The sequence below is a fragment of the Lonchura striata genome, chromosome 2 (genome assembly GCF_050655825.1).
Source record: "Lonchura striata isolate lonStrDom1 chromosome 2, ASM5065582v1, whole genome shotgun sequence".
NCBI classification, from domain to species: Eukaryota; Metazoa; Chordata; class Aves; order Passeriformes; family Estrildidae; genus Lonchura; species Lonchura striata.
In genome coordinates, this window is record NC_140704.1 from 6,510,001 (window position 1) to 7,003,401 (window position 493,401).

The window sequence follows — 493,401 nt, forward strand, 5'->3', positions numbered from 1 at the left end:
GGAGCCTGGACACACCAGCACTGCCAGAGCTCTGTCCCTGGTAAATGAGAGCCTTTGGGGCTCTAATTTTGGTGATCAGTTTACTGTGATGTGAATCACAGGAACGTCTTGGCACTCTCATACACTGCCTTAAACCACACAAATACTAAAATAGGGAGTTCTGGTACATTGGAAATCTGGATTCCTTTTTTCCCCAGCCTGTATTTTTTTTTTTTTTTTTTTTTTTGCTTATTTTGTTTTTTTTTTGACCACCTCAGAATCAAAGAACACTTTTCTGTTCTCATCAGATTCTCAATCTCTTTACTCACCCAGCAGATTATGGAGCTCTGATAGGTGGCATGGCTTTTTGGAGAGAGCCAAACCAAAGGACCTGCTGCACACATCCTGGCTCCCAGGCTCCTTGCCAGCCCAGGGCGTGATGTAACAGCCTCTCTCACACTGAACAAGTTAACAGCCCTGTTTTGGAGTTTACTACATTTTGGCTAAGAAACAGCATGAATAGCTTTGCAGGGAAGTGCTACTGTTGAACAAGTGAGTAGCTGCAGGAACAATCTGGCTTCTTCCTTTTATCCAGGGCTGGAAGAGAGTCCCAGCTGTACATTACATCTCTCCTCTCCCATATGCTGGACTGTGCAAAATGAATGCAGACCAGCCTCCCTTCTTTGTGCTCTGTCTGCAGTCTTAACAGGATTCACTCACACAAGCCAAGAGTTAAGTCCCTGACTACCTTCTGGCTGACTTTTCCTCTTGTTAAGAATGTTCTGGGAAATTACTTGGCTTGGAAGTTCTTTGGAGGAACTTTGTGGCTCACTACACAATCATGTGAAAGGACCATTTGTAGGTATGTTCTGCCTTTGTCACTTCTTGTGAGCAGAAAAAGCCCCAGTCTTGTTTTCCACCAAAAGAGACCTCTCCAGTCTGGAGCCAGCACCTTCTGGCCTGAGCTCCTCTCATGCTGGGAAAGGGGAAACCAGGAGATGAGGTAGCACAGAAATGCTTGTGTTTGCTATTTCCACAGTGTCTTATGTGTCAGGGGAAGAAGAAAGGATGAAAGAGAAGGATACAACCACACAATGCCCAAAGTACCACATTCCACTTCAAAATACAGACAAGGTGGAAACAGGGCAAACAGGCTCAGTACTGAATTTGCAACCTCTCTGCATTTCTTTCATGGTTTGTAATGTCACACTGGAGAAGAGTTATCATTTACCACTTACCGCCTGAAGGTTACACCATCCAAACAACACAAGGCCAAAGTACAGAATAGTGAACTGCATTGTGAGAAACCAATTAATGCAGCCACGCAGTAATCTTTAGGCACAGCTTTGATCTCTTATCAGCTGAATCCCTCACTATAACCTTCAAACTCAGCCACTAGGAACCCTGCACATGCAGGGGAGAGCCTGGCAGAGCTGCAGCAGCTGCAGCTTTGGGCACCTGACGGTGCCTGGGTCAGAAATGCAGCAGCAGGAGTTGATCCCTCCCTTCCCTGTCAGCCCCAGGGGCTCCTCAGCCCCCTGGGATCTGATTCATCCCTGCAAACCCTCTCTGGGGGACACAGAGACTGCTGCAGCCACTGCACTCCCAGCTTAAGCAGCTCAGAAAGGTTTCTAAAGTTAGGTGGGATAAACCCAGACCTTGCTGATTACCACAGACACCCATTTAGCATGAGGTTAATTGCTTAGCTTCGTGTACTGTGTTGAGATGATACTTGCTGAAGGAGGATCTCCCTCTTCCACTATTTTACTCCCCTCCCCAGAATCGAAGGCTTAAAAATCACATGAAAATACCCACTGTTGGAAGTGCTACTAAAACATGAAATGTTTTGGCTACATCTGCTGGGAAATAAGTATTTAAGTATATATAAGTATATATAAGTAAATAAGTATTTAATAAGTATATAAATCTTCTCTCCATGTCTCTTACTGAGCAGATTTAACCATTCTGCACCCGAGTCTCAGACAGGTAAAAAACTATCTCAGAACCAGCTTCAAATGCCATTAATTACAAAAACAGGCTAAGATTAATTCCAAGTCCTGACACTATATATCTTCCTAGAGTTATTCTTCTGGTTTTGTTGGGGTTTTTTTGGTTTTTTGGCGTTTTTTTGTTTGTTTGTTTAATTTTAATAATATTTCCAGGTCTGGGTCCAAGGGTTCCTCTTTCCTACTGCAATATATATAGCAATCATGATTCATTTACAATAGCGCTGAGTGTCTCACATATTATCATTAGCAGTTAAGCAATGTAATAATAAAATGAGATTTAAGTTGACAGAACCCTGTAGATAAGAGTCTACTTCTCATTTCAGATATCAGCATAGAAGACTCCATGTCATTGAGCTGATTACCTAACAGAATGGCCACAATGAAACAGTTTATCATGAAATTTATAGTGTGTTTTTAAAATAACTGAAATTGTTCTACCAGCAAATAGTGATGTAAGAGGAAACTGAGTTTGCCTCTTACAGATTTGTTTATGGCACATAATTGTGAAATGATGTATTTATTAACACAGAACTCAGAATAAATGAAATGTTTGAAATGCAATATTCAAGTCAAGAATGTTCGTACAGTGCTGTTGTATTTGCAAAGGAATGTTGGGTCAATAATTTGCAGGGATCAAAATACATGGCAGTGCTGAGAGAACACTCATCAGCTTCAGATTCATATCCTTCTGCAGGAGCTCAGCCTTTCTCTCTAACAGTTTCTCCTTCTAGAAGAGAATGGCAAATCTAATCTCTCTTTCCAGTCTCTGTTGAAAATTAAACATCCAGAGCTTTGTTCCTCACTGCTCTGTGGCTGCTGACATTTATTGTCAAGTAAATCAAACCCCTAATGATTCACTGGCAGCCCTGCACACTCACTGCTCTCAGACATAAATGGGTACAGAGGGTACCAGACAATCAGGTGTTACACATCCCACATATTTCTGCATCTTCTGAACAGGAGAGAACTGAGTCCAGCATTCTGAGTTACTCCCCAGTTCCTCTCTTGTACATATATACAACCACTGTTGTATAAACTGTTGTATAAAACTGTTCATAAAAACCTGCTGAGAATTCTGTTTCTTTATTCTGGCATCTTCTACTCAACTTCATGTTGTCTGAATCAGCAAGTAATCAAAAACAAAACAAACTTTTCAGTCTTTCAGCCAGTGGAATGTGCTAAGATTATGCTGTTTCCTCACTTCTATTCTAACAGGTACAAAAGACTTCTGTAGCTGCATAACACAGATGAACATATTCATATGCAAATAATATAACTGATTGACTAAAACCTATCCAAAATATTTTTGCATCCTACAAGCTTTTGGGTTTAATAATGTCTGCATTGCAAGAATATACTGACATGGAAAGGCAGTGAGCTGGCTGCAGAAAAGTTACTGTTGGAGTTCCCTAACTATAAATGTAAGACTTACTTTATTTCATACTTTAATTATTTACTTTTGCATAGCAGAAGAACAGAAAGTCTGTAATTTGTAGGGTGAGTTTGGCTTGCTTGATCTAAAAAAACAAAGGTTGGCTACTGGTACAACAGGATGTAGCAAACAATGAATGAAAAAGGCCATTATTTATAAAAGTAAATACTTATAACCTGTCCATGAAACAATTATGTTGAAAATCAGAGATTTCCTAGCCTTTACAGAAGGGGCCTCCAAAATATGGCAGGTGTTTTATGGGATGTGTTTGCAAGACTTAAAAGTAGCAGATGAACTCTGATCCAGGACCCAAATGCTTTCAGCATCACAACAGCTGCTGCTACTGGAGGTGCCTCACACAAAAGCAAAGAGGCTTTGGGATTGCTGTGTTACTGTGTTCAGATCCTGGAACAGCTTTCCCATGGGTGAGTGGGAGGAAACTTCCTGCTTTTAAAAAAATTACTGAGAACTGCAATGAAACAGAATTTGTAGCTGTTCAACAGAGCAACAGACCTCATGAACCTGTATGCCCTTTACAGTTCTAGATTTCTAGATACAAAAAATGTTGAAGATTTTAGGAGAAAAAAAGGAAGAAAAGCTGAGCAAGACAGAAGCAGGGTAGTTTACTCTGGTGACAGATCACAGTCTGCTGGTTCCATGAGTCAGAGGAATGGAAAGATACAGGTAATGTGAAGGAATTAACACAAAAGGAGGCAAGAAGGGTGAAAAGGCAGAGGAGAAAGAAAAGGAGAGTGATGCTTCTGAGGCTCAGGCTGGCCAAGGGAGAGGGGAGGAGGCACAGAGCTGTGCAGTACTGGAGAATATCAGAGGCTGGAATTCGTGTGCTCCCAGGAACTGCTGAGTCCATGCATTACCAGGAACAGAAGAAAGCACTCTTATGAAGACACCTTTGCTATGTGGGAGGCTTCACTGGCAGTGCTGCCCTTTTATTTCTACTCTCTGAGCTGGGGCAGGAGGTGTGATAGCAACGTGTGCTATTAGTCCAGCTGTCCCAGTCATCTCAGACTCCAGAGGCAGCAGGAACTCTGAGCCCCTGCAGCTCAGACTGTGAATTGCTTTTTTTATATGCTCTCTTTGGCTGCTAACTGTCTCATCAGCTCTTCTTAAGGGAGATAAAAGAAAATCCTAAATAAATTTTATCCACCTCTAGGGTGGTGTCTCAGCAGTGTATCCTGGGATCTGAAGCCATTGCAAAACTCACTTTGAAGGCAGTGCAAAGATTAGTTCTCATTTGGGTAAATCAGAAGGGAACCACCATCTGTGGATTCCCAGTGGCCTCTCAGCCAAACCCTGAAGAAAACTGAAGGAAAAGGCTTTATTCTCATTCTGTCTCATGGACACCCACACTGCAGCCCATCAGCTGTAACACACGACAGAGTCCACACACAGCCCTGCCCATTTCCCAGTGGCAAACTGGACACAAGCTTTACTTACAGGTTTTGAGGTAGCACAGGGAGCTGGTGTCACGATGGGAGGCTTGGCTGCACTTTGTGATGGAGGCAGAGAAAACCTCTGCCCCGTGTCCGGAGGTGAGGAACAGTGAATTCTTGTTTCTGGTCTCTCAGGCTCATGCTTATAGGATTCGAGAGGAAACGTGGGCTGCTTGGTCACTTGTGTTGGGGTGGATGGAGAAGAGGAGAGGCCAGAGGCTGTGAACAACAAAAATAACCAGAGATCACTTCAGGTGAAAAGCAGATGGAGTTCTCAGCTTTACAGAAATCCTGTAGTTTTTCATCATCATTTCCCCAAACTAAAAGTAGGGATCTCACCTCTTTGTTTATGAAAGGGAATCCATGCCTTGCCATTAAAACTCTTTTAAGCTGGCTGAACTGTCTGATCCACTATGGGGAGGCACAGTGGCAGGATGGGACTGCTGGAGGTTTGTCTTGTATGAACCTCCTGTCTGATTGCTTACTTCTAAAATGACACTCAGCATGGGTATTACTTTACTGTTGTCATTTTAATACTCTTGTGAGTCTCAGGATTACCTTTATCTCATGGCACATGGCTCAAAACCTTGGTTGCTTTTTCTTCTTTTTCATTATTTTAACAGTATCTCAGCCAGCAGTAAAAATACAATTAGGAGCAGAGACAAAAAGAAACAGAGCGTATTTCTCCTGAGCCTCTGTTTGCCTTCTGTAAAGCTCTTGTACAGCCTTTGTACAAACTAAAATTGTTTTCAGCTGCCTTTGAGGAGAAAGATTGATCAAATCTTTTGCCAAAAATCAGTGTCAGTAGCAGATAATTGCTCTTGTGAGCACCCTGTTTTTATTTGACACGTGTATATACCCCAGCTGTATTTTTGGTTACGTTCCTAGTTCAGCTCTGAATTGTGAACAAACAGATTTAAACTGTGTTTATTACCCATTTAAGAATCAGCAGACATCCACCACTACTCAGAACATTCAGGTTACAGCATCTATGTTTCTGGTTACATGTACATCAGGAAACCAAGGGTGGTTCTCTGGTGCCAGCACAAATCAGGACAGACTTAGATTCATAAAAACCATGAGGCTGAACTGGGGTGTGTATTTTTAAGTGGGCTGTAAGACCTCTGAATTTGGCTCATTTCTTGAGCTTCCATAGATTTGTAGGTGATCAGTTAGTCCAAAGGAGACTCAAGCCCATCAAAAGAGAGCACATTAATGAACATAAAAGCCCAGGCCACTCAAAGGAGTATTTGGGAACACGATGTTGCATTTTCATGGTAAGTCTGGCTCCTTGGTGTGAGCTTTCAGGACTCCACCAGAGATTATTGCACCAGAGGTTTTTTCCTAAATTCCTAGATTGGAACACTGGCATCCAACAACTCAGGGAGGGATCTATTACTTGAATAAACTGTTACTCCTGACCTACCTGTGGAACAGTTGGCATATTCTGTGTTTAAAGAAATTAACATGTAATACGGGTAACTGTTCTTTACCTATTATTCTTCTTTGAAAACAACTTTTATTGATGGCTTTTACATAATAAGAAACTTAACTCTATAATAATAGAGTCACTCAACATGAAACCTGCAAAATAATTAGGCTCTGATATGTTTTATTAATAGAGGGTTTAGTGGTACAAAGCACTGTATTTATTTCTTTCAAAGAAAATCTTAATTCTCACTGATAAATTTTAGCTTTGCTGGGATCAAAAAGGACCCCCTACTCAATCCCTGTCTTTGATCCTTTTCCAAATTTGCAGCTGGACTTCCATTTAATTTGATTTTTAAGAAGCCCTGCAGCTCTGCCAGTCAAGCAGCAATACCTCAGGCCCAGAGGAGACTGGAGTTGGAGGCAGGTACAGATGTTGGCAGATGTGACATGCCAAAGAGTGAGGCAGGAGTAACCACCCTGGCATTCTGAATGTCCTTGACCCCTGCTCATTTCAAGGGACTGGAGAGTGTGGCCCACTTCCTTAAGGATTGAAAGGACACCTAACTTGCCTGTTCAGATTTTCCTTGCAGACAAATTTAAATAAGCAGTTCTGGGGAAGATGCTCCTCTGGTTTTTTTATTGAACAAATGTTCCCTGAGTGCTCAGACTGAGAGTTGAGATAGCTGTAATCGATGCAAATGGAAAACCACTAAAAGGGAGAAAAACACCATTAGATCTTAAAGTCTTGCTGCTGGGATGTGTTTATTGTGTGCTAATGTATTCAGCAAGTCCACAAGAACGATTTCCAGTTCCGAGAGGCTCTGCCAGAAGAGCTTTTACCAGACATACAGAAACCACACACTCAGCAGCCCAGCAAGGCTGGCCTGCCAAGAGCAGAGGACATCTGTAGGACACAGGGACACGTGGATCAAAGGGGACCATGGAAGTAACACCTCTAACATCCTGTGAAATCTACTGCCACCTCATCACCTGCAACAGCCCAGGCTGGACAGACAGCTTGGTTTCCATCTTATAAGAACCTTCACTGGTGGTGAATCTCCTTTTGGATGCCAGCCTTGGATACTTGGCATGAGTTTTTATGGATGAGGAGCATCTGTGACTCCAGCAGACTGAGCCTTAGAACTGTTTGTTTCAACCAGGCACTTCAAACATGAAGTACTCACTGTGAGGCACACCCTAATACATCTGAGATTCAATTTGTCTGTGACTCAGTTTCTGCATAGAGTTGGAGGGAAAAATAAAATTATTTTGCAGGGCACTTGATAAAATTATTGTAATTAAGCTTTTCAATCTTTTATAAACCTACCTCACAGCATTATTAGGGTATCTATGTTATTTACATTTGAACAATACTGAGATTGAAACATAATCACATAGGAAATGCTGATTTTTTTACAAATATTACAAGATACTATTGGCTGCTGTGATACAGCCTAAAACCCTATGAAGTCCTTTATAAAAGCCCTCCACATCAAAGAATAAAAATCTGTAATATATCTCTAGAGCAAAATCAGTTCAGGAGTAATAGAACTTTGTATTGACTTCAGTCCTATTGGACTGACAACTAACCAGCAGCATGGGTGTAAATATATTATCTGTACATGCAGTAGGTGCCCTGCTCTACTACAGCAGAAGGAATCCAGTGAAGAGACAAGATACAACTCTATCCCATGGCTAAAACCTATTTATTTGGGAGCATGTGATTAAAACAATTAAGCAGATTAAACCAGACAACAATTCGGGATTCTTCTATAATGAAGCTGAAACAATTTGGTATGTATGTAGGATTTGGGGGAAGAAACAAACTTTGACATTGGCTACAAACCCTACTAGTTCTGGAAACAATATCAACTAAATGTGGTGTTTTTATGTTATGAAATTAAATAGCTGTCTCTTTTTTATAGCAGAAAAGAATTTTAGAAATAAATAGAGAGAAAAGGGTCTAGCAGACTGGTTGCTGTGTCTCTGGCTAACAAAAGGTCTTGTCCTCTGGGATGGGAACTGGGTGTTCTTTAAGGTCTCTTCCAACCCCAAACATTTGATGATTCAATGATTCTGTATTTCCTATTGATTAACCCTGTCCAGTTCTGAAACAATCTGAGAGTTTTGCTGTGTTTTGATTCATTCTCACATTACCTTTCTTGGGACAAAACAAAAGCAAATGAAGAGGGTAACTTTGTGGTCTCTAAATTGATGAATCATAAGTACTAACATTTGCATGACTGATTATGCATATGAATAAGAATATTCATGAGATTCACAGGAATATATGGTTCAAAACAACTTTCATATTACAACTTCACATGGAATACGTATGTGAGATCCCAGCAGAACTAGATAGCAGACTTTGAGCAGAGTGGGGCTGTCTCCAGCTGCCTTCCCCCTGTGACAGGGACAGCACACAGGTTTGACCCAGCATTCAGTTCTGTGCCCCAATTTGAGCAACTTCAGCTGGAATCAAGCCACACAGCATGGCTTGGATGCAAAAGCCCCAAGGAATTTCTGCTGGAATGGCAGTGCCCACACCTTTGGCTCAAGTCACACCCAACGCTGGCTGGTATCGAGCTGGGCACATACAAAATAATGTTGCTCCTTTCACTTGTTTCTCCAGGTATTTCCAACAATTTCTCTTAAATAAAATCCTCATTTTGCACAGCATTTAGTTTTTCCCCCAGGTACTTGGTCATTCTGATCCAAACCAGCCCTCCACTGCTACACAACAGGAAGGGATGAAGTGCTGCCTTGTCATCCGTGTACTCCCAAGGGAAGAAGGGTGGATGCCCTCCTACATTTCCTACATTCCCAGGGTGACACCCACAATGAGTTCTGTCCCCTACATTTCATGCCTGACCTGGCAGGATGCATCTGGTGGTTTCTGGGAGGCAGGATGCTCACAGCCCAGTGATTCCTGCCAAAGCCCCCCTTTTCATTAACCCTTTTCCAGAAAGAAAAACAGCTGCTGCCCCTCTAGGATGCTGGAAGGGATTTCAGGGATGTGCTAACACTCCTTTACAGAGGTCTGGCTTCAGGGGGACAGTAATAGAGTCATACTCCCCACTGAGGGCCCTATGGTTGGAGCCAACAGTCTGCCCTCAAACTTTTACATTTTGTACTTAAGTTGCTGAAACCAGAGAGAGTTACTGGCCATGAAAATGAAATTACTCTTTGCCCTCTTCATATGAATCACTCTTCAGTATTCTCTCATACTGTACCTGACCAGACAAATAAAGCTGTGGCTAGAACAGTTTTCCAAGTCTATATATAGGGAAATATTCATTTACCATTTAAAGTGAAAGTTCTTAGCAAAAAAAACCAAAAAAACAAAAAAAAACAAACAACAAACCCAAAAAACCCCAAAACCAAACCAAAAAACAACAACAAAAAAAAAAAGAAAAAGAAAAAAAACCACCAAAAAACCCCAAAAAACCCAAAGGAATTTCCATTTTCAGTGTCTCCATGTGACACTTTTTGTCTTGACTCTTTCCCAGGACAACACTGTCCTTTCATTTGCATTCTCAGCTGGCAGTGCAACAGAGAAGGAGGCAGGCTGTGGCTGCTGAATTTTAAGTACCCTGCAGCACAAATTAATCTGACTCGAGCTGCTGGTTCATTAGGCTGATTCACTCTTCAGACACAATACTGTGTTAATTCTGACACATAAGCAAATCAATGCAAATTATGTGAAACACCCGTTAGTTTCAAAAATAATTCTGAAGAGTAAATCTGAAGAGTTATTGTACCAAAAAATAACATGGATGCTGCCGAGGAAATTTTCTGTTTTATTTAACATTGTCACTTACACACCAGTTCAGGTGCCTCCTCCCATATAAGAATTACAGGTCCTATTCTTGAACCTATTCTTGTTTCTATCTTACTGAAACAGCTCCATGGCTTTCCATGTAGTGGGTACACCACTCAATGGGAAGCTTACTTGTTTCCGAAAACACATTTCTGATGCTTTCATGAATCAGAGGAAGAGAAAAATACACCTCTTAAGTAATTAAAATATCATATGCTGTCTGAAAATTTCACAGGAAAATGTATAATTTTGTAACAAAAAAAAAAACTTAAAAAATCTGATTTATTTATAGTAGTTTGAACATGGTAAAGAAAACCACTTCTTTAGTGGTCTCAGCCATAGAAATATCTGACTAACCCTGAAAGCTCCAGCTTTTGCTTCAGATGCTATGTCATTTTGTAAAACCAAAGACAAAACCCCACTGGTATCTGCTCTACTCCACTTGTGGCCTATTTATGTGCCAAAACCACACTTGTATCTGTGGAATCTGCAAGGCAACACCTTTTCCTCCTAAAACTGAGAAAATCAGGAGCTCAAGAGTTTAATTAGCAAAGTTTTGAAAATTGTTCTTCCTCGTGAAGATCTCAGGGCCCCTTTACAAGGAAAGGCTGATCAGGAGAAACTCTTGGCTGTATCCTTTAAAAATATGATGCTGTATCCTTAAAGGAGTTTACTGAAGATCTCTCCTGCAATGATGATTAGACAGAGGATCTTCCACCTTGCCTAGAACCACACATTGGTTATCTTACATTTGTTAAATGTACTTGTCAAATTTGGAGAGACTTGACACATTATGTTAGCTCATAAAACAATAAACACATGAGATTCAAGTTCAGAAATCCTGGTGGAGAGCATCCCTCCCAATGGGCTTTTTCTAGTTCTCATTGGCAGCAAGGTTCCAGCCTGGCTTCTAACTAATAATTTTCTGCCAATGCTTCTCCTTTGTCTTGCAAATACAGGAGAAAAGACCACGGCCAGATAATTCAGAGGAAAGAAATGGGGAATCACTCACAAGCTTGATGGGAAAGAATGGCTTTTTTTTGAGACAGCCAAATGCACATTCCACTGCTGTTGGACAGCCTGACAGGTGATGAATGAAGAGGTCCTAGTAATGGTTGAGGTAGTCACTGAATAAGTGCCTGGGCTGGCACAAATAATTAACTCAGCACAGTAATTATACTGAGAGACTCAGCACCAAGACTTCATCAGACACCAGATGGCTGTGGCCAAGACAGAGTCAGAAACACAGACAACGTGTACCTTGCCAGCACAAGTGCAGTGAGAGAAGAAAAGGACTAACAGAGATCCTCAGCAGCTAACAGCCTGATGGGGGAACATCCTGTAGAACCAGGATGTGGAAACCTCCCTCGTGGATCCCTCCGATGGGGAGACCCCTAAAAAGTTCTGTGCAGGAATGGGAGATGGACAGGACTTCTGGGTTTTTTTTGGTCTTCAGGTTGTTGTTTATTTTTCTCTCATCAGAAGTTCAGCATGCTGTCTACATCTCAGACTTAGCATACAAAGAGAAGGCACCAAAAGTTGTAACACACACAGCTTCAAGGTCTTTTAAAGCTATTTTGTCCAGTTAACACTTAGAACTTATTTTATTTCTACCTTTCTACCAATAACTAATTATTTGTCTGTCCATGCAACATTGTCATTGTGGTTCTTTCTAACCAATCACCCTGTGTCACCAACACTGCAGAAAATGGAGCAGATGAAGAACAAGGAGGAGGTCAGACAACACCCAAAATCCTCCATCTTGTCTCCTAACTACCTCCATACTATAACCCCCAAACTCTAAGTTTTTCACCCTGTGATAAAATATACTACTATCCATTTCACACACTCATAAATTCCAATTCATCCCAAATGAAGCTTTCTCCATGGACGAAGGCTAAAAGCAGTGTTCCCCTGTGGGTCAGGACTTCTCAGGACAGGCAGAGAAGTATTCCCTGTGCCCTGGGTTCCAACTATGCTAAAATACATTAATATGCTATATAAAAGGAGGATCCTAAAACTACATACTACTTTCTCTGACTCTAACACAACTCGTGACTGATTTATTAAAAAATATGGATATTGATCTAGTACCGATATCCAACTGTGATGGACAAAAACTCTCTAACAGTTTAAAGTTAGAAAGTGTGTGTTTATTTGATGCCAGGCAGCGTGTGGGATAGCTCCCAAATACACACTGCACCTTCCAGGTGATTACAGAGTCTTTTTATCTATACAAGTATTGAATACCCAAAATATAAATACATATTCATAATTTTGGTACATCCCATTCCCCGCTTCGTATGCTAATCACTCCAAAAGCTATTAAGCATGCCTAGTTTGTCCCTTGAAATGGGTCAGTGTCCCTTTCATGGGGAGGGGCCCCAAAATGAGGAAGTAAATGAAGTCTTCCTCATTCTGACCTTCAATTGGTTCTTCAGAACAGAGGAGGCCCACAATTGTCTTATGTTCCTAAAAGCTATTTGTCAGTTTCTATATTCTTCATTATAAACCCAGCTAACTAAACATTGTGCTGACAAGCAATCAATTATTAGTTAACTACTAACTCTTAACTTCATCAAGGCCTACTCATTTATTATTATTATTTTAATTAACTCTAGTAAGGCTTATTTCTAATTAAAATCTTAGCTCCTCTAAAATCTCTGAATTCCTTAAAGTTTACTTCTCATGACCCTCTCGCAAGAGTTTAGACACAGGTGGGTTGGATTGGCCACCAGGCTCAAACAATCCTCACCAGAATCCAATCATGCACTCACTCTAAGTAAACAATTCTCCAAACACATTCCACATAAGAAAAACAAGAAGCAGAATGAGAAATTGTTTTCTCTTTCACTTCTCTCTGTGCACCTCTATGAAAAATCTTGAGAGAGGAAGAAAATATACCTACCACAGCCCCCAGCACATGGCAGGGCTTCACATGGCCCTGGTAGTGCTGCTGGTTATAGCTGGTTATAGCTGCTGGGAGGAACAATGCCTACAGCAGGACGCCTTTATTTACTTAATACACCACCTGGCATTTAAACTTGCACTGGGGACTTTGTGTTCAGAGCCCTTAATGAAATAACTTTTGTTTTCTATCTTAGCAAAGAGGCTGGCTGCTCAGGCGGGCATTTAACAGCACTTTCCACATTAACCTCCATTGTCCTATCCAGGCTTTCTTCTGTTTTGAGCCAAGCTGAGCTAAATGCTCCCCTGCCATTACAGAAAGCTGCGAGGTGCCCGTCTTTGGAGACACTTTGGTGGCCACCACTGTCTGTCCCTCCATCACCCTGCCCTCTGTCAGAGGCTGCTAGAACTGCTTTCTGCCTCTCTCCCAAAGCACAGCTACCATCATCACTGCTCCTGTTCTGCTTCTTCTTTGCTGTGTGCAAAGTTCTTCATGTACAGACGGGGACACAGAGCCCCAGCCCTGAAGGGTTTGCATTTCGACAGGCAAAGGAAAAGAGGAGGAAAATTAGGGGGGAAAGGTGGGAGGAGGAATGCTGTATGCACAGTATATAAAGACAAGTTTGGAAGTAATTACTTACTCGCTCTGATGCTTAATTTCACATTTAGGGATTTCATATTTAACCACTGCAATAAATGTCAGCTTTTTGAAAGCAGCTGCTTGAGGGGTTGCAGAACAGGGTAGGTTGTTTCTTCACCTATGATTTATGATATGTTCATCCAGTGTAAATTTAAAAAAAAATGAGTCCATTGAGGCAAAGATTTGCTTGCAATAAAACAGCTCCTTAACCACGTACCTTACTTCTGTAACACACTAAAGCAGAGGAACACCCCGTGGAATCAAAAAAAGCTCCAAACATTTTACAAATATGTCATTAGACGTGCAAGCTGACAAAAAGAACAGTCTAAATCGGAGTCTGCAGGACCCCACTGAAATCCCTGTGGGTATTTCATCTGCACAGTACATCCACTCGCTGTGTAACAGCGAGAGACAGAATATTAATGCACATAAAGACCAGTGGGGCACCTATTTGCAGGGTAGGCATGACAGGGCTGGAGCCAGGGGAACGTGCACTGTACTGTGCATGCAGCTAAAGGCTGTGATCACACTGTGATGCTTCCCAAGGCTGGGAATAGCAGGATCTGAGGCTATCAGGGCAGAGACTTCAGGATTCAGACCCTGGGACCTGTTCTCTATTTAATTCATTGGTTTATGTTAGCCTCAGGTTCCTACTCTTGCAATGAACAGGATGGCTCCAGAGGTGCCAGTAATAGCACCAGAGGTACAGCTGGAATGCCAGTCTCACAGCACAGTTTAATTTTGTTTATTTTCTACAATGTTTACAAGGGCACTGAGCTGCGAGTAATTAAATATTTGCACAGTACTCCAAATCCTCAGGAAAGCTGTAGCTAAAGAAAGAAGCCATAATTTAACATTTCTTTGCTTCTGACACTAATTTTTTAAAACCTTCTTTTCTTCTTTTATTAAAAGGGAAGAAAAATCTCTCCTTCTATCTCTTTTCAAAATTCAGCAAGAGTCCAAGCACTGCTTCAGCCGGTGGCATTTGCCTCTTCCCACTGTGTCTGAGTCAGACCTGTGCCTCATCATAATTCCTCTCTTGCTAACCTGGGAATTAATCTTTTTGTGCACATATGGCATGGCAGAGACAACTCAGTGCTCTCTAGCACACCTACCAAAGCCTTCTGAAGAAATAACTAATGACTTCATGGCTCTTGTTTGATTGAAAATAAATTGCTGTGGGACTGCTCCTGCTCCTTATACCACTTGGTAGTATAATTTCCATTGCCTTAGTTGGTACTGGATGGTGCTTTTAGCAGAACATTAGTGCAATAAATGGCTGCTTTCTCTAGACACCAGCTGGCACAGAACTTCCCCTCCCCTTGAAGTGATCCAGCTTTCTTCTGCCTTTCACAATTAGATCTCAAGGTGATGTGGATGACAAAGAACCTCAGGCCTCCATCCTCCTGGTTAGTTCTGAACCAGACTGGTTTCCAGGGCACTACAAACACTCCTCTTGGCACAGGTAGGCAGCAGTGGGAAAGGGGCCAGGAGCAGAGCAGAATCACTTTGTACAGTGGCATTGCTGGTTTTTACCAGCAGGAATGTACAGGAAAGCACAGCCCAGGTTCTCCTGTGGGACAGAGTTGTCCCTCTAGGATCTGGTTGATGGCACAAGGGAGGGAAAAGGAGAGAAGACAGCTGCATAGCCAGGCACCAAACCCACAACTATATCAAACCCTGAACTGGGATGTACTTATCAACCCCTGGCAAGTCCATGCCACCCATACATGAAGAACCATCTATTTTCTTTTCCTAGCACAGAAACTGGGTAAGATTAAAAGCCAATTAAGCCCCATCCTCTTGCTGTGACTCTCCACACTCTTACCAATCAAGTACTGTTATGATACCCAGCCTTGAAATGAGCCTGAGGAGCAGCAATATCACATCTGTACATTTAAACTTCAGGATGGAGCCAGGAAGTACTCCAAGAAGCTGTCCAAGGGTTACCTGAAGATATATCTATAGAGTTTTAGATGCTGGTGTTGCCACAGCTGTGAAGTCAAACAGGCTTAGCAAGCATTTGCTACCTGTCCAAGAGAGCCATGAACACTTGGGGCCATCCTACTAAAGGAGTTCAGACAGAAATTAATCCCTAATTTGTTAACATAAGCCTAAAGGGGATTTCAAGCTCGTACCTGGATAAATATCAGTTACATGGAATGAACAAAAGCTCAACTTGGGATGTTCAATGATCCTATCAAGTTAAACTCCATCATCTTATTCTTCTTACCTGCCCATGAATAAAATTCAAACCCATGGGAGGGGACAGCATTTCAGTGATGTCCATTGCATTGGATCAACCAACACCTGGTGTGATTTCACATCTCTGTTGCGAAGTGCTTCTATTGTCTGCAACATTTCTGACATTTCTGCACCAACTTCAGGGCACAGGGCTGGCCTGTGCCTTCCCAGCCATGTAGGCTTTCTTCACTCCTGATCTGCCTCCTTCTTCTTCAGACCAACCATCTCCTCTCCCCACCATGTTTCCTGCTAAGATGTCACATCTGACTCTCCATTTCAGGACCAGTACAGACTGATGCTATGAGAATAAGTTAGAGGAATTCCTCACACATTTATTTTTTTTCTTGCAATTTCATCTTCAACATGCAGGCTGATTTAGACCCATCTCCTCCACTTGCCAAGTCAACAGAGTGCCTGCAAGGCTAGCCTCAAAAGCATGCACAGGGTAGCTTTCTTTGCTTGGCTGCCCAACAGGAGCTGATTCCTCCTCTCAACACCCAGCACTGTGGTGCTGCAAACCTCTTGCAGGAAAGAGCCTGAGAGCCCTTTGGCAGAGCAAGTTTTTCCAAGGGCTAGTCAGGCAGTTTGCATCTCCAGGAAATCCTTCCCCTCCCCTGTCATCCAACCCCAGCTTCACCCCACAGCCCATCCCAGGTCACTATTACAGCATGCCTCCAGCACATGATAAAGTCACTTCCCTGGCTTCTTCTACTCCCCAGAGCTGTCATCCTGCTATAAAGCAAATGAAAACATAGGAGCCAAAAAAGACTTGGCATGTTGAGAAGGAATACCTCAACAGCAGGCTTGTTGGAGCACAGGACACCTCCATGCCAGAGATTCCCTTGGCTCATGGGAAATGTGAAGTATTTCAGCAGATCTACCCCTGCCCTTGCATTCTGCTCCTCTCCATCACTCCAGTTCTCATCTTTTGCAAGTGTCTCCAGAGACTTTGATCCCATTCCTGCACATCAGCATCAGCTGTGGACAGGCAGTTCTCACTGACATACCAACCCAGCCTCATTTCCCACTCAAGTTAATACTCCAAAGTGGGGTAGGGATTTTACAGCATCACTTCAGTCCTTGGACTCAGGATGGCTGAGCCATGCTCACAGACAGCCAGGTGCAAACTGGCACACTGGAAGCTGCAGAAGTTAGGCAAAGACAGCAGCCATAAAAAACACAAAGGTGGACACACTGTTTGGTGTTTCCTCTGCATCAGGATAAAATTTGGCACCTCTCCAAGCAGGTATGTTTGCAGAGGCTCTTCCTCAATGTTTGCTGCCTCTCTGACTACGGACAACACACTATCCAAAATCTTGGGCAGGAGAGATACAGACAAAATCTACAAAATGAATGTTAATATACTAAAAGGGAAACAACTGCAGGAGCAGTTCTGACCTGCCAGAGAAAAGAAGCATGGACAGACAGCTCTTAAGTATCTGCTCCTAGATACTACATTTCCCACCTGAGATGGATGAGTAAGAAAGCCACACTGATGACTCACAAAGCCCTGCATTAGAGGGCAGCCTGTGGGCAGAGGTCTGACTGCCTGCCCTCTTGTCTTCTGTAACTCTGCAGTGGCCAGGGGAAGGAAATGCACAGAAAACTTGTAAACTCTTCTAGTTAAGGCTTTAATCCTGTGAGGAAGGGACCTGAGGGCAGGACCAGATCTCCTGGGGAAGGGACGACTCCACCAGCCAGGACCAGATGGACAATTGGTGAGGCTGCTGTGAGCCCTGGCAGAGCCACTCCAATGCTGCCCTTCAGCTTGGAGCAGATGATTCCTCCAAGCTCCACCCTGCCCACCGAGACAGCTGGAAACAGGCAGGGGTCAGGGCTTCCAAATGAAAGGAAGTACATTCAACCTGAACCCTTCTGAAGAGCAGAAGGTCTCTTCACAGGACATGTGTGATCCCAGCAAGGCCAGCGGATGCTTCCCTGCCAACCTGCCCCAGCCCTGTGCAGGCCTGAGCAGGGGGCTGGTTATGCAAGGACTGACTCAGATGTCAGGGAGCAAAGCCAACACTGCAAAGGCCACGGGGAACAACTGTCAGATGGGAAAAGATTTCAGTCACTGCTGACTGAAGCTGGATTTAACCTAGCAGGGAAAGGCTTTTTAGCTTTTTATCTCATCACCAACATGCTGCACCCATCGCGTCCCTCCCAAGCTGCACTGTCTTGACCTCATTCCTGGAAATAAATTATGAGTTGTTTTCTCTTTGTAACAAGTAACAATTGCACTGGAAAACTGGTTGCTTTCAGTTGTTAAAGCATGGGAGTGGTGCAACCTGTTCCTTGAAGCCCTGGCAGTTCTGGGGCAAGTGCATTGCCATCTCAGTGTCTGCATATCCCTGAGATACCCAGGGCTCCTGCTCAGGAAGCCATTTGGATTGAATCTGCCTCCACAGACACTGTTGACAAATTCTCAGGCACTTCTGCAGGCAGTAAACATCTATATATTACCCCAGCTTATAGAACACTGGTGAAAATGTATGTCATGCTGAGAGTTTGCTGCTGCTGATCAGCACAAATGGATCAGTCAGGTGGTAAAAGTCCAGCTGGCTTTAAAGAGCCACCCAGACAAGGGTTGGTGGCTGACAGCACATGAGCTGCAAAAACTAGTTAGAAAAGGGGACTGGTTTCTAGTCCTTCCAGTCCAGACTCAGAGGACATAAGATTAGGAGACTGCACTTGCCATGAAAATCACATCCTTTGCTTTCCTGAGCTTGTTTTTTCTGAGGTATATTCTCAATACCTCCAGAAAAATAGGTGATACTGCAGAGACAGCATGAGATCCTTAACTCCTATCAACCATGAGCTTCCAGATTGACTGTAAAGAACATCAGGAATTTTTGCAATGTTCTTCTTGCAAGAGAAGGCAGGATGGTACAGAATAATGGTCACGGCTCTCCGTAAGTTTCCCTGAGATTTATCCTTATGGGCTCTTGGAAGAGCAAAGGGCTTCAGCAGTTCAATTGAACCAATTGTTCCATTACACTAAAGCTGTGGCCAAAATAAGCCTTTTTTTCTCTTAAAAAAAAAAGAAAATCCTATCTTACTGCATTGATTAAACAGATGTAGTCTGCTGAAGTTTTCACCACTGTAACAGCAATTTAGTCACAGTTTTGGAGAAGGCAGCTGGTAGTGATACTTTTTTTTTTTTTTTGATATAGGATTGAGTACGAAGCATCCCTGAAGTTCTGTAGAACTTGAACAGAATCCAGCTTGGAACAACTCAGCTGTGTTAGGGGTTGGTACAAGCTGAACACCAGCCCAGGCCAGCTGAGATCTCTGGGCTATCACGGGGCTGGCCACTGGCCTTGCAGAGAGCTTCTGTCCAAGGTATTCACACTATGTGGAGCCAAGTGTGGGATTTGTGATAGCATTTAACTCAGCCCTGTCTGCCTCAGTGATGCCAAAAGAGCACTCAACCCTATTCCAAACACAGATTGTGTCGAGTTCTGCCACCCCACAAAGTCCTGGAGTTTGTATCAAAGTAACTTCCCAGCACAAACCCAAAGCTTTGCAACCAGCAAACAGTTTTTGGAGAAGGCACTGACTTCCATTCAAGTGCTGTAGCAGCAAGAGTGGCTGTGGGTTTAAACAAGATAAGATGGGAGCTGAATGTGCTGGTACCACTGGTACCAAGCAGGCAGAGCAGGAAGCTTGAGATCTCAGGGGCTGGGGGAAGAGTTTCCCCAAAACTGCAATTATTTGTGTTACTCTGGGCTCCGAGTGCGTTGTTCAGCTCAGTAAACAAAGGCACAGTGAAAATAAAGGCTCTGATGGTGAATCAAAACCATTTAGTGTGAAGGAAAATAATCAGAGCTGGGCAGGGGGCACAGCTGGCCACGGGAGGAGTCAGAGCTGCAGAAACAAACAGGGATCAACCAGAGCCTGCCCTGCACTAAAATGGCCAAGGTAAACAAGGCCCAATCTGTGGGAGTCCCTCAGTAATATGCAAAAGGGAAAAGGATCCCCAAAGGACACAATTATGTAACTCTGTCATTGCTGGGACACATCAGCACCAGTGACCTTGTTCCCCAAGCCCTGTGTCCCACCAGTGGCAACAAGGCTCCCAGCCAGTGCACACCTTTATACTATGGCAGAGTGCAGGAAATAGGTAGAAATAAATCCATGCAGGAGCAACAGAACACATTGGGAACTGCATTTTGTTTCATTCCATTGATTGCTACCTGAAATCAATCAAAATCCAAAAGAAAATATTCCAAACCCTGCACTTAAAGATAGATGCATCCCACATTGCTACTTTTCCATTTTTTCTCTTGTTGCTGTCCAGAGCTGGAGTTTTAATGGCATTTTGCTCTGGCTCTGTTTTCAACACCCCTGATGATAAGTACATGCCAGCAGCTGCTGAAGCAGCAGTTGCTGCAGATCCAGTGTCAGAGTGTGACAGACATGTGGACGGCTGCTGCGGACGGGAGGACACGCAGTGAGGACCCTGTGATTCCCAGCCACGTGCCACAATGTGATCAAGGAAAACTGCCTCAGTCCTTTCCCTCGACTGCCTTCCTGTCCTCCTCCTCTTCCCTATGGTTTCCTCTTTCACACTTGGAGCCCTTTGGTTTGGATGACACAGGGGATTGGTCTCAAATTAAGAAAGGAGAAATGTGTGCTGAACACAGGGAAACTGCCACCAATATCAACGAAGTGAAGGGTGCAGGAAATGCCTCAATATTCAGTCATCCACAGCCACTTCATCCTTCCTTTACTCAGCTCTGGGCTCTCCCAGCAGCCTTTCAGGCAGGTCTAAAACCTTTAGCCAATGATTAAAGCACCTGGTAAACAATATTACATTCAGGACCAAGGCTGGAAATAATCATGCAATTGCATGGGCAGAAGATTTGTGGTTTTGATGACACCACAAGTGTGATGGGACCTTGCTGGGAGCCAGGTGCTGTCCTTGCAGGACTTCATTCCCTCACGGAGGTTACAGGGACGATTCCTGAAAATGCAGATGTTGCTATGTCCTTCTGTATTCCTGTGGGGACTACCAGCCCTGTTAACAAATCTCTTCCTTCCCTCCTGCATCCTGGTGCTCATGGTGCTCCCAGGTTTGCTGAGGAAGAGGAAGCAGGAGCAGAGTGTGCTCACACCATCATTCTCCCTGGTAGCAGCACCCACCAGTGAGCTGGCCCTGCCAAAGGAGGGGAAAGTCAGATGGCTCAAAGCACAGAGCCAGATTTCTGCAAATCCCAGAACTGGCATCAAATACAAACATGTCCACTCAGCTCTGCAACACTGTCACGGATCAGCTACACCATCACAAATACTGAGCACTTTGCAGAGAAAAAATAACCAGATAGCCCTTACAATGAGCTCTTCCACAGCAGATTATTAATCACTGTATAGATCCCTTACAGGCTGCAGTTCTCTTCTCTCTGGAGAGTTGTATTTGCCAATATAACTACCTTAAACGTGTGCCAATGAATATTTTGTATCTTAAAAATGATAATACATTTGCTGACAACAACAGGCACTTTTAAAGACCAAAGCCAACATTTGGTGGTAGAAACTTTGTTAGGACATGAAATCATGATTCAGCAGGGAGAACTTCTTCCTAGGAAAGTTTTCAGGCTGCAGAACTACTTAAAGTATCAGTTTAATGCACTGAGGTTGTTTATACCTGTAGCACAACACATATCAGTTGATCAAACTGCAACTTCAAAGGGGTCTCAGGTGCTTGGAAGCAGCAGTATGGTTAATTAATCATGTGAAACAAAACCCAACAAAGGCAAGACATCAGCAGTAGAATACACTGGGCTCTGCAGAAATTAGCTTGCATTAGACTTAACCAGAGCATTATTTCTTACTCCCCTGAGAACAGAGATGCGTTTTATCCCTTGAGCTACACGCTTCTTTTGGAGCCAGACCCATTGTACCATTTACATCAAATATGTAGAGCATTATCCACAACAAGATGTTGACCAAAATAACAACCTACACATCTCGGTTTACAAACCCAGTATTTATACACCCCCCAGGGTTAAAAGTTGCTCTTTGAGCAGGGGACAGAAGCACAAACCAATGCACTCCCAGCAGCTCCCTGTTCCTGGGCAGAGACATGCATGAATTGATGACTTTTCCTGGGCAGCCGGGGCTGGCAGCGTTCCCACCGCGCCGAGCTGGAATGCGGAGCTGGTTCCTGGCAGGCTGCTGGGGTCAGCCTCTGCCATTGACTCAGCTGCCCCTGCTCACTCCTGGGCTGCTGATCTGATCCCTCCAACTCCATGGAGATGACTCCTGCTCAAATATTTGGCTTTGTGAGAGGCCAGCTTGCAGATAATGTACAAAACAGAACGTGCCACAGAAATTCATGGGAAAAGCACATGCGTATCATGATGGTAGCACACGGGATGACTCTAGTCTGAAATGTGACTAATCATGAATTTGTTTATTTGTTTTTTCCTGAAGACAAGCTGTCTTGTTTTAGAGATCTTTCAGATCTCATCTGCTTTCCATCTTCTATACATTTCATCCCACTTGGATAATGAAAGAGATTCTCGTTTGACCTTACTTCATGGGGCACCTGAACTTCCCAGTTGTCCCCACCAGTGCAAGGCTGCAACGCACAGGTCTGTGCTGCAGACAGAAACAAGGGAATTTCACTGAAATGCCACGAAACCTTCATTCTTACATACCCAGTTCAATAACATATGCTATTTTTCCTTCCCTGTGCTCCAGTCCTACTGGCAGGGGATCTTCATGCCCTGTCTCCAATACGGACCTTACCCTTTCTGGCTGAGCATGCCAGGTCCACCCTCACTCCTGTGAACAGGCCTAAAAACCTCCCCAGCCATTCTGCTAAAGTTGAGGTTGGGTTTTTCTGTGATTTCCAAACCAAGTTGCTGACCTTATCAGTTTTTCAAAAAAATTCCCTCTGGGATTCACAGGGGGTCATTTATACTTTAATAAGTCAATGTAACTAATCTAGGTTTGTATTCTTAGGCTGTTTATCTACTCCATGCATAAGGAAAAACTGTCACTTCTGAGAGCTGTGGCTTCTGCTAGCCATAACACCAGAGCGTGGCCAAGCTGAACGTGCTCCCAAACACCTTGTTTTGCTCAGGGTGTTTCAGATCCCCTGGCACAAATGCTGGATCTCACACTCTGAGTTAGGTACAGCAACACCAACAAACCATTCCCCTCTTGAATGTAAATATAACCCAGCATTTCAAATGCTGTGTTGTTAGAAGTAGACTTGATACGGCCACAGCAGAGCTACCAAAACACTGGATTAGACGTACATGTCTCACAAGCCAATCCAATTTTAACTCATTCATTCATTGGCATCACAGGCAGCTCAGCCACCTTTGCTTGGAGCATTGCACAACCCAGACCAAGAGCCAAAATTATCAAAGAACTGTGCCTAAAGCTGTGCATGTGCACCCTGTGTAATGCAGCCCTGATTATGGAGCCAGTTTTTGGTTTAGCTGCCTGGTTTTCCATGGACATGTCCCAGGATTAAACCAACAATAGTCCTATGCAGCCATTTTAATCCTACTGTGATGAACACAACATTTGTGTGCACACACTATTCAGCACCAAGACTGGTTTCAAATGCCTCAAAAAATCACCAGCTCAACCTTGAAAGTGTCACCGTATTTAAACCTATAAATGTCAGGATTCCTATGTTTTCTTTTTTTGAAACATGAAGTCTTTCCAATATTTTTTTCCACTCAATGGGGCTATAAATTCCAAGGGGAAAAAAAAAAAAAAAGCTTTTATTTTTGTTTCATTTTTTTTAAAGAAAGAAAATTAGAGCTTTTAAAAAGAAATGAGATTCCAGAAGTCAGGGACATTAGAGACTACTGATTCAATAAGCTGAAATAAATTTAGACTGGTAATTCTGCCTCATAAATTTTGATTTCTTTTCTCATTTATATACACATATGAAAAATTAATACCTCAACTAACTCCTGATTTGTATCTATTTATGAAGCAAGAATCAGACTTCCATTGTACATAATACGATAATAAACCCAGCAATTATTCATGAGTTATGATCACAAAAAATCGTAAATGTTCAAATGAAATAATGGTATAGCATATAAAAACAAGGGAAATTAAAGAGCATTCCAGCTCCACAATTTTATTTTCCTCTGATTCTGCTTCCCCTTCTGTGAATCCTGGGGACATTTCCTACCTACCACACAGCAATGATTTATGACTTGCTCTATCATACTATGAATATCTAAGAGACCTCTTAAATTTTTTACAAAAAATAGTGGCAAAATTTAGAATAGAATACTACACCACCTTAGCAACACTGAAATGCGTGTTCTACATCTACAAAGCTGATGGAACAAGTCACAATAAGCTGATTTGTTCAATTGTTGTTATTTAGTGAAGCTGTATTTTGGAAAAGAGGAAATGATTTGTGATTGATTCCAACTCTCATTTCACTCTCAAGCAAAATTCTCTATCTAAATCCTGATAAAAATCAATAGAGAGACTTCCAGTGAACATTACCTGGACTTCAAGAGAGTTAACAATTGACTCTACATACCTGCTCATGTACTTCCTGCCTCACAGTAAGTTCTACAGCAAGCTGTTCATATCTGACTTGCACAGTTTCTGCCAATATTATTCCCCAATATTTTAAAATTCAAAAGAACTCAAACTATTCTGGGGGTTGAGTTTTTTTGTTTTGCTTCTACTTAAGTATAGCTGGTCTTTGCCATTCCTGCATTAGTTTTTATAGAAATGTGTGTTATAACTTCAGTTGTGGCCATGGACTGTATTTTGATTTGGCTGTGGCATTTGATTTGCTACCAGATTTACAGGTTACTAACTTCCAGCTGCCTGTACCCGTAACTGTATACATGTACATAAATAAATACACATAAATAAGCAAAAAACGAAAAACCAAACCAAAACAAAAAACCAAACATGATTCAGGTTTTTGGAACAACCATTCTATGTAAAAATCCAGGCTTGACAACTTTCAGACTTTCCATGTGTAAAACTGTACTAGAGAAGTTTGGGGACTTTAGTATAAAGTAATTTCTAAGAAAATAGAAGAAAAATAAGCCATTCTTTCTGATGTCCCATAAGGTGTGGTAAAGAAACTGAAATAGAAAGACCTATGACATAAAAAAAAAAAAAAATCTGATTCCCTCACTAACAGAAATAGAAGCATTTACAGACCAACAATGTAGAGAATAAGACACAATTACAATCCCACCAGCCAGCATGAAGGATATTGTGTGTGTCAGTGGAAGGACTATATAACCCAGATCCATCAGAAATCTCCAAGAGGGATCCCACAGACTGGGGAAATGCTTTTGAATTAACGCAATATTTGTCTAATTGATTGCCACTACAAAAAATGGCACTTCTCTAAATCCTGAGCACCAAATGCACAACAGAACAGAGCAGTAAAGGTGCCTCCCTCATTTCACAGCTGTGCTGAGATGCTTTTCCATGACTCCTTTATATTTGATTTTTTTTGCTCTTACACAACTCCCAGACTTGTCCCGATGCCATTTAATTAATTGAAATCACTCCTGCAGCCCGAGACTGAACACTGAATGTTGTAATCCCTCTTGTTTCAATCAAGATTCTTTCAAATGTGGGCAAACATGCTGCCTGGTAGGTGTGCCTCTCTAAACATGTCAAAGAATATTCCGCCTGCACGTCCGATTGCCAAGCCACGTGGCTTGGCAGCCTCGCTGCAGTGGGATGAATATTACAGCACTCAATACAGAGAGACACCTGGGCTTGGGGCATGCCTGGGTGACACACCCCAAGGTTCAACCTCCTGGTTTCACATTCTTGGCTCTGTGCTGAGCATTTACCACATTCTTTCTATCCACAGCCAAACCTGCTGGACACAGAGGTGGAAGGTCTCCATAAAACCAGACAAAAGCTGTTTGGGAAGGACAGGATGCAGAGAGGCTCTGCCAGAGACATCTCTGACCTCTGCTGCAGCAAGGATGGGGCAGAGATGGGCCAAACCAGCCAAAGAATGGTTGAGGACAGAGGGATGAGTTCAAACCTTCCCCTTCCCCAGCAAGGTCTTTGTGTTCATATTCTCAGCATAAAGAGCAGCTTTGCCTTGGCAAGTCATTTTTCCTTCCACCGACTTTATGGCTGCTCTGGATCCAAGCTGATGAAGGGCTAAGGATGCTCTCACAGCCACCAAACCCCAGCCCTGGATCATCTCTGCTGCTCCACAGCCCACAGAGGAGATTCTCCCCTTTGCTCCCACCAGATAGCCTGGGTACAGCCTGGTTTACAAGTTATGGGGATCTGGATGGAGACTGATAATGTATTCTTGGATCTAAGTGGCTGCCAAAAAACACCTTCATGGAAATCAAGCAAAGCTGCCTGTGAGAACAGTTGAAGACAAGCAAGTGTTTGTCAGACAGCTACAGATAACTGCCAGGCTCCAATACTCAAAACAGGACCAGGAATTTAATCATAGAAAATCCTGAAACCCAGCCTGCCTGACTGCCAAACCCTGTGTTTTTAACAAGGATTGAAAAACAGTCTAAAGTACCTCTGCTGGTTCTGCAGAGGGAACAGTACAGTTTGATGCTTTTTAAACAGGAAGTAAAATTCAGTCCCAATTACATCTTCTAAGAAGAAAAAATTGTAACAGCAATCCCAGGTAAATATGATCCTGGAGTAGAAATAGCCATACATTTCTGCCCTGAAGCCCCTCTGCTGCTTGCACCTCTGACTCATTCACCCCATGCCTATGTTTCAATATTATCTCCTATAAAAAGTTGAATTCCATAATGTTAGTGGGACAGATGCTCCCTGTCCTGCCTGTATTGCAAGGTTTATGCAAAATAAAATAGAAATCCTTAGGGCTGGGAGAAGCAGTTATTGCTATGAATAGTCCCTCCATGAGTTATTCACATAAGGAAGCTTTTATAGTGTTGAAAAGCTAAGCCCAGAAATTGTGCTGTGATTTTTAATGCCATGAAAGCCTACATTTACTTACAGGATGAAAAACCATATGAATACAGAATAACTCACTGAAAAGCACAATGGGCTGTGTCATTAGATGATCTGTCACCAGTTACTTGTGCACAGCCACACTGCTCCAGAATCTTGTGCCTTATCATTCCCTGTACACAACTGAAATTCCGTGTCTGATGTGGCACAATATTTGGGTTGAAACCACATGATAACAGGAAAGCCTAGTCACATATATTTTATATATAAAACAAAATCACAAGAGAGTAGAAGTTTGTGATCCATAGCTCATGTATTTCAGGTTCAAGCATCACATGAGCTTGATTCACACTGAGTCTGCTTTTGGAGGAGTCACGCTCAGCATGTGCCCAAAAAGGCAGGACAGGAAACCTACCCAGAGGCCCCACCTGCAAACCTCTTCCATCATGAGATGAAAGGCTGAAATGAAGGAAGCTCTATGTCAGCTAATGAGCACTGACAGGACCAGCTGAGATTTTTATAGGTGGATTAGATTCCAAGAACTCGCTCACGTACCTTCAACGACTCATTAAATCGTTAGGATGAAACACAGGGAGTTAGAAAGCAAAAAGCCAAACAACTTTCACAGTTTCTGCTCCTTTCTTTCCAGTTCTGGCAGTTTGACACTTCCACCTCCTTGTCAGAAATCTCTCAGAAACCTGTTTTCTGGGGAAGAAAACCTGTTCCTGGCTTTTTTGCCGTTTGCTGACACATGGCATTACTACTTGTGCTACCAACACCTCCTTCCCAGAAGCATCAGCATGCCTTTGACTTTCAGACTCTTGGCTCTCTTCTCCCTCACTGACTGCACTGGTAAAATAAACTCCATGAGCTCCAGCACAGCTGCCCCTACCTACAGAAATACCCACAGAAGAGGACACTGCAGTTCCAGACTCATTCCCATAACTGCAGGATGTTTCAAAGCTTACTGGGGATGCAGCAAAGGGACAGCAAATACCAGCTCCTTTTCCAAAAGCCTCAAAATGCATCAACCATCATTTCCTATTTGCCTCAGATCAATGACTCTTCAAATCTCCATCCTATATCAATGTGCATCAGATGCTGATAGTTCAGCTAAATTAAATTAAGGAAGATAGGTGATGATGGTGAATGAAGCGAGATTGTTGCCAAAGGAAGCTCTCCCTCTACATTCAGCACTCCCATGAAATTCAGGCTCCAAATAGGGAGCTCACTCTTCCACGTTTTTCACCAGCTGTGTAAACAAAGATCTTAAGGCAAGAACTGTAAACTTGATCTGACACCCAAATCCATAGAAATTATTTAAATAACTGCCCAAGTGCCTTAGCTAAGGTGAAAGGCACTCACTTGATTCAGAGATTCCACTGTGCTACTGAAGACTGTTCTGGCATTGTGCCACAGGGTTTTAGGAATTGAGCTGCAAGCATCTGAATGGGAAAATTTTTATCTGATTTATCCAAAATCACCCAGAGAGCTCTGATCAACAAAATATAAACCTTTCATTTTCCCTCTCTCTCGTCTAAGCAGTACATGCATCAACACCCCAATCTGAAATGGTAATCCCAGTCATCTGAAACTCAGCAGAATACTTTCCTGAGCATTCTTTTAAACTTCACAATACAAAAAAAATCTGAGCAAACAACATACTAACTGCAATAAAGAGCGTGTCTGCACCACAACCAAGAGATGTGAAAATGCAACCATGCACTCACCAGATCTGCCAACACCTCAGGGTATTTATGCAGAAAGTTTCCTGCCAAAGGATTACCTGACTTAACTAAATTAAAGCCTACTCAGTACACCTGCAAGGTGGCTGTATATCATCACAGCATGTCAGAGACAGACACACTCACACCTGTAATTCAGGCCTTCAGATTTCCTCCAAGAGAGCCAAAAAAGTGCATTAAAATATGCTGGTTTCCTTTCTGTGTGCTCAGCAATATCTGTCATAATTGCAAAATCAAGGATTATTCCATATGTCTCTTTGGTTTTCCCAAACATCAAAATATAATATCACATTGAAAGGGATGCAGTACCCACAAAAATCTCATTCTGCTTGAGTTTCTCTGCTGGCTCTTACTTGCTAATAACTAAATCACTGTTCAGAAAGAAGTCAGTGTTTGTCCTTCCACCCTCCATAAAACTATTTCTGTTGGAAAAATTAACAAATATCTCTGTGAATGCACCTGTCCATGGGAAACACATACTGATGGGAGACCTGAGGATAAGATACTTGGATGAGATAACTGAGCACAAGACACTGTCTTTGGATATGAGGATAGAAACAGGTGAAGGCATCCTGAGCAAACCAGGTCCTGAGTTACCTGCTTTGTAACCCAAGGAGGAGATGTGGTTTGTCTGGTCTGCTCTCCAGTCTTCTCAGGTAACAAGCAAGAGTGAATGAGTGCTGTGATACAAAAAAAACCCAAGAAACATGAGAGTTCAGGAATGCTAATTTAAATAGAAGCACCCGTTACACACAAACTAGGTGAGCCAGCCAGCAGAAAAGGTCCCCTTTGTGTGAGAAGTGCAATTTGAAGTAGAAAAATTTAAAAATTCACTTCTGGCTTTGATACTGACTCCCTCCTGACAGAATTCCTTCATCTTTCTGTGGCTGAGGTTTATCACTATCTGTAAAAAACACAGGAAACTGCTATTACTACCCCAGACCATGAGACATTATTGCAGAGAGCAAATAGATCATAAAGACTCTTTGGAACATCTACATTAAGACTCCTGAAAAGAAATATTTAGGCAAAATGTATTTTGGTTAAGTAACACTAAAAACATTGCATGTATTAATAATTGCATGTATTGACAATTAAGGAAAATTACCAATTGAGGAGAATCTTTGTCAAATTCTGCGATTATTGACACCATCCTGCTACAGTCCCTCACAACATCCCCTCTTACACTGTTTGTGCTCCTTTCCCTCTCCTGTAGGAGCTGTCTGCCACTGTGAGCCAGGATTTACTATATTTGATCTCTTGGTTTCTTCCCTGTGAGTGAGAGAAAAAGAAATGAAATACCTACTGTCAGGAGCAGTGTCAGCAGGAACAGCAGCCCCTCTGCAATTCAGCTGCCCCCTCCCAAAGCAGCTCAGCTTTAGAGCATCCCTTAATCAAAGGCAGAACCTCCTGCATGTGAGTAGGAGTCAGCTGGGGTGAAACTCAAGCTGCCAGTGCAGTGAACACAACTCTGATTTTCATCTGCTACATTAATCCCTCTTCTTATGACAACACCTTTTCCTGAACGACCTCACCTAAGGGAATTTAAAATTGAGTGGGTCAGATTTCTTTCATCAGGTCATTTCTCAAGGCTGAAAAGAGCTGTGGGAGACTGAGAGCAGGAGGGGAATTGATCTGCATCCTTGTATCACTTTCCTGCAAAATATTGCATTTGAATACAACTCAGTTATTTTGTTCTCACATCCTTCACAATGCCTCAGTAAGCAACACAGAGCTGAGATTTGGTACTTTTCAAGTGTATAACTACATTTGTCAGCTCATATTTCTGTTTAACCAGAAAGACATGTCAGTCTCTTTGAAGAAGAATATTATTGGGAAGAATGTAATCAGCTTCCTCTGTCCTGAAATGTTCCTTTTACCACTAGACAATGGAATGAATCCAAGAACTCCTGTGAGTTCCTGTTTCCAATCATTGGTGCACAGTGTCTTAGCTGTGAGCTCTTCAGACAGTCTCCTACATTGCAGGCTTAAAGTTCCCTTCATATTTCCTGTTCTTCCAGATGCCAGTGCAGCTGGGATGAGCTCTGGCACCTGCCACTAAACACAGCATCAATGTGAGCAGGGAGTGGGTTCAGGCTGGGATAATGAGTCTGAATTTCAGAAACCAAACAATGGATACAGACCTGTCCCATTATGCCTCTAGAACTGCAGAAAGGGAGTTTGTTCTGTCTCCCTTTCTCAGGTTGTACCCTTGAGAACTTAAATTCCAGCTCTTCATGGCAGGGGGGTGATTGTGTTGGGTCATGTAACCCAACAAGGGACACAAGTCTGTCCTGATGCAGGGTGAGCTGACTCATCTATCTTTTAGTTATCCAAACCATTAAAACATGCAAAAACTCAATTAGCTGATTAGCAGCTTTTGGGAGGAGAATGTTCTTTATGTATAGAGCACTGTCAAATTCTACATTTTATAAATATGGATAAATACTTTCCAGGAATGGTTCAAAAGTATATACATTAAAGAGTAATTTGATAAGCAATGTATGCCCTGGAGTGCATGTCAGGACAGGTTTTTAAAATTAAAAAGCTCTTCATTTCAAGCCTCACCTTCTTCTGTCTCATTTTCTTGCCATGACAGGGGGACACTGGGTATGGGCAGGGCTGATCACAGGGATTGAACAGCAACACACCAGTGGCTCACCCACAATTTTCTCCTCCTGCACCCAGGAAAGGTGTGGTAGCCATACAGAGCTGCTGCTGAATTTAGAATCAGACTTTGCTGAACATGTCCTATTCATCACTTCTAACCTTGCTTTACCTGCTCAGCACTTCATACTTTCCCTCTGCAACATCAGGCTTGTGCTTACAGTCTCTCCTTATACCTTTATAACCTTGCAATAGTGATTTGAATCCAAATATGAGAAGAAAGGAGCCAAGGAGGATAGAGACAGAAAAGCCTGAGGCTGAAGAATAACCAGGTAGCTGGCAGATTGCTCACATCAGGATTGATAACAATTTAGGATACTGAGGAACCATGAGGATCACAGAGTGAGGCTTCTTTTCTAATTCTTAGCTACTTTCAGAACATCTTGATGGGATGGATTAATATTATCAGAATTGTACAGATGGGAAAATAAGATTTTTCTGATCCTAATTGTGGTATCCTTATGATGAAACCAAGGGCCCACCTATAGATCAGCATTTTTTTCCACAGCATACATCTCTGTGCCTCTATCTGCCACATCACCTCACATATGAGTAATAGCACACCAGGCTGGAACAGGTCTGACCAGGCATGGAGACACCCCAGTGTGAGCAGGCCTGCTGTCAGGGAAGTGCTGCTTCAGGAGAAATTTGGTTATAACATATCAGGAAGGAAAAAAACCCCAACAACTCATTTGCACGCATAAGGTTTTCTCCTCGGCTGGAGGAATGCAAATACCAGGCAGCTTTTACATTGCCTCCAACACTTTGGCTGATTATCACATTTCTAATTCCAGTTCACACAATCCACACAGCACTTTCTTATTATGGATGTGCTGCTGACATGTACAAAGACTGATTAGATAGTCAGACAGAAGCCAAGGAAATAATAAATATACAACTCCACTTTTCAGAAAATTAGTTTACTATAGGCACAGTTGTGTGCAGAGTTGACTTTGTCTTCAAGGCAGTATGATCTGCCTTTTCTTTGCAAAAAGCTTTCCTGCTATTGAGTTAAATCCTCCAGATAGATAAATCACATAATAACACTTTTTGGTTTTATCATTTTCCCACCTGCTAGACAGGGAACTATTTTTAACTACCCTTATTACAGGTCTTACAAAGCTACTTTCCTAATTCTATCAGTGAGCCAAGAAATGTTTTTCCCCTTACATGTCCCACCTTGCAAATGTACCCATTCCTTGTTCATCAGTGTAGGAGAAAAAGAATAAATTATATAATAAAATATACCACCAAGGCCAAGCTCACTTCTTTTCAGGCAAGCTGTGCCTTGGGTGTCCAAGGCTTGCATAGCAGAGTGGACAATCCACAGACATAAATGGATGGGCTGCAAAACAAAAATAACCTTCTTTTGTGTCAAGTTCTGTGGGTCAGGCCCAAGGGTGGCATCAGTGGTGGCCTTCTCCTGTCACTTATGGGCTGTGCTCAAAGGCAGCTTCATGATACAGAGGGGCAGAATGAGCTGCAGTCATACACTGCAATAGATGACCTTGGGTTTCTACTGGGCAAGCTCCAAGAGGACTCAAAAAAGCCAGAGGAGATGCAGGAAAGGCTGAGAAGGTTGATTGAAGGTCCAGAGTACTCTTCAATTTAGGAACATAAGACAGCAAGCAAAGAATATGACAGAAGCCTGTAAAATCGGGCATAGGATGGAGATGGTAAACAGGGAAGGAGCATCAGATAAAATTAGCAGGTGGCTCAAAGCAAAAACAAATAAATACTTCTCATAAATCACATTCTTAAACAGCAGAACAGGTGCTGTTGTAGTTGCTAGAAGTTTGGGGTTGAAATTAAATTGGACAAGATCCTGGAAAGAAACTATTTAAAGCTTACCAAACATCAGCTTTAGCTTAGGATGTGAGCCACAAAGTGCTGGAGGCTGGAAGAGTACAAGAGGAAAAGTGTCCCTTATGTTCCTGTCCTGTTCTTACACCACCTGTGTCAGTGGCAATTGGCACAAAAAGAGACTGACCTGGATGGATAATTGGCCTGAGCTGGTACAGCTTTAACTGAAAGTGAGTTTCAAAGCAGTAAAAATAGCAATGTAACCTTACACCCATGCAGGTCGTGCCTTTATCCTAGTGCCATCCACACGATGGTTATGATAAAACACTCTGTTTTCTACAGCCTAAACTTTACCATTTGTGAAATGATAGTAATGGTGCCCATTTTTTAGAGATACTCCATGATCTACAACTGAACAAATAACACAATGATGAGGAGTTGCTCATGTTATAAGCCAAAACCTCCCAGCTGCCTAAATGTGCTTATATGTGCTGGTCCAATTAGTCAAGGGTCTGTGAAAAGGTCTTAAAAGAAGGGGTAAAAAGACACCAGGCATTAAATCTGATTTTAAGAAGCACCAACTGTTGCAGAGTATTTAATGCCTTTTGAGGTCAAATCCTCCTTTTGGTGTTTATTTTGGAATCCAGGATGAGGGGCTCAGGATATTTTCAGAAGGGTAAAGAGTCAAGTCCAAGCTTATGTGGCCTGTTTATGGTTATAGGTGTTGCAGTAGCAGTGAAAGGATCAGACCTGGTGCATTCCTGACTCCTATTAGGAAAGAAGCTGGGGAGGAAGAAGGAAGCTGGGGAGGAAAAAGCAGGCTGGAATTGTCCTGTCTGCAATGCAGAGGGAGGGATCCAAGCCACCTTTGAACACAGCACCGGGATAACGCCGTGTCAGCACAGCTATGGGGCTTGCCTGGGAAGCAAGGTGAATTATGAATTACTAACTCCCTTTTGGGGCAGGTGGGGAGCTGCTGCTCTCCTTTAAATTGGCAATCAGCTAATTTAAAGTTGGCTTCCGTGGAGTCATTTTGCACAGCAGAGGCACACTCAAGTCTGTGTGGTCACCCCAGGATGAGGCAGGGACACAAACCCACCTTGGCAGCTGCAGGGAGACTGAGGTTATTCCCTATTCCCACATGGAGGGGAAAAGCTTCCACTAGTATGATTTCTTCAGCTTAATGATTTTCTAGTTCAGGCTGACTTTCCCCTTCATGCAGGAGCCTCACAGATCTAATTTTTGGCTGAAAGCCAGCACCAGGTGTATCTTTCTAGGTCTGACCACTCACCAGCTCCACCCAACAGAGAAGCAGCATCTCTCAATCTCCCACAGAGTTCTGTAATTAAATATTAAAGAGTGCTGCTCATTCAGTGTTTTCCAGGCTTCCATTTCTTCTGGCACTTCAAACCCATAATATCATCATTTCTCTACAAGTCTCCTTAGTTAGGATTAGTTCTGTCAGTCTTGAGCATTTTACAGTTTTTCTGTGTTAGCCTCCTACATCTCAAGATTAGTTTATGCTGCTAGGATTTCTTGTATGGGTATGTTGCCGCTTTGCTTTATGCTATAAATCAGACTGGTGTTTATTTTGTGAAAAAAGTTGTAATAATTTGCAGTAAGACCCTTGTTTACAACCCTTAAAGCTCAAACAGACTTCACATAGTCTAGTTTTCCTATTACCGCTGCCCGGAAGGATCTCCATGAAGTTTTAAATAAAAACCTGGCTGACAGAGAGGAAAACTCCGGTATCCTATTGTAGGCTAAGGGGAGAAAATAGGGAAGAAAATAAATCCCAATCTGACAGCAGAAAAAAGCTGCTACCTGCTCTGGGGTATGAAGGGGAATTTTACTGCATCTCAATGGAAACAGCAGCTTCTTTAGAGGCAGAAGAAGCATTTCTGGTAATCTTTCCAGCTAAGTGAGGTAAAAACCAGTTTACTGCCTTGAAAAGATCATGTAAGGACAATACTGGTTCTGGGTATCCTGCTTTTTCCTACAGCAAATGTTGTAACTGTGTCAAATCTGCTGCCAGGTTGGAGCTGGGAATAAAAACACTAGGCAGGGCATTTATTGGTACTAACTCCTGTAGTTTGGGGGAACTTCTGCCTTTTGGCAAACACAGCACTGGCACCTTGAGTGATGGCAACCAGCATCTACCCCTGTACGAGTCTTTGAATGATATGTACAGTTTATTTGCTCTCATCTCCTCCTCATGAGGGTCTGTGTGTTAGAGACATCCATCCAAATGTTGATAGAGCCAAAATGCAGTGACAGAGGGCTGGAGTCATGCCTGGAATGGGTTTAGTATCACAGGACCTTCTCATTGAATGATTTGCTTCTGTTTACAAAACTTAAATTGTTATTTTTACACCTCCATGCCTGCTGTTTGGGAATACACTTAGATTATCTAATAACTTTGCAGTGCAGTTCCTTCACAACTCCAAAACTGATTAAAAAGATCATCTGGTGAAGAGAAAGGTGAGGAATATGGGTCTGGTCCCCAGATAGTGTAAAAGCAGTGGATCTCAAGTGAGGTCAAAAAATGTACTAAGAACTAATTCTATATTTTGCAATAGTAACCTTGAAAAGGATGGAGGGAATTGGCCATTGGTGCCACCTCTTGCCCTCCCCTGTTGCAGAGGTGCATGACAGCATTGAAAGCTGCTTATCTTAGTTCTTGAAAGATTAACTAAATGTAAAGGACACAATTTATAATACTAAGTAAAAGAAGAATCAGCATATACAGGGCAGGGGCAGTTAAGCATCTACACATTTTAATATCAGCTGTGTCTGCAAACTGCCAGCCCTAAAAGGTCATTAAAATAATCTGGTCCTTTATCAAGAGCAAACTCTTGCTGACTGATAATGCTGAATACCTGCTGCTAATTCCAGTCATCTCTACAAGCTAAATTAACCCTTTCCTGAGGATCATATGTGCTGCTTGTGATATATGAGCTGTCTTTATGCAAATTCTTTTCCCATCAAAGGCATTTTCAGTTAATTCTGTAGTTCTTTAACAAACTTTTAATCTTGTTGCTTTTTTACCTCCATTGCCCTATCTTTGTGAGGATAAGATGTAAGCACTAGCTGGGTTTGGAGGAAAAATAGGATCAAGTATCATTTACACATCCCTTACAGAGGGCCCTGTCCCTATCAGGTGCCAAAACACTCAGCTCCCTTCACTGCAACATGAGATAGCAGCGACTTCACCAACAGCATTTGACTTTTTTCAAGTTCAGATCCCTCACAGACTCCTGCAGACACCAGCAACAATTTCATAAACCAGCAGGGATTTTGATAACTTATACACAAAAGCACAGGAGGCTATCAGCTCTAGGGACAGAGCTGCGGATCTGCTTTTAGGGAAGATAAGATCCCTTACGTGTCTTACCCAGCTAAACAACATCCCACAGGGTTTCACATCCCATGTGCTGGGTGATAGCTGCAAACACACCCCTCTGATAAAATGTCATGTCCTTTGCTAAAGCTTCAAACCCAGTGACATAGGGGGGGCTTCTGAATAAACAGATTCCCCTGAAATATTAGTTTTATGTGACAGATTATTCCTAAGAGGTTTCAAATGCTCCAGACTTCAGCCAGTACCCGACTCCACAGCTCTTGCTATCACTGCCCTTTTTGATTTCCTTTGGTTTTCTTTCCTTGAGATCAAGGTGATCTATTTTTAGTGCAGGGGCTGGTTAAGTGAGGAGTTGCTATAGTGACATATAGCTGATACAAACTGAGTCCCACTGCAATTCCTGGGGCTGGGAAAGGAACACTCCCCAAAGTGGGGCAGGACCTGGGGATGCCCAGACACTGCTCAGCTCAGGGGGCATTAAAAACTGCCCAGGACTCCCAGGGTGATGCTCAGTGCATATGAAACAGCCAGAAGGCAGCCTGGGTACCTGTGTAGGAAACATTTTGCTGCTTCTGTTGGCCCAGTAAATGTGCTGGTGTTGGTCTTCAGCTTGGCAGTGGTTCCCTTCTCCAAATCAGCTGCACAAATGCATCCACCAAGAAAGTCACTCTGTTCTTGAATGTTCATCAAAACATGAACGATTTTGTGCCTGCGTTGAGAATTGAGTGGGAAAAAGCCACATTTGCAACTTCAGCTTTCCTTGCAACTGAACAACTGAGCATCACAGAAATGCTGGCTGGAAGGGATGTCTGGAGGCCCCTTCTTCTATGTCCCACTCAAAATAGGTCTGGTATCAACCAAGACAAGGTCAGACATGGCTTTGATTAGAAGATTCTTGCAAATCTCTTAGGATGGAGGTCACAGCCTCTCTAGGTTACCTATACCAGTACCACACCAACCTCTTGAGGAAGTTTTTGCTGAGCCTGATCCTCCTCAGGCACAAATGCTTGCCTTTTCCTTCTTTTTTTACTATTGCACTACTAAGAAGAGTTTGGCTCTATCACCTTTGAAACTGCCCTTCAGGGAGTTGTAAGCTGCTATTAAAATGCACCTCAGTCTTCTCTCTGCTAGACCAAAAAAACCCTGCCAGTTTCCTTAGCCTCTCCTCACAGATCCCAAAACATCTGTTGTAGGTCACTGTTGGAACTCAAAATGTCCCTCAGACATTTTTAGAGGTTCCAGGCCTTGGTCAGAAGCATTTGAGACCCTGGCAGGCAGCTGCAAACAACTGTGATTTTGAGTTTGAGCCATGGAATGAGTTACCAACGTTGGAGGTGGAACAAGCAGTCACAAAAGGTTAGATAGTACAGTAAAAGTAGTTACAAAACAGAGGGGAATTTTTTTTTGTATTGTACAGGGGGGTTTTAGCACCTGTACAGGGGGGTTTTTACTTTGTACATGGGGGTCAGAAGTTCTAAGATGGAGGAAGGTGGGCTGATCCTGTTCTTCCTCCTTCTTCTTCCTTGCCTCCATGTTCTTGGTGATGTTGGCACTCACAGATTGGTTTAGAGTAGAAAAGCACTTTGTAATATAGGTAGTAGGTATTGGGGAAAAACTATAAACATGTAATATGTAATATATCATATAAAAGAGAGCAGCAGCCCTGGGCGGGGAGAGAAGAAGCAGTCGGGAGTCAGAGAGGATGTCAGGGTGTGTGTGTGCCTCTGCCTGGGCTGCTGAGCAAACCACAGCAGCCCCAGAAGAAAATATTTTAGATAACCAACAATAAACTGCCTTGAGACCGGACAAGAGGCTGCAGAGTTTTTCTTTGGAAGCACGGGTCGGAGGAGAGACTTTACCACCACACAAGACCCCTGACCAAGCCCGGGGTTCTCACAGGTCACAAAACATTTTGACAGCCCTTCAGGAAAATCCTCTTCAGTTTCCCAGCCTCCTTCTGTCCTTCTGTTGGGTGGAACCAGAAATTGGACACCTTGTTCCAGGTGCAGCCCAGCAGGCCAAGGTGGAGGGGGATAATAATTCCCCAAACTGGATTGCTCCATTCCTCCTGATGTAACCCAGTCTGGGGTTCACCTGCTGATAGTGACAGCACATTTCTGGGTCATTTCCCAGATTATATCCACCACAACCCCAAGTCCTGGCGTGGCTGACTCACTGAGTCAGGACCCAGCACGTCCTGCTGCAGCCTCACCTCACCACCCAGGTCCTGATGAGCAATACCAGTCCCCATACTGATTCCTGGATATAAACTATCCCTAAATTCATTAATACAATTAGGTCCCTTGGGAAAGGCCAACATTATTCCAGCTTCTCATCCTTTCACCTCAGTCCTCCTCTCAAGGAGACTTGTGCAACCCTCACCTCTGAACACCCATCCAACTTTTGTCATCACTCCTGCAGCAAGACCCCTTCCATGGCAAGCTTTCCAGCTCCTTCATGTCCTGGTTTGACTTGCCATCTCATTTCTGATTGTTCTGTATTTCTTAAATTGATTTATTGCCCTGTTCTTGTTTATTATCCCTAATTATACTCTATAAAAACCGTGAAAATGTCACAAATCATCTGTTCCTCTCCAGGATCACGGCCCTCCAAGATTGTCACAAGGATCCTGGGTTCACTATCATCACTCCTGCTCTGACTGAAATAAAACCACGGGGCCAGATGGGCAGGATCTGTTAAACAATCTGGTGACTGTAGCTCTGAGTGTGTCAAAAGGGTCCTTGTTGCCCCACAGGGAACAGAGCACTGGGAAGCAGCTGTTTTCCAAGGACTGGAAAAAACTCTGAAGAAACAACAGGATGCTATTAATTAATGTCAGCCAATCCCATCATCACTCCTCCTCCAGCTAAACTGCCCCAAATTTATCAAAGGAGGAGCAGGAGAAGGACAGAATTGGAGCTCTCGGATGCAAGTGCTGGGGTCTGTCCTTAAATCAAGCGAGGCTCTGTGACCTTTCCAGCAGGGAGAATTCAGCCCCTGAGCCAAACCTGCCAGCTGCACCAGGATATCTCACAGAGCAGCCCTTCATCTCCTGGGAGCAAAGCCTTCACGTGTCAGCGTGACTCTGGAGTGACAATCAAATGGCTGAAACAATTTCAAGGCGTTCGATCTCAGCATTACCAGCATTTTTAAGTCCTTGAACTGCTTTTAGGTTGGACAAGAATAGAGGTGAAAGTAGAAAACAGCTGAATCTTGGTAATTCCAGGGATTTGCTGATCCACTAAACCTGACAAACAAATTGCCTTGACAACATCTTTGAAATTGCACTCTTGGGCAATTCACTGAAACTTTGAGCAAGGAGTCAATAGTCCAAAACATTGATTTCTAATTAAACAAAAGTACCCACCTACCTAAATGCTACTGTCAAGTGCAATTTTAGGCTGTAAAAACAGACCCGGGCTTGGAATTTGCTTTTAAAGTCTGACAAAGGGATTTGTAATACAGTTGCATGGGAGTATAAATAAATTGTGGTCTAGCTTAGTACATTTAAATAAGTAGAAAGTCAGTCTAGGATAACAGCTTCTCATGTAGATATTCTTTTGAAGTGAGAATGCTTGGAAACTATAGGGAAAGCAGAAAAAAGAATATTTCTATGCTACTCCCAACTGGTGTCATAAGGATGAGAGGATGCATGGAAATCAGCAATTCCAGTGATTTTTAGTATGAAGGTTGTGACCTTCCAGCATCCATCATGAAAGCACTCCAGGCTGTGTTCATTAGACTGAGGTGCCACATATTAAAGTCTTATCTATGTTATTTTATTTCAGCCTCAAAAATGAATCAGATACTTATTTATATCAGAAGTAACAGAGATAGTGTTCCAGCCTTACATACCTATCAGAAATTACTTGTTACCTGAAGAGAACAGAAGCAAGGGATGGAAAAAGGAAATATGATAAATACATAAATATTATTTGCTTTCAGACAAAGGCAGTATCTGCATCCTCTTTCATTCACAGTCAATATCCACCTTCCTTCTATCTCAATTTCTCCTTTTCCCCTTCAATGAACTCTTCCCCATACTTGCATTTCTCATCTTTGCTCAGATTCAATCCCAAGACCTGCCTGTAATTTGTTTCTCTCAGGAATAACATCTATCCCCCTTTTCAAATAACACTATTTGAATAATTGCAGAACGACAGGAAAGTGTCCTTCAGACAGTTAAAAATGAAGTCTTCCTGCTGTTGCTGTGTCTGGGGGACAAACACCTACACCCACAAGTAGCAACAAGGACCAGAACAACTTGGACTCCTCCCAGATGGGAGATCTCCCTGCCCAAAAACCTGCACAGTTTGTAAAGCAGCTTATCAAAAGGGAGGCTTGGCCCTGGGGCTCTCACCACGTTGTTGACAACAGCATGTCAGTGCTCAGTAATTTAGTAATTTCTAGTAATACAGATATTCTGGACCAAATTTTGTGATGAGAGCTGCCTGGAGCAGGACTGGGAAGAAGAGTCAGTGGGCAGATTCATTTGTAGCACTGATCTAGAAATTTGTGCCTTGAGAACACACTGTATTTTTACATGTCTAACCTGCCCTTCAGGCAAAAATAACTTCTTTGAAAATAAATTACTCAGAGAATTTGCATTCTTGGACAACTCATCATGAGGGCATAGTCTACATCTTCTTTAAGCCTGCAAAGGGTTGCAGAGGTGGGATGCTGCACTCTGCTCAATCCACCTCCATTTCAGTTTCCACTGAATCAGTGGAGGTCTTATGGGCTTTATTACTATCTGAATTTACAGGTGCCTGCTTGAAAACACCTTGCTTTTTCTACTGCTTCATGGCCAGAGTCCTTGTCCCCCCATTCAGAATGCCTCAAAGCCAGGATGTGCCAGAAAGCACCAGGACAGTGACTATAAGGAAGCAGAAAACGGCAAATTAAAAAGTCTCAGACATTTAATCAGGCTTGTCACTGCTTTTCTCCTTCCCAACAACCAACTACAGAAATTTCACAGCTTCCAGGTTTTGATACTCTCTGTAGTACAAGATTAATCAGTACTGATCAGCTGGGGCTGCACAACTTCTAAAATCACTGTCAGCTCAACAGAGCATGAAAACCAGTAGAGAAAATCATTAACAAACCAAAGCTGTCTCAGTTTCTGATGATGGTGGTTTTAATCTGCTTTACTGAAGCAACAGGATTTTCTTCTTTCAGTTAATTTATGGCAGTGCTGGAACATGCAGCAATTCCTTCACTCTCATTTATTTCTCCAGAAATATTTTTCACTATGATTTCTCCCCCACTGCCTCATAACAAAAACATCCCACCAGAATGAGAAAAATAAATATCTCTGATCCTCCCACAAGCAGCACCACCCACTTTGGGGTGAAGCACTGGGTGAGCTGCAGCTCTCCAAGCTGGAAGAGAAGGAGATAAAGTCTTATTTCCTTTTGGCAATTGCTATTCCTCATGTTTTCTGTGCTTCATGTTTCCACCCTGCACTTCTCCCATGTTTTCTGCCCCTGTTCTCAGGCTTGTGCCAATGAATGGTGATGAAAGTCAGGCTGAATTATCCCCTGGTTTTCATTTGCAGTTGGAGAGGCTGTGAAGTACCAACTCTTTGGTTTGGGGTAAGTCCCTGCCTGTGGACAGCTGTGTGAGCTGGTCACACCCCATGGCACATTATCTGCATGTGGTGATCATGGATGCAGTCACCACATCGCCATTATTGGGAAGGAAGAACACAATTTCTCTGCTTGACACACAATCCACACTCACAGCCAACCCCTGGGGTCTGGAAAGGACCATGACAAGAGACAGAAGAAGCCCCTTGAGTTTTTGACTGAGAGGGGAAGACATTTCCCTTTAGGCTGAATATTCTAAGGACACCCCACAGCACCTCCCAATGCAATCTAGAGCTTCAGCAGCTCTCCATTCCATTCCATTCCATTCCATTCCATTCCATTCCATTCCATTCCATTCCATTCCATTCCACTCCATTCCATTCCATCCCATCCCTCAGCAGCCCTCCATCCATTCCATGGTGGTTACAGAGACATGAGATGAAAGGAGCACTGAGCAGGTTACAGAGCGACTCTGGGACCATGTGGGGCTGAAGCATTTTTGCACTTGTGTTTATTGGGGTCTGAGCCATCCATCAGGCGCACTCCTCATTTAGTCCTATATGCACCTAATTGTAACAACTGCCATGGAAATTATCCTCAAGAGTGCTGGTGAGGTGGGGCAGGACAGGGGCTGAGGGGCAGCACCCAGGCTTGCTTGGAGCCCCTTGCACCTGGCTTGTTGGGGCTCAGCTTTGGCACCTGATGATTCAAAGCCACCTGATTAAAGTAACAAACCCCAAGAGGAGCAGCATGGGCAAAGAGAAGCTCCTGGGCATTTCCATGCAACTCAAAGACTCCAAACCAAGTGTTTTGAGGCTAAATGCCCAGCACAAAGCAGCCCTGGTGCATCCTCACAACAGCCACAAGCTGCAGAGCGGCTCCTTTGCCGAGCGCTCATGACTTGGGTAGGCAAAAACCACTTCAAACATTATTCCTTTTGCATATGTCACTCAGTCCTTTGTGGAATACATGGTGTTCTTTAAAGGGCACAGCAATTAGCTTCTCTGAGGTCAAAAATCTTTCCCCTTCAGAAATGTCACAGAGCCTATCCATTTACAACACATCGGGCTGTGGCGAGAGCTGCCAGGAGGAGAAACTGCCAGAACCCTGCACAGCAACTGCAAGAGGAAGGAGGAAACTATGCAGCAGTGATCTAGAGGCTGGAGAAATTTTGGGTAATCCCTGCTCTCAGCCCTGCCAAAATCCCATTGCATAAATCAGCTTCCCTGCTGTTTGGTGGACAGCTCAAGCTCCCTGTTGGCTGCTCCTCTCCCAGAGCAAACCATGGGATCTCTGCCTTCACTCCTACTCTCGTTTGTTCCTGGGACTCATTCATGTTTTTCTCCTTTCCCTCTCTGTGTGTTCTCTGCTTCTGTTTGCATTCAGGTCTCCCCTTTCTGCTCACTTGGAAAAAGAAGGACTGTAAGGCTCCAAACCTAGGGAATTAGAGATGACCATCCTTGGCAATGCCACTCCTTATTTCTCCACTAGGATGCAACCTCTGCACCAATGCAAAGGAGGGAAGGGGTTTAGCTCAACTGATACACAGAAGAACTACTTGATAATTTTAATTTCAGTGGCCTGATGGCATCTAGCCCTGGGAAGCCAAGAAGCTGCACTGGCCCAATCCTATTTACAGGGACTGGAGCATTCTTCCTTAAAACACTTATGGAAGTGACCCAGAAAAATCAAAAATTCCAAATTCAACCAGTGTGGGTGTCAGATTACCCCTTTGGGGTAAATATTGGGATATTTTCCTCTTGTTTCCTTTTCCACTCCTTTTCTGAAAACAGTCCAAGCTCATTTACCAACAGGGAGGCTTCTGTCATTCATTTCTCACCCCTGGTGGTAGATGACAACCAAATGGGATGTGCTGGTGTGTGATTAACCCTGAGGAGCCACCAAGCCTGGCTGCTCCCAGTGCTCCTGCACACATTAATACTGGCCATAAAACCTGCTGAGTGCCAGCACTTCCCTTGAAAGCCGTTCAGAAAATGTTTATTGAGGCCCAATAGCTACAGGATACAGATTAAATGCAGCAAATAGTGCAAAGCTTTTGTTTTGACACTTCCCTGCAAGTAATTAAGGCCACTGGGGAGGGGGGCATGAGAGGAAGGCATTTGCAAGTGTGTTAACCTGTTCCCTGAAAGGGACCCAGACCCTGGTGGGATGGCAGAGGCAATCCCCACAATAGAGCATCCAAGGAAGGCAGTAACTCAGACACATCTCTTTTGATTTTTCCCACCCTTGTGACTCAGTAGTTCTCTGTTGATGATGGAAGTGCAGGGAGCTGACCTGGTCACACTCTTACAAGAATGGCATCTGCAAAATCTGTAGAGTGAAAACTGTGCAGAAAACTCTGCCTGGTGCTCACTGTGTGTCACTGGAGTGAGCTAAAAAGCTGGAATAACAGGAATGAGGAAAAGAAGGAGCAAGTATTTTGGCACTGCTAGCATTATACTTTTCAAGTTTTTTATATAACTCTGTCACAAGCAGTATAATTCATGTAGTCAGGTTTTTTGGTGCAGAACAAATTATTTTCTCCATGGAGGGAGTTGAGGACAGGGTTTAGAGTTAGACTCAGAGGAAGCAGACATGCAACACTATGTTTAGTGCTTACAGCAGTGATCTTTTGATACTGGCTATTCCCCTCTGTTGATGAAACCACAACAAGACTGTGAATTAGTGGTCCAAAGTGCCATTCAACATTTAATCAACAAATTCCACGTATGTTTCTATCTAATCTACATGAGAATTTAGGATGTTTAATCAGAGATTTGGGAAGGAATTTTATGTCTTTAAGATAAATATTCCCCTTCTTGTTGCATGAACCTGTGACCTGTCTTTGTGCATGTTGCTGACACTGTGAAACTCCAAAGATCTGGGTCATTTCTCAATCACATCACCCTGACCTTCCTACCACTCCCACAGAAACCCTCAGGTGGGTTTAGGGAAATGCAGAACCAGACACAGTAAACAGTTTTAGATTTAAAATCACTTAACTGTAAGCAGCAGGAACAAAAGGAGAAGTGTTTGCAAGCATTGCAACTTAAAAATTACACATCCAATCACTAAATAAATTGGAAAACATTACACAGAAAACCAAGACCCCAGGTAGCCACCCATCCAACAGCTGTAATTCCCCATCACCAAATGTACATGTATGTCTCCACATTGTGCATTTGGTCCAACACTATCCCTGCTTCCATAATTCTGCTGGGGTTGACACAGTGACTCCTGATCAATAGAGAGTAAAAGAGCCTTGCCTACCTTTTGTATATGTCAGCCTCTCTAAACTGAGCCTTATCCAGCTGATTCAGTGTAAATATCAGTTTTAACCTTCTCAGTCACAGAACAGAATTGCTCAGTAACACTCATGATCTTCAGAGAACCAGCTACCATTAGTCCATGCATTAGGAAATGCATTAAAATTGGTATTTCTCCATTATTAAGACAACAGCCAGATCCTGTTGAAAAATCCCTTTTCTCCTGGCCAGCTGATCCCTATGTGACACAGAGATACTCTCTGACACACACAGCTCAGCACCTCTATTGGAGCTGATACTCAGTGACCAGGAAAGGCTTTTGATTAAGAGACAACAGTCCCAAATTGCAACTCAAACACAATTATACTGATAACTGCAGTGTCAGAAAGATGCTTTTAAATGCATTAGTTACAAGACTGATAAGAATTTTTTTCTCTACTTAAAATTCATGTATCAATAGATATTATTAGGCCTAACTTAGAACTTAGTTGTTATTATTCAATTTAAGTGGCATCAGGCAACAGCCCCTTCTGAATGCCATAGGATTTACTGCAATGCAAGGATTTCCTGTACCACCACGCTTTTCCTAAAGATTATGGCTGGTGTGTGTTGCAGGTGTCAGCTGAGATTTTCATCTCTGGTGCAAACCCACACCAAAATAACCTCCATGCAACAAACGCACGACTCAGTTGGTGAAACTGGGGAGCACGACATTGCTGCTCAATTATTCACTATCACCCTCTCCCAAAAAACAGCGTCCCTCCTTGCTGGATGCAGAGGGTCCTTACCAGACAGGCCCTGGGGGTCGGAGTGGCGCCTTTCCAAGATTTTGCATCGCTCCTTTCTCTTCTTGCTCCCTCTGAAGCTGCCAAAACGCTTCATGAGCTGCGACATGCGCTCGCGTGGCGGCAGCTGTCGCTCATGCCCGGGCTTGGAGGACAAAAAAGCAGCACAAGGCGAGGTGTTGCTCACACCAAAAGCCCAGGTGTGAGAAAATAACTCTCCAGAAAGACAGCGTGGCTGCAAAAGAAGTCCAGCTGGCCAGCAGCTCAGCTCTGAGGTGCCTGGCTGTGGTCTTTGTGGAGAGTTGTCAGGCTGCCGACCCTTGCCCGCCAGGCGCTTCCAGCCTTAATTCCGGCACACGGTGACTGCCCTGCGAGCCTGTGTGGACATGGGGAGAAGTTCAAAGTCTGCCCAGCTTGCAGCCACGGGGCTCTTCTACATCAGCTGTCAGAGGCCTCGGAGACCAAAACGTTTCCCAGTGGAGCAGCTCATGTGGAGAAGGTCAGGAGCCGCCTGATAAGCTGCCTTGTTTAAAAAATAGTGCCGGGGCGAAGGAGCCACCAGCCCTCTTGAAGGGAACTGTCACGTGCAGCTTGGCATGACGACTCTTTCAACAGGCTGTAAAAGGAAACCACCTCTGGACAGACAATTCCTGGCAGCAGTGTCCCAGGCACGCTGGCACCATGATGTGACATCACCCAACTATTTTGATTCACGTGTGCTGGGTCTTGGGAGGGACAGGAGAGCCCAGCTGACAGTCCATGAGCTCAGGAATGCCTGGCCCTCCACAGCTAATGACTGATGGATTCATGGGATCCAGCTCCTGCCAATTCATAAAAAGAAGGCTGATGCTTTCTGGAAACCGTAGCTGGAGTGATGGGCTGGAGCTTCTCTGTGACGTGCCCTCCCCGTGCTGCTGCACGTGTCCCTGTGCTCAGTGCAGATCACTCCGTGCAAATTCGCTTTCTGCAAAGCAAAAGGGACCAGCACAGCTGTTTGTAGCACAGCTAAATCCACCTCGTGGCCTTTTCAATGAGAAACATGCACGAGGCTCTTGCTCATCCCAATCAGCCAGGCTGTATGATGATGTTTGGCTCTGAGTCTGTACATTTAGAGCTGCTTATTTTAGGATAGAGTTGATCATCGTGGGCTGGATCTTGAGCAGCTGGAGAGGGGTGCAAGCATGATCCAAGGCATGGTCAAAGCACTGTATCCAGCCTTCCTAAGATCACAGTAAATGCTCTGTTAAATCACAAGCTTTTTTTAAAGTTACAGCCTTTCCTCTGGACAGCACTAGATTGTGAGGCTCAGCTCTTTCAAAAATGAAACCCTATATGAGTAATGAGAGTCTTATCTTTTTAATTCCTAGGAGGAATTGAAGGTTATATCACCTTTTTCCTCTACAAAGAAACATTACTTCTGGGACTTAATATCATTGGGAAGGAAAACAAAGCCCAGCCTTGAATGCTGCAGAAAAGACCTTTATCAACACAGATTCCTTGCAAGCTCTGTTTTTTTAGAAAGATGCATTAATGCAAGGATGCCTTGGGCCTTCAGGGATCCCAAGAATATGTGCAGAGGTGACAGCAGGTTCCTCTGTCATCTTCAGCTACCAGAGGCTCCCCCAAGTCTACCCTGTGAAGAACGTGAAATAAGACAGTGGAGAAGACACCATTGTTCTTTCACCTAGCAACCAAAACAATTAAATTATTACCAAGACACTTAATTACCTTCCACACAAGGCTCTGAACTGATATCCAAGTGAGGCACAATGATAATTAATGTGAAGCTGTTCTCAGACTTTCCACTCCTGACTAGTCCTCCCACTTACCCTCATCTCCGTGGCCCTGTTTCAGCTCTGCAAGTGAACATCCTGCTGCTTCTGACCAAATAACAACCCTGGGCTTAAAATCTCCTGTCAGCACAGTGTGTTTACACAGCCCCTTCTCCAGCCCCTCCTTTGAGGCTCACTGTTCACCCAGAACAGAGGAGAAGCAAACGGAGCAATGAGTTGAGGAATTAGCAGGGTAAAGTGTCAGTGTCACTCAAATATTTGGTTTAATGTAGCTGTAAGAAATCTTAAGCTCTGTACGCCCCATCTGGCTTTGTGTGACCACCACATTTACCTCTGCAACTTCATCTGCACTGTCCCCTCCCTTCACTCTGCCATGATTATGGCACCACCGAGACAGCAGCTGCCAGGGACAAGCTCTGGCTCTTCCCACAGGCACATTTCCAGTGCTGATTCTCAACCTACTTCCAGAAGTATTTCCTGTTTGAAAACCAGCTCCCCTAAACCAAACCTGGATTCTCCTTGCTGCAAATGAAGTTGTTCTTCTCTCACTCACCATACACAGGGAGAACAGTGTTCCTATTGATCCCGAGTCACCCCTGACATATTTGACAACAGTTATTTAGCTCCCTTTCCAGTCTTTATTTGACCAAAGACACAAAAAGTGTTTCTTACACCCCCAATGCAGTCTGAACCTCAAGCTCCCTCCATTTCAGAAAAGCATTCCTCATTCTTCAGTGGTCAAAGATTGCTAGGAACGACTCAATGTTATCAGAAAGCAAAAAAATTAAAATCCCTTTTAATGAGATAAGAATTGCTATTGCTTCAGCATGGAAACAGCCCCCTTTTTGATAGAAACCAAGGATAAATAGTCACTGATGACCTTTTCAAGCAGGGCCATTGCACCAGGAGGGCTCATTTCCCCTCATTAAGGGAAGCAGCAAGCCCCTAATGTTTCTACACAGAGCTACTAGAAAATGAAACAACACTGCTTAACAACTGACTTTCACAGTAATTTGTTAAAAAAGCACTAAGTGTTTGGAGTATGATCAGTCTGTCTCCCACAGCTAATGGTCTAGCAGATAGTTGCACATTTACACCAGGTACTACATCTTTTTAATGATTCCAATGCAAGGATCTTGTAAAACTAATAATAAAAAGCTGTGCTTCAAAGTGTTCCTTTGGGGCCATCTATGTTCTGGAGATTGAAAACACAAATCCCTTCCATCCCCTCCAAGCAACCATCAAATGTACTCTTGTCAAGCTTCATTAAAATCTCCCAAATTAGTTATCCCATATTATGATTTTTTAGCTGCATAAGGATAACACCCTCCAAAAATCCTACACAAGCTCACTCTGAGAGATACCCAGCAATGGGCAGCTTAATAAAATTGGTTTTGGGGAAGAAGCAAACAAGTAGTGGTGTATGTGTGTGAAACACCTCCCTAGTCCCACTGTATCTGCAAAGCTCACCAGATCTCAGCCCCAAAATCCCCATCCCTGGCTGGGCTCCCTCTTTTTGATGCTTCTTGCTTTTAAGTTCTCCATCTGTCAGGATAAAAGGACCTGCCCCCAGTGATTTACCACAACTCCTCAGGCACAAACATAACAGAAATCTTTTTTTCTCTGGATGTCATGTGAAGGTTTATTCTGTGAGGTAGAATTGAGGGCGAGTGTTCAGATTTGGTCACCAGACAGAAAATATGGAAGATGCCATTATACCAAACAAGTGCAGCCACCAGAGCTTTGAAACACAAACTGATTCATCCATTTTACAGAGGTGTAAATTCTGTGCCATGGGGAAAATACTTCAAAAACTGGTATTTCAAACCATTTCTTCAGTTGTCTTTTTAACAGGAGCTTGAACCTGATGTACAAACTCAGCAGCAGAACACAGGGCAGGCAGTGGGAGCCACTTAATGCTATCTAATTTATTTGGATGTGAAAATGGAAAAAACAATGTTTTCCTCCTCAAAATTTAAGAGCTCATTTAGCTCAAAACAGGAAGGCTAAGAGGAATATGTATCCCCTTAGTGACAATTACTGTTTGAACTGGCTGCTGACTGCAAATCAGCAAAACCAAGCATTTCCCTTTCCTCACTGCTGAGAATTTCCTCGTTCAAAATGCCCTCTGTTTTTGTCATTGCTAAGAGAAATAAAGCTCAGGTCCATGCTCAGAAAGGTAAAGCATGACTCTTGCTTGCATTTCTACATGGATCATGTTTCTCTGCCATGTGGTCCTAAAAGTTTCCTCTAAATTGGATTTTTTTTTTCTAATTTTCATTTTTTAAACTCTACATAATGATGTTGGCAAAACTGAACATTTTCTAATGCTGTCAGGGGTGCTGGCACATGCTTACACATCTTACAACACCAGACTGATCTTAACTGCAACCACATTTCATATAAAGAGAAAATGTGGAAAATATTTCAAAATAACATGCAAATAAATATGTAAAAGAGATCTTTGCTTTAAAAAAAAAAAAAAAAGCCTCTGGAGTCCAGGTGATACAATGCACAATAACAAAAAGCCTGTTTAGCCTGAACACCATTTGCAGGCTGATTGAACAGAACATATAGCCCATGTTTTCAAAGAGAAACACAAACTACCACTTTCTCCATCTGGTCCAAGCCCAGCTCACACCCCATAAAAGAATTGCAAGTTTATGACTCCAAGCTGGGCTTAATTACTTCCCATAATCATAACCAAGTGTTTCTGTGTAACGAGTTTTCACCCCCCTTTTTTAATACTACTTCATGCTGCTTTCACTATACATTAAGAAAGATTTCAATCTCTGAAAAATCTGTCAGAAAAATCTAGAAGGTTATTTTCACTTCTTTCCAGCAGTCCCCTAAGGTGCACTCTATATTCCCCAGAACTCTTGGTAAATTACTTATAAATTACATCCTGGCATCTTTGTGATGTTTTCCTATCCTCCCTTTCCAGAGCTTGTAACACAAACCAGCAGGAATAGGAGGAACAGCAATAGCAGTGTTGGCATCTTGGAGATTTCTAGTAAGAAAAACACTCTTTCAGATCCAGAGCATCTATCCCAGAAGAGAAATAAGCTGGGACTGATGACTGTGTTTTCATCCAAATGATAATTTTATCATTTCCCCCCATCCTTCTAATAAGCTTGGTGCATATGTTTCCAGCACTCACTTCTTCAGCAATTTCACATCTATTGTGAAAAACTGAGCTGTTTTTAAATGCATCACAATCTGGCTGTGCTCAAAACACCAAAACTGTATTCCATCCAGGAAGTACAAGATGTCTGGTGACAACACCACTTCTAAAATTTAGTAAGTTCTCAGCTAAAGAAAAACATCTCAACAGTAACTTTTACCAAAGGAAAAAAAAAACAAAAAACAAAAAAAAAAAAAAAAGAAAAAAAAAAAAAAAACAAAAAACAAAAAAACAAAAAAAAAAACACCAAAAAACAAAAAACAACAACAAAAAAAAAACAAACAACAAAAAAAAAAAAAACCAGCAGAGATAAGTTCTTTAGAAGCATTTTCCACTTCGGCTTTTCTCGTGTCTTCTTCCTTCTCTTTCTTCTTTCTTCTATGAAGTCTTTCAAATATGTTGATCCACAAAACCTTGAGAAGGAGGTAGAATTCACTGGAATATCACAAATCTCCTTTTTGTTCTCTTCTTGTCCTCCTTTCTTTACTGCTTTTTCACTTCTCATGCAGAATTGGAACAGATTAAATGATGTTAAAGTGGGCATTGTAAGGCTGAACAAAATACCCCCTTCAGTTTAAATTAAAGTCTTAAAACCAGCACTGAATGCATCACAAAGGGAATGTCAGCAAATGAAATAAGACAGAAATTGCTAAAAAAACCCCCAGTAATGTGGTAGGGATGGCCAGTACCTGAAAAGTGAAATTCATACAATTATCCCAATACTGAGCTCCCATGAAATCTAAGAGACTTAAAAATCAGAGCATCACTATTCTACAGAAATACAGGCCTGCACTGATTCAGTTTTTGGAGAGGAGAGAGGAGAGGGGAGGGAAGGGGAGGGGAGGGGAGGGGAGGGTTAGGGAAGGGAAGGGAAGGGAAGGGAAGGGAAGGGAAGGGAAGGGAAGGGAAGGGAAGGGAAGGGAAGGGAAGGGAAGGGAAGGGAAGGGAAGGGAAGGGAAGGGAAGGGAAGGGAAGGGAAGGGAAGGGAAGGGAAGGGAAGGGAAGGGAAGGGAAGGGAAGGGAAGGGAGGGGAGGGGAGGGGAGGGGAGGGAAGGGAACTCACTGAGTTAGCAACAATTGGCACCAGTGCTCAGCTGTCCTTGCATGTCAACCCTACACAAAGCAGTCACCCCAAAATGACCCACTGCTATGCCCCAGTGGGTGAAATAAAGACATATATGCTATATTTATATTACATATATGCATACAATCACAGACAGTGTCCAGCAGCATTCTATTAGTCCTGTGAGACAACAAGAAATGCTGGCTGACGAGAAAATTGAACCACACCTTGAAAAGCTAAATGCTTAGATAATGGTGGAGAAGCCTTTCCCATTCCTGACTCCAGCAGTTTCACCAGTGACTCTCACACTCCCCACTGATTAAAAATGGACCTCATAGTTCAGCTGCAAGGGAGCAGCAACTTCCAGAGTAATAAAACATTCCCCATGAATCTCAAGGGCAAAGGAGGATTTGTATGCCTCTCCTGCTCTTTGATGCTGAGGTGGTGCAGAAGAATCCGAAAGCTACATGGAGGTCACCTAGAGGTGTTTATATAAATGTTATTTTGGCAGTGAAAGCAGGGTCCTGTAGCAGGGAGCTGAATTGTTCACTGAACTCAAGCTCGAAGCTCACAAAATCCCAAGGACTAGCCAAGGTATCCATGGGAAGGACTTCAACAAATTATACAGCCACTGCCAGTGTGGCTACATCAATGGCCAAGGACACTGCACAGGACTCCATCCTGATGAACTAAACACAGGAGTGATGCCAGGAGGGAAAATTCCTACAGGATCACCCAATGCAGCATTCTTAATACAAGTGGGATTGCTCCAGCCAGGGGAATACAATAGAAAGGGAGGAATCCTCTATGTAGATGGGGACTGAACTGGAGTCTACCCCTCTGCACAGTCTTTTGGATTTGCAGCAAATCCCTTCATCTGTTTGTTCAAGGAATTCTTAGCAAACTACACCAGACCTTCAGGTCTTCAAAAAATAATACAAGGGATTTAAAAAACCCTAAAACCTGCACCAAAAAAAACCCCAACCAAAACCAGAAAGAACCAAACCCTTGCCTAAAAAAAAACCAAAAACCAAAACAAACAAAAAAAACCAACCAAAAAAACCTCAACACAAAACCCCAAAAAATCAAAACAAAAAACCCAAACAGAAAAGCCAAACAACCAAACAAAAAAACAAAAACCAAAAAAACCCATAGAACAAAACAAAAACCCACAGAAAACAAATCCACAAAAAAACCCTCATGATATGTCTTCATTTTCTACCTTAATTTTCCAAGAAAATTAATGACTCAGAAGCATCATTAGTTGTAAGCAAATGAATAAAATCAAGTGCTTTGCATGCTTTAATGTCATAATAACAACTGGCAAACCAGCTCTGTTAACTTCCCAAGATAAACATCTCAGGAACCACCACCTCTTAGATATAGATAGATAGACATAGATATAGATAGATATAGATATAGATATAGATATTAGATATAGATATAGATATAGATATAGATATAGATATAGATATAGATATAGATATATGATATAGATATATGATATATCGAGAGAGGAAGTTTACTAGGATTAGTTTTTCAAATATGCCAGAAGATATGGGAATACAGAGGAGAAAATATACATTGTCACACAAATGAGGTCTGGAAGAGAAAATCTTTCTGGATTCTTTTTCCAGGTTTTGTTGTTGCTGTTGCTTGTTTTAATGGGGTTTGTTTTACACTTTTTGCACCCCGATGACACTGAGCAATTTTGATAGCCAAAGAAACTTCACTGACTTTTAAAGATAGATGAAAACACTGTGAGAAAGACAGACTCTGAAGCTTTTTGAGGTGGTACAGAGGCACTTTAACAATCTTCAAAGGTACAAAAGGGATAAAGAAAGCGACAGTATGGGAAAACTGGATTGTTTTACTTTTGACAGTGATCTAGAAATCACCCAAGTATTTCCTATTTATTGATGATTCTACCAATTTGTGTAACTGGCAGACAGATGATTTGGAAAAAAGGATCCCCAGGATTCAGCTAAAGAGCTCCTGTGACTGTGGGAGACACAATCCTATGATTCAAAGGATAGTGTGGAACAGCTTGGGTGGTGAAAAGTTCCCTGTTCATTCCTTGTATGAGTGAAAACACCAAGCACTGTCAAGTTCAGAGCTGTTATTTTTAGGATTGCGTGAAAAATCTCAGTGGGTTGGCTGGGACCAACACAGACATGAACTAGAGAAAGCTTTGAGTCTTTATGCCTTGGGATGACAGAAGGACTGGAAACCCAGGAGCTACAAGGCAGCAAGAAAATATTCCTGGAAAAGCCAACCCTGCCAGTCTGCACACACAATACCTGGCAGGAGAAAAACAGCCTGACACTTTTCACAGCAGCTAATGATAAAGGAAGAGACTGGAAAGGCTGTCAGCTGTGTCCCTGGGGATCTGCTTGAAAGCCAGAGTGAGAAAGGGGTAACACCACTGCCACTCCTTACACAAGGTTTCCCTGGTCATTTATATTTTAGGATCCCCTTATGAGTCAGAGGACCAGTGCTCAGGCACATCCCAGCTGACACTTAATTTGCAGCCAGCATCTTTCCCTGTTCACTTCCTCAAAACACATTGAGCCTCAAACTGAGAGACTTCTGGAATCGTGGAATCTCTTTTAGTAATGGAATCTTACCTTAGTAATACATTGGGTCAATCCCAATACTATTTGTACCTTGTCAAGTAAATTGAAAATGATCTAAAATAGTATCACAGATGATCAGAATTTGTTGCAGAGAGCCATCAGGTCCCCAGATCTTGTCCAGGTTCATGCAGTGGCTTCAGTGCTTAAAGTAGGAAGCACTCTACCCAGTAGCTCTCCTGTCACTAATCCTTAAATTCCATAGTAAGAAACAAAGCAGAAGCTCAGTGTTATGGTCACAGAGCTCTGGATATATCCAGCAGCAGAGACTCTTGAATTTCTTGGTCTGCCCCTAAAGCCTCCTCCACCCCCAGTCCCTCACTCAGGTGCCTCTGTTCTCAGGGCACATTTCTAACACAGGCCTGGAGCTTTCTCCCATCTGGTGCAGTTCTGGCTCTCAGAGTCAAGGTTGCCTAAAACAGCCTGTAAAAACCTACCCATGTTCCAGACTGAACACTTTTGTTATTATTACATATTTGTGGAAAAAACCCACTCCATCATCACCTGGCAGCTGGCAATAAAGCCTGGCAAATCTGACACTCAGCTTATTTGCAAGCACGTCACTGGAGCAAAAAGAAAAAAAAAAAAAATTAAAACCTCTGTGCTAACAGACACAAACAGAAATTACTGCTCCAAGCCACACAGTCCTTTAAACCAGGCAGGTTGATTCCAGTCATAATAAAATACTTTCAGGGCAGAGGAGGGGAGGAAGAACACTGAAATGGGACTGAGTATGGCATTAATAGACTTTGGTTTTATTCTAAACTCTGCTATCAGGCAGCTGCACAGCCAGGAAAAACCCACATCACCTCTGTGAGAGCTTCAGATGAAAATCTGTCTTCAGATGTTACTGCACTGCAAGAGTCTCATGCTTAGACTAATCCCTTTTCTACTCCTATTAACCAGAAAGTTAATTTAAAATCTTAAAGAAAATAAAGACCCACAGCAGAAAAAGTAGATCTTTATGGTGACCACAGGTTTCTGGCTTTCCTCCCTGTTTATTTGCTGCCTTTATGCATTACAAGCCTCTGCATTCAAAGGCAAACAGCAAATTTCCTGTGTCTTCAGGAATTGCTCAGAGAGGGATAAGTGCAGGGTGGAAAGCACCAACCCTCAACCCAAGAGACCAAACTTCTGCTGGCCTTAGTAGCAAAACCAAGGCTCATTGCCAGCAAAACTGAGCTTCTCAAGATGTCTTTAAATTAATTTCTGAGTGTTTTTTTCCTGCACGTGTTAAAAGATGTGACACACGCTCCTGTGCCAAGGAAGGTCCTGCTGATCTTTGAATCAGAGCCCTCAACACCACCAGCCTGAGTCAGCCCTTCAAATTCCCTCTGCACCCTTCAGTTCTCCCTGTTTACAGTCACCTGCTACAAAATTCACAGTCTTACACTACATTAATTAAAGAAACTTCACCGAAACATGGAGAAGATCCACTCAGGCTCATGGACTAAGTTTTGGGGAAACTGGAAGCAGAGAGGGATGCTCCTGTCCCAGCCTGTACCCTCCCTGCTTGTACAAACCTGCCACAGCACAGCCTGAACATATCCAGCGTGGGAGGGAACGCGTGGGGCACCAGCAGAGCCCAAAGGACTTTCTGCTGCTCAGCAGCTCCCTGTGCATCTCAGAATGTGCTTCAGAGCTCAACAGCTTCATGCCAGCAGCAGGTTTTTACTGGGATTTTGTGGTACCTCCCCTTCATGACTGGGAAGCTCCATGTGTCTTCACAACCTCTCCTTGTTGTTGTCACCAGGCATTTCCCCTTGTCACAGATGGTTTTGCTTTCTGCTGCAAGGCCACAAAACATGCAGCCATGCCTGGAGAGGGCTTGGTGCAGCCTGAATTGGTCCCCAGCTGTCGGAATCTGATGTATTGATGATCCCAAGATTGTAGAAAGTCTCTGTCAGCCCCGCTGCCAAAGCAGAAGCCATAATTGGTCTGTGCTGGTTTCAAGGTTATTTATTCTGTTTATCTCTAACATGTTCTGCTGCCCTGCCCAGCTCTGTCCTGCAGGGCAGCGTGTGGGGCTCTGCCCTCAGTGGGATGTTACAAACATTAAATACCAGAAACTCCCTGGGCTGGATTTACAATAACATGCCAATATCTGTCACCTACGTTGGACAGTGTGTCCCCAGCCCGAACCAACAGAAAAATGCCAACACCACAGTGAAACATGGGGGGCATGAAGAAGGAGAAAAAGGACAAGACACACCCAATTTCCTCCATCTTGTCCCCTTTGAACCCCTAATCTAGAAACTTAAAATTTTACTTTTGCACCCGTGCCACACTTAATTATTACTTATATCAAACACTCAGAGCTTGTAATTCACCCTGTAAGATTGAAAACTCTTTTCCATGGACAGAGATCACAGCCAGTGTCTCTGGGGGCTCTGTCCAGGGGGGTTCCTGACTCCCTGCCAGGGTCCCAGGCCTTCCAGGGCAGCCAGAGGAAAGCCCTGGATATCCACACACAGTGAAGAATGAAGCTGGCTCTTCAACAGTTTTGACTGCTCAGCTCCAAGAAAATTTCTACTCTGTTAACAATGTCAACACAAAACCACTTGCATTTCTCTAAGGATGTGGCAAACCCGTGTCCTTTCCTTACAGCACTGAGCCCACCAGGCTGCACTGCTCTGTGCCCACCAGTCCCACCTCACCCCTTTAAGACTGCAAATCAAGGGCCTCTCCCCCTCCTATATTAGCATTATTAGTGTATTAATTATATTAGCATTATTAGTGTATTAATTAGCCTCATTTACCTCCTTGGCTTTTGCACCATGCAAAAAAGAACGAGGAAAGAAGAGCGGGAGGCTTCCTTAGGACAGCAAAGGGCTCCTCTATCCCTGCAGCCTTCAGTGAAGTGGCAAAAACTGCTTATAAACAGCTCAGTTGAACATGATTCCTTCCCCAATGCACAGCAAGTATCTGTGTCCCAGGCAGAGGATAAGAAACTTTGGGGAAACAAAGTGCCAGGTTTAGAGAGAAACACAAATTCCTAGCCATGAACTCATCACCGGATTTTTCCCTCAGAATTTTTGCAAGATGTGCATGTGCTGTGAGCTGCTGAGCCTCGCATCTGCTGGATGGACAAGAAAGTAATTTCTAAGAATGTCAGTGATGTCAGGCATTTTCTTTTTTTAATGTGACCATAAAGTGGCAAAAGCTGTCAGCGGCACTGGCAGTAGCTTAACAAAAAATGTTGACGTTGCCTGGATACTGAGTCCTGCTCCAGCCTCGGATTTGCCTGCATGTCTGCATTTGACAGGAGTAACTCCTTGGGATTTTAGGTTTTCTTTAATATTTCGAGATCCGTGCAAATATCTCCTTATTCAGATCCTCCTCTCTCCTCCCCCACTTTTTTGCTTTGTAAAATGCAAACTAATTCCTCAACCATAGTAAAGCCGTAAATAAGAAGCCATAAAAATATTTTTTTCTAGTCCTTTTTTTTTTTCTTCCAGGTTAATCTTTTCAGTTACATAAACACTTTATAAAATAGCATGCAAAAAGTATATGAGAATCTGTTTATGTGATTAAGGCTCCTTCTTTCCCAGTGACAGTATTTCATGCCTTGCATTTGCCGCTGCTGAAATTTGCTCAGCTGTCTCTCCATGACCTCCAAAGCAAAAGGCAGCAGGATTTAACATTGCTTCTCATGGAGTGCTTACAGTAAATCACTACTGCTGGGTATCCATGGAGTCTTGGGAAAAAAGAGCATTATTAAGTACCTGCTAATTTTTTGTTACAGTGGATGGATTCCAGGTTTTCAGAGATGGCAAAAATCCAGCTACTCCAAAGAGAAGTGAATTTTTCCCAGTCTTTCCCTTTACTGTTCTGCTCCCAATCTGGTTTGTGCTTCAGTGTTTGAAGAAAAGAATTCTGGATGTCATTTAATGAAGTACTGCAGTGTTTTATTCTTTTTGGTAAAGAAATTGGAAAAACTTTGGAGAGCTTCATGCAGAAACAGAAACAGGACCAAAGTGCATATACAAAATACGGCACTAAACTCCTCTTCCTGGCAGCTAGATGACAGAGAATTTAAAAACATCCACTGCAGGCAATTTTTCCAGTCTGGTCCCTGACATGGTTCCCAAGTGAGGAACAATGCAGAGTTATCCTGCTGCCCCACAGCAGCAGATTTCAGCACCCTGCAGGGCTATTTTCCAAAGGAAATGATGTGCTGTTCAGATACTTGCTTTAGTGTCACTTTTTAAATTTATCTAATAATGTCATAAGATTTCAATAGGCAAGCAGGTCTTTTAACAATGCCACCCCAAACATCAGGTCCCCATTCCTGCAGAGCCCTTCTGCACTGGGGAATGACTCAGTTTAGCTATGCTGAAGCAAAGGGCATGCTCTCCTTTCTCTTCCAGTTCTTCATTTAAAAAAAATCCATATATTTTAACACTAAACATCATGAATGCATCATATCAAAATGGTAAATAAAGCTTGAATGCAACAAGAACAGGTACCACAATCTCATAACTCTTCCCAGCTGATACCAAGCACAAAGCTGTGTGAACTCATGAGGTTCATCTATTCAATGTAATCTGGTTTTCCCTCTCATTATAATAGTAGCAGACATGAGATTTTGGGCATTGTCAACTTCAACAGCTCAGTGGGGAGAAGAAGACACTTTCTTGTTGTAGCACTCCAAATTTTAACATTTAAGCACTGGCAAAAAATTTACTCAGAAAAACTTGACATTGACAAAAAAAAAAAAAACAAAAACAAAAAAAAACCTGGATGGAAACCTAGAAGCAGAAACAAGCCTGAAAAATATGTCTCCTTTTCTCAGCTTTAAAACTGGAATGGAGAAAATCATAGGCAGAAGAAAGAAAGGTGGGGATGACTCAACAGGCTCATTTTGTGGTGATGCCTTTTGCTGCTGCCTTCCCCAGTCTGATGTTGCTGGAATCATCAGAGCACTTGGATGTGTTTGAAGATGCCAAAGTCAGTGCATGGAGGCAGTGCCAGGAGGCTCCCACTGAACTTGTGCACAAGAAAAGCCTTCTCCCACTGCACCTCTTCTTAAATACAAAATGCAAAATACAGGAACAAAAATGATGGTGTGAGTCCTGATAATCACACTGCCCAATTCTCTTTTCCAAGCACAGGTGAGGCTCCCAGCCCAGCCCAGGGCAGCTGGATCCTCTCTGGTCTCTCTTGGCTAAACCAGAGCCAAATTTGGCAAAGCCCTGGCACCACTGCTGTAGGTCCATGCTCTGTTGGCATTCCCCCTTCCTGAGTTTGTATCTGGGCTCTCCAGGGAAGCAGCTGCATGCACTGGATATAAGTTTCCCATTGTGCAGCACAGATTTTTTTACCCATTCTGCTTTATAAACTCCTCCACTGACAATGTTCACTGTCTCCAAATCCCAGCTCTCCAAACAGAGGGGCTGTAGGGACTTTCTGTGGTAGCCACTGTGGCTTCCAGCTGCTTCAAACAAAGCTCCAGACACTCTGCCTCAAAGCTCATCCCAAAAATGATGGGTGACTTGAACAGCAGCATGACTTCTGGCCAGTCCTCAGCAGTGGCTGTGTTGACTTTAATGCCATTTAATTGCAGTGACATGTCTTTAATAACAAAACCCATGCCAAGAAACTGTGGTTGGAGCAAGAGTTGACTTAAGGACAGTTTCCAAAGAGTCTTCAATCCCCTCTTCTCTAACTTGTGGCTTTCTGGGTGCTGCACAACCTTTCCTGGGTCACTGAGGGTGAGGAACCTTACCCCAAATGTCACTCTCTGGAAAAGCCACGTGCTCCTCCAGCACCACTCTCTGAGGCTGGGGACAATCCCAAGGCAGCCACCATCCCTGAGTGTCTGGTGGGGCTTTCTCCCTTAAAAAAAATCTGAGATTTCAGCTCTCTTTATCATCCCTGAACTCTGTGGTTAAATGAAAGAGCAGCACATCAGCATGGGGCAGAACCCCCGATGACATCTCCCTTGCACAGAAGCTCCACACACACCCCACACCACCCAAAAATCAGGAGAGCCTTATCTTTCAGGATTTATTTGACAGCATGGATATGTGTGACTATTGCTACATGGAGATGTTCCATATAACACACAGAAATATGACCTGCTAATCTCCTTATTTGCATTTTCATATTCCAGTATTCTTTATACATTCTTCACTCCAATGGCCTGGATAATACCAGAGCAAAAGTCCTCTTTGCTTAAACAAACTTCAAGGGACTGTGGCCCATCACAAAGGAATCCCAAAGGAATGGCTATTTATTATATACATCAGTGACATTAAGACAAATGTTAAATCTCAGCTTCTTTTTTGGTCTTTGTTTCTACAACAAACAGAGAAAAAGAAAAATGTTCTTAGCATCTGCAACAAAGCCCAAATCTGTCACTCCACAGCCGTGGCTTTGACCATTTCTCTAAATTTAGAACGTCTCTCCCTACCTGTCTTCCCCTGACACTAAGAATTTGCTGATAATTCACCTATTTTTCTGCAGACTGGGCTTCTGATCCAACAAAATCTAGAGAGCTGTACAAATGGGTTTGCATTAATCCCCACCATTTGTTTGAAAGATTTCTGTGAACACCAGCAAACATACAAGATGTCAGATCAGCAATATTCCCCATTACTTACTATTTATCCCTTTGATTGCATCAGAAGTAAGGGTTTTCCTCTGGCTTTTAAAGGACAACCCCCAACACTTAGATCCCCATGTAGGAAACTATCGGTTATTGTTCACCATCTTCACAGGGGAGATGAGCAAATATTGCTGAAATTAGCAAAAAGATTTCTGTTTCTTTGGTTTGGTAGTTTTGGGGTGATTTTTTGTTTGTTTGGTGTTTTTGTTTTGTTTTAAGGAGGTTTTTGCTTTTTTCTTCAGATCAACTGATTTAGATGGCTCAGGGATTTACTATTAATTTCAGGCACCCAAGTTTGGAAATTGTTCCACTGGATTCAGAGCCTGATAATGAAATCTTCCTATGTCACTGTGAAAAAGCCAGAGGTAGTAAATCCAATATCTTTAAATGCACCTAACAGAGCAAAATTTGATCTTTATGGAGGTAGAAACACATTTTAACCAGCTTTGCTGCAAGAGGCAATACTTTCTTCTAAAAGACAAAACTCAGCTAACCATGCATTCATTTTTGAGGTTCACTCTCCTGAACAATTTCAGGCTGGTGCTGCCTTGCTGAGGACTCCTTTGGCAAAACCCCATTTCTATTAGCTGGCTACTTGTTTCAGCTGCCACTGGTGCTTCTTGTCTTTCAGAAATCCTTAAAAGTGCACTGAACATGGCCAAACTCACCCCTTGTCTACCACACAAAAAGGAGGCAGCACTAATAGAGATGCTAAACACAGAATAAACCACACAGGCTCCATTTGCCACCTGTAGCTGCTCTTGCTCCTGCATTAAGCATTAGCTCACGTGAAATTCTTTCACCTTCCCTCCAAAAAGTCTTGACTTTTGTGGAGTTTAGATGTGCACCTCTATTTTGCATGGAAAAACAGCCAGTTTTGGCCTCTGGAATGCTCAGTGCTCTGGGGCATGTCAGTGTGAAAGAGGAATTGAAGCAAAAGCTTTAGTGCAAACAGCTCCATCCTGTGTGAGCTACAGCTCAGGCTGCCAAGTGCAGTTCTCTCACCATTGAACAGTTTCATGGAAAGACTGAACATGAAGAGCTTTGGAAACCTTATACTGAGGTTAAGCAAACAAATCTGACACCAGACCTTCTGCCCAGCTCAGGCAGGCAGTGAGGCTGATACATCCACAGTGACCCTGAAATGAAATGCTCTGTACTGCCAAATAATGGTGTTTGTTGAGGAATATTTGATTAATGGCTTACCTCAACACGTGCTCCTCAGCCAACATTTAATTGCATTGTGGGCCATGCATTTATCAATGCAATTAAATGTCTACCTTGAGATGGAGTGTCATATCCTGACCTGAAGGCAATGTTAAATTCTCCTGGGATGAGGAGAGAAGTTCATTTCCTGAACAACTGCTGAAATTACACTTTGTAGAGAGGGATGCTTTTAGTCCCTGATGTTTTAATTGTTTAGAAGTTTTTTTTGAAAAAAAGGCAACAAAACAAAACAACAGCAAGCATAATCAAAGGTTCTTAGCTCAAAACCTAAGCCAAGGCATTTCCAGGCAGGCAAGGCACTCCCAGGCTCTCCACAGGAGAAGGAGCAGCAGTGGGATGCCCACAGGAGGGCACCTACGTTTCACAGAGCTGTAGGAGCTGCCAGGGAGGTGCAGTCTGGGCTGGCACAGCTGCTCCTGTCACCAGGGTCCCGTGTCACACACCCACACAGGGCTCCCAACCTGCACCCACTCACATCTGGGGCTCAGAGAGCTGTGAAGAGCAGGAGATGCTGCAAGAAGCAAACTACAAAGAAACCCACCACAGCTGCCAGCCAAAGTGTGCTTACAGGAAACCCAAGGCAAGCTTCAAAATAATTTAACTAAAGAACTGAGGTGCTTTGATGGTTGATCATCAAAGCCTCTGAGTACTTGTTTCACATATCAACTACACACATTAATATTTTCATCATCTAAGACAAGAGTTTTTTTTAAGATACAGAAGAATGTTCAAATACTCTGTGAACTGCTAAAGAAAAGGGCATAACAAAAAGTTTATACATAAAAAAATCCAAAACAACAACAAATCAAAACAATCCACAGCCCTTTTTTTGTTTGCTTTATTTTGTTATAAAACTAAAGTAAGAAACTTGGATTTCATGAACACTTGGTGCCCTTTCTAGAATCAGCCTTCCCTGGTGGGAAGGTGCTTGAGATCCATCTTAGAGATCCCAGGCACAGGGACCTCTGTAAGCTCTCTGCTGCTTTTAGGTTTGTCATTTATAGCAGTCACCACTGCTGGTTTTAGGACTGTCATAAATCAGTTAATTTCTGCCATTTGAATCTTTCAGCAATGCTCTGTAGATGCACTGGTTAGGTGTTCAGCTGGATACCAAATTCTAATACCCAGACAGACCAAAGGGGCAGCACTGTCTGAGAACACCAATCACAGATAATTGCCAGAGATGGATAATCAGAGATTATTCTACTGACTAAAATCTTCCCGTCAGAAAGTTTTCTATTCAGGGCATTACTCTCAAAATCACATTCACTACATTTTTGCTTACTCCAGTTTCACACTGTACCCTTACAAATCCTCATTTCCCTGCCCCATTTTTTCTGTGAGCATCCCCACACACCCACTCAGCAGCACAAACCACTCAATACAACCCTGGTGCAGCACAGAGAGGACAAATCACAAAATGGTGCAAAATTTGGGGAGCATGGACCTCTGGCTAACATGCATGTGAGTGCCTGTGAGTAACAAAATGCTTTTATAAACCTGAATTTGGGTTATTGAGTCCTTTGCACAGTGTTGTCCTTCATTCAGTATGTCCCACACTGTGCCAGGGAAGCTTTTCAGAAGTTTTGATGGATTATCAATCAAATTTATTGAAAGGTTCAGATGGATAGGAACCATTCATAGATCACTGTCCAAAAATTAGACTCCAGACCTCTTTTCTGACATCAGTAGAAGACTTTGCCTGTAATTTTAAACTATTTTTAACTTCTAGCCTTCTCCAGCAGATGTGTTTATTATTCTACTCACAATAAACCTCAAATCAATTAACTCACTGGGCTAGAAAATCCTGAACTAATAATTTTAAAACGTGGCATCCCTGTTCTCCTTGTCTTTGACAAAGGAAACATGAGCTCACTTTGGTCAAGGAGAAGGCAGCATGGAAAGATTCAGCTGCACTACACAGATCCAGGAGAACAGGACTTAGATCAGTGACCGAGGTTGGAATTACACAATTCCCACAGCAGTTTCACCTCTGTCAAACTACAAGAACAAAAGACTTCTTTCTAGATCTCCTAATTCAGGCTGATATTTATTTGACTTACTATGGCAATGTGGAAAAAATATCCCAAACCTGGCACCATGCAGAATTTTATACTTTTTACTCTGTTTTTCCACATTTCCTCCTCCCAGTACCAACCAACCTGCTTCTAAATTTGCTGTACAGATCAAATGGGCTAATGACAACTCCACTGCCAGATGATCACTACACAACTTGAAGGTGTTCCAGCCCCTGAGTGAATCCAAATACATGATCCAGATTCTCCTTGCCCATTTTGTGGCTCTGCCAGTGACTCCTGGAACAGAGGAGTTGTTAAAGCAGCTGCTGGAAGCTCATGGGATGGTTTATAGCTGCTCAGTGAGACACTGCAGTGCCTGCCTGTGATCACTTCCCATATAAATGGGGATGTTACCTTCAGCTGGCTTTATGGTCAATGGGAAAATGTACATGTGAAAGCAAGAAACAAATCTAGAAAAGCAGCAGAGTCTGTGTGAAGTCTATAAAACCCTCTCAGTCAAATCACTGGTTATCAGCAGAGCTCTCCAAGATGTTTTCACAGGCCAAAGGCTGAGAAAGCAAAGGCTCATTTCCACAAAGCCTATAAACGGAGACATGATAGTGATCAGCTCCTTGCCCTACTGACTCTCACAATGCACAGCAATTTACCATCATTTTTATGGAGGTTATTTTATTTTTAAAATCAGACCAAGCTCAGGCATAACTCACACTGACCCAAGAAGGGCTACAAAAGAGCTGAGTCTGGGATTTAACTGCATTTTACCCACTCTACTACACACACTGTATTCCTCAATCCATGCATTTTTATGCCTTGTGATCAGGTCCTTTCATTACATATTTTTCCAGATCAGAAAACTGATTGAGTCGAAATTTATCATGTTTATTCAGTCCATTTTTGAGGCATTTTCCAAGCACTTTACCTAAGAAGCTGATAACCCATGATATCCATAAAACTTGGATCTGATACCTTAAGTCATTATTACTCCTCCAGACTCCAAACACATAGCAAACAAATCTTGCATGCACAATGCTTTTTCAGTGGAATTAGGACAAGCATTCACTTAGAATCAGGAAAAGCAATGCACTTTTAAATGTGTGGACAAACCTACTAAAATAAATAGGATTTCTCCAGCACTTATAAACAAATACTTGCTTAGGGACCAAATTCTGAAATGATTGATCAAAATGGAAAATGGACTCACAAATATAATTGATGGTCTGCTCCTACCTATGTTCTTGGATTTGTAAAATACAGACAGCTAAATATAAACAGCCCACAACCACAAAAATTTCCCCCCACAATTTATTTCCTGTGGTTAGACAGCTTAAGACAGCAAAGCACTCTCCTTAGCTTCACTATTGCTTACACTGCTGCCTGTGTGGAAAAGTCACCTGCACATCAGCAATGCCCTTCAGACAACTTTTATCAAAAGACACAAAGAGCAGCAGTTCATCAGCCATTGGAGATGTTCAGACTGCAGTTTCTATTTCCCCTTCATGCCAGCAGCAGCCTCTAGGAGACCAAATATAAAACTAAGGTCTTGTCCATACATCACAAGAAATAATCATTTGGTTATTATTAAAAAGTTTGATTATTTGCAGTTATGCTCCACAGCTGAAACCCCAGGAAAGAGATAAAAAATGGGAATGAATGCAGTCACAGCTTTGACCCATACCCTACAAATGAAAGTTAGGGATTGTTTTGGGGTTTTTTTTAAATGACTGCATAGAGATCATTAGAAATTTGAAGACAATCTGAAAAATCCTTGCCTAGACAGAGAGGGGAGGAATATAGAAGTATACTCCCTATGGAGACAAGTTTTCTCCCTATGGAGACAAGACTGACCATAAGAAACTAAGGTGAAAAGGGAAGACAGAAAGATATCTCCAAATAAACTAAGAACAATCACCATAGGCACGTTTTAACCAGACAAATCATCTGCTGCTGACAGCAGACATCAGTAACTGGCAGGAGAAATGGTGCTGAACGTGGCTGGTCTTTGGCCATCTATGCAGCACCAGCTTAGCTGCAGCAGTGCTGACACATTTTGTCTGCAAAATGTCATTTTTCTACTGTAGATGAGACTAAAATGAACAGTGCTGGTCCCCTTGTCTGCCTCTGAGGGCAAAGCAAGCTTGAAAAAGGATGATTAGATGTCCTTGCACACCAGTACTGGAGCATAAAGCAAGACAAACAACTTTTCACCTTTTCCAGGTTTTATGGGATGACTGTGGAAGAGTCTACATCACCCCTCAAAGTGGACCTGGACCAAGCAGCCCTATCCTGCATGGGGGTCACAGCCACAAATCAAAGCTGCCTCCTGCCCTTTCCCTCTGCATCCCACCTGCCTGCCCATTCAGAAGGATGGGGAAGAACTCAGGAGAAGAACTGGAAATGGAGTGGTCTCAGCTGTTCAGTGCAGGCTGGAATTGATGGGTCTCTGCAGTTGTGGTCCAAAGACCAACCTGGGAGGCTCCAAGACCATGGGAGGAATGTATTGATTTAGCAAAAAAAAGAAAAAAAAAAATCCAAATGCAGATTGCAGTAGCTGTCATGAGGAAGGACACTCACTGTATGGTGCCATCCTGCAGGAAAACATTCCTGAAGAGTAATGATGGGAAATAGCTTGAGGAAAGAAAAGATGAAATGTCTGTGCCCAGCAGCCAACCCTCCACAACAGCCTGTCCTGGGTTAAGCTCACTTCTCTGCAAGCTGTCACCTAAATATCACAAACATGGAGTAAAATCTTGGGAGGCAGTGAACTTCAGTTGAATGGCTGAAGAAAAATTTCAGCAGAGATCAGCCCCAATCCAAACGCTGTCAAGGTATGAGAGCACAATCTGGCAGCAGTGTGGCAGGGATCTCCCAATTTCTTCCCTGGGTTACTGCAAATGAGAGCTGCTTGCTCCATCTATGGGTAAAAGTCAGTACAGTCATAGGTTTTTCTCACAGAGGGCATCATCTAACCATGAGATGTTCTACAAGAAAATAAATTATTAGAATTGAATAAGGCAAATGACAACAATTCTGCCTTGCTTCTCCCAGTCTTTTGAAAAAAATACCATCTGGACCATTATTATAGAAGCACCAGGAGTCCTCATTATGGATTACTTTAGGCACCAGAGTTAATTGTATTGAATACCAGAAGGAGAAAAACGTATTAAGAGGAAGCAGAACACGAAAACTTTATATTGAAAAACATTTCCTTTTTGAAGTGCAGTGAAAATTCACTGTGATTCAAATGTGACCACACCAGCATCAAGGTGTTTCAAAGCTGGGCAATTTTCAATTCAATGTTCCAGAAGCAACTTTAAATTCTGAGCTAAATTTATCTTTTGATCGCATGCGCCACAAGCCAAAACTTTAGGTCAATAGAAACCTGTTAATTGATTTCCTTTGCTGGTAAAACTGACAGCATCATTAATGTGTCATGAGTATTGCTGGTACTTGAACCAATTGTTTCAGAAGAAGAAGCAGCACTGGAAAATACTCTGATGTCCTTCAAAAGAGACACACCCGCCAAAAAAGGTACATTTAATGACTTAAATTTTACACAACCATCTTCTTTTAATAAAATATTTCGGGTACCTGAGTTTAGCCTATCTGCAGGGGTAGCTCCCTGATTTCCATTCAGTCAAAGAAAGCTGTTCTCATTTATTTGTACATGTTTTGGCTGTGCAGGGAGAGCTCATGCAAGAAAAGTGTCATCTACATTGTGCTTCTTCCCAGGGCAGGTCATCCTCCTGTGTTTACTTTGGACCACCCCAGTTTGCTTTACTGAGAAGTGTCACTGCTTTCTCTTGGCATTACAACTCTCACAAAAGTGACACACATGGGAAATGCCTCCCCACTGCAGCCAGGACTCAACCATCTCTTGGAGCAGCAGGTCCCAACTTGTGCCTCATGAGAGCAGTTCTGCAGTTGTGAGCTGGCCTAAAACAAACTGGCAAGCAGTTCCACAATGCCAATTTTGAAATCACTTTTTGCAGCCCCTCAAACTTCAACTTGCACCTCTTCACTCACCTTTTCTTCCTGTTGTCCCTAAAAAAAATCTGTGAAATCAGTGTCAGCTCGGTGGAAGCCTACTGCAAGCTACAGGTCACACTAATGCACTTCAAATCCAATTAAAATGTAATTATTTTAATGTTCCATGGCTGCTCATGTGCCCACGCTGCTGCAGGTGGCACTGAGCTGTACATCCTCAATTGTGCAGGATATTTTCCCATTCTTAAATATGTTATTCCAGAGGTGCTAGCACTGTTGCTGAGGGGCTCAGCCTTGTCCAGCACTGGGGTCTTTCTTGAAGTCATCTGGCACTGGCTCTGTTGGACAAAGGGGAAGCTTCCAGAAGCCACTCCTGTAGTGCCCCCCACTACCAAAACCTGGCCACACAAATTCAGTGCAGTTAACAAAGTTATTCTCATACTGAATCCAAAACACAGCACTGTACCAGGCACTAGAAGGAAAATTAACTCTATCCCAGCATGGTAACCATCCCTTATTCTCTGCTTTGACATCACACCCAGGTACAACATTTTCCACTGCATCCCAATAAATCACAACCACCCCTCCTGTCCTTTGATACACACACACAGTGTTGGATTGTTACAGGCTGAAGGTGCTGGAACCAAAATCCACTTGCAGAAAGCACCTGGCTCTGGGAGGTGTGAGGTGGGCAGCACTCAGGGGATGCATTTACCAAGCATCACTGTTCAGGGAACAGCATTAGAAAGTCCTTCTGCACCACCTCAAAGCCAGGCTTAATTCACCCCCAGTCCATATGCAGTTTCACCCCATAGCCTCATATTCATATTCACCTCAAAGCCAGGCTTCCCCCAATCCATATTCAGCTTTCAGCTGTCAATCTAACAGTGCAAAGAAATTCTCAAACAAAAAAGAAATGAAAAATTCAATCAATTTGATGATTAAATTTCAGAGCACTTGTACAGAAACCCAGCATGCAAAGAGCTGCCTTGGATTTTTCTGTAGTGAACTCAAAGGGAAGGGGCTGCCCCAGTGGCCAAGCACACACCTCACCCAAAAAGGTCACTTGAGACTCTCCCATGGGGGCCTGAGGTGGATTTTTTGCAAAGGTGGGAGGCTGAATGTGAAGCCCCAACCAGCAGTTTACTGCCTTTACTTATGAACTACCTGAAGTGGCTGGCAGCCAAGTACATGCTGTGGGAAGGTATTTTTTTCTGTCAAGCCAAATCTTTTGTCAGATCAGAGCTGTGGGGTTATGACCAGATACTGAACTGGGGTAACCAGAGGAAAGAGGCACAAAGATGAGCCCTTGGATATTGCTGAAACTCTCTCCAATGAGAAAATACTGAAGATGAGCAAAACATTTAAACTCCCAGCTTGAAGCGGAAAATATTTTAAGTTTCACATCTGCAAATCACTTTCTGTTTTAACATTGTCCTATCCTAGAGCCCTTCCTAAACTGTGTGTATTCAAAAGGCAAAATAATTTAGCTGGGAAAAGAGCAACTACATGGGAAAGTAAGTGCTGTGAATACCACACATAGTCTTTAAAATGAAAACAAGCTTGGAAGAAGTTGCTTCCAAGAAAAACAAGGAATATGCAGAGTAACAGGTTAGTCTATGTTTTGAACTATGCGTGGGAGGAGGAAGTTGATGGAAGACAGGGTATGTTATTTAAAACAAGGACTGCACCTACTTTCCCCCACATACTGCTCATGATGACAGGAAAGGAGTGCAGCACAGACTCCTTTCAGATAAAGTGAGGGATAAAAACAAACCCCAGGTCCCTGTGAACTTTTATCTGATGCTTTTTTTTTTTTTTTTTTTTTTTTAATTGCTGATTGCCTGGATAAAACACAGATTTGCTGTAAACATAAAGGGAGGACTCCAGTGCAGAGTTTCCCAGAAGAGCCACAGCTGGCCCCGTGCTGGACCAGGATGTCCCCATCTTTCTTGTACTGGGGAGCCCACAGCTGGACCCAGCACTGCTGATGTGTCTCACTGGTGACAAGCAGGGGGGGAGGATGACCTCCCTTGACCTGCTGGTAATCCTCAGATTGCAGTCTTAATTAATTAAGATTAATTTTAATTTTAACACAATTAATCCAGCACCAGCAGGGATGTAAAGGCAGGCAAACACAGCAAGTCCAGCTGAACTCAAAGCACTCTCAGTCAGAGAACTGATAAAACAACCTGAGTCCCATTCACTTTTAACACAGGCATCCCAAGCTGAGAAAATGGGATTCTAATCACATAGGTTGTGGCAATTTTGAGCAGTGTAGCACTTATGCACCTTCGGAAATGTGGAGCCACGTGATGATTTAGCTTTTCTCAGAGCTCCTCAGCACACCACCTCTGCAAAAGTCTAAGGTATCTGTCTGAGGAGTGTCTGAGAAATCTTGTCTCTCAGGAAATGCTGTTCAAGCCACAGAGACCTTGTTTTTAGTAGCACATAACCAATTAACTTACTCTTCTGTAGTACATGGGGTTACTCCATTTGCAAAGTAGCAGAATGCAGAAGTATTGCTTGTAAAAATATAATAATACAGCAGAAATGCTAACCCATACTTTTCCAGAAGTCCTGAAAGGGTTTTGCTAAATAAAATCCTATCAAAGTTAACTAAATATAGTAAACCCTAAGGGTGTAATTCATTAGTGCCCCCTGTTTAGCACATTCTGGATAAAATCTAATTTAATGTGGTATTGAAGGGCAGGTGTCTGCATGAGCCACGCTGTAAGAGAATGAAATGCTGTGAAAGCATTTAAGATAGGAAATGTTCTGTTTTGCAAAAAACTGTGGGAAGAGAAGAGTTATCAATTTAAACACCAATTAACATCAGCACACCCTTTCCAGGAGGCTGTCTCTCTTGCCCTAAGAACAAAAGACCACGAGCACCCAAGCCCAGTGCAATTCCTGCAAGGCTCCCAGAGCAGCAGGGTCATGGATATTTTCTGATGGCTCAGATATAGCATGGCCCCATTCCAAGCCTGTTCCTGAGGCAGGGGTGTGACCTTATCAAAAGGATTTTGCTGACTCCTGGAAGATTCCCTTATTTAATATTCTGTTGTACCTAGCTAGGACTTAAATAGTGCTGGCTGCTCAGATAAGTTGATGACAAAGTCCCAGGATGTCTTTGCTCTGCAGTCTAAATTGCTGCTACTCATGCAGCAGAGCCCTTCTCTGCATACTCCATCAGCAGAATACTGCCAATATTTAAAGGCCATATTTGAACCTATTTGGATAAGCAAGAAGAACTTACATGGATTTTAATTATTGTGAAGTTTTAACAAGAGGGGAGCGTAAAAAGCATACTTGAACTTCAAGCAGGGATGAAGAAATGTCCTTGAATAGATATTTAGAGCCTTCTCTGAGTCCTCCAGAAACACTGACTCCTATTTTTAACCTCCTGATGGTGTTTTAGAGAGAAGCAAGGAGTGGAAAAGATACCATTTCAATTAACCTTCAGCAACACTTCTGATAAAGAGAAAAATCCTGTATGGGTTTGTATTGCTGTGTTCTTGTGCACAAATCATTATGAAATAACTTGTTCTGATTAAAGTCAATGATTTTAAGATAAATTCTCATTAAAAAAAACAAGAAGGTCCCTCTCTACTATTTAAAATCACTGAAAATTATCAGTGCATTGCAGGAAACACATAGTCCAACACAGGTATATGAGTGACCAATTCTGTACCTACATTGTCACAGAAGATTTGCCAAAAAATTTTCATTATTTCTTCTGTTTACAGACAGAAAACTCACTATGGTCTCACAATCCAGCAATATATTATTCCTCTCTTTCCCCTATAACTCTGCTTCTTTCCCACAGCCACCAAACCCTCATGCAGACAGGTCTGGTTTGTTGACCAGCATTGGGAAACTTCGTCGAGTAAGAAAGTTTTTAAATTGAAGCACGTCCCCAGTCCTGCTCATTTCTGAGTTCTAGCAGTGTGTTAATGGCACCCCTGCTGAAGAGCTAAACCTTTGTCCAGTATAAAGCTGTATATAGCAAGTGCTCTGAGCCAAGCAGGTTTGTTATGCTTTTCATATTCTCGCAGAGGAGCTCAAATATCCCCTTAATGGTCATTTGACTGGAAATAAATTAAATTTATTTCCATCCAGCAAAGGTCGCTTGCCCTTTCTACAACAGGGCAAATAAATACCAATTAAAGAATACAACTAAAATTCTCTTTGGGGTCTACAGAACCTGTAACTTCTGAGTGACATCATGTCCCCTCCACCACACATCCCATGAACATCTTCAGCTGTTCTCAAGTCCTCGCACTGACATCCAACCGGCCTCGCTGAAACCACCCAGAAAACTCCCAAACGCGGACAAAGGATTTCTAAACAAAGCACAGGAGTGTGATTTCCATCCTCAGCCCTGTGAAGGTGCCCCGGAGGTGTCCAGAAGTCACACCTGATGGCCAGCATGTCAGAAACCCACACCACACGGTCAGTGAAAGAGAGAATGAACAATCAGCACATGCCTCATCTGCACTTACTTCACTACCGCAGGTAAAGAATGGGCCAAGCCCAGAGGTACCGTGTATCTTCCTGAAATAACATGAGCAATTTCTTACTTTTTCTTGATCTGGAGAAAAACTTGATGCCCCCAGGAGAGGTAGACGGGTTAGAATTGGGGGAAGACTCTTTGGAGGAGGACCTGAAGATCCCACTGAAGCTCATTCGGCGTGGGGAGCGTGGGGGAGACTCCTGGTAGGGGAAGGGGAACACTGTTTTGGGTGAGCCAGGACTGTGTTTGGATCTCACAGGGGCAGAAACGGGGCTGGAAGGTCGGTTCTGGAGCCCCTTTGAGAAAAGGCCTTTGGAAGGGCTGCCGGCTGAGTAGCTTTCGTCCACCTGAGGAGGAGACAAGAAGGAAGAAAAAAATTTCCATTAATTCAGTTCAGTTCAGTCCTCCAGGATCTCTGAACTTGTCTCAACAGAGCCAACTCCTGTTTGTTGTGGGGGTGGATTAGCCAGAGCTCACCTTCCCCAGCACCTGCCTCCACTGACACACAGGTGTGTGTGTGCCACCTCTCTGGCCTCATGCTGCCCTTTGCTCCTAAAGACACCCTGAATTTCAAAAAAACATTTCAAAGTGTGCACATTTTATTATCACACATATAACGCAGGAATTTGTCTACTGCTTTTATCTGTCACCTACCCCTCTTCCTTCCTCGGACAAATGAAAGATGACTGGCAATGAATTAATTTAGTGATCGTGGTTAAGGAAACATAGTGCCCCAAAATCTTCCCCATGAATTTAAGCACCTACCCACAGTTCTTAAATCTCCATTCCTTGATGTGATTCAGCACGGCACACAAGTCCCCAAGTGCCTGACAGGCCCCTATGATGCTGGCCACAGCCACAACTGTGGGATTGCAACTCCAGTGTCTGACAAGAACAGAGGAACCAGTTTAGAGTGATGATGCTCCTGCTGATTACCTGAGCTCGGGTATGACCTTTCTAACAGCTGGATCCCTTTTGGGACTTGGGCTGCCTTTCCAGCAGTGTAAATGTGTGCACAGCACAGCTCTGCACTGTGCAGGCTCTCCCAGTGAGGGGGAGAAAAGAACCCAGAAAAACAAACAACAATACAAAAAGGAACTAAGATTAAATTCTCCTCCCCATACAATTAACAGAAGCTGATCCAAAATCTCTGTGGGATTTGCACGTGCCTGGGCTATACGGAGAGTTGATCTCCTTCTGGAAGCACAAAGTGGTTCTGTGGATATAAGGCTGCTGGTTTTAGCTGGGGGCATTTCTCATGAATGAAGGGCTCTGTTCCTGGCAGAAGAGAGCAGTGGGTTTCAGTCACCAGGGAATGCTTAAGCCAAGGCCAAGGTGGATGTGCCCACAGCCCCCTGCATGCCTGCTCCTCTCTGCCCAATTACTCAACACTGACCAGGAGGGATGGAGCAGCCAGCAACCCCATGCCTGTGAAGATGCCTCCTGATGTGTGCCAGTCCAGCTAGGGAAGGGCATTGCTGCCATGGGAGTAATTTTAGGGAAAAATAGCTTCTTTCATAAAGATGATTTAGATGAAAGGAAACCTCATAGGCACATATGCTCTCCTTTGGGTTGGTGAAGGGCTTGCTTGTATGAACTCAACCAAAAAGGGTCAGCAAAATTTAAAACCCATGCAAATAACTCTCTTTTCAAAATAATGTTTATTCACTGCTCCAAAACATGTGTAGAAACATGTACAAGCAGCATAAAGGCCAAATAGCTGCTCCTTCCATAACCCAGGGTCCCCCTTCTTGTAGACCCGTGTCCTGCACACACACTTTGGACCAGCTCCTCTTTCCACATGGGATGGGACAGAGCTGGAGCAGGTCCTGATGTGTGGAACTGCAGAAAGGCCTGCAGAGATTACAGTCTCCCTTTTGGGAAGGTTTCTAACCTTAAGGGCGAGTGGCACCTTGTCTGGGAAATGGACACAGACATGTCACAGAGATGGTCACTGAGAGGGGCACAGACTTGGCCAGCACAGCCCAGGTTGGATGATGAATTCTCTTTGTGTTCCTTTGCATAGCACAGAGATGTCTGACAAGAGACAGAACAACTTTGTTTTGTAACTGCATTCCTGTTTTTGACAGTGTGGACAAAAATGTCTCAAACGTATACCTGTCCTTTTACAGATGAATTAGGGGAGCAGTTGCCCTCAAGGGGAAATTTTTGAAAAAGATAAATGAATTCTAACTGAAGCAACAGCAACTACCAAAAGCAACAACAGACTCTGGACAGTCTCCACAAGAGAAGAAAAAAGCAGTGTTTCATGCTTAATGCAGTTGCCTGAGGCTCAGGTCTGCCTCCTAGCTCTGTCACAGATTCTATGTGCAATCTTGAAAACTCATTCCAAACTACAAACTTACTCTGCCATGAGGACTGTACCTCTTTATTCCCACTCTAAGTCCTCCAGCACTCAGACTGTCTCCCAGTGAGTATTTATCAAGAATAACAGGGCACAGTCCCTCAACTGAGACTAGGAATAATAACCATGCTATAGGAAATTAATAAACAAATTGCACTTTTGTCATGGGTAAAACAGTCCCAAAGTGATAGCTTTCTCATAAAAGCTCATTAACTTTACTAAAATATCATTTGTAAATCATCTGAGACTACTTATGCCTTGTTCTCTTCACAACTATACAGTTCAAGAAACAACCAAGTAGCACAATGGCACCTCCTACTGCATTGCAATTTAAATAGATCTGCTGCCAAATCTACTGCCTGAAAGTGAGGAGAAAGAACATTTTCTAGCTTATTTTAATCATGATACAAATCTGCCACTGCTACTGTAGTTTAGGTGTTTTTCCAGGATGGTAAGTTCATTATATTTTTTCCTAAAGTGACAAGCCACGACATTCGTAAAGCCAAGGACTTAATTCTGGAACTACCCTTAAGGCTTCATGTTAACTTTTTTTGCATGCTTGTTTGGTTAAAATGACACACTGATAGGAGACACTTCGAAACAACTGCTGTGTCCTTATACACTAAAGCAATTTTAGAGATGTAAAATGTCAAACAACAATTTGTAAAAAAGGTCAGCATTCCCTTTTACATGCAAGCCAGATACAAAAGCAAATTGTTCTCCAATTCTGAGCAGAAGCAGCAGGGTGTTTTTATTTACTGCAATCACAACCAGTTGCCTTCTCTCCATCGTGCCAGGCAGATGAATTAATTAATTGTCAGAGCACCAAGGACACACTGCTAAATACACATGTGCATGCAATCAAATTAAAGGAAATTACTGCATTGAATTCTTCCCCAGCCTGTTAATTACACGCAGGTTACACCCACTATCACGGTGGGTAAACACTTGTGATTTTGCTTGGGGAATTACAACAGGATTGCTTGCTTAGAATATCATTTGTGGCTGATGGATTGCAAGTTCTAAAAGATTATTAGGTACTTCTGCAAGTAAAATCAGCTGCAACAGTTATCACAGCATATCCAAAAGCCACAAGGCAATGCTCATTTTCATACTTCAGCTGGGAATGCAGAAGAATCTTTGCTGTGGAATAAAACTCATCAGTCCATGCAGACTTGGTGTGACAACTCTGGCAGTGATGCTAGTGGCAGGTTACACAGCTAGATCATTCATCAGCCTGTTTTTCATGCTTTTTGGACTCATTCCCTAAAGCTATGATAGGCAGGTGGGCAGAAAACTCCCACATGTGCTTTGGAAAGATAACTATTCCCCCAGCTGAGCTTTAGTAGCAAAATAAAAGTATTACACCCTTATTTCTTGCATTAGTAAGCACTGTGAATCACTTTGTGTTGGTCCAGGAGAAGCTGTAAAGAGAGAATGGGCAGAAATATGAAACACACCTAAAACCAGTATAAATGCATGTGGGGATATGGCTCATTTTATCCCAAACAGACAATTGGCCTCTTGGAGATAAGGAATCCAAACACACAATGCAAGTACAATGCTAATCAATGCGCAAATAATACTGAATTTAAAAAATGAAAAATTCTTCTAATTACTAAGACTGTTCAGCTATTAAAAAAAAAACAAAACAACAAAAACCAAACTCCCCCCTCAAAAAACTCAACCAAACAAACCAACCAACCAAAACAAACAAACCCCAAAAACCAACCAACCAACAACAAAAAATGTCCTGTGTTGGCTTTGTACAAAGCATAAATGGGATCCTTGAGCTCTCTGCTCGACACTGGACTCCTTAAATCTTAAAACTGGTTATGCTGGAGAGAAATGTCAGCCTCTGACCTTATGCCTGTAGAGAACAGTGGAGCTGGAATAGGGCTAAATAAGCAGCCTGGTGCTAGTGCCAGTGTAACCCTACCCTCAGCTTGCAGCAATGTGCTCCCCAAGGGAGCTGAAGCAACAGAGCAGAGCCCTGTTCTACATCAGATGTGCTGGTTCTAGTGACCAACTGCACTTGTTCAAGGCTAAACTGGCTATCTCGCACAGCACTGAGAAAATAATCTCCTAAAATGCTCTAAATTGTTACCAGTTTTCATGTTTTGCAGCACGAAATGATCCCCAGCTGGGGACCAGGGAGAGATTTTGCCCAGTTGTACACACCAAGTGATCACAGGCATGTTTTGAAAATACATCCAGAACTATCCACTGTTGAAAACAAAGCAAAAAAATGAGACATGTCTTATAGTGTCTGGCATCTAGCAGACTTAGCATTCCATTTTTTGAGTGAAGCATAAAGTGATGGTGGGGCATTCACCCCAAGTCAAGCAGCTCTGGAAGATTTCACTACAAGGAATAAGTACAAAAGCTGTCCCTGTCATTTCACCTGGATGATGGAATCTTTCACTCTTCCTAAGCTCTTCTTCTTTTCTCCTAGGTGCTAGAGTTTGGCACTGTAACAGGATTGTGCCCAAACTCTTCATCTTCACACCAAGACAACACTGCCTGACCTCTTTTACTTGTTGCTCTGCTTAACATACATCAAGTGAACAAACTTGTATCTTGTGCTGTTAAGAATTATCCACCCTGAAGGTCATCTAGGTCTTCCTGTATAAGATCCCTCCCTATGATTAAAAAAAAAAAACACCTTCCTTTGAATCTTCACCAATTTGGTTGCTGTGCTTCTATTTTTTGTCTCAGTTTTACTGGCAAAGACCCAGGAGTGATGTTGGGGAAATCCCAGCAGTTCTGTCCCTTCATCCAGCACTCATCCTTTCAATACCAATCTTTTCCTTCCTGGCTTGAAATTCTTCATCTTATTTCACAAGAAATATTGAAGTACACTACACTTACTCACTACCATATGATAATCCCCAGTGCAATGGGCTAAAATAGCAAACTATTCATATTTCACCACAAACTGGTCTCTTGTCATCCTCACACCACCCATCTCAGCCCTGCCACAGGCATAAAGTTTCCCAACATTATAATTTTTGTTCCTTTGATTTATATTGGAAAACTGATCACTCTTTTTTTGCATGATAAAGTCCTCTCTAAGAAGAAATTTCTGGTCCCAACTTAGAATTTAAGGAGCACTGAACTTCAGGGGAGAGACTTGTCCTGCCAAAGCTGCATGCCCAGAAAAATGCATGAGCTCTGCTGAGAAGACCCTGACCATGGACAGGCAGAGACTGTGCTGGAAATCCAGGCACTGCCTGTGCCCAGCACCTCTTCACAGCCATCCTCCCCACTGTCCTGCCAAGGGTGCTCCAGCAACAGATCCCTGACTGAGCACAAAGCCTTTCCCAGAGGATGCTCTCTCTGAGAAATCTCTGGCTCTGGCTCAGTTTGTGGTGAATTTAGCTTCACTTCTCAAAACAAGCTGAAAAAAAATTTCTGTCAAATATAAATAGGCTCAATCTAAACATTTTCAAAATGCTTCTGAATTTAAGTGAAAATAATAAAATACTCCTAAGCTCTGTTCCCTTTTTTTCCAGCCCTGAACAGTGAGGACAATTATGGAGCACTATGGAGTTCTGTTTAATTTTACGACAATGAGTTATTTGACCTTTATTTTGCCTCTTCATTTAAAAGTTTTTTTGAAAGGCAAGGACCAGGAAAGGAATTGCCTCCCACCATCCTTGACAGGGACAGTAAACACAATTAGAGACAATACACCAGATAGATGTCTGCACTTGTTTCCTGCCTTTCCACTGAATCCCAGCAAAAAAAGGTCTTTGATAAAGTTAATTGGATGATTTTCTCATTCTGCTGGAATAAAAGAGCTCACAGAGACACAAGAGCTGACTTCATTAGACTGAAGGAAGGTAATGAAGGACTTGCTCTCCCAGTGTCACATTCAGCACCATTCCCCTTGGTTCTGCATGAGCTGTACCAATTGAGATGGCACCGTGTTTTACAGGTCAGAGATGTCACTTCCCAAAACTAAACAACAATGACACTTTCCCAGATTAAAATACAATGGGATGAGGCTGGCTGCTCTGGCAGGCTCTGAGAGCTCTGCACTGCTGCACACATGGTCAGGGGAAGGCTTCCAGCAGTGAGCAGGGCTGCTCAAAGATAGAAAGCAGGCATTAGGAAAGGGAAGAGCAGGGCTGCTCCCTGTCCAGTTCCTAATCCCTAAGTACATTTATTTCAAAGCAGAGGATGGGGAAGAGCTGTGCACATCACTGTGCAGTGGTTTTTGCACTTGTCCTTTACCTGAAGCTCCCTGCAACTGCAGGTGCCCTATGACTTGCTCCCCATCTTCACTGCTCATTAAAAATGGTCAATTAAAAGTAAATCCAAAGGAGATTTATTTCCCAGTGAATGAGGAAGGAGAGGCTGAAATTTTTTTTTATTTCTTCTCCACCCTTATCTAGGGGTTGGTCATGCCATTCCCATGAGTCACTGGACAAAACAAAAACAATTCTGGGACCAGTAGCAGGACAAAACACTGCTTGGAATCTTTCAGTATTGGAGTCACTCCTGCAATGGTCTGATTCTAGTTCACCAACACTTCCCTGCACTGCTGATAGCAGAACAGTGAGTTAGTGTCCAACAGTCAGAACAAAACCTCTACTTTCACTCTATTCCTTCATTTGTACATTGTACATTTGTTCATTGAACCCAAACTAATCCTTTAACCACTGAGTCACATCCAGAATCCACAAATAGCTGATTACCTACAGCTATTCTCAAACTCTAACCCAGGCTTCATGAAAGACTTCCCAAAAAGTCTGCATTAGATGCTCCTAGGTGTAACTGATCACAATTTGGTCAAATGGAGATAGGCTGTTTGTTTGCAAAATGTGTTTTAAGTGAGTAATGTCATTCTGCATCAGAGTCTCTTGCTCAGAATTTACCACTCTCTACCCTCTCATTTTTGTATGAACCATAAATTGTACCAGTAATGAGTCGGTCTATCTTTCAAACCACTGATAAGGTATGATATAGTACAGCAACAGAATGTTTTGTCTGCCTGGAAACAAAATTTTCCACTGGTGAGTCTCCATTTATTTTAGCAGCCAGGTTTTTATTCATTTACTAGGCTCCATGTTTATTCAGTCTCATTCCAGTTTCTTAAATAAAAATGGCTTGTGCTACTTTTCTATATACATGACACCAACGCTATGACATTTCTCAACCCAATTTATAGTTCATTTAAACACCCACATTTGTTCAATAAGAGCCATTTACAATTAATTTCAATCCAAATGAGTCTATTATAACAGCATCATTAACTATCCAACACTAGCTATTTCATTGTTTTGCTCAGGACTAATGTTTGACAAACCTGTACATTATCCTAATTGCAAACATCATAAATATTAACATGGTAATTGCTTTTTTTGCAGTCTTTTGAAACTTCATCTCTGCTCCATGATTTATTCACAATCAACACTTGGCAGAGAAAGCTCTACCACTTCATTCAAGAGTGTTTCATCAGCGTTGTTTGGATTTAATTTTAAAATACCTTACTTTAACAGCTTGTGCTTTAAAGACACTTAAGCTATTAATAGAATAGAGCCACCTTTGTAATCTAAGATAAACATCTCCCCAGCTTTGTCCCCACACAGAGAAAAGAATTCTAATGCACACTCCTTTTCCAAGCTTTTGTCTATGTTTTTGTGACAATTCTGTTATTTCCATAAAGAAATGGATCAATATTATTCCTCAAATGTCTTTTCTCCCACCTCCTCCCTCCTCCATCTATAATTTGCTAGCTGACACCTCATAAAAAAGTTTCCTGTGTAATTATTTTCTTTTTGATCATTCACAACCCAGGGCTTTAAGCTGAAGGTAATGGCTGTCAGCTTCCTGTAATTTCCACACCTTATCCTTTAACCTACATTTGAGATGAAAGATCTATAAACATTCAAGGTGTGAAGGCCTCTAAAACTGATAGAGCCATTTGGGTACAGAGGGGCACTCATCCCTGACTGCTGCCCTGCCACATTGTACCAGAATTATTTTCTGAATGATGTTCCCAATCATTCATGATTTTCCAGGTCTCTAAACTTCCCCTCTTCCACTGTCTTTTCCCAGGCTGAGGAAATGCAGTAAATGTGATTTCTTTTCAGCTCCCAGTTGTCCTTGTCTATATTTGTGTCTTTAATGATCCTCTGTGCAGGAAGGATTTAAGCCATTTCTGGAGAGCCCCACCTTTGAGCATGGGGCAGCCAGCAATACCAGTTTCTTTAGACAAAGCCACCACACAAGTGTTAAGGCATTTTGTCTGGCAATAAGAAGGGTAAAAAAATACCTGTTCCAGGCCCCTTTCTCCATCACACCATGCCAAACATTTCTACACAAGATCCTTCACAGTATGATATTCTCCATCTTCAAAACAAGAGGGTGAAAACCATCCCTTATCCTCTTCCTGCCTTTAGTCATAAAGGAAAGAAGAATACATCATTTATAATAGTAGACATATTAATGAGAAGTGATTAAGGCTGAACTTCAGGAAATGTGTGTCACTTTACCACTGCTGCCAAAAAATTTCTATGTGAAGCTGAACAAATAATTCTAGACTTGAATTTCCTAGCTGTGTAATGAGGATTGTTGTCACAGGATAATGATTGAGAGACACTTGCATGGAAAACTGCTGAGAGTTTCTGAGAAAAACATTAATTCAGTTTCTAAAAGCCCTTCAAAAAGAGCAGAGAATTACATTAATGGCAGATGGGAAAAATGGGTTGTGGACTACTCTTGATCTATAGCCCAGGTGACAGAAGAGTTAAGTGCAGGAAGAGAGACACCTCTGATGAATTGCCTGTCTCCAGCATGATGAGTGAATGGAAAAAACCAAACTACTGATGAAATACTGACTTTTAATAGAGAAAAGTTTCATGCCATACATCGATTTCAAACTTGAACTAAGAAAAACCTTCCTCCTTGAAGAGTAACTTGGGGACATTTTTATGTTTCAGCAGTAGGGACTGGCAATGTTTTAGTTAGAATTAAATAAATTCTGCAGTCTGATGCTACTCATCACTCCCTACCAGCAAAAGTCCCATACTTCTCATTGAGGAAAATGACACACTGGATGTCAATCCATTGTGTGGCAATGGATGAAATATTATCTCTTCTTTTTATCAGAAGTGGGGCACTGCCAGCTCCCTTCTTACCATGTTGTTGCATATGTTGAACAAAGCTCAAGTATAATAGTAGGAAAAAACACTAGGTCTCACACACTCAGTCAAAAAGGTCAGTTAAAAATACAACTTTAGATGTTAAGCCCCAACTTCATGCTTATTCCAAAGCCAGTTGCACTTCCATAAGCAGAACTTGCTCCAGCATTTAGCAGTGCTACAAAAAACGAGGCAACTACTGAAATGTTATTCCAGTTCTCCCAAGACATGAACTCACCAAAGGCCAGGTGGTGATCTAAAGTTGGACTCAATAATCTCAGAGGACTTTTCCAACCTCAGTGATTCCATGCTTTTGTAAAAAAATAGTCCTGAGACCAGTTGGAAGAAAATTACTTTTTTTTCCAAAAGGATTCAGGAATGGTAGAGTGGAAGTCATTAAATGATATCATGTAATTCTGCACATCAGAGCAATTAGCCTTGGCACATTATTTCCTCATGACTGAGATTCACCTTTGTGGAAAGAAGGTGATAAATGGAAAAACCAAGTTTTTGCCAGAAACCCCTGCCTTCTTCCAGCATAACTATCCCTTCCAAAAACATCACACTGTTCACTTTATTCAAACCCTCCAAACAGGCACCTTTTGGTAGCACTGTATATTTTAGCTTCCCTGGCATCTGCAAGAGTTCCCCAGCATCAGCAACTCCTACCTCAGTCTAAAAGGTCCAACACAGAAAAAAGCAAGGCCAATGTTATAAACTTATTCAACTGATGATGGATTGCAGAAATTCTTAAAATGTCTGTCCTTAGCTGTGGGGAGCAAAGAAATAGAAACTCATGCTGTCAACAGAGCCAAGTTATTATTGTTCTAGATGCAGATCAGCTTCACTAAGGAGTATTTATTACATTGCCTGCCTTAAACTAAACCTGCAGACTCTGCGCCACATGGCCTGTAGCAGGTTTAATGGTCATGTAGGTCCATGTACAGACTTGTAAATACTGTGACCAGTGAAACTGGTCGTCAGAGTAACTGGAGATCAGCTTTTGGGGTTGTCTGTGGGTCAGAGGAAAATCCCTCTTTGCCAAGCCCAGAACGTGGCTGGTTGGAGGCTTCCATTTAGCAGACCTGTTTGTATTCAGTGCTTTGTGAAAATGAGGAGGCCAGGACCTGAAGATGACAGATTCCACCCACCATTTTTATAATTCTGAAGATTGTGCAGGCACTGTATAACCATCCCCAATGTCATCCATTGAATGTGCTACCCTGATCCTTTTTAAAGCAAGACAACTCTGTGACTACACTGGCTTAATTTAATAGCATCAGAAAAACAAATCAATGCCTCCAGAAGGATAACCTTGAGTTAATCCCACATTGAGGAGGAAACTTTTGACTCTGTTCACAGGAAGGCTCTACCACTATGGCTTCAACAAATGAAGGCAGTTCATTTTTCCAGTGCCAAGGACAGAGAGATCAAGCACAGTGAACAGTTAAACCCTCCATAGAGAGAGAGCAGCCATCAGGAGGCAATTCCAGGAAAACCTACTAACAGCCACACATCCCTCCTTGGGCAGTGTATATGTCTGCAGCAACACCTCAGATTTTGCAAGGTAAAGATATTCCTGAGAAAACAGCTATGCAACAGCTATGCTCTCTGATTCAGAGCTGTGTTACACACAACATCTGCAATATTTACAACAATACCTGTACAGGTTTTACTGCACAGGCACTGTCATGGTAAGGTCTGCAAAAGCCACTGGGCTTGCCTTAGTGCACCACTCACAACGGGTCAATGGTAAGGCAGGGAAGACGAAAACCCCAGGCTTTTATAAGCCCTACAAATTGTGAAATTGTGTGCACCACAAGGGATTCAAGCACTGCAAAGAAGGGGAAGCTCTGCATAAATCCTACCTTGCGAGAAGCATTTTTGTCCGTGCTCTCCACATCACCGTCCAGGAATGGCATGGCAAATGAGCTGAGATCCTGCAAGGACAGAGAAGAAAAATGGATGTATTTTATTAATGCCTTCTTCCTTCCATCAGAGAACCCCATGACTGAAGCCCACAGGTCTATTTCCAGAGTGGCCACTGCTTCACACACAGCAAGTGCTGGCAAGCAATACCACGGACTCTGCTGGTTCTCCTGGGCTGTGAAAGAATGTCAGATGTGAGTTACAAGTGAACAGGCAGCCCTCAGCAGCACCTGCATCAAATCACCATCAAAAACCACCTGCACAAAGTCAAAAGTCCTGTATTAAAACTTTCAAACGGAGGTACCCAAATCCCATTAAAAAATTGGTATGAAATTATAGTTTAAACACATCCACTTGCTCAGCAAATGCCTATCTTGCCTTTAGTGGGATGCATGATCTTAAAGCATATTTATGGCAAGAAACACAACCTGAATGAAAGTATGTCAACATTCTAGGAAATACCTAACTTCTAAAAAAAGACAGAGAAAACTGACATGGTGCTCAGGGAGGAAATAACAGATTAACCTGCACAAATGGGAGAGGAGCACCCAATTCTGCAGGACTGAAGACAATAAAGCATAAGAAAGGCACACATGCTCATTTTTAACTAACAAAAACAAACTGCAATTATATTCCACCTCCTGCCGTCTGTTCTGTTTATGATACTTCATGTTCCAGCCACAGGGTTTTTAGAGCTTCTTTCTAAACGCATAAAGAAATTATGTTAGTGTCAAGTTGAGCATCTGTTTGATCAGAAAAGTACATAATGAGCAAGTCTGTGACCAGAAGCATGAAGTTGCCTAATACTGTGTGCTGAAGAACTGAGTTTTGGGCCCTAAATTGTGTTCTAAATGTCAGGAATATCTCCCCAAAACAGAACCTCCCAGATGCGAGGCATCACCCTTTCCACACAATGATTCAGTGCTTCTCAGCCACCACATCTGCATCCATTTAAAAGAGTTCAAAATATAAATAAATAGCAATTTCACGTAAACCTAATTTGTGATCAAACAGAGCTTAATTAAAAATTAGCACCATCCATGAAGTCTGCAGGGCTTGCTTGTCTTCAGAATTCAGAGCAGCCACAGGTCTAATCACATTGCTTTGTGTAATCCTATTAAAGTCAAAATATGCTCAAAAATTGTGTATAACTCAGGCATAATTCTTAGCAGTGTTTGAAAATATTCTGGTTACATAACAAGCAACAAAAATAAGGAACAAAATATTGAATTACTGGAACTGAAACACATGGGAGTAATTCATGCCAAGTTAAAAAGGAAAAAAAAAAAAAAAAAAAAAAAAAAAAAAAAAAAAAAAGCAGCAGCCAGGCTTGGCCAAGCTGGCCCCAAATCATTAGGCCCCAAACAAATGTATTCCTGACAAATTCTTCTGCTCCCAACCCTATCCATGCACATTCAATGCGAGCTATCTACAAAGCTCAGCTATGTAACATCTCCCTCTTGCCTGGGCGTCTGTGTTTCACATCACCTTTGTCTGCAAATAAAAACATAAGGAAACATCTCAAAACCTAAGGAAGAGACTAAAATTAAGATTAAAATTACTTACTCCATATAAAAATTATTTAGCCATAAATGGCATTTATAAACACCATCAGTATACAGATGATGATGATGATGATGATGATGATTATTATTATTATTATTATTATTGTTATTTCATATGCTACTGCAGGAGTTAATTGAAGAATCTCTGGGAAGATATTTAAGAGCCTAATGAAAGTTACACAAAAACATATCCCCTCATGTTTAATTTAGCCAAAGGATTTACCAACATTTTCCTCTACCCATCTTCAGTAGTGCAGAAGCTGGCATCTGATGTGTGCTAGGTAATTTTCCATGGAATAAATGAAGAAAATAAATTCTTTTGAGATCCACATATTAGTACCCCTATATTACTCCCTGGTGTAACTTCCAGGGAGGAAAGCTGCTATTTAGGAGGGCTGGAGACTGGATGGCAGAAACTGGGTTGAAAAGGACACATATCTACACATCTAACTAGAAATGAAAAAGCTGTTCAGAAAAATCTAGAACTGCCAGGAATGAAACTAAAATGTCTTATTTGAGCAGAAACCTTCAAAATCAGGAGAGGGTAGGTAGATACAACTATTTTTCTAGGAGCTGAATTTCAGTTCTCATTTACAATTCCAAATTTAACGCCACATATATATTAAAGTCCTAAGTCATGAAATCCAGATGATAACTCTATTCTGATTTGTAACTCTCAGATACCATGGAGGTATTGTGACTTCATCTATCCTTACATCCAGAACAAATCTCTACCTGTAAGCCAAATTAACTGAAGCTGGAGCTTTCTTGGCACTATGAGACCTTTTGTTGTTAAAACAGCAGTGCTGAACATTTCAAAGTGGGTAATAATTGTACTTTTACTCTTGTGAAAAGGCCTATAATTGTATCTGCTACCTAACAGTTTTTTAGTCTTTCATGGAATTATATATATAAAGGCATCCATTCACAGAAGGAAAAAAATACATATATCAAATACCAGGCTACAAATGCTGCTCTCTTGATTCCAATCTGTTGGTTAAGCAAGGAAATATTAGGTGGCTATTTCCCCTTCATTAATATTTCTGCAGAATACAGAAAAATAACAATTTCTTTCTTGTGTTCCTCTTCATCCAGAAACACGTGATGATGCACTTGATGATACAGTAACTCTTAAAAAAACCAAACCAAAACCAACAAAAAACTGCTCCAAAAGTGTTGCAAAATACCACAGACCTCTTGACAGACCAATGGTGCAGCCCTTGCCCTTGTCACAGTTGTGACTGCTCTGATCTGATGCCAACAGATACACACAGAAGGCTTGCTCTGCCGGGGACTGGGGACTGGGGACTGGAGATGTTCTTAGACAGCTTTCCTGCTCTGCTCCACTTGGAAACAGCTCCCTGGACAACCACATGGTTCTGCAGAGACATTTAAAACTCCATCCAAGGCACACAGTGATGTCCTGGTAGGAGGAGGAGTCCTTCAGACTGCAGAGCCCTGGCTGCAGAATGGCCTTCGAGCCCTGTGTCCATCAGTCCTGCACTGGATCCTTGGACAGACAACTTCTGCAGAGACCACAGGCTGTCATCACCCCTGCTTAGAGAAAAAGCAAGTCCTAGTGCTGCTAAACTGAAATTAAGAATATGAAAAGCCTGGTTTGGAAGTTTCATTGGCTTTCCTGACATGCTTGTGCTCCTTAGTCAAACCTTCCATCACTCTGCTCCACCTGACAGCCAGACACCACTCCTGCCATCCTGTTAGAAAAAAGCACCTCTTGGCCACTTTAGATCTACTTTACAGCCATAAAGATGCCTCAGATTTATTTTGTTTTCAATCCATTTTTATTTACAAGAGGTTGTCATGGCAGCTCCTGTTCTATTCACTGAAGAACACAGCCCCAGGGGCAGCAAAGCTCTTCCTGGAGGACAGCAGAGCTGGGACACAGCAGAACCACGGCTCAGGGCTCCTGTCAGCAGCCAGGCTCCCTCCTGGGGAGGGAAATCTCCCACAACACCTACTCAACAGGTGATTTGATAAATCAGGATTATTCTGTCTGCATTTGCACTTGTCTTCTCCACCACTTCTTTCAATATTTCCTCTGGGCAAACAACAGATATCTGGAAGGTTACAGATCCTTCACACGAATTTCTCCTCCAAAGGTGAGACTAACTCTAGCATGATTCTGGTCTGGGTTAACCCTACATCTACAGAATTATCCTTCTTAATTCCAGCCCCTTTTCCTCTGACATCCCTTATATCAGAATGTTTCAGATTATGTGAAAAGAAGTGAGAATAACATTTTTGTTCTTTGATATCCTGGGAAAACAAATAAACTTTTTTTTAGAACTAGTTTGGAGAATAGGAAAGAAAACCACATTTGAAGATGCAGAAAGCAAATATATTGGCACAACATAGTCACATAGCAGGAGCAAGATCTGGTTAGCCAAACCATTTTTCACCTTTTCCAGTCAGTTTCACTGTTTCTTTCCTTATTAAAAGAATTCCTGCCAAAAAGTCTTGCCCAGAAACGCTGGTCTGGAGGTTGCTGCAGTTGGAGACCTTGGTGTAAGAAGGCTTCCAGCAATTCTGTTACAGAGGCTGCATACTGAAATAACACATCACTAAAGCCTTGAATCCAGTAAACAACACAGAATAAACAGGATTCTTGTTGTATTATTGTTTGCTTTCAATGCTACTTTGGCAGCCAGGCTGATAAAACTTCTCTGCAAGGGCTGAAGCCAAAAGCCAGCAAGGGCAGGGGCATGCTGTGACTGACAGGCCAGAGACCAATTTCCAATGTATTTTGGGTGGAAGTAGGACCTTTTTATGGCCCCACTTGACAGTGGTCCAAAATTTCAGGGCTGGGTATCAAAAGGGTATTTCACAAACAGCTCCCTGCTGGCATCTTTTGCAACTGCCTATCAAACATGAGGAATGACTGTGAGCAACACGGGGATGTGAAATCTGTGCCCACGGTGGTGGGTCCCCATGAACATGGTCAACACTTTGGCCACGTTCTAGGGGTGACTCAGGTCAGAAGAGTTTCATGGTATCCCCCAAAACCAACCTCTGCTGAAAGTCTGGGTTCCTCAGCTATTAACAGTTTCAGAGTCCTGGTGTGGGTAGCATCACGCAGTCCTGACTATGGATGGTGTCACCTCTGAGGCATTCTTTTTCTGCCTCACTAAGTTCTATATATGTGCTAGGATTGCACCAAATTTAAGGATGTGAAATGCCTGCCAGACATTACAGTTTCTTTTTACAACATAACTCAAGCAGAAGGTGACACTTCACGAAGGCAGTTTTCAATATGGGGAGACAGCTCCTTTAATAAAATAAACAAAAAAAACTCAATACACGGTGGAATTAAGCTGCATGTTGACAAGAGCTCTGATCTTACAAAAGATTGATAAAAGCTGCACTCCTCAGCATCACACCTTAACAAAATCTCCTCCTCTGCTGATATTACTGAGCTATGAGCACTTCAAGTATCCTAGCAAGGACAAAGAAGGTCAGGATTTTTATTACCATCAGCTGTGAACAGTTTCTTTCATTGCATTCTGCACACCAGCAGATTTTTTTAGCTCAACCTTGAATTTGTACCTATTACAAGCCTATGTAAAACTCTGAATAGCAAATATGCTACATATGCTAATAGCCTGTGAGCAGAAACCACAGTTTGATCTCCATGGAATAGAGGGCATAGCTTGGTAGCTCTGCTTGAATAGAAAATTGTCTTTTTCTGAGAACAATCCTATCTAGAAGCCTTTGGGGATTTATAACAAATCACTCCATTATTGCACAAGGAAAAATTCAAAACTGACATACACAGACATTTCTGTCCTTTTGTTATTGTTGTTTTGATATGCCAGTTATAGTAAAGTATAATAAGACTTGCTACATTCCTTTATTCCTTTAGGAGTAGGTTGCTCATTGCTTTGCTTTTCTCACTCCCCCATGCCATCTAGACTGTAGCATGTGTTTTGGAGAGAAATATATAAGTTGTACTGTGAGACTGAGGATGCTGGTGACTAAGTCTCAATATGACTCAATGGGAGTGGGCAGGAACAGATGTACAAAGTTGGTTGGATTTGTGCAAGACAGCTTTGCACTGCACAAGGCTATTCCAATGTATCTGTTTGCTATTACTTTGAAGGCTATTTGTATTAAAAAAAAACAACAAAACAAAATAAACACACCCCACCTCCCCCAAATATGTAGGTCTGGAGATATAGAGACTTGATTGGTGAGGCTGTACCTTGAATCCTGTGCTCAGTTTTGAGCCCCTCACTACAAGAAAGATATTGAGGGGCTGGGGAGTGCCCAGAAAAGGGCAAGGGGGATGGTGAAGGGTCTGGAATACAAGTCATATAAGGAGCATATAAGGAGCAGCTGAGGGAACTGGGGAAGTTTAGCCTGGAGAAAAAGAGGCTTAGGGGAGACCTTATCACCCTCCACAACTCCCTGAAAGGAGTAGGGGTTGGTCTCTTCTCCCAAAAAAGCAAGAGGACAAGAGGAAATGGTGGAGATGGCAGGTTTGCAGTGAACTCTTTGATCTTAGAGGCCTTTCCCACTTTAATGACTCTGTGATTTTGTCCACAGTATGAAGAGTCCAGAGGCAGCACAGCCCAGGGGTTTTTGGGTGACTGTGCAGGACCAGCTGTGTGCACTTCAAGGTGGATACAGCATCAGACTTGAAGCAGCAGAAGGTAAGTCCCCCTAAATGACATGCCTGGAACAAATGGAAAATACTCAGTCCCAAAGAGGCACTGTCTAAAAGGTTAGGGAGTAATGGCTGACTGAAATCTAACCCAGATCTCAGTATGTGAAAATCCCCATCCATCAGGTGATTATTCAATGTCCTATGCAAAAAAACTCATATATGAAAGCTTGGCAGAAGAAAATCAGCCTATGTGCAACTCAAAGGCATTTCTTTCAGCTGCAATAGGAAGTGGACATGGTCTGCTCAAGGAGATACTGAAGCCACTGTTCTCATCACAGGCTCCCCAGCTTGGATTGCCACCACTTGGGCAGAAAAAACTGCTAAAACAATTAATTTTACAGAAAATGGATTAAAGAGAGCCATTAAATAAATAAGTTCTTGCTATTTCCCTGAAAACAGCTGTCTTCCAAGCTCTTCTTCCTGAGTTACCCTGATCATGGGATACTGGCAGCACCCAGCACACCCTTCTTAATTTCTGAAATTCTTAACTGATCCTGACAGGCATTAATCTCCAGCAGTTTACAGAAAATTAACTTTTTTTGTTGTTGTTGTTTTGGGTCAAAAAAAACTTTCAAGAGAGTATGGATTGTTTTTTTTGTGTTGTTCTCAATCTCTGACTTAATTCACGAGAACACATTCCTATGCTGTTTACAGAAAAAAAAAAAAAATGAAGTTTTCTTTCAAGCCTTGTGCTCTCCTGCCAGGAAACCTCACTGTATCTCATCAGTGATTCAGTCTTTGCAGATGAGCTGGGCACAGACAGCCTGGGGTGGGATGGAATCCCTCCAGCCTGGAGCCCCATCGTGTTTATAGGCTGCGGAGAGCTCAGGGCTGTGTGGAAAGGCTGTGGTGGAGGGTGCTGCTCCCCACCTCATCAGGAAGCCACTCTGACAAAGCCTCACAAGGATCCTCACTGGGATCAGCCTGGTTTGTCAGCTCCTTCACACCACGAGCCACACAGCAGCGACTGGCAGCGTGTTTATTACAACAGCAGATGGACAACCCAGCCAACGTGCAAATAATGAAATGTCACATAAAAAAATGGAGAGAGAGAGAAAGTGAGAGAACAGCAGAGAAAGCAGGCCAGGGAGGAAACCAAAATTCCCAATAGTCTCTGTGACACCACCATGATGCACATACAAACCCATTATTAAGTGCTATTCCTGGGTGCTCGTCCAAAGACAACCTTTCTCCGGCGAGACATTTCAATTTAAAGTTTAGACATTTCACCCGAAGTTTAGAAACACCAGGTAAAAGCAGAAGATAACACACCTCAGCCCTGGAAAATGTGGTTAGGTGTGATGAGGGAATTAAGAAACCAAGACACATGACTCTAAGGAAGGACTGGAGACTGAAAATGTTAACCTTCGGATGGCTCATATTCAGTGCTAATAAAAGTGCTTTCCAATACTTATGAGTTTGTCTTACATAAATGAGACACTGGATCCCAATGTATTTGCAGAGAAAAAGCCAGCATTTGCTACAAAACACAACTTCAGCCACAGTGAAATAGCAGAACTGCAGGAAACAAAAGATGATTTTGTCATAATGTAATGAAAACGAGCTGCTGCAGCACAGGAGCAAACAAATTGAAGGAGATTCAATACAAGGATGATACTGAAGCTTATTCCACATTTCAGCTACTTTGAGTCACTGTGTTTTTTAATTTTTTATGTTTTTCCCCACTTTTTATTGGTCAAATCTCTTCAAAAACCACGTCCTCAAGGAAGAATAAAACATACCAGAATCAGAACTGAAAACCCCCAACTGATGGCCTTATCTGAAAAGGACCTTGCATATATGACTAAAAAAGGTGACATTCACACCAGGAAAAAGATCTCTGCCATAAATATTTAAACTGCAAATATTTTTCCCCATTTCACTGCATTTAGGAAGACAGCTGCCTGTTGCCTCCTCTTTCCATTCTTGTCAGTCAATAACCATGAATAATCTTGACAATTAAAAGAAAGTTTACGGCTGGAAATACAGGCTAGTGAGGGACCTGCTCTGATCTTGCAGTCCTTCAACTAAAAAAAAAATAAATAAAGGGAAAAAAAAGCAGAAGCAAAGAGGAAATTAGGGAAGGGAAGGAAAGGAAGAACAAGATGATTCTGTGCTTTGTGTGCTGAAGGCTTGAATGGAAGGTGAAGGGGGAACATCGTGGTGTCCATGATGAGGAAAGATTCCCCTCTTGGTGCTTTCCTGACACATTTTCCTACATCACTCTGCAGCTGCAGAGAGCAATTTCACCTCTATGAAGTTTATCACTTTGCTACAGCTTTTCTTATACCTTTAGCACCACATGTAAAAAGAGACCAATAAATTTTATATGCTTTATTTCATAAGCTAAACTTGTTTTTTTCTTTTCCCAAAATAATGGATATCTTTACTCTTCATTCATTAAAGGTGCATTTTGCTGAAGCTGCAACACGGAATGCCCTCAAGGACAGAAGAAAGCTCACATTCTCAGAGATAACCCAGAAGACTTTATCACACTCCTAGAACAATATTCTGCCCAAACACAGCCTGCATACCCTTTAGGTCCCACCCTTGACTTTAAGCTAAGAGATAGTGAGATTTTATGCCATTCCTAGATTTTCAGCTAGCAGCGACATCCAATGCTGATAAATTACAATCCATCATTCATGCCGTGGGAATCCAAAGGGCTTTACAAACTGCAGATCCAGTCCAGAAGAGCTTCTTGAGAGCACTTCAGTGATGAGACTTCCATTGCCTGCTCTGACTTTCTGGATTAGCTCTGGGAAGGTGTCGCTATAGGACACGTGAAAGCACGATGCGAGCCACCTGCTATTTGTAAGGTAAAGAAGAAGGTTTATTCTCTGACTTTGACCTTTATACTTTCCTAAAGGTGACATTGGATTGGAGAGTGAATGGGCCACCTCTCCAAAGACATTAGACAAACTACTAGTATATTAAGTTTCTCCACTCCCATAAAAGAATGTAAACAATATGTTGTTTACAGAAATTATATAAGAAAGTTTTCCAACAGAATGCAATCTCGGAAAGCTTTAGAAAATCTTAAAAATTAAGGTAACAGGAAGGCATTAAAGATATCTGTCACTGGTCATCTCCCCCACACTTTCTGTCCAGCCTGGAGGAAAGGGGAAAGCCAGCATCTCCAATGGGAAATATGTCCCCATTTCCCTGGCACGGGAGAGACTGGACAACTTGCTTCAACTTTGGAGGATTCAACAGCTTTGGCTGCTGTACAGAAAACAGGGTTAACTCCCTGAGTGCCCAGTGGAGTGAGAGGAAGGAACCACTGTGTCCAAGTGAATATTCCCAGAATTTAAATTTTAAGAAAACAGGCCAGCTATACAGCTTCTGAGAAAAAGCATGTTTGTTAAGAAAACTGGCAATGTCCAAGGGATAATAAATCTCACATTTCCAGGCTCACACACACCAAGCCCTGGTCATTTGTTAAAGTCTGTCTCAAGGTATGTGCTTTGAAGAGCATCACAGTTCTGCTTGGGAGAAGGTGTTAGAAGATACCAGTGACTATCTCTGGAAGAAATATGGATAAAATACTTGCCCATCTGTAAAATCTTGGGAACAATGAGACAAACAGAAGAACACAACAAAGAGATTACTCACTCACACCAGAAATAACCACCACTGAAAATAATTTTTTGCAATAGGTCCAGTTTGGAAATAATCCTCATATAGAGGGAAGAGAAGAAATGACACATACCATGGGTTTTTTTCTTTTCTAATTATTGTACATGCAGTACTAAGATTCTGAGGAAAATATTTCCTGAAGTAAACTTCAGGCTTCTTTCAAGGACTATGACTTCATTATTTTTATTTTTTTTTTTTCAGAAATAGTTCCTGTTTTAGATCCAGTGCAGGGAAGAAAATCTTACAAATGAGCCATATCAAATTCTGACTCCTTTAGCAGGAGTCTTCTGATTTTAGCCATCTTATTATTCTTTATGAGTCCATTTAAGCACCACAATTAAAATGGACCAATCTGAACATGCTGTGGAGAAAGGGCAAGCAAACACACACTCAGGGAAGCCCAACTGAAAACTTAAGTTCATTATCCACATACACCAAAAGTAATTTCTGCCCTCTGCAATGGCTTTGAAACCCAGCAGGCACTGGTAAGCTGAAACAGGCAAATCTGTATTTGATTTGGCTGGCAGTTTGTGCATCAAAATGTGTCAAGAAGCATTTGATCCTGCTTGGAGAGTGTGGGAAACATTTCCAACTTAGCAGGACAGCCCGGACACGGTGACAGATGGGCAGAGTATGAGCCTGGCATGGGAGAGGCCATTTCAGAACTGGCTGATGCTCCAAGCCATGTGGCAGACAGTCCAAACTCGTTTGTCATAAAAAAATAAAGCTCACACTGGAATTATCAAACCAAGGCTCAGGGAGAGCCCCTGCCTGCAGCCCAGCCTGGCACAGACACCCACCCTGCCAAGAAGCATCACTGAAAACTTCCCATGAAATTAATGAGCACCCAAGAAGGAAAGAAGGAAACAAAACAAAGCAAAACACAGCAAAGCTATTTTTTTCCCCCTCAAGATAAATTAAATATACAAGCAGGAAATTTTGATTCAGAATAACAATTTTATTTTTTCATAACTACCAAAAATTAGGTTCACGCCAGTAATATGGCCCTAAAAAATACTGGGTATTTGTTTCCCATTGGGAACATTAATTTCTATCTATATGTGCTGAACAGCTGGACAACTATTAGTATATCTATTTACATCCAAGTTTTAATAACTTACTTTGAGGTCTATCAGAAATGGAAATTGGACTTAGAACCACAACCAGGCTCTAGAAGTCATCGAATACCTATGAGGAAAGTGTCTTACATCAGCACAGAAGGGATAACTTTATCAAAATATACATCAGTTCTAAAAGCAAAGGCACTGGCACCTACACTGAGAAGCAGAAGCAAACTGCCCTGGTGACTATTTCCTCCCAGATGTAGATGTGACAGAGTTCAACTCACAGGGCATCACTATTTTTTCTCACATATAAAACATGGTGTCTTGTAGGGCAATGGATATAGGAAACATTTAGAAACATATGTGCATACAGACATGGTAACAAGCTCATACAGATTCTTAACTGCTATTTATTTTAAACTTAGGATGATTAAATATTTATTGTCTTCAAATCAGCTTGTCCCTGCCCCTACTTGGGTGGCCAAACAGGCTGAAATGACAGGAGGATTTTCCCCTCCTGATGGAAACCTGATGGCTCTTGGCTGCCTGAAGCAGACTCTGGTTACCCGTGATTTCCATCAACTCTGTGTTTTGCTTTTAAAGATCTGCAACAATATTGCATTTAATTCTCCTAGTTTCTTCTTGATGAATGTCAGACATCCTTGTACATTCAGATTGATGGGATGGATATGGGGGGGGGATGGGTGAGCTTTTTTGTTTATTTCAAACTGGGGCATAAAAAAACCCCAACAACATTTGTATTCTACAGTAACAGAAAAATGTATTTGTATTCTACAGTAATAAAAATGTACTAAACTGATGTACAACCAAGTCTTCTTTTGCTGGGTTTCCCACTGCCTCCCTTTGAATTGAGGGCTGGCCCCATGTCAGCAGGATCCCTTTCATTCCCTCTTCCATCAGATAATCCTGCCCCCCCAGGCTCCCAGCTGCAGCAGCTCCAGCTTCCTCACACCTCCCTGGGCTGCTCAAAGTCAGCACCAGCCTCTCCTGCACTCAGCACAGAGGGGACACAGCTGAGGGGGACATGTCCTCCCCAAAGGCTGACACTCATCTCTCCTGTGGCCCGAACAGTGAACAATAAGCAAAACACACAAGATGCTGGCAAAATACCCTGCATCTTATACTGGATTAAATTTCATTTGCTATTCACCATCACCCCACTAACAGAAGATCTTGAAACCTTTCAGGCTCTGATCTCAGGATGGAGCCGCCTCATCCCTGTTGGGTTTTGGACGTTCATTATCTCACAGATCCATTAACTGCAGTGCAAATTGCATGTGTTCAGCACTAATTCTTGTAAAAAGGGGAAAATGCAAGGAGGAACGCATGAAGCCAATAATACAGCTCTTTATCCTGACAAACCTCATCAAATATCAAATTAAAATCATTAAGCAAAACGGCACTTCCTGAAAACCTGTGATTTGGGGTTGCAGTGACTAGCCATGGCAATTAGTTGCTCAGCAGTTCAGGAGGCTCTGAGATGAGCAGTAGGAGAAACCAAGCATTGCAGGATGCAGAGACCAGATGGTTTTAGGCTGAAAATAAATGAATACCCCCCAAATGATAATCTCTCTTTCCAAAACATTAACGAAAAGTTATGCAAGGGAAAAAAAAAAAAAAAAAAAAAATCAACAGACCAACCCCAAACCCAAGCTACATTCTTTAACTAGATAAAAGAAGATCTTGTTCAACCTTGCAGTAGCTATTGTAATTAAATGCTCTAAAATCTAAAAATCTAAAAACAGGACAACAACCCCGTGCCAGTCATACATACAAGAGATAACGAGAGATAAAACACGACAAAAAAAAACAAAATACCCAAGAACCATGCATTTCTTACACAGCCTGAAGAATTCCTGCCTCTCAGCAGACTCCTGCAGTGCACTCGGGCATCCACCTCAATGAATGCAGAACCTATTTTCCCCTGCTAAGCTAAATCAATTCAATAATAAAAACGATCAAATCCAGAGAAATCCGGGGACAGAGAAAACCGGCGACCCGCTCTGACTTACAGCTCTGAAAAATCCTGCAGTCTGGCTGGAAACGTCCATCGAAGAACTGCATTGAAAGCTTTTCCCTAAAGGCAAGCGCATTTAAACATCTCGGGCTCTGCTACTGGAGCCGATGCTGCAACAGATGGGGAGCAGGGCTGGGTGCGCGGTGCCTCCCATCGCGGGGATGGCAGCGCCGCGGCTGCCGCAGCACCGGGAGGCGGGCGGGCTCTCCCCGCCCAGGGCTCCCTGCCAAAATCCCCCGGGCATCCCGGCCAGGTTCGGCTCTCCCCGCCCAGGGCTCCCTGACAAGGAGCATCCCGGCCAGGTTCGGCTCTCCCCGCCCAGGGCTCCCTGCCAAAATCCCCCGGGCATCCCGGCCAGGTGCGGCTCTCCCCGCCCAGGGCTCCCTGCCAAAATCCCCCGGAGCATCCCGGCCGGGTGCGGCTCCCCGCCCGCAGAACCGGCCGTGGGCTCGGGCGGGGCTCGGACGGGTCGCTCAGCCACGTTGTGGATGCGCTAGGGAGATGCTCGGGGTGCAGTCGGAGGGTTCAAATAACCGCAGGCGTTTTTAATGCGATCTGAAGGGGTAAAAAAAGATCCCGTTGTCAATAGCAGAAGTTTCAGATGACTGAGGCTGCGTCTGCATCAGTATCGAATACTTTGGGGAAGGCAGCACAGAGCAGCAAATTTATTTTCAAGGCTGGAGTCTCTGCTGATCCATAACAACCCTATTCCCCACTTAACCACAGCTCCACTTTGTAGATGCACAAAAGTCACATTATGTCTCTGGGCTTAAGTTTTCCCATCTGCAGCATGAACAGGAGATGACTTGGCTTACTTTGTAATTTATTATAAAGACCTCACTGAGAAAATAAAGTGCCTGAGCACAAAGTATAACCATCAAAAGTATCACCATCCAAAAAAAAGATAATAGTTATTTTGAAAGGGCACCACGTGAGCAAGCGCTCAGCAGAGCAATGCAAACTCTCCCAGTAGGAGCTGAGGGATGGTGGAGATTTGAATTTTCTTCTTCATCAAGCTAAATCCCTCTTTTATAACCCCATTCAGCTTTGATTACTCCACCAACCATTCTCACAGTGTCCTTTACTGACAATGAAATTGTTCTCCAGACCATGGGGACACATCCTTGGCCAAGATGCTATCGAAGGCTGGCTCAGATGAGGACACCTCTGCTAGAACAAAGCAAAAGGCAGAAAGGTCATCCCTGCAGCTCTGCAGCTTCCAGTACTTGAACAGAGGCATCAAAACACCATGTCATGAGCTGACACCTCTCTGGAGAAACAGGTGGTCGGATCTTGAGCCATGGAGCATTGCCAGTCTTTTCTTGGTCATCTCAAAATACCTTTTTTGATGATGTGTTGAAAAACTCCCTAAGATGGAGGCTTTGCTTTAATGAATGACTCCAGGTCACTAAACCACCAGATCAGTGGAGTGGACTTGGCTTACACATCACTCTCAGTCTATTCATCCCATTCATTGGATGATTCTGCACCCTTTTGCAAGAGAGTGCAGCCAACACCGACCTTAACTCTGCTACATCAAACAATAAATACCACTGAGGCTGGGCAGTACTTCAGCAGCAGAAGAGATGAGGTCCAGGTGACACCCCTCGTGTGCCAGGCAGACAGCACATCCTAGGAACCACCCACTGCTCTCTCTTCCTTTGGTCTGCTAAGTGCCTCTGATAACAAAAGCCCCTTGGGAGCAAAAAAGCTGAAAATGGTACCTAGCGTTCACTCAAAAATGGCAACTATTACTTGAATCCTTTCAAGACAAGAGCACTGGCAGCATTTTTTAACAGAAACATGCACAAATATTTGGTGTTTAGAAGATTTGTCCCCAGCTAAATTAATATTTTATGCATGCAGAATGTATAAATAGTTTAGGAAAATAAACAAGCTTCCTCTTAAATGATGTTTAAGGGGTACAAGAGAAACCAGTCAACAAGCTGGAGCAAGCAAAACACATTTTGTCTCTCCTCCTCAAACTGTAGGAGAAAGGAAAGAATCTGTGGCTGACCTAGAGAGGGTGAAAAGGAAAAATGGATTCATAGTGGAATATAAAGGGTTCTCCTGCAAAGCACTGTTCAGGCCAAATGCTTCTCTGCATAGGTAACTTCTAAGGATTGTTCTGATTAGCAATCAGATCAAATAAAAGGGGGCATTAACAGCCAGCAAAATGTTCCATATCCCTGAATCATCCCTTTCAAAACACTCACAGGCTCAGTTGGATGTAGCCAATACCAAGAGTCATCCAGACCTATTAAAGTGTTTTTGTAAAAAAATAATCTTAAACCTGTTTCTGGTTTTGAAGTCTGATTGGCACAAATTCTACTTCAAAAACCTGCCTTTTCCTCCCCCACCTTTGGATAAGGAGTATGAAACAGATTGCACAACTACATCTCAGATAGGCAGAACAGTTAATGGTTTAGATACCATTTCATAAATATTTGCTGAACTAGTTTTTGGATTCTGTCCAATTTCTGACAACCATTAAAAACATTGAATAATTTGCCATTTTCTTTCACCCTTCTGGGATGAAAAATAGGCAGGGAGATTTTTTTGCTATAATTTATTACCATTATTTAATGACTACTCACATTCATGTGGATGTCTCCTGCCAAAGAAGCCCAAGTGATTCTTGAATCTACAGGCCTGAAGTGTCCAAATCACATTTATGTAAATATTTATATATTCTTTATTAAATATTCCCATACTGAATACCTGGGCCCATATGTGGCTGCATAAACAAGTGGTGAAGATCTGAGAGAAACCAATTAATTTCTGAACAAATACTATTTCACATGGGAGTTTCAAGTGCCTGTGCTCTACCAGAGATGCTGAGGCTCAGTGACTAAAAGCAGCAGTGAGTTACAGCACATAATCTAGCACAAGATGGTGCAATGTGGGAAATCACACAAATAAAGTTATTTGATGATGTTTTCAACCACACTTTACTGACAAGTTCTAGGAGTCTCTATGAACAGGGATCCAAAACTCCAGCCACTTCCTTGCTTCCTTATATATCAAGGACAATTCAGGAGGTTCCAGAAAATGCTTTCTATAATCAGCTTTCCATGACAATAGATTTTTTTAAGATATTTTCAGGTTTTTTCTTCCCAATTCTTAAGTCCTTACATCTCAAGCTCAGCAGTCATTATTAATTTTATAACCATGTGTCTTAAAAAAAAGTTCCTTTGAGAGGACTTCTAGATTACTTACATATTTGGACTGGCTGTAGGATTCTCCCACTTTACCAGAGAATAGCACTGGAGGGAAAACAAATCACCAAGACCTGCTCGTGCCTTGAACTGTGAATTACACACTCACCTATGGCCCAAAGACCAAACTCTGAGCAAAGCAGATTTATGACTGTCACATTTCCACCAGCATAAAGCTACAGAATTCCCTGCCCAACTGAAACAGGCCTTGTTGTACTGGTTTATTTTTCCATTTGAAGAGTTTGGCTTTCAAAAATTCAGAGCCAGACCCCTCAACCAGCTTCAGATTTGACTGCACATAATTCCTGACAATTTCCTTGAACTGTTCCAAAACACCAACTCAATTTCATCCTTTTAGTCCAAGTACAAGCCTAAAGTATAATAAATTTCTAACTGGCAGTACAGCAACCTTCCAGAATTTCCCAGAGGAGACTGAAATTGTCTGGCTTTTGGTTGTTGTTATTTATATTCCATAATTTTCCACAAAGATATGGTGGGTTTGTAAGTACTACATAAATTAGATGAGTTCATGGGGCCAGCTTCCATTATAGTTTCTTTTTTCTTATGAGGCAAACAGTGCTTTGAAATCAATGGAGCTTCTGTCTGTGAAGATATCACTTCAGAACACAGCAGATACAGCAATTACCGAAGTGCATGGTGAGCCAGAGCTCTGCATGGCAGGGCAGGGCTTTTGTCCAGAGTGTAATTAAGAAAGATTTTTCATATATTTTACAGCCAACACAGCCATTATATTCATGGTTGCCATATCCCCACTCCTGCTGAGCACAACCAGCAACCAAAAGCAACGTGCAACACAAGATGTGGAGCCTCCAGCCAAGAAGTCAAAGCACCTGGGGAATGCTGAGGTGAGAGAAGCAAGTCCTTGAAGGGCAGGGAAAGCCACAGCAGCAGCTGGGAGAGCAGCAGAGCCCAAGGGGAAGATGAAATGGGGAGGAAAAAAGTCCTAAACTGTACCATAAGATATCAGCTCTTAGTAGAACAGCCAAAGTAGTCTCTCAGAGTTGATGTTGGGCAAAGGGCAGCTGTGATCTGCAAGAGCTGGAAAAGGGAGTACAAGAAAAAAACCAAAACATTTATCCCCAAGAGTAAGAGGTAGGGATGAACTACAGAGTCCACCTTGCCCAAATCAGGCAAAAATGCAATGCAGGGTGATGGAGATGGTACAAAATAGAAAAAGCAAGGAGCAGAGAAAAATATCCCATGACATACAAAAACCACAGTTTACTCCTTTTTTTCATCTCAAACAGCCACAATTTTTCCTTGCAATTTTTCAGCATGAGCTACCAAGCAATGAACCAAGTAGCTGGGATTCCTGACTCACTGCTGACAAGCCAGAAGGAGAACATCCATGTGAGAAACATCAAACCCCAGTGAGCAATCACCCATCTCTCCTGGGGGAGGGAGCACCCTGCCAGCCTCTGCAATCAAGATGGCTCACACTGCACCAGGGATGCTCAGCCAGCTTGGTACCAAAAGCAGGATAGCTGCACTCTCAAATCCAGCTCTTCAGCAGGACTCACACAGAGGGGTTTTTCCCTGTGTATTTGCATATGTACCCAGATGCAAATGGCATTGAAATGATGAGGTGTTCATACAAAGGCGGTGCTGGAGGCTGCACAACTGCAGCTTTGTGCCTGCTCCACATGGACCTACTGCCCTTCCACCTGTCTAGATCTCACAGATGGAGGGATGGAGCCTCTTTCCTGCATCATGGTGGGGAGGAAGGGGTGGAGACACTTCTGGGGAGGTGCCAGTGCAGGGCTGTGCTGTGTCTGGGGTCAGTGGAGGCCTCTGGGTGCCTGGGGAGAATTACAAAGTCTGAGCTAGGACACAATGCTCAATAACTCAGGGAGTGAAGGACCAACACTTTGAACTATAATCCTCTGTGGTGTGGGTGAAACCTCTCAGAGATGTCCTGGTCTCTGAGGATGAATAAACCAGAGAGCAAAATTACTGTCAGGAACTTGGTGGTGCCCCTGTGGTGCCTCATTCAGCTTTGCTTGAGGTGTTTGGAGGGGCTGCCACACTGGCATCAGTGATGATCTGGGAGGTTTTGAACCAGTAGCAATTGGTGATTCAGGATGACCAGATTTAAACACTGTGGACTAGCCCAGAGCCCCCACTGCTTTTGTTCTCTACAAAGGCATTGCATTTTAAAAGTTTTGAAGGATGCAGGATAGGTCTTTCCTTGCTTCTACTGTATCCCTTAAGAGCTTGGATGAGAAACACCCTTTGTAGGCCAGAAAGAGTCCCACAAGACAATAGAAGAATGATACTGCAGCATCTAGAAATGGGAGAACACCACAGGGAAATAGGATTATATAGGGTTATAGGGTTATGAGTAAGCACTCCAACCAGGGACTTCAGCATAAAATCTTTTTATATCTGTATGCAGTTAGGCTATTGGGATCTATAAAAATGTGGATTCTGCAATATGGCTTTCAGAGTGGGATCTCTGAGAAGCAGCACTTCCACAAGGACACAGCAGTGGCCACGTGGAGGACTGGAGATGCCTCAGCTCTGCTGCTGCCTCCTCGATCTCTCTGCCTTTGGGCTGCCCTGTGCTCCCTCCCTTGGCAGCACACACTGCTCCTGGGGGCTTGGCAGCAACAGGGATAGGGGCATCAGTGCCCAAAAAGCCAGGGGAATAGGGTGAAAAAATGAGGCAGGAAAGAGAAAAAGGTGATGGCAATTATCTGCACATAAATCCAGCCACACCTGAGCAGTCTGTAACATTTTAAGGCTGGCTTAGAGATTGTAGTGGAGAACATATAATGCTACAGCACATCTGCAGCTCTCAGGAGATCACTAATTATTTACCCAAAAGAAAACATCTTGCTACAATAACATCACAGGACACACATCCAGGAATTAAGATGCTCTTGCATGCTCACAGCAAGTTTTATTTTCTTTGAACCTCATGACTTAGGTTTGACTGTTGTGGTGGATGTTGAGTGATTTCATTGAAGTTGTCCCTGTGCCTGCAGGGCCCAGGTGAGTTACCCATGTCCCCACATCTTTGTACAGCCTGGCTAGGGACAATTTGTTCTTCAGGTCAGGGATTCTGGGCTTTCTAAGGCACTCTATGCACGTAGCAACTTTGTTCTATGTAGGTTTTACCTTTTGTAGGTGTGCAATAAATAGTAACCATTAACTCTGAATTGAAACAAGGGCCCACCTAGAAAAGGATAAAGTGGCTGCCTACGTACAGGAATGAACAGTTAAAATACCATCAAAGGTTTAGAAGCTGAAGTACAAAGATCTCTGCTGGTATCAACTGGCTGTTAGGGAAAAAAAAAAAAGGAGGTAAGAGCACCTTGCAGCATTTAAAGTAGGTCAGCACTGCCAGAAAAGAAATACTTTTAAATACATCGTGATGCAGAAACCTGACAGAGAGTTACAAATTCAACAGAAAGAATTTGTCAGCTTAACCAAAATAGAAGTAAATGAGTTTCTCCACTCAATTTAATTTAGAGACGTGCAGCAGTTGGGGCTGAATGGAACAGGCACGAGCCACATCAACACTTGCAGACTGGCATGAATGCCCCAGGAATATTTACACCCACAGGATTATGCTGGATCCTACTGGAATGAGCAGTCAGACTTTCAGACTGTAACTAGAGATGATCACAGGGATTTCTGGAATACAGATGGACCATTTGAGCTGCTTCATCCACTCCCACAGCACCATGGCTGCCCAGCTCTTGGGAAGATGCTCCACCAGGCTGGTGTCAGGGCAGACACATCACGCAGGGCTGCTGGCACCAGCTCCCCTCTGCTGCTGCTGCAGCTCAGGGACCCTCCCAGCACAGCCACATCCCCTCCCCAAAAGGATGCAAAATGCTCAGAGGCAAAGCCCCACTGCTCCTCTGTGGCATCCACAAGCACCGTGGAAGCCCTGTGGTGATGAGCTCTGAAATAGATGCCATCTATGATAAAAGTTCTGAATATAGGATGCACCCAGTGAGAGTGAAGTTATTTTAAGATCAAATATTTGATTACCACCACAGGGACTTATTTACAAAAAAAAAAAAAAAAAAAAAAGAACCAAAACAAACAAACAAAAAAACAAAAACAAAATACCAACCAACCAAATGAAAGAAACACAAGAAAGAGCATACACAAGTTTAGGCTTTACTTCCTAATTTGGTCGTGTAAATAATTATTTAAAATAATCTACTCACACTGGAAAGAGAAGTGTGCTCTCAAAATCTCTCAACACAGACAACAGCACTTTAAAGGCATCCTGGACACAAAAATTTGCCTAAAGAAAAGTGAATGCAATTCGATATTAAAGAACCCAACTAATAAAGAGCCAACAAAATTTTTAAAAATCAAATGCAAGTACAAATGATCACATCAGAAGAAACACTTATGTCAATTTCTGCAGTATTCTGGTTTTAATTTGGTTGTTTGTTTCCTTGGGTTGGGTTATTTAAAGGTAAGACAAGTTGCACACAAAGCAATCACTAAGGCATATATATAAAACAGGCTGTTTTCACTTGAGAAGTTCATTAAATAATTTAAAAGGGGAACTCTTTTAAAGGCTGTAACCTTTACACCTCACCAAAAAAAAAGGGTGTAAACTGTCACTCAACTAATTTTACTCATACTGTGACCCAGGTTAATAAGAGCAATAATGTGTGTGAATATATGTACATCTACCTGAGAAAATACACACAAACACATATAAATAAATATATATATATATATATATGTAAATATAGACACATGCACAAAAACTACTGTTGCGGGTGAATATTTTTAGTTCTTCCCACATTCCATGGCCTCCCTGTTACACCTACATTTTAAATGATGAAGGATGACTTTGTGGTTGAGGTTGGCAGAGTACCCACATTCTATTCCCAGTAGACAAATTGCAGCAAGCCCTGAAGGCTGATGGGTCTTTTCTCTCAATCATAGATTGACTGTATTTGTTTAAGAAGAGTGAATCTTTTTTTTTTTTTAATACTTTCAGCATTTTGTAGAACTGGAAGAAAAAGCAATGATTTTTTTAAAACTTTGTACATTTGACACAATATTGACTTAAACACACAAATAAAATGGCAGCAACAACTACAAACTACACACAAAGCACCACTTGTTTGATTCCTCATAGTGAAATTGTCCTCCACAGACATTTGGGCTTCCAAATGTCCCAAACACCCCAGATTCCACTGGGGTGGAATTCCACAAGCCCCAGACCTGTTTTGGGGAGATTCTATGAATTATGCTGAAAAAACACTGAAGATTGTGATCAGAATATTAATTATGTCATATCAACTTAAAAGATCAACCAATTGGATTCAACTTTCTCCAAGGCATAGAATAACCCAAGGTGGAAAAGACCTCAAAAGATCATCCAGACCAACCCTTCATGGAAAGGGAGCCTAGATGAGATTATCTAGCACCCTTGCCCAGGCACATCTTTAAAACCTCCTGGCAAGACCAATTCCATACCTCAAATACCACATTTATATAGTGTTTGTTTTGATCACTATGTTAGAATGCTGCATTGGGTAACAAAAGTCCAAAGGCTTTTGAGCTGACAGAAATCCCCCTGTGAGTGCCCAACCACCCCCCTCCAGCTGTCAGCACCAGAGCAGCTTCTGAACAGGAACACATCCCATAAACAGCAGGATCATCTGTTTTGAAGGTTGGAGACTCAAGTCTTGTTTCTTGGCAACATGCAGTAATTCAAAGCACATTCTTATGTGTTTCATAAAATGTCTTTTTCTTCCTTTTGTAGTACTTTTAAGCCTCTATGCATTTGCCAGTGAAAACAGGGCTTGCTCCCCACATGGTCCTGGGCAAAATTGTGCTTTGCTGTGGCAGGTCTAATGAGACCTGATAGACCTAATATAAGATCTAATAATATTTCCACTGATTTATCAGCAAGAATCACTCTTCCACATTAGGCTGTGCAGCCACATTTGCAAAATTCAGGAGTATCAATTTAGAACAAGCAGGTACAACCACAAGTCCTCTTTATTTATCATGAAAAGGAAAAAGTATTAATGGCTGTTCCAAAAACTTTACTGTTTACATTTCTCCCCTCCTGGCTGTTCTTTGTTATTTTTTTAGACTAAACTCTATTCAGAGATACATACCACCTATTTAACAGAATGTACAGTAACAGTATTGTTCAGTGAAATTCTGATATAAAGATAATAAGATGGCATTAAATAAGGAAGCACCAAGAAACCTGAGAGGTCATTTGTCTACAACACCAGCATTAAGTATGACAAACAGCAGCTTTGGATCTTGATCAACAAACAGCCAGTGGCTGAGGGCTTTGCAAACAACTCCAGAAAGGCTTTCAACCTTGCCCTTGTTGGATACTTCTGTAGAGCCCTTGCCAAAAATAATCCTCCCCTACAGCCCAGTAATATATTCCAAAAAGAGAATTTTATTTACTTTAGGATATGTTAATTACTATTTGTGTGTGTTATTAGCATCAATTTCTTAAGAATGCAGAAGTTGTCAGCTATTTTGGAAGGAAAACAAGGAGGAATTGCGGCTACAGAATACTTCTGGGTTTATCCTCTACTAGTACTTGAATTAAAACATTATGAGTGTGGCATAATATAGCAGCTACAATGTCCTAAAATAGAATAAACATTTCCATCCACATACAGCTCAAGTTATTTGTTTCTCCAGGACCACTGCCTCTCTTGATTGCAAAGCAGTTTTTGAAAAGAGATTTCTCAGTCCCTCAGCTTTCCACTCAAATGCTTCTGAAATATGCCCATTTAACAAGTTGCAGGAGGACCTTGGGGACCTCCTGCTGAGACCAAGAGCACACAGACATTGTTATAAACTGGCTTCCACCTCAGCTAAAGCTTTTTTATGAAAGGTTTTTCCATACAGAATTCAGTCCTTGGTGTCCAGAGTCTAACTACCTCTCTTCAGAGCATCAGTACAGATTTCCACTGAAAGCTTATCAGCAGAGAATGTTTCTGGGAAAGGCATAAGAGAAATGTATCTCACTTGAACTTTGCAGTGCAGCCTTTCACTGCCTTTGGAAGCTCTGCTGTGAAGTCAGATTTCTGTGTAATACACTGACAACATCTTAAGCATCTGTAGAAAAGAAGCTAATTTGGTTTATTTGCTCTAGGGCAGGAAGAAGGGAAGCAGAAAGCATCTGGAAGAAGAAAATTAAACCCCTACAACTGCCTGGAAAACACCATTTTAAATGCTAGATTTCAAGGTCACGGAAGGAAGTGACCACTGACTGGACTATATTTAAATGCACTACGAAGCTCAATACTGTGCTTATTTTTAGGCAAGAATAATAACTATTCCCCTTTCTTCTGCACAAACTTATTCCTAACAGGCATCCTGTCCTAAGAGTCAATCAGGGCAACTCCTAACACTGACAGGAGCACAGCATGAGGCTATATGGCTGCCTACAGGAACACATTTTTTCTCCTACCACCAAAGAGATATTAGCAGTGCATTTCCAGGATGGAGTTTCTTTCCCCAGGTCCAAGTCCGACATCTATTCCAGTCAATGATGATCCAGATGTCATGTCAGACTCTACATTACAATCCCAGCTGAAAGGCAGACCAGCCAGTATCCCTGAAAATGTCTTAGCCTTATTCTGTGATAATTTTAGCTGTGGTCTTCCAAGCCAGAGCTTGCCCAGACAAGTGTTTCAGAACAATCCAGAGAAAAGGCAGCACCAGCAACAACCCCGAGCTAATGGTTAACCTTTCTGAATCCATTCCACGCTTTGGTTTTACAAAAATTAAGAGGTTTATCTAACTTAGTGCTAGAGTTTCAGCTTCATGTACTGAAAGGACAAGCATAATGCTCTTGCATGATTATTGGATCACTGGGAGAAGAAAAGGTGATTCACATGCTTGAGGTTGAAACAAATGGAGGCGTCCAGGACAGAAAGGATTTTCTTTTCTTCCTTCCTTCCTGCCCCAACATGAAAGTGCTTTGTGTGGTTGGTTTTCATCTTTTTATTTGTGGTCTCATTTCCAGGGCCACTTCAGAAAATTACCTAACAAATCCTTCCTCCTGGGAAAGTAAATTTCAAAATAAAAAGCTAGTAGCAGTCTTGATTGCTCCAGCCCCTTTCCTGCAGCACATCGTGGTGGTGGATTTTGGTTTCAGTGACACTCTGCTGAAGCTGTGACGTGCTCTGGACTGTAGTGGGGTCCATTTCTGCCTATGGGGTATAATAAATATCCTGTAGATCCTTGTAGCATGAGACTTTTGGAGATGGCAACTATCAATGCTGACAGAGGAGCACCTCTTGGAAAGAACTGGCATCAGTCATGGAACAAAAAGCAAACACAGCACTTCAGGGATGTATGTCCAAGTTTCTGTCTCTCACAAACATCCCTGCACACACCCCACCAACACACTCATGGCAACCAGTGCCACTGCACACAGAATTTTTGAGACATTAATTTTGTTGCCCTAAGCAACCACCAGATCAGCTTGTTCCTCCAGATGTAACCACAAACATTCAGCAGATTAAGCTAACTCTCTGGCCAATTCAATGTCTTTTTTTTTTTTTTTTTAATTGAGGAAATGAAGTAACAGGACAATGCAAAGCAGTCCATATTGATCTTATCCTACTACTAAATTTCTTCAGTTTATGAAAATCACTAAGAGGTAGCTTCTGTGTCAGCTATTCAGAAGGCTAAACAGCAAGTCAATGCCTCTAATACATTACAAAACAAGTTGTGAAGTCATAAGCTTTAAGCATGGCTTCAGCTACAGCCACATACTCAAAACAAGGATTGCATCTGAATCTAGTATTTTGCAATCGCTATTTTAACAACCTGTTTTAAGTTGCCTTCAAGTCTTGCCAAACTATAATGAGAAAGAGCAGAAATTTTCCAAAGCTGCATCTGCCCAAAGAGGAACTATCTGAGAAAACTTCAGCCAAAATATTTAAGCCATTCCTAAAAATGTTGCAGAGAATATTTCTATATAAGAAACAATTTTCTAGTGAGTTTTAGAGAGAGATTTCTAGCTCTTTCTTGGGTTGGGTTTAAGAGTTATGACTTAGCATGACAGACTGCATAAAGCAAACATTTCTATTCTCTATACAAAAACGAACCTAAATTAAACTACTTTATACAGGGATGCTTACATTGAGCAAGCACTGGCAGCAGTGGGACTGCAAAACTGAGCCCCTTCAAATAAGGGTAGTGAATATGTGGGAAATAATGTGCCCAGATTAACAAGGCTGTGGTATCTGAGAATATCTCAAAAGGAGCAAGGGATTGAGAGATAGAGGACCAAATCTAATACTTGCTGAACAAGGAGACTGAAATTGAGTTCAGACATCCACAGAATGGAAGTTGGGATTAAGAAGCAGACATGAGGCAGGGACAGAGCAAAGTGGCTGAAGGCATAGGATGTGAGACAGCTTTACTGAATGGGCAAAAGAGACTTCACATCCTGTCCACATACAGAAGATTAAACAGAAACAATTCCTCCTGAAGAAAGCAACAGGACTGGGTGAACTGACATTATGAGCAGGAGTCAACTAAGACTGAGACACCTAAGTTGAGGTGTCTCACCACAAATGCCTACATATAACCTCGTGTTTGAATTCCCAGGATAGAAAATAGATGTAAGGGTGGCATTCAGTGGCTGAAATAGAGGTCCTTATTGCCATCTGAGACAACACAGGGGAAGGCACAAGGCTAACATCTGCCACAGAATCTACATGGGGCCTGCACTCTATGGGAAAACACTTCACTGATTTGCCTGGAGTCCTTTGGTAGAAAATATGTTACTGTCTGTGACTTATATATCCTCTCCAGGGAGGAGACAGCAGCAGTATCCCAGTGTCAATGAGGAAAGCTGAAGGCCTGGCAGGGTACCTTAGCACAGCCCCAGTGGTAGCTTCCAGGCTTATAAATGGGCATCCCAATGGATCTGCAGAAAAAAACCCAATTGAAGTTGGACAAGCTACTTGTGTCCAAACATTTCTCAGCTTTTGAGGCACTGACTTTGTAACCTTACCAATATTCTTTCAACACTTCTTGCATATTCTTATATGAAGGTCTTACATATGAATTTGGACTGGGGTAGCCAGAAGCATCTGATGAAATTCAAACAACTCTCCTTTGATTTGTGACAGTCCATAAAACAGCACTAGGCATACATAATGCACAGCATGTTCTCTACAGATAGTTACCTCTGCCAACTAAAGCAACCCCAGAGATGGTTTTCCTAACCACTAAAGACAAATATGCTTAAACAAATGGTTTATGAAATCCAATAGCAAGGCACTAAGAGCAAAGCCAGTCTAGTTTGATTTCTCTGCCTCCTGTTTATCTCTCCTTGAGGAATTCAAACTGAGAAGTCCTTGTGTAACTCGTGAAGACCAAAGAGGAAACTCAAAGCACTGTGAAAAGGTTAGTGAAGACAACAACTGGAAACAAATACATGCTTTGCACTATGTTAATCATGAATGGTTTTTGTTTGAAACCTCAAACACAAGATCAAGCAGTTCAGGCCCCAAACCTGATGTGGATATTTGGCAATCACCAACCTGTGTGCAAAAGAATAAAGAAAACCCTGCTCTCTGTCCTGCTGTTAGAGCTGTTTACTTTCTGGCATGAGTTTGCAGTTCCTGAGATCTTAGAATAAGGTCTGTAACCACAGAGCTGCAAAAGTTTGAGAACTGTACCAGACCTTGGGCCAGCAGTTCAACAAACAACTACAAAACAAGAGTTCAGATCTTCAAAGAGAAAGAGGAAGGAAATCAGCTGTCAGCTAGCTTAAAAAAAAAAAAAAAAAAAAGATGTAGATGATTTATCGCTTACCAGCTTACCTAAGAAAAAGTCCCAACAACGACGAGCCTGTGAGATGCCAAACACATAATGTTTAAATTTCTCATTAAAAAAAATGGCCACAGAAAGAAATCTGTAAGTACAAATAAACTTCCTTGAGAAAGCAGCATCAGCATGGGCAGTAAAAAAGAAATTGTTGAAGTGGAACAATGTGGCAAGCCTGACACTGATTGGATTTAAGGCTCTAATCACTTTCCCTTGCACACGAGTCTCATATCTGTTGTTAACTTTAATGAGACTTATGTGCCAAACCTGCAAGGAGAATTGGTCCTTAATTCTTCTCACTGCCAAACTGTTTCATTAGGAAGAATTTCCATGTCTTCCTGTTGAAGTTTCAGTCAGCAGTACCGACACAGAAGCAGTGCTGGTGACGAGGAATTCTCCTCAGATCTGGGAGCTGTGGTGAGAGAAGGGCTCAGGTAGATCCAACACTTGTGCCAACGAGCGTGACTGAAGATCTAAAGCTTATTACCTCCTGTAGTGACTCTGGAGGAATGACTTTCTCTCTTTTCTTTCCTTAGTTTCTAAAAGGGAGAAGAAAAGCCAGGGAAATCTCAGGAAAACGGGAAGCTGGACAAGACAAACGCAGATCTGAACCAATGTGGTTAATCAAACGTTCTCTCTTTATTCGAGATAAGATGGTAGTTTATATAAGCTTCTACATAGTTTACAAAAACAAAGACACTCTGATTGGCAAACTAACATTGTTTACCTTTTCCTTAAATTGGCCTAAACCTTACACTATAAACTTATACTAATTCACACCCAAACAGCCCAGTGGTCCCCACCACAACTTAATACTATTTCTAACTGCGCCACAAACTCTTAATTTCTAACTGTGTCAGAGGCTTGAAGGCCTCACAAGGCCCAAATCTGAGGCCTGGACTGGAGTAGCTCAAATCTCATAATTCATATCCACTTTCTCTCAAAAATGCTGCAACAGAGAAGCATTTGTCACTATCTCCCTGGTGGAGCTATTTGGAAGATGAATTAGGACATGTCTGTAGAACTCGGGGTGTGAGAAGTTTTATTTGAATGTTACTCCTTATTAACCCCACCAGCATTCCTCTGAACTTGGATGGTAATCTCTGCCTTACAAATATTGTATGTGATTCCATAGAAATGAATACCAGGTAAGCAGCTTCACCACGTTTTGCAGTGGTTTAGTGAGTATGTTTATAGTAATGATCTTATAAACCCAGAGTAATTGAACAACAAGTAGTTGCAGCCTGGAAAATCCTAATTTGAGGCCACTTTCTGCTTCCATCGGCATAACATTTTAAATTTGTTGCTTTTCATTTTAATGCTAATTTACCCTGTGTGTTTCAAAGACTACTTCAGCCTGTTGGCAGCTCAGGAATGGGAGCAGACCTGCTGCTCCTTGGCAGCAGGTGAATGCCTTGGCCCTTGGGCTGTCCAGATTCACGTTTCCTCAGCAGCTGGCAGCTCAGCCAGCTTTTCTGGGGGAAATTCCTAGCTTATTTTCAAACTCAATAGCATTTTGGCTTCAAAGTTTCCTTCTTCTCCCAGCACCCTGAGGGTTTGTCTGCTGGGCTGCCTTGGCTCCAGAATTCAGATCTTTTTTGACTCAAAGGTGGCATTATTTAGGAATTATTCTAAAACCTTTCAACCATGTAGGATAAACAAAGAGAACCAAATTACCATTTTAAGATGTTGAGGTACTACAGGCAGGTAGGATGATTTTCCCGGAGTTGTTCTTAGTTGCTATAGTTGATATAAATATTTATTTAGCTTTATGTAATACTATTTGTAGTCCAAAATATTCACAAATATCATTAGGGAAACATGACCTGTGGAGTTTGCTGTTGTTGGCAATGTAATACAGACTCTGGGTTGCTATTGATATTAATATATGATATTTGTTAGCAAACAGTATTTATGCTGTGGGTCATTTTGGGCTTTCTTGGCTCCTTCACTAACAAAGCTCAATGTCATTTGGGATAACAGTAAACTGAATTCTCTAAACTAACTCTGCACTCTTTCAAACTGAAAATGCAATTCCTGTGAGTTGAGCTGCTGACAGCTCTTCAGCAAAAACATGTATTTGGTTTTTCACTAATTACAATGCTCTAAGATCTCCTAAGTGAAACATATTGAGTTATATGTAGGCTGTCAATCATGTCTGCCTTTGCTCATGCTGCATTCCTACATAGAAAAATAAGCTAAATTATAGATTGTCACTTCCTTTAGTAGCTCTTACAAGAAATGTGCACATCTCAGTTGCTCAACCTCTGGCCAGTAATGATGCCTATAAAGCTTCACACGGGTGTCTGATGTGCTTTTCTCAGCTTGTTTTTGTGGATATGGATGGTAACTTTGGGATTTTGCCTTGTTTTTCTCACATACATTTTTACTGGGGTCTTTGTCTTATTTAGCCCCTGACAAACAAAAATTTATCTCATAGGCTTGATCTACATGGCAACAACACTCACATTGAAAAGAGATGTAATAATTTTGGAATATGTGTTTGGGGTAAATTGTATCCTGTATGTGAAACTAGAAGTGTGAGCCTGAGAGATGGGGAACAGATATCTAATGAGAATGAAGGTTAAAGACTGTGTTTTATATGTGTGTTAGTTGGCCAAAATTATGAAGAGGCAGAAATAAGAGGGAACAAAAAAAGTGGCAACTAGAAATGCAGAAAAATGTGTTATTACCAAAAATCTGCCAGCTGAATTGACTGCAGTGTATCAATAGTTCAGCTAAATAAAATGAAGTACTCCCAAAAGTTACACAGTTTAGTAAACTTCAGTGTATCATAACCAGATGAAGTTGTTTTTTACATACCTATTGCTGGTTAAGGCAAGAATGGCATTGCTGAGATAACTTTGTTTTATATCTGAAAAAAATCCTGTATGATGCTGCTTGGAGACATCTGCTTTTGCACTGGGGGAAAAACTGTGTTTGCAAATGGAGTAACCTAGAAGAGATGCTCCCAAAGTAACAATACAATATATTAAATAACTGGAAAACAATATTTAAAAAATAATTTGAAAAATTAAAGAATTATTCTGTACTATTCATTTTATGAGTTTGAAAGAACCATGATAGATTTATAAGACAATTGTAATATGGGAGGAGAGAAAATCAAAACAAATTTCTTCCTGTTCTATCTTTGGATCCCATACTTCTCTCTTCTGTTGCCTGCTTTTTTATCTCATCTGTTCCTTCAGTGAAAGCAACAAATCAAAAAAATTTTGGTTAGAAGAAATAGCAATTAGCAAAGAAATAGCAAGAATATCAAAGTCAGTTGAAATACATTCGTAAGTGGTTTTGGATGGCACAATGGCATTGTCCTAGGAATATAGTGGATTTTTTTTCCCCAAGGGCATCTGTGCATTCCCACTTAGAGGATCTGGAGCTGTGAACCTCTTATTGAAATGTTGTACATCTAAAGACTGGGCCTAAAAAGCTGAGGTTGCTGAGATGGCTTTGATTTAACTTTTCTGTGTGTGTGATAGAAATCAAGATTCCCTGAGTGTGGAGAAAGCAATTTCAGTGCTCACTGTGAGAGCTTGGGATGTGTCTCACTCCTGAAGAAGCACCTGGTGCTGCTCAGTGTGATGGGCTGAGGAACAGGGATTGGGACAGGCTGCCCTTTACTGCTTCTGTGCAGGTCCACACATCCCCTCCCTGCTGAAAAAAAAAACCTGTGTCCCCTTGAAGGGAAAATTTCCCACTTCAGCAGGTTAAAGAAAGAAGGGAGACAACACCTGAAATGAAGCAGGGAACAGCTGGCTATTGGCCAGGCTGCTAAAAGGGAGAACTACTCCAGGATGAGCCAGTGACATGAAACTGCAAAAAAACCCCAAATGTATCTAAATGGGTACATTAGGAGAGCTGTCAGACAGGCAATTTAGGTAATTTTCCCACTCCATAAGACTTCTGTGAATCTAATTTTAGATCTTGTTTGTCCAGACCATCTTCAAAACACAGTGCTCCAAAATGGAGCAGTGCAGAGAACCAGAGGAGGATTATCACATATGGTCTGTGTGCTGATAGAACTGGGGTTTCTAGACTAGGAAAGAGAAGAGAAGAAATAAACATGCCAAATACTCTCCATGGTCACTAAGACAAGAACAAAGATAAATTAACTTAATTTGCAGGAAGCAAGATTTAGGTTGGTCAGCAAGGATAATTTCCTGTCAATATGACCACAAGGTTCAAGAGACAGCCAAGGGATGCTGAAGAACCTGCTGCTTTGGCAGGTGGTAGATCTTTCTAGTAAGAGCTTCTATCAAAAAGAGCTTAGCCAGAGATGGTCTGATAGTTTTGGAGCCTGCATCTAAGTTTTCTACCATCCCACACACTCCACTTTCATGGAAAGGGATGCTTTGGATAAGGGAATTGGCAGCATTATCTCCTCTTCCCATCTGGATTCAGCAGAGGCAGAGCTTCATCTGAACTTCTGTGTGTGCAGGACCAGGATGGGAGAGCTGCTTGTGGTAGCACCAACTGCTGCTTTAGCAGGCTTTCCCTCTATTCATCCATCCTGCTGGATATTTGTGACATACCTGCCATACCCAGTCCAGTCCAGCTGCACCTATCCCAATTAATGCAAGAGCCTGAGTGATCTAGGATCCAGGATGGGAAGCCACCTTCCAGAGGGTGTGTCACAACAGTGGGGCTGAAGACCTTGGCTTTGATTTCATAAAGGCTGAATCAATTTGAATTGTTTTCTCCCACTACAGACAATCATGAACTGTCTGATGATTCACAGCAGGAATTAAATATAGTTCTGTAACATCAGATCTGGTTTCCTTCACCCCATATAACAAATCAAAAAATATATATATATTTGAATAGTCCTGATTTTAAGTGTCCCAAAAGCCCTCTCACATGCTGCAGGTCTTTAATGTATTCTTACAAAAACAAAATTTGTAATATTTTTTTTTGCCTTTCATTCAGTGCTTAAGTATTCAATTTGTGGTACCAAACAACATTCCACAAACAGGACTCTATGCAAAGTCTAGAGTTTTCAATAAATAACATAATAAAGAAATAAGCCCTGAAGCACATGAGCTAACACGTACCTACTGACAGACAATCTTGTTCCTTCAAACACATCAAATCCACTTCCCCTGTGCACTCAGAACTTCAGGTGAGATTTGTGGACAGAAGAGCTTGGGCCATCCTCTGCTCCCACAGTGAATGAGCAAGGTGCTGCAAGTGCCAACTTCTGTGTCTCAATTCCTCTTGTTTGGCACCAGAAACATGGCATTATTTTAGCAGAAATTGTACTTTCCCTCCAACAAGACCCAGGGATCACCTGAAGGAAAGTGAGCTCCAGAAAAAGAGCAAAGTTCAACTCACAAACAGGTCAAGTGGATTTTCTGATCAGATCTCTTTTTTATGCTATGTTTACATAGAAAAATGCTCTAACCAGGTTAAGATCCCACCCAGGCTGTTCATCTAACACTTCAGCTACCTCTAAGCATTCTTGCAAAACCCAAAAGCACTTCCCATTTCATTTAGTAAGAACACAGCACAAAGAGTGTCCATAAAGTCAATCACAGGCTCAAGAGCAAAAAGCTTCCTGACTCATAAATGTTCCTCAGCCAACACACCCTTCTTCATCTTCTCACGGGTTATGGAGCTGGCTGAAGCCTGGGGCTGGAAGAGGTGAACTGGCTTTGGCTGCACTGTAACACCAAGTCCCAGCACCGTCCTTATGGATTTTCCTGCACAAGCTCTCTGGGTAACACTGAGGAAAGCCCAGCTTCACCACAGTGGGCTTGCCATGAAAATATTTTTATATAACAAAGAATTTCTGAGAGTGCAAGGGTGAAATATGACCCTGGCATAGTATGACATTAAATAATTAAGAAAGTTTTGGAGTTTCGAGATACAGAAACACTGCCCTGATTAGTATCAAAGTAGTAAACACTGTCTTCAAAAGGGTTTTGTTACAAATGTAGAAGTGAAGAAAGAGAATTCAAAGCAGCCAAAAATGTAAAGCTTTCATTTTAACACAATTCTTTATTCCTTTTGTTTTAGCTGGAGAAACACAGGCAAGGTACAGTGCCCAACCAGCCATGCAGCAACCTGTCCAATTTATAGCAGTGCTTGGCAATTTAAGATTTTCCTTCAGGTGCTGACAGTCATGATGCAAAAGAAAAGCCACATGACTGACTACAGCCTGCACTCTCTGAAAAGACAAAATAAGAGAGAAATGGAGGAAAAAAAAAAATCCATGTTTGGCTGTCATTTGGGAGCTAGACAGAGAGATTATATTGTTCTATGTCCAACTTTCTGCCCCTAATGAATTCATTTCTCAGGATGACAATTAAGGAGAGGCCATTGTGGTGACAGGTCAGAGCTGGCAGTAAGGACAGCAGGACATGCTTCCTTTGGCCCCCAATTCCCAAATATCAGCTGCAGATTTTAACTCTCAGGTTACCAATGGCAGATCCCAGAAGTGGTACTGAGCCTGTGGTCATCTTCTCATTTAGAAATGCAGCCTTATTTCAACCAACAAATTTAGATTAACTGATTCCTAATTTTGGTCATCTCTTGATTAGCAATTTTCTTAACGTAGTTCTTGGGTACTTCACTAAGCCTAATGCATTCTTTTGCTCTCAACTATACTTCTGTAAAAAAACCCCATTACTTCAGAAAAGTTAGAAAACTGGGTAAAGCTTTCTGTCCCTTTCTGGGGGGAGGAGAACAAAAACCAGGTTTACAGTCTGAAACTTCTTGTACCAAATTTGAAATTTTAAAATATGGGTTAAATTTGCAGTGTAAGGAGCTTAATTATTCTTTAAAAACACAATCTGTTCTCCTAAAGTTATACAAGTAACCAGCCCAATTGTACAAGGGATGCTGAGAAAAAGAGAATAAATTTTCACCACAGTCACAGAGACTGACAACTGCTGGAGGCAGGTTACCAGACAAAACTGACAAATTATTTCACCTGCTATTGCAAATCCTGCATTCCCAAGTACTTTAGACAAACCTCTTAATCCACCACTTGAAACAATTCCCAGGCTAAAGCATTCAAATGAAAGTAATATAAAGTCAACCCTCAACAAAGAAAACTCATGGCTTTACAAAGATGTGCTCTACAGCAAAGTTAGCTTGAGTCAGATATTTGCAAATTAATCAAACCTGACTGAACTACAAAGGGAGAGGTTTTTCTTTTAATGAAATAACTAAAAGGAAATGAACAGTTAAAAACATATTAAGATAAAAATCACACAAATTAAGAAGCCACAAAGAAACAAGAACTGTCAGCTGGTTATTTTTAACAAAACCCAAACCACCAAGGTATTGCTATAAGGTAAAAAAGGTAACTCATTAAACTGACAATAAAAATAGATTCACACAGCCATAAAGTTTTCCATAATAACTGTTTTAAAATTAAAATATGTGTATATAAACCAGGTCAACAGCAATTCCACTTGTGAATTAAGATACTTAATTATGAATTATAAAATCTTCCCAGATGTAGGTTACAATTCCTCAGTCCTGGCAGACTATATTACCAGGCCATCAGGTCAGGAATTAAGAATTGCCTCTGTCATTGATATACCTTCTGACTTTTATTAAAGCAAAGCAAAAATCCAGCTTTCAGTCCTGTGTAAATGCAGAACATAAAGCCAAAATGCATGGGAAAGAAAACCTGTGTACTATCATCTGATAATTTATAGTCTAGGTTTGACAAGGATTTATTAATGCTTATTTAAGCAGATCTGTGCATGATTCAAGATAATAAAACAATTCAATGGGGAAAGAATTTCTAAGTTTTTAGACACAGCTCTTACTGAAAGTAGGATCAACAGGGAACTTCAACCAGGGTGCACAGGGCTTTGGCCAGCCTTGTCTTGAAAACCTCCAAATATTCATAATCTTTAAGATCTGAAAGAAGCAACTCCTTTCAAAAATTACACAGGAGTTCTTGTCTCAAAACAGTGGCTTTGTGTGATAATCCTCTAACGGTCTCTGACATGGAAGCATTTTATTACTGTACTGAACATATTTTCATATCACCTCTCTTCAGCAGGCTCAAGACACACCTGCAGTCTTAAAAATCCCAGATGCGGCATTGATGATGGAGTGATATTCTGGGCATATGTAAGCTGGAAATAGAATTTCCTCAGGTTTCAGTAGAGCTGGTCACTGGCTAGTGGACCCCAAATATGTAGAGAAAAAAACCCAAACTCAAATTCTTACAAGGAGTTATTAAGGTTGATAATTGTATTCATTTTAATGGGACAATCTGTGTTTTCAGCAGCCTATCAGTTTCTCAATCAGCAGATGAGCCTAAAAGACATTTCTGTAAGATCTAAAGCAGGACTTCTCTGACTGAGATCAGAGAGGAGTTCAGGTTGGAAGGGAAGGACATAAATCTTTGTCCCAAACATCAAATTTTAACGTGGTGAGCTATAAGGTCAGACAAAGGGTTTAACAGAAGACTACCCCCAAAGTTTCAAAGTGACTCTATAAACACCAAATATCTCAGAAAAATGGGAGGAAAAGAGGTTTCTAATTCAATCTCATCTTAGGTTTTGGAAAACACAATTTGGAATATTTAGTTTTGGTTACAAAGGAAAACAGACATTATTGGGTGGATAGTGAATTGTTTTGGTGTTATATAAGACATTGGTTAAAAATCCATGTGACTTCAAAGGGAGATTACACAAGATTATAGACCTAGGGTGAAATTCTGGCTCTGATTAAAATCACTGGCAAAAATCCCACTGCCTTGACCACTGCCAGGATTCTGCCTCTAACATGCTCTTGTTTTACCAGGCAAAGCCACACATGCAGAGCCAGATGTACCTTACAAATGCATCTCTCTGCAACAATTAATCTTGGAAAACTTTTTTTTATCTCCTCCAGAGCTGTGTGGGGATTTTTCTTATTTTTAAGATATTCTCTCTTCCACTGTAGATTTTTCTTTCTATACAAATAGGAAGATTGAATGTAAACAAAAACAATGGAACTGTCTGGAGAAAAAAAGCTGTGACATGGATTTTTCTGTTGTTTTTGAAGCTGTGGCTTTATAAATAGCATGGAATAGAGAAACCTTCCTCCCACTTCACTGCCTTTCCCACTGCTGGTGAAGCTGGAGTGACCACGGTCCAACTCCAGTAGTGGCATAAGGCTGGTATCCTGCCACACAGGAGCTTGCAGAGCATCCTTTAGAAAAGTACCCTGAGACAGGGCAGACCTGATCCAGAAATCCAGATCCTGAGTGCTGGGGTGGGAATATTGCTCACACTGGCATTTCATCTGCATATGCACATTCCCCCTTTAAACATCCACCTGCCTTTACCACAGAGATGCTGCCAGGGGAACAACTTCATCACTGAAAGAAAAACCCAGAAAGTCTAAAAGCAACAACTGGAGTATTCCATGTGCCACGGATGTTTCACATCGAGCCTGGCAGCCCAAAGGCAGTCAGATTAGAAACAAATTCTGATCCTGATTTTTACAGCATTTCCTCATTCCCCCAGACTAATCCTGCCTGACTGTTCCAGGGTGCCCTGCACCAGCAAGTTAATGAGCATGAGGCCAACACCTCTGCAAGGGATTTACACAGCAGCAGAGAGCCAGGCAGGCACCTTCCATACTGTGTGACAGGAAAGCACCTGCAGCTGTCAGTGCACAGCTGCAAACACGCATGGCACAGCCCTCTTGGATGCTTTGGGGAGATGCCTGCTCTTCCCAGCAGCTACAGAGGTTATGTATTATCATATATTCTCCTTGCCAGGTAAACCTAAAGCATGCTGCCTTATTCTGGCAAAAGGCATTGTTGCAATCCATCCCAACACCATTTGTTTCCCTCATGCTTTCAACACAGTCCTGCTCTTCAGCAAAAGGTTTCCCCAAATAAAAAATGAGCCTAATGCTCATCTACAGCAGAAATGTTGACATAGTTAACTGAGTAATGCTGGTAGAGGCCTCTGAAAATATAAATCACTATGGTGTTTAATTATTAATCTTGATTATTTTTGCTTATGCAGTTCTTTGGGTTAGGGCTCACAAAGGCAAGAGGAGATTAATTATAACTTGTCCCAAAAGCAAAATAGGAAGACATGCTCTTATGCAAAATCAGGGTCACTTAGAGCAGCCTGAAGATGCTGAGATCACTGAGCTCATTAGACAGCAAAGGGTGCTCCAGTGAGCACTGAGCACTCAGCCACAAGAAAGGAATCAGTCAGTTCCTGCCTCTCAGCAGCATGGACCAGCTTCCCAAACATATCAAATACTCCTTCCCAGAGTGGCCCAGTGACAAACCTTCACATGTACACATGTGAAGCATCAACTTAGGAAAGAACCTCTTCCCAAAACCACAACCCTGCATTTTGTCATAAAGTTTGTTTTTTGTCATCTGCTTCTGTCAGGAACCTAACACCAGAATTTAAATTGCTGTTGCTGTGTTAAGACAAAATATCAGAGTCTTCAGAGGAAGTTTTGAATGCAAGCAGGGTACCCTTCTGTGCCCAGTGTAAACACTGCACAACTGCTGCCCTGCTGGGCTCTGGAAGGAGCAGGAGAGGCAGCTGTGGCTGCAGGGCAATAGGTGTTTTATTGTGTGTGCTATGAACTGATATGGAAAATCCAAGTTCTCTGTGAAATGACACCCCTTGTAACACTGGATATGTATAGAACACAGTATGTGAAATACAGGCAGCACTGGTGTTGCTTTTTGAGAAGTTAACTGGCTGGTTTCTCTAAAAGGCCTGTAGGATCCACAGACTGTTTTTTTTTTCCTTCCCCAAACAATTAAATCATAGACTTAAATCTGTCACAGGCATCTTGCACTATGAACACTATTCTCCAAAGGTACTGACATCCTTGCACATGCTTTGCCCAAACTAGTGAAAGAGCTGAATAACAAGAAAAATTAGCCCACTGCTGGCAACAAAGTCAGAATTTTTTTACCTTGATCATATCTCCCTAAGGAAGGCAGCACTGCCCTTCAAAGAACCTCAATACAAAGATTATCAGAGCAGTTTAGATACCTCTGCAAGTGAGACTGTGGCTCCTGGAGAAGCACAACAAGGTATTTCTTCAGAGTATGGGGGTATTAGCTTAGACCTCTTTGGCTGAATACACTGTATGTGCTAGTCAGAATTAAAACACTCGATTCAACCACTATCTCTTTATTTGGATCCAAATGTTCATAAAAACAGCAGGGATTTTTTGTTTTTAATATTGCTGCAGATGGAAATTTCCATACTACAGTTCTGCAATGACTGTAAACAAGAGGTTTCAACACCATCAGATCTTAACCTTTTATAAGAAGAGTGGCTGAATATTCTGTAGGGAGGGAGATCAGGGCAATCCAACAAGGGCTTTGTGCAAAAAGGAGGAACTGAGACTGAAAGGTACAATTCTGCTGCCCCCCATTTTTAAAGTCTAAAAGAAGACAAGAAAGGTAGGGGGAGGGGATGGAAAGGAAAAAAAGATAAAAGGTCACTAACTTTGTAGAACTTAAAACTTCATTGTTAAAGTCTGCATCCACTCCTTAATAAAGTATTATATATTTGTTTTCATATGAGAAAGTAAACAAGTCACAGGAGAAAAGCCTCTACAAATGCTACAGGATTCCTCCCTCTCCCACATCCCCTAGTTCAAGACACTTCATGGACACTTTCCAGTACTGGCTGACTTCAATTTTAAGCCATGTCATCAAAGCATGGCATATTTAGTTCTTTCATTAACCTGAGGAGTGAACAGGGACTCCTCAGTGAACAGAGTTTGCTTCCTAGAATAAAACCTTTCTCTAAGGGAGAAGCAGCAGACAATGCTGAGCTTCCACATCCATGCTCCATATCCGTCCAATTTGCTGCACATCCTGGAGATGCTCTGCTTCTGTCACACCTTTAACAGATCATGTTTTCACACGTACACAGGAAAACACAGGGTTTCTGCATTTCCAACCCTTGTGCTCTGCACAGCAGTTTTTAAGATACTTCACAATTTGCTTCAATCTTCAGAATCAATAGAGGGATTGACTCTTTAAAGGGTGTATTTATATAAGCAGGCCTAAGTCATCTAAAGAACAAATTGTCCCTGCCACACCTCTCCATGGCAGCAGCCAGGCAGATTAACTTTGTTTTCCCTCCAAGGAAGAATGAAGTACAAGAATAGTTTTTAAAACCCCAGTATATAAGCACCTAACAAGTTTCATGGTGATTTGGGGTTAAATCCCAAATTCTAAGTCTTCCTTAAGGCTTAAATTATAAATCAAGTGCAGAACTGCCAAAACCTTGCATCATATCTAGCAAACACAGACACATATTTCAAGTGCAGAAAGAACATTTCAAACCCTTGAAACACAACCAATCTGTTTAACAAACCCACATTCTCCAACCAGAGATGTTCTGGTTCATGACTTCTGAACTTTGTACAGAGATGTGACCCAACCTTGTGCCAAGCTGTCTCCATTGGAGAGGACTTCCCCCAAAGTCTCATTTAGCCATTCCCACCTTCCATAAGAATTACCAGACTCATTTACTGACTTGTTTATCAGGCTCTTTTCACAAAATACTCTAGCTATGCTGTTACAGAAGTCTGAACAAAACCAAATGTTTACACTTCCTTCCATCCCATTTTGGCCAACAAGGGCCTATCATTCGCCTCTGTAGTTTCCTATCCACTAATTAAACAGTGCACCTCATCTGCATTGCACCATTAACCATGCAAACCCAATAAACAACCTGTCACACTTGTGAATTGAACTCTGTGATCACAGCACCATAAAAACCAGCTATTACAATGTATTACAATGTCCTTTCAAAATTAGATTAATCTTCTTCCTTTCCTTCCAAAAGTTGTTTTGGTGATGGTGGGGGTTTTTTTTTGTGGGGTTTTTTTGTGTTTTGTTGTTGTGTTTGTTTGCTTGTTTGTTTTTCTGAAACCTAACAGGAGGGATCTGGAAAGCCTGGTTCTTTATGCGTACCAGTCCCTTGAAATCCTTGAAGATTGCACCCAAAGTATAGTTTTTGATTAATATATACTTTTTTACTTACTTTTGCATTCTGCATATCATACTGGGTTTGGTTTTACTAACCTGGCAGCAATACCTGTAAGTTAAATTTTGTATTTTTTTTTAGTATTAACAGGGATACCTTTGGAGACTATTTTTGTTTTTTTAAAAACCAACAAAAACAGTGCCACATGGAAAAATGGCTACTTTCATATACTTCTGAGCAGTGACTATGGTGTGCTGCTGAATTATTGCATAGATTGGAAAACACAGCTCCAAGAAAAGATCTGTAATTGTTCAGTGGTTGGGCTGCTGGCAGAATTCCCTGCCTGGGGCTGTTTTTATAAATAGGCCTGAGGACAAACAAACAAGCTACTAATAACAAGTCAACTATTATGTTTTGAAGCAGCCCCGCTTTGTGTTGTCCAGCACACGACAAGCCCAGATGGCAAATATAGCAAAATCCATGGCAAGAAGTAAGGCTAGATCATGCCCATGTCAAAATTTCAGTCCAATAAAATAAACTTAATCTGGGGGAAATACCAAAATACACAAGGCTATGAACACTACGTGTATGTCTGTGCTGTGTCAGAGCTTCATTTCCAGTATTACTAAGTATCATTAGGAAATGAGGTAAAATGGCTCAGTAACAGCCATCACCTACTCCAGAAAATCTGAGGAGTTCTTCAAGTCAGCTGATCTTGCATTTTCCACATGTTCTTTTCACCATGTCCTACTCAGAACAACATCAACGATCTGGACACTATTCAGAATATCCTGTTTGACTCTGAAAAAGGTTTATCAGAAACACAAAGGTATCTCAGCTTTTACTAGAAGCTACTCATTCCACAGATAATATTGTAGTTACTCGTCCAAGAGCAAAGGTCAGATTCTCTGCCACCTCTACTTCAAGCTGTTCATCTAATCTCATCACACTGCAATTTTTTTTTCTTTCTTTTAATGTTTTCTGAAGGTAATTTAGGATTCCCAGCTGAACACTCAAACCCATTTACTGGTTCTGCGCTACCTTCCCTTGAGAAAGACATTACCTCTTGGATAAACTTCTCTGCTATTTCATATATTTCTTTCTGTTTCAGGAAATAATTACATCAGTAGAAGATATCTTTTACCTTTGGAGTTGGAAGCTTATTTATTACCAATCAAATGCAAGCCAGAGGAGTTTATATGGGAACAACCCATGCTGATAAAGTAACTCTTCCGAAGAGTACAGCTAAAGTAAAATAGCTTGGAAGAAGGTGAGGAAAATTAGGGCCCTTACCTTTTACATTTCTCTCGTGCTGCTTATGGCTCTTATCTCTGTTACGTGGAGGATGATCTTCACCAGCCTCTATCAGCCCTGGCTTCCTTCACAGAGACATCACAACTTTTCTGACTGCTGCCCATCTTCTCTGCTAAGCTTCCTCTTGAAGTGGCTTACTTTTTCTTTCCACAACTGTTTAGATTTTCCTTTCTTTTGTCTTTTGTAGCCTCCTTGGAGAGGCTCTTTATCCCTAGGACCCTCCTCAAAGACTTAACAGCTCTCTTATCTCTTTCTTGATGTCATTCAGCATTAGCAGCTTAGCCTTGGAAAACAAATCCTCTTTTTTTTGCTGATAAGAAGAGCCACTCACGCTCTTCCTTCCCCTGGGTTTTCTCTCTTAGGAGGGAAGATCTCTCCAGTTCTAACGCCGCTCCATGTGGTGACGCAGGCAAGAACATGAAGTCCAGTGGACCATGTGTAATTGGCACCGAGGTGAGCACTTTCCTGCTAATACCCAGAAACGACGGACTCAGCACGGATTAAGGCAACAACGAAGCGCTCAGCATTTCTGGCACTGACGCATTTCAGGGTGCAGCCCCGGGGGAAGCACCAGTAACATCAGCAGGACACATGAAAGGACTCCAGGTAGTGCTAACAGCAAAACCAAGCCAAACTAATGCATTTTCACAGAACTTTTTCTTTTTTTTTTTTTTCCTAGAAGAAGAGTTCTATCTGGCTGGTAGAATATTGGTCCTAATAGAAGCAGAGCAGAAAGGGGAGCTGGTAGGAATAACAGGCGGGAGCAGCAGCTGGTTTCCCTCCAGAAACCACACAGACACAGTTCCCTTGGCACAGCAAATGCCCTCCCTGACAGTGGCCTCGTAAATCAGCTTCCCTGCCACCAGATGAATTTGGACTTGGTTGAATTTTGTATGGTTCAGAGTGTGCAAGACAAAACTATCACAGCTTTCAGCAAAGCTTAACTTCTCCCACCTCCACAGGATGGTGATGGAGTGGAGAGACAGATTCTCTCTCCAGGGAATCTTGGCAGATGAGCCAAAGGTAATGCCAGGCCAGGGGCTGGGCAGGACCTGCTCCCTGGATAAATGGACTACTACCGCCTGTTCATCCAGCAATTTTGCCACAAGCACTAAACCCATAAGAAAAAAAACCCCAAACTTTACTAAAGCTTAAGCATTACCAAATCAATTATCTAAACATTTCACTAGTAAGTATACATACAAGCAAACAGCTTTGTTTCTGAAATCCTGCTGTTTCTCAGCAGGTATTTAACACCACAAGAAAACCTTCAGAGCACCTACTTACACAAGAGGGGATGAAAATTACATTCTTTTTCAGCTTTAACAAACCCAGTTGTTTCTGCAAGTTTCTGCTGCCCTGCTGTACCACAGCTGTTCCAGCCTCACCGTCAGCTTTAGCCAATTGTAAGTCATCAGTTTTCAGCACACAATGCAGCTGAAAGCCAATTCTGCTGGTAGCACTGTTGGAAAGGAATTATTTGCTCAGATCTTGTATTAACCTTTTATTTCCCTTGAATATCACCACTGAAAAAAGACAGCTCACACCCTTCAAAGAGACCTGAGAAAAAAGATAGTAAAAATAAAATTCAATTTTTAAAAAAAGGAGATAGGTCAGGGAAACAGGGAATAAGAAATATAAAGTGTAGCATAAAAAAAAAAGGAAACAAAACTTTAAAAATTATTCCAAGCATTATCAGCATCTCCAGCAAGCTGAAGAAGATGCTGATAAAGAATCCCAGCAATTTCTACTTTACATGAGCTCAGTTTCTTTCAAAAAGTATGCACCCCATCAATAAAATAAAGCAGGTTACCTTGAACAGAGGGAGACAAAGTGTAAGCAGGTTTAGCTACAAAGGTCGTGTTGTTTTAGTCAAACCATCCAACATCTACTCCATCCACTTGCTCTAGTCACACTCTTTACTGTAAATTTAAAGTTCTAGACAGATACTCCTGCTGCAATGAGGACAGATGTATTCCTAATCGTATAAACTTGTTAAATACTGTCTTAACAACTTGGTCATGTAATTATTTTGCCTTACTGCATAAAACTGATACATTTTCATTCCCAGTTCTGCAGCAAGAGGTCTATAGGTACAAAACCTGTAGCTACACAAATACTTAGAAAACAACTCCTGTCTTAAAGGGCTGTAATTCAACAAAAATGACAGGTGTTCCCTTATGGTATAAATTTTTTCAAGCTATGTTTTTGCTAAAATCAAAATTAAAAAGGAAAATTTATACTTATATTTTATTTGTCAAATAAAAAATATATAATATGGAATCACAAAGATCTGTCAGTATGACCATGAAATCTGGTAGGGTCTTTTGGTCTGTCTTATGGCACCTCTGTGAGACTCTGCCTGACTTTGGCCTAAAAAAACAGACGGCTGTGGGAGACATCTCAATTTCTTACTAAATTCTGCCAGGATTTAGTTTGTACCCAGAAAACCCTCGTTACCCCCTTTACATCCTCTTGCTGTTTTTCTTTGCCACTCAAGTGCCAGCTAACATTGCTGAGAAAAAGAGGAAGACTCTCATGCTCTCTCTGTCTGGCATGCCGGGCATCTTGGAGGTCAACAAGGAATTTCAAGTCCCCAGTGCAAAGAGAAGGAATAATCTTTCCATGAAACAACCTGGGTAAACAACAACAGCGTGTTAAACTAAGCCAGGCACCGTGGTGATGATACCAAGATACTGGGCTCACTCCCTAAGAGAAACATGAGGATCTCTCATGAAAAGGACTGGATAATCTGAACAAGTGGAGGAACAGAAATCAGGTTAATTTAATCAATTTAATTTAATTATTTTAGTTTAGTCCTTAATTCCTCATTTATGTATTCAAGGACTATAATTTTGTCTAAAACTGGAGCACTCAACAGCTGGATAGAGACAAACTAAAGTGCACCTGTCTCAAAAGGTTAACTGGGAGCTGTCACGGTAATGTTGCTATGGATAAAGCACAGAGGAGAACAGGCATCAGGAGGCCTCCAGAACAGATAAAAAGCTTTAATCCCATATTGATATATATAAGGAGTGTGAAAGCTCATCTGGAATAATGTGTACAGTTCTGGTCATCTGCTCAGAGAAGGTTAATTCAGCTGGCAACAGGTGCACCAGCAGGCTGTTTTGATGATGACAGGAACGAGATTCTCTCTCGTGGGACGTGACTGAAGGAGCTTGGCTCGCTGGGTTCTGCCGTTGACAGCTGATAGTGTGTGTGATCCTTCTCCTCAGTTACACAAGGTGCATAAATATCAACAAGGGAGAAGAGATAAAGGACACTTTGTGGGTGCAATTAGAAAATGGAAAATTATTGTGCGTAAATTGAGGTTGGAAATTAGGAAGGGAAAAAAGAGCGACGTTCTGGAGGAAAGCTCTAATGAGAGCAAGAAACATCACCACTTTGCAAGCTGATGAAGTTTATTGCGGGGAAGATATGCTGGCTCTGCCTAAAGGGTTTTCTACAGGAGGTAGGAAATAAATGGCAAGTTAAAGTTAAAGAAGCCTCCTTCTTGCTTTATGCAACCCCTACAGCAAGAAGGGAAATAAGGAATAATTATTTCCAGCATTTTTTTCTAGATTCAAGAAATTCTGATCCTCCTGCTGAGACCCAATAACTGAATGACCTCCAGAAGAAAATCAGCTCTGATGTCTAATGACTGAAAAATGAGGAAGGGCTACAGACATGGGAAAGGAGTCATTCTAGGTATAATGTGAGAGTCAACATAAAAATATATGATGATTCAGAAAGGCTAATTCTGAACTGTTTTCCAAATGTAGAAAGAGTCTGGTACACAACCTGTGGCTACATTCTATGTCAGAATGTGACCTTTTCCACGTTCAGAGTGTGATAACCATCTTTGGCTACACCTGCATCAAAACATACCAGATGTGTCAGAAGAAATCCTTGCTTCCTGATGCCACGGTTCCAGTCCTTCTCAAAAGCCTTAGATCAGATGTGCCCCAAGGATTAATTATATGCAAAAAATACACATGGAAATATGGGTGTGTGCAGGCACACCCACCTACACATGGGATACTGCTCATAAAAATGTGCCATCTGTTTATTTAAGAGTTTCAAGTGTTCCAAGTTTTGATGAAGAACAGTATAATGACTCCAAATGGGAATCAAGAGGATCCTACCTATGCAAACTAACCAACAAGCAGAAATTATCTTTGTGGCCTACTGAACAGCCTGGGGAAACAAACAAGCAAGCAAACACTGTTTCTGTGAATCTGAAAGAATTTCTTTCTAACATATTTGAAAGAGAAGCCCAGAAAGAAGAACTAAGAGTTTTAAAAGTGAAACTACAGGTAAACAAGGACAGAGAAAGAAAATTAAATAAAAAAAACCAGCTTCCTGAAAATGGATGGGAAAGGCCACCTAGAAATGCATAGCAGTGGAATTTCCAGCATTTGACCAGCCACCACCACAGTCCCAACTTTCACCTGTCTCAGCCACCTGGCCCATTTCTTTTATCACAATTGGAAAAACCAGACTCTCACTGGGGGAGTTCTGAAGAGATTTGTCACCATCCCTGCAGGTTCCAAGCACAGTTCCCATGGTGAGTTCCCTCTGCAGCACAGGCTCCTCCTCAGCTCTCCCCAGGGATCAGGGAGCAGACAACTCTCCAGAGGCTTCAGCTGCTGCAATTTCAGGACTCTGCTGGCCTGCCTTTTAAAATAGTGGGAGTAACTTCCTCTGCTGCCCCAGCAGTGCTTTTAGGAGCCCAGAGCATGCCAAAACACTGCTTGCCCTGCATATAACTTGAGTAACAAAAGCACAGCTGTACTCAGTTGAAGGCAGGGTGATGCTTTCCCACCCCTTATTTAACATTGGCTTATTTCCATCAGCCATAACAACAGGGAATGGCAGGGAAGGGAGGTTTTATGGGGAGCCATAGGCTCACAATCCTCTTTGATTTTGCTTCCAGTGAGTCAAATTGGCTTTGCCCACAACTGAAGGCAGTAAATGTATTGACACAGAAGTCTGGCAACAGACCTCATCCCAGGTAAACTCCTGAGGCCAAAGGGAGGCACGTTATAGATTATTTTATATAGGGAAAGCTCCACACAGTGCAGAATCAGGAGTAGAGTGGGCCAAGACATCTGCAGTGCTGAATTACCTAAAGTGGTCTGGCTTTAAGCATGATGGGTTTTTAGCTTACATATAAGACTAGGGAGCCACTGAGCTCTATTTTCCAGCATGCTACAGTCTTGAGCAAATTACTTTTAAATTTTTTCCTTCCAAGCTTCACAGCAGAAATAATGATACTTCCAGGGCCACAATAAGTCAATCATTTCTCTTAAACATTTAGAGACTTGCAAAAGAAAGGACATGGAAGGAGGCAGTGCATTAGGGTTATTATGCTGGCTCTTCCCCAGGCTTTCTTTTGAGGAGAGTTTTAAAAGAAATACTTGGATCAAATACCTGTTCAATAAAAACCTGGATATCCTCCAAGAGTCCACTTCTTTGGTGAGAGCAAACAAAGCAGGTCTCCCAGTGTTTCAGGTGCAAGTGAAACCTCGAGTGCACAGGAGGTTGATATTAGAAGGCACACTTGTCTGATAAGAGCTGTGAGAGGCTAAACTGATACCATATGGATAACAAGATGAGACTGGGGGAAATCAGGATCTTGTATGTGTCCAAGAATTGACAGTTCTATGACTGGTGATACTTTACAGTCCTGATCCAGATTAGTTAGGGCATTGATGTTACTGGGTTCACCAGGAAACAAGCCAGGGCCAGTGCAGGCAGGCAAAGTGCTACAGAGGAAATTGAGTTTACATGAAATGAACAAAACCATATTTTCTCCAGACATAGGAAAGTAAACTTCTTTTTTTCATTCAGGATCTCACAACAGTTTCTTTCAGAAAAAGAATTTTTACTCTAAACTGTTCCACGCTTGGCATTTTTTGGCAAAGTCCTCTTATCATGTAGTACAGATGAAATAACTTCCTTGAATTCCAGCAGAAATGTTCTATCACTGCTGAACACCAGCAAAGCACTTAGTGATCGCTGCCTCAGATATCTATGATAGCTATCTGTATGTCAGTCATGTATGACAAAATATAACTCCTAAAGCACTTCAGGGCTTTTCATATTCAAAAGTTTGTATCAGCTCCAGAGCTCACGCTCTGTTCCCAGCCAAGTAATGAACCACCCAAAGGTCAGTGGAGTGAGAGCTTGGTTTGGGCTACGCACTCCCTTCAAGATGAAGAACAAAGCCATCAGGGTGTCAGGGTCATGACTGCCATGTTCACACTTCGGGGACATCCTCTTCCTCCTCAGCCCTGCCACATGGAAGGAGAAGCACAGCTGGATCCAAGATAAAGCAGGCTTGTGGTGAGGAAGTTACACTGCTCAGCCTGGCTAAACTTGCCTTTAACCACCAAATCGACTGTGTATTTTTGGACTGGTGAGGAAATTAGATGTTCATGACCTGATTCAGAAACTAAAGCTTTGAACAAAATTTTAGATAAATCTGTTAATGAATTACCAGCAATACTGAACTTATGTTTGACTGAATTTCTATGGTCAGCTTAATGAATACATGTACTTGGAAAAGACTTAGCTGAGATAAACATTTGGCCTCACTCTGCTTTGAAGTTATACATAAAACACAGAAATATGTTGCACCAGTTGCAGTTGCTTTACATGCAATTTCCCAACAATAAAAAGAGCAAGAAAATGTTAAGGCTTATGCCAGAACATATAATAAAATTTCCTTCCCAAGGCTATAAACTTCCTGTGAAGCCCAGCCAATGTACCAGACCAAGAACTCCAACTCCAGCTCCGGCCATCAGCCATCCTGTCCCTCCACTGGTGCCACTGATCTTTTTCTGTGACCACAGAGCAGTTCTGTAAAGTGACACACCATCAGACTCACAGACACATGTGCTGAAAGGCCTGAGAAACAGAACATCCTAGAAAGGAAAATAGGAAGTTTTAAGGCCTATTTTTAATTAATTGCCAGATGGAAATTACCAGATGGAAATAAACCTTTCTTGGAATTTCTGGAAGCTTCTTGGAAAAGTCAACCTTTCCCTCAAATTGGCCTTGTGTTAGGCCAAATTAGGACAGATAAAAGAAGGATTTTTGTCCTATTAATGAAATCATGATAAATTCTGAGATGATGCTTAGAAAAGAAAACAGCATTAACTAAATCACCATGATCATTCCAACAACTAAAATATCTAGGCAAATCTATGTACTACACATAAAACCCTCTCATATATTATGGAAACATGCATAAAACAGTTTGAATCTACAAATTCTCAGCCTGAACACAAAGGCATACTTTATTTAAATGGCTGTTATAAATCCATATAAAGTACAGGACTTAGTGTGATAACTGTCTCTTCATCTCATACAGTTACCAAACCTCTATATAAACAAAATATGGTCTGTCAGATTTCTGTTTGGCCTTTTTGTATTTTGTCTCTACAATGGGGATGTGAAAGAGAAAGGCTGAATGTATTTATTCTGGTCTGGGCATCTAGCCAAAAGTAAAAGAGATATTTTAGGTTTCCTGGCTCACAGTGAGTTCAGCCTCTTACCTGCCTCCCCATTTTAGACCACAGCTACAGAATTAAAGCTGTAACACAATCAGAATGCATCATAGCATTAGCCATTAATATTACCACTGTACCATTGTTTCCCTCCCCCATCTTCATCACAGCTCTCTTATGTGAGAGAGCTTTGCACAATCCTCTCATATGTGGTAAGACTTGTGGTAAGCAGAGCTGTAAAATTTGTCTGCAAGGAGAGAAAGGTCTCAGCAGAACAACTAGAAGAAACCTGGTTGCTTGTCAAATGGAATTACTGCAAAATCAAAACCAAAAATACTGATATTTTGGTATCCATTCATAACATTTCTGGTACACCATATTTTGCTCATTTATACTTTATAAACCCACAAGCTTTAGTTGGTTCCTCCTCCCATCCCTCTAAGCTACACAGAGCCATAATGAAATCCTAACACTTCCATGCCATGCAGAAAGAGCTTCTCCAATTCCAGCCCCACTGTCCATAGCAGCTCCATTGACAGATAAAATGCTCCTGCTAAGGCAAGTAACACCAGAATACACCCAGCAGATCTAGTGGTGAGCAGCTCAGAAAGCTGCTCAGAAATCACCCTCCAGCAGGTTCAGCTGCTCTATGCTCTGTGCTGCACATGTTACCTAAGCCATATAAAATAATTTTTGAATCCCCTAAAATGCTAACTGTGGGTATCCTCCATTAAATAGCAGGAACCTTGTGGCACACATTAGCATTAAGTACCCCAGCTGTGAGCAAAATCACCAAAATTCTGAAAAACAAGATATTCACCCCTATAGCTTGCTCACATCTCATGAATGTAAACAATTCTAAAAGTCTTTTCCATAAAGACCCAATATGTAATTCTGTGAAGCTGATTTTTGTTCTTCATATTTTGTAGTAGGTTTTGGAAACTCTAGAGATAGCAGCTACTGCTTTTGGCTTGGGGAATACAGCTCAGGCAATATTCACAGAATCACAGAACAGGTCAGGTTATAAGGGACCACATAGGGGACATCTGGTCCAACCCCTCTGCTCCACATCCCAGAGCACATGGCACAAACAGTTCTGGAATATTTCCAGCAAGAGAGACTTCCACATCCTCTCTGGACAATCGGTCCCAATGTGTCGTCACCTGCACAACAAAGAAGTTTAAATAAAGAATTATTACTTGTAGGGAGGTTCCAGTGGCTTTTGGAAATCACAGGATTACAAAAGTAGGAACACATAATAAAGACAAATCTGATGTAAAAACTGGAAGATTGGGAAGAAGGTGGAGAAACTGAGATCTTTTGGCAACCTGCTCAGAATCAGCCTTAGTCAGCAAAGATGTTCAGGAGATTACTGTGAAATGAAGTTCCCAGCCCAGGGCCAGGAAGTCAGATTTCCACACTACAATGGTAAATATTTTCAGTGGTAATTGCTGGGAGGTGAATCCTGCCTATCAAAAGTGAAGTGCCACAATGGACTGTTGTGATGAATTTCATAGGATGAACTCAATTTTCACTCTGACCCATGATCAGTCTTTACAACTGTCCTTGTGATAAGTTTCACAGCACTGAGGTTATTTTTAGCTAAAAAGGGATCAATCTCACTGTTTGGATAAAACCATGCTATCTTTCTGCTTTGTCACTTTTCTGCAATGCTATCAGCAATCATATTTCTACTGTTAAATAGTTTTCCATTTCCCTCTTTCCATTTAAAGCACATTTTGGCATAATCAGAGTACTTTTCAATCAGTCCCAGTAAGAACAAGTATCTGTCTTGGAGAAAAAGCAATTGCATTGGCATGGTCAAGTTACTAATGACAGATCCATTATATAATCCACAAATTGGTGTTTCTGATGACTATTCCCTTTCCTTTTACCTCCATAATGGCTCTTGGCTCAGTCAGACATTTACAATTAATTTAGGAAATGGACAAAGTAAGCATTTGGATTTTCACCAGTTGTGTTCTTGCAGCTGTTGCATCTCACTGCAGAAATATCTGCTTTTCAGCACAGGTGGGATGATCCTTCAGGCTCAGGTGAACATGCAAGTGCCCTGTGCATCACTTGTGTTTTCTGCTTCCCTGATGTAAAAAACCTTTCCATCTTGAGGGGACGAGGAAGCCCAGCATGGGTTGGTACTTACCTGTGCACAAAAATTTCCACTGTGTAGTGAAACATAAATCTACTAATTTTACTTTATGAATCTCACTAAATTTACTAACTTCATTTTCAGTTAATTCTATATAGCTTCCATTCTGTAGGGTAAATGTGCCATTTTGAGTCTCATCCTACCAAATGGTCATCTCTTCATCACTCTTTACCTGTCGTGTTTCTGAGTTTAAGGAAATTACATTATAGATATTTCTGCATGACAGTTCTCGAGAGGAAATTCTATTTTGTCATTATGGATAATCCCCTTCACTCAAATCCAAATATGCCATTTTATTTTACTTATTTTATACAGTTGATCTGTCAATCACTCCACCCTGCTTTGGATTAGAGTACACAATATGGAAGAGAGTCACTTAGATATTTAACTCCACCAGGATATATTTTGAAATGCCACTTCCATGTTAAATTGATAATTAGGTAATTAAAGTTTTCTACTGCCAATATTTAGGCAATATCGAATAACCAGAAACAAAAAGTGACAGATAATTTCAAGCTAGCTCAGCAGTAAAATGCAACTACCTGCTACAGTTTAAGGTTGCTGAAATCCACAACCCCAAATAGCCAAAAAAGTCTCTAGAGGTAAATAAATTAAAAAAAAAAAAAAAAGCTTTCTAAAATTATCTGGCAGGGGCAGACTGAAGCAGAAGATTCCTGTTGTGGGAGTTCTCCTGTGCTGCACTTACATTCCCAATAAGCAAGTCCAGGCATATTTGTTTTTACACAGTTGTTTCCACACCAAGACACATTTCCATTCCCCCCTCCCTCCTTCTGCTTTTGTGTTCCATCGTCCACATCAACAATTAGTGGAAATGCCTGGCTGTGCCTGCTCACATTGTTCCCAGACTTTTCTCTCCCCCAGTGAGCTCTGAAGACCATGCATTATTTGACATGACATGACTTGGAGGCCTCCTGCAGCAATGGCTGTATGCAGGGAAGCAGACAGAGGCAAGGAAGAAGTTAGTCCTGGTTACATCTGGCACAAGTAGGATGCCAGTCACTATGTGTTAATCCCTTAGCACAATAGCCCAGGTGATTCAACTTTAAATTACTTAAGTCTTGTAAACCAAAAACCACCAGAAGCCAAAACAGCCTAAAGGTCAGGCTTGTTGCTCTGTTTGTTTTGTGACATGAAAACACAGGATATTCATAACATGGGGTTTTCCCCTAAAATAATTAAACATCTATTGTATTTTCTATCACAGCTCATTTCTCCACAACATGAGCAATTTGCCAGCTTGTCTATACACACTGAATGTGTTCAGTGTAGAGCAAACAGCTGCACACAGGGCAGCTTCCCTCCACACACACAGGCTCTTCTGATCACAGAATCACAAAATATGCTGAGTTGGAAGGGACCCACAAACATCATCAAGCCCAACTCCTGGCTCTGCACAGGACCATCCCCAAGAGTCATATCAGGTGAACAAGAGTATTGTGCAAACACTTCTTGAACCCTGTCAGGTTTGGTGCTCTGACCACTGCCCTGGGGAGCCTGTTCAGTGCCCAACCACCCCGTGGGTGAAGAACCTTCTTTAATATCCAACTTAAACCTCCCCTGACACAACTCCAGGCCATTCCCTCAGGTCCTGTCACTGTCACCACAGAGCAGAGATCAGTGCCTGCCCCTCCTCTTCCCCTCCCCAGGAATTGTGACTGTAGTGAGGTCTCCCCTCAGCCTCCTCCAGGCTGAACAGACCGAGTGCCCTCAGCCACTCCTCACATGGCTTCTCCTCAAGACCCCTTCATCATCTTCATTGCCTTCCTTTGGATGGCCTCTAATGGTTTAATGTCTCTCTTGTCATGTGGTTCCCAAAACTGTCCCCAGGACTCGAGGTGAGGCCATCCCAACCTGGAGCAGAGTGGGACAATCCCTCCCTGCCCAGCTGGCACTGCTGGCCCTGCTGCCCCCGTGACTCTGGTGCCCTCCTGGCTCCAGGGCACTGCTGATCATATGGAACTTGCTGTCAACCAGGAGCCCCAGGTCCCTTTCTGTGGCACTGCTTTCCAGCCTCTCATCCCATCCACCCAGGGCTGCCCCATCTGAAGTGCAGAATCAGCACTTTCTCTTGCTGAACTCCATGCGGTCAGTAAGGACTTGTGTCCTTATCTGTTTTTTTAAATTAACCTAGTCAGGTACACAGAACATTCAAGACCATAAAACACAAACAAAGGAACCTACTGCCCTCTGAAAATGAACTTTCAGAAATATATAGAGTGCATTAGTTAATATCTTCTCTCACTTTGTTGCTGAAGTCGAGAAGTTCAATTTTACCATTCCTCTAAGAGAAGGTGATCGATTCCCAGACACATCCCCAGATTTCAGCTTGTGTGTCCCAACTCTCATTCATTAAAGTGCATATAGTGATCAATGCCATTGATCTTACATCCTTTGCTTTTACATGTGTGCCTCTTCCTTGGTTACTTCAACCCAAATCTACTTCATAAACATGCTGACTAAAAGTTTTATATGGATTATCACAGTGAAATATACTTTTTTAATTCTTAAACATTTATATTTGGAAGTAAATTTGAAATAACTACTCACATAGAGTCTGAACACATTAAATGCCTACAGTAGTCAAAAAACTTTTCAAGTTTACCCAGGTACAAAATATATAAACAAAAAATCCTCTCACAATTTTAAATGACTGCAGCGTTTTCACAAGTTACATTGAAAAGAAATTTATTTATGAAGTCTTTATAACATGTAATACTTGGTCCCTCTCAGTCAAACGTTAAGACAAACATACACTGACTTTTTTATGTGTCACAACAGATTACAATGCAGCAAGTACCAGTATTAGTTTCAGTCTTTATCATCAGGAGAGCAGCTGCTATTTATCTCTTCCCAAATTACTTCCTAGTATTACTTTCAATCTCTGTTCCATTGAACTAGAAACCAATTTCTGTTTTGATTAGTTTGTTGGTTTTGGGTTGGTTGGGTTTTTTTGGGGGTTTTTTTGTGTGTGTTCTGTTGTTGTATTTTTTGTTTGTTTCTTTGTTTTTTCCATTTTAGCTATCAGGCACAAGAGAATGTTACTGGAAGTGAAAAAGTAGGAAAGTGGCTTGTTTGTAATGAAGGTATAAATAGCAAAGAGGGAAGAATGGCATCTTGGAAAGATGCAAAGCTTAATTTTCAAATGTAATTAAGGATATCCTGATGCAAATGGACTGGCAGGATCTTCAGATACTGTAAAAGAACCTAACATACCTAAATTCCTTTTAAAATCACATCTCTTTGAGCTACTAGCCTTTTTAGCACCTATTTTCTTTTCTCAAGGCTTAATCCTGTGAATGGCATTTAATCTGCATATTTTTGGATCTGAGACTACAGACAGATGGGCATCAAAGCAAGTGAGTTACCAAGGCTTACCAAGTCACCACTCGTTTTATCTGACAATGAAAATAAAACAGACTGGCTAAGCAGAAAGGCATTGTAATGTTTTGTTCAGCATTGCAGGAGGATGGGAGGATGCACACAGTCTGTTGGGAAATCCAGCTGGGGAACAGCAGCTTCCCTTGCCTTGGTAAATGGTTGAGGTCCACCAGGACAACTGAGGAATACTGGGTGAAGAACAGTTTTGTCTGACTAAGTAATGGAGACGAGCCCAATCCTGTGCATGGTTAAATAAGACACTTCCTCTTTTACTGACTCCAGTGTTTTACAGCTGAAAATCAGAAAAGTTGCATTAACAGCAACTTTTAAATGACATGTGCACAGATCTGCAGCACTGAAAAGAGCCAGAACTCTTAGTACAACACAGAAAAAAAGGATTTCAAGTAATTGTACTTTTTGAATTACTGGATTTACTTTATAAAGAAAAATGCTGGCATGTACTTTCCTGCCTCTGCATAGCTTAAAGCATGTAGAGTCATTCTAAAACACATAAAAAGATAAAAAAAATGTATAATTAATCACCATCCAACTAAAAGAAGTCTCTTAAATTAGTATTTACCTTGAATATTGATTCACTAAATAAAGAGCAAAGGGAACAGCCAAATAACATCTTCTACCTCCCATTCTTTTCAAGCTCCAAATGTTATGTTTACAAATAATGTTGGCTCAGCTTTTCAAATGGCAGAATTTCCCCATTTTCCCATAAAAATGAAGAGTTGATCTAGGACTGGTGGAAGGAGTATCAAAGAATGGTGTTGAGACCATGCTGGTAATTCTCTTTCCTGCTCTAGCTGTCAGCAGCAGTAGAGAATGTCCAGCTCCAGCAACTGGAAGGACAAGCCAGTGGAATTCAGGAAAGGAGTGAGAATCCCTGCAAATTCTTTGGAGACTGCTGTAGATTGAACATGGCTGGTAAAGAGCTGTTTCAGATGTACCCAAACCCCATTTTTTTGACAGTATAGATGACTACATTGAAAAATGTAGATGACTACAGTGAAAATACTGTAGATGCCCTGTTTCAAGAATTCTACAACTGATGTGCCACCAGCTATTCAGAAAATAAAAGACTAACATTGCACAGCTTTCAACAACACATGAATCACATGGAGGATGCAATAATTAGGCACACTCATTGGTACCACTTTTGATGCTGGAAATTAAAATAATCTCCTCTAATTTATCTAATATCCTCAATCTTTGGTCTTCCTGATCAGGCTGCCAAGAGTTCTAGTAGTGTTATTTTAAGACCTGGCATGACTGTCTGTAGACATTAGACTGGAATCCTTTCACTTCATACATATTTTCAAAAAGCAAAAGGAAAAACACTTCCCATGACTGCTGCCTTAGTCAGATCCCATGGATCTGACTTAGGTTGAGCTTGTACATGGATCCTTATGGAACAAATACTGTAGCAAGAAGGTTTGGTTTATGGTTAAGGTAAGGGAACTGGGTCTGAAAACATCAGGAGTCCAACTGTCACATTCCTATTCAACATGGGAAGAGTTGCTTTAACTCCAGCCATCTCCTTGAATATCAGCTCTACAGGGATGAAGTTGTTTCTTCACACCTCCTCCAGCCCATACATTTTGTTAAGACTTTAAATTCTTCAGAGAATTTGTCTTTACTAACATGTGTATAGACATCTAACAGCACTCAGCCATGGATGGAAAGATCCCACAAGAAGTTTTGGTGTTTCAGTGTGGCACACTGACACTTTTTAAGTTCATTTTTTGTGGACCTCAAACCTCAGCGATTCATCAATGAACAGCATACACCTCCTCAGCCCTCAGGCCATACAGCAGATAGTGACTCAGATTGCTGAGGATTTAGTGCTCTTATCCTTGAACTGTCTTTCCTCGTGCTTCTTGGTTTAGATCACACTTCCAACATATGATTAATACTCAGTAACAGCAAATCCCCCTCTAATGAATTTATGCAAAAGGAATGACAACACATGATGAAAACCACATTCCAGAAGATGCAGTGATCTACTGAGAAGCTGGCAAACTCATACACAGCATGGTAACACTGACTAAGCACCTTTTTTTACTGCTTTCTTACCCTTCCTTCCTTTCTCAAGTCTTTTTGAGACTATTGTGCCTCCAATTTTGATACTCATCTCAGAGAATTCTTTTCCCAGAAGTCTCTACACTCCTTCTAGCCAAATTCAATTTCATTCCTCAGACTGGCTCTATGCTTTTGGAACAAGATCCAACCAACTGTGGAGTACAATTCCATGTGCCTGTGGAGTGGCTCATAGTTTCCAGGAACTTTCACTTGCTCAAATGTGCTCTATCAGAGCAGTGAAACTGGAGAGTTTCCATCTTCGGGGAAATTCAAAGTCTGATGGGGCAGAGACCTGAGCAAGCTGCTCTACTGGGTCAACTAGACACCTGGACTAGACAACGTCCAGATCTCTCTTCCAAGCTCAACAGTTCCATGATTCTGTAAAAACACTTGTCTGCACTTACACTTTTTAAAGACCACATGGCCAAAAGCAAAGCAACACAGGCCTAGCAAACACATTAAATGCACACCTACTTAAAGGCATAGAACAGCCCTGTATCAGTGGAAATTTGTCAAGGATTAGGGATAGGTAGCCTTAAGAGAGTTATTGTGACACGCTTGAGCAATCTCTACACAGCTCCTCTTTTCAGATTTCCATGTAGTACCTTCAAAATTAGTGGTGAAGAGGCAACAATCCATTTCTTCCACTAGAGGCAACAGGCTGTGCTTATGGCACCTGTTCAGTCCACTACATTCCTAAAACTATCCCATTTCTATGGAGAGCTTGTCTTCATGGAAAAGTTCCTTCATGCTTGGACTCAGATTTTACCCCTAATCAAGATCACAAAGTACTGATTTATCCAATTCCATGGAAAACACATTTCCAACCTCTTCTAGAGGAATCAACACATGTGTAGTCCACAACCCATACCCAAACTTCAGTCGTTCATAAAAGACCCCTGGTAAGCCCACAGCTGAGCAGGAAAGTTCTGTGTTTTGTCATATAATCAGTAAGCACCCCAGCCACTCAGAGAGATTTACTTTCTTCAGCTTGCAGAAGCAGAGTATTTTCTTATTTTCATTGTTCCAGCAGCATTACTGACATGAAAAGTTGACTGAAAATTGCACAATGGCTGTTGTACATAAATGATGATAAAGGCTTCAGAACATGGCAGACAATGCTTATAATGCACACACTTCCTCCTATGAATCCCCAGATGTGTGAGTATGTTCTCCAGCAGCTTAAAAAATGCAATTAGCTCTCTCACCCTGGTCACAAAAATAGATTAAGTCTTCAGCTTATGACATAGGTTCTGTTTTTGGAGCAGAAGGTCACAGGCACCCTTTGCAATAATGACCATAAGGTCTGAAGAGTCACGGCGTGGGAAATAAATGACAACCATGAAACTCACACTGCAATGCATTTGCTCTGCATCCCACTGGGTCACGCCTACATAATGTAATTTACTGTCAAGCTAAATTTTATGAAAATTTGAAGGATGTTATCAACCATTCTATGAATCCTCAATGTCAAAAACTGAAGTACGGCGTGATGTTTCGGTTCTCTACTGTGTAAATAATGCTTTCATGCTTTAAAGGTTTCATATGCAAGCAACTTGACAGAGACAGTATTACAGGAGCAAACACTAAACTGAAGCATTACACTCCATTTTCTACAACTACATAAAGAGTAAATACAAAAATCATTCTGCATATCTAACATACATTGGTGTTTTAGCTCACTGCTGGTATGAGAAATAGTTCAGTAGCAGTACAGCACTGTTTCACTACACCAACAATAATATTTTATATTTGTTGATGGCATCGTGTGTATTCATGTGTGTACATAAGTTTTCCTCTCAAGAGAAAAACCACACTCCATTCAAGATTTAAATATTTTCCTTTTAGCCTTTGAAGATGTGCACAGGTCTCCCTGTTTTTGAGACTGTAACACTTTCTCCAGTGTATCTACAGTGCAAACAACAGTAGAAAATTGAGACAGTATCCCCCTGCAACCAGATCAGACCCTGGAACCAATTCCCAAAGCCTGGTGATCAGTCTAGGGTAAAATAGCCCACATTGTGACACTCCTTGTCTGCTGTGGATGTCTTCCTTGATGCTTCATTTCTCTTGTAACCAACTCTGCTCTTTCATTATTCCCTGTGCATGGGATGCCTTTTGACAGAAATTCAGCTTTTATTCAAAGGGATGAGAATTACATGTGCTTCTTCAGTCCACAACTTGGGCAACCAATGCTGGCTCAGTTTTGCCTCCTTTCCCCCCACCATTAGCTCTGCCAAGCCAGTACCCAGGCACACCAACCTACTTCCATGACTGTCCATATATCATCAACAAAATGAGGGTTAAAATCTGGCTTCAGTCACATCTGAGTAGCTCCCCTGAATTTAATGTGGTGAAGTTGAGCATAAGCTGAACAGGAGCTGTTTACAGGGTCTGTGAATGGGAGCTGGAACCTCCTAGATGGAGATCCCTACCCCCCATTTTACTCCTGATCCCTCTGGAGCAGGACTTTTCTTCTGTTCCACTAATTCCTAACACAATCACAGTGTAAACTTCCCTGAGCCAAATTACACTTCCCTGAGCCCAAAAGTGTCACCATCCACATTTCTGTGAGGTCCTTCCACATTCATAACTTATTTCTCCAAGGAAATTCACATTCCTCTGAGTCCACATTCCTCATAGGCTCACATATAAATAGAGAAGGTTGGATGAGACCCTCTAGGACCAGAAGGAAAAGTAGTATTTTGTAAGATACAGCACATTTCTATATACTGATGGTCTGTTTCTGTTATGCTTTAGAACCAAGAAGACTAATGCTTCCTTAATTGCAGTGGCAGCTATTATGATTGTAAACATGAATCCTTTCTTTTATCCTTCAGATAAAGTACCATCTCAACACTCCTGAGCAAATACCTCCTGCCCTTTCCTGTCTTAATATACCAGCTCTTGAGGGAGGAATCCAAATTTAAACTCCAAGGCTACAGAGGCTCAGAGCAACTCGGAGCCTGCCCTGGGAGAGCAAGAGGGAGAACAGTTGTGATTTAATTTTAGGGAAACATTTCTCTCTCCTCTATCTCTCGCTCCCTTCACCTCCTCTTCCCAAGAAGACAAACATTTCTTTCATTCCTAGATCACATTGGAAGCTGATTTCTTTTCACCTTTGAAAGAATTCACTAGATTATTCCCCATCTGCAGCTTCCTAAAGCAATTCCTAGAATGAAGTGCTGTTCTTATCAGCCCACCCTGCAGTTACTGGGAGACAAGAAGCACCCTACAAAAACTGTGACAGAACAAAATTATTTCACAGTGATTTATTAGGCATGCAGCCACTAATGACTTTGCAAGTGTGGAAAGCGAGATGGAGGGGCAGAGCCTGAGCCAACAGTAGCTGTCAGAACATCATTGTCATCTATCGGGTTAGAAATATTTAAGCATCTGATGTTCAGCCTGGCATCCCAGCATAACACCAAGCCTGGAAACAGCAATAAATTTTGACATTGAGAAGTCTCTTCAAATCACAGAGGTTGACAAAGAAAAGGGAGGAACTGTGCAGAGATGTTTCTTTCTTTGGCGGCATAGAAAATAAAGAACCCTGATCCTCAAGCATATCCTTGTAGTGCATCAACTCTGCCGTCAGAGCTGAAGTACCAGAGGCAGGAGCCAGCTCACTGAACTGAAAGGTGTTTTGATATTCATTCACAGATGTTATTTTTGTGCTTATTGTGAAAAAAATCTTCTTTGTTCTTTTGAATAAGAAGTCACCTTGGGATGTATTTGGGAAAAATCCAAGGAAGCGCCAAGCTCCTGCAATTCTCACCTGCTGGGAGCAGTGGGTGCTTGGCACCTGGCACAGTGAAGCTCTTGAGAAAGGTTCTGCCCTCAGTCGTGCTCATGTAAATACAACATAACTTTGCTAGCACTGACTGAAGCATCCCAGATGAAATTAAAAGTAAACAAGAGCAGAATTTTTCTTTTATTCCAGCACCAGGGGCCTACAATGGCAACATTAACATTAGAACAGATCGATTTTGCAAGATGATAAAAGAACATTCTGATCTCACTGCTGTGAGCTCCTACTCAGCAGACAATTGCATCCCATCTCAGAATAGAGTTATAAAAATGTTCAAAGCAATGTGCAAGCATTAACTTCTAATGGCTTAAAAAGGAATTTTATAATGCTAATGTCTTCATATTACAGCTATGATGCATCTAGAGAGCAAAAGTTTCTATTTAAATCTGTAGCAGCTTTCAAAGATATTTGGACCAGAAATTTCCATTTAGGCATCTCTAATTTCAAGACTTCTGAATGCGCTGCTGGGACAGACAGAGGTTGATATGACCTTTACAAAGGCTCCTGAAATTATATTCTGGTTCATCCAAATTACTAGTTTAAGTCAGTTGTGTATTCACAAAGAAAGCAACAACCAAACACAAAGAATTTCCATCATCCCAGCCATTCAGCAAACACTCCCCTGCCATGCTACAGAATACAGTGGCCCCTACTTTATTCTTGGCTACTGAACACAAGTTGAGAGCAGTGAGGAAAGCCAGCCTGCAGGAATTTAGTGATCCACCACCACTCCCAGAAGTACAGGGCACCCACCTGCGCTGAGGGAGACTGGGCACAGAAAGAAGCTGAAAATAGAGTGTTTCCAGATTTTTTGTATCATATCTTGTCCTTCCTTGAGAAAGGTGTACCTGAGAAATGCCCTGGAGTGCTGTAAGCCACAAACCTGCTTTCTTCAATTGATCTGTTTTTTTCCCACTGTTACAGACAAACCCAAAACAATAAACTATGTTGGGGAGGGAAGAAATGCATACAACTTTCTTTTCAGAAATCCCTATTATTCCACAATCCTCTAACCAAATTATAGTGCACTTTGCATCCTTCCCCCCTTTTTTTTTCCCGCCATATATATTATTTTTTGAATCAGCACTTCTGCATGACCAATAAATATGTTTTAGGTCAGCCTGCATCACAACAGTACCTCTCTGTCCCATTGCTTTCTCTTTCAGAATGGACTCCTCTCTCTCCTCCTACTTAGGCCTTGTTAGTTCTTCTCTTGTTCTTAATTTGAAGGTCCAAATGAACATGAATTACATGTCTCAGCAATAAACATGATCTCACAGAAACACAAAGAAGAGGATGAACAAAATAAAAATTACCGTCTGGTGAAAGCTCCCTTGACAACTACAGCTACACTGACAGGCGCCACTGAAATAATAGGAATGATGCTTCAAAACAACAGCCAAGACAACGTTATGAAAGAGAAAAAAAAGCAGTCTAAACAGGTCTTTTCAAATGCAGATTCCTCTGTCAAGTAAGGAGAATGGGAAAAATGTTCTTTCTTACAGCACAACCATGTACAAACTCTGCCAAATTAAGAAAAGCACTAAAAAGATGAGTACAACCATGGGCTCAATAGTCCATTTGAGGAATGTTAGAATGATGCAGAATTGAAGAGAAGGGTCATATTTTGGGGATGGAGAGGGAGGATGGAAGGTGTTATCTCATTACCAAATCTTGGAGCTCTTCCAACTGAGTGAACAACAAAACTTATGTTGACTTCAGTGCAACATCTGGCATTTGCAAGCTTTTGCATCTGAGTCACTACCATTACCCAGGTGACAAAGTGCATAGCAAAAAGCCAAGAGATTAAGAACATGAAAAATTATGACCCACTACTAAAAATGTTCCATCTAAGACAGAACTAAGGCAACATTTACAAAAAAAGGTTGTCTATGGATTAGGGAGGAAATTAGGAAAAAAGCATTAGCATTCCTTTGTCAATGATTTAATGCTAATGAGTTCCTTAAGTACTTTTTTTCATGTTAGCTTCACATCATAGAAGGAGGAAAATTGTTCTAAGTTCTGGTGTGGTCAGAGATATCTGCTGGTTAGCAGGTATTTCATAAACACCAGGTGGATGCTGTAAAATCCTGCAACAAGCACAGGAAACTCCAAAACTACGCATGGCTCCTCATCAGGCAGGCAGAAATGCAGCTCCTGAGAGCAGCAGTGAGCATCCAACTGCACAGGAGTTTCTGGCTAGACTGAGTCAGAGGTGGAGGGGCAGTGGAAAGAGATGGCAGAGACAATATTGCAGGCAGGGTGGGAAGGAGTAAAGAGCACAGGGAGAGTGGTGCTTTGGTGTGGTACGTTTTATTAGCTGGTATTTTTTATCCCTATTGTGAAGTACTACTGGCAACATGGTCAAGTTTATTGCCTAAAATCTTCTGTCACAAATACATAGGCAACACCCATGTTAGCAGAAACAGACCCTTTTCTTTTAGTACTGAAAGCACTCTGAGCTCCAGAAGTTTGGCTTGGGCTCTTGGGCTTGCATTCCTCCCCAGAGAAAAATAAAATCTGCAGAAGAGTCATGTACTTTCCCTCCATTTTATTCCACACACTCGAGACACCTAATAAATTTGCTTTGACTTCTTATTCTTTCCTAAAACAAGGGAAAATCTTAGAACCACAAATATCTTTTTGCTCCTTGGTGGCCTGGCAGAGATACAGATAGATCTGTTTCCCACTTTTATATAATGAGATTTAAAACAAACTAATAAATAAAACAAAACAAAACAAAAAAAACCCCAAACAAATAAAAACCCCCCAAAAAACAAACACCAATAAGCAATAAAACAAGAGAGTGCACAAAAAAGATACAAGGACTTTGCCATTTCTTGACAGAAGCACTGAAAGCAAAAGTACATCAGGACTGTGAATAGAAAACTAATAGCTACATGGATCACAAGAACATCCTAATAGTAAAAAACCCAGTAATTTAAGTTTTGAAAGACATGTAATTCTGAAGAAAGAGCCAGTTAGCCTTTTAGTACTCACTGGAAATAGAAACTTTTGATCTGTGATTATGCTATATCTCTATCTAGAATTTCTTGCATTTTACTTTATAGTGAAATATACAGAACAGAGCTGGTGAACAGACTGCGCGGCTCACTAGTTTGCTCCTCTGTGAATACAACTGCCCTGCTCTTTCGGCAGTGACCAGACTGTTTGGATCCAAACCTAAGCGAGCTCTGGGCTCCCCAGACCTGAGAAATTCAGAAGTGGATTAGTCTCGAGAGAGAGAGGGAAGAATCAGATTAAACGCTGGTTCAGCCACAGGCAGGGACAGTTCCCGGAGCCAAACCTGGGAATGTCGAGACAGCATTGGGGGTGAGCAGAACTTTTGCTAGACCGTGCTAAGAGTCTGAGAAGGAACTGGGTGAGACAAACTGAGCCAAACCCACAGCCCAGGGCACAGGAGCACTTGTAGAGCAGTAGGAGTCACTTCTGAAACTGGGACAGTGAGGATACTCCTCCGTGCCACGGACACTGCATCCCGGGCTCCCAGCACTGCACGGGGGGCCAAGACCCCACTCCTCAGCCCACCCCAGATGTGGAGGACTGGCGTGTTGCAGGGGTGCACCCCCAGCCCAGCCTGCCCCAAACTCAGAGCTCGGCAGGAAACACCTCTCCTTGCCTTTCGCTGCGCTCCATGTCGGAGAAAAACATGCCTAAGCCACGCCAGCTGCCGAAAGGGAGGAAGAGCGAGGAGCCACTTACGGGGATGTGCACTCGCAGCATGAGTTTCTTGTGGCTGGAGCTTTTCTTGCTGCTGCTGCTGCTGCTGGAGGCATCCTTCTTCTTGTCCATGGCAGTGCTTCCCATGCCTTCACCCAAGCGTGGTGCTGAGCGATGGATCTGGAGAGGGAGGCTCCTCTTCCACCTCTTCCCACCGTCCCACGGGCCGCAGTTACTCCAAGCTCCTTCTTTTCTTTTTTCTTTTCTCTCTCTCTCTTTCCCCCCCCCCCCCCCTTCCTAATGACCTTAGGAAATTTGGGGGGGTGGGTGTGGGGGGAAGCAAGAGGACGGGGGGAGAAAGATAGAAGCCGAGGGAAGGGGAGGAGTTTCTCCAGCTCCGGTCTTTAATCCCAGCAGCGAGGTGTCAGGGGGGACCTTCGCAAGAGCATGAGATGCCCTTACAGACGCTGCTCCCTTCCTCACTCTTCCGCCCTTTCAAAAATATCCGGAGCATCCTGGGGGAGGGGGGGGAGAAAGTTTCCTTCCCCTCGCCCAGCTCTTACCGAAAGAGAGAGGGAGAAAAAAAAAAAAATAAAAAAACAACCCCCTAAACGCCCGAAGGCCACAAAACCCGAAAAGGGGAAGCGCTCGGGCGACGCTTCTGGCAGACTGGGGAGTCCCGTGGGGAGCCCGACCGGGGAGGGAAGGAGGGAAGGGGGGGCAGGAGGATGGGAGGAGGTGCCCGGGCGCTCCGAGAGCCCCGCAGGGTCCCCAGGAGCTGCGAAACGAGCACGGCGCAGCAATCCCGCAGTCCGGCCGCGTCCCCGGCTGCGCGGGGAGAGGAGCTGGAGCCGTGCCGGCATTCCCCGGGCTCCCGGAGCATGGAGGTGGGCGAAAAAGCTGCCTTTCACCTTGCCAAAAACACCCAAAGGCGGCGCGGCTCCTCTCCCTCCCGACCTCCCAGGCTGATTTCTCGCCTCCCTGCCCCGGCCGTGCCCTTAAGGGAGCGGGGTTTGTTTCCCCCGAGGCAGCGCTTCCCACCCGCGCTCCCCGCAGCCCAGCGAGGAGGGAGCCCCGCCAGGCTTCGTTCCCTCTGGGCAAAACCCCAGGCTGCCCTGCCTCTGCCGGGCTGACGGGGAACGTGTGCCAAGCCCAGGAGGGCCGCAGTCCGCTCCTGAGCGTAGATTTTTCCGCTCCCTCCGTCCAAAAAGCCTCCAGCGCGCTCGCAGATTCAGCCGAGCGAAAGAGGCGGCTCAGCCCCCGCGGGCGAATGGATTTGGCGTCACCGGGTCCCGGAGAAGGAAAAGCTTCCAACATCGCTTCACCTGTGGCTGTGCTGCTGCCCCAGAGCAGCCCCACGGCAGTGCCACCGCTGCTGCCACCAGGGCTGAGAGTGGGACAGCAAGGACAGAGAGGTGTCTTGTCTTTAGGACAGCAGCTGGTTTAAACAAGCGTACATGGTGCATCAAAATATGAGGGTTTGTTTCAGAAGTGCCTCTTCTTCCCTTGACTGTTTGTGGCTTTTTTCCCCCTTCTCTGCGTCTTTTTACAGTGCCTGAATTTGAGGATAAGGCCAAGCCCGTTACAGCCGCGGAGCTTTGATCACAGCACTTAAACTCACATTTTCCCTGGGTTCAAAGAAGTGCATTCACAAAGCCGACACTGTAATCACTCCCGACAAGTCTTAGGGGATTCTATAAAACAACGATTGAGTGAAGGGAGAAGACTTTTACTCAAAAATCTTATATTCTGAAAAAATACAGGGTTATGGTGGTTATCATCAAAAAATACAAGAAGATGTATTTCCCTCATTATGGAAGTCTCTGTATTTAACAGGTGCAAAACTTGGTCAGGTGAAAGCCTGTAGTCACTTCTCTAAAACCATACAGAATTGAATAAAAATATGACTCCTCTAATGAAATAGACAACTGTCCTATAGGTTCCTACAGGATGTCATGGAAGGAACTAGACCCAGAAATGAAACGGGATAACATTACTGACACCAGATCGGGAAGAGATGTGGACGGGTCTGTAACACCTGCTTTCTCCTAACATTTATATAAACTCTGCCAACAAAGTGCTGTTGCTAAGGGATTTGAGAATGACTGGAATAAAGAAATGAAAAAGTTACTAATAAGCATGCTGATGAAAAAACTGTCACAAGGTTTTTCTAGCTACTGTGATCTTGAAAGTTAAAAAATCAGAGAAGAAAAAGTAGAATTTCTTTAGAAGGATTTTAGCAATTGGTACTGTAAGCACACTGATCTCCTGGCCATTCTTCATTAAATTAACTAAATTTAATTAATTAATTAATTCAGGTGGAATAAAATCTACCATATAAATACTCCTTTTCCTTGTTTATGCAAAATTGTTTCCCACAATATTATAATTTATTTTCTGCATTTAGTATTTTAAATCTAAATTAATTCTTCTTTTAGATTATTTGTAGGAATAATTGTGGTTATTGCAAAAGAAGTTTCATAAAGTGACTTAAAGGCAGCATGACCAAACTCCACAACCTAAAAAAAAAATCCAGAAATCAACCTCTCCCCGCCAGGATATTGCCTTAAGCATGTTTATAATTTTCAAAATACCACAATAAGGGGTTATCCTTATTTTTTTTCCTTTGACTCTTGAAGATCTCAAATATGACCTTTGATTCTCCAGTCATATTTTTAAACTTTTCATTGTAGCTCTGAGGATTAGAGACATGTTAAAAACAATCAAACAAACAAAAAAGAAAGCAAACCACAAAAATACAACAACCAGCAAAACAAAGCCTAAATCCTCCTACAGCTGCTAGACTTCAGGAGTTTGACTCCTTGTAAAAATAAGTGTTAATAAGACCCTGCTATAAATTAATCACTAATTATTTCAGACATTAGGGCACCATGTTTTTATCCCTCTTTGCTTTTTATCTTTCATGGATAAATGTAGCCAGCATATGAACAAACAACATTGTAAATAGTTTTAACGAAATCTAAGTTATTTTGATCAATTTTACTACCAACAACCATGTTTTCAGATGCATGTCAGCATCTAAATTACTAATTTCACAGACAAATGGGTACTAAAACACTTTGGAGAATATCACAGAATCACAGAGTGGTTTAGGATGGAAGAGACCTTAAAGATTATCTGGTTCCAACCCCATTCCCATGGGCAAGGACATTCCACTAGACCAGGTTGCTCAGAACTCCATCCAACCTGGCTGTGGACACTTCCAGGGATGGAGCATCACATTTATCACCCAAATACTTCCAGGTTTCATGACCCCTCAGGAGAGCAAACCAGAACAGCATTTCAAGAACACCAGCTACACTTTGTCCCTTCCAAAACACTGCCTGAATGCTCCCCATTATATCTCAGCTCTACCTGTAACTCAGCAGAAGGAGCACATTTTGGGCTACACCCTGCCACAGGATTGCTCTACTTAATCCTTAAATACAGGTTGAGTCAATTTTTCCATAATAAATTTTCCCGAGTACATTCCTAAGTTTATAAAGTAGCCCTAAAACTTTGCTTTGAGCCTTGGTTGTATGGATTATAGTTGCTGTAAGGAAAATAATGTCACCAGCAAATTTTTGTGCTGAGGTTCCATATGCAATATATAGAGATTTTCTGAAGATTTTAAATTTCACTGAAAAAGCATATCTAAAAAAAAAGTGGTGAATGGGGAGAGCTATGTGAGTTGTTGGTGGATCTTAAATCTTTATTAAGATTAGCATTTTTTGGTAATGATTTATAGTTTGTTGTTGGTAATATCATATATATTGCATTAGAGAAAAAAAGCTATCTGTGAAAAAAACCCTATTCTTTCTATGAAAATGATATTAGTCATACTGTGAGCATTCAATGTAGATTTTTCACAAAGGCAATCTGTAGGTATATTTTAGGCACAAACCCCTGCAGAAGTCTCATTTTGGGTGACTACATTTCCTACCATAAATAATGTGTGTATTCCATATCAGGGTAAATATTGTAATTTCTCAGGTCAACCACATTATTTCTTAAGTATATGTATATATATATTCTTATTTGGGACTTTCAAACCTTTTTAAAATGTTTCCAAGATTTAGAGACAAGTTCTTAAAAATCAAGACATTTTGAAATCTGGGAGCTCAAGACCTTGTCTGGCTGTTACTGGTATTCAGTATCTCAGCATTAACTATGCTTAATCATAGCGATTTTTCTCTTTATTCTCTTCTTATGTTAATATTTGTCCTTGTTGGTTTCTGCACTTCCTCCTCTGCTTGTCCCTTCCTTTTCACATTTCACCTCTCATTCTTATCCTTCTGATATTGTTCTCCATCTTTCTCTCTTCTCCAATTTGCCACTCAGTTCTTTGAGCACACTTGAAGTCGATTGCTTGGTTTCTGTTCAACACATTTATTAGATTGAATTCGACCCTGCTGTACAGGGCTCCTTAACTTAATTACCATTACAATCTAATTAACCTGATGCAGTATTGGGATGCAGTAGTCCCTGCACAAGTCTTCTGTAGAGGCCAGAGAGAACACAGCCCTGACATCTGTCTGCCCATACCCACACTCACCTGCTACCTGCTGACACTCAGCGCATTGCAGGGCACAAATTTCAAGTCAAGTAGAATATAGGCTCAATATGTAGGCAGCTAAATTGCATTGTTTGCAGCAAAACTGCAATTAAAATTGCCTTTCCATGGGAAATTTTGCAGGAGAAATTGCAAGTCTGCCAGGAAAGCCTGAGTGGCTGAAGCTAGGTGAGGTAATGAGGTTAATGAGAGCAGTTTCTTGTCCCCAGAAGCCTCCAGGAACACAACAGTAGCAAAGAGTGACAAATATTTATGCTGAAAGAGGAATTGTGTGGACAGATGGCTGTGCTTCCTCTCCAGGCTGTCAGACACCTTCTGGCAGGTAGGGGGTTACTGCAGTGGATTCTCTTGTCACCTGAAGCCCAACAGCACAGTCTGCCCTGCAGCCCCCTCCCTACTGTCACCAGAATCCCTACCCAGAATTTCTGCTGGGTGCTGGCCGTTCCCTCCAAAGCTGCTGCACTACTTCATACACTGAGTCACTGGGATGTCTTCTCACCCAGACCACGTCACAGAGGAGAGGAAGTGAGAGAGAAGCAGTTTCATAGGATCTTTCTAAGATGTTTCTCTAATTTAATGACTGCTGATTTCTCTCAAACTACCAAGGGAAGGGGCAGTTTTTTTGAGTTTACTTACTTTTTCACTTGCAGATCTTGTCCGTCTTGACAACTGATCCCAAGTATCCAAAAGTTTCAGAAGTCATCATTCAAAATGAGCAGGCCCATGGAACAGGTTTATTTGGTAGAGAGAAGGCCATGGCATGGGCACTGGTGAAAGGATTGGCAGGAGCTCCCTGTTTGGCATCTGCAGTGTTTGTCTCACTGTGTCCCATCTTCATGGCTCCAGAACCACAACCCCCACAAGGCTGCCCTCATGCTGCACAGCACTGAGCCCGCAGGAAATGCAGGCGCAGGAAATCAGATGGTGAATGGTGCTGGGACCTGAACCCCACTGTGTGGTGGCATTAGTGCCAGCACTGTTCTATAGACTGTGTCAACAGGTAAGTTCTGTTTCTCATTCATATCACTGCACTGTAAGAGTAAAATAAGAATAATACTGTGTCTTCTCTGCTAGAAAGCATCTGGGAGACCTGACAAGGTACAAACATGGAAAACACCTTTTCTTGTTTGAACCACAACAGCTTGATAAAAAACCTTGAGGCTGATTCTTCAAAGTTCACACAAGCTCTGTTGGTTCTGAGAGCCAGGAGAGCCTTCCAAAGATCAAAGTACCTTATGAGGCATTATTTTTTTATATTGGTTTTTACATATAAAAAAATTTCCATTAACTGGAATGATGCTCAAGTTTTCTTAGTACTTTAGAGCGATAGAAGAAATTACAAAGACTCTTAAAAGTAGCTGATTTCCTCCTTATTGATGCAGTAAAATTTCTTCTGTGTTTTCTACTGATTGTGAGTCAGAATTTCTGGCTGTTAGCCAAACTTGAAGCTTTGGCTTTCATATGTAGGCCTTCAAGTTAGACAGATAACCTCAGTCAAAATGTAATATAATAGATTATATGCAAAACGAGTGAGAAAAGATTCATTTCCCATATTGAGTGATTTTTGTCAGTTGTGCAAATTAACACAGAATTACAAATGGAATTCAAGACAAGTCTGCTTTTCATTTTCTTTTCCAACAATATGCACAATGAACTACATTAGCTAAAAGAATGTTTAAAGGAGGCAGAGACATTCTATCAGGTATGTGTGGGCATAAGAACAAAAAGTGTTTTCAGCAGCACAAATCTGAAAGTACTTCCATGTTTTTCCCAGTTCACTGGGAAGAATTCAGAGAGCTGAAGAATTACAAACACACTTTCTGTGAGCTTTCTCTGTGTGATAATATCAGAATTTATTCCTTGGCAAGGAGTATGCTTGACTTCAGACAGGACAGTGGGCAGGAACAGCACTTCTGGAATGAAGGAACACCTTCTGGAATGAAGGGGGTGAGGCTGCCCCAAAACATCAGTCTGTCACTGCTTGGTGGTGCAGAGGCAAAAAGCGGTGAGGTTTCCAAAGAAATCATAAGCAGTCAATTCCAGGATGGTCTGTAAGATCTTAAAGAAAATAAATTTTGCATATTTAGCTTCAAATTTGTTATGCTGCAAGGTACTGGTGGCACAGTGTCCCAGAACACACCAGGCAAACAGAACACAAAAGGCAAAATTTCAAAAATTGTAAAACAATCCAAACATGTTCTCTCACCTGGTAGTACCTAATAACAGGAGAGCTCCAGAATGTGAAGAATCAATGAGAAGGTGATAGTTTATGGATGAGACAGAGGACTGAATAAAAACAAGAAGAAAGAGAAGAATGATATAAAACCTCCTCTGCACAATGGCTTCCAGAGGCTCAGAATGCACTGAAACTGCTTGGCTACACCTTGGTATCCAGGACCCATGGATATCCCAATATGTTCAACAAGAACCAAACATCCAAAAAGCATGAGAGGTGAATGGTGACTCCTCCTTGTTTTCATAAATGAATTGTATTTCTCTTGTACTGAGAGGACAGTCTTTCTAAACTAGGCTTTTTTGCAACATTGCCAACATCTTTTTTTGACCCCAGGTATCTACTCTATGTAACTGAGGTGCTGCAGGATTTGTTTTTCTGCTTCTCCACGCGTGATGGGCACAGGCAAGCATAATGAGCAGGTGTTTTGTGTGATTTCATGCAGATCCAAGATGACATCTCCCCAGGATAAAATGTGACATGTAGGAAAGGTGGCTCAGAGCTGTCATCTCCACCAGCAAACCACAGCATCAGAACACAGGCCTGAGCAGTGTCCTGGCACTGTCCTGGTTGTTAAACTGCTCACAGTCCCTGCAGAGCTTTGGCTCAGGCTGTCTGCAGCTCTCCAAGCCCCTGCCAAGGCATGGCTCAGGAATTAACACCAGTCAGGGATCACTGCCAGTAGGAAGCCTGGTCATGGCTGCTCTGTCTGAGAGGTAAGAGTTTTCCTAAAAGCCTTGCTGTACCACCTGAGATCTGCAGCTCAGCCCTCTGCCAAGAGGATGGAAATGTTAGATTCTGACTTCCCTGCATGCCTGGAGTCTCTGAAAGCTAAACTAAACATTTGTTCCTCAGTCTTTTCAATACCTGTCAGCAGACCACTTCCATAGGAGGAGGTCAACACAGTTCCCATTATACTGCTCCCGTTTTGGCAGAAAGTGAGCTGTACAAGGAGGAATATCAGATGTGCAATGATGAAGGTACCAAGGGTCATGATTATTAGCAAATCATTCTGACACATGAATGGTGATGGGTATATCCAGTTAAAGACTGCAGATTGCACATTACCATAGCATTGATATAATTACAAAATAATTATATATATAACATAGCAAGTGCAAATTTAACAAATTTCATGCAGTCAGATTCTAAAGCCAGGAGAATCTGACTAACAGTGTTAGAAAATGGTGAAAATTACAGTAAGGAAAGGTTTATAATAACATAATTTCATGTCAGGAAGAACTTTCACTTCAAGATATCTCAAAATAATTTTATTTTTATCATTTTTCTTAAGAAGATGGTCTAAAATCTTATCAGAAGAGCTTTAGAAGCAACAAATATCTAGAAATGACATATCTATATCAAATTCTATATCTAGAATATAGAAGTGGTCCCCACAATCAATCCAAGGAGTTCCCAAAAATACTTAATGTAATTCAGTGTAGCTTCATTAAGATTATTATTTTATTCTCAACTAAAATTTTGATTATGTCTTATTATGCAAAGTACCTGGACTTTAGAGTCTTTAAATGAAAAATTGCAAGGTAACATTGGAGAGATGTGGAAGCTCAGTAGATACAGTCAAGGTTAAAAGTGAGTTAAAAGAAAAGGAATGGCTCAAGGAGAATTTCCAGGTGTTGAAGACAGACAGCAAAACAAACAAATAAAATTATTAATTGATTGTGTTCTGTTACAGATGAAGAGGTTATAGTTGTAATACTCCTAGATAGGTATAAATTAACATATGAAGGCACAAGGTAGTTAACATGAATCCTCGAAGTTATGCTGGCCATGCAAAGAGAGTATTTTCTACTGAATATCCTTGATAAAATAAAAATAAAGTAGCTCTTACCTTTGTTATTAGTAACTGATAGGTCCCCATTTTGGCCCCACTTAGTAATTTCCAGCAGCCACTCCCCTCAGCTCTCTGGGTACTCAACTCTGAAGGGAGAGCACAGAGAACAGTTTGAATTTAGGTTATTTGAAGTCAAATTACCTTCCCTATACATGGTCTTTACTCCTTCTTCAACAATCAGCTTAGAGAGCCAAACAAATACAAGCAAACACCAGGAATATCTCTTGTTTTAGTGAATGAGGACACAGTCAGAAGCTCACACAAAGTGCTGGGAAAGTGAGCATCAATACAGTGCAAATGCCTGCTAGAATCATGAGACATGGGATACAAATATCTGCTTGGAAAGAACAGATGTCAAGGTCATATCCACTTCTGCAGTCCAAGGAAGTCTGCCACAAAGTGTGGAAAAAATGCTACTGCTGGATGAATAAAATCAGGAATCTTGTGCAGGAAGGGCACAAGACTTAGGTACTGGAGGAGGGTGAAGAGCAGGGGGATGATTGAAAAAATTGCAAAGTCCTGTATCAGGTGAGATGCAATTTATTTCTGTTTCTGTAAGCATCTCTGTAAGCTTCACAGATGACAGGAAGAGTATAATCTTGACTTTATGGTCTTCTAACGAAACACAAATTTATTTTATTTCCTGGTATACATAAAAATGTGTGTGGGGAAATGTGGGAGGCTCTCTTAAGCTGAGTGAAATATGTTCTTTATGCCCAGCATTACTGTGGTCCACACGAGACCCATTTCCAGTGGGAGCTGACCATGAGCTGAGTGATTCCAAGAGTCTCAGTGCAGCACTCCAGGGTCTTGGTAAGATGCTTTGGGCACACAACAGCTTGGGGGAAAGCAGAGAGAGAGCAGTCATCCTCCTGTCAAATTTCCTCATGCCCATCCACACTACTTCTGATGGCACGAGGCTGATCATGTGGAAGATATTTTTATTGCAGAGTAGTAAGCTCTACTGAGCATTATTTTACTATCTGAACTAATAAAATTATCAGTTATTCAGAATTATCAGAATTATGTGTATCTGAGCTGGTATTTAATATCTAGAAGATAATAATGACAAGCTTCTTGTGTCTGGGAACTTCAAATCAGTACTGTAACACATTTGTATTTTGTATCAGGATTGTATTTTGACTGCATATACTACAAGAGTAATTAAATTATGTATAACTAATTAAAAATATAGGAGGACCACCCATATGTAAAACCCACCATAAACAGGTCTAATTTTACACCATATTAAAGATGCAGATTTGCTGATATGCAGACATAAACATATGTGGCATATATATCTCAAACCAGTCTCAAGCATCCCATAAGAAATTTGCTGGAAGAAGGCCATTAATTACTAAAGCTGAGGCTAATCCTGCAATCTGATCATAACAGAAGTTTTGTTTTCATCAGGACTTGAGGATCCATATTCAACAAATATTATTTCACTGCCAAAATAAAATACAAAATACAATGTGGTTGATTTAATGGAATAGTCAAATACCACTCTTGGGCTGTTAATACCAGAATTTACTTTTTGGTGTTTGGACAAACATTTATGCTATTCTTCAGCTCTGTGAGGTTTGCTGCTATTCAACTCATCAGCAAGACTCCCAATCCTGGGAGTGGAAACTCAGTTTATTTTAAGGTTTTTGGAGATAGAGGAACAACTTTTGCCATTCATGTCTGCAGAATCTGACAGTAATACCACAGCAAAAGGCTTAGTCCCACCAGAGCACTGATGTCACATAAAATTAGGGAAAGTTCAGGAGAAATATTTTAGTGCACTCTGCTCACTAACACTAAAAGAAAATCTGAAGGAATCCCAATACCCCAACAAGTATACATCAAAGGTCACACAAATATTTTATCACCAAATCACACAAAAATTACAGCTTCGATGGTAAAGTTGAGTGAATTATACAATTTTCTTATCCATAAAAAATTATGTCCCTCATTAATTAATTTCACAGCAAAGCTGCATCATTACTTATCCTCTGGGTAAGCAATTAGTAGCAACATTCCTCCTGGGTAGTATGTGCTGAATTTCTTTTTAATATCTGCTATGAGAGACCACATATTTCAAGCTGCAAAAGCAAAATTAAAAGAAACTCCCAAAACTGAAGAGATGCTCTAAGCAAATAAATAGCTCTTGGTATCAAAGGAGGGCTGGGCAGGAGGAGACATGTACTTTCTCCTTGAAGAAAATTGGAGAGCACTGGAATTACAGATTTATAAATTCTTTCAAAAAACATTAGCCTGACTCTGAGAGTATTCTCAGCCAAATTAATTAAGATAAAATTTAAAGTTGCTGTAAGAAAAAATATTTTTTAAAACCCCTGTAATGAAAACATTTAGAATTGGAAGAATTTTCTTATGTATAAGAGCAAGTAAGTTCTGGAATAGATTTTCAGTGAAAAATGGGCAAAAAAGATAATGGCAACATATTAACAAAAGGGATTATATTCAATATGATAACAGGGTTATTAACAGGGGATTGGAATATGTTCCCACACAGAATGTAAATGTTAATCTGAGAATTAGGCTGAATGAGTATGACTATCAAAAGATTAATGTCCAATTCGCAGCTGGATACCTGGGCTGGGTCTGCCTTGTCATTATATTTTTAAAATAAAACCCCCAGCTTAACTCAGTCAGAGGAAAAAAAAAAAAAAACAAACACAAAGCCACCTTAAATCTTGGTATTCTCAAGCTACAAAGCTGGAATTGAAAGCACCACAGATTAGCTCATCTCTCACAGTCATTGTGAGCTATAAACTGAATTAAGGAATGTACTCATTTGGGTGAAAGACCTTATTCCCTTACAACAATGTGAAAAGAAGTTAACTATTCAAATGCTCCAAGCCCTCTCATGTTGTCCAAGAATATATATATCCTTGCCCAGAAGATGAGTTCTTCCAAAAATTACTGAGAAAGGGCAAGAGTAACTCCTTTTGACCTAAGCCCTACAGACTGTGAGATAGCTCTGACTATTATGAGACTTTTCAAGAGGTTCTGGCATCATGTGGAAGTACTGTGAGGCCAAAGAACATGTGGCACCACCATGAGCATAGAAACTCAAAATTATTCTCAAAATTATACCAATTAGACTGGAAAAGAGAAGACTTTGAGGTGACCTAATTGCAGCCATCCAACATCTGAAGGGAGCCCACAAGAAACATGGAGAGAGAGTATTTACAAGGGCATGTACTAATAGAACAAGAGGGAATGGCCTCAAACTGAAGAAAATTCTGTATTATGAGGGGAGTGAGGCACTGGAACAGGTTGCCCAGAGAAGTTTTGGATATCCCATCTCTGAAAGTATTTAAGGCCAGGCTGGATGGAACTCTGAGCAACCTGGTCTAGTGGAAGGTGCCCTGCACATGACAGAGAGGCTGGAACTGGGTGATTTTTAAAGTCCCTTCCAACCCAGGCTATTCTATGCTAATGATTCTGTGAAAGATTACTATAGTGAAAGTAGCTTAGGGAAAAAATGGTCCTGTGGTATAAAATCTGTGGAAGTGAAATACTTCCAGGGCACAGGGCAATTCTTGTTGGAGGAAAAGGAGTACAAAAGGCTGAAGACAAGTTAAGGAAGGCAAACAAAGGTGGAGGCCAAATCTCAGCTGCCACTGGACATGATAGTTCCAGGCCATGTCCCCTCTGTCACACAGCTGACACAGGAATGCATGGTCCTCTTTGTTCCCCAAGCGACCACAAGGACTCTCTGCTCCATGACAAATGTCACCTCTGAGCTTCAGTGTTCCAGTGGCTTGCAGGCACATTTAGTAAATGCTGGATGCCACATTGGAGCCCTCAGGAACTTCCTGAAGTCAAGTGCTGAACTTGTAACACAAAACCGCAAACCTGTTGTTTCATGTGCCTTTATCACGTTAGATCTGGAGTTATTGATTTTTTTAAGTCTTATAATGAGCCAAAGTAAAACTATTTTTCACGCACTACTATGAACCTATAAAATCTAAATTTTCTCTTTTGTTGGTAGAGTTTTGCAGCCTTGGTGATATAAACTGATAATCATTGCTCAACATTTAAAATGTGCCCATTTAAACTTGGTGTGGGTATTCTGCAGATTTTTTTCATGTCCCTGTGAAGAGTTTGCATGCTTTCTGCAAAGAAAATAAATAGAACAAATAGTATGGCACCACAAGTTGGTCAATTATTAGCTTTTGCATACTCAGATCATGGCCTTTCTTTACAAGGACATGTGTTAATATATAATAGAAGTGTATTTCACTTCTTTTCAAATTGATTTTTCAGAGACACAGTGCAATCTTATAAGGTCAGCTGGAAAGTAAGTGGCCAAAGACAGGCCTTTCAGAAGAAATGAGCCACTAGCCACACATGAGAAATAAAACTGGAACTAAACATATGAAAATGACTTTTATTTTGTAGTAGTCCCAGGATGGCATTTGACACGCACCCACCAGCCTCCCTTAAGTCTGGACAAACTGTCTGTAATGGTCTTAAACTGTGATTTGAACATTTCTCAGATCTAAGAGATGTAATAAATGTCATAGGCCAAGTTTACAACCCACTGCTTCAGGCTACTGGTGCTGACCACAGCTCTGACTGTCCCTGTGAAGCTGCAATTGCTAATTAATATCCAATTATCATTTTGAGGATGTAGAAGTTGTAAGTGGGGAATAGAAAATGAGTTTAATATTATTTTGTGCGTAGAAAATGAGGTGGCAGGGAACTCAAAATGGCCAGGGTAAGTACACACAGCAATCAAAATTTTTGTGGCTACATTTAGAGACAGATCTAGGAAAATGTGAGAGAGAAATGTTTTATTCTGATATGGATTAAGGCAAGTCAGAGTTTTGTAAACCAAAACATTCCTAACATAGTTACAGATAAAAATGACCAGAGGAAAAAATAGGCAGATAATTAGAAAACAGTAGCCAGAGAACTGCAAACTGATTCATGCAGTCTGAAGACAGAGACTGAGCCAAGGAACCAGAGGCCAAGAAGCAGTCAGGAGTCACCAGTTCATTGGGAGACTTTTGATAAGATAAAGAAAATCTTATCAGAACAGTCCAGTTCAGTCTTCAACAAGCTGCCTGAACTTTGCACTGTTATGTCTGGTACAGCCAATGTTAGTGCAAGGAGGACTGTGTTCCAGGGCTTCACACCATCCTGGGGATATGTTTATTCTGTACCAAGTTCAAAGGCACACAAAGTAAAAACACCTGAGAAAGGTTACAGCAGAGGTGTAAAGATCTGAGGGCTCTACACTCCCATACCCAACCCTGCACACAAAACCAAAGAGCACTTGGGTGTTGTGTATCTGGTGGCTAAACTCTCCCATCTCTCTGCTAAGCAGGGGCTAAGGAGGAAAAAGGCCCTTGAAATTAAGAGTTCCTAGAAACTTGAAACTTCCAAACGCTTCAATTCCCATTTTTGCTATCCATTTATCTTCATTACATTTTTAAAAAAATTAATTGCATTGAATTCCAAAAAACTGAGCTAATTTCATCCGTATTCTGAAATGGAATTATAATAATAATTTATTATTTATGAATTGCACATTATATATTTATAAGCTATGATTTGCAAAAATTTTCACCCTGTCTGAAGGGACCTGTAAGGGGAAAAAAAACCCCAGCCAAAACCAAAACTAATTCAAAACTGAAACCAAGAATATGTTCTAATCAAACTGTACAACAGGAAAATAAGGCTTTTACAGAGTACAATAATAACCTTATCTCCTTCATTAATTTGAGTGCCCTATTGTAAGAGATAAGGGAAAATGTTATCAGGGGTAGGTGACAAGATATTCTGCTTCAGTTGGAACAGCTATTCCAGACTCTGAGTAACCTCTTTATCACTAGGACATGAAAAAAGCAGCTCTCAAGTTTCTAGGTAAGCCAAATCTGATGTGGACAGCAGAAACTAATCAGTCTGTCACCCTGCACAAGATGTTGGAACACCTATGAAAGGGCTTTATTGACAAACATAATCCTAGTGACCTATCCTGTATATTTTTGTAATTTTTTCCATTATTGAAAATCTTCTGGGTTTAAGTATTGTTTTATCCCCAGATCTTCTCTAGTGGTAAAACAGATTCTGCACAGGTGACATATGGAGTCAGCACTCCTTTCAGCATTGTGGATCTGTTCCTTGGGGGGTAAATGGCAAGCTCCTAGAATATTTATTGCACACCAACTGTGGGACTTGCTCAAGTCACAAGGGAAATCTACCACTGAGTTGCAAGGCCCAAGCCCCTGGCAGACAGCACAAATTCCTGGGGTGAAAAGCTACACTTGCTCAGCAAGTTTTAGTCCAAGCAGTGGCAAACAGTGAAGTAATGGAGGGGTTGGAGGTTGAGAGTCACAACTACAATGCCAGTTTTTACACTGACAATATAAATTACATCTCTAGTTCTACATTAGTAAGATATCATTTACTAACTATATACAGAAACTTGACGGGAAAAGCCAAAACAGTTTGGAACGGTCTGGGTGAATCTAGGACAGAAGCCTGAAGGTGACAAGCACTTTTCTGTTTACATTTTCTTTGGGTTTAAAGTGTGTTCACCTGCAGTTTGGGATGGGTCCACATGCTTTATGGGTTTGTTTTTCATTTTATTGCATCAGAAAAAAATCTATATATAAACCTGGAAACCTGAGACCTGACTTTCTTTTAGCTGTATGGACTTTAACCTAGCTGTACACGTATGTACACATGCCATTAAAGTTTCTATCTCTTAGCAGCTGTGAGGAAAACCTCAAAGATTTTATCAGTCCAGACAGACAGGTGTGCAAGGAAGCTGGAATAAGAATTCTGAGACTACTCTATGAGCTTAAATACTTCCTACTGGCAATCTGAAGGCCAACACTGTTAAGAAAGTTATTCATTAACTTGTGAATATGTTTATCAGTTTTAATTTTTGTCATTACTGCATATGAAAACAAAACCAGGACAAGACTTGCATACAAATACCAAAATCCCTGGCAGTTTTCTTACAAGCAGTTAGAGGGTGCCTACTCCAAATCACTTAAGATACACCTTTCCAGAGTACTGTGTGCTCACAGTTTTTACTGAAAAAAGTGGGAGCAGGTCTGGTTATATCTTCTTGGCCCCTGTCTCCAGCATGGACACAATCCCACGTGGTTCATTCACATCCCTGACATTAATGGTCTGAGGCAAGGACAAAGAAGGCAACAGGCTCTTCCTGTGTGGGAATTTTGCCCAAGAGAAATCTTACAGGGGTATAGTGCTGTGCTACTGTTTTCTCATTTGTAAACCAGGACTTACCATCCTTCCCTATTTCAAAGGGCTGTGGAATGATAAGGGGTTTAACACAGATAGACTGCAGTAATAACATAATATGCTACATATCCATGGAACATTCTCTGGGAGCCTAACAGATTCAGACAAAAATGTTTTAAAAAGCCATAGCTGGGAAAGCAAAGCTGGCTTTTCCTTCTGTTCCAAGGCAGCTTTGGCAGGAAGAGCTATACTGCAGAGAGCACACAATAATTTTTCTGGTTTAAAATGTGAAAAAGTAAGGACTGTGTTACAAGAGCATGGCACTATAAAAGGATGAGCTAAGAAAGCCCACTGAATGTGGTTTACACAAATATCCCTAAGACCACAGTGTCTCCTGTTTTTGTTCAGGCTGTCTCCTGACAGGAGGACACCCATTATCTACTATCTGCAAACAGATAAGCATTTAATTTTAGTATTATACTTTTCTCTCACTGAAGTCAGCAGAGCTCCCTGTGTACACATAAGGATGATAATTTTAATCAAACTACAGTGTTAGACTTTTGAATCCTGACTTTCAGAACTTCAATATGTTCAGCATATTACATGGCTCCAGCAGTGACCTGTGACAGCCAGGGACAGGCAGCAAGTGAATTTTATAATCAGGCTCTTAGCACCATATTGGACTGACCCTTCTGGTTGAAACTTTCCATGACAGGGAATTGAGCATGAGCATTGCTTTGAGGGAATTTCTCTCTTCTGTCTGCTTTTGATAATATTGTTGGCTAGTGAAGGTTGCTGTGTAAAGAAAAACAAATCCCAGTTTACCCTCTCACTTCCAAGCCTTCATCCCTAGAACACACAGATTTAAAGAACCTTTTGTGCAATACACAAAATAAAACAGCTGGCTGCCCACAAGGCCTCACCCAAGACAAAACAGTAAGAGTCCTTCAGTTAATCTATCTTCCTGGCTCAGCCTGATGCCAAGGACTCCAGAGCCTCCCAGACTTCTGGGAACCAAGTAAATATCATAAAATGCCATAGGTCAAACCATCTAATGCTGCTTTACTGCCCCTGATCTGTAGCTGTTGAGGAGCTGCTTGTCCTCAGGCTCACAGCTCCTGCTGATACTCTGGTGGTAGCACTAGCTGGCAGGATGCTGTTGTTGCTGGGGGTCTACTGTTCCTCTTACCACAGCAAAAATGAAATCACCTCCCAGATTCTATCCCAGAAAAGGTCAGGTAGCTGGAATTGCCCCTCTGTGGAAAAGGGTGGGAGAATAAAAAAAGGCAAATGTGAATGTGTGTGTGTGTGTCCTTAGTCGAGGTCATTTTCCTTCTTTTTTTTTTTTCTTTTTTTTTTTTTTTTTTTCCATTTAGGTGGGTGTTTTTGGTGTGTTGGAAGCAAAAAAAAAAAAAAACCAGCTTTGGGCTAATAGGTGCAGATTAAAAGGTGAAGTTGATCACTATCAAAAATATTTTGTGACCTAAAATGAAGCTCTGAGTCATCGTCACAATTGGCTAAAAGGAAATAGAAGAATTTAATTTCTTTAAAGCACACAGTCACAGAATGCTTTGAGTTGTTGGAGGGGACCTTTAAAGCTTATCTAGCCCCAGCAACAAGCAAGGACATCTTCAACCAGACCAATTGCTCAGAGCCCCAGCCAAGCTGACCTTGAATGTTTCAAGGATGGGACATCCATCACCTCAGTGAGCAACCTGTGCCAGTGCCTCACCACCCTCATTGTAAAACATTTCTTCCTTATAACTCTCACCATCACAGTGACTTTGCCAGACAGAGTACTCAAAACTTAAGTTCACTTGATCTCTGAAAGCTTAAGCAGTTTTAACTTTGCATGGTCTGGCTTTCTCCATGGGGTAGAACACATGATTTCATGGCAGGGTACCAGCAATACTCTCCACATTTCTTTGTTGTTAGTAGCACAGACTCTTGGCATTTCAGCCCTATGTTTCAGCTATGTATATGGATCTGTATTACTAGGAAATCAGAAAATCTCACAAACTCCTTATCCCATCACTCTTTATCTCCATTTCCTGTAAGAACATCTTATTCCCACTGAAGACCTGAGGAATGGAGGTACAGTGAAATGATTTGTATATGACAGTCACTGGTCTAAGAAGAAATTGAGCATAAATCTACAGAAGTCATGGTTGCAGGCCAAACCAGATGACCACATTTGAACCAAATCAAACTAAATTAAATGTAAGCTTTCTGTAGCACTCAGCATGATGTTATTTATGCCTTGAAACAGCATATCTCTTTCCCAGATCTTCCTGTCCAATTATTTACAGGCTTGGTCCAAAAGAGATAACATAGAGAATCTGACTGTCAAAAGATCTGCTGCCAGCTGCAGTCACCTGCAGGGACTGGGATGAAAGGCATGACTGATGATAGCATCAAGACTTTGGCTGAGGTTGTTAAGCTTCATAAAGCTGTCATTGTTTGACAAGTGATGTCTGTTCCGTCTGCATCATGATGGAACCAGCAATGATCCATCCCTTGGATTCTACCCAAGGAAAGGCCAAAGAGAAGCACTGAAAACAAAGGAAATGGGCAGACCACTGTTGCCTGCCTCTGCCCCCAACCACAACCCACATGAGCTCAGTTTGTTTTTTTGGCAGGAGTGTAGGCACTGAATAAGCAAGAAGAGCTGAAACTGGCGGAACAGTCAGAAAAGTATTTAGAGTTGTTTATGTATGAATGATTGCAGGGTGGGAAGTGCAGACTTATTTGGATAGATCAGGTAAAGCCCTGGGGGCAGCGCTGAAAACAGAGCCCAGTTGCAATCAGATGAGTAACATGATCCTGGACTGCTTTCTCTTTTCCCTCTGTGCACACTCCAAGTTGCAGTCAAGCTTTGCCTTGGAGTCCTTTTGAACATTTCATTCACAGGTATTTGTTAAATCCTGCTGTAGCCCAGAGGATGCCTACCACTTGAATCCTCTATTAACAATTCACATTTTTGGTGGTGTAGCCAAGGTTTGCTTGCTGACTCTCAGCCTCAAGAGGCCTTGGAATAGTTGGATGGTGTATTTACCTTCCCCTGATTTCATTACAAGAGTGATACTTGGCACTTCTCTACTCCTCTAAAGGAGTACAGGTCCATCACTGGTAGCATAAGTGTGATAACACCAGCCATGCTTAATTGCATTCAAACTCAGCCTAGTAAACACAGAAACATGCCAATGCAGTATCTGTTTTGCAGAGTTATAACCTCACTGAGAAACTACTACTATTTGAAGTGTTCGCCATTGCCTTTGTTGTGATTATTCCTTTTGTAAACACAGCCACTGTGGGGCAGCAAGACACAAGCATTTAATGGAGTTGCTTTTTCTCTCCCAGGATCCTGAAGAGGCTATAAGCGCTGTTATCCTCTGCCTGCAGACAAGTGGGATAAGCAAATGTTAACACCCTTTGCTGTAAGCACATTTCCCCAGTCAGGGTGACTTGGTGACTTGGGAATCATGATAGGTTTTGAAGGCAATGTTGAGATAAGGTAGCACCAAAACTGCTTAAAGTATTTTATATGTCAATTCTGAGAGACGATGTCAACAACTCATAGCTCGAGGACGTTTGAACTTCGCTTGTGCATGGTGCCAGATTCTGCATTCTCAGAAGGCTCACACCCACATGCAAACAGACAAGTTGCTATTTGCTTTTGCCATTTTCCCAGAAGAAATGATGGTGCCAGACAAATGTGAGCAAACCAAGCTCATACAGTGTGTCTGGCTGTGTGGTTTGTTACTCTGCAAGTGGAATGATGAGCACTCCCAGCACACTCTGGTCATTGCCCAGGGACACAGAAGGGTCTAATCCAGGAGAGCATGAGATCCCCCTATGTACATCAAGTCTCCTGACTCAGACACACAAGCTCTTTCCAATTCTGAATCAGGCTTTTATTGTAATTCTCATCACTCTTCATTGCCCTGGATTCCTAGAGCATTTGCACTCAGCCTAAATGAAGATTTGGACTCCAGCTGAAGAAGAGGGATTGTAACCAATGCAAGTTTGATAATGGAGAGATAACTACTGGAGCTCATAATTTTAATTTAGAGACATAAGTCAACTAAAACAGTACAAAAGCTAGTTTTTCCCAGGTTGGGTCTTGCCATCAAAATGAGGAGAAAGAGACTATTAAAACTAGTTTGGGTAAAACACAGAAGGTTCTATCTACCTACTTGCCAAAAACAGGAAATCAGATGTTAAAGTCACTCCTGTGGATGACTTTTGAACCACATCTCTGACATAAAGTACTACCATGTTTATGTGTACTGTGACAGCCTTTTTCATCTTCCATTTGAAAAAACAAGATTTTCTGACTTTAAATATAGTTAATAATGATTATGAATTTCATTTAATGAAAGTTGGTTACTAAGCAAGAAAACAATCAATTTTGATTTTCAGTTTATCTCTGTAATACGTAATGTAAGAATTTTTGAAACCTTTTTTTGCCCTTTAAACATAAATCACAAGTAATAAAATCTTTAGTTCAATCCAAATTGGTGCTTCTTGATAGACTAGTACATGAATTGTCTAATCATGTCAAATAAAAAGATTAAACAAATCACTGGATAAGAGGGGAGCAAAGGAGGAAGAAAAAAAAATCCCAAACCTCACCATAATGAAAATTCTCTGCTTTGATTTTTTTTCTGTAGGTGTCAAGATATGAGAAGTGGGCACTGAACTTACCCTTAGAGAAGTCTCCCAGAGTAAGAGTTAACTAAGTTAAATTAGTGTTACAGACTACACAATAAAGAGCCATGGCTTTAAGTGTACAAGTTTGAAGGTCAGAAACAGCCAGGACATGACAGTACAGAGCTCTCTGCAGGTTAAAGGATCCTCTCTCTTTTCAGGGTGAAGACACAATCTGAGACAGTAAAGAAGCCACTTGCATCCTCAGTCAGAGTACCATGGACAGGAAAAATATTGTTAATATATAATTTATTTTTTCCCGTTTCTTCTCTATGGGACATTGGATACAGAGGTCTGAAGTTTTGTGTTGGGTTTTGTCTTGGTTAGGTCTAGGGGGTAAATACTTTTCCATGTTAAATATACACATATAAAATGATTGGAAAGAAATTTTTTTAAAGATTGTAGCTAAAAAGTCTTTAACACTAGTAAATTGATGCAAAATTGAGTTTTGCCTTTTTTTGCTTTTATATATTCTCTATATTCTTTACACACAGAATTGTAGCGAATTGACTTTTGCCTTTTTTGCTTTTCTCTATTCTCTATATTCTTTACACATAGAATTGTAGCTCTGTAGCCTATTATTGTATCTGTAGCTAGCTCCAATACTTTTCACTATCTCTTCCCTACCCTGACAGGCAGAAAGACAAAACACATTCCAGAGGCTCCAAATACCGTGGGTCCAAGGCCCCTATCCTATCTTGGCTCTCTTGGAGCCAAGGTTGAAACCAGCTCTTTGAGACACATTTTCATAAAAATTTCAGTTCCTATCTAAAAGGGGGCTACAGAAGTTGTGGAAGCAAAAAGGGGGAATTACTTCATCACTTATGGTTCTAATTGGTGATTCTTGACAATTTTGCTAATTTGCTACATTTATAGAACTGTATTCACCCTATGTGGGGTGGGCACTTTTCCATATCTGCCCCTTGGAGGCCTCCAGTAAAGACCAGCCTTTATAATACCTCCGATACTAATATTGTCTTGAAAGTGTGTTGCTTTATTTCTAGATCTTTAAGGCATCAAGTTAATACTGCACACACATGGAAAGTATGTTTTGTTTGGTTTTGACTAATATAAAAAGTATCAAAGCATTAAAATTGATGCAATTTTGAAAATGAAGGATATATGTAATGCTGCTGATCACCAGCTTTTCATCAACCTTTGAAAGGCAAAATAATTGCAAAAATTGATGGGACTAAACCTAATTGGCTATCAAAAACTCTACATTGGTTTTAAATTCAATCTGAAATAGGTAAGTTTGAGATGTAATAGTCCTAGGAAGAAACAGCCCCTTTCTGACAACTTCCCAACACAGTGATCACCAGATTGTACATCAAAACACGTGCTGTAGTGAAGTTCTACCAAAGGAAGTGTAAATAAAGCTGACTGTGAGATAAAGTTACCTGAGTGTGTTCAGACTGCTCAACAGTTTGCTTCCCCAGTGCACTGTTGTGGGGACCCACCTAGTGAAACCATGAAGAATTGCACCAGTCCACAACATGAAAGAAAAGGAATATTGAGCCAAGGAGACAAATAACTGAACAATATAATTTAGTAGATTGCAAGTGGTGAAACATGTGGCAAGACGAGAGAGACCACAAATTCCAGCCAATCTACAGTCACCATCTGGTATTGCTTTGTAACTATCAAATAACTGGGTTTCAAAATCTGGTGCAGCAGAAGCTTGCATTTAGGAGAATGGATAATATATTTTGGTTTAACTCAAACTGGTGCACTGCCAGACAACATATTTGGGACTTATGCTCAGCATTACTAGCCTGAGCACTAACAAAACCCAGAGCTGATTTTTGTAAAATCAGAAGAATGGCTTTGTTAAAAAATACTAGAAGTTATTTCCCCTTCTCTTTTCACTTATTTTTTATTTTTAATTTAACTCTGTGGGATGAGCCATAATTTTATGTATTTGTCAAATATTTAAGGCTTTATTCTTGTGATCATAAGAAGTGGAGGCTTTCATTACAATCTGAAATTTTTATCTTCTTTGTTTGGCAACAAAGGCTGTAAGAACACTACCAGGATTGTTTTGTTTACAACAGATGTTTATGCAACTGAGTGCTGAAATGAATTTTTTTTACAGTCAGTATTGGTCTGTTCGAAGGGATTTTGCCTTAATGTCCTCACTTCCCTGTCCTCACTTATTTAATCCAGAAGAGAACCAAAGCTTTCATTAGTAAAAAATCTCCCAAATATGTAGACATTAAAATCAGATACCTGGCTCAACCACTGGTATTTTCTCTTAATGATACAAAATTATATACTTTTTTTTTCCATTACAAGGGCATGGATTAATTTACTTATGAAAATAGTTTATAATACTCTTTTTCTTCTTGAATTAAGCAACAAATGCAGTTTTTTGTTATCCTCCAAAAGAGAGTTGCAAATACTAAATTCCAGTTATAAACAGGTAATTTATAGTTCAGGAGCTCCACCCCAAACTCTTAGAATTGCCTGCTTTTGATTCTGCTCTTGTCTACACATATTTAGGTCCTTATGGTTTATGTGACTTTATTTCTTGAAAGGTTCTGGATAATCAACACCACAGAACAACTTCCTAGCATCTAGAACTGCCACTTAAGTTTGGAGAAGAGCCATCATACCAATTTAGAGGCAACAGAATTCTAATTTCTCTTACCCCATCACTGTTTTTTTCTCTCTTCTTTGACAAGACTGTTCCAAGAAAATCCTGACTTTTCTAAATCCTCTGTGTGCCAACCAGCCTAATCTCAGACCTTGAAATATTTCCACTTCTTTCTCTTCTTATCATATTCAAGATACTACTGCTAATTACTAGCATTTCTGTAACAAATGACACTTTACTTAAAATTTTACCTGAAATCCAGGGCTCCTCTAAGAGCATGTCCCAGTAGTCACTGCACCACTCCCTGGGACACAGGGACTCTGCTTAGAGCTCTGGATTACACACAGACATCAAGGCACACAGGCCATATTTGATTTTCACCTTCCCAGCCACTGCTGTTCCTGCAAGCAAAGGGAGCAGGCATTACTGTCAGAGCATTGGTTCTTGGGAGCAGTGATTTCTGACCCCAGTAACAGGAACAGAAATCCTTGCTCTCTAAAGTCTTCCTCTTGGGCTTCTACTCCTCCCTCCCCCTCTGCTGAAATAGTTCATTTTCTCCTGTCCCTTCCCTGCTTTTTCCTCTTCTCAGTTGCCCCAAAAAAGTAGAATTTTCTAGGAAACAAGAAGGAAGAAGACAGAGCATATTGGGATTTGTGGTAAGAGGAATTCAGACACACGGTTGCACAGGCAAGTTTGGGGATCCCCATAACCCTCACAATGCTCTCTATCAAAGAGATTTCATGGTGAAGAATGGAACTCCTTTCTCTGGGGCTCATCAAAGCCTCTCCAACCTCCCTTCCATCTATAGCATCCATAAAATGCTGCTGACCCCTTCCCCAGCTGGATCCCCGTCACCACATAGCATCCTCTAATCCCTACTACTGAAAATGTTACCTAAATCTGAGTATTTTACAGCTAATGCTTCTTGTAAATGGCAGTTAGATGCTAAATGGCATTGCTATCAATCCCTCCTCTGCAGCTTTGTGTCCTTACGTAGCTTCCTGTGCCTTTTGCACTTTCTGATGCTCTGTCAATACTTTGGGTGTTCTGTCCTGGTGTTTTCTCCTGCTCTGACAATATACAATGTCTCAGCAGAAATACACCAGGGGGCATCTCACAGCTCACATAGAATTCTCCTGCTATTAACATGCTATTCCCTAGAATAGCACAATGTCTCTTCAGGATCAATTTCTGTAGTATTTATCTTCCAATTTCACAATTTTCCTTAGGCAGTTCGCTTCTTTCAGAGCTTGGCATTTTCAGATAGTGAAATAATGGCTTCCTGCAGTCGTTCATTTAATTTAACAGGCCCCAAAATTGCCTTGAGCATTTTAATCATATCAGTCTTGATCATGCTAAAATAAGGAGTAAGTTTACATGCAACTGCACAGCTCTTGGCTACTGTATACACCAATTAAAAATCTTATTTTTGTTTCCATCATTTATTGAAATCAAGTCTATGACACTTCTAAAACTTGCATTTTAGAAATATCAGTTTTTTACAGCCTACTCTAACATATTTCTCTCGTTCACAAGTTCACCACAAGTGCAACAAAGAGTACCTTGCTGATAGGAATTTTTTTTTCTTGTTTTGCTTTCAATTTGCCTGAGAATTCTAAGAGAGGTCAGGCATTACTGCTTGTAGTGATATTTAATTGGCCAGCAAGAAACTGTGTTTGACTGCAAGTGGTTCTAATCTAAACAGATAAAGTAGGCACAGATTGTGGGACTAAGAATTTAATCAACATACTGTATATAACAAATTAAGACATCAAACAAAAAAATCCACATTTATGGAAAGAGCACCTTGAGGGACAGTCATGTCTCCTAATTCTTATCCTCTGAGCTATAGGAATATAATCTCCTCTGCAGTTTCTCACAGGTGCATAAGGTAGGAAACACAACTACTCCTGAATTACAAATTTGTAAATCACTGTCTGATTGCTTATGGAAGTTGTGAAGTTGTGAAATTTTTTTAGGATATGTTATTGAAACAGTCAAAAAAGGAGAAATTGGAGGGGGGAATAGAAGAAAAAGAAGAAGGGTACCACTGTGATTAAAATTGCTACAGAGAAGCAAGAACTACACCCAGTTAGTGCAAATCAGAATACTTTTATAAAACCAATGGAAAAATAGATCCAAAATAGAACTAATAGAATATTACTGGATAATCACCCTTTCCTTGTTACAGATACATTTTTTAAATGCATTTCTCAGTTCTAGAAAAGTGAAAGCCCAGTCCTGAGAATGCAGAAAAAACCCTATAGTATGAAAATGCAAAAAGGCTCAGAATCCTGTTGTACAACAGATTTGGGGCTACAGGCTGAGATAACCTTCGATGAAAGATTATACCTCCTATGAGAAAAAATTACCAAAAACAAAAACAAAAACAACAACAACAAAAAAAAAAAACAAACCAAACCGAACCAAACCAAACCAAAAAAACCCCCAAAAACCAAAAAATAAACCAAAACAAACCCCTGTGTAACATAAATGCCACAGTTAAGGCTTGGAATCCTAGTCTCTGAACTCAATCTAACCTCAGTTTATGTGACATAGCATAGGTTTTGTCAGACTATTCAGAAAGTCTAAATATTTCTCACATACTTACCTATGAAAATGACATTCTAGAAGTTTTCATCAAAACAGGAAGACAGAGTGATGCAACAGAAAAAGCACTGAAGGCCTCACTTCTATTTTTTTTTGTCTGCCACTTTCTTGGATGACCAGGAACAAACAACTTCATCTTTTTGTGCTTAACTTCCACATCTGTAAAAAGGAAATAATGAGACTGAACTCCTCTGCAAATAAACTTTTTTTCTTTTCTTATCAGGGACTTGAAACAATGACGGAAGGAAACTCTTGGTAGAGTTGTAATACAGCTCACTGGTAAAAAGCCAATTCAATTATGAGATTTCTTGGGTTTATGGGATTGTTTTCATTCTCAAACTTTGCAAAACAGTCCAAAGTGGAAAAGAAATCAGCCCAGGTTGGCCCAGACTCCAGAGCCCTTGAAATGATCTGAACACAGTTGAGCAACACTGGACAGAATGTTTGGCCAATTACCTCCCTCCACAGATTCCAAGGAGTTTTATTTCAGTAAAAAGAAATTCTAGAAAATGTAGCATCTCACTCAAAGATCTTAAGAGTGAGAACTTCTGAACATGAAAAACAGATGGAATTTAGTCAGCAACACCTGAAAGTTAAAATACAACTTTTCCACAGTTCTGGAGAGACTCTGCAGAAGAACTTAAAAGGGCTAAGAAATGCGGAAAAATAATACAACCTTGGGCTGGAAACTGAAGGACAAAAATGTGAAGAGAATTGAAGAGAGCATGACAATATTACTCTGTATGCTCAGTACTGTGATCCTTGCTAAGACAAAACAACTCTTAGCAAGATCCTTAGATCTGTGAATTCTCCCAGGCACTGTATGTAACACAACTGGCTCCTTCCTCATATTCCTGCAGATTTTAGGGCCATATCACATATACTCATCATTCCAGCTTACTACTTGTTTCCTGCTTCATTAGGATGGGTTAATATATTTAGCTGGTTTGTAGATCTTATCTGCATCTTGTGTATGGGAAAAGGGACAGAACCTGTTTATTTTAACTTATTAGGTTTGCTCTCATCTCTCTCTGAGCAGGATGCTTGAGTACAGTGCTCTCTCTCCTGACACCAGCAATGCTAGAAGGAAGTATTTATTATTTATTATTATTTACTATTTATAATTTATAATTTATTATTATTGCACTATCAAAGCATTCTGTCAATAAATAGCAAATATGTAGGAGCACAGCTGGTGCCCAATAAAGTTTGAAAAAAGCTTCATAGATTGTTTTAGGATATCCAAAAAACAAACTCTTGAGCTTGCTGACTTGTTTTGCTACAACTTTCATCAGCCCCAGAGGACAGCATTAGTACTAAAAGTTTTGTATTTCCAACAAGAAAATGTAGATAATTTGAAGCATGAAAGACTGAGGAAAAAACCGATTCAGCTTTCCAAAACTCATTTAATTCTCATCTGGCTTCTCTAGTTATCCTTCTTTTTGATTTCTTTGCCCTGAATCTTAGCCTAAATTCTTCTAAGACAAGTTGTGCTACTCTAACAAGACCTAACTGGTCCTATTCACAGATGACAGCATGCAAAGCCTCTCAACAACCAAATTAGTGTTGATTTCCCTTTGTGGGAAAAAAAAAAAATCCCTTTCAGCTACAGGATTTAATGGCTTAGGAATTGGCCATTCTGAGTATCAGCAGCAGTACCTGTGGCTGCCCCAGAACTCTGGGCCATTGGGTGTCTTCCAGGCTGATGGAGTCATGTAACTGTGTTCCAAGTGTCACCCCATATCCATGCACCAGGATACAACACACTGTCACTGATCCTTCACGTGAGCCTCATTACCAGCAGATCTGACTATTTTAGGATGGCTTTTCATACATAATCTCTTGGATTCTTCCCCTAAATAAGTATTTGCTGAATCACTGGTCTCACTGGTCTGACTAGCTAAGGAAACTTCAGGAGACAGCATGAAAAGCTATACAATATTCCCTCTGTACAGCCTGGCAAAACATACAAGTTTTGACACCTAGACTGAAGTGTCCCCATGAAAATGTCTTCATCTGCATGCATGTTCCTCCTACAGTCAATACAGAACTACTCAATACAGCTGATGGAGCAAAGAGCTATTCAGCTCTTCAGAATACACTGATTTATCTGCCTTGAGGTGGTCTGAACAACTTGCTGTGCAATCATGAGCAGGGTTCAGCTTGCCAACTATCTGTGCTCAGTGACAGCTGGGGTGGACTGAGGTATCAACAACTTCCACATGAGATTTCAGCCACAACAGACATTTTAGGATACCTGCTGCTTCTTGCAGCAGGAGGCCAGATAGAAAACTCCTCAGTGCCTAAACTTGGCACTCAGTGCCTGCATTTATGTAACTAAATCCCACATTAATTGCTGAGTATAAGGGGAGCTTAGACATCTGGTTCACATGGAGACACCTACACATGGAAAACCAAATTTAGGTGCCTTAATCTGCTGGCTGAATCCACCCCTTTACTTGGAGATTTCCTCAGCTGGCAGCTGCATTAGCATTATGCTTAAGAGGCTTCAGTGGACATTTTTCTCATTTCCATTTCTAATCCACTCCTGAGAACATTTATACTTTTGGCCTCTCCGATACACTTGCAACAATTTACAACTGTAACTCTAGAGAAAACATACTTTCTTTTGTTTATTTTAAATTTACTGCCTGGAAATTTCACTCAGGACATCTAAATCTTATGCTATACGAAAAGCAGAATTCACTTTTTCTATTACAACAGGTTTTTTGACCACTATCACATTCACATTCCTTCATGGTCTTTTGCCAAATTAAACCATTCAAGTGTATTCAAACACTTTTTTTTTTTTTTTTTTAATAAGGGAGCAATTCCAATCAGTTCATTGCTTTTCTCTGTACCTTTTTTTGGTGCTTTGGGGAGAATTCCAAACAATATTCAAGATGTGCAAGCATTTTTGATTTTACAAATCTTCCCATCTTGTTCTGTATTCCGGTTTTAATGTACTGAACATCCTTTTTGCCTTTTTACCTTTTCACACAATTGATGCCTTCAACAGATGAGCCACAAGAGCTCCATAGATTCTTTCCTGAGTGCTCCTAATAAATATAAGGGTATGTGGGATGACCTTGTTCTACAGGCTTTTCCTTGGTGGTGAATAACAGTCTCTCCTATTGAGACATTTGCTTTTGCAAAGCTATTTAGAATATAATCCCTTTGAGATCTACACCCGCTGTCAAAATTTTATACATATGGCCCAAGATTTCAGAAGTACTTGAGACAGCAGAACAGATAAACCCATACACATATTCTGAGTTGTCATTTGATCTTATTTCCTTGGGAAAGCAGGCAAAAAAAAGACCACACGTCAAGTGGTCTTCAGCAAAAATAACAATAGGAAGAGGGTTGAGAGCAACCAGACAAATGTCCTGTTTCCTCAAACACTCCAAAGAAACTCTCCAGCACTTGTAAGGGCTTTTCTATATCACTCAAAACCAGAATCTCTTAGAAACTCTACTAGGGTATGTGCAGACTGACTTCAGTCATAGACGGCATGTGGGCAAACAATTGTAACAGGAAACCACTGAAACAAATGCAAGTCCTCCCAGTTACTGAAAGAATACTTTGAATTTCCTCCAGTCTTCTCTATCACAGCTGCTCAACAAGCACTACCCATCAGCTGGAGACATTTGTTCTGAACAATTTGGGTTTGGAAAAACAATACACATTAATTCTGTTTGGTTTTGGGGATATTTGCCTCCTTTTTCACAAAGTAGATGGGTCAATCTAAGGAAAGAGACAGGATTTAAATAATATCTTTTGTAGCTGACTGTCCTTTTGTCTTGTGTAATTTCTTTTTCCAAGACATGCCAACAACAGAAATTAAATTTCAGTGCTTGAGTACCTATGGAACCCAAATTTTGATGCCAATCCACATTGACACAGGATTACTTTGGGTTATGGCTTCTTGCCAGGACTTTTAAGAGTTCTTGCCTCTTGCTGTGAGCACATAGGAAGTGGGTCAATTAGTTAACACTAAGGAGTTATCACAGATCTTATTAAGCAATTGGGCTGGACAGATTATCATTATCAGGAGTTTTGAGAAGGAAAATACGTCTCAAACACCTTGCAGTAAATGACACAAAAAAAAGTATAGGTTTATTAATGCTGTTAATAAAATGATAATCCAAGCACCAGGGAAATTCTTATCAATAAGAATTAAAAGATATTAAATAGCTGGAATTACAAGGTGGGCAACAACTGGCCAAATTAGGACTTCCATGATAATGGCTCTGCAGAAAAGAGATATCGTATATGCTGAGGTTGCTTTTACCTAAAAGAGCTTAACACACACTTGCGGTTCTTGGGTTAAATTGTGAGAGAGAGATCAAAGGTGCATGTTAGCAATTATGAAGCAGGAATTCTGAAAAGCTGTCTGATGTGGGGGGGGGGGGAATGACTGTATGGCTATCTCATTTAACTGTACCTTGCTTTCATCCTGATCCCTGCTACCTCCTTGACATCCACCTACTAACCCCTCCACAGGCTGTAACTCCCTTTTCTCTCACTGCAGCTTCTGATTATGGATTGCCTTTTTGCCCTCTGTACTCTAATGCTGCAGCTACAGCTCTTTGACAGGTTCTGTGTTCTGCTCTGTTTTTGTCATTATAAAGTACCTTGCCATAATCTCTGGATAATGGGGGCAATATCCACCAAAGAACAGGCTTGGATGTGTCAACCCAGTTTAATTTCCACTTCAATAAAATAAAATCTGTCATCTTCAAAGTGCCACTCAAGAGCTCAAATTCTGTAATCTGGGTATTTATAAAATAAACTCCCAGTCTTGACTATGCTGTGCAAATCTGACATTAAGTTTGTTCTTAAACCTCACCAGGGTTTACAAGCCCAAAATACCTTCCAGTTTCACCCTTTTGCCTGAAGAAACGACACCTGCCAAGTCAGTCCTGCACTGTGGAAGTCCAGGGCATCCCTCTGGCTGCCCTGGAAGGTCTGGGACCCTGGCAGGGGGTCAGGAACCCCCCTGTACAGAGCCCCCAGAGACACTGTCTGTGATCTCTGTCCATGGAAAAGAGTTTTCAATTTTACAGGATGAATTACAGGCTCTGAGTGTTTGATATAAGTAATAATTAAGTGTGGCATGGGTGCAAAAGTAAAATTTTAGGATTCTAGATAAGGGGTCCAAAGGGGACAAGATGGAGGAAATTGGGTGTGTCTTGTCCTTTTTCTCCTTCTTCATGCCCTCCATGTTTCACTTCAGTGTTGGCATTTTTCTGTTGGTTCAGGCTGGGGACACACTGTCCAACGTAGGTGACAGATATTGGCACGTTATTGTAAATCCAGCCCAGGGAGTTTCTGGTATTTAATGTTTGTCACATCCCACTGAGGGCAGAGCCCCACACGCTGCCCTGCAGGACAGAGCTGCGGCAGGGCAGCAGAACATATTATAGATAAGCAAGAATAAACAACCTTGAAAACCAGCACAGACGATTTGCGACTTCTTCTTTGGCAGCGGGGTTCAGAGACTTTCTAGTCTTGGAATCATGAATACCACAGATTCCAACACTGCACGAAGATGGATCTGTGGTGTGATGGGTTTAGCAAGCCAATGGTTTGACCCTTTATTCTGTATACCAAAGATCCTGAGGCTTCAGCATGACTCCCCACCCGTGAGGAGCCTTGTCGCTGTGGAAGCACATTAACTGTCAATCTCAGATTATTTCAGTGTAGTTGTGGTAGATTTTCCTCTGCTATCTCCCTCTTCCAGCTGAAGAAAGCACCCCTTCAGACTCCACACAGCAACTCAAACTATAGGATGAGGGACCCATGGCTGTCAGTCCAGACATCCTCCATCAGCCTGACCTACACACTTTTTTTCCCCCTTCAAAGCCCCTGGACAAGTACAGGGACTGGAGTATCTCTGTTATGAGGGGAGATTGCAGAAGCACTGTTTAGTCTGAAACATGAGAGAAGGGATCTCATGAATACATAGAAGTATCTCAGAGGTGGGTGCCAAGAGGATGGTGCTGGACTCTTTTTGGTGGTGCCCAGCAACAGGACAAGGAGCAATGGCCATAACTAAAATAAGAAATTTCACTTCAAGATGAGTAAGACCTTTACACTGAGGGTGGCAGAGCACTAACAGCTGCCCAGGGAGGTCATGGAGTCTCCCCTCACTGGATCCAAACCCACCTGGACACATTCCTGTGACATGTGAACCTGACCTGGCAAGGTTGGGCTGGAGGGGACCCAAACAATTCCGTGACTCTTTACTTCCATGGGGCCACTTAAGGCCGAGAAGCCCGAAACAAATACCTCGAGGGGCTCGAAAAGGCTTTAATCGTCACAGAGAGCTGCCAGACACCGCGCAAACCCGCTGGGATGAGCAGAGACATACACAGCAAATGTGGGGGAGCAGAGGGGTGAAAGCCGCACACCCACAGCCCTGCGTCCCTTTTGCCGAGCTGTGAGGGGAATCAAGGACGCAGGGCACACGGCCGCAGCCCCTCGGCGCTACCCTCAAGGCTCGCCATGTTCTCGGGCTGCCCCGGCCCCGCCCGTCATGGCGGCGGAGGAGGAGGAAGAGGAGGAGAAAGGGGAGGAGAAGGAGGAGGAGGCAGCGGTCACATGGCGCCGGCGCCGCCACAGCGGGCTCGGGGCGATGCCGCCGCCGCGGTGAGTGCGGGGCTGTGCGGGACACGGGCCGCGGCGGCGGGAGGGGAGGCGGCCCCGGCGGGGGAACCGGCGCCGGGGTGACGGGCAGCCCGGGGCTGCGGGTCGGGGTCAGCGGCGGGCTTGAGCTCTCTGTGCACGGCGGTGCTCGGTCGTAGGTTGGACTCGATGATCTCAGAGGTCTTTTCCAACGGAATTGATTGTGTGATTCTGTTTTCCCGCCTGCCCCGAGGCAGCGGTTGCCGAGCCCCAGAGGCTGCCGCGGTGCGGGTGTCGGGTGAGGCGATAGCGGGAGGATGCCCTGGCCGGGACCCGCCTGCTGGGGGCTCCTGCTTTAACCCGACCCCGGGGGGAGACCGAGGAGCTGCAGCGGGGTGTGCTACACGGGATGGGAGATAACGCGATTACTGTTTTTATCGTCTTTAAATGCATGTGAAGGAGCAGCAGCAGCCCGCCTGCGGGTAGATTGAAACTCTGCAATTCTGACCCGAAATGTGAGGATCGGTGCGTGTTGGTGTTGCTGGCGCCGCTTCGTTCATTGATTCGTTTGTAGGGCGAGGTCAGGCATTGCTTTTTGGAGCGCTCTGTGACCCCGTCAAGTACTAAAGCTTTCTTGCCTTTATGACTGGGAAATTTATTTTAAAACCCTTTTTTCCCCCCCTTCCCCCCTCCTGCTCCACCCCCGTCCTCCGTTCCCCCCTTGTTCCACAGTATATACTTAATGCAACACTGAGGCTTCTCTCTTTCTTTTAGGAAATATGTGTTATTCTTCGTGGCTAATCTCTAGTTCTTCTGGTTAGTTCATTATTGCCATGTGATATTTTTATTTTGTGTGTGTGTGTTAAAGCCTATAAGGAAAGCTGCAGCAGAACATGCTGAAGCAAATGGACTGTCTCAAAGTTACTTGTAAGGCAGAATAAAGGGTCCCTTGCTTGCAAGAAAACAGATGGATCTGAATAAGCCACTAAAAGTCCTATGCTGCTGGCAGTGGGGGGCTTAGCAGGTCAGAATTCCCTACTGTAATGTAGTACTGGAAGCAAACATTGTGTTTAGAATCCTCCTTTCCAGACAGCTGTTTCACTTTTGTTCACTTTGTCACAGGTGTCAGCCTTAAAACTGCTGTTGAAAGTAATTAGAACACTGTTGCTGTCTATTACGGCATCTCTGCCAAGCTGTATCCTGAGTTGTTTTTAATATCTGTTGCAGGACAGCTGCAGTAGACCCTACAGGACTTTAATTATGTAATTAAAGTGCAGCCCCTACTGTCCCAAAGAAAAAAAATAATATCTCATGCCCTGGCTTTGTTGCTGTTCTGTAAACAGTGTTTTCTTCATTTGGTCCAGGGTATTTGGAGCATTGCTTTCTGTTCAAAGGGAGGGTGAAATCTCTCAGTGCCAGTACAGAAATTGTGCAGGTGGGCAGGGTTGTTAGCACTCTGTTAACATGCTTTGTTTTTCCTTGGAAAATGTATTTCAACATAAGATCAAATCCCTTCTCCCTTAAAAAAGGGTAGTCCGATAGTCTGTAAGTTACATTAAGTAATCCTGCATGCTTTATGAACTAGGATATGCTTTTTTTTCTTTCCATATAGATGTCATCTTAATAGGAAACTATTCTTGGGTATCTCTGATTAGCTTTTGCTGTTCCAGAGGCAGGCTATGCCCAGGAAAGGATGGTACCAGCCTCTTCCTGCCAGTATGTTTCTGCCATGCTACCCTATAGAGAAACTCTAAATATGTGAAATAGTCCAGCTGGGATTCCTAGGCCTCATTTTAGAACAGCATAAATGTCCAGGTGGTTCCAGATAAGAGGCTTTTGATTAACAAGCAATTGGCCTCCCTGGGTAAGATAAGCTCCTGCAGAGTTTTAGGAGCTCTTGTGCAGCAGGGAAGGAAAGAAATAACAGTGCAGCTTTAATGAGTCTTCGTCTCCCAGCCTCAGATGAGGATGCCAGCAGGGAAAGTGGCATTTGTTCTGCTGGAAGAAAGTCTGACTGCAGATTTCAGGGCCTGTGGCCTGGCTTCTACTATCTAATCACATTCTCAGAGGATGCAAATCAATACTGCAGGAGTAGCACTGGACAGAGTTCATGAAATGGTTCTGTGTGACTTTAGTTTATGAAAATTGGTGAATCTGATAATTTTCATAGCAATGTAAAATAACAGTAGGTATGATTGAAGCACTTCAGGTGGCAGAAAGGCTGGAAACAGCAGGGCAAGGGGGATAAAATTTATCTACAGAAAATAGGCTTCCTCACAATAAGTGATGGAAAACTCAAGTTTTTACTGGTAGATATAAAGTGTGCCTGTGGTGTGGGGTCACAAGTATGAGGTAAGAAGTGTCTGAGCAGATAGTAAAAGTGGGGATTTGGGATCTTCCAGTGAGAAAGAGCAGGGTACTGTGAGGGTGAAAAGAAGAGGCAGGATGGTTCTTTGGTGGCATTCCTTGACAATCCTCTAGAACATTGCAGTCAGAGCAGCCAGCAGGCTGAGTTTGGCAGTGCGGCAGCTGTGTGTTGATAACTTGAAGCAGAAAAGTAAAGGGAGACTTCTACTGAAAGGAAAAAGTAAAACTTCCAAGATGGCAATCATTCCTTTCTGTGACTGTTGTTTGTCAACTTCCTAACAAGTTGCATCTGCCTGGTAGATGATACTGCAGCTAAAGGTATCTCCAAAATCACACAATTTCTTTGGTACCATTCATCTTGGAGAGATACTACTTGCTGTTGCAGAGTAAAAGTATGTTCTTCTATTTCAAGTGCAGAGAGGAATTTGATTTTCCCTTCTCAGAGAGTATTACGGAGGTGAAGTCTGTTTGAATCCCTATTAGAGTGTGGGAGGCAGATAAACTGTCTTCTTATCTAATGTTTCTTTTCAAAACATATGGTGGTTTATGGAGATGGAAGCATCTGCTATTGCAGCTACAGGGTTTTGTAGCAAGAGTAAAAGCATTTGTCATTTGTCCAGCTCTTTTGGTGTAAGAGTTGTATGCACCACATCCTTCAGCCACGTTCTAGCATGTTTCTCATATGAATCAGCATTGTGTAAGAATTAGTGTAAATGTTCTGTTTGAAAACTCTGTAAAAACTAGAAACATGCAGCAGAAAAGGTGGAAAATTAGGAAGCTGATTGTACTGTTTCATTCAAAAATTGACTTCAAGCTTACCAAATTTGATCTTTTAATGTAGGAACTTCTGAGTTTATTCCCCGAGATGTGAAAATATGCTAAATCTGTAGATTAAGTAACTGATGGTGTTACTGAAAGGTATAGATTAAAGTGCCTGTAAACATGTGTTTTGTGTGTTGTATCTCAGCCCTTTCTTGTGCAGTCTGGCTTGGCAGTCTGATCCTTTGCATATTTGAAACTGGAACACAGTGCTCAGGGGTGAATCAGCTTTTCCACTGCTGACACGGATTAGAGACCCCTGATGGAGGATTTGCTGCTGCCTGCTCTGCTTTAGAGGGGGAGCCAGAAGAAGCTGTGCAGTCCAGGGAGGAGTCCAGAGCTGCCACCCCACAGTGCTCACAGGTCTTTGATGTCTTTGTGGTTCAAGTTCAGCTGGGAGCAGATGAGCTCTTGTGGTTTTCTGTCTCATGGCAGTAGTGGCATTGCAAGTTCTGCATTTCTGAGACTGAAGAGGTCTATGACTGACAAGTTCTACCTTGCCAGCTTTGCTACAGAGACTGCTCACATTCCTGCTCCAGCCTCTCTTGCCATGGAGTGGGACAAAAGTAACTCCTCTTGCTGCTTGATAGGGAAGGAATATGTGCATGGGTGACTGGGGGGGTAACTGCCTACCTGCAATAACTTCTTGACATTCCCAAGACTTCAACTACGGAGACACTGCACCATTTAAAAAGTCAAATTTTAAATTGACAGGCTAAGCTAATAAACTTGCAGAGGCATGCTGAAAGGAAGGTACCTCAGTGAAGGGTTGCTATGTGCCAGACTGATTTAAGCAAATACTTAATGAATGTTAGAGGCATGTTCGTGGAGGTCTTTTTAGTTTGTGTAAAACCATCCAAATGTTGCTTGGCTAAATGGCACAGATTTTCTTGTGCAGACAAGAATTAAATTGGATGCTTTAAACCTTGGAGGTGGCTTTAATTAAAACACAGATACTTTTCCAGGAAGCACAAACTATCTTGTTTTGATTCAAAAGCCCTTATGAATCAATCTTTGTAGGTATTTTGACTATTTTGCCAGTTCCTGAATCATGACATCAAGAACAAAGGATGCCACTGTTTCTATTGATACATCTCATATTTGTTATTGAATATGTTTTCTAGAAGTATTTCCTTTAGTTTTTAATTTCCTGAAATACCTTAATTTTGTCAGTTAGCATGAATCTCTTATCTCTGGTGTCATCAGCTGTCGAGTTCACCTCTGAACCAGGAAATGGCCAAGTTCTGGATTGCACATTAACCTTCTGTGCAAGCAGAGTGTTGGGAGGCATGGCTCCTACTGAAGTGGGAAAATGTATTTTTGATCTGCTATTCATTTTGTTGCAACATCCAGGATTTCAACATCAAAATCCTGAGTATTTTTTCCCGTTAGAAACATTGGCAATAGATAAGTAGAAGAAAAGTGACCAAGAGGGGATGGAAAAGGAGTGGTCCACAATTCTTTCCTCAAAGGGATTTCTTGTGAGAAGGAAAGACTGAGTCTGTAAGATCACAGAGGATGAATGAAAGACTAAGAAAATTATTTTTTGGCATAATTTGTAGAAGTTTGCTGTCCTTACAGGCAATATACAGTCTGTTTTTGCTAGTGACTTGCTTTAATCCAACAATTAAGGTATTTTCCTTAATGCATGAGGAGAGAGCTGAGACATTGAGTTGCTGAGAATCTCATCAAAATCTGCAGCAGAGCAAACACTTCAACCAGAGTGTTTCTTGGCTTGGTCTGGTACCTGTCCTGGTGCAGTCAGTGAGTTGAAGAGATAACACAAAGTAGGTTATATATAAATCCTTAGGAATCCTCTCTTTTGTTAATGTCTAGAGACAGTTGTGAGGAGATAAAAGAGGTAGAGAGAAACCCATGTGCAGAAAATACTTTAAACTTCTGATGAGAACATGAATCCAAAGCAAGAAGATTGCAGGGTCTAGGTTTATCTCAGAATTTTTTACTGGGGAAAAATGGAAGTTTCAAATGGCATGGATACTGTGGACTCTGTGCTAAAGCTTGGAGTGAAAAACTCCAAGTGATGTTTGTTTCTGGATGTGAGAAATGCAGATTAACATTAAGTTCAGCTCATACTTTTAGTATTTTTTTAAACGATGGCCATTCCCATGGAAAAACACAGGACATGGTACATTGAGGGAATCACTAAGTGCTATCCTTAGCAGCATTGAGAAATCTAACAGGGTTAAGAACTCTGAGCAGTTTAGCATGAGTTAAATATTTTCCTATTAGAGGCAATCCAGGGATTTAAACTGTAACTTGTTTTAACCTCACTTCTAATTCTGGGACTACTTTTCATCTACTGTTTATATTTTTGTTTGTTTGTGTTTGGTTTTTGTTGTTTGGGTTTTTTTACTCAAATAAATCCTTATATCAATTACTCCGGCTCCATAGAGATGTTTGATTCTGGTCTGACTGAACCAAGTATTTATATGTAAATTTCTGCCTATTGAAAAGGAAAACCGTACAGAAAGAGAAATGAAGTAGGCTTGTATGATTTGTGGGGAATAGGCAGGGAGGTCTAGGAATTCTGTAATGTGAGGCTGCAGGATAAGGTGCAATGTAACAATTCTCATTAAGGCAGTTTCCAGCTCTCTAGTACAAACAGTAACATAATTGCAGCCATTTTGCATTTTATACGAGTTCAGGTAGAGTCTTTGGAAGTTCCCAGTGTGAGTTGGCAGATGTCTTTTGTATATTTTTTTGTATCCAGCTGTTGATGTCAGTCTGAGTTCTTCACAAGTGGATGGTAGATGTTTCCTGGGATCTACTGCAGAACCTGTGCCATGTGCAGTTTCCATGGTTAGTAGTCAAGTCACAGGTGTAAAACAGACTGGTCAACCCCACTTTTTACCACTGTCCCACTCAAAAGTCCTTCAGTGAGGTCTGTTTTGTTGACAGATTTGCTGCCTTTTTTTTTTTTTTTTTTTTTTTTTTGTCAGGAGGGTTGCACAAATGATGCCTGAATATTTTTTTGTATTTTTTTTTAATAATTAGAAAACGTGTTTTCACTTTCCTAGTAAATGACTGGAAAAAAAATCCCAAAGCACTTTTGATGAAAATTTCTGAAAATGAACAGAAAACATACCTAGAAAATTTCTGTCAAAATGTGGGAATCTTTTGAAGTTCCTAGTGATTTGGAAAATGAGAACTAAGGGAATTTTTATACAACTTAATGATCATTCTCTCTAGCATTACTGTGGTCTAGTCATGATGAAGAACGTTACTGATTGATTATGTGAGTGGCAGTAAGATGACCGTGTATATATTGCCAAATCCATGGATTGATGTATGGATCATGCATCAGCTGAAAAAACATAACAAAAGAGATGTGAAAAATAATTACAAAGAGAAAAATATATTGACGCTTTTGGGGCAGTGAATGCAGCCAAATGAGTATATGCAGCATTGGTGTCCTCAGACCCATCCAAACTGGCCTGTTTTCCTGTGCTTGTTACCCCATTCCCAGCCAGGACTTGCAAGCAGCAAAGTGTTAAGTTTCTGGCTCAGCGGTTCATTGTTCACTGGGAATGAAGACGCTGCTGCAGTCAATGTGCTCTCCCTGTGTAACCTTGCTCTGCTTTAGTGCCGACTCTTCTGGAAAAAGGTGAGGGTTCTACAGTTCAGCTCTTCCCGTAGAAGTGACATTAATCTAATTATTTTGCATGAATCTGCATTTTTGTTGTATTTTGGTAAGCTTTGCAGATACGAAATGTGAGGAACAGCTAAGCAGATTTTAAGCATTTAGAAGAGGTATTAAGCAGGTTATTTGTGTGTAGTTGACCTTGTGAGCTCTCTTACATTCTGCATTTATGTATAGAGCTGAAGGGTTGTTAAACTAATATTTAGATGCATGAATCTGTAATGTGAGAGAGATGCAATGAAGAACAACTTGTGGGGTGTTTAACCTTGCTGTTTTCTAAGCTCTGTGAAGAAGGAGAGGGCTGTATTACAAAATATATTACAGCTTTCTTTGGAGACATTGTAGCTTCTTTCAGAGCTGGTTTTATGGATGAAAATAAAATCTTGCTGTTTGAATTAGAAGAAAGTATTTGTCAGCAACAAGAAAGGCTGAAGGTATTTTTAGGACTCCGGGAATGGCATGACATGTATTTGTGAGCCAGATGGCTTAAAGAACATCCAGCCCAGCAGCCTGAGTGTTTGTCAGGGGGATAGGTAAGAATTTCTTTCTTAAAATAGATTAGAATTTCTTTCTTATAACTGTGCTTTGGGAAATAAAAAGCTTTTTTTGGAGGGGAATGAGGACACTGCAGCAGCATGAAACTGCATACTGTATAGCACTTATTTACCCAGAACTGAGAGCTAGGATTTTGGTAAGCTTGTATTTCTAATCCAATAGTTCTTGTTTTCTCTAATCAGGCTTCACTATTATGTTACTTTTCTTGATGCAATGTTGTACCACTGGTTGTAACTAAACCTGGTGTTCTTTTCAGCTGTTAACATGAGATCCTGACTTTAAAAAGTTTTTTTTCCAAAACTTGTAACTGTTTTTTCCATTAAAATTGTGTCCTTAAATTAGAGCCCTTGTGAGATACTCTCACTTCATGGAGTGGAGTAATATGTGGGGAGAAAGGAATCCTTTTATCAATTAGGAAAAAACCTAGTATGTTTTATTGTTGACAAAGTGGAAGATGTTACTGCAGAAGATACTTAACATTTATTTAAGGGCTCTTTGCTTTCACATGAATTGCACATTTTTATTATAAAAGACAAAATGTTTGAATACACTCTGGAATGGCAGCCTGCTAACAGCTTTTTTACTGGAGTTGAGAAATTCCTTGATAAGCAAATTTATGTTCCTAGAGGAGGCATTTCAATGTATAGTTCACAGATTTGAAAATGATATTATGCAATATTTAGACATCTCTGGTTAAAGCCCAAAAACTGAAACACAAATCAATATATGAGTGAGTCATTTGACACTGGAAAAATAGTGAGGGCTGAGAACATGAAGACTTAACTAGATGAATTTTTAAATTAGTCTTAAAGCACTTAAAGCTTTTCAGACTTCATATACTCAGAGTATAATTTCATAGGTCTTCAACAATTCATGTAGTTAATCTATGTTTCTTTCTTTATCTTTAAAATAGAATTAATATTATTGGTATTTTAAAATTATCTGTAAAGTGTTGCTCAAGATTTTGTATTCATTCCAGGAGGATTTATTTTAGGTGGTATGACATGGATTTGTATATCTGTGCTGAAATGACTAAACTGTTGGCTCTCAAAGCTTTGAAAGTTGAATTCAAAAGGCACTTGCAGAGGCTAATTAAAAATAGATCTTAATGTGTCATCTCATTAAAATGAATGGGAACACTGGTCTTATGCAAGAGGACAGCCTGTGGTCCACAGGATATTTCTGTGAATGAGTGTTGGTGTGACTGAACATTAACATGATTTAACTTTAGTCTTTTTTAGTTCTTTCTTTCTTTCTCCTACCTTGCACCTCACTAAATAGCCTGTGTCTGTTTTCTTGGTAACATCCCTGTAGGTAGCAACAGACTGCCATTTTCTCAAAGCTGTCCCTTGTGCAGGCTGAAGGAGCCCAGAATCCTCAGTTCTCACAGGGCAAATGTTCCAGCCTGTGACCATCCTAGTGGCCTTTTACTGACCTCACTTCATCCAGGATAAATGTCTGTCTTCTACTGGCAAATAGGTCTCTTCCACCAGGCAGCAACTGACAGAACAAGAGGACACAGTCTCAAACTAAGTTAGGGAAAGTATAGGTTGGATATTAGGAAAAAAAAAATCACTGAAAGAATAATAAAGTACTGGAATTGTCTTCCCAGGGAGGTGTTTGAATCATCATCTCTGGATGTGTTTAAAAAAAGACTGGACATGGCACTCGGTGCTACAGTCTAGTTGAGGTGTTAAGGTATAGGTTGGACTTGATGATCTTAGAGGTCTCTTCCAACCTCATTATTCTGTGATCCCTCCCTGGGTGCTGTCCTCTGCCTGTGGTCACAGGGAGCTGTGGAATTGCAGCCCTGGCTCAGCTGCCTGTGCTCTGTGGGTCCATCCCTGAGCTCTCCTTGCTGCAGGGCTGTGCTCTGACTTGGGCTTAGCCAGACCTTGGCTGGTCCTTGTCTGCAGAACTGCTCCTCAGGCTGTGCCAGCAGCCACAGAGTTTGTCTGTCCCAGATGCAGGACTTGGCATTTGTCCCTGCTGAATGTCACCATTTAGGTTCCTGTAGGCCCAGCCTATAATTCCATAAGTAGTTACCTGCTTGTATTCTGTCAAAAAACCCCCACTTAATTCATGAAGTGCAATCACCCATCCCTCTGTAAGGTAAAAAATCAATGGTGTTTTTTAATGAAAAACAAACTGGTGGGTAGATCCAATTTAGTGATAAAACAATCCTGCAGGAGGGTTTTTAAATGAGGAGTTAATTTGGCTTGGTGCTTAGATTCTGGAGCATATAAACCACTTTTCTTTGGAAGTGCCTATTACTTTTGCTCTGGCTGTATGTTCACTGGATGTTGCTCCTAGTGATGTGTGTTGGATCTGGAGCAAAAGCTGCCCAAGGTGTCCCTTTCTCATCTTTCTGGTCCATTAGCTGTGACTTTCCCTGAAGAGAGAGATTCTAATGGAAAGGTTGCCTGGAAAAAAAAATATTATTTTGCAAGTGCAGGAGGTGTGTGAATGCATCTCTGTGGGATGAGTGTGTTTTATTGCAGTACTACTTCTTCGTAATCTGGCCTCTGTTCATTGCACTGTCAGGGCTGTTGTTTGATAGTGATTCCACCAGTAAATTGGAAAGCCTGTTCATGGGTAGCTATAACATCTTGGAGGCCAAGAAATGTAGGAAGGGTTAAGGCTATTAAAAGAGCAAAGTTGCATTCATGAGTAGTGTTGGTTTATATTCATGTGTTCTGTTCTCCCCAAAAGACAAAATAAAAATTAGAAGCATATATAGAAAGTCATGCAGTAAAATATCCTAATACTCTGTAGAAATATAAAGTAGGTTAATGATTTTTTTTTTTTTTTGGTAGAATGCTCCTTAAAAATGAAGATTATGCACATCTGTTCCTTGCCTCAATGTAGTTCCAAAATACACAGGTAGTCTTGCAAAGGACCTGAGTAGTATGAGTTGAGTATCTGTCTTTTCCTGGGTTTGTTTGTTTGTTTTTTTTTAAAGAAAAGCTGTTATTGGAAAAACAACAAGCAGACTTTAAGGTTTTCTCAAATAATTTTTACTCCTATTTCAAAAATCTTGAGGTTAGTCTGATCCTCTGTTTGACCTCTGACAAACATGAGTTCTGGCACAGTTATGAAACATCTACTCATACCGTGTGTTTACTAAACTGCTGAGGTTAATCCAAGGAGATGTCAGTGCCTAAGCAGTGGCAGGTCATAGACTCTTTAGCAAATATTGCTCTTTAAGCCAAAATATTGTGGATTGTGGTTAACATTTTTTGCTTCCTTTAAAAATATCTAAGGCCAACACATTGGGCCAGTGTTATTGAGAGCTGCACAGGCTACTAACAATGAACTTTATGGGGGGGAACACAGTTGTTTCCTTGTTGGGCCAGTTATTAAATGAATGTAAATGTTCCTGGGCTTGATATATGAAATGAATGTCATGGTGGTGGTGTAAGGCTGCTAAAAGAAGCTGCTGTGACATGAAAAGCCTATTGCACAGTGAGTACTGCAGCTCAGGTCTGACAGGTGGTTCCTGGAGAGTTTTTCACCTTTGTGATTGAATTTAAGAAACTTCTACTGAGTTACTAATATTTAACCCTTATAGTTCTCTTAAAAATCAATTATTTACTACTTGTGCAAGGAACTGAGAATTATGTACTGGAATTTGTGGGAATTAGAGAGCAGTATTTTACTCCTGGCATTTCTGGTATGTGGGTCTGCAAACTCAGTTCCAAGGCTTTGCCAAAGGAAAACTGTCATGCAATAAATATATGACAGTCAAAATAGAGCAACAAGAGAGACATTGAAAGGCTGAATATTTGGTTAGAAATTCTTAGAATACTGTTCCTTCTGGTCTTGGTCTCTTTTGAGCTGATGCTAATGGAGACAGCTTCTAAGATATGTTTTTTCCTCTCTTGGCCCCAATCTGGATTGTAATTTCCTGATGCAGGAGATACTGCCACCTTGGATGATTTTTGTTTGTCACATTGAAGTGTCTCTGGATCCTGAGTACACCAGAGTGAACAGCCATGAACTCCGTGCATCCCTAGGGCTTGGGAATGAATGCCTGTAAAATACTTAAAGGTGTTATCATTTATTACTTGCTCTGGAAGTTCCTATTTTGCCAAGGGAAAGGAAATGCCTTCTGTTTATTCTGGATGTTCTTTACTACTTGAGTTTTTGGAAAGAAGAATCGTTTGAGCTGGTTTTTTTTTTTTTAACTTTTGGCAGCTGTACTGCTTTTCAGAAATGAAGGGGGAGATGCATGATAGACCCTCTAGTCTAGTCTCTTTCCAGGAAAATTTGTGAGGAACTGTATTGTGAAACAAATCTTCTTGCTATGTTTAACTAATGGATTATTCTTTTGTGGCATTTAGTATTTTTGTTTGGACTTGAATAAATAAATAGAAAAGGGTTTTAACTGTACTGTCCAAATAACAATTTATTGGTGACTGGACTCATTGTTACAGTATTGCATAAGTGAAAATTATTCTTATGAGCCTGTTGGTTATCTCAATAATGCAGTTGTGCTTTTTTTATTTCAGTTGTTTCTATCTAACTGCTCAAACCTGCCAGCTGTGCTTGCATTAGAAGGGCTTTAGGCTGTTGAGTTAAAAATACATATAATCTGTTTTTTTTTTTCATGCAGCATATATCGGGGCTGAGAAAGATCCTAATACTTTGGGTTTGAAAGACATGTCCTTTGCATCTCCTGTATTGAGGTTTTCTTTGTTTAAGGGGGGAAAAAAAGTGAGTAAGAAATAAAGAAGGAATTGGCTTTGCTTACGTTTCAAAATTCTGCTTGGTGAAACCGACTGGGAGAGGATGGATGTTTAAGACACTCATCAAGATATTATGACCATCCGTAGGTTGAGACAGTTGTTGGGTAAATTGACAAAATGTATTTCCTAGAAGACCTCACAACACTGGAGAGCAAAGGAGGCTGGACAGAGTAAAACTTTTATTCACTGCGTCTGCATGGAAGGAGTTCATGGATAGGGAGATGGCTGAGGTAAGAATCAAGGGTTGAGTGTCAGGCTCTGTGAACTGAATGTTTCCTCCTATATCCTTGTGCTCAGCTGCAGTCTCCTCTCCTTCACTTATAAAGTGGTAATTTTTTTGTTGCACACTGAAATGAGTGGAGAGATTCTTGTTTATATGTTGAGGAGGGGGCAGAGATACATTCATGTGATTGTGCTTTGTATGCATAGAAGTGTAGGGCTAGAAAGGTTCTCTTGGTTCCTCAGGGCAGATCCCAAGCAGGACTGATGTGTCTGAAGACGTGGAAACCTCCTCTGGCCTAAAGCACATCTGTAAGAAGGCAATCAGTTTAAAACTGTCTAAAACTGGAGTGTGCAGCTCTGACAGTGATTATGACTCTACTTAAATGGTGGAAGTGGTTGAAATCCAAATGACAGTGTTTGTATAAATACATATGTGTTGGTGAATAAAGTAAACTAAAAAGCCTCAATGTGCTTTTCATACACAGGGTTAACTTTTTTTAACTTTTTTTCTGTTTTGCCTTCAGAATGGTCTGGATAGTGAGTCTGTATTTTCCTGCCAAATAAATTACCAAATGTCTTAGTTGAATAGCAAGTTACTGAACAGGCACAGTCTGAGAATTGTGGAGATCTGTCATTTGATTTAAATTTGGTATTTCAATATCTTTATAATTTACAAAATGCCAGAATACTGAAGGAGAGGAAAAGAAGGTGAAGCAGATCTAGCAAAGATCCGGTGGAAATAATACTTGGTTTATTTAGCTTTGGCTTGCATTGGTTACTTTTGTAGCAGTAGCCACGCATGAGCTTTTAGCCTGGTTAGAGATGGTGGGGATGTACAGCAGTGTCCTCACTCTGGTGATTAGGAATTTATCCCTTCCTTTTTAATCTGACTGTGCCTGATGTCAGTCACAGCAAACTTGAACCTTGTCATGGTGGGAAGTGCCACAGCAGCAGGTGTAGCTCTGACCTATGAAAGAGATTCAAGGAACTAGGGAAATATTTAATCCACAAGGAATTCTGCTCTGTGTGCCTGTCTTCTGACTGTTACCAGAGTAGATTGCTTTTTCTGTGCAAGCTGCAGTGTAGATGTATCCTTAAACACTCAGAAATGAGAAGGTTCCTTTTCTGTTATAGTAATTTTTATCTTACTAGGACAGTTCTGTTCCAAAATGTCAGTTCATGTTAGGATTGTCCATCTGTGTTACCATAGTGAATGGAAAAACATCTCTAGCAGTTTTTGAGGAGCAGTATGTTAGGCTTGGACAAATCTTACTGCAGATGATCTTCTGGTGGCCACACGGAAAGAACCTGGCAAGCACCCAGATCCCCTTTTATAGAGAAGCATTAATTGTCTGCAGACTGCTGAGCAAGAAGAATTATTATAATGAGAGGATATAACTGTTTGTCTGCTCTTGCTCCTCTGCAGCCTTCACATGCTTTTTTTGAGCCAAGGTTGACCTTGGTATGGCTGTGTAAGCACGTGGCATGAGGCACTGGGAATTGGTCATCTGTACTTCTCTAACTGGTAAACCTATTCTGCTAGCAAAAATGAGGATTTCCTTTGATCAATTCTGCCCCAGAGCGTTTGATGCCTGCCTAATTTCATGGCTTTGCAGTTAAGCAGTGAGATTTCTGTGTGACAGTGTTAGAGAGAGAGCCTTTTTCACAGAGTGCAATTCATCTGTATGCACAGGGTCAGCCTGAGATTTAAACCCTCTGTAAGACCTTTTTAAGCTCCTTGGGCTCAGCTGCTCCGTAGATTGCTGCCTTGCAGAAGTGAGGGAGTTTGACATGGTAAGAACAACGGGTAAATTATTTTTGCAGAGGGTGGGTTTTGGTTTTTTGCTTTACTCTGTGGATATTTTATTCTTGGGAGATGATGACCTGCTACAGTCTGGGAAATGTAAGCTTGAATTTTGATGTATATTCTTTTTGGATGCAAATCACTAAGGACTCAGAATTGCTTTGCCAGACTAAATGGTGTCTTTATGATGTTCTTTGGAAGCATTAACAGCTTCTACCTTTGTTTAATAGTTTCCCATGTTGAGAAGGAATAATTTGTTTGTACTCATAAATGTTCTGGTTTGTTCTTTACCAGACTGACCTAAAAGCTTCTGGTAGTTTCTGACTTTTTGAGTAGTTTGAAAAATGCATCAGCATAAATGATTGACTCCTACCCCAGTATTTGTTTTCTTAAAATAAAAGTTTTGCTAATTAAAAGGTAATTAAATTATTTCCTGACTTTTTGTTACTGTGGGAATACTTTGTTTTGGTTAGGTAGTGATGAAAGAAATCAAATTCTTTGAGTCAGCATTTTTCCCCCTCAGTTTGAGGAACTGATCCGTATCGTTTTTAAGGCTGTGAGGTTTTTGTTGTGTTTGGAGGTTTTGTTTTGTTGGTTTTGCTTGGTTTCTTTTGCAGGGTGGGGAAATGGTGTTGGAACGTTTTTTAGATTTGGGGAACTCCAGAAAGACTATCCAGTTCTCCTGGCCCATAAGTAAAATATTTTCACAAGCTTCATCTGCTTCACTTCAGTTTTGCTTATGTAGTATAGCTTGGGAAAAGTGTCTTATGGATGCCTGAAGTAAAACTACTCTGGGTTGCTTCCTTCCAGCTCTAGATGGGATCTCCTTCCGGGACTATGAAGGCTTTTCTGGAGTCTGCAGAGGCCTAGAGGAATCCAGTAAATTACCTTAGAGCTTTTCCTTCTTTTCCTATCCCATCTGTCTTCTTTCTGTGGAGATTATCTGTAAAAGTGACTGTCTTGGTGCTGTGTGTTGTTCACTTGCATCCCATGTTTTCTGGAACTCCTGGGACATTCATGTGGGCAGTTCTTAAATTTGGGGCAAGAAGAACTGAATCACGTAGCTTTTTTGAATCTGTGCTCTCTCATTCTATGCTTTAGGATAGGAGCTGAGCTACAAAATTGGACACATGTGGACCTACTCTTGGGCAACTGGCTCAGAGTGGCCCTGCCTGAGCAAAGGGGTGGGACTAGGTGACCTCCAGCCAGAACAATTCCATGAAGAATCAATTCCCTGTGTAGATATATTTAATTATATAGTTCATGTTTAATTCAAGGCAGGAGTACTAGAAATATACTGTTGTGGAACAGAGATAATTATATAGCTATTCTGAGGAAAATTAATCATTTTTACCTTTAATTGTGTTGTGTCACTGGGCTCTTAGTGATTGCTTGCTCCATATTTTAATGCAGTGGTATCCAAGTTAAATGTAAAAACTGGTCATGTTTACTTTTTGAATGGGACAGTTAAAAAGGATTTACTTCTTTTAAGGTCTGTGCTTAAAGTTTAAGCTCTAAAAATAATCTAATGGAGGAGTAACCTATTGAATGTATTTTGCAATGTAGAAGGTAACAGGCAGCACTCTTTTCCAGGTAACTGGGAATGGGCCCTCAAGGATGCTGAGTCTACAATGGGAAGTGTCACACTTCGCTATTTCTGCTATGGGTGCCTCTTCACATCCGTGACCTGGACACTTCTGCTCTTTGTTTATTTCAACTTCAGTGAAGAGAACCAATCCTTCAAGAATGTGCCCATCAAGGGGCTGGAACCTCAGAGGCCATTTCCAAAAAAATTCTACCCCCGTTTTACACGGGGACCAATTCATATACCTGAATTGCAACAGAAAGAGAATAAAATAGGAAACTCTTTTGGAAATCATATCCAGGATCCAGTAAAAGGGGAGATAGAATTCTCTCCTGAAATGGGTAAGTGGTTTTTAGTGTTGGTGACAAACTTAGTAAAACAACAGGAGAAATGAGATTTTTTTTTTTTTTTTTTGCAGAAAACTATCTCAGGGAAAAGTGTATAATGAAGAAGTTTTCTTTGTTAAAATGCAGGTGGTATTATTAGTCTCTTCATTAGGAATTATTTGACATTTATTCTACAGTGCTTAACTCAAAATACACTCTTTCTGACATTTACATCTACGCTGTGTAAGTGCTGATGAAGACTGGGTTACAGCAGGGTCTGCCCATGATGAACTGAATCTTGCTTTCAGAAGGTTTAGTATGTGCTTGTTTCATATCTTACTCCTGTTTTAATTGGGCTCAAATACATAAGCTTTAATTAGCTACAGAGGAACTCTACTTATATGCAGTAATTAAAAATAGCTTGATATCAATGAGCAATGAAGAGGGCCCATTAATTTGGAGAATATGCTTTGGAGTATGACTTAATCTACAAGAAATGCATGTGGGACAAACTTAAAATGCAAGACTGAGATGACAATGGTTAGAGGCAAATTCTGCTTACTTTGTACCAGCAAAGGTCTGTGTTTCATCAATAAGGTGATTTAGTTTTGTGTTCCAAAATAAAATGCTTTGTGTATTCTAGTGCTTATAGCATATTCATTGCTGTGTTTAGATGTGTAAGCAGGCACATTGTGTACTGGCTTAAATCTTGATTTGAGTCTGGAGGCAGAAGTGTTGTGGCAGAGTGCTGGGGTATTGGTTTCTGCTGCTACTTGGGAAATACAGCACAGAAACAAACCTTCACAGTCAGGGTCTAATGCTCAGATCTCAGTGAAGTCCCCTGTCAAGACTGTGGACAAATGGTGTATTACGAGCTTTGTGAGTTTCTAGAACTTTACCAAACTTCACTTTCTGAGCTGGTCATTAGACCTTTTTGAATGTTAGAAAAATGGCAGTTCATGTTGCTCTGTGGCATCACAAGTGTTTTTCAGTTCACTGCAAAAAGCCTGATTGCCAAGTGAGGTGGAAGCCAGTCCAGAGGTGGCCATTTCTTTCCAGCTATTCAGTCTGGGCCAGGAAAGAAATGGAGCTTTTTAACTGAGAAGTCCTTTGATCTTCAAACCAAGTGACTGGTTTGGTTGGTGAAAGCCAAGGGGAGTTACAGTGCCAGGATAAATTCTACAGGAATCATCAGGACACAGCTCTTAAGACGAGGTGTTGTAGGAAAGGGCTTCCTGCAGTCTGTCTGGGGTAGGACAGTGATAAACGCACAAAGCAAAAAAGAAAATTAACTGAAAGTTGGTGTATGATAGTCAAAATCAAACTGTCATCTGGCAGGTCAATCTGTCTTTTATTTTTTCATTAATGTGTGAGAGCCACATAACACTGCTTATGTAAAGCCTAAACTGAGGTTTTGATTGCAAGCCCCTTATTTTCTCCTGTCTGCTATTTGAACTGAAATCATTCAAGTCTTTTGCATGCATTAGATACTGTTCTTCATGAGATGGTTTTAAAAACATTAGCACTCCTTGAATATATTCATAAGATCAAAAAAAAATGTAGTTAGTGGTTGGCTATGGATGGATTGTAGAATGAAACATTTGAGATGTGTTTTAAACTGATGCTTGGAATTAAAAAAACATTTTAAGGTGACCACAATATATTGTGCCACTGATTATGCCAGAATAATGTAGCTGGGTGTCTGAACTGACCAGCTGGAGATATTCTTTTGGGAATGGATGTGGTTCATTAGGGGACTGACTGACCTGTTTAGTCTGCTGGGGCTGGAGGAGTGACACTGCCACTGTAAAGAGACTTCATTCCTACCTCCACAGCACAGCTCATCCACAGTGGGAGCGCTCAGCCTGAGCAGCACAGCCACCAGGCACTGTGTGGGTGTGTCCCATTTATCTCACAGACATCACTATCCAGCACTTCCCACTTGGTCCTGCTCAAATATCAGGACATTTACTCTTGAGCTGTTTGATTGTGCAGCTGCATTGCCATTGCTGAACTCAAGATTAAAAGCCACAGGGTGGTAAATGTAAATGGTAGGAATGTGGATGGAATTCCCTCCAGAATGTCACCTGATACCTGTGGGTAGACTTTGTCACTGAGACACAGCTGTGCTTCAAAGGCCCAGAAGGTTTACTTGTTTTGAAGCTTTTTTCCATTTCAAACTTTTTAAATTACTTCTCTTTTACTCATCTTCTCCAGGCTTGAGCTCAGCTGGCTTTTGCATAGCTGGTGAAAAATGGAGAACACGAGGTGTGGAGACAGGCTGAGAGGATTGAGTTTATTCTGCCTCCAGAGTGTATGGGATTATGATAAGAAATTGAAGCGAGGGCATTTCACTTATGGAAGAGGAAAAACATTTTCAGCGTGATGGTGGCCAAATGCTTGAACAGGGAAATAAGAGGTTGTAGAATCTCCATCTTTGGAAATACTACTGAAGGCTTTCAAAACTTAACTGCACTGGTTCTGAGCAACCTGGTCCAGCAAAAGCTGGACCTGCTTTTGGGAAGGAGATTAGACCAGGTGTCCCTTTCAATCTGAATTAGTCTGTGAATGTATGAAACATATTTTCCTAGAAGTATGGTAGCATGTAAATGAGGAATCCTCTTGTTAACTATTTTCTACAGATTTTGAATGATATAGAAATGATGGGCAGTGTGAAAGGAGATAAGTTACATGATCCTTGCTCACTTCCCGTACTGGAATTTCAGTACAATTGCCTCTGTAGCTTGATAATAACTGAGGTGACAGGCATCTCATTCTGTGGAGCCAGCTGAATAAAGAAAGTAAAAAATAATCACTCTGCAACCTGAATTGTTGCAGAAGTGGCTAGAGGCACAGGTGGTGGCAGACACCAGCTGTTTCTCCTTCGTGGAGTTGTGTGAAGTGCCACAATAGTTGTGTGAAGTGCCACAATTCTGGTTCTGTTCACACTAGTGAGTGCATGGCTCAGTGAGAGAAGCCCATGGCACTGAGTCAAGGCAGGAAGGATGGCATTTGAAAATTTCATCTTGGCTTATATCAGTGTCCTAATACCAACAGTTACTTCTGCCATACTTAGTAACAGTTGCCACTTCTGCTAAAATAATCAATAAACAGCAACTCTGCTGGTGTTTTACTTGCTGTCAAAGTCCCAGGTGAGATAAACAAAAGTTTACAGTTCTTGTATAGCTATATTTGTTACCACAGACTTCAAACTGCATGAAATGGGAGCTGCTATTGTGAGGATTTTTGTACCATTCTAAATGTATTTCCTCACGCAAAAATCCCATTACACACCTGTCACCTGTAGGGATAGATGCTGATTCATTGTGTGCCAAAGTCTATCCTCTGTTGCTTGTTTGATGTTGGTTTTAGGTGGTGCTAAGAATTACAGGCTATATGAGCGAAGGTAGGCAATAAACACAAAGGAGGCAGCAGTCTTTGGAGAAGGATTTAATTTTATTACAGCTGCAAGGGCTCATAAGTGCTGCCTGTTTGTGAGAGGGAGCAGAAATAGTTGTACAAATACACATTTTGCAAAACCAGAGGAATTTTTGAGAGCATAATGGGTTTTAAAAGAAGTTAAAGCATGTTTCAATCCTTGATTTATTTCAAATTATGTTTTTGAGCCTTTTAGCTGATCTTGGCATGTTTCTTTTGCAGGAATGATTTTTAATGAAGAAGATCAGGAAGTGAGAGACTTGGGCTACCAGAAGCATGCTTTCAATATGCTTATCAGCAATCGACTGGGATACCACAGGGAGGTGCCTGATACCAGAGATGCAAAGTATGTGCTGATTTTTGGAAAGAATGTGGAATAGTTTGATGTGCTCAGTGGCTTGTTACACCTGATGTGGTATTTAATATTTTTGGTGTTTCTGGTATTTTGGTATTTCTGTCATACATTGTTCCATCTCCATGTGTTGCTGAAGGTGGATTTTTCAGCTATTTAACAGGAGTGCTTGAGGTTAGGATTTCTATTCTTTGGTCTTTTTTGTCTTTTCTTACTGAATATTATTTCTGGAGATGTAATTTTTTTTTTTTTGTGAGATGCTAAAGGTATATGATAGGCTGTGCACTGCTCAGAATATTTTCTATTAAAGAATAGATATTTTTCTATAATCTACTTGGTGCATATAGGGGAGGAACAACTTAGCTCTGTAACAAGAATAAGAACTCCCAACACTGAAAAATAAATAAACTTGCATAAATTTTTCTAGTGGTTTCTCTGGTGTGAGTGAATGTAATGAATTGTACTTGCTGATTGAGAATTGAGCTCATTCTAAGTAAATGAAAGTTTTTCTTGTATATTTCTGTGTTTTAATTTATAATTTCTTATTTTGATTGGATCCCCCCATGTCTGCCACCTTCATATGGCATTAATCTGTGATACTTGGCCCTATTAGAAGTAAGGACAAGTTTTGAAAAGAAGAAGAAAGAATGATCTTTTCTTTGAGTGGGATTCATCTTGCAGATGAAGATGCTTAGATAACTGCTTGTTAGTCAGTTGTCTCTGCTTTTATTATAATTAGCAGAGATCCAGTCAGTGGAGTTAATGAAGCATGCAGAGCTCTTCAGCTGACAAAACACACTTGACAGCCTTAGGGTGAGCTGAACACTATTTAGACTTCACTGACAGCAGTGACTAGACTTCAGTGTCTTAATCTACCCTCTGAATCCCAGTGCTGGTTGTGTAAATAGGTATTTAGCACCAGTGGAGGTTTTCTGGGATATCCAACTCTGTCTCCAGCAGCTGGCTAATAAAGCTGTGGTATTTTTGTGGGCCCCATGTCATATTTGAACTGTCTGAGCTACCTGATGTGTACTAGACTGTTTTTACAGCTGAAACAAGCCCTCACTATCTTCTGTTGTCTCTTGAGGATCTCTGGTTCTTATTCCCACCTCAGTGCATGATATCCTGTTTCCTAACAAGCAGCAGTGTTAACTATGAGTGTGTGTTATGTGGAAAGTAACTTACTATGCTGAGCCCTCCTGTAGCTGTTACATGTCTGGGCTCATTATGTTCACGTTAGGGGCTCCTCCTACGCATTTAATGCTTGTTATTTGGGAAGCTTCAGCAGTGACCCAGCTCTGTGGAAACCCCTCTGTAAACAGTGACAAAGACTCTGTGCCTGTTTGCAGATGCAGAGAGAAGTCCTACCCTGCTGATCTGCCCTCTGCCAGTGTTGTGATTTGTTTCTACAACGAGGCGCTCTCTGCCCTGCTCCGCACGGTGCACAGCGTCCTGGACCGCACCCCCGCCCACCTCCTGCACGAAATCATTCTGGTGGATGACAACAGCGAATTGGGTGAGAGACTCTTTAGGAATATTACACTACTGGGCCATCCTGGCCTTTATTGACTGGATAAAATTAATTGTGGAAGTCATGGTGTAATACCAGTTTGTACTGCAGCCCGTCACCAGAGTGCCAGCCAGTAGAGATGGGTAGTGTCCAGCGATGCCCAAGGTGATATCCTTTTTGCCACTCGTGCCGTTTTACTGAGCTTTGTATAATACAGGCTTTAACATTCAAAATCAGGTTTTGAAGCTAATAATCATTCTATCAAAGAATGTTAGGGGGCTGCAAGGGACCTTAAAGATCATGTAGTCCCAACTTCGCTGCCATGGGCAGGGACACTTCCCACTAGAACAGGTTGCTCAAGGTCCTATTCAGCCTGACTTTGAATGCTTCCAGGGATGGGGCATCCACAGCTTCCCTGGACAATCTGTTTCAGTGTCTCACAACCCTCACAGGAAAGAATTTCTGCTAAATATCTAACATTAATTTTCCCTCTTTTTCAATTTCTACTCATTACTCCATATCCTGTCACTACAGTTCCTGGTGAGTCCCTCTCCAGCTTCCCTGTAGGGTTCATTCAGATACAGGAAGGTTGCAATAATGAGGTTTCTACACAATCTTCTGTTCTCCAGGCTGAACAACCCCAGTTTTCCCCTGCCTTCATGTGGGCAGTGCTCCACTCTTATCTCACCTCTTGCACACACTGATGAGTGAGGGACATGAAGCAGTTGTTTATAGTTTGAGTTTTCTTAGCAATTCCTCCCTTGGGCTGCTGAGGTGCTCAGAGCAGATGACAGAGGCCACTACTCGCTGTGAATGCATCTGAAAGGGGCTGGAGGCGCTCCTGGCTGCAGTGGCAATGGTTGCTGTGGCACGATGGAAACAGTGCTGTGTTTTGTACTTATTTGCTCAGCATTTCGGAGTGGCAGCAGCTGCGGCCGGGGCTCAGCGTGGCTCTCCAACAGCCTCTTGTGGCCACGCTGGGAGCGGCTCTCCTGGCTCTGGGAACAGCCTCTGCTCCAGCAGGCATGGAGGGCCTTGGAGGAGTACATTCTGCAGAGTTGCTCTGCTCCTGTTGAAGGATTGCTGCTTTTTCTGTCGATTGACAGACAAGGCAAAGACAGACACGCAATTCAAGCATTGCTCTCAAAAAGCCTTTCATGTTGGCCCTTCAGAAGCCAAATGCCTTTTGAGGAATGTGCTAACATAGCAGTTCTTGCCAGCATGACTTTGCAGGTTCCCTGCTCACCTCTGTTCAAGTCCACAGCTTTTTGCATTTTAAAAATCCTTTTTAGACTGTATTTTTATTGAATACAATATATATATATATAATTGTATATATAATTATAGCTCCCTTGGTCTCATTGTTTGGTTTCTCATTTAAGGTCTCACTTGCTCTTAAGAGACTGATTAGATATGTCTGGTGTAGAATGCCATTCTCTTGTCAAGTTGCTTTCTCTGAGGTCATCTCAAATGTTGAGATACAAGAGAGAACAAAGATGGAACAGTCTTGCTGATAAGAATGTGTAGTAATTAAAAGCTTGTTTTGTTTTTTTGTGTTTTGGGAATATATGCCTTGCTATAAAGTGTCTTGTCTAATTTGTTTTGTATTCAGAGCTTGCCTTACTTCAAAACTCAGTCTTCTGAATGTGAGGGTGCATTTGATTGATGCCTGTGTTGAGGCAGTAATACCATCACTCTTCTGGTCTGTTGTTAAATTGAAGCAATTAGTGGATTTGAACCAAATCAAGTTCAAAACATTCAAGTAGCTATTTTTGTCATTCTGGCTTCAGATGAACTTGTTCTGAGGCTAAAGGCAGGAGGAGGTATTGTTTATGCAGAATTACTGCTCTTGATGCTAATGATCGTGTGTTTCTGCTGCTGCTTAATTTTAATTGATGGATTCTTACAGCAGAAGAAAGGTGGGGACTGGGGATGGTTTGGGAACTGAGGAAATGGATAAAAACTTTGGCTGTGTAATGGATATCATGAGCTCAGGCAGATTTCTTGATCTAAAGATTAATATTCCTTCCAATGCCAGCTTTCTGAAGCAGTGTTCTAGGTGAAATTTTCTCTAGCTCTTCACCTGCAGATATGAGAACTGTGGTACACATCAGTGCCGTTGTGCAAACCTTGGGCCTTTCCACCTGATTTTGCCTCAAAAAGCTTCTTAGACTCAATTATCAACAGTTTTACTAGCCAAGCAGGCACTGCCGTGGCTAGCTGAGCTCACTGTTGTATTTTTTTTTCCATTCCCTGAAAGGCAGGATTTCTTTTTCTGGTATAACCTCTTTCTTCCTGATTTAGCCTTAAGCTGTTGTGAAAAAGCCTGAGGATGAGTTTTGAAGGCTGTCACTGGAACCATTCTTCTGTGTAGGAGAGATTGAGGAACAGAAAAGGAGCCAATTGTCTGCAACTCAGTACTTTGGAACAGTTTAAAATAATAATACTCCAGACTCCCATCCTAGGGCCCATTTTGCCTTTGTTGCCTAGATATGGAAGAAGGTAATGCCTAAAGTAATTTTTGAAGACTGGCTAAAAGGGATCAATTCTCTCTTTGAAGGAAAATTTCTCAGGCTAGATTGAAGCAATTTTTTGTGTTGTATGAGAAGTAGTCAGCTTTCCCAGTGGACATGAAGGTGACACACAAAAACCCATCAACAGCAAAAATCCCAAAAGTGTCCGAGACAAACGTGCCTGTTAAGAATGATCTGGGATATGAGCACAGTTGCCAGCAGAATGCCATTTTTTGTGGGTCAAAACTCTACTGACCCTTCCATTCCTGCTCAAGCCAATGTTGTGGACCTGGTTTAGCTCTTGGTGTGACATCTTTTCCTTTCTTTTTTTTCCCTATTCTTTTCAGAAGTTTGCAGATGTGAAACTCCTTCCTTGCTTATTTGCCTTATCTGCTGTAAAAGTTGAATTTGATAACTAAGCTTTTCTGCTTTGTGCTGTCCCATTGTTTCTGCAGGTGTACACTGTTCTTCTCTTGCTATAATTAGTGGAGTGAAGAATGATTCAAACAGGATTTTTTTTTTAGGTTTGGAAATCTGCTGTGCTTGTTTGGGTATCACATTTGGGTAGCACTTTTTTTTAGGTTATTTAATCAATTTTCTAGGAAATTTTCTCTGAAAACATTTTCCCTATTGTCTCTGACCTATGTCATTATTCCAGACCAAGGGAAGGAATTCCTGTGACCCAAGTGAATTCTGTCTGTATCTCCCCAGAGAGTTTCCTTAGTCCTGGAGTATTCTCTAGCATCATACTTGCTGTGTGTTACCTTCTCTACTTCTGATCCACCATGTTTCCTTGCAGTGCAAAGACTGAGATCTTAACATTGGGAATGGCATCTGGGAATCTCCTGCCTGAAAGTTCTTATTCCTCCTTAAGGTTACAGCTCTGACTTGCACATATATTCCCTTGGCATTTAATCTTGTTAACAGCAACTTTAATGTTTGAGCTGACATCCATCAAAATAATGTTTATTTTGGCATATCCTCTGAAAGCCTATCTGCCTCTCTATACTAAGGTTCTCTATGAAGTCTCAGTTGGGTTTTTGCTTTTTTTTTCCTCATTTTATATTCCTCTTCATTTCTCCATAAGCTTATTAACTTATGCTTTTCCATTACTTCAGTCTTTATGTGTACATCTTGTCTTCAGTAGTTCTGTTTCAATGTTAGAAACCATTGACCTTGGGTGAAAGAAGTATTGTTACTCTTAAAATTGCCATTGATGATAGCTAAGTTACAGTAGTGCCCATAGACTCCAGTCTGCACTCCTTCAAAAGCATAGGCTTGCCAGCAGAATCTTTGATCCTTTTGGGTTTTAGAAAAGCAACCAGCTGTGAATATTTGTTGGTATCTGTTGTTCTGTCAGTTAAGCAGGCACAGATAATATAAGGTGTCTTCCTGTTTCTTCTGAAGGGTGTCAGCATTTGTTTTCATGTATGGAATGTAGTAATTTAAATAATTTGCCTGTGTGAAATGTTTATTGTTACATGTGTTGCAAATGCCAGTCACCATGAGAAGAATTTGGAAATTTGTTTCTTTGAACAGCAATTTTTTTTTAGTTTAGTAGTTCCAGTTAACTTGAGTAGTGTACTAAAGGCATTGCAGGGGAAGTGCAGGATGTGGCAGTACTGTCCTTATGACACTCTTGCTTTGAAGCTCTGCTGTGTCAGGGTAATGTTTTGATCAAGATTTTGACCATTTTTGAGTTAAATATCTTGAGATTTTAAACAGAGCTTTCAGAACTTCTGTCCTGTTGTTGAACTTGTTTTCCCTTTTGCAGCTGACTTGAAAAAAGACTTGAGTGAATATGTTAAAACTCAGCTTCCCAGAACCACAAAATTAGTAAGAAATGAGAAGAGGGAAGGCTTGATCAGAGGAAGGATGATTGGAGCCTCTCATGCCACAGGTACCATTGCTTTTTCTCTTTTCCTTCCTTCCTTTGACAATTAGTTGATTGAGTGACTTATCTTTTTGTAGTGCACCTTTTCAGATTTTTGATGTTTGCCCTGTGGTTACTTTAGCTCCCTGAAGGGGGTCTCCATGTCATGCCGTTCTTAGTATTATCCCAGATCTTTCTTCTCCTGCATTATCTCAAATGATAACTGAAATTTAGATCCAAATTTGAGTGGTTTTTAAACCTTGAGACACTTTGAGCTGTTGATTATTTTCCTTTTTTTTCCTGCAGACATTTGCTTTCAATAAAATGAGGTACTTTTTTAGAGTAGGTAAGTGAATTTGTGAAACAAAGCCGGTATTGTTCCCTAAAAAACTACCTCATTTTATTGAAAGTTAAGAACACAAGTTATCATCATCCCAAATCTTCCCCTGCACTATATCTCAAACAATGACTGCAGTGTTTGTGAGACAATGTAGAGTTTTTCCTATTCTTGCCCTGAAAGAATGTTGTTTCAGCAGCATCTCCATGTAGTCAAGATACTGTAGTTGCAGAACATTTTTTGCAAGCTTATGTGCAAACTTTTCTCTAAAATGAAATCTGTTCCATTTTAAGGTACACTAATCTGGTTTTTAATGCTCAAATCTAATAATGTTTTTTGTATAAGCTCTTCTGTTGAAGTGAGTGTTAATTGGGAAAACCAATATTTGGCGCTTTATAAACAGCAGAGAATGTGCTTTCAGTGAAATTCTCTGGCATCTGAGAAAGTGTGTGCTACTTTCTTAAATAATTTTGAGTGGCAGATAAGTCTCTTAATTGGTGTTTACTCATTAGTATTGTAATGGTACAATCCAGAGATAAGACTGTGTTTGCATTTTCCAAGCTGTGCTAAAATTCATTTCAGTTAGTGCAATTTTAATAATTTTATTGCTCTTCTGAACTGCAGGAGTTCCATCCCCATGCCCAGTCAAATGTGGGGTGACTTGTTATATTTGCATGCTCCAAAGTTGTTTTCTTTAAAGCTGTTTCCCATCTCTTCCACATTATTCTAGTGCTACATAAATTTTATGTTGTGTCACAAAGATGCTGGTGCTTTTTTAGACCAACTAAAAAAAGTTGGGTATGTCATAGAGCAAACTATTCTTGCTGACTGGGGCAGGTAATCTCCATGTAAATTGCCAAGTATTGCTTTTTCTAATGCAGGTGTGTTTGCATTGAATTGCATGCTTGTGTTTCATGGCACCGTGGATCTTTGTGTTGTGTGCCCTGCAGGGAAGGTGCTGGTGTTCCTGGACAGTCACTGTGAGGTGAATGAGATGTGGTTGCAGCCCCTGCTGGCTCCCATCAGGGAGGACCCCAGGACCGTGGTGTGCCCCGTCATCGACATCATCAGCGCTGACACCCTCACCTACAGCTCCTCCCCCGTCGTGCGGGGGGGCTTTAACTGGGGCCTGCACTTCAAATGGGATCTCGTTCCCTTGGCAGAACTGGAAGGACCCGAGGGAGCCACTGCTCCAATCAAGTAAGGCTGCTCCTCTGTGGTGAGAAGCTCTGTGTAACACAGGGATGATCAGGAGCACTTCCTAAGCAGTAGAGCATGTTCTCTGGTTGTGCAGGTTTAGGAGCAGGTGCCTAACCTGCCAAATATCTGCCTTGCTTATTTCACTTAGATATAGGGAGTGGTAACCACAACTATTTCACTTTAATTTCTATTATTTAACTGTGATTTAGATATATCTATTTTATTAGGTCAAGAAAGCACACTTCTAGAAAATGCTTATACAAACAGCAGCTTTTGCTGAAGACAAAATTCTGAGGGAGCTTATGGTAGTTTTTACTATATTTGTCCAATAATTTCACTTTAGAGCTATGCATTGATGTTCTTTCCAGTCTGTTGATGTGCTTGGCTTAATGATAATACTGTCTTTGTTATAGGACAGTATTCCTATTAATACGCATTAGTATTAGCCCGCATTCCCACTAATACAAACTATATAATTTCTGTGATGAAGTGCTGAAGAATTACTAGATTGGGAAAATCTGTTTGTGGTAATAGGAATTTGTATTTGAGGTCTTTTGAGAATTGTTTTGAAACAAAATTCTCAGTAAATTTTCTAGTAACTCTTGGTAATACTTTCTAGTTGCAAGTATCAATCTCAGTACAGAATTCAGGTTTATCAGGTGGAGGAGCTTTCCATTTTACAAAATAACTTCGTGGATAAGACTTTCCAAATGAATCAGAAATTGGGTGTATTTTCATTTCTCTCTCATTCCCTTTTCTTGGACTGTAAATGAAGAGCGTTTCTGCTGCCATAAACAGTTCCAGCACAGGTTCTCTGCTGTCATCTGACAGCTCTGCAGTTGGCCTTCCCATGTCTCCCCATCCCAAGATTTTGTCTGAGAAGCCAGGAAAATTATTAAGTTACTTAACAGTTTGGCTTGTTTGGAAAGTGTCATTGTGGCAGTTTCTGAACCTGGAAGGAAAGGACAGACTGAAAAAATCTGAGTGGGGAATCAGCATCAAGTGTTAAAATCCTTATTAAGAGCTGTTCTCACATTTAATTTGATCAGTGGCTGAAGGTTAGATGCATTCAACACTGTTGTTGCATTCCTTCATCTCACTTTTATGAAAAAGTCCTATGCTAAAAAGACAGAGACCTTTATAATTAAAGTGAGTGTAATAATCTCAAAAGATTACCTTTTCTGAGTATGAAAGTTATTTTTCCTACCTAAAGATCTCTGACTACTTTGAATAAGGAGCCTAGATTGCTATTTAACCTTGAAAAAGGCTTTCCATCCAACAGAAAGTATTGCATTTTAGAGACTTTCCACAATGAAGTATTTTGGTGTCAGAATGGGAAAATTGAGAGTTACCTTTCAAGCCAGTTTTTAAGGTGACAGAAACTGTAGTAGAAATTTGTGTGAGAACAAGCAATGAAAGCTTGGCCTAGGCTTGGTTTCATCACAGGAGGTTATTTGTAAGGATGGGAAAAAGCCTTTTTCCAGCCCATTGGAATTCCAACTATCATATCATGTTCTTTGTGGTGTTTTTACTCTGTTATACTTTTGTAGGTCATCCACATATTCCAGTGTTGTGACACAGTAGGAATTCAATCTAGAGACTGAACAGTGTGGATCATATGCAGATTTTTACACAATAGAACACATTCTAGTAACATACAGGCAAGGTGAAAAACTGGGAAATGCCAGAGGGATCATCTGTATAAATACACAGAGTGTAAATAGCTTGCTAGTAAACTGATAATTGAGTCAATAATGAAACAAAGGTGCCTCTGGCATTTGGTGTTCCTCTTTCTCTGTTCTATCCCTTTTCTTCAAGTTTACCAGGTAAAGAAATATGATTTATAGATATTGGAGCAATGGAAGATCACAAATATCACTTACAGATCTGTTTATGCAAATGTTTTGAGACTAGAACTCGTGTCTAAGTGACTGAAGAATTTAAATCGTGTTATGTTGGTTTATCAATTTGGATTTTGAGACCAATAGATTCAGCAAAAATTACTGTGTGGGGTTTTTTTCTCTAAAAGAAAATGAACCTCCTTCCATGTACCTTTCTAGGTCACCCACCATGGCTGGAGGGCTGTTTGCCATGGATCGTGAGTACTTCAATGAGCTTGGGCAGTACGACAGCGGCATGGACATCTGGGGAGGAGAAAACCTGGAAATATCTTTTCGGGTAAGCAGAGAATTTACAGCTCTGTAGTTGAATGTTTCTGGCTTTTTCTTGGTTTGGTGGTGGAGCTTTTCATAATGGCTGTAAAGATGCATAGGAAAAGAATTATGCAAGTTTTTGAAATTAGTTTATAGCAATAGCTAATGAATTTTACAAGTTGACTAGAGATATGTGGCTCACAGCAATATTGCTAAGATGTAAGCTTAGTATATTTCATTAGACAGTTCAGCTTCCTTTTTGAAGACCTGGAAATGCAGAGTTTTCTAGAACTAAATTGAGAGTCATGAAGAGGAGTCATCTTGGTTGGAAAAGTAATGAGAAAATCATAATCAGAAGATCTGAAAATGGAGCTGCATTTGGCTTCCTATATTTTCTCTCATCTTCCTGTCACTCCACTGAAAGAAAAACAACTTACTATGCTTAATGTTGTGCTTATCTCTTTATTTTTGTAAAGGGCATTCATCAACAGGTTTGACAAGAGTCTGCCTGAAAATGATATGCTATCATGACACATATGAAAAGGGGATTAAAAGATGAAGTTAGCATAAAAAAACCAAACAAACCTAAAACAAGATACACAAGCCCCAAAATTTTAGAGAATCTGTCAGAGAAATCAAGATTAGAGTTCAAAAATTTCATGTATTTGAGTGACTTTAAAGTAGTGTGTACTGAATAAATAAAATCTTTCAATTTTCAGTGTAAATGTAATTATTAGGTATCTGAGTAGAAGTGTGTGGAGTATGAGGAGATTATTGTTATCTTGTAATACACAGTTTCAATATAAAGAGCTTTGAAATATTGGAGCACATTCAGAGAATTTAGAGCTTCTGGAAGTCCACGTCTCTCTGGGGGAGGGTTGGAAAGAAGTTGAGTCTTTATCTTGTCTGGAAGGAGTTTTAAAAGTGACTTGATTATGAACTGCTAATGTGGGACAATTTTCTGGGCCTGGAGAACATATTAGTCCATCAAAGGGCCAGTGCTGATAATTTGCTGGGAGATGAAGTTAAAAAAGCATTAAAAAAATAAATGGAAGTAGAGTGTAAATAAAATGTAGATCCCTGGTACCACAGATCAAGGCTCCTAAATGTAGCATCTGAATGGGAACAGTGTTTCCGAGTTCTCCCCTATCTAACAGAAGCAAACAGCTCTGTCCAGTAAGTTTCCATACTTAGCTGAAAAGCTCTCCAGATTGCCTTGATGACAAAGACTGGTCTTTGTTATCTGTCACAGAATTGTGGATAATTTGCATGCAAGTAAATAAATTTAGGTAACTTAATCTGCAGGATGAGTCCTAGCCCATATATCCCAGGCTTTTCTGCTAGCTCTTTAGAGCAAAACAGCAAAATTTTCTTTTTGTCTCTTGAAAGCCATGATGTGTTTTGTGGGAAGTGTGGTCATATGAGAAAAAATATCTTTTGTAACTTGGAGATCTAAAAATCTAATTTGTCAGATAACATGACATGAAGACCAACATTGCTGACACCTAATTCTGCAAAACGTATAACCCTCCCAAGGTATCCCTTGAAGAAGGGGAGAAGTGAGTGGTCAATCTGAACAGTGAGTGAGCAATCTGAACATATTCTGTTTTTTTATGGACAGATCTGGATGTGTGGTGGCAGACTTCTGATCATCCCCTGCTCCAGGGTGGGACACATTTTCCGTAAGAGGCGTCCCTATGGCTCTCCTGGGGGACAGGACACTATGGCTCATAACTCACTGAGGCTGGCACATGTGTGGATGGATGAGTACAAGGTAAGAGACAGTTCTAGGTCATGAAATAAGGTTATTGAATGATTATTGACTGGTATGTGTTAGAGTGAGATCTGTTATGTGTCTGATGGGGTTTGTCTTTTGTACTCTGAACTCCTAATGTTAGTTCTGATAGGAGTTCCTAAATTCTGTAGAACTGTCATTTGGCTTTTGAGTGCTTAAGTCTCCTCCTTGTTACTTTACTGCCTGCAGGAGATTGAGTTTTATGTCTTTTAGTGAAGTAAAAGATGATGGATGAGCTTTTGTAAGCTCTGCATTGCTTTGTGTCCAAATCAGTATTGTGTGGCAGCCATGTACTGTGCCTTCAGGTAGTTTCCATGTTGGTGAGACAGGGATTTTTTTTGGCTGTTTGCTTTATGTTTTAATTAGCAATCTGCTTCTTAGTCTGTTTTGCCCTGGAAGAGCAATCAGGATTAACTTCTGGATTCAAGGGCAAGTGTATTCCTTCCTTGTCTTCAGATCTTGACACTGATGCTTTTAAACATAGATTGGGTGTTTCTGAGACCCTCATCTCTGAGATACTTAATGACATTTTGCCCTCTGAGACCATAGGATTTGCTGTGTGCTCAGATCCTGTTCTCGCTACAATTTCTATTCAACATATATTTTATTAATTTTATATTCTTTAGAGGTTTATGTTTCATTCCCCATCCTTTACCTTGATCTTCAATTTGAGGAACCTGTTAGAGGTTATAAATTTTTTATCTTCATTCTTCATCTCTGTAATGCTTTGGTAGATCTGATCTATCACTTTCCCTTTTACTGATGTCTGGGCACAGTTATTTTGTGAGTAATGATGGCTTTCTCTGAAGCTTGGACTGGTTTCTTTGTTATAATTTCCAGCTGAACTGCTTTATCCAGCAAGCACTTCAACTGCTGATTCTAGCAGTCTCTTATCACAGATTCGTGTCCAGAACTTTTACATCTCTTTCTGTTCTGATTCTCTGATAGCTGCCAGAGAATATATAGAAGACAAGCTTGGAAATCATTTTCTTTTTATAAGAATAATGCAAGTATTTAGGGCCAGTATAATTTACCAGAGAAATCTAACAATCCACAGTGCAAAGATAAAATTTAAAGGAGTAAATATCAGTATTTATTAAATGAAATGGCATAAGGGAAATGATTCAGCAAAGTTTTCATAACTGTCAAAAGCAAAATGCAAAAGTATTAGTTAGAGTATACAGTGGTAATAAATAACACATGCAAGGTAAGATACCAACATTTGAATTTCAGCCCAGAAAGAGGAAGTTGGAATAGCAGAGCTACTTTTTGAAGCAGGCCAGATTGTGATGTCCAGTCTCCAGACTTTCTCAGAGCTGGCCAGCAGTCCAGTGTACACCAAGTACACACTTCCCCTTCCTCTGCTGTTACAATAGCAGTGATACATCAAGCACATACAAATACTCAAAGATCTTGATGAGGAGAGATGTGTAACTGGTCCAGAGGTGATGCTGTCTGTTTTCTGAGTATCAGAGTGCAGGAAATAATTGAAAACTGTCAGAACCACATCATAGTGGGTGGATTCCAGATGCCTCCTAGAGATGAATCCAGCAAAATACCATAGTTCAGTGCCCTGAAAACTGAATTCTAAATGGTACCTAGTAAACAAACTAATATGCAAATACCATACCTTTTGTGTGGCCTCTGTAAATCTATCTGGAATTAAATGCTAAAAGGGGATTTTTTTCCTAGTTTTATCAATAGTATTTGTGCCACATACATTCATGAGTTCCTGTTTGTTCCCATTGTCTCGTCTTGGAGTCAAACAGCACATGAGAATGGGTTGGAATCTTCATCTATCTTCACCTAATCTGTAAGACTCTGAGTATCATCATAAAATAGAATGTGAGAAGAATAACATTGTGGGAGCCTTTTTGGAGATGATGCAGATGAACGGAAAGAGCTGGGCTTCCCAGAAAGCCCAGGTGACAGTTCTGATTATTCTCATGACTGAGGTGTGTTCCCACTGATCTTCATTATATTAGTCCCATTTATAGGTCTATTCTGGAATGGTTTTGCCCTGATCATTTGTAAAGTTGGAAGGCTGGAAACTGTGCAAGACAAAGCACACTGGAATCTCACAACAATGAAAACAATCCATTGAACAATCAAAATAATTTCAAGAAACCTTTGTGAGATGAGGTTGCTGATGATACTTGTCTGTTTTTTACTTACTGATTTTAGGATGCCTGTACCAACTTCCTCAAGTTGGCATCTAAAAAAGATCAGCAAATTTGTATCCAAGAATTATCTTCATTAAAAAATCCTTCAATTAGAAAGATTAGCTCAGAGTTAGGCAAGATTAAATCTCACTTCCTGTGAGTGCAAGCATTGCAATTTCCTACTGCCAGTTTCAAACCTACTGGTTGAAAGCACTAGCAAAATGAAATTAATTTTTGGGAGTTCTGGAAACAGGAAAAAATTGGGAATCGGTAATCTGAATTTTTCCCCCCTTTCTCCCAACCTGTTTCTCTTAAATACAGGAGCAGTATTTTGCTTTGAGACCTGAGCTGAGGACGAGGAGCTATGGAAATATCACCGACCGTGTGGAACTGAGGAAGAGATTGAACTGCAAGTCATTTAAGTGGTATTTAGATAACATCTACCCTGAGATGCAAATATCTGGGCCCAATGCCAAAGCCCCACAGCCAGTTTTTATTAATAGAGCACAGAAACGACCAAAAATAATCCAGCGTGGAAGGGTAAGAGAAACTTAAATATATGGAATTCCGGTGTGTTAATTATTATGAGACTTTTTTTCCTTAAAGATTTGCTCAACTACAACAAAAATAGTCTGTTTCCATAAGTTTTGCAACAAGCTGTCTTGAAAATAATAGGATTTTTGTCAAATCAGTTCCAGTCTGATCTATCTTTCAGGTCATCCTTATCCTAGTTACTGTTCCATGAGGTTTCTTACCTTGAAGTTCTGAATTAGGAAGCTTTGCAGTCTTTAGAATGTGTTTTCATGGCTGCTGGTTCTTAAGATGAATTTGGACAGGGAGAAATTTGGCCTCAAATATTCACACTCTCTTGGTTTGTGATAAGAGTACAGTGTAATTAATTTCCAAACTCATTGCTTTTGCTGGGTAATTTTCTGCAAAGGTGAACATTTGCATCTGAGGCTGATGATGGCTTTTTGAGTCTTGGCTGTTGGCTAATGAAAAAAAGATGAGTTTTTCCCCTCTCTTTTTTTCTTCAAAGTAGAAGTGAAGAAAGAAATATTTTGTGTGTTCATGAAGGAAATCATGATTAATTCACGCCTTAGCTCTGACACCTTTGCTTATGGGTTTGTATGCAGGTAGAGTCACCAGACAGCTGCATCTGCTCTTTCCAGGCTCAGATTCACTTGATGTGTGCTTTTTATGCTTCCCAAAAAATAATGGATAGTTCCAAACCCAAGACAACTATCTTGGTGTCTTCTTTGTGGAAGAAAATATTCTGGAATAAACTGCTTCATGTGCACACAGATTATTTATCAGGTTAGCAGTTTCCCTTTTAGCTCAATAATTGGAGCCATTTAGTAGTGATGTCCCCACAGGCTACAGTAGCTGCTGTTGAAGTGAGTCAGGACCTGTGTTCATGCAGGACCTAATTACACCATTAGATTTTTTGCTTGGAAGTATTTTTATAGCAATATCCCAGCCAAGCTGTGAAGTTTATGTGATTTCCCTGAATGAAACTGATGGGCTGGTTCCCCTAGTTGTTGTATGCTGTTACTCCCCTAGTCAGACTTTTCCTTCTTATTTTTAAAATTTAATAGCTCTCTGCTTTCATTTAGACAGAAATTTAACTGAGAAATTGTTGATTTTGGAGAGAACTCCTTGAGTGATCTGAATATCTCAGCAACACTTAAGGTTAAATCTTCACAACAGTTATTTACCATGGTTTAATTTTGAGGAAAACTATGTGCACCCCTTAAGAAACGGGGAAAATAAGCAGAAAAAATGCAATTCCTTGGCTTGGTTCTCCGGGTTTCAAGAATTATACCCAGCATTGTATGAGAGAGTCAGCTTTGGCTCTGATGGCTGTATAAACTATTTCCAGATGCCTGCAAGGAACAGAATGATCAGCCAATGTCACCACTTCATGCCAGACTCTTTAGGATTTGGGAGGAATCACTCCAAATCTCAGTTTATTCTCAAAAACTAATTGGGCCACACATACGTAGTGGTTTGGTAGCTGGGAAGAAATGTAATGATCACAAATGGTTGCAGCTGTTACCAGTGTTATCCAATGCTGGCCATTGTTGCCAATTAAAAAAAAAAGGACAAAAATCATAAAAAACTCATGTCCTCTATGGTTTAAAAACCTTCTGTTGTGTGAGGAATGATGAAAATGAGATCTGTGCTAGATCTGGGGTGTGAGGAAATTATACTTAGAATGTTTTGTGTAATTTGTTTTAGATGTGTGTGGGGAATGGGAGAAGCATGGTGCACTCAAGGCAATTGTTGATATGCCCTGGGACCATTTCCAGAAATGGTGTTTAGTGAAAAATATTATTTGGTATTTGTGCTAATTGTTGCTATCATGTGATCGAGCAGTTTGTTCCTTTTATTACTGGAAGTGTATTTTGGTTTCTAAAAATTTGTAGAGTCAATAGCAATGCCAAGACAGCTATGGATGTCTTCATAATAAAGTTCAGCTGGCTAGTTAATCAGCCTGGCCTGGAGTTCAGGACAGTAAATTCTTTTTTCCTCTACATCCAGTTCCAGACTGGAAATAAGTATTTTTAATGTGGCTGTCAGATCTGAGGCCCTGCCATCTCTCAGCTCGTGGTGTGCAGGCAGTGTTTGCTGCCTGCAGAGCCTGATCCCCACCACATCAGGGGAAGAAAAAGAATCAGGCTGAAAAGAAGTCATCTCCTGGCTGGGCAGCAGTTAGTTCAGAGCATGTGTGTAATTTAAAGCCAGAATTAGAGGTATTTTGTCTCACTGAGTGCCTCTGTGGGGATACATCAAGATCTTAATGATTTTTTTGATTCTTGAAATAGAACAACCTAAACTTTGTACAGCAGAAAATGTCACCCACTCCTCTTAGGGTGGGTATCACTGTTCAAACCAGGAGAGAGTGCCAGCTTGCTGAGAGCCTCCTTGTTTGCTCTGATGGTAGATGCTTACAGTTCTGCATCACAGGACAGGTTTCTGACCTGAATGCATTCCTCTGATACACCATTCCCCTAAATCAGACTATGTAGGACATTAGAGCAAAAATAGCATTTGGATGCTTGTAAAGTGTTCTCTTCCCGCCTGATCCATCAGTAAAATACCATAGCTGATAACAGTGGCTTTTCTGTTACGTAAATGCTCTTGAAAATCAATTTTCAAACAACGTAAATCTCTAAAATTATTTTTATTTCGGTAATTCCTTCTCCTTTCTTAGGGAGGTGGTCCTGTTCCATGAAGAGAAGCTGTGGGAGGAGCTTATGTTTAAGCTAAACTGTAGTAAAATGCAGTTTATATAGTGCAGTTAATATTCCTGAGTAGAATTTGTAGGGCCTTAGACTTCCATGGAGAGTGAAGAGGGCAAAGAACCTTGACAGAGTAGAGCCAGCATGTGTGTGCTGCAGTTGTACCAGAGAGAGAAATCTTGATGTAATTAGAAAGCAAATTGGAACTGTTTAATGCAGTTTTTTCTCCAAATTATCTGAAAAACAGAATGATATTTTAGAAGGGAATTTTTTTTTTAATTACTGGAAGTGTTGGCTGAGTTTTGTTGAGCACACTAGGGATCTAGGGCTGGTTTTTACTGACTACCAAATTGTTTTCCTTTCACAGCTGTATCACCTCCAAACCAACAAATGCCTGGTTGCCCAGGGCCACCCAAGTCAGAAAGGAGGCCTGGTGGTGGTTCGGGAGTGTGACTACAATGATCAGAACCAGGTATGAGATTCCCAATTACACTGAAGAGCAATCCATGCCTTTAGAATGACTAATATGTTTTTCCTGCTGGCAGTGCCCTGCTGTGACATCTCATCAGCAGACAGGCTGCTGACAGAGGGTCATTCAAACCATGGGGCTGGCCAAGGACACTGTGGAGCTCCTATTAATGCTGAGTGTTGGATAGTATCATCTCCTGTCCTTATGGCATGAATTTCTTTATTTGGCTGAAGGCTGCCCTAAAGTGGCTCCTGATGGGTTCATAATCCACTGATTGGCACTTCAGAATTTACAGCAGCTCTTTCAGTTGGTTCCCCATGCTGGAATTTAAAGCAGCTCTTTCCTGCTCTGCTGGTGTTTGTGTACTGCACAGCCAGTCCTCTGCTGCTGGAGTGGCTGCAGTTTGTGACAAATGAATGATTTGTAGTTAAATAAAGGGAATTCAGAAGTTTCTTTGGCTACAGGTGCTGATCTGGGTATTAATTAGGGATAGTTGTGAAAACCTAATGAGAATTTTTGTTACTACATGAGGCTTTTGCTGTTTCACTTCTTTCAGGTGACAGAAATTCAGGACTTGGATAAAAAGTCTCCAGGATAGAGAGATCTTCAGCTAATGCCATAAAGGCTTACACAGCTAAGAACTACTCTGGGAACATTATGATTTAGGAGCCAATTCTAAAAGCTAGGTTGGATCTAAAGAGAAAAGTAATCAAAGACAGAATAAATGGAGCATGGGATGCAAAGCAGCCTAGCTTTAGTAAAGGTGGGTTGTGCTGGACTAACTCGATGCTCTATGACACGGGCAGAAGTTTTCAGGGTATGGAAACTGCAGCAGTGGAAGCAGAGTGATTTGTGATAGTCCCAGCAAAATGCTGGGTGCTTTGTCACCCAGGGGGACTTTCTGCCTCCTGTTGTGGCCTCACCCAGCTGAGTGTGACAGAGGAAGGCAGAGGGGTGTTTGCAGTTCTCTCAATAAGTGTGGCTGGCTCTTGACGTGTGGCCTTCAGGTCCAGTTGTCAGACAGGAGCAAGTACAAGTACATCCTTGTACTTCACCTCTGGAGCACTGAGAAATCATCACTGTGACCAAATTGCCAGTTCCTTTGTTAAAGGTGGATGAATTAAAGCTGGCATGGGAATTGAGTTTTTCCTATTTGATCTGTTCAATTAGCTGCAAGACAGTCAGCAAGTCCTGTAAATATAAAGTGTAATAGTAACTGATGGGCCATCATCACCAAGTGATTGTACATTTGCAGTGCCAAAGCTGCAATTCTGAGCCATGCTGTTTTTGGGTGAGAAAGCCTGGGGCATGATGTCCACACAGTTATGCTTCCCTTCTCCTTGCTGCAATATTTCTCATAATAAAGTGCCACAAGCCTGAAGGAAAAAACTGTTGATTTTCCACATCAAAGCTTTTTTCTGACTTTTTTTAATCCAGGAGAACAAACTTCAGTTATCCCTTTGGTGCTGAGAAAGATAAATCTGCTCTGATTGTTGATTTTTGGCTTCTTTTCTCACAAATCTGGTTTACTTGTGGTAAATTTAGCAATTATTTCTTATTAAAAAAACTGGCTGTGCTATCTTCTTTCACAATGATTTTGTTCTCCGACCAAGTATGTTAACCAACACTGTTTTTCTGTTATTAGACTTATTTTGTTCTCCTAATAAATCCCAAGAGTTCATTCAGCCAACTTGCTGTCATAACCTCTTGAACAATCTTGCTATAGATATGTGAGAACAATGTAGAGAAAGATGACATTTATTTAGCAGCTTCTTATAAAAATAGCAAGAAACATCCTGACTATTGGAAGCTTTAAGCTGTAGTTTCACTCAGCTTGTTGGCATTTTCAGCTGGTTTTGCTCTAGAATTATCTGGTTTATGCCTTTGTCCTAGGAAAAAAGCCTGTGTTTGGTCTGGTGAATGCATGTGAGAGCTGACCAGCCTCTCTAAAGGCATGGGACTGGCCTTAAAAGCAGTTCTGTTCTGCCTTTGGTTTATACTTGCTTTGTTTTCTCTAGGATTCATGGCTGCTAAGGAATTTCAAATTCTCATTTAACTTGGACTTAAATAACAAGTATTCCATAACTTTCAATTGTATCAGCATTATGGGCAATCCTTTTCATTGTAAGTTGACTTAGATGGTCATCACTAAGTAGAGCTGAAAATTAGTCAAGCACATCACACTGTCCTGTTTTCTCAGACTTGACATGACTGACATTCAGTTCATGTTTTTGCTATAGGAAGAAAGTAATAAGGGAAGTGGTTCTTGTATCTGGAAAATGTATTAAAATTATGTCTTTAAGTTATAATGAAAACTAGGATGCTCTGTTAAGTGTAATAGGAACAGTCTGGGATAATTCTGGGGACTGAACAGAAATTTAGGAATAAGTAACAAAAATCTTGTTAGAAATAAGTGGAAGAGGTGATGGGATCTTATAGAGCAGAGGTTTGAAGTGACAGAAGAGGCATCTGTGCTCTGGACCTCGAAAAAATGTACTCAAGCACAGGACTTCAGAAGAGGTCTGTTAACATTCCTGTAGCACTTAATAAATGTAAGAATATATCCTTTACAAGCTGTTCAGGACTCAGAAACTACAAGGTCTTGCTCCCACATGCAATTCTTCTGTAAGATCTCTCTCTTTAAATCTCTAGATCATGGCTATTAGTTAGCTTTTCTGACACAGCGCATGTCTGGAGTGAGTGTGAAGATGTGCAAATTGTCTTGCTCTTTTTCCATAACCTATTAAAGGCACAATTCTTTGGTCCCTCTAATGTTTGTCTTGAAGCATCAGTGGCACAGAGCTGTGGAGCAGAGGGCACATACCTGCTTTGGAACGACCCTCAAGAGGATGCTGGGTTTCCAGAGTAGCAATAGCTACAAACAGTGATTAGAGCCCACCAAACCTGGCTGTTTGTGGTGATGGTCACAGGCTGCTTGGTGCTGTGATGCCATTGCTATCCATAATAACAGGCACTGAAATATCTGCAGGTGGATGTGATGGTGCAAATAGCTGGGCACATCTCCTCTTCAGAGCTGAAGCAGCTTTTTTGTGCTCTTAAGCTGAATTTTTATCTTTTTCAAACTGACAGAATAATGTAGCCATGCCAAGCTAAACAATAGATTGTAACTGATGCAAGTACTGGAATATTCAATGGGTCATGGCAGGGATTTTCTTTCAGACAAAGGGCTGTTTCTGCAGTGGTCACTTTCTTGTATTTACTAAAAATTTTCAATGTATTATGCTAGTACTAGTGAAATTTGCAGATCAGATAAAAATGTGTATCCACAAAGCTTTGCCAGTTGGCCAGCCATGCCTTTTGCTGCACACCACTGATCTCTGAAAGTCAAAGGGTAAGCAGATGTTTCCTGGCTTATTTCTTACAATTTTGAAATTCAGGAGAAGGCTGTGGAATTTGTCTGAGTCACATGGATGAAGTAAAGTCCTTAAGGTACTGAAGTCCTGGAAAGCCTCAGTCTTAAATCTGTAAATAGCTTAAACTACATTTTGAAGGGTCTGAATTAAACATCCAGTTCTTCCTAAGCTGCACTTTTGTAAAAGAAGTTTAGACTAACAGAATTCATACTTGTGGACAAAATAAATGGGAGGAGGTCCAAAGATCTACTGTAGCACATGCTGTGCACCTGCCTGAAGGTGTCCATGCATTTTTTATGAACCTGTTGCCTGTGTTGAGAGGCAGGGAGAAAAAGCTGCTAGAAAGAGGCCAGTCCTACAGCATTCACTAAATTAAGTACTTCATTTAATCACAAACATGATCAATTTCATTATGGAGAGGGGATTTTTCCATAACATCTGCCATTTAGATTTTATTTGAAAACAGAAATGATTCATTATACTCTAATTGCATCTCACTGATTTTGTTTGATACCAGTGAAAATGGCCAGTGCCTTTCCCTAGACCTTTGGACCAGATCATTGCCATATGTCTCTGGGGGACAGCAGTCAAAGGTGCTGCTTTCCTGAGTGTGGGAACTGGACACAATCCCAGTTTTAGAAACCAGTCTTCACAGTGATGCTCTCCTAACTCTGCTACTTAGGAAGTGTGTACAGGTTGAAAATATCCTGCAGCTCTGTTGCCTCTTTTTAAAAATAGATAAGATTTTTTTATGGTTGTGTTTGGTTTGGTTTTTTTTTGGTTTGTTGTTTTGTTTGTTTGTTTGTTTGGTTTTTTTAGAAAATACATAGAATAAAAGAAGAGAGCTCTCAGAAATGAGACCTAAATCCTGGGATGGCATCTTTCTGCTTACAGATTTGAGATACCTGCCAGGAGTTTCTCTCCTATATGGGGCTGTTGCTCCTGACAGCCTTTAGCAACAACAGCTGAACATTATCCTTTTAGTCTTCAGAAGAAAATAAGTGAATAATTTTTGGAGTATGCTAAGGCTTGCAGCTGTGTAACAAAGAAACCTCATGGAGTGGCTTTGCTTTCCTGGTGTTTGAATCTGTTCATAATCTGCAAATTCATAGTGATATTCTAATCTGGATTTGGAATCAAATTTGGATCTATTTTTCTTCTTTCTTTTGTTTTCTACACTAAACACATAATTAGTTTGAAATTAATTTTGGCTGTCTTGTGCAAGCCTTTCTGGAGAAGTATCACACTGGAATTAACTACTGTCTTGTGTTGCCATTACTCAGCTTTTGATGAAAGATCTGTTCCCTGTGTCACTGCAGTCTTCTCTCTCCATTCTTACCAGTTCATCTCTTTCTTGGATTTGGCTCCACCATTGTTCTTTCAATAGTAAATCTCTCTGGCAAGTCCTGCCATTTCTCCATTTTCTCCTCCCTCTTTAATCTTGCCATGCTTTCTTTTTCATGGCAGGCTTTCAACAGAAAATACTATTTTAGAAGGCACAAAATGCCTGAGGTTGGGGCAAATTTTAATGTGATCTCTGCACTTCTTCCTAGGAGGCCTTCCTTGTGTTGTAATAGTGATAATGAACTATGTGCTTTCCAGTCATGCTGTCCAACTGAGGCTGTGTCCCAAATCCCAGCACCCCCCAGAAGGCTGCTTTTTGTTTCATAGGCCAAAAAAAAGACAAATCAAAATTTATGTGCCTGACTTTTCTGCTTAGAGTTTGATATGCCATATTCTGACTGTGAAACTCATGCAGACGTAATGGAAAAACAATTACACAGTGGGCATGGCAAGTGCAGCACTGAGCTGAGAAATGGGAACAGGGCTGGAACAGGAGCACACCACAAGAACTTCATGTGTTGTGGGTACTTCAGGGACAGGTATGGGGGGCTCAGCTGCTCTTGTTCACAGGCTCCCATGTCAGGGGAAAGGGAGTTGCCTTGCTCAACATCTCCAGAGGCTGGGAAGTGCTGTCTAGCTGCCTCCTCTGTGTGTTGGGAATAGCTGTCACTGGGTGTTGAGCCCACATGGTCCCAGGATCTCCCCTGCACTGCAGGGCTGCAGTTTCCATTTACATCTCTTTTCTCTACCCCTCTGTAACCCAGGATGTTCTGAGGTACACACCCCAAGTTCCTTAATTGCTTTGCTTTCTGGCTTGGGATTCAGACTCTCCTGTTGGTGATGGGAGCTCCAGGTCTTCCACAGATGTGATCTTGGCCAAGGGAGGGAGAACCAGCAGCTCCTGCAGTTGGACCAGGCTGCTGTTCCTGCTTCCCTGAATGTCCAGCTGTGCCAGATGTGCCTTACTGAGAGCCAGCAGGGTGTGGGCATGAATGGCAGCAACTGGAGGTGCCTGACATTTCTGTGCCAAGAACAAAAATAACTGCTCTGTTCAGGGAGCAGGTGGGAGGGGACAAACAAGAGGCAGCTTGAGCATGTCCTTGCTGCTTGTTGGAATTGACAGTTGTTTTTTTCAGTGTGATCACACAGAATCTCTTCTGTCACGTAAATTCAGGAGCCAAATTGCAGCTGAAATTGCAAATATGAATCAGTGCATTCCTGTTTCATGCAGGTGGGCCCCAGGGAAGGGGCTGCATTCAGTTCTCAGCACTCACTGCAAGGCCCATCTCTGACATCCAGATGTTGAAGCATCTCCTCTGTAGGGGAACAAAAGATTTGAGGAAACTGCCCTGAAATAAATGCAATAAATGTCTTTCTGTCTTCTGTTTCAGGTCTGGATCTACAACGAGGACCATGAGCTGATTTTAAATAATCTGCTTTGCTTGGATGTTTCGGAAACTCGCTCGTCCGATCCCCCTCGTCTCATGAAGTGCCACGGCTCTGGTGGCTCACAGCAGTGGACGTTTGGGGTGAGTGGAGAGGCTGCCATGTGGCACAATTACTTGTAATCAGTGTCTCAAGCAGGGACAATAGCACTAACAGGGCATCAGGGTTGAGTTTCATTGTGACTAAACCTCAAATGTACCAAGGTAGTTGTACCAGGCCTGGCCCGTGGTTCAAGCAGCCTGTACAGAAGTTGCACAGGCTTTGATAGCTGCATTTCAGTCTTAATAGGACTTTTGCTGAGCTCTGGGACATGCAGGCCCTTTGCAAAAAAGAAAGGTTTCTGCAGCTCTACTGAGCCTTTACTCTGCCAGTCACAGCCACCCAGAGCACTGTGCCTCATCTGGGATATGCCAGAGAGAACAAAATCCACCCCAGAGCTTTGTCGTGTTGTGTTTGCAGGCTTGGGAGACAGGAGGAGTCCATGTGGTGATTCCTGCTTAGTGCTTGAAGAAGCACAGGGCAGAGCAGTTGCTTCTGTCCTGTAATTGATCTCATTAGTTTAATTGCTAAAGCCTGGAGTGGCCAATTCCACAAAACTGAGCCAGTGCTGCTCACAAATGGAATTTGTCTCCTGGGCATTCACTCAGAGGCTGCCCCTCACATGCCCTCAGCCTGGCTGAGTGTTTGTAGCACCAACATGGTTGAACAAAGAGAGGGAGGGCCCTGCCAGCACTGCACTTCCAGCACACTCTGCACAGCCTGTCTCTGGTTCATGCCATGTTGCTGGTTGGCAGCTCAAGTTCCCAAGGGCAGTCCCACAGGTGCTGTTGCAGCCCAGGATGGTGTGGAGATACAGAGGCAGATCCCGAGTGAGCCCAGGGTTGTGTGTGTCTGACACTGGCACCAGCACTGCCACAGCCCCCAGGGCAGCGGGAGTAGTGAGCTGAACAATTCTGCTGAGCAGAAGTTATTGAAGGTTCTGCAGCTTTGTTAGCGGGCAGGGATTTACAGGAGTGGGGCAGTGGCCACTGACATTGGTGCCTGTGGCAGGGCTGGATAATCTGCACTTCACGTGTGACACATGGGCTTTGAGCTGCCCATGGCCACTGTGGGTGTGGATCTGTACCAGGGTCACACTGGTGCTCATCAGTGATCCACAAGAAAAGAAAGTGACTCAAATACTAGGATTGCTTAGGAAGGGGATAGAAAGTGAAACAGGGAAGTTTGTACTGCATGTGCTGGTCCCCTCCTCTCAGAAAGGCTGAATTAGGGCTGAAGAAGGCTCAGAGAGGCATGGAAAGGCAAATGGAAGGTGTGGGGCACCTTTCCCCAGAGCTGGCTGAGGTTCTTTAGATATCAAGCCTTTTGGAACAAGGGGAAATCCACTGAGTGAGTTAATGATACAGGGAAATACTAACTGTGCACTGCCAGCTGTGGTACAAAACTTGGATTGGGGGCATATTTTGGAGGAGTGATTTTTCTTAGCACATCCTCCTGCTTCACTGGATATCTGGTTGTGTCCATAAGCAGTGGCAGCAGAGCCTGGCATGGCTGTTCTTGTGTATCCGCTCCACCTGGGCAGGAGAGCAGGAGGTGGCTGCCCATGGGAGCTGCTGGGGCTGTGCTGGGAGCCCTTTCCAGACAGCTGCAGGAGGCTGGTAGTAGAGATAGCACAGTCCTCTAAAGGTAATACAAGAATAGGATCTGTTTTCTTGTCACTCTGGGCTGGGGTTTGGCCTTGCCCTGGCTGTGGGCACCCACCATGACCACACGCCTGTCACATGTGGCAGCTCCCCAGCGTGTGGGTGCTGGGGGCAATGGCACTGCTAATGCATGGTCAGATGCAGAATAGGGACCTCTCCAGGGAGAGCTTAAAGCATCCTTGCAGTGCCTAAGGAGGCTACAGGAGAGCTGGAGAGGGACTTTTTGCAAGAGCATGGAGTGATGTTGTAAGGGGAGATTGGCTTTAAACCGACAGAAGGCAAGTGTAGGTTGGATATTAGGAAGAAATTCTTTGCTGTGAGGGTGGTGTGATGCTGGAACAGGTTGCTCAGAGAAGCTGTGGATGCTGCATCCCTAGAAATGTTCATGGCAAAGTTGTATGGGTTTGGAGCAACCTGGTCTAGTGGAAGGTGTCCCTGGTCACGGTAGGAGAGTTTGACCTAAACAATCTTTAAGGTCCCTCCCAACCCAAACCATCCTAGGATCCTATGACCTGTCTGTGCCCAGTACAGCCCTTGTGGGGTCTGTCTTTGCTGAGTGCTGGGGAATGGGTTTGATCATCCCTCCACCTCATTAAAAGACTGTGGTATAAACAAAATCCCAACTGGGGGCCTGTGAGGACATGGGAGCCTTTATTTCAAAGTCTGGATGTGGTTATGGGGTGTGCTGTACTCCACTACTGCTGTGGGTCTGGTGTGTCAGGGAGGCTGCTGAAAGGCTCATCTGTCAGGAAGGAGCACCCCCTCCCCCTGGGCATCACTTCCAGCTCCAGTTTGACAATGGAAACAGAAATTTTAGTAAATAAATCCCATCTGTCTGTGTCTACTCTAGAAAAACAACCGCCTGTACCAGGTCTCCGTGGGGCAGTGCCTGAAGGTGGTGGATCCACTGAGCCACAAGGGCTACGTGACCGTGGCCATCTGCGACGGGTCCCTTCCTCAGCAGTGGCACTTTGAGAGCTGAGGCAGCGAGGAGGTGGCTGAGGAGAGTTCAGCTGAGCCCTGGTTCCCCTTCAGCCACGATCTGAAGTCATTCTGGAGGGGTTTGTGTGGGGCCTTGGCTGCTGCACCTGGCACAGCCACGGAGGGACCCGCGGGAAATGTCCTGCCCTGAGGAGCTGAGCGTGGGAGGGTCCAGGAGGTCCCTGGTGACACACTGAGAGCAGCAGCCCCACTGCACCAAGAAGTGAAATCTATCATCAGTTCCTTGGATGGTCCTGGATTGTTGGACTGGCTTTAAGTAAGAGAAATCACTAGAGCAATGTAATTTAAATGGTGAGATTTCAGCTTTGTGGATCTTTTAAATGACAATGACAGAAAGAAGTCCTCCTTGACTATTTTATGCGCAGTATCTCAATAATTTACATTTCTAGTATGGGATTACTGGCCAAAATAATTTTACTTTTTCTGAAAAATATTTTTTTTCCTTTTCATCTTCTGATAATTGTCATTTGAGATATTTAAATTCAGTTTTTTTAATTTTAGGACATTTAATGTAGTTTGAGTTCTTTGCTGTCATTCGTCACCTCATATTTAAAACAAAGTAACTATTGCAAAGTCTATTTTGATGACTCATGACAGTAGCTGCATTTAAAATAAAGTATCATTTTTTAATTAATTTGTATGGCCTTACTCTTTGTAGCTGTTGGACCAGAAATCACCAACTTAGACACTAATGTTCAAACAATTTGGGTCTTCCCTTATTTTCACTCCCTTTCTCCCTTCCTCCCATCTTGGAAGGCTTGACAGATAATTTCTCAGGTTTTTTTCCTCCACTTCTCTCTTTTATTTTACTGTTTCTTTGACTTCCTGCCTCAGCTTCTTCAGTGTGTGGAAGCTCCTGCAGAAGAGAAAAGCTGCTCTTACCCAGTGTGTTTTTTCTTAGCACCACTGCTGGCCTGGTTTCCCACAGCACAGCGATCACCTTCCCTGGGAAGGCAGAGTTTGGATCTCAGAAGTGCCAGGACAGCTTTGCCTTTCCACTTGGGCAGCAGAAACATTCTCCAACTGCACAAATACTCCAGCATCCACTTACTGACCTTTTGGGCAGCGTGAAGAAAATAATGATAATGCTAGAATAATTACAGACCCACATCTTCCTGCACAGAAGAGTTGCTTGTGCCAGACTCTGTTTGGTCCTTCAGCCACCTGGCAGGGCCAGCACCTGTGAGGAGAAAAGCAGGAGGATGCAAGGGAGCAGGTAAGAGTGGCCTGGCCACAGGGCAGCTGCTTTGCCTCCTCCACAAGTCCTGGAGGGAGTGAGCCCCTGGCAGGGAGAACGAGGTACCAGGGTTTAAAAAGCAGAACCAGCTGGCTGAAGTGGAGGTTTTTCCAGATTAAGCATTAATGGGAGAAATTAAGAGACCAGTCATACTCTGTCCTACCAAGAAAAGCCTCTAAAACCAACCCCAGCCCCCTTGGTCAGCTGAGCCCGTGCTGTGCCTTGCTCAGGGGCTCCTGGAGTCTTGCCAGCAGCTCCCAGGTGGCTCCTGCAGTCAGGCAGGGCTTGCAGGGCAGGGCTGGAAGGTGCTGGCAGCTCAGGTGAGCCCTTTCGCTGGCAGCCTGGGTGGCTGCTGTGTGTGAAATTCCAGTCTTTGCTGGGTGACAGGATGAGCTGCAGCTTCCTTTGTGCCTGTCTGGTTCCCCCTGACTGCAGCAGCTGCTGGCACAGCTGCCCCCAGCTCTGTGTGGGGCTTCTCTGTGACACTGGCGGTGGCAGCCACATTGTGCAGAAGCCTTGCTTGGCCTTGTCTTCTGTTGCCTGTATGATGTCTTTTAAAAAAAAAAAGTTAAAAAATCAGAAAACCCAAACAGGGAGACCAGCAGCTTGCTTTATTTATGGTCTGAGTTGGTTGCCACAGGGAGTTTTTGACCCTTTGTTCCCAGTGGGGAGAGCTGGAGGCTGCTGTCGCTGGGAGCGGCACCGATTTCCAGGAGTGGATGGAGGTGATGGCGTTTTGGGTGGTGTAAGTTGTTCCTGCAGGGCATTCCCGGCCACAGCCAGATCTGGTGCAGCCACACAGCCAGGCCATCACCTGAGTAAAGGTGAGAGATCTCTGCTGGGAAAAGCCAGCCCGGGGCCTGTTCCCAGCTGGGCTGCCTGGTGTAAGCAGAGTTGAGAGTTCTGCCCTGTGTTTGAGTGACCCAGCTGATCTAGGAGGCTTTGGAGAACAGGAAGCACAGAAGGAAAAGCTTCATCCCAGGGTAGGCACTGTCACAGCCCCCAGCTTGCTGCAGTCATACTGAGAATTTATTATTTGTAAAGAAGGAAACTCTGCCTGGGGCTGAATTTTAAGCCCCTGTGTCAAGGACTTCCTTCTTGCTGGCTCGTGTGGTGGCTGTGGCTGCCAGGGGTGCAGACAGATCCTGCAGCAGCCAAAGTGCACCATATAAATTACACCAGGGAGCAGCTCTGGCCTGGCTGCTTCCCACTGCTCCATGCTCAGTCTTGGAGCCCGTTTTTAGTCTGGAGCCATGCTGAGATCTTGCTGGGAACGTCTCTGGAACCCAGCACTGTCACATGGAGGTTTAACCCACTCTGTCCTTTGCTCACTCCCCCTCCTGCAGGGTGCTGGGGAAGGGTGCTCAGTATTCCAGCTCATGGGCTGAGATGAGGATGTGGCACCCACTGTGAAATTTAGGATGCACTGGAGAAGGGGGAAGGCAAAATACTTCTCAATGGTGGAAGCAGGCACAGATCCTGGAAGAAGCAGAAACCAAACACCTCAAATGACAACAGGAGGATGCACTTTATAGATGTAAAATATTTTTATTCGTAAATGCTGATCTTCTAAATCTGTTTCCACAAATTCCAAAACCCATAACACTCTGTATACTTCAAAAAATTCTTTTTTTTTTGTGTTGTTTTTGTATTTTTTTTGCCAACATTAGATACTATTATACAGAACAGAAAAAACTGTAGGACAAATACTGGTAGGATGTTGGAATATTGTACAAGAGAAGAAAAATATTCAAGAAACAATTTAATACAGCTATTTATCAAGAGAAAAATATATACAATTGATTTATTCTGTAAGATAAAAATACATCATGCCATATACATTACAAGTTCAGAACTGTATTACTGAATATACCAACAGTTTACAGTCCACTTTAATTGTGCACACAAAAAAAAAAACTTCATTTTTTTTTTTATATTTAGCCTGTGAAGTGTCAGTACCAGAATTTTAAGTACAAAATAAAAAGCTAACCTGGTTCAAAATGCTGATTAAATTTCTACAAGCAAACACAAAACAGTGTTTATTTTTTTAAAGAAATGTAAACAAAAACAATCCATACAAACACATCTTTAAATTACATTTTCCAAAATCCTATTGCCAGAGTCCTGCAGCTGCAAGCACATTACACCTAATTTTTTTTTTCCTTGTTTTCCTTTTAAGAAGGCTATCTCATGAGACTGAAGCTCCAACTCATTCTATGCTGTTTACATGATTTCATCTGTAGGCTGAACAGTCACCTAATCCTTGACTACTTTTGCTGAAGAATAAAAACCATGTCCAGCCTCTATTTTGGGTGGTTTTAGCAGTTATTCACAGTTATCACAAATTGTAAGCACAAAAAAACCTGACTTAAGAAATAGGGATGCAACAATATAATACAAATAAAATTAATCTAAATTACCCAAACATCTACAAAAGTCAGAGTTGTAATATACACGGCCTTTAGCAGGCTTAAGGTTTACTTAAAAAAATTCTCATAAGACCACAGTTGAGACTGCTTTAAACATACAAAACCCCTCTCTTTAAATTGAGATTTTGGTTATTCCGAACTGGGAATCGCATGTCCGTGAGTACATGAGATCATATTGTAACATCCCTATCAATGTTTGAGAATAAGCACCCGAACTGCTGCAGAGTCTGGTAGCATTTGGTCAATAACTATTTTTATACTGTATTTTTTTTTTCTCAAAATATTTACACTTTTATACAAAGTAACAGAGTTTGTTAGTTCTGCAGGTAACAGCAGCAGCTTGGCTTTCTTCTATCTTTCTTTTTAAAAATAGCTTCATTCACTTATTCAATAATAAATACAAAAAGGTTCTCTTATTTTACAGAAATCAAAAACTACAATAAACTGACTCATGGAATCAAGTATTTAAATGTATTTTAGTGCAAGTTATTTTTTCCCTTAGCTCTATCCCTAAGGAAGTCGTTTCAGTACATTCCTTGTTCAGTGGTGTCTACTTTTATTTAAAATTTTTTTCTTTAATTAGAGGGCCTGCCCCTTTATCAAATAAGGCTGTGGCCAGCACTTTGGACTTCTCCCTTTCGCTGGTGATTTCAGTCTTACATTCATAGTGGCCACCTGCCCTCCTGCAGGTCAGCCAGCGGTTCTTTGCCCAAGTTAAACAGTTTCTCCTTAGTGAGCTCAAAAACAAAAGTGCTGGACCATTCTGTTAACTCAGTTTCACCTCCACGTGTCTGGAAAGTCAGCTTCAGATTTTGCCGGCTTGCTTCTGGTGCTTGTTGGTTGGTGGGTTATTTTACCTTTTTTTTTTTCTTTTTTTTTTTTTCTTTTTCTTTTCAAATACTTGTGTAGAAACCTGTATTTCCAGAAGTGATATTTTTTTTTTCCCCCTTCAAAAAGGCAACAATTTTCCGTCGACAAAATCAAAATGTGAATCACTTCTTCCTAGGGACAAGCAACCCTCAAAGACAGCAAGGAATGCATTCTAGTTCATCCACTTTCGGCAGTTTACAGCTCCACAGTGACATGGAATCTTGTGCTGGTCATCTTCAAAATCAAACTTATAGTCATAGCAAAGCTGGAAGGAGAGGCATGACAGTGGTTATGGAAGAGCTGGGATTTGCCACAGCTTTCCCTGTGGCTACAGGTTAAACAGCAAAAGGCTGCACTGTAAGGGACAGGCACAGTTTTACAGGAAAGGGGAAGGGAAATGTCACCTCCCCCCAGAGCAAAAAAATTTGTACCAGTGGCCAGGAATCACAGAATGGATGCACGTGGCAGGAGGGGTGTAAAGAACCTGCCCTACCTCCTCTCCCTTCTGGATTCTTCTGCTGGAGCTGATGATAATTTTGTGTCCTCTCTCAAAAGTGACCACCTCAGCCACGCAGTTGGGCGCACACGAATGGTTGATGTACCTACAAAAGAGAAGTGGGACGGATGAAACCTCTTAGGAAAACCTATTCTTGAGGCTAATCTGAACCAAACCTCAGGATGGCCTTAGCTCCACGGGCTCACCGCCTTTCCACATACAATTACATTACTCTGTACTTGTTTCTTTACCTAGAAAATGTCAAAAAAATCAAGGATCAAAAAAAATTCCTTTCTTCACAGCTGCCATGAAATGTAATTGGAAGATGAGCAAAGCTGATGGAAGAGACAATGGAACAGTCTGAAGACTGAATGTACCAGCTGAGAGAATAAACCCCACAAACTCAGAGCCTCCAACAGCCCCAGGCCAACGCGGGGGATGCCCCAGGAGGAGGTCAGGGATCCCTCCAGGGCCACCCACCTTGCAGGGCCTCCCGTTAGGGTGGCGTCGATGACGTGGTCGTTGTCGATGCGGAACATGTACACGCCGCGGTTCTGGAAGACACAAGTGGCACAAGGACTCTGGAGAGGTTTTACTGCATTGCCAGCGATGAGCCAACAACATGGGCCAGCTCCAAATGCCCTCCTGCATTCCAGATCAGGCCCTGCCCACTGGCTCCCAAGGGAAAGCACTGTCACGTGCTGCCTGTGTCCCCGTGGGTTTGTGAGAGATGATGGGTCATAAACACAGACCTCTGGACAACTCTTGTTTTCCCTAAGAGCTTCCTCCTGCCTTTCATCTGGGATATTTGACTGCTCCCCAGACAGGCACTAACTGTTACAATGCCATCAAGTTGCACAAAGGAAGTGGATTTAAATTTAAGAAGTTTTTGTTAAAAACTGAGGTCCTGACATGTCTGCTCAGAACGGTGTTCTCTGGAACAGAGCATGTGTCCTCCCTACCTGGCCATGGTGCTGTGAGATTTATTAAACATTGAAATATTCTGATAGCAGAATAGCTGTAGACTCCTCTGGTTTTATTTTAAGCCTATTTCCATTTATGGCACAGCAGAAAACAAATCAGGGGACCTGAATTCATCAGGCAGAACAGCATTTGTTTTGTTCTATGAATGCCTGAATGGGAAAGGGGAAAGAGAGAATGAATGAACAGCCTTACCTGAGACTCATAGAGCTTCTCCTTCCTGTTTGCTACCTCATTCCGGATAATCGTCCCGATGTATTCAATGACCATTGTGTGCTTTTCAATGTCTCGAGCAGCATATAAACCCAGGCCCTACAGAAAGTACACTGAGAGTTACTAACTTCACACTCACACTGTGTTCCTCACCGTGCCCCAAACCAGCAGTGGGAAGGGGAGAGGGAGAAGCAGCACTGATTGATGCAGTAACAGCCCAGTGCAGAATCCAGCCTCACACAGATCCCAAAAAGCTCAGCCTAGGTGAGAAAGCTGCTCTTACCCCTCTGCCACTAACTCTGTAAGGGTTATAAATTCACTGAGAAATAAAAGTGGGTCCTGCGAGGAACCCAGGCATGGTGAAGTCCAGGCTGAAATAAACAAACAACCGTGCCCACACACGGCCAGATTAGTGACAAAGCTTTTCCAAAACAGACTGCAGGGCAAACCAGCAGCATCGCATAAAACAATGGATTCTATACTCCTATAAAGGCAAACAAGTAATGAGCTCTTCCTCCTGGTTTTGTACCACTTCATCAGCTTGGCCTGAGCATCTCATGCTTCCACTGTGTGTTTCTATTTTTATTAAGTTTTACTATGGTTTTGAGAAATAGGCTAAAAAAACCCAAACAACAAAACACCCCAAAACTTTAAAAAAATCCTTTCTCTAGATGACAATAACAAAGGAATTTTTAGGATGTTTACAGTAATTAGAAACAAATCTTGCCTAAGGTAAATCTGTGCAATTGATGTGCCACATACAAACTGCCAATTTTGGAACGAGACTGGAAGGAATTTTGCAATAGATTTAGTTTCAAATTTTCATCTGGACTCGGATAAATATTTATATATAAGATACGGCATCTATAAAATTTAGCTGTAAAACAGATATTGATGAAAGCATATGTCATTTTTGCAATAGCCATTTCCTGAAGCTGGAACTGACCTGGATGCGAGAGCGAGCCAGGTACACGTTGGATTTCCACTCGGTTTTCATCTTGCGGTACTGAGAGGACTTGGAATGGACGAACTGTTTGCTGTAAGGCGCGTTCAGCTCCCCCGTGACTGTGCTCTGAAAGGACTTTGATGTGCTGGTGCTATTCAAGGTGTGAGGCCTGTAGGAATTGGGCATGTAACAGGAAAGAATACAAGAAAAACTGAAGATTTCTCTGAAAACAGCCAGGAAACCCAATAAAAATCCTCTCAGACATACAGACACTTAAAGCCAGCTAGCGGAGACACAAAGCAGTTCCTCTGACTGGGGCATGCACATTCACAGCCAAGGACGACAGGGTTTGTAAGCAGCAGACGAAAGCACAAATAACCCTAAAGCAGCCTATAAACCCTGGGCTGTACTATGTGAAATTAAAACAAAATACCTTAACACAAACCTCTTGACATGGGTACTCATTTTAGGCTCGGCACGGGCACAGCCCGTGGGGTTGATGGCAAGAGGAAGTTCCATTAAGGGGTTTCGGCCGTAGCGGAACGTGTAGTTCTCACAGGCCTCAACCCCTGGCAGCTGCAAAAAAAAGAGAAAGAAAAAAAAATACAAATAATTATGTGTTTAATTACATGTGTAACAAAATGTTTACTTTTCCATGCTTCCTTCTGTTCCATTTCTCATGTGTCTAACCAGCAAGTGGGATGATCCAGCAAGAACTGGGGTGGTGAACTCACCGATTCTGCAATCCTGGCCACTGCAGACACTGTCAAACCAAAGAGGTCTTCACCCTTCAGATAGCCGGGGAACAGCTGGAGCATTTCAGATTCTTTTCTAACAGAAGCAACGGGCTCCAGGATTTTATCCCACACACCTACACAACCATTGGGAGAGAATTATGGTGACCAAAAAAATAAAAACTATTGCACTTGGTTTTAAAACAAATGCCTGTGGGCATGGGAACCAGAACCCAGCACTGGGAAAGCTTTTGTCTTTGATTGCCTATACAAACAGGTCAGGATCTAGAAAATGAAATGGAGAATGACTATTGAGTTGCTAATTTTTGGGATTTAACAAATCCCAAACAAAACCACCACTGATTCTGCACCCTCAGTTCTCAGAAATGAAGCTTTCAGTGTTCTCAGCATGGAAATTTTCGGTCCCCTGACAAGAACATGTGCAGGTTTCTCTTGAGAAATGCTGCAAAAGTACAATATTCTGAAAATTCACAGTATATTCTATCTTCACTGATTGTTTGTAGTCAGAGCTCATTCTGTGAAGGTGTCAGCACCCACAGCACCAAGGCCTTGAGACCTGGAGGGTTACAGGCCTCCAACACATCCACAAGCCAATTTCCAAGATCTGCTTAAGTGTTTATGGACACCCTGGACATTCTTTACCCTGACAGAGACATTACCCACCCTGAGAACAACGTGGTAACTCAGCTGTTTTTAGAGCTCCCTAACTTGAGCCCAGCTGATTTGAGGATAACTGAGCAGTGGCTCTGTGTTTAAACAAAGTCACTTTTCATTAAATGAAACCTGTGCTCAGTTTCCTACTGCTTTAGTTCATTTTCAATACTCAATCTTGGGTCTCCTCTGTCGACTTGGAACAATTCTTCTGATCTGCAGCTTATACAATTTCTTCAGAAGTGACCACAGTCTTCATAGCAGGCTATGAAAAATGGGCCCTGGAAGCTCACTATAAACGTTATGTTAGAACAGTGCCTGCAATAATTGCTCCAAACAGGTACTGTACCACAGGAATCAGCAGTACCACAATGAACAGCAAAGCCACAAATTCATCACCTTAATTCACAAAATTTACCTTTAGGCGTTGTGTCAGTCAGAACCAGATCCTCGTGGCCCTGCTCCACCACCTTGATGACGAAGAGCGGGAGCCCGTCCTTCTCCTCGATGGAGCAGAGGTAGCGGCAGCGCCTGTTGGCGTACCTCATGCTCCAGTACAGCCGGCTGGCCTCGTAGCCCACGGGGAAGAGGGCTTTGGAGGAGTGGAAGGCCTGCATCTGCTGTGGCAGCAGCTGGCCCACGGTGTGGAAGATGAGGCTCCCCACACGGAAGGTGTGGTCGCGCTCCCCGCGCTGCACGATGCTGGCGATCTGCCGCACCTCGTCGCGCTGCACGTACACCCTCCGGAACACCGCGAAGTAACTCAGCTCCTGCTCGTGAGTTCCCTTTGGTTTGTGCATGGGGCAAAGCATGGTCTTGTCTTTAAAAAACATGCATTGTGCTTTAATGGCACAGGTAAAGTGATAAATATTGGTGCACCTTAACCTGTGGCAACCGCTGGTGGCGCCCATTTTGTGACAGAACATGCATTTCATCTGCAGGCCTCTCCGCAGTGCTAGTTCCACGTTTATTAAGGCACCAGCTTGTGTCTCGTAGACTTCTGTAGACCAAAGAGCACAGTTCAAATGGACCCAAAGGTCTAAATCCAGGTTGAGAAGCCTTGCTGGTCCATCAGTTAATCCGTCACCCTCCTCATGACAGAAGCAACATTTCCTGTAGTCTTTAGGCACAGGGTCTGGCTTAAGGGTTGTGCCCAGTTTTTTAAGAAATTCATCTATTTCTTCTTCACAAGGAGGTTTGAACGATCCTTTAGGAATCACAATCTGAATGCTCCACTTTTTCCATTTCATCCCTTTCCATTTCTTACTGGGAGGCCGGCAGTCCTCCAGACTGCTGTGTATTGCTTTTATCCTGGGCTTGAGTTTCACCGTTACCTTCAGCTCATCCGGTTTCGCCTCCACCTTGGCTGCTTCGAACGCAGGGGGGAACATGATGGGGGGAGATGAGGGAGGAGAAACCTTTTCCTGCAGCTGAGGCAGACAGTGGACGTCCAAAGTGGAGATGTTGTTGCTGTACTGATGGAATGCTTTGGGCGGCCTCTCCTTCATTGGCGACTGTGGCAGGGTTGGGACCGATTCCTGACAATCAACAGAAAACTCTTTAAGAAAAAGATCCCTAACTTGTTTATCATTAAATAAAAGCCAAAAACATGGGCAGCTCAGTATGGGAGAGGCTTCTCCAAATGCCTAAAAACAAGATGCAGTAACAGAGAAAGATGGAAATTATCCTGACCCATGTTACCACAGTTTGGAGCAGGATTTGGAGCACGAAACTCTCCCAGCCTACCTAGAACATGGTGCCCCTTTAAAACACGACAAAAAGCACAAATAATCCTTTGTCCAGGTTCTGAATGCAAAACTCTTCTATTTCCCTTGGTGAGCTGACTGCCAGCTTTAGTTCAGATTCTTAGAAAGTTTTGTTACAACATGAAGTAACCTTAAAATATGGGTCACAGAACTAATTTAAAGTGTAAGAATCTTGTATACGGTAGAAGTGGAAAATTTATAACTAATGCCACACATTTTTTTCCTGGAAACAAGAGAGGAGGAATTTCTTCAGGGATTTGGATTTGATACAACTTGAGGACTTAAACTATTCAGTCACAGTAAACACAAATTATACCTGCAGAGATTTGTGGGGGAAAAAAAACCTAAGAGAGAAAACAAGAACAACAAAGGAAGTTTATATTATGAAGTGCTTAATGTGGTTTGTGTGATTAATCTTGAAAGAGTAAATTAAAGGATCAAGAGGCTGAACATGACATTTAATTAACTTAATTAGGTACATGCTGATGCACTTGTAGAGGAATGTTACCCTGTTTGTACAACAACTGAAAATGAGCTACACGGGACATTAAAAGGATATGGATGTACACAGAGTTATCTTCTCCAGGACTGTATTTTTTAAATTCAATTCCTCCTGAGAAAGTAAGTATTATGCACTTGAAGGAAGACTTCAAACTATACAGTCTATACAGGACTATGAGAACATATTAATTAGGTAAAGCTTGAAGGACACAGCCTGTTCTGTGCAACAGTTTAGGGGAAAAAAGGTACATTTGATCTAGAAACAGCAGAAGACAAGCTAGTTAAAAGAAGTACTCAAAAAATTTTAACTGTGAGAAACTCAAGGAGATCACTCAGTCTTCAGTGAAGACTATTTCACTTATAATGACTAAATAATTAGATAAATTTAAGTTCCCCTTCTCTGACACTGAATGACCCTTGAGACAGCAAGAAATGATGCCCTGTTTCTCTCAGGTGTTGTAAACCCCTTGCAGCATCTGCAGGTAGAGAACTACAGAGAACATCTGGGACCACCAGAGAAAATTCCCTGGCCTAATTCCACCTTCACTTGAATGATCTTCTTCAGTTGTACTTCTCCATTAATAAGGAATTCCTTTTCCCGGTCACTGTCAGCTCACAGGCTCCTTACTGGTGTTCTGGTAATCGATGCTTAAAATGGCAGCTTCACCCAAATAGTCAGGGAACAGGATTCTATTTTCCCAGGTATACTGAACAAATGAAACTCTTTTTACAAACTTGCTGCTCAATTATTTTCACAGCTGTAATTTTAACTGTACAAGCCAAATCCAAATGCAGGATATACCCCTTGAAAATGTGTCTGTGGTCGTTTACAAAGCCCAGAGAACTTGAATTATGCATTTTTGAGACTGCATCTTCAAAGCCTGGGAGGGCAGCTTTTCTGCCATGCATCTGTCAGACGCAAAGTTCTGCAAATATGATTTTTAATTCATGCTTCTGGTTCAGAATTTCAACATCTGAATATACAGCAATTAATTTATAAACCTCTCAAATGAAGTGCAAACTTCCCCCTTGGCCTCTCTCTGTTCTCCAACAAATAGCTGCAATAATTTCAGCTCACTTGGATCTGTCAGTGTTTGATACTTACTTTATTCTCTGAGTTTTTTGCTTGCACAGCTGCTGAATAAAGAACAAAGCAGTTGTTGCTACAGAATACAATGTCCTTCATTTTATCTGAGCCTTCTTGGGAATCCTGGGAATCAAACACAGAAGAGTGTAAGAAGTGCATTTTAATACCATTCTTCACATAGTAAGTGTAATGAAACAAGTCTTCTAATCTGGCTGGAAACTCTTTTATTTGTAGAACATTTGTGAAATAATGAGGGATGCTGTGATATAAATACTTGATTATTTGACAGATCTAACGTTACCACCACCTACACCCTTGTTCTTCAGCATTTCCTGCCTTTCACAGAAGTTTAACAATCAAAATAAAGCATTCTATACCATGCACCCATCTGCTCCATAGGCACTCTTGCAAAGCAAAATCCATCTTCTTTTATCTTTAGATGGGGAAAGAATGTCTCATTTCAGCCTAATCAAAGCCAGATCACACTGTTTTATCTACTGATCCATCTGCAAAACCTTACTGGGAATTCAGTGCATTCCTGCCTGCACGAACACTTTACTCTGTGCAAGTTCTGGCTATGTCTTTGTGGTGTAGTCACCTCCTGGTCACTGATGAGCAATGGCATTCTTTGAAGGAATGACAGTTCCCAGTGTAAGGACAAGAGATTGCAGCTGAAATCTGATTCCTGCCCAAAAGGAGTGCAAGTACTCCTGCTCTTACAGCAATTCCTGACACAGCAACGTGGCTGCCTCACAAATGAACTTTTTTTGAATTGAGGTCCCTGAAGAGGTCAGGGAAGGAGCTTGGTAGCAGAGTTTTGAGAACTCCCATAGATGGCATCTGTTTTATGAAATGTACTGGGATTCATTTTGTATTAGCAACAATAACTTTGGCTGAATTTTTTAGCTGTACTGCAGATGTGGCTGAATGTCCCACCCTGCATCAGGACACACAAGGAAGGGGGACAACACAGGAAGCTGAAGTGCTCTTGGCTGGCAGGACAAGCAGGACTTCGTGCCATCCCTTGCTTTAAGGAGCCCAGCTGGGCACAGGGCCCTGCCCTGGGCACCTCAGCACTGACCTGTTTGAGGAAGGGCAGGTCTTTGAAGGATTTCCTCACGCCACTGCCCAGAACCACGACCTTGCAGTGGGAGCACCAGCGAGGCCGCAGTGCTGAGCCTTCTGCCATGCTCTGGCTGTGATCCTTGTAGCCAGCCAGACCTAGGGAACAGATTTTCTGTCAGAGGCTGGATCAGATCAAACCAGATCTATGAGAGATGACAGTATTCTTCACTGCTCTAGAGGACTAACACCCTCCTGGACAGGGCATGGAAGGAGGGCTTTAAACCTTGACCTGATAGATAAATTGTATAAATCAGACCTAAGACAACTGTACAAACCAGGCAAAAAAAAAAAAAAACATCTCGAGTAAAAAATCAAAAAATAAACAGAGGAATACAGGATTAAATAACCATGTCAAGCTTTCCAGCATGGGAACAATCTTCCTGAATTATGTATTTAAAACCAGACTGGACATAAAGAACCCTAATAATGTTGGGAATTATGGGAGAAATGCCGCACTGACAGTGTTGTGAACAGACAATGGAAATCAGAGATGGATGAGAACTACTTATGGTTAAATCCAGGAGCATCCACATGATCATGTAAGAAGTGAAAAGTTTTATTTGGAACAAGCATCCATTTCTGAATTCTAGAGCACGGATTTATGAGGTTGAAATGCATCCAGACTGACTCAGTAAAACCCTGGTACTGGACACTGGGAAGTTAAAGCCCACTCACCATTGCTGTTGGCAGGGAATGGCACATTGGGCTGCTTCAGCCCATAGGGCCCCACGATCCTGGCAGGTCCCATGGATCCTGCCTGGGGACCCTGCAGGAGCAAGTGCTGCCTGTACTCCATAGATGGGTTCACTCTGTGAGTGTTGGTGGCTGCCATGGAGGATGGGACATCTGGAGCATTACTGACCTCGTAACTGTTAGGAATTCTGACATGGAGCAGGTTGGAGAATGCTGCTACAACATTACTGATGTTCTAAAACAGAAATAAAAACAAACCTTTGGTTGCATCTGACAAGCAGTTCAGACAGCAAAGATACAAACTATTAGAAGATTGCAACAGCAGCATTTCTGCACTGTAACCCCCTCAGAGTCACTATGTGTAAACCAAATTAACTGCTCTTGTACTCTGTATGTAATACATGCTTATACATGCTTATTCTTTTTACCTCAGCAGCTGTGGGATGTAAAGTAATTGCTACAGAGATAAGGCCAGATTTAGGGCCATTCTGGGATGGTCCAAGCTGGGAGGAGAAGAAGCCAGAACCAGGTAATGCTCCTGAACCAGGTTCTGATTTTATGTAATTCCTTTTGGCTTCTGAACCTGAAAATAAAACAGAATACACATTAATACTACACTTATGGGAATAGACAGAAAAACAATCCCAGCTGTAATGTTCACTCTGCTGCAGCCTCACCTTTCCCAGTGCTGCTGGGCAGGATGGGAATGATGGGAGATGGGACAGGTTCTGGGTTCTCCTCCTTTACAACCGACAAGTCTGGGTAGCGACTGATCTCCATTCCCACCACGCTTTCAGGAGAGGAAGAAGGAACAAAGCTGTCAGGAGTGTCCCTGTCTTCACAGTGATCTTGAACCCTGCAACAAAACCCAAAAAAAGCTGTTTTGGAAATGGACTAAACTTCTGGTAAGCCAAAGTTATAAATCATGACAGGGAACTAAAATGAACTTGCTAGTTGCTACTGGTCACAGAACACAAGTAGGTGGTTGGCCATTACCTCTGGGAATCTCATATTCCATGTCTTGGGGAAGATCCATGAAGAAAACAAAGACAGTAACAAAGCCAAACCCTCTGTTCATGGCTCTATCCACCAGGGTTAAAAATGAGCATTTAATATTTGAACTGCTTTAATATTTAAACTGTCTGGCCTTTGTCCACACACAGGCTCCAGTGCTTCACAGACACCCATACTTTGGGCAGGCAAGTGGAAGGGAGGCAAAAGGGAAAATCTCTGCAGAGACACTCGTGTTCCAGCCAGTGTTTCTCACCTGGGAAACTGAGTGGAGCTGTGCACTTTCAGGCTGGCTCTAGCACAGTCTTGCTGCTGCTACAGCAGTCACCTGTCACTGCAGCACCACACTGCTCCAGGAAAAGCACCTACTTGTATAATTTTCTTCCACTTTTAAGAGATCAAGGTAAGGAATTCCTAATGATTTAACAGAATCTAGCAATGGCTAGAATCACCTGCTTCACTATGCTGCTCTCTACACATGGAATGTTATGAGTTAAAATGATCCCATTCCATTCTGTGCCCTTCTGTGCCTGTGCAAAAAGGATTGTGTTTCTCTACACTTCACAGTCTCATCCAAATGAAAGATCACAGAATCTGCTCCAAATACCTTTTTAAAGATGTCAGGTAAAACCTACCTTAACTCCTCCTGGTTGTTGTGAGGTGGTGTTGGAAGTGAAGCAGGAACATCCACAGTTTTGGGGCCCTGAGCCATTGCTCTGGCTAATAAATCATCTTGTGGTCTGAAAGGCAACTGGAACTGCTTTGGCCCCAGAGCTTTGGTAACTGAAACCAGAAAGGCACAGCACAATGAGACATCTGGACAGCTCTTTCAGTGATAGACATGCTGCCTGCTGGGTGTGGGTGGGGCCTGATGGTGACCATTCGAGATTAACTTCAATTTTTACAAAAACCTGCAAACTTTGAGCAAACAGTCTGAAAAGCTTTTGTGTGTGTCTTCTGCCACTATGAGAGAATGTTTGTTTACTTAAAAAATCCACAAAACTACAAAAAAACAACAATTTTGCAACAACAAAGGAAAAGGAGTGTGAAAAAAAAAGGAATTTAATCACTGAATAGTATTTACAAAGACCCAGTATAAAAAATAGAAAGTAATTTTAACTGTCCAAATTTTAAGTACCAGGAAATACATGCTGACTACACACATTCTGGATAGGCTGCTTTGAGCTCACTCAACCAAGGAGCTCATGCCAGTCATTTGTACTGGATCCAAAAAACTAATCTCAGGTTTTTCTTTCTCATTTCTTAAGAGTGTGTCTAGCTCTCAAGATGTTTTTGAACAGGAACAAGGCAAAGGCACTGACACCTGATACTATACTGGTGTAAAATACTACTGGCTATTAAAGATTATAACCTTGAAAAGTCTGGGCATTTTGTTTTTATAAAGCAGCATTGCAACTGAGAAGCATCCTAGGAGGTAACCTGGAGGAGTCTGAGGAGAGACCTCCCAGCAGCCTCCAGCTCCCTCATGATAAGGGGCAGAGGGACAGGTGTGGATCTCCTCTCTCTGGTCACCAGCGAAGGGAGCCAAGGGAATGGCCTGAAGCTGTGTCAGGCAGGTTTAGGCTGGATATCAGAAAAAGGTTCTTCACCCAGAGGGTGCCTGGGCACTGAACAGGCTCCCCAGGGAAATGGTCACAGCACCAAACCTGACAGCTCCAAGAGCCTTTGGCCAACGTTCTCAGGCACAGGGTGGGACTTTTGGGGGTGTCCTGTGCAGGGCTGGGAGCTGGGCTCAATAATCCTTGTGGGTCCCTTCCAACTCTGTGTGTTTTGTGATTCTAAGATCTGTTTTGCCATTTGCTAATAATGCTAAAAGCAGGACAGACTTCCCAGAACCAACACACACCAGCCTTACCATCGTGGCCTCCCAGCACTCCAGCCTTGCCAGCGAGTTCCTCCGTGGTGGCGAAGCCATTGACCAACTTCTGGCAGGCCACGGGCGGCGGTGTGGGAGGGAGAGAGGCCGGGGGGGTCGGGGGATTGCTCAGATTGTTCTGCTGAATGATATGGATTAAAGAACCATCAATCAATCAGGATGGAACACACAGAGAGAATTTCCCTTGTTCCAACACCAGACAATGCAACCCCCTCAGAGTTTTACACCCAGATGTAGAACTGATATGCAGTTATAGCTGAGACCCTAGCATGAGACAGAAAGGCATCTACTGTACAAGACATAGTTCACATGAGTAAACACTGCCAAACACACTACCAAAAGAAGATGTGGCTAAACTGTTTACAAAAATGCACAAAGAACATTTTAAGGAACGGTTTCAAACAAGTTCCTACAATTTCAGCAAAGGTCCCAACTCCACTGTGAGAGAGCTGTTCCACAGTGACTCTCCAGAACCATGAACAAGTCACCTTCCCCAGTTGCCCCTCAAGGGGAGGCTGCCTCACATTCAGCACAGGATGAGCTGTCACTGAAGCAGCTACCATGGAGCAACAGATGCTCTGCAAGTTCATACTCTGGGCTACTTCTCACCAGTTTATTCAACTGCCCATATTTTAAATGAAAATTAAATGAAGACTTCAGTATCTGTTGTTCCTGCAGTCATGCCACAAAGCTAATCTTCATTACTTACTTTTGACCACAATAACTATTTTTGTAGGTCCCATTCTCAGCTTACACACTGTGTAAGACTGGAGAAAACATCACTGGTTTTAATAGGTTTTTATATTAAGGTATCCAAGCAGCAAATTTGATTCTGTCTATTCAGTATCCCACTGCCCTCCCAGTATTGCCACTCTGATCTCAGAGACTAAGTTTTAAATGCTATGGGTTATTAACTCATCAACAAACTGTCTATTTTGTTCAGAGTTTCCAGGGTCTTAGTTAGGGCTCGGTGGGCAAATGAGAAAAACTCTATTTCTTATTTAATTCACATTAAGAAACATTTAATGCTTTCAGGGACTCTGCAAAATACTGAGAATTCAGTCTTTTCTGCTCCACAAAACTGTAATTACAATTTTCATTATTCAGTATCCATTTGTTAAAAGATTATTTGTAGTTTTTAATTAGTTTACAACAACACAGTTTCCAGAACCAATATCCACTTTCAGAGAGTAAAACAATGGTGACTGTTTCACATTATCTAGTCTAGCAATAAAAGGTTATTTTTCTTCTAGTTGCATAAAAGGCAAGAACTCTGACTAGCAGTACTAATACCTGGACTTCTTTTCCCACAGAGAGCACAAAACAGAAATCCAGATTAAAACCATACCTTGTAAATGAGCTGGGAGTAGTAATCTGAAGCCCCATCAAGAGTAGCACTACCAAAACTTCCCACAAGTCGATTCCCACCATTTAGTTGGCCACTGCCATAAGGGAGAAAGTGTGCAAAGCTCACTCCAATTATTGGTTCCACCAAAGGCAGAAGAGAAAGTTGCTGTATTAAAAGAAGACAGAAATTAAGTCTAAGACAGAATACTGCTATTCTCCAGTCAGTAGAGTGGTTTATAATTTAAAAGAATAATTGGAATTTATCCAGTCAGGAAATTGTTCAGCTCCAGCTCCCTGCCAGCTCATCCAGAGGCTGCCAGAACTGACAGGAACTCTGTGAGTTTGGGACTACCTGCCATGTCAGCCCACCTTCCAAAATTAACCATCAAACTTTAAATTCCCTGATTTCGTGGAAGCTCACATTTTCCCACCCTGTGCTCAAAATTCAACTTAAGCATCAACTTCACTTCCACTGGGAGAAATCCACTGTTCCACATGGCCTCTGGACTGCCTTTCCCAGCCCCTGCACACTCACCTGTTTCAGCTGGATGAAGGTATCTGCATTAGGATAAACAGCCTGCTTTTCTTCTTCCTCCTTTTTCCTTTTCTTGGACCGAGGAGCTGCCTTCTCCCCTGTCCTCTGAGCCCGCTTGTTTCTCTGCTTCTTGGTTTCAGGTCCTACATCTGCTCTCTGGAGCTGGCTGTTACTGCACCCAAATGTACCTTGCATCTGGGCTCCTGCAGTTTGCTGGTGTGAAAAAAGGAAGTGCAGCAGAATTTTTGACATGTTGATACACACTTCTCTCCTATTTACTGCACAATTCTGAAAGCACAGGCACAGAGTAGTAAATCTCACTGATAACAAAGTGTATTTTACTGGCAGGTGGAACTGCTAAACTGTCCTACAGACAGAACTATGACCTCCCATTAACACCACTGACATCTGAAAACATCATTAAAAACTCACAGGCCAGTAACATTCTCTTTTGAATACCCACTGAAATAAAGTTACATGTGCATGAAACCTTGGAGACGTTCACGAGGGCCTAATGAAAGACAGACTTGGTGGCAGAAGAAAGGAGTGGAAGTTAATATAATACAAAAGTATTTTGAGGTTAGCAAAAAAATAAGTGTTGTGAAACCTTTCTGGATTGTACCACTTGCTTAAATACTTCCAGTACAAATCTGCAAAGCCTCTCTTCCCATGGAAGCACAGCTGGGTAAAAAGGATTAGGATGGGACTCTAATGCTACAAGAGCAAGCCAAAAGAAAGCCCATTAAAAAAAATTACTATTTTAAAAAGCTCTACATGAGCCCTACCATCAGTATTCCAATATTCCTATCACATGTTTGAACTGTGAATCTTTAACAGATCTTTAACCTGCTGCTCACAATTACCTTTACTTTTATGAGTATTTTTTCCTTTTAAATACATTTAGATTTTGTTCTAAAAATGAAGCTGGAAGAAAGCAGAAATTAAGATTACAATAAAATGACCAACAAGTCTAAGTGTAAAGGGTATTCTACCTCCACAGAAAGCACTTTTCTTTAGGTCTGTTAATAAAGACCTTATAAAAGAATAAATCATAGATGACTCAGGTGGAGTCACAGGAGAAACGAGCACCCAGACACACCATGCTCTGTACAGACACATAGCAGTGAGTAATTAGGAATCATACTGTAAAATCCTGCCTTAATATTAAGAAGTGATATTTTTGAAGACAATTTTCTATAGAAAAATATTTTTTTTTTTACATTTTAGTGACTTCTGGATATGCTAACCTAAGAAGCCATATTAAAATTTATTCTTTGCTCAACACAGGTGATTTACTTGTGGACAAAAGGCAGGAAAGAGGCTAAAGTTCCTTAAAGCTCTTTCCTCCTCCCCTGTACGGGTAGGCTACGATCCTACACATGCCCACAGTAAGGCACAGACTAGGCTGGACTGCTGTTGACCACAGTGTAACAAAACCAGTACCAGGCTCACCATTCCTTCAGCTGGACTCTGCTTCTCTGCTAACTTTTTATCCCCAGAAGCCTCTTCTTCTGCTCGGCCACTGTTCTCTGGTTTCTGATTTAGAAGAGATGAGGACTTCTTGTTTTTTAGAAGGTGTTTCAGCAGTTCATTCCCTGACTCCCCTTTAGCTGCCAGAGCACCAGGTGGCTGTGCTGGACTCGGAGCTGAAGAGGCTGACTGTGAGGTGACCTTATCCTCCTCCACCTTAATACTGCTTGGATTCTCTGATTTAGGCTCAGCTTGACCTGCTGAGCACTGATCAGTTTCTGCCTTTTCCAGTTTAACTTCTTGGAGGCTGGTGGGTGCGTCCATTTTAGCCTTTTCAGCCTCTGCATTCCCCCCAGGCTGTTTCTGGGACACACTGCTGCTGCTAGGGAGCTTCCCCTCCTGCTCTGGGGAGCTCTCTCCTGTGTTGGATGTCGAGGGGCCCGTTAGCTCCATGGACTCCTGCTCATCCTGGTGCCGTGGCTCATTGGGGGTGTTCACTGTGGGGGTGGAGGTAGCATCAGAAATGGTTGGGGTTGATGGTGCAGTGATATCCGAGTGTGGAGTTGATGGGGCTTTTATGGACTCGGCATCATCGTCCTTTTTCTTTTTCCGTGTCCTTTTCTTTTTGCCTTTCTCTTCTGGGATTATGTCAGAATACAGCTGGATGAGAGACTGGCCTGATACAGGGATGTTTGCAGCCTGGGGCACGCCAGTGTCCGACCCACATGGGGCACTGCCCCCCAACACTGGAGATGAAGGGACCGCAGAAGGGAACGGAGGCCTGACCTGATTCTGCGTAAAGGCAGCCCCAGGGAGATTCCCATGAGTTTGTTTTACATTATGGAAATTTGGGGCTCCACCTGGAGCAGTGGATGCATCAGGTCCAAAAGCTGCAGGTCCCACTGGCCTTCTCTCTGTGCTTTGCATAAAACTGGTGGTGGGAGGAGAGGTCACAGCACCCTGCTGCAGGATCTGCCCCATCTGCTGCTGTGGGGACGGCTGCAGGGGCCGAGGGGTTTGCATGAAATCACAAGGCAGCTCAGAATTGAAGAAAGGTATCTGAGATAAAGATGTTTTGTTGTTCAGTTCAGGCCCCATCATACTGTGCTGCTCCAGCTCCATCCTCTGCTGCAGAGCTCTCTGTCGATCCACCTCCTGCATCAGCTGGATGCGCTGCCGCTCCTGCTGCTCCCGCAAGCGCTCCTTCCGCTCCCGCTCCTGGAAGCTTTCACTGAAAGGGTTGTTGTCCTCAAACTCCACCCTTGGGGGTGGTCCTGACTGTGCAGCTGCATTTGGGCCAGGCACAGGAGCCGGTGCACCAGGAGTAACTGGCAGTGGTGTCATTGGAGGCTGCATCCTTGCTGGATTCATGGAAATGTGACTCGCAGGGTTTGCAGGTTGCCATCCGGATAAATTTGGCATCCTGGTGGGATTGGATTGCCCAGGGATCACCACTGCATGCTGCTGATGCTGGAGCTGCTGTGCCACCATGGGGAAGCTCTGCTGATTCATTGCTGGTGCTGTTCCCCCTGGAACCATGGGAGGCTGGGCCTGGACCCCTGGCATGATGGAATGCGGGGCCATCCCACACTGCTGCTGCTGCTTGATCCGGTACTCCTCAATCAGCTCCGCATGCTCCTTCTGCTGCTTCCGGATCTAAACATTGAAACAGTCATTATTCACCCCGACACAAACTGCCTGTGAAAGCAGCATTAAACCAAGCAGCTCACCACTTTAATTCCAGGGGACAATGAACCTCAGGCCAAACCAGAATTTCTGCAGTGTTTCTAATGCTGAACAGCTATTATTTCGTTAGAAATGCTCCCCGGACAAGACCTCAGACAAAAGAGCAGCATCTGTAGTTCTAATTGCACACCAAGACTGCACTGTGCTAGAGAATATATAAACCTAAACCAGCAGTGATCCTTGTCCTACAGATCTTGTCATCCACACACAGAATACAAACAGCTGGGAACAGACAAGAAAAGGACAACAGTGAGAATGGATGATGTTCACACATAGCAACACTTTGAAAACTGGAAAAGTTTGCAGGAAAACGGTGATGGATATTCCCATTTCTTCACAGGCAGATCCTCAAACATCTCAAGTCAGATGAAAATTGCAAATGCTGCTTGAAAATTTAAGATTTTAAAACCAAAATAAACTCAACATGGGCACTGCAAGTTATGCCTTGTAGCTTACACAAACAGGAGAAGTTGAGGAAAGGACACAACACTGTCAACTGGACAAACAAGAGCCTTTCAGAAACACTGCAGACACACAACTGAACCAAAAATAGAAGGATTTGCAATCCACTGGTTGATGGTGCATACATTATGGAAAATCTCCCTCTCACGTCTGTTCATTTGATTACGACTTCCACAGCTTATGTAGGGATAGAAAAAAACTCTGTAATGTATTTCAAATTGTGTCATAGCCCTCTCCTTTTATCTGAAGCAAGGACTAAGATAGAAAGCTCAGCGTAACACTGATGCCACAGGACACATTTAGGGCTGAAGGACAGATGCATCCAAAAGGTTATTTACACAATAACACCAGGTACAAGATGATTTATGAGCTCTGCCTTGGCACTGACACTGCTGGATAAACAGAGCTACTGCACAGAGACACTGACTGGATCCATCTGCACTGCACAGACCCAGTGCTCCAGGGCTTCTCCTGGTCCTACAGCACTAAACCTGTGCTGGCTCTGTGGGGCCATGAGGCTCCCAAAGGCTCCAGAGCCTGCAGGGGTGGATCAGCCAGGACTGTCCCTGGAATGAGCTGTGGTGTCCCAGGGCCGAGCACACCCTGAGCTGAGCTGGGGATTTCAGCAGTGCAGGGAGGGCAGGGCAGAGCCTGTGAGCACAGGCACAGTGCCACAGGGGCCATCTGGCAGTGTCTGTGTGGCTCCATGCCTGCCCAAAAACCCTGACTCACATCAGCTCCTGGGGCACAGTCAGCTCCACCTTCTCCATGCCCGTGTCCAGGACCAGCCACTCACAGGGATCCAGGAGCTCTCTTCTCTCCCCATATATACAGAGACTTTTCAAAAACTACCAGGAGCTTGATTGCAGAAAAATGACTTGATTGGATTTGAACGAGTGGCAAATTGCTTCCAATAGAAGGTGGTTAAAACTATATTTTAAACCTCATTTAAGCTCCTATGAGGTACAGAACAAAATGCTGCTTAAGATGTGGATGAATCAACCACTGGTCTAAATCAGTGGCTAAAGGGCAGTGGATGGCTTCTGCCAGCAGTAGATTAAACTTAAATTCAAATATTACAAATAGGAGAACTTTAATTATGAGGAGTAAATGGATCTGCCAGCAATGTCATGGTTAGCAGCTGTTACTTCAGTCTAACTCCACCATAAGATTATGCTGTTGTATGTATAATAAACGTCGGTTAAAGGGAATTTTTTTTGCATTTGTTCTACTTGTGATTTATTATGGAAGGGGAAAAAATAATGTAGAAATGATTTACTCACTCCATCCCTCTTCCACACACTGGAAAGATGAGCCAACTAATATTCCATCCAGCACATACTTTGTCTTGAAGCAACACAGGAGAACTTGAGGGTCAGATATTGCTCAGGACTTAATTCCAAGCTGTCTGCTGCCAAGTTTTTTCCTTCATACTAGTAAAGGATAATTCTAAAGCATTTTCATTTTCAGCAGGACTAGTTGATCCTGACAATCATGCCAGGTAATTTATTAAAAGTCTTGAGGAACACAGCATTAACTACTGGTGGGTGAAGTATATTTTATCAAAACTATTTCAGGTTTCATCTCACTATTATCACAGTTACAATATGTGAAATTCCAACTGAATCTAAAGAAAGGAAAACAAAGTCCAGTGAAAGTGGTTACATGTAGAAACAGGGGCCCAGAAAGGCTGGGAAATCTCTTCCCCTGGAGACTTCCAGAACTTGACTGACAAGGTGCTGAGTAACATGATTTAATCATGCTTTGATCATGACTGGAAGATCTCCAGGCATCCCTTTGACCTGTGTTATTCCATGACACAATACTGAGAATCAGCATCTAGGAACGAGACAGACCATAAAACTAGTCTAACACTAAAGACGATATAATAAAAATAGATTTTCGAACTGTAAAAAAAGAAGATTGGGTTAAAACATGCATTCAAGCCTGAAATAAAGCCCTGCATGCTGAAACTTTTCTCAGAATGTTTCATTTTTGCTTTGCATGATGCCAGAAACTCTGCTGCAAGTCATTTTGCCAAGGAATTCCCCTCTTTCCAAAGTACTAACCCAGCTTTTTGTCATCATGTTTGCCACAGAATATTCCTTTGCAGCTCCAGTGTCACTTACACTCTAGAGCAATGCTGTTACGCACACAAAACAAAACAAGGAGTGGCTCCTTCAGGTAGAGCTGTACTGTGTCTTTCAGAAGACTTAAAGGAAAGACTTACTACCATTGTGACAGCTCAGTGCCAAGGTGAACAGTCTGGGTTCCAGATGATTACCTGATCTAGCTGTTTTTGGACCATGCTTTGCTGCTCAGTAACGTGTTTCAGCTGCTCTGCATCTTCCTCTGGGAACTCCCGGCCGGCTTTCTTGGCTGTTCGCTGCTTGGCTGAGAGAGCCTTCTTGGATTTTCTGTGGGCTCCAATCTGCTCCTCCAGGTACTTCTGCTGCATTTGAAGAAGTTGTTGTGTATCCTGCAGCCATTCCTCATATTGCTTTCTTTGTGAATCGTCTAGAGAGAAGGGAAATGAAGTGTGATATGATCTCATCCCGGAGATGACAACTCATCCTACTCTCTAAAGCTCAAGTTTAACCATCAGGTTCCCCTCCCTTATTTGCTAGTGAGTAAATGTGGCTTTGAGAACTGCTAGAGAACCCAGTGATTCCCTGTCCTGCCACAGAAGATGGAAGATCTCTGGAAGTAGTAAAGTACAAAGAGATTAGGGAACAAGGACAGAAACTTACAGGAAAAACAGCCTGATTAACTCTGGTTTGCAGAAAACTGTCGTACGTGCAAAAATTATTTTTATTACAACTTCTAAGAAAAATATTAAAATTATGAACACCATCAAATATTCATTAAGTGAAAGAAATATACTGTCTTTGTAAAAATCACTTTGTCAGTGTCAGCCCTCAGCATGGGGCCTTCAGCACCAGTGGCATTTCATGCCCCCAAAATAAATGCCTCTCATTTAGGCTGTAACTAAAGCATTGCTCTTCTTTCAAATGAGAAATGCTTGTCTGCCACAGGCAGTCCATTGCTCTCTGATGTTTTTCTGGAGGCAAAACAACCATGTCTGATAACACTTGACCTGCACTAAGCACAGAAAGCAAGAGAGAACACTAATGATGATGTCATCTGTCTCCTAATCACATTTTCAGTGAACTGGGACACCATGAATAAGTGCAGATCTTCCTTGTGAAGATTCTTGTTTAACAGAGATACCACACAGCTCCATGACTTCAATATAACCATGTCCTCCTTGTGCTCCAGACCCTGCCACCTTCTACTCCACGAATGACTGTGCCAGTGACAGCTTTGACTGAACAGCTCAACTAAACCTACTCAGGGTGAGCTACAGCCTCAAGGTGCTTTCAGGGAAAAATTCTGCAGAACTGATCCCAAAACTGAGGGGACAATTGAATGGAGACACTGAGAGTATAATGAGAAACATGAAAGTACTGAAATTTTAACAAGTTCCAGGTAAGAGTAGCTACTACTGAACTGAAAATCAGATTTACTCAAGTGCTCAGAACCCACCACCACCCAGAGTAGGGCCATGCTGAGTGCCATGTGGAATCCCACCATAAATAATTAATACAGATAATATTGCCAAAGCTCCTTATTGCATACTCAGTGCTGCTACTCCAGCTTCTGGAAAATGTGAAGGAGTTTACTTCTGTTTCTTATTCACAAATATCAAGTGAAGTATTTGTAGTGATAGAAACACTTTTTTACACATGGTCTTCCTCTCCCAGCATATGCTCAGTTTTAGTTTCTGCTTATAAACCTTTCTCATCACAGAGACTACGATTCACAATTGATCTAGGGCAACCAAAAATATGGAATGTAAAAACCTAGTGCAGTATATTTCTGCTTTCAACAACTGTGTTTCACCAGCTAACCAATGCCTGGAGAGATTTTTCTGGTATTTGTTCAAATGACAGTGATGCTGCACAAAACTTTCTGCTTCTGAAATAAAAAATTCCATCAACACACACACTTATTCTGAGCTCAGAATATTGCAACACAACCCACAACACAAACCAGGTTTCTGATACAGCAGTCTGCCAGTTAATAGATTACTGCTCTCATACAAATCCAAATAATGTTAATTTTCTGTTTCCCTCTTTCCTTATGGTGTTTTGTTGATGAAAGCTTCTAGAAAAAAAATGTTAGCAGCATTTACTATACATCCCTTCACTACCAGGCATTGTAATGATGAAATTATTCAATTTTAAAAGGATGATTTTTTGAGAGACTGGATCCATTTATGGAAGAAAACAGAACTGTAAAATGGAAAAAAAAAAAACCAAAAAAAAACAACCCATACAATAAATTATTAAATCTTTACTTACTGACAAAACCAGGACCAAAATTGGGAGGATTAGGTCTAGAAATCTGAGGTGCCAAACTTCCATCCTAGAAATTTCAGTAAAACACACAGACAAGGATATTAAATTATGATTCAATTCAAATACCCCAAACTTAGTGATCATTATTGAACAGTTTTGTTTCAAGCCCGCATCAAGTTGCATTACCTGTGTAATTGCCTGTTGCATATGATTTTGGCCTTCACTGGTCTGAGCCCCCGGCACTGGCTGACCCATAAAAGGAAATCTATTGAGAAACAGAAATTGTAACTTTGCAAACCAGCATTTTAGGAGAGAGAGAGACAATTTTATTATGTTCAACTTAAACAAAACACCCAAATATTATACAAGCATGCACTTGAACTTCTGTATGAAACCTTTTCAACATCTGGAGAATACAGACAGCATTTTGCCCTTGCTTGAAACTATTGCATTTCACATTTTTCAGAGAGATGATATCAATATGACCTACTGTGCTACAACAGTGAAAACACACACACAAGTCTGTATTTGTATTTTAGTATTTTATAATTTAAAGAAAAATAGTTGAATGTATTTAGGTTTCATGGCCATCATCATAGTCAACTGGAATTGTGTAAATTTACACCTTGGGTGAGCCATTTATTATCATGGGGCACTGGACAGAGAAAACCCAGTTTGAAGGGCCACACCAAAAGAACAGGCACAGATCCTCCCTGGCCCATGGACTCCCCACCTACCCTAAGGACAGTCATGGTGCAGCCTGCACAGTTCATGGCTTCTTTTGTCCTCAGAAGGGATTTAAGGAGAGGATGGAACTTCCACTGCTTGGGCTAAAATCTTACTTATACTCAGCATTAAATGATTTGCTGCAACATGAGGTTCCACTGTTACATGGCCACCCCCAGTTTCTAGCACAGCCCGTGGGAGATGTGTCATTACCTAATTTGCAAGTGACAAAACAAGAAGAGCATCAACAGTGAAGCCATGCTGGCCATGTTGACCCATGACATGACAACTGGAACACAAATCTGATGCATTTGAATACCTTTTATAGCTCCTACTGCCACACTGGCTTTATTCCTAAGAGATAATCCTGTGCTAGAATCAAATGCAAACTACAGGACAGAAAGATTTTTTCTTCATTTCCTGCATGCAGTTTCCCTGAACTCTGTCATTTCCTTTCACATTCTGTAGTCCTAAAGAATGGTATCAAGAGTTGCCTACCTGTTCATGACCATTGGTGGCATCCCCATGTTACTCTGTGCCATGACTTTGTTGATCCCCTTAAGAGCCACCATTTTTGCTTTCATAATGGGATCTGTAATCGCATCAAAATCTGTAAGACAAAAACAGCAGCAGTGAATCACACAGCTGAACATTACAAGTTATTAAATGGAAATTACTTGTTTACATTTAGATCATGCCTAAATCTTCAGCAAAACATCAACTGCGTTCCTATTTCAAATCAATTGTCCTCCCCACTTTGATATTCGAGGTTAATAAGCAGTTTCTTGTATCCTGTAGGAGAAGTTAGTCAGCAACAGCTGTCCTTGTTTTCAGCCACAACATACAAACAAAAGCAGGTCAGTCTGAGAAGGGCTCTAGATCAAATTTGGCCTATGACCCAACATTAATAAATTCTATTTATAGGTTTAAGACTCAGGAAGAGGAGTTGTTTCTGTGATCTCAAATGGCAACTCGAACACCATCATTGATGCGCTACAAGAATGGCCTTGATGGTCACTGTAGTTACAACTTAAAGAATTCTCCATATTTAGTGTTTCATTTCTGGGCCTTGCCTAGACTGTGGGTTACTAATAGCTTTTAATAATCCCTTTCCTAGTGACACAAAAAAATACTCCAAAAAAAGTCATAAAACAACCATAAACATAAAATTGATAGATGAAATATCAAGAAGCTCAGCTACTAAACTTGACCACCTAATTTTGTTTACAAAGGATGCATTTACTCCTTATCTCCTGAGAACCTAAAGTATAGAGTATGTGACACAGCTGATGTCACAAACATTATCAGTAAAGCAGAGTTACCCTGATCCTGGTAATGACAACAGGAGCCTTGCCACAGAGCTCAGAATTCCACCTACATGCTCAATTTCCATACTCCCTTTGTACCTAATAGGCAGGCTGATTTTTATTATGCCACTTTCAAGCTTTACATATTTACCTGCTTCTCGCAGTCTTGTGGATTATTTAACTATTTGTTGCTGCATTTTTACAACACCAACCAGAACACAGACAAACAGGACACCCACATACCAATATTGGGGAAAAACGGCTCTGAACGCTGGCGAATCATGGCTTGCATCTGTCTCTGCTGCTGCTGCTCCTGCCTCTCCTGATCCAAGAGGTCCTGCAGAAGAAGTGGCTGTTCCTCTAGCAGAAGTGGCCTCTCTCGGTTTTGCTGTTGAGCTAATGGCTGAGGGAGCATCATCTGCTGGGGAGCAGAGATGCCACTGGGACCAGGACGGTTTGGTACAGCCACAGTCTGATTAGATGTCTGTGCTGTCCCAAAGTTATGATTAGATGACTGACCCTGAATAAATCCTGGATTTGGTGACCCTTGAGAAAAATTATGGTTCATTCGTGGAACCATGGGCAGATTGGAATTTAAAGTGTTTTCCAAGATCTGTCCAGCAGGTGTCATGAGTGTTTGTGGAATACCTGATCCATGGTTCATTTGTGTGGGTGGCAGAGATTGAGATGGAGATCCCAGAGTTCTTGCTTCAGCATTGTCTGAGCTTTCACTAGACAGCAAACTTGAGAGGACTGGGGTGGACCCAGAAATACTGCAGGAACTTACTGCTCCTTGAACAGGCACTGGAGCAGATCCCTGAGCATCTGGACTAGGCACAGTTGTATCTTGACTAGGAACAGCAGGAGTTTTGTCAGGGAATTCCGGATTAGCAGACTGTGCAGGAGCCTTTTCTCCATCCTTCAACTCCACTTCAGCAGCCTGTTGAGTACTTGTGGACTCAGTATTTCCATCACCTTTTTCATTTTCATTCTTCTTTTCCTCTTGAGTGTTTGGAGAAAGCACTTTTGTTTTAGTTTCATTTTCTGTAGCTGAATTCTTTGGTGGAGACTGGGTCTCAGCAGGAACAACAGTTGTATCACCTTGTTCCTTCTGTTTGGGTTCTTCTGCCTTGCCCTGGATATCTAGTTTGTCATCAATGGGGACATTGAGGTCTAGTTCTTCATTAAACATTCCTTTCTTATCCCCCACATCAAGGTCTGGGTCTGTGTATGCAATTAAATCAAATTCCCCAGATCTCAGAAGATCATCAAGGTGAGGATCATTGGTTTCCAAATTATCTAGAGTGTCCAGTTCATCTCCTTTTCCATCCTCTGTATCCAGGTTCAGATTTTCCAAATCCTCATCATCTAAGTCCTTGACTTCAACCCCATCAAGGTCTTTCACATCCAAATCTTTTACAGCAGGATCATCAGGATCAAGCTTTTCTTCTAGACCATCACTTGGCTGGTTGGGAATCTGCAAGGTTGCAGATTCATCACTTGGTGCAGATGCAGACAAAGCTGGTCCTGGGAATGCATCAGCAACTGGCTGACCCAGAGAACGCATGACAAGTGCGGGTGGGTTCTCAGCATTGATTTGATCCTGCTGGGACTGGGACATGTGCTCCAAACTCGCAGACATCTGCAACTGGCTTGGCATTCCTTGAGAATTGTGTCTGAGCGGTTCTGCCTGTCTTGGGCCTGGGAAATCCTGCCTGGGCAGGAAGCCGGGGTGCCGCTGGTGCTGAGCTGCAGCATCCAGCACAGAGGCAGCAGCAGGGTTAAAGGGCAGCCTTGGCCTCCCATCGGGAGCTCTGTGGCGCAGCTCGATGAACGCCTGGCCCAGGATGTTGTGCTGCTGGACCGCAATTCCCTGCGGGGGAAAATGCTGCGAGATCCCGGATGTGTTATTGATCTGTGGGGTGCTCACTGGCCGGGGCATGTCAATAGACAGGGATCTCCTCAGCTGTGGGGGAACTCCAGGGCGCTGCATGGGCTGCTGAGGACCAAGGAAACGTTCCTGGCCCGACGGTGGACCATGGCCACCTCCTGGAAACCCATATCTAAAACAAAGCAGGAAAGGCAAATCGTCTTTTTTCTCAATCTCACATGACTAAATAACTGTTCACCAAAATGCTTTACATGATGCATTCATCAAGATATTTAAATCAATGTTTTGACTAATTATACTTACATTTAAATGAGCTTTATGACTACAATAAAATAATTGCTTTAATTATGTTTAATAAACAACCTGTTTTCAATTTCAGTAATAATAATAATAATGGATAGAAAACTCTGACAGTCAGAACTAACCTAGTATTTAAAATACATGCTAATGCAATTCAGAGTAAAAAAAAATCTCAGTGTGTGGATTTAGAAATTAGTGAAATAAATCCACATACTGAAAAAATTAATTTCTAAGAATGTATGTTGATACTGGTATTCATTTAATATTGTAGCATTCACTGTAAAAATGCCACAGACATAAGCTGAGGTTTGATTAGAAATTAGAAATTAATTTATTCATTATTAAGACATCATAAATAAAGTCTGATATTTTAACTTTTTTTTAAGAAATGCCCCAAAAGCCATGGACAACAAGATATTTCAGGTTACACAAGTTTTCCTAGTTTTGCAGTTTCCCCATTTATTTTTTGAATTACTCCCAACAAAACAGTGTAAAATACTTAGTGTAAAACACACATTTTGATGTTACAGGAAAACCTACTGCACATACAGAGTTCAGGAAGGTTACCAGCTCCTGTAGATGATTTTTCATCCTGTCTAAAAAGCCTTTTTTCTGTAACGACCCCTGTAATACCCTGAGTTTAAGAGATCCAAGAACCTACCTGAGACCATGAGGTCTCATCCCCATGGTGTTCATATCTCCTGGAAACTGGGGCCTGTTGAACTGCCCATCCCCAGGGAAGGGCCCACGCTGGTCCTTGGGGTACATGGAGAACCTTGGCCCCCCTGGAGGGACCACAGAGGACCTGATATTCCCAGGATAGGGAGGAGGAGGGCGGTTAAAGATCTGATTTAAGTTGTCTTGCTGCCAGTGCTGAAGAGGGGCTGCATGGGGAGGTGCTGCTGCGTCCTGCAAGGCCTTTTCCTGGCGAACCGCATTCTTCTTCTGCTGCTGCTGCTGTAGAATAATCTCACGGAGCTTCTGGCGCTGTTTACAAGAAAATAAATCATTATACTTGACACTGCAACTGACATCTTTTGAAGTGTTACACTCTGCTAGGTTAAGCCTTTTGAAGGAAATAAATTCTTCTCTTGTTACAGGAAAATATTATAAACAACCGCAACCAGCTCAGAAATGAGAAGGAGGGTCAAATGGTGCAGGGTGCTGGTAACCCAACTTAACATCCAGACACTTGATAAAGCATATGGTGTGATCCCATTGTACCATTTAACATGGAAGCAACTCTTTTTCCATTTTTCTATTCCAGTAATGCAGGCCCTTTCAGCACAGGCAAAGTGCATTCTGAGAGACAAAGGTGGCCAGAGGTGCACTGAAGAAAATTCACTAAAAGGTTTTTACACCACAGCTGCAGAATTTACTCTTAACTCTGTATGATAAATACAACTGGTTTTCCATTAAATTCACTTCCCCATCCCTCCTTCCAAACATAAGATTGAGTTGCTTTCCACAAGCTGAATGTAATTCTATCTCTGAGCAAGAGCTGCTTGCCAGACTTTCATGGACAGAAACCTGGAGTGAATGTGCCTCAAGAAGTGCAGTGACCAGGGAAGGATTCACCTCAACATGCTGGCCAACTGCACAGTCAGACATGTGGTCTGAGATCTTTGCCCGTACCATCCAGTGAACAAGTCATTGACAATCAGTTCCACACCTCATTTGTTACAGAATAGAACAAACGGACCTTTTAAATTGTTTTTTTTTTTCTCAGACTGTAGCTAAAAGCACTATTACAGACCAACCATCTATGTCTTCAGTGGTTTCAAATATAGCCTTTGCTTATTTTTTTGGATCTTGTCCAAACTCCTTAAAAATTACTGATGTTTCTGTATTCTGTATATTGTGGTTCTATCCAGAAGGACCAAACTAACATATTAAGCAAACTAAGATAATTTGTACCTTACACATAGTTATGTTTAGTGGCAAGAAACTTCAAGTAATAACAAGAATGAGGGAAATTCCTCTACATCCAGAATTTTAGTATCATCAGAATTCTCACCTGTCTTAACTTCTCAGTATCTGCTTGAGACATATTCATGGTGTTCTGTGTATCTGTTACTCCCGTGGTGGGTGCTGGGCCAGGAACTTGTGAAACTTTGGGAAACTGTTGTCCTTGAGAAGTCATTGGAGCATTTCCAGATGCACTGAAGGTGCCCTCAGATCCAGGCCGTGGCTGTTCAGCAGCATCATGGGCCAGCTGGCCAGTTCCAAAAGATTCTGGCTGAGGTCTTGGAGTCATTGGTGGTTGATCATATGGGTCATGTGCTGGAGTAGCTGCACCATGGCTAAAGGAATCTGTTATTGCAGGTCCTGCAGACCTGGGAGTTTGAGAACATGGGTCTGATGGCCTGACAAAAGTGCCCTGCAACCTGCTCTGTGGTGTCTGCAGGAAAGGATCTCTACTCGTTATTAGTCCTGGCCTTGTCATGGCAGGCCTGTTAAAACTCTCAGGAATCCCTGGCCTTGGGGTTGCTGGCTGCTGAGAGTAAGGGTCACTGAGAACTGGCCGTGGTGTTCCAGGAGGTTGGGCATAGGGATCAGAATGTCTCTGGTTTGCTGGGGACTGAGCAAACAAATCTGCTGCTTGAGCAGGTCTGGGTGTTGGTGGCTGCTGCATATATGGATCCACTGTGGTGGGACGAGGAGTTCCTGGGGGTTGGGCGTAAGGATCAGCAACTGGCCGAGGAGTACCTGGGGGCTGGGAGTAAGGGTCCTGAGAAGCTGGCCTGGAAATGGGCCCAGACTGAGGGAAAGAATCACCCTGCTGGCGCACCATCCGCGGCGCATGGGCGAAAGGCTCCTTCATTGCAGGGTGGGGAGTGAGGGGAGGCTGGCTGTAGGGATCATTGGCCTGGTTATGGGAAAAGTTATCCACGGGCCTCGGGGTCAGAGGGGGCCTTTCATAGGGATCAACAGCAACGCGCCGGGGCGTGGCTGGCATGGAGGAGTAAGGATCCTGTGGGGACTGAGGAGGGCGCAGAGGGGTTTTGAAAGGTCCAGGGCTCCCATCCACAGGAGCAGGAGTTGGAGTCAATGGAGGCCGTGCATAGGCATCAGCAGAGGTTACTCTCTGTCTCTGAAACGTGTCAGTCCTAGGAGCCGGCTTAGTAAAGGGATCGCTGCTTCCAGCAGCTAAAGGAACCTTCCCTGACTGCTCCATAACTATGGGCGACCGTGGGACTCCCAGTGGTTTGGAGAACTGCTCTGATGGCAGGACAGGCCTGGGTGTGTCTGGTGGCTTTGCATAGGGATCGCTGCTACCTGGAGATGAAGAACATGAGTCCCTGACTGGCGAGGGCCTGCTTCCCGACGGCTCCCGAGATATGGAGGACTGCGCTGCACAGGAATCTAACGGGGCAATGGTGTTCCTTCTGACAAAGTTCTGGTTGATGGGTGCTGGTCTGGGTGTTCCCACCATTTTAGCATAAGGATCCATTGGAGAAGGAGGCCTTGTGTTCGTGGAACCTGGAGAAAACATCTGTTGTGATGATGTCTGAGAAGTTTGAGACTGAGACAGCGATTCGTGTACTGGGATTCGGGTGGGAGTGGGAGGTGGGGCCTGTGGTTTCAGGAACACATCATCTGAGGACGCTGATGTGGGCGTAGCAGGGAGCTGCTGCTTTGTGAACAGATCCTTATGGAATGTCTGTTGTGCAGGAGACATATTTCCATTGCCGGTCTGCGGCGTTAAGGGGCTCTGGATCCCACTGCTTGGTGTGTCTGAGCCAGACTGGTTCAGGAGCTGCTGGGAACCAAACTGCTGCTGCTGCTGTTGCTGCTGCTGTTGCTGCTGCTCATTTTTCACCTGCTCAAGCTTCTGTGTGGCTTCTATTTTGGCCTGCTGCTTACTTTTTTGCCGCATTTGCTGTTTTAAAATTATGATGAAAAACGTTACACTTCTAAGTTTAGGGCATACAATATCTTTCTAATGACTGAATCTATAATTAAAACTTTAGAACATATCCAATATCAGTTACAAATAATTGTAAATTTGAAATGTAATGGGAGCAGAGAGTCCAGCTATTTCTGAAGTTCCATTACCTTGACATGCATCTTGCTTGCCTGGGAATAAGAATTTCCCAGGCTGCCTAAAGAACACCACTTTCCAACCTTATACTCTGGAGACAAAGGTTACTGACATGCAGCACTGGTGTGGGCTTGAGAGACATCCAGCCCCATGTGAGGCAGCTGTGTGCAGGACAAAGTTACTGCAATACAGAGTATGTAATAAAAACCTACTGCACCGGCCACCCATGCAGAAAAAGAACAACCTGTTTCTATAATACAGAGAATTTAAGAGTCAAAATTTAAAGAAAAGTTTTTTTACAAACAGCTTATCTCCTGAAAACATCTATTTTCTTCCCAAGCAGAATGGCTGACTGTATACTCTTCTACAAAGAAAGATTCAAATTGATTTTATTACAACCAACTCCTACAATGCAATAAAAAGCAGGGAGAAAATAACAAAACACCTTAAATGCTACACACCTGTCTGAATTTCCATTCCTGCTCATGTTCTGATTCCCTCTGTTTTAATGGGTCTTTAAAGAGGTCAGAGTCGATGCGTGAGCTGGGATCAATGCTATCCTGTTGCTGCTGCCTTTTCATGGAGTCATTTGACATCTGTACTTTATTGATGCGCAAAGCAGTTCTGTTATCTCTGGCTTTTTGCTGGAAAAAGAGAAAAGATGCAATTAGACTTATTTTCTTCTACTAAGTGTGAACACTGCATCTGTTATTCCTACAAAATCTATCACCAAATTATTTGTACAGCCTGTTTTAATCCAAACACATCCTTGTGAAAATGACATTATGTACTTCGGAAAGAACTCCCAAACAGAAAAATTTCACACCTCTATGGAAATTCTGTGTTTAACATATATAGAAGGAATTAAGAGGTTACTAGCAATTAGTAAATTAGTAAACCTATTAGCAAAGCTTTTCTGTACAGGAGGGTGTCTGTTCCAGGCACTGTGCTGTGCCAAGAAATCATTAATCGCACCCGTTTACCTTTCAAATCACATATTGGTGTGGTCTACAACGTGAAGGCTGAGCACAGCAGATGATGTTTGGATCAATAAAGGCCACTAATGTGGAGAACTTCAATGACAAGAAAAATACAGTCTAGTCCATTAAATGACCTCTAAAGATCTGAGTCTGTTAACAGTTAACAGTATAAACATAGGATATGGGCTTATAGATCAGGAAGAACTGTATGGAGACACAGCAATTCCTCTTCAATGAGGCATTTTACAGCTATAGCGACACTTTAAAGTATCTAATGGAAGTTTCAAAGAGTCTGTTTTACCACCAATCTCGGATGTGATTTCTTTTCTGAACCAAACCCTCACATCCTCTTTTTCACAAATTTATCTGCAGCTGTCAAGTAGGGGTTGCCTAGAGGAAAAGTCTTTAACACTACCCCCCCAGCAATGAAATACTGACATGGATGAGAGCACCAATGTCACAGCAGCAAAAAAATCACTATCATTTTTCCTTCTAAGTGATGGGATTGTGCATGCTAAGTAAAGTAAAAAGCCTACAGTGAAAATTTACTAATACTTCCCTGAATTTCATTTCAGCCTTCACTCAACCCCTCAGAGTTTAAGTCCCTCAGGAAAAGCACCACAGCAGCTTCTTGTGTGCACAATGCCAGGCACACCAGCAGGAGCTGCATGGCAGAAGCTCAAGAACTGTTCTGAGAGGAATTAATCACATCTTGTAAATACTGGTATGCAGGAGGCATGCACTCTCCTCCTGTACACAAGGGAAGTAATTTTTGCTGCTGACTTTTGGATACCCATCACAAGGATACAGCTATATTTTTTAAGAACAATGAAAAATAAAGCAATCAACAATAAAAGTAATTGTGAAGTGCTAAGTGCCACCCATGTAAGTGGGTGTTATCTTATAAATACCACAAAGAAGAAATCACCAAGATTAACTATAGCATGGGCAAGATGACATAGAGGTCCAAAGGTGCTGAAATTGCAACACTGAATAAAAAGCAGAATAATGATGATGCCTCAGTGATACAAAGCAAAAACAAGAAAATTATTCTTTCAAGTGGAAAGGGTTTCAGAAAGATCAAGGACTCCACTTCTCACAATGAGTTTAGGATATGATTTATCCTCTTAAGCCAGAGATCACAGCAATTTTGAATTTGGACAGCAGAAGATGATGTAGTACTGCTAAACAGAGTCATCCAAATGCAGAGGAATGAAGTTTGTTTACTGGTGGGACTATATGAAGAAAGAGCAGATAGAGGAAGGCTATGAGACTGAAAACTGCAAAGTCCACAGAAACCTCCAAAAAGAGAATGATCATCCCATTGTTGCTGTGAAGACACAAAGATGGAGAGAGAACGGAAGGAGAGAATGGAAGTTAAAGAAAACTACATTTGCCAACAATTGTTGGGGAAGTCCAAAAGAATCAATAATACACAGGCTTCAACAGAAGCTTCAATAAAGCTTTAGGGTCACCCCCTTTGAATGACAGAAGTTCTGGAGGGTGAAATCAATGACCATGTAACTCCAGATAGCTGCTACAAGTACCTGTGTTCACTTAACTCAGATGTGAAGAAGGCAAATGATTTTGGAGAGAAAAATTGAGTCCTTCATGCTCCCCACAAAATGGTACCACAAAAATGGATATCAAAAGATATCAGAAGAGCTTCCATACAAAGCAATACAAGAGAGTAAGCAGAGAAAGGGAACAGTAAAGCAAGAACACAAGGAATAGAAGTAAATAAGGAAAGCAGAGGTGTCAGCACTGACACCTCTGGAATTGTTAGTTGAAAGACTTCAGCAACTCTAACAGGAAAAAAAGAATAGCCCATTGAGAATGGATGAAAGGGAGAGGAATCTCATGATCAGTTGTTATTATCCTTCTGAATAAACTGGTGAGATTCTGTGTAGAAAGAGACAGAGCAAGGATGATTTGATGCATGAATCAAATGCAGCTAAGAGGCAGTGGGAGCCACAAATGTTCTCATCTCAGCTGATGTCTTCAGATTGCACAGAACTAATAGAATTTATTCTAAAAATAATAATGAAAAACAAAGAATACAGATATAAGTATTCAGACTTAAAAGTTAAATTAAAAAGGTTTTCTTAAAGTAAGGGAAACTTTCATTAAACCTACAACTTGAGTTATTAAAAACAAAATGAAACAACACAACCTTATAAATGAAATGTAGGTTTGCTGGAAGCATGCAAATACAGGTGGAAATCGTTCTTACCACATAGGGAGCCCTCTCTTGAGAGCTTGCTTTCCTCCACAGTTTAGCAATTTGCTTCACTCTTGTAGCCCAGTCTGCAAACAAAAAATGTGTCAATACACAGGGCTATGATAAGTCTATTTGAGATACTTTCAAATCAAGATGCACCAATTGCTGCAAAATATTCAACTTGATTCAGTTTATCACTCACCTGGGAATTCTTCCTTCAGGTTAGGGAAGTTGATATTTGTATAGAGAACAGGTGCCACAGTGGCCATTTCACCCAAAGCTTCTTCTTTCTCCCACTTCAGGGTGCTTCTTTGAGCATTGGACATGGTATCACCTTCACTCTCCAGGGGTGGAGCAGCTGGTGCCCACGAGCTGTTGGGATCACTCACCACTGGATTGAACGCTGGATTCTTATCCCTGACAGACCAAAAAAGGAGCTTGTTTTACAGATTGTATAAAAACAACAAAACAAACCAAGCCTCAATTAGCAAAGTACTCATTCTGTTTGCTATTTCAGCAGTGAACACACTGCAAGAACACACAAGGTTTTGTGATGGCTTTCAAGAACTAATAATACCACATTATTATATCACATATAATAATAGCACACCACCAACACCCTCCAGGTGTCTTTGCTACTTAGAACTTTTGTAATGCTAAATACACCAAATATCTTTTATTCCCCATCTGGACTTACCTGGCATCAGTGTATGGCTGCTGTGTAATGGGAGAGAAGGTGCCCAGCCCACCTCCAGCAGCCAGAGCCGAGTGAGGGAGATGAGGGTTGGGACCAATCAGACCATTTATGAGGGGCACTCTTGGAAATGCATTCTCTCCTGGAAAGAAGAAGTTTAAGTTACTCATTATGTTTTCAAGGGTTACTGCTTCTAAGGCAGGGGTGGAACCTTTCACAGAGGAAACAATGTCTTCTCTAGTGAAAAATTAATCACTTTAAAATTTTACAGTGCTGACCTTACTTTTTTTGGGAAAGATTTTAAATCAGTTTAAAAACCTTCCTTGTGTGCTTAAAGGAATCTTTTCTACTCTATCACATCCCTGCACACGTTGTTTTTTTTTTTTCTTGTCCAAAATACAATTTTTTTCAAAAATGGATTCCCAAAACTTTTATAGTAGTCCATGCCATGGTATTGCACCTTATGTTGAGTTAATAAACTTGAAAGCTGATGTTCTTCATGTTTGTTAGATCCAGATACAAGCAGCAAACCATGGAGAAGACAGTTTTCAGTCCTTTCAGGATGATCATTAGCCACCTGAATTAAACATCTCCTCTTCTGAGACTCCTGAGCATTGTACCAAAGTAAGCCTCATTATCTACTAACTCCCTAATTTGTAACCAATGAAACAGATAACTCTACTCAAATGAGCATTAACATTTTCTAATTAAATGTCCAGTCTAGCAGCACGAAGCCAGAAAATGTTATTTATTTGATTACAGTATTACAAATGTGGCACAGGCAGATTCATTCCAGCAGATGGTATTTGCAGATGTTACTACACAGAATTAACTCTGGCCCTTGGATCCCATCATTTAAGTGAGATTATAACTGTTGCCCCAGTATTTCCTTAAAAGCACAGAAGTAGCTCAGGAATCAGATGTATCTGTAGGATGACATAGTATCATTCTCCCATTTTAGGAGACTCTTTCTGATCTAAAGGTTATGTAAGCTATGCAGCAACTACAGTTGTAACACAAAATTTAAGAGAACGTTACTGTGCTGGTAAACACAGTGACTAACTTTGAAGACCTGGCAAACAAACAGGGTGGAGTCAGGCCTCTGGTTTGCAATGTGTGCTCACATGTCTTTATGAGAGCAGAGTAGTAATTTTATCTGAAATTGCTGAAAATTTATGCAAACTGCACCTACTGAAGCATTTATCTGTGGATGATTCCACTGGAGCAGAACCAAACTGTAAATCCAAAACTTTGTTATCATGGCAGTTCCCACAGGGAGGAGCTGAACAATCTTAAAGAGCTCAATGCTGGAGCTATCCCCAGGTACTCAAGTACTTCAGAAACAGGCAATGGTACCTACATTATCTTCTGCTTTAAATCAACTCATTATTTACTTAAAACACTCTCCTTTCTAAGAGGTTTTGAAGTATTTTGTTTTCATGAAAACTGATTCAACTAGGAAACAAATCAGTTTTCTCCGTATTATTAATTCACTGGTCAAATCAATTTGCATAGTCCTTCTTGTAGTACTAAAGTAGCATCAAAGTGTGGACACTTTACATGAGCTCACAGGAAACCCACTAGAAGTGATGTCTGATGAGAAAAGGAACACATTCAATTATATTGACACATATTGCTTATAAAAAGAGCTCTACATTTATATACGGCCTTCAATACAAGAGCAAGATGCTGTATCTAACTGATGGTAATTTCAGTAGTAATGAAGAAAAGTAAAGTATCATTTCCAGGATAAATTTTAAATTTGTTTAGCCTCCTTTCTATTAGGACTAGCTAATACATGAAACTGCATTCTTACAGATATTAAGACTCAGTAAATCAGTGTTACATAGTCTTGCCTTACTTTTGAGGAGGTACTCAAAAGTAATTAAAGAGCGAAGTCAGAAGAGAACACATGCTTTATCACAGACTAATTTTCAAACCATCTCAGTGTCAGCTAAAGTAAAAGCACCAATATGTCAGAAAAATTTCAAATAACTGTCCCTTTCTATTAGCAACATTTACATGGACGTTAATTACATACTCCCTTCAGAACAGGTTTAGAATAATACTTCACAAATTAACTATGGCAGATTCCACAATTTTGGACAGCATAAGATGAGTCCTACTGCCACATCAGCATTTAAAAGGTGCACAATTCTCCTGGCCAGACTGGTGCTCACAGAAGCACCAGAGGAACATACCTTGGCTGTGCAAAGACATGAGCTGTGGTGGGGGAGGAGGCTGTGGCAGAGGAGCTGGCTGTGGGGCTGCTGGACTCAACACAGCTGTGAACAAATCTTCAACATCCTTCCCTCCCAGCTCTGCAAAAAACACTCTGCATGAGTTGCTGACATTGCTTGTGAACTGTGCTCCATAAAAGACAAGGAGGATCAGAACACATACCTGGGATTTTGTACAGTTTGCCAAGAATAGCACCTGGACAAAGCAAAGGCAACACAGGGTAAGTAATTATCAGAGCAAGCAATGAAAGTAATTGTGAAACCAAGTCCAAATAGGTCTGTTACAATACCGAGATGTGTCATTTGGGGGAAAGAAAAACAGAAAAGATTATTTCTACCTAAGTTCTGTAGAAGACCAAGATTAAGGACAAAAGAAATTACCATCTGTGACCATTTTGTCTAGCTCTGGACTGAGGATTTCATCTAACTGCTCTTCACTCAGTGAACGTGAGCTCTGGTTGACATTTGGCTGAGGCAGAGAGGAAGGATCATCAGAGATGGGGCCAATATCCAATCCAGCTGCAGGAAGAAACAATATTGAATTAGACATGAATAGCAAATTTTATTAGTATTGAATAAAGAGCATAAATCCTGTTTCCTTCCCCCAGAATTCAGCTGTCAATTAAACCAGGACATTCTAATATTTGAAAGGTAAGGCAAAACAAAACACTGATTAGAAAAAGTAAAAAAACCTTCCCACTCTTTACCTCCAGTTTACTGCATTGTTTGAGGAATGTTAATTGAATATAATGCAACTGGAAGAATGGGAAGTAAGACTACTGAGTTTAGGTTCAGAATGGTTTTGAATGTATAGGTTTCAGAATACAGTTCCACTTTAACTGTTTTTCACATTTTGAAAAGAATCACACAAATAGTAAACATGGTTCATGCTCATGTACCTTAAATTCACTTCAAATATTACACAAAATATTTACTGAAATGCTGTTGACATGTAGCCAATATAAAACAAGTTAGAGAAGTTTCTCTTTCAAAATAAAATCCTAACTATTATGGGTTACATCAAAGTGATTTGTTGGCACTAAGTAAACAGAACTCACTACATAAATTTCCTAACATCCTTTACAAGTCAATAAATCTCTCAAATGAGAAAAAATCTGGGAAAAAAATATTTAGTATTTAAAATATATTTATGTAATAATTACCAAATAACCCCAAATTTAAAATAATGAAACATGCCATTCTACTTATTGTCAACCTCTCTTTTACATAAAATTATGAACCATTATCCAGTGAAAACAAAAGAATACTGACTGCTTTAATCATGCTTTCATATAATCACATTGATAAGAACGCTTTTCATTTACAAAATATACCATATAAAACTACACACTACAACAGGAAGTAATATTTACAGTGGCAGCAAGAAAATGCATGGGTTTGTATGATGAAACACAAAAAACTAAGGAAGTTTTTCAAAAGCTATAGGCAAAACTTGATGCAGAACTCTTAAAGGCAGAGTGCAGAGTTTAGAGGTCGTGTTAGACTCAAACACCACAGAGTGGAAAATGAAACATGAATTAGTGACACAATAAAGGAGAAGCAATTTCTATACATGCAGTTCTTTCAGCTAAAACCACTAGGAAAAGAGGGCTACTGCTAACCATGGATCATCCATTGTTTAGATTCTTACCAAATGGGGAAGGTGAGTTCTCAACCTGGAAAGTGCATAAATCAAGACCTACAGGACCCAAACCAGATAAAATGGATGATTACAACACGAAAACAAAAAAAAAGTAAAGAAAAAGCTGCATGCTGAAAAAAGCTACGCAGGTATGAGAGACAACAGCAGCTACATTTTATCCTCTTTTAAGCAGCAAAGCAAAGAACCAAGTGAAAACAAAATGTTGACAAGTTTGGGCATTTTTTTGGTAGAATAAACCAAAATCATTCCAAATCAAGGTATTCTTAAGATATGAAAATTGTATCTGAAATGACCTAGAGGAGAACCTACAGATACAGTACAACAAATATATCTCTAATAAAGAGGGAAAAAAAAAAAAAAGGAAAAAAGGAAAAAAAAGGGAGAGACCCTATGGACATACATACCTGAAGGATCTCCAGACTTTACCAAATCATCAGAAAGTATTCCAAGAATATCATCGTCAGTATTTAAGACCTCAGAAAGATCAGCTAAAGGATCGTCGGTGCTGCCTGTGGAAGATGCAAAGAACAAAATCAACATTTCTGCATCTCTGGTGATGTTCTTGAGGGGCAACCCCATGCACAGATGTACCAAGCTCTAAGGGTCTCCTATGCCCTGTCCCTGTCCCTGGGGTCAGAGACTCTGCTGACCAGCAGCCCCCCCTGCCAGGACTGAGCCACCTGCACGTGCTTACATTGTTTAGTCTTTTCAGAAGGGATAATGTGATCACATCATGTGAAACAAAGTCTGGATGATTCCAGCGGAAAAATAATCCCAAAATCTACTCTGAACTTGCAACCTCTGAGACAAAAAGGCCCATGAATGTAAAAGTCAACAAACAGGTTTTATATAGGATAGCTCACAGTAAATCTACAAGGAGTGTTTTTTTTAAAAAAACGATAATCAGTTACTTCTTTTACCAACTCTCTATTTTTAATATAGAAGCAACTGGTTACTGCACTCTGATAGGGAAGTGAAATCTAGAGTAAGAAGGAAGAGTAAAGAAATAGAAATTGAAGATGATACTTTTAAGATCAGAAGAAAATCTGACAGAGAGGTAGAAATGTCAAGTTTGTTTGCCATCTAGGAAAAACTGGCTTGGTCTAGCAATAAATTCTTTAATATGAAATAATAAATTCTGGATAGTATTATCTTCTTGACCTCCAATTCACTAGAGAGGAATTACTCCAAATGGCCCATCTGGTTTTATTAACTAGTTGCTTTGGACTATTACAGATGTGCAACATTTGCAAAAAATATTTGACAAACAAATAAAAGTTGAGACAAATATTTTTCACTAAAACTGCAGACTGTCATGACAACATGAGCAATCACTGTCAGACTAATAAAACATGATGAGATGGCAAATATAAATTTAATAGAAAAAAGGGATTAATACAAATCATGAAATATACAATGTGGCAAATAAATATATGGCCAGGTTGAAGAGGGACCAAAAAACCAAAGAACACACACATTTCAGACAAAAACAGATGTATTTCCCATTGTTACAATCCAACTGCCCCAGGAAAATATACAGCTTAATTCAGAGCCTGGTGCCAAGGATTTATTTCTATCATGAAGTTACTTTCCAAGCTGCTAATTTTAACAATGAATTACAAGTGCCTTCTGCTAATTTTCAGAGACAACCCTTTTCCTTTCTTCCATTACCAAGTCAAAACAAAAACTGCTCTTCTTCACTTTACTAGTGAAGAAAAACTTTTACGTTTTGTAATCCAGACAAGATGAAACCACCCTAATTAAATCAGGTTTTATATTTGACACTCAACAAGGTGGATTAATAAGCCAGTGCAGACCAGTCCATTTAAATGTACAAACAAAATATAGCTCCTACTGATACCAGCAAAACTATCTGAAAGTGCCTCAAAACCACACCACTTTGCAGGCATTGTTATTTGTGCAGCTGATAAAATGTACTGCTAAACCTATGTCCCTCAACAGAACCTAGTTGTTGGTGTTTGGTGGGTTGTTTTTTTGGAGTTTTTTAGTTTGTTTAGGTTTTTTCAGATACTTGTTTTCCTTCTGCAAGTAACTATAATACCAGGCACCACAAGGTGATGTAATGACTTCAGCTGGCTGATGGATTGATCTTAGACTTCTTTAACTTTCCTCAAGTCAGCTTGAAGGTATCAGAAAAAAAAAAAAAGCCCATGAAGGAAGCATTGGGACTATACTGGCAGCCTTTAATTCTTCTCTAGTATTTTATGTTATGGTGCTTTTCTCCACAGCCCTAACAATTCAGCTTCTAATGTGAATATTAATATGTTGTGTAAGTAGCTGGTAGGAGCTCAGGTGAAAAGATCTAACATTTAAAGATACAAAGTTTACCACCTGTAGCTACAAATTGGCCATGAATAAATTCAGGCTTCAAATTTGAGGGCCTCTAACTATGAAGGAAAATCGATTCCACAACAGCCTTCAGAGGAGATAAACTGGGAAAACCATCCTGCTTTCAAAATGGAGTTTGTTAAGTCTGTAAAAATACTTGAGTTCTGCTGAGAGCAGAGGGATATAGTCTATAATCCATAAAACTCACACAAGACATCTAATCTAAAAAGCATGGTTTTACTTTTTTTCTTCTATTTTTTCCTTGTTTTAATTCCATGTGTATTAAATATTATCTTGGAAACAAGAAAATCACTTGAGTCAGCTGCTTCAGATCACAATCAATAGCTGGTTGACATCTGCTGCCAAACAAATAGCTCAATACTGCTCATTAATTTGACTCTTTACAGAATGGAGATGAAAGCCAAGACAAAGCAAAAAGGAAAATAATTTGCTTGTAATGCTGGATCTCTAAGAGAGTACAGCTCTAATGCTATCTTGTGAGTCTGATCCCTCAAATGCAGCTATTTATTTATTTATGAAGTTCTAAAATCATAAAAATGCCTCTCCCAAGGCTGCAGCCATCCCAAGACATTTAATCACATAGTAACATTTCTATTTCTAAAATGTCCCAGCAGCACCTGAATCAGTTGCAGAGACTCGGAGAACTCCCCTCCTTTTGTCTAGGAACAATTTCTTTAGTATTCTCTGGAGACCTCACTTGAACAGATGACTTTTTCAGCACTTCCAGAAAAAAAAATACACTGAATTTAAGCTATTTCAAACTAAAGGAAAAGGTCACTTTGCCAGAGCACTCACAGTACACACCTCACCAAGCAGCTTCTTTTTTATCAGAGACACACAGGTCAGGAAACTCAAGAGAGAGGCAGACAATTCTCAGAATGCAACAGATCTGAATCAACACCTTCAAGTTCACCCATGAACAGACAGCAAGACCTGTGAGCAAACCTTTGCACTCTCTTCCAGCACTTGGAAGTGATTTAAGGCTTGGTGCCATGCAGAACAGAGTGCCTAGAGTGCCACATGTTATAAAAATGTAGGAAAGGTGAGTTTTCTAACTGAAAATAAAACCAGCAACCTCACATGTTATAAAAACATAGGAAAGGTGAGTTTTCTAACTGCAAATAAAACCAGCAACCTCTCTGACAGACAAAAAGCAGGGTTAGGAGCCTAAAGCTCACTTCAGTCACAGTTTCTAGAAAATAACAGTAAACAAAGGACTCCCAAACCCTTCTTCTGTCCAGCTCTGCCAATCCCCATCACCACTGCAATCCTGGCTAGCAAAAGGTTCAGCTACCCTTATCCAAGGTGTGAGAACAAATAAATCCCAAAACATGTCCCTGAAATGCACTGTCAGCTCAGGAGTAGCCTGAACACATCGCTGACCTCCCCAGCAGTGCTGGGTACCTACTGAAAAGCAGAGCAGGGTCACTTCTTCAGATGCTTAAAAGCTCTCTGGAAGATGAACAAACATCTCCAACCCTTAATCCTGGGATTATACAAGTGGAGTTTCCAAGAGAATAACATTTTCCTTGTGGAAAAGACCTGTGCAATTAAGGAAGGATTCTCACAGGAGTCAGCAATCCTTGTGGGAAGTGGCAGTGTAGGAAAACATCACAGATGGTGGCAGCACAGTCCTGCAGCCCCCCCAGTGCATGGAACAAACAGTTCATGTTGTTCCTGCTCCACAGCCAGGCCTGTATGGAAATGATGAAAACACCCCAGTGCCTGGGACACTGCTCTCACCTGCAGCTCCAGCCAGAAGGGAGCTCAGCAATTAGCCAGTGAATCTCACACACAGGGAGATGCTATCATGGAAATAACTGTGTCCCTGAAAGTCTCAGGCAGAGTTCAGAACTGCACTGGAACTGATCCATACTGGCAGATAACTTCACCCACTGGTGCCCCAACTACACCCAACAGCTGGACACAATTCTGGCTCGAAATCTGAACAGTTGCAAGAAAACTGAGAAACACAATTGAGTTGAGAACATTCCTATGGCCAGAAAGCACTGTCCTTTGAGTGCCTCACATGTCAGATGGGAAAGACAGTAGGTTATCCACTAAAGCCATTGCTAGTGATTTATTCATTAATAGCCATCTCTTTATTTCTGAACAAAAAGAAGACGAAACTACAAAGTTTTACAACTCTGCTTTTTTATGAAGAACTTTCAGACTTTGGAAAAATAGACCACTAAATTAACATCAACTTCATGAATTTCTAAAACCCTGTACTACCAGAAGACATGAACACATTAGTGACTTCAAGCTTGCAGGTGGATAGGTGTCCCAGATTGAAAGGCAAGACGCATTCCACTTGCCAGCTGTATGGCAGTTGTCTCCTGTTAAGTGAGCAACAACCAATCCTCTCTCAGGGGAGACATCTGCTGATAATGGGCTATTGAATGTCACTGCATGACTGATAAGAACTGTAACATCCCATTGTGAGATGCTCTGCCCAGAGGGAGGAGCCAAACATTCCTACCTGGATACAATCTTGAGCTTCTGAAATCCTGCACTGCCTCTTCCACTGCATCTTCAGAGGAAGACTACACTCTTTTCTACAGGATCACTGTTCCAACAGAACCACACCTGACTCTCCAGGAGGACTGCAGCCACAATTTCCAACTGGACTGCTACCAACATCCTGAGTAACAGGGTGTCAGGTTGTATTCTGACTCTGTCAGTGTTGTTTTAGTTTACTGCATTGTTTATATTTTTATTTTCCTCCCTAATAAAGAGCTGTTATTCCCGCTCCCATATTTTTGCCTGAGAGTCCCCCTTAATTTCAAATTTATAACAATTTGGAGGAAGGGGGTCTACATTTTTTCCATTGCAGGGGAGGCTCCTGCCTTCCTTAGCAGACACCTGTCTTTTCAAACATAGACAATAGGCCAACAAAGACCTCGGAAGTTGAATTTTTCTGGCTTCAAAAGAAAGCCAGGTTCGAAAAAAAGTCCTAGTGAGCTTATCTTCTTGTAGTGCTGGAACTAAGGAAAAACAGACCAAGCAACACTTCATTTCCAGAAGCTTCACCTTCAGGGAAAATTACTTTTTTGCATTCTCTATTACTCAAAACTTCAACTGTAGAAGAATCAATGTTTAATTATAATACAGCCTTTTGCTTTTCATTTAGCAGATTTTCACTGAGTAACAATCACAAATAGCTGACCTTTCTTCATATGACTCTCTGGACAGTGGGAACTGTGATAGTGTGTGCAAACACTTATAGATGGAAAAACTTTGGGGATCAGCTGAAACACAAGCCATAAATTAATAAATATACAAAAGAAATAGTAGCAGTTTCAAAAAATAAAGACACCTCTAGCTAACAGCATATACTACAAAACAGAGAAAAGATACTTTGAGGGAGACAGTAAGGTTTTAATTGTTCTTTTGTGCTGCTCTTTCAGCAGCACTTTACAACCCTCTGGCTATTTGCAAAACTCTCAGCAGAACCTTCAGTAAGGTTTTGCAATAGCAGAAGCAAAAGATTGCCTAGGGGCTACAAACTGTACCTGGAAAGGGCACTCATGTTCAGAAAGGACATGGTGAAACAAAAATTCCGAGGAGACTGGCAACCTAAAATAATCTAAAACAGTAAATAAAAGAATAGTTGGATGATATTCATCCAACTAGTATTCACTAAACTATTAGAAGTATTTTTAATGAGAGTATCTCATGTTTTCTTCTATAATGGATTGTATACTTTTTCTTACATGGAGCTAATTTTTCATGGATTTTATAGCCGTGGATGTTATAGTCGAGATGCTGCAGATTTGCTTTAAGATTGATGAGTCATCTACTGCTCTTTCTGAAACAGCTGGAGCCCTTGAGAAGAATATCACTAAATATCAGTGTTAGCTAACCCCACAAGGACAGTTCATATATAGAATGCTGAAAAACATCCAATAAACTGTGTGAAGAAAGGGGGAAAGAGTGTGTAAAAGCCCCAATCACCACAATAAAATCAAACTACTGAATTATCACTAAGTTCAGGTTTCTATACCTTGAGGTCCCAGTTTTGCCTGAGCTGGAGTGGAAGTGGAGCTAAGAAGGGGGTCAGATGAAGGATCCAGGAAACTGGTGGCCAAGTTCGTTTTACAGGAAAGTGGAAGTGACTCTTCAGGTAAATTATCCAGACTCATCTTGTTCTGTCGACTGGTATCCAGTAAATCTTTCCCAAAAAAAGCCTCCTGCAAAGAAGACAAAATGATTTGACAGTGTAGGAAGAACACTGTATTGACTGAAAAATTTGAGTAAATGACAAGGTTAAGATTAAAACCCAGGGATTAGTAAGAATATAAAAACCAGAATCTCAAGTCTCACAAACATTCCAGTATGGTACTATCTCTTCCAGGCTACAAGTTACCTAAGGAAGCTACGTTACCAAAGTTTTAGGATTAAATGAATGCCTTAAAATTACACAGAAAAACTTTAGTCTTCTTACACATATGTGGCACAGAGAGTGTACCAATGCAGTGTTATTATCTATCACAATTGTTTTATTGTTTGAAGTATTTCTCCTTGCACAAAAAGAGAGCTGAAGAAGGGGCATGTTACTGGGCAACTTGATGTAGAACCCTGGTTCCATTTTGAGAATTAACCATACCCTGATTTCACAAAATCATCCTCATGGCTAACTGCAATAACAAAATACCTGAAGATGTTTAACTTACATTGTAAAAGTAGCTTTTTAAATATTACATAATAGTTATCACTCACCTAAGCCTGAATACTCAGTAATTTGACAACCTTTACTCATTATTTAACAACCATTCTGTTTCATATTGTCTTTAAAATCTTGATTTAGGATACAGTTCTAGAAATAAATCTAAATATGGATTTTTCAGTAGCAATTATTGCAATACCAACAAAGAATCTAAGAAATATTCTATGTTTTAAAGGAGTAAAACATGCATTAAAAATATCTATCCTTATTAGTCCAAAGGAAACGTTGTTTAAGTATTTTCTTTCCAAGTCACTTCCCCACTTATGAAACACTGTTTTTTTAAAGAGAAAATGTTCTTCCTCTCTGTTAATTTTTTGCTTTCAATCCCAATACAGTTCATGCCATGAAGTCTGGTGAACATCTACAAGACAATGAAAGTTCCAGCTTTGGAAAGTTCCCTTCACCATGAAGAAGGTGGCTGAGAAGAACAACAAGCCAAGTAAGTGAGATACATGTATATATAAACCAGCCAGTTTGTAACCTGCTTAATGGAAGGAAAGTTGCTCAATCACCATTAATATCCTGGTTATTATCCACAACTGCTGCCTCTTACCTGCTAGGAACACCACGAAATCAATGGGAGGGAAGTACAGACATTATTGTGGTAGAGAGATGCAGGGCATATAAATCCATAAAACTGTATGAAACAAGTTCCCCTTATCAAGTCATGTTCTATAACCCTCAAAAAGCAAAACGGGAAGCTGAGGAAGTGGCCTGATCAGATTAAGACATCCTACAGGGCTGAATGTGGAAACATCATGTGTCAGTTCAGAGAGCAGAAAATGGTTTTTCCACCCCATCTCATCTCAGAACAAGGAGAGATCCAAATAGATCGAGAAGGATCCTCCAGAATCCTGGAGATTTGATGTAACATACAGTGTCCTGTAAAAGCTCCTGAACGTTCTTTACAGAAAACCCATTTTATTTAAATCATCATTTTGGAATAAGAAAAGCAACATTATTGGTTTAACGCATGAAGAGTAGGCTTTTTAAACAGATTTACAACACCAGGAGCAGACCACCAGCTTTACCTGCAAGTAGGCAGGAAAGGTTTCTTCGAGTTTATTTTTCTTTTTCCTGTAACGCTTTTTGATTTTCTCAGTACTTTCAGAAGCTGGGGTAGACTCCTCCACTGGAGTGTCTGGCAGTTGCTCTGTCCAACCTACAAAGGAACATCAGGGCACAAGTAAATAAAATACTCAGTATTTTGCTGTAAAGATACAGTGGCAGCACACCTGGCTACCTCTGGGTTTATGGGTTACTGCACATCCCTCCAGATGCATTCCAAAGGTGGCTTTTGTCCAGCTCTGAACTGCCCTGACCTCCCAGGCTCTGGCAGCAGGAAATGCCAGATGTGACACTAGCCACATCACTGTTGTACCTCCAGGTACACACAGACCTCTAACTTCTGCATCCCCAGGCAACCTAAGAATCCCCTAATTTGACAGAAATTATAGGTACTGTTCAACCAGATATTTTAAAAGAGAATTCCACTGAAGAAGTACCTCCAGTGTCATCAATACTGAGTTCCACACTAACCACCTTTCATTTCATACACTATTTTTGCTCAAATTAGAAGTAATTTTTTTTTTAAAATCTGAGAAAGAACTATCATATAAATAATGAACAGCCTAGAATAAGAAATCTATAAAGACGCCCTGCAAGAAAAATCACACATTTATTCAGCTGTCATATTTCAAAGTGGCACTGCTTTTTCTAATAAACACAAAAGCACACAGTGTTCATCAATCATTCAGTATTTTATTACAACAGAGCAAGAAAAACACTGCAGGTAATGCAGAACTTCTCAAATTCTGCTACTTCTGTCTTGCCAAAGCAAATTACATGAAGTTAAGGACTATGGCAAGTTATTTAAAACTGTATTATCATGGTTTTATACTGCTTTATACTGCAGTGATCTCCTGTAGGATATCCAGAGGATCATGAGTAGAATGAGGTTCACCAACACTGTGACCTCTGCACTGTCTCAGAGGGAGTTTTTACAGAGAAAAGGAGTGGATGTGACAAGGGTGCAAAAAATCCTGATAAAGCTGATGTACTGGCCACTGAGAAGCAGGCTCTTGGCAAACTATGATTTGTATTTTTCTCAACGAGCAATTATGCCTGAGCAGACAAAAAGAAGCTCCAACTTCCAAATGATGAATACTTGTTTAAGAATATTCCTTTTTAACAATATGCATTGTAGTGTTACCCAGAATGGGGAATTAGCTTTTAAGCTAATTTTTAAAAGAAGTTTTACTTCAAGGAGCAGACCCCTATGCAAATTAAAAGATCTAACAGAAGATTTTCAGCACAACCTGACATTAGGCAGTATGCTACACTGAAATATTTACAAAGCAGAAATACAGCTGTAACACTAATATTGAAGAGAAAGCAAACACTATACCAAGATTGGGAACTCAATCAGAATATCTGGCTGCACTGATAAAATAAATGTTTATTGCCTTTATGAAGTAGTTCTACAAATGTAAGCACAGACAACACTCGAATGTTCGATTTTAGTAATACTGCCTCAATGCTGTAGCAAAGATCCAGTCTCCACCATGTACAAATCTACAGCAAGAGACTGATCTGGCTCTACAACAGGTAAAAAAACAACAGATAAGCTGAAAGGAGAGAGTGACAGGAGAAATCACAGGCCAGGGTCTTTAACTGGGGTGGTATCAGCCATCCTTTAGAAGCACCTGCCTCCGTCTACTGACTTTCCAGGGAACAGGCTTTGAATTAAATATATTCCACATCTCTACTGAATGATACCTCAACATCCTCTAGATTAGTGTGAGCAACTCCAGATGGATGGAATAATTTAGCCTAATCACACAGAGCAAGAAAGAGAAAAAGGCCCATGAATAAAATCTGACTCCTTGTTAGGTGCCCAGTCTACTGAGAATTGCAGTGTCAGAGGTATGAAAATGGCTCTGCCATGGGAAAAGGCACCCAACAAAGTCAAGGATCCCTCAGCCCTGGAAAAGGCAACACTGATGGGGAAATATGACATACATCTAGAAAATATTTCTAGAATCAATGATATTTTAAAAATAATCTTTCATAACATTAAACATAAGGACAGCTTATAAAACTCCCAGATATCTAATATCTGGCTTGAAACACAAAAGGAATTATTTCTTTGTGCAACAATAACATAAGACTAAATTCTCTAATAAAGGATTTTCCAGAGCATAAAAGGATTTGTAAAAATTGATTAGACACACTCATGAAATATGAAAGACTGATGAGTATTAAAATTGATGGTCCACAAGACACCCTTGGACCAGGGCTACATCTGGAGAAGGTGTATCAGAAAGAGGATTGCTCTAAATCTAACATCATCATCATAATTTTCACTATTTATCTCCTACAACAGCCTGCAATTCATTGTTTCAGTTTCTTTGCACATCTCAGGCTCTGTTGAAATGATAGCTATGCAGGAATGGGTATTTTCAGTTGAATGAATAAAGTCATCATGACAAACATACATGTTGATGAGCTGTATAGCTTTTACTGCATTAAGTATGAACAATCATTTAATATTAAATTCCTGCACTTACCTTCATCTCTGCCAGGCAACTGTTCAGAAACAGATCCAGAAGAATCTTTTCTGGAGAGAGATCTTTTTGTCTTCCCCTGCCCCGTACGACTTCTCTGACGTACCATAAATCCACCAATACCTGAACAAGGAAGCAAAAATTCAATGTATTGAATAAAAATTGTGTTTCATAGCACAAATAAGAGCCAAGATTACTCTGCAGGTCAAGGAGACTGCTGCATCTAGATTTCTAGGAATGAATCTGAGATATTTGCGGGGTTTTAATTTAGAATTTTAAGAGACATTTCTGAATTTTTATGTCTCAGTGGGTACACATGTAATGAAAAATGATCAGAATTTCAGGACTGTAGAACATCCACAAAAGTTCAAATCACCAAACCTGGCAACTTTCAGATGCTGGTTTTCCCCTCCCTTGGGGCAAACTGATGAGTTGCTGGAATTAGCTGTCAATCTACCAAATGAAACCTATTAAAGAACCTCAAAGGACCACAAAAAATCCTCTGCAAATAGCTCTAGAGAGCCCACCACTCCAAATGATGCTACTAGAGAAGGACATATCCCAAATAAAAATATAACTAATCAGCATCATACTGGCCTGAAACTCCTGAATCCTTCACTAGAGACTGACTGCAGAGTTCCTGATCCTTTGCAGTTGGTGTTTATGTATCTAAATGTATCAGATACAGTTCTGTTTCATTTTCCAGGGGAATTGCTGGCTGCAGAAAACTAATGGATAACTAATGGATGTATTCTACATAGACACAGCTCAACTGTTTGTGCACCAAAGACATACAGTTCATTAACTCAGTCAGGATAATTAAAGAGTCAACTGCACAAAGAAATTAAAATAAATTAGTTCATCCAGTAACTGAATTCATTAAAATTCACCTGTCAGAAGTAATCTGCAAATACTTGGTAAACTACTCTTTAAAAATATTTCAGAAAACACATAAAATAACTGCTAAAAGTTGTCTGAAGTTCACGTATTTCCACATATACATACATACACACATAAAAACTCTTCTTCAATAATTATAGAAATACAGCTTGTATCAAGTTGTATCAAGTGAGCTGCTCAAGATCAATTTCCTATCAAGTTAAAAATCAATAAGGCACAGATCTGAGCTACTACAAGCAACTGACAAGCACACTAAGAACAAGTGCACTGCTGACCAGCAACCTTTTGAAAAGTGTTTTGGCAAAGAAGAAAAAAAAGCAACTTGAAACAGAATGGGGAAAAAATCTACAGTCAACAGTAAGCAAAAGAATACTTCAGAATTTCAAAGTGTTTTCAAATCTTTATTCTTTTGTAACTATACAGAAAACAATGAACAATGGACACACAGTGATCTAAGTTACTTTATCCTACCAGGTCTGTATGGTTTTCGCTTCCTTTTTTTAATCCCATCAGCTCCTTCAGCCACTTTGGTATCATCATCCACAGCTTCCCGTTCTGGGCTGGAATCTGATTTTCCATCACAATCCATAAGGTCACCTTCTGCAGAAAAGAGGCAATGGTAACTTTAACTGGAAAATCCAAAGAAAATTATTTTTTCCAAAATGTCCACATCTGACTGTTTTATGATAAACTGGATGAGAATGACAGATTTTTCAAAAGGGTAACAGATACTCATAATCCCTGGACATTTTTGGGAAACCCATCCTATTAATACACACATTTCCTATGAGATGATGTTTAGACAAAACCAGCAAATAAATACTGTAATTAGTATACATGAATCAGAGAAAGCTTTTGGTACCTTCTTTGGAAGCTTGTGCTAAGTGTCTGAGCAATCTCTAGCTATTCCATCAAGGCATATGGATCCAATTTACCAAGATATACTTCATTTTCTTCACTGTCCTAGGTGTTCTTTGGCAGGGCTTTTTTTTTTTTTTTTTTAATTGAGAAGACACTTAAAAACTGTAGCCTGCACTTGGAAAGTGTAATGACTTCTAGTGTAGGGGCTCATGACTCGAAGCTGTGTGACTGACTGAAAGCAGACTGATCTGTGAAGAGGAATTTGATTTATATAATACAAAATTCAGCCCAAAGGAATTACTCAGCCTTGAACATGAAGACTATAATTCAAAGTTAGAGTTTATAACTGTGGGAAAGCAGGGTAGAAACAGATGTAAAGTATGTTGACACTAAAAAGCCTTTGTTGTTGAAGAGAGAGGGAACTAATTCTTCTTGATATCCCCAAAAAGACCTTTTCTCATAATCCTTCTGAAATGTTAAATATGTTCTCACCCCTGAAAAGATACTGTAATTCTCATGTTCTGCTTTGGATATAGGTGTATAATTCTAGATGGAGTAAAACCCCATGCAGTTTTAAGAGGGAGGAACGTTGTGGACTCTTCCACACCACTTTTGCTGTAGTGGAATTGCAACCCTCACTCTTCCACAGGTTAGGTCATGGCCCAGACTTTCCCACTGATAAAGACCTCACTGAGTTCTACCAACAAAGCCAGTGGATGGCAAAGGCCACCAAGCTGAAGCTCCCAAAGCAAGCTCAACTTTCAAGTGGATTCTAAAATGTAGAAGACCAAATGAAATCTGAACCTGATGCAAGCCTGCAGACAAGATGGTAACAAAATTCCATGAGCTCAATTTTCTCAGATAAAGCTTTTTTTTTTCCACCTGGAACATCAAGAGTCAAAAGTTTTTTCCTGTTCCCCTGGAATTTCTACACTGTGTTACTCCAGTCAAAGCCATGGCACAGTTTTATTCATGCTGATGCTCATACAAAAATGCCAGATATTTGGAGACAGATACTGATCCTCTCTCCAGAATAGAGCCCTATACACCCAGAGCTTCAAGGAAATCCAGCCCATCTCCTATGTACTCACTGTGCTTTATCTTCAAATAAGGCAACAAAAGGTGATCAGAACTGAAACTGAAATTGTGGATGCTCTGGCTCTTCCTTTCATACCCTGCTATCACATGTATATATCCTGCTATCTACTTGAAAAGACCTTGAAAAGACCTACCACTTATCAAAGCCAACAAGCAGACAAAGAAGTCAGAAAAAGTAATACAGAAAACAGGCACACATTTTTAAAAGTAAATATTATTAACCACTGAAGGAGAACAAGGGAAGTGACTAGCTGCCTCCAAATTCAAAAGCAGTTTTTGCTTTCAAAAGCCCAGGTGATGGAGAATATGAAAATGTGAGATGAAATTTCAGAGTCCATGTAATGCTAGGATGGTGTACCAAACCCTGTGATTACTGAAAGACATGAAAGAAAAACAAACTGTTTAAAAGGTTAAAAAGAAATAAAAGGAAGATATTTTTAGTAAAGAATAGTTCTAGTCAACAACAAAGGATAAGAATGTGCTCATCAAACAATGGAACCATACTTCTATCAACAAGTTAACACTGAAATTTCACTGATGGCTGAACCACGCAGCTTCTTACGACATTTAATCTGATTAACAAGGCAGTGTTGCATTACAGAATTGTGGGGAGGCACCTGTGTGCCACAGTTCCTTCTCCAGAGGCACCTACATGACCAATGCAATGACTTTGTCACCTGCCACTGGAAGGAGCCTTGTCCCAGGCCATGGATTAACACCTCTTGTGTCATCACCCTTCTCAGCATGCACAGGCAGACCATGGCCAGGACAATGGTGCTGCAGCATGCATGTGTTAGCCCAGATCACTGACTCTCACTTCTTTCAGAAAAGAGAAATACTCTGAGCACAGAACTACTCCACTTTCCCACTTGATTATAGTACCAGCCTCTCAGTGATACAGACGTTGCTTTGCTGAGCCAAAATTTTCAAACAGTTTGCACTGAATTTGAGTACACCTGTACTCTATGAGTGTGCAACGTTTCCCACAGGTAACCCAAAGATTAGACAAAAAAAATCATCTCCTATTTCCAGTGCTGACAACCCTAGAAAGGTGAATTTCCTATAGGATGGATGACCCATAAACAGAACAACAAGGAAAATTCCTGAAATGGACAACAATGAGCCATGACTACTGTTCAAGAAATTTCCATAAAACATTTTGTACAGAACACAGGAGTATCAGTGTAATAAAAACTCCCAGGGATATTTGCAATACACACAGGTACTGCAACACTCCAAGCTACAAGACATGCCAAAAGTAGACTGCTACCTCTACTGTCATCCATCTCCCCATCTCTTGAGTGTTCTGACTGGGCATCTGGGGGTGTCTGAAGCACAGCCACACTGTTCTGATTTATAATCTTCAGTTTAAGCTTTGGTTTCGTCCGTTTTCTTCTCGGTACTGTAACAGTGAGGCTCTGTAACTGAGACATGCCGGATTCTGTCAAGCAGACTCCATCCTGGGTGTATGTCTTCGGTGGGTCTATAAAAGTTGAATGAATCATAACAGCAATATAAAACTCTTTTAATTTACAAGTCTTTGATTTTTTATGAATAGCACTTAGAAGAGTTAATAATCCACAAGTATGGAGCTGACCCGTGAGTGAAGAAATCGGGATAAATAAACCAGAGATAACTGACACTGTCTTACACGTTACAATTACAACTTTACGATTTAGAGTCTGATATCAAATCCAGCAATAATCCATTACATTGCTATGAAACAACTTATATCAAGGACTCATTAGAAAGAACAATTTGATTATGGAAATTGGTGCCCTGCAAGGCATTTCTGTATTACTGGCACCCACAGGAAACTGTGCAAGTCATACTTTGCGTCCCTGTTGACTGTCAGCTAAGGCCCCCATTCAGCCCTCAGCACTTGACCTTCATCTCATTAACAACCTTTAACCTCCAAGAACTCCTGGTAACTCAGAGAAGTTATCAGCTCTATTTAATAGGCAGAGAAAAAAAATCCAAGTTGTATCAAGTGAGCCGCTCAAGATCAAACAGGAAATTATGGGCAGAACCCAAGTCTCCCAAGACCTGCAAGACTGCTTCCTCCTCAAGCTGTTAAATGACAATTGAGTCCACTGATAAACTCTAATATTCCTTAATTCACCATGCAGAAAGGCCCTGTCACCTGTGGTAGGGTCCTGCAAGTGGAAGCCTGGGAACTTTCAGGGAATTGCCAAATAATGAAGAGGCTGCAATGATGCTTCAGCTCTCTGGAGCCAATTAAATCACAATTTGGTAACACAGCTTTTGAAAACATACAAATACAATAGCATTTGTTCCATTTAACCAAAAACTTTTCTCATGTAACATCTGACAATACAGCTGGTTCTGAACAAGTTCTTCCTACTTGACTGCCTTTTTACACCAAACTTGAAAGGTATGTGTGTTTCAAAAACATCTCACACTCTTTTTCAGATTGAATATTTCAGGGGAGAAGTTTCTCTCAGGTGTCAAATAGAAAAAAAAACTCTGATGTGAGGGAAGCTGTCCTAACATGATGGAAGCTGCTGGGTGCTATCATTGTAAAGACTGAATTGTGAGTAGGCTTGTCAGGATTATAAATTCCTAGCACAAACCAGACAAACATAGAAAAGCTGCATCCTCCTAACAGCTCAAGCCTGTAAACATTTGTGTACATGCCTGACTCAGCCACGAAGTGTTATCACCACTGATATTAAGGCAAGCAACTAAGACTGTAGGATCAAAGCATAATTTATAGGAATTATTATAGTGCAGGTATGGCAGGCAAGAGAGAAGAAAGAAGAGAGAACGAGGGAAAAAAATGGAAAGCATGCTGTGGTAACTGAAGGATAGTTAATGCTGTGTGTTACAAAACCACAGGAAAAGGAATTTTTGTCTCATATAAAAATACACCCTTAAAATATTCTAAATGATCAGATATTAAGCATTTCCATTCTTTACCTAGTTCTTTTGATTTTGAAATAATCTGAGCTCCAACTGATGAATCACAACAGTCCAAAGAAGGCACTGAAAAATATAAGGAAAATAATTTCAACTTTTAAAAATGGTGACTTAATTTAAATTTAAACTATCAATTTTTCTTCAAGTAGTTCCATTAAACTCCCTAATTTATACTGCTGGCAATTATTTACTTGCACCTTTAAAATAAAGTGCTTTCCAGCATCACAGATGTGATTACAAAAGAAGTCTGATACCAAATGGAGTTCTCCAATTTCCTAAAGCCAAGAATGGCATTGGAATAGCACCGAACTCAATGGGAAATTATCTCCTTCTACTGGACCAAGGGCAAATGAATACACTGGCTCTTTTGGGTTGGCAAGCAACCCCTACACTAGTCATGATGTTCAGGTTTTGCTGCCCTAATCATTAAAACTGTGAGGGTTTTGTGAAGTGGGTATTGATCAGTATTTTCCCCAGGAGGGGCTAGCACACTCCAAGAGCTTTGCACACAAGGCTCTCACTGTAGCTGTGCTGTCAGGCCTCTTACACAGCACTTGGAGAAGGCTGAAGTATTGACAACAGGTAACACAGGACCTGCTGAAGTTAGATAGGGCAATTCTTATTCCAGATAAGAGTACTGATAAATGGAACAGCAGAAACTCAGCTTAGAAACTACACCTTGTGTGCTACACTACAGGGCAGCAGTGGAACAGTGGGACTGAAAAAATAATAATCAAAATGTCCTGCAATACAAGGCTACTTTAGTAGCCTAAAAATGTGCTTCCCTTTTGCTTTAACTGCATAACTGCAATCATGCTCCACTCACCTATGATGTGTACACTAAACTTTTAATATTAGTAGTGACTTCACAGCGATTACATAGACAGAGCAATAAAGTGAAAATTAGGAGCTCCTATCTAGCAAACACTGAACTAGAATCAAAAAACCTGTTAGTCAGGCACAGTTAGCATTACCACAGAAGCAAGTTTATCCACACTTCTTTTCTTTTTTTTTTTGGCCTACAAACATTATTCATACTGAATTTAAGATTCAAGATAACATCTGGAGTATTTCCTTTGTGCCTGTCACACCAGCTGAGACCCCTGAGGCAGAGAACCTGTGGGGTGTTCTGTGTGTCACATCAACCATGGCACGTGTGCTGCTGCTTCCACCTCACAAGACATCATGGGAGTCAGGACAAGATGGGGAAAAGCACAAAAGCTTCCAAGTAACACTTACAATGAGTATGAAACATACAGGATGCTTTCTAGCATATAAACAAATTTAAGGAAATTGCAAGTCTGTCTTCAAAAACTACAGTGCTTTGAAAATTTTATGTAATGTGCAACTAATGCACAGGGTATAACCTACAGAAAACCAGTATTTCATTGAATTAGTAAATAAATGGAGCCTATGAGAGCTACTGAAAAACTGAACTCAACAGTGGAGAGAAAGACGAAAAGAAAATAAATTGGAAATGACGTTTTGAAAGAGACATAAAACCAGAAAGAAACAAAAAACAGAGGAAAAGCTGCAGAAAGGAAGATATTGAAAAAACAGAATATAGGCAGATTGTAAGAACTATTCAAAGTGGAATAAGACATCATCTGTTCATTTAATTTCTTATAATTTGCAAGATGGTTTTAATACTGAAGTAGCAATTATTGAATTGGATCTAAAGTAAACAAGAAAATCAGAAAGGCAGTTGTGAACAGAAATTTGAAATCCTTAATTTAAAAGTCAAACAAGAGAGATATCTTCTCATCCAGGTCAGACTGAACAATTTTAGCTCTGGAGACTGAATAGAGTTGAAAGGCTCAAATAAACAAGCTGACAGTGACAGAGGTGAGGCCTTCAGAGACCCACTCATAAAAACTGCACGAACAAACAGTGTTTGAAGACAGTATCAAACATACTTCCAGGAAAGGAGCTAATTAGAGTGCAGATTAAGGATTACAATCAATAAAATGGGTAGCAGAGAAGCACAGTACTAATAGAGAAGGCCTATCCAAAGGAAAAAAAAATTAAATTGAAAAATAATAGTGCTTTCTGAGGCATTCTGCTGAAGTTTAACCAAAATTGCTTAACTTATCTGCAAAAGGGTTTAAATGTGGTGAATATTCTACAGCATTTAGTAGCCTTGGCTGAAAGCAAATAATTGCAAAGAATGTAATAATGAGACAAGAAAACGAGTTCATTTTTAAGGCTGTTATAGAAAAGAACAATTCTACGAAAAAATGAAACCAGCATATGGAATAGAGTGGAATGATTGGTGTAAAAATACAGCACTAGCAGAGCACTCTTTTATTGGGTGCCTGCATAATTGTGTCAATGACACAGGGATTTTTTTGGTAAATGCAGTAACACAAGAACATTAGAGCTGACGTTGTAAATGTGCCAAATAATAAAAAAATTCAAAAGTTAATTTTTTAATATATAGTATTATGTTGGGTTTGAATCTTGTAAAGTACACAGGATTAAAATTTCAGAACGAAGAAAAATTTACATCAGTTTAATGAAAATGATACAACAGAGACTGCCAGCCACAATGTGTCTCACTGGCAGTATCAGATACCCCTGGAGAGGGGTAAGTGACACCAAATCCTCACTGCTTCCATGAGCATGTTTACTTGAGCCCCAGGAGGAATAACTGCACACAGGCAGCTTCAGAAACTGCAGGGAGATCAGTTGTAACTGTTTACAGAAAACCAAGCAGAGCTCTGCATCCTGCAGAGGAACAAAAACAGCAGCCACGGAGGAGGAAGCTGGAGTCAGGATGGAGACAGGATGGGAGTAAGTAAGGAGGGATGAAATTTGCAGATGGGGCATATGACATGCAAGGGCAAATGACACAAAGGCAGAACTGCTGAGTAGACCATCAAGAACTGCTTGTACAGGAGATGATGTGGGTGAGAGACACACACCCCACTCTTGAACATGCAGGAATTACAGCACAGGGAAAAGCTGCTGCTACCTAATGTACCTGCCTAGCATCTAGTCATGAGAATTATAAATTTCTCTACAGTACACAGTAATGTGCTGGGGGATGTTTGTTATAACTTGAGACAGTACTAAAAGGAACCTGTTAAAATAGTCATCAGTGATGATTATTTCACAATAACCTAGTAATGAAGATTTCTGGTACACTATGCTGGAGCAAATCTTACACCATTCTGGTTTTTGATATTTATGTATGTTCAAGAAGAAAAACACTATCTTTTTTTTTCTGTTTCTTGAAGAAGATGACTTTTTAAGAATATCAGGTATGATGAGACAGGGAAGAGCTCTTACAAATTTAAAAATGTTTCCACTTTCTGAAGAAAGAGAAATGAAAGTTTCTTCTCAATACCTACACACAAGAACCATTTATTCTTCACCACGGGTACGCCTGTAATATTTTGTTTCTTTATTAGGTTCAGGGGCTCTTGTTTCTTCTAGGAAGAAAGTGCTTACAAACCCTGTAATAATACTTGCAACACATCTATGATACATTAAATGGAAAGGGCAAGAACCATCCCAGTAAGAATCCCACAATATGACACATTTTTAGATGCTTTCTACTGCTAACATTTATTTCCCTAAGTTTATCAAATACTAATTCTTCTCACTTTGAAAAAAAATATAGAAAATTTCCACAGAAGTTATAGAAGAATTCATGAAAGACTGAAACATTTCATATAAAAGTACATGCAGGTATTTCTATCAACATGCATCAAAGGACATATTCAGACATGCAACTGTGCAAATGTACACGTGTTAGAGAGGTTTTAATACGAAAGAATAAGCTGAAAAACTTGTCTTATAAAAAAAGGTGAAAAAAACCTGCAAAGAAAACTTGGGAACTCCCAAGGGACTGGCTCCTATTCCTTGGAATCCGAACCTATGCAACACAACTACTCAGAGGTGTGCAGGAAGGACTAACTCAGGGGCCAGCTTCTGCCTGGAAGTGAAACACCTCTTGTGAAGCTGTTCCATCTGATATATCATGAGCTTTAATTATCTCTACAAGGTAGCTCTGCCAGCTCCAAAGAGAAAGGAAGAAGTATTTCTTACTTGAATCTTTTTGCTTTAAGTACTCAAAGCTTATTATAAACATACACAAAAGTCTATGTTGTATCTGCAAGTTTCTTGCTTTTTCCACATATAAAACCTCTTTCCTTTTGAATTTTTGGAAGCAGATCTTTACAATGAAATGACTTGCAGGAATACAGAAGCATTAGTCATTTTTCTATTAGTGATAAAAATAGGTTCCTTGGAAGTCTTCCAGCAGGGAGTATATAAACCTCCAAGGTCAGGTCAGTAAGTTACAATTACTGCTGTGATGAGGACATCACAGTGTTAACGGACATTAGATGCTATATTGAACTTTTCTTGGCAGACATCTCCAGCTTCACAACATCTTCCATCTTGATCAGGAAAACCAATCTTACAAACCAACTTCTTGTTGGATATGAATTTTTCTTGACATGTTTGCTTAGTTCTGTTCTCTTGTGATACCTCAATGAAGGGCTAATATGAACACTTTCATGTGCTTATGCTAAAAATGGGAATAGGTGTCAATGTTAAAGGAGCCAACTGAAGCAGCAACTTCCCTGAGCTGACATGCAGGGAAAACAGACCTGGGCTATCATCCTTGCAACAAGATTAAAATATAAGACTATAAATCATGTCACAGGCCAACCTAACTGCTGACAGGCCACTCACAGGAACATCAACCAGCACTATCCCATGGAACCAGATGCTGTAAATGTGCTTAAAGTGCAGTAACCTCAGCTCCTGACGTGCCATTACTCAGAACTGTGATACAGACCAACAAGGCTGTCAGTATCCATGTCCAGAGAAGTGCAAAGTTCATCAGAAGGAATTACACATTTTAATTAATAAGGAAGTGATAACTCCCAAACAAAGAATTATGGCCAATTCTTTTCAAGATTGCATCTAGGGAGGGAAGCACTGGTCTTGAATATCAAGATTGCAGCTAGGGAGGGAAGCACTGGTCTTGAATACTGGGAGAGCTGAGGAAAAGGCATTAGGAAAACATGAAGGAGGATGGGAAAAATGCTTACACAGACTGTTACAACTACTGCTGCCTCAGACAGCCTCAAAACATCAAAATACACAAACTTTTTCTGCTTAGAAATAATTTTCTGATTCTTCTGCAGATGTAACTTTAGAGAATTGGGCATTCTTCCTGATACTTGACAAAGTGAGATGCCTTTGACCCCTTCACTACCAAATGCTCTTAGCAGTTTATCCTTATCTTTCAATACCTCTACCTAGAATTCCCAAGAGGTTTCCTCGGGCCTAAATCACTCGAGTGTGCAAAAGAGCCTAAGACAGTTCCACAAGAGCCCTTAAAACAAACACACACACAAAAAAAATCTTACTTCTACCACGAGCCAAACCTCCAGCAGAGCACAGAACACATTCCCAAACCTATTTATTGCAGTGTGCAATCCTGCCATTGGTTTCGATCGTCTTCTTACCGTTCGTTGGTGGAATGTATGGCCTACAAATGGTACAGTCAAAACCCATATCAGCTATGTTTTCCACTTCCTCCTCTGTGTTTAAGTTCTGACAGATTGCATGCATCCATCTAGAAATTAAGTGGGGGAAAAAATACAATTTAAAGGAAATAGGTGGTGTTTTAGGAGACCCAAGTATCAGTCTATGGTCCAAGTAAATGGGGAATAGTTGTTCAGTTTGAATTCTTTTAGGGAGAAACCACAGAATCAGGTTTTCCATCTACAGCATCCCCTACAGTGGTGTGTGATACATCCTGTATATGGAGCAGCAGATCAACTATTTCCCTCCACAGGAAGGAACTCTCTATAAAACAATCTCCCAAGTATGTTTTTGTATGGTAATTTTCTCCCTATATTGCAATGATTTTAATTACTTTATACAACATAATCTAGATTCAGCCTCACAACAACAGTCTTGTGAGGTAAATTAGTTTTATTTTTACAGGGCAGGGGGGAAGAAGCACAGAGTGATTAATTAATTTGCCCAGAGTCGGACAGTCAAATCTGTGGTACAACCAGGAATGAACTACTAAGAGACTTCTGAGACTCAGTAATCCAGTGTTCTTTACCACATGACCATTTCCTTCATCTCTATGCTTTTACATTAGGGGGAAAAAATAAAATAAGACTTGAACAGGAAAAACATGTGAAATATTAGAAATCCTTACCGATCACACTGTCTACACTGAATTATGAGCTCCTCATCCCTGTACGTGCGGTAGCAGATTGGGCAGGTAGACAAACTTGCACAAGGAGCACACTGTGTGTAATTATTTTGCCATTCACATCTTAAACCTGGAGAAGTTGCTCCACAGTGTCTGCACCAAACACACCTACAGAACAGACAAAATAATCTATTACTGTCAGTTCACAGAAAGATGATTTTGTGGCTTTAAATCTCTTCCACTTAGAATGAGGTGAGTAATTAAGTTTTAACTTAACAACATATATTTAATCACAAATTTTTAAAAACATTTTTTGTAATTTTTAAAGAACGTTTCTAATTAATAATTCCCTTGAAACTGCAAAATTAGGCAGATGGGTTCTTGTAACAGCTCAACAGGTCAAAGGAGTTCCTGCTTCCAGTTGCCATTCACTTTGAGATCTGGAGACTTAACCATGTGAGAGGTCTGATCTGTTTGTTTCACCCAAGTAAAACAAATGGTTTTCACAGGGTTTTGTGTTGAGAACACAAGGGTGAAGCACCCATTCATTTTTCCAACTGAACACTGGAATGATTACAATGAATGTAAACTGGAAAATTTTTTTGCTATGAGTTTCAAAAGATAAGTTTTTTCTATCTCTGATTATGTGGTTTTTGGTATGAAGAAGCAGTTTTAAGAGGAGGTAAGAGTTTCCCTTACACACTGATAATTGAAAAAAACAACTCAAAAGCATTTTGTTGGCTTTGTTTGACACACCTGACTTAGACACAATTAAAACCTTGTTACAATTCAACTGACACTACAAATACCAAGTGACAGAGAGAAGCAGAAGAGGCCAGGAGTCAGCACCTCCGACCCCAGAACCAAACACACCATTTGCACTTCCAGCCTCCCTTTGGCACAGTCTGCAGGGGTGGGTCCAGGCAGTAGGTGTGGTAGCTGATGTCGCAGTCGTCGCACAGGAGGAGTCTCCCTGGATCCGTGGCTTTCCCACAGGCTTCACACACTGTGCACTCCAGGCACCTCCAACCTTTGCTAAGTACCACTTTAGTAATCTGAAAAATGCAAGGTGAGAATTAGTTGCAAATGGCTCAGTGAAGTGTGATTAATGTATAAATTAAGGTCTGGTGTGTGGAGCTCAGGATGCTCTTCTGGGCACACCACCCACATCTCGAGAAGCTCTTTATCAATTAGACTTTCTGAAGCTTCAATGAACAGGAATGGATTAAAGAAAGAAACTGTCCTCCTTTCTGATCCTTTTAAGAACAGGTGCAGTGTTTCCCTTTTTAAGTCACCTGGGACTTCACCTGACTGCCAGGACTTTTCAAATATGGAAAGTACCATGGCAGCTACATCAGCCAATTCCCTCAGGACTCTGGGATGCATCTTGTCAGGTCCCAGAGACTTGTGTATATTCTGCTTCCTCAAGAGGTCACAAACCTGATCCTCGTGATGTGATCACAATGCTGGAGTTTTAGTCATCTGAAGCAAACAGATAACTTACTGCAATTAATATATAATGCAAGAGTAGTATATAAACAAAAAGTCAAATTACAATTGCATGAAATACGCATATGGCATTTTGTAAAATATGTGCAAAATAAAGTTTTTTGACATGTTTGAAAAAAATCTCACTTTTATACAGATATACTTACATCACAACCAATGAAAAGTGTACAGTGTATATACTGCAGTAAATAGTTTATTTTGTGCTTGCTAGGTCATTTCACAGCATTCAAATTTAATTTTCACACATTCTCTCCTAGACTAATGAATGTAAAATGTATTAATTAACCACTCCAACTGCTGTCAATTCTGACAGCCAACAGGCAAATTGAATCAACTAAACCTTATGCCCCAAGTAAATGAAGATGCGGTGTAATTTTTCCTTTGTTTTTAATTCTGCTTGTATCTAGGTTTAAAACTTGTATCTCAAACTGTTATTTTAACCAACTGCTGGATAATCAGCGCTATTTATGGTTGCAAAATTACAAAAAGGTTAATTTCTCTTGAGGCTATGCATACTATAAAATGACATTTAATTAAAGTCTTTCATAAGTCGCATACAAATAATGGTCACATTAGCTGATGAATATCTAACAAGTTAATGACTCCCCTAATTACCACAAAACTGAAATCAGCATAGTGCTATTAAAGTACAATATGAAAACAGTGCAATCAAGTAGTTTTTGTGTGTAACAACAGCACTCACCTTAATACTGACACAGTAGGGATGGTAACACTGCCCACACTGGGAACAGGCCAGCAACCGGCCCTCAGCACCTTGGCCAAAACTGCCACAAACCACACACATATCCTGCAAGGACACACAAGAGCAGACTCTCAACACGTGCCAGACACTGCATTCTGAAAACATGTAACTGTAAAATCCAAATAGCTTGCTGTATAATTTAACTCCTAACAAGGACATTCATTCACTTTTTTCCTAATTAAAAGCAGGGAAACAAAATGAAAAGTTGTAACTATTATCCTAACCTGATGGAGAGTGAACTTGTCACTGTTAGAGAAAAGGACAACTGTATTATGCATCGAGTTTTCTTCCTCATCTTTATTAGATGAAATATCCATGGTTGTGACCTATTAAAAAACACAAAATATAAATAGCAAGTGCATCACATTTTATAAGATATGAGACAAAATGAAACATTCTCTAAGTAAGAGTTTTGCAAGTATTTATTCATACAGTTTCAACTTTCATAAAAAGCTGCCTCCATCAGAAATTACTGTATTAATTCACATTTTCTCACAATCAGAATTGTAACTTTAAAGACCTATTCCCTTCCTCTCTTTTTTTCACCTTCACATATCTCATTACACTTCCAAATGGAAGTGGAAGGAAAGACAGTCTAAGAAAAAAATCACTAAGCATAAATTGTCATACGGTGCCCAGTCTGCTCAGTTCCCTGCATGTAAACACTGAAGTTCTTTTTATCAAGAAGTTAATTGCAGTGACAGACTTTTGAGTATTAATTCAAAGAGCAACTGCAGAAATGTAGTTTGTCCCATATTGCCTAAAATGAGGTTTAGCTAATGTTCCAAGTATGTTAAAGGAATAAGCAAGAGCTCTAAAGTTACTCACTGCAAGCAGTTTATGAGGCATATCTATATTTACCATAAAAACTTGCACTGAACTTGAAACAGCTGTTTTGGTCTCACCCATCAGCTCTTACAGTAATTTTTCAGTAATTTTTCTTTTTCATCAAGTGATTTTTGTTCTGACCTGCCTTTTATTAATTCAGCATATTCATATACAGCTTCTCAGGAAGAGAAACACCAATGAAAGATTCAGGAAGAGAAACACCAATGAAAGATTTCAACTGTGTTCTCACTTTCTTGTGAATCTTGCAATACAGAATTTGCTGTCCATGAATTTAAACTAATAGGCCCAACTATTATCTCTGAACCAGGAATATAAGGGCACACATTTCCATACAAAAGGTTAAATGCATGCTAGAGAAATGTAATTTGTTTTACCAGCTGTTCCAATTTTATAAATGTGGATTATTTTAATTACAGTGCAAGTCCTCCACAGATAAGTTTTGTTTAAATAATAATTTAAATATTTTACAAATCCAAAGGTAACTCTAGGAACAAATGTAAATACCATAATATCAGCTAGAAGATTCCCTCTGATACACAGTTGCTGAAACAGCACAGTACATGTATGCTGATGTAAAGCACCAAAAAATGCTTTACAAAAAATCTAAAGAAACAGCTAAAAAGGGAATATATTCTTTATGTGCTTTGATTACCAAATATTGGAGAGCACTGCAACTGTAACTACCCAGTTAACCCCAAAGCACCTGAAACACCTTGATACCTTCAGGGACAACATTTCCCTTACCTACTTTTCCACAGGTTTCACTTGTAATTGCACATGCAAAAAAGCAGAATTTGAAGGACTGAATGACTGCAATGTTAGTGTTTGCTGAACCCCAGCGCTGACCCACCATGGCTAAAGCTGCAGCCACCTTTTTCCTCATTCCCAAGATATATCAAGTACTTCCAAATCTGAGTGGCTGTCCACTGATCCCATCCTGAGTAAGAATTATTTTGTGCAAATTGACTGAAAACACACCCATTTCAAACATTTATATGACAAAAGGCTGATCTCTTGGTACTGCTAACTTTATCTACTCTATCACAAGGCAGCCACATCTCTGGAACTCTGGAGCTACGTGATGACTCAAAGGATCAAATTTCTTTAGGACACGGTGAAGAGTGATGTCCATTTTGTATTTATAGCAAGTTACCTAAATCACTCTCTTCTGATCAATTAGAAAAACTTTTACAAGTTTAATCTATAAACTCCAGCTTCTCTTGTAGTAAAGATTTGTGCATTTTAACACCAAAGTAACGCTTATGTCTCCAATTCATTAAGGTGCTGTGACTAGCCTAAGTGGAATTCACCCTATATGCTTAAAATTACAAATCTGCTTATGAATCTTGACCACCCAATGACTAAAAGAGAAAACTGATAGACATGATTGTTCCTTTTTCAAATCATAAATACCAGAGTATTCCAAGATATTATTACACAGGCAGCAGAAAGTGTGACAAACTCAAACAGATTACATGTAAGAACATAAAACCACAGCTCTAAAGAGAGTCTCAGGAATTACTTCATAAAGACATAAAAATGAGCAAGTCCCTCTCTGAATACAAGGAACAGGATGTCTCTCAAAATACACAGGGTTTGTTGGTAATCAAAGTTTAAAAGGAGCATTCAAATAGAATAAGCCCACAGTGGGGAAAAAAAATGCTTGTTTTACAGTCCAGATTTTCATGTTTTTAATACTAAAATCCCTCTTCTTATGAGGACCAGACTAAGACTGTGTAGGATTTTCAGGTTTTAAAAATGCTTCAAGTATTAAGTAGCTTAACTATCAACTTCAGTGAGCAATCACTTGCTTACAATCACTTCAGTGCTCCTGAAGAATAAGAGACAGCAAATACAATCATTATTTTCTCAAGGGTTTCTGGACAGAAGCTGTGTACAGAATAACAGACATCTGATCACAACAAAGAACTAAAAGTCACTGATATATCAATTCATTGAAGAGTCAAGGATGCTTTAATTGTGGTAAATCATGATATATAAGGGATCTCTGAAGGAGTCAGCAATTCTAGGGACAGGGAAATCTGATTGATGCAACTTACTTCACTGCCAAACTCTTCTGGCAAAGTCCTTCACCAAAGCTACCTAAAAAAAGTTAAACTGAAGAGGAATGGTCCCTGTACTGATACAAGACACAAAAGAGGGCAATAAATTATCAATTTTGTATATGGGAGAATAGCACTAGGTGAAATCTGACAGGCCTGACTGCTAACAGGTGGTGGTGCTCACACACTCATGTGCAATCTGAAAAATCAAGTGAGAAGCAAGGTGGCAAAGCTTGCCAACAGGATTGGGATATTCAGAGTAATAAAATCCAAAAGACAAGTGTGAAGATCTGCACAAGAACTTCATAAAGCTGAGTGCTGGGCTATATAATAGCGGATGGAACTCCACAAAATAAGGAAATTAACATGACAAAAGAACTGGTATTGATGGTCAGAAATATGGAGTAGCTTCCATACAAGGAATAACTCAAAACACATCCTCCATACTTGCAAGTCAAGACTGCAAAAAACATTGTCCATACTTGCAAGTCAAGACTGGAAGGAAAAGAAGGAGAAATGATGGAGGTCTGCAGAAATTGAGTGGCATGGATGGAGGAAGTGAATAGAAACCAGGTTTTCATTGTCTATCTAAGAGAACTGAGGGGCAGGCAGCTAATCCAGGAGGCAGCCACTTAAAACACAGAACTGAAAATGGATAGCATGGTTTCCTGAAGTCTTTTTAAGCTAAATGGGCAGATTTATGAAAGCAAGTTCCAGCACAGGCTGCCCAAGAAAAAGACACATCCTCCTGTTTAGCAAGTAAGTCCCCAAGCCACAAACTGCTGAAATGTCCCCTCCTCTCTGTTCTGCACTCTTGCACCACCATTCAGTCTAGAAAAACCTTCGCTCTGCTCTCCTACGGCTGCTGCTACATTCTCATGCACAAACCCTGATCTCTCCTTCTGGGTTGTTCCAGTCAGTGCTGCCTTTGCCCAGCACATTCTGCACCCAAGGAAATGGAAGGAGTACTTTAAGACTCCCAACTGTTGTGTTTTTAAATGGCAAGAGTAGCACAGAATTGCCTGAGGCCCACTGAGCTGTAATGTTCTAGTTCTTCATCGCAAGCAGTAACAGCCAGGCTCCATCAAACACCCCTGGCTCTGTACAGCTTGTTGTTTTTTTTAGTGCAATATTTTAATACAAAAATTATAGCTGATTAAATGTGTTACATTAACAGACTGCAATATGACTTTAAAAAAAGCTATCCTCACCCCTGGAATGACCACAGCCCCAACTCCATTCTTCAGTTTTGATCTTCCTCTGCCACCTCTTCCTGACAGACCTGCTCCACGTGGCCTCCGCTTCCCTGGGAATCCCGATCCTCGGCCCTGTTCAATGTAAGGTAACAGTGTAAATGAAACCTCTCAAGTTCTTTTGCTACGTGGGATTCAAACTTGTTCAGTTCATCTAGGGAAAAACATAAGTAAAAAACACCCTGTGATTTCCAGTGAGTACAAGCACACCAGGGCATGGTCATTAAATCTCTGCATAAATCTGTGTGAAATAGCTTTAATTACTTACATGGCATAATATGATCACCTTTATCATCAGTGAGAAAGCAGCAAAAACCAGAAATGTTTATTTTCTGCTCAGGAGTAACTGGAAATATGGATTTCCCCCACCAGCTCCCCCACACCTCATTTGCAAAGTTTCCAAAATATATATTTTATTCTATGATTCATTTTTCTTTTCCCTTTGAACAGTCAGCCCAGACAATCATGGGACTTTTGCGCAGGGTCTGGACACTTGATTACTGGTAGATGCTTTTATTACACTATGAATAATCAAGTGAGACCTGGAATTTATTAGGATTGAGTCCCGCTCACAAAGGAAAGTGGGAGTTGGCTCCATGAAACTCTCTTAATTCAGCACATACAAAGAGAGTTTTTTGTATTAATTCTATCAATTACACTCAGATCAACATTCCTCATAATGTGAAGTTTTCCTTACACAATCTCCACTTGATTTACAGACAGCTTCTTTTCTCCCTTCTTATTTAAGATGCAGAAGCAGAGTTGCAGTGTTGTGCTTTGGAGTATTCAGTGTGTTCAATTACAATTATCCTTGGGAGAGTAAGTATGTTTTTACTAGTAATTACCTGTAATTCATAGAGTTACTTAAATTTGAAATTTAGGGTTTCTTCTTTTTTGTTTTTTTTTTTCTTTTTTCAAAATTTCAAAATGAACTAAGCACAAGAGGATTCTTCATCCTCTTTAATCATTTCCAGAGAGAAAAAGAACATATTCACATCCACAAATTCTGGCTGATATATCAGACATCTTTACAATGTGTCTCAAAGCCTCTAATCTGTGTAATAATCTGATAATTATGGCACATACTCAAATAAACACCTTTCCTACAACAGAATAAGCACTGAGATTATTTATTGCACTTCATATTTGTCAATAATCTCAGCTCCCAATACAGCCCAAGTATGGAGTACAGAGTATGAGGTATCCAAACGCTTGCTGCAAAATACTTTGAATACCAAGGCAAAACATTTGCTCTGTAAAACAACATTGATGGAAGCAACAAAGCTCAGTGGGGACTGTGTCACCAAGAGACATGAAGGGCCTTTACTGATGGAGACAGGAGTCCCTTGGATGGGGAGAAGCATTGTGGGATCAATATTCACTCCAGTATTTCTCAAATATTCCAGCTCCTGCTTTAAAGAAGACATTGAACTTTATGGTCATAATTAAAGGAAAAAATGGCCAATGCTAAGATTTTATTAACATCCATCTAATAAAGGAAAAAGAAATTAAATTGACTCACACACCAAGTTAATGTAACACAATGATATTTGAGGAGTGAAAGGAAGGATGCTGCTGGAGGCTGAGGTGAAACAAAAAATGTCCTTAGATATCTATGGAGCTAATACATATACACACATAGGACATACAATCATCAATTTTGGAAACTCTTCTGACAAGTTTCTTATTTTCTGCTTCAGAACAGGAGTCAGTACTGTTATTTTCACACAACTAGTAACAGGAATAAGCACATACTTATACCAATGTTAATGCTGAATATTAAGCTGAAAATTAATGCTTAAAGCAGCAAAAGCTAAGCTGATGTCAAATCAAAATAAAATTAGCATGAGAGTTAAAGTGAGATGAACTTAAATCATTGGGAAGCTACAACTATTTGCCAGTTTCATAATTTAGCTTTTCTTTGCCTTTACTTAAACCAAATAATTCTACTTTAGTTACTTCAGGTGTTTTTAATAGTAAATGTCACTGTGGATACAATTTTGATCCATGTAATCAGGTAGGAAAGTTTTTGTTTATTCCCCCATCAGCTAAAAACAATGTCACTTTGAATCCACTCTGCAAGATTTCTCCACAGCAACAAATCCAAGCCATCCTTCAGATCTCTGCTCCTTTCCATGCCTGGCTTACCTTACTGCCAGTCTTAAAAACATTTTCCTTCTCAGGTAATTTATTTTGACAGCTGCGTAAAGCCAACCACAAAAAGTGATGTACTCAACACACACAAAATTTGGGTAATACAAAGTATTCTTTGCCACTGAAAATCAAGGCAATGCCATCATAGTGTATGCTCTGGAAAGCTCACATCTTTTAACCTGAAACCTCCAGAGCTTCAATAATTTTTAGAGATCTTGAACAGTAACAAAAAGGAAGATTAATTAAGGTGTGAGAGACAGAATTTCATCACTAATCTCTACAGCAGAAAGATAGCAATGGATACATGAAAATAAATTCAAGTTATTTACCACTTTGATGCTCCAAATGGCACTGCCAGGAAGCTGTCTGGATTTAAAAATGTCCCGACCTTCTGAAATATCTGGGGACCAGGAAGGTGGGCTGACTGTATTATTGGTACTCCAAGCCCCCTAGGATATGGTAGGTGAGAAAATAGATGTATAAAACTTTGCAACGTAAAAAAAAAAAAGCATAAAAGCAAAAAGCAAGCAACCAAAAATAAATCTGAAAAGCAAAGCACATGCAGGCATAGGCATTTCTACATTAACTTAAGTAGTCAATTAGTTCACTGAGTGAGTAGAAAGTGGGAAAGTTTTAGGTTCTCACTGAAACATGCCCTAAAATCAGTATTTACTTCCAACTGATGGTTAAGTACAAGAAAATGAGTTTTATAAACAAAGATTAATACAAATCTAAAGCAAGTAATCATAACAACAACAAATTACAGGCCTAAATTTTATTGCATCAGTGAAGAAGACAGTAGTTGGAGGTGGTAACATCTCCTTTTATACTCCAAATCACATTTTGAAAGAACTGATGGCCTCAGTTGACTTTTGAAGCTAAACTACCCCCAATCACAGCAACAACTAATCTGAGAAGCACAGCAAACAAAAGGAATATGAATAAACCATTAGACAAAAGAAAAGGAAAATAGCCATGGTAATCAACAAAGTAGCTCATTCCTGCAATTCTGCTACAAATAAACCATTATAAAACTCTACCACTGATTTTTTTTTCACCCCAGTGTTTTCATGTTATGCTGTGGTATCACGTTTTAACATGTTATTATGTACATGTAATAATATACATCCAAATGGTGTACCTACAAGCTCTTTTAACTAATTATTATCCCTATTTATGTTGTTCCATCATGGTGAGATATTGTACAACTGTCAGTAGAAATAAAGCAAAATGAGAAGAAAATGCTAAGACAACCAAGACAAAAAGTACTGAGGCTCCTCACAGAAAGTAAAATCTGTGGAAGCCTTTCTCAAGCACAGAGATTTATGATGTCTGTCTCTGTGGGAGACAGACATCATAAATAACTTCACTGCCAATTTACACATTAGATTAAGAAAGGACAGTACATTTTCCTAATTCTAAATTTGTGAGAGTAAAAAATATTGAATACCAGGATCACAAGTACAACTGATGAAAAGTGCAGGTTTATCTTCCCCAGAATGCCATTCAACAGCATAATCCCAGGGCTGATATGGAATAACCTCATGCATACAAACAATCCCAACTATTCACAACTGCTCACAAGGGCAAGCCCAAACACATTTACACCTTTGAATACTGGGATGTACAATAATAATAAGCATCAAGGAAAATGAAATGGCTCTGCAAAATGTGTTGGGTTTTGTTATTTTTTTCCCCTTTCTGAAATGCAATTTCTCCATCAAGAATGTGTGTGAAATAAGTTTCTTTGGAATCAACAACTCCATCAAAATATACATTCATCTTGAACTGTAAAGAGGTGTCTTACTAACAGGTGCACTTACAGAAAACAGGGATATCCCTCAAGTGATCTGACACTCAAAAGAGAAAGCTTGTCAGTGACCTAAAAGCCTAATTATGGATAAAAGTCTCAGGGTAAAAACTCCAACACTTGGTACAACCCACAGTGTGGACACAGTGGTATTCAGCATAAATCTGCTTTCTAGGAGTTTAGCTCTGCACAGGAAAAGGACAATGTAACACTTAAATATAAAAAAATAATATATAATATAAAAATATAAATATATAATATTAAAAATAACAATTTGACAATTCTGCCCACACAAGGTGCTAATTGGACACACAACCTACAAACTGCTTAGTGCCCAGAGCACCTGTGTGCTTGGGAAGGCCATCAAAGCCTCCCCTCTGCCAAAAAACCCACTCCAGAAGAACAGCTCCTGACAGCAGCTGCTCAAGGGTTCCAGTCACTGTGGCTGGAATGAACACCCTGGATTGAAAGTTTTGCTATCCAGTTTTTTCCTTGACTGCAGATAGGTGGTCATCGTGCAGACAACTCAGAAGATCAAGAGATCTATCAGCCTGTAACAGGGGAATAGTGCTGGGTAAAAAACCTTCTCACCTTCACACCTGGAGATGGACAAGTCCCTGTTCACACCCAGGGCACAAGGACAGAACATTCCTGACACAACAGGGACATCATGTCAGAAATGGAGGGGGGGAAAAAAGGAAATTTGATACACTGGTAGACAACTACATCAGCAGGTCTGTGACACAAGAGATTTGCCTTAACTATTCCAACCCTAGTTTTAATACCAAGTAACAGTCAATTTTAGCAGGTAAAATTCAAACTTTCATTGAATTTTAATTTGTTTCCTCATTACTTGTGAAATTCATAATGCATGGTAGTTAACTGTTCTTATGAAGAGGCAACCCAAAGAAAATCTGTACAGAAACACAAAGAAAATCCATTTATCAAAGAAAAAATCTTGGCATCAATATGTAAAGGAAGCAACATACTCAAGTTGCCAAAATTCAAGATCTTAAACATGCTGAAAATACTCAACAACTAAAATTACCTACTCTTAGTCTGAAGGTATAAAACTATTCTCCTTTTAAGAAGATAACTTTTCTAGTGATTAAATATATTCAAAAGATTAAAAAGCTAAAAGAACATTAAATCTGAATATGAAATCAGTCCTGCAAAACAAAATAATTTGTATATGATTCATAAACCATATTGTTATGAATTAAATTGGAAATTTAATCCAAGTTTTATTGTATATCAGAAAAATTTGAATTCTTGGTCAGATAAACTTAATTAAAAACACACATTTCCACAATGCCACGAACAAATGAATTACATCAAAGAGATGCATTAATTATATTTTTGGCTTTTAATTAATGCCTATTACTACACAACACTGAAGAGAAAGTTCTATTCAGTTCATTTACATCAGAACCCCAGCAATAATTATGTACTGTGACAGAAACAGGAAGTTCTAATTCTCCATCATATTCTTGAGTCCTCAAAATTGAACAACACAGCTGCAAGTAAATTATAACAAAAGGAAACCCAGTGTCAGCAAGGGTCAGGAGATCTCACTAAATTACCACTGACTGTGTTTAGCTGCTTAATGCTCTATGAATCCTACTGCAATTGCAAATGTACAAAGCTGGATTTGCAATTTAATATTTAATGTAATTTTAGGGTTGTGAACAAACTTTAATCACTTGAAAATACAGCTCTTCTCATTAAAAAAACTGAAAAAAACAACCAAGCACCAAGTGTAAAAACTGTAACAACAACAGATCCTTGAAAAAGACTCTTTTTACATCTTTTTTTGCACATCTACCTTTTACAACAACAAACTTAGTGATACCATATAAGTGAAGAGAGCAAAAGAACCCATACCATCCAAGACAGCTCACCTCCAAACCCATCACAGTGCTCTGCCTTTTTTAATCTCATTAAAAAAAAAAATCTCTTAAAACACTAACAGATACTCAGTGTGTTGTGGAACAGCGATCACTGACATCTTCATGATGAAAATTAAATACCTCTGAACAAGGTATTTCTCAAGAAACACACTCTGGAGTAATACTAAAATAATATTTATGGAATTTACAAAACCAGCAGAAGTTTATTGGTTTTTATTCAGAATTATTCTACAGAATGCTCTCAACTCTTCACCTACCAATGTTTCAGTGCCAAAATTTGTAATGTCTTCCATTTACTGACTTAATCTTATGCTTTCCAGTACACAGTGCCATAGCAAAAATAACTATTTCAAATCTGTTCAACTTGGATATACAGCATAAATACAACACCATTGAACATAGACTTCCATAGAAAATAGTCTTTTTCCTTGAGAAGATTCATTTCAAACTTGATCTGTGTCAGATTAGTCATTAATAAACTTACATGATCATTTCTACTAAGACTCCTCCTTCAGAAGAAAATTGAAGATTACTAAAGAGAGGTGTTGCCCCTAAAATAAATTTGCAATTTACAGGCAAGAGTGAAGCATGTCCATATTCCATAGAGAAAAAACTGGACAGACACAACTGTAAGGACAGCACTGTAAAAACCTGGCCATGCTGGCAGCTCAGAGTTAAGTATCTTGTGATCTATGAACACTTAAATTTCATATACATGTAGAAATTAATTTGGATGCACTGTGGAGTAGTGGAACACGAGGAGCAGACAATCCATGGAACAAAACCCAGTGGGATGCAGAGCCTGGCAGGCAGAAGGTCCTCTCATGGGGCAGAATGCAGCTTTCCTGTAGCTGAGGGTATGGATAAAAAACATGTCCTAAAAAACATTGTCAGCAGGGCACCTTACTGTTAGGAGATGACACGTTCCTCAAGTGGAGTAAGCTTGCACCAGCCAAAGCCAATTCGTACAGCTCCTAACTGTACCCACACTTTGATTTATACACTTTGGGTTAGAAGCTGGATTTTCTCCTGTTGTTTCTAAGCAAAGTCGGGATGCCTGCAAAAATGGCAGGAGGCAGAGGGATGCTGACATCATTAAGTCTTTTTAAGCAGAATATTGTCTTAATTTTTGAGATAGGTTTTAGTCCTTTCCTAATGTGGTGTTGCAGACACATCATTAAAGCAAACTACTAATATCTAACACAGCAAATCACTTCAGATTATGCATAACTTTGTATTCAGTGGCAAACCTGAATAATTATTCAAATATATTTTTTTAGCAATTGTATTAACAGATTGTAAAGAAAGGGCTGATAATTTGTCCTACCATCCAGCACAAGACATTAATTTAATGAGGACAAATCCAAATCAGAAACTGTCCTTCTGCATGGATTCCCCTAACTCCAGTGAAGCATGTATCTTATAAAATTGATGAAAAATATACCCAGAATCCAGAGATTTTTTTTTCTTATTCTTCTTTATAGGAAGTTCTATAAACCCATTGCAATAGATATATTATTGCATTTTTAAAAGAGGAAAAGGACATTCCAACAAAGCAAATTGCATATTAGAAGCTTTCAAACTTCTAGAAGAAAGTGCAGAATATTACCATTTGTGAAATTATGTTGGCTTCTCTTTGGGCTTCACAAAGTGATCAGACTCCATGAAGGAGCTATTTCAAACCTGAGCAGTCCTGGACAAGGAACAAGTCCTGCAATGGAAATTCCTTTCCACAACAGGAGCAGGGGTGAACCCAATGTTAACTTCACCAGGCACAGGAGCCAAAATCTCTTTAATCAATAAAACCCACTCAATTTGTGTAACTTTCTGCCCTCCTCTCTATGACAGGCAGCCAAGAACTCCAGCAGCTGCCAGGTAACATTTGTATGGCATAACCTCACACCTGACAAAAAGCCACACAACAGCAGAAACTGCTATTTTATAAACAGAAAGAAGCAGACCCCAAACTCATAAAATTAACCTGCTTTTGAGAAGACAATTGCTCTTCAGTGTCACCCAGAAAAGAATCACACATGACCTAGTTTACTCCAAACAGCTACCTGTAACTTTATAAAAGCACCTTTTCCTCCAGTATTCTTTTCCCCATTTTTTACTTGCTTTTAGATCAATGTGATCACCTCCAGGTGAACAAGAACTGAAAGAGTGTGTTAGGTTAAAATGTTTTAAAATAGGCTTATGTCTCTTCTTGATCTGTGGAGTTCCAATGGCATGGAAAATATGATGGAACATCACCAAGGAGCCCTTTTCTCAGCTGCCAGCACCTGCCCTGTATGACGCTTTCCAAAAGCCAAAATTGGCGAAAGCATCCATTTTGAAGTGTCTGACACAGAGAAACAACAGATCTTATTTTTCTGGTTTTATTCCTAGTGAAAAACTGCCTTCCAACCTGTCCCACAGAATCCCCATGTAACAGGAAACCAAACTGTCTGGATGCAATCCTGTGCCATGTGCTCTGGGATGACCCTGCCTGAGCAGGGAGGTTGGACCAGATGGCCCATTGTGATCCCTTCCAATCTTGACCCATTCTGTGATTCTGCTTCTGCTCCTATGAACAGCTCTCCATTTGGAAAAGTACACACTCTTTTAAAAAACTGAATGTTTTCAGCAGAAAGAATAATTTAAAACCCCCACAAAATAAACCTAAACCTATTTCTGTCTGCAATCCAAAGTGATTTAAATAAATGCCTTCCACATCATGGATTTGTCCAAATACATCTTGCTCAAAAAAACCCCACCTGCCTGTAACTGGACATTTAAAAATTTCTTCTTTTCATAGTCTACAGAACACATTCAACAGCTTTCAGTCCTTCATCAAAAGCCCAAAGTAAGAACTTAAGAGTACTAAAAAGAAATTTATTTAAGGCATTAACATATTTCTGCAAATATGATATATACACCTGGCTGTACAGTGACCCAGGAAAACCTAACTGCAGTACAACAAACACAGATTTCCTAAACTCAGTGGAAACAGCAGAAAAACTTTCCAGAACACTCTCATACCTTAGGAAGCAAAAATTTTGAACCCTTAGGTGACACGTAAAAACTGAAAGAATTGTGCAATATATAAAAAAAGCTTTGTTAACACTAAGTCCAGAAAAGCACGAAATCATCAATCTGGAAGTCCCAAAGACTAAAAATAAATTGTGATGAGAAGATGAAACACTAACTTGTCACACTGACACACTTTTTGTATAGAATTTCACCAACAAGAAATGAATACCCTGTACTGATAAACCGTTTTCCCTGGAACACATCAGTAATAGAGAGAAAGACACTGCAGAAAGTGACAGACTTGAGGATTCTTTTCACTTATCAAATTTAATCCTAGTCAAACCACAACAATTTGTACAAGACAGTTCTTGCATGCTATTTCCTAATGTAACAAACCCACAAAATTGTTTACCACACCACTAGAAACATCGATCAAGAAAATATCTGGCAGAATAACAGACACAGAGTTGTAGAAGGTTCTTCTCTAAAGTCAGTTTAAGAAGCTTTAACACACTTTGAGAGTACCAGCCAAAATAAATGCATATCTGAAAAATATTAAAAGGTAATTTAAATAGCACGGCATTATGTCTATCTGCATTTGTAGCAGATGAAAAACACAACAAATTTTCTTCTAGTCTACTTTAACCATGAGCCGAAAGAAACTTCAATTCTCACCAGAGAAGCTTTATGATGGCTGACTTCTTTCTTATTTACCAGACCATTAATTCCTTGAAGAAATAAACTACACACTTAGGAGAATCAAAGAAACAGGTGGATTTGATGAGTTATACTGCAGTTTAATAAACACATAATGGAATAGTGCATGTGCTTACCTGTCTGGATCTGGGTCTTCCAGGGGAAAACTTGCGTTTGGTGATGGCCGGTTTTCCCATGCCGATTTTTGGAGTGACTGATATGTAGGTGGTTGGGAGAGCACTCCCAGCAGCTGGAGGCAGCACTGGGGGCTGACTGTGCTGCACATCTCGTGCAGAATGCAAGTCTAGAGAAACATCTGGTGAGGAAGACACGTTTGTCTTGTTTAGATTAAGTGATGGGGGAAGTGAGGGGCAAGTCTCAGCTGGTGGTTTTATGGGTTTGTCTCTGACTGGTGAACTATTTGCAACACCTCCATTTGAAGCAGTAATTTCTACTTCTAGAAGAGCTGGTGCTTCTGATTTCTCACGGGTTTCTTCCTTTTTTATTATTTCCAGTTGTTGTTCAACAGGGACAGAAATATCTCCTTTTCTTTCAGTCTCCAGAATTTCTGGTGTCACAGTCATGGTCTCAGGTACTGAAGACAGAGACCGAGAGTCTGCTGTGGACACTTCTGATACTTCCACACCACCCTGAGGCAGCTGTGTCTCTTCAGCTTGTTTGTCCAACTCCTGCTGTGCTACAGCTTGAACACCTTCTACCACTTCCATCATTTTCTCAGTCTGACTGTCACCAGATGCTGGTGTCTTTTTAGGAGACATTTCCATTTCAGCTAAATTGATTTCAACAGAGATTTCTGCTTCCAGTTGTTTGGTGTTTTCTCCTGGTGATATGCCTGTAATTAAGTACAACCACATTAAAGGCTCACTGTGAAAAAGAAAAAATCTTCTGGTGTTCTGGTCAACAAGTATACTTGGTACACATCATGCAGGCCAACATGTATCACTTTACATCAGTGAATTTAATATGCAGCTTAAAATATCCTTCATTAATATCTTTCTTTTTACCTATTTTTACAGTAGTCTATATTTTTAGTTCATTATTTTTCTTCCCTAAAAACACAGCAGAGTCAATTAAAAGAAAATAGGTCCAAGATTAATTTTTGAAGAACTGAACACACATTTCCAGGTAGGCAGCCAAAAATAATTTCTTCTTTTTAATTTCTGTGTGTTGAAGATGCATGCTACCATAAATTAATGTATTTTAAGCTACTGTCACAACATTTCCAAAAACCAAGAAGAAAAGGAGAACTACAAATAAAAATATTTTCCTCCTAAAAGTCTTTCAGACTTTAGGAAATCAAATGAAATAGAAACAGCTGCTGCTGGTTTAACTTAATTTAGCAATATATTATGAATTTCTTTCAAAAAGATTTATCTAGCCCTCCCTTGAACCAAATCAAGCACCTTTTATCCATAACTTTCTTCATCAAGGAGTTCCAGAGTTTTTGTTCCACGCTGTAAAGAAACACACTCTTTGCTCTGAATTTGGCTTCTCACACCTTCCTTTGATGGGCCCTGATTCTCTTAGAGGCTACTTACTTTCTATTACACTTGGACTCTTCTTAACTCACACTGCTGTAACTTCCTCAACCACTAAGATCGTAGACAGCATTTTATTCTGAATATTTCTTTGCAGTTTAAATCATGGCCCTTTTACCACAGGCTGTGAGGCACAACTGAGTGATCACAGCTAATCTGAAAAGTTGGGAGTTTTTTTTTTACTTTGTATTTAAACACAAGTTTCTCGTCTCCCCTAATAGCAACCATCTTCCATCATCATCTGGGACTGAATGGGACACACTGCCAAGTTCTTTACCCTTGATATTGGTCACTAACACACCTAGAGATTCTGACCCTTCTTTAGCTGCTCCTCCCTGTGCATTTGGTAAGATGCAGTTTCTTCCAAAACAGAAATGATCAGCTGCTGCAACCCTGTCAAAGATCATCTTTTACTCACAAAGGGAAAAAAAAAAAAACCAAAAACAAACCAGAACAAAACAAACACCCAGAAAATCCTTAACCAAGTGCCTGTGGAGTTACAACCATAAAACACATAAGAAAAAGTGTGAGTGACCGTATTTGCACAGTAACAAGTCATTGGGTTTTATCACAAACTTCCAGCATACAAAGCATTCAACTATTTTTCCAGCTTGGAAAAAGGCATTCCTAACAAGAAAGTAAAACAAACATACAAAAGTAAAGCAACACAAATATTCTGAAGACACTCTTCACCTTCAGTAAAACACTTATCAAGCAAAGAAGTTATTACTCTTGCTTGAGAGCTCAGATAGTACTGTTACAATATGTCTCCTGCTTTTTGGGTGCCTTTTCCCCTTGCATTTATAAAGCACTAAAAATTTACTGACTGGAAGAAGGTTCTGGTTCTGAAGGGTTCTGAATTGGTATTTTCTCAGACTGCAAAACTCTTTCTTACCTTCTGTAACACACCCAACAGCTGATTCCTGATCAGGGCCATCACCTGTAATGGGTTGTTCCTGAAATGCCATAGCCTCTCCACCACTTTCCATTTCCATTTCATTTGTACAAGCTTAAGGAGAAGCAAAACAGTTATTAAAATTGCTGTGTTTATTCTACTACTTTGGCATCAGCAACTCCTGTCACTATTTGACCTTTTGGCTCAAGAGACACTGATATTTAATGATGACAGGATTTAGGACAAGTCAGGTCAGTGAGAAGGTTAAGGAGACTACACAGTACTCCTTAAAAATTAAGAACATTTTACTCATTAACCTTAACTCTGAAGCTTTCAGATGTCTGTAAGGCAATTACATACACCTAATAGTGAAAATATGCACCCAGTCACAGACTTCTGCACAGCCTGAGCAATACAAGATAGAATTTTCTTAAATTCCAAGTCTGTAAAATTCAATAGAACTGGCAGCATGAAAGCTTCAAATTTGTATACAAATACAGTGGATTATGGCACAGATATGAAGTTCCATCTACCATCAGCACTGGGAACACTGATTTTCACCTTATGTGTTCGACAACATGAAAACTGAATTTTGCCACTTTAGAACTAGGATATCTTTATCTTTGCATGGAAAAAGGCACAACTGAGTGTTTTTTTAGCTGACAGGATCATTACAGGGCACAGAAACAGGAAATTCCCCCCTCCCACCCCCCACCTTGTGTGAAAACTTTTTCAGTTAAGGAAATTCATTAATATGAAGTATGGAAAACAAAGTATATAACAAGCATTAACTTGAAGAGAACTGATCCTCCATGGATGTTAGCACAAAGGAAAGGGAAACAGACATAGCTTCCTGCATCAAGAAAGACTTTTTTAAGTTCAAAAAGCCCACAACTATTAGATGATACTACTTTTAGCACCCTAAAAGCTGCTCTCAGACTCTGTCAACTTTAAAGCGATATTTTAACTTCAAGAAAATGATCATTTAGATTGGCTCCAAATCTGATTTTAAAGTACAGATGTGTTCTCCTGGGTATAAAATCCTGCATGATTCTACTGATGTAATAGCTCCAGATTACTCCTAGCACATGAGATGACAGTCCTGTTCTTCCCTGGGGACAAGAGCATGCTTGTCAATGTTTCTACTACCTAGAAATCCTAACAGAAGCATTGTGCAATTGCTTAAAACTTCAGATTAACCTGCTACTTACTCAAAAGTGTTTTTTGTAGGAGACCGGGAGCTGTGACAATGTATGTTTTGTTTTGGATATCTTCAAAATGCTCCAAGAACACTGCCTGGGAGTCCAGAGCCTCTCCTAAGCTTTCAGAAAGGAAATGATCTGCAAAGGCTGAAGTGGCCACTCTTCCTAACCTGGTGTTCACTGACAGAGTGAAGTAATTTAGAGACATTTCCCTCCTGTCACTGCCCTTCCTCCAGGAGCACCTCTTCCATCATGTCTTTACTGCTCACAAAAGGTAATGTACAGGCTAACATTAAAGGGATGACTTGTTTATATAAAACATCCGTTTGAACACAAACATTAGAGTTTTGCTGTAGCTCAACACTTCCCCTTTCCTGCCAAAATTTACTAGGCCTCGAAAACCACAGATACTTATGGAAGACAAAAGATCAGTGCACAAGGACTGCTGCAAGCCCAAAAATTACACATGGCAGTGGCTGTGCAGTTAATCTGTTACATTTTACCTTGCTTCTGAATTTAACCACAGATGTGCTTCTCCAGGGAAATTCAGCCTGAGTGCTACCCAACAGAGCACGTGGTGTGAAATACTCAAAAGCATTTAGTTTTGAGTTCATAACACAGCTCTTGTGGATGACCCACGGGGCTCAGATCAGCAGATCCAAGTTCTCCCTGTGCTTCCTCCTTACTGTTACTGACTTATTTTTTAAAACATACTTCAAACTTCTCCACAACTTTCCATCTTCTGCATGATTTGTCTACTTAAAATAAGAATGTCTCAGAAACAAGATGACTGATTATATATTGCTTTGAAAAAGGAAAACCTATTAAAAGCTGTCTAGTTAAATAAACACGTGTCCCTTGAATACAGTCCAGCTCCCACTGCTCTGTCCTTCTTGGATGAAGTGAGGAGAACAGGCACTATGACACTGACCAGCAGCTAGAGAGAAACAGGAGAACTGAATGTCTCCAAAAATATCTACCAGGCACAAACGAGTGAAACAGCCAGCCTGTCACATGCATACATTTATGAACTGTACCACATCCAAAATAAATCAGTGAAGTTTACAGCTACAGGCTGAGAGGCTGGAGCTGGAAGGTTGAGAGCCACAATTATGGTGCTCACGAGCCCATGTTTGTATCCAGGATCCTGAAGCCAGAAAGAGAAGCCACCCATGGAGTGCCTGAGCAGCTCCTGTTAGATAGAGGAAGGGATGAACCTCACAGAGTAAAATCTGAGTGTCTGGCTCACAAGACTTGGTGAGATTACAGATATTACATCTGATGTTAGCATTTCAGAACTTTGAAGTTTAAGTTTCATTACCTGTTATACTGTCAGGTTCAGGAATGAGTTCAGAAGTGTTCATTACATCACATGACTGAGTCTGATCCCCTTCTCCTTGTCTACAAAGAGTGCAGATGTAGTCTTTCAATTGAGACTCCAATTCACTACCTGGAGATCTGTCACAATCTATGTGAATCCATCTGGGGAGATTAATTTATTGTGATTTAATTTATTTGTCTGTGATTTTAGTAATGAAAATATAAAGCACCATAGTAAAAATCCATTAAAAATAGCACTATTTCTCCTTCTTATGGGGAAACAGAGATTTTCAACCAATGCTTGATTATGGAGAACTTTACAGGAATAAGCATAATATGTCAGCATGTAAAAAAGAATGAACAAACTTAAAGACCTAAATTGTCCCTAAAGCCAATCAGACTCCACAAGATGTAGAGCACCATCATGATGCTGCAGAGTGAGATGCATTATTGAATACAAAATACAGCTTACAATCTTAAAATGTTCCAAATACTGTATTTTTATATACTGTAACTTTAGGGTTTTTTTAATTACTGAAATAGTAAAACATATAAAATTAAACAGAAAACATAAACTTGGAAATTTAAAAAAAAACCCAAAAACAAAAACAAAACAACAAAAACCAACCCAGATCACTGCAAACAAGAGTCTTCAAACTTTAGGACAATGATATTTTCAGTCTGCTTCCTCACAAAATACATTAAATTCAATAGGCAGCAGCAGCTTGCAGCAAGTAACTGCCAGGTACCATCAAGTAACTGCCAATTAATACTTATCTACTAAGATTAAAATAAAGCTACCCTGCTATTGTTCATTGTATTTAGGGATGAAGGATCAAGGACCTGCCCAAGATCCTGTGGCATTGTACATCAAACACATTGTACATCCTTCCCAGAAATCCATCCATGTCACACAGCTCATCATAAGCTTTATGCATTTTAGTACAAATTAACAAAAGCTGGATACTCACCTTTTGCACATGTGACAATGCAACATATCTTTCTGGAAGTCTTGGAGGCACAGTTTTTCACAGAAAGGACAAGATAAGTTGTCTTGCTGTTGGTAACAACTGTCACATACCAAACAATTATGGTGCCACTGACAACTTGTTCGTGTGCCACACTCAGCACATACTCTACAGTTCTAGAGATCACAAGAATTTAGTAGTTAATTATGGTATTTCACAATGTGATAGAACTGCCATAAACTGACATTTTTCTGGTTTGAATTAAATTTAACAGCTTTTGTCCTTGATAACACAAAGTTATCCAAGATCTCAAAACAGAGCATGAATAACCTGCACAAAAGCAAGAAGTTGCCTGACACTACTCCCTGACTTGAAAGGAGTATTTCTTATTTATTTCTTTTTTATTGCTACTCTCAGTTATCTTATGACTGCCACAAACTGATGTAACATTACATACATCTCGTATACAAGGACTTCCCACTGCAATCACTTAGAAAATTACTGATAAAACAACAAATTCATCCTGCCTTCCTCAAATGCAAAGGTTTTGCATTTGAGGAAGGCAGGAGGAATCCACAAGCTGCAGAATTGTTTTCATAAGCAAGGAGTTGAATATCAGGAGATTTCAAGTATGGATTACATATACCACTATATAGCTTTGAGTTTACATTTTTGTTCCCATTGTATCATGAGAGCAGCTGTTATTAACTGCAGGTTATCCACTGCACCTGGATCCTACACTTCTCTTTTCCCTATGCAGGCTAATTTACTGTCCTACATAGGCTGCTTCAGCCACAGCATTGACAGCTCCCCCCACAGAGCAGCTATAGAGCCACAGGATTTACATCCAAGTGGGATTCCTTCAGAAATTACAAATTATATTAGACAGCAACAGCAATCCACAATACACCTGGAACAGCACAGTGTGGATAACAAAGTATGGGCTCTTATAAATGACTGGGAGTTACTCTGAAACCTTTCCACTTACTTTACATTTCCAACCATTTGTAGGTACAGCATCCATAACTGGCTGTAGACAGAACGTGTGGTAGCCTTTGTCACATGTATCACACACCAGCATCTTGTTGTCTTCCCCAGAGTGTCTAAGGAAAGTAACAAGTGATCAAAAATTACTTCAATAAGCAGCAACAAAATACCTGTTTAAAGAAAAGTCTAAACAGGAGGACACAGGTGTGCACATAAAAATATACAAACACTACTTACAAGTATCTCCAGAGACAATGCCTTCAAATTTATTTTTAAATACGAGTGCAGACCATGTTTATTCACCAACAGCTGAGCCTGAGCAACCATTCTGAATACTAGATATTGGCCCACTTTCACTTACACATGTGATGTGTAAGTGATGGCCCTTCTGTACTGAAATCAGTTCAAAATCTGCAATATACATTTTATTTCTTTCTAAAGAAAACATCCAATCGTACTTGTTTCTGCAGTCAGACTGTAATTTTTCCAAAGGAAAAAATAATTCATCAACTCTGACTATCAGAGTTCCTATAATGTCAGACAATACGACTGCAAGAGCAAAACAAACATTAAAGGAAGAGATTTCAATTTTACTACAATGACGTATTACAGAGCTCCAACACAGATCCCAGCGATAAAATAAATTTGCTAAGAACAAGACAAATAGTTTGGTAATATCTAAAGGCATTGTGTTCTGCCTTAGTTTAAATAAATTAATGCAGTAAGCAAACATGCAACAAGATTTGCCTAGATAAAGCCTTTCATTATACATGCTAGATACTACCTCATTACCTGGGAGACCTAGTACTTTAAAAAGTCCTCTCTCTGCATGAAGATATGCTTAAAATGCTGCTCTTCCAATAATGGTGAAGAACTGCTGTACTTAAATAATTACTAAATCAAAGAATGGTTTGGGTTGGAAGGGACCTTAAAGATCACCCAGTTCCATCGGCAGTGCCAACTCCCACTAGACCAGGTTGCTCAAAGCCCATCCAGGCCTTGAACATTTCCAGGATGAGGCATCCACAGCTTCTCCAGGCAATCTGTTCTGAGTGTCCTTCTGCCCAGCTTGTACTCGTGGTGCTTGAGATTGCCTCATCCAGGTGTAGAATGTTGCACTTGGCTGTGTTGAAGTTCATGAGGGTCACACAGCCCCACCTCTCCAGCCTGCCCAGGTCCCTGTGGATGGTGTCCTATCTCTTCAGCATCAACCGCCCCACACAGCTTGGTGTTGCTGGCAAAATTGCTGAGGGTGCCCACTGCCCATGTCACAACAAAGATGTTTATAACAGCACCAGCCCCAGTTCCAGCCCCTGATGAACACTCATCACTTGAGTCCTTGATCCCAACTCTTGAATCCACTGAGTGCTCCATTGTCAAATCCATTTCTCTACAGTTTTGAGGCAAGGATACTGTGTTGGACAGTGCTGAACACTTTCCAGAGTCCAGGTAGGTGAAATCAGTTGCTCTTCCTCCACAAATTCTGTAAACCCATCACAGCAAGCACCAAATTTTTCAGGCACTGTCTGCCCTCAGTGAAGTAATGGTGTCTGTCACCATTGTCTCCTTATATCCCATGTGTCTCAGCACAGTTTCCAGGAGGATCTGCTCCATGAACTTGGTAAGCAGGGAGGTGAGATTGACTGGTTCCCCCATCTTCCTTATTTCCCTTTGTAAAAATGGGGTCCATTTTTCTCCTTTTTTCAGTCAGTGGGAACTTCACCAGGCTGCCAAAACTTCTCAAATATGATGGATGGTGGCTTAGCCACTTCAACCACCAGGTCCCTCAGAACCCATGGACATATCTCACATGGTCCCATGGACTGGGTGTGAACATACCACATTTTCTCTGTTTTTCCACTAAAGAGAAGATTTGTTAGCAGATGCTGTAATTACTCAGTATAACATTTTCAGGGACACTTTTCAGAATGTGCTTCCCTATTCTAGCTTCACTGCTGAGATTTGCTATCTGCTGTGTGTGATCAGGGAACACCCTTCTTTTGAAGTGGGTTGAGTGAATGCTAGCCAATAGCAAGTGTTCTGCCTAGAAAACAGGAAAGCACTGACTGATCAGATACATAAGGCAGAAGTAGAGTGTTTTTTTCCCTTCATACTGTCCCAGCTGATCTAACTGGAGCTGAAAAAAACTAATTTATTTTTCAGTACGTCCTTTATAAAACACAAGCAAGCAAAAGAGCCCATCAGATTAAGTTATAAGAGAACAAGCCCACAAGCAGTCAGAATTTTCTAAGTGAACCCTTACAGTGCCACAGCAACTAAGTTTCATTGTCTTTGTCTGGTGCAGCTACTCAGTCAGGGTCACTGATGTCACTTTGTTTCTTTGCTGAACTAAGGCACGGTTTTGTTTTCATAATGACTCTTCATCTGCCTCTGAAAGACATTATATGAGAGGGCCTAATACAGGAGACCTGCCCAGAGTGTAACTACAGACACAACTGAACTGTCAGCTGAGTAAAAGCACAGATTCTCAGACTGTGAAGGCACTATATTAAAATTATTTATTTGGTAAATTTGAGAAAAATCCTCCTGAATATACAAGAAAGGAAAAAAATCAGAATGTTTTGCTGCTTTCCAGAGCCTGCCAAATAATGGTAACTCTAGGGGTAAAACACACAGGACTTCAGCTCAGCTCTTTTAGAACAAAGCTTCCAATACAAGGGTTTGCTCAGCTACTTAATACAGCATCATGACAGAAAAAATGGGCAAATAATCTACACTTTTTGGAAAAAAAACCCAAATAGTTAATGAAATACGCATTTCAAAACCACAGCACATAAATCTCACACCATCCTCCTCCATGTCCTGTATGTCTCACTTACTTGCAGTTCTGGCACACTTTGCAGTCAGGACACTGCCAACCTGCTCTTTTTAAAGGTGTGACTTGAATGTCCAGACACATCCCATGGTAGTGCTGGCCACAGGTAGTACAAAAAAGTTGATCTAAGAGGTCTCCAGGGCTGTCGCACACTGCACAATTTGCTTCTTCCTTTGCTAAAAATTAATGGTTTTTTCAATTATTATTTTGTTCAAAATTATGAACGATTCAACAAACCCAAAAATTACTTAGTAGTTCTCATGCACACAAAACTTGACCATTCTTATGAAATTCAAATTTAATTAATATATTTAATAGCTACTACTTTAATTCAATTTTCTTAACTAATCTTCTCATAACAAAAGTAAATTCATTTTAAACCTTTATGAAGTTTTACAAAAGAAACAGTTTTATTCTCCTCAAGATAAAGCTGAGAGCTTTGGAACCAACTACTTTGTGGAACAAGTAGAAAATAAACAAACCTAAATCTAACAGACCTACATCTGTCATTTAGCTGAAGTGTTTGCAAGAAGGTTGTCCTAACTTGTGTTAGGACAAGCAAGTCTATCAGTTTGAATTAAAACCTGACAGAATACAAGCCTTACCAGTAAACCTCTTCCTTGTTCTGTCATTAAAAGAAAAATACTTTGCTGCGCAGGACTGCTGGTCTTTAAAACCAGAAGAGTATGAACTCACATCTTTTTTATCCCTGAACACACATGAATTCTTGGGTATGTGAACTGTGACAGTGCATCTAAACAAATGCATTCCTAAGCTGATCTTATGACAGTGCAGTTTTCATAAAACCTGGTACTAATTGTGTAATTTGAACATTGTGTACTTACATCTTTCAGGAGCCTGATCAATGTGGTCTGGACAAAGGAGGGACAAGTTACTGAAATCCTGAAATGTGCCTGCTCCAGCAGCACAGGGGTAATGGTACATCTGGGTACATTTCTCTTCACAGCATTTGATAGTGGCTCCAAGGTGCTTACAAAATGCACATCGCTGAAAAACAAACAGAACAAGTCATTTAAAAATTCCTTTTTCTTGTAATTTTTTAGGCAGATCTGTTCCCTCCCTTCATTTAGCAGATGAACATCCTGGCCAGTAGGAGGTACTGAATACTGAGAAGCAAACTAGTGGGTAGGGTTGCCTTTCAGTGGCACTCCCAAACACAGTGTGCTCTAAACACACTCTGACAATTGAGATTCTTCTTGTCACAGGAAAGAATTTTCATTCTGTGTTATCTAACTTCAGCTATGCCTTCAGTGATGGGGCTTGGAGACTTATATCTGAAAAAAAAGGCAGATGAGACCATGCTGTCAATAGGTTATGACTAAAAACCACATGGCTCTGGAAGCTGTAATGTAAAACCACAGACACTGTAATCAGAAACGCAAATGGAACTCAAGTATGATGTTCTCCCAAAAATCTTACTGGCATTATACAATTCTCTCTGGGACGATAATGCATTACATAACCTTGCACTTTCTTCTCATCTTGCCTTTCAAGAGTACACAAATATCACCACTAAACTTTGAGAAGTCATAAATAAGCACGATTATTATTAGACACCAGAGAACTAATTTCTCAGAAAGAACTACGCAATGATCCTCCAGTCTGCCACTCAAGAGAGAGCAGAGTCTATCAGTCTGCTTGCAAAAAATCACCCACACCTTTCTGATTCAATTAATCAGTCTTTTTTCTTTCTCGGATTCATTACAGTCCCTGAAGAACTGTAACATCCTTTTGCACTTTTTCACCAAGGCAACAATTCTTTTTAAGGCACAGCACCGTAAGATTTTGAGTAAACTTAAGAAAAAACAGGTCAGTGGCTCACAGGAGGGCATACATAATACAGCAACAACTGAGCTCAGGGACTCTCATTTTTCACAATAAAAATACAACACTAACACTGGCATGTTTGATTACTAGCTGAAGTGTCAAGTAACATCCAAATATGAACATAAACCAAATCAAAGAAAAGTTATGTACTGTATCTGCTTAATTCTTAGAATACACACAATATTTATTACCATAATTCTTCTCTGTTTCAAAGGCTGGCATCAAATTAGGCATAAAATAGTGCTACGACAAGTCCAGAGATATCAAAACCAGCCCACATGAAAATACAAATCACAAAGCTGCCTGTGTCAACAGCTACCTTGATATTCTTTAAAACCAGATGAAATGAATGATCTTCAGAAAAATATCTGCCAGCACCACAACTCATGGATGAGAGACAGAAAAAATATTAGTGTATGCTAAACAGAACTACAGTGTAAAGACAGAAAATGCTCTGGCACAGAAATTAAAGGGGATCACCAAGGATAGTTTGTGTGCCAAGTTTGTGTGCTATGGTGCTTAGTCTGTCCTGTGATCTACAGGACCTCTCACCCCTACCCATGTCTAACACCTGCTGACGGCATGGGAAAGGTGCATCCTGTTACTTTACCAGCTGAAATGCAGAAGAGAGGGAACAAGATAAGCAAATGACATGGAGGTCCTGAAGGAGAGCAAGGCAGCAGCTATGGTAATTACATTAATGAACTGCCAACAAAACCAAAGTCATGCAAGAAACTCCTTTTAGGAAATAATACCTTCAGTGAGCACTTGCTGAGGATGCTGCACAATGTAAATCCTGAACTTAGATGTAAAACCATGAAAATACAGCCCAAAGCCTCCAACTTCAAGAACTGTAGCTCCCCACTGAGCCACACACAACCACTGCCTTCTTTTGTCCTTGATGTTCTGAAAACCTATGGAGACGGACCAGATTTAGCTAAGACTTTACTCTTACAGGCCACACTTTTTCCAAAGATTTTACTTGGGGAAAAAAAAAAAAAATAGAAAGGAGAACTTGGAGGAGCTAAGGTCCAAAATGTATCCCTCAAAAAAGTATTCAACAAGACTTTGCTGGATCCCATCATTGACCCTTACTAATCAGGAAAAGAAAATTATGAAAGAACTGTAAAAGCACTTAAATAATTCAAAGCTTATTAAAAGCTAGGAATAATGAAATAAAATAGCAATATAAATGGCATTTTTAAATACCACATCTGTTTTTCAAAACCACCAATCAACCACGGTACATAGCAACGACAAAAATCAGTGTAACTTTTCCCAAATGCTCTATGACTAAATGAGAAAGTTATTGAAAATTAGCAAACTACAGGATTACTAAAAAACCTTGAAAAATGTTGATGTTAGTTTAAGGAACCACATAAAGATGCTGGAAGAAAAATGGAAGCCCAAGTTACATGTAATTGAACCCTTCAAACCCATCTGCTAAACTGCACTGGCAATGAAAAGCATTTGGCAGATAAGTGAAACACACTTTGAAAACAATGTGGTATGTATCATCTGAAGCAAATAAAAAGCAATATCAACATTTGCTGAATTTGTAAGAGAGATAAAGCAGTCTGAAGAAACTAATGCCCAAAGGGATTTTTTTGGCAGCAGATGTTGGTGAGAAGAGTTACTTTTCCAGCACTAGAAGCCAACACTCCTCTGAAGCCAGGCCCCATGCAATGACCCCAAAAGAACAGCAGAAATGTATTAAATTAAACAAAAATATTAAAAGCTCTGCTAAATAAAATCAGTAACAAATACTACTTTACTACTGCTAAAATATGGCACCATGACAGCAGGAGATGGAATGAAGCAGTAAATCATATTGCCCATGAGATGCATGCCCATATGAGGACAGTACCAGAGCCAGGGACAGTCTGGAGTCTCCAGTTTCATTAGTATAAGCACAAAATAAGGTGTTACGTGAAGGGGGTGGAAGCTGAATTTGAAGGGCAGGTATTGGAAAATGGTAATCTGTCAAGGCAAGACAAACACTGTTTTGTTTATGGATCAAATAATTTTACATTCCTGTTTTACAGGGAAAAAAAAGCAACTTTACAAGGTGTCAGAAAGCTGGAGAGATAGTTTATTACTTATTCATAGTAAACTCAAGGAAATAAACTAAAGCAGAACCACAGATTATTTTCCTACTCAGAAAGTCCTTCAGTGGTTACCAACTGTTCCCTTCAGCAAGTTCCTTGTGCACTTGCGCATTGCAAGAAAGCTCTGACTCCATCCCTTCTTGTGCTACTTCTTACTACTTTGACTTCCATCATTTAAAACTATCCACTCCTCTTTCTACTTGGCAATTTTTACTTTTTTGTTTTTTTAAATCTGCTTTTTCAGACAGAAAAGGAACGGATTTTTAAAAGCAAAAGCTATGACATCTTTAAAATTTGATTTTAAAATTCCCTTTATTTACTAATTCCACTGGCTCAAATATGACGTTGTTGTACAAATACAGTGGAAGAGGAAGAACTAAGTGAACCAACAGAAAACAAAACTTAATCAATCACCTTCTCTGTATTCTAGTTCTATGGGAGAACATCCTCCATGAAATAGTGCCAGAAACCACACAGAAGACTTCCAGGAAGACAAAAACTCAAAAACCTCCTTGCTACAACTGTAATTGCACCAAAACCAGCTGAACAAAAATGTTACTTCTGCCTTGTTCAGCTCAGTTGATGTCACAAATCCTACTGGTTTTACTGGAAACTCATGGCCAAAGTGGAAAATGGTGACAAGAGCAGCAGCTTTTTGTTTATGTATTTCTAACCTTCCTGCTGCACCATACTTCAGAGTACTCCAAAATCCTGTGCAAGTTCAAATTATAAAAAGATGCCTGTAAGACAATGTAAGAGTTTATCCAGATAGTACCAAGAACTAATCAGAGGTCATGTTTTATCATTATTTTATTGCCGTTAGAATTACTTTATAGAATTACTGTCTCATCAACCAGACAAGTAACAACCCTTGGAAGGCAGATATTAAAGATAGGCTAAAATACAGTCTTTGAGTAAGTACTTTGCAACATGGTTAGTGTCCTAAACCTCAATGTTACTCCTGTGAATTGCAAAATGTTCTTAAGCAAATGCCAAGTTTTTCACTGATGATGAACTTTTTCTTTAAAGAAGATCAGGTGACACAACCTATAAGAACAACAGGAACTTTTAATTTTATGATAGTGTACCAAAATACACACAAGCCATCTGTCCTTGGTTAAACAATTTAATGTATTACCTGTAAGAGCAAATTTCAAACAGTTTAGCTAGAGGAAAATGCTGTCACACAGACCTGTGACTGAAGAGAACTGGACCTTAACAACCTGTCATTAATGGGAGCATGAAGAAATTTTTACATAAACAGTGATTAATGAAGTATGTTCTCTGGTGATTCTGATAATCTTCATTGGTTACTCCATCATCTAGAAAAAGCTTTATACTGCTTGCAGACACTAATGGCCATTAGCACCTCTCATGTCAAATACCCTGGTTTAAGTACCATAAAGCACTAAAGAGCACAATGCATTAAGATGGCAACACAAAAACAATTAATGGCTTTAGACTAAACTACTGATTAGAAGCACTAAACAGAACACCTTTCCAGGAGTACTGGAAATTACCTCTAGCTTTTTAATTTTATATGACTCATGTCACAGAGTTGGAAATTACTTTAATTTATAACAAGCAAGTCAATCAGAGATCAGTTACTCTTCTTCCTCAAACCTTAACACAGTGACTCAACACATGCAATCAAGGTAGAAAGCAGAAGTCCCTTTAAGTGTGGAAATTTCAGACTCTCTACAAGTCACTAATTTGTTTCTCATTCATACCAGCTGCCTCTTTTTCACTTTCATTAAAGTACATTAAAAAAACTGTTGATATTCATGCATTTAAGAATTCAGAAAAAAAAAGCATTCAAGTTTTGGAGGGGTGTTTTTTGTAATAGTGGTGAATAGATTAAAAACTTGCAAGAACCAAGTTTGCTACATAAGATACCATTTTTTTATATGAAACCTGAAGTAGATAGAGGAAAACATGCAAAGTTTATGACACATGAATTCCTCTTCATATAACCTGAAATGTTCCCAAACCCAGTTTTTTCAGAAGCTCCACGGAAGGGTTTGGGTGCCTCAGAGCTGTGTTTTACTCATCATTACATAAGCTAGCAGAAAAACTGCATGGATATGATTTCCCTCACAGGCTCTCTTTCCTGCTTTTTTCACACTTTCCTGAAGAAAAAGGGTTTTTTTTTAATCACCTCCTCGCTTTCTGCAAAAGTTAGGATAATGTAAATGTTTTGAGTGAGGCTAAGCTTTTCTACAGCTATCAACCAGCTACTCCCTTAATTCCCATCTAATATCCACCATGGCAGAAGAGCACACATGAGCCTGTTGTTTAGTTAGACTGTCAACAACACGAAGGTCAATAATGTTTAATGCAATTTAAACTAGTGGTTATTAGGCTTCAGCATCAGCAACTCCAGGACAAACAAGGCAAGAACAAAAATCATCAGCTTTGGTTTGAGGCTGCTTTTTGGCAGGCTCAGAAAACAGACTATTGTGCCAGTTCCATTTGATTCATTTTCAGAAGGTCTTAAGAAGCGTTTGTAGACATTTCTTTGTGTTGGCAGAGCATGGGCTGAGCCACAAATTGTTGGAGGCTTGAGAAGAAGTAATTGAGGGAAACATTGCTACATGCTTGTTGTTTAATGATCATCTCTAGGCATCTGTTATTGGTCATTGCAGAACATACTGGGATGAAGTCAACTTTCTGTCAAATCCAGCATAGCTCCTAAACTCCTAAATCATGTATAGGGATTCTGAAGTAGCTCAAGCATTCCATAGGTTATGTCATAAGTACATTTATAAAGGTATTTAAAGTAAAAGGAGAATTTACTGCTCATACAGTCACACTGTTCTTCCAAATAACAAAAGGCTTGATGAGGACATCCAAACTTCATTACACTTAATAAGGTTTAGTCATTTTATAGAATTTACTTCATGGCAATTCAGTTGGCTAAACAGTGGTTACCATTTTCAGGCTCCACTGACAATATTGGCCAGATCTCCACTGCCTGCAGCTGGAATCGGAACACAGCTCACAGGTAGGCACATCCACAACAAAATTTAGATGAGAGCCTTGAGCTGTGCTATGTTGACACCAGTTCTCTACTACTCCCACAGCCAAGTCCACAACGAAGTCTTTGTTAGCATAGCACTATCAAAGAAGGGATTTCTGTTTAAAAGTACTTTCATATAAATCCTCTTCTATTTTTACAGATTTTCTTAAAAATAAAGAGTTGGGGTAAACTTCTCACAACACATCTCTAAATTCTCTTATATATTTTTGGAACACTTAGACAAAACTTTCCAGACATTTCTGACAACAGGAAAGTCATTAACAAAAACATTTTGTTCATCTTAAAAACAACCTCATTCATAGGACTTGCAATTTGTCATGAGTTTTACAATGGGGGATGTAACTTCTATCCTTCCCCTGCAGATCTATCCAGATGTGACCAAGCTTGGGAAAATGACCTCTTCTTTTTTTTTTTTTTAATGTAAAACACTTCTGAAAGTTTTGTCAGTGAAAAATCACAGAAACACCTATTCTCATTGATCATGACTGATCCACTCCAATTTCTAGCACTTACTGGACATCATGTACCTCCTGCAAAGACTTCCTTCAGTCTGATAAGGATTAGAGGGAGGAAGTCTGCAATAAATACTCTAAGGCTAAGAACAAAAAGCCACTGGAATGGAAAGCAGACATCCCTAAGGATCCTGATACAACTATCACTTAATCATCTGGGGAATAGGAGTATCCAGTACACAGGCAGATGGACAAGTAAGAAGCAAAGAGACAAAAGGGATTCACTGCATGAATGAATCTGATGAGACTGGGAGGAGAAACCATGGATGGAGATGGAAGTTGAGGAGGGACAGGGATAACACTTGAAGGGCCAATTAATCACACCTGGGAACTCAAATTGGATAAAGACCTTGAGGGAACTCAGGTGCTAAGATTCAGGAAATGGTGATGGGACAGATCTCAGAAAGAACCTAGGCAAAAGGGATGAGAAATGTTAAGGAGAGATGAAAAGTGGAGTGGCTAAAAATATCAATCTGAACAAAAAGTCAGAAGTCTGATGCAATTGAAATTGGATGAAGATTACAAGGAGGAAAAGTACACTGTTCTCTGACACCTAGTGCTGTATCACTATCATCCAGCCAGCTCAAATAGCAGCGCTCTTATGTAGCCACAAAGGCTTTAAACCTGCAGTTTTGGAGGTCTGCCTTTTCCTTTTTCTCCCTGACAAAAGGAAATGATACAGGCAGACAAATACAAGGCAACACAGAGACACGGAGACACAGATAAAGGAATGGGCAGACATACACACATGTGTGTGCACTAAAACACAAGGAGGATTACAGATCAAACGTGGATTTTGTGCATAAAATAGATCTTTTAAGAGGAGTCACTGACTTAGAAACTTGTTACCTGTGAGATTGTGCTTAATTTACAGAGGGGAGAAAAATGAAATATTGGATAAGGTTGTGGCTGACTTGTTGGAGAAGAAAAGCATTTAAGTTATGGCAACAGAGCAACAGCCTGCAAAAGAGTTGCTGTTTCATTTCTTCCATGAAGCTCCTTGATGATACTGAGCAGGGCACTATGTAAAATTTTTCTTTTTTTTTTTAGTTCTTTATCTTACTGTTAAAAGTTTTCTTTGCCCTGTAAAAATTCAGCCTTAATTTCTACACAGATTATGCACTCACAACTGCACTAGAGTGAAGGAAGAACTGCAATATCAGTGCAACCTTTTTAATTAAGTCTGAGTATTTTTGAAACTCCTTCAATTTGCTATCCAAATTAGCAGATATAAATAAATTCAACTTCTCTGGGGGAAAATGTAGCCTAAGACACATAACAAGGCCATATAAGTCTGCTATTTAAAAAAATGTACAGCCAAGTTATTCACATGTTCATTACAGTAAAAACATTATTGAAAAAATCATGCAGAAATGAGGAATTCTTTATTTTCAGCAGTATCTGCATAGTCGACATACCAACACACTAAACAATAATGAAAAAATGGAATATTGAAGAGGTTTATACTAAGACAGCAATGTCCATCCTGGGGACTGAACTAGGCACTAACTGTTCTGAATGTTATCATACAATTAAAGATGCACAATCAAGCCAAGGCACAAAAGACATTAATTGTGTGCAAGGGACACAAACTGTGTGCAAAGGATGTTAATTGTGTGCAGACAACCTGCCTTCTGAATGGCCTTACTTTGTGTTTTCATTTTATTGTCTTAATAATGCACTCTTTTAAGAAAGATTTTGAAGATACATTACCCTGATTTAACAGAAAGTTAATGTCAGCCAAAGTCACTATATACACTCAGTGATACATATAATTTACAAGGTAATAGAAGGGATGGAGTGACAAGAAACTCTGGATTATGTAGAGACATAAAAAATACAAGAATTTCCTGCCTTTAATACCTTCCTCATTAGTGAGCATCTCCTTAGTATTCCTTCCCCACTGACTGCAATCAGTACCTTATTGTTCATAATTCCTATTTCCTTGGCTGTTCCTAAATTGCAGTCTCCAAATGGCACAAAGTCATCATAAACAAAATCCTACATCTTCAGTTCACTAATTTCTGTAAATTGAGCTCAAACAAAGCAATTAGGTGGCATACTTTGAAACTACCAGCTTGAACATTAGTATCATTTCTTCCCTAATAAAAACTTGATATATTTTATCTGGCTAGGGCTTTTAGCTTTTTTTTTCAACTTGACTAAATTAGTCACTTAGATGTATTTGTCCCATTGCTTCTCCCAAGACATGGTATTCCAAACATTATATAATTATTTAACTCACTAGCCACTGAAATAAATATATAAGCCCCATTTCCATCCTGTTCCTGGTACTCCTCGGGCAAGCATTGTGAAGTGCAACATCTTGACCCAGAATTTAAAACCCTAAAATTACTGGTCAAATATTGAAGCAAGTTATTCAACTGGGCTTCAGGGAGGTGAGGGTAAGAACGGGCTGTTTGTTTCAGTTTTGCAGAATGCTGCCTCAGTGGCTTATGAAGAAAAAAGCTGCCAAATTTTGTAATGAATTCCACAGAACATTAAGTCTGATGCTTAGCAGAAGCCATAACTGTTAAGTAAATGATATCCTTTTGATGAATACCCTTATTTGAAAACAACATTGATTCTTCTAACCCTCTAGCAGTATCCCAAAACAGATGTGCACAACTGCAAATTCTGTTTGCTTTCAGGTTTACGAAGTGTGATGACATTTTTACAATCCTGCATGAGCCCTTTTACTCAGGAGTAAAATAAAGCACAATAATTCTTCACCATCTGTTTGTTAATTTTGCATTCATTTAACTTTGCATTTTAAACTAATAATCATTTTCTTATAATATAGTTTGCTCCATTGGTAGAAATTACAGCTGTTCAATTAAAAAAAGAATGGTTTATAAAACAGTTTTCCTCTAAATAATTCCATTGCTCTTAATTATAGAAATGTTAATGTCATCAAATGGAAAAGAACTGCCAGAGATTAGTGTTATGCTTTATATGTCACAGATTCCCTTAGTAAATGTACAGATTTTCTTCTGTTCCAGCACCAATTCCTACTTGGTCTCTTTAACATTAAAGCCATTTTTCTCCACTACAAGATTCTCTGTGTTTTTTAACATTGTTATGTGAAAAGGTACAAATAATTAAATGAAGCTTCTGTTTCATTTGTGGCACAAAGTCAAACCAAGCACAGTCCTACTTCTTCATAATGCTTTTCCTTAATCTCTAATGACAGGACAAGGAGGTTTTGATGTTTATATTTCAGCTGGTTACAGCTAAACTAGGGCTGGAATAATGTCCTAAAAGCTTTTTCTCACCATGTTTATAGTCAAATGGGGAAATCCCATTCCTTTATCTAAAGTAAAACCACATTGAAATAACATGAATAATACATCAGAGCTAGTGAAGGGGAAACAATTTGGGTCAACAAAAGCTGTGGTGCCTGGAGAGAGAGCAGGAGCCAGTCTGAGATTCTGAGAGCTCTACTGGGGACTCTGTGCTATGCTCTGGACAGGGCATTTTCCACACAGACCAGGCTGTGGGGTCACAAGCCTGAAACACAGACTGTCCCCACGCTGACACAGTGGAGAGTCCACTGAGGTTCCTGGGCTTAATCATCATCATCTACAACTAAACTCCTCAACAGACACAGGCCACTCAGCTAATTCATGTGAGCAGTCCAGCAGTATTAGAAAGCTGTTCAGATGGTCAAAACAATCAAGATGATTGCACTGTTTTCTAAAACCAATTTTATCTGATGGCACAGAAATCTCAGCATCAGATGACATCCTAATGCTGTGACAGTGTTAAGATAACAATTCTGTCACGGTAATAGGATGAGTATTTTACTTAAAACACCCATAAGGCAAGAGATGGTTTACCACAAAATTGATTTATTTCAATTAAAGGAGTTCAGAAAAGGCTGAAAAACACTCAACTGGTGCCTAAGACTCTAACAGAGCACTCACCTACAGAAATGAACTTCCAGAAGCACCACAAACAAAGAACTCACATAAAATCAGGAGTGAAAGTACAACCACAGGTTAGTGAGATGCTCAGCTTCCAGTCCTACCAGAATCCTGCACATTCTGACCTTTCGGTTTCCCAGACGAGTGAGCATTGCTGCCAGGGCCGACCTTTTCTGGGGGATTTATCCATCACAGCTTTTTATGTCTGACAGGAAGGAAACATTATGGAGGTGCCCAAGGCATATTCTGATGTGATGGATATGTAATGCTAAGTCTTCCCAATGATCTGCCATCTACTTCAAGTTACTCTCATTAAAAAACCTCACCTGGTGTGACATTTGAGAAAACTGAAACTCCTACTTATTGAATGTATCAAATCCATTTATATTTTGGAAAATGAAATTTTCCTCTTTTTTTTTTTTTCTTTCCTTTCCCTCACAAAGCTCAAAGAATAATAATAACAACTGAACTGTCTTCTGGTGTCACTTCTCCAGAAGTTCTCTATTTGCTTTTAAAGGTTTATTATTTGTCAACACATCTCCCTGGAAATACCCACACAAAAACCCACCTAATATTCTGTAACAACGTGCAGTAATTGAAAGGAAAAAAAACCCTCAGTATTTGCCTGGATATTTGGTTGGATTGGGTATTTACATGCGGATTCACTATTTATTCTGCATATTCTGTCATTCTTTCCAGTTCTTTGCAAAGCAATTTCATACTGAAGCAGTGTGGGTGAAAATTTTTGAACAGAAAGGAAATATTCTATCATAAATTAAAAAGTACAAAGGGAAAGGCTAGATGTGGAAACACTTGCAGTTTCATAAAAAAAGTATCTAGACTGCAGCTTGAATACATGTATCTGAAGTGAGACCATAACACTGCAATATAATGCATCAAGTCATTTTACCCATGTTAAATGCTTCGGGAAATAAATATTTCTTTATTTCATAACAGCTACTTTCCCTCCCTGATGTACTGAAGGGGAAAGTGACATCTTTGAGGTAAACCATTAATATCACTGAAAACATACTGCTGAAAAAAAAAACTTCTGTGAAGTGCTGCTCTGAGAACATGCCACTTCATCAGTTCTTCAATTAATGTTATTTAATAGGATTCTTTTAATTAATCATAACTCATGGAACACCTACACATTCATTACTGGCAGCAGACCTATTATTGTCTGCCTACTTTTTATTCCCAGGTCAGATCTGCAACTGGACAACTAAATAAAAGAAAATCAACAATATTAATTCTTTCACCTAAATAAATGACTATTAATAGTGGCTCAATTAGGAAAAATAGCTTTAATGCAAGTAATGTCTGTGCTTCCCACCGAGGTGATGCACTTGCACAGGATGGGCAGTTGCTCCACATTTGTGAAGATTCCTAAGATGCCTCTCTCATGCCTGATTTGCTCCATGTTATTAAAAAACCACTCAACGACACCTGCATTAATGGCACTACTTCATACTGATGTCTGCAATATTTATGTTCAATCTGCAACTCTGGGACATAACTTACACTAATGGAAGTCAATAACAAAATCTTCAGGGAGTTCAAAACTATTTTTTGCTAATGGTTTGATTTTGTGTGCTGCTGAGTATACCAATCTCAGAAGTAGTTTTTAGGCTACTGCTTAAAAGCAAACTGATGCCAACAGACTAATATGAGTACTCCTGAGTTTTAAAGCATGCTTATAAGATATTTCTGAGGATGGGTGAAATCCCAAATGAAAATCCACAGTATAATTTATAGTAATCAGGAAAAAAAAACTCAGACTCTTTTGACTGGAATAATCAGAAACCCTTTATAATTCTAATTTCATTAAAGAGTCTGGACTGTAAAGCTCTCATTCAAAAAAACCCACGTGACTCACATTCATGATAAATTTAACAGACATGCTTAAATAAAATACTATATAAAAGGGAAACTGCTGTGAAACCTAGATTAGAGTCAGTTGTGTAACACTAAGCAAACAATGCTACAGCTGAGCAAATACACCTACTAGTCCCATTGAGGTACTTTTTCCTTTTATTCCTGTGCTATATATTAAGAAGAAAGCTGCTGAAGAGGCCTTTTTACTTCTATAATGCTCAAAGCATAATGAGGACCTGCCCTTGACTGAAACTAACCAATATTAACTCCAAAAGACTGATTACTCTTTTTTCAAAAATATAACCATCACACAAAAGGCAAAATTAGACCCTTGAACACCAACAATAAAAAACCCCAGATGAGCTATGGAAAAGACTGAATATAAAATCTTTAAATCAGAAGCAACCATGAGTGAGATGGTAATAAGGTTGGAAAAGGAGGGCTGCATTAAAACACCTACAAAGGTGAGGAGATTGGTGGTACTGCCACACTTCCTTGTGTAAATTTCTATAAACTTTCTCCTGGCATGCTGGTTAAGAGACGGGTATGGTTTCCTGAATTTTAAATATATAGAGAGCTCCAGTTTTCTTATTTGCTGAAAATACTAATGGCACAATAATTTAAATGAATTTGTTAATATTTTTCATACATTTTAAAATGAGATTTTTATTTCCTTGTTCCACATTCAGAGTTTGAGAGCATTCCATTTACATTTTCTCTCTTTTGTGGAAATGGAAGAACCATGCCATTGTTGCTGAGCACAGAAAGACAGGAGAAAGGGAGGGCCCAAGTATCTACACTCTCATTTTCTACAGCAAAGCCCCAAAATGGGTCAGTCCCAACAGCAAAATGACACATTACCAAGGAAGAATTTACATTCTTGATTGGAGAGACGGTGTGATTTTCATTTAGTGGGTTTTCTTTGCTTTTCAGAGATAGGTTCTCTCTGGTTTTAACATATAACCCTCCCCCCAAATTATAAAATCTTGCAATGGTATGTCAGGGAACTACCATGTTCACATTGCCGTAATGCTCAGAGAAACATTTATGAAATACATCAAGGGAAGTGGGGGGAGGGAAAAAAAAAAGAGGATTTCTTTTGACGCATTATGAAAAAAAGTGTTTTCTACCCAAGTCATGTAAGAGGAAGAAAAGGTCTTTGTGAAACACACTTCAGCAGTTTGGAACACACACTGAACAATTTCACTTCAGAGCCTCCAGTAAATTATTTCAGTGAAAAGGAAACCTGCACTGGAAATTCCTCCAGGAACACAGGCCCTTTCATGTTTCTCAGCAAGGTTCTTCAGCTTTCACTCCTGGGCTGTTGCTGTTACTCAGTCTCTTTCTGTGCTCCCAGTCCATTTTGTCTGGTTCCTACACCCCAGCCTGCCCTCAGTGCCTATCACCTACTCAGCATCAAAACCCTCTCAGAAACGTTTCTGCAGCCACAGCCTCTCTCCCAATTCTGGTACCCACCCATCTGACATCTGGAGTTCAAGAATGCATTTTTCAAAGCATTCAGCTTGAAAAAAATCCACACTGAAAACTCTAAGGCTGAGTCTGCTTTCCTATTTGAATGTCATGGGAGTGCTCCCATGGTGAGCTCCCTGGAACCTCCTCCTGGCTGCAGAGCAGGAACCCAGCAGCATCACTGGTCTGGGAGAGAATGGATCAGGCTGAAAAATCAAATATTTCCACCTTCAGATGAAGCCACACAAACCATCTGAACAAAAGACACTTAGTGCTGCCTAAGTAACCCAAGTATTTTCCTCTTTCATTTGCTGCTATATGCCACAAATGCAGTTATAAAGGGAAAGATCATTTCGGTAGATTCACCTGCCAGAAATTACACCATGCTTCTGTTCAGATATGCAAAACTGTAGGGGACACAGAGCAATGGAAGCAAGAGAAACTGTATTTGAAAAGAAGTGACAGGTTAAGAAAAGTCTTGCCTCACTGTGAAAAGAAGTTTACTATTTATACCTATAACATGTATTAGAATCCATGCACTGGTCATGGGTAGGCTCTAGAACTTGGTTCTTATGGCCCAAATAAGGAACAAGACACAGTTTTACTCAAAGCAGTGAGTTCCAATGTGCACTGACAGTACCACTTGATCTGCACACAAGTTCACAGTATTTTTTTTCATATACTTGGAAACAAATAGGTAGGGATACAAACATAGCTGCTATTTCACAGAAGATTCGTGACAAAGCATATCAAAAGAAAAATCTCAAAATAAAATTTGTTTTAAAATGTGCATCATTTGTTCTGCTTTATCTGAAAAGGCAAATTCTTCTCTGAACTACAATTCACAAATTAAAGCCTGCCTTCCTCTTGTAAATACAATACACACGATGAAGACAATATAAAAAAACCCAACAGCTAAGTAATTTTCACACGACCATGTGTTCCTTCTTCCAGAATCACACTGATAACAGGTTATCAAACAAGGAACTTCTACAGAGATTAGAAAGTGACATTTAAGTATCTGCACTTGATAAGAATCAAACTCCATAAACAAGTACCAGAAAAAGCTCTAAATCAAACACTTTGCTGCTATTTGGTATACTGATACTCTCCTGTACATTAGCACATGGATCGGTGTTTTGTGTCATTCAAGAAAGGAACATATTTTGTTTCTTGAGATGCTGATTTTAAGAAGTGCTAAACTGGACACGTGTCATGTAATCTTGAAATAAGTATTTCTTCATATTCCTAATAAACTTTTCCACTTGTAAAAATCCCAAAGACCTTAACAGGCTGAAGCATAGTACTGGCTTTACTGGAATGTTTATAATAAAAATTTTAATTATGGGAAAATTACTTCAAAATTCAGTATTTATTTTAAATTAAATTTGGCTGGGAAAAACTTAATATTGCTCAGATTATATTAGAAACAAGTTTTTAATTAAATACTTTCAGTTTAATACTGCAGCTTTGTACACCTTTATTTTTTTATGCTGGCTGGCTGACTTGGAAAGTTATTTAATTCTAACAGAGTATCTCACACCACAAAGTACAAATCTGAAGTATCAATCCATCTAACAAATGTGGGAGAAAGTAAAAGCACGCCAGTTCTTCACTAAATAAACATCAATTGCATTGCAACAATTAACCCTTACTAGCAACCTCTCCTCAGTCATGTACCCAGACATACCCAAGTATCAAAGTATTCTCAGAAAGACTAGAAAAATAAATGAAGGGGTTTTTCTCAATAAATGGAAAATTCAAAATTAAAATTATGTCCAGACCCCTTCAATAATCAGATGTGCTTAGCCTTTACTTCAGCCACATATTTCCCATGTGTTACTGCCTCTTACTTAATGACCATGACTATTCACACAAACCAGTGTAGTTTATAGTAATCCTTACAAACTTTTAAATACACCACTGAAGATGCATATATGAGTGTGGAGTCTAACTATATCCCAAGGCAGCCATAATTTCGGTGCCGAAAATAATTATAAAAATGTACTAGAAGAATCTCATAGCTCTTAATTCACATTTACTAAGTTTTAACTAATACTTAATTGTTTTAAATGCCAGCAGGGATTTAGAAAATGCATTTTATTTTGTTCTAGAAAATGTGGTCTATCAGACAACTGGAGAAATGAAAACTGTGTTTTGAAAGCTGAGTCCTTAAGACTGTCGCTTCAAAGGTGTTGTGTTTTGATAGGTAATAAAGCTCTTCTTAATTTAGGAACTTAATGTACATTTTTCTGTTATATGTTTCACTGAAGAAGAAAAAACAGATTCATAGAGTCAAAGAATGGTTTGGGATAGAAGGGACATTAGGGATCATCCAGTTCCAACCCCCTGCCATGTGCAGAGACACTTTTCACCAGACCAGTCTGCCCAAAGCTCCATCCAACCCAGCCTTGAACACTTCCAGGGATGGGACAGCTACAGCTTCTCTGGGCAACCTGTTCCAACCCTCACCCCCTCACAGGAAAGAACTGCTTCCACTCTAAACCCAGTTTAAATCTACTCTCTTTCTGTTTGAAGCCATGGAGCTTTGAGCAACCTGGCTGGAAGGTGTCCCTGCCCATGGCAGGGGAGGTGGCACTGGGTGATCTTTAATGTCTCTTCCAAGCCAAATCTTTCTGTGATTCCATGAGCTCAAATGAGCAACGCTCTTGTCATAGCAAAGCTTCCTTTGGTTCAAGCGAAAGAATCATTTAATCACTGTTCACTTTACAATGCTAATGAGAATTATGTTGTAGATCTTACTAAGCATCAAATATTGGTCCTCAAACTGCTAGACCTGCAAAAAATCTGAACACACAGAGGTCCCATGTCAACTTTGTAACCTGAACAGATTTACACAGCTCTACCAACATAATTCATGGTGTACAAAGATGTTAATGAAGAGTTACACATGCAAATCAGAGCCAACTATGATAATTTAAAGATACCACAGCTGCTTTCCAGAACTTGAAAAATATAGCTATAAAACTGACACAGGCTTTCTGATGTCATTTGCAAGCTCTAAGAACAATTTACATTCTTCAAGACAACAAGAATCTGGCTTTATGTGACCAAAATCCAAACTATTATGGAAGAGAGTAAATCATAGAAGATAATTTACAGTGTTAAACTATCCCTGAAGTTGTACCCTCAGTCAGTTATGTCCTTTGAAAACGATGCTTATCCTCATCAGCAGGGAAATGGCTACAGATCTCTAGAAAAACTCCAAATAACAACAGGGAAATTAATGGAAAACTTGAATAGTCCACGGCCCTCATTGCTGAACTGTTACAGTATGTCTAGAACCATGCCAGCAACTGAATGAAACTACCAAACTGACCAAAAGCACATTCAAGTGTCTTCTTGGTGACAAGTATGTCACTATTTCTCCAGTCTTTCTGTAGCACTTTCTGTGCTGGAGTTCTCTAAGAGACAGCAATCCATAAAAAAAAGAAAAAAAAAAAGTAGATGTTATTTTGGAAGAAAACTTCCTGCAGTACTTCCTGAACTGCAGGACAAAAGCAACTACAGGAAAAAAAACTCAATAAGATAAAATCAGAAGCCACTCCCAAGAGCAGCCAGGTAGTCCCTCCCAAGCTGTAGTGAAGGGAGATGAGAAGAAGCCAAGTGCCTGCTCTGTGCAAAAGGACCATAAAAAACTCAAGGCTTGAGAAAGGAACCCCTGAATACCAGAGGTGCTCATTTAGTTTCATGTTACAAAGCTCATCCTTGAAAAATAGGCAAATGCAAGGGACACTACGTAGAAATCATATAAATTATAATATATTACATTCTCTTCATGCATTTTTCTCTGGATTTAAGAATCAGTCATTCTTTCAATAATGAAAAAGGAAGAAAGGAGCTTTCAAACCATCAAAGAGCTGCAAATTCTGCACTCTATCTAGAAAAACCCCACACCACTCCACACTCTGCTCAGGTAGGTTGTGACATACACAAAGCCAACACCATCCCTACATTCAAGATTCTGTCATCTAAGCCATTTCTCACATAGTTTTTCTCAACAAAAAGTAAAACCAAATTAAAAACTGCTGTGGTTAAATGGGCACAATCCTCCCCAGTGTATGAAGTTAACAGTACATTAGGATGTTGATGCTCATTTTGACATACAAGGAACAACAAAAGGAAGTATCATTTTAGCCAAACTGGTTTTCAACTTGAAGCAGAAGAAATAAAACACACACATCATGAAAAACAGGGACAATTTTCAACAAGATGAGAAGAGTACTGAGATTAAGGGGTGAATGGACAGTTTTAAAAGATGTGTAAGCATGTTCCCCATCTTTCCCCTCAACTTATTTCTTTCTGATCTAGCTTGGTAGGTACCACACTAGAATCAAGTCTTGAGCAAAGAATTTAAACTAGACTTTTCGTTACTATCATGTTTCTCCTATTCAGCATTCAAGCAGATAGAAACCTCCTCCTTGATTTCCACCAACACTGTTTTATTTGACTTTTGTGTCCTTGACAAACTCTTCCAAACTTAGAAACTGCTTCCTACATCTTATCAGAAGAGAAAGTTGGCTGGGAAAGTTACCCTTGCATTCCTTTCTTGTGCTCAGTTTGCTCAAAGTTGTTTAAATACATTATCTACTTAAACTCACTTTCTGAATTGAGCTATTTACATACTGGGGGACAAAAAGCAGTCTACCTTATTTGGACTCCGTAGCATGCAGAGTAGCTATGGCTAGACAATGTAAGGCAGGTAATTGGCAAATTTTCATTTTCCTCAGCTGACTGCAGACTAACAAACAGCAACCTACTCAATACATGAAAAATAAACATCAAAATTATGAAATATTATTTTAAAAATACGTGAAAATATTTAGAGAACCACTATTTCAGAAACCAGTCTTGTTAAAAGCTGAAAAAATGCAAGCCTTAAAGGCCTCTACATTTTACATGATAATGTAAGTTCACATTTCCAAATATCAGACAGCAGGAGAGTTACAAAAGTGTGAAACAAACCAAAAATACAAGAAAAAGCTAAAAACTCCACTTGTCCACATCTATTGTATTTTTTCCAGGGAAAAAACTCCAATTTCTGTTTGATCAGATTCTTTTGCTTAGTTTGTCTTATTAAGTCTACAATTCACAATCGTTTTGCATCTTACACTAAATATCTGTAGATAAAGATCAGTAAAGTCCATCTTCCTGAAGCTGACAAAGTATATTCTTATGAATGCAAGAAAATTAAGTTTTGGATCAAACAAATCACTAGAACTTTTCTCTCCCCATTGGTATTTTGAAGAGTTGGTTTCTTTCAAACCTTGAAACAAAATAACTCGCAAACCCCATGAATGCTATTAAAGTAGTGGGGGGAAGGCACTGCCACATTGGGGTGTTGAAGCTCTACCTTACACACTGTACCAGGATAATGAAGTGAATTCTTAGGATCATCCTGAGAAAAGCTCTGGCACTAGTTTTGCCATCAAGATCACCAGTTCCTCCTTATGACCTCCTAAACTTAGAAAGCAGCTCTGAGAAAAGCCATGACTCCCCCTTGCTGAGATATGCAAGACAAGCAATAAGATGAACTGAGGCACCTCCACCACAGATCTGACTGTATATTCCAGCTTTTCTTTGTCCCTTGTCACAAAGCAACGTGACACACAGGATTTCAAACATTTTAGAGATGTAGGTTTGTGCACTCATGAATAGTCAAGAATGGCAAACCCCAGACTTTGAAAGAAAGACAAAGAATCCACCGCTGTCTAGACACAAATACATGAAACAAGCTGGTCAGGTGCCTTTGCCAGGCCTTCACAATGAGCAAATCAAAAGAGCTGAAGAAGAAAGACAAGCCAAGCAGGGCATTTGTGAGACATTCACAGATTCTGAGATCTCTGTAGTGCCATGTTTTAAACATTCAGCCAACAAGGGACCAGAAGAAAACCAAAATGGATAAAAATACGTATTTTGGAACAGGTCAGTGGAATACGTCCACACAAGCTTTACTAATGCAATCACAAGTTCAGTGAAGCCAAATTGACATCTCAACTGGTAAACACAGTAATAAGAAACACTGTCATATCCAGTTAAAGCAGATTTGTGAACAATAGGCAGCCTAACTAATGAGAAACATGAATGCAGCTTACAAATTAAAAAGTTCCTCAAGGTAAGAACAGGCCTGAAATGCTCTCCAAAAACTAAAATACCTAAACCAATGGATTATCAAAAGTTGATTACACTTCAAATACGCATTTTTACATAAACAGAAGGAAAAGAAAATGGACTTTCCCAGCAATGGAAAGATGCAGTGCTGCAGACCACACCTCAAACCAGTTCCTCATGCCAAAACGACTTCCAAGAAGACAGAAATCCCCTACCAAGCAAACAACAACAAACCCAAAGCAAATTTGGTGGCAAGCAGAGGAAACAGAATACAGCTTGGTTTTATTTAAACTGTTTTTCTGTGTGCCCTGAGCACATAGTTGCCTTTGCATGGCCAACAGATTTCAGAACATCTGAACAAAACTTTTCTTTTACAATGCAGGAACATCCCATTAAATGAAAAGAAGCACAAGAAGCTGCAACACAAACACATACTTCAAATTAATTAATTAACCTTTCATTCTAAACTTTTTAAAAACAACTCACACAAAGATGAGCTTTTTCAACTACCACACAGGACAACCAGGACCTCATACTTTTTTCTGCCTTCTCAATCTTTATAACAAGTAAAAAAGTAGTGGAAAAAATTATTACCAAGCACTACAGCCTGGACACAAGCAAACATAGGATTACCTGGTCTTCAAGCCAGCTCCACACAAACTCCTTGAGCAATCATTACACTTCTCTGTAGTCAGGAACAGAGAACTACAGAAGAGTTTGGTCCTTATTTTTTGAAAAATAAAATAAAATGCAAATAAATCCCTGGTGTGATAGTGGGATAAAAAAATGCAATGTCATCTAGCTATTCTTCTAGAATCACAGTTGTGCCTTTACTCAGCCCTCCCTAGGCAGATCACAAGAAGGATAAAAGAGAATAACCAAATCAGAGGCATTCTTCACTGCCCGACTGCTGGACTACACAAAAAAAAGTTTCTCAACGGCTTCAGCAAAGACTGAATAGAAAATGCAGAGAATGGCACTTGATTCAAACTCCTCTCCTCTCTCTGCATTGCTATGTGAAACATGTGCAACAGGGGGATTAAACATTACTTGCAGAACTAGAAAAGATCAGTAGGGAAGATTCAGTACAGCACATGAAAAAACGTCTGAAATGGAAACTGCAACACCAGAGCTGTTCATTCTTCAAAAAAATTGTAGCTAAGTAATTCCATTGTAAATATCTATGCAAAATTTAAAAAGGTACTGATGACATAAAGGTGAGGCACTATCACCCTGAGCACAGGGAAGGAGCAAGGTACTGGACAGAAAGAAATAACGAAATAACGGAAACAGGATGAAATCAACACAGCAAAACACAAACTTGAACAGCTCAACCAGGATTTCTGTTAAAAGAAATGACTACAGACAGGAATGAGCTGATCACAAAATTACTTCAAGTCAAAAACAAGGGGACAAAAACTTTCAGCAGCAAGACTAAAAAGAAAGTATTCAATTCTGAATATTCTTTCAATTTTTACTGTCGTTTTTTACACATACACAAACACAGAAATGTTTTAGCATTTTCAAGCTCATCTAGAACTTAACAATGTCAGATTCGCTCATTTTGAATAATCTTATTTTGAAAGCAGAAACACAAATTAAATAACTATTCAAAATAAAGCAGTTACTTAATATGAATAGAAGAAAGTGCAAAGAAAGCTGTATTCCATGGCTTCTATTGCAAAACTGATGTAAAGCATCTTCTTAGTCCAAATGATGGACATCTACTGGTATCTCATGCCAAATTTTTCTGTTATATTATAATGCATGAAAAGCAAGAAGACCCAAGTGAAAAAAGGCGTATGCATAACCATGGGAAAACCATCAAAAATTAGAAATATTTGTTGATAGCATGGCTGATTTAATATAAAAAATAATACTTATTAAAAAACCCTCTTAGGCATTATTAAATATGACCAAAAATATAACTACATGAGGCAAAACCAATATGAAATACATCTCCAAAATTTCAAAACAGTACCAGAATACAACACCAGAACAAGTTCACACTTTTCAAAGGTACTTACTTTTCCAAAGACATTACCACTTCAATTTAAAAAATAAAATATTTATATGTGTATTTCTGTGAGAATTTAGAGTATCAACATAAGTTTTCATGGCAAACACTGGCTTTTTTATGTTAACCTGCTTTTTGAAACTGGCATGGAAGTAACTGAGATTTTTTTTTTACTATATTTACATCATATAATTTCAGGATATAAATTGGTACAATAAATATTACCTCCACCTACCAGAGTATTTGCTAATTGAACTCAACTTTTGCCTCTAATTTGTTTTGGTCAGCCTGGTTCTTCCTACATTCTAGTTACCTCAAAACTAATTAATGATATATTCCATGCAACTCCATAAAACTTTTTAATAAATTGCAACACAAGTTTTTAGCACCAGGATCTGCCCAAGGAAACCTTATTATAAATGGGAACTCAGAGATCCATACGTGGGTATTTTTAGTCACACTTTTTATTGCATTTGTCTTTTTAGCAACCCTAGCCACCCAATTTTCTTACAGACTTGAGCATTCAAGTGTTTTTACTCACTTCTGTGCTCCCTGAGACAACAGCTTTGTCCACGTTCAGCGATAGCTGCTCTTCAGTCTGGCAGACTCCCACAGACCACTCCGCACAGCGGTGATGAGCCCAGCAGTGACCTGGTGTGCGCAGAGAGACAAAGGGCCAGGGTTGGACAGCTCTGCCAAGCACTTCCTCCGAGCATGGAACTCCCTTCTGGCAGTAAATACTTGCCAGAAATAACAGAAAGATCTTCTCCCCATTTTTTTTTCTTGTTGCAACATTGAAAACCCTTTTATCGTACACTGAATACACTGCAGTTAGTATCAGACACTAAAAACACTGCAATTTTCTTTTATATACAACACACCTTTTTTATCTGTTTTTAATTTTCAAGTGCCTGAACATGCAATCATAGCACAGGGTGCAAAGCATTCTCTGACTTTGATTCTACATTCAATGCTTGTGTAACACACACACAGAGTTCCAACAATCTTATATTTCACTGTTGATAACATTTCCCTAAGTTTGTACTCTTAATTTATGATTCCCAAGGACTGGATATCTGTATGTTCATGTAGAATATGTTAGTATGATACTTTTAAAAGTCTACACAAAGTGTTTAAAAGATCAAAATATAACATGAACAGAAACTCATATATATAAAACTGAGAAAATGGTGTCAATACAAAAAACAGTATAGAGATACACCTATCTAACAAAAAAAAAAAAAAAATCAGAATTTGTAGAATTCAACAGGTAACTCTTACAGGAAGTTTCTAATTCAATTCTGGGAAAAACAATGCATATGGTATATACTTCCAAAGGAATTCTCTGGCTGCTTTATACAGGAATTAGAAATGATGGTTTACACTAGCTAGTGAACTTAGGTTTCAGCCAATTTAACAATTCAAGATTAAAAAAAGTCCCAAAAATTTCTATATAGGTTTGGAAAGAGTAATCTACAAATAATAGCAACTTTAAAAATGTAGATCTTCTATTCCATTGTTTCCAATAACATTTGCAGGAGATCAGGTAACATTATAGGACTAAGATTTTTGAGAATTATATTAAGCTGTGCCTCATTCCTTTTCCATTTTCACCCCAAAACAGAATCATGGTACTAAAGGTATTACTACCTGAACACCAGCTCAGCAGCAGATTACAAATAGGTCCCCCCACAAAGCTGAGGATTCTCTTTTCTGGAGAGAAGACTACAAAAACAAACCCTGACATGGGCAAAAGCTACTGAAGCACCCTCAGAGACTTGACAAACACCACAGCACAAAAACCCAACAGCTGCAAAATTTCACTCATGTCACTGTGGCTACTGTGCTGCTACTGGACAGGGAGAAAAAGGAGGAGAACAATGGATCTTACCTGTTGGCTCAAATAAGGCTTGAACATCAATGTCATCTGGTAAGCCAACTAAACTGAGTTCATCCCAGAATTTGACAACCTGATCGTCAGAAGCAGTTTGGGTGCTTACACTTGTACATGATGCTATACTCGATCGAGATCTGTATCAGGGAGCAGAAAAACAAACTTAGAAGTCACCACATTCTTGGTTCAATTAGTCATATACTCACAAATGATCCAAAACTCACGGCAAGCGGGTACAATTTTTTCCTAATATGATAAAATGTAAATCAACATGAACAAAAGTCTTCCTTATATTTTATCCCAGCACCTTCCCCAGTAACAGTTTCCAGTTAAAGGTGCTATTCAGTAAACAAGTCTGCTCCCTTCCAGTTCTTCAGGACACACACACTTCTTTAAGTTTGATTCTGTTTGATATTAAAATTTTCACAACCCTTGGAACTGAGAATGAGGTAACAACATCCAGAGGTCAGGTGCCTACAGAAAATACTACAGCTATGGAGGAAGGTAGAAAAAAGACCAGGACTTAAAAATCTGTTTGGAAATAAACATGTTTATACAATGCCATCAGATGTTTAAAAAAAAAAAAAAAGGTGGGGGTGAGCTGGAAGAAAGGAGGGGAGGAAATTAAAAAATGCAGTGATATAAAGACTACTATATTGTACTAATTTTATAACCTTATTAATTTGTTCACCAAATTCTAATCTCAACAGAAAACAATTCACACAACTCAAGATTACTGCATTTAAAAAAAACAGAAGCAACAATTCTACCTTTATTTCCTGCAGGCTAAAGAATATCTTGGACATCTAAGGGTGTGCATTTAGGCCTACTGATAAGAGACCTGATCACTGATACCTCAACAATTGGTAGGAAAGGTGGTGCTGCATTATCCACTAAGGTTCTTTGAACTTGATAACTCTCTGCTATTAATAAGTCAATTGTATGCGTTTGTCAATAGATACAGTGACCACTGGAATTTTAATCTGTGGTAACTCTGCTTTCCTGAAAATCATGCTTTACTTCAGCTATTACATTTATAAATACATTTTAAAACCCCTTAGTTTATGGGGAAAAGAGTAACACCTCTCTTGCATCACCCAAAGAAATCTTAAATGTTTTCTATTATTACATGGTATCTTCATGACCTGCATAATTTAAAAAATATCTACCCCAAAACCTATTAATTCTGACACTACCAACATTCATATCCTCCTTAACAAAGCACTATGTTCTGTTTCACAAAACTGGTTCCTGAACACCATTATGTCCACTGTAATTACAGAATGGTTTGGCTTGGAAAGGATCTCGTTCCAAAGCTCCTACAATGGGCAAGGGCACTTTCCACTACCCCAGAGGTTGCTCTAAGCCCTGTCCAACCTGCCCTTGGACACTTCCAGGGATGGAGCATCCACAGCTACTCTGGGCAGCCTGTGCCAGTGCCTCTCCAGTGGAGCCTCCTCTAACACCAAACTGCTACTCATAACACCGAAGCTTTAAAGGATCTTTAAAAAAAACCTAAATGCCAACTGACAAGGCATTTTCCTTGTTTCCATGTTTCAAAAAGCTTTCTCAAAGCATCAAACCAATCAATTTACAGAACTTCTCAATTTACTCTGCAATCTCGTCCTTTCCACAGACTTCTCTGAAAATAATACTTCATATACCTATAGAATCCAGCCTGAGGTGAGGGTGTTACTTTTATTAGCTTTAAGAAAAGCCGCTTTTCTATATCAGCATTACACAATGTGCATTTTCCCACCACCAGCATGATGACAAAAACGTACAACGTGCACCCAAGCAACCTCAGCGAGTGTGGAACACTCTGGGCAGCTTCTGCAGCAGCAGCATAGCCATGGGGGGCTCTGGACAGGTCTGACTCAGGGACTCTGGCACAGGTCTGACTTGGGGACCCCTGGACAGGTTTGACTCAGGGACCCTGGACAGGTTTGACTCAGGGACCCTGGCCAGGTCTGACTTGGGCATTCTGGCACAGCTGGCAGCCGCCTCCCTCATTGTTCCCTCCCCAGCCAGACCTGTGTCTGAAGCCAATCTCCCAATGCCCAGTTTGTGCCACACACCAGCCGTGGCTCTGCATCAACACCCAACCTCAACCTCACATCCCTGCGCCACATCACCAGCGCCCCGCATCCCTGTCCCACATCACCACTGCCCCACACCCCTGCCCCACATCCCTGCCCCACATCACCACTGCCCCACATCCCTGCCCCACATCATCACCCTGCCCTCAACCCCACACCACCACTGCCCCACACTGCCCATGGTCCTGGATCACCATCCCATTGCCGACCCCTCATCATGCCGATCCCCATTGTCATGGTGTATGGCATCACCATCCTTGCCCTCTGCCCCACACTGCCCTCAACCCCACATCCCTGCCCCACATCATCCATACCGCCCTTGATCCTGCACGGCCTCAGCCCCGCACCATGCCGTACCACCAGCATCGCCCTCAACCTGTATCACCCACAGCTCCTCACTGCCCTCGATCTGCATCACCCACAGCCCTTCACTGCCCTCAACCCCACACCATCCACAGCCCTTCACTGCCCTCAACCCCACACCATCCACAGCCCCTCACTGCCCTCAACCTGCACCACCCACTGCCCCTCACTGCCCTCAACCCCACACCATCCACAGCCCTTCACTGCCCTCAACCCCACACCATCCACAGCCCTTCACTGCCCTCAACCCCACACCATCCACAGCCCCTCACTGCCCTCAACCCCACACCATCCACAGCCCTTCACTGCCCTCAACCCCACACCATCCACAGCCCCTCACTGCCCTCAACCCCACACCATCCATAGCTCCTCACTGCCCTCAACCTGCACCACCCACTGCCCCTCACTGCCCTCAACCCCTCACCATCCATAGCTCCTCACTATCCTCACAACCTTGCACCACCCTCAACACCCACAGCTACTTACCACCCTCAACCCCCTCACTGCTCTCAATCCCTCACCACGCACTGCCCCTCACTGCCCTCAATCCCACATAGCCCATCCCACAGCCATGGCCCTGCATTGCCACTGGCTCCCTTCATGTTTCTCCGGGGTTGCAGCCCCACTGTCACACAAACAGGACTGAGTGATCCCACATTCCCCATCAATCCTGAATGAACCCAAATCAACACAAAGCCCCAGTGACAGGGCTCCCTCGCCCACAAAGATGTGGCTCTGATCAGTCCCATCAGACACACCATGCACTGAACAACCTCCACTGCAGGGCCAGGTATGCTCCTGCCATCTCTCACAACCACTGAGAAGCCAGGGAACCATGACCAAACCCCTCTGTCTGGGAGAGCTGCCAGCAAACCCCACTCCCACAGGGCAGGAACCACTGCTGTGTGCCCTCAAAAGCACTGGCACCAGAGCGAGAGCCAGTGCTGGATGGCAAGATGAGAGGCTCTAATGGGCAGAGGCTGCTCATTATTCCAGGCTACACAACACATGAAGTGTCAGAAGTCCATCCTCTTCCACCCTTCATTTGTACTTTTACTTCAGCATCACAAGTAGATCTCTGCTTTACAGTAGCTATGTCTCTAATCTGTGCTCTTCCAGAGTAAAGATTCTCACTTGGGGAAGAAACAAACCCATTTTTAAAAAGCAGAAGACACAGCCACTGCTTTACCCCTCACATGTTGGATGCTCTGTGGTTCCATTTTTAGTTAGGATTTTGTCCATGTTGATTTTCCTTACAAACATTTTTTAATATTAAAAACCCACATTTACACAAATACAAGTTAGTTGCCTATGGTAGTACAGAACTAGTGAAGATCATTCTGGAATTTCATGCAAAATTTAAAAATCTACATATTTATTTTAGGACAGACTTACTTCTTCTGGCCTCTCTGTTTGCGCAGCACTGAGTTTTGCCTTGGAGTTCTCTCACAAGCTCCATCGGTGCTGTCGCTGGCTTCACTCTTATTTAAAGGCTGGTTTTTCCATGGGATAACATACCCAGGAGTGGGACCAAATTGTTTTAAATCTCCTTGTCCTAATGAGCTCCGTTCTCCACAGTAACAAAAGGCGCAGAGTTGTTCGCTGTAAAAAGGAAGATCATTACTTCTTTATTGGGGTGAAAACCAGCAGAGGATACCCCATCAAAGAGCAAATTTCATGCTAATTTAACCCTTTATAACAAGACAATAAAAGCTCCTTGTGCTTTTATTGGTATCAGAATTCAACATTCAGAAACACTATTTCCAGCTAATTAACAGTTACAAGAACTTCTTTTCTGTTCACAAAACTGCCTGATTAACGAAGCAAATAAAAAATGTCCATTTTATATTCAAACTATTAGAATTTCCAAAATTTTGTGTGTCGAGACACACACTTGCTAAAAGGCATCCAAATGTTACAGAACACATGGAACATTACAGCACACACACCTTTCTGGAAGCACATATAGCTTATGTGTAACACAATCTGTAAATACTATAGACTAAAAGGTTTACTAACATGGAGAAAAATGGAGTAATGAGAAAACCACAGCAATGGCTACAGTCACACGTGCCAGAGAACACCACATGCACAAATGCAACCACCCTCATTTACTTCAATATTTAAAAACAAAATTATGTCTAGAAGTTTTACTGGAGGAATTTTATATTTACAGAACTGTGACCGCTGCAATACCCTGTACCATTTGCAATTATGTTTTAACATGCACAACATAGCGACAGGATTGAAATGACAGCTCTGACAGCACTCCTTGTGTCACATCATATGGAAGCTACTGAAAAATATTTCTATAATAAACATACCCATAAACTTAAAATGTGAACTTCTACAACTAATGCAGTTTGCATTAAAGGAAGGCCATTTAACACTTTTTTTTAATGCTTAAATGAGCAATTCTGTTTTCTCCGTATTTATGCCCCAAAGACCCCAAAAAGATGCCTCAGGGAATCAGGCACTTGGATAGAGGCTTGGTTATGCCTGGATTCCATTTAAATAGATTTCAGTGCATCTCCAAGGTGGCACATTTGGATTTGGGACAGTCTGTGCTGTGTGAGTGAGAGGAGGGAAGTGAAGTGGGAGGAAGAGAAAACCTTAAGGCTAAACTGCTGTAAAATATTTACTAAATTCTGGGGAAAAAAATAAAGCCTCCTGTGCTTTTCAGCCTGGAGAGACAAGAACAGCAACGGAAAAAAGTGAAAGTAGAAAAGGAAAGTTCCAGATCAGAACACAAACCCCCGAGAATCCAGCAAAGCCTCTGATATTTGGTTTATCATACTCTGGGATATCTCCTTTTGCTCTCACTATAGAGCAAATATAGGAATAAAGAAAAAGAAGAAAGAAATCTAAACTGGTCTACTACTACTGGTAATACCAAACAGTCAGATGCTAACGAAGGCAGAAGCATTGCATGAGCCCAAAATGAAGTCCAGAATGAATCAAAAAGCTTTTATTTATGGTTGATAGGTAGGACTGCACTTTCATTAAGGCAGATGGACCACTGGGAACATGTAGGTTGATGGGCAGATAAATTAGGTCCCATTTATGGTTCTGAAATTACACCTTCCTATGGTACTGTTAGGAAACATTTGTCCTCATCTCGTGGCCTTGGCTGCACATCCTTCACTGATCTGCCTCAACACACAACCCGCATGAGCCAGCACAACCCCCGGAGCTGATGGCAAATGTCTGACATGTTCCGGAAATCTTTAGAAAAAGATATCTGAAGACATAAAAATCCAAAGAAAATATGGATAAAGGTAGTGTGAGAGCAGTGAAAAATGAGAAGTTACACTGAACAGTACATATGTCTATTTTATAGCTAGCTTTTAGTGTGACAGAGCAACAAATACACTATTATTTGTCTGTCAGTGACTGTAACCACTGGACTGCCAGTGAAACCTGATATGGCCTCATAGGCAGAGTTCCTAAGCAGGGAAAGCAAAGCTATTTATGCTGGTTGAGACTAGAGAGACTTGTAAGAAGACTTAAGAGATTTAAACAGGCAACACCATAGTATATAAATTACAGTAGTTACAAACACAAGATTATCCACAGTGGAATAAATAATTATTCATACATCCTGTTAGGACAGACTATCACTGCTCATTAAAAGACTTGAGGATAATTACAAACAAATACACAAAGCCCTTTAAAGTGGAGACATAGCAAATATGCAATGATGTTAAGATCTATAAAAGAGAAATCTGAAACAGTAATTAAGAAAAAAAAACCCGCTAACTTTTCAAGTGGTATTATTTGAAAAGGCATACAGGAGTAAAGCTGGTATTTCTGGAGCCTGTAAAGCAGCTCCAGCATCACAACTTCCAGCAGCAGCATTCTGCAGGCAGGGTGGAGTGAAACAACAGGAGCAGTGAGTTTCACAGCTACTCTGCAGCGTGCTGCGGACAGCTGTGAAGCTGTCAAGAATCAGATGGTTTGTGCTACTGCTCCTGCTTCAGCAGAGCTGGGGAACGCAGCTGAACCAGTGCTTGCCATGGGGAGGGGGCTGGGGGAGCCTCCACTGAAGGCTGTGAGCACACAGAAGTTAAAGACAGGAGCAGAACGTGCCCAGAGCACTGCCAGGACACTGTGGTGCTGAGATAGAGGGGGGAGATTATACAAAGGGGTAAAAAAGGTTTCACACTTTCCAGGGGGTAAGTAGAGGGGCTTCAACTGTACCCACAGCCAGGTAGCCACAAGCACGCAGTGGCAGTGGGCTCCCTGCCTCTGCTGGGATGCTGGAGAGACCCAATTCAGGAAAGCCACTCTCCTCTGCCCCCTGACATGCCACAGCTGCTGGCTTGTCATGCCGTACAAAGTGGCCAGTTCCATCACGTTAGCCTTTTAGCTTTAAGTGCTCAGTAAATATTTTAAGTTATGTCTGTATGGGCAGAAGGTAGAGATTTTTTTCCTATCATCTGAGGACTGCAGAAAGTACTTACAAATCTACTTTCCATATGCCAATATGCAATTAGAGGATCTAAATCTGTGATGCAAGAAGAGCTCTCATATTGAAGATAGCGAAATAGAGATACTGGCAAATCTTAAGATCAAACCCTAGATCTGTTATCATAATTAACATATTTTAAGAACAGGATAATTCAAAATGGGATAAAAAGCAAGAGACAATGTGTCACAAATCTTTTTATAAGCTACTAAAAAAAAAAAAAGCAGCTCAACAGTACTCGATTTAAGATATCTCTTAGGTACTCCAACTCAAAATATAAGTTCATCGTTATCTGTAACTTCAACTTAAATTACATATTTTCCCATGACAAATGCTACTTTCTTATAAGGGTTTAATGATCCAGAGGCGGTTTATTTACCAGGAGGTGCTCCTATACCTCACCTCACCCCAGAGAATTTCATGGATTTCAATGCACAGAAATTTTAATACATAACACTGAGGAAAAACTGTGTTCAGAATGAACCAGACATGCTGGGTTTGGGGGATGCAGTAAGAGGCAGAAAAGCTAGTAATGTCTGAAGCTAATGTCTCTTCCCATTGAGCCATGGGAGGAGATCCAGCCTTGGATCGTTGGATTTGAAGAATGCCCTTTCTAACAAGATACACGTTGATCCCATCATTCTTTCACAGCCATTCTCTTCTACAGGTTCTATTTCATCAGGTCAGTGTCTCTTCTTCACAGAGAATTTACTCAAGCCTCTGACAAGAATGTGAAGTGCTATAATCCTCCCCTGTCCACATCCTGACAAAGGATAACAAAATGCCCTGCAGCCACTTAATCCTGAAGGAAGGGAGACCAGTCACTATTTCCTCTACTTGACTGATGACAGTCATCAGGACTCATCCTAAAACATAAGACTTTCCCATTGAAACAACTTCATTTCAACACATGCAGTATTGGGAAACTAATTGCACAATATTAAATCACAACCAGAGGAGGAGAAACATCTGGTTTGTTTGGAAATATTCAGTCAGAGAATTAAGGTATAACTGAGAGTCCCCCAAAATTGTTTTTTAAGAGAATTAAGTCTTAGCATCAGGATTACCAACACCTGTAGTTGTACTTTCAGGAGTAAGTAGAGGCCCCTCCTGGATCCTTCTGAGCTAGGAAATGGCACTGGGTAAGCCAAGGCTCCTTGATAACAAGCAGATGTGCAGACTGGCTCATGCAAATATGTTTTGTTTATGCTGTGGTTCCTATCTCACAGATGTGCACTTGTGCCCACGTGAACACTGTGCAGCTTCTGGAAATCTTCAGATGTGTCCAGGGGAGGTTGTGTGACCCTCAACAGTATCTCAATCTCACTCTCCTGCCTGTTTTTCATGCATGGGTAAAAAGCTGCAGAGATATGGGGCACTGCCATGCCCCCACACCCCCACGTATACAGCTGGGGGAGTAAATCTTCCTTTCTCATTCTCACAGGAACAACTTCCTGCAATTTCTCCAGGGCCCCCACACAGCTCAATGCCAAGCCAGACAGCGAGTGGCCCATGCTGAGCATGTCTGTCAGTGAGATCCTTGAAGCTACCCAACCCTTTCAGTACTCAATGGAGAGGGTGGCAGGCTAAAGGAAATCCTACAGCTGCCTGTTCTGCAGGGAGAAGTTAAAGGTGCCCTTCTTTCAGGAGAGCCTGCACAGTGGAATCCAAGCATCAAATGGAGATAAAGGGGATGCTGTCAAAGGCAGGAGAAATTCAAACTCTTGGATTTAGCTCAAGGGATGCTCAACTTGTAACTTTTCTGAAATCCCTCCCAGCCTACTGTAGGAATGGTATTACCAAAGGAGTTTTGCTATACATTCACCTTTTCCAATTAAGCACACTAAAACCAGGTTTAAACAGGAAAAAAACAATGGATTATATGTGAGAAAATGGCAATTCCAGTAAGATCCACTAGCTATAGCCATTGCCTCAACATTAAACACTAAATTGCAGATTAGCACTACTGCCATTTACCATGATAACAACTGCACTCAAGTTAAAAAGAAACCCACCTTAGAAAGCATAAAGATTTCTTTAATTCATGGTTTGGGTTGAAAAAGAAAGTGAAGAGGGTTATCATGTAACTTTTGCTACAAATTTGTTTTTAGAGGCCTGGAAACGCCTTCAGGATGTCTTTTTCACACACTACTTGTTACAGAAATTTACAATGTTTTTAACATGTATTTTTCACTATTAAAAGTAAGCTCATTACACTAAAATGGAGAACTTGGGAGCAAAACAGAACTTCAGAGCCTAATTTGTATTAATTACCGAAGCAGACTGATGAGAACTGGGCTTGAGAATTCTTCTTCCACCTAACCCTGTTAGTAGTTTTAACATATGCTAAAAGGCTAAATCAAATGCTACAGGGGACCTACTATTTATTTAGCTCTGCCAAGTTGTGCTAATGCACAAAATACCTTTGTTCTCATTTTATGTTGTGCTATTTAAAGAGTAAAGTGTTTTTCTCCTTAGTGAAGATCCACCATTGTATCATTTATGTAAATTCAAATCAATACCTGCAAGCTGCACATTAAGTAAAGAAAAAAAAAAAACCAAAACATTTCTGACTTGAAACAATACCAGGGATCTTCATCAGTGTGAGTTCAAATACATGTGAGATATTCACAGAGGTAAAGTTTCTCTAAAACTCAGATTCAGATGAAGCTTTTTAGCATCACCTAAATATTCTGTAAATATCTGGACCCCAATAATAATGAAGCTTGAAAGGAAACTAAAGAAGAAACCTCATTAGGTGAGGCATAACAGCTTCACATTGATAAAAGATTAACAACCCAATAAATCACCCTTCTGAATAAAGGATACTAGGGACATACAAGGATGGAAAGTGTAAATGGAGACAGCACGAAGAGAAAGAAGCAAAAAATCTCTGCTAAAAGCTGTATGTAGGCATTTGACATACAATCTCCTTCCAAAAGGCACCTGAATCACAGAACAATTTGAAATTGTGGTTTGATGCTATTATACTATTACAAAGATTTGGGGTTCAAGTAAGTATTTAACTTATGCAGCATAATTCTTTTTTAAAAAAGGAGGCGGGACAGAGTTCATATGAACTTCAGGTGAAGAATTTTAAAAGTTTATACAAAGCAATTAAACTGCATTAGACAATAACTGCTTTCCAATTTCTTCAAACCAGCACAGTTGGAGTTCTACAGCCATGTAATCAACTTAATGATAGTCTTCTCATTTGAAAGAAAGAAACATTCCCCTCCAAACACAACCAAAACAACACCTCTTACTGACATTTTGAAATTTAGAAAATACATTCTTATTCACCATGAATTGTGTCAGCTTTAGTTTAAACAAGTATTTAAAGCTCAGTAAGGGTTTAACATACCCTAGATGCAAGGAGTTACCAGAATGCCAGTGCTGAAAGAAGTAAATTTAGAGGTCAAATACAAGGCCCCCTAGATAATTCCTTAAGGTCCATGTGAACTGACTTGTGCTCTCAAATAACAATCCCCTATAGAGTGCAATTGATTGTACCTGAAAAGTGGCAATTCATGCAATTCTGAGAGTTATCTTCACCTCTGAAGGACAAAAGTCAAAGAATAAGAAGTCCTGTAGCTTCAACCTTCAGTATGCATCTGTGCCCAGAAAGTATTGTCTCTGTAATCCAGATTCTCTCTCTTAGTAATTACAACATAATTACACAGGATGGTTTGGGTTGGAGGGACCTTCAACATCATCCAGTTCCAAGCCTCCTGCCAGGGCAGAGAAACCTTCCACTATAACAGGCTGCTCACAGCCCTGTCCAGCCTGGCCTTGGACACTTGCAGGGCTAGGGCAGCCACAGTCCCACCCAACTCACACACAGGGGCCAACCTCTCTTGGAGGCTTCATACAAATACTAAGTAGGGTCTTGCTAGCTGAAAATTAACTGAGATTTACCATTTAGCAAGCTGGCTTTAAACAGCAGTTTTTCAAGAAAGCTTCATCTAAGCAGGACAAGCAGAGTTTCAAGGATATTAAAGAAGAAGCAGACATGGAACTATCCATGCCCCCCAGTATGTTCAGTTCAGGGCCTCCCTGTGTCAAATGTGATTCCTGTACACTCATTCTCAGTTTCCCTTTCATGAATTTGCCCAGTCTGCTCTTGACCACACCTAAATTTTCAGCAAACCACATCCTTTGGCAAGGATGTCACTCGAGACAACTCTCTACTGTACAAAGAATCACCTCCTTTTATTCTGCATCTAACCCTTCAAAGTTTCACTTGATGACCCTCAGCTTCTTGCATTAGAAACTAAACAGACAGAATACAGCCACCTTCCCCACTCCATCTATGATTCTGAAACTTCTTATCTTCCTTCTCCAACATCTTTCAGAGACTGAAGGGTCCTGAATTGTTAAATTGGAATCCACTCCAGATCTTTGATCAGCCCTTCTGTTCTGTAAAACATTTAGGAGTTTCACAACATTAATTTCTCAAGTTAAATTTTCTGTAACCCTATGAAAATTAGTCCAAAATTGTTTCTCTAAATGCTCCTATCCTCATCAAGCAAAGCCCATGTGCTTCAGAAGAGCTTTAGCACATTGAAGCTACGAGCATAAAGATTCTCTCCACACCAAGCACACTCCAACCTCTCAGTCCCTGTGTGAAAGCAGATTCCATATGCACCATCCATTCCCTGTGAATGAACATCCTTCTGGCAAAGGTCAAAGACATTCAGAGGGATCATCTCTGCAACTGCAGCTCTGGGGTGCTGTGAGTCCAGATTTTACCATTTAAATTGCTTGTACTTTCCATCAGCTTCAGTATGGAAGCAAGGAAGGAATGCAGGGCATAACACAGTTTGCTGTGTGAGGGAAATGGAAGGTGCTGGGGAAATAACACTACTGACTATGGGAAACAACACAAATCACACAGACAGCTAAAGGAAGCAAGAACAGTCACAGCTGACAAGGAAATTAATAAGAAAATGGACAAGAAATACGTGTAACAAGCGGCTATCTAGAAGCCACTGGAAATGGATGGAAGGAAACTGCGCATCAGACAAAGAGACAAAGAGTAAACCTCAACTAAGTGAACCTTGAAACAATGATTAAAACTGATGAGCAGCTTAGAATTAACAAAGAGAATGGAAACAGGAGTGTTCAACAACAAAAAACCCCCAAGATGCTGGCAAAGAAAGCTGGAGAAAAAAAAAAAATTGAAGAGGTGATATTTGGAAGAAATGAGAGAAAAACACTGTATTCACTCAACACTGACACAGAAGATCCTAGACTATTTCCACTGTCTGTGAATATCCTGTATCTGTGCAATCCTTGACAAAGCAGGCATCCCATGCTGCAGTGAGTACTGCTCTCAGCCCTTCAGCATGGCTTGACAGCCATGGGGTGCTTCTGTCTGTCTGACTGCCATCTCCCTGACAGAAAACTTGTCCAGGCATCAAACCTGACCTGCCAGTGCTCAGCTTGCTGCTCACCACTGCAGGACTCGTAAGCAGCAGGGAAGACCCAGGTGGAGACACACAGCCTTAGGATGGGGATGAGACAGAAAAACTGCCTTAGAACATCTGTGAGAGGCTGAGAGTGGGACTCAAGAAACCTGGAGCACCTGGGAGCACCTGCTTACACTGGGCAGAAGACATTTCGTGGTTGGATCTTCCTACAGAACAGACCAGATCATGGAGCAAAGGTATGTGCAACTTAAAGGCCCAGCCATGAATGTCATTGATTATGGTGTCAAATCCCACGAGGCACAAGTCCTGCATGAGAGCATTAAACACATTATGGCCACAATGGCAATTGTTCAGCCTAAGCAAAAGGCAGGATTTTGGCTGCCTGTGAAACCCTTCTTTGGCCCCATTTGTGTGGCACGCCTTCTGTGCTCTGAGAAAGACACAGACCATCTGGAGAAAACTCAAACCAGCAAGAAGGATCTGGGCTCAAGAAAACATCATTTACAAAGAAAGTAGGAACAAATTTGGGATTTCTGTTACAAGGTAAAGCATGCTGGGGAAATAAATGAGAGACTTTTGCACAAAGCTGTCCTCCATTATCCTTGGCAGATGGTACGAGCAGTAATGGAATAAACCCAGGATGAGGAGAATGTGTGTTAGATGTGAGCAAAGTAGTTCCAACAGTAAAAACAAAGAAGAGACTGGAAGGGACTGTTTAGGGAAGATATGGAGCTTTTATTACTGGAAGATTTAAGAGCAGTTTATGTAAGCTTGTGTCAGGAATGACAGCCGTAGATAACTGCCTTGGAAAAGGAGGTGAACTAGATGAGTTCCAAAGGTCCCTTCCTGCCCCATAAATCCAAGGAAAAGTTGCTGTAACAATGATTTGTCACAGAATTCTTTTTGAGACAATTTCCCTAATAATGCATGAACAAACAGGATGGAAAACCAGTAAATATTTAACTTTTTTTCTCATTTTTCAGTGTGTGGTCTTAGTCTTTAGTTGTGCCCTGCTAGCCGAATCAGTAATTTCCCTCTGGGTTAGACTGGTCATTATTATAATGCTGAAGTAGTACTTTAGTTTGGAAGACAAAGGAATGCTATGTCCTCTTTCCAGATGTAAACCACTGGATTCAGAAGATGATCCCATATATGCTTATATGGATCTAGAGCTCGAAATGTAAAGGCAAAACTCTGCAGTGACTTCAAATGCCCTGTGTCATGCATAAGGTCCATTCTCTGCAGAAACTATCCTTGGAGAAAACATTCTCACAAAACTACATTCTGTATCACAGTACATATTCATAAAAAGAAGTCATCCATTTCAAAATTAATCTTAATACTGGTATCTCCTCAGAACATGTGCTTGACTTTACAACTTCAACAAATTTTTAAACACATTTTAATATTAAATCTTTTATATAACTTCCTCCTGCCTAGAGATCTAGCTTTTCCTCCCATCACTGCAGTATTATTCTATCCAGACTGTCTACTCTCTGCCAGTCCACAATTTCTTTTTCCACTGAGTGTTGCTCTGTTACAAATTTTGAAATGTGCTTTAAGATTATTAAAAAAAAAAAAAAAAAAAGGAAGAAAGATAAAGAAGTTCACTGCTACTTTTTCACTATTTTCTTTGTTCATGCAATCTACAGATGTTCACCAACCACTTCTTTTTGATGGAATAAAGCATCCAAGCCCTCCATCTCCACACTCCAGATTTCATCTCAGCAGCAACAAAATAACAGGGAATGGCGCAATTGGTCTGGAATGAAAATTACGTGCTTTGTCCAATTACAAGTGAAGCAAGAAAGCAGGAAGGTGTTTTGCCAGTTCTTTGGGGCTTTTTTTTTTTTGTAGTTTTAGCAACAATCTCACAAGAGCAGATATTTAAGCAGGCCAAAGCACCAAAATCAAAAAGAGCTGTGTGAAAACCTCAGCTTCTACTTTTTAAGAATGTTCCGTCTTCACGATTATGGCAAAAGGACCAAAAACATGCAATTAATTAATGCGATTCACAGTCCCCGAGAGCAGACAGAAAGTAAAATGAATCAAAAGGTGTTTTGTTCTTCTATGAAATTGTGTTTCTAGGCCATTCTCGTTAGCTTTTAATGCCTGGGGTTGCCAATGTGGGAAACAGAGGAGGAAGGTGGAAGTGGGCTCTGCTCTGAGTCGCAGCCGGCTCCTGGCTCCCTGCCTTCCCCAAGGGCTGCACTTCCCCTGCTCTCTGCAGGCAGCACAAACCAAGGCAGCAGATTCCTTTCGAAGAAGCTGGATTCCACTCAGCCATAAGTCCCGGGCTGACAGAAGCTTCTCACAAGGCTTATAAAAAGAAAAAAAGGGAACAACCAAAGGAAAAGGCTCCAAAACTCATGACGCTCGTGATATATAGGAGCTGGCAGTTTCACTCCTGCCACTGCCAGGCTTGGGAGTTTATCTCTGCTTGATGTTATTGCCCCTCCCCACATGTGGTCAATAATTCACTCACTCCCTTCAAGCACACGCCTCACCCTTTTCAGCCTCCCTACCCCAGTGTGGCTCAGACTCTCTTTATTTTAATAGGGTTTTAACATATTGCTTTCTGAGCACTAATCCTGAATCTGTTATTTAATTCCCTGCCCCAATCCCACTCGCTTACAGTAGCTCTCTTGGTTTCCCATATTCCACCTCAGGAAGGTTCCAAAATTTACCAGCTCTCTCGCCTTTCTCTTGGATGTTTTTATTTAGCTGCAGTCTCAGGGAGGATCCAGAAACACCACACAAGCCAAGTTCTGGCTAATCTCTCAGCTACTGAAATCCCCATCCTAGTTTTGACACATGTCCTACTATGTTAAAACCACTGTTTTTCAGCAGCAAATTATTTATTTTTTTCATGGAAAATATTTTATTTTATGCCCTGTGTCCTGTGCTTCTCTAATTCCTTTATCTTCACTACCAAAGACAGAAACACAGAATTTTCTCATACTCAACTCTGAAAAAGCAATGCAAAAGTAGCTCCACCTACACCTGTATCTACTTCTTGTGGAGGCTTGGATTCTTTTCTGTCTTCCAGGCGACTTCTATTCTGTTATGATATACTCTCAAAATGCTCCCATGTCTCACATACATAAAGCTATTTTTAAATAAACCAACTCTTCCATTTTATTAGAAAGTGGAAGTTACTTATGGTAGAAAACAGAAAAGCTTACCAAGAAAGAGATGAAGCTGATGAGTATGAATTATTTGGAAATCAGCTTTAAATTAACTTCCCCAAGTAACAGTTTTAAGGCACTGTGGAGTCACACTTTATCCTAAATCTTGGTACATTTCCTCCAATCATTACACAAGCATTAGCAGAGTCTGTTATTTCACACACTGTATTTTCTCCTAAGAAAACAGAGTCAAGCCCCCAGAATTCAGCCTTCCAGCCCCTGCATGATACAATGTCAGTGGCAGCACTACACAGACCACAACAAAAATGATTGATCAAACATCACAGATCAGAAGAGGCTTTTTTCAATAATCACTTCCACAGAAACCCTGACATCTGGGTATTTTCCATTGTTATGAGGACATCAATGACTTCTGCAACTAACCCCCGTTCTGCATCTAAGTTTGAAATCAAAATTACTGGGGTCAGAGAAACCCTCTGATTCCCAATTAACAGTTTCATATCTTCTCAATACATTTCTTTCCAAAATGTCAGAGACAGAGTCTGATCACTATTATTTTAATTAAAAATTAATACTACTCAGCTTTTTAATGCTTTGATCAGCCAAAGCAATGAGCACATAATAGCCATTCCATCCTGACTGATCAAAGTCAACACTTTCAGTTGGAAGGAAGAATAAGTTGAGGGCAAATAAGGGCTGGCTTAGAACCAGGGCAAAGTTTTTTCAGGAGACTGTTGTCCAGTTTTTAAGAAACAAGTCTGTGGCTATGGAAAGTGCTGTAATCAAGTATTCATGATAACAGCAAAAAAGTAACCTTGAGAAGAACAGAGGGTGGATGAAACAAAACTAAAATTTTTGCAAATTATCCAAAACAGGGTCAAATGATGAAGCAAAACAGCTGCTCAGTTCAAGCTGCTCCACATATTTAGTGGAATTTAATCTCAGCCTTGGAAAATTCCATCAAGAACAGAAATTTTTATGTATTTCACTCAGGTATATGCACAAGAACTATTTAACTGAATTTTCTGTATGAAGGAAAGTAGCTCTTGTAATATAAGAAATTTGTGAGCATGTAAAACATGAAAATTATATATGCATCAAGTAGATTAAGTAATTTCTTGTGCATGGAAAATATGCTCTGTGTTGGATTAGGAGGAAGAAAAATGATGACAACGGTTCTCTCCAAGTCTGTCAAAATGTAATTACACCTGTAACTGCCTGGTAGCTGGTAAGAGCACCTTCTGCAGCAGGAGAGACCTGCAACTGGGTTAGATGCTGTTATCAGAGCTTCACAAGAGAAGCTCTGCTAGAATTATGTGACACCATTTCAACAGTGATCACAGACAGCATGCTCTGGTTTCCCTCATGTAACATAATTAATACTTTTGCTAATTTTAGGTTAATTTGTATTAATAAAAAGTTAAAAAAATACAAATGCTATTTTCTCTGTTATAAACTCCAAAACAAGGAAGAACACAGTAGATATGACAAGAGATTTGGTTTACTTTGTTCCTGGAAAATACACTCATACAAGCTGCAACATCAAAAAATAACTTTATATAAATTTGCTAATACACCATTTTCCACACAGCAGGAAAGCTTCAGTAATCACATTTTATCTCCTATCACTTATGCCTCCTTTCATTTACCCAGCTAATAACTCAAGGGTTTCCCAGAGCACTGTGAGGACAGCGCTCACGGAACGCGCTTCTCACCTTGATCTCCCCGTACGCCAATTAAGGCACCAGCCCCAAACTTCAAAGCAGCGACAGCAAGTCCCAACCCTGTGCCCCGGGCACCCAGAGCCCCAGCCCCAGCCCTGCCCCTGACTCAGCAGCTGCCTCCTCCTCCTCCTCCTCCTCCTCCTCCTCCTCCTCACTCACCTGGTTTTGGCTTCCACACCCACGGAGGCGGTGGAGCTCGCAGACTCCTCGGACACGGAGTGCTGAAGGATTGGTGTTAGCTGCTTGGTGCTCTCCACTTCCGTCTGGGCATCCTCTTCTGCAGACTGCTCTTTGACTTCTGGGTGAAAAAATTAAAAAAAAAAAACAAAAGATTTAATATTTTATCTGCATCTGGAAGCTTTCCCTTGTGCAGAAAACATCCATTTTATTTATAGACGAGTTAACCCATGTAAATATCTTCTGCCACACAACAAAATTAGAAGCACAGGAAATTACCATCGCCTAGCTAAAACATGAAATTGGATGCTTACAAGATTATTTCCATAATACGAAGTACCACTGTGAGCTAAAGCTGTTCAACAGCAACAAGGAATAGGGCAAGGGAAGAGCTGTTCAGTGACAAACTTCATACAAGGCTGGAGTTTTAGGCATTTCCATTCTCCCCACATCTCTCATACACCTGTTGTGTCAGCCCTGAACAAACATCCCAATAAGCACGCTACTCTGGGTATATTAAACCTTTTTTCCTCCCCTATTGCGTTTAACTTTGTTCAATTCCCTGCAAATTCATTCCTGATTACACTAACTATGCTGGCACAAGGTTGAAGAGATGAAGGAATGGACGTGGTTTATGTCAGTTTGAACTTCATCCTGAACTGAAGGAACATAACCAATTTTTTTAGCATGCTTTTACCTTAGTAAAGGTAAAAGCATGCATTACCTTAGTTGTAAGACAGAAAAATATATACATCTGCAGCTGACCATGCTAGATTTGACTAGGAAGCTTGGTTTTGCTCTGAAACATGAAACATGAAGTTGCCACTGTGTGGACAACTTTACATCCTCTTCCCAATCATTTCCCCCTTTGCCTGGAGTGAGTCAGAAGGACATGGCAAAGTGCTGCTCCAAGTGCACCAGAATGCACAGGAACAAGGTTCAAGGCTGCACAGCAAGAGAATTTGGTGTTTGTGCACTCTTCTGTACTTTGATTTTGAAACCTAAGCAACGTAACAATCACAGGACTTTGTGATGTGCTTTGGCATATCCAGCCTAAGATACACGTGCCTCATCCTGCCTGTGTCCATGGCTTCTAGATCTGTCTCACAGCAGTGCCAGAGGAAGATCCCCTTCAAAATTCCCAGTGCACATGGGTTTGAGCTCAGAGGCTTGTACATACAGCTCTAGCAAAGAAGTCCAGTTAGAGTAAAGCAGCAGAAATTATTTAGAAAACTTCAGCAGAAGATACATTCACTTTTTTAAAAAAATTAACATACATGTCAAAATATAATTAAATATTGCAAAGGATAAATGACAAGTGGAGAAATGAAAGGATAGAAGGATCTGCCACATGGGTGGGCACGCATAAAAACCTGCTACAAGCTTTAATCTTATAAATAAAAGCAAGAAAAGAGAGGAAAATTCTCAGAACATGTAACTGTGCAGCTTGGTCTGAAATACTGAAATCATATGCCTGCTACAGCACATGGAAAATGGGAAATCTGTCTTGTTTCATGCACAGAGATTTGAAATAAGACTTTTCTTTAACCTAAAGTGAACTCATTTAGGAAGACAATGCGTAACATTTAAAACTTTCCGTGAACACCTCAAACCATATTGAAGAGAAACACAACATTAAGGGGGAAAAATAATTCCTGGTTATGACTGGATTTTCCAAGTATTTATCTGAGCTGGTGTCAATTGAAACTGCATCTCCTATTTTAGTTAAACTACTTAGTAACATGTATCTGAAATGTTTCTTGGACACCTGAAACATCCAAAAGTGACTACCTGTCCAAAATCCCAATGGCTTGTGTTAAACCCCTTTCACCAACCTATTCTGAAAAAACATGCTGGATCATGATTTGACACTAAACAAATACCCTCTTGGGAATACATCCCTTGTAGTAGTAAATGTCTCTGTACAGAAAACAAAACAAAATAACCCAAACCCCACGCCCTCCATTTTTGGCACATCTGAACAAACATCCCTGGATGTTTTCTGGCTGAAGATTCCCGAAGCAGGCAGTGTCCAGCGGAGCCATTCAGAGCGGTCTGCGGTGCGTTTCCAAGAATGTTGGATCCAAAGGACAATCTTGTGCCAGTAACCCCCAAATTTCTAAATGCAACCTCAATGAAGAGAGCAAAACATAAACACCTAGAAGACAGGCAGACGCCAAAGCACTCAGAACAAAACCCACAACACAGCCTGGGACAGCCACGCCTGAAGTGCTCCACGAAGACCACCGGAAACCCTGGCCCTGCTCTGATCCATCTTGGCGACTTTCTTTAACCTAGTTAAACTGTGCAAAAGGAACTCTGGCTTGATTGTGTGCCTGCTGAAACTTTCAATCAAGTAAAGGAAAGAAGCCATTTACTCTCTGCCAGCTTTCAGCTCATTACCATGACTGGGCACCCAGCACACTGGGAAGGCGAAGTTCAGGGGCGCTCTCACTCACTCCCAGGAACTCTGGACTGTGTGAGAAGACACAGATTGTTTCACTACACATGACAACTATATGAGCTTACATCCTTATGGTGCATTTCCCCTGCTGTTTGCTTCTCCAGAGAAGGAGGGACCCAAATTATACTAAATGAGACAAACAACATCTCAGTTGCTGTCTCTGCAATAAAGCAAACTGTGCCTCAATATGCTGTTGGAAGACTGAAAACACGGCGCTCACTAAATAGCACGAAAGTTGTGTGTGTTACTTGTCAAAAAAAAAAACTTTGTGGAAGTTTTCCTGCAGAATATGAAGGAAGAATAGGAGCACTGCATTTCATAGGTCAGATTCCTAGGAGATGGATCCCAGCACTGGCCTGGCAACGGGACATTTCAGATACACCTCAGAGATGTTCTTGGAAGCACCTGGCACAGTGTGTTTAATGAACATCATCAGATTTGGTTATGGCATTCTACTTTGAAGCTACTGGGAATGAAGGATCCATGGATGATTAATAAATGGGAAGCTCATTTGCTGATTCATATGTAATGCTTTATTTTGCATCCTCTTTTCATGATTGTTTCTGGCACAATGAAGGTCTTCCCTATGTACAGTGGGTTAGTGAGGAGACTGGGATTTAAAAAATCTAATTGTAAAATTCCCCAGTGTCTCTAGTTACTTTTTAATGTCATTATCCTTTACTGAAACTTTAGGAAAATACTAGGAAACACTGCACTTTTATTATTAAAAGAAATCCCCCAAAAGTACAAGGACTACAGCTCCTGTCCGTACGGGCCATGAAAAGGCTTGGGACTTCCACACACTTTACAACTTGGGTAACTCACGGAATCACATCTGGTTGAGGCTGTAAGGCAGCCCAGAGCCACCTTGTCCAAACCCCTACTCAAGCAGGGCCACCAGAGCCAGCTGCTCAGATGGTTTTTGAGCATTTTCAAGCATGGAGATATGAAACACAAGGGAAAAAAAATCAAATTGCCTAACACTGACAGGGAACAGATAAGTCCCTGGGAAGTCACTGGGACTGGTAAGATTTACAACAAGTGTATTAAGTTTCTTTTTTAATTAACACTTTCATCACATTTGCTTCAGTAATACGTATACAGTGATGAAAACACTGTCCTTAGCTTTTACACCACTCAAGTTGTAAGTTGGATTTTTTGAAGGAGGAGAAAAACACTTCACAGAGATTCAAAGATTTCTTATTATTTTTATTCCCCTTTATAGAGCAGAATGCACAGAACACTCAGAGAAAATAACAAACAGCACATAGCACCTCCAGCTGATTATGTTGACTACCCACCTTCCTAACAGTAGCTGGTCTCCTTATTTACATGTCTTATGTAGAGACTTACAACATTTTGAGTAATAATTGTGTTGCTAATTTCCTGTTTCCCTGCTCTGTCTTCCAAGAGCTCTTGGAGACCTCTCCCTAAGTGAGACACAGGTGGGACATGCAGGCTCAGGAGGGAAGCCCTGGTGTTTGTAAGCCCCACCATGGAAGGGCTTGTGGAAACCAGGGATGGCTGGGGATTTCATTACACAATCACAGCTTTCTTTGGGGATGTGATGAAGCAACATCAACTTAAGATCTAAAACATTCTTTTGTTACAAACAAACCTTTTCAATTTTCTCACAATTACAAGGCCCTATTCTACAAGCTACTTGGGTAAACATAAAGCAAAATGAGATGTATGGGTGGGCTCTGTTGTGGCAATTAGGCAAAAACCAGACAGCAGCATATCCAAAAAGCTTGTCTTCAACATACTCAGAAACTACCTGTCAAGTCAAAACCTAAAAATCCTGTAAGAATCCTACCAGCAAAAAAAAATCTTTAAAATATTATAATACTCATTATGAAGTGACACTTAAAAAAAAAAACAAAAAAAAAACACCAAAAGAGCCATCATAAATATAACATTAATATTCTACTACTAAATTAATATTTAGGTGCAGCAGGCTGACTATTTAACTACTTTATTGTCAGACCTATTGATTAGGCAGACAATGAAGCACATGTCATGAGCTTCCAAAACTTTCACTAAGAACACAAAGTATTGCAGGCTGGAAAACACCAAGATCACCAAACACAGTAGGGACATCCCAGGGGTCTCAGCTGTTTTCTACCAAGATGCTCTGTGAGAGGAAGCTTTTGAAGGCAGCCACAGTTATTTTTGCACAAGGAAGGGGTAGTGCTGTGTCAGGAAACAGCCAATGGGACCAGGTGCTTTACACAGCCCCATAGGGGTCTGCAGAACTACAAACACACCAAAATGCTCCAGGAGTTTTGACAGATAAAAACCAGGTCAGTGTAGCAACAATATGAAAAGAAACTTTAACAAGGGAATGCAAACTATGAATTTAAAATCCCTACCTGTCCTGGGTTTGGCTAGCATAGTCAATTTATCTTTTTATATTGGATATGGTGCTGTGTTTCCAATTTAGGATGACAATTTATTTTAGTAACACACTGATGTTTTAGTTGTTGCTAACAATGTTTACTCTAAAACAAGGACTCTTCAGTTTCCCACTTTCTGCCAGCAAAGGGGTGCAAAAATGAGCCAGGACATGGCCAGGACAGCTGACCCCAACTGGCCAGAGGGATACTCCACACCATACAACACCATGCCCAGTAGATCACAAAATGGTCTGACTTGAAAGGGCCCTTAAAGATCATCCAATTCCAACCTCCTGCCATGAGCAGGGACACTGTCCACTAGACCAGATTGCTCAGAGATTCATCCAACCCATCCTTGAACACTCAGGGGGATGGGGCAGCCACAGCTTCTCTGGGCAACCTGTGCCAGGGGCTCACCACTCTTCTCATCTCAACCCTGGGGTCTTACCTTTTTCCAATTCTCCCCCCTCAGCCCAGTGAGGGGGCACCTGTGTGGTACTCAGCAGACAGCTGGGATAAACCATGACACTATCCAGTGCTGCAACCACCAAGTTTCACTCACTGGCCCAGTTTAGGAACAAAACAAGTTTCCACTACTCAGAGCTCATAATTCTATTACTGCTCTGGACACAATTTGATAGCAACATCACCTCTCCTGCCAGTGGCTGAGGAAGTCACATGCAGAAATCTCTTAAGCGCAGAAATCTTTTACAATAATCTAAAAGAGGGTAGTTTTAGATTACTATTAGAAAATAATTCTTCTTGTGAAGGTGGTGAGACTCTGGCATAGGCTGCCCAGAGAAACTGTGGATGCCCCATCCCTGGAAGTGCTCAAGGCCAGGATGGATGGGGCTTTGAGAAATGTGGTCTATGGGTCCCTGTCCATGGCAGGAGGGTTGGAACTGAATAATCTTTAAGGTCCTTTCCAATCCAAACTATTCTGTAGTACTCTGATTTACTTACTGCAACAGGTGTTAGATGGAGACGAGAAGAAAACCTGCAGTTATTCTTGTTCTGTACATTCCACTGCATTTTTTGATACTTTTCATTCAAATAAGCTCTTAACTGTTAAATACATTTAGTACAGAAAATAAACAAAAATTTTGTATTAGTTATAAAATAAAAACAAGATTCTCAATGTAGGACCATTTGAATTGTAATTTTGGTCACCTAAAAAAACATGAAACCATATTATGGATTACCATAACATGGAACCTCCATGACTGAGGAACTTTCTAAGCTAGGACTGGTATTCAAAAGCACTCATCTGATTATTTTTCCACTAATTTGTTTAGGTCTTTTTGTAACCCATGTCAAGTTGTTCATACCCAAAGCATCCAGGGACAATAAATTCAGTAATTGCAGGAGATGTTGAGTGCAAATGCACCTGCCCCTCCACTCTATGAACACCACCTGATGGCCCCTAATTTTTGTGTTGCACAACAAAATAAGTCATTGTGCTCTATCCATTTTCTCCACACCACTCATCATTTTTTGGACCCTAATACATTCTTCCTCAGTGAAATCACTTCAGATTGATGGTTTTACCTTAACTGATCCCTACACAGAAGTTGTTACTTACTTCTTGTCATACTTGCTGGCCTTTCCTGTACTTTCCCAATTACAGCTCATCCCTTTTGGAGAAGGGAAAGCAGAACTGCATGTAGCATTTAACATGCCAAGAGTTTATAAACCAACAGTAAAAAGAGAAAAAAAACCCCTCACTGATGCTTCATTCCACTTATCCCTTTGCCAGTAATTCCTAGAATTTCTTTCTCTCTTTGACTTATGAAAGCTTCTGCAATTCTCAGAACTGAAGCACCACTTGCTCAGGTAGCAAAAGCTATTTGAGAGCGATATTTGTTTTTATAAAAACAGGATGGTAATTTTGCACTGCATGTTCTTTTACATGAACTACTACTGAATTAAGAGTAATTTAATTTTCTATGGTCACACTTCAATGCCTTGCAAATGGGTACCTCTTTTATTATCCTAAGGAAGTTCACTTTACCCACTACGTTCTTCCCCTTTGAACCTGACCTAGAAAAGGGCTACAGGGTAGGTGTTTGTGGGACTCCAACATCAGCCTGATTTATACTGTGATTTTAATTAATCAGCAGTGAATTTCTCTTCTATTTCTTTTACTGAACTGAAGAGTCAGTCTCAACACAGCATTACTGTAATAAAAATTAAGACAGGTCTACAGAATTAGCAAGTGGTTCCTGCTCATGGCAGAAGGGATGGAAAAAGATGATCTTTGAGGTTCCTTCTGACCTAGACCATTCTGTGATTCTATGAACTAAAACATATACAGAGCAGCCCCTTTTCCCAGTGAGAAGAGCATATAGAGCACAAAGCACATGCAACTATTTCAATGTATTGAACTGGTAATGGCCATGCAGATCTTCCATCACATCACTAATGACACAGCAGCAGAGTTAAACATCAAGGTAATGGAGAAGTGGAAAATTCTACATCTTGGGAAACTTTTAAAACATGTTGGATTATGTTTAACAAAGTATTAGTTCAATACCAAAACTGCAAAACTACTACTGAATGAATATGCAAAATCAAAAAGAAGATGCATTTCAAAAACAACCTCCAGAATGAAAAACTCAGTGAGGTTAAAATTTATTTGGAATTAACAGATTCCACCAGCTCTCAAAACACCTGAGACAGAGCTATAGGTCAGAAGGCAAAAAACCTGGATTTTTCTAAATGGCCTATTTTAAGCATGCATGATGATAAATGGTATTACTGAGTAAGCCTGTAATGGTTTAAATGCAAATATCAAGTAACCTCTTTTGTTTGCTTTCCTCATTACAAACAAATTACCAGAATATAAAGCAAAAATAATAAGATGCTTATAATAATTACAACAATATGCTTCAGTTCTGCTAATTTTTGCAGTGGCTGAGCAGGTAGGAGTCAGCGGCATAAGAAAGAAGAAATTATTCCTTTTCTAATGAGTACACAGAATATTAGTTACCTTAAAAATATTTAAGTCCATTTCTAAGCATGTATTTGCCACAAATTGTATGGCCAAGTTTAATCTACAAGAAAGCCCTCAGTGGTGTTAATTCTTCCTTTCATTAATTTGAGAAGGAATGGGTGGTAAGGATGAGGCCAAAGCATCTGTCTGGATTTTAAAACTGGATTTTGGTATTAAAACACATTGCCAAGAGCTTCTGCCATCGATTCACCAAGACCAGGACTTGCTCTCAGGTGTGTTTTACTTTGGTTCACTGAGATGCTCTACTCAGTATGGTTCATATAATTGCAAAAGAATTCCTATATTTCCTTTAATAAACAGGATATTGAGGAATTTTTTTTCTCTAGAAAGTGCTTTTCAGGCTGCTTCAAAGCTGATGAGATTCTGAATTAGTCCAAAAATTCCTGGCAACTTCTGCATGAATAACTTTCCTCCACTAAGAAGTGTTTGTTTCTGGTTCTTCAGTGCTTTGCCCAGAGAAAAATGAGTCTGGTCAGAGGAAGCCTCATCCTCGGGAAGTTAATGTGAAGTCCAACAAGAAATGAACTGGCCAGGCAACATCACTGGGTCTGATAAAAATGTTACTAACAATAATAATGTAGATAAAGAACTACTGGTTGATAAAATCACCCAGGTTCTTTTATCTATTATCAGAACACCATGGGGAGTTGAGGGTCTGACAGAAACCCACTGCAGTAAGAGCTGGTTGACATGGTATGGATAGTCAACAAAATAAATAACTGACCCAAGAGATTCAGCAGTTCAAATAAACTGATTTTATTGAACTTATCCCAGATCTGAATCTCAACACTTTTATGGTGGCAGACAGACAGGAAGAATTACAGACTCTAGAATGAGTTGGGATATTTCACTGGTGTTCTCAAAAAAAAAAAAAAAAAAAAAAAAAAAAAAAAAGGAATAATCAGATAATTAACACACAGAATTCAGTTTTTCAGTTTCAACTTAAATGCAGAGCCAAGAAAATATCAAGTATAGAAACTTGCTGAAACTAACAGAAGATGGGGAAAAGAAGCAGAAGCCAAGTCTTCATTAGTAGCAAAAGGGCTACAAACCTACAGAAAGTATATCAAGAGCTTCTTGGTTTATTATTTCTTTCTTGGATTAACAGTTTTATATTTGCATATATCCCTGTTCACAAAGCCACGTGCTTTCCAGAATTTTCTGGTTTGTATATTCTTGGCCATGAGAAACTCACTCATCAGAAGAAAACTGTTCTTACAGAGAGGAGGAGCACAAGAGGATCCAGAGGGGAACACAGCATTTTGCAGCAAACAGTATTTTATTGATAACCAGAAAGGTGGAAGGTGTTGACAGGACCAGAGGCACCAGGCACAAACAAAAACACAGGAGGCTCCCTCTGAACATCAGGAAACTCTTTTTTACTGTGAGGGTGCCTCAATACTGGCACAGGCTCTGCGGGGCAGGTTGTGGAGCCTCAACCCTTGGGGATAAAAGCTGTCTGGCCATGGTCCTGGATAGCCAGCTCTAGGTGACCCTGTTGGAGCAGAGCTGTGGAGCAGATGGTCCCAGCCATCCTTAACCATGCTATGATGCTGTGGTGACAAAATGATGGGAAGAATGGGTAACCACAACATCAGCTGGATAAAGAAACACCAGTGCAGCATCACTGGGGGAACTACAGTGAGGAAAAATGAAGGAGCAGAGAGCTGGAAAGACCAGCACAAAGCTGAAGAGCAGAACAGACATGAAGTGAGGAGCCAAAGGATCAGAAAGATAGACAGGGCTGGTGGGTAAATGAAAGGAGTCTGTCCTGAGGTTTACAAGAAGCTGAAAATCTATTGATTCAGTAGAAGCAGTTGTCAACACCCTTTTTTCAGGAAAAAAGTTTACTTCACTCCAAACAGATCTTTTTTTCCAAATTCCAGAATTTCCTTTCGCCAATTCCAAATCCCTCCTCCTCTCTTTCCGTCCTTAAGAATTCATCTACACCAAAGGGAACTTAGTACTTGGCAGGAAAGGGACAGGGCTCAGGAACTGCTGCAGTTGGCAGGAGAAGCAGCCATACTGAACTGATCAGAGCAGCTCACCCTGCTCCCCCTCCAGCTCTGCCTCGCTTCACATGTGAGATTACAGAATTTTGGGAAGGGCACTAACTTGTTTCCCGAACTGCAATTAAAATGACTGTGCCTCAGCATTGCAAAAGAGCCCCTTTGGGAAGATTTTTTGCCTTTATTTAAACAAACATTTGTGTCAACATTACAAATGGAAATAATGTTTAGTACTTGTACACTCCTTGCTTTTTCTCCCCATAAAAGATTTGACAACTAATAAACATTTCTTTATCTTAGGTGGGATTATATGGGGCATATCCTTTTTTCTCTCCCTGTAAGGGGAGTTCTTACTCCTGCATTGCTCCTTCCCTAAAAGCAGAATATACTGAATACAACATTAACTACATGGAATTCTCTCATTTTATGAAACTTAATTAAATAAAACAAAACAGAAACAACGTCAAAAACCCAAACTCACACAGTAAAAGAATTCTTGATTATTCTCCACATACAAATCAAACAAAGAAAGGAAGCTAGGAACACAAGAGACTCAAAATATGTCACAAATCACATGTCAAGATCTTTAGACATTTCAAGTTCTGTAATATTGCTATATTGGGTTTTGGTTTGCCAACTACTGCAGGCAATTGCTAGCAAGACCACTCTCTGCAAGCAAAGAAATCCCTTTTCCAGTTGAAGCAGAAATTAATAAAGTAGTATAGAAATACCCTTCAATTTAATCCACAGTTTTAAACAGAGCAACAAACTGAGATTATTCCGTCTCCCACACTTCAGTACTAACTCAGGTAAGTGCTTAGAGTAAGTTTTAGAGGCAGCAGTCTTTTCAGATAACATGATTAAACCTCTAGCAAGTCACATGTGCCCAGCTTTTAAAATAACATAATTGTGATTCTGTCTCTATCAAACTGTTCAACATGATAATGCTCTTTCAAGTCTATTTTTGTTCCCCTGCAAAAATGGGATTTCAGACATATTTATTTTTTCTAGGCATCTTTTCAGTGAGGAGCACAGTCCGTAAATCCATCCTGGGCTCAGCACTGCAGTGATGGTGCCTCACTTGCAGCAGAAACCCACTGGAGTCTTGGTCCATTGGGATTTCAGCACAGTGCTCCTACTACCCACGCCTACAGAAATGGGTATCAGCCACCTATGACACTCAGGATTATTCTGATGAAAGACAATGGAGAGACTTATCTATATGCACCCTCAGAGCCTTAAAAGTAATTATGTGTTACTCTCTTTTCTGAATCAGGAACTGCTCTCAGGTTTCTGTTGAGGAGTTTTGTTAAAAATTACAAAAGCAAAAAAAAAAAAATACAGCTATCATTGAATTTTCTACACACCAGTGTACCAGTTGTTAGGTTTGAATTTTTTTTTTCTTTTTTCAAACATATTTAGCATTTTCACTTGTCACTTTAAGGGAACACTTTCTGCCCCCTTCACTGACTTTCATAAGAATGCCTCTACCACACAGGATGGAAGAGTAATCATCATCATCATCATCATCATCATAAATAATAACAATGATGTAATAATAGAATCAGAACTAGTCTTCCTTTGCCCTGCTCTGTTTTTCTGCACACAAATACTTGCTCCTACTTCTTCGTTTACTTATTATTAGTTTATTAACTAATTACCTACTTGTAGAAGCTGCCAAACACCACTCAAGTTCACTACCACCAGGAGTTTTATTTGCAGGGGCAGAAAAACAAAGGGCAGAATAAAACAACTAAAGATCCTTGAATTAAGCTTTAATTTAGGTGCCATTAACACTTAAATTCAACACAAATTGTGACTACACACTCCTGACACTCCCCAAAGCCTTGAGTCACAAGCACAAAGCCTTCTCAGCATCACTCCACATCTACCAAGTAGGAAGCAAGCCACCAGCACACACAAAGCCCATCCTCAGGAGAATTTCAGCCTCCTCCTCCTCCTCTGTTGCTTTCACCACAGCAGCCAAGATCATGCACAGCCCATGAATGATGCTGCTGCAAAAATGGCTCTTCTCAAGTTCTCTAAGCACAGATTCTTGTCTTCATCTTTAAGGACTTCACTACTTTACCCCCTCCACTCAGTAGCTTTGAGAGAACTGGACAACTCCCTTAGCTCAGCTGGCACTTCCATGCCATTTCTGCCCTGACCAACAGCTTCTGCTGTTTGTGTCTCTCTGCTTCCTTCCACCCTTCTCATTACACATAATGTAATGATCACCTAATTAAATGTATAAATCCTTAGGTCTCAAGACATTTTCAAGGCTTATTTCTATCAAACAAAACAAACTTCTGCCATGTGGCCACAGCATCATCTTTCCTGGTGGGTTTCATTGTTCTCCACTCAGTCCTTAGTTAGAAACAGGGAAATGGCTACAGACACGTGCCTGGCAAAGAGATGACAGTTCTTCACCATGGCTTTTATCTCATGTGCTGGTTCATGTTTGTCTCTTTGGGCTCCTGAACTGCCAGAACAGAAATCACAAACTGTTTCAACAGTACTCGGTCCAGAACAATGAGCTCCCTCTGGTAACTGAAGCATTTGGGTACCACCACAACAAATATTTACCAAATCAAAAACAGAGATTTATCCTGTTTTCCTAAGCAGCAGTAGGAAGCATTAGCATTTGGTTATCCTGGTTATCCCTTTGGTACATAGTCTACTGTAGTTAGCTGAAGATACAGGTCAATAAGTAGTAGTGTATTTTGGCAGGTATTCCAAAAACAGCAGCTGCCACTTCAGAGTGTTTATTTTTGTTAGCCTTGCAAAAGTAGGAAAAGAATCTCTACATATGTACACTACAAAGAGATTCCCATTACACTATTTAAAAATAATAGCTATGATAACTTTTAATTACTATAGGTTTAAATACCAAGGTTTTTTCCTTTTAATTTTGTCCAAATGCACATCTTATACTACAAAATGGAAGAACTGTTTCTTGTCTACCGAAGTCCTGCATAACTAAATGCATTTCTGAGAGAGAAGCAATAACCCAGAATGCAATAGCACTATATTCTCAGTACCTGTTTCCACAGTGTTTTCTGTTTCTGCTGCCTCCAAACCATCCATACTGTCTTCATCCTCCACTGCAGTTTTTCCTCTACTCCGAGGCCTGCAAATACAAGAAGGAAAAACTCTTTTTAGACTGAAAGCATTTGTAAAATTAGTATTTAAATCACTTTATTTCAAGGGATGAATGCCAGCACTTAATTATTAATCATTCAAGCTAACTCATTATTTCAGTCTTGTATGAACTGGAAGCTTCCTACCCTTTTTCCCCATTTATGTCCCCAGTAAGGAACACCTGAATCAGCAGCTCCCCTTAAGTTTCTTTGATTCTTCTTACAAGAAAACTACAATAATGAATTTTTACTGATCAAACAACAGACTAACTCAGCCATATTTTGATACAAGCATCCTGTCTGCTCCATGTAAAATGTAACTACAGAGAGGTAAGAGAGAACACTATCCAAAATCTGGGCAATAGCTACTATAAAACAGACTGATCCACGCAGAGCACCCTTGGAAGAGATTTCCATAGAATAACAATGATGCTAAAGCAATGAAACTGAAACGCACATTATTTTCAGTGAAACAATATTTTGACACATGAAGTAAAATGTTATGAGAGATGACTAGATGTCACCACATTAAAAAAGTCATCACGTGAGGACAGCCTGTCAAAACTAAAATACCTGGCAGATTTGTTTCAATTTCAACCAAGGTCTGATGGAAAGCAGACAGGTTTATGCCACAAATTCCAGCCTTTTTTCCCTGCCTGGCTCTTCAGTAACTATCATGGTGGGCTGTTGAGAAGCCCAGGCATCCAGATTCCCAGCTGTTCAGCAGCCCATTTGAAAGGGAGCCAAGAGCTTGGCAACTCGCCTCCCAAATTTTCAGGCTACTTGGCAACCTGCCTGGCATGCTGACGGAAAGCCTGGGAGACCCTGGGAGCTTCTGATTCCAAGTACACAAATTTTGAGCAGTTTGGGGCATCTCAGCAGTTCCAATGTCCAGAGCTCCCAGGCAACCATTCACCCAACCAACATGCCTTGAATCGGGATGCCACGCAGGCCAGCACACGGGCACCCCGCCTGCCCCCCCAGACAAAACCCCTCCAGTTCCTCTTTCACAGAGCACTCTGAAAGGTTTGGGTTTAGTTCTGCATTGGGAAGAAAAGGTTTTGGGTTTTTTTTTCTGAAGCGATTAAATCATTCCAAAACCAGCATTTCCTTTTTTTGTACAGTCTGTTATAGCACTTTGGTCTATCCAAACTATTTCCGCAGGACTGGATCTGCTAAATCAGCTACAGAAGAAATACTACCATGCAATGTCCTTGGTTCTCTTAGATCAAAGAACTGGGCAGAACTGAAACCATCTCTGGAGTCTGTGCAGGTGGGTCTCCTGCTAGAAGAGGATTGACTCTCTTGGACTACCAACAAGACAACCCCTTCCAACTGTGTTGGGACCATTTTAGTCTCTGTGAAGGGGGAAAAGAAGAATTAAAATGAGGCTCAAACTAAAGTCTGAAAACCTCCCACTCAATTTACAAAGGAGCTGGGGGAAAGAGAAAAGCAAGAAGATATTAAGGACAGGAGCACTCTTCTTGGTATCCCAATAATATTTGTTCAGGATGATGCTGAGCACAGTGGGAACCCCAGGAATTACAAGGTTATTGCTCCCCTTGCCTGCTTATCCATGAGCAATGACAGCACACCCAGAACACACAAAATAAATAACAGCCTTCTTATGAGAGACAGAAGAATCCCATTCACTTATTTGCCACTTCACAAGCTCCCAGTGTGGTCTTTAAAACCCATGTTTCACAAAAATTCAAACCAGAATAAACTGCACAGTGACCAGAAGACACTGTCCTGCACTCCTCCCTGCAGCCACTGCATCAGCCCATCCAGGAGTACAGTGCCCAGTGAGCTGGCCTGAATGGGGACACGTTTTGGAAATGCAAGGACACAAACACTACTGGCAGCAGCATCTGAGATGCTCACACAGATGGATTCCCATTCGTAACAAAGAGTAGGGAATAGAGCAAATGGAATATCACAGCCACTGGATAGAACAGACTCTTCCAGCAAGACTGAGATACAGCAAGCAGGGTAACACTCCTCTAACACTTAGAAAAGCAAAGCAGCAGGTAAAGAAGCCAAAAGCATTTAAGTATTAAATTTCTTGCAGCTCTCCACAACATCCCAGCACATCATCCAGCACCAGGGAAAGAACAGGAATGCAGGTGAGTGAAAAAACTTCCCTTGGTGCAGGAATACTCAAAAGCTTTAGAGAACACAATCAGCTAAGGACAGGGATTATTTCTAAATCCTATCCCAATTATTCTTCTACCAACTACCTGCCTGTAATGCAAAGTTACAAGTCCATACCAAACAAGGATTACTATGAAACCATCACAAACATAAATTATAATTCTGCTTTTTCACAGGTACTCCTTTTCAATATTCCCCAACACAACCCTGGAGGTAAAACTTGCTGGATAGTGGAAGATGATGATTGTTTATGTTTATTTAATAATTTACAGATGAGTTTAGATTTTCTGTTGAACTACAGTTCATGTATTAAACACCAAAGTACCTCACAAAGTCTTTTTAAACATTTTGTTTAAACAAGAGCAGTATTCATGCCTTGAACTCCCTATCGTATTTTAGCAACCTATTTAACACCAAGGAAAAGCAGAGGTTTCGATTAATTAAACATAATTGCTTCTTTCAGCAGAAGATATAACCACGTCTGGTGTTTCCTTGCCATTCCCCTCCCCCAAATATTCTACAAAAAGCCTTCTTAATGTTGTGCAGATTTTAAATAAAACTGAAGAAACACTGGAAAACATGGCAGATTGTATTGTTGACTTATTTTTGCTGGTTACATTCACTTCCCAATCATAAGAAGAGATTTTATAGCCTACAAATTTATGTTTGGCTTAGAGCAAAAAAAAAAAATTCAAATCACAAAACAGTGAAATATACACTGTACTGACAGCTCTAATTTAATGTTTCCAAAGCAAATGCCACGAGAAGGCCATACAGCACATCTAATCGCCACAACCAGCATTTGTAACAAGAATGGATTGTTTCATGTTATTCGCATTAAGTTTAAACATTTTATTTAATAGTTTTATACATAAAGCTTTTGGCTGGTTTGCATAACACTGCATTTTTCCACTGACAAACCCTGCTAACTTTTTTCTCTATATTTATTTCCACTTGCTCCTAAATACAGTGGGGAAAGCAGCCTGTGCTCCATTCTTTGCCTGGGACTTGGTTTCTTTTCAAGTTCATCCCCCTGAAGGAGGACGTGAGAAGGCAGCAGGGCAAAGATGGTGTTGAGGGCCAGTTTTTACAGTCTTAAAACAATTATGAAGCAGCCCATGACTATTGCCCTTCACCCACATGAAACCAGGCAGTCCTGAAACATAATTGCTCTATTGAACACTGCAACCTCAGATGTGCCCTAAATCTTGAAGCCCAACCCCAAACTTTCCTTAGCAGGAGGAGTAACTACATCATCATCCTGCAGAACCACCAGCAGCTCGGGATGGCAGAAGTATTGAACACAGATGAGCCACGTCTCCTACAGCTCACAACAGCCCCAGAACAAAATGTACAGGCAGAGCCTGACCAATGCAGACTCTGGCAGAAAACAATAAATATTAGTCAGTGGGCAGGCAGGGAGCTTGGTACACAGGCTGAAGTGCTGCCAAGGTCCCTGCCATGCCTTCCTCGCCTGCCTTTTCCCTACAACAGAGGTCAACTTAGAAGGAAAAAAATCAAGATCACATCTCTTTCTGCTCAAAAAAAACCCACATCTGCTGAGAGAAAAAGAACTTCTTGAAGTGTTTAAAGCACGTTCAGTATTTTATGGAATAAAGTCAACAACAAAGACAAAACTAGATTTTATTAGTACAGGACTCCAGTTGAATATAATTACTTCCACGATAATTTTACTCCTACTTCGATAAAATAGAGTAATTTATCAAAATCCTTTGTGACCTACTCCTAAATTTTTTATCAATTAGCTTTTTTAGCTAATGCCTTTCATTAATCTCCATCTTTAAATATACCACGGTAAACAAAAATCTCATAATTCTTCTCTGGGTAAGCAACTAATTAAATTTAGCCCTGAGGGTGAAGAAAAGCCCAGAAAAACCTTTCACAGGGCTCAGCAGAGCATTTCTCCCTCTGCACGGGGGGAAAGCCCTGCTGAGGCTGTCTCAAAGCCCCGAGGACTTGGCTACCACTGGGAGATCACCAGGTACCAGAGCAGCTTCTGCTGAATGCATGGGAGAAAATGAAAAAGTCTCTTATTCACCTAACATTAATGAGATACTGTTTCTTTTCTTCTCTTTTCTGCATGATTGGGTTATTTGTTTTGTTGTTTCGGGTTTTTTTTTTGGTGTTTTGTTTTGTTGCTTTTTGAAAGGTCACAGCAATAGCTCCACAACTGGACAAGCACAATGTAAGTCAAAAGTATCTCTTGGATCTTGCTCCTTATTTCCACAAAGTGATCAGGAACAAGGCCATGGGCCAACATTTCCTGGAACCACATGAAATAAATGACAAAGCTACTATCTTCAGATGCCTGTCACTGCCAGGCCTAGTTTATGATTACCCAGAAGTTATTGTCAGACACCAATTTCTGTAAGTCTTCTCTAAGTTGCTACCAACAAAACCACGTGACAGCTCATTCAATTCTATCTACCAGAACAGCCCTACTCACCCCATGCATTTTGTTCCAGGCTTATGAAAACAGGTACACAAGATCCACTCAAGAGTTGACTCCTTTTTCCAAAATGCTGAAGCCTCTACATCATTCAGACAAGAAACCACCTTCTTCTGTATGCTTTACAAGCCATGGAGCAAACTGATGGTACTAAATATATAAAATAGGGCTAATAGCCTTAAAAAGCAGTGCAACATCTGGGATACAGTAACATCCTAAACCAGCACAGATGTCTTGTTAAATGAACATCTGCCCACAGCCTTACGCTGGAAGATGGTACAGGAATGATTTATAAAAAGGTTCAATTAGTGCTGCCATCAGCACGGCTAGTCACAAATTAACGTTCACAGGCACTTTCACAAGTGAAAGCTGTTACCCTCTTTTCAGGAATCTTTTTAACAGGTGCGCAAAAGCCACATGCTCCCACTACACTACTACTGAACCGTGGAGTCCTAAATACAGCTGTGAAAGTTTAACTGTGCTTAAATAGAGGCTAAAATACTCAAGGTTCAGCTGGTAGCCCCAAGCAAAGAGAAGCACAGCAAGCAAGTATCAGTTCATGGAAATACCTATGAGAAAAAATGTTTGTTTGGGTTTTTTTCCCCCTCTCTGAACACTACTTTACTCTTTATTACTTCTAAGAGTTGGGAAAATTCTACATCCGAATCTGGATAAAATGAAGAGCACAGCTCTGGAAGCAAGAATAGCTAGAATTAACTTCAATAGCCCTAAACATTAACAAGACTTAAATAGGAAATTAACTCTTGTATTGACCCCAGCTTCAAACTGATTCTGATTTACAAGATTCTTCACAGGATTTTTAAATTGAGCAATCAGTAACAGGTGAAAATATTTTCTGCATTTGCCCTCACTCTCCCCTGTGTTTTCTTTCATACGTGGTAGAAAAAAGAATGAAACATGTAGTTTCTTTGTATTTACTTCTTATGTTATATATGTGTACACTAAAGACTGAGGGATGCTGATACATGGGAAATATGTGCAACAGGAACATGACAAGTGAAAGGTGACAAAAAGTTGATCATTTACTAATAGAGAGAAGTGAAAACTTTTCTGTTTAACATCTGCTGAACCAAACTTCAATTAAAATTTCATAGAACTTGCACAACCTTCAGTTTCATTACTAAAACATATCAAAAATACACTTGATATTGCCTATTAGTCTCCTGGTACAATCAAAACCAAGTGTGTTTCTTACTAATTTTAATTTATAAAGCATAATAATCTTTAAATAAAATAATACATCAAAGAGAAGTGACCCAACTTATATTTAAACATTGCAACTTCCCATCTCACACCTCTAACCAGTAACAATCTAAAAAACATTATTCAGTCACTCAACATTATTCCTTTACTCAGGCTAAAACATCTTCAGAGATGAAACTTTTTCACATCTATATTTTATGCAGTTACTATTGAAAGCAATAAACACCTGAAAAAATATATTACAGCCTTTGAGATCAGGATGTCTGAGAAAAAGTCTAAAAAAAACCTCCATTGGACAATTCTCAGCTTAACTTTTCCAGTACTCCCGTAACAGTGAGGTTTGTCAAAGACTTCCTACACTGCCCAAAGAAATGCAAATAGAATTCTTTTTAAGATTATTTGTACCAAATACCATAGATGCATCTTTGCTTTCATTCCAGAGTACGGTCAGTGTTGACATAAGGTAAGCAAATGCAAAGCAAACCCACAGGTACATGCAGAGCTCTTGAGGAAACAAGGCTGTCCTGAGAGGCTGGGAGTGAAGGAGCAGAATGAATCTGCATTGCATAGTTATAATGATTTAAAAACCAAATAATTTAGTACTTTTGAGCAAATGTGAAGTTTGGTTTATCTGTATTTTTGACTTCAATTATCATCACACAGTTACCGGTACCATGGGGATTCTTAGGCCCATATTGGTGCAAAATTACTTTCCATGGGAGACTGAGAAAAGGCAAATAGGATGTGCTGCCTGCAGGCACTCATCAGAGGACTATCTACCTAAATCAAAGAGCATTAGGAATGTCATCCCACTGTTGAAAAATCTTAATCTCAACTCAGTTCTGTGGATGGCACCAGATTCAGGAGGCTGAAGCTGCACTCTTATTGAGTGATGAGGCTGATCTGGACAAAGTCATCATATTCAGTAGTTTCTCTGTTCATTCCTGATGCTATTTACAGTTGTTTAGTTTGAGTCTGGAAATGCTCTATTTGAGACATAAAGTCATTGAAGGCTATCATAGCTGAAACAGAGCTTTACTAATAACATCAAGACCATGAAGTCTTCTTCCCTACTTGTTACCCATTTGAGAATATCCCCAGTGGGTTGGCAAGAGACACAGAGGGTCACACCAGCCAAAGATCAAACCAGGAAGATTCAGTATCACTGATTTCCAGTCCATTAACAGTTGCAGGCACATAAAATAATATATTTTTCACATGAGCCCATAAAATACCCATGAAGTTATAGCTCTGCTACAAGCAGTTATGGCCTGAGACATTGGCAATAAGACTACTACATTGCAAGGACTTCTGCACACTTTTTTGTGATACCATTACATAAAAAAATCTGAGCTAGATGTTCAAAGTATGAAGCCAGGCTGCCTGATCTACATGTATGGACTTCAGATTTGGAGACAGTTCCAACAACAGAGTGAGAAATCATGTAAAAGGCTTTCAGATCTTTTAGCTTTCTTTTTTACTTTTCAAACTGACTGCTTAGACATCTATAAATTCTGTAAGTGAAAATTGCCTTCAGTCAACTATCTGTCACATTAACCCAGCAATGCACAGCATCAGAAACTGCTACAGGTTCTTCTTTCTCAAGAACCACATTCCCACTGATACATAGCCTTGTTTATAGTTTTAGTTCCGTAACACAAAATATTTTATGTGCAGACCTGAACAATTATACACTTTTCAGAAAAAATGGCAAAAAAATTTCAGATGCAATTGCAATGCATTATATATCTGCAGCTTTGCATAAACTACATCCTTTCTATATTTGTTACCAATGCACTTGGCCACATTCACTCACATAACGATGCACAACAACATTCTAGAATTACAGCACTTGCAGTATTTTTAAAAACCTTTTCTAGAATCAAATTAAAGACCATTTTTTGGGAGTACCAAGAGCTACCAAGTAGAGGCACCTACAAGTTTCCAAACCCAGTAAGTTCTGTTTATCTACCTGGCTCCAGACTTGATAATGGCTCTGCCTTTGTAACTCCCCCAGACAATGGCTAGTGTGAAGTCCTTTGGTAAATTTGCTAAATAATGTTTAGCAAGTCCACTGACTGTTTTCACATGTTCAACAAAGAGAATGAAATGGCAACAGAACAGCTGAGAGACCACTGGCACTGTCAAGAGCACAAATTTCTAACCTCTTCAAGACTTTCATGTGGGACAAATTCAACCCACACCATTAACCACTGCTCTTGTCCACATTCCTCTGTCCTCTAAGTCAACAAAATTGCATCAAAATATGCTACTGCACCCAACATTGCATTTTCCTGATGGGAAGCATAAGCATCCACTTCCATCTGAACACAAGACTTGTTTCTCCATGACGACGGGCTATGCCAAGTTCCAACTCCTCCAATCTTGTGAACAGCTATGGTGCCCAGAATTTCTTACCCACATCAGCACCAAGCTCATGTCTTTTTAAAGAATTATCCAGCTCCTCGTTCTTTCACACGCTGCAGGGCTCGCCTGCTACTCTCTTTTGAATAAAGGTGGCAACACAATGGTGAGGGCTGTAATTCTCATTGCTGGTGATTTCAAGATCCTGTACATAAAATTCAGCGGATCTGAGTCATCACGCATGAGAAACAGCTGCCAAGTACTTGGAACTTGGTAGAAGTTTTGGTCTCTGTGAACAGATTTTTGTAATTTTAGCACCATTAATTAGAAGTCATTTTCAAAGATTTCCTTTTGGAACTTTGCAGTCTGACAGAGTCTTATCACAGGAACATTATGAAGATTCTTGCAAAGTGCATTTGTCTCCTTAAGTTAAATATCCTCACTGGATATATTTAGGTGCTAGGTGAAGGCTGTGCTCCCTGTCACTCAGCCACACACAGTGCAGGTGTACAAACAATCCAATAACCTAATACTAAATACTACAGTTTTTACTCAGAAATGTGTTTTTATACCCAGCAAGTACAGTCTGCATACATTAATTATACAGTGTTGTAACCACTGCTTTTATTCATCATCAATTCAGCTTGGACACTCAAAAAAGGATGCAAATATTCAACTATCTTATATTTTAGATAAACTAACCCGCACACATCATTTTGAGAGGTTTCCAGATCTTTTATCTATCAAAATGCATCAGTCAGCTCAGAACATCTCATGCTTTCTCATCGAATAAAGCTCAGGATCTTCTGTCTCAAATCACTTTCACTAATGTCTTCAGACTTCACAGCAAACACAAGTATTCCTGTAGATTACATGGACAATAACTCCATTCCTTCTTATGTTTTTGAAATATTTCTGATGCCACTAATACAACAAAAAAACCCAACACTCTTCTCTTCCTCAGATATGTGTTACAGGATTTCCCAACAAAGGCATCTGTCCACCCAGTTTCACCTGAAATTATGTTTACAAAAAGCAAAGAAGAACCCCAGGGCAAAAATCTCAGTGTATTTAACCTTAAACAAGCATTTAAGCTTCAACTAGAAGGATCAGAACATGAAAGGAAGGGCAGTACCCAAAGAGCTATAAATAACCTGCTTTTATACAAGATGCTGGCCTAGAATACATTAGATAGAATTTTCTTTATAATACTCAAATTAATTGATGGCATGTAAGAAAAGCAGTTCTTGCATGTCAACCACAGTTTGTCATTACCCATCTCAAATGGATTTAGACAAGAAAAAAACACAACAGAAATGAATGTCATATCACCACGTATCTTTTCCATCTGTTAGCACCCTTAGTGCTCCTTATAAAGAAATGCATTTTTATTTCAGATAATGTCAACAAGTATTATGAAATATTTCTCTTTCAATAAAACTGCTAAATCTAGGAAAGCCAAAGGGAAAAGACACAAGATCTGCTCACTAATTAAAAATCTATTAAAACTTAGTCAGAAGGCTTGGAAAACCTCAGAAGAATAAAAATAGAAGAAGAAAATGGGCAATGAAATCAGATGGGTGTCAGTGCATATTTATAATGTACATGAATTGTTTTTCTTTTAACAAAATTGTTTTCAAACTAGATGTAAATCCTAAAAGCCAGATCATGGAAACTATTTTTATACCAGAGTAAATAAAAGTCTGGAAATACTATTGTGAAATATAAACAACAATATAAGTAGCATAATAAGCAACACTCCATAGCACAGGCACAAGTAATACAGATTTTCAAACACCTCTAAAAGCTTCTGTATAAACTGGCATACCAATCTCTAGAGGTGTTGATGAGGTAGAAATACTAAAACTTTTGTCAGAAATTCTGCTAACAATAATGTGCCTAAACCTTTTTTTCATCCCTGCAGAAGAGTCTTGCAAACTGAAGACATAAATTTGCCTTCTGATAATTACAGATAGCTTACAAATAGCTCCAAGTAATTATAATAGAGAACTTTTAAACTTTTTTTCAAAGGACTGTTAAATTACCATTATTATTTGGGACAATGATCATTGCTGTTCACCAACATCCTCAAAATTTAACTTAATTTTATTTGGGACCAACTATACCAAGCTGCTTTGTATATTTTTTCTCCATGCCAGACTTCAGCCCTTTAATATGAAATATATTAATTAATGCTACTTTTTTAAATTATTGGGCAGGTTAATTCTTTTTTTCAAGTCTTAGCTCCTCATTTCTTTAGTATGATCTTAAAGAAAATCTTTAAAAAAGTGAAGTTAAGAAAAGGATGGGCTTCCCAGCACTTGGTGTCAGAGGATTTCTTCTACCTGATGATCACCTTCACATTTCCACCCTTCCCCAGCCTGAGCAGGGATCAGGCTGTGTCAGAACTGCCAGCACGAGAGTGATCTACGGCTCGGCTACGTCATATGATACAGGTCAGAGTTATAAACAAAATTGTCTCTGTGTCACATGAGAGGGGCACGTCCCCAGAGAACCCTGCTAGAGCAACTACTACAATGGAAGTCATCCAAGAGGACCAACTGATACCTCCAGGTCAAGTTCCTTCCAGGCCACCATCCAAGGACACAAGGCTGCAAGCTCATTCCATTTACTGCCCATTTACTTGCACAAGGTCCTCAAGTTCTGCAACTTCTCCCCAGTTCCACAAATATACTCAGTTTAAACATTAAAATGTGGTTTTTGATGCAATAGGAAACTAATTCTCAAAAATCTAAGTTCACTGTGGAGGAAAACACAAAAATGTTTAAGACGCAAACGTGCAGACCTGGCAATTTACAAATGATACTAAGTTGAATGAACACTGATTTCATTTACACCCAAATTCAAAAAGGATAGTTTTCATCCCCATCAGTTTGCTTCATTCATTAGAGGCTCATGAAGCAGTCAGGGAGAGAGCAGTGGCAGGAAAGGGTTACTGGAGAAGGAGGAGAGAAAATAAAGCTAGTGGAGCTTCTTTTAGTGACAGTGCAAGTAACGCTGTCTAAAAGGATTTGGAATCATCATCTGAATCCCTTTGCTTCCTATTTTTTATTCTTTTTTTTGCAAACCACCGGAAAAAAAGTAATGGAAATAATCAGAAATGATACTGCAGCTGATTTATAATGGGACTATTTGGATATTTACCTAATCTTTTCTGAGCACAGACCTTCTGGAGTGACAGCTTCTTAGATATTTATACTTTTATTTCAGCTTGCTTTTTACATATACACATATGCTTCTAATTAACATTTACAGCATGAAAATTCAGTTCTACTCACCAGACCACACCATGGAGCCTTAAAAATTATCTTAATCAAACGTTTCAGAAGTACTTTCAGGTATAAAAAGCTGGCAGAGCAGCTCTGAAAGGGCTATACTGGCAACCAGTTGTGAAGATGCCACAAACAGGGAAGCATATACGTGAAACTTAATGGCCCTAAAGCTACTCATATTTATCCAAGTAGTGCCTTGGTGTCACGACAGGACAGAGCAGTTCCTAGCTCACAGCCAGACAAATTTCAGTGTTAAAATAATTCTTTTTTTCTTAAAGAGTATTCTGCATATTTTTTTTTTTACTGTATTTTTGCACACTGAAATTTCTCCTTGAAGTACCTGAAAGCCTTTACGCTAACAAAAAGAACTACAATTGAGGTACGCCTTGCCCTCGGAACCTTAGAAATCATTTGTCTTTTGCAATCAATGTATTAAAGATAACGTTTGAAAAGAATCTTCAACCACAAAGGTGCTCAACATTCATTACACCATCCCTGGAAAAGCTGCTACAGGGAGTGCTGTCAGAACAGAAGTCTGACTGCGCACAGATTCACTGGACACAATGCCAGAATCATTATCCAAACGAGCCCAATATCCATAACTATCACTCAATAACCGTAATTGATTGAAGCCCGTCTTTCAGAAAGCCACACACTTTGCCATTCCCTTTGTCATTTGTTCCTCCTTCTGAATTCATGCTCATTTCCTTTGTGAACTTCTCTGGTTTCAGCTTTCAAGCCACTGGTTCTTGTCCCTTTTCCATTAGGGATCTCTTAAGAACTTAGTATTTTCTCTGCTAGAGATATCATTCACTGTTCTGTAACAACTACTTGTTTTCAGGGTTTAAATCCCCCACTCCCATAACCAAACAGACTGAGCATCTCTACCTTCCTCCCCAAAGCAATTTTCTCCAAGCTTTCTACAATCCCTGGTCCATTTCATGATGTTTTGCCAGTATTTCGGTCTTTCAGTTGTGGATATCTGAATCACATTGAAATGGCAGCAGCAAATCTCACAATCTCTGTGATAAACAGTGCTTCAGTGCACAGCCACAAACATCCCACACTTCAAATCCTCGCCAGAAATGCTCCTTTCTGGACTGTAACCCCAACCCTGAATCTCTACATGGCAACACTGTCCCCTCTCCTTATTCTGAAGAGCATTTTGTTTAACTGCTCTTCTGCCTCTTCCCTGTGCTCATCCATGTCATTCCATATCCAGATTTGAACAGCAGTAATTGTTATTAATACTGACTAATACCAGACTTCACTGCTGGAGGACCACCCAAAAAACCCAAAGCAAAGCGATGACAGTTCCCAAAGACAACAAAGTGCTTGGTCAGCCAGCCCTTAAACCAATTACTGCAGGCTTTATTCCACTGAATAATTCAAACAAATAGTTTTAATCAGAGTATAAAACACTGTTAAGCCCAGCACCTTTTAAAGAAATCCATTTACATTACATCTTCATAGAAAATGATGGATAAAGGACCACATCAGATGACCTAATACCTACATCAAAGGAAACTTGTAAAACTCACAAAGTGGATAAAAGGATGAAAAGGAAGGGAAAGAATAAAAAAAGCCCATCAAACCTAAGAGTTCCCACCTCTAAAGAACGCAGTAAATATATTTATTTCTAAAACAAAAAGTATCCCTAAGCCTGAAAGTCATGCCTTCCACACTGTCATCATTTCAGTGGGAACTATGGGATTTCACTATCTCACAGAAGTGAGCAGTATGTATTTCAATATACGTTGTAGCATAATAAAATATTCTACTGAAATTACAAGATCTAAAAAACAATTACTTTATTGCTTCTTACAACTTTTTCACTGTAAAATTCAACTCCAAGGTAGTAATTGGCAGGGACAAAATTATGTAGCAATTAGGGCATGACAGCAAAAGCAAACAAGAACTGAAAATGGGTTCGACACTTCTGGTAACAAGCAGGTAATTATCACAGCAGCTTGAAAGGGGCATAATCAACCAAACTGACATCATCCCTCCCACATAATAAAATGTGAAATCCCTTTACGTGCAGTGTAGCTCTTACACACAGCTGGTAAATGCTGCTAGTCTAGTCTCGATGTTTGTGTCTGCAGAGCAGCTGAAGTTACATATGGGATGGTTCAAGAGTGGGTAATTTTATTTCTTTATTTAGGATGGTAATAGTTATTACATGTTTTCATCCGCTGTGGACTACAGATACTATCACTAGAAAACATGATTTTATAAAATTGCCCCCTTTTTTCTGAGTATAACTTTGTTTTCAAAGTTTCTAAAAAAGAGAAAAAAAATCTCTGCCTACTGTTACATTATCCACCATCCACAAGATAAATCAGGTTTAATATTTTATACACAGAAATAGAAAGTTGCTAGTTTTAAATGTGCTTCATTCTTAACTACTGTATTTTACCAGCAACACCGTTTTCCCCACGATGCATTTAAACTCAGGTGTTTAAACCTCAACTGCTGTCTCAAAGCAGCACTGTGCTCTGGACATGCCTCTTATTATCTCAACACAGTGTAATTGCAAAATCGTGTATTTGAAGTAATTAAAATATGATTTTAAAAACCCATTCGTTTATCTGCCCTGCCCTTTCAGCACTATTTTACTGGGAGATTCTCACTCTCATCAGTGAGATGGAAAACCCATCAATGCCAGCTGACTCAATCGATGGTGGTTGTTTCATCTCTTACAGCAGGCTGGGGGAAACCTCCTTCTTCCCTGTTTCGTATATTCCTACCTCGTGTCCTTCTCCATTTTCTCTCTCTTTGTGTTGACAAATCCATTTACCTCCACACTGTCCATCAATACCATTAACTCGCTGCTCCCACCTTTTTCCAGCTCATTTACAGCAAGGCAGAACCCAACACTAATCCCTAAGTCTGCCTTTTACTATTTCCACAAGGCTCCCACCCTTCCAATGGGTTTCACTCCTTGTTTCTTGGATACAAGCAATTTCAAACACGCTGGAATTGCAGCTCAATTTGTATTGATTTTTCATTACAAATTTCCACCAAACATTTACAGAATATCTGCACCTATCATTTTGTAAACTGTGCTGCAAGTACCATGAGTAAAATGAATTATTAACCCTTATTTTCCCTTATTTTATTACCTTTAAAAGCTCAGCGCTAACACATCACAACATGAATCCTTGAGACAGCTGTTATGTTAAGCAACCTATTTTTTATCTATTTTTTTTGTTGTATTTAGACTTCCCCCCCACACACAGAATTCTCACGAAGGTAACACAAAGCTGGCTTCCTGGATCTCAGCTTCTGAAAAGTATTAGGGCAGTTTTGAGTGTTTAATTGTAAAAATTAAATTTCACGAGTGTGCATGCCTTGACTTGTGAAAGGTTTGGTTTACTGACAAGTAAAGCAGATGTTGGCACAATAGGAGATATTTAATTGTTTACTACGTTACTGACATGATAAAGACGCTAATACTATACCAAACCTGTCTTTTTTCCTGCATAACTGAACCATTTTAAATCTCAAATTATTTCAACAGGTTAAAATTTTGCAAGGTGTAGTATCAAGAATTCTCTAAACTACAGAGAATTTTATCACTATAAAGTGATAAAAGCACAAGTTTATAAATTTAAATCTATACCACAGCAAAAGGAAATGTCAACCTCAAAGGTAAAAATTATAAAGACTAAATAAAGACTCCCAGAAATTCCAGGCCCCATTAGCTCCAGAACAATAACATAAAGTCATCTGATAAAGGGACAAATATTGGTTTTCTTCTTTGCATCTGGATCCTACAGTAAAGGTAACATGCTTGGTTCAGGGTCCCTAAGGGAAACTTTCCTTATCTAAACAGCTGGAAATAATGTTTTGTTGGAAAAAGTACAGTATTTTGAAGTAGAGATCCTTCCAATGAAAGCTCTGAGAAGATGCCAGGAAAATGAAATTAATAGTAACACCAAAAATTTCACTTTCTCTATATACAGACACACCCTACCACCTTTTTTTCTTACAGCCAATTCTACATCCCAATCTGCAGATATGTTGAGGGTTTCTTTCTTCCAAAAATGAGATCAGAAGTTGAGGTTTAGCTTCCATTGGAAAACCAAAATAAACGTGGGCATGAGTCTCATTAGACACACCCCACATTAGCACACCCCAACACTTAATTTCTTACAGAATATAAATTGGTAATGTACAGCATAAGAACTTCAGCTTAACAAACAAAACAAAACAACAACACTGCCAAAGTGTTCTACCACTAAACAGAATCTCTTAGCAATGCCACTTAACTAATGGCTAAGCTTAATACAAAATGTCACCAAATAGAAACTTTATTAGCTGAATACATTTCTGTTCTTCCTCTTGTAAGTCAAATGCAATCCTGTTTAAATGCTTAGCCTTGGATGTGCACATTAAAATAAAAATATATATGTCTGAGAGCCTGACTCAAAACCATCACACCTGCACATGCAGGGCTGAGTAATTAACCTGTGTAGTTCATCAAGGACTGTCTGAAAGCCCTTTGGTTTTTATGCATTCTGTTACCAGCATAATTCAGAGCACTTGGATGAAAAGCCTATATAATTCTAAACTATTATGAAAGCTTTTTTTAATGAAATCCTACAAATTCTTATGACTTCTTTATGAATTCTTCTTCTGAAGAATTGTGTTCTTTCAAGCTTCCTTGGCTATGAATTTTATATTCGGGTTCAGTCAAAAAAATAATAAAAATTAAAAGTGCTGAACTTACTAGCTAATAAATATACCATCACTACAACAAACCTTGGAAGAATCCATCAATGGATTTGATTTTTAATATTAGTGACAGCACATCTTAGAAAACAAACTGCTGAAGAATGAATGGCAGGGTGAAAAAAATCTCTGAAAAACGTCATTCACTCCTAAACAGCTCGGATAAAATTTGCGACCTTATTGCAGCAGCTGCAGAATTCCATCTCTGCTGCCTTCTACACACTTGGAAGACTACAGGAACCAGGTTTCACATCATCAGGAAAATCATGGTACATATACAATGGTGATCTGACACATAAGTTACCAACACCTCAGTAAGAAAGGTTTTCTTTTTATCAGAGTTGCTCTGAGCAAGTGCAGCAACTGATGTTCTTAACCCACATAAGAAAAAAAAAAATTCTAACTTTGTAAGAAACTCATTTCAAAGAGACATAACAAAAACTACCAAGGCCAACCAGTTCTTCAATGTGACAAATGTATCAAAAGAAAATGTACATAAAATAAATGTGACTCAGATAAGCAGCTACTATCAGTTTACTACAGGTACCCTGTTTGAATAAATCAAAATGAGTTAACAGTATTCTCCCACAATCTGATTTTTAATACTTGCATTAAATCTAAGGAAAACAGTAAACTCCTATTATACACTTTTAAAAACAAATTTATAATAGAGGTATGTCTGAAGCTGTATCACAGAAAAAAAAATAATAGCCAACAAAGTATTTAGAATTTTCCATCCTATTATTCAGGAAGATCTAAGAATACCAAAATATTTTTAAAACAATAATAGAAAGTAAAGCCACATTAGAAAACCTCCCCCTAAAGCTTGCAGTTATTGCAGTACTTCTTAAGGCAGAGTTTCATGACAAAAATACTCATTTTGTGCGGCAGAGACACACAAAAGGATTCTTCGGGATGCCAAACACTTTCAGAACTCTCCAGTGATGACTCATCCTGTTATGTATACAAAGCTTTCATTAAAAAAAAAAAAAAGTCAGTTGGCATCAATACAGATCCTCAGTTAGCGATCTTCAACTTACTGTTAGTTCTTGTACAAAGTATTCTAAACACTGCAATGAAGTATTCTGCTATGCTAATTTTGGGGAGGAAAACGTGCAGCTTAACTTGAATGGCCTTTCTTACACAGAGTTTCTACTCTAGCTCACAAACGGCTCCAAGATGGCCTCAAACAGAGATTTTAGCTACACAGAAATTCTTTGTTGCTCCACAGCAGTTCCTTGCCAGTCGCGCTGATCAACTATTTTGCCAAAACCAGAAAAATAAGTCTTTAAAAATGAGTCTTGATGACTGGAACAAAAAGAACCACTTCTTAAAGGGGAAAAAAAAAAAAAAAAAAAGCAGGGGGGGAAAGGTCATTTAACTGCTCCTAAAAACTTTGAAAGCATTCCTCCTGTATCTCTCCTTAGAAGGGCTGTTTTAATCCCCACCACCCCAAATTAATTGATTTATTTAGATTATCTGCTGTTCTGCAACAAAACCACACAGATGCAAATAACTGTGATGAACTGTGCTGCTATACTGACAAGTATTTTTTAATAAGACATCCTTCTTTTTTATATATACAACTTCTTTGAAACGTGGTGTTGGTTTTTTTAATTGGCTGTTGTTTGCTTTACTTACACACACGAATGTTTGCAAGATGTACTGAAACCAGAAGCCTCCCACAGCACTACACACAGCACAGCGAGCCTGCATCTCGCTCCATCAAATCTTTCCAGGCTTTTCCAAGTCAAGAGGGTCGTTTTCATTCCTGCTCACCTTCTACCTGCAGGCAGCCACCTCCAAACCCAGGCAGGGAGGAGCTTGAGCTCCAACCAGCTTTGACCTCCTCAAACTCATCTCCAGATTTGCTCCGCACAATCAGCGAGTCTGCAGTTCGCAGCCCTCCCACAGCATCGTCTGGCCCAACTCACACAAACAACTGAGATAGAAATAATTTCCTTTATGTTCAATCCCTCCAGTCACTCACTTCTCTAATAATTCAGTTCCTAGTGTTGATCCTTTTCTAAATATGGCCACATAAGCATAAGTAGCGAGCCTCAGTGCCAGCTATGCAATTTCTCTTTCCCACTGGGGACAAGTTTTCCAGCATCTCAGATGTTTGCAGAACAGACGCCTCCCCCACCACTGCCACATATACATTTTATTTTATTTCTTATGAACGCCTCTTACCCACAGCAGTTACAAGTGCCAAATCATCTGATTTCACAGAGTGTCAAAAGAAAAGCCAGATCTAAGAACTTTTATAGCATTTTCTATCCCTTCTTCCTCTGCAACATGTTGATTTGGAAATAATACTCTTCATTTGCGCAAATTCCAGTGGCTACAAGAAGCCTGCTGTCCCTCTCCAGTCATTTACACTGATTACAGGACTTAATCAACTACACCATGTTTCTGGAAGTTTAAGCTGTCCATGGGTACTGTCAAGGCTGTATGTGATCAAAGATACAAACTAAATTTGTGGATTCATGCTATGAGTCTCTAGCTTTAAGCATACTGATTTCCATGTTTCACAAAAAATAAACCTAAGGAACAGCCCATTTTTTACTGCTTCCAGACGAGCTATGAAGGCTTGTGTTAAAAAGCGTAACAAAAACCTTTTTATTTTTTAATTTAGTTGCAAGTTTTTGTTATTCTCTCATTACTTATGTACTACCACAGGTGGTCATGGCAAATTACCAACATAATTTATGCCGGTTCTTTAACTGCAAGTCTAGCTTACTAATTAAATACCAGGAAAAAAAAAACACAAAAAAACCCCAAAAAACAAAAACAAAAACAAAAAAACCCCACACCCCAGTCTTTAGCAGTTAAAAAGCAGAGGTAGAGGAAAGTAGGAGAGACCCCCAGATAACAACAGAAGCTTCATATTTGTCTTTAGCAGACTATGTTTAAATGAAAGCAGACACCTTTTTCATTTCCTTGCATTTATCAGCAGTGGATGGAAGAGGGCAGAGGAATAGGGAAAGCCTCTTCAGCAGAGGTTTGGACAGGGCTGGGGTCTGGGGGAGTGAACAAGGAGCCTCACAAAAAACAGGAGGCATTTCCAAGCACACAGCACAAACATAATGGAGGGTCCAGCACGGGCTTGGCTCCACCGAACAAACAAAAGGGGATACTTTAATCATATTTTAATGAGGCTCTGCACGTGACCTGGTCCATTAGATGCTGAAATGCTGCTGCAGTTACTCTACAGCCACCTTGGCATTTGGTGGCTAATGCTCCAACTGGCCTCTACAGTACCCTTGAGGAAGGAAAAATAAATAAAGCTGCTGCAGCAGCTTCGGTTGATAACAGCATCAATACACTGGGGGTTTAAAAGATCTGTAGACCCACAGACATCAGCACCATCAAGTGTGAAGCCTTAACTCACTAATAACCAGTTCTATCAGGAGACATATTACACAGAATAATTAAGTTAATTTATATTATATAAAAACAGGTTCATTATACAAATACAAATATTATTTAACTAATAGAATGAATCAGAACCTAAGCTATGCAATAGACATTTAACATCAGAAAACAAGATACCATGGTACCTTAAGGCTGCAAAAAGTGAAAAAAATCCCTAATAACCACAGCAAAACTTGCTAACTGTCCAGAAATTCTGCTTTTGGAGTCTATTTGTCTCTTATTGCCTTCAAAAGGCAGTCCTGTTACATGCATACTATTTTTTTTCAGTTTAAATAAAATTTCCCTGATGTGCCCTAACACTGTCAAACACATCTTTGGAAAGCACATAGTCTGGTTTTCCCACACATACAATTTCATGTATCCTGACAATTATAACCACAATTCACATTGAAAAGGTGGTCACAAAATCAGCATTTACTGTCTCTTCCAACACTTACTACACAGCAGTGATGCTAGTAGGTAGAAGGATCAAGAAACTCCCAAGTGAAAGCCTCCTGTTCTCATACTCTGCAGCTGAACTGTGGAACTCCATGCCCATCACACTGGAAGTTTCTGTTACTGAGAAGAGGCTGGACACATTCAAAACAGATTTTTATGCTCAACAGATCTGACACTGCAATACTATCCTTGACTCCAAAAATCCCACACTTCTTTCCCAAGTAATTTCTCCAAATTATTTTACAAATAGACTGTGAACCAAGAAAGCTCATCATACTGTCCAGATCATTGTCACATCTGAAGATTAATCTTTTGCAACATTAAACTTTGTTTTCAGCCTTGTATTCAATATCCTGTACTCTGAAAACTGAACCTGTGACTGTGCAGCTTTTAGCGGCTTATAGAAGTTTCATTCCTCCAGAAGACTGGTTCCTGATTTCTGGTGTCCAGAGACTCCCACGTGGACTTCCAGAGATTCAGTTCTGCATGGGGGGAAGCAAAGAAAATGTCCAAGCACCCTACAGACCTTCCCCCTCCAGGATCTTTGTCCATATTGTACTGAAAAAGTTGTATAGTTTATCCCTTTCTCAGGGATTTACCACAGCAAAACAATAACCTTGAGGCAAGCTTCACATCCTACAATCATGCTTTTTAACAAGATGTTTTCACAGTTAAAGAACACCAATATTTCTTGTATTTAAGCAACATGAAGCTCTTCTGGCACATCAATGGATCCTCCTAAGTCGCCGAATTTCTTGCACAACATCAGAAATAATTTAAAGCCCCTCTGTCCTGAAATACAATTACCTGACATTTTGCTGCTATCTTCTAATCTGAAATAATACCCAATCAATACCTTTATATAGGGAATTTGTAAGTTTTTGCTTCTTCTAGTCACTTAAAGACTACCAAGAGAGATTCATGCAAGGTTATTCTGCCCCCACCTTGGATAAAATCCTGACTTTGAGCACACAGGCTCATCTTTTTGATGGAATTTGACAAGCATCTTTAAATACCAGGACCAAAGAGCCAAGGAAGGAGTTTTATGAAAAACAGCTGGTGTTCACTCACTGTTGGCAAGTTCATCCTCATTCCTAAAAGTTGCTTAATTTCACCCATCTACTTTCCATAAGGATGTGGTCAATGTTCATGAGGAAACCCAGTAAAAGACCAAGTGTATTATGCAGAATCCCATGACCTGGATGGTTCTGACTTGGAGTGTGTGTACTGGGCTGGCACTGAGCTCTGTCAGTAAATTTCACTTTTGCTGCTCAGGTAAAATCAGGGTATAGGATGATCTGCAGAAAGTTTAGATCTGATGAGTTTAGCAGGCTTAGGAGGCTGTTTGAAGGACTGGAGAGGAGATTACAGGAGAGATTATTTCAAGATACATCTTCCTTCAGTACAAGCTGCAACTACTGGAAGGATACTGCAAATTGAACTCCCTAAAATGCAGCCACCTCCAATCTTTGCTTCTCTTAAAGCCTTAAGAGACATAACCCCACCACTACTGTTTTTCTGCCCCTAACTAACATCTTCCAAATTTCTCAGATGTAATTCCATGTTCAGAAGATGTTACAGAACAGTCATTAAAAAATCCCATTATAAACTGCTGAAGCAACCACAACCATCACTGTCTTTTCCATTACAAAGAAGGCCTGGCAAGACAGCCTTCCCTAGAAAAAGACTACTACTCTTCACCTACAAATGTATGTCTTACTTACCAAGAAAGCCAACTAAGTAGCTCTCCTTTAGCTGCCTCCTGGCCTGAAACTTCTGGCACAGGAGATGGTGAGAAGTGCAAGAACAAGATGTGGAGTACTACATGCAAAATTATTCAGCATTACATCAATCTGATAAAACTGAACACATAATATCAATTTTTCAGATGCTGATTGTGCTTGATGAAATCAAGTACCTGACAGTAGGCTGTGTCTCAGAGGCATGAAATACCTATCTAGCTCAGGAAGAAATAAGCCTAATTCTCTCTGAGTGACCCCAAAGTGCCCCTTTCTTCCCTTTGCACACAACAGGACTGTGATTCTTGCCAGCCTCTGCAAAGCAGTGGGAGTAAAACATGCCTAATTGGCCAGTAAAAGAATAATAGAGAAATCAAGAACAAGTTTGTGCAATTTATAATTGTTATGATTTCATCTTAGCAGTGTTTCACAGAATCTAAGTTGACAGAAAACTATTCTCACATTTTCTTGATATCTGAAGAATGAAAATCTACTCCAAAATGCCTGGTTTATTTTTCTCCGAAGCATCCTCTTCCTCACAGTTTTTGATCATGCAAAGCAGCAATTGGTTAGCTCTATTCAAAATAGTATGTACAGAACAGTCTAGGCTATCGAATTCTTACTTGTACCGATGAATGTTTACTCTCATGACTATTTTATTTCAATGGAAAACTTTCTATTGACTTGACTTGTCTTTGAAACAGAATTGTGTACCTTAGAGAATACCTCATCATGCTGATTAATAATTAAATGAATCCATACAGTACTTATTCACTGACAGTTCTTTATTTGGAGGTCCAGAGGCATCAATAATGAAAACTCTTCTGTAGTACTGGCAAAGCTGTCAGCAGCAGATGTTGAAGATTAGGCAGCCATGAAAGAAATAAATATAATATAGGATGGTTTAGATATCAACTGTATGTAGGTCTATCAATTATCAGGGGGAACTACCTCTCCCTAACCTTTTCATCTCTCAGCTTTCACCAGAGAAAACAGCAGCCAACTATCTTCATCAACATGGGTGAATGAGATATCAGAACTGGCCAGAGTAATCCCTGGCTACACAGCACAGCCCAGCAACTCTGACTTCCTGGTAACAAACTAAACTGGAGTCAACCGATTTCAAAATACCCCCAAGGGAAGCAATAGAATGGCCCGAAATAGAAGCTTCTCACCAGTTCAGCTCCAGGATTCTAAAACTTTCTGTGGAAAACTGACACAACCATCTCAGCTACCAAACCACAGCCATCAAGACAGGCTCAATATCTACATGCATTTCTGAAAAATGGAAGAAAGTAATTCACTAACTCCTCATAGCTAAACATTCCTCATCATTCTAGGTGGATTTTACTATCTGAGGACAAATATACCAGAAGACAAAAAGAGACATGTCTAACTATTTTACATCTTGCTGACTAATAAATACCTGAACAAAATCTATACAGCAGACTGCTTTCCCCAGCCCAGTTTCAAGAATTTTTTAATGCAGGACTGTACCCTGATACAAACAAACCACCTTCCAGACTTCCTCACCATCACTCTCTTCTTCCAAGAACTAAACTTTAAGTTATAATAGTTATTGTTTCTGGAGCTGCATAAAAATGTTTTCACGTGTCCCTAGACTGTTTATTTTTCTTAATTTAAAAATCTTGGCTTCCTTTAACAAGGTGAAAACCAAGATGACAAGGAAACAGAAAGGAAAAAGCAACTAAATACACCTAAGAATAAGCACTGCTTACAGACAAGCTACCTCACCAAGGTGGATTAAGGTGAAAGAGAAAGACAGAAGTCCATGCCCCTCAACATCCCTCTTCCATCTGTCTTCCAGATTATATTCCTGTAACTCTGGGTTCCTTTTTCCTGAGCATTGCAAACTCACGATGCTTCCAAAAGCCCTCCACCTTGTTTCTGCACCCCTTCCTATGTGCAATCAGCCTTCTACTAAAATACTGCAAAGCCAAAGTGAAATGCTTCCAATGAGAACAGTGTCTCAAAGGTTAACAGTAGTTCTTACTGCTCAATCCTGACCTCCATTTTATGGCATCCCTGAACATACACTTAGTCACAGTTGTGGCACAATGACTTCTGCCACAACTGTGACTAAACCTTCTGTACACAAGGCAAGGCTGACATGGCAGTGACAACACCTAGCACACCTATTATTTGACCCAGATCAAGGACCTTTGAAAAGGTTAGAAAATATTCTAGGTTCATTCATTCCCTCATCACTCTCCTTGACCACTGCTGGTGTCTTCTTGCATGCTAAATACATTCTAAGTAGTGCCACAAAACCATGCTGACAAAATTGCCCCACTCAAGTCTAAGGGCAAGGTGACTAAAATAAAGTTTGACCTTATTCCTTCTCATTGCTCCAGATACACCATCCTTGTATAGTCTCATCCAACCCATCCCTTCCCCCTGGCCCCATCCTCTTTGTTCCACTAAATACATCACATCTTTTCCCCTTGTTCCTCCTGCTTCAAAAAAGCCTTCAAATTGTATTAAACACAGTACCCTCACAAGTCACTTGATTCAAAGGCGGCAGATTTCTGCAGAACTGTAAGCCTAAATAAGAATTCTGTTTGAGGTTTTCTGAATTCTGGAAAAAATACAGCTCCCTTTCTTCTTGGTCTAACTCCACCTCAAACAGATCCCACACCAAATGATTATTCCCAGAACTGCCCTTTTCAGAGTTTGTCCATTTTTCTCTACGGCATCTGATATTATATGCTAACAGGGACTGCAAACTGGTTAATTATAAACTATATATAAACTAAATAAAGCAGGCAGTAATAACCTGCTCTCACATGCACTTCTTCCTGAACAGAGTCTTTCAAAAGCAACCTACCATCTCTTTTTATATTATCGGAGCATTTGGGGCCTAGAAATTAAAAGAGGGAAAAAAAATAGAGAAAAAGGAAGATCCAGAGTAAAAACAACATGGAAGTGCGTGTGGTTGGAAGGAACACATAGAGCTCCATCTAAAACAAAGAATTCATCCCTGAAACTGAATGATACCCAAGAACTGTAAGTCCTGGCTAAACAAACAAATAAATACACAAGCAGACCCTTCTTTTCTTCCATGCCTTTATCTTTTCTAATTAAGTAACATTACACAAGTATTCACTTTTTAATGCTTGGAAATCAGGATGAAGACACTGGACAAAGAGGCCAGCGTGAAATCTTTTATTTTCTAGCTGTATTACAAAAGCACCATCAGCACAAGCCACACTTACTGTGTAACATTTCACCAGTGAGTACAAACAAGAGGGAGACTTCCCTGAAGAGACAGACAGAAACACAGAGTGCTATGACTAACTTCCAACAGACGTTATGGAGGAGCCAAATATCCTCCAAATGCATGATATCATCTATGCTTGTGCCTGGCTTTGGACCTCAACACTGAGATGGAAAAAAAAAATCTAACGAGGAAGGCCACAAATAATTATGCTCCATTTTTTTTTAATCAAAGATATTTCCAAATGACAAAGCTTAACTGTGATGTTTCGCCACTCAACTCCATCTGAGATGTCAGGGAAAAAAATCTGTCGAGACCACTAAAAGACACATCTGTTTGCTGAATACATTCCACATCAGATTACCAAACACAAAGACGTGAACGCTGTCAAACAGAAGGCGCTCACCTATTCCCAAAGCCACATGACAGCTCCTCTGCCACGCTTTCCCCAGCGAATTTCCATGACATTTCCTGGTTCACCTCGGCCGTCCCAGGGAGCAGCAAATGCCATGAATCGCAAGGAGACATCTGATATCTGTGATATCACACGCTGGGATCCTGCCAGAGAACCACAACATGCCAAAAGGATTTCGCTGAGGAAAGACAGAATTATAAAAGACTAGCTGAAGGCCCACTGTCAAACTGGATTTCAGTACTTCTTCAAACACCTTATGTCCCAGGGTTTCCAGGAGCTTTAGTAATTACTCAAATTGGAATTGCCCAAATAAAACAAAAGAGTATCTTTCAGCTTTTTTAGAGTATGCTTTTGACAATACTCCAGAGCCAGTCCCCCATCCTCTTGGGCTGTGTGTTTTATACTAAATGGCATATATCAGTAGATACTCCTCCATGCTAAGAGTTTTCTATCCACACTTTCAGAACAGGAAACCAGAATTGCAAAGCCATAAGATTTGACAGCAGTGATGTGAAAAGAACACTTTTACTATTATTTTTTAATAGCTGAATAAATTAAAAACAGTAAGTCTGGAAATACACGTAAAGCACATACCGAATGGTCCTTTTAGCCTGAAACAAAAGGAGAAACAAATACATGGCTGCTTTTAATTTCTGCTCAGCCATTTACCCTTAAGAGATCATTTTCAGGCAAGTCCAATGAACGGTCACATTAAGAAACTGTACATGATGCATCTACTTTCTATTGGTATATTACGTAAACGACAGTAACATCACCCCCTGTGTCCTCCCCTCCAAAAAAAAAAAGCTTCCAAAGAACATTTTGCCAAAACTCTGCAGGAGTTTATGCTTGGGAGAGAATAATACAGGGAAAAAAAAAAAAAAAAAAAAAAGGAAAAAAAAAGCAAGAAGAAAAAAAATATAAAGTCAATTTAAGTCTGACAAAATAATTATACAAAATTAAATAGAATTCTTACCAAAAAAAAAGTATTTTTACTTAAAAGCATCTATATTTGATGCTGGCAGATAAAACAAAAGAAGAGTCATAAAACAGTTTATAAAGATGACCTGTAAGTGAGGCAAGGAACTAAAAACTACAGATACTTTAACTCCATGTATATTCTCAAAAGAAAGGCCATTTACAATAAAGCAGTAAAAGATGTATAACCAAACCTTTTAAAAACAAATGTACAGTAGTCATCAGTGAAGTTACTGAATGGCACTTAGATGTAGCTGATCATAAAGCACTGAGAAAAAAGTCTGTCTTGTCTCCTGCTTCTCTCTTAGAAGTAGATGGTTAAAATATTTCCACTCAGCAGTCTGAAAGCTGCAGTTATTTTCTGTAGCAAGTGTATTTTATTGTGCAGGAGCATCAAACACCACACACAAACCATCACCATGATGTACACACAGCACAAAGACCCCTGCACGTAACCTCCAGCTTAGGAGCTGTGTGCACTTCAATACCCAGCATTGTACAGAGTCACTGAGAACCTTTAAATGTCTGCCCAGTTGTTTCAGTTTTGCTACAGGAGTATGAACCCACTACTGCTTTATTTCTTCACATGAAAAAACCCCAAACCATTTTCATACTGATCTTCAGTTCTCTCAACAGCTCTACGCCAAGTGACACTATTCTAAGGAAAAAAAAAAATGAAGCTAAACAAAAATCTAAACTAACTCAGGAACGCTTCTCAATTATGTAAGAATCGAGTTAGAGTGTTAACTAATGATTTACTGGTGAGCGTGTAGTGTTTAGTATCCAGAATTAGGCACAAGACCGAAAGAGTTTTTCAGGAAAATACAAAACACTACACAAATTAACTGGTTCGTATTTTGAAAGCAGAGGTTGTTATGTTGGGTGGGTTTTTTCAATCAGCCTGCTACAAAGTAAGGCCACTGGAAAAAGGGGTAGCCAGTCTCTCATACTGCCCAAATAAAAAAAGAAATAGACTTTTTTTCTTTACAGTTGTACCAAGTTTGTTAAAGCCAGACAGTTACATAACACTTACTTTGACTTATGACCTATTTGCTCACATAAAAATCATCATATATGATGGTCTGACCATCCATTATGCGCTAGAAACATACTTTATTTTTTCAAGTGTCTTTATTTTTCTCTCTTAGTTTAGAACTACAGTTTAAACCAGTGAGAGAATCACGTAAAATTAACACTATAAAGATATGCGTTGAAAGCATGCAAAATTAAAATGGCACATTCTTCAAAAATAGCGTGCACCGAATATTTGGAAATATTAAAGAAAAATTAACCCTATCTCCATTTTCCATCTCTCTAGTATTTACATCAGGAAGCGACAAAAAAATATAAAAGGAAAAATAAATAGTAGTGCTATAGGTATCTATGTAAAGTCGTATTTTTAAAGGCTATCTGCGGGCACACGTGTGTAGGTGTACCCAGGGCAGCGCTGACCGGATGCCCGGCTGCGCCCGGGTCAGAGCGAGCGGGGCTTTTGTGGTTCTTTTTCCCACCCACCACCCTCCTTTTCCTTATTTTTATTTCGTGAACGGCCGCGGATTATCCACCGAGCGTGTAACTTGAACCTCTACACCCACGTCTGGACGCGGGTCCGGGTTTTTCTTTTTTTTTTTCCTGACCAAACGGCGTCGAATCCGCCGTGCCGAGTGTCAGCGGCGCCCAGTCCCCACGCCAAGTTTGCCGCCCGGTCCCGGCGGGTGCCCCCGTCCCCGGGGAGCCGCTTCCCGCTGTCACCGCCTGCCCTCGATACAAAGAAGTTCAGCGCCAGCCGTACTCACCCCCGGCGAGCTGGCCCTGCGCGACATCGCCCAGCGCCGCGGAACCGCTGGCAAATCCCCTCTGGAAAATGGAGGGGCTGGCACCGGTGCGATCCGGAGGGAAGAGAAGTTATTTACATGGCAGGGCCCGAGCCCAGCGCGCAGCGGAGACGGCGATGCTCAGCACTGCCCGCGGTCTGCCATGTTCGTGCCGCTCGCTCGGCGCTCCCCCGGCCGCTGCCCCGGGGCCTCGGGCGGCTCTACAGGGCCCCCCCCATGGCGGCGCCGCCGGGGAGCGATGCGCCACAGCCCCGATCGCCGCGGAACTTCGGCTCCGGGATCCTCCCCGAACCAGGCTGGGGCCGCCGGCGGAGGAGGGCGGAGGGGGAGGGGAGCGGGGGGAAGGGGAGGGGAAAGGGAGGGAATTAAAAAAAAAAAAAAAAAAAAAAAAAGACGAGGAGGAAAAAAAAAAAAAAAAAAAAAAAAAAGGGAGCCGAGGGAGAGAAAGTAGATCCGACGCAGCCGGGCGCCGCCAATGTGCGGACCGGAGCGCTGCGGCAGGAGCGGGGCCGCCCGCGCTCGGGAGGCGGAGCGGCGGCGGCCGGAGGCGCAGCGCCCCCGCCGGAGGCTCCCCCGGGCCGGCCCCGCCCCGCAGCCCCGCGGGGCCGCACTCCCGGCGGCGAGCCGGGGGCCGGCCCGGGAGGAGCGAGCGCGGCGGCCCCGGCCGCTCCCCCGGCTGTCCGCGAGCACCCTGCGGGCGCGGCGGGCGGCAGCGCTCCCGCTCCCTTCCCCCCACGCCCGCGCTTTCCCATTTAACAAAGCGGCGCAACCAAAAGTTACGTTTCCATAGACGCCAGCCGCTTTCCTGGCGGCCCCTCCTCGGCTGCTGGGGCTGCTCTGGGAAAACCAGGGTTTCACGCGTGAAAGATTTACGTGAGACTCCGGGGATCGCCTTTTTTTTTTTTTTTTCTTTTTTTTTTTTTTTTCTTTTTTTTTCCTCCTTTTTCCACAGAATCACAGGACCCTTTGGGATGGAGATCAACTACTTCAAGCCCGGTCCCAGGCAGGGTCACCTGGAGCAGGTGACACAGGAACGCACCCGGGTGGGTTTGGAATTTATCCAGCGAGGGAGGCTCCGTGACTGCCCTGGGCAGCCCCTGCCAGTCCTCTGCCACTCTCAACGTAAAGAAGTTCTTCCTCATGTTGAGGTGAAATTTCTTGGTGTTTATTTTCGTGGTTTTAGTTAGTGTTTTAGTTTTCTGTTTTTTCTCTCCCCCTCTCACGCCCCTCCAACGTTTTCCAGGCTGCTCTACACTTCTCTAAAACAATCTGGACTGGACAAGCTAAGAAAGCAAAGCTTGACAAATGTCCATCTACAAATGGCTCTTTCCTAATCCTCCAAATGCTCCCTGCCAATTTTATTCTCCTACGGAGAGAAAAACAAATCAAGAAAACATTACGCAAGTGTCACTTCACTTGCATTGATAGATACTTGCAAACCAATGGGTCCTGGCAATTTGAGCAGTAACGCAACTACCTTTGTTCAACTTCCCTTCACGCAAAAACCCCGAAACAGCTGTTGTGTAATGCTTTGCTTCTGTCAATCTCAAGTTTTCTTAAAATTTAAGTATCAGACATCTGTAAGACTCAGGTTGACACATTGACAATAATCTGATTTGTCTGCCAAACAAAGTAAGACCACACATCACCTCTATTTTCTCACTCATCTTAATATTTTTTTCTTATCAAATTATTTTCTGTCACACCAAGCTGCAGTTGGACATAGTTAATCTGTTGTGGACAAGCAAGTTCAGTACTGCCTTATGAGTACTGGTTAGAGAAATTCTCAATAAATGCACCTAGGAACTCGAAGATATCATTTCATCTCTAAGACTGAACAAAACAAGCCCAAATTCCCACACTGATTCTCAGAATGGGATCTACCCAGGTAGAGGGAGTAGACCAATACTCCCTCTCCTTCCATTTTCAACTGGAACATGTTCTAGGTGCCCAGCCTACAGGAAAGTTTTTATCGAACCCATTCTACAAAGATGAAGATAAAATTTTAAAAAGAAAGCACTCACATGAAAAAATCTCCAGGTGTTTACTCTGAAACAAGTAACTATTGTATAAGAGCCATTGTGCCATGTTAGTACAGGTACGGACACATAAATATATTTGGCTACAAGTTGCTATCAAGCTCTGGCTTATCAGCACATCTCTGTAACCACACGTATTAGCACACTCAGTCTGCTGCAATGAGAAGGTTAAACATGTTATTCTAAACCTTAGCTGAGATGGTGAATGTCAGGGGTTTATTTTGCAGTGAGGGTTGGTTGCCTTGGTCCAACCAAGTGGTGAATTGCAAAGCCCCTACTGAGACATTAATCACTTTGCCTATTCCTTTTCACACTCACAGTCCTTCAGGTTCAGCCAGGACAAGCCCCTATTGAGCATCCATCTCTGCTGAATTTAAACACTTTTCTAACCAATAATTCTCAGACCAATTAAAGTAAGCTCCTCTTCAGCCAAAGAAGATATCAAATAGCAGACAGAAGCTGTGTGTTTTACAAAATGTATTTTAATAAAAGGAGTGTTTAGGGTCATTAGGTTAAGCACGGCTGGACTACCAAGTTTCCTGTGTGTCATCTATCCCAAAATTGCCTGTTTTCATGGTACCATTCCAGGTGATACCCCTGCAGCATGACTGACCCTCCATCAATTCACAATGTCTGTGCTGCTGTACCTTAAACCTGCAGATGTTTCACATGTTACACTGTTAAAAACTTCAGGCTCTAACCTAGAAGTTAATGGGTCACCTGACAAGTTTAAGTACGCTTTAGTAACAGCTGGTTAAAATCATAATAATAATAAATGACTCTCAGTATTTTCCCCTGCTGTTCATGTGACCCAAGATCCAAGCTAATAGATATAAAGCCGTATCAGTCGACCTTGTTCTTCCCCTTCTTTGGGGATGTATTTTCTCTCACATCAAAGGGTGAGATTTAGTTCTTTTACTGTAAGAGCACATTAATTGCCATAAAAATCTTAGGAAGGTAAAAGTATAATTTTACTACAGCACAGTCAGATGTGGTCCAACACCAGTCATGTTGACCAATTACTACTTCTCCACACAAACTGCCCATAAATTGCATTCAGTAGTATTATATGTTCAGCAACAGTTCCAGTGGAACCTGATCCCACCCTATACCTCTTCTTCCCAGAACAAACCTGCTACAGGGCAACCCAGCAAGAGGCAGCAGGGCTGGACACTGAGAAAAGGCAAAGCAATTGTGTCTGCAGCAGCTCCCTGCCCTGATTCACACATCTCCACAAACGTGTGTCACCATAATGGCAAGGCAAGAAGTGTTTATGCCAGTGCTTCTGCCAAGAAAATGTACATGGGGAAAATGGGACCAATTGTCTCTCCTCAAACTTCTTTTTTTTTTTAATAAGCAACAGAAGTGATAGATTTAATGATTAAGATAAAAACTTATGTCTATACATATGGTGGACTGTTTTCTTCCAAGCTCAACTTGATTAACTCAAGGATGCCACACTTGAGTTAATCAAGAGACACTGAGCAAAGCAGCCCTATCTGTTTGTGATAGGCCCTATTTACATTCCTAACTTTGAGAGAATGTTTCTTCACAGCAACCATGAGAAATTCAGAAATAAAACAAGTCACCAATTCCAATATACTCCCACCAAAATTTCAGATGGAACACACAGAGAAATAAACTACATGGGCTTCTCCACAGAAGTATTACTTGGTTACTCTGAGTCATACATCTGGATCTGTTACTTCATTGATTTTAAAATGTAAAGACAGATATATTAAGAAGCTCAAAAATGTGTTTGTCTTTCTCAAACATTTTCCTCAACTCCTGCAGACCTGCTATTTCCAAAATATTCAATGGGTTTCTAAAAATATTACATTTGTAACAACTTGAGATTAAGCGCTAAGTACTGAGCTACAAAAGGACAACAGCAGAAAAGGAAATGCAAATATTTCTCCTTAGCCTGGCAATTCTACTGAAATGTAAAGGCATTTTACCTTCTAGCATCCCTTTATGCTTCCATGCTACATAGCAACTCAAACCACCCTCTTCTGTGAATAATTTCTCTGTAAATTCCAATTTCCATGCCAAAGGATTAAACAGAAGAAGACTGACTCCTTTTTTTACTACATTTGAAGGGGTTTGGAAGTTCTTAGTTTCTAGCCTGTACTACAACATTCTCTAGAGATAGACTCCACTTCTAAAAGTAAAAAATAAAAAAAGGTTCCAAACATTCTTATTTCCTCACCCCTGCTTTCTCTTCTTGTGAGCATGAACCAGATCATATCTAGAGCCAAAGATAGGTTGGCAGCATGTCACACAGCCAAGAAACATGTTTTGTGTATTAACTGCATACCCACATTAACATACTGTGATAAATTCGATTTAAAGCCATTACATCTAAGATGCCATATCTAGCAAACTTGCTTTTAGAACCAGAATTTGAATACCAATGTAAGTCAGATAATTGAAATAGCTTTCTACAAAGAAAGCATCACATTCTGTCTCTTCTCATGGTTTTGACTGGCAAGGTTTGGCAAATATAACTTCCAACCCCCCTGCCACTAGACCAGGTTGCTCCAAGCCCCATCCAGAGTGGCCAGGAACACTTCCAGGGATGGAGTAACCACAGCTTGTCTGGTCAAACTGTTCCAGTGCCTCGCCACCCTCACAGCAAAGAATTTGTTCCTAACATCTAATCTAAACCTGCTCTCTGACAGTTTGAAGCCATTCCCCCTTGTCCTGTCACTAGAGTTCCTTTATCACCCAAAAAAAAAAAAAAAAAGAGATGAGCAAATAAATACAAGAGAGGACTAAAAAGCAATATAGGTTAAAAAACACAAGTTCAAAAGAAGATACAATATGAGAAGAGGCAGACAACAGAAATACCTGAACACTCCCAGCCCATCAGAAAATGACTCATTGCTAGTGACATGCATTGTTAGCTGCTAGCACAGGCAGGACAAAACTGTTTTCAACAGTGCATGATGGAAATCCAATGAGAATATAAATTCTGACATATTTGCTTTAACATAATCAAAATAGCCCTACCCTTTTCTAGCAGATAAACTTTTAAATGTACTTTTTAAAAAGAAAATCTGGAATGCCAGGTGACACCATTTCTGAAAAGAACAATCCCAGTGTGTAATGAAGTAATAATTTATTTAGTATATGTGGAATCACACAGATTAATAGATAAAGCAAGTATCAGGTGACAAAGGAAGTAAGAAACACAGACAATGAAACAAAGAGATTGAGTAAACTATTTTCTTTCTATAAACAATACAGGAATACATCATCTAGGAAATAAAAGTTATTGCACATCATTCACTGTGTAAAAGCAATGGGTACCACAGAAATAATGGACATCACCATCAGAAGGGATGTTCATAGACTAGGATCACAGTCACTCAGGTTAAAAAAGACCTCAAAGGTCAGCCAGTCCAACCTCCTCCTCAAAGCAGGTTAGAATCAGTTCCCAAAATGGTTCAAAAATATTTTTAAGTTCAATTTGTTGTTTACATAGCTGTGTAATTACACACAGTGCTGAAATCCAGTGGGGGGACCCTATTTAAACTAACTTATGCCAAGGACAGACAACAGAGATCAGGGCATAAAGGTGATACTCAGACACCTTTATTTAGTATTTCCTATTAAATTGCCCCTGCTCAGATCCCAGTCTATCTGAATTGCATTTCAGAGATAACTACTTCATTCTTCTGACTAAGCATAAGAACGGACCTCTGCAGAATTTAAAAACACTTCCTCCTTTCATTAGTAAGGTCCTTCAGAATAGTAAAATAAAAATAATTATTCCTTTCAAGTTTTGAAAGAAAACAATTCAGACAGGAACGAGACCATCACAGTGCTCCTAAAAAAGAAACCTAGGTGGCATGACTACAGGAGCTAGAATTCAGTCCCTGCCCTGTCCCCAAGGCCCATTACTAATAGCTGTTATGGAATATGCTCCCACACCACATGATGTGGTCACATCCATGCAGATATAAATTCCCCAGGTTCAGTTCAGGCTACACACTAGGGGACAAAAAGACAAAAAAGAAAAAAAAAAAAAAACCAAGAGAGGAAAGACCTCCAGAAATATTTAACAACTAACTAACTGAACAACATTTATAGTCTTTAGATAAAAGCCAGCTAACAAATATCTATCACAATACTTTTTCAAATTCTAGCCACATGAGGAAAACAGTGCATCTGAGAAGATATGGAATAGCTGAAAGCCCAAGCTTCAACTCAAGTTTAAACATGTCCAAGATAACTATGACTTCACTTTTTTCTAAGTGTGAGCATGTTAACTAAGTATAGACAAGAAACTCTTATTGGTCTAAAAAAGCCTTTAAAATAACATGGCCAAGTTAACAATGTAAAAACTGGTTATTTTTTTCCTATCAAGATAGTCCAAAGTAAGTAGAATGAAAAGAGACACATTAATTTAAAAAAAGTAAGCTGAAAATATTCTTAAACAAATATTTATCTACAGTATCAGTAATTTATATCCCCCACTGACAGCATCTGGTTAACAAGCCTTGAGATCAAGATTTTCTGCTTGTCCATAAAGTAGGTTCACAACCAACAGTACTTTCTCTGTTCTGCTCTACCAATGTATCCTTGTCTGAGAAGACCACATAGAGAGCACATGAAATGTGACTTTACCAAGCTTTTATATTTGTCCTTTACCAACTAATACATTTGAAATGAATGTATTTCCAAGCCATCCACAGCGTACCTCAAGACAAAGAATACTTTCCCTTTCCATCAAAGAAAGAGACAACAGCATAGCCAGACATGAGCCAGCCCTTAGTGCTACATGAAAGAGCTCAGAGATTATTTCTTTTAATAATTTTGCTTACAGATCATTTATTTCTTGAGATAGCCTCCCATTTCTGGGCCCAGTTCCCTCCTAAAGGATTTCTGGAAGACACAGGCGGAAATATAAATTAGAATTCCTGCCGAATGTGTTTTGCACTTTCCTTTATATAAATCTCTACCAGGATGCCTGATGCAAGGTTAATTACTCCAAACATGAACCAGGAAACATCGTGCAGCACTGAAAGCCAGCATTTCCCAGAGCCTCATGGCTTGTACATCCCATCTCCTCTGCTCCCTCTAGAGCAATTCTGCAGTGAGCTGTTCCTCCTAAACTCACATCCCTATGGGTTAGAGAACATTAACTGTGGCACACTCTTTGCCCAGGAGGCTGAAAGTGAAACTGATGAGAATTCTATCAGTTTGATTTAATTCCTCCTTGAAAGAACACCACCAACAAAACAAATCCCGTTATGGTTATACCAATATGTTAAAGGTAGTTGGTGGTGGTGGCCTTGAGGCTGACAAGCGCCGGACAGCTTCCATCCACACTATCTAATTCCCAAACTCCCACACAAAGCAGCCCCACACAAACTATGCTGGGAACAGCGTGGGGACCACACGAAACCTTGAGAACTGTTTTGGCAGAGTGGTCAGAACTGGATGAGCAACCACTGGAACCGTGTGACAGCGGAGACAACGCTGGGGACAACAGTGTCCAGCAACTCCAAACATTCCCTGCTGGGTTTCTCACAAGAAGCTGAGTGCTTCATGTGCCAGAACACTACTGCTGGTTACAGCCATGCCCCTCATCCATACAAAACACTAGCACAGCCACAAATTAGCCCCTCTTAGAAATGGGAAAAATTTAAGGAAATTGAAATGATCAGTTCTTTTTATTTCCAAATTATTTTTTCCAAGCTTTTCTTCACAAAGAAAAGCATCTGGCCCATTTCTAAGTTCTAGTCCCATCCAGTTCAGTCGGCCACAGTAAGAAAAGAAAATAGTCACTTGCATTTATTACAAGGAAAAATGCTGGAGGTGAAACCAACACATAAGCAACAAAGAATGGGAACTAGGGAAAAAGGAACTGGGAAGGCTGGGAGAGAAAAATCTGAGGAAGCTGCTCAGTCTTTGGAATCAGCTAGCAGAAGTTTTCAGAGCACGTATCTCGGAGGGTAAGACGAGGCCTTCATCATCCATACGTCTAATAGAAAACCAAAATATCAGAACAAACAGCCCAACATGTTTGTGAAAACGCTGAGGACAACTGTTTCACAAAGTTGAGGGTGCCAGAAGAGCAGTTACTTCACACTTCACTCTATTAGGGCAGGCTCCATTTTAAACATCTCAATGTGTACAGTGATTTGGCTGGAAGTGGTAACGAGAAGCACTCGCTGTGCCAAGGAAGGGGGAAAGCGAGAGCAGTAGAGAGGGAGAGCAAGTTTTTATCTTCAATTAACTGAAAGAAGAAAAGCAAATTTCAACAAACTCTTTGAACTTGTTGCTAGAATCTCCTGAGACTACAATTTAAAGGAGGACTGGCAGTTACTGCACTGGAATGTGCACAATGGCAAAGTATTCCAAAAGCAGGGGAGAGATAGGAAATGTATATGAACAATACAGGCCACATAAAAGCAGCCTGTAATAAGGATCTGAAACTAGAAAGAATCATATTAGGAATGGAAACAAGGGCATTTTAATGAACATAAAGGAACAGCATAAACTGTCAGGGATAAAAATCAGAAGAGATAAAAGCACAGCATGCAGTATTACCACTGTGCAGTATAAAAGGCAAACAAAGTTTCAGAAATATTTTAGAAGCAAGAAGTAAAACACAAAAGTCTGTACAAATAGTGTTTAGAAAGAACAAACGGATAACAAAACAGACTCAAATGCCATTTTCTGTATTTTAGCCTTCAAAAAACAGATTTATTGTAGCTAATACTAGAAACTGATTTTGTTGCTAGACTAAATAATCAGAGAAATTCAAGTCAGCAGGACTGGAAGAATTTCACATAATGCTTAAGAAACAGAGAAAAGTAATCTCTAAACCATGAGCAATCATCTTCCTTAATACAGTCCTGGTTAAAATGCCCTAAGAGAGACTGGCAGCAATGAGCTATGGCACCCAGAGGGGTTTTATTTGCAAATTCTTTCAATCCATGTGGATGAACATTGCAAGAAAGTCCCTTCCTCCAGAACCTGCATGAGGTCATTGACACACACAGAAGAGTTACATACAAGACATGGCAGAGGCAGGGGCTACAAATATTTTTGATGACAAGATCTTAACAAAAATGATTCCGATAAATTTAGAAGTGGTGCATATCAACCAATATAAATTTAAAAATACTAGAAATCTTTTGAAGGATAGATCAGTTAAATCAATATGTTGCTAAAGAGGTTAAGCTTGTTCAGTGCAGAACAAAAGAGACAATCACCTGAAAAAAGTTTTGTATAAAAACTGTTCTCCATTTCAGCTGTGGAGTCTTAGCTGTGAGTAATATAAGACAAAACTGGCTTAATCAGCAGTAAAGAATATTTATTTTATACTACACAAAATTAGTTACTGAAACCAATTGCCTAGAGATACAGGGGAACTGCATTCACTAAATACTTCAAAAACAAGTCAGAGAACCATTTGTCAGAAATGGAACACACACACAACACACAGAAGGATGAGCAATATCACCCTGAAGTCTTTTTTGCCCACACAGTTCCATTTATCTCTGCTGATACAGGAAAACGAAATATTCCTTTTATTTAAAATAATTTCATTGTGCTTTTGAACTTCACACTTCAGGAAAAAGAACCCTGAATAATTCACATTCTGGGTTTATGAAATGGCTTACTAATAAATCTCCCAAATTCTAAGATGGAATTACTCCTCTCTTTATTAGTAACAATATGGAGCCATCCTGTCCTGTTCTCTTGAGCCCTAAGAGCACTGCAGACAGCCTTCACTGCCAGACAGACAGCAGGGTAAGACACCATTATTGGAACATCCAGGTTCCATGAACACTGGGATGTTCCAGAGGTCATTCTGGATTAGCTACAGCTTCCAGACTCACATCACAAAGAGCCATCTCAGATGTCAGCAAATGCTTAGTGGCAGAGACTGCACATTTGGACCACATATTCACTACCAAAAATCCCTTTTATCTTACTGTGACATACAAGTGATATGCTCCAAGGAATATAAATATATAATAGACAAAGTAAAAAACTGGTGATTTTTTTCTAAAGCTGATTTTTTTTTTTTCCTGAGAGCTTAATTAAAACTAGTTTTGGCAAGATTTTCAGTAATAATGCAGTAGAAGAAAAAAAGGCCTCTTTTTCCCTCCCCCTACCCAATGCCAAAAGACTGGGTAGAAACATCCCAGTTTGATAGTGCTTCCAGCAGTTTCTTCAAGGAAAGTAATTAGACTGTTGATAAATACAGCACTGAAAATTAGTAATTATAAATTTATATTGAAATGGCTGGCAGTAGGATTGGGTGCACGTGTGATTTGGTAAAAATACTTCCCAAAAAAATGCGAAAGACATAAATATTCTGAAAGAAGCAAGATCTCATTTGATTTTATTATAATGCCTATATATTGATATACTTGTAGGAAGGAGCTTCCAGTATACCAGAAATTATTGTTAACATAAAATATTTTACTTACATTGTTATTTGAGGGTGCTTTAAATACTCAGTTTAAGAATGATTCCCAAGATCAAAGCGGGAACTGAAATTCCTCATTTAATCAATGCCAATGTCTGAGGCAAGGAAGAGGAGAACAACTCCTCTATCTATATGCTGTGAAGAACCATCTCAACATCACCATTTCTTTTTGAACAACCTGTAAAAATCCCCATCTCCTGTGTTGGAAAGCTCGAAGGAGTTAGCCTGAAAACCAAAATCCCCCAAATTTCAGAGAGCCGAGGCTGCACCTTGGCAGAGAGCGCTGCAGGCTGGCGGTGCTGCCAGGAGCCGCAGCTCTGCCTCCCTGCAGCAGCCTGGCCCTTGCTCTGGCCTCCTCCTCCTCCTCCCTCGTGCTATCACAAACACGTTTCTCTGCCAGGTTAGTCCTACCCCAGCTCAGTTTCCCAGCCCAGCTCACCACAAGTGCCTGGGTCAGCACAGGGGAGAGAACAAACAGCTGGCAGCAGAGGGAAGGCAGCGCCGCTGCTCCTTTTCGCTGCCAGAACCAGCTTGAGGTTTATGGTGTTTGGGGAAAATAACCACCTGATGCACACTCACACCCTATGTTTCTATAAGTAATAAATATTCTAGGTTTTAAGGGTTTTCCTACTTTATCTTACTTGCTTTCAAAAGCACCAGTGCTGGTAGAAGAACTTAGAGTAGTTCTTGAAACAAGTGCCAAAGTTATTTTGACTAATAGAGGAATGGCATGAACAGCACTCTCCAGTGCCATCCTTCCAGTGTGGAAATTAAAAAAAAAAAAAAAAAAAAAAAAAAACCAGAACAAAAAAATGCAGAATTCAGTATAGGTTATGAAAAGTACAAGTTACAAGCAAAAAAGTAGTAAAATCTTGTTCCTCTGTATTTATCCAAACTATATGAACCATACAGATTTTATGAACTGGTGATCAAATATATTAAACATAAGAGAAAAGCTTTCAATATTTCCTGGAATTGTCAGTCAGCGAATTATTTAGCTATTAGTAACATTTTAGTGTACCTGTGACAGCATTTCTTGAAAAGTTAATTTCACAGCATTAATGTATAACAACTCTGTGTAAGGGAGTGATCATTAGTGGTGGATAAGGAAATTCTGTTTTCCCTGATAATACATAACCCTGCTACCCCTCCAGTACTGCTGTGGTGCAAGGAGTTGAAAACAACTCCAGCCTGAGAAAGGCAGAGTTCACCTATTCTCAGCAAACCAACTGCCTTGGAAAACTATCTCTGAGCTGAAATGATGACAAAGAATAGAAATGTCCATTTCCAATTACTTATCTTATGAAAGAACAATGACAAGAAGTTAGTAGGAGTTAACATGCTAACAAGAAAAAAAAAATCCACAAGCAAAGCCAAGAAAATGGAAGTGTTTTTATTGTTTTAAGCTGGGAAAAGTCTCCAGTGTCACTGCACACAGGATGAAGAGATGTCTGGTGTGTAGATGGCTCGGAGTAGCAACCAAGAAACTGGGCAAGACATTCCTTGTGACCAGCATGTTGAGATTTCAAACAGCCATCACACTTGATCTGTCTGACAGCTCTTGGTAGTCCCTTCATGACAAGTGCTACAGAAGTTCAATGGATCATTAAATACAAACACAGAGAAACTAACAACTGAAATGCTAAAAACAAAGTCTCAGAGTCCTTCACAGCAAGTCTGTTTCAAATTGGGAAAACTGTGTATCTATTTCCAGGATTCAGCTGAACTTCACTCATCCTTAAGACACAAGCAAAGACTCTACATAAATCTGTATTTTAACAATTTTGTGGCAAAACAATTCTATAAACCCTATCCGTCACACAAGCACGTATCAAGAACTGAAAAGCTGAAGATTAATACAGATATCATTCACCTCCTGAGCACTGTGAGCCAGGCTCCTGTGCAAAAAATGCATAAAGCAGTTGGGGAATTGCTTGGCAATTCAAATACGGTGGAGGAAGTCACAGAACATGGGCTGCTGAAGAAAATGGCACAAAGCTCAGCCCTGTTCTGCAAAGAGCCAACTTCAATCCTCACACCTCATCTCCTCCTCACTCTGTGTTCCACTATGTGCCTTCTGGCTTTTGGCCAAACAGTTTGATACACGTGGCTTGTACAGGCCAGTGTTTGCTTTAATACATTAACCCTTCGCTGTGCAACAGTTGTACAAAGCTTGTCCATCATAAAACCTCTGTCTTGCCAGGTAGGGATGACCTCCCCTGACTGATCTTGTTTAGGAACATTCTTATTCTACAACACAACATACATCTTACATTTGCAAATGTTAAATTTTGAATTGAGAAAAGGGCAGGCAAGCAAAGACACAAGTATCACACAGAAGGTGTGTGATGAACTAAAAAAACACAGCTGAGCTATAAAGCTCCATCCAACATTTTAAGGCTCTTTCGAAATGAGAGTAGGTATCTTTAATATTGGCCTATCCTAATGCAAATGCAACTGATGTGATGATAAAAATTCTCAAATAATCACTTCCCAGCAAAAACACTTATGCTTAAAGGTCCTCAAACTATCTGCACATGTGAAATCAATGGCCTTTGAAAACCTACTGCAGTTTACATTGGTCAAAGTAATGAAAACTACAGAAATGAAAACATGGGTAATTTAAATGGGTAATTTAAAAAGACACACAAAATGTTCTCTACAATTTTGAAAGCATTATTATATACTGCTTTAAACTGAACACATTTGCAAAAACAACTTGTAACAAAGATCTGATGGATGCTGAAAATAATGTTTAAAGTGAGCTTAGACACTGATCTATAAAGGGTCACAATCAATGAGACTTCTGCTACTAAATTTTGCTAAGAAGCTGCATCTGTTTGTCTTGCCTATAACCTGCAGAGATTAAGAAAGCTCTGCTATCTAAATTGGTGACAAAAATGTTCACTGCACCTGCACAATGCTATTCTGATACATTTTCATGAACAACCAGCTGTTTGTACACAGTTAAAACAGAACCCGTCCTCTACAACTTCTTTTCAACCACATTCCTATCCTTCAGTTCCCTACTCTGGAACTTAAAGTATAATCCAAGCAAGAGTTAAGTTCCCAAGATTTCAGGCCATACAGAGAAGTGGCACCTAATTTCCATTTTTCCTCTACAATCCTGTGCATCTGAAAGCTTCTTTCTTCTCCATCATGTCCCAGCTTTAGTAATGCAACTTTACTACCTTTTTTCAACTTTTATAAATTCAGTCTTTCTACCTTTTAAGGCAGAAAGGCAATACTACAAAAATATTTTCTTCATTTACTGCTTTGATTACAGTTCTCTGTATTCTCCCTGATGCACCATAGCATGAACAACCTCCTTGCTCTAAATTTCAAGGCTCTGCATGGCCTGTCCTTGCTCCACCTCTTAAATTTGAGTTGCTGTTCTGTACAGATATACCTCCTTGTTAAAGCTTAAGGAAGAAAACAGGAGTGTTGGCCTGGCAGTTCAGGCAGGAAAGCAGCTTTCTGTGAAAATCCTCAGGGTGACAATGCTACCCTGCTTTAAATATATCCCCCAAGTTGGATGCCTGTGCATCACTCCCCAATGCTGAGGTAGCCAGGGTACTTGAACTTCTGCATGTTCTTTTGCTCACAGCATTCTCACAGCTCCCTTGGGCTTTCCCAATACATTTCTTACACTGACATATTGTCTTATCTTTACATTTAAATTAAGAAATTGTTTGTACAGGAACAACCTTTGCTTATGCATTTGTACTGCGTGTAGTGTAATGGTGCCCTGGCCTCTAGGCACAATTACAATATAAATAATAAAAATGAACTGTTCACCTACGATTAACTCTCCTGACAGTGCTACATGAAGCTAGATCCTTCAAACAATGATAAAAGGCTGCTCTAGCACCACATTCTACCATCTGTACCTCTCTCCAGGTACTGATGACACCGATTCCCAGTTCTTCACCTACAGGAAGCCTCCACTGTTCCCTGTACTTATCTGTGTCCATAGCACCACTGGAGTTTTTACTGATAACCAGGCAAAATGCAGAATGAGATGTGGGCAAGCACTGTCCTACTGAAGGACCCTCTGCTCCTTTAACATAAGCCTACTTCTGGGAAGAGCTGAGAATCCCTGGCATCTCACACAAGCAGACTCAAGGCAGTTTTCCATCTGTCTGCTTAAACTCAACAAATTTATTTAAAAACATGGCCTTCAAAGAAGGTAAAGTACCAACCTAAAGCACTCTCCAATATGGCACTGCTGCTTAATGAAGGCATCCAGAGCTGAGGAATTATTCTATTCTGGCTTTGCCAGTTTAATGCAGGGCTCTCTCTTCGTTTTATCATTACTTAGACTGCACTTAGACTGAACATTCAGTGGAACATTTCCTATAATGGGATAAAGCAGTTGAACAATTTGACTGGCTAATAGTGATTTAGACATGTGATTACAGTACAGAAAATGGTCTGACATATGCTCTTTTATCTGGTTTACATGAGGCACATTAATCCAACTGGAAAGCACAGAAGTGAAAAGGAAGACAAGACCAAGCACTCTGAGGAAAAAATAGAAAATAGTTTTAGTTGTCTCATTTCTGTATTTGCTAGGCTAGTTGTAATCTGTATTTTGTAAATAGGAAAACTTACAAAATAAAACCATTTTCTTCCCAAAATGGACGCAACGGCAAACCACCAGACTACACCTATGCTGTGCATTGCTAGAAAAAACAATTTTTTATAAAACTCTGGTTTCAAAAGCATTTAAGACTTCAAAAGCATAATGCCTTTACCAAAACTACAGGATTTGCAGAAAGATGCAGCAGGACAGAGAGCACCATGTCAGTCAGGAACAATCAGTGTGAACAAAAAGAGTATTGATTCATTTTAATTTTTGTCTCAGCTAATTTAATTTCCCACTTTTACATAAATCCTTATAATCATGTCAGAATAAGTTCATATTTTACAGGAATATTTTATTTCTCCCAAAACCTAGGCAACAACATTCCCATGACACCAAAAACCTATCTGAAGGCAAGGAATTACCTCTTTAACACATACATTTTTTCCTCAAGAGTGCATATACAACCTCAAACTGGCCTAACAAGATATGCCAATTTTCACACATAACACTATTTAGGGGTTTTTTTGTGTAGACTGGTACATTTCAGTTGCATTTGGATTTTTCTTCAGAAAAATTTCCTTCAAAATAAAACATTCAAAGGTTTCCTATGTAAGGTTTGGATTCTGTAAGTAAAAATAAAACCAAAGTATGTAAAACTAAGCATAAAGGAGATGAACGCAAGAACTTCACCACGTGTACATATGCCAACTACTTTCAACGACAGCTGTATTAAAAATTCTATCAGGAAAATACATAAGATAATGAAAAGAGGGAGCTGGAAACAACACACCTTCCCCAAAACCAGAGGTGACATGAAAATCTTTGCAGGTAAACTTTCATCAATGGAAATAACAAGAACAAAAAATCATGTATCCCAAACTAATGATAGTTCTGTCCTGGGATACTTATATATTTGTAAAAACGAACTCATATAAAAGATGCACGGTCCTTGCATGTGTTTAGGTCCAGCCCAGCAGAATCCCTTGTCATATTGTGGACTTCCACTGTGACCTTATGGTCGGGCTTGACCTTAAAGGTCTTTTCCAACCGAAATGATTCTGGCACGGAAATGAACAATGATGTTTGGGATGGGCCAGGATGTTTAAGGAAGAGCCAGGGCAAACACGGCACTGTCAAAGCGAGCGCGTCCCCCAAAACAAAGGGAAGGAACAGCCTCTGAACCCCGAGGCTCGGACGGACCGCACAGCGCAGGAGCCGCTCTGGTCACCTCCTGCCGCTCCTCGGCCAAACGTGGAGCTTTGCCCTATTACCGCTGCCATCAGCTATGCCATGGCAAGCTCCATCCCACTCTAAAATAACCCGCGGGGAGCGGAGCCAGCGCGGCAGCGGCGCTCCCCGGGCAGCGGCCGCCGGGGCCTCTCCCGGGCACCGCGGCCACCCCCGCTCCGTCCGCGGGCAGCGCGGCGCGGCGCGATCCCCGCCCGGGGCTGCGGGATCCCCGCCCGAGGCTGCGGGATCCCCGCCCGGGGCTGCGGGAGCGGGCCGGCCCCCGGGGAGCGCCCGGCGGGGCGGGGGAGGCGCCGGGGCGGGCGAGCGCCCGCGCCCCCGGCGGGGAGAGGCCGCGGCGGAGGGAGAGCTGCCGGCGGCCGGGAGCCGGCTCCCCCGCCATGCTCCGCGGGTTTGCGGTGCTCCGGCACCGTCCCGCCGGCGCGTCCCTCCGTGCGGCGGCCGCTGACAGCTCCCCGCGCCGCCGAGAAACTCCTGCCTCAACTCCGCGGGGGCGCGGGGGTGTCCTGCCCGCCACCCGCCCAGAACCGTGTTTTCCTTCCCAAAAAAGAGGAGGGGAAGGGGAGGGGGGGGCATAACAAGGGAAAGCGACGAGGAACTACCGTCAGCGCACAGGGACTACCCAGGCGACGCTGAAGGCAGCCGAGCGTCCTGGAAGGGAACGGACCCAAAAAGAAGGGGGAAGGTGCAAAGGCAAGGGGAAAAGGAGGAAGAGGGTGGAGGGGGAAGAGCTAAAGAGAAACTCCGAAGAAGGAGGAGAAGAAAGGAATAGGGATGGTGAAAGAAAAGTGGAAAAGGAAGAGCGGGCGGAGGAAGACAAAGGTGAAAAAGGAGGAGGAGGAGGAGGGGAAAGTGCAAAGGGGAGAGGAGGAGAAGAAAGAAGGGCCCTTCTCAAAATGGCATTAGGCAGAGGGAGGGGGCGAGTAGCGAGTCTCCACTGACAGCTCTGCCTGCGCCTGGCCGCCTGCCCCGGCCCCTCTCTGCCTCGCACACACAAACGCTGAACTTACTTCTTTCTGGCTCTCTGGAAAGGGGAAGCGCCATCTTTGCGAGGCCGGCCCCTAGGTCTTTTGTCTGTGGCTGCTGCTGCTGCTGCTGGGGGGGGAGCTCCAGGCTCGGGGGGCTGCTGCTGCTGCTGAGGCGGCTCCACCACCGCCACCACCAGACTCTTGTCCTCCGTTGACATCCTAGTCAGCAGGACGAGAGAGACACATGGATGATGATGATGAGGATGAAGATGAGGATGGTGATGGGGATCCCGATGCTCCTCCTGCTCCCGCGGCTCCTCTCCTCCTCACCTCCGCCTCCTCCACCTCCGCCTCGCATCGCTGGCCTCAGCCGCCGCCGACCAGCACAGGTAGCAGGGGGAGCAGCATGGGGAGAGCAGGAGGAGGAGGGAAAGGGGGGGGCGAAGAGAAAGCGCAGAGGACGGAAGGAAGGGTCTCACACACAATAACACCCTCCCCGGGCTCGGCGGGGTCTGTCGGGGCTGGGGGAGGTGAAGAGAGCGAGCGGCAGAGACGCGGCTGGTCCCGCCGCTGGGCGCCCCCGCTCAGAGGCCCCGGGCGCTGGCGGCGGCTCCGGCTGCTGCGCTGCCCGGCTGCGGCGGCCGCCGCTTCATTGTACCCTGGCCCTGCGCCCTCCCCCCGCGCAGAGCCCCCGGGGGCGGAGGAGGAGCGGGCGGCGGCGGCGGAGGCGGCGGGGGCCGAGGCCGAGCGGAGGAAGTTTTGACAGCTCCAGCTGTTGTGTGTGTCGAGGGGCTGAGTCCGGCCGGGCTCCGCGTCCCCTTCCCAGCCGGGCCGGGAGCAGGAAGTTTAACTTTGGGGAAAGAAGGAGGAGGAAGGGTGAAAAAGGGGGAGGAGGAAGGAGGAGGAGGCGGCGCCCTGCCCCCTCCCCGCGGGGTGGAGAAGGGATCCCGGCGCTGCCCTGGTGTGTAACCCCCGCCTCCCCGGCTCCCTTCCCCCCCGCCAGTGCGACACACAGACACAGCGACCGACCGCCCTGCTCCTCCTCCCCTGCCGCGGCCCCACACTGCGCCTGCCCCGCCCGCCCGCCGCCCGTCCCCCGGCGCAGACACCCATCCGCCGCCCGCCGACCTCACGGGCTGGGCTGGGGCCGCGCCGGGCTGCGGGGAAACCGCGGAGCGGGGCGCGGACGGGACGCGGCGCCGCGGGGAGCTCCGCGCACCCCACCCCGCACCGCTGCCCCAGCCGCTCCCCCGCCCCTGTTATTTCTTTTTATTAATTTCGCCGTGGAAAAGGAAAAGCCCCTTCTGCATGCGAGCGGCCGCACACGGGCTGCCCTCCGCGGGACGCGGCTCCGGGGGCAGCGCTCGCCCCGCGCAGCCCCCGGGCAGGCGGCTGGAGCCCGGCGGGGAGCGCTCCCCCTTCCCCCGCCGCGCGTCTGCGGCTCGGGGCGGTGCAGGCGGGGGGAGCCGCGGGCGCCCCGGGGGATGGGAAGGAGGGAGGGAGCAGAGTTCAGCGCTGTGTGCGAGGGAGACAAAGTCTGGGGAGCGTGGCCGCTTTCCAGCAGCTCCGGCTGGAACAGCTGCGGGCGCTGGGGGCGGGGGGGCTCCCCGGGCTGGGGCCCGGCTGGCTGGCTGCCTGCCCGCCCGCCCGGCTGCGGGGCGGGGTTAAGCCTCATTACACGGGATTTAACGTGTCCCGGAGGCCAGCGGGGACTCGGGCTCCGAGGGGAGGCGGGGGAGCGCCGCGGCCTCGCGGCCGGAGAGAAGTCCGGCCACGGGGCGAGGAAGCGGCCGCGCCCCGGACTTTCCTCCCGGGCGCTGCCCCGGCGCGGCGGGAGCGGCTCCGGCGCAGCGCGGCCGCGGCCCGGGGCCCCCGCGCCGGGCACCGCCCCGAGGGCAGCCCTGACCGCCCCCGCGGGGCCCCAGCCCGGCCGGCTCTCCCTCCCTCCCTCCCTCCTTCCCTCCCTCCCTCCCTCCTTCCCTCCCTCCCTCCCTCCCGGCCGGGGCGGCGGGTACGGAGGGAGCGGGGCCGGGGCGCGGATGCTGAATCACCGACCGGCGCGCACGGACGGCAGAGCAGCGCCGTGACTCGTGCTGGGCGGGCGGGTTCGGGAACTTCGCCGGACTTGCAGACGTGGTGGGGAGCGATAGCCCCGAGGGTGCGAGTAAACACATCCCGGGAGCCCCGCATGGAGCGCGTTTCCAGTGGTTTTTAGGTTTCTGTTTGACTCTCGCTTGATAAAATGGCCTGGGGTATCACACAGGTACAAAGAGGGAAGGAGGGGCTGGTGTTAGTCGCTGGTGTTTTTTTAAGTAAAAATAAAGCAGTCCAGACCTTTTCACTGCTTTTCCTTCCCCAATTTTTCACTTGTCAGCGTCAGAATACAAAATTAAACTGTATGCTCTGGCAAATATGACTTTTGCTGGCCTGTTTTCTTCAGAACCATTTCATAACAAAACCTTTGTTGATTCCTTTTTTAGGTTTGTGAGTAATTAAGTAGACCTTTGTGACATTTTCATATAATGTAGGAAAGACATTAGAAAGTAACACATTTGTCTCCACTTACATGCATATAAAATTATATGGAGCCATCCCTATTGTTTAACCATGCAAGGAGAACAGCTGGATCGTTGGTATTGTTTCTTGGCCCTATCACTGAAAATGTACTCATTTATGCCAAATAAAAGGATACATCCTGAGTTAAATGTTTGTGTTATGAAGTCTGCAAATAACAGCATGGGCATACTGCTCATAGAGTTTCACATACAGGATCTTAATGTGTTTACATGTTGTCTGACAGAAGAAAATGTCTTTGAATTTTGTTAACTCAGACAAGTTAACGCAATTTAACTGAAAACATTTAATGCTATACAGGCCCAGGCTTGGGTGGAGTAGAGAGAAAAAGGGGCAGGGAGAGGGAAGGAAAAGGCCACCATCTCTGCACAGTGGGATGGCTGGTGTGGCATTTGCTGGAGTTGCCAGGTTGCCATCTGGTCCACTAAAAAAATAAATGGCCATCTCCTGAAACGCTGGCTGTGCGTGAGCGGACCCAGTGTACGTGCGCCACGGCTTGGGTGAGCCTGGATGTGCCAGAGCCACTCTGCGTGTGCAAATTGATTGGAGCTGTGGCACATGAGCACACCGTGGGCTCACATCAACTGCTTGGTGTGTGGGGAATAGCTGCCACATCCCGTGGCACAAACGTGTCTGGTGAAATCACCGAGTTCCCCTGTCCGTGCATTGTTCACCCAGTGCCCCCACGGAAACGTTTTTTAGTACCTTTGGATCACCTGCAAGTGGTTGAGCTTTGAGGTGTGGGTCTTACACAAAGATGTGTAACTCAAATTTTTTTTCTCCTTTCGTTTCTGTTAATACATTAATTATGTGTGTATGTAGTTACCACAATATAAAACAGGAGTGGAGGCAGGACTAAGTCAGCGTTGGTGTAGTGTGGTCTAGCACAGGAGAGAATTAGGGACGTAGCCTATGAGTTCTGCTGCTGTGCCTTATCTCCTGACGTGTCCAAACACAGCTGGGCAGGTCTGTGCTGTGAACAGCTGCAGCCGCTGCTGGGGCAATCAAAGGTGTGAAGAACTGTGCACGACTGAGAGACACTCGTGAGCAGGAACCCGAGGCGGAGATGGAATTGTAGGAAACTGTATTTGCTGTCACTCGGAGAAGGCAGAGGGACGAGCTGGCAGACGTGTCACCACACATAAATCCAGTGTGGGAGTGCTTTGTTGATTCAGGATATTTGAACAGTTCTGTCAGGAAAATTTTTACGTTTATACCTTGGCCATACTAACCACCTATTATAAATTTTCGCTGTCTGGAAAACACATGCTTTTGCAGCAAATATATAATATTGAATGAACAGGTTTTCTGCTTTACTGAATGTTAAGAGAGCCTCTAGTTCCTTGTCAACTAACTCAGGTGAGCTGACACACCTGCTTTTTTTTAAACTTTCAAGGGCAGGCAGTGTTGAAACTTTCAACTAGAATTTTACATTCTAGCCTTCCTTAAAATAAACATTTCTGTAGTTTTGGAATTGTTTCTGAAATGTAAGTGAGATCCTTGCAGTTCTGATTAAAAAAGGCATGCTAGTGGTTTTAATTTCAAAACATCCTAAATTGTCCCAATGTGCTTAATAACAAATACTTTACTAACAGAAGAAGTTGAAGACAGGATGTTGTCTTAAATAAACTAGTTAAGGAAAATTATTCTGTTACAATTAAAGGAAAATGACAACTGGAATATAAATATAATTTTGTCTTTATACAACTAAAGCGGTGTATGGAACATAAATAATAAGAAAATTATTCTGGATTATATCAGGAATGGGATCCAGATACTTTCTGTTTTATGACATTAATTCAGAACTCTGCCAGTTTAATGATCATCCATTACTACATGAACCAAATAAAAGTTTAATTTTTGTTTTCTTCGCACTTGTGTTCTCATTGCAGAAACATCCCAAGTTATCACAAAAGCTGCATTTAAGCTCCATCAGCAACATGCTAACATTCAAATGTTCAGGATATTGAACCACTTTGTCTTATCCTGTGCTAAATTGGTAATTGACTGTGTTCAACATCTGCTTACTTCAGTGTGCTGCTCTGAAAACTGCAGACAGTTTGGTGCTGTTCATATCCCATATGGTTCTCCTTGTAGCAAACTTCAGGATGAAGGTGGAGGGGCAGCTGAGTGCAGCAACCACATCAGCTGCCTGTGATACTTGTTTTACATCTGCATTTATATTCATCCAGGTAGTCCAGAAGTAGCCAAATTACTGGATTTTTTTTCAGTTACAAAAACCAAGACCAAGATAATTTAAAAGGGTTCTAGACAAAGCCTAAATCAAGTGACAAAATCAGGATTACATCATACAAATACGTGACTTCTGGTTAATTTGTACTAAACTTGGCTGGGCTACAAAAAATGTTAGCATATGCTAATTGTCGTATGCTAACCAATGTGTTGTGGAAGCCCAGTTTCAAACTTGAAGTGTTTCTTCTCATCAGTTTTGCTTACTTGTCATCTCGTGGATCTGCCTTACTTGAGGCAGCAGCACAGCCTGGGCAGTGGGTATGGCACACACACCCTTCCTTCAGCACTGGGGACTTTCCCAGCAGTTTGGGGAGATGCTTTTTGCTGCCATGGTGGGGCAAAAGCCTCACTTCTCATCCTGAGCAGCATTCCCAGACAGCTGGAGAATTCCAGTTACCAGGGGCTCTGGAGCAGTGCACATAGTGTGGAGGTCCAGTTTGCCTAGAATCCATCTAACTGCTCTGTTCAGGGGCATTCACAGCCCACAAGGAAAAACCATTTCATTCTAGTTGATGTTTTCTCACCTGCTCCCCTCCACGAAATATCCCAACTTCTTTGGACAGCAGCTGCACCCCACATGAACGGATCCAGAGTTTGTAGGAATGTGAGGCTGACACAGGCCAAGCTCCCCATCCCTGCCTGTTCTCCATCCCTGCCAGTTCTCCATCCTTACCTGCTCCCCATCCTTCACTGCTCCTCATCCCTTCCATTTCCACATCTCTGCCTGTTCTCCATCCCTGCCAGTTCTCCATCCTTACCTGCTCCCCATCCTTCACTGCTCCTCATCCCTTCCATTTCCACATCTCTGCCTACTCCCCATCCCTCCCTGCTCCCCATCCTTGTGTCCTCCCCATCTCTGCTCCCCGTCCCTCCCTGGTCCCCATCCCTCCCATTTCCCTATTCCTGCCATTTCCCTATCCCTGCCTGCTCCCCATCCCTGCCATTTCCCCATCTCTGCCAGTTCCCCATCCCTCCCTGCTCCCCATCCCTCCCTGCCAGTTCCCCATCCCTTCCTGCCATTTCCCCATCTCTGCTGCCCATTCCTGCCATTTCCCCATCCCTGCCATTTCCCTATCCCTGCCTGCTCCCCATCCCTGATCCCCATCCCTCCCTGCTCCCCATCCCTCCCTGCTCCCCATCCCTTCCTGCCATTTCCCCATCCCTGCTGCCCATCCCTGCCATTTCCCCATCCCTGTTCCCCATCCCAGTTCCCCATCCCTGTTCCCAATCCCAGTTTCCCATCCCTGCCTGCTGCCCCTGCCCAGTTCAGAGTGTGCTGGAGGCAGCAGTGCCCAGGCTGTGATGGATGTGCTGCCTCACACCTTTACACCTCAGCCTCACCAAACCCCACGGCCTTTTCATCATATTAAGCTCCTTTGACTGGGCTAATGTGACTGAGAAACACACCTTTTTTATCCATTAAGATGAGGCCAAAAATGTTAAGTGCTCAAGATGCAAGCCCCTAGGGCTTGTCTATATATCGAGTTATTACACGTGGAGGCTTTTATCTTCATAAAAAAATGTTCTTTTTGTGCACGCCAGAGTGTGAATTTAAAACCAGTGGTTGTAGTGTAACCCTCATGCAAATTCACTCATCCTCACATCTTCTGGCTTTTTTTTGCTTTTTTTTTTTTTTTAAGATTAAGTCTAATCAAAAAAAGGTACTCTGAGTGAGTTTGTCCACATGAGGAATTATGCTTGCCTACCTCTGGTAGTAGCATTAATAATACCTTCCTATATGGAGAAGCTTTGTCTATTAGGAATGTTAATTTTGCACATGTTTGCACTGATTTGCATTTGAATCATCCTATTTTTACAAGTGGTAGCTGAGGCACTCTACTGAAATTCATTAAGTTATTCCAAACTGAGGCCATGATCGTGGGGATGCTAAATTAGGCAGATAAGTAACTAGATGCATAAATAGGTTCACTGGAGACAACTACCTCCTGATTAAAGTTTATTCTGTCTTTAAACATTTGCAGAAATATTTAAATTCTTCCTAAACTTACAATTTATATAATTTTTTCTTGGAAGGAACAATGAAAAGTGCAATGTTGTATTTTTTTAGCATCCCTGTAAAGTCACATAAATATCTACAAGTTACTTAGGAACTTCTGTTCCATTCTCTATGAATTCCTGTCTAGTTTACACATTTATGGAACTGTAATTTTATAAACTTCAGTATTCTTTTATCTATGTGGTGGTGAGCAGCAGAGAAATAATCTTTTTGTGACATACTATTAATTGTGTGGGGGTTCTAATCCAAATAGTTTGAGGAAAATCAAATTAGTACCTGAAAGCTGGAAAAACCCCAGAGCCAGCAGCAAGAACCCAGGGCAGTAGTTGGGCCCTTTGTGTGCACCCCTGGGGAAAGACAATAGATTGCTGTGAAGTTGGGACTTTATCATGCAGAAAGTTAAATAAATGTCTGAGCAGTGTTTGCTGTTTGCAGGAGTGGTGTGTTACACTCAGATTACTTAACAGAAATGATACAAACCTGGCCACAAAATGGGGGAAAGGATTTGTTGGTGTGCAGTACCATATATTGGGTTTTTATTCTGTGTTTTTGCACAGAACCTCGTGCACAAGGTTGTGGTTCCTTATCTGAGACCCTGGGTGCTATGATAATAGGAATTTAAATACTGTTTCTGAAAATAGGCTTGCCTTAGATTGCCAGTTTTGCAAGGAAATAATCTCTGCCCCACGTTCAGTAGAGTTGTTATAATGTGGGAGAGGCCTTGGGTTGTAGTGAGGTAAACACTTGGACACAGGTGCCCAATCCTGTTTCCAGCTGTTTACTTCAATAACATTGTGTGTCTGAGTAAAAAGAGCAGCATTTGGCCTTTGGTTTTTGGAGTTAATTGCAGACAATTAATGGGGACATGTCACATACAGGGGTTCCAGAACAGAATTCAGTCTTTCACTTCTTTAATAACTAATTTTTTAAACCAATTAGCTACATACCCCTATGGAAACAATAGCAGAGCCTTCACGGCCAAGACTAAAGATCTAAATTACATATATAATAATGGTTGTGCATGTGTTTTCTGGCTGAAAACCATGTTATATTTCAGCCTCAAGCAAAAATTTTCTCCAAGCCGTAGTCCCTCAACAAAAACACACTTTTTAATGAAAGTCCTGACACCACCTTAATTACAGTGCAGCAAACATTACCATCATAATCCCATTTCATCCTTAGGCAAGGAGAGCATCCCTGGGGGCCTGGCTGCTAGTGACCAGTTTTCCAGAAACAACCTTTTCCCCAGTGCATTTTTTAATTTAACCTGTGCTGTGCTGCTCGGGGGGAAGATGCATGTGGAGCTGCTCATCTCCCCACGCTCCCTGCATCCTTCCTGGTCCTCCTGGAGGAGCAGCCAGCCCTGGCCCTGGAGGAGCAAGCAGTAGCCAGGGATGCTCAGCCTGCAGCCACCCCTTTGGCTTCCCCTGTCTGCTGTGGGAGCCCAGCAGGAGCCAAAATTCATGTCCAGCACGTTTGTACCACAGGGGATTCACCCTGACTTTTTCCAGCAACCCCCAGGCTGTCTTTCTGGTTTATCCCATGCCTAGAGACAATCCCCCCTTTTCTTGCTGGCTGCCACACTTCAGTAAAATCCCTGCTTTGGATCCAGTGGTGCAGGGGGGAAGGCTCTCCCAGCCCTAATCCAGGTGGGTGAGGACAGAGCTGTTTGGAAAGCAGGGCTGTGCCGTGCCCAGCAGTGATGTGTTCATTTGAAGCAGCCTTCAGTGTCTCCAGGCTTTCACAGTAGTTGGGTGGGTAAGTAAAATGTGATTAGTTTCTCATTACCATGTCAATTCAGTGCATAGATTTTGTGTGGTGACTGCAGTATTGACAGGACAAGTTTGCAAGGCTGTGTGAAGCTGGGATATTTTCCTACCAGAAATTCCTACCAGAATATATGTGTGTACGTGTATAAACACAAGGGGTAATACTTGTGGTTCTTACATTTTTTTTGTCCTGCCTTTTAAAATCAAATAAATAAATCCGTATGATCAAAAGAGTTAGACTAATCAATCTCTCCAAATTGATCTGAAAATCCTAGTTAAAGGCTAGAGGGAAATTAATCATAAGTTTTTTTGTTCTCTCTACAGCATTGTCAAGTACAGTACAGTTTTCTATTATGGAAATTTTAGAATTCTTATGTACAGAGTAAAATCATGCAGCTGAGATACTGTCTCTAAAAACAAGCCAAAGCCCTGTGTCTGCTGGGAGGACGTTTCTGTTATCCTGTTCCCTTCTATTTAGGTTCTCATATGGTGTTAATCACCATGGTATCTTACAGCTTTGTAAAAATATAGTGCACCATATGTGATAAATCACTAATATTAAGAATGAAGATGCTGGAGAAAAATACTCTTCCCAAATCTAAAGCAGAAGATGTGCAGTAATGGACATACCCAGGCAAACAGCCTGAGTAAAAGGAGCATGAATACAAGAGATGGGGTCAGAATCATTCCTGAGGTGACAGATAATATTTCATCCAGTCACTGCTTGTGAGTGTGAATGGCACTCTCACTCCTTTCTTCCCCAACCTGTGCTACAGCTCACTAAAGCACAGGGATGATGTCCAAGCCATCTTCTGTTCCCTCTTTTACACAGCAGACCAGTGTCTGCTTTGTAGTGTTCAGGGCATCAGTCAAAAGAAGATAATTTGCCAAAAACACACAAAGTAAGCTTGTGCATTTGTTGCTAATGAAGTGCACACATAATTACAGTCCAAACATAAAGCAAAATGAAGGACTGAACTTCCATTGGAAAGAATGCACTAGGAGTGGTCATAAATTATCCCCCCAACTGGTAATCTCAGTTACATATTTTCTCATGTTTTTTTCATTTCCCACTTAGTTCCAGCCAGATCTGTTTTCTATTTATATTGTCAAGTGTCAACACATAAATAATTTTCTCTGTTGTATCCCTCACTACTACATTCTTTTTCTCGATAGAATAGCAGAAGTAATTATATTTATAAATGGAATGCCTGTTTTGCCTAAGTACTGCATATAATTCCCCTCTGTAAGAGGGATTTTTATAATTCCTCTAAAAATGTCTTGGCAAGGATCAACCCACCAGTTGGTAGTGTGGACCCAGCCTTTAGGAATAGAACTGGGGATTCTGATCCCTTTGGCCAACGGGCAGGAGGGCACCACAGAAAAAATGCTCATTTGTTTCAAGAGTGATGCTGTTGAATATGTGCAGTTATTAAGTACCCAGAAAGCAAATTCACTGAGAACTGCTTCCCACCTGTGGATTCCTCTGTTCAGCACAGAATTATTTTGGCAACTGAAGAATTCTTCATTGTGGATGGCTGTGGGAAGATATTAATCCTGTTCTTCAAGTAAGATGCATTCACTGATCTACTAAACCTGCTCCACCTCTACTGTTTCATATTGTGAGAGGAAATCAAAGGAATCTCAAGTGATGAGTAATCTCAAGTCATTCTTACCCCCTTCTGCCTTTTTTCAGCTGCTTTCTGCAGACAAGTTCAGATGTTCCTTGCTCAATAGGAGTAGAGCAGAGGGAGATCTGTGGTGAACTCTGCATTAAGGCAAGTTCAGTTTTCCATCTCTGGGCACTCCTTGAGAAAACCTCACTTAAAATGGTCATATGGGCATGGCAGATCCCAGCCACAGACAGTTCACAGCTGCCTCACTGGATGGAACAGCAAAATGCCTCCTGCAGCTGACCTGCAGTACAGGAGGAGAAAATCAGGATTTTCTTACTGGTTTCTGCTGTCTGTATGTGCATGGGTGTTCTTTCATTAGAGCTTCCCCAACATTTGCTCTGAATAAAGGTTGTTCTAGGGCACCTACAAAGCAGTGAGCCATCCTGTTCCTACAGATGTGGCAAGTTTGAAGAATGTTGTATTGGAGCATTCAAACCCCGTGTCCTGTGTCATTTGGGAGCTGTGTGGGAGAGATATGGGTGATGTAAGACAAGTCCTTGGCTTTAGTGAAAAGAGTGCCTGTACCTCTGGAGTCTCACAGGGTTTGAGGCACGACCCTGCAGTGTGGTCAGCATTTCCACAGCTACCTCAGCCAGTGGAGGTTCCATTACTGAATTTTCCCTCTTGTATGATCAGCAGAACCAAACACACACTGCCCTGGAGCTCAGCAGCTCCTGGTCCTGTATCTTCCTCACAAATCAGCTTCAACTAACAGGGAGGTTTCACTGCCCCATTGGTGACTTGGCAGCCAGCACGCCAGCATCTCCATCCCTGCAGGAATGGTCCTGAGCTGCACAGGCAGGGATGTCCCTGCAGGATTGGTGCTGAGCTGCACAGGCAGGGATGTCCCTGCAGGAATGGTCCTGAGCTGCACAGGCAGGGATGTCCCTGCAGGAATGGTGCTGAGCTGCACAGGCAGGGATGTCCCTGCAGGATTGGTGCTGAGCTGCACAGGCAGGGATGTCCCTGCAGGATTGGTGCTGAGCTGCACAGGCAGGGATGTCACGTCCTCAGCCACTGCAGTGACATCCAGGAGTCCCCCGAGAGCCGTGGCCTACTTTGTGCAGATGGTTGGAACCCGCCGGATCCTGCTCCTCCAACAGCATCATTCCAGCAGTGTCAGCTACAGAATCCATCAGACTGGGAATGCTCCTGGTGTTTAGCCCTGCCAGGCCATGGTTCTATCCCTATCCTCTGGGTAAGTCTGATTTTTACAGCTCTGGCTCCATAAGCTGCAGCCTCTGAAGCACAGAGAAACCCAAGTCCATTTCCCACTTCCCTGTACATTTATTCAGAGGCCTCTCTGAAGTTTTGGACTGAAGTCTTTCCTTTTCCCTGTGTACCCCCTCTAAAAGTTCATGTTTATTTAAGATTTAACTTTATGAGCAGTTTTCTTTCTCTCAGTATACACAGTTCAAATTTGGTCTGTTCCCTCAGCTTTTGCATTCAGCTGGTTTGACTGATTTAATGTCGCTGATTTACCAGTATAATTTAGCTTGTCTGAAGGGAAGGAAGATTGATGTTGGCTGAAATAAAATTCTGAGATGCCTATGGAGTTTTATTGCCCTAGATTTTTTGATTGCTATTTATTCACAAAAGTGGGCAGAACTCTGACTTGAGATTTTTCAGGAATGTCTCCATTATGTCAGAGCTGCTAATTCTTTGAGTCAAGTCATTGTGGTTAGCCAATCTTGTTTTCTGTCTCTGTGGTAAGATTTTACATCCAGAAGGCTAACCTCAATGCTCCCCCATGAAAGCAGGCAGGGATGACAAAGCATTTCCTTCTTTGACCTCTGTACTTGAGTTTTGTAGAAAGATGAAATCTATCAAATCAGACCGAACACCAAATCACCTGCATGAAAACAAACAGGTCAAACCCTGTTCCTGTAGCAGTTTGTGGAACAAAAATGCACCGAAACATGTTTTTTAAAGTAATTTCTCTTCTCAAATTGTGGGTTTTTTCCCAAATTCAGACTATGAACTATGAAATTCTCTTATGCTTGTGAGTTACTTGTGGTTATGTATCACATCAAAGCAAACTTATGGTAATTAGGATTTTCAAATTGTGTATACTTGTCTTGAATTTTCTGAGTTTGTGATGTGTTTGGGAGGAATAATGGAATATTCTGATTTCATTATATACCTGCTGGGATAGTGCTGGGCTGGATCCCTTCTGCTGTGAAAAGAGCCATACTACAGACCCTCAACACCTCCTCTTGATTCACACAGGGGCTGTGTCTCTCCTTCCAATTAGCAACATAATCACCCATGAACTAAAGACCCCAGTCCCACCCAGATGCATCTGGAGCTGGTTTCATGAGTGGAAGATATATAATATCAGCATTATGTCATATAAAAACCTCTGGCTTGTCACCATGAAATTCATTTGTGCACTCTGCTTGTACCCCTGGTGCTGTGCTAAGCAGCTGAAGCAAACTGACCATTTGGACCAGGCTTAGCTCCCTACTTTAAATCCCAGGATTATGATGGCAGAGCAGGAGTATTCCCTGTGCTGGAGCTGCCTTCTAAGTGGCCACTCTGCTGCCCTGGCACTCTCAGATCAGTGACAGATCAGACCAGCAGCTGGGTGAGCAAGGAACCTGCCACTGACAACTCTTTGCATGTGGTTGGAAGGACTGGTGAGTGCACAATTCCCTCAAACTGGAGCATTTCAAACAATAAAAGCATGGTTTGGAAACTGCCTCTAATAGTGGAGGGACAGCTGACCACTTTGTCACTGTTGTCACTTTGGCATCATGAAAAACTGACCTGAATTCTTGATCTGGGCAGTCTGTTGATCTATAATCATAGTGATCCGTTAATTACTTGGCTTAATTACAGACAATTTATTCTAATGAAAGGTTTAACTGTACCCACCTTTGTAAGTTTCCATGTTATTTTTCATTGAGGTAATTTTCAGGCATAAAAAAAAATCCAGCATGCAGTGCCTTAAAACAACCCATTCCACAAAGACTGTGGAGCTTTGCTGGCACATTCTCCATACAATATTCTCTGCTCAGACAGTAAATATCAGAGTCATGAGAAACATCCTGTATTCTTCACACACACACCCCACAGGGGACTAGAATCCCTCTCAATGCTGTTTTACCCATGCACTCGTGACCTGGACTTCCATAATTCCTCTTTGCTGTGATATTAGCACCAGGTGTACCATCAGTACACCTGCCTTTTCATGTAATCTCTGATAGAGAGATGCAGTTAGCAAATGGCATCAGGTATTAATGCAGAAGTGACCTTTTAATGTCATGCACAGATACACGAAGAAAGAACTGCCACTGAAAACTTCTGATTAAAGATAAAAGCAGACAGCTTGTAAAAACATTAAGATAAAAAGTAAATCCATTTGCCCTGAGTTTCCCCTGCTATCCCACCTCCTACTCTAAATTGATGTTGTCAGCACTCATGATTTTATCACAAGTCTTGTGATGTTTGATGTTTCACTTACACTCCAGCTACTACAGTTGTGTAATGAGGTTAGAAACTCAGCTTTCCTCTTTCTTTAATTTAAAGTAAGTTTCTAGTCCTAATGGTTAGAATATAAAGCTTGCAAGTGTGACCCAGGTGCACCCTAACAGAAAGCACAGTAAAAGAGCTCCACATTTATAATTTCACAGACAGGCTTGTGATTTTGAGGGTCAAACTGTAGTTCTTGAACATTTGGAGCTGGCAATAGCAGCTTGGAAAAAAAAGTGCTTGAACAAAGTCCCACACCAGGGAGGCATAGCAGTCATTATACCACAGAGATAATTCCCTTTTCAGACATGCACATTTTCCTATTTAGTTTATTATGCAGCATCTCAGGGCTCAGCCCCAGCCTGCCTGGTCTGGAAGGGATCATCCTGGTGTGTAACAATTTTCCTGATGTTGGAGGGCTCAAACTGCTCCTTGTGCTGACACAAAGGAGAGGTTTTGCAGCACTCCTTAGTCCCCACAGGCCAGCAGGTTTGTGCATAAAAACCTGTAAAACCAAGAATGTTCTGACTTCCAGGCTAGGAAGTTGATCTGCCTTTTGTAAAGCTCCTTCAAAAATCCAGGAATACCCCACCCCTGCCAATCCAGCAACAAAGGGGCAAAGAACCAGACAATTCTAATATGGAAATACAGTAACATTGAAAACAGCTGGTTTGACTTACAGTGCCCAGGATGGGCCAACTGCAGATTTTTGGTCTCAAAAATATTCAGCTGTTGGATTTGGAAAAACCAAGCTTCCAACAGCAACAACTCAGATTTGAAGGAGACACTATATTTAAATGGAATTCCAAATTATCAAAGGCTTCCCAATGTATCACTAAAAGTATGAATTTCACCAAGAACTGGAGGTATCCAAAGCAATGGGCAGAGTCTGAGTGTGGTGTGGGCACATTGGTCAAAACTCCTCTGCAGTCACAGACTGGTGGTGCCAAAGGTCCCTCTGCTTGCCCTAAATGATGGTGTAATCCATTCTGGAGGTGACAAAATTACAAATAACTGACAAAACCTAATTGCAAAGAAAATGTGAAAGTCCATGAGACTCAAATACTATCTGAGTGTACAGATTAACAAGGGAGGTTTTCTGGTCTACAAATTATAAAAGGGTCCCAAACTACAATTGGATAACATTTTCAAAGAACTAAAGAAGTTCAACTGATTCTCCACTGCTCCTGTTAATAATTTTGTCCCTGAATTCACCAGTAATTTCCATGTGGTGATTTCCTTGAGACTGACACTTTGCTTCTAAACTGCTTCCCCTGTAAAAAGCTGAAGAAACCATTATTGACTCTTGATCCCTTTGCTGAGGGTTTCAGAGGACACACATACCTCTGTATCACAAATCACATTATTTGGGCCTATGGACTTACATTTTCTGCCTTTTCATGTAATCTCTGATAGAGAGATGCAGTTAGAAAATGGAAATTTTTCTAACTTATGATGAACTTTTGATTCTATTAATGAACTTTTTCTAATTTAAAGGGCTGTGAAAAATCTCTGTCTTCCAAGAGGTGTATTCTTCAGCCTTAGGAACTTATAAATAACCTTTAAAAAGGCTGTACAAAACATTGGAAGGATCTGCATCTTCCATATATTAGTTTCTGTGAAGAGGAACTTTCTTCTTGATGTTTTCCAGCTTCTTTCTACTTCTGTTATCTGGAATTACTTTCAAATACACCCAAATAATCATTCTGCACTGAAATGAATTGTCTCTTACTCTCACCTGTGCAGGCCTGTGCTGCTGGCATAACAATGTCAGTTGTACTTTTGAAATCTAAAATGAGTCAGGTTTAAAAGATTTTCCTTCCTGTATTGTCCCTGCTTCCATGGCAGTCTGGCAGGACTCCTGTTGCTGTGGCAGGACAATTTAATGCTGGTTGTAGTTTTTGAAATAACAGAAAGTGTGTAAGCTCCTTGTGTCACCTGTGTAGATAAAGCTGTGTTCAAGCCATTGATTTGACTATGAAACTCCACAACATATGAATTAAAGTGCTGGATTTCTGTCCTCTGAGTATGTCTCCTTTTCTGCCTCACTAAGCATTAATTATTGTGGTCTTGACATTCTGTTCTGCTCTTTTTCTTCTCCTTCCTCCTCCCCAGTCTCCACTGTCACTCCCAGTGGCTGGGGAGTTTTTCCATTAAAGCAATCCTGTTCTTCTCCCAATAAAAGGCCAGCAGCCAACACATTCTGGGCCTGAATTCATCTCATAAATATTGGTACAAGCTTAAATAAATGTAGTCCTTCATTTAATGTACTAGATTTCAATGGAATTACATGGGGAATTAATTTGCCTCTGATTGTAGTCTGAAAAACAATAAAATAGGGAAATGCTTAGAATCCATTGCTCAGCTTTCCCAACTGGATGAAGGATGGTTCTGCCCATTAACCAAGACAGGAGCACATTCCTGATGCTCATGCCTTTTCTATACAAACATAATATTTTAGGCCTTACTGATACAAGGCCAGAAGGATCTCTAGGAGACAGCTGCCCTGACATCAGCCTGTGGACCTGTCTGTAATGTCATGTATTTCAGTATGTCTGCAATTCCTGCTGCATGTGACAACACTTATTTTGGGATGTTTCTGTCTTTGGAGAATAAAAAGAGTTTTCATTTGTGCAGCACTTTACAAAGGTGCCAGCAGCAGCTCCAGGGGTCAGTGTGACAAGGTCCAGCAGAGTGTGAGCAGCTGGCCTGGCGTGGGCTCTGTGGGTGGCACTTGTTCACTCCCTGTGCCTTGTGACTTGCTCTGCACCCGAGCAAAAAGCTGAACATCAGGATATTCCAGTACAACTGGATGGGAAGTCACGCAAGTAAAGGACTCGTGATGAACTTTTCAGTTAAAACTTCATACCTTTTCTTTTTATTCCATTTATTCATCTCCCATCTTTTCTGCCTGCATATTATACACTGCTCTGTTTCTTTACCATCTTTACCCCCATTGCTCTGTGCCTTTTCCTTCCCAGATGAAACATCTCTCTTTTTTTTTCCATTGACTGCCCTTTGTAGGTTCTTTCCACATAGCTCATAATTTCTCTCCCTCACCTTCCCCACTTATCCCAACATCTTGGGCAGGAGTGATTGAAGGCATGGAGTCTGAAAGAGCAAACCAGTCTCTAGAGAGAGAAACACTGCAGATCATTATCCTCCTCACTCTGTTAATGGAGAAACAGAAAATACATGAAGTCAGCTGATAACATAATAAATGTGTGGATGAAAGTCCTTTTGCTACAAGAGATATTATAACTATAAGGTACCTACAAGTATTTGATCTGAAGAAAGTCTTCCTTGAGTCTCAGTATTCCTATTCTAGGTCCATGTATAGCTGATGTCTGTAGGAACACACTGGAAATCCAGATCTGTACATGAATTAAATGAGTGAGGTTTTATCATGGAAAGTGCAGGAAAGCATTTTTTATCTCTTCCAGAGTGGTCAGCACATAAATTCCAGTAGTTTTCATGGTTAATGATACCATGATAAAACTGATCTGCCCAAAACCCTTTTCCTGACTCTTGATGGATCAGTTAGGTCAGTCCTCACAGTGAAGACTGCTTGAAATGTAGCATTACCCTTTCAAATAATTTTCTATCTTCTCTCTGAAAATACAAGAAAAATAAGAATACAATAGTTGAGACTCCTTATAAAATCTTCCTGGAGGAGTCCAAGGATACTCACCATTGGTCTCAATGGACTTTTCACACATCCTTGAAAGGAATTCATTAAGCTGGAAAAGCTGGCTAGAAACCAGTCTTCCTATAATGTCTTCCATAATTTGCTCCAAGGGACACATTTATAGTCACTCAGGCTTTTTTATAGATCTTGTGCAAGATGAAGGGCTGGGTCACAATTGCAAGGCTTTAATGAATAGATGTTTGTTACATGCCACAACCCAAATAATTTTTCAAGCATCTCAGCACTGTGCAGTCTTTTCAGTCTGGACTTCCCCAAGGATATGGGACAGGATGATAGCTGCAGCCTCTGGAATCACAGAGAGATAGTGCCTGGTTTTGTTCCCTCTTCCACACTGACCCATTGAGGTGCAGAGACAAAACACCCAGCAATTGCAATTTCTACTCTTGATTTTATTTCCTGAATCAAAGATTTCAGTTATTTCTTTTTATTCATACAAATGTCTCTGTATACAGGCTTATATGGAAACAAATTACAATCGGAAGGCTCCTCCAATTCACTGAAATTTTAAATATCTATCAGTCATGGCCAGATCTCAGGATAACATTTTGCTTTTCAAAGAGCCCTGAGATCTTCTTCATGAACTGTTTAATTTTATAAGAATTGTCTGTCATTTCCATTCTACCAAATGCTGCCATTTTTGGGTGTGAAGCCCACTGGTGTTTTAGAATAAGGTGACCTTTGATTACAAAATACACAATTAGTCAGAAACTTTGGATCTGAAGGAACCCATATTAAGAATTAGTTCCCTTCCTAATTGCATTTACCTTTCTGAGAAAATAGAGCACTTGGACATTGGACTTTTTTGCTGGATATTTTCCACCTGGCCACAAACACTGGAAGTCATGTCTTAGCATGGTAAACCAAGTTGGTGTTGCACAAAGAAACACTGAATTCATTTGTGTCTTGCACCAGAACCAGCCTTAAGTCACCATATTGATATACAAAGGATCAGATAGTAAACTTTTTATTAGCAGCCAGGAATTTCTTTTGAAAATTATTCTTTTTTTGACATGCCTACATATGGCCTGAAGGATGCTGGTACTGTTCTCCTTCTATCAAAATAGGATATAATGTGTGACTGTGTTCTAGAAAAGTGTTACCTTTTTTAACAGATTTATAATTTTTTAATGTCAGACCACCACAGAGCTTTCAAGCGATAGCTGCTGGCCAAAACTTACATTAGGAAAGTGCACATTCTGCTCCATTTCCCTCAAGGAAGGAGAGGTAAACATGGCCAATGTGGACTGGGAGGGCCAGAGCAGAGGTAAGGAGGCACAGCTTCCCTGGTTCCTGCTGTGCTCTTCCTGGGGCTGCTGCTGGATTGATCCGTGGCAGCTTCAAAGGAAGATAACAGATCCTTTCCTGCAATTAACAATCCTTTGCTTTCGTGTCTGTATCAATATTTAAGAAAAATGTTGTCTTACTGAAGAGCAGTGGCAGTGCCTCAGTGTCGCTGTTGAGGCAGGACGGGAATGAGAAGACTGACTCAGAAGGCTGCTGAGAGTAAAACTCTGGTTTATTCAAAATACACTGCTCTTTTATACAGAGCTCCACAAGGATCAAATCCATTGGTTCTGAAGAGAAAACAACCCACTCCATTGGTGCAGAGTGCTTGACACACAATGATAGAACTTAACTATAAACAATGTGAACAACAAGAGAGATAAAGGATTATTTACATTCTTTCCCAGCTCTTTCCCAGGCTTTTGTCTGGCTAGAAACTCTCAGTTTCTCTCTTTGACTGAATCTGAGACCCACACCTCAGCTGTTCTGGGCAGCTGTTGGGCTCTGTGCAGACAGACAGACAGACAGACAGACAGAGGCTTCTCCTGCCCGGTCTCTCAGCAGCAGTGTTGGTTTGGGCTCCTGCACAGGGGCTGGCACGGGTCCGCTGGGGTCGGGGCAGGGTGAGCTCACATCTGTCTGTGCTGACAGATGTGCACCTGCTTCTGCTGACAGAGTTAAAATTGGGGGTGGAGGAAGAATCAGGAGCAAGCAGGAGCACAGGAGCACCTGTGAGCCCACCTTGCACCTTGTGGGAATGGCCCGAGCCGGGGCTGCTGCTGCGCTGGAACCTGCTGGAGACACGGGCACAGGCTCTGGAGCTGCTTCCACACTGCCTGCAGGAAGCCAGCAGGAACAACAGCTCTTGTAGAGTTTCTGCAGGCAGCCCATACAGCCATTTCTTCCCAAAATGTCAATACAAAAGTAACAATATGAAATACCAAAGGAGGGAGATTGTATTCTGCTGGATCTCAGCTATGCCGAGAAATGGGAGGCACAGTGGGATTTCTTTGCCTCCTGGAGGGAAGATGGAGACAATATTTGTGGTGGAGGGGAAACTATTTATGGTGAATTAGCACTGCTGACAGACATACCTGGTACACAGGACTGGTGGAGGCTGTTCTTCCATCTGCAGGGGAAAGCAGTGCACTGTAAAGCTCAGTGGCATTTTGAAATACTTGTAAAATGAGTGCAGCCCAACCTGAAACTATTATTAACCAGTTAGTCACAGTGCTGCTACTTGCAAGTCACCTCAGACCAGGGAAGCTAGGTAGGGAACTGAGCTCAGGAACAACGACCACCTACTTTAGGCCACCATTAGTCATTGCTGAAATTAAGTGACTTGACTCCAGCAGGATGAACCAGGTCACCTCGGCTGGATATTTGGGTTTCACACGCAGAGAGCAAGTCAAAAAGCCAGTCTGCTTTCCTAGAGACATGAGCTTTTGGGGGGAGGTAGACAGTGCTAAATGTTGTGATTACCTTCACTCCCCTCCCTTCCCCTCCCTGAACTCCCAGCCCTCCTCTCAGGGCTGCCCTGGATCCCTTTGGGATCTTGGCCCTGGAGGAACTCCTGTTGGGCACTAAACTGACCTGGGCCCACTCTTTATTAAGAAACAATCAGTGGTACTGAGCTGAGCAGAGTCTGTAGTGCCCTTTTCCTGCTTCCTGTGGGGTGCTCAAACTGCTGTGAAAGAGATGGGCAGAAATTTCACCTCATCACTATGTTTTTGTTAGCATTTGTCAGTGTTTTCTAAGATTGCCCTTCCAGTGAGCTTTCAAATTCTGTGTAGGAGCTGGCCAAAATCTGGGTTGCAGGAGGGTTTAGGTTGGAGACTGACCAGGGCCCCTTGGGGATCAGGAAATGATAGTGGTTAGGCAGTGCTCTCTTTGGTACTTCTGGAACTAAGGTCTCTAAATTCTGTCCAAATCCAGATGCTAAGGAGCAGGGATAAACTCTGAGTATCCTTCTAAAAAAAGCACTCAGCATATAAACTGCTCCTGCCCACAGACAGCCACATTGTCTGGGTCTGTGGCAGAAGGAAGAGGGGTCAGGTGTTTCTTTTGTGCTCAGTGAAATGATATCTGTGAGCCTGAGGAGCTGGAAGGGATATCTGAGGTCACCGAGTTCAGCCCTTCACTACTGCAGACAAACATGATGTAATCCCTTTCATTACATGGGCAAACTTCCATTCTAAAAGTATTTTTGCTTGTTTTCCATTTTTTTTTTTCTCCTCTCCTGTTCTCCTGCAGTGAAGTTATGCCCAACCTTACTTTTAGTTTTAGAGCTTGTGTTTGTTGCCAGCTACTTTTCCTGTTATACTCTTTCGTCTGGCCCATGTCTCCACATTTTTGGTATTTCTGGTGAGTGGAAAAGGAAGATGATGAAATCCACAGGAAGAGAGTTCAGTATCTCTTTTTGTGCTTATTAACTACTCAGCCCACTAGTGCTTGATTAGGCAATTTTGAGATACAGGCAAATGATAATTACATTGGTCACAATACATTTAACTGAACATCTGAAGTATCCATTAAAAAGAAAACCCTTCTAGAACAAGAACTTTTATTTTATTAAACGATTTAGAATTTAGTCATATGGCTCTTAAAGATACTTATTGCTGAATTATAAAGTAGTTTATTTCACTTAGTGTCACTTTACATTTTACCAGTTGGAAGACCTGCAAAGTGTTTCACAAGGCAGAGATAAGTCCCCTGGAGCCTCCTGATTCCATCTGAAAAACCTGGGCTCCTTTGCTCTCCCTTTGTTTTAGCACATTCCAGCTACCAGTAATCCCAGTCAGCCAGAGCCCCTACCAGCAATCTGGCATCTCTTTGCTCTTCATCTCTGTCACATTGGACTTGGGAGATGGTTTGAAGCCAGTTTTGTAATGGAGGTAGAACAGAAAAGCAAAGGCTTGGGAGCAAAATTATGAGGGTAGAAAAATGTTCTCTAAGTGTGTGCAGGTGACTGTGGTTAAAAGGAAGTGTGAACATTTGCTGGCTTGCCTAGCACAACAGAACACTGCAAGGCACCTTTCCTTGCGATACATTAGAGGCAATTTTATTCTGAATTTCTTTCCAAGTAAAATTTTAAACTTGTTTTCTGATCAATTTAACACATTGGTCCCTGGGACATTCTGCTCAATGCCTATTGGGCTACTTCTTCTTCCTATCCCTGCTCAAAGCTGGGCTCTCCCCATCAGCTACAAAATAAAAGAACTTGGATGGATCTAATCAGCATGATGGATATTGATTCACAAAGACACAGGACCAGTTGTAATTTGTATCCATACACTATCAGCATGTACTGATTCACAGTCACATGAAACCAATTTGAATTTTTATAGATGCATCATCACTGCATGTATCCGTTCACAAACACAGAACCAATTTGCAAATACATCCATAACCCCAAGTGGCACGTGGCCATTTGATGTCTTGACTCCATTTGGATATCTCAACTCCATTTGGGTGTGTCAGCTCACCGTTTTTACAGAGTGGTCTCCACTTCAGGCCAGTTCCTTGAGCATTACACAGGTACACACAGACCTGGGTGCACTGGCTGCCTCTAAGACCATTTTCCCTCTCTGAGGTTTGGCTGCCAGTGCTCCAGGCCAGCTCAGCTGTGCTGTGGCTGCTGGGAAGAGACCGTGTGGGAGGAGCTGGGAGAAATCCCACTGACCCCTTCTCTCCAGAGCTGCTCTCCAGCTCCCGAGTCTGTGCCTGAGTGATGCTGCAGCTACATCTGAGCCTGGCCTCATCCCTCTCTGAGCCTCACCTTGCTGAATCTTGGAGCAGCCTCGTGCCACATGCATGGTGCTCCCTGACCCCGTGCACAGTGTGGTTCGTGTGCCTGAAGCCCAGAGGAGTGCTCCCCTTGCCTGTTTTGGGGCAGGGAAGGCACAGACACATCTCCCTTGCATCCAGGATGAGCAGTACTGGGTCCTGTTCCTGTGCAGGCACCTGAGTGCTGTGGTCATGTATCTTTCTATAAATAATTACTTCACTTCATCACTTGCAGCCTCTTTTCATCACCTCCTTTCCCTCAGACCGATGGCTGTTTAGGGATGGAAGGTTTTTTTTCCTCTCTAGCTGGAACAAGGCCATTCAATGGAGTGAGCAGCAGGAGGTACTGAAAGGGAGATACTGTTAGCACTGTTTCCACATGCCCAAAGAGTGATCTTTATGCAGCTGAGACTACAAGGGATAGCCCTTAAAATAAAGGCCAGCTTATTACCCATCTTCTCCAACTCCTGTGGAACTAAATATCCTGAAGTTGAGAGAAGCTGCTGCACAAAGCGTCTTTATAGCTCTCAGTGTGCCTTCTTTGCTGGCTCCAGCTGCCCCTACACTGTTTTTCCTCACTCTTTTCTTCAATATTTTTTCCAGTTGACTTAGTTATTACAGTACATGGACCAGACTGAGGAAAATCCACTGAAGGTTGGAGCTGGCAGAGCAGGGAGGGCTGCGAGGGAAGCGCCTTTGCCATCCCATGACATCACCCGTGCGTTAATTGGTGGCGTTCCCGCGGATGGGAGGCACTGGCCGGTGTCCTTGGGCTCACTTCCGTGATACAGAACAGAGACACTGCCTGTCTCCTGCCAGCCTCTTTCATTGCCAGCCTTCTGGCAGAGCTTAGGACATTTATAAAAACAGTACAGTACTTTATTTAGCCTCTAGTGAGAAAAAGTCACTTCGCAGCTCCAGTTTAGGCACAAGGCATTAACAAGGAGATTAAAAAAAATATATCCTTTACATAAAAACATTTCAAGTGAATACATGAAAGTTGATTTGTATTCCAGATGACCTCGCAAACCAGGAGATTGAGCTGTGCCTTTTATCTCCAGAGAAATGGGTTCAAATCCTGATTAGCCCATAGAGGAAATTCCATTTAATGGTGTAATTTTGGTGGGCTGAAAAGCTGTTCCCTGCCTAGAACCACCATCTATTATGGCATGATTGGCAGTCTGTGTTCAAGACAGAACAAGAACTTCACCTCATCTCTACTCCTATTACTTCAGCCTGCCATGAGCTTGCAGTTCCCAACCCTCAGCTCCCACAGAGCCTGAGAAAAGAGGGGATTTGTGGCATGAACAGAGTCCCCACAGCTGTGTCCGGGCAGGGCAGAGCCTGCCTGCGGCTACTGGGGGCCGTGGTGGGGCCAGGAGAATGGAGAGGTGGCACAGGGCAGCCTGAGAAAACAAGAAAGCTGTTGGTGGGAAGTTTCAATGGAAGGAGATGGAAAGTAGGCAACAGGAAAAAAACAGAATGAGGATGGACAGGGACAGGATGAATGGATAAGCAAAGGGTGGGATGAAGGTATACCCAGAGCTGAAGGCAATAAAGCAAAATGGGTGTAACTCTGTTTAAACAGCAGAAGGAAATGTCAGCTGTGGGAGGGAGTTACCCAGGGTCACGATGTCACCAAATGTTCTCACTATGGCTGGTGGTCTTGGTGTAGAAATGCCCTTAGACCTCACAGGATGGTTGTTTCCCCAAGCCTTCATTCTTCAGAGCACAGAACACTGTTTTGCAGGGGAGCAGAAAATCTGCAAGACAGATCAGCAGCCAGCTCAGGCCACCGTCGTATCTCTGCAGAAGCAAAGAAAGGGTCACCCTCAGTCTAATCAGTGCAGTATTTCCATATTGTCTGGCTGTATTTCTGGGGTCAGTGGGAAAAGCCCATATGGGGTCCTGCCAGGTGTTCTCTATAGGCAGAGCAAGTGGAGGAAGGCAACAGGAATTTTCTCTGTGACACTGGTGAGCCTTGTGACCCTGTTCAGAGAAGGGCTGTGAGCAGACACAAAGCTGTCACTCTGAGGTGATGCAGGAGTGGATGAGGATCTGTAGGTGATGGCTGTGAAAGTATTGCTGCCACATCAGGACAGCTTTTCAGCCAAACCTCAGTGTTCTCCTCTCTGTCCTTTTCATAACCACCTTGGGTGTGAGAACAAGGGATGTGGTCACAAGAGACTTGTTTGGTGTGGCCTTACTCAGGATAACAAAATAGTTTGGAAGAGTATTGACAATGAGGAAAAATGTTAGAAAGTTAGCCTGATGATGAAGTGCAAGCTACAGCACTCTGGGAGGAGAAATACAGAAAGAAGATTTTCCAGCTGGGCAGCAGCATCAGGAGGGACTGAGGGTGCAGAGGGGACAAAAGGCTGAGGGTAAGAATAACATCAGGTTTCCCTTCCTGGCTGCAGTTCCTCCAGCTGTGAAAGCTGCTGTCCATTACCTTGTTGCCCATCATCTCCTCCCACCTCAGATTTCAGCTTTTTCAAACCTGTTTATCCTCAGCTTCACCTGGGACTGCAGAATTGGTGATCAGGAAAGCCCTGTTATTTGAATTCTTGCCTCTAACCTGGACTGTTCACCCGGATTGTGTTTGGAGCAATCCCCCGGCAGTGACGCTGCTGACCTGGGAGGGGGAGAGCCTGCAGCTGGGGGGTGGTGATAAGCAGCTGGAGTGGGTGAAAAGAAATAAACTTTTCACCCAGCTCAGCTGCAGGCAGAACAGGATGTGAGACTGCAACCTAAGACATAGGAGATAATTATTCTACTCCACTTGGCACCGGTGAGGCCTCAGCTGGAATAGAGTGTCCAGTTTTGGGTACTGTGCTGTAAAGAATAATGTAGACAAACTGGAGAGAGTCCAGGAGAGACACACTCGAAATATCAGAGGCATAGAAGGAACAACCTAGGAGGAAATGTTGAAAGGATTGTTTGTTTAGTCTGGGAACAGCAGAGTCTAAAGAAGAGCTGTGATAAAAATCTTGCAATATTTTAAAGTTCATTGTGAGGAGGATAGTGATAAATCTTTCCCCATGCTTGCTGAGGGATAGGGAAAGAAAGAACCAGCTTTATTTGCAGATAATAAAATTTAGGTTTGACATTAGGAAAAACTATCTAGATAAGAGGGTGAATGCTGTAAAACCAGGCAGGGAGTGAATGGGTGTTATTAAAATTCAGAAGGGTGTTTTATTTTCATAATGAGCATGGAAAGAATAAAGATGTTTCTTGTTTAAATAATTTCTGGGCTAATGCCTGGGACTGGGTTTCCACATGCTGAGAGTCCAGCCATGTGGATGCTCTTGCAAGGAACAGCTCTTGGCCTGCAAGCAGGGCAGATACTCTCCTTCATGAGTGGTGTATGCAAACCCCAGCAGCTTGTGACTGATCTCCTTTTCTACATATTCCTGCAATACAAATAAGCCATTATGGAATACAAGGATCTGTATAAAATTCTACAATTGTGGGAATAACCTTTCTTTTATGATCCCATTTCTGGCCCCACTGTATTTCTTCTTTGCAGGTTCATATATCTCTATATCTCTAATCCCTTGTTTGTAGATTTGGTATATGCACACAGCCAGAGATATATATCCCTGATTGCTGTTAATCCTTTGAGTGTTTTTACATTATACAGCATATGTCCAGGGAAAGTTCTGTCTTGTGCTTTAATGATACTCCCTGATCCTCCAGCGACACTCCTGAAACAGAAAATCACACCATCCTCTTTCCATCCCAGGGAATTCTCAGGCTGTGAATTGGGTTTTATTCCACATCACAGAAACAAAGAACCTCTGAATATTTTCAGAAGTTCAGTCTGATGTGTTTGCAAACCTAGAAAAGAAATGGAAAGTTGGTATAGAGGCTGGATGTGGAGGAAGTCAGCACACAGAGGCCCCACACTGCATCTTTGGACTTGCCTATGACCTCACAGGGGTCAAAATCCATGGCTGGAGCTGGTCAAAAATTTTTTTTTGAGGCCTATGATAGAATGTGTTTTTCTCATGAAGTAAACTCTACCAGAGAATAAATATATTTTCTATTTTGAGGATGTTGAGGCTCTGGAACAGGTTGCCCAAAGAAGTTATTAATGCCCCACTCCTGGAACTGTTCATGGCCAGGCTGGATGGGGCTTGGAGCACCTGGAAGGTGTCTGTGCCACATGGCAGGAGAACTGGAATGAAGTGATCTCTCAGGTCCCTCCCAATCCAAACCTTTCTATGATTCTATGATTCTAATATTAATTGGTTTGGATTTTAAGTGTAACTTCAGGAACGAGTGCTTTCTGCTACAGGGTTTTACTTTACTTGCAAAATCTGTCAGATGTGTTTTACTTTGAATTCCCAGTATATGTGCTTAACCTTCATTGCACCTTGAGGTAATTTATCTGTAAATGAACACTAATCAAGAAACCTGAAGTCATGTGGGATGCTTCTAATATTTTGAAGATAAGTAATATTAAGCCTAAATCACATTTAAAGATTATATTAATTGAAGTAGTAGATCAGGACAAATCAGTAAAACAGAACAGCCAAACTGGGTTATAGTTGCATTGCTTTCCACAAAAGCACAAAGTACCCATAGGGTATTAATTACCATATTAATATTTTTTTACAGTTCTTTGCAGAAGAACTTTGCAGGTGCCTACACCATGTGTTGTGAAGAACCAAGAAGTGGTCAGTCTTGCCTATTAAAATAAACTGGGAAAGGAAACCAGATGTCAGGAACCTCCTCTGCTGGGGGGGTGTTGCTGGTTCACAGGAGAGCTCCTGGAGATGATCGAGCCCACAGTTCCATGGTGAGACTTCCAGCCCCTAAACCCTGGCAGTTCTGCAGGGGATTGGGAGAACTCTGTGCTCCCAGATCTTCCTGTCAGAGCTGCAGCACCATGAAAGGTTTAGTGGGATAGAAAGTGAGGAAAGAGTTGGAGGGTGGAGATGGGGGGACTCATCATCCTTGATGTAGATATTGAACAGCTGGACTTCAAAGACTGTGTTAGTCACCCTAGGCTCCATGTAAAGTCAGTGGAGTGGAAAAGGAACTCCAGATACTTGTGTCAGGACAGGAAATGCCCAATTCCCTGCTGCCTATAGGAGACATGTAGGTACCTGGATAGAGCTAAAGTTAGCTGAGGCAACCTTGCATGGCTTATTAGTTATGACAATCTCCTGGAAGGAGAGATCCTGAGCTCTGGCCTCTGCTTCAGGGACTTCTGATGGAGTTTGTGCAGATTAAAGGTCACACGGACACAAGCATTAGGGAATGCAGTGACCCTTCTTCCTCCAGTTGAGTGCATTATCCCAGGGGCTGAGGTATGCTGAGGAAAGTGGGAGATGCATGTTTGAATGTCCTTTTACAGAAGAAGGAATGTGGTCCATGTGCTGCTTCCAGGAGAGTGCTTTGACCATTAAGCAACTGCAAGTGGAAACCACGTCCTGCACAGCCCCTGCTCTTGAGGCAGCAGGGCTGCCATTACCTTCTGGGGGAGAAAGACCTGCCAGGAGGTCTTGCAGCAGGCTGGACAGACTGGTTGTTTCAGGAGGTTTAGGCTGAAGAGCAATTTAAGAGCTCTGATGGACTTGGAAGTGAGCTGAGTGCTGAACTTTCAGACTTGTCACGCCTGAGGCTCTACCTAGGGAGGAGCACGAGACATCACAGTTAAAAAGACTGGCTCTTCACTCTCCACACCTGACAGCTGGGCAGAGCAAACCTGAATCTCTCCCAGGGGGATCAAACCCAGCTCCTGTTGTCTTCCCCTGGGTTTCTGGCAGTCCTTGGATGACCCATGGTGGCTCACAGGGGTGAGGCACCAGCTGAAGGGCTCTGGGTGACAGCTGCTCCCGGACACTGCTGCTTTTCCCAAACCTTGCAGCACACCCCAGTAAAAGCCTTGCAGGCAGAAGGCTGTGCTGCAGACCAGTGGGAGGGAGAGCGGGAGAAGGAATGACACAACACATTACAGCCAGGGAAAAGGACTTTGCATCAGGGATTATGTAACTTCTGACATGTCCTACATATCACAATCCAGTACCAGGGAGCTCACGCTGTACCCTGCCACGTTAGCAGGGCTCACTTTAGACAGCCACTGTTAAATGACATTCCTGTCCTGTCAGAGCTTCTCCAATTTCATGTCTACCACGTCCTTCTGGGGCAGCTGCTCAGAGCCCGTGTGCTGCGTGGCACCAGGCTGGAGCTGCACGCTGCACGTGCCTGTGCCCGGCCAGTGCCAGGGGAAGCTGCTCTTCTCTCCTGTTTCAGCTCCCTGCAGGAGGACAGAGGCTCACGGATGAGCCCTTCACCCCACTGCAGGCCAGCACCCAACAGGACGTGGTTTGCATTTAACTGCACCTCAGCAGTAGGAATCCTCGTTTGGGAAGCAAAATCCTTTGGCACTGTTACCAGACCAAACCCATCCTTGCTGGCTTTACAGCCCCTGATGGCTTTTCCACATTTCACATGGGACTGAGCTCTCAAATGCATTTTACAAACTTGACCAACTCCCTCCAATATTTGCTGGTGTTCGTTTTCCCACTGATACTTTGCTTATTCCAAATGAACTCCACACCTTGATATTTTTTTTTTCATTAGATTTTTTTCTTACAGCAGAGAAAATGGGCAAGTGAAAGAGCATCACATGTACAGTCTGGGAAGAGCACAGAGACAGCCAGGCAGCCATTGCAGGGGTTTGGCACCTTGTTCAGGAATGAGCACATGCAGGTAGAATGTTATTCTGCTGCTCCTGCTGAGCACTTAGCAGTTCAGTCTCTGCTGAATCCCAAAGTCGAGCAAAAAGCAGCTGGTTAAGGTGGAATTTGAAAATCAGTCATAAGATAAACAGGTTGCAACATTAAGCACTCTCCAAGGGAAAAGCAGTGTGCAGCATATGTTCTTACTTTGGAAGATATTTAAAAAAAAAAAAAAGAACTTTAATGGACTCTTCACTGGCTTATGGTAGTGGAGCTGTTAATTAATTAAATAACTATATGTGAATGGCATCCATTGGGAAAGAGCCTCACAGCTTCCAGATGCCAGTTATTGGCCCCATTACGGACCTAAAACTATTACAGTAAATCATTACATGCTCCAAGATGAACTGGCACACGATTGCTGTGAGAAAGGATGGAGCTATTCTCACTTGTGCCATTCTTTTGCCAGTTTTTATCTAGTGAGATTAATTAGTACTTTTAGAAGTGCAAGTCAGAGCTATAAAATATTAAAGGATATTCCATCAATGGAGCGGAGACCTGCTTAAGCAGGGCTTTTAAAACTTTTGGATGTTCACGGGTAGATAGGAGTTGGAAGAGATAATGAACAACATCTGATTTTGATTTTTTTTTAAAGAAAGGTCAGATTTATAGCTAGTGGGACTGCACGAAGCCTCCTTTGTGTGCTACAGGAATACTCAGAGGAGGACATTAAAGTTTATCACTGAAGTTCAGGTGCCAGGTAAGCAAACAGTTTCTCCGGCCAAAACCAATCATTTAAGGCAGTTATTCCAAACAGAAAATCAACCAGAAAGTATTAAATAACCTTTTAGCCTGGATCCCCTGCTGGGAGAGGAACATTTTCTGACATTGGATGGCAGCCTAGAATCTATGATCTGGCCTAGAAATGGCTTTTTTTCCCCCTTCTTTTTTAATTAATAAGCTATAAATTTTCACCCCAAATGACCACTGTGGACCTTTCTGTCTTTTTAGGCTGTAAGAGGGAAAACCACTGAGTAACCTACATCATCGCTTGCCCAGACAGAGCTTCCTTTGAAAATCCTCTTGCCTGCTCTGTCTGTTTTGAAGCCCAAAAGCTGAGTACTGAAGAGGCACTCCAGGGACTGCTTATACAGTTTACCCAATAATTAGTTCTTAGAGACATTAATTCATGGATAGACACTTCCTCTGAGAAATTATTCCACAGCTGAAATTCCTCCCACAGCTGGCTGGACGAGGCAGGCTGAGCACATGGGGCTGGAGATTTTGCAGTCCTTCAGCCAGAGCTGGGGAGGAGCAGTGCCGAGGGATCTGCTGCTGACACTGTCCTCTTGCTCCAAGCCCCACTCTGAACCACGTGCGAAATCTCTCGCTTGAACCCGAGTTCAAGCAGGGTTCAAGCGGGGCCAGAGGGGCCACAGGGGCTGCAAGGAGCCACTTTCGCTGGTGCTGGTAACCAGCCCTCCCACACAGCCCTGCCGGGGCAGACGGAGAGATGCCAGCACTGATAGGCCTCTCCTGCTTAACACAACAACCTGTTTGTCCAGAAGGACAGATGGGATCTCCCCTGGCTCAGTGGGAAAGTGTCCCAGACTGTTCCGGAACAAAGAGTCTCCACTCGCCCCGGGACATGGAGCAGGGGTGGCAGTGAGGCTGTGGGTGAACTGCTCTGCTGCTTGGCCACATCACATCCAGGTCAGCCTGGCTTGGAGGACATCATCCCTTCCCTGCACCACGCTGTATAGGGTAGACCACGTGTCCAATAGGTATTCATCGTGGGTAGAAAAATCAGGTGTTTGATGGGTGGGGGGATTCACAAGAGAATGGATATCTTAGGAAAACTGACCTCATCTCACTGCTTCTCCTAAAGCACAGGTAAGGCCACATTCACACAAATTCTACAGGGAAGTGAGACTTACTGCTCAAGAAAAGCATGAGTGAGGGTTTGCTGACTAATCCCTAGTTAAAGGAAACAAATTGATTTATTATATGAGCATGACAAATTGAGGCACCGGTCTTGCAAGTTGGGCTGTGTGAGCAGCTCCCCGTGTCCACGTGGCTCGGATACAGCCCAGTAAGGCTGACAGCTGGGAGTTGTAGTTGCCAAAACGGGAATATTGTTGGCTCAATTGCAAAAGGTTGGAAAGTTTGTGGCTATACTTTTCTGACGTGTCCGAGATTTGGGTGGGAGCCATGGGAGCTCCAGCTCCTCTGCTGAGGCACAAGGACAGACAGCTGCTTTGTCAGCCTTCCCCAGCGTGTGTGCTGGTAAGAAAGCACAGCCTTTTCTGGTTTTAAATGAAAACAAATTGCTTTTAGGACCTTGGATCTGAAGAGGGGAGTGTCATCATGTGTCCAACACAAACAAAAAACTGAGCTGAGCCAAGACCAGCCCAGTGCTTCTCTCCATTCTCTGGCTATAAACACAAGAGACTCCTCTTGGCTTGTGTGGGAGTGGGAGGGAACACAATCACCAAGGAAAAAAATTTGTTTCTACTTGATAGTTTAACGTCATGTAGGCAGGAGTTGTGCTTTTCTACTGAGCACACTTTTCTACTCCATGGAGTTTTTGACTGCCCTGTCCTTCTAGTAGAGAAAAATAAACTGAGATAAAATGCAGCTACTTTTTATCTTCAACCCAGATTATTACATTTTGTTGGATTTTTTCCTGAGTGGAACATACACACCAAAAATACCAGTGTGGTCCTAAGCTGTCAGCACAATGTGTTTGGTGGGAAAGGGCTCCAAGTCACTGGAGTATGGAGAGTACAGGGGAGTGGGGACAGATGTTTAGATCATGGATTTTGATCTAGAACAAGGTGAAAGTGAGTTCCAGTCATCACAGACTGGGAATAGGACATTTGCCTTTGTGCAATGAGCCTGTGGATACCTCTACAGGCCTTGGAATCACAATGTGCGACAACAGCCACTGCCTGTGCACGTGCTTTCCTAGCCACCACAGTAATTTTTTCACGCCCTATGTTCTGAGTAATTTGGGAAAGAAGCAGGAAAAAGGACGAGAGCCATATATAAAGATTGTAGAGTTAATAGTGGATTTCAAGTTTCTAGGTGGAGGAATAATGGATTAGTGTTGGAAGTCTGGTTCAGTTATGTATGTTCTGGCAGACACAGCTGGAGGAAACCTTGAGGTGTAGATGAAAAGTCCATTTTCACTTTGTAAAGATGTATGCACACCCTTAACTTTAAAGGTATAAATTTTCCCTGGAACTATTCATGCATTAAACATATGCATGAGCCTTTCTAGAAATAGAGAATATAAATGGGGCTACCAAAATAGTTAACCAGAAATACTTTCTGTACAATGGAACAGAAAAATTTACAAGAGGTGTGCACATAGGAGCTCTTAGGAACAGATAAACGTAGGTCACACTGTTGAAGGACAGGGCATCATTGCTTGTGTATGAGAGGGTGTTTTCAGCGACCTACAGAGCAGACTGGAGAGCAGTTTGCTTTCATTACGTTAATTAAGCAATTTACTGGAATTTAGCATGTGGCAGATTGGCAGGAGGCAAGTTTAACTTGGGTTGTGTGGCTGAGATCCTTTCACTGCGTTGACAGCCTCGAGTCCTGCCAACAGAGCAGCACACTCAGTGCATTTCTGCTGGTGGCTTCTGTGCTAAGTCCAACTTAAACAATTCCATTGGGGCCTGACAAAGGGAATGGATAAAAATGAACAGGATCTATATTACTTGAGCAGTCTGTTGTGAGCAAGATATCCAGAGTCTGTTTATATGTAATGAATTTTCATTCAAGCAGTAGCTTACCTGGGCTAGCAAGAATTCTGTTAGCTGTTAGTGCATAATTATTTTTTAACATTCACATGGAAAATGTTTTTATTTTCATTGTCTGTAACTGTTTCTTCACATTGTTTTTCTTGATAGGTTTATTGTCTAGGTTATGCTGTAGTCACTAGCATTTAAATCTATAGGTTGTTCTGGAGTTGCCATGGCTTGTTTGGGAATGTCAGCTACACAAACTTCCAGCAAATAAGCAAAATTGAGACTTGAGCTGTTGGTTGGAGAACAACATGAACACAGCCTATAGCACAATCAAAACCATTAAAAGCCAAAGGCCACTTGTTTGGCAAAGCTGCCCTATACTCAAGCTTTTTAGACCTGTGTTTGTTAAAACACCTTAAAACAGACCTTTAAGCTTTGCTGTTTTCATGGCAGAAGTCTGGGCAAGTTGCATCCTCAACCATCTTCTATATTTCCTTTGATGAATTAAAAATGAGTACTCGAACAAGACCATCAACTAAAAATCTGCAAAAAAGCAATTCCTTATTCAGGAGTACTTAAGGCTTTTATACACTTTCACAGGATTGGGGGGGTTGGGGTCTTTGTATCAAGACTACACTCTGACCTCTCTTTTCTTCTGTATTCAAAACCTAACATCACCCTGCCCAGGATTATCCGGATCTGCTTTTCAGTATCAAGACCAATTAACTGGTGAGAAGGAAAGCTGTGGGGAAACAAGGCAAATCCAAAACGAGATGAGGCTGCAGTCTCTACTCCAGTCTCCACTTGTATTTATTCTGGTTTCCAGCAGGCTTCTTTTGGCAAAGAGAGATTTACTGCTCGAGCTTTGGCACAGTATTTCAGACAGGGAGGAGAGCTGGGACAGGAGACCGCAGTAAGAAAATGTACCTCGCATTCAGTTTTCATTAAACAAAAGGATTTCTCCATTTCCTTTGAATGTGTCCTCTTCTATGTCATGATGGCTTTGCAAGATGAAGTGCCTTCTGTCCTATCAGTGTGTTGCTGTTGTTCACAAGAATCCTGGTGGCAACTAAATATATGTTTTAGTCTGTGTATGAATTAACATTTTAGTTTTAGTACATCCTACCACATAATTATACTGAATTGGTTTTGGAGAGTCTGAAAGCCTACCTGCTTCCCAAATATAATGGTTTTGGCTTCAAATAAATGACAGGACAACAGTGACACTGAAATCATCCAGAGCAGAGAGTAGCTAGGACCAATTCTACATACTGAGAATTCAGCAGGTTTTTTAATTTTGCACTGATATTTAATGATTTCTTATCCTAACAGAAAGCACTTTTGTTTGTGCCACCTTTATCTTCCTAGAAGCTAAACCTTGCTCTTGGAGAAAACAGGTTGTAGGATCAAAAGATCTAGAAAACCAGCCTTGTTATTCTGTGTCTGCATTTTTATCATCTTCAGTCTCTAATTCAGCTGTGCTGCACATGTAAAAGTGCAAATTCAGAAGGAATAGTTCAGAGTTTGACTTTTGGCTTTCAGAGCTGCAGAATTTTCTTCATACTCAGTGAGTTAATTTAAACACCTGCCTGCAGTGCCGCCTCCTACTTTTCCCATTGTCCATTGTATCTTTTATCAATCCATGAGTGGAGCAATACTGTGTTGAGGAATGCACAGCCCAAACAAGAGTATGTTTTTGTTCAAAAAATAAACCCAAAGAATATTCTTTTCTTGCCTTTGGGGTAGGATACCACACACACTCTGTCTTACCAGAAAAGGAAGTATTGGGAAATTTTGTTTCCTAGAAGAGCCATTAGAAGCAGCAATAAAACCCAAACCAAGGCGAAGAGAAAAGCCTGTTTTGTAACTTTGACACTGTTATGCTGCTCTTTCTCGTTACTATTTGGTTCACAGCCAGCACAGCCATGAGGGTGGGTGAAGTATCACTGAGACTGGTGGATGCAACCTCTGTCCTTCATTCACAGCAGGAAAACCATCTGAGCTTCTTTACAAAACAGAAGTGACTTTGACACAAAACACAGGCATGAGATCCCACCAGAGCAGAGCTATGGAATTTGATCAGAATGAGTGTCAGGGCTTTCCTTTAGTGGCGTCTATACTCTGTGACAGTGGTTGGGCGTCATTGCCACCACATGTGAGCACTGTGCAGCTCTAGAAGGGAGCAGAGCTGGCTCTCCCTGTGCCAGGAGGGATGCCAGGAGCAGTGCCCTGGTCCAGGAGCTGTGCTGCACCTCCCAGCAGGTGCCCCCAGGTGAGTCTTCTTCAGGCTGTGCTGTGGTGCTCAGTCACAGGGATGAATTACTGACATCAGTGTCAGCTGATCTGCAACCAGCAAAGACCTGAGCATGTCAGAAATTCCCATTTCCACCACTGAGAAAGACTGATTTGCTACCGTGGCATGGTAAAAATCAGGCATATTAGGATTTCCCTCCTGAATCCAGGGGGGCCTCACTGACTCCTCTGCCATGGTGGGAGATGGAACCTTTCCTGAGCATTTAGCAGCCAGCAGTGGATCATGGACACTCTGGCAGCCACGAGGCAGCTGAGCCCTGCCTGCCTCCAGCTAGCACTGACTGCTCCTTGATTTAACCACACCTGTGGGAGCAAAGGAAAGAGCTCAGCCAGTTGTTAGAATACTTATGGAATCCCACAGGACATTTCCACAAAATTGACAACTGTGCTAGTAAGTACTTTTTTGTGTCTGCTCGAGGGACTGAAATGTCTAAGTTATTATCTGCAGCAGGGACTTCAGGCTTAATAGGCTCAGAGTGCTTGTGCAGGCCATGCAATCAATGGGAAGGGGCATGTAGTGTCAGCCTGCAAGATTTGTTGTGAACAGGACTGCAGAATAATCATATTTGGATGCCTCCATGGATTTTAAAGATGGTGAGCCCTTTCCTTTTACTACGTGGGCTATTCAAATTCCTGCCTCTATTGGCTCCTGTAACTTCATTGCCTATGCAACTGGTCTATAGCATTTGCCTAGGGGATTCATAATTTTTTTTTAAAGCATCATTTTTTTTCCTGATGGGTGAAAATACAAGCACCTGTATAATTTCACGAAATGTGATTTTATTGTCAGAAAAGTGCCACTGATGCATATGGTAATTGAAATGCAAGCAGTGTCAGTAGTATCACTGCAGAGCCACTAAGTTAAGGCATTAAAAAAGGATGAGGGGAAGTTTAGCCATGACCTTGTAAGTGAATGCTCTTCATCATGGGCAAGATTGCTTAGCAGCCATGGGGACAGGGTGGCCTCCCACCAGTTTCCTGCTTCCCAGAAGGGGTTGAATGGTGTCCCATCTCCAGTTGTGACATGAGCTTCCAGTGGCAGTATGTCCACCAGGACATGCTCACAGGAATTCAGAGGAGCAGAACCGCAGCTCTGACAGATTTTCCTCTTTATGGTGGCTGCAGGCTGCTCCTGCAATCCCCTGACCTTCTGAGTGTGCTGGTTTTAGCTAAGCCATTCTTTGCTACCATGGGCATTTTTCTACAGGTTCTGGAAAGAAATTAAGCCCTTTGCCTGCCAGCTTTTGATGACCAAATGGCTCTCCTGTTTCCCACACTTCAGCAAAGCCTTGGGGAGTTCCCCAAACAACCTCCCCTTTTCTCAACCTCATCTTCTCTCCCTTCCCTCCTCACAGAGATACTGGGATGGAGACAGAACTGTCAGTGATGGAGCCCGAGATGTGTCTCACAGACAGTACTGCCTACCACAGCATGGTCTTCTCCATCAGCAGTATGTGTGCAGATATTCTAAGTCAAAATTCCTATTCATCCCTTGACAGGAGATATAGACCTTTACCAAGCCACCTTTGGTGCCTTGACTTCTGTTTGCCACTGCAGGAACCTCACAGCTTAGCCTCTTTTTGGAGCAATGACCTAAAATCTTGTCCTTAATATTCAAACCCCAAGATTTCTTCTCTTTCCTGTCTCCCCCACGGCTAGGAGGTCTTTAGCACAGGCCCAGCGAGATGTACGAGAAAGAAACCTGGCAAAAGGTTTAAATTAACTCTAGTGGTTGTGCCAACTCCTGCAGAACGAGAGTGCCAAGATGCAAACATGGCTGTTCACCAGCATTTGGCAAGGCGGTGACACCTTGTCACCGCCATCCTGGAGCACTGAAGCCCACACAGGTACAAGGACCAGCTGGCTGGGGCACGATGCAAAGCAGGGTGGGAAAGCAGAGGGAAGAGTGCCAGACTTTTCCCAAACGAAGTCACAGCCCTGTTTCTTCAAAATCTCTACTCAAATGTGACATTACTCTTGATTGCCAACAGAATCAAGCCTCCACAGCTATTTACCACTTAACTGATGTGTCACATGGGTTCAAGCCTCCCTGCCTGGGTAGCCCAGTCTATGCTGGTAATAAAGAGTGCACATAAACCCTCAGCAAAGGAGAGAACGACTCACTTTCAGTGAAACTTGCTCCTGCCACAGAAAGCTGCAGGAGTGCTCTGGAGCTAAGTGCTTACTGTTGGGAAGGTGCCTAGAGCTGGAGGGAAAAAAAACCCAACATAAAATGTCTGCTTTTACATTTAATTCCTCCTGGGTTTAGAGCAGCAGTTTTATATTTTCATTATAAATAAGCTGTAAAGCATCTACATAGTGGAATCCACATTCCCAGGTGGGAACAACCTACAGGTCCACTCTAGTCAACCATCTCCTTGGAAGTATTACCATGCTAGACCAGGTCTGTGAAGTTCATGGGCCCTTCTGTCACACTCCATGTTATTCACAGCCCAGTGCCACTCTGGTGTTTTCTCTCACACACAGGGATGGCCTGACCTTTGATTTCAGTGACTTCTGCAGGTCATCAGTTCTCCAGCCAGATCATGCACATGCATTGTACTCATGTTCCTTTACCTGTCTGAATTTTTTTTCCCATGGCCAAAGTCTTCCATGCCCTTCCAGTGCCTCCCCTTCTTTACAATATGCAGGGTCCTGTGGTACTCTGTAGCTGCTGGACACACTGCACCTGTCCGCAGCTTTTACACAAGAGAGAATTCACTGCAATTTCCTACACCAGCTGGAGTTTGGTGCTGTGGCACAGCTTTATCCTGAGGTGGGTATTAAGTTTGGCATCAGGCTTGGTGATGGCAAAATGATGTTGCCCATCGCCCCAGTATGCTATTTGCATATCAAAAGTACATTTGAATAAAGAAGTTAAAGAGACATTTTATTAGAGCAGCCACTGAAAAGTAAAAAGTCATGTTCCTCTTCAGACACAGTCCAAGGCTTCTATACAACTGCCATCAAAGTGGTATTTCTTCTTCCTCTGTCCATTACTCTCCAGCAAAAATACAACTGCAGGTGTGTTTTTATGAGAGAACATTTATCTTCTGCCATTTCTGAACTCCAGGGAAAATTAAGTTTCTGAGATTACTTATATAAGAAAAAGGAAACTTGAATTTCATGTGCAAGTGCAAACTTAAACCAAGCAAACTGTTATTTATATTTTATCTGCTCTATAAAAAGCCTAGGAATACAAAGAACTTTTAACTGAATATAAAACTCAACATTTTCTTTCCAGGTGTCTATAGAAATACCAGTTTAGTAGAAAATAAATACAAAACCTGCAAAATACCTTAATTTGGTTTTGCTAAGAAGCCCTCTTGTTATGAAAAGAATGGGGGAAAGGGTGAACTAGTTCCTCTTTATTTCAAGCTTGCTGCTTTAATTCCATGTTGCATATGAAACAACAAACAAAATTCTAAGGAATGTAAGAAGTTCCTGTATCTACAAAAGCCTTAATAATACCACCCTGAGCTGAAGAACAATGGCACTGACATGAAAGGATTTTCATTTCTAAGAAATATCTGGCTAAATCTGCGTTCAGGAATACATGTATTGCATGCTTTTCTGCAGGGCTGATTTAAACCAGATCTACTAACCCGAAATGTGCTTCCTCCCTGGGAGACTGAGCTGCAGCAGCTCAGGGCACCTCAGGTGAGACAGTGGGCTGGAGACAGGCTGGTACCTCAGGTCTAGGTGAAAGAGGAGAATCTGCATTAAATAGAGTATTCCAGGAATAATGCTACCTTTCATACACTGTTCCTGGTTCAAAAGGATGGACCGCAGTCTCCACTAACTACAATCAGTACAAAATTTTGAGAAACTTCTGCACTTAAAAAGTGGTAAACCCCATGTTTAATGCCCACAGGACATTAAGGTACAAACAAAATTGCTCCTTTCCATGTTCTTTATCACTGCATCTTTCTGAGACTTGTATCCTAAAGGTTCATTTTTCCAAATGGCATAATTTTGGCAAAGGATGAGGTCAGTGAACTCCCAGATTATGCACTGCCTGTCCCTCCTGCAGCATTACAGGGATATGCAGATGCTCAGTACCTCAGAAATCCAGGCTTGCTATACAGCTAAAACAAATGCGCAGAGCGTGAATATTACAATTACCAGAGAATTAAAAAAATCTGTCTGCATTCAAAGTAAAAATAAAACTGGGAAATTTCAAAATTTCCTGAGGTGCTCTTTTTGATCAACTAGAACTTTGGCTTCATTTCAATTTAGGCATTTCTTTTATAGTACAATGCAAAATACAAAATACATTGTGAATAATATAAGATGGGAATAATTCCAGATGGGAATGCCAGAACATATCCATTGTTGGGTTTTTTTTTTTTCCTCAAGCATATTCTTTAGCAAATATGATTTTATGAAGAAGTTAATCATCAGTGGAGTTGTATTCTCCAATGGAAAGGGGGGCTCTTTGTTTTTTTTTTTTTCCTAGTAATTACATAGTCCTAGAATTTTCAGGTTTTAAACTTCTCTAATTCTACTTGAAATTTTCCATTTTTACAAAAAAATTCAATAATGCCCTTTATCATAGTTAATAGTGAAAGTGTCTACTCATGGTAAACTATTTAACTTGAGTCCACTCTAGGTTGAGTGATTGCTATATATTTTTTCATGGATTCATGTACTCATGCAGATTTTGAAATAAAACACATATTGGTGCTGATGGATGAGAAAGCACAAATGAAGTGACATTCTATAAAACCATCAGCTCTGGGGAGACGTTGAAAAGGCAAAGTTTGCTCGTGTGTCAAAGAACTGATGTTGAGAAGAAGAGATCAGATGGAAGGTTTAAAATGAGAAGGGAAAAAAGGAAGTTTTCCAATAGAAAGAATAATTAAACTCAACTCATTGTGAACAGACACAGTTGAACCCAAGAGGGTAACTGAACTATACAAAGCTGGGATTCCAGACATACATTCGGCTTGAAAAAGCTGCTTCAGAAGTCAGGAAATTCAAAGGTGTCTCACAACAAGAGTTTTATAGGCATCTTCCTCAAAAAGATACTGAGCTAGATACTTCTTAATATGCATTTTTGTTAATAATCTCTTCAATCTAAACTATAAAACTTGCTATGCAACATGACTGAACAAACATCACTGTGAGAAGTATTTCCCCCTTGTTTGAGTAATTTGAATTTGTAAGCTAATATAAGTTTTTGTGTTAAATAATGTACTGTGTGCAATTTTCTTTCTTGTAAAATACTTTGAAGCTTTCAAAGGGCACTCTAGGTTCATAAATAATGTGGTGTTCTTTGCCAGAACTGTAGGGCATTTTCTCTTAAGTTCTGAATCTTCTTTGCCAGAATTGCAACATGTTACATGCCAAATCCTACACACAAATGTTCTACATGTAGCAAATACATATTGGTAAAGACCAGAGGCGTGACATTCCTGGATTTCTTAGAGAGAGTGGGGAAGGGAAAGAAGTGGAAAGAAATAATGAGGAAGGGCAGAGAAAAAAGTCTGTGCATCATTTTAAAAAACGAAAAACTACAAAAAACAACCTCCACTCCCAAAATAACCCATAACTTGCACTTAATTATTTCCAAAAACTAAACTGTTTGCTGCATGCAGCACAAACTCACAGGTACTCAGAGCTGGGTCTTTACTTTTCCTTCAGTTTTGGAAACTAGGTTTTTCAATGCCAGACATTTTTAAGGGTCAGAACACCTGCAAATCCTTCTCCTCTGAGCACCTGCTACTGTAAATGAAGAGGCTGAGAGCCAGGAGAAGCAACACAGTCAGGATCACCATTATTTAACAGGCTGTGAAAATGAATCTTCTTCTTCAGGCAAAATCGGCATTTCTTATGGCTAAAGCTACAGGGAATAAACCAAAGCCAATGTTTATAAAGTGTGAACTCTGCCTCTTTGCAACCTCTGTCACAGACAAATAGGCTCCTACTTCTGCAGCTTGGAAGAGGAGGAGTGTAAAGCAGCAAGACCCAGAAATTCCAACCGGCATTTGGCCAGACTGCTGAAGGACACTGGGACTTTAATGTGTCTTTGGTTACCATTTTCTTGATTAAGCACAAACAAGTAATGTCAACAGTCCTCTATAGTTTGGATAGAATTTCTGAAGTAATTAAAAAATTTTACCATTCCCTGCCCTTCACTGAATTTCAAGAAAATTGTGACAATTATTAATCACCCAGGAACAACCAGCTAGTTGAAAAGTTACTAGAAGGTACTTAGACCTAATCAGGCCTTAAGCACCAGGATTTGATAAATGTTTACTAAATAAACTGATGTTAAAACTGAACTCCACATTCTGCAACACTAAATGAACGTTTTACTATCTGGTTTCTTTTGCGGTGGCAAGAAACTACAGTAAAAGCTTTGCTGTTGGCAGAATTACACTGCTTAGAGAAAAACATCCTGTGCGTTACCATTTGCTGCCATGATTTACAGAGGTATGGTCTGTAGTCTGTATCAGTTTCATGTGGAAGTTTTAAAGGTAAAAAGCTTTCTGCAGAGTTTGCAGATTTCTGCATTAGTGTCTGTGTTGTTGCAAAGAGGATCAAGTGGTGCTGTGTCACAAGCTTTTCAAGGAAGTTAGCACATTTCTTCAGGTTCATCTCCTGCAAGGTAAGACTCTCCCCTCCATTGCTTCTGTCTATCCAATAGAAAGCTGATAAACTGTCTAAAAGCAAAACACAGAGCGAGGGATGAGCACAGAACAGGTTTTCTAGAGAGTAGAGAGTGAGGAGTAACTGAGTGCTACTACCGCAGCTCACAAGGAAAAGCCTTCCCAGGCATTGCTTTATCATTTCTTCTGTCCCTTGTGCCAGTCTGTTCTCAAGAATGGTGACCAGCCGGAGCATATCGAAATGGTAATCGGTGTCAACAAACATGACTTCTACTTCCAGGCCTCCTTCTGCTTTGGGAATGATGCAGCGGGCTATTAGGTGATAAAGCATTTCTGTTTTTCCCGTCCCTTCTGGGCCATGGAATTCAATAACATCTCCTGTGCAAAAACAAAGCAGCACCTTGTCAGGTGAGAGCATTTATAGCCCAGAGTTGATTCTCAATGTTTTCTGAACTAATACTCACTATTTCACAAATTGGAAAATGCATTTTGACATTCATAAAATGGTTTAAATCCTCGTTAGCATCCACCAAAGATATTTTCCGTTTTCAAGAAAGGCCTCTAAAGTGAAGTTAATTGTCGTGGTGTGAACAAAGGTTGAAAGCCTCTGCCAGCACCATCTAGGAGATTTCCATCAATAAAAGGTTGGCAACTGGATTTCATCTGTATCATTACAGGCAGATAAAGAAGAAGAGGAAGTTGCTACACAAAACTGGCTAAGAAACCATCTATACTATGCACACACAATAAAGAAATAACCAAGTAGAGGACTAAACAAAAACAATCTGACATATTAGAGGTCATTTCACATAGATGTCACATGCTGCATGTGACAAGATTCCTACAGGAATCTGTGACTGGTGAAGAGAACACCATCAAGTTTATTTGGCACTTATATTCTACTGTAGTGATAATAATGTGAAACTGCTTCTTTTGACAAGGGAGACTCAGGGATTCCTTCAACTCCAGGCAACGCCTCTGTCTGAAGCAAAGGATCTCTGTTCATAAAAGGACTCAGCCTAATTACCTCATCCATGTGGGTCATAAAATACATATCATAAAAATTTAAAATGTTAATTAAAAACAGCATTACGTTTCATTAGGAAACCAGTTCTTTTGTTGGATGTGAATGCAAGATACTCTAAAGCTTTATCCAAAGACTCTGCTGTCTTGTATCAGAGCAAGACCCTAGAATAAGTTAATTTATTAGCTGCCCTTTATAAATTTCTAATTTTGGGAACTGGATTATTTATTTATGACATTTTAGATTTTATAAGCAGAAGGGTAACCACATGCAGTAAGGAGAATCACACAACTGTAATTGCAGGAAGGTGAGAGATTTCCATGGCCTTGGCAAGTGCAAATGGCATAACAGCTTTCCATAGGGGGATGCAAGAGTAGAGAATTAACTGCAACTTTCCTTAAACATGTTTGTACCTGCCTGAGTTAACAGGGTTTTTCAAGTCACTGCTCAACTTCTAGAGGATGTCCTCATTCCCAAATGCCTACAATGTCAAGATGCAGTCTGGGATCAGGGGAGGAGGATGGTAGGGAAGAAACCAAGCTCCTCTCCCTTTGCAGGTGATAAAAGCAATTTACACCTGACGTGACAAGTCTGTCCATTTCAGTGACACTCAGAAATGTGATTTATATGAATTTCAGATAGTTTGTAATCTATTAAAAAGCTTGACTGCCTCCCAAGCCCTTACTAAGCTGTTCTGAATGGCTCCCTCACTTCTGAGATGAACAATAAGTACACATCCTGGGACCTAAGTTTTTATTTTCTCTTCCTGCCCAGAGGTCGCAGTGCCCAACTCTGACACTTGCAGCCAGTGGCTCTGCTGTCACACAGCCTGTGCCAGAGACCTAACCACACCCTGGCAGGGTGAGATACCAGCTTGGAAGAGCTCCTCCTAAAAGTGCTGGGTAGGTCATTCCCTCCTATTTTGTCGCTTGCAGTATTTTGGAACAATTGTGTAAGGCAGCTCTTGATAAGGAACAAAGTGTATCTTTTGCCACTGGCTGCGACACAAAACTTCTGCCACCCTGATTGGCATTTCTGAATCCAGGCCAGTAACTGAGTGGGGCCAACAGGCAATAGACTGCTTCACCTGCCTTTACAGCAAAATATGACCTGCTGGATTCAAAAATTATTCTGAGAAATAAATGCTTCTCTTTTTCCATTTGAAGACATTCTAGCAGGATGTCTGTGTGCTACAGAATGGCACTGGATGAGGGTGTTTTTTTTGGCAGAAGTAATAAAACTTATTTAAGTAAAAATTCTAAGCTGAATGACAAAAATCATTCTCAGAGGTTTTTGTAGCGGTGGTTTATTAATGAAAACAGCAAAGCACTCCTCAAAGTTTGTCTGACATTGCTGAAAGAGATACACAGCTACCTTGTAGTTTGACCAAGACACTTGAGTTACTCTGAAAACAGTAACAGCTTGGACTGCAAGAAAACCTCAAGAGAGCCAGGGATTTCTGTGCCTTCCTGATTATCCAAGAGCTGCCCACAAGGAGAACGGGTGCAGAACAGGAGCATTTATAGCAACATCTATAAATGTAGGGTTTCATTGAATTAGCAACCAGGCTGTTACAGTAAGATAAGAGGGGAAATTCATTTCTCTGGATCAGAGAGGACAAACCATGACACAGCAAAGGAGGAAGTGAGGCCAGCAACGTTTTTAAGAAGCCTCTGACACACTGACAGTAGGTCACAGAAGAAACTGAGTGATCATGACTTGCATCATTCATTAATGTCAAAACAACTTTGAAAGGAGGATTAGTAGAAATACTGTCACAGGATGAGAACAGGCTGAGAGGGAGAGCAGGAACAGCCCCTTAACATGGAAGAAAGTTAATAGGAATTTTTGCTATTAGAATTGGTGTTGGCAGACATTAAACATATCAGTAGATGAATGTTCCATTAGCTTGGCAAAACATGCAGAAGACAAACTAATTGGGTTAATAAAAACTTAAGTTTGTGAAGATTTAACAGATGGAGATGGATGAGTAGAGTGATTTCACATGAAATTCAGCACTGGTGAATTTAAGAGTTAGGTTTTAAGGAGTCCCCTAACACATTGCCTGGCTCAGGGCAGCCTAAACTGGCTCATTATAGGCAGGCTAAAGAGAATAATAGTCCAGTTCTATGAATGGGCATGCAGGTTAAACTAAATGATGCTGAAGAAATGTAAATATTTATGTAAGAATAATATATATTTTAACTGAAACACTGTGTTCAGTCCCAGTCATCAGTTTAGTGTTATGTCTTGAATGAGAAGAGCCTTATTTTTGTCTGTAATCAATCCACCTATTTTCTGACACTGCAGATACAAACAGGCTGTTGGAACACTCAGCAATAACTTTGTGTGTTTCACATTTTAGGCCACCTTGAAGTTCTTGGGCTGGTCATTTACAACACGGTGCAGAAGCTGCCACTAATATTTATACCATCTAGAAGTGAAGTAGAAAGGCCTAATATTTATTCCAAGTTAATGTTGGGTGTTCATGCAATTGCTGAACATCAGAGCCTTACTGACACCCACACCTTCATACCAGCAGCACAGGGGACATATGACTGGCAATAGTGGAAGATTATTTAATGCTTGTGTCACTTTTGCTCCATTCCAGAAGAGCTTAAATGGTATGTAATTAATGTACTTATGTGCTCTCAAATATGCAAGTCCATCATAATTAGAAGCAGTGATTAGAGTATCACATTAATACCTATATTACCTGTCCCTATTTTACAGTACCCTGACATGCAAGTTATGAACACTTAACTAAAATGTAACCTTTGGATAGTTTATTGAACTTCATGTATTTGTTTGGTTTAAATTTCATCAGAAAAAAAAAGAATAATTTAGGTATTTTCACTGCTTTAATCACAGCATTTTAGATGAAGACCTGTTCAGTACTGACTTCATGGGCAACATATTACAGAATTCCACAGTGACACATTAAAAGTCAAGTTCATGACAAATGGAGAGGTAGGCCTTCAACAGGGATTTAAGACTGAATAATAATGTGAACACACATCAAAATAACACATGGGCTCACATGAATACTGTAGTATTAAAAGACAGAGCAAAAATGTAATAAAAGGTGAAGTCCATTTATATATATATACAGCTAAAGGGCTGTGCTAATGTTAGGCAGCTTCATTACTGTCAGCCAAAAAGCATGACCAATATGGGTAATAATTGATACCATTTGTTGGAAGCAGAAGAAAAATACAAGTGCTTCAAAAGCTCAATTGGCAAAGAGAAATCAGTGATGAATTTTAGAAGGTTTCCAGCCATCTTAGAATTGAGGCTCTGGAACAGTCTTCAGACAGACATGAACAACCTATAAAGCTTTAAGAGCAAAAGAGATCATTTAACACGAAATTATGTAACACTATGGACTGCAGCAAGGGCAGTTAGTGATCTCCAAGAAAACATCTTAAAATCTGTTTGATCAGTACATAACCAGTTCAGTCTCAAACACTTGTTCATTGGGTATAAAGTTGACTAAAAAATACCAAACACCTAGACTAAAAGACCATTTAATATTTATATTTTGAAAAAAATACAGTAAAATCTCATCTTCTAAAAAATATTAAGAATTTGAGAGCCATGTGAAGCATACACCAATTTCATTCCTGGCCCTTAATTCTTCTTGTGAGTAACACAGCAGTTCAGAAATGAGAGTATTTAAATATTCTACCTGCACTGGCTTAGCAGCATTTCTCCACCCTTTATCATTGTTATGTCACATTGGAAACTTTCAGGGCAGGAATCATGTACTGCTAAAGCCCACATGTGTCTTCTAGTGCTGCAAAACAATACACAAAGGCTCTCACAGTGACTGTGTTTGGAGACCAAGCATCATTTCTCATCTATTATCCTGATTCTTTTTATTGCTTTTTCTGCTCTTTGCATATGCCTTCACTCATATGCCTTTTTTCATATTATTTTTAGTCTTGTGTAATAAGAGTTGTCTCTTCAATCATGAAATTCATGAAATTTCACACAATCTGGAAAATCAGTCTGATTTCCTGAATAGTGTGTTATTTTCTGTTTAGTTCACTAATTTCTTTCATTAAAATATCCAGTCTTGATCTTAAAATTTCTTGTACTGGTGTCATTGAAAGCTTACCCCATTTCTCCAATCTGAAATTCTCGTTCACTCACTGAAGGTCTCTATGAGCCATGTTGATCCTGACACTGTGAACTCATTCAACTAATTAGTACCTATGTCCATAATGGAATTGTTTATGAAGTTCTATTCTAAGTATTCGTAGGATTTTTCAGGTCAAGACTGAATGGCTTGATGACTTGGCTTCACTGAAAAATACTGTCTGCTCATGCTCCTTATCCTAATTTACCCAGATAACTCTTCATCACTGAACTCTCTGCTATTTACTGAACATCATGTTCTTTGCAAATTTCTGCAGTTATGACTTTGTGATGGTTGTCAAGACCACTGATGAAAGAAACAAACAAAGAGGTTTAATGATAGACTCTAGAACAAATTGCTGGAAAACTACTGACACTGACCAATGAGCTTGGTATTTACTCACCTACACCTGTGTCTTGATATGCATAAAGTAGATTTTGAGGCCTATTTAATAATATTTGTAAGGGTGACTTGACATCATTCCATTTTATCTAGTTTGTATTGAACTACATCAACAATTAGAATTCTGATCTAGGGCAAAATAATTTACTTGTATGCTTATCTCTGAGAATACTTTTACATGAACATTTTTCCATAAATGGGATGAAGACACATTTTTACCATGAACAGGAGATCCTTCCTCAGCAAACAGACAAGGTTCGAGATTCTTCAGAGAACTTCTGCCCTCAAGTCGTGCAAGCAGCTTTTAAAGACAAGACAAAAAGCCATGCTGTTAACTTAAAATAATGAACCTCAGGACACAAATTCAATGGATTCTAAGAACTGACAGTTTTCCATAACAGTCCTATTGAAAGATTAGCCTCATTTTAAAAATGTTTTCATAAATACATATGGAAATGTATAGGCTGGACTACAGCAACACAAGGTCCCAGCCTTACAAACAAGGAGCACACATTCAGTGGCATTGAGGACTGGAGATAGGAGGATAAATAAAGTTTAAAAAGCAAAGGCTGCTCAGGGACATTAGTGAGAGGGATCACCTCCAGTACACAGCAGTGCTGCCATTCCAAAGAACAAAGGGAAAGAACATAATTTGTAACAACCATCGCCTCCAAAAAAAAAAAAAAAAAAAAAAATACTGGCTGAGAGGTAAAACCTTACTCATCAACAATCCCCTGAGCCAGCCTCTCTGAGCATTTATAAGTAAAACCATGTGCATTTCACCTGAAAAGTTACACAGGACTCCTCTGGGCTACAATCCTATTATATCATAGTTACTTGTTAAAACAGAGTATGGATTAAGAATGTTCAAAAGTAATTAGTCACCAGTGGCTCTGCAAGAACCTTTCTAAAGCAAGCTTGAATTTGTTAAGCAAGTTCTCCAAAGCCCCTCATAAAGTAAGTCCATTGTAAAACTAATTAGTTCAAAGATCATGGACAGTTTCTTAAATGGAGAGGTATTTGCATAGCAAGTAGACAGGTATCCACAAAACCTGTGCTATTAGTAGTTCTGACACACTGTGTAAAGCAAGAATGAACATTTTCCCTGGTACTAGAGCTGTTATTCCTTACATGTATTAGCACACATGGGATGCTCAGTGTCACCAGAGTACCTACCCTGGTGCTAAATACTACATTCCCCAAGACACCCAGATGTCATTTAAAGATGTAAACAAAACAAATCCTGTTTGGTTTTATCCCATCCTCAAGACCAAGAGAGCAGTAAGCACACACCTTCAAACAACTGCTGCCTTCTCTTGCTTTCCCCCTTGTCACATCCATGAGCAACACTTGCTCTGAATGATCTTAAAAGTTCTTTGAACAGTTGTGTGTTTGCCTTTAAGAGTAAAATAAAACTCCATTAAATGGTCCTGAGTTTGCTTTGAGTGGTCACAATGGGAATCTAAGTGTGACATTTTAATTGACATTTTAAGATTCTCTGCCATTAACAAAATGTCAATGTGTTTGCCTTGGCCTCTTCACGTGTATCCAGGAGAGTTTTCTGATTTGTCCTCTGAAGGGCCAAAAAACCACTCGAATTGACCTTGTTCTGGATCAGCAGATCCTTCCATTACACTTCACACATTTGTGAAGCACAAAACACACATAGCGAACTCCTGGGAACCAGCAGGGTTCCATGATCTGGACAAAGCAAAAATCCAGATGGATATATGTACATAAGAATACAGGAATGTAACTTGGAGCACAAAACCCAGCAGCTCTTAACTACCAAGAGGGCCTTGGCAGATCCTGCACGTGCAGCTCTTCCAGCTCTGGCCAGCAGTGAAGAGAGGCTGCACCCACTGGGAAGAACCAGGAATCTCCCATCTTTTTGTCAGCAGTGGAAATTGAGGGAAAGAGGAAAACCACAACAGGCTGCTGCTTTCTGATGCTCTTCACTTCTTAGCAGAGGAAGCACTGCTGCAGCACACAGGGATAACAGGGGCTCAATGATGGGCACTGCTGGGGCCAGCAGTCACAACTACTGCTGGCCTAAACACATTGCAGCCTCCTGCTCCTAAATTAATTTGTACACCGACAAATATATCCTCTGCAGTTCATTTTTTCTGGAACAGAGAGCTCCTCTCCTGTCCTCTTAGACTATCAACTCTTTAAGTTTACTGAGAGAGAGTAAATTGATCACTATCGTTTAAAGATTAATCTGTTGTCATTTAAATGACAAGTTCATGTATTAATTTTAAATAACTACAGGTGCTTTCTCTGAGCACTGCTCATGAAGGTAATTTATGGTAATTTGCTGATGATAGCACACCTGTGTTTTTATCAAGCTTGTATTTACTTCCGAGTTCTGAAGCAGAATCTCCAAAGGCACTTGCCTCATTAGTGCCATGCTGGGAGCAACAGGGTTTCTGGCAGAAACAGCCAACAATTTTCCTTCCTCTCACAAAGGTTTGTCCACAGTGCAGCAGCAGTGATGGAAGCAAAGCTGAGGTGAGACACTGCAAAGGCACCCCTCACCTCTGCCCACATTACACAGAGGGATAGCACAGGCTGCCCCAGCAAGAGCCACCTTGGCTCTGTTCCAGGGGAGGCATTCCCATTTTGCCTCCTCACGTGCTCTGGAATATGAGAGGGGGAGAAATCTAGACTGTGTAAAGGGTAATCTGGAGGGTGAATGTCATGTGTCCCAAGATTTGTCACAGACAATGAACAGAACACAGCAGGACAGCACCCCTGGAGAGACTCTTGGAGAGCTTAGAAAAAAATTCCCAAGTAAATTTCAAATCCCCTATTAGAGACTTCTGATTCTATAATCCAAATCTAGGTGCTCATTTCTTCCTCTCTAAGCCTCTCTTCACCGTTTTTTTACACAAAACACCACCCTTTAGTAACCTGCTAGTGGTAGCTCCTCACTCTTAGGTATTTTTTGAAAATGCAATTATGCCAGCAAGAAACTGCACAGATGTGCAGTTACATGTAGAGAATAAGCTGTACAGCAAAAGTTCAGCAGCAGCTGAGTTAAATGTCATTAATGACAAAGCTGATGGGACTCAAATATTTCAGCTATGCCTTTTATAATTTATTGTCCTTTTAATAAACAAATATGCATATGGACAGTCCCACTGACTAATACATGACATGCTCATACTCTGTTGGTTTCAACAGAGCTGTGCATCAATGCAAGCACACACATAGGTCTTGTCAGGAATGAGAGATTACTTCATTAAAATGTTAAAGAAATTCAAATTAAATACTCCAGCTTTGGTAGAGGCTGTGAGCTAACCTACAGGCTATTTACACATACAAGCCTATCTTGAGTACTAGACAAAATTTAATTCTCAACCACTATAACCGCTGTGATTGAGCTTTTGTAAACTTTGGGCATGAAGACATATGCAAGCTATTTATCATTACTTTCATTGTGATAAAGCAAAGGTGTTTTGTAAGAAGTTCTAATTTGTTGTATTAATTACATTCAATAATGAAAGCACAACACTGCGGTCTCAGTATAACTCAGTAAAATATGACTTTATGCATGACACTATTAAAAGAAGTATTGGTTTAAATTAAGTGTTTTCTGTTTCAAGTACTTTCACCATTTTTTGTCTGGACACTGTATTCATACACTGACTTCTCTTAACCCAACTGATTCTCAACTCCTCCCTTGTTCCAGGTTGGATATCCACCCACTGCAGGCAGTAGATGCCATGAGCATTCCCTGTCAGCACCACTCATGTGGACAAATAAATGCATTTACCCCTTGGACAAAGAGCATAGCTCATGTGTTTAATTCGTGTCTATTTGCCAATAGTGGACATCTGGTAGAAATTTTTTTTTAAAGTGTCAAAAGGGCTTAAAAGCCCAAGTCCCACTAAAAACCACACAGAGCTTTAACAATATATATTATCACACTTTTCTGTTTTATGTGAACAGCACATTCCAGTATAGTTACACGCAAATTTCCAAGCAATTAAGTTGCTGATCGCAAGTGGAAGTTTCTAACAAACAAAACATTCAGAAATTAAAAAAAAAAAAGAAAACAAACCAACTAATAACAACACAAGATCCCAAAACTCAAACCTCTTTTCTCCTAAAGAGGAGGAAAGCAATTTCACATTACAAAATGTTTATTTATAGAATCATAAAGCCGGAAGAGACCTTTAAGATCATCAAGTCCGAACCTTTAAATTAAACCTTCCTCACAGGTCCTCTTCCTTAGGCATTGCCTCTAATGCTTGGGAAGGGAATATTTATAAAGGAATTATCGAGACACTCGAACCAAGCTCCCCCCGCGCTGCAAGAAGCGCCCATGGCAGGAATCCACCCGCATCCCGACACAAAGGCAGAACAGGGACCCGGGGAGCCCCGATCCCTCCCGGATCCGCGGGAGCTCCGCCGGGAGAGCCCCGCGGCCTTCCGGGGGCGGAACGCCCTCCCTCACGCACCGCCCCTCAGAGGCCCCGCGGGGCTCCCGTGCGGGCGGGGCGGGGAGGCTCAGCGCGCCCCTTCTCCCCGGCGGCAGCCTCGCCCGGCTGCCCCCGCCCGTGTGCCCCAGCGCGGGGCCGCGGAGCGGGGCGGGGGCCGCGCCTCACCTGCGTGCCCGACTCCGCCCCGCCCGCCGCGTCAGCCATGGCGGCCCCGCGCCGCCGCCCCGCAGCGCCCCCGCCCGGCCGCGCCCGCTGCGCCTGCGCGGCTCGGCCCCCCGGGAGCGCGGGGAGGAGCCTGCGGGTCTGGAGGCGCGGGTTCGAGTCCCGCCTCCGGCTCAATCACGGCTGGCCACCCGCCCCAGCCTCGTATGCGGGTTGGGATTGCTTGGAGGCGGCTGGGAGAATCACACAGTCAAATAGGTTGGAAAAGAGCTGGGAAGTCATGGAGTACAACTTATGACCGAACATCATGGTGCCAAGCAGACTGAGTGCCATGCCCAGTCTTTCCTTAACCAGGAATGGTGACTTTCCCTCTATGGACTGTGACTCCGCCGCCTCCCTGGGCATCCACTCCAGTGTCTAATCGCTCCTTCCAAGAATAAATTCTAACTGTTGTCCAACCTAAACCTCCCCTGGCACAGCTTACGACCAGATCCTCTCATCCCGCCCCAAGTTACCTGAGAGAAGAGCCTGACCCCCACCAGGAGACAAGCTGTTTATTTATTTTTAAGGACCTGTCTTTCTACAGGTGTGTGTGGTTTTTTTTTCTGCTCCTGCTGGAAAGGGCAGGTGGCTGGGCTGGTGTGACTCAGGGAATGCTCCTTGGTGACACTGGGTAGCTGTGACTCAAGGGAAGCTCGTTCGCGTGGCTGCAATTAAACTCTTGACGCCTGCGAAATTGCTCTTTGCCAGAGCCAGCTATCAATTATGGCTTAAATTAAAAGGGGTCTAGAGTATTTTTAAGAAGTCCCTGGAATGATTGGGGCTTGTGTGGTGTGTGATGCTCTGAGGCAGGAGCTGATGGTCAGTGGCTTGGTCACACCAGCAGCTGTGTGTCTGTGGTCAGCAGCAGGACCTGCTCCTCCTGGACCACGGCCCGTCCACTGCAGCTGTACAACCTGGGCAGGCAGGAGGGATGGGCACAGGGAGAACACCAGAGAACCTGTTTGTTTTTCCATAGGCTAAATGTAAAACCAGCAGGATAGGAATAGCAGCTCCCAATATCTGCATATCAAAGCACAGTAATGATACCATCCCTCGGGTCTAGCGAGGTTATCCGTGATACTGCACGTCCTTACAGTTAGGAGGAGAAACTGGTGGTAGAGTTCTTTGTTTCTTCAAAGAAATCGTGTTTGTCTATAAAAAAGAGTTTCTGCTAGCATGCACCACAATAAAAAAATCTAACCTCAGATGCAAGGCATTAGCATTGTTTACTTTGCAACCCTTTTTCAGCCCAAAATATGGAGCTCCAATAGAAACCACACTGTTGCTGCCACTTGACTAACTCCAGGTGGATGCCATCAGATAGATTTAACCCAACTCAAACCTCTAGTTTTGGTGTCTAATCCTAATTCTGCTCATTAAACTACAGAAGGGAGACAGTCGATCTGCACAACCTGAGTAGTCTTTGTCTTTTTCTGCGTATGGATACATGTGCCAAATTATCAGGAGCATGGAATGTGCTTCTCTGGTGAGAAAGACTTGGATGGCCATTTGGGGAGGGCACAAATATGCAACTACAATACTTTTGGTTTCATTGTGTTGAAGGAAGTTTCTTCTTTGAATTTTGGAAGAAATCAACGTAAGGGACAGGCAACTTTAAGATCTGTGTACCTGAATATTCTTACAGTGCCTCAGTGGTCTGGGCCACCTGGGAGAGTTTAAAAGCTTTGTTAATTAGTGGTGATTGTCCTTGAAGCTGACTGAGGAGTGACCTAGCCCAAGAGCAGAGTGGACTTGCTGTGATGACAAAGGCACTACTCATTGCATCAACCACCTTTTTTTTTTTTTTTTTTTTGTAATTATAGGTTCTTTGTTGCTCTTGTCCTCTAATTAAAGATGTAAAGATGTTGTACTAATTTTTAAAAATTTCTAGTTGAATTGAGAGCCATAAAATATATAAAATATATTTATTGACACAGATAAATACCAATCGACTGAAGCCCACTCCTAGCTCATCACTTACCATTGTGAGAGTCCCAGTAGAGTTCTGTGGGAGCTCTTCTACTGCCCAGCTGAACACAGCTTTGGCATTACAAAATAATGCAAAGTGAAGTATCACAGTTCAATGGAGATCAAGCAGCAAATATTTGTTAAAAACATAGAACGCTTCTAAGCAGCAAAAAAAAAAAAAAAAAAAAATTAAGGATATTTACTACCTTGAAATAGTTAGCACATAATAATGAGAAATATGTAAATCAAATACACCGGTCATCCTGATAGGCAGATTGCACATCAAGCAGTCAGTATTACTGGCATTTTACCATATTTTGTAATATTTTATCAAAGCTGTCTATGTAGTTCTCATAGTTCATATTTATTTGTTTGTTTGTTTGTTTATTTTTCTCCCTGCATAGTAAACCTCTTCACTGACCTTGCTTCTTAGGAGAAAAACAGTTACATAGGTAAGGAGAGAAATTCTTTACCACTGGTTTTATCATGGCAGAGCAATGATTTTAATTGCATTGTCTATTTTTTGGGGGCTTCTGGTGGATTTATTTATCTATTTATGTGTATTTACTTATTTATGATTCATTCTTTCATATTTTTCTGTAGTGTTTCTGAGTGATAGTGGGTGATCCAGGAGTACAGGATCACCTACCCCTTACTCTTCCTTCTCAAACAGCAGAATCCTCTTAAAGCAGTACAGCTCTAAGGAGCTCGTAGTATCCAGGGTCTCCGTGCCCCAGCACTCCTGTTTCTACAGGCAGAAAATTAGTGTTCCTTTGTTTGGCATGAGGAGAGCCTGAGGGAGCCCCTGGAGCCACAGCACTGCTTGTGCACAACTGAGCAGCAGGAACAAGGACTTTCCTAAGAGCAGAAAGATCAGACTGTAGGGGTGAGCATCTGTCTTTAAAAAAATGTGTATTCCAGAGAAAATTTCTATTTCCTAATTTTGATTTTGAACATGTCCCACACTGGGATATTTTCCACTGCATGTGTTTAAGACTTGTATTGTTGTGAGGAAGAATGACAGTGCAAGAGAGGAAGAAGATATTTGAAGTGGATTTGCAGCCCTGAGCAAAATTATTTTTATTGTATTTTTAAAAAATTATTTGCTTATTCATACATTCACTGTTATTAATTTCAGCCAGCAGAAGGAAACTGGGATGGTTTCTGGAGAAGGAAGGACTAGCTCAGGTGCCCCAGGGATGTTGAGAGTCTATTGTATATATAAACATTTAATTTATTTTTAAGATGAAAAGTTCTAAATTTAAATTGCCAGTTGGTCCACAATAGTCTCAAGAATTCAATTATTAGGCTACATGGCAGTCTAAAGAAATAACACCCTGTCCTGGAACAAGGCCTGAGGTAAGAGCTTAAACAAAAGGGGAAAAGCATGAAGAAAACCAATATATTAGCAAGAAAGTTAGATTATGTGAGGATGTTTGCAAAAAACACATCAAAATTTTATATTTAATTAATTAATAGCTAATTTAGAAACTGGAATGTAAATGTTTCCTCCTTTGAGCATTTGGTTTTCTTCTCAGGCACAAAGATTTTGCTCCAACATAAGCTTCATAATTTTCAGTATATTGTCACTTAATGTTCCCTCACAAGATTCGTGTGGGTGATATTCCAGCACAAACCAGCTCCAAACAGATCTTCTAGCTTGAAAACAGCTTGTTCATATAGTTGAACTAAACTCTTTCAATAAAGTCAATTGTTGTTTTCCTAATTAATGTCCTGACTCTTAAATACCTTCATTCCAAAGGTGACAAATTGACTCTTCCAAGTCATTACACAAAAGAATCACACTCAGAAATAAGACAGAAAGGTTTCCAGTTGAGACTTATCTCCTCCTTTGTCTACACAAGAGCTCAAACCCCAAAAGCCTTATCAACTAAAAACCATCTCAAAGTTGTCAGCACACCAAAAAGGAATAATAATAATAACAGAAGTAGTAGTGGTAGTAAGAATTAAGACTTAAAGTATGTGTTGTGTCTCCATGTAGTGAATGCCATCAGATTAGTTGCAACCTCCCTGTTGTGTGACTCCTCCAGTTTCATGAAGCTGATTTCAGCCTTACTGTTCCAAGTTTCTCTCAATGAGTGAAGTGATCTGTCACTGGGTTTTATTAGATTTTTACTTTATTTTTTAGAGCAGATGGCTGATTATTTTTACCTGGAGAGCTGCCACTTTCTTTAGATACATTTGGGCTTTATGGTAGTCTCATTTATCTGTTTATTTCAGAAATAAGTAACCTAAATTGCAAATGTGTTATAATTTCACTGACCTCAGAAAAGACGATAGATTTGCTGCAAAGATTTACTGAATTTTGTTGAAAAAATAAAAACCCCACGAAGAGAAAATAATTTAATCCACTGGTAGCTGGACTGCTAGCCTTGAAACACCAAGTCCAGGCTTTATTACTTCTGGCATCTGTGATCATGGAATCATAAGATGGGTTTGTGTTGGAAGGGACCTTAAAGCTCATCTAGTTCCCATCCCCTTTCCACAGGCAGGGAACCTTTCACTAGACCAGGCTGCCCAGAGCACAGTCCAACCTGGTCTGGAATAGTTTCATGGCCAGTTGCTGGATATTCTGCTTTACCTTTCAGCTTGCACATATATTTGCAGAATGTAACTTGCTGTGTGTAGCCATTCACCTGTATTTATGTCTAGGTTTCTTATTGCCTTTCATAAGCTTGTATTCCTGAGCTGGAGTTATTTCATATTTGTTTTTACCACATTGTCCTTTTCCTGCAGCTCCTTCTGTCCTGGCTGAATGATTCTGCATGGCTCACTGCAAAGTTGCTGGGTACCCCTTGCTTGGACTGGGTTTGTGTTGGTGACCTAGCCAGGGGTATTTTCTTGCTCTTCTATGGCCACAGTTCAAACTTAGCAATAAGTAAGGCTTACAGAGGAGAACACGTGATTTGTAAAGCCACTCTCATAGCCAACAGTGACTACAGATGAAGTTTCTCTTTGAGTTCTTGATCTCTGACCTGCAGCCCATGGAGGGAGAGGTCTTGTGTTTGACCTTGTGAACCTTCCCCTCTTCTCATATCCTACTGATGAGAATAAAATAAATTTTGCCTCAGTCAAACATGCTAGTGAAAATGTCCTCTGCCTGTTCAATGAAGTATGAATAATCTTTCTAAATTCTACTCCTGTGGGTTACCCTTTGCTTGAGTGTTAATGCCCTTACAAGCCCCCAGTTTTATATAGAATCCATGCAGGCACCATGACCGTGCTGAAGAATTCACACAAATCCTAGGCCTGTCAATAGGAGTGAATCAGGATCTTAATTAATTAGCGATTTATGCTCCCCTAGGCACACTGCTAAAAGGGCATACTCTAGTAAGGTAGCTGGCACTGAGTTCAAGCTGACTGGTATTTCTTGATGAAGATAAACCACAATTTGCCCATGTGGTACAGAGAACTAATGGTACATTTCAAGTGTGCAAGAAAAATAACTGTATAATCCAGGCCATTTCTTTTCTATTTTCTTTTTTTCTTTTCCTTTTTTTTAACTGACTAGGGAATCCCCATTTTATCCTTTTTACACAAATTTAGCATTAAAGTTTCTGTTTTCTGTAATCCCCATGGACCTCCTGTCAGTGTGGAATATACATCTATTTCTTTTCTTTTTCATCTTAACACTTGTAAGTAATAAATAATTGATTGCCCAAGGAATTCTGGGAATATACTCAGCCTTAAATTGAGCACTAAACTATTTGCAAATGTGCTTAGGCACTAGCCCAAAAGATACATCAAAAGAATGTCAATGGATATTGGGAAGTGAAGTACCATCATATGTTGGAATTAGGAAGCATAAAATATAAGTAGAGAGATAACACTGTCAGATCTGCTGTCAGTAGTAATAGAAAAGGTATGTTTTTATAGAAGGCTATAAACTGTTGTTCAAGCTACACCAGACTTCTACCTCGCTCCACACCCTATTCAGGGAATGCCTCGTTTTTGACTGTTGTCTTTAAACTGGGACTAGACAGTGCTCTTATTCCAGAGATACCTAAAGCTGAGCCTGAACAGCCTGTGAGCTCCATCTGTCAGAGAGACCTGGGGTACATTTTCTGCAGTGACTGCCCATCTTTGGCACTGCAGACAGGTTTTCTGTGGCAGTCTGATTTCACCATGGCTCCCAGCCCCCACAGAAGTTTGCTCAGTAAAGTGACCAAGTCTTTCCTACTGTGGATAAACTGTTTGTAGGGTCTGAGCTAACCTCACTACACCTGCACTGCTGTGCTTGCAGCAGAGTGATGCCCCAATATCTGGAAATCTGTGAATAAATGTGTTACATGATGTTGGCCTTGCCACTACCCCTGAAGCACAAGTCTGCTTTTCATGGAGCACATCCTTTGGGAATCCACTTAGAAACACACAAATGAAAAGATGGCAATAACAAGGAAGAGTGAGAAGGAATTTATTTACCAAAGGTAAATTGTTCTTTACCAGACTGGTTGCTTTTTATGGTGCTGGTTAAAAAGATGAGAAAATGGATGTAATACATTATCTCTTCAGTAAGGCTTCTATAGCATCCTTATCTGGAAGATGAGGAAGTACAGCTTGGATGAACAGACTGTTAGATGAGCTGAAAACTGACTGGACCATGAGGTTTGAAGAACAGTTATCAACAGCCCAAAACTCAGTGGTTGTGTACCCCAAGACTGGTGGTGTTCAGTATTTTCATTGTGATCAGTGAGAGTGCAAATTCTAAACACCTGTGCATGATGCTAAACTAAGGGAAATGATCAGCACCCTGAAAAAGAGAGCCTCAGTCCAGAGGGACTGAAAACACCTGTAAATTGGAGCTTTGAACATTCAGTAAGGTGTGTGAAGCCTGGCACCTAGAGCAGAATGACCTAATGCAGCAACACAAACTGGAAACTTACTGTGAAATGTGGAAACTTGGAGCAAATTTGAGGGCAAGGGCTACAATTTTCATCTTGAAAAATTGAAACTGGACATTAGCAGAATTTCTTCAGTAGGAGGAGAGTACAGCACTGTTATACATTTTTTGGAAAAGTTGTGAAACCTTGGTCCTTGAAGGTTTTCAAGATTCAGCCAAATAAATCCATATCTGGTTTGACTTATAGTTGGTAACAATCTGGCTTTGAGTGAGAGGTAGGTTCAAGTGGCCTTCAGCATCTTATTTCTGTTTTTCTGATTCTTCAATCCTTCTTCCCACACAACAGCCTGAGGAGTCTCAGGTGAGTTTGCCTGTGACCTGCCTGGGTCTGTAGGGTTTTCTTTGCTTAGAAGTTTCTCAGAAGTTCCAATCTGTGCAAACTGGATATCAGTGACCATGGCTATGGATCAAAGATGGCTTTGCAGTGGCTTTTTCAGAGCCTTTTCAGTCTCCTGGTACTGTGAAAAGCTGCATTATCCATGCTGGATGTTACATCAGCCTCAAAGAGTCTCTTGTGTAAGGCAAGTGGCAGTACCTGCTGTGAAGTTGCACATGTGGGCAGTTGCAGAGGACATCCTGCACCTGGCATGCTTGTGGTTCTTCTGTCATGAGGATGGAAGATGGTCACGGGAGCAACATAGAATTGAGTCAGTCAACAGTTTAACAATCTGTAGTTCTCCTGTCAGAGAATAAAGTCTGGCAAAAAACCAAAAATTTTCTTGTGGACTCTCTTGGCTGAATAAAAACGGGTTGAATAGATATCTCATCTTCAAAATCTCCAGGTAGAAGTGTTTTGGAAGTTGCTGAGACATCATAGGTTAACAATTGGAGTGTGAAAACTGTCCCATGAAACATTTTTTCTGATCTTAACATTAAATACACTAAGATATTTGAATGAAAGGAGGCCATAGTTAAAAAGAAGGATTTAAAAAATGTTCTTGTTAGCTCACTGGTGAATTAGAGTACAAGACTTTGCTCTTTGGGTTTTGAAATACTGAAACTCCCCTAGGATGGGGAACATCTTCCTACTGGTTGTTAAAGAAAATAGCCATCTAATATTCTGTTAGGTTAGATGGCTTGTCGTGGCCTGGGAACATTACTCTGTGTTTTGATTTCTTATATTCATTGTGTTGTGACACTACTGCAAAAATTCACTTTGGGATAAGTAACATTTCTCTATTTTTCAAATGTGTTCACTTTGCTTGTGTTCATACCTATTTCAATGCTCGATTTTCTGCACATGCCCTCAAAATAAACTGCTGATAGGAATGATCACTGAAACAGAAAATTTGTAAGTCAACATTCAAGTATATCTGCAGAAAATTAATTCTCAATGAATAATTCTAAATAAGTATATAAAAATACATAAATCACATTTTTTTCCATCAACTGTATGTTCTGTGTACTCACATAAGCAGTGATGGCCTGAATCTTCTGATGATGCCTGTTGTAAGAAACTTGCTGAGGGATAGATTACAAAAATAGTTCTTATAGAAACATTTAGAAAAAAAGTTAAAATTGCGATTTGGCAACCGTAGTCTCTGGGGGGAAAAGTGTGTGATAACATCCTTTCTCTTCACATGGGGTTTTCTGACATACTTTCTCAGCTTATGTAGATCATGAAAACGTTCACCTCTTTCACTGCCATAACCTTTGATAACCAGTGCAGCAGTGAACAGTGTTCTACTGAAACATTAGGCACTTCACTAAATCTTAAATTACCTGAATAATTCAAAATTTTCAATGTTCAGGCTTAAGGTTGCAATTGCCTGATTACTTTAAAACAACATGGACTCAAGCTGCTCCTGGAAGATGTGAATCCTCTCCGGGCTGCACGTTCTTGCTGTCTCCTTTGGGCTGTGCTGGTAGTCGTGCACTGAACCAGGTCAGCCTTGCAATGCTGCTGGGACCTGACAGAGGTGAGAGGAAGGGTGATACCCCAGTTTTGGTGCTCAGTTCCCTGGTGCAGAGATGGCATTGTGAAACCAGAAGTGAGAGAGACTAGGCCATGCTTGGGAGACCTCAAAACACTGTTAAATCTCAGAAATTAATTTATCCTTTTTTGAGATTTAGTCTCAAAAACAAACCCTGAAATTCTGAAGCATGCAATGAAGTGTCCAGAAGAAAATACCCTGTTGCCAGACCATCTGGAGGTGATCTAAAGTGGTTTTTGTGCCTGACCCAACACAGGGCAGTTTCTACCCTTTCATTTGTGAGGGAACTGTGATAGCTCTGTAGGCTAGAATGATTTTGGATAAATCATTTTCTCTGATGGCAGTAGAATTTCAACAAGAGTGATTTCACACATAGCAGCTGCAGCAACAAGTGTGTTACAGTGCTTCCCCCAAAGACCTGCATGCAAGCACTTGCTTGGATTGATTAAACAGATGGTCAGTAACAAAGAAGATGATCTAGGACAACTTGGAAAGTCTTGGGAAGCAGTAGCAGACTTGTGGGAGTTGCACATCACATGACTATGGATTTCTGAGAACTTCTCCATGTCCAACAGGTATTTCAGAAGTTAACTGAAATATTAAAAATTACTACAGGGATCCTATGCAATAAGAGCAGGCTTTCTAACACTTCATACCAACAAAGGTCCTGGCTTTCAAGGAGACTTATCTGTGTCTATGTTAACTGGAAAATCTGCTTCTCGGGATGCAGTTGTAGAAGGAGAATGGAACATGGAAACATCTGGAAAATACATGCATCACTTCAGTGGAATCACTGGTCTCACTGGTACTGAGGATGCTGAGAGCAAAGAACTAGGAAAGAATGGGGCTGGTTTGCAACAAAGGGGAGATGGGGGCTGATGTGGTTTGGACTCTGAGATTAACACCTCAGCTTCTAACTGAACATGACAGCCCCTAAAATTGCTGGTTTTTTTTTCTGAAATTAAGGATAACAGGGATTGTTTAGAGAGTAAAAGAGTTATAGGAGCCCAGAAAAGCTCTTCTTACCCCATAATCTGGAGGCTTCAGCAGACTATTGTGTTTGCCTGCTCTTCTAAAGTGAACCTAGTAGTTCCTACAAAAATAAAATAGCCAGAATCTTTCTCTCTAATCTCTTTTACCTCTTGCCATTGGCAAAGCTTCAACAGGCCAAAGCCTTAAGTAAAGTAATTCCCAACCCCACAAATTCATGTAAAGAGTAGCATGGAGGTAAAAAAATAAAGGCATAATTTGGGTGATTTTACACATTATTACAGCTGCAGGAGCAAGTGTTCTTCATGCTATCAAGAGATGAGGTGTCTCTGAGAAGTTAAATAAATAAAAAAGTTAAATAAAGCTTCCCTAGGAGTTAGTAAAAGGGAACACAAATAGATCAGTTTGCTTCCTTTGGAAGTAACTCTGCTCATGTTTTAATACAGACATAAATTAGGGGCCTGAACAGGAATGAACAGGAAACAGCGCTGATAAGTTTGAGTGATTATGCAAGTATCTTTTGGAGGTAGAATTCAAACTTTATCTGTATCTTCAATATTGCCCTCTTTCTCTTGGGATCCTGTCTTGGAAAAAAATCCCACTTCACATCCAAGGGAATTAGCAAAAAAAAATGTATTTAAATAATTAATTACAAGCATCTCTGCTTACATATGACCATGCATTGACCTCTATATGGCTAAATTAACTGTGCCACCATTTTCTCTTTTCATTTATCACCTTTTATTTTCAGTCCCTTTTGTCCTTATGGCGTGTTGTCTCGCTGTGCTTTTCCTGTGGGATATTTCTGTCCAGGTAGCAGCCATGTGCTCCCCTCCTCACTGGCAGCTCTTTCACTTGTGTTCCTTCCTACTGCCCACTTGTCCCTCAGTGCCAGCAGTGACTTGGCACAGAAAATGATGCTTGCAGGATTACCAAGCACTGTCTTTGCAGGGGCAGCCAGCTGTTGACCACAGGAGAAATAAATGCCCATTTTCTTTTTCTCAGGCTTGCCACCCCTTTCAGTTACACAGGAGGTGAACCAGGACCAGCCAGTGCTTCGATGCCTGCTGACGTTCTCCAGCTGTGCATTCCTCATCTGCCTCTGCTCTTTATTTCCCCTCCACCTCCGTTTTGAAGGATGAAAGTAATGACAATGTGGGATTCTAAATATAATTGAGCTGCTTGCAGGTTCTGTGATTGCGCTGTGGGCTGTGTGAAACCTGAGGCAACAGAACGTCTGCTTACGGTGCTGCTTTAGGTGGGAATCTGTTTAGTGCCCTAAGACAAGGCTGGAGACATAGAAAAGCTCAAAGGCCAACACAGAGGGAGATGTTGGCAGTGGTTGCCTGAAACCCTCTGTCTGTTACAGGTAGTGTCCCTGCTGGAAAATGATGTGTTCAGTGGCAGATCTCCATTACAGCAAATTAGGTATTTGCCAGTACATGAAGATTTGTCAAGTGAAGCATTTCAGGGATTGAGCACATACATCCTCTCAAGGGCAGCCCAGGAGTACTTGATCCCAGTGAGGGAGTTATTTTTTTAGGCTGCAGGCCTCAGAGCTGAAGAAGTCCCTTCTGCTCCCTCACCTCCTCCTACTTCCAGCCACTTCTTCCCACTCTCTTACTCCTCCTTCTGCTACTCTGGCACAAGCATTTGGGCATGTGGTGAAGTGCAAAGGGAGAGCTAATCTGACTTAAAAAAAACTCTGGCTGAAAAAGAAGAGGTGGGGGGTTATCTAGCTCAGCTCCCTGCTCTAATTTATTTGCAGCAATTTAGGAGGTACAAGGAGAAACAATGTAGGAGCAGGGACTCCTTTAGCAGACAAAGCTGTTCAAAATATTGCTCATCAGGCTATGACAGGACTTCCTTTTTGTGATGACTTCTTCCTGCCACCTGCAAAGAGACAAGACAGCCCTGTGGCAGTTTGTTTGATGAGGATGGGGAGGAAATAACCTGCTCACAAGTGCTGGTTACCAAACTGGGCAGCAAAGGGGAATTTGGAAGAAACTGTCAAGTGACAGTCAAGATCTATATTCTACTTTGACATATAGTTCAGTTTAAAATAGAAGTTTTTAACTAGTGAAGCTCTTCATGGTTTGAACCTCCCTAACTACAAACAGAGGAACTATCACTTAGTTCAAAGCACTGATAAAAGAAACCACTGGACCAGTAGAGAATCCTCTACTGAAAGGGAAATATATCCTTGGTTTATATCAAGGAGTTTTTCATCTGTACTCCAAAACTTAACAGTTTATGTAATCTGTAAAATATCTTTCTATGAATTTTTCTTGTGATGTTAAATGTTATTGTGCACACAGATCTATCTATATATATATATATATCTTCTTACCTCCTTTGTTTTTCAGTCTTACTCACCTCTTGTCCTCTGGAGATAACTGGAGGCTGTAGAGAGTGTTTTCAATGAGTCAGTTTGAAAGTGACTCTGGGGATCTGAGGTTGCACAAGTGCTTTTGAAAACACAACCAAAGACTTGATGTACCCAGTAGCTTCAGGCATTAGGTTAAAGTGAAATAATGCTTCAAAACGAATTCCTGGCCATCAGGCAGTGATTCCAAGTGAAGACAGATAGCTCAGAGGCCATGTCAGTGTGCTGGAGGCAGTAACTCTCCTTTTATTTGTAATGAATCTATGGGATGATGAAGCCTGTGGGCTGAGGAAGAAGCTCCTGGGATAGATGATGAGATGAAGATGTGTCTGAGACCAGATGCCTGACTTGGGACTGCCTGGGGGTGTCTCTGTACCTTGCAGATCAGGAATACTGAGCTCTAGGAAGGTAGGTAACGATAGGTGGAGTCTTAAATGGAAAAATACAAGCAGTCACTGAGTAGGAACCAGATTCCTGCCTTCTGGAGTGTTCATAATTAAGGAGTTAGATTGGTGCTTAGCTTTTCACTGGCCCATTGAATGTTGTCCTCCTTGCAGCTCAGTGAGCCAGCTGTCATAGGAGATGGGCAGGAGTGGGGCTGAGCTGTTCCTATTCCGATGGCTGGAAGATCTTGCTAGAGAAGTGGGAGGTGTGGGAAAGAAGAGTCTGGGTCTTTTACACCCTGGGAGATTGCTGCAGGGACTGAGTTGTGATGTCCATCCATGTTCAGCAGTGAACTCCTGTGTAAGGCTCACTTGGACATACTAATATAATGTTTTATTTTACTTTTTTCCAGGGAGCTTTGCAGAAAGCAAAATTATGAGGCAGCCTTTAAGGGCTTACTATGCTTCTTCTTTTTCAGATCTCAGGTAAGGTTTATTTCAAAGTGATGACAGAAGTTGATGTATATACATACATACATGCACACAGACACATGTATATGTATACAATAAATTCCTCTGGGAGTTATTTGGTACTGCAATAAGGGGACAGAATCACTATTTTGAGTTCTCCAAACTGGCGGATTTGCTGGTAATGTAAATGGGGAGGATCTGACCTTCTAGCTATTAAAGCAACAGGCTCTTTTTTTTTTATTTTGACTTAATTTTGTTAGATAAGTCAATATAGAACAACCCATTTGTATTTTTCTTTTTTCAAATCCCAGCAGAAATGTTGGTGTCTGGGGTGTGGTGCACAGAGATGACCCATGATATTATCATTAGAAAGTAAGTAAGGGTTCACAAAGTGATGATCCAGTGACTGTGTCCCTGCAGTGTGCCTGGCAGATTGTGACTGCTGGATAATCTTTATTGCCTCATTCTATGGAATGCTCAGCTCCTGAATTACATTAGAATCTCATATTTCATCTGCAAAACTGTGAAGCAGATACATTTTTCAAACAGTATGAACATTTTTCTTTCCTACTTTTTCAGGACAATTCCATACCTTTCCTGAGGGAGCCACAGTGTCTGGCTAAGTGGAAAAGTAATAGTGCATCTGCAATGAATAGATAAGATAAAAACTTGCTCTGTTGTAAAGGGTAAAGCTGCTTGATTGCATCTGCTTATTTTGTCAGTATGTGATTCTCACTTTCCTCTTGTCAGGCTTTGAGATTATTAGAACTGAATCTTCACTCCACTGCTTGCATCTGCTGATAGTCTTTCTTACTTTGAACCTCATGATGTGATAGCTTGAGCTGCTGTAATGACAGGTTTTTTATGCAAAAAAAACTCCCCACAAACAACAAAACAAAACCAGCTGAGGAAAGGCATGGCACCCACACATGTCCCAAAGAAGTACTTCTTCCTTAGCTGCTCTGAAGAGTTGCTACAAGCCTTTCTCAGAGTGGGAATACAGGGAAGAAGAAATCTGATATGCAAGGATTTACAGCATAGTGGCCATTCATGTCTGCCCCAGCTGGGGGTCTGCTTGTAGTGTGGGTAAGAACATTTAATTTACTTTTGATCTACTTTGCTTGGGCAACAAGCAGGGTGAAGAGATCAATGGAAGCACCACCCACTCGATTAATCACCCCCAGCCCACTCTGCCTGGCTGCACCTTCACTGCTGCCTGTGGCTGAGATACAAAGATTAACAATGGTTTGCATATGTTTACAGGTGCTGCAATTGTATTTTTATTTCCAGTTGCAGAACAGACCTGTTGCACTACGGTGTACATGAAGGTGGTGTGTGAAACCAGGTGTCCACAGACTTGAAAGTCTTTGTTTTTGCAAAGCTGATGCCACGATACGGGAGACTGGGGACACGGGGGTTGCCTCTGTGCAGCAGTAGTATCAAAACATTTTGTTATGCATTAGCAAAATTCTGTGGAACATTGTAGAAAAAGCCTAGTTTGTCTGCTAGTTGATAGATATTTCAGTGCCCCAAAACAAGTGGAGCTGGATGCAGGGAGGTATGAGTGGAGATACAGGAGCTAAAGGGGAAGTGGCAACAAAACATATTTGAGAAAATTATCTTTGCCCATATAGGAGAAAATGAAAATACTGCTTTGAGAAGATGGGTTTCCCTTGATATATTATGTAGGGAAATAATAAGTTTTGAAAGTGACATTTTACAACTTTAAAATGCTGAGGCTTGCTTAAACCTTGATGGTGCTTGAGGCAGAAAAGGAAAAAAAGGTGTAAATCAATGGTCTGAGGTTACCACAGGTCTGAGCACTTTGCAGTGAGTGACAGCTGTTGGATGTTGGACCTGCAAAGTTAGAGTCAAAACAACACCTCACATTCAGAATTTTTACTACTAAATGGATGAATCTGTCAGAGAGTTGAGTCCAACTAGAGATTCTGGAGAATTTTAATATGCAAATACCCAATAAAGATGTATTTGCCTGAGTTAGCAGTAAGGTCTAGCTCCAGTTTTTGAGAATATTTTTGTGGGAAGTCCTTGGAGAATGAAGCAGGCCATTTCACTGTTGACAGAATGAATATCCTAGGATTTTCATGTAACTGAAGAGAATTAGCCCCTGGCCTCTGTGGAAGGCTGGGTTTCCACCTCCAATTACTGTATGCCAGTACCAGTCTCAGAGCCCTTCTGGTGTGTGACTTGTTGCAACCTGAAAAATTCACAAGTTTTCCTCAAAAGCTTTTTTAAAAATAGTTCTGCTGCTTAGGAAAGTTACACACAGACTCAGAGAGATAGCTCGTCAAAATAGCAAGGGTTTAAGAGATGAGGAATGGCATGTTGCTTTTAATGGTGCTTCAGACCAGCTAGTGCCCTACTCCTGCAGCAAAGCTTGGTCAGACCCTGTTTCATGCCTCTGGGGCTGGTCCTGTCACATGCAGTTTGGATGTCTGTGATTTTTGAACAGCTGTATTCAGCTACAATAAATGTTTTCTTAAAGCCTGATTAGATCAAAATGATGTTTGTGTTGTGTGTGACAGTGCTGCGGTGACTTCAAGAACCAGACTTCATCACAAAGAGGCTTCACTGTGTCTCTGGTTTGGCTGATTAACAAATGCATTTAGTAACTGGAAAAATATGTTGCTTTGTTGATGTGTGGACTCATTTGATGTATTTTAAAAGAAAACAAACAACAAGCTGCTTGTCCAAACGAGTGTACTGACATGTCTGCAGAGGTAGGCTGGGTTGGAGGATATAATCTCATCAGATTATTGTGATCTCTTGTTTGCTTCATGGTCTGTATGAAGAAATCACTTCTCTGTTACCATCAGGTCTTGTGGGCCTCAGAGGAGGTTTCATATGGCATCATTGTGACAAACACATGATTTATGAACAGCTTGTCATGGGAAACTTAGCAAACCACAAAACTTGAGTAGGTTTGATATTGATAAAAACCACATTTCATAAAAGTTATCTGAATGGTATTTTAATGACTCAGCCAGTAACAGGAGAAAATATTCCATTCAGTGCACAGGAGACAAGATGTGCAGCTGTCAATCTAGAGTAACAGAGGTTCAGCTCAGCTTGCAAGCAATTTTATTTAAGGATGGAACCATTGGACAGGAGGTTCAGCACACACATATGGGTGATGCACTTCTCAGAGCAGGGGTGCTTCTATATCATGTGGAGCTGGGTTATTGTCTGCACCCTGGAGTACCCCTGCATTAAATTAAATCTCTCTCTGTCTTGGTGTTTTTTATTTGGGTGGCCATACATGCTCCAGCAGTTACAAATTTGTTGCTGTGTTGCTGCATTCTATGTCTGTAGCTATTTCAGGCAAAATGAGCAAATAATCCTTTAGGTAGTGGCACCTGGGAAGTTGCCTCTGCCATGGAAATTTGTTAATCTTTTAATTTGTTGTTGTTTAATAATAGAGTTGTGCTGATGCTGAAATCTTTCTGTGAGGGTGACATTGGCCTTTCCCTGTAAGATTCTCATCAATTGTCTTCACACAGTTCCTGAAAATCTTTCAGGCCTCAACCCCTGACTCAAGTTTGGTTGAAATTGCCCAGTGAGTTTGTTGGAGGGAGGGAAGAAACTATCAGATAATATAAACTTTTTTCCTAAGAATACCAAACTGAAAACCCAAATGAGGAATTTAAAAGTGAACACTACAATTACTACAAAAACTTGAAAAATACAACTGACTCTGTGCTATTCCCATGTTCAAGATGGGCAGACTTATTTTTTCTTCCTTAAATTTACAATTCATTAGTGTATTGCTGGGATTGTTAAGCAAGATAGGATGAATGGAGTAGTTCAGACCTTCCCTAGATAATGGCAAGACCTTCTGTTTGCCAGAATTCTTCAGAAGTGCAGGTGTCAAATCCCCTGATGTAAAAATATGGCTTCTGGTGTACTCTTTTTAAAATTAGAGCCACCATTTTTTGCAAATTTCATGGTGCAGCATCACAAAGTACACAGAACTGAGTATATGGAACAAAATTGGGTTTTCTGTTTTAAAATCATGAGACACAGTTATGGCATTATATATACACATATACACCTCAATATGCAGACTTAGACTGTACAGTCAATATTTTGTCAGATTTTGAGATAGATGGGCATGTTAACATAGGTGAAAGTGATAATGAGTTTACTGTAAGTCTCCTGGTTTTGCTGCTTTAATTAAGTATGAATGTTCTATACGTTCTATTATATTTCTTTTTGAATATGAGAACTATCAAAATATAAGTGCATTATTTACATAGGTGAGAGTTGCTGCAGCTGATATTCTCAGCTAACACTGGGTCCCAAGTGCTGGACTGGCTTCTTATTACAGACAGTTCCTTGCAAAGTGCAAAAGGGCAATTTCTCAGCTGGGGTAAGATGAAGTTGGGAGAATTCAATCTTAAAGGCAAAGAATCAGTGTGGTTTAAAATAAGCTTTGCAAAGCCTCTACCTCAAAGGCACTTTCTAAGGCATTCAGCTACCATGGTGATGAATGTGGTATAAATAGAAAATAGATTAGATAGAATCCAAAACGTTTCTGAGTAGATCTAAATTAACAGTGGACATTCAGGAAAGGGAAGTAGGAAGCCACAGTGCAAAATTTAAGAAAATACACACCAATAGTAAATCCAGAGTGGCTTATAGAAAGAGGAAGGTAGGAACTAGTTGATTATATCATGGCTGGTAGTACAATATCAACAGGAGTGTTGGACTCTGATTCTGTTCAACACTAGCACAGAAAAAGCAGACACGGGAGATGTTTTAGAAACCTGAGAAGCACTGAAAAAATTTTTCCTGGGAGACAAAAACTTCTTTTGAACAGACAGGTGCCAGTAATGGCAACATTCCCCCATGGATCCATGAAGCATACAAGGGATCCCACAACAACGGGATACACAACAAGGAAAGACACTTAGAAATAAGACACTTATTCTGCAAAATACATCTCTGTCCTCCATCAACCAAACCCTCTTTAACTTGTCTGGTATCATAAGACCCTGATATAATTTGAAGACAGCAAGGGCTTTTTTAGAATGTTTGCATAAGCAGCTTGTAGTTTTCTGCCACAGTATATTAAGGTCTGTTTGGCAGGAATTAAAGGCCTCGATTTGCAAACTTATGAAAAGGACATATAACTTCAGGGACATGGATGGTTCTGTTTTCAGAGGAAGTAGTCATATATTTTAAATTGAGGTGGACTGAAGTACCCTGCTGAAGACTGGTCCTAGAAATAGCTATGCACAGGTATACATATGCAATAAGCTAATGTGTGCTTTACAGATATATCTTTGTATGAGTAGTTCACACTGTGTTACTGCTCTTTTTGGGGGGCTTTGCAGGCAAGGGGAAGGTTTAGCTTCTCCATTAATTTACTTTCTAGTGATTGAGTAACACTCTGTGATTGCTGGTGTGTGAACATCATTAATTGGTGACCTTTCCTAAGTGATTTCATGATGACAGCTTAAACCATCCTCAAGTTTACAAAGATCAAGGGATTTAAGACTGTTTTTTGTGCTGCTGCTTTCTGAGCTTCTGAAGTGTCTTTTTTGTTGTCATCACTTCTGATAGTTAGAAAACAAGGTAGGAATTCAATAATGTATTTGTGACTGAGATGTCAGCATGGGTTTTGGCAGGTACAATGACCAAAATCAGAGGGGGTAGTTTGTCTAACTCAAAAGTAATTCACTGAATATGATATGATAGCAGTTCTCCACATCAAAAATCAAAGTTTAAAGAAAGAATGCTGACTGGACGTGTATCTAAAGACTGAAATTTTAGATAGCACAGCACAGAAACTTCAGGGGACATGTGGTAGTGCTTCCTCATCCTCAAGTTACACAATTCAAGATATTGGTGACCTCTCTGTGAGGAGCTAGAAATGCATGAGAATGTTCTCAGGACCTCTATGAAAGTGTCCACTGAACAAGAAGATGTACAGCCTGACAACTAATCCTGACAACTAGAATTTACCATGAACATGTGACCTGCAGGTAGGTTGTTTGGGCAATGTGAAGAGACACAATGCCAGCAGCACAGTCCTTCAGCAGATCTTAGGTGTTATCAATACCAGTGAGACAGCAGAGTGCTTTTACAGAGCAGCCCAGCAAGGAGGAAAAGCTGACTGAAGCAATATCAAACAGGGGACAGGTTATGTAAACAAAGAAAACCTTTTTTGTAGTCTCATTTCTTTGAGGGTATGCAAACACTATTGGTTAACCTGCTAATTCATTTGGTGATGGCCCTGGACTCTGAGCTGCCACTAAGCTTGTGCATCTGCTTTGTTTAAGAGCCTCTGTCTCCTCCTAGCAGATTACAGATGTAACCAAAGCCGGGTTTCCATTACCCCTTCCCTGAAACAGCAACGTGGCTGGGTTTGGCACTATTACCTTTGGAGATGCACAATCTAGAACACAACATGCAGTTCATCTTCACACAAAGCATCACAGGAACCCCCTCCTCGTATGCTGGCTCCTTGTAGCTAAGTGCAGATGTGCATTTTCAAAGTTATCTGAGTATCTTGGGATCTGCTCTGTTAGTGCTGAATAAATTCTCATGGGAGTAAAGGTTTATCAAAGCTACACCACCTTCTACTCCCTTAGGTTACTTTCTTTGTTGTAAACATACAGTAACATCAACACTTTAAGATAAAACCCCTAAAATAAAAAGTAAACCCCCAACCATCTCCTGCCTACATAGTTCTGCCTTTGAGCCTGAAATGAAAGAGTGGCAGATATTTAGCCACATCACTTAACACGTTCCTGGAAGGCATTTGGATGTTGTGGTGAAAAGGGGTGTAGACAAACCAACATAAGACAACAAAGCTTAAATTATGTAAGTTGTGGCAGGCACTACAGACATCCAAACTGAGACCTCCTTGGGTGTCCATTTCCCTTGCAGCACAGCTTAAACTCAGCCACTGCAGTGACATATACTGTGTTGAGAGCAGAAGCAGATAATGGTATCTGTGGGCTTAAAGCATGAAGTGACAATTACAAGGACTGTGTTTCAAGGGAGAGGCCAGGGTATCCTCCAAACACTGCATGATGATGGTTTGGAAGAATCTGTCATTCCCTGTATCTTAGATCAGGTGTCCCATTCTTCCTATTCTACCTGAGAAACTAGTTATTGCTATTTAAATAATCATTACATACTGGATTTCTAATATAGCACCAGGATGAATGAATGTTTTCACATTTCCCACTGCTCTAAGACCATCAGCTGGCATATGTCATCACACTTTTCATGGCACAATTTCCTTTCCAGGTACTTCATGGACTTGTCTCTGTGTTATTTAAACTACAGACAGATGTTGTCTTCTGAAACTGCTTAAGATGTGACTATATCTTACCCCCTCCCCTCACTTTTGCTAACAAAGCAACTTGTTTGAGTGCTACCCAACCCACTTCAGGCACAATCAACACAGTTAGTGTATGTATCCTACTTAAATTGTTTGAACTCAGCTGATTCTGCTTGAAGTGGGTTAGGGAGCACTCAAACAGCTGGGAGAGCTACCCGGGTAGTAATCAATGCTCAAAGGACTCTATAAACAGCTTGAAAAGAGAACAGCAGGGCACAAATGTTTGAAACCTCTGCAGCTGTTTGCAAATTGAATGTCTACAGAGAGCTCCCCTGCAACAAACTGCACGTGAGCTATTGCAATACCCATTTCCAAATTAGGTGTTCTCTCTCCTCAGCTGTAACAGCCAGCAGCTTCTTAAAAAAATAAAATGAAATGAAAGTTGAGAAGTATAAGAAAGTTTATGGTGATGTGCCCATATAGCATACGAGCAAATATTCTCTGAGCCCAGTGCAGCATATTGTGCAACAGCATGGGAGAGGGGAAATTTTGGCCAGGAAAGTCAAAGCATATTCTTTCTTTTATCTGTTGGATGCTGAAGCAGCGCCTTCCATGTGCTGTTTGATTTCACTGGCCAGATAAGGGGGGGGGCAGACAATTTCCATCACGCTCCAATCCCCAGCTCTGGAGGTACTTATTAGAGTCTGAACATTCGCTGTTTCAACCCACCGATAAGGGAGCCCATCCAACAAGCAAATTGGGCTTTCTTCCATCATGCTCTGTATCTTCCAAAATCTCCAAGGGGAACAGAGTGAACAAATATGTTGAGCGAGTGTGCTCAGTTTGTGGCAAACAGCAGAACAACCCCCCCAGGACATATGCACAGTCTATAGCCATCACACCAACACTGGGCATGAGGACCAGAGGATGCATCTCATTAATTTTCTTCCACAGGCCTTCAGTCAGGAGGAGCTGCTGGTAAAGTAATGTGGAGCTGGGAGTGGGGGATAGGAAACTGCCCCCTCATGGGAAACACGCTTGCTCTGTGGTTCATGCTCAGGCCAAGGCATCTGGAGGAGCTATTTCTGGCATCACCACGCACTCACAGTGTGACCAGGGCTGAGTCACACATCATTATCCTGTATGCAAATTAGACGTCAACAACTTTGCAGGTGATGTTTGTTGCAGCCTATTTTTTTTTTTTTTTTTTGTTTGAAGTGCTCAAGTGTACCAGTATGTGGTATTCTGGGCTGACCTGGAGGACTTGTGGGCTGTAGTGCAGCCACCTGCACCCAAAGAAACAGTGTTGTGTGTTTTTACAAGTGATTGGTTCCACGTTGGTGTTTTTTCCGGGGGCAAACCCCACCTTCACTGAGACGTGAACCGAGGCAGGTCTTGCTCTGAGGGGCAGCAGCATCTGCAGCATTTGCTGTGGGGTGGTGAGCCTTTTATTCCACCTGCAATGTGTGTTATAGCCTTTGCCATCCTATGTGGCTTGGAAGAATTACAGAATATCCTGAGTTGGAAGGGACCCACAAGAATCATCAAGTCCAAGGACATCCCCAAGAGCCACACCATGTGGCACACCACATTTCCCAAACATTTCTTGAGCTCTGAAGTGCTGTGAAGTGCTGTGACCACTTTCCTGTTCCAGCACCCAACCACTCACTGGATGAAGAACCTCTGCCTAATAACCAACCTAAATTTTTCAATATCTATCTTAAGAAGATTTTAAGCTGATGCAATACATCATGTCAGGCCATGCAGCTGGGGCCCTGTTTGACATGGGTGAAAGAATGTTCTCACAAGCAGGAGAGTGTGGGAGCTGTGCATGATGTCAGTGGTGTGGAATAACGAGTGGAACATGTTGGCTTTAACTGGGGTTATTTTCTTCACAGTATCTAGTGGCTGGTTGGGATTTGTGCTGAGCACAGGGTTCATAATCCAGAGATGTC

At 41.2% G+C, this 493,401-nt stretch overlaps 5 protein-coding genes across 34 annotated transcripts in view; 2 read left to right on the plus strand and 3 right to left on the minus strand.

Annotated features, from left to right (window-relative positions):
• The window catches only part of PRKAG2 (protein kinase AMP-activated non-catalytic subunit gamma 2), a 236,458-nt gene extending 61,793 nt beyond the window's left edge, over nt 1-174,665 (minus strand). Inside the window, exons 1-6 of one of the 10 annotated variants that reach the window (XR_014953200.1) lie at nt 174,343-174,665; nt 171,983-172,132; nt 157,190-157,278; nt 84,491-84,562; nt 73,174-73,453; nt 4,876-5,090 (exon numbers count right to left, since the gene is read on the minus strand). Coding sequence is in view for 8 of the 10 variants with exons in the window: in XM_085572911.1 (XP_085429037.1) it covers nt 4,876-5,090; nt 73,174-73,453; nt 84,491-84,562; nt 157,190-157,278; nt 171,983-172,010 (684 nt within the window). In the remaining 2 variants the exon portion in view is untranslated. The other 9 variants (XM_085572911.1, XM_085572913.1, XM_085572912.1 and 6 more) reach the window with 9 other exon arrangements.
• A 6,299-nt stretch (nt 174,666-180,964) lies between these two features.
• GALNT11 (polypeptide N-acetylgalactosaminyltransferase 11) lies at nt 180,965-227,608 on the plus strand. 8 transcript variants are annotated; one of them, XM_085572932.1, is made up of 13 exons: nt 180,965-180,995; nt 187,645-187,782; nt 196,741-197,073; nt 200,719-200,842; nt 202,198-202,364; nt 206,646-206,771; nt 208,032-208,281; nt 210,342-210,459; nt 212,056-212,208; nt 214,713-214,931; nt 218,004-218,108; nt 224,215-224,352; nt 226,823-227,608. In XM_085572932.1, the coding sequence occupies exons 3-13, from the start codon at nt 196,779-196,781 to the stop codon at nt 226,952-226,954; spliced, it is 1,827 nt and encodes a 608-aa protein (XP_085429058.1). In that variant the 5' UTR covers nt 180,965-180,995; nt 187,645-187,782; nt 196,741-196,778; the 3' UTR covers nt 226,955-227,608. The 8 variants fall into 8 exon arrangements, with proteins under 8 accessions (XP_085429058.1, XP_085429060.1, XP_085429064.1 ...); XM_085572934.1 differs by lacking the exon at nt 187,645-187,782 and adding an exon at nt 195,958-196,026; XM_085572935.1 differs by lacking the exon at nt 180,965-180,995 and adding an exon at nt 195,958-196,026 and having other exon boundaries at nt 187,766-187,782.
• Nucleotides 227,609-229,739: 2,131 nt separating this feature from the next.
• KMT2C (lysine methyltransferase 2C) lies at nt 229,740-419,406 on the minus strand. 13 transcript variants are annotated; one of them, XM_085572923.1, is made up of 61 exons: nt 419,271-419,406; nt 418,983-419,159; nt 373,221-373,309; nt 360,280-360,418; nt 346,743-346,949; nt 342,883-343,022; nt 341,533-341,642; nt 318,906-319,068; nt 318,065-318,236; nt 315,226-315,340; nt 314,241-314,413; nt 313,271-313,431; nt 310,748-310,861; nt 308,431-309,146; nt 301,195-301,314; nt 298,670-298,786; nt 294,771-294,872; nt 294,487-294,591; nt 293,148-293,329; nt 292,278-292,442; nt 291,571-291,680; nt 286,085-286,150; nt 284,415-284,627; nt 281,657-281,782; nt 280,289-280,408; nt 277,751-277,881; nt 275,997-276,183; nt 270,025-270,129; nt 269,609-269,656; nt 268,339-268,476; nt 268,121-268,153; nt 267,919-268,038; nt 265,721-265,859; nt 265,226-265,440; nt 265,036-265,109; nt 262,284-262,466; nt 259,795-261,660; nt 258,439-258,764; nt 255,830-257,649; nt 254,778-254,889; nt 253,740-253,818; nt 253,557-253,620; nt 251,477-251,709; nt 246,967-248,640; nt 245,515-245,727; nt 244,981-245,145; nt 243,612-243,753; nt 242,371-242,518; nt 241,402-241,580; nt 241,153-241,307; nt 240,707-240,959; nt 239,988-240,127; nt 238,925-239,029; nt 235,971-237,090; nt 234,881-235,017; nt 234,580-234,722; nt 234,147-234,315; nt 233,183-233,299; nt 232,487-232,560; nt 232,004-232,112; nt 229,740-231,775 (listed from the first exon to the last, which is right to left on the minus strand). In XM_085572923.1, exons 2-61 carry the CDS (start codon nt 419,156-419,158, stop codon nt 231,683-231,685), a joined length of 14,910 nt encoding a protein of 4,969 aa, XP_085429049.1. In that variant the 5' UTR covers nt 419,159; nt 419,271-419,406; the 3' UTR covers nt 229,740-231,682. The 13 variants fall into 13 exon arrangements, with proteins under 13 accessions (XP_085429049.1, XP_021410986.2, XP_021410987.2 ...); XM_021555311.4 differs by having other exon boundaries at nt 243,612-243,750; nt 281,657-281,785; XM_021555312.4 differs by having other exon boundaries at nt 234,592-234,722; nt 281,657-281,785.
• LOC110484561 (uncharacterized) lies at nt 418,535-419,843 on the plus strand. The gene is made up of 2 exons (XM_085572941.1): nt 418,535-418,657; nt 419,164-419,843. The coding sequence occupies exon 2, from the start codon at nt 419,185-419,187 to the stop codon at nt 419,701-419,703; it is 519 nt and encodes a 172-aa protein (XP_085429067.1). The 5' UTR covers nt 418,535-418,657; nt 419,164-419,184; the 3' UTR covers nt 419,704-419,843.
• Nucleotides 419,844-457,114: 37,271 nt separating this feature from the next.
• On the minus strand, nt 457,115-471,132 carry XRCC2 (X-ray repair cross complementing 2). Of its 2 annotated transcripts, XM_085572940.1 has the most exons (4): nt 471,040-471,132; nt 466,646-466,727; nt 460,998-461,237; nt 457,599-457,943 (listed from the first exon to the last, which is right to left on the minus strand). In XM_085572940.1, the coding sequence occupies exons 1-4, from the start codon at nt 471,076-471,078 to the stop codon at nt 457,846-457,848; spliced, it is 459 nt and encodes a 152-aa protein (XP_085429066.1). In that variant the 5' UTR covers nt 471,079-471,132; the 3' UTR covers nt 457,599-457,845. The 2 variants fall into 2 exon arrangements, with proteins under 2 accessions (XP_021410932.1, XP_085429066.1); XM_021555257.4 differs by having other exon boundaries at nt 457,115-461,237.
• Nucleotides 471,133-493,401: the final 22,269 nt, after the last annotated feature.

Bases quoted from the DNA above. Each gene is read 5' to 3' on its own strand.
- GALNT11 (XM_085572938.1), top strand. From the start codon at position 196,779: ATGGGAAGTGTCACACTTCGCTATTTCTGCTATGGGTGCCTCTTCACA. The intron at 202,365-206,645 runs GTGAGAGACTCT...TCCCTTTTGCAG, and splicing joins GGATGACAACAGCGAATTGG to CTGACTTGAAAAAAGACTTG. The intron at 210,460-212,055 runs GTAAGCAGAGAA...TTTTATGGACAG, and splicing joins ACCTGGAAATATCTTTTCGG to ATCTGGATGTGTGGTGGCAG.
- KMT2C (XM_021555310.4), bottom strand. From the start codon at position 419,158: ATGTCAACGGAGGACAAGAGTCTGGTGGTGGCGGTGGTGGAGCCGCCT. The intron at 313,432-314,240 runs GTGAGTATCCAG...TAATCTCCCCAG, and splicing joins CATTGTCACATGTGCAAAAG to ATGGATTCACATAGATTGTG. The intron at 265,110-265,225 runs GTGAGTGATAAA...TTTTGTTTGCAG, and splicing joins CCTGAAGGAAGAATTCCCAG to ACTGGGCTACAAGAGTGAAG.
- LOC110484561 (XM_085572941.1), top strand. From the start codon at position 419,185: ATGGATGATGATGATGAGGATGAAGATGAGGATGGTGATGGGGATCCC.
- XRCC2 (XM_021555257.4), bottom strand. From the start codon at position 471,078: ATGGCTGACGCGGCGGGCGGGGCGGAGTCGGGCACGCAG. The intron at 466,728-471,039 runs GTGAGGCGCGGC...TGTCTTTAAAAG, and splicing joins GGGCGGAGTCGGGCACGCAG to CTGCTTGCACGACTTGAGGG. The intron at 461,238-466,645 runs GTAAAAATGTGT...GTTTTTGCACAG, and splicing joins GGAAGGATCTCCTGTTCATG to GAGATGTTATTGAATTCCAT.